The 425,109-nt window shown below is 56.2% G+C and overlaps 144 protein-coding genes and 4 non-coding genes across 148 annotated transcripts; 78 read left to right on the forward strand and 70 right to left on the reverse strand.

Annotated features, from left to right (window-relative positions):
• The first annotated feature begins 27,401 nt into the window (after positions 1 to 27,401).
• On the forward strand, positions 27,402 to 29,230 carry B0H64DRAFT_180874 (uncharacterized protein). Its single transcript, XM_062798913.1, has 4 exons — positions 27,402 to 27,829; positions 27,898 to 28,099; positions 28,197 to 28,261; positions 28,323 to 29,230. Exons 1-4 carry the CDS (start codon positions 27,552 to 27,554, stop codon positions 28,909 to 28,911), a joined length of 1,134 nt encoding a protein of 377 aa, XP_062657666.1. The 5' UTR covers positions 27,402 to 27,551; the 3' UTR covers positions 28,912 to 29,230.
• B0H64DRAFT_180877 (ankyrin repeat-containing domain protein) lies at positions 29,219 to 33,881 on the reverse strand. Its single transcript, XM_062798914.1, has 8 exons — positions 33,380 to 33,881; positions 33,265 to 33,315; positions 33,122 to 33,202; positions 32,864 to 33,052; positions 32,774 to 32,798; positions 32,135 to 32,698; positions 29,348 to 32,060; positions 29,219 to 29,279 (listed from the first exon to the last, which is right to left on the reverse strand). The coding sequence occupies exons 1-7, from the start codon at positions 33,516 to 33,518 to the stop codon at positions 29,519 to 29,521; spliced, it is 3,591 nt and encodes a 1,196-aa protein (XP_062657667.1). The 5' UTR covers positions 33,519 to 33,881; the 3' UTR covers positions 29,219 to 29,279; positions 29,348 to 29,518.
• A 320-nt stretch (positions 33,882 to 34,201) lies between these two features.
• B0H64DRAFT_433379 (uncharacterized protein) lies at positions 34,202 to 35,527 on the forward strand. The gene is made up of 2 exons (XM_062806044.1): positions 34,202 to 34,806; positions 34,881 to 35,527. Exons 1-2 carry the CDS (start codon positions 34,358 to 34,360, stop codon positions 35,332 to 35,334), a joined length of 903 nt encoding a protein of 300 aa, XP_062657668.1. The 5' UTR covers positions 34,202 to 34,357; the 3' UTR covers positions 35,335 to 35,527.
• Positions 35,528 to 35,595: 68 nt separating this feature from the next.
• B0H64DRAFT_462734 (uncharacterized protein) lies at positions 35,596 to 38,598 on the reverse strand (the record flags this gene model as incomplete). The annotated part of the gene is made up of 2 exons (XM_062807565.1): positions 35,596 to 38,362; positions 38,408 to 38,598. 2 exons carry the CDS (start codon positions 38,596 to 38,598, stop codon positions 35,596 to 35,598), a joined length of 2,958 nt encoding a protein of 985 aa, XP_062657669.1.
• Positions 38,599 to 39,258: 660 nt separating this feature from the next.
• Positions 39,259 to 40,071, forward strand: B0H64DRAFT_399895 (uncharacterized protein; the record flags this gene model as incomplete). Its single annotated transcript, XM_062804031.1, has 4 exons — positions 39,259 to 39,554; positions 39,624 to 39,702; positions 39,763 to 39,984; positions 40,036 to 40,071. The coding sequence occupies 2 exons, from the start codon at positions 39,262 to 39,264 to the stop codon at positions 39,625 to 39,627; spliced, it is 297 nt and encodes a 98-aa protein (XP_062657670.1). The 3' UTR covers positions 39,628 to 39,702; positions 39,763 to 39,984; positions 40,036 to 40,071.
• Positions 40,072 to 41,402: 1,331 nt separating this feature from the next.
• Positions 41,403 to 43,040, reverse strand: B0H64DRAFT_418146 (Tannase/feruloyl esterase; the record flags this gene model as incomplete). The annotated part of the gene is made up of 3 exons (XM_062805299.1): positions 41,403 to 41,729; positions 41,805 to 42,653; positions 42,699 to 43,040. 3 exons carry the CDS (start codon positions 43,038 to 43,040, stop codon positions 41,403 to 41,405), a joined length of 1,518 nt encoding a protein of 505 aa, XP_062657671.1.
• A 1,255-nt stretch (positions 43,041 to 44,295) lies between these two features.
• Positions 44,296 to 45,549, forward strand: B0H64DRAFT_325897 (uncharacterized protein; the record flags this gene model as incomplete). Its single annotated transcript, XM_062800715.1, has 2 exons — positions 44,296 to 44,397; positions 44,488 to 45,549. 2 exons carry the CDS (start codon positions 44,296 to 44,298, stop codon positions 45,547 to 45,549), a joined length of 1,164 nt encoding a protein of 387 aa, XP_062657672.1.
• Positions 45,550 to 46,181: 632 nt separating this feature from the next.
• Positions 46,182 to 47,595, forward strand: B0H64DRAFT_180938 (uncharacterized protein). The gene is made up of 4 exons (XM_062798915.1): positions 46,182 to 46,463; positions 46,558 to 46,812; positions 46,885 to 46,993; positions 47,059 to 47,595. Exons 1-4 carry the CDS (start codon positions 46,321 to 46,323, stop codon positions 47,383 to 47,385), a joined length of 834 nt encoding a protein of 277 aa, XP_062657673.1. The 5' UTR covers positions 46,182 to 46,320; the 3' UTR covers positions 47,386 to 47,595.
• Positions 47,596 to 47,937: 342 nt separating this feature from the next.
• On the forward strand, positions 47,938 to 48,303 carry B0H64DRAFT_324400 (uncharacterized protein; the record flags this gene model as incomplete). The annotated part of the gene is made up of 1 exon (XM_062800650.1): positions 47,938 to 48,303. One exon carries the CDS (start codon positions 47,938 to 47,940, stop codon positions 48,301 to 48,303), a length of 366 nt encoding a protein of 121 aa, XP_062657674.1.
• Positions 48,304 to 53,702: 5,399 nt separating this feature from the next.
• Positions 53,703 to 55,433, forward strand: B0H64DRAFT_181036 (mannitol-1-phosphate dehydrogenase). The gene is made up of 3 exons (XM_062798916.1): positions 53,703 to 53,720; positions 53,871 to 54,052; positions 54,111 to 55,433. The coding sequence occupies exons 2-3, from the start codon at positions 53,998 to 54,000 to the stop codon at positions 55,250 to 55,252; spliced, it is 1,197 nt and encodes a 398-aa protein (XP_062657675.1). The 5' UTR covers positions 53,703 to 53,720; positions 53,871 to 53,997; the 3' UTR covers positions 55,253 to 55,433.
• Positions 55,434 to 55,909: 476 nt separating this feature from the next.
• B0H64DRAFT_425096 (coatomer WD associated region-domain-containing protein) lies at positions 55,910 to 59,655 on the forward strand. Its single transcript, XM_062805672.1, has 10 exons — positions 55,910 to 56,218; positions 56,438 to 56,461; positions 56,521 to 56,566; positions 56,622 to 56,763; positions 56,823 to 57,013; positions 57,072 to 57,143; positions 57,194 to 57,321; positions 57,374 to 57,499; positions 57,552 to 58,369; positions 58,423 to 59,655. Exons 1-10 carry the CDS (start codon positions 56,201 to 56,203, stop codon positions 59,405 to 59,407), a joined length of 2,550 nt encoding a protein of 849 aa, XP_062657676.1. The 5' UTR covers positions 55,910 to 56,200; the 3' UTR covers positions 59,408 to 59,655.
• Positions 59,656 to 59,712: 57 nt separating this feature from the next.
• Positions 59,713 to 61,783, forward strand: B0H64DRAFT_181058 (CRAL-TRIO domain-containing protein). The gene is made up of 4 exons (XM_062798917.1): positions 59,713 to 60,211; positions 60,292 to 60,433; positions 60,496 to 60,527; positions 60,588 to 61,783. The coding sequence occupies exons 1-4, from the start codon at positions 60,030 to 60,032 to the stop codon at positions 61,525 to 61,527; spliced, it is 1,296 nt and encodes a 431-aa protein (XP_062657677.1). The 5' UTR covers positions 59,713 to 60,029; the 3' UTR covers positions 61,528 to 61,783.
• Positions 61,784 to 62,794, reverse strand: B0H64DRAFT_181059 (magnesium-dependent phosphatase-1). Its single transcript, XM_062798918.1, has one exon. The coding sequence runs from the start codon at positions 62,711 to 62,713 to the stop codon at positions 62,039 to 62,041; it is 675 nt and encodes a 224-aa protein (XP_062657678.1). The 5' UTR covers positions 62,714 to 62,794; the 3' UTR covers positions 61,784 to 62,038.
• Positions 62,795 to 63,558: 764 nt separating this feature from the next.
• B0H64DRAFT_418151 (Glyoxalase/Bleomycin resistance protein/Dihydroxybiphenyl dioxygenase) lies at positions 63,559 to 64,771 on the forward strand (the record flags this gene model as incomplete). Its single annotated transcript, XM_062805300.1, has 6 exons — positions 63,559 to 64,002; positions 64,056 to 64,208; positions 64,271 to 64,303; positions 64,335 to 64,516; positions 64,577 to 64,686; positions 64,740 to 64,771. 6 exons carry the CDS (start codon positions 63,559 to 63,561, stop codon positions 64,769 to 64,771), a joined length of 954 nt encoding a protein of 317 aa, XP_062657679.1.
• Positions 64,772 to 65,254: 483 nt separating this feature from the next.
• B0H64DRAFT_181096 (uncharacterized protein) lies at positions 65,255 to 66,658 on the forward strand. Its single transcript, XM_062798919.1, has 2 exons — positions 65,255 to 66,081; positions 66,148 to 66,658. Exons 1-2 carry the CDS (start codon positions 65,349 to 65,351, stop codon positions 66,510 to 66,512), a joined length of 1,098 nt encoding a protein of 365 aa, XP_062657680.1. The 5' UTR covers positions 65,255 to 65,348; the 3' UTR covers positions 66,513 to 66,658.
• B0H64DRAFT_181107 (uncharacterized protein) lies at positions 66,613 to 67,601 on the reverse strand. Its single transcript, XM_062798920.1, has 3 exons — positions 67,420 to 67,601; positions 67,014 to 67,360; positions 66,613 to 66,956 (listed from the first exon to the last, which is right to left on the reverse strand). Exons 1-3 carry the CDS (start codon positions 67,496 to 67,498, stop codon positions 66,804 to 66,806), a joined length of 579 nt encoding a protein of 192 aa, XP_062657681.1. The 5' UTR covers positions 67,499 to 67,601; the 3' UTR covers positions 66,613 to 66,803.
• Positions 67,602 to 68,425: 824 nt separating this feature from the next.
• Positions 68,426 to 69,390, forward strand: B0H64DRAFT_181129 (phosphatidylethanolamine-binding protein). Its single transcript, XM_062798922.1, has one exon. It carries the CDS (start codon positions 68,577 to 68,579, stop codon positions 69,186 to 69,188), a length of 612 nt encoding a protein of 203 aa, XP_062657682.1. The 5' UTR covers positions 68,426 to 68,576; the 3' UTR covers positions 69,189 to 69,390.
• Positions 69,391 to 70,150: 760 nt separating this feature from the next.
• B0H64DRAFT_374990 (uncharacterized protein) lies at positions 70,151 to 70,745 on the forward strand (the record flags this gene model as incomplete). Its single annotated transcript, XM_062802387.1, has 3 exons — positions 70,151 to 70,191; positions 70,258 to 70,523; positions 70,612 to 70,745. The coding sequence occupies 3 exons, from the start codon at positions 70,151 to 70,153 to the stop codon at positions 70,743 to 70,745; spliced, it is 441 nt and encodes a 146-aa protein (XP_062657683.1).
• A 929-nt stretch (positions 70,746 to 71,674) lies between these two features.
• Positions 71,675 to 74,129, forward strand: B0H64DRAFT_462757 (uncharacterized protein; the record flags this gene model as incomplete). The annotated part of the gene is made up of 2 exons (XM_062807566.1): positions 71,675 to 73,229; positions 73,369 to 74,129. 2 exons carry the CDS (start codon positions 71,675 to 71,677, stop codon positions 73,989 to 73,991), a joined length of 2,178 nt encoding a protein of 725 aa, XP_062657684.1. The 3' UTR covers positions 73,992 to 74,129.
• Positions 74,130 to 75,380: 1,251 nt separating this feature from the next.
• B0H64DRAFT_361456 (uncharacterized protein) lies at positions 75,381 to 77,036 on the forward strand. Its single transcript, XM_062801732.1, has 3 exons — positions 75,381 to 75,866; positions 75,999 to 76,468; positions 76,534 to 77,036. The coding sequence occupies exons 1-3, from the start codon at positions 75,755 to 75,757 to the stop codon at positions 76,882 to 76,884; spliced, it is 933 nt and encodes a 310-aa protein (XP_062657685.1). The 5' UTR covers positions 75,381 to 75,754; the 3' UTR covers positions 76,885 to 77,036.
• A 35-nt stretch (positions 77,037 to 77,071) lies between these two features.
• B0H64DRAFT_181200 (amino acid permease/ SLC12A domain-containing protein) lies at positions 77,072 to 79,107 on the reverse strand. The gene is made up of 3 exons (XM_062798923.1): positions 78,497 to 79,107; positions 78,318 to 78,430; positions 77,072 to 78,267 (listed from the first exon to the last, which is right to left on the reverse strand). The coding sequence occupies exons 1-3, from the start codon at positions 79,010 to 79,012 to the stop codon at positions 77,259 to 77,261; spliced, it is 1,638 nt and encodes a 545-aa protein (XP_062657686.1). The 5' UTR covers positions 79,013 to 79,107; the 3' UTR covers positions 77,072 to 77,258.
• Positions 79,108 to 80,577: 1,470 nt separating this feature from the next.
• Positions 80,578 to 82,361, forward strand: B0H64DRAFT_181207. The gene has a single exon (XM_062798924.1). The coding sequence runs from the start codon at positions 80,674 to 80,676 to the stop codon at positions 82,288 to 82,290; it is 1,617 nt and encodes a 538-aa protein (XP_062657687.1). The 5' UTR covers positions 80,578 to 80,673; the 3' UTR covers positions 82,291 to 82,361.
• B0H64DRAFT_399934 (carbohydrate esterase family 8 protein) lies at positions 82,309 to 83,921 on the reverse strand. The gene has a single exon (XM_062804032.1). The coding sequence runs from the start codon at positions 83,544 to 83,546 to the stop codon at positions 82,434 to 82,436; it is 1,113 nt and encodes a 370-aa protein (XP_062657688.1). The 5' UTR covers positions 83,547 to 83,921; the 3' UTR covers positions 82,309 to 82,433.
• Positions 83,922 to 85,360: 1,439 nt separating this feature from the next.
• B0H64DRAFT_443260 (uncharacterized protein) lies at positions 85,361 to 85,747 on the forward strand (the record flags this gene model as incomplete). Its single annotated transcript, XM_062806702.1, has 3 exons — positions 85,361 to 85,471; positions 85,564 to 85,642; positions 85,710 to 85,747. The coding sequence occupies 3 exons, from the start codon at positions 85,361 to 85,363 to the stop codon at positions 85,745 to 85,747; spliced, it is 228 nt and encodes a 75-aa protein (XP_062657689.1).
• Positions 85,748 to 87,912: 2,165 nt separating this feature from the next.
• Positions 87,913 to 88,955, forward strand: B0H64DRAFT_181276 (concanavalin A-like lectin/glucanase domain-containing protein). Its single transcript, XM_062798925.1, has 2 exons — positions 87,913 to 88,529; positions 88,601 to 88,955. Exons 1-2 carry the CDS (start codon positions 88,016 to 88,018, stop codon positions 88,879 to 88,881), a joined length of 795 nt encoding a protein of 264 aa, XP_062657690.1. The 5' UTR covers positions 87,913 to 88,015; the 3' UTR covers positions 88,882 to 88,955.
• Positions 88,956 to 90,223: 1,268 nt separating this feature from the next.
• On the reverse strand, positions 90,224 to 91,119 carry B0H64DRAFT_462781 (uncharacterized protein; the record flags this gene model as incomplete). Its single annotated transcript, XM_062807567.1, has 3 exons — positions 90,224 to 90,543; positions 90,596 to 90,860; positions 90,949 to 91,119. Coding segments are annotated over 3 exons (756 nt in total), but the record flags the coding sequence as incomplete, so codon positions are not given.
• A 1,183-nt stretch (positions 91,120 to 92,302) lies between these two features.
• On the forward strand, positions 92,303 to 95,042 carry B0H64DRAFT_462792 (tyrosinase-like protein). The gene is made up of 4 exons (XM_062807568.1): positions 92,303 to 92,733; positions 92,795 to 93,706; positions 94,229 to 94,311; positions 94,371 to 95,042. Exons 1-4 carry the CDS (start codon positions 92,516 to 92,518, stop codon positions 94,556 to 94,558), a joined length of 1,401 nt encoding a protein of 466 aa, XP_062657692.1. The 5' UTR covers positions 92,303 to 92,515; the 3' UTR covers positions 94,559 to 95,042.
• A 156-nt stretch (positions 95,043 to 95,198) lies between these two features.
• B0H64DRAFT_399946 (ribonuclease T2 family protein) lies at positions 95,199 to 96,399 on the forward strand. The gene has a single exon (XM_062804033.1). It carries the CDS (start codon positions 95,389 to 95,391, stop codon positions 96,367 to 96,369), a length of 981 nt encoding a protein of 326 aa, XP_062657693.1. The 5' UTR covers positions 95,199 to 95,388; the 3' UTR covers positions 96,370 to 96,399.
• A 34,752-nt stretch (positions 96,400 to 131,151) lies between these two features.
• B0H64DRAFT_400071 (uncharacterized protein) lies at positions 131,152 to 131,990 on the reverse strand. The gene is made up of 2 exons (XM_062804035.1): positions 131,859 to 131,990; positions 131,152 to 131,794 (listed from the first exon to the last, which is right to left on the reverse strand). Exon 2 carries the CDS (start codon positions 131,780 to 131,782, stop codon positions 131,198 to 131,200), a length of 585 nt encoding a protein of 194 aa, XP_062657694.1. The 5' UTR covers positions 131,783 to 131,794; positions 131,859 to 131,990; the 3' UTR covers positions 131,152 to 131,197.
• Positions 131,991 to 132,564: 574 nt separating this feature from the next.
• Positions 132,565 to 133,580, forward strand: B0H64DRAFT_475687 (uncharacterized protein). Its single transcript, XM_062808114.1, has one exon. It carries the CDS (start codon positions 132,672 to 132,674, stop codon positions 133,200 to 133,202), a length of 531 nt encoding a protein of 176 aa, XP_062657695.1. The 5' UTR covers positions 132,565 to 132,671; the 3' UTR covers positions 133,203 to 133,580.
• Positions 133,581 to 133,696: 116 nt separating this feature from the next.
• Positions 133,697 to 136,452, forward strand: B0H64DRAFT_400073 (uncharacterized protein). The gene is made up of 5 exons (XM_062804036.1): positions 133,697 to 133,951; positions 134,041 to 135,422; positions 135,506 to 136,012; positions 136,084 to 136,209; positions 136,282 to 136,452. Exons 1-5 carry the CDS (start codon positions 133,861 to 133,863, stop codon positions 136,345 to 136,347), a joined length of 2,172 nt encoding a protein of 723 aa, XP_062657696.1. The 5' UTR covers positions 133,697 to 133,860; the 3' UTR covers positions 136,348 to 136,452.
• A 22-nt stretch (positions 136,453 to 136,474) lies between these two features.
• On the reverse strand, positions 136,475 to 138,413 carry B0H64DRAFT_361480 (cytochrome P450 11B2). The gene is made up of 3 exons (XM_062801733.1): positions 138,145 to 138,413; positions 136,834 to 138,017; positions 136,475 to 136,770 (listed from the first exon to the last, which is right to left on the reverse strand). The coding sequence occupies exons 1-3, from the start codon at positions 138,344 to 138,346 to the stop codon at positions 136,642 to 136,644; spliced, it is 1,515 nt and encodes a 504-aa protein (XP_062657697.1). The 5' UTR covers positions 138,347 to 138,413; the 3' UTR covers positions 136,475 to 136,641.
• A 2,032-nt stretch (positions 138,414 to 140,445) lies between these two features.
• On the forward strand, positions 140,446 to 141,249 carry B0H64DRAFT_324230 (S-adenosyl-L-methionine-dependent methyltransferase; the record flags this gene model as incomplete). Its single annotated transcript, XM_062800645.1, has 2 exons — positions 140,446 to 140,725; positions 140,792 to 141,249. The coding sequence occupies 2 exons, from the start codon at positions 140,446 to 140,448 to the stop codon at positions 141,247 to 141,249; spliced, it is 738 nt and encodes a 245-aa protein (XP_062657698.1).
• Positions 141,250 to 141,373: 124 nt separating this feature from the next.
• On the reverse strand, positions 141,374 to 144,978 carry B0H64DRAFT_181382 (uncharacterized protein). The gene is made up of 2 exons (XM_062798927.1): positions 142,603 to 144,978; positions 141,374 to 142,534 (listed from the first exon to the last, which is right to left on the reverse strand). The coding sequence occupies exons 1-2, from the start codon at positions 144,521 to 144,523 to the stop codon at positions 141,498 to 141,500; spliced, it is 2,958 nt and encodes a 985-aa protein (XP_062657699.1). The 5' UTR covers positions 144,524 to 144,978; the 3' UTR covers positions 141,374 to 141,497.
• Positions 144,979 to 146,225: 1,247 nt separating this feature from the next.
• Positions 146,226 to 147,362, forward strand: B0H64DRAFT_361485 (uncharacterized protein; the record flags this gene model as incomplete). The annotated part of the gene is made up of 1 exon (XM_062801734.1): positions 146,226 to 147,362. One exon carries the CDS (start codon positions 146,226 to 146,228, stop codon positions 147,342 to 147,344), a length of 1,119 nt encoding a protein of 372 aa, XP_062657700.1. The 3' UTR covers positions 147,345 to 147,362.
• A 101-nt stretch (positions 147,363 to 147,463) lies between these two features.
• On the reverse strand, positions 147,464 to 150,206 carry B0H64DRAFT_181379 (mitochondrial outer membrane protein IML2). The gene is made up of 2 exons (XM_062798926.1): positions 147,927 to 150,206; positions 147,464 to 147,866 (listed from the first exon to the last, which is right to left on the reverse strand). Exons 1-2 carry the CDS (start codon positions 150,113 to 150,115, stop codon positions 147,584 to 147,586), a joined length of 2,472 nt encoding a protein of 823 aa, XP_062657701.1. The 5' UTR covers positions 150,116 to 150,206; the 3' UTR covers positions 147,464 to 147,583.
• Positions 150,207 to 151,081: 875 nt separating this feature from the next.
• On the forward strand, positions 151,082 to 152,041 carry B0H64DRAFT_400085 (DSS1/SEM1 family-domain-containing protein). Its single transcript, XM_062804037.1, has 3 exons — positions 151,082 to 151,484; positions 151,561 to 151,672; positions 151,756 to 152,041. Exons 1-3 carry the CDS (start codon positions 151,349 to 151,351, stop codon positions 151,793 to 151,795), a joined length of 288 nt encoding a protein of 95 aa, XP_062657702.1. The 5' UTR covers positions 151,082 to 151,348; the 3' UTR covers positions 151,796 to 152,041.
• Positions 152,042 to 153,678, reverse strand: B0H64DRAFT_400088 (phosphoglycerate kinase). The gene is made up of 3 exons (XM_062804038.1): positions 153,496 to 153,678; positions 153,001 to 153,421; positions 152,042 to 152,945 (listed from the first exon to the last, which is right to left on the reverse strand). Exons 1-3 carry the CDS (start codon positions 153,559 to 153,561, stop codon positions 152,176 to 152,178), a joined length of 1,257 nt encoding a protein of 418 aa, XP_062657703.1. The 5' UTR covers positions 153,562 to 153,678; the 3' UTR covers positions 152,042 to 152,175.
• Positions 153,679 to 154,451: 773 nt separating this feature from the next.
• B0H64DRAFT_181489 (uncharacterized protein) lies at positions 154,452 to 155,871 on the reverse strand. Its single transcript, XM_062798928.1, has 4 exons — positions 155,649 to 155,871; positions 155,386 to 155,476; positions 154,746 to 155,299; positions 154,452 to 154,677 (listed from the first exon to the last, which is right to left on the reverse strand). The coding sequence occupies exons 1-4, from the start codon at positions 155,715 to 155,717 to the stop codon at positions 154,564 to 154,566; spliced, it is 828 nt and encodes a 275-aa protein (XP_062657704.1). The 5' UTR covers positions 155,718 to 155,871; the 3' UTR covers positions 154,452 to 154,563.
• A 659-nt stretch (positions 155,872 to 156,530) lies between these two features.
• B0H64DRAFT_181533 (uncharacterized protein) lies at positions 156,531 to 158,032 on the reverse strand. Its single transcript, XM_062798929.1, has one exon. The coding sequence runs from the start codon at positions 157,858 to 157,860 to the stop codon at positions 156,715 to 156,717; it is 1,146 nt and encodes a 381-aa protein (XP_062657705.1). The 5' UTR covers positions 157,861 to 158,032; the 3' UTR covers positions 156,531 to 156,714.
• Positions 158,033 to 159,020: 988 nt separating this feature from the next.
• Positions 159,021 to 162,922, reverse strand: B0H64DRAFT_324905 (uncharacterized protein; the record flags this gene model as incomplete). The annotated part of the gene is made up of 6 exons (XM_062800673.1): positions 159,021 to 159,431; positions 159,475 to 159,570; positions 159,651 to 161,981; positions 162,093 to 162,598; positions 162,647 to 162,697; positions 162,748 to 162,922. Coding segments are annotated over 6 exons (3,570 nt in total), but the record flags the coding sequence as incomplete, so codon positions are not given.
• A 295-nt stretch (positions 162,923 to 163,217) lies between these two features.
• B0H64DRAFT_418175 (uncharacterized protein) lies at positions 163,218 to 164,079 on the reverse strand (the record flags this gene model as incomplete). The annotated part of the gene is made up of 2 exons (XM_062805301.1): positions 163,218 to 163,849; positions 163,932 to 164,079. 2 exons carry the CDS (start codon positions 164,077 to 164,079, stop codon positions 163,218 to 163,220), a joined length of 780 nt encoding a protein of 259 aa, XP_062657707.1.
• Positions 164,080 to 164,949: 870 nt separating this feature from the next.
• On the reverse strand, positions 164,950 to 166,035 carry B0H64DRAFT_181680 (beta-lactamase superfamily domain-containing protein). Its single transcript, XM_062798931.1, has one exon. It carries the CDS (start codon positions 165,819 to 165,821, stop codon positions 165,030 to 165,032), a length of 792 nt encoding a protein of 263 aa, XP_062657708.1. The 5' UTR covers positions 165,822 to 166,035; the 3' UTR covers positions 164,950 to 165,029.
• Positions 166,036 to 166,973: 938 nt separating this feature from the next.
• On the forward strand, positions 166,974 to 168,398 carry B0H64DRAFT_462815 (major facilitator superfamily domain-containing protein; the record flags this gene model as incomplete). Its single annotated transcript, XM_062807569.1, has 4 exons — positions 166,974 to 167,070; positions 167,126 to 167,159; positions 167,218 to 167,800; positions 167,862 to 168,398. Exons 1-4 carry the CDS (start codon positions 166,992 to 166,994, stop codon positions 168,396 to 168,398), a joined length of 1,233 nt encoding a protein of 410 aa, XP_062657709.1. The 5' UTR covers positions 166,974 to 166,991.
• Positions 168,399 to 169,037: 639 nt separating this feature from the next.
• Positions 169,038 to 169,867, reverse strand: B0H64DRAFT_375012 (uncharacterized protein; the record flags this gene model as incomplete). The annotated part of the gene is made up of 4 exons (XM_062802388.1): positions 169,038 to 169,136; positions 169,183 to 169,205; positions 169,280 to 169,466; positions 169,844 to 169,867. 4 exons carry the CDS (start codon positions 169,865 to 169,867, stop codon positions 169,038 to 169,040), a joined length of 333 nt encoding a protein of 110 aa, XP_062657710.1.
• A 1,087-nt stretch (positions 169,868 to 170,954) lies between these two features.
• B0H64DRAFT_475698 (S-adenosyl-L-methionine-dependent methyltransferase) lies at positions 170,955 to 171,934 on the reverse strand (the record flags this gene model as incomplete). The annotated part of the gene is made up of 2 exons (XM_062808115.1): positions 170,955 to 171,652; positions 171,718 to 171,934. The coding sequence occupies 2 exons, from the start codon at positions 171,932 to 171,934 to the stop codon at positions 170,955 to 170,957; spliced, it is 915 nt and encodes a 304-aa protein (XP_062657711.1).
• A 429-nt stretch (positions 171,935 to 172,363) lies between these two features.
• On the forward strand, positions 172,364 to 173,562 carry B0H64DRAFT_462823 (uncharacterized protein; the record flags this gene model as incomplete). The annotated part of the gene is made up of 2 exons (XM_062807570.1): positions 172,364 to 172,444; positions 172,549 to 173,562. The coding sequence occupies 2 exons, from the start codon at positions 172,364 to 172,366 to the stop codon at positions 173,560 to 173,562; spliced, it is 1,095 nt and encodes a 364-aa protein (XP_062657712.1).
• Positions 173,563 to 173,659: 97 nt separating this feature from the next.
• On the forward strand, positions 173,660 to 173,743 carry B0H64DRAFT_t99. The gene has a single exon. It is a non-coding gene; the product is annotated as a tRNA-Ala (tRNA).
• Positions 173,744 to 175,026: 1,283 nt separating this feature from the next.
• Positions 175,027 to 177,218, forward strand: B0H64DRAFT_400105 (cytochrome P450). The gene is made up of 3 exons (XM_062804039.1): positions 175,027 to 175,461; positions 175,512 to 175,955; positions 176,020 to 177,218. The coding sequence occupies exons 1-3, from the start codon at positions 175,175 to 175,177 to the stop codon at positions 176,951 to 176,953; spliced, it is 1,665 nt and encodes a 554-aa protein (XP_062657713.1). The 5' UTR covers positions 175,027 to 175,174; the 3' UTR covers positions 176,954 to 177,218.
• A 671-nt stretch (positions 177,219 to 177,889) lies between these two features.
• Positions 177,890 to 179,603, forward strand: B0H64DRAFT_462827 (uncharacterized protein; the record flags this gene model as incomplete). Its single annotated transcript, XM_062807571.1, has 5 exons — positions 177,890 to 178,143; positions 178,201 to 178,448; positions 178,566 to 178,857; positions 178,913 to 179,185; positions 179,235 to 179,603. The coding sequence occupies 5 exons, from the start codon at positions 177,890 to 177,892 to the stop codon at positions 179,587 to 179,589; spliced, it is 1,422 nt and encodes a 473-aa protein (XP_062657714.1). The 3' UTR covers positions 179,590 to 179,603.
• A 298-nt stretch (positions 179,604 to 179,901) lies between these two features.
• On the forward strand, positions 179,902 to 179,993 carry B0H64DRAFT_t100. Its single transcript has one exon. It is a non-coding gene; the product is annotated as a tRNA-Arg (tRNA).
• A 534-nt stretch (positions 179,994 to 180,527) lies between these two features.
• B0H64DRAFT_181702 (uncharacterized protein) lies at positions 180,528 to 181,979 on the forward strand. Its single transcript, XM_062798932.1, has 3 exons — positions 180,528 to 181,016; positions 181,103 to 181,199; positions 181,265 to 181,979. The coding sequence occupies exons 1-3, from the start codon at positions 180,722 to 180,724 to the stop codon at positions 181,656 to 181,658; spliced, it is 786 nt and encodes a 261-aa protein (XP_062657715.1). The 5' UTR covers positions 180,528 to 180,721; the 3' UTR covers positions 181,659 to 181,979.
• B0H64DRAFT_400115 (uncharacterized protein) lies at positions 181,964 to 184,047 on the forward strand. The gene has a single exon (XM_062804040.1). The coding sequence runs from the start codon at positions 182,099 to 182,101 to the stop codon at positions 183,548 to 183,550; it is 1,452 nt and encodes a 483-aa protein (XP_062657716.1). The 5' UTR covers positions 181,964 to 182,098; the 3' UTR covers positions 183,551 to 184,047.
• Positions 184,048 to 184,699: 652 nt separating this feature from the next.
• B0H64DRAFT_400116 (uncharacterized protein) lies at positions 184,700 to 188,295 on the reverse strand. The gene is made up of 3 exons (XM_062804041.1): positions 186,945 to 188,295; positions 186,391 to 186,884; positions 184,700 to 186,302 (listed from the first exon to the last, which is right to left on the reverse strand). Exons 1-3 carry the CDS (start codon positions 188,263 to 188,265, stop codon positions 185,028 to 185,030), a joined length of 3,090 nt encoding a protein of 1,029 aa, XP_062657717.1. The 5' UTR covers positions 188,266 to 188,295; the 3' UTR covers positions 184,700 to 185,027.
• An 852-nt stretch (positions 188,296 to 189,147) lies between these two features.
• Positions 189,148 to 196,258, forward strand: B0H64DRAFT_375020 (ankyrin repeat-containing domain protein; the record flags this gene model as incomplete). The annotated part of the gene is made up of 9 exons (XM_062802389.1): positions 189,148 to 190,018; positions 190,274 to 190,365; positions 190,485 to 190,584; positions 190,670 to 190,944; positions 191,158 to 191,542; positions 191,615 to 191,654; positions 191,760 to 191,856; positions 192,052 to 195,879; positions 195,941 to 196,258. The coding sequence occupies 9 exons, from the start codon at positions 189,148 to 189,150 to the stop codon at positions 196,256 to 196,258; spliced, it is 6,006 nt and encodes a 2,001-aa protein (XP_062657718.1).
• Positions 196,259 to 196,721: 463 nt separating this feature from the next.
• On the forward strand, positions 196,722 to 198,051 carry B0H64DRAFT_181828 (uncharacterized protein). The gene is made up of 2 exons (XM_062798933.1): positions 196,722 to 197,249; positions 197,306 to 198,051. Exons 1-2 carry the CDS (start codon positions 196,963 to 196,965, stop codon positions 197,976 to 197,978), a joined length of 960 nt encoding a protein of 319 aa, XP_062657719.1. The 5' UTR covers positions 196,722 to 196,962; the 3' UTR covers positions 197,979 to 198,051.
• On the reverse strand, positions 198,051 to 201,277 carry B0H64DRAFT_181836 (prion-inhibition and propagation-domain-containing protein). Its single transcript, XM_062798934.1, has 3 exons — positions 199,799 to 201,277; positions 199,344 to 199,739; positions 198,051 to 199,284 (listed from the first exon to the last, which is right to left on the reverse strand). The coding sequence occupies exons 1-3, from the start codon at positions 201,239 to 201,241 to the stop codon at positions 198,124 to 198,126; spliced, it is 3,000 nt and encodes a 999-aa protein (XP_062657720.1). The 5' UTR covers positions 201,242 to 201,277; the 3' UTR covers positions 198,051 to 198,123.
• Positions 201,278 to 201,795: 518 nt separating this feature from the next.
• B0H64DRAFT_361522 (uncharacterized protein) lies at positions 201,796 to 203,402 on the reverse strand (the record flags this gene model as incomplete). The annotated part of the gene is made up of 2 exons (XM_062801735.1): positions 201,796 to 201,997; positions 202,036 to 203,402. The coding sequence occupies 2 exons, from the start codon at positions 203,400 to 203,402 to the stop codon at positions 201,796 to 201,798; spliced, it is 1,569 nt and encodes a 522-aa protein (XP_062657721.1).
• Positions 203,403 to 204,231: 829 nt separating this feature from the next.
• Positions 204,232 to 205,548, forward strand: B0H64DRAFT_361523 (Alpha/Beta hydrolase protein; the record flags this gene model as incomplete). Its single annotated transcript, XM_062801736.1, has 1 exon — positions 204,232 to 205,548. One exon carries the CDS (start codon positions 204,232 to 204,234, stop codon positions 205,546 to 205,548), a length of 1,317 nt encoding a protein of 438 aa, XP_062657722.1.
• Positions 205,549 to 206,169: 621 nt separating this feature from the next.
• Positions 206,170 to 207,279, reverse strand: B0H64DRAFT_325668 (glycoside hydrolase family 61 protein; the record flags this gene model as incomplete). The annotated part of the gene is made up of 7 exons (XM_062800710.1): positions 206,170 to 206,213; positions 206,278 to 206,527; positions 206,621 to 206,681; positions 206,742 to 206,974; positions 207,030 to 207,062; positions 207,116 to 207,124; positions 207,187 to 207,279. The coding sequence occupies 7 exons, from the start codon at positions 207,277 to 207,279 to the stop codon at positions 206,170 to 206,172; spliced, it is 723 nt and encodes a 240-aa protein (XP_062657723.1).
• Positions 207,280 to 207,746: 467 nt separating this feature from the next.
• Positions 207,747 to 212,573, reverse strand: B0H64DRAFT_418187 (uncharacterized protein; the record flags this gene model as incomplete). Its single annotated transcript, XM_062805302.1, has 11 exons — positions 207,747 to 207,866; positions 208,129 to 208,626; positions 208,865 to 209,058; positions 209,725 to 210,470; positions 210,589 to 211,717; positions 211,767 to 211,833; positions 211,872 to 212,035; positions 212,088 to 212,091; positions 212,237 to 212,281; positions 212,345 to 212,437; positions 212,487 to 212,573. 11 exons carry the CDS (start codon positions 212,571 to 212,573, stop codon positions 207,747 to 207,749), a joined length of 3,147 nt encoding a protein of 1,048 aa, XP_062657724.1.
• A 1,035-nt stretch (positions 212,574 to 213,608) lies between these two features.
• On the reverse strand, positions 213,609 to 216,083 carry B0H64DRAFT_462858 (Alpha/Beta hydrolase protein). The gene is made up of 3 exons (XM_062807572.1): positions 215,826 to 216,083; positions 214,595 to 215,771; positions 213,609 to 214,526 (listed from the first exon to the last, which is right to left on the reverse strand). The coding sequence occupies exons 1-3, from the start codon at positions 215,944 to 215,946 to the stop codon at positions 213,665 to 213,667; spliced, it is 2,160 nt and encodes a 719-aa protein (XP_062657725.1). The 5' UTR covers positions 215,947 to 216,083; the 3' UTR covers positions 213,609 to 213,664.
• Positions 216,084 to 217,935: 1,852 nt separating this feature from the next.
• B0H64DRAFT_400129 (uncharacterized protein) lies at positions 217,936 to 218,313 on the forward strand. Its single transcript, XM_062804042.1, has one exon. The coding sequence runs from the start codon at positions 218,001 to 218,003 to the stop codon at positions 218,268 to 218,270; it is 270 nt and encodes an 89-aa protein (XP_062657726.1). The 5' UTR covers positions 217,936 to 218,000; the 3' UTR covers positions 218,271 to 218,313.
• Positions 218,314 to 218,893: 580 nt separating this feature from the next.
• B0H64DRAFT_400132 (uncharacterized protein) lies at positions 218,894 to 219,408 on the forward strand. Its single transcript, XM_062804043.1, has one exon. The coding sequence runs from the start codon at positions 219,041 to 219,043 to the stop codon at positions 219,359 to 219,361; it is 321 nt and encodes a 106-aa protein (XP_062657727.1). The 5' UTR covers positions 218,894 to 219,040; the 3' UTR covers positions 219,362 to 219,408.
• A 1,489-nt stretch (positions 219,409 to 220,897) lies between these two features.
• Positions 220,898 to 222,372, forward strand: B0H64DRAFT_462867 (carbohydrate-binding module family 18 protein; the record flags this gene model as incomplete). Its single annotated transcript, XM_062807573.1, has 3 exons — positions 220,898 to 221,829; positions 222,093 to 222,171; positions 222,225 to 222,372. The coding sequence occupies exons 1-3, from the start codon at positions 221,004 to 221,006 to the stop codon at positions 222,370 to 222,372; spliced, it is 1,053 nt and encodes a 350-aa protein (XP_062657728.1). The 5' UTR covers positions 220,898 to 221,003.
• Positions 222,373 to 222,916: 544 nt separating this feature from the next.
• B0H64DRAFT_324824 (cytochrome P450) lies at positions 222,917 to 224,604 on the reverse strand (the record flags this gene model as incomplete). Its single annotated transcript, XM_062800668.1, has 3 exons — positions 222,917 to 223,099; positions 223,159 to 223,579; positions 223,640 to 224,604. 3 exons carry the CDS (start codon positions 224,602 to 224,604, stop codon positions 222,917 to 222,919), a joined length of 1,569 nt encoding a protein of 522 aa, XP_062657729.1.
• Positions 224,605 to 226,043: 1,439 nt separating this feature from the next.
• On the reverse strand, positions 226,044 to 227,712 carry B0H64DRAFT_361531 (ribosomal protein L1p/L10e family-domain-containing protein). Its single transcript, XM_062801737.1, has 2 exons — positions 227,339 to 227,712; positions 226,044 to 227,196 (listed from the first exon to the last, which is right to left on the reverse strand). Exons 1-2 carry the CDS (start codon positions 227,562 to 227,564, stop codon positions 226,238 to 226,240), a joined length of 1,185 nt encoding a protein of 394 aa, XP_062657730.1. The 5' UTR covers positions 227,565 to 227,712; the 3' UTR covers positions 226,044 to 226,237.
• A 563-nt stretch (positions 227,713 to 228,275) lies between these two features.
• Positions 228,276 to 230,225, reverse strand: B0H64DRAFT_181945 (uncharacterized protein). Its single transcript, XM_062798935.1, has 2 exons — positions 228,512 to 230,225; positions 228,276 to 228,450 (listed from the first exon to the last, which is right to left on the reverse strand). Exons 1-2 carry the CDS (start codon positions 230,042 to 230,044, stop codon positions 228,418 to 228,420), a joined length of 1,566 nt encoding a protein of 521 aa, XP_062657731.1. The 5' UTR covers positions 230,045 to 230,225; the 3' UTR covers positions 228,276 to 228,417.
• A 1,179-nt stretch (positions 230,226 to 231,404) lies between these two features.
• Positions 231,405 to 232,460, reverse strand: B0H64DRAFT_375033 (Alpha/Beta hydrolase protein; the record flags this gene model as incomplete). The annotated part of the gene is made up of 2 exons (XM_062802390.1): positions 231,405 to 232,264; positions 232,328 to 232,460. 2 exons carry the CDS (start codon positions 232,458 to 232,460, stop codon positions 231,405 to 231,407), a joined length of 993 nt encoding a protein of 330 aa, XP_062657732.1.
• A 2,282-nt stretch (positions 232,461 to 234,742) lies between these two features.
• On the forward strand, positions 234,743 to 236,386 carry B0H64DRAFT_475714 (uncharacterized protein; the record flags this gene model as incomplete). Its single annotated transcript, XM_062808116.1, has 1 exon — positions 234,743 to 236,386. One exon carries the CDS (start codon positions 234,743 to 234,745, stop codon positions 236,384 to 236,386), a length of 1,644 nt encoding a protein of 547 aa, XP_062657733.1.
• A 415-nt stretch (positions 236,387 to 236,801) lies between these two features.
• On the reverse strand, positions 236,802 to 238,183 carry B0H64DRAFT_361539 (uncharacterized protein). Its single transcript, XM_062801738.1, has 4 exons — positions 238,049 to 238,183; positions 237,921 to 237,973; positions 237,696 to 237,864; positions 236,802 to 237,602 (listed from the first exon to the last, which is right to left on the reverse strand). The coding sequence occupies exons 1-4, from the start codon at positions 238,087 to 238,089 to the stop codon at positions 236,960 to 236,962; spliced, it is 906 nt and encodes a 301-aa protein (XP_062657734.1). The 5' UTR covers positions 238,090 to 238,183; the 3' UTR covers positions 236,802 to 236,959.
• A 1,682-nt stretch (positions 238,184 to 239,865) lies between these two features.
• Positions 239,866 to 241,944, forward strand: B0H64DRAFT_182121 (uncharacterized protein). The gene has a single exon (XM_062798936.1). It carries the CDS (start codon positions 239,975 to 239,977, stop codon positions 241,553 to 241,555), a length of 1,581 nt encoding a protein of 526 aa, XP_062657735.1. The 5' UTR covers positions 239,866 to 239,974; the 3' UTR covers positions 241,556 to 241,944.
• B0H64DRAFT_443309 (uncharacterized protein) lies at positions 241,872 to 242,207 on the forward strand (the record flags this gene model as incomplete). Its single annotated transcript, XM_062806703.1, has 1 exon — positions 241,872 to 242,207. The coding sequence occupies one exon, from the start codon at positions 241,872 to 241,874 to the stop codon at positions 242,205 to 242,207; it is 336 nt and encodes a 111-aa protein (XP_062657736.1).
• A 531-nt stretch (positions 242,208 to 242,738) lies between these two features.
• Positions 242,739 to 246,223, reverse strand: B0H64DRAFT_400152 (uncharacterized protein). The gene has a single exon (XM_062804044.1). The coding sequence runs from the start codon at positions 246,066 to 246,068 to the stop codon at positions 243,126 to 243,128; it is 2,943 nt and encodes a 980-aa protein (XP_062657737.1). The 5' UTR covers positions 246,069 to 246,223; the 3' UTR covers positions 242,739 to 243,125.
• A 1,736-nt stretch (positions 246,224 to 247,959) lies between these two features.
• B0H64DRAFT_182239 (uncharacterized protein) lies at positions 247,960 to 253,396 on the forward strand. Its single transcript, XM_062798937.1, has 5 exons — positions 247,960 to 248,022; positions 248,093 to 248,439; positions 248,494 to 252,022; positions 252,071 to 252,828; positions 252,887 to 253,396. The coding sequence occupies exons 2-5, from the start codon at positions 248,185 to 248,187 to the stop codon at positions 253,154 to 253,156; spliced, it is 4,812 nt and encodes a 1,603-aa protein (XP_062657738.1). The 5' UTR covers positions 247,960 to 248,022; positions 248,093 to 248,184; the 3' UTR covers positions 253,157 to 253,396.
• Position 253,397: 1 nt separating this feature from the next.
• On the forward strand, positions 253,398 to 255,407 carry B0H64DRAFT_182240 (uncharacterized protein). The gene has a single exon (XM_062798938.1). The coding sequence runs from the start codon at positions 253,771 to 253,773 to the stop codon at positions 255,364 to 255,366; it is 1,596 nt and encodes a 531-aa protein (XP_062657739.1). The 5' UTR covers positions 253,398 to 253,770; the 3' UTR covers positions 255,367 to 255,407.
• Positions 255,408 to 256,838: 1,431 nt separating this feature from the next.
• Positions 256,839 to 260,959, forward strand: B0H64DRAFT_343451 (uncharacterized protein; the record flags this gene model as incomplete). The annotated part of the gene is made up of 1 exon (XM_062801280.1): positions 256,839 to 260,959. The coding sequence occupies one exon, from the start codon at positions 256,839 to 256,841 to the stop codon at positions 260,601 to 260,603; it is 3,765 nt and encodes a 1,254-aa protein (XP_062657740.1). The 3' UTR covers positions 260,604 to 260,959.
• Positions 260,960 to 261,296: 337 nt separating this feature from the next.
• B0H64DRAFT_433432 (uncharacterized protein) lies at positions 261,297 to 264,011 on the forward strand. The gene is made up of 3 exons (XM_062806046.1): positions 261,297 to 263,264; positions 263,493 to 263,514; positions 263,612 to 264,011. The coding sequence occupies exons 1-3, from the start codon at positions 261,742 to 261,744 to the stop codon at positions 263,627 to 263,629; spliced, it is 1,563 nt and encodes a 520-aa protein (XP_062657741.1). The 5' UTR covers positions 261,297 to 261,741; the 3' UTR covers positions 263,630 to 264,011.
• A 603-nt stretch (positions 264,012 to 264,614) lies between these two features.
• B0H64DRAFT_418199 (uncharacterized protein) lies at positions 264,615 to 266,386 on the forward strand (the record flags this gene model as incomplete). The annotated part of the gene is made up of 5 exons (XM_062805303.1): positions 264,615 to 264,653; positions 264,699 to 264,786; positions 264,843 to 265,204; positions 265,286 to 265,594; positions 266,105 to 266,386. 5 exons carry the CDS (start codon positions 264,615 to 264,617, stop codon positions 266,384 to 266,386), a joined length of 1,080 nt encoding a protein of 359 aa, XP_062657742.1.
• Positions 266,387 to 266,836: 450 nt separating this feature from the next.
• B0H64DRAFT_182284 (uncharacterized protein) lies at positions 266,837 to 268,302 on the forward strand. The gene has a single exon (XM_062798939.1). It carries the CDS (start codon positions 266,943 to 266,945, stop codon positions 267,978 to 267,980), a length of 1,038 nt encoding a protein of 345 aa, XP_062657743.1. The 5' UTR covers positions 266,837 to 266,942; the 3' UTR covers positions 267,981 to 268,302.
• Position 268,303: 1 nt separating this feature from the next.
• B0H64DRAFT_182513 (uncharacterized protein) lies at positions 268,304 to 269,830 on the reverse strand. Its single transcript, XM_062798941.1, has 3 exons — positions 269,224 to 269,830; positions 268,767 to 268,967; positions 268,304 to 268,528 (listed from the first exon to the last, which is right to left on the reverse strand). The coding sequence occupies exons 1-3, from the start codon at positions 269,598 to 269,600 to the stop codon at positions 268,366 to 268,368; spliced, it is 741 nt and encodes a 246-aa protein (XP_062657744.1). The 5' UTR covers positions 269,601 to 269,830; the 3' UTR covers positions 268,304 to 268,365.
• B0H64DRAFT_182668 (uncharacterized protein) lies at positions 269,374 to 270,274 on the reverse strand. Its single transcript, XM_062798942.1, has 2 exons — positions 270,168 to 270,274; positions 269,374 to 270,105 (listed from the first exon to the last, which is right to left on the reverse strand). Exons 1-2 carry the CDS (start codon positions 270,182 to 270,184, stop codon positions 269,625 to 269,627), a joined length of 498 nt encoding a protein of 165 aa, XP_062657745.1. The 5' UTR covers positions 270,185 to 270,274; the 3' UTR covers positions 269,374 to 269,624.
• A 766-nt stretch (positions 270,275 to 271,040) lies between these two features.
• Positions 271,041 to 273,312, forward strand: B0H64DRAFT_182312 (uncharacterized protein). Its single transcript, XM_062798940.1, has 3 exons — positions 271,041 to 271,795; positions 271,858 to 271,941; positions 272,007 to 273,312. The coding sequence occupies exons 1-3, from the start codon at positions 271,267 to 271,269 to the stop codon at positions 273,176 to 273,178; spliced, it is 1,785 nt and encodes a 594-aa protein (XP_062657746.1). The 5' UTR covers positions 271,041 to 271,266; the 3' UTR covers positions 273,179 to 273,312.
• On the reverse strand, positions 272,939 to 274,554 carry B0H64DRAFT_425142 (PdxT/SNO family). The gene is made up of 2 exons (XM_062805673.1): positions 273,981 to 274,554; positions 272,939 to 273,903 (listed from the first exon to the last, which is right to left on the reverse strand). The coding sequence occupies exons 1-2, from the start codon at positions 274,232 to 274,234 to the stop codon at positions 273,420 to 273,422; spliced, it is 738 nt and encodes a 245-aa protein (XP_062657747.1). The 5' UTR covers positions 274,235 to 274,554; the 3' UTR covers positions 272,939 to 273,419.
• Positions 274,555 to 275,361: 807 nt separating this feature from the next.
• On the forward strand, positions 275,362 to 276,300 carry B0H64DRAFT_361566 (SOR/SNZ family-domain-containing protein; the record flags this gene model as incomplete). Its single annotated transcript, XM_062801739.1, has 1 exon — positions 275,362 to 276,300. One exon carries the CDS (start codon positions 275,362 to 275,364, stop codon positions 276,298 to 276,300), a length of 939 nt encoding a protein of 312 aa, XP_062657748.1.
• A 1,474-nt stretch (positions 276,301 to 277,774) lies between these two features.
• On the reverse strand, positions 277,775 to 278,343 carry B0H64DRAFT_433438 (uncharacterized protein; the record flags this gene model as incomplete). The annotated part of the gene is made up of 2 exons (XM_062806047.1): positions 277,775 to 278,068; positions 278,137 to 278,343. 2 exons carry the CDS (start codon positions 278,341 to 278,343, stop codon positions 277,775 to 277,777), a joined length of 501 nt encoding a protein of 166 aa, XP_062657749.1.
• Positions 278,344 to 279,355: 1,012 nt separating this feature from the next.
• Positions 279,356 to 281,512, reverse strand: B0H64DRAFT_462914 (uncharacterized protein). The gene is made up of 7 exons (XM_062807574.1): positions 281,009 to 281,512; positions 280,913 to 280,949; positions 280,775 to 280,845; positions 280,463 to 280,719; positions 280,278 to 280,394; positions 279,797 to 280,184; positions 279,356 to 279,730 (listed from the first exon to the last, which is right to left on the reverse strand). Exons 1-7 carry the CDS (start codon positions 281,213 to 281,215, stop codon positions 279,620 to 279,622), a joined length of 1,188 nt encoding a protein of 395 aa, XP_062657750.1. The 5' UTR covers positions 281,216 to 281,512; the 3' UTR covers positions 279,356 to 279,619.
• Positions 281,513 to 282,733: 1,221 nt separating this feature from the next.
• On the forward strand, positions 282,734 to 282,807 carry B0H64DRAFT_t101. The gene has a single exon. It is a non-coding gene; the product is annotated as a tRNA-Val (tRNA).
• Positions 282,808 to 282,946: 139 nt separating this feature from the next.
• Positions 282,947 to 284,681, forward strand: B0H64DRAFT_475731 (Sin-like protein conserved region-domain-containing protein). The gene is made up of 2 exons (XM_062808118.1): positions 282,947 to 283,660; positions 283,747 to 284,681. The coding sequence occupies exons 1-2, from the start codon at positions 283,138 to 283,140 to the stop codon at positions 284,583 to 284,585; spliced, it is 1,362 nt and encodes a 453-aa protein (XP_062657751.1). The 5' UTR covers positions 282,947 to 283,137; the 3' UTR covers positions 284,586 to 284,681.
• A 357-nt stretch (positions 284,682 to 285,038) lies between these two features.
• On the reverse strand, positions 285,039 to 287,644 carry B0H64DRAFT_325258 (topoisomerase II-associated protein PAT1; the record flags this gene model as incomplete). The annotated part of the gene is made up of 2 exons (XM_062800692.1): positions 285,039 to 285,327; positions 285,378 to 287,644. 2 exons carry the CDS (start codon positions 287,642 to 287,644, stop codon positions 285,039 to 285,041), a joined length of 2,556 nt encoding a protein of 851 aa, XP_062657752.1.
• A 1,674-nt stretch (positions 287,645 to 289,318) lies between these two features.
• On the forward strand, positions 289,319 to 291,059 carry B0H64DRAFT_182907 (nucleotide-diphospho-sugar transferase). The gene is made up of 4 exons (XM_062798943.1): positions 289,319 to 289,619; positions 289,684 to 290,529; positions 290,589 to 290,877; positions 290,938 to 291,059. Exons 1-4 carry the CDS (start codon positions 289,569 to 289,571, stop codon positions 291,006 to 291,008), a joined length of 1,257 nt encoding a protein of 418 aa, XP_062657753.1. The 5' UTR covers positions 289,319 to 289,568; the 3' UTR covers positions 291,009 to 291,059.
• A 374-nt stretch (positions 291,060 to 291,433) lies between these two features.
• On the reverse strand, positions 291,434 to 292,333 carry B0H64DRAFT_400194 (uncharacterized protein). The gene is made up of 3 exons (XM_062804045.1): positions 292,119 to 292,333; positions 291,738 to 292,031; positions 291,434 to 291,644 (listed from the first exon to the last, which is right to left on the reverse strand). The coding sequence occupies exons 1-3, from the start codon at positions 292,257 to 292,259 to the stop codon at positions 291,570 to 291,572; spliced, it is 510 nt and encodes a 169-aa protein (XP_062657754.1). The 5' UTR covers positions 292,260 to 292,333; the 3' UTR covers positions 291,434 to 291,569.
• A 170-nt stretch (positions 292,334 to 292,503) lies between these two features.
• On the forward strand, positions 292,504 to 294,384 carry B0H64DRAFT_400196 (acyl-CoA dehydrogenase/oxidase). Its single transcript, XM_062804046.1, has 3 exons — positions 292,504 to 292,865; positions 292,976 to 294,145; positions 294,204 to 294,384. Exons 1-3 carry the CDS (start codon positions 292,774 to 292,776, stop codon positions 294,247 to 294,249), a joined length of 1,308 nt encoding a protein of 435 aa, XP_062657755.1. The 5' UTR covers positions 292,504 to 292,773; the 3' UTR covers positions 294,250 to 294,384.
• Positions 294,385 to 294,661: 277 nt separating this feature from the next.
• On the forward strand, positions 294,662 to 295,984 carry B0H64DRAFT_182964 (uncharacterized protein). Its single transcript, XM_062798945.1, has one exon. It carries the CDS (start codon positions 295,107 to 295,109, stop codon positions 295,875 to 295,877), a length of 771 nt encoding a protein of 256 aa, XP_062657756.1. The 5' UTR covers positions 294,662 to 295,106; the 3' UTR covers positions 295,878 to 295,984.
• A 1,588-nt stretch (positions 295,985 to 297,572) lies between these two features.
• Positions 297,573 to 299,329, forward strand: B0H64DRAFT_182927 (kinase-like domain-containing protein). The gene has a single exon (XM_062798944.1). The coding sequence runs from the start codon at positions 297,688 to 297,690 to the stop codon at positions 298,999 to 299,001; it is 1,314 nt and encodes a 437-aa protein (XP_062657757.1). The 5' UTR covers positions 297,573 to 297,687; the 3' UTR covers positions 299,002 to 299,329.
• A 761-nt stretch (positions 299,330 to 300,090) lies between these two features.
• Positions 300,091 to 302,031, reverse strand: B0H64DRAFT_400199 (Mdm33 family-domain-containing protein). Its single transcript, XM_062804047.1, has one exon. The coding sequence runs from the start codon at positions 301,816 to 301,818 to the stop codon at positions 300,205 to 300,207; it is 1,614 nt and encodes a 537-aa protein (XP_062657758.1). The 5' UTR covers positions 301,819 to 302,031; the 3' UTR covers positions 300,091 to 300,204.
• An 805-nt stretch (positions 302,032 to 302,836) lies between these two features.
• B0H64DRAFT_183070 (uncharacterized protein) lies at positions 302,837 to 304,833 on the forward strand. Its single transcript, XM_062798949.1, has 3 exons — positions 302,837 to 303,235; positions 303,316 to 304,618; positions 304,716 to 304,833. The coding sequence occupies exons 1-2, from the start codon at positions 303,039 to 303,041 to the stop codon at positions 304,556 to 304,558; spliced, it is 1,440 nt and encodes a 479-aa protein (XP_062657759.1). The 5' UTR covers positions 302,837 to 303,038; the 3' UTR covers positions 304,559 to 304,618; positions 304,716 to 304,833.
• B0H64DRAFT_183096 (HAD-like domain-containing protein) lies at positions 304,559 to 305,732 on the reverse strand. The gene is made up of 3 exons (XM_062798950.1): positions 305,087 to 305,732; positions 304,881 to 305,023; positions 304,559 to 304,829 (listed from the first exon to the last, which is right to left on the reverse strand). Exons 1-3 carry the CDS (start codon positions 305,575 to 305,577, stop codon positions 304,690 to 304,692), a joined length of 774 nt encoding a protein of 257 aa, XP_062657760.1. The 5' UTR covers positions 305,578 to 305,732; the 3' UTR covers positions 304,559 to 304,689.
• Positions 305,733 to 306,221: 489 nt separating this feature from the next.
• B0H64DRAFT_183029 (uncharacterized protein) lies at positions 306,222 to 306,800 on the forward strand. Its single transcript, XM_062798947.1, has 2 exons — positions 306,222 to 306,634; positions 306,688 to 306,800. The coding sequence occupies exons 1-2, from the start codon at positions 306,315 to 306,317 to the stop codon at positions 306,779 to 306,781; spliced, it is 414 nt and encodes a 137-aa protein (XP_062657761.1). The 5' UTR covers positions 306,222 to 306,314; the 3' UTR covers positions 306,782 to 306,800.
• B0H64DRAFT_183035 (glycosyltransferase family 58 protein) lies at positions 306,474 to 308,452 on the reverse strand. The gene is made up of 3 exons (XM_062798948.1): positions 308,120 to 308,452; positions 307,804 to 308,048; positions 306,474 to 307,721 (listed from the first exon to the last, which is right to left on the reverse strand). Exons 1-3 carry the CDS (start codon positions 308,346 to 308,348, stop codon positions 306,819 to 306,821), a joined length of 1,377 nt encoding a protein of 458 aa, XP_062657762.1. The 5' UTR covers positions 308,349 to 308,452; the 3' UTR covers positions 306,474 to 306,818.
• On the reverse strand, positions 308,146 to 310,191 carry B0H64DRAFT_182991 (D-amino acid oxidase-like protein). Its single transcript, XM_062798946.1, has 4 exons — positions 309,860 to 310,191; positions 309,666 to 309,803; positions 309,502 to 309,599; positions 308,146 to 309,405 (listed from the first exon to the last, which is right to left on the reverse strand). Exons 1-4 carry the CDS (start codon positions 309,880 to 309,882, stop codon positions 308,558 to 308,560), a joined length of 1,107 nt encoding a protein of 368 aa, XP_062657763.1. The 5' UTR covers positions 309,883 to 310,191; the 3' UTR covers positions 308,146 to 308,557.
• Positions 310,192 to 310,715: 524 nt separating this feature from the next.
• Positions 310,716 to 312,073, reverse strand: B0H64DRAFT_400212 (uncharacterized protein). The gene is made up of 2 exons (XM_062804048.1): positions 311,457 to 312,073; positions 310,716 to 311,392 (listed from the first exon to the last, which is right to left on the reverse strand). Exons 1-2 carry the CDS (start codon positions 311,973 to 311,975, stop codon positions 310,991 to 310,993), a joined length of 921 nt encoding a protein of 306 aa, XP_062657764.1. The 5' UTR covers positions 311,976 to 312,073; the 3' UTR covers positions 310,716 to 310,990.
• Positions 312,074 to 313,320: 1,247 nt separating this feature from the next.
• On the reverse strand, positions 313,321 to 314,333 carry B0H64DRAFT_475742 (uncharacterized protein; the record flags this gene model as incomplete). Its single annotated transcript, XM_062808119.1, has 2 exons — positions 313,784 to 314,333; positions 313,321 to 313,701 (listed from the first exon to the last, which is right to left on the reverse strand). The coding sequence occupies exons 1-2, from the start codon at positions 314,177 to 314,179 to the stop codon at positions 313,321 to 313,323; spliced, it is 777 nt and encodes a 258-aa protein (XP_062657765.1). The 5' UTR covers positions 314,180 to 314,333.
• A 585-nt stretch (positions 314,334 to 314,918) lies between these two features.
• On the forward strand, positions 314,919 to 315,010 carry B0H64DRAFT_t102. Its single transcript has one exon. It is a non-coding gene; the product is annotated as a tRNA-Pro (tRNA).
• An 806-nt stretch (positions 315,011 to 315,816) lies between these two features.
• On the reverse strand, positions 315,817 to 317,042 carry B0H64DRAFT_400222 (thioredoxin-like protein). The gene is made up of 3 exons (XM_062804049.1): positions 316,424 to 317,042; positions 316,224 to 316,328; positions 315,817 to 316,153 (listed from the first exon to the last, which is right to left on the reverse strand). Exons 1-3 carry the CDS (start codon positions 316,546 to 316,548, stop codon positions 315,949 to 315,951), a joined length of 435 nt encoding a protein of 144 aa, XP_062657766.1. The 5' UTR covers positions 316,549 to 317,042; the 3' UTR covers positions 315,817 to 315,948.
• A 50-nt stretch (positions 317,043 to 317,092) lies between these two features.
• B0H64DRAFT_183142 (WSC domain-containing protein) lies at positions 317,093 to 318,673 on the reverse strand. The gene is made up of 3 exons (XM_062798951.1): positions 318,184 to 318,673; positions 317,907 to 318,126; positions 317,093 to 317,838 (listed from the first exon to the last, which is right to left on the reverse strand). The coding sequence occupies exons 1-3, from the start codon at positions 318,472 to 318,474 to the stop codon at positions 317,309 to 317,311; spliced, it is 1,041 nt and encodes a 346-aa protein (XP_062657767.1). The 5' UTR covers positions 318,475 to 318,673; the 3' UTR covers positions 317,093 to 317,308.
• A 656-nt stretch (positions 318,674 to 319,329) lies between these two features.
• Positions 319,330 to 320,760, reverse strand: B0H64DRAFT_400225 (HIT-like domain-containing protein). The gene has a single exon (XM_062804050.1). It carries the CDS (start codon positions 320,565 to 320,567, stop codon positions 319,650 to 319,652), a length of 918 nt encoding a protein of 305 aa, XP_062657768.1. The 5' UTR covers positions 320,568 to 320,760; the 3' UTR covers positions 319,330 to 319,649.
• On the reverse strand, positions 320,761 to 321,497 carry B0H64DRAFT_400226 (uncharacterized protein). The gene is made up of 2 exons (XM_062804051.1): positions 320,982 to 321,497; positions 320,761 to 320,860 (listed from the first exon to the last, which is right to left on the reverse strand). The coding sequence occupies exon 1, from the start codon at positions 321,360 to 321,362 to the stop codon at positions 321,051 to 321,053; it is 312 nt and encodes a 103-aa protein (XP_062657769.1). The 5' UTR covers positions 321,363 to 321,497; the 3' UTR covers positions 320,761 to 320,860; positions 320,982 to 321,050.
• A 208-nt stretch (positions 321,498 to 321,705) lies between these two features.
• B0H64DRAFT_418217 (kinase-like domain-containing protein) lies at positions 321,706 to 322,991 on the forward strand (the record flags this gene model as incomplete). The annotated part of the gene is made up of 3 exons (XM_062805304.1): positions 321,706 to 321,822; positions 321,970 to 322,692; positions 322,971 to 322,991. 3 exons carry the CDS (start codon positions 321,706 to 321,708, stop codon positions 322,989 to 322,991), a joined length of 861 nt encoding a protein of 286 aa, XP_062657770.1.
• Positions 322,992 to 325,719: 2,728 nt separating this feature from the next.
• Positions 325,720 to 326,452, reverse strand: B0H64DRAFT_183259 (NUDIX domain-containing protein). The gene is made up of 2 exons (XM_062798952.1): positions 325,884 to 326,452; positions 325,720 to 325,773 (listed from the first exon to the last, which is right to left on the reverse strand). The coding sequence occupies exon 1, from the start codon at positions 326,415 to 326,417 to the stop codon at positions 325,914 to 325,916; it is 504 nt and encodes a 167-aa protein (XP_062657771.1). The 5' UTR covers positions 326,418 to 326,452; the 3' UTR covers positions 325,720 to 325,773; positions 325,884 to 325,913.
• Positions 326,453 to 327,258: 806 nt separating this feature from the next.
• On the reverse strand, positions 327,259 to 328,126 carry B0H64DRAFT_324894 (tyrosine phosphatase family-domain-containing protein; the record flags this gene model as incomplete). The annotated part of the gene is made up of 2 exons (XM_062800671.1): positions 327,259 to 327,606; positions 327,671 to 328,126. The coding sequence occupies 2 exons, from the start codon at positions 328,124 to 328,126 to the stop codon at positions 327,259 to 327,261; spliced, it is 804 nt and encodes a 267-aa protein (XP_062657772.1).
• A 1,222-nt stretch (positions 328,127 to 329,348) lies between these two features.
• On the forward strand, positions 329,349 to 330,833 carry B0H64DRAFT_475748 (mannosyltransferase putative-domain-containing protein; the record flags this gene model as incomplete). Its single annotated transcript, XM_062808120.1, has 1 exon — positions 329,349 to 330,833. One exon carries the CDS (start codon positions 329,349 to 329,351, stop codon positions 330,831 to 330,833), a length of 1,485 nt encoding a protein of 494 aa, XP_062657773.1.
• Positions 330,834 to 333,010: 2,177 nt separating this feature from the next.
• B0H64DRAFT_326055 (uncharacterized protein) lies at positions 333,011 to 335,305 on the reverse strand (the record flags this gene model as incomplete). Its single annotated transcript, XM_062800721.1, has 1 exon — positions 333,011 to 335,305. The coding sequence occupies one exon, from the start codon at positions 335,303 to 335,305 to the stop codon at positions 333,011 to 333,013; it is 2,295 nt and encodes a 764-aa protein (XP_062657774.1).
• Positions 335,306 to 338,740: 3,435 nt separating this feature from the next.
• On the forward strand, positions 338,741 to 340,509 carry B0H64DRAFT_400257 (Nuf2 family-domain-containing protein). The gene is made up of 2 exons (XM_062804052.1): positions 338,741 to 340,092; positions 340,146 to 340,509. Exons 1-2 carry the CDS (start codon positions 338,815 to 338,817, stop codon positions 340,257 to 340,259), a joined length of 1,392 nt encoding a protein of 463 aa, XP_062657775.1. The 5' UTR covers positions 338,741 to 338,814; the 3' UTR covers positions 340,260 to 340,509.
• Positions 340,510 to 340,740: 231 nt separating this feature from the next.
• B0H64DRAFT_400259 (uncharacterized protein) lies at positions 340,741 to 341,640 on the forward strand. Its single transcript, XM_062804053.1, has 2 exons — positions 340,741 to 341,376; positions 341,530 to 341,640. Exons 1-2 carry the CDS (start codon positions 341,161 to 341,163, stop codon positions 341,602 to 341,604), a joined length of 291 nt encoding a protein of 96 aa, XP_062657776.1. The 5' UTR covers positions 340,741 to 341,160; the 3' UTR covers positions 341,605 to 341,640.
• A 145-nt stretch (positions 341,641 to 341,785) lies between these two features.
• On the forward strand, positions 341,786 to 344,428 carry B0H64DRAFT_361616 (AP-3 complex subunit beta-like protein; the record flags this gene model as incomplete). The annotated part of the gene is made up of 3 exons (XM_062801740.1): positions 341,786 to 341,896; positions 341,951 to 342,093; positions 342,155 to 344,428. Exons 1-3 carry the CDS (start codon positions 341,857 to 341,859, stop codon positions 344,426 to 344,428), a joined length of 2,457 nt encoding a protein of 818 aa, XP_062657777.1. The 5' UTR covers positions 341,786 to 341,856.
• Positions 344,097 to 345,892, reverse strand: B0H64DRAFT_361617 (uncharacterized protein). Its single transcript, XM_062801741.1, has 2 exons — positions 345,683 to 345,892; positions 344,097 to 345,612 (listed from the first exon to the last, which is right to left on the reverse strand). Exons 1-2 carry the CDS (start codon positions 345,775 to 345,777, stop codon positions 344,556 to 344,558), a joined length of 1,152 nt encoding a protein of 383 aa, XP_062657778.1. The 5' UTR covers positions 345,778 to 345,892; the 3' UTR covers positions 344,097 to 344,555.
• Positions 345,893 to 346,086: 194 nt separating this feature from the next.
• B0H64DRAFT_183336 (Alpha/Beta hydrolase protein) lies at positions 346,087 to 347,864 on the forward strand. The gene is made up of 5 exons (XM_062798953.1): positions 346,087 to 346,427; positions 346,583 to 346,880; positions 346,950 to 347,252; positions 347,403 to 347,573; positions 347,636 to 347,864. The coding sequence occupies exons 1-5, from the start codon at positions 346,375 to 346,377 to the stop codon at positions 347,729 to 347,731; spliced, it is 921 nt and encodes a 306-aa protein (XP_062657779.1). The 5' UTR covers positions 346,087 to 346,374; the 3' UTR covers positions 347,732 to 347,864.
• Positions 347,865 to 348,524: 660 nt separating this feature from the next.
• B0H64DRAFT_443347 (uncharacterized protein) lies at positions 348,525 to 348,913 on the reverse strand (the record flags this gene model as incomplete). The annotated part of the gene is made up of 3 exons (XM_062806704.1): positions 348,525 to 348,552; positions 348,621 to 348,758; positions 348,807 to 348,913. The coding sequence occupies 3 exons, from the start codon at positions 348,911 to 348,913 to the stop codon at positions 348,525 to 348,527; spliced, it is 273 nt and encodes a 90-aa protein (XP_062657780.1).
• Positions 348,914 to 349,062: 149 nt separating this feature from the next.
• B0H64DRAFT_475754 (uncharacterized protein) lies at positions 349,063 to 349,782 on the reverse strand. Its single transcript, XM_062808121.1, has one exon. It carries the CDS (start codon positions 349,720 to 349,722, stop codon positions 349,396 to 349,398), a length of 327 nt encoding a protein of 108 aa, XP_062657781.1. The 5' UTR covers positions 349,723 to 349,782; the 3' UTR covers positions 349,063 to 349,395.
• Positions 349,783 to 350,503: 721 nt separating this feature from the next.
• On the reverse strand, positions 350,504 to 351,913 carry B0H64DRAFT_375071 (uncharacterized protein; the record flags this gene model as incomplete). The annotated part of the gene is made up of 3 exons (XM_062802391.1): positions 350,504 to 350,612; positions 350,689 to 351,636; positions 351,813 to 351,913. The coding sequence occupies 3 exons, from the start codon at positions 351,911 to 351,913 to the stop codon at positions 350,504 to 350,506; spliced, it is 1,158 nt and encodes a 385-aa protein (XP_062657782.1).
• Positions 351,914 to 352,560: 647 nt separating this feature from the next.
• On the forward strand, positions 352,561 to 355,284 carry B0H64DRAFT_361620 (glycosyl hydrolase family 71-domain-containing protein; the record flags this gene model as incomplete). Its single annotated transcript, XM_062801742.1, has 5 exons — positions 352,561 to 352,677; positions 352,745 to 353,381; positions 353,450 to 353,653; positions 353,756 to 354,627; positions 354,665 to 355,284. Coding segments are annotated over 5 exons (2,448 nt in total), but the record flags the coding sequence as incomplete, so codon positions are not given.
• A 913-nt stretch (positions 355,285 to 356,197) lies between these two features.
• B0H64DRAFT_300309 (uncharacterized protein) lies at positions 356,198 to 357,032 on the reverse strand (the record flags this gene model as incomplete). Its single annotated transcript, XM_062800098.1, has 2 exons — positions 356,198 to 356,677; positions 356,778 to 357,032. Coding segments are annotated over 2 exons (735 nt in total), but the record flags the coding sequence as incomplete, so codon positions are not given.
• A 98-nt stretch (positions 357,033 to 357,130) lies between these two features.
• Positions 357,131 to 359,982, forward strand: B0H64DRAFT_400270 (uncharacterized protein). Its single transcript, XM_062804054.1, has one exon. It carries the CDS (start codon positions 357,282 to 357,284, stop codon positions 359,610 to 359,612), a length of 2,331 nt encoding a protein of 776 aa, XP_062657785.1. The 5' UTR covers positions 357,131 to 357,281; the 3' UTR covers positions 359,613 to 359,982.
• On the reverse strand, positions 359,692 to 362,326 carry B0H64DRAFT_183381 (uncharacterized protein). Its single transcript, XM_062798954.1, has 5 exons — positions 362,080 to 362,326; positions 361,939 to 362,021; positions 360,697 to 361,874; positions 360,008 to 360,553; positions 359,692 to 359,892 (listed from the first exon to the last, which is right to left on the reverse strand). The coding sequence occupies exons 1-5, from the start codon at positions 362,204 to 362,206 to the stop codon at positions 359,772 to 359,774; spliced, it is 2,055 nt and encodes a 684-aa protein (XP_062657786.1). The 5' UTR covers positions 362,207 to 362,326; the 3' UTR covers positions 359,692 to 359,771.
• A 544-nt stretch (positions 362,327 to 362,870) lies between these two features.
• On the reverse strand, positions 362,871 to 364,211 carry B0H64DRAFT_400275 (uncharacterized protein). Its single transcript, XM_062804055.1, has 4 exons — positions 364,131 to 364,211; positions 363,740 to 364,040; positions 363,046 to 363,663; positions 362,871 to 362,992 (listed from the first exon to the last, which is right to left on the reverse strand). Exons 2-3 carry the CDS (start codon positions 363,842 to 363,844, stop codon positions 363,046 to 363,048), a joined length of 723 nt encoding a protein of 240 aa, XP_062657787.1. The 5' UTR covers positions 363,845 to 364,040; positions 364,131 to 364,211; the 3' UTR covers positions 362,871 to 362,992.
• A 41-nt stretch (positions 364,212 to 364,252) lies between these two features.
• Positions 364,253 to 367,023, reverse strand: B0H64DRAFT_183518 (uncharacterized protein). Its single transcript, XM_062798955.1, has 3 exons — positions 366,707 to 367,023; positions 364,559 to 366,622; positions 364,253 to 364,491 (listed from the first exon to the last, which is right to left on the reverse strand). The coding sequence occupies exons 1-3, from the start codon at positions 366,820 to 366,822 to the stop codon at positions 364,479 to 364,481; spliced, it is 2,193 nt and encodes a 730-aa protein (XP_062657788.1). The 5' UTR covers positions 366,823 to 367,023; the 3' UTR covers positions 364,253 to 364,478.
• A 1,535-nt stretch (positions 367,024 to 368,558) lies between these two features.
• B0H64DRAFT_400282 (Metallo-dependent phosphatase-like protein) lies at positions 368,559 to 370,296 on the forward strand. The gene is made up of 4 exons (XM_062804056.1): positions 368,559 to 368,960; positions 369,116 to 369,349; positions 369,412 to 369,666; positions 369,741 to 370,296. Exons 1-4 carry the CDS (start codon positions 368,945 to 368,947, stop codon positions 370,205 to 370,207), a joined length of 972 nt encoding a protein of 323 aa, XP_062657789.1. The 5' UTR covers positions 368,559 to 368,944; the 3' UTR covers positions 370,208 to 370,296.
• A 616-nt stretch (positions 370,297 to 370,912) lies between these two features.
• Positions 370,913 to 372,427, reverse strand: B0H64DRAFT_324886 (immunoglobulin E-set; the record flags this gene model as incomplete). The annotated part of the gene is made up of 5 exons (XM_062800670.1): positions 370,913 to 371,043; positions 371,107 to 371,155; positions 371,221 to 371,763; positions 372,226 to 372,254; positions 372,334 to 372,427. 5 exons carry the CDS (start codon positions 372,425 to 372,427, stop codon positions 370,913 to 370,915), a joined length of 846 nt encoding a protein of 281 aa, XP_062657790.1.
• Positions 372,428 to 374,052: 1,625 nt separating this feature from the next.
• B0H64DRAFT_400292 (uncharacterized protein) lies at positions 374,053 to 375,903 on the forward strand. Its single transcript, XM_062804057.1, has 2 exons — positions 374,053 to 374,568; positions 374,625 to 375,903. The coding sequence occupies exons 1-2, from the start codon at positions 374,505 to 374,507 to the stop codon at positions 375,827 to 375,829; spliced, it is 1,269 nt and encodes a 422-aa protein (XP_062657791.1). The 5' UTR covers positions 374,053 to 374,504; the 3' UTR covers positions 375,830 to 375,903.
• Positions 375,904 to 376,646: 743 nt separating this feature from the next.
• On the forward strand, positions 376,647 to 378,520 carry B0H64DRAFT_400295 (6-phosphogluconate dehydrogenase). The gene is made up of 4 exons (XM_062804058.1): positions 376,647 to 376,949; positions 377,003 to 377,119; positions 377,187 to 377,360; positions 377,596 to 378,520. Exons 2-4 carry the CDS (start codon positions 377,009 to 377,011, stop codon positions 378,349 to 378,351), a joined length of 1,041 nt encoding a protein of 346 aa, XP_062657792.1. The 5' UTR covers positions 376,647 to 376,949; positions 377,003 to 377,008; the 3' UTR covers positions 378,352 to 378,520.
• On the forward strand, positions 378,177 to 379,386 carry B0H64DRAFT_183687 (uncharacterized protein). The gene has a single exon (XM_062798957.1). The coding sequence runs from the start codon at positions 378,457 to 378,459 to the stop codon at positions 379,123 to 379,125; it is 669 nt and encodes a 222-aa protein (XP_062657793.1). The 5' UTR covers positions 378,177 to 378,456; the 3' UTR covers positions 379,126 to 379,386.
• B0H64DRAFT_400297 (RTA1 like protein-domain-containing protein) lies at positions 379,219 to 380,977 on the forward strand. The gene is made up of 5 exons (XM_062804059.1): positions 379,219 to 379,680; positions 379,799 to 380,177; positions 380,258 to 380,377; positions 380,433 to 380,507; positions 380,560 to 380,977. The coding sequence occupies exons 1-5, from the start codon at positions 379,407 to 379,409 to the stop codon at positions 380,831 to 380,833; spliced, it is 1,122 nt and encodes a 373-aa protein (XP_062657794.1). The 5' UTR covers positions 379,219 to 379,406; the 3' UTR covers positions 380,834 to 380,977.
• Positions 380,978 to 381,904: 927 nt separating this feature from the next.
• B0H64DRAFT_462973 (uncharacterized protein) lies at positions 381,905 to 387,977 on the forward strand (the record flags this gene model as incomplete). Its single annotated transcript, XM_062807575.1, has 10 exons — positions 381,905 to 382,176; positions 382,650 to 383,021; positions 383,100 to 383,150; positions 383,219 to 383,621; positions 383,687 to 384,145; positions 384,212 to 384,703; positions 384,766 to 385,088; positions 385,186 to 385,318; positions 385,376 to 385,956; positions 386,555 to 387,977. 10 exons carry the CDS (start codon positions 381,905 to 381,907, stop codon positions 387,555 to 387,557), a joined length of 4,089 nt encoding a protein of 1,362 aa, XP_062657795.1. The 3' UTR covers positions 387,558 to 387,977.
• Positions 387,978 to 390,007: 2,030 nt separating this feature from the next.
• On the forward strand, positions 390,008 to 395,044 carry B0H64DRAFT_183755 (uncharacterized protein). The gene has a single exon (XM_062798958.1). The coding sequence runs from the start codon at positions 390,160 to 390,162 to the stop codon at positions 394,750 to 394,752; it is 4,593 nt and encodes a 1,530-aa protein (XP_062657796.1). The 5' UTR covers positions 390,008 to 390,159; the 3' UTR covers positions 394,753 to 395,044.
• Positions 395,030 to 396,332, reverse strand: B0H64DRAFT_343542 (DNA-binding protein). Its single transcript, XM_062801281.1, has 2 exons — positions 395,411 to 396,332; positions 395,030 to 395,323 (listed from the first exon to the last, which is right to left on the reverse strand). Exons 1-2 carry the CDS (start codon positions 396,209 to 396,211, stop codon positions 395,099 to 395,101), a joined length of 1,026 nt encoding a protein of 341 aa, XP_062657797.1. The 5' UTR covers positions 396,212 to 396,332; the 3' UTR covers positions 395,030 to 395,098.
• Positions 396,333 to 396,466: 134 nt separating this feature from the next.
• On the forward strand, positions 396,467 to 400,477 carry B0H64DRAFT_361649 (armadillo-type protein). Its single transcript, XM_062801743.1, has 5 exons — positions 396,467 to 397,060; positions 397,119 to 398,808; positions 398,866 to 399,437; positions 399,489 to 399,610; positions 399,661 to 400,477. Exons 1-5 carry the CDS (start codon positions 396,726 to 396,728, stop codon positions 400,044 to 400,046), a joined length of 3,105 nt encoding a protein of 1,034 aa, XP_062657798.1. The 5' UTR covers positions 396,467 to 396,725; the 3' UTR covers positions 400,047 to 400,477.
• Positions 400,478 to 400,480: 3 nt separating this feature from the next.
• B0H64DRAFT_400309 (PI31 proteasome regulator N-terminal-domain-containing protein) lies at positions 400,481 to 402,202 on the reverse strand. The gene is made up of 3 exons (XM_062804060.1): positions 401,867 to 402,202; positions 401,497 to 401,814; positions 400,481 to 401,425 (listed from the first exon to the last, which is right to left on the reverse strand). The coding sequence occupies exons 1-3, from the start codon at positions 402,054 to 402,056 to the stop codon at positions 400,698 to 400,700; spliced, it is 1,236 nt and encodes a 411-aa protein (XP_062657799.1). The 5' UTR covers positions 402,057 to 402,202; the 3' UTR covers positions 400,481 to 400,697.
• Positions 402,203 to 402,349: 147 nt separating this feature from the next.
• On the reverse strand, positions 402,350 to 404,097 carry B0H64DRAFT_400311 (uncharacterized protein). Its single transcript, XM_062804061.1, has 2 exons — positions 403,690 to 404,097; positions 402,350 to 403,620 (listed from the first exon to the last, which is right to left on the reverse strand). The coding sequence occupies exons 1-2, from the start codon at positions 403,809 to 403,811 to the stop codon at positions 402,846 to 402,848; spliced, it is 897 nt and encodes a 298-aa protein (XP_062657800.1). The 5' UTR covers positions 403,812 to 404,097; the 3' UTR covers positions 402,350 to 402,845.
• A 1,278-nt stretch (positions 404,098 to 405,375) lies between these two features.
• B0H64DRAFT_183818 (ankyrin repeat-containing domain protein) lies at positions 405,376 to 407,580 on the reverse strand. Its single transcript, XM_062798959.1, has 2 exons — positions 407,056 to 407,580; positions 405,376 to 406,997 (listed from the first exon to the last, which is right to left on the reverse strand). The coding sequence occupies exons 1-2, from the start codon at positions 407,501 to 407,503 to the stop codon at positions 405,475 to 405,477; spliced, it is 1,971 nt and encodes a 656-aa protein (XP_062657801.1). The 5' UTR covers positions 407,504 to 407,580; the 3' UTR covers positions 405,376 to 405,474.
• Positions 407,581 to 407,618: 38 nt separating this feature from the next.
• B0H64DRAFT_183834 (uncharacterized protein) lies at positions 407,619 to 408,529 on the forward strand. The gene is made up of 3 exons (XM_062798960.1): positions 407,619 to 407,906; positions 408,043 to 408,405; positions 408,476 to 408,529. Exons 1-2 carry the CDS (start codon positions 407,785 to 407,787, stop codon positions 408,338 to 408,340), a joined length of 420 nt encoding a protein of 139 aa, XP_062657802.1. The 5' UTR covers positions 407,619 to 407,784; the 3' UTR covers positions 408,341 to 408,405; positions 408,476 to 408,529.
• A 49-nt stretch (positions 408,530 to 408,578) lies between these two features.
• B0H64DRAFT_183857 (uncharacterized protein) lies at positions 408,579 to 409,682 on the reverse strand. Its single transcript, XM_062798962.1, has one exon. It carries the CDS (start codon positions 409,472 to 409,474, stop codon positions 408,842 to 408,844), a length of 633 nt encoding a protein of 210 aa, XP_062657803.1. The 5' UTR covers positions 409,475 to 409,682; the 3' UTR covers positions 408,579 to 408,841.
• Positions 409,683 to 412,140, reverse strand: B0H64DRAFT_183856 (uncharacterized protein). Its single transcript, XM_062798961.1, has 5 exons — positions 411,845 to 412,140; positions 411,424 to 411,777; positions 410,457 to 411,322; positions 409,958 to 410,400; positions 409,683 to 409,846 (listed from the first exon to the last, which is right to left on the reverse strand). The coding sequence occupies exons 1-4, from the start codon at positions 411,889 to 411,891 to the stop codon at positions 410,003 to 410,005; spliced, it is 1,665 nt and encodes a 554-aa protein (XP_062657804.1). The 5' UTR covers positions 411,892 to 412,140; the 3' UTR covers positions 409,683 to 409,846; positions 409,958 to 410,002.
• An 807-nt stretch (positions 412,141 to 412,947) lies between these two features.
• On the reverse strand, positions 412,948 to 416,374 carry B0H64DRAFT_400321 (Rad4 transglutaminase-like domain-containing protein). Its single transcript, XM_062804062.1, has one exon. The coding sequence runs from the start codon at positions 416,279 to 416,281 to the stop codon at positions 413,408 to 413,410; it is 2,874 nt and encodes a 957-aa protein (XP_062657805.1). The 5' UTR covers positions 416,282 to 416,374; the 3' UTR covers positions 412,948 to 413,407.
• A 110-nt stretch (positions 416,375 to 416,484) lies between these two features.
• On the forward strand, positions 416,485 to 417,846 carry B0H64DRAFT_183918 (uncharacterized protein). Its single transcript, XM_062798963.1, has one exon. It carries the CDS (start codon positions 416,696 to 416,698, stop codon positions 417,656 to 417,658), a length of 963 nt encoding a protein of 320 aa, XP_062657806.1. The 5' UTR covers positions 416,485 to 416,695; the 3' UTR covers positions 417,659 to 417,846.
• An 86-nt stretch (positions 417,847 to 417,932) lies between these two features.
• B0H64DRAFT_418234 (mitochondrial 18 KDa protein-domain-containing protein) lies at positions 417,933 to 418,938 on the reverse strand (the record flags this gene model as incomplete). Its single annotated transcript, XM_062805305.1, has 2 exons — positions 417,933 to 418,620; positions 418,709 to 418,938. 2 exons carry the CDS (start codon positions 418,936 to 418,938, stop codon positions 417,933 to 417,935), a joined length of 918 nt encoding a protein of 305 aa, XP_062657807.1.
• A 561-nt stretch (positions 418,939 to 419,499) lies between these two features.
• On the forward strand, positions 419,500 to 419,884 carry B0H64DRAFT_443372 (uncharacterized protein; the record flags this gene model as incomplete). The annotated part of the gene is made up of 3 exons (XM_062806705.1): positions 419,500 to 419,547; positions 419,655 to 419,776; positions 419,833 to 419,884. The coding sequence occupies 3 exons, from the start codon at positions 419,500 to 419,502 to the stop codon at positions 419,882 to 419,884; spliced, it is 222 nt and encodes a 73-aa protein (XP_062657808.1).
• A 3,782-nt stretch (positions 419,885 to 423,666) lies between these two features.
• On the reverse strand, positions 423,667 to 424,614 carry B0H64DRAFT_375093 (uncharacterized protein; the record flags this gene model as incomplete). Its single annotated transcript, XM_062802392.1, has 3 exons — positions 423,667 to 423,711; positions 423,772 to 424,452; positions 424,579 to 424,614. 3 exons carry the CDS (start codon positions 424,612 to 424,614, stop codon positions 423,667 to 423,669), a joined length of 762 nt encoding a protein of 253 aa, XP_062657809.1.
• Between the last annotated feature and the right edge of the window lie 495 nt (positions 424,615 to 425,109).

Genomic DNA, 425,109 nt, shown 5'->3' on the forward strand with positions numbered 1-425,109 from the left:
GAAACTCGCTCTTGTCCTTGTTGACTGACAATTTGTGCTCGTGCAGTGCGTCCAGCACCTGCCGCACGTGTTTCTTGTGTTCTTCGAGTGTCTTGGAGTAGATGAGAATGTCATCCAAGTAACAGACTGCAAATTTATCGAGGCAATGTCGTATTGCGTGGTCGATAGCGGCTTGAAATGTCGCTGGTGCGTTGGTCAACCCAAACGGCATGACGAGGTACTCGTAGTGCCCGTAGGGTGTCCGAAAAGCCGTCTTCCATTCGTCTCCTTCCTTGATGCGGATGTGGGCGTACGCTGTCGGAAGATCGAGGCGCGTGAAGTATTGTGCCCCTGACAGTTGATCTCGGAGTCTCGAGATCAGTGGCAGTGGGTAGCGGTTCTTCACCGTCTCGTTGTTCAACTGTCGGTAGTCCACACACATCCTGAGCTTCCCATCCTTCTTTGGAACGAAGAGGACTGGGTAGCCTGCTGGAGATGTCGATGGTCTGATGTGTCCTATCTCGAGATTCTTTTCGAGATAACTCCTCAACTCTGCATCTTGCTTCTCGTTGGTGTGGTACACCTTGAAAAACTTCAACTGGGCTCCTTCCTTGAGTTTGATCTCGTGATCCCAAGGTCCGTGGTCTGGTAGCCCTGCAAGATGTTTTGCCGTGAACGCCGGGTGCCCCTTGTAGTCGTCTGGGATCTGCCCCGTCTTTGCGTTCTTCGCTGTACCCTCGTAGTACGCGAACTTGTTGTTCCCAGGCTCGATGCTCGCTGCTTCGAGTTCCCTGACTTCTTCTGCTGCCAGCTCGATGCTTGCCGCTTCGAGCTGATTGACCCATTGTTCGTGTTTGAGCATTCCGTGCTCGTCGACTGAGACGACGGCGATGGTTCGTTCCTCCCGTGCCTGCTTCTTTCGTCGTGTGCCGCTTCTTCCGGATTTCAGAGTGCGTGGTTCTGCACTGGCTGCTTCCTGCGGTGGGCCCGTAGAGGGGGTTCGTTCGGACCCGCTGCTCTCCCGTGGCTCCTGTTCTGCGCGTTCTCCCATCGAGTTGGTCGGATGCTCCCGCTGTTCCCGCGGTCGCAGATGGCCATCTCCCTTCCAACTGATGTCTGGGTCGTAATCCTCATGCCATGGGCGTCCGAGAATCATGTCTTTCTTCGGCCCCATGTTCACGATGTCGAACACCACTTGGGTGGTTTTTCCTTCCACCTCAATGTCGAGTGGTTCTGTCTCTCGTCGTACCCATTGTGTGTCGAATGGTCCCTTGACGACGTGTGGTTGCTTCTTGATCCTCCATGGGATTCTGAGTTGATTCACAAATGTGGGCGCAATGAGGTCCATCTGCGCTCCTCCATCCACTAACGCGAGGGCTTCGATCTTCCCCCATCGCGCTGTGATCCAGAGCCTGTTGTCTGGCTTGGTGCTTCGTACAGCAGCTACTTCGTGTTCGTCTGCTGGGAGGTCGTTGTAAGGCTTCTGCTTGCGCCAGTTCTTCCTGTACTGCGCAGCCTGTCTCCGTTGTTGTGGAGTTAGAGATTTCCGGGCCCCTCGGAGGGCCCTGAGCCGTTTCCCAAGCTCGCGTAGTACTTCAAGGCGTCCCTGTCCGCACCTTGGCTTGCGGCATCAATCGTCTGGTGTTCTTGGAGCCATTGGGCCGCCCATGTCTCAACTGGGCGTCTCTCGTTCCTTCGGAACGCTCTTGTCCTCTGGTGTGGCTTCCTCTGGGATTGCTGTTCCATGTATCCCCAGATTTTCTCGTCGGCGTGTGATAGGCAGTCTGCACTTCGGCATTCGTCGACTCCTACGCCTGTCATACAGCGTCGGGGCCAGGCTGCCTTGGGCTTGACCCTTAGCCTGCCCTCGTGAGTGCGTTGGGTGTCCCACAACATGCTTGCGGGAGCGTCGCCGCTGTCGTATACCCATCTGATGGGCAGGGGTTGCATTCCCTTTTCTTCTCTTGTGGGCCAGAAACTGTTGCGAAATTTGTCCTGGAAGTGGTACCGACATTCGTGCGCGATGCACTGGAACCAGGGCAGGTAGATGTGACTTTCTTTTCGTGGGTCCACCCGCTCGTGGTCTTCTGGTAACAACTGGAATCCCTCCGTGTTGTTCTCGCCCCGAAAACCCCACCATTCAAGGTCGGAGGTTTGTCGTCCGGCGCGCACGATGTGCTGATGTCGCGTCCAGTATTCTTCCCAGCTCTGCTGTTTTCTTCCTTTCGCCGCATTCTGTTCCTGTGCGTAGTCGAAAAGTTGCTCGGGGTATCGTACTCCGTTTTCGTATCCTTCCGCCTCTTCGGTGGGTCCATCCCACGGTGTGTGGTGCGGAAGTGCCTGGCGGATGTCGTCCTGCAAGGCCTGTGCCTCTCTTAATGTCTTTTCGACGTGATCCCCGGCCCTGTTGTTGGCCTTGGTGATCTCTTGGACTCGTTCTCTGGCGAAATCGAGTTCCGCGCAAAGTTGTCCGTACTGGTCGTTCCTTCTTTGGAGAAGTTGCTCGAGTTCTTCTTTCTCTCTTGACAACTCCTCGATCCTTTGCCGTTGGCTTAGGACCTTCTGTTGCAGAAAAATGAGGTTCGGGCTGACTCCTCCTTCACCCTCGTGGGTTCGCCATTGCCCGTCCTCTTGCTGAACCAGGGTGATGCCCCAGTCCTCAGCGACTTGTCGGATGTACCGCGGGGGAGCCAGTTCTCCCTCGTCATCCGTTTCGATGAAAGCATGGTGGGCGGTGTCGTTTCCCTCCTGGTGGTTGCTGCTCATCAAGTCTTCTTGATCCGAGTCGGTGAGTTCATCGTCCTGCTCGATGACTCGGTCAATGTCGATTTCGAGGTCGTCCTGCGTGTAGCTGGCGGCTGCGACCTCCAGAAATCGGGTTCTTCTTCCGACCGTGTCTTGGTCGATGGTGGCGGCTTCCTTCCCTGGAACCGGTCTCCACTCTTTCTTGCTGCGGCAGTCACGTTTGAAGTGACCCTTCCTCCCGCAGTTGTAACAGGTGATGCCTGATTTGTCCTTGGCACCATCTCTCTTTCCTGCCCACTGTGCCTGGGCAGCGCTGACGTCCATGGGTCCCGAGTGCGTGCCGTACGCCGTGCTCTGGTGCTGGCGTTTCTTTTTGTCGTTGGGCTTGTGGTAGCCTGCGGATCGCTGAGTCTCGCTGCCCTTCTTCTGTTGTTTGCGGGCGAACTGTCGGTCGTCAATCGTGACAGCCATGGCGATGTACTCGTCGAGCGTGTCAGGTCGGCTCTCCTTGTAGAGCTCGTCCTTGACCTCCTCCTTCAGTCCTCCGTAGAACAGGTGCATCAGCCCCTCGTCGTCTATCTCTGCCTTCATGGAGTCTTGTCGGAAAATCGTGGCGTAGGCGGTGGCTGACCTAGTCTGCTTCAGCCGTCCTAGCCGTTCCTGGGCGTGCAACTTCTCGTCCTTGTCACCGAACACCTTCTGAATCTCACTCTCGAACTCGGAGTAGTTCTCGAAGACCTTTTTGGTGAAGGGTTTGTGGATTGCTCCGCCGAGGAAATCACTCAGTGTTCCCGTGAACCACTTGAGTGCCTTGTCCTTGAGTCGGGCGGCGGCGTATCTGGTCTTGGATTCCTCGGTGGCGAATTGGTGCGAGTTGTGGTCGAGGTAGTTCCGCATCGCCGTGATCCAACCTGGCAAGGCTTCCTGATCGCCCCCGTACTTCTCGGGTTGCTCCAATTTGACCTTCGTCTTGGCCGGGTCCTTGGTGTGGACCTCGGTCGCCGCAAGTCGGGCTGCCAATGCCGCGTTGCTGGCCTTGGTCTTCGCAAGCTCTTCTTCAGTTTCATCGAGTCGTTCGGTGACTCTCTGAAGCGCGGCCGTGATCTGGCCCGGCGTCGGTTGAGTTGCCATGTCGTTTTACCTTCGAGCCTGAACTGTAACAGATCAAAGGGAGTTAGCAACGTGTGACGAACCTGTCTCTGGACCCGTCCTGTTAGGGTTCAGTATCGGTCGAAGGTATTCTCTCAAGGGTGCTTAGGTTCGGTGCAGCCAAAGGGTGCACAACAAAGACTTGTCTCAACAGTAGGCTCTCGAGCTTGTAGCGAACTGTAGTTGTGATTGCTAACTGGAGAACTCCCAGAGCTCTCCAGAACGAGTGACTATATACTATCTAAGTCTTGAGGTATCTCCGTACCTTGCTCTGTATGCTCCGTGCCAGAGCACCCAGAGCGTCGTGCTCTCCCTGCTCTGTGCCAGAGCACCCAGAGCGTAGCGTGCTCTGTCGTGCCAAGAGCAGAGCACCCAGCTGGCCGCCGGTGATTGGCTCGGGGCGGCCCGCGCCCCGTGGTGGCATGTCTCCAGCACGCCCCTCGTTGGCTGTTCGTGACAACCTACAACGTACCAACACCCTCAACCCGGACTATATACAGACACACCGGGCTAATCGCCGTTACACCAACAATAACAACCTCGTTATAAAGCTCCTTTATAACCTCTAAGTCTAGTAGCTTATACTACGTTAAGGTCCGTCTTATTAGTATCAGAATGATGAAGATGTATCAGTTGTTAAGGTTGTTGAGTATAAAGGTACGGTCGATACAGCCGAACTGAATGCCCTCCCTTTTAAATTGGATATAGTTGCTAGTACCAAATGTAAAGCGGTTGTTCAAGTCTCTGGGAGTGTTAGAGTATTAGTTAGTCTAGTTACCAGATACTAAAGTAGTAGAGAAAATGCAAGTAACTTTACAACTGAGTCTAGGATAGCTGCAGTATATCGATCGAGGCTAAAGAACCTTACCACTAAGTAAAAGACATCGCTATACCCGGCCAGTACCAAGAAACGAGCAGAAAAGCTCAATACCAAGAGATTTTAGTAGTATACTATTCGGTACCTACTACAGTACTAACAGGCCAAACAGACACTTTCTTAGAAAGTAGAAAGTAAATTATAAAATGGGTGCATTATCGGCAAAATAGGAGAGGAATTATATAAATAGTATCGATTGCTACTTACGTTGGAGCTAAGTTGTATATCCAAGTTGTTGTTGAGATATAGGAAGTTAAGTATATAAACGTCAATTTGGCTAGTAATTTTCGTAATATATAAGCCTTAATTCCAATACATCGTAGCTGAGCAGCGTATCGGTATATACGGGTGTAAATAGGCTACTTTTATCGGTAATTAACAGACGATAAAGGATCTTGATGGCTGTAATATAAATAATCGCGGTGGTCGAGAAATTAATAACGGAACACTTAAAAGGCTGTATCGCAGACATCTCGGCCGGTACAATTACCACTTTCTGGCTTCTAGCCTCACTCCCCCGCTTACTTAAGCGAAGCAACATCGTTATACTGTATTTCAATTGCTAAGAGCTGGAATCCGGTACTTACCGGCTGACGCGGATCCAGATATCTGGGATATTCCTTGTCTTAAACTAATATTTGTCTGCAGAAGGTAACCTACTTAGGCGGGAGTTGAGAATGTAAAAAGGGGGTAAGCAGCTATATACCTATCAGTAAACCCAAACTTCCTACACTACTATATCGCTTTATTCTTAAAGAACGATGGATATTGCGCTGGCTTACTGTAGTTGTATTTGTATATAAGTCTTAAATATATACGCTAGGTCGAAGTTGTTGTTGCATTCCCGGAACGGTGAGGAAGCTGGTTGCTATCGTTGGCTAGATACAGAATCGAAAGCTTACTAGGTAGGATACGATTAATCGTAGGTAGTTAGGTATAAGTTTCGTCTACCGACTGGTCGACATCAACCTTATAGTCTACGTTCAAAGCCTTAACTTGAAGCTCGTTCTGGTCGGTGCGAGATAGCATACGGTTAAAGAGAGTAGGATACTGTCGGTAGAGTTCGATTATCTCCTTGGTAAGCTCTGGGTTGTTGTACTTGAATGTATTATACAATAGCAGACAGATCGTCTCTTAGAAGTTAACTTTTATTAGGAGGACCTTTTCAACGTTCGAGTAGTTGGTTTTATATACCCGGGTCTTAAAGTACCTATCTTTCTTAGTATCAACCCCCTTATTAACTACCAGCTTAACTTACCGGTATAGATTCTTACCTGTCAGCGTATTACAATTGACGGGTAGGGCATATTCGTCCGTAAAGGCTGGAAAATAAATTCCTATATAGATGTTCGGCTGTAGGGTGTTGTTTATATACTGTAAGGAACGGCCGGATTCTGCATTGTCGGGGTTATCTACTATATCTGCTACGGTTTCGATAGGTAGTAGACCAGGTATTCCAACAGCCGATACGCCAGTACCTGAGCCGAAGGAGGTAACCGATACAAAGATGTATAGTTGGTTGAAAAGAAAGCGTACGCGATAAATGATCTGTTCCATGCTCTTTCGGTCCTCTAGCGATACGCGATTCCCTATAAGGATGGAGGTCGACTTTGCGATTATAGCTGTCGTTTCAACAACTACGTCGACTGGGTTCCTGTTAGTAACCTTTTCGGCCTCCTTAAAGAAACGAGGCTTAATGTAACTTGGCTTGAGCTAGCTAAGTAACAACGTAGGAATGATCACAACCTACTAGGCGTAGTTGGACATTTTATAACTGGCTAGATGATGGATCGGAGACATTAACTACGACTAACCGGGTAGGAATAGGTATAAGCGAAGCTGAATGGTGTACTTTACCTGTATAGCCTTGGTAAGGATACTATCCTAGAGTAGGAAGTGTATAAGGTTGCTGAGACCGTTATACTCCGAATGTACTGTATCAACCGGCCTCGATAGGATTAGGTTAAGTGCTGGGGAAAGTTTCTGTAGGGCTGGTGAATCTTCGGCTATACCCTACTGTAAATAGAACCGCTTCCGCTCTAATACGTTCCTTAAGTCGGCTTCGATTATATTCCGCATTTCTAATGTTTGGATGTAGAACCAGCCGTTGGTAGTAGTATCGAACTTGATCATAATATCTGGGTCGCCAGCCTTTTGACCAGACGATACGAAACAATATCGACAGAACTTATATGCCCGGGGGCCTGTCACGGATATGGTCGCATGCAGACGGCCCGGCGGGGCACGCTGGCAGTGCCCCGAGCCAATCAGCAAGGAATGGCCTTCTCCAATGAGAGCTGGATCGTGAGCTCTGGCCGCGATCCAGGAGTGACCAATCAGGAGTGGATCATTGGATCGAGAAGCGATCTAATGATCCAGGACGGATCGCAGAATCATGAGAATATTCTTCGATCCAGGTACAGAGGTACCTGAGGATGTAGATAGTATATAGTCACTCGTTCTGGAGAGCTCTGGGAGTTCTCCAGTTAGCAATCACAACTACAGTTCGCTACAAGCTCGAGAGCCTACTGTTGAGACAAGTCTTTGTTGTGCACCCTTTGGCTGCACCGAACCTAAGCACCCTTGAGAGAATACCTTCGACCGATACTGAACCCTAACAGGACGGGTCCAGAGACAGGTTCGTCACAGGGCCCTTAAAGCCAGAGTTTTCGGCCTACTGAGGTATATCGCCGATATAGTATATTGGGAACGCGCAAAGTCGGACCTATTCCCCGTTAATATCTACTACTATCCTAGCATCAAGGATGCTTATAGTCTTAAGCACCTTGATAATATCGTTAAAGTTCGAGGTATACGGCCTGGTTATCGGTATTAGCAACCTGAAATTAAGAGGTGTAATCGAAGAGAAAGACTTACCCGAGGATAAGAGGAAAAATACTTCCCGGCTATATCCTCTCCTTCTCTGTTAGACCCGCTAGTGTAAAGTAGAACCCTAGTAATATACGATAAGAATTGCTGAATATACTAAAGCTATCGATAAAATCGAGATGTAGAAAAGAAACTACCCGAAGATTTACTTCGTATTACTGATCCCAGTCACGTTCGAAGACCTTACGGCCCTACTATTCGAGCTCGAGTTTAGTACGAATAGGGTATATATGATAGAGTGGGATAACTTCCCCTCTAACGATCATTTAATGTACGAAGTAGTATTTATCGGCTAGTCGGTTATATTAGAAGACTGGTAAATTGTACTTAGAAAATAGGCCCGGTAGGACTCTGTTGCCGTACTGCTGTAGTACCTTCCAACTAGGGTCATAGTATTCTTCCCCAAAGTGCCGGTCAATATAGACTTGAAGGTGTGAGTATACCCTGCTCTCGGTAATGTAAATAGGCTCGACCGACAGAATCAGTTCGGTGGAAGTTTGTAGTGGTATCAGATCTACCGAGAGTAAGGCCGGCGTATATAGTCGATGTGCTTCCTGGATCTGTAAGTAAAGCTTATTGTAGTTGTCGCTCGTATACAGCTGCTGCTAGCGGTTAAGTCCAATACGATAAACCCGGCTAATGTGGATGTTAACGATATCGTCGCTATTGTCAAGAATATTGTTGTAGCTTAAATAGTAGTTGGGTTGAAAATACCGATAATATACCTAGTTAGAAGGGAAGATGGCTGGCCCTTTCGCCCTGTTAATGATAATATGTGCGAAATGACCGGAAGTGGTACGGACAGAGGAGAGCTAGGTGTACGATTCGAACAGTTTGTAAGGTTTGTTAATGAAGAGCTCTAGACCGGAATGTATCTTTTAGCCGATATCCGATATAACCAGATTCTTAAAAAGGGTAGGAGGGTTGAAGAAAGTAAGTCTTATAGCAATAGTAGGTAAATCGGGATCGTCTAGGTAGTTCAGGTCGTTGCTGACTTTAACCGCTTTGCCTTTCAACTTCTCCAGCTGGGCTTTTACTTTATTAGCTACCCTTACCGCTTCCTAGGCTTCGATATTGTTCTTTCTATTATTACAGGCGACCCTATTGGCGATTCTGACTGCTAAAGCCGCTTCAGTCCTAGCCTTATTCTATATATAAAAGGCTTCTATATATCGACGCTCGTCCGGCTTGAGACCGGCTGGTAGGGTCGGGAGTTTCAAAACGTTAAGTGGGATGTCGGCCTCGTATATATTTATCATCGGCATCCGGTTCCGCATTCGGTTACGGAGTATAGAAAGTTGCTGCGGTAGATTCTGGATCATCGGCGGGAGGCAGCTATCCTTATCCCGAATCAGGAATAGTATCTTACAAAGAGCAGCCTAATCTCGATAGCTTAGACCCGTAAGGTCGGTAAATATAGCTAAGGCTTTCTTAAAGCTTAATATATTAATGGACTTATTCTAGCGGGCTAGGATAAGGATGGATATATCGTCGCCGTCAGGGCCCTCGCTGTCGGGGCCCTCGCTATCGGGCCCCCCTAGGGCAATCGTACCTAGTACGGTAACCCTATCTAACGTTATAGACTCGAGGGTATCGGAGTTATCGAATAGAAGCGATGTTTCGGGTTAACCACCAACCTAAATATACTCTTTATAATCGCCGGTACCGAGTATATCGTCCAGATCAAACGTAGAGTCGTATATAGTACAAGCAGTTGTATTATCGGTACTGCTATAACGGAGGATATTAGTATCGACGATAGCTGTATACATTATATTAGTATTTATTATTTACCCTGTTTTAAACTATAATAACGAGAATTAACATAATATATAAGAGGAGAAAGACAACCTAAATTAATTAAGATTATAGATACCAGGGACTTACACTTATCTTCGTCCGGTTCGCTCTCAGATATTAGTAGTAGATCATCTACATTATCTATAGGATTATCGTCGCCAGGTTTATTGTACTCAATTGTGACGAACCTGTCTCTGGACCCGTCCTGTTAGGGTTCAGTATCGGTCGAAGGTATTCTCTCAAGGGTGCTTAGGTTCGGTGCAGCCAAAGGGTGCACAACAATGTCACGGATATGCCAACATGTGGGGCCCAAGGCACGGGACGCCCCGGGCCAGTCAAACCAATCAGGGATGCAGCAGGGTGATCAGTGAGCTCAGTCGCCAAGCAGACTGAGCACAGTGAGCACCGCGATCCCAATCACCAATCAGGATGAACAGGACGTTCTAAGTGATCAGTGTGATCAGTGTTCAGAGGAACTGAGCACACTGAGCACTCAAGAATTAGACAGGTATATAGTCACTCGTTCTGGAGAGCTCTGGGAGTTCTCCAGTTAGCAATCACAACTACAGTTCGCTACAAGCTCGAGAGCCTACTGTTGAGACAAGTCTTTGTTGTGCACCCTTTGGCTGCACCGAACCTACGCACCCTTGAGAGAATACCTTCGACCGATACTGAACCCTAACAGGACGGGTCCAGAGACAGGTTCGTCACACGTTGCTAACTCCCTTTGATCTGTTACAGTTCAGGCTCGAAGGTAAAACGACATGGCAACTCAACCGACGCCGGGCCAGATCACGGCCGCACTTCAGAGAGTCACCGAACGACTCGATGAAACTGAAGAAGAGCTTGCGAAGACCAAGGCCAGCAACGCGGCATTGGCAGCCCGACTTGCGGCGACCGAGGTCCACACCAAGGACCCGGCCAAGACAAAGGTCAAATTGGAGCAACCCGAGAAGTACGGGGGCGACCAGGAAGCCTTGCCAGGTTGGATCACGGAGATGCGGAACTATCTCGACCACAACTCGCACCAGTTCGCCACTGAGGAATCCAAGACCAGATACGCCGCCACCCGACTCAAGGACAAGGCCCTCAAGTGGTTCACGGGAACACTGAGTGATTTCCTCGGCGGAGCAATCCACAAACCCTTCACCAAAAAAGTCTTCGAGAACTACTCCGAGTTCGAGAGTGAGATTCAGAAGGTGTTCGGTGACAAGGACGAGAAGCTGCACGCCCAGGAACGGCTAGGACGGCTGAAGCAGACTAGGTCAGCCACCGCCTACGCCACGATTTTCCGACAAGACTCCATGAAGGCAGAGATAGACGACGAGGGGCTGATGCACCTGTTCTACGGAGGGCTGAAGGAGGAGGTCAAGGACGAGCTCTACAAGGAGAGCCGACCCGACACACTCGACGAGTACATCGCCATGGCTGTCAAGATTGACGACCGACAGTTCGCCCGCAAACAACAGAAGAAGGGCAGCGAGGTTCAGCGATCCGCAGGCTACCACAAGCCCAACGACAAAAAGAAACGCCAGCACCAGAGCACGTCATACGGCACGCACTCGGGACCCATGGACGTCAGCGCTGCCCAGGCACAGTGGGCAGGAAAGAGAGATGGTGCCAAGGACAAATCAGGCATCACCTGTTACAACTGCGGGAGGAAGGGTCACTTCAAACGTGACTGCCGCAGCAAGAAAGGGTGGAGACCGGTTCCAGGGAAGGAAGCTGCCACCATCGACCAAGACACGGTCGGAAGAAGAACCCGGTTTCTGGAGGTCGCAGCCGCCAGCTACACGCAGGACGACCTCGAAATCGACATTGACCGAGTCATCGAGCAGGACGATGAACTCACCGACTCGGATCAAGAAGACTTGAGGAGCAGCAACCACCAGGAGGGAAATGACACCGCCCATCACGCTTTCATCGAAACGGATGACGAGGGAGAACTGGCTCCCCCGCGGTACATCCGACAAGTCGCTGAGGACTGGGGCATCACCCTGGTTCAGCAAGAGGACGGGCAATGGCGAACCCACGAGGGTGAAGGAGGAGTCAGCCCGAACCTCACCTTCCTACAGCAGAGGGTCCTAAGCCAACGGCAAAGGATCGAGGAGTTGTCAAGAGAGAAAGAAGAACTCGAGCAACTTCTCCAGAGAAGGAACGACCAGTACGGACGACTTTGCGCGGAACTCGATTTCGCCAAGGAACGAGTCCAAGAGATCACCGAGGCCAACAACAGGGCCGGGGATCACGTCGAAAAGACATTAAGAGAGGCACAGGCTTTGCAGGACGACATCCGTCAGGCACTTCCGCACCACACACCGTGGGATGGACCCACCGAAGAGGCGGAAGGATACGAAAACGGAGTACGGTACCCCGAGCAACTTTTCGACTACGCACAGGAACAGAATGCGGCGAAAGGAAGCAAACAGCAGAGCTGGGAAGAATACTGGACGCGACATCAGCACATCGTGCGCGCCGGACGACAAACCTCCGACCTCGAATGGTGGGGTTTCCGGGGCGAGAACAACACGGAGGGATTCCAGTTGTTATCAGAAGACCACGAGCGGGTGGACCCACGAAAAGAGAGTCACATCTACCTGCCCTGGTTCCAATGCATCGCGCACGAATGTCGGTACCACTTCCAGGACAAATTTCGCAACAGTTTCTGGCCCACGAGGGAAGAAAAAGGAATGCAACCCCTACCCATCAGATGGGTATACGACAGCGGCGACGCTCCCGCAGGCATGTTGTGGGACACCCAACGCACTCACGAGGGCAGGCTGAGGGTTAGACCCAAGGCAGCCTAGCCCCGACGCTGTATGGCGGGCGTAGGAGTCAACGAATGCCGAAGCGCAGACTGCCTACCACACGCCGACGAGAAAATCTGGGGATACATGGAACAGCAATCCCAGAGGAAGCCACACCAGAGGACGAGAGCGTCCCGAAGGAACGAGAGGCGCCCAGTTGAGGCATGGGCGGCCCAATGGCTCCAAGAACACCAGACGATTGACGCCGCAAGCCAAGGTGCGGACAGGGACGCCTTGAAACACCACGAGAGCTTGGGAAACGGCTCAGGGCCCTCCGAGGGGCCCGGAAATCTTTAACTCCACAACAACGGAGACAGGCTGCGCAGTACAGGAAGAACTGGCGCAAGCAGAAGCCTTACAACGACCTCCCAGCAGACGAACACGAAGTAGCTGCTGTACGAAGCACCAAGCCAGACAACAGGCTCTGGATCACAGCGCGATGGGGGAAGATCGAAGCCCTCGCGTTAGTGGATGGAGGAGCGCAGATGGATCTCATCTCGCCCGCATTTGTGAATCAACTCAGAATCCCATGGAGGATCAAGAAGCAACCACACGTCGTCAAAGGACCATTCGACACGCAATGGGTACGACGAGAAACAGAACCACTCGACATCGAGGTGGAGGGAAAAACCACCCAAGTGGTATTTGACATCGTGAACATGGGACCAGAGAAAGACATGATTCTCGGACGCCCATGGCATGAGGATTACGACCCAGACATCAGTTGGAAGGGAGATGGCCATCTGCGACCGCGGGAACAGCGGGAGCATCCGACCAACTCGATGGGAGAACGCGCAGAACAGGAGCCACGGGAGAGCAGCGGGTCAGAACGAACCCCCTCTACGGGCCCACCGCAGGAAGCAGCCAGTGCAGAACCACGCACTCTGGAGTCCGGAAGAAGCGGCACACGACGAAAGAAGCAGACACGGGAGGAACGAACCATCGCCGTCGTCTCAGTCGACGAGCACGGAATGCTCAAACACGAACAATGGGTCAATCAGCTCGAAGCGGCAAGCATCGAGCTGGCAGCAGAGGAAGTCAGGGAACTCGAAGCAGCAAGCATCGAGCCTGGGAACAACAAGTTCGCGTACTACGAAGGTACGGCGAAGAGCGCAAAGACGGGGCAGATCCCAGACGACTACAAGGGGCACCCGGCGTTCACGGCAAAACATCTTGCAGGGCTACCAGACCACGGACCTTGGGATCACGAGATCAAACTCAAGGAAGGAGCCCAGTTGAAGTTTTTCAAGGTGTACCACACCAACGAGAAGCAAGATGCAGAGTTGAGGAGCTATCTCGAAAAGAACCTCGAGATAGGACACATCAGACCATCGACATCTCCAGCGGGCTACCCAGTCCTCTTCGTTCCAAGGAAGGATGGGAAACTCAGGATGTGTGTGGACTACCGACAGTTGAACGGCGAAACGGTGAAGAACCGCTACCCACTGCCACTGATCTCAAGGCTTCGAGACCAGCTGTCAGGGGCACAATACTTCACGCGTCTCGACCTTCCGACAGCGTACGCCCACATCCGCATCAAGGAAGGAGACGAATGGAAGACGGCTTTTCGGACACCCTACGGGCACTACGAGTACCGCGTCATGCCGTTCGGGTTGACCAACGCACCAGCGACATTTCAAGCCGCTATCGACCACGCAATTCGACATTGCCTCGATAAATTTGCAGTCTGTTACTTGGATGACATTCTCATCTACTCCAAAACACTCGAAGAACACAAGAGACACGTGCGGCAGGTGCTGGACGCACTGCACGAGCACAAATTGTCAGTCAACAAGGACAAGAGCGAGTTTCATGTCAAGAAAACAGTGTTTCTGGGTTACGAAATCTCCCCGGGATGGGTCAAGATCGAACCCGAGAAACTGGAAGCTGTTAAGACGTGGCCGACACCGACGAACGCCACGGAGGTCAGAGGATTTATCGGATTCGCCAACTTCGTCAGAATGTTCATCAAGAATTTCGGCGACTTCGCGAGACCTCTGCACGAACTTACCAAAAAGGATGCCACATTCCAGTGGAAGCGGGAGCACGAGCAGGCTTTCCAGCGGATCCGCGATGCGATCATCGCCGACCCGGTGCTCATGCTGCCTGATCCAAGCACACCTTTCGAAGTCGAGGCTGATGCTTCGGACTTCGCGATCGGAGGACAACTTGGTCAGAGGGACAAGGACGGCAAGCTTCATCCAGTTGCGTTCTTCTCCAAGAAACTCGAAGGGCCAAGGCTTAACTACCCGATCCACGACAAGGAGCTTCTCGCAATCATTGAAGCATTCCAGGAATGGAGACCATACCTCAGCGGCACGACACACGAAGTCCAGGTGTACACGGACCACAAGAACTTACGGTACTTCACCACCACCAAGGTGCTGAACGGACGACAAACTCGGTGGGCAGAATTTCTGTCCGAATTCAACTTCACGATCCACTACAAGAAAGGCTCAGAAAACGCACGAGCGGATGCCTTGAGTAGGAGAGCGGATCACCACGACAACACGTCTGAAGCCTCACCACCATTGCTACATCAACAGACAGACGGATCGCTACGGCACGCTTCCCAACCGACTGAAGACTACGAGATCGCAGCACTTCAGCAGCAGTCGGAAGATCCCGAAGCCAGGCCTCTGCAGCCGTTTGTAGAATGTTGTGCGACCTTCAGAGAACAAAGATTGGAACAAGACTTCCAAGGAATCATCGCGGACGACGAACGCGATGCATGGCAAGAAGAGCCAGAATCCAAGATCGCGGGATTGCGACTTGAAGGAACGAGACTCTGGTACCACGACAAGGCCTATGTCAGGCTGGGTGACCAAAAGGAGCTCATTCGAAAGATCCACGAGTCGAGACTCGGAGGACACATGGGAATCAGCAAGACAATTGCGAAAGTCAAGCAGAACTACGACTTCCCAGGAATCAAGCAGACGGCAGAAGAGGTCCGGGCGGAATGCGACCTCTGCAAGCGGAGCAAGCCAGGACGACACAAGCCGTACGGGCTACTACAGCCATTGCCAGTCGCAGAACGACCATGGAGTTCGGTGACGATGGACTTCATCACCAAACTACCAGCCTCCAAGGACTCAGTAACGGGAGTAGAATACGACAGCATCCTCACGATGGTGGACAGACTCACCAAGTGGAGTTACTTCCTCCCTTACAAGGAGACATGGTCAGCAGAACAACTCGCAGATGTGATCTACCGCAACATCACCTCGGTCCACGGCTGGCCGGAGGAATGGATCACGGACAGAGACACCAAGTTCGCATCAAAGTTTTGGCAGGCTCTGATGACGAGACTGGGTACGAAAAGTAAGCTCTCAACCGCTTACCACCCACAGACGGACGGACAGACGGAACGACTCAACCAGGTCGTCGAACAATACCTACGGTTGTACGTCAATTTCCAGCAGGATGACTGGGTCGAGCTGCTGCCGACAGCGCAACTCGCCTACAACACCACCGTCACGGAGACCACCAGGGTCACACCATTCTTCGCGAATTTCGGCTACGAAGCAGATTTGCGACAAGGGCCCGAAGTTTCGGTGCCCAGAGCGGCAGTCAAAGCCGACAAAATGAGCTCGCTGCACGCGATGCTCAAGGAAGAACTCGAATTCGTACGAACACGGATGAAGAAGTTCTACGACAGAAACAGGCTCGAGGGACCTCGCCTAGAAGAGGGGGGCAAAGTTTACCTCATTTCTCGAAATCTTCGCACAAAACGACCAAGCAGGAAGCTCGACTTTCGCAAAGTCGGACCGTTCAAGGTCGACAAGAAAATTTCGGAGAACAACTACGCACTCGCGTTACCCTTGACAATGCGACTACGGACCAACGTCTTCCACATCTCGCTTCTAGAACCAGCGCCCAAGAACGCACGACTCGACAAGGACGCCGAGGCAGAAGACGAAGAGGAGGAATGGGACGTTGAGGAAGTCCTAGACTCACGCATCACGAAAGGACAGTTAGAGTATTTGGTCAAGTGGCTGGATTTTGGCCCAGAAGACAATTCATGGCAACCAGCTACAAATCTCAACTGCCCCGAGAAACTTCAGGAGTTCCACCAGAGGAACCCGGATCGACCAAGGGAGGTATCGAAGACCAGTCGAACCCAGCGGGGAGATCGACGAAGGAAGAACTAGGTAATACGTCAGGAATCGGTGAGGGAAGAAGGGACGGATTACGAACCTCTGGATCCAGGAAGGGTCGAGGAGTGGCTCGTCGGGGACTGGGTCCGTTGTCGGCGGGACGGCAGCCTGGGCCGCAGTCCCCTCCGCCTCTTGTCTCCTCGCCTCCTCCGCCTCCTGACGTTCCAACTCTTCTAGCTCTTCGACCGAGGTGACCCCACGAGAGACAGCACGAATCATCTTCTCCGACCACTTCCGCTTCTGCTGACGCAGGCGCTTGACCTTCGCGGCCACCACGGCCAACTCATCCTCCGCTTCTTCCATTTCGGTTTCCAGCCGACGGAAGTTGGACGCAATCTTGCGCAGATGTTGCACACTCACACCCTGCGCGTCGCATAACGATTGATTATGGGCGACGCATTCAAGGCATCGGCTTGAGTCAGAAGGGGAGGCTTCACAGGGGAGTTTATGGTCCTCGCAGTAAGAGCAAGGATGCTTTACTGGGACGGAAGAGTCGAACATTGCCGCCAGGAGCTGATCGCGATCGACAGTTTTAGGGTGGGGAGCGATGGATTTCGGTGTTGTTTTTCTTACACGAGACGACATGATGTCAGCCGACGCATACGACGGAAAGGGGGAAAGGGCCGCGCACCTAAGGATGGGCTGTTGGCGCTACTTAAGAACAGGAAGGTTGGCGAGTCTTCCGGGACGGAAGACGTGGAGGAGGGGCATCGTGTCACGGATATGGTCGCATGCAGACGGCCCGGCGGGGCACGCTGGCAGTGCCCCGAGCCAATCAGCAAGGAATGGCCTTCTCCAATGAGAGCTGGATCGTGAGCTCTGGCCGCGATCCAGGAGTGACCAATCAGGAGTGGATCATTGGATCGAGAAGCGATCTAATGATCCAGGACGGATCGCAGGATCATGAGAATATTCTTCGATCCAGGTACAGAGGTACCTGAGGATGTAGATAGTATATAGTCACTCGTTCTGGAGAGCTCTGGGAGTTCTCCAGTTAGCAATCACAACTACAGTTCGCTACAAGCTCGAGAGCCTACTGTTGAGACAAGTCTTTGTTGTGCACCCTTTGGCTGCACCGAACCTAAGCACCCTTGAGAGAATACCTTCGACCGATACTGAACCCTAACAGGACGGGTCCAGAGACAGGTTCGTCACACCAGATATTAACAACACTACCAATACGTTCTCTATGCTCTTGATATATGTACAGCGGACCTTTGCTGTCTAAAAGTATACCCTCTTGTATGTCAATATATACGCCTTTGCGCGTAGTTGGCTGTAAGACTTCGGTAAGATAGACTTCCATTTCGACCCTCGGATCTAGGTCCCGGACTGGATTCCCGGCCAAGGGTACCAAGTCATCTCACCGCAGTACATCGAGCACACTCGGAAATGGATCTATACCCGGATCGACGAGCATATATTCCACCAGGTATTTAAGCTATTTTCTTAGATCATCGACTAGGACCAGACCTTTAGTAACTAACAGAAGAAGCTATTCTACTTCTTAAAGGTTATATTTACAACCATACTTAAGGAGGTTAGTACAGTTATTATCTCTAAGTTGATTATAAATAAAGGTAAGGAGTAGAAGCTAAAGAGGAACGATGAATAGCTTAAGGACGAGACCTAGTAGTATATTGTAGATAGGGTATTGTGACGGCCCGGCGCAGTCACAACAAGGTTGGTTACGTAATGAGCCACTTATACACTGCCCCACCCTCGGCACCGGGGGATCCACCTTTGGCGCATCCACTCTCGACACATCCGCCAATCAGCACGCTTGGTTCTGAAGCATCCACTTTCATTCACTGAATACCAAGACAGGTCCCTTGTTGATTAGATACAGGGGCTCTGTATCTGGGAACTATCCAGGAACCTGTGAAAGCAACAGCAACAGCGACCGACCGGAACCGACCGTCCCCTCGTCTATAAAAGGCCGCTGTTTCTCCCCTGGAACCGCACTTAGTTTAGTTCTTTACTTTTAGTTGTATTTTCGTTATTGGGTACAACCTTCAGGCTCGTCCTAAGTTCATTTGTGCACGCCGTGACACTACAACTAAAAGTCACTTCACCGGCCGGCGACGGCGACAGAACATCCATCAAGATCTCGACAGAAGACCCGCGGGGCAACACAACAGAAGACCTATTCAGGCACACTCGACTATGGCAGTCCCATCAAAGGATCCAAAGGGGAAGCACCCTGAGGATAACGGCTCCGAGGAGCATCCAGACAGCAACCCCCTGGCAGTAGTCCGGGAGCGGGTTAAACCCCTCGAGGGAAACTATAACCGAACCGACGATGAGTCGGACACCATTGCTTTCTTCCGGCAGATTGGTTTAACTCTCAGCAGCAGGCATTCGATGGCCCACGTCGACGGGCATATAGGCAGCTACCCTCTCCCGGACCTCTATAACCGACTCGCACAGAAGGACCTTGAAGGCGAGGACATCGTTAAGGAATTTGCTAAGAGGACTGATAACCTCCTTAACCAGACCCCTCTCCAGCTCTGCGATTCAGACGGAGAACTCGACGAGATCAACCAGCACTGGGTCCGCTTGGACCTAGGCCGTACTCTCTTGCTAATCCATAGGCTCTTCGCACAGCGGGATGCAGCGATCTCTCTTTCCCAGACTCTCCACCGGGTATCGATCGATAACCAGCTCCTGTTCCGACAGACCTTACAGCGGGTTCGAGAGCTGGAGGCTAACCCCGACGCGGCAAAGGAACAGCAGATCCTGGACCTCATCGAGGCCCGCGACCACTTGAACTCCCTGCTGGCCGAGGCCCAGGAGGAGGCAATTGCGGCTAGCAGGGAGGCCCGAGGGCTCCGGTCGAAGCTAGCTCAACGCAGCGACCCGAATCACCCCCAGGCCAGCGTGGAAGACGACGACCACAACACTCAAGGCTCCCGGCACCGGAGCGCAAAGATCAAGGACCCGGACCCTCTGACGATGGACGACGACCTGACACTTAGGGTTTGGAGGGGCCAGATGAACCGGAAGCTCTCCGGAAACGCCGACTGGTTCCCTACCGAAGACCATCGATTCGCCTACGTCACTGGCTTGGTCAAGGGCACAGCACTCCAGCACCTCCAGACCTATATCGATGAGACGAACGAGGACCGTTTTACCACTGTTCAAGAAGTCTTTGAGTACCTGGAGGATACCTTCAAGGACACAATGGAGATCCAGAAGGCCGAACAGAGCCTGGAGCAACTGACGATGTCTGGCAGCGACAAGTACCAGGACTTTGCTTCGAAGTTCATCCTCTACGCGACTCAAGCCAAGGAGCCGAAGTCAAAATGGAAGAAGGAGTTTAACCGGCGGCTAACTTACAAGCTGCAGACCGCTCTCGCCCGGGATTACATCAACTCCGGGATCGACTTCGAGGCCTTCCGGCATCTCGGTGCGGAGATGGCCCTCCTACACGAGCAACAAGACTTCGCTCGCCCAAAGAAGAAGGAGAAGGTTTCTACTAGCGGCACAAGAGCAGGCTCTGGTGCTCCTGCTCGCGGTGGCACCCCGGCTCGACAAGGTTCAGGCACCCCAGCCCCTGCTGGAGGCAGAGGCGCCACTCCACGCCTCAGCCAGGAGGAGAAGAACCAGCTGATGGCCGAAAACAAATGCTTCTACTGTAAGGAAGTCGGCCACTCGTCCAGGGACTGCACGAAGCGAATGGCAGCAGAGATCCGGCGCCTCGGTACGGGAGCTCCCACCACAGCTCCGACACCCGCTGCAGCACCTACTCCGACTACTCCTCCGGCCCCAGAGGCGGAAAACTAGCTGCCCTGGGACAAGCCTCCCTACCAGGGCGATTTGATGTACGACTATCGACAATCAAGGTAGACCTCCAGAAACTGATAGGCGGGGACAGCCTCACCGTCCCCTGCACCCTAACTAGCAATGGAATTGGAGTTACCTTAACTGCGTTGGTTGATACAGGAGCAGACCTCTATACCGCGATCGATCCCTCAGTGTCCACCGAGATAATAAAGAAACTAAACCTCATCCGCGTCCCCCTCGGGCGGTCGATCCCCGTAACCGACTACCACGGACGCCCCGGCACCCCGATCACCTCAGCACTGGTCTCGAACCTCTGGGTTGACGGCCGAATGGAATACTCGGCGCCCATCCTCGAAACCCCTCTCGGACCAAGCCAGCAGATGATCCTGGGCCGAATTTGGCTGGCGATCCACGGCGTGCTTCCCGATGCAAGGCACCGACGACTCGTCTGGCCACCCGAAAGGTCACGTGACACCCACCACCGGGTAATCGAGATTCCCTACGAAAAACTGCGTGCGCAGCCTGTCGACCCGGCACACCAGCAGGATATGCAGCGGCGCGACGGCGCGATCGAGAAACAGGACCGCCGACAACAGGAACAGCGGACCCTGAGCCTCTTGAAAAGGAAAAAACCCGATCCGCCTACCCTGGACCTACCCCGCACCGAGCAGCTACCCTGCACCGAGCCCGCCGGCCCGTGCGACCCACTGCACCCTGGTCGGGGAGGACATAAGGGGGCGCAGAAAGCGACAAGCACGGACCACCATTACAAGCACGAACAAAAGATGGCAAAGGCGCTGCGGGAACCTTACAGCGCTGACCCCCCTAAGGAACGAACGGTTGCAGAAGGGCTCCAGTGGGAATGGAGCCAATACGAAGACACGAAAGGCCTTGAGACCGCTGCCCGCGCAGTAATGATCAGCGCTGTAGCCATGTCTACGATGCTGAAGAGGAACCCGGGGCACCAACACAGCTTCGTATCAGTGGGAATCAGCTCTATCAACTCCATTCAGAAGGTGATCGATCACAAGAAAAGGCTCCTCGAGGGAGAAGACGAAGATACACAGAGGGCGATGGAGGCGGCAGCAAGCAAGCATCCCTACCTGGAAGAATACGCCGACGTGTTCTCGAAGAAGGAATCAGACAACCTACCACCACACCGAGAAGCGGACCACAAGATCGAGGTGGAAAGCAAACAGGGCTTGACAACCAGTCCACTGTACGGGCACACCCTGACCCAGCTGGAAGCCCTGAAGGCCTATCTAAAAGACTGCTTGGAGCGCGGATTCATCGAGCCCTCCTCGGCTCCCTTCGCCTCCCCGGTACTGTTTGCATTGAAATCTGACGGGTCATGGAGGGTTTGTGTGGACTATCGGAAGCTGAACGCGCTGACAACCAAGAATCGGTACCCCCTCCCGCTAATTGACGATACCCTGAGACAGCTGGGAAAGGCCAAGATCTTCACCAAGCTAGACATCCGACAGGCGTTCCACCGCATCCGAATGGACCCAGAGAGCGAAGACTTAACCACCTTCCGCACCCGCTACGGGCAGTACAAATATAAGGTGATGCCGTTTGGGTTGTGCAACGGCCCGGCAACCTTCCAGAGCTTTATCAACTCACAGGTGTTCGAGTTTCTAGACCATTTCCTGACGGCTTACATCGACGACCTCATCATCTACTCGGACAACGAAGAAGAACATCAGGAGCATGTCAAAAAGGTACTCCAGAAGCTCCGAGGAGCTGGCCTACAAGCAGACCTCAAGAAGTGTGAATTTCACACCACCGAGACTAAGTTTTTGGGATTCATCGTGGGAACCGACGGCATCCGAGTTGACCCCCAGAAGATCGAAGCCGTGACCTCTTGGCAGACCCCAGCGACGGTGAAAGGAGTTCAGGCCTTCCTCGGGTTCTGCAACTTCTATCGCCGCTTTGTGGAACGATACGGCAACATTGCGAGACCCCTACAGAAGCTGACAATGAAGGATCGAGCTTTCCAGTGGACCGACGATTGTCAGGAAGCCTTTGACCACCTGAAGAAGGCTCTGACCACGACCCCACTCCTTGTCCACTACCAGATCGAGCGCGAGACCCGCCTGGAGACAGACGCATCCGACGGGGTCATCGCGGGAGTTCTCTCCCAGAAGGTTGACGAGCTTTGGAGACCTGTTTGCTACTTCTCCAAGACAATGAACGGCCCGGAAGGCAACTATCCCATCCACGACAAGGAACTCCTCGCTATTGTCCGTGCCTGCGAGGAATGGTATCCCCTGCTCCTGGGCATCCAGAAGAAGTTCGAGGTCTTGACAGACCACCACGCCCTCCAATACTTTATGACCAAAAGATTACTAAACGCCCGGCAAGCAGGTTGGTCGGAGTTTCTAGCACCCCTAAACTTCGAGATCAAGTACCGGCCCGGCAAGATGAACGCGGCAGCGGACGGCCTTTCCAGGAAGACGGAGGACCTTACCACCCAGAAGGCGATCCAAGCCGCTTACCGAACACAGACCCTTTTGCCGGCTCACAAGTTAGACCCACAGGTGTTGAAAGAGTTTCAGGAGATCAGCGAGCAAGAACAAGACCTCCTGAACACGCAGGAGCCTCCGATCAGCGTCCAAGCCTGCAAGATCTGGAGCATCGACACCGACGACGTTGAAGGACGTCCCCAGGGGGTAGACCTCATCGACAAAATCCTGCAAGCGAATCGAGGAGCCGAGAGCCTCGAGTCGTTCCGAGAGATGGCAAGCAAGCCCGGCAATGACACTGACTGGACCATTCAAGAAGGACTCCTCCTGAAGGGAGGAAGGTTGGTAGTAGCAGGAGAGGACAACCTGCGTACCCACCTGTTGGCCGAGATCCACGAGCAGCTCCCTACTGCTCACCCAGGCCGAAACAAGATGCGGACCCTCGTTCGGCAACGGTACTACTGGCCAAAGATGTTCTCGGACATCGATACTTTCGTCCGCAACTGCCTCACCTGCAGGAGATCACACAAGCCGCGCGACAAGACACCCGGGCTCCTGAAGCCCCTAGACATCCCGAACCGACCCTGGCAGCACGTTACGATGGACTTTCACAGCATGCCCGAAGACAAGCAGGGCTACGACCAAGTCTTTGTGGTAGTAGACCGACTGACCAAAAGAGCCTATTCCCTACCCTGCTACAAGACAACCACCGCTAAAGAGATGGCAGGCATGTACTACAAGTACGTTTGGAGAAACCACGGGGTTCCAGATTCGGTGGTCTCGGACCGAGGCCCGCAATTCATCTCCCACTTCTGGGACGAGTTCTGCCGAATGCTAGGAGTCAAGATCAAGCTCTCCTCTTCCGAGCACCCACAGACTGATGGACAGACCGAAATCATGAACCAGTACCTCGACCAGCGATTGAGGCCCTTTGTCAACCACTACCAGGACAACTGGGCCGAGCTCCTGCCTGCAATGGACTTCGCCCAGGCCATCCTCCCGCACGAGTCTATAGGGCTTTCTCCCTTCGAAGTGGAAACCGGATACCAACCACGAATGTCATTCGACTGGGAAGCCCGTTCCCAACAGTCCCTTTCGGAAGCGGAAACACTCAGCAGAGAGGACGCAGTGAAGATGACCTCCAGGATCCAGGAGGCCGTCCTCCTAGCGAAAGAGCACCTCGAAAAGGCCCAAGCCACCCAGAAAAAACAGGCTGACAAGCACAGACGCCCGGAAGACTTCAAGACAGGTGACTACGTCATGGTTACGAAGGGAAACTGGCAAACGAATCGACCGAGCGACAAGCTGGACTTTCCGGTCTCAGGGCCGTTTAAGATCTTAGCTAAGAAGGGAGCTTCCTATCTCCTAGACCTGCCCGACACCTGGAAGATGCACCCGGTCTTCTCGCCCGACAAACTGAGGAAGGCTCCGAGCGACCCGCTCCCGGGGCAAGTCCCTACCCCGTTACCACCAGAGGAAATCGATGGGGAGCTGGAATACCAAGTAGAGAAACTGATGGGCTCTCGACTGACAAGGGGGAAACTGGAGTACCTGGCCAAATGGATCGCCTTTGACGACGACCCGGTCTGGTACCCAGCAAGAAACTTTAAGAACGCCCCAGCGGTGGTTCGGAAGTTCCACGAGGAGTTCCCAGAGGCAGCAGGCCCTCCCAAACGACTAACACAATGGGAAAAGGCACACCTCGAGGAACTAGATGAAGAAGACCACCCGGAAGACGACTTTCCGGAGTCACAGGCAAAGGAAGGACCGACACGATCACGAAGAAGGTACAAGTCATGAGGACACGACTCTCTTTTCTTTGGGGGGGGGTAGTGTGACGGCCCGGCGCAGTCACAACAAGGTTGGTTACGTAATGAGCCACTTATACACTGCCCCACCCTCGGCACCGGGGGATCCACCTTTGGCGCATCCACTCTCGACACATCCGCCAATCAGCACGCTTGGTTCTGAAGCATCCACTTTCATTCACTGAATACCAAGACAGGTCCCTTGTTGATTAGATACAGGGGCTCTGTATCTGGGAACTATCCAGGAACCTGTGAAAGCAACAGCAACAGCGACCGACCGGAACCGACCGTCCCCTCGTCTATAAAAGGCCGCTGTTTCTCCCCTGGAACCGCACTTAGTTTAGTTCTTTACTTTTAGTTGTATTTTCGTTATTGGGTACAACCTTCAGGCTCGTCCTAAGTTCATTTGTGCACGCCGTGACAGGTATTCGAGGGCCTATCTATATTTGACCGCTTTAAGTACATCGAGTTGAAGCATTTCATATAGCTCGAGCCCAGTATCAACAACATCGAGGAATAGGAGTATACTATAAGCATTGCAACGCAGCAATTACTCTAGGAGCATATCATTACCGGCTCCCCCCCTCCGTCCGACTCTGAGCCTGATAAAGATAATGACAAGCCAGTTCGGAAGACAACGCAGCCGCCCCTTTATTATAATATTCAATATACTATACCAACCTCTATAACCGGCGAGGTTGCCTATACATTTCGCATCTCCGGTATAGGCACATTTAGTATGTTGGCCGCTCCTTTTACCGGTTATAGTATACTAATAGGATAGAGTAGTTAGAGCGTTTCTAGTCAGAGTATATTGCCTACTACCACTAGTAGTAGTACAGTATCTACCTCGATCGACATTCCTATTAATCTATAGCTTACTGCTAATATTATCGAGCTTAGTAGCTGTAAAAGCTCCCTCTTATTTCGGTCCCTATAGTACGACCAGGCCTTGCAGCTACATTTAAGCCCGGTATCACTGTCTACCGAACAGCTGTTGATACGGGCGGCTACTATTAGGTATTACAGTAGCATCGGATATAGGACTCCTAAGCCGGAAACCGCCGAATAACAGGCTGCTATAATAGAGATAGAGGATCTCTACAGTACCAACCCTCCGCTAATACATATACTTGCTCATCGTCTAAGCCCGTCGGTTAGCCCGATATACCCTGTAACTCCTATGTATAATACAACCAGCCCTCGTATTAATGTTATACCAGCCCAAACCTCGGCCTTCACTGTACCTAGCATAGCTACCACCGCGTAGACTGGCGTTACCGGCCTAGCTCTAACACCCGCTCAGTGGAGCGCTTCTTCGGTACAGCCCCCTACACAACCTATTAACAGACCGCTTAGTCAACCTCTCATCCCTACCTACATTACCAGTATTCTGGCGCCTATTCTCCCCCCCGGTACATTTAGCAGGCCCTATAGCACTACTCCCGCAGCCACTACCACTACTACTGCCGACACCGCCAGCACTACAACCGCCGCTCAGAATACTAAGAGCGAGGCTACCAGCACTAAGGCAACGGTTAGTATACCTGCTATACCTACTAGAGTATTATCTCGTATATCGACTCGGTTACAAACCCACCAGGATACTTCGGGGTCTAACACCGCTCGTACCGGCCGTAGCTAACCTATATCGCACGGTACAACGTATAGTAGCAATCGCTCTACTCGTACCTGTACTTGTAGTAGCGGCCGTAGTTGTAGTCTGGCTGGTTAAAGCGACAGCGCTGATGATGATAATATATATACCATATAGAGCAGCCACACTATAACCTAGCTCTCTCGTATACAGTCTTCTATCGACGTTGATAACCCTATCCGTTATACGACCTTGCCCCCGGGTAGTAGCGACGAATACGATACTAACAATAGCTATAACGATAGCTCTATCAGCCTACTCGAGCTCTACACAGAGTACACAAGCTAGTATCGCACTAGCTACTACTAATGGTAGCTGTTACTCGTAAGTTATCGACAGATGACCTGATCCTTGCGAGTCATCGACAGATGATCCATAGGGGATCCCAGACATTATAAGGCATAGGGTCGGGTATCCGGATAAGCAGGAACTAATCACAGAGTAACAATACGATTATTATAATAGTAGGTATTTACAGATAGATCAGTGCCTCAATTGATCCCGATTCTATATATCTTTTTTGCCTTTGCCATGGTTGAGTAACGCTCGATGGCTGCACAATGCAGCGCGGCAAAATGCAGTAGTCATGTTGCGATTTACAGTAGCGTGACCACTGAAGTTGAGACCACCGAATTTTGGACTAATTAAAACAGTTAATTATGTGGGGCGTTATTCAATCGTTGTGCGGGTGACAATGCTTGTTTTCATCCCAACGCTTGTTTCATCTGATAATGCTTATTGATGTTGTCCCAACGCTAATAACCGCTGTGGCCCCCCACATTTTCCCACTACGGTTCATTTCATCGCATTTGCTTAGGTACCTAGGTAGCCATATTACGTATGTACCTACTGAGGGAGGTCGCCACTCGCATGGCCGTGTTCGAGTTGTCTCCTTCATCGTTGAAGCAGCTCACAATCCAGCGTAGGTGGTCAAATCAAGGCGGACGGGAAATACCACAGTACCAGAATCGGAGGATTGTGGTCACTTTATTAACCCCCAATGCTTATTTCAGGGGTCCGCATGATGCGACCCAGAGCACTGGGACGCGAACTCGAATTTCTTCCGTAACCCCCGCAAAACACGGGGGCCGGCTCCATGTCTCGGAACCACTCAGCTCGTCTCGTAGCTAAAGGAACACAGCGTCGAGTGGCTTGCGGCGGCTTGCCTCGACCCCCACGAAGCCTCCCTGCTCCTTTGGAGCCCAACAGCGCAAGGAGCCGGACACCAATGGGTTGATAGCACGCAATGCACCGCAGCAAATCGCGCGATGTCTCCGCGTCGATATATCGACCTTTTCAGCCGTCAACCGCCATGATGTTGCTACCATCTTCCTGTCGCGGATGGCCAACTTTCCGGCGCGCCAACGACCAAAACCGACAAGCCAGGTGTGCAACTTAAATTGATTGACATGACTGCGCGACGACAGCAACCATGTTGCACATCCGCGGCGAGGCGGCACTCGACGAGGGGCAGCTGCTAGTCCTGACGATCCTTACCCGTGTGGCCTCGACGCTCTCCGCGCTCGGCGTCTTGACCATCATCGCGACCTACTGCTTCTCAAAGCACTTCCGAAACCCCATGCATCGCCTTATTGTCATCAACGCCTTCTACAACGCCCTCGATGTGACATGCACCATGATCTCGACGAGCGGGCCGGCAGCCGGGAACCCGTCACCACTATGCCAGTTTCAGGGGTTTCTTAACCAGATGTGAGTTTCAAGACGAACGAACTGCATGACTGCATGGAAACGTTCAACTAACAACTTATCCACCCTAGGTTTCCAATCGCGGACGTGCTTTGGACTATGGCCATGGCTGTCAACGTGTACCTGATTGTGTATCGGAGCTACGATGTTGCGTCGCTGAGACGCCTCGAGTGGAAGTACATGGCAGGAATCACAACAGTCACCTTCATCCCGGCCCTGGTGCTTCTCTTTATCCGCAATGACGAGAACGGCCCGATGTATGGAAGTGTGACGGTAAGCCTCATTACTCATCATTGTCTCGCCCTTAGACTCGTCCTTAGACCCTGCATCTATACCCAGCGCGCTGACATGCATTAATTTGCCGATCTAGCTCTGGTGTGCCATCGCCCCCAAGTGGGTGTTATTCAGGATTGTCCTCTACTACGTGCCCATCTGGTACGGCTCCCCTTCCCACCAAACCCCCTCCCCCAGTACCTAGTGTTAACAATGCCATCAGGGCATCCATCTTCGCCACAATAGCCCTCTACCTCCTCGTCGGCATCGAGATCGCCAAGCGGCGCCGCATCCTCCGCTCCATCAGCAGCCAAGTCAACGCCACCATCCTCGACGAAACCATCCCACCCGCCGACGGGCACCACCACCACCATCCCGACTCCTGCGGCAACTCCACCACGGCCGAGTACTACGACAGCAGCAGCCACCCCTCCGCAAACGACCCCTCCCCAACCACCACCAGCAGCAGCAACAACCCGGCAGACGCCGGCGGCACATGCAAAAACTACACCCCCTCCACCGCAACCCGCATCATCCCCGCCAACCCCTCCTCCCTATCCTTCCGGCAGTACATCCTGATGCCGCTGTTCTTCTTCCTGGCGCTGCTGCTCGTGTGGGTGGCGCCGTCGACCAACCGCGTCGCCTCCTTCGTCGACCCGGCCTTTGCGTCCTACCCGCTGCTGCTGACGGTCGGGGTGGCGGGGTCGCTGCGCGGGTTCTGGAACGGGATTGTCTTTGTGGTGGTCGGCATGCGCTCGTGGAAGCGGAGGCGGGAGTCGGATGAGGTGGCGTTGAGGCCGGTGACGGGGTGATGGTCTGGGCCTGACGGGGGGGTGGGGTGAGGGTTGGTGCGTGGTGATTTGATGTTTGTATGTATTAGGTGTGGAAGGGATACCCCGTTGGTTATTGTGTAGTTTCGAGTGGGTTTGATAATGAGAGTCGCCCACTTTTCAACATCTGCCAGTGGGCTGTGATGCATTGTTGTGTGTAAAACGTGTACTACCTAGCAGGTATGGCTACCTGCAAAGACCTGTGATGGGGGATGAGAAACTCGACGACGTGAAAGCGGCCGTTCGCTACAGCAGCGAACAAATGGGGGGGTAGCCGCACCAGTCCACGATCAATGGGTCGACGCGTTCATTGGAAAGAAGGATGTTGGACTAGAGAAGGTTGTCTGGACCTGGACGATAAGAAGAGCGTCAATGACCAAGATAATTCGTCGTCCTTCCCGACCAGCAATTGAACTACCTTGAGATAGCCGAAACATGAAGCAATGCTGACTGCACTGTGGTATCTAGCCGTTGTCTTTGGCTACCCTGATATCGGTGCCGTTCTCAAAGATAGAAAAATCATCGCAGATGTTGTAATAGGGTGGACGGGGGATACCGAGACTATAGGTAATCAATAACGAATAATTGATTACATATATTCGTAGTACCATTCCCGAAGCACCGTCTTCATGCTCGCATCCTCCCCCGCGTAGTTCGCCGCCTTCGCCCCATTCCTATCCCTCGCTTGCGCATCCGCCCCCTCCGCCAGCAGCCGTCGGGCCAGGTTGGCTCTGCCCAGCTGCGCCGCAAGCATCAGTGGCGTCCGGCTGTTCCTATCTCGGGCCTCCAGGTTGGCCGCCCGTTTCACCAGCACGCCCACCGTGTCCGGCGTGGCGTAGGGGTCGTTGACGGCGTGGTGCAGCGGCGTGAAGCCCATCTTGTCCGTCACGTTTGGGTCGGCACCGGCGCTCAAAAGCAGGCCCAGGCCCTTGTCGAACCCGAGGCGGGCGGCGTGATGCAGCGCCGTCAGGCCCTGCGCGTCGGTGACGCTCGGCGAGGCACCGTGCCGGAGGAGCGCCTCCACCGCGGCGGGCCGCTGCTGGAGTGTGGCCAGCGCCAGAGCCGTGTTGCCCCCCCGGGCGTCTGGGGTATCGAGCGACGACGATGGCGACGCGTAAGTGGCGAGCATGGCCACGATGTCATCGCGGCCGCTTAGCACAGCGCGGTGCAGTGATGTGGAGCCATCGTGATTCGCGACGGTGGGCACGGCACCGTGCTCGCAGAGAAGCCATGCCGTGTGGAAGTCGTCGCAGGTTATAGCTAGTTCGAGGGGGGATGGGGTGGGTTTGCCAGCGCTCGTCCGGTTATCCCGGACTTTACTCGTTGCCGAGGCACCCTTAACAAGCAGAAGCCAGACGAGGTCTCTGTCCCGGTTTTTGACGGCGTGGAGGAGGGCCGACCAGCCGGTGGCGTCGCAGTCGTCCAGCCGGATCTGCTTTGCGTTGAGCAGCAACCAGACAGTTCCACGGTCGCGAATCTTAACGGACTTGATCAGCGGCGTCGACTTTCCGCCGGCCGTTCCCGCATTCGCGTCGGCCCCGAGCCGAAGGAGCAGCTCTGCCGTTTCGCAGTCTTTGTTTTCGATGGCTGTGATCAACGGCGTCGAACCGTCATTGTATCTGTCGTTAACCCTTGCGCCGTGCTCTGTTAGCAGCCGAACCGCGGATGTCTTCTTGTGGAACACGGCTCCCCATAGAGGCGGCTTTCCCTCCTGGCTTTGCAGGTGGACATCGGCCGGGTTGGGCTCTCGCGCCAGCAGCCGGCGGAGCTTGGACAGGTCACCAGTCTTGGCGGCGTGCATGAGCGGTGTCCAACCATCCACCGCCGATGGGCGGTTTAGATCTACTCCACGACGGAGGAGTGAGTCGGTCAGGAGGCGGGCGTGGCGCTTGACCATGTGCCGCAGTTGGACCGAGCGTTTGCTGTCCAGCGACGCCGCGTTGTTCGTATTCAGCTGCTGGACAATGTCCTGACCGTGGTAGAATATATGCCGCAATGATGTCCAGTAGCCGTCGAAGATTTCGGCGTTGATGTCGTCCTGGCTCTCCACCATTAGCATGGCCACGGACGTGGGCCCGTAGCAGATGGCCAATGATAGGGGAGAACGGCGTCGAGAATTGAGGATGTCAAGCCTCGCACGACCCTTTATCAAGGCCTCGGCCACGCCGTCATCGTCATCGGCCGACCTCATGATGGCTTTGTGGAGGGGCACATCGCCTCCTGTTGGTCCCAGGAGGGCCTTGTGGAGGGCTGTGTCGCCGGCCTCGTCGCGCATGTTTGGGTCCGCTTCTTTGTCAATGAGGAGCCGTAGGAGGTCGACCCTTCCGTATCGAACTGCCCAGTGCAGGGCCGTCTGGCCGTCCGAACACTTGGCGTTGACGTCCATGACTTTCATGTCTATGAGCCGTTCTAGCAAAGGCTTGGGCGGCAGGTCAAAGTGGGCAGCGGCGTGCAGGCCCGTCATGCCGTCAAAAACACCCAGCTTTGTTCTATCCATAGCTCCGAACGCCCTAGCCAGCTTGGAGCTATCCTTCAGGAACAAGTGCGTCAGACTCCGCGCGTCTTGGTCGACCCCGTCAGGACCAGCAAGAATGAGATGCTCCCACCAATGCTCCGCGGCGTATTGCAGTAGAGTGAGGGTATCGGCCGGAGGTTTGCCCTCCTGCCGATGGTCGCACGGGCTGGGGTCTCGGCTATTAAGGTAAAGCAGACACGTTTTGGCAATCTCCAAGTGTGCTGTCTTTGGTATGATATTGTACGTCTCTAGGTGCATCTGTGCCGATTTGTGAACGAGGCTGAGTGTCTCCTTGTCTGGGTCCGTGATGACCAATCCATTGCACGAAGTCATGATGTCGACCTGGGGTCGTCGATGTCCGGTACGAACCGCAAAGCCGTCGAGGACTTGCTGCGCGTTCAACTTTGACTTCGCATGCACCACCCAGGTCAGACTGTGCACGGCCAGGAGGCTCAAAGTGCTTTCGCCGTTTTCCTCGACCTTGTGGGCGATTCGCTTCGCAGACGTCTCGAAGACTTTAAATGCGCTATCGGGCAGCTGCTCCAACGCCGCCGTGATTCCGAGGACCGGATCCTGCTTGCGGAGGTTGTCCATGTGCAGCCTAGCCAAGAGAAACCTTGAATAAACAAGAGAATGTTAGCAACTTGGCACGTTTAGTCGAATATCGAATAACGATACGGGCGAACCGACATTTTCTGGGCTAGCGTCATCTCGGTGACATTTGTGACTACTTCGTCTTGGTCTTGGGGATTCACCAGCAGGCTCTCCAGGAATCCGTCGTCCTTGATCCGCTCTTTCACATATGCTGTCACGTCATCCCTCGTTGGCGTAATACTCAGCTTCTGATCGACTCCAATTTCTTGGCCGACCCAGTCCGTTCTGGAGGAGAAGAGAACGCGAATTCGGGATGGGAAGGCCTTGATGGCATCCAGGACACCTTTTTCGATCTTTTCGTCCGGTGCGTTCCGGCAGCTGTCCAGGGCGTCCATGACCACGTAAACCGTTGAAAACGTGGCAGCCTGTGCTATCAAGAGCTTGAGAGTTTCGGGCCCATCAAGCTCGCGGAAGTAGTCCCACTTCATCTTCAATTCGTCTGCGAGGTATTTGGACTGCCGAAGCAGCTGGATTAACATGGTTGCCCATATGCGCGCGGGCGATGCCGGATATTCTTCTCCCTCCTGGAAATAGAAATATGCGCAGGCAATATCGTCCTGGCTTTCCGTCTTTGCCTCGATCAAGTCGATGGCAAGGGAGCTAGTCCGGGCCAAACCGTCAGAGTTTAAGAAGCCCGAGTGAAGCAAGCCATACCCAGGTGGGCTAAGCACTCACAGGAGCATGGTTTTGCCAGATCCAACTGGGGTACCGTTGTTAGGAACGAATAAAAAGAAGGGAGTGAACCATAATGCAGATAGCACTCACGTATGCCGTGTATCCACAGGAACCTGCTCGAAGAACTTGAAGCATCTATCCAGTCAAGAAACTTCTCATCTGTCAGGAACCACCTACCCGTCCCTTCTGTTACTTGCCTGACGAGACTCTTGTGGTGCTGGCTAGGATCCAAAGGAGTCTGGCTCGGCTGACGCATGAGCCAGTTGATCATGTCGTCGCCTGGGGGCTCGTCAGCATCTCTGGCACGCCGAAGTCACTTTATGGGGCCTGGGGACCGTGATCAATTACATGTCGGTTCCATAGTCAAGCTTTTCGATGCGCTGAGGAACGGGGACAGTCCTACCATCCCCGCTCGGCCCGAGACGTGGACTACGGCGTGGTCGTTAGCTCGTTCAAGACGACGAAACATCGGGCAAGCTTCGTCGACTTACAATGGTTGTTGACCTGGGACTCAATTTTGTTGACCACGCCAGCAGCAATTTCTGTCGCGCGGAAGCCAATTAGTTTTCCTATCGCAACGATTCTCACCAACAAAAGTCGACCTACCGTCGTGGGTTCGAGTGCTGTGCATTTCTCCGATGGCTTGCTGCTTGGCATTCTCAGTCCCGTTGATATTCATGCCATGACTGAAACCGGGAGCCGGGAGCATGCTGCCGCTTTCCCGGCCGCGATCCATATCGCCCATGACTTGTACGTTGAAGTCAGGGAATGGAAGTCGCTCAGCGCAGCAAATACGCCCGACGGGATATGCCGTACCGATGCCTCGGCGTCCTTGGACAGGTGTTAAGTCTTTAGACGTTACCGAAGGGACGACTGAAGTAGGCCAAGGTGGTGAAGAAATCGGCAGAGATTCACGAAATCCGGCACGGTTAATTAGAGACTCGGAGACCGTTCCGGGGTCGTATTGTGCAACCCAGGCAATCCAGCCGTCAAGACACTACTTGACTGCAAAGGAGATGCCGGAGAAGGGAGCTCGGTTGTGCGCACTCGCGTGCTAATTACCTACTATCTGACGACGCCGATCAGACACAGCCTTACAAGAAGCCGCCAAAGCGGCGGCCCAAAACGGTGCGCAATCTAACTTCAGGTCTGACATCTGCAGCAAGTTCGGAGCCTTGCGGACATGCCGACGGGTGGTGGTGGCTGTGTACATGTTCCCACAGCAAGTCACCGATACTTACACATAGGCAACTAGGCTGCGGCTGAAACCTATCAATATTTAATGCATGGTCAGCAGTTCAAACCAGTAATAATACGGCGTCTCTGTGACACAACCGCATCTACCTATCGGAGGCAAGCCCACAATGTCACAGTCCCTGGATCCAACCAAGCATTGGAGGCTTTGGTGCCATCTCCAAGACGCTGCACCGTGCCAGAAAGCATAAGTAGGTATCCAGGTAGTAAATGCCTCGACGGGCTTTTCTCATCGCGTTTGGGTGCTCACCTTGTCTACCTCAGACTACGAGGATACCTTAGGTACTTTAACCATTCAGCATCGCTGGTAACATCATCCTCAACAATCCCATGGCTGACCCATTCACTGCGGTCGGTTTGGTTGCCGGCATTCTCGGCATTGTGGGCGCCACACTCTCAACCCTCACGGCCCTTAGAGAAGCGATTGGCAACTTCAAGGGCGCATCGAGCACACTGAGCAACCTCACTGAACACATTGACAATATCGAGCAGCTCCTGTCGTCACTCAGGACAACGCTCGGTCCTACGGATGACGCAAGTCTCCCACCGGGGCTGAGAACGTGTCTGGAGAGCCTCAGGCCATCTCTGACCCTCCTGGACAAGGCGTGCCGGGATTTTAAGACCAAGCTCTCGGAGGTTTTGCCGCCTTCTGGTGACAAGAAAATCGGGACATTCGGCAAGATTCGTCTGCACTTTGAGGACAAGGAAATCCAAGTCTTCCGGAGCCGCATCGAATGCCACAAGTCCACCTTGGGTGTTGCGTTGAACCTGGCGACATAGTAAGCCCTGCTCCTAACCTGGGTCCGGCTAGGACTTTCTCTCTCGCTAATTCGTTTCCTCGACCGTCCGATAGTGTGCTGTCCAAAGACAACAGAGAGGATGCGCACGATATCAAGCGCGCCATCACGGCCACAAGAAGCGAAATCGGAGGCGAGATTCGCGGCCTAAAGATCGCTCTGGAATCCCTCTCTCTTGCTGAGCTGGGGGTCAAGAACCAGTCCGTCATTGAGGTCCTGGGGGGCGAGCATAACACGGCCCTCGAGACATGCCTGACGACGTGCAAAAGCGCCGAGGAGGCGGTGGAGGCCCTGACGTCGTTGCGAGTGGGTGCCGTCCAGCACAATCAGAACGCCCGGCTTGCCATGGCGGGGACCGTCGGGACGGTTACGACGCGGTCACAGGGCATGAGAGTCGACCGCATTACCGGTGGCGGGAATGCGACGCAGATGGTTCTTCAGGAGGTCGGCGCTGATGCTGTTCAGGGCCTATTTGGGGGGTTCTGGGATTCTAAGCCGCCGAGCAAGTAGGATAATATATCGTGGACGGGGTGAATTGTTTGACTCGGGTAGAAGAGCCCTGGAAGAATGCAGCGCCCGTTTAAGCCGAAATGATCGTAGTCGTTATCTAGAGCGAAGGTACCTACCTAGGTAGGTAAGGTAAGGTAGGTACCTAGGGAATAACGGAAAACTAGAAACGTAAATAAAAATGGAAAGATTTGTGGCTTTTTTCTTTCCCTCTTTTGCTCAAGGCCTCACACGTAATTAATGATGAATACTTGTACTCGCTAATTAATCAAGTCCTCCTCCGATTTCTGCCATCTCAATCTCCTCGGCCCTCATCACGTCCTCAGAGTCGTCCGTACCCGCCGACTCGTGCCTAACATTAGCTGCCGGTAGTCCGTCCACCCCACCCAGATGCATCAATGGTGGCTCGGGCGGCGACTGGGAGACCGCCATGCTCAATTTCTCGGCACCAATGAGACGCGACACGCTTCGGCAACCATGGCCTACCACTCCTCCAGACCGCCTTGATCTCGGGTCGGGCAGGAGCAGCTTCCACGCCCCGAGCTCGAGAGACGCCATCGACATGCCTCGATCGGACAGCCAGCCATGCTGGAAGTAGTCCCGGCGGAGGCGGGCGTGGCTGATGGTACTGCTACTGCGCCGTGCGGGCGCCTGAGCGTGCCCGTCGACGCCCGAATCCGAGCGTTCCGGGCGAAAAGACTCGGGCCCGCTATCGGGAACGTTGCGCTGCATAGTCCGGGTCTCTGGCTGTGCCGGTGGTGGGGTCTTGAAGTCCGGGACAACCAATTCTTTGGCGAGGTCGTCCGGCAGAGCGTCGGAATTGACTTCGGTTGGAGCCAAGTGATGGTTGGCTTGGATGAAGCTATCGTTCTCGGAGCGCAAGGGCGAGTTCGCCTGGCTCTCGACGAGCTGCAGAGGTCCTCTTGATTCGTACTCTAACTGGGGGGTGAGCTGGACGTCGCTTGTGCCATTGTCAACGCCACCTCCACCGACGGCTCCGGCGGTTGAAGGCATTGGATCTACTCTCACAACGTCGAGGCCTTGATTGTGGCTTTTCACGGCACCGTTGCCCGTGTCTGAAAGTCCGACGGTGTGTCCGTGTGGCGGAGGGTGCGGTGCCTCTCTGTCATCCCGCCACCCCTCGATGGAGGGTCTGACTTCTAAAGGCGAAAGACAGCGCTGTCCCTGCCACCCAGATGGGGAGAGCCATCGCTCGCTGCGACTGCGGCCACGAAGGCTACGCTCCGTTCCCGACCGGTATGATTCCGCCTCCCGGTCGTTGAAGTCGTACGTTGTCGGATCGGACCCGCGGCCCCTCCATCTTTCACCATGCCAACGCGGATCTTCGTAGAACGCGGATGATGGTGGTGACATAGGTGGCCTACCGGCATATCCACGTCCTGCCAGCCCGGCCGCCAACGCCTCGGCGATCGGATTCACCAACTCCTCCTTTATCATGCGAAGCGTCTTGCGCTTCTCTCTTTCCTTCGTCTGATGCCAGTGGGACGTCCAGAAATCCGACGTTGCCGACGTCTGGCGCTCCCTCTCACTCTCACTCTCGCTCTCGTTCTCGTTCTCGTTCTCGTTCTGGCTGTAGTCGTTGTTGCCGTCGCTTGGCGGTTTCGGGACAGGAGGTGGTGCCCGCGGCGAACACGAGCCACAGGGTTCGGATGAGGTAGGCCTACGGTGGCGGGGGCGGCCAGGAGCATAACGGGTCGCCCCAGAAAAATGCGAACCGGAGTGCTGGATGGACGGGGCGGACTCGGCGGTGGGAAATACCGTGTCACTGTCCTGTGAGGATTTCATGGCTGCTTTCTGTCGCCCGATCCCTCCTTGTTCGGCATCCTCTCGCCTGCTTGCCACCTTGGTTTCTAGCTCGGCATCCGCCTCAGACCCAATCTCGGCTTGCCGTTGGCTCCGTTGAACCTTCTTTTCTGCATCCCGATGCTGCATCACCTCCGCTCTGAGGCTTTGCAGGACGCTATCCTTCGTCATAGTTACCATCTCATCCACACTCTGCTGCAACTTCGCCTGCATGAGCCTCATAAACTCTTCATGGCGCCCGGCCTCGGCCTCTTTCGCTTCGGCAGCCACTCGATTCTCGCTCTCAATCCTCTCCTTCACCTCACGTTCTATCATGATCCTCTCATCGGTGGCACGTTGTCTAGCCTCTGCGGCCACCCGCTGCTCCTCTTGTATCTTTACCCTGGCCAATCCCTCCATCTCTCGCCATAGTTTCTTCCACCCTTTTTGCTGCTTGTCTTCTCGCTTCACAGAAGGCATCCGTCTCCCGGTGTCGCGTTTGCGGTCCCAGTCAGTCGAGGTTATGGAGCCATCGGTTTCATCTGAGCTTGACCAACCACTATAATAGCTGCCACTCGTGTCACGATCGTGTATGATGGGCTCCGGCTCCCTTGCATGTCGGTGCCTTCTCCTCTCCGGTACATCCATCATTACCCGTTTTCCGCCGGGCGGCGCGCCGTGTTGTGCTCGCCACCGTTCCGCGTACTCGAGCCCACCGCCCTCGTACGACCTGGTACTAGGCTGCCGTACGTATGGGCTGTCGTAAATCCCGTAATACGCATAACGATCGTCGTCAACTTCGAGCCGATAACGATCGTCATCCCTCGACGACCGATACCCAGCGGAGGGGGGAGGAGCGGCGCGAAAGAGGTCTGGAGTCTCTGGTGGGTACCTCACGGTATTATCAGGGTATCGAGCCGGGCTATCATTCTCCGTCGCCGAAGGGTTGCGGTGCACAGAGGTTCTGCGGCTTTTCTCTGACCATGGTGTGGCTGGGCGCAAGAGGGCTACCTCCAAGCCGTAAGTGCTCATCATACTGTCAGATCGCCTGCCCTGCGGCCGTCGCGAGTTAGACGCCGTCCTGTGTTGGCGGACCGGCTCGCTGCTTTCTGATCTGCCCCACGTGTCATCCCGCTTGGTAGGTCGTGGCCTCGCTGCCATTGGACTCTCTGGCGCGCCAGCGACATGCACATGTCTGACGCCCTTGAGACTCGAGAGCTCACGATCACTGGTTGGTTAGCAAATGCGCTCTGAAGCATTGTCAATGGGGGACATATGGAAGTAGAAGTACCGGGCGAGTGCGTCAAGCTCATTCCAGTCCGCGCGTTTGAATCCGCGCTGCGCATCAGATGACTGAACCGGACGAGAACCCATAGACTGGGTATTACCTTCGGTGTCAACGTCGCTCTCAACCGACATGTGGTATGGCCGCGTAGCGGAGTGAGAATTCCGACGGTCAGCCATCGCCAGCAGATCTTTGTTTGTGGTGGAAGGTGATGCCCTCGTGTGCAGAGATCTGCTGCACCCCTAGCGAGGCCCGCCAGTAAGTCTGGCATGCCGGAGGAGAGACCGGGGGGTGATGGCTATACCGCCCATGTCCACTTACCTTGGTAGGTAGGTATGCAGACGGCACAGGCCGCCCCCTCGGGTAGGACGAACAGCCACCCACAAGGGGCGAAGTATAGTGTACATGGGAGCCCGGGGGCGCTTGGAGGCTGAATTACATGCGGGCAATGTCCAATATCACACCATCACCAGTCAAGCGCTGAGAAAGGTCTCACTCCCATTTCTTGACCTGCAGCCTGCTTCACGCTATCTCCGTAGGTAGGGATGCATCATTTTGAGACGAACACCAATAGAAATGATGCCTGCTAAGTCGTGCCCGTCGCAAGCAGGAGAGGGGTGACACAACCAAAAGGGTCCTTGGTGCTTTTTGCCGAAGCTGTGTGATGGGCGAGGCTTTGGCCCTCCTCCTTTGTCCGGGTGCTTAGGTATCCCTTCTCTCTGTCCCCCGCTGCTGCTGGAAGACCAACAGCCACGATTACACGGTTACCACACAAGTGATGGGAGCTTACAACATTTGAACACTTGGCTGATCTAAATTCTAATACCACGGAAATGAAGGCCATGAAGTGGGCAGTGAGTCAAGAGGTAGACATCATCTCGATAAGCTGGGCTATTGAACCACTCGAGGATTGCAAGGACAAGAGGGGGATAGCACCGCACGATGCCCTCACGCTGGCGACCGAAAGGAACATTCTCCTCTTCTACGCCCACCCGGACACGGCTCCCGAGTTAACCGTGAATACCACATCTCCGAAGCAGCTGGTGGCCGCGGAGACGCTGTTCTGCATCGGTGCGGCGATGGAAGACGGGCAGCGCCGGTGCAAAATAGACAAAACCGACGATTTGTGCGACTTCTTCTTACGGGTGGTCAATCTCGGCATCCAGGTCGAGAACATGAACAGGGTATGCGGAAGGCCCCCTACATGAGTGGCACAAGTCACGGTACAGCGGGAGCTCGCTCTCGTGCGCCCTCACCGCCGGACTGACCGCCATGATCCTGCACTGCACCCAGGTGAGCGGCATAGTCTCGGAGGGCGACGCAAGATGGAATTGGCTTAATACGCGGGACGGGATGAGCCAGGTTCTGCAAAGTATAAACGTCGACCGGCCCGCCACCGGCAAAGGCCAGTGGCTGGGCGTAGGCAGATTGTTCGACAAGGGTGCCAGTGTTGAGTCGTCCCAGGACGGCGGTGGACCATCGGTGATGCTCAAGTCGCTGAGGGAGGATGTTGTCTCCAGACCGCTTGCGAGAGTGCCCGCCAGCATACACACGAGCAGCCGATCCTGCCTCCGGTTAGTGCAAGACGCAAGCTGGCGAACAAGGAGGGCAAATACAAGGTCACCGGGGAGAAGGCTGCGGTGAAGGAGGGGCGGAAAGGGATGGGGTGGGAGCACTCCAGCAGTCTATTGGTGCTTTCGCAAAGCTCTCATCCCCAATTTCGCATGTTCGTGACAAGCACCGGCTCATAAGACAGCAACCCCCCTGCTAGCTGAAAATACAGGCCACAAATCGGGCCGGCAAGCATTTAAACTGGCCGAAGATTGGGGGCAGTGCAGCACATTACCAGAAAGGAACCCGCGCAAGGCTCCCGAGACCACGTCAATGTTTCGTCTTCGGATCGAGTCGTGTAACCCGACGACCAGGTCCTCAAGTTGCAGCTGCAGGTGGGGGATCACCATGATTGTTGCGCCGGCTGACACCCCCAAGGGGTTCATGTAACATCATTCGGTAGCCTTTCAGGGCAGGGCCAAACTCAAGTTCAAGATTCAGACCACCGACTTCCGGCACGGCGAAGCCCAGCCCGAGAATATTGCCAATCAAGTGGCGGGCGAGAACGCCCTGGCCACCTACATGTAGGTATTCAATGTGATATGACCAAGGTCCTCCACGGCACCCTAAACAACGGCGGTCCTCCCGCCACCCTGACCGTCTTCCACCCGCCAGCCAACAAGGGCGTGGCATAGCATCCTGAAAGCTTGGAGAACGAAGACCTGGATCTCTACCGACAGCTTATCACGGTCCGCGAATGGAAAACCCCGGGTGAAATATCACCTGCGACAATCTATCGCACCCGACAAAGTTGGCAAGGTCCCACAACGACGTGCCGCCTAACAGAACGGCGTCATCTCCCGCGCAAAGCAGGCATCAGACACCCGGCATGCTACGATCGGTGCTACACAATACACAGAACAGACAAGACTCGTCCACTTGTCACCCCGAAGGACTTACCCACCTTCAGCACACGACAATGTCTGCGAGCTTCGTCGCAGAAGCTCTCTCGCCTAGTAATCCGACGACGCGAACCGAGTACAGCATTGTATTACATAGAGATAAGCCTAGGCCAACGCCGCCGGTGGGGATGCTGGTCAACAAGCAAGAAACAACAAAGCCACATAGGAACCGAGCTACAGGTACCAAGAAGACACCGACATATTTATTGAACATGCACGTCCGGGGGGAAGCGGACAGACAAAACAAGCGAAGCCGAGGCTAGGGGGAGAGTATAGGTATGCGGAACCACACATGGTGCCTCGCATGAGGCACCGACTGGGCCCGACACAAAGCCACGAAGCAGGAGTCTAGGAGGAGAGAGCACGAGGAGAGTCCACGTCCTCCTGCCGCGCGCGCCATGTCCGAGCCCCCTCAATTCCAGCGGGCGGCGTGGGCCGATCAAATACAAGACGGGAGAACAAAACCCGGCCTAGCCCTCGCAACTGTAGCTGGTCTCAAGTGCAGTGTCGCCCCGTCCATTGTACCTGATCTTCCGCGGGTACGGGCAGAAAAACCGGCTGTTCACCGTTCCGTTCGGGTCGGTGAAGCGGATGGGCAGCGTGTCCGGCGCCGTGCCGTTCTCCACCCACGCCCGCAGGGCATCGAAGGCGGTCTCGGGCTGGCCTCCGTGTCCTCCGTAGCAGTGGCCCATGCCGGGCGCTTCGAACAGGCGGTAGTGGTCGTGAACGTCAGGGACCACGGCCGCGACGGCGTCGTAATATCGCCGGCTGCCCTGGATGGCGATGACGGGGTCGAGCTTCCATTGCGTCTGTTAGCTCGTCTTGCGTTCAATGGGGGCCCCGTGCGAGGCCGTGAGAGGAGCATGACTTACCGTGCCGTGGTATCCCAGCATCTTGCCGCCTCGTTGGAAGAACGGTGCCAAGTTGGTGTCGTCTCCGTTGATGTGAGAGTACTGAACGAGCGCAGACTCCAAGATGCGGTCAAAGTCGTCACGCGTCAGGGCGGTGAAGTCCATGGTCAGGTTGCGCTCGACGAAAACAGATGCCCAATCCGTGAAGACGTCGAATGGGACACCGGTGCAGGTACCATTGCCCACGCACCTGGTGGTGGCGGGTCCCATCGTAAACTGGCTGAGGGCGGTGATGTTTGCGCCGGGCGCTATACCGTACCACTGGAAGTCGCCCTGGACGGATCTGGGGCCCGCCCACGTGGCGTTAGACACGATGGCCGCGGCCTCGGATACTTCCATTTGGGTGCCATCACAGTCGAAGGTGGTGCCTACGAGGGCGAAGGGGTCAAACTCGCACGAAGCGGGATCGAAGACTAGGCCATCAAGGACGCCGTCTTGTCCATCACACGCGGCAGTGGCCGCCAGGGCAATCTCGTACAGCTCGCAGGGCGCCGGGTACTTGCCCATCGTGTTCATGACGAGCTGCGGCCAGAAATTGGCGACGACGAGCTCGTTCCAGTTGATGGCCGGGGCCGAGGCCGCAATGCCGTCGTATGCGTCAGGGTAGCGCTGGGCAAGCATGAGGCCCTGACGTCCGCCTTGCGAGCAGCCGCTGAAGTACGAGAACTCGGGCTTCCGGCCGTAGAAGCTGTCGACGACGCTCTTGCCAATGATGGCTTGCTCGTTGAGAGAGCTCGTCATCAAGTTCTGCAACATGTAGAGGTTGGCGTTGCCCGGGCTGAGGGTGCCCCATTCGGTGGCCGGCCTTCCCTACTGCCCGGCGTCAGTCGTGGTAGTTGCGTATCCTTCGCCCACGGCACCGGCCATTGCAGCATCGGAGAGCAGAAAACGTCCGGCGGCCATGCCTCCGCCACCAACAGCCTGCAGGCGACCATTCCACTCGGTGGGAAGCCAAGCCATGACGGTGATCATGTCGTCCTGGCCGGGATGCGTGTAGGAGACGGTAATGTTGCAGTAGTCGACGTTTTCAACTTCGAACGGGCCATGATGGATGTTGAAGTCTCCCGGAACACTGGTCGTGAAATTGGTGACCATGGAGGCGCTGATGTTGAGAATCTCGGTACCAAAGATTTCGGGAGGAACCAGATTCTCAGCCGAGCAGAGGAGCTGAGACACGGCGGTGTAGTAGTTCGCCATGATGCAAGAGATGGACGAGAGAGCGTGTGGTCTCGGTCTGATGTATGACAGTATGATGGCGGGAACGATCGAAAGGGTTGGAGTCGTTGGACGAAGGAGAGACTGTTGGTTGACTACCTAACCTAGGTACCTATGCGAGTAACATGTTGTTACACTGCAGTCCGGACAGTGGCCTCATTTATAACGACGAAGCAATTTGTTTGCGTACATCAGTGGAGGCCGCCTCGCAAATGCCATCTTGTAGATCGTTTGTCGCGAATGCCGTATCGTGGATGCTGTCGTCGTATAGCAAAAGCGGAGGCTTGAGGTGCGAACTTGAGAAAAAACCCAGAGTGCTTGCACACACCCCAAGGCGAAACATTACAGATCTGTAATTGTAACCCCCCGAACTTGCGGACGCTCTGATCACAATATTCTTTAAACCACAATAACCGTTTCACCTAGTCGATTGCACCGAGTTCAACGCAGTCGATTTAATTACAGTTAGTTCAACGCAGTCAGTTGTTTTTGCAGTCAGTTCAACGCAGTCAGTTGTTTTTGCAGTCAGTTCAACGCAGTCAATTGGTTTTACAGTTAGTTTGATGCAGTCAATTTTGAACGTAGTCGATTGTTTCTGCAGTCTTCAACGCAGTTACCTGGTACCTAGTTTTACAGTTGTTCAACGCTCAATTGTTTTTACCGTTAGGTTGACATAGTCAATTCTTTTTAAACACAATTAACTATAAAAATAATTAACTACATTGAACGGACTGTAAAAATAATTGACTGCATCAAACTAACTGCAAAACAATTGACCACGTTCAACCAACTGCAAAACTGACTGCATCGAATTGACTGCGTTGAACTCGATGCAATTCGCCTGAGTGCATGCAATAAACTGAAATTAAACGGGGTGGCTAGGATTAAACGAGGTCGCTGCAAAAGCGACGGTGACCGTTGGCCCCGTAATCGTTCCGAGAGGGATGCGATTGGACCACCTGTGTCAACCCGAGCCCCACATGGGGACCCGATCGAATACGACCAGGTTTACCGTTTCCGCTTCAAACTGAACCCCCTTTCTCCCTCTCTTCCTCTCCCGTGGATTATACGACTTTTTTTATTTTGCTCGTTTAACTCTGGCACCCTCGGGATCGCAATTATACACTCGGAATACGCACCTCGGCTACAGACTGCTGCGTCATCCCTGCCACAACCTTGACGGGGAATCGGGGACCCTCCGACACCCTCGATGCACGCCCGCCATACAATACACCCAATGAGTGCTTCGCGAAGCCCGATACGGTCGCAGGACCGTCCGAGGCGAAGTCACCGCAAGTCCCGCCTCGGATGTGCCGAATGCAAGCGCCGGCGAGTCAAGGTACGTTCCTGGACCCCTGGCCCCTGGGTCAGCCCCCGGCGCTAACGGCTGGCTATGTCTTTTGAACCGCTGACTGACTGTCTTTTGCAGTGCGATGAAACCCGGCCGGTCTGCAAGAGGTGTGCACTCGCGGGGAGGCAGTGCGCATTCTCGTTGATGGCCCCTAGCCTACCGAGTACCGATGCCAGCTCCGTCATCTCGGGCTCTGATGCACAAGACTCGACAGCAGAGACGTGGACCGGCCCGGCCGACGTCTCTCAGGCCCAGCTGCTCTACCACTTCACCTCCAGCCATGGCTTAATTCCCATGTTCAGAGCACCTGAGGAGCTCCGGGGCTTCACAGCAGACGCCATGGTCAAAGAAGGGCTCACCTGCCCCTTCTTGCTGAACCAAATCCTCGCCTTCTCTGCCCGCCACCTGGCATCGTGTAGGAACCAGCCGGAAGAGAAGACCGAGTACCTCCGCCAAGCCAAATCATACCAGACGCACGGAATCATGCTCTTTACCGCCACACCCATCGACATCGACAAGGACAATTACTTGCCGTTACTCTTCTTCACCTGCCTCCTCGGGATCCACCAGCTGTGCGACGTCAACCTCGGCGAGAACAAGAACAACATTCTCGAGCATTTTCTCGAATACCTCGACGTCTCTCGCGGTCTCCGAACCGTTACCACACAGGCCTGGGATGTCATGCACCAGACCGAGTGGAGAGAACTACTCACCATCGGCTCAGCCAGAGCGGAGCTCACCGGTATCGGGACCCAGACTGCTGCTCTCAGAACGCTCATCAGTGAGAGCCTCGGGCTAGACGAGCCGCAGAAAGCCGACTGCGACGAAGCTGCATCCAAGATCCAGGCCGCTTTCGACCTGGGAGAGGCCGGCTTATCCGTCGATGTGTTGCAGCTGTGTTTCCATCACCTACTTTCCTGGCCGCAGATCATCAAGCCTGGGTTCATCTCGGCCGCCAGGGCCAAACGCCCCGAAGCCCTGATCATCGTGGCTCACTTCTGCGTCTTGCTCCACTGGTGCCGTAATCTCTGGATCATCGGTCCCATGGCCCGGGATCTTTTCCACGGTGTGCAATCTTGCTTGGGCGCGGGATGGGAGAAGTGGCTTCAGTGGCCCCAGTCCGTATTCGAGGGATCATGATCTCGGATGAATCAATCACCAATTCGTCCTGCAACACTCTACGTGCCGCTCGCAATCCCAAGTCTTATTGACCGCTAGGGTGACATGACCACGCGGCAAGACGGCAGTCGAGACCACCTACACCGCCTGATCCTTGTTAGTGGTCCCAAGGTGGGTAGGTCCCAACGAATCGGCTTTTGCTGTAAACGACGCATCTCACTTTCGTGGCAAGAAAACGCGAGCATGGGAGTCACGACCGTCGTTCATCCTCGCCGGCCATGCACGTCAATCGGGCGAGGCGTATATTCATTCCCCATTCTACTGCTAAGGTCTTGACATGAAATATAAGGTCAACCTACGAAAGGAAATGAAGTTGCATACTCATCACCCGTCACCCATTTCCATCTACTCTATCACACTGACTTGGTATGAGGGTGAGCATGTCGTACCCAATCATCCCCGTCTCTGCTTGCGCAGACGCAAACATAACTGTACCTTCGCTTCCGGGCGTTGACATAATCTCCCTCATTGCACAGCCTGTTCTCAACTACGCCGAAACCGCATCGCAAGACGTCAACTACAACCACCCCACGATCCAGGCCGACAATGTCGACTTTTGCAACATCACCATCAGCTACACCCACCCGGGGCAGGGAGACACGCTGACAGTTGAGACCTGGCTGCCCCTGAGTACCTAGAACGGGCGCATTCAGTCCGTCGGCGGCAGTGGTTGGATCGCCGGCCGCTTTATCCTCTCCTACCTAGCCATGGCCGGCGCCATTGGCGAGGGGTATGTCGCATCTACTGTTGATGCTGGGCTTGTCGACGACAATGGGCAAGTCTCGTTCACGCCGGAAGAATGGGCCATGGTCTCCGAAGGCAACGTCAACCTGTATAACTTGCAGAGCTTTGGCTCTGTCGTTCTCTATGATCAGGTTAGTTGTGCTGTGTTAGCCCTGCGGCTTGGTCGCTTCCTTCGTCAGATGACGACGCGTAATCGCACCTGTTCTGATGCTGACGATCTTGTAGTCCATTATTGTCAAGTCCCTCACGGAAAGCTTCTATGGACAGAAGCACGAATATGCTTATTTCAGCGGCTGCTCTCAGGGTGGCAGACAAGGTCTCACGCTCGCCCGAGGGGGACTTTCTCTGGTACGGCCCCAACTTGGACTCTCGCCTCTCCGGCGACGCATCCGGCGGGGCCATGACGGCAGACCCGGGGTATGCTCAGACGATATGTCGCAATGTCACCTGTGAGGGCGCGCCGGTGGGATTCGGCGACAAGTAGGTTCCACTGTTCGTCCAGAAGAATTCGTCTTCATCCTGGCGAGACCTCACTCCGCCGAATTTCTCAAGGTTATTTAAAAAGGCAGTGCGAGAGTTCGACTCTATCATCGGAACTTCGTCCGCCGACCTATCCGAATTTCGAGCGGCCGGTGGGAAGCTCATCACCTATCATGGCAGTGTAAGTTCGTCCCCGCGGTCCGCAGTTAATCAACACTGCTTGATCCCTTGCTCACTTTTTGCCAGGCCGACCATCTGATTCCTTTTAAGGGGTCTGTTCACTATTATGATGAGGTCCTGAAGATCGATGCCAATGCCAGGACTTTTACCGTCTCTTTGAGGTGCCGGGCATGGCTCACTGCTCCGGCGGAAATGGTGGACAGCCCACGAACACCTGGGCGGCGCTCGTTGCCTGGGTGGAGGATGGCACAGCGCCTGAATCCTTGCCCATACATCTCGAGGATCAGCATTCGGAAACCTCTGATAGGCTGCTGTGCCCCTATCCTCAAAAGGCCCTGTTCACGGGGTGTTCTGGTCGTAACGATACGTCCAGAAGCACATGGTCTTGTGTGAACACCCAGGACTAAGTACGATATCTCAAGACCGCATTGGATGTCTTAACTCAGTGGCCTCAGCTTATTCCTGGTTCAAAGTGTCGCGGAGCGCTGCCAGCTAATACTCTTCCTCGTGGACTATGTGGAAAGGGGTGAATTCACGTGCCACACTCATTTAGCTACTTAGACAGACCAACAACTTAATCCAAGCACATACTCTTGATCCGTGTTATGAGAAGATCACAATGTCAGCACCTCTACTAATGCTCTTAAAATCGAGAAGTATGTCGTTGTTTTATCGACGTCGGCCCACGCCGGATCCTTCGTGACCATGCAGCGTGCGGGCAAAACTAACATGCATCTCGTGCAATCACACGACATGCAGGATCCCTGTCATTGTCACCACCTCAAGCAGCCGATTCTGCATGGCGCCTTGCCAGCTTGGTAAACTCTACCCTCGCTCAATTTCCACATCCTTGCCGTCGAACGGCTTCAAATCTGTATGCTCTCCGCCGATCCCCCTGACACTCTTCCCTTCACCTCCGCTACCGTCCGCCTCACCACCAAAGCCATGGCTCTCAAGCGATCACTAACTGCGGTTCTAGCATGTGCAATCGCCGTCTGCGCCCAGCTCGAGGGCCTCACCGAGTTGACGCCCTCTTTCCTCCCTCTCCAAGAAGATGCCGGCACGACATCGCTCTTCCCTATGCCGCCTTGCGGTAACTTTGACCTCGTTGAAGCTACCATCGACGACATTCAAGCTGCCATGGCAAACGGCACCTTGACCTCGACCCAACTCGTCATCTGCTGCCTGCAGCGGACCTACCAGACCCAGGACTACCTGCGCTCCATCGCCCAGGTAAATCCAGACGTCTTTGCCATTGCTGCAGCCCTCGATGCCGAGCGCGCCACGGGTTCTGTTCATCCTCATGGGTAGGTGCAATACGGCCTAGATCGCCGCATGATCTTAGCGCTGTCCGCTCATGGATTGGCGTGGCGGGCGGGGAGGACCTCTGATCGCGTCAGTCAATGACAGCCTAGGTACCTAGGTACTTTTCATAGGGAATCCCACCCACCTGGCGGGTCAGCACATTCACCACCGTTTCAACACAGTAACGAGCTTCAGCACGGTTTCGGAATTTTCAAAGTGCTATTTCCTGATGACTAGAGACTCGAAATCGGCGATTCATCGTTATATGAATCAATTCGCATGATCCTTGGCGTTCGTGCCTCCGTCTTTGAATCCCAGGAACTCGTTGAGTTAGTTGGCGAGGGCCCATGCTGTCTCGAAGAGCGCTGTTGATTACCACGCAGTCCGTCATTCCGCCAAGAAAGGACCGGTAATGTCTCCCAGGAACCTGAGCATGTCGCTGGGAGCACGGTAGGCTGTATCCGTCAGAGGGCGTATGCTCGAGACAGTTGAGTAACGGGAGTTCTCCGAAGAGGAGAGTTCTCGAAGTGGGGGTAGGAGACAACTTGGGCTAACACCCCGGTAAGTCCTTGGTTCTTTGCGTAGGAGACGTACAAACACTGGCAAGAAGACAGGCTCCCAAATATGCGCGATCAGCTGGGCCATGGGAAGTGATTTGGTTCGGGAGCAGTTCCGGGAATGGGCTCGGTCAGACAGTACCAATCACTCCAAAGCCTACCCGGGCTACAAGTTCTCGCCCGAGCGAGCAATTCGAGCAACGAAGAGACGGCACAGAACTGGTCCCGGAGAGGAGAGAGGGGCCCTACGGGGCACCATGAAGGTCGATCACGGCTCGGAGATGTCAAATGAGTAGAGTATTTGAAAATTGAGACGCCCTGGACAATTGCCGAACTACTTCAACCGTGAGATGCAGAACTACAGCAGTGAATCAAATAGGCCGGGTCTATACGCCTTAGCCTTTCTGGCAGAGGCACGACGCTGCGGCTGCTGAACGAGCTGGCTGGGTTGATGACGGAATTCCTTATCGTGCGGGTGCCTTCTCATCCCAGCGGGTAACGCCGTTGTACTGTATCGGTGCCTCATCGATATGAGACGTCGCAATCATTCTTCGGTGTCGCAAGTCCCAAACCGCCTGCATATTTTGCGGTGTCGACGTGGCAATACGAGTCATATAGGATGTGTTGTTGTTGCATCGCTGGAATGTTGCGAGTGGTGACGCTGTTGTCTGTAGGCACACCGTCGTGCTGACCCTTGGTGTTGTTGGTAAAGGCCGCAGGGAGCCTTGTGGCCACAAACCGGCATCTACTTCCTCGAATTTCAAAAGGCTCGCTCTCGCTCCGCAACGTTGTACGCCTTGAGTCAGTTGGCGTATCTGGCCAAGGCCCTAATAAATAACCACCGTTAAGTACCATTGGGAATAACCTCCCGACAGCCCCCCCCACCATCATTTCCACTGCTACCAGGCGAAGAGCACATGCACGAAAAGGGTCCTTGCCATGCCACTGCAGCCGCTTGTATCATGCAGGGTCGGCCAGGGGTTCATGGCCGTGGCAGCGGTGAGAATTGCCTGGATAAGAGAACGCGAAAAAAAAAGGGTCCTTCTGGCAAGATGCCGTGTTATCCGGCTTCACAGTGTCTCTGGATAGATCGGCACAAGGGAAACGGTAGAGCGGATCCGAGACCCCACCCCGCGCCGGCCAAGGGTGCCTTGGCAATCCGGCGTCCGGCGAGGTCATTGGTTCCCGTCCGCCGCCGGCCGGGGGGACCCACCACGGAGTCAACTGCGGGCTGCCGTGTGCGGAAGGGGGAAGGAGGAGGAGGCCTCCTGGGACTGGCTGGTAAAAAAGGTTGGGGGGGTCATGTTGCGAGATATTGATTCTGAAAATGAGGCTTTTAGGGGAACTGCGCATAGTAAGCCCGGTTTGGCCCCTGTTGCCGAGGATAAGAGGGAGGGAGGTTGGTGACAGGATGTCTTGCTCGTGGGAAAGAGACCTTTCGCTTTGGTGGGGGAAATATATTGCCTGGCCACCTTTTTTCCGGTCGGGGCCCTGTTGTAACGATGGGCCGGGGTGTGGGCAGGCACACACGGCAACGTTCCCATTGTCATCTGCTCACGAACTCACAAGACTCGGGGCCGCAATTCATGGGCGGTCCTAACCTCTGTAGGAATCGCCATGCGTGATCTAACCGTTGTCAAAATTAAACCGCAAGAAAATGCAAGAGCCTCACAAGCTTGGTTTGAAAGCTATTGATATCAATACCTATAAACGGGCGACCGCTCGTAAATCTCGCGTCAATGTGTCATTCGCGTCGAGGGGAATCTTGACTGTTGGATGGAATATCTCCACCAGGTCGGGAGTTCCCTGATCGACGCAAGGGGTTTGTTGCTAAATGTGGTTGTGGCTTCAACTTCCCTGTCTGTTAGTGCTTTGTGGCCAACGTTGTTCGGACGACATCTCAAGGTTGGGACGATTTTGAACGGCTGAGGAGTTTGTGGCGTTGATCCGGAAAGGCAGCGAGGCTCCGGAATGGCACACTCTTCTCAAATCGGCAGTTGAGTTTATGAAATGGCAATTAGCTATTCCCGTCCTAATAACCATCTGGGCTTTGTTTACGAGTTTTGGGATGAGCAGGGTGGGATGATTACCGCGGTGCCAAGTTGCGGTCAGGATTGCATGTGCCGTGTAGATAATGTCTGGCTTTCTGAGCGCCGACAGTAGGTAGGAGTCGGTAGCCGGGCAAACGAACACTCAACTGTGAGACCGGCGCCATCTCGCTTGCACTCACACGACACACACTTCCCTGCCGTAAAGTTTGCGAGCGGAACCTTTTGAAAGACAAGATAGCATAGCATACTTGAGGTGACCCATGACGGGACATTGTTCGGCCCGTTTCGCATTGCCTTGCGCACTGGTTGTCAGGAGAAGGGGCTGAGCCGGTCCGAATCGCCGGACATCGTGCACCTGAAGAAGCGAGCGGCAGCATATCTCAGCCTGGGGCAGGGATTATTCATGGTGGACACTGCTAATTTGGCCAGGTGCTGCTCGTTGACGACGATGAAAAGCTTTACTCGAGCGTAAGCGGCGGGATTCGGTAGCAAACATATGCCGCAAAATGGTCAGACCATATTTTTTTGCAGTTGGATGGGTTTGGGCATTGATCTTCGCGACGGTTTTGGGCCGGCGCCATTCTTGGCTCGCGTGCGTCGGGGATGGAATTCAGAAAATTTCCATGATTGGCTTCCGCGTGAAGATACTCTCCGCGGAACAGGCGCAGTCGTCAAGTGAGAAACGGGGCGGAGCGTAGCACTTCTTCTGCAGGTTGCCGGGGTCAGGGTGCCAAGCAGGGCTTCTTAAATGAGAACACTCAGGTTGGAGAGAGAAGCGGCAGGCAACTGGGGGCGGTTCATGCAGGGAGAGAGATGAAGCGAAGAGGTTGGAATCCCTTTTTGCCAGGTAGACAATGTGAACCTCCATCCTGCACCGGCCGTTTCGTCGTTGCTTGGTCGTTGTGGTCTTGTCCCTGGGACTCCGGAAAGGCCCGAAGGGGGAGAGCAGAAACGAGCTGGAACTTTGAAACAAGCGGCCATGGCCGGCCATTTTTTGGAGAAACAATCCAGACCACAGTGCCAAGGTCGAGTCGTACATGCTGATCTTGGGCCCCGGGAGAGCCCGAAAACAAAGCGATCGGAACTCGAGGACGGACTTTGGGATATTGATGCTGGCTTGTTTTTCGTCGTCGGTGGTCTTGCATGGTGAAACAGTGCCTGAGAACAACCCGCAAATTCCCGATTCCAGATTTGGACCCTTGTGAGGCGGCGGCGTTTCATTCGGCAAGGGACCCATAGTGTCGTCATAGCAAAACGGGCCTTGCACAGACTTGGCCATCTGCCACACCAAACACACAACCCATCGACCAGGTTGCAGAAACGGTCGAAGCGGTAACTGAATATGTATTTGTGTGGTGCATCTCGGGGTTTCAAGAGGCAGCGCGGTCGCAGAAACGGTCGACTCGCGAATATGAAAGGCAGGTGAATCCCCCTTGGGGTCGGCTGGGCCAGATTCGGTGCTTGCAAGAGATCCGTTTCGGCCCCGATCTGGCCGGTCTTTGTCATGTTGGGCCAGTTTCGGCAGCCAGACCCTCCAAGTGTCCAGCCAGCCGAAACGGAGCCAAACCAAAACGGTGCTCCATCCCTCATTATTCACGCACTGTGAGGGATTACGTCGCTCACGCTTGAGACTGACATAATTGAGTGCAGCTGCGGCGTGACGTCATAGGTTCCGTTTTTGTCTCGATCGCCAATCTCGCAGGGATAGGGCTGGCACCGCAGAGTTGTTGCTTGCTGTGGGAACGGATAACGAATTGCGCTGCGGGGTTGATTGGTGTTGAGTTCAATTACTGGCCACGACCGGAGTCTTCAGCGCTCAAGAAGAAATAAAACAAACTGTTCGCAAAAACAAAGCGGATAGGATTAAGATATCTCATCCTGGGGACGACACGTGCGGAACGGTGAGGCTTGACGCATGTTCTCCGAGACACCGGGTGGCTTGCCGCTACCCAGCCACTCACGGCCCGGATGGCAACTTGGCTTGCATCGCCATGGCGGCGTGGCGGGTGTGCACAGCGGCATATTGGACCCTTGGTGTTACCCGACCCGTCGTTGAAGAAGAGAGCCCTGTCTTGGACCCCTGCAGTGCCCGCGCACGAACAAGAATCGGGCGGCAGCTGCCGCTGTCTTGGAATATGACGTGAGGCCGGCATGCCCCGATTCCGGATTGTATGTCTGTGTCTGTACGCAGATTAACCCTCCGGAGTGGGCAGAAACAAGCCTGAATGCAATGAGGTGATTTGGTCGTCATCCAACGAGGTTTTCATGCTCGCCATTGTGGTCGGCCAACAATGGCTGTTCAGGTTTGTGGCGACGCGGTTTCGGCCGCCCAGGGCCGTTTCACCGTCGCCGAGGCCATCGAGCCCAGAGCCAAGGATGTCTTATCTGCAGCCTGACGAAGCATAGAACTGACCCAGCCAGCGGGTGATGGATCAATTGGCCCTGCGTGCCCTGTCAGCCAGAGCCAATTGTGCCAATATTCGATCATTCGATCTTCCATTTCATTCCGAAGCAGCTCGCCAAGACAAGGAAAGGAAGTCCACTTCCATTTTCTGGGGCGTTCATCCAGAGGAGGAAAAACGGAGGTGTGGGTCAGTGGGACTTGCACCTGCTGGCGACTGGTCGGTCACAGCAGGAGGGGCTGTTTGGTGACGGTGGGGCCCACAACTCGCCCCTTCCGTCCCATCGCATAACCGGACACAACCGGACAAGCCACAGCAGCCGTCACACAAGGCCCACCGATGATCCAAACGGCTGATGGTCTGGCCCAAGGGTCAAGACAGGTTCCGGTCCAGTGTCCACTATCGTCGTCAGAGTGCGATGCTTTCCAGTTCTATAAAGACAAATGACTTCCCCCCGATGCCTGGCCAGTTCCTTCTCTTGTCTCCAGACACAAACAAAGTGACTCCATCACCATCAACAATTCGCCATTAGGCTAACACACATCCGTCCTTCAATACATCAGATCCTTTGTTGCATCTTTCAACAACAAACGCCACCTACTCATCCTCTCATCACCTTAAATCGATTCGTCGATCCCGCCATCTCTATCCTCCTTCATCACTTCCAACGAAACACACATCACCGCCAAGATGGTAGAAAGGAACGCTCCCAAGAAGGCCGTCCACTTCGGTGCTGGCAACATCGGTATGAGACCCCAGATATTGCATCGTCTCCGGGGCAACGCTAACCCTTGATGATCCAGGTCGTGGTTTTGTCGCCTGTTTCCTGCACAACTCTGGCTACGAGGTCATCTTTGCCGAGGTTAACGACGCCACGGTAAATAAGCTCAACGCCCAGAAGACCTACAAGGTGATCGAGGTCGGCGCCGATGGGACATCAGAGTCCACCATCACCAACTACCGGGCCATCAACTCGAGGACACATGAGGCCGATCTCGTCCGGGAAATCGCAACGGCGGACTTGGTCACCTGCTCCGTCGGCCCCCACATCCTCAAGTTCCTTGCACCCGTCATCGCCAAGGGTATCGATGCGCGGTCAACAGACCTCACCCCTGTCGCTGTCATCGCCTGTGAGAACGCCATTGGCGCCACCGACACCCTCGCCGAGTTCATCAAGGCTCCCGAGAACACCAACCCAGACCGTCTTGCCGACTACGACAAGCGTGCCCGGTTCGCCAACTCGGCCATCGACCGCATCGTCCCCGCGCAAGACCCCGACGCCGGCCTGGACGTGAGGCTCGAGAAGTTCTACGAGTGGGTGGTCGAGAGCACCCCGTTCGAGGACCACGCGCCGCCCGCCGTCGAGGGCATCCACTGGGTGAGCAACCTGCAGCCGTTCATCGAGCGCAAGCTGTACACGGTCAACACGGGCCACGCGACGGCGGCGTACCACGGGTACATCCGGCGGAAGAGCACCGTGTACGACGCCCTGCAGGACCGCGAGATCCAGGAGGAGGTCCGCAAGGCGCTCGCCAACACGGCCAGCCTGATCACGCAGAAGCACGGCATCCCGCCGGCCGAGCAGCAGGCCTACGTCGACAAGATCGTGCGCCGCATCGGCAACCCCCACCTCGAGGACGCCGTCGAGCGCGTCGGCCGCGCCCCGCTGCGCAAGCTCAGCCGCAAGGAGCGCTTCATCGGCCCCGCCGCCGAGCTGGCCGAGCACGACAAGGACTGCGCCGCCCTGCTCGACGCCGCCGAGATGGCCTTCCGCTTCCAGAACGTCGAGGGCGACGACGAGTCGTTCAAGCTCGCCGAGATCATGGGCCAGAACGCGCCCGAGGACGTCGTCAAGCAGGTCTGCGGCCTCGAGCCCAAGGAGAAGCTCTTCCCGGCCGTTGTTGATGTCGTCAAGCGCGTCCAGGCTGATACTCAGTCGGACTAAGCCGGCGACGCAGCGGTCGCGGTTTCATCATCTTCCTGTCTTCTTGTCTTTGATGATTTGATGCTCATTTCTGGGCTTTGTTCCCGCCTTTGAAAGGCCATGGGTGCGGATTGGGTAGCGATTGGGATCTTTTTTGGCAACGCATGGTTTCGGCGTTTAGATTGGCTGTGATTCCTTTTCCTTTGTCTGTCTTGAGCATCAGTGGGAATCACGACGCGACGCACCTCAGCATGGGCGCCTAGAGGAGTTTGGGGTATTTTGCAGATCCTAGACAGGGAAATAAAGATATCAAAACGTGCTTGCGCGACTTCCTTGCAATCTGCGTGACGTGTTTTAGTTGTGATGTTTCGAAAGAGATCCATTATGAAGTGACGATCAAATTTGGCATTCGATGTTTTATCCCAATTATCGTGAGAGCTGAAGTAATTATGATGATGCCATAGCTTCGTGGCGCGGACGCAGAACGCCAGGGCTTGCTTGCCAGAGCGAAAGGACGTTGAGGGGGAATTGAAGCCATCGTGAGCGAGGCGTTGGGTGTGGCAGGCTGCTTGGCGGTAGACCTGGCTCGTGCGCCCCCCTGCTGATTGTGGCCTGAGGCACAGTTTTCAAACTGCATTACCTAATCTTCCTCCCACCTGCGGCTGGATTGACCACATTGGCGAAATTGAGGAAGCGTCCAGACCTCAACGCTACGATACGTGGCTGGCACCTTGATATTTACCGACTGCCTTGCCCACTGCGATTATCGAGTCGCAGCGTCTTCACACCTTCTCCTGGGACACTTTTTCCACAGTCCCGGCGCCAGACGAACCTCCTCCATCGACGATCCATTACCGTTCGCTGCCCCTTTCCACAAGTCGACTCGGTTGTTCTCCTCGTCAACCACCCCGCCAAAGCTACCCGAGCTCGACAACCGCATCCTAAAATCCACGTTTGGTGTCGCCCAAAATGAGGCTCGATGTGAAGGCAGGTTGCACACCTCTCCCTTCCCAATACCGGCACGGTGTCACGGACAACCTGGCCCCAAGCTCCACGCTCTTGGGGCACCGCTAGCTAGCGCGTGCTGTCGGGAGCTTGGTTTCCTCTGGGGCCCTTCTTGCCCGGTCCCATGCCCTGCCGTGGAATGCGCCCATTGAGGATTGACTTCTCCACGAACGGCTTGCTAACATGTTTTCCCACGCACAGCGTCAGCTCTTTGCTCGCTCCGAGGTATGTCGCGGTTCTCCCAGGTACCCCGCCCGCAACGTCGCTAATAAACTTCCCAACAGCGAGTCAAGGGCATCGACTTCCACCCGACAGAGCCGTGGATCCTCAGTACGCTTGCTTCTCCGCGACGATCTCCGACCGATTTCTGACCTTCATGTTACAGCAACTCTCTACAGCGGCCACGTCTACATTTGGTCATACGAAACGCAGCAAGTTGTCAAGACATTCGAGCTCACTGATGTCCCTGTCCGTGCCGGTCGCTTCATTGCGCGCAAGAACTGGATTGTCTGCGGGTCGGATGATTTGTATGGCCCCCTCGACCTGTTGCGTGCTTTCGACGGAGGAACTAACCCCTGGGTGACAGCCAAATCCGGGTCTACAATTATAACACCAGCGAGAAGATCGCTTCGTTCGAGGCCCATCCCGATTACATCCGCGCCATCGTGGTTCACCCGACACAACCCTTCGTCCTCACCGCTAGCGATGACATGACCATTAAGCTGTGGGATTGGGAGAAGGGGTGGAAGAATGTTCGGGTATTCGAGGGCAACTCGCGTACGTGGATGGCGGGCGTGGCGGTCTCGGTATGGAGTCATACTGACAATACGGCTAGACTACGTCATGTCGCTCGCGATCAACCCCAAGGACACCAACACATTCGCCTCGGCCTGCTTGGACAGGACTGGTATGTCAGTTTTCTGCCCGACGATGGGCCCTCTTCTAACACACCACTAGTGAAGATCTGGAGCTTGGGATCTTCGACACCCAACTTCCAATTGGAAGCGCATGAAACCAAGGGTGTCAACCATGTGGACTACTACCCCCACAGCGATAAGCCCTACCTGCTCACCACCTCAGACGACGTAAGCATATCATGCCAGGCGTGGTAGCAGCAACAGCTAACAAGGTCGCTAGCGCACAGTAAAGGTGTGGGACTACACAACCAAGAGCTTAATCGCGACACTAGAAGGCCATACCAACAACGTCTCCTTCGCGTGCTATCACCCTGAGCTGCCGATCATCATCTCCGGTTCGGAAGATGTATGCGATCCCCAACTAATTAATGACTGGAGCCTGTGCTGACGATCGCTAGGGGACCGTGAGGATATGGAACGCCAACACATATCGCTTTGAGCAGTCGTTGAACTACGGCCTAGAACGGGCGTGGTGCGTGGCATACCAGAAGGGCAAGCAGGGCGTTGCGGTGGGCTTCGACGATGGTTCGGTGGTCATCAAGCTGGGTCGCGAGGAACCTGCGGTGTCGATGGACGGCTCCGGAAAGATCATTTGGGCCCGGCACAACGAGGTGGTCTCGGCCGTGATTAAAGGCGGCGAGTCGACCAAGGATAACGAGCCGATCAACCTCAGCACAAAGGAGCTGGGTAACGCAGAGGTTTACCCCCAGGGCCTCATCCACTCCCCGAACGGGCGGTTTGCGGCCATCTGCGGCGACGGGGAGTACATCATCTACACAGCCCTGGCTTGGCGCAACAAGGCCTTCGGCCAGGCGCTCGATTTCGTCTGGGCGTCCAAGGACAACTCGAACGACTTCGCGATCCGCGAGTCGGCCACCAGCATCAAGGTGTTCAAGAACTTCCAGGAAAAGAAGGGGGGCCTCGATGTTCCATTTGCGGCCGACGGGCTCACGGGCGGCGTACTGTTGGGTGTCAAGGGGCAAGGGGGTATCTCCTTCTACGACTGGGCCACAGGGGGCCTCGTACGGCGCATCGAGGTGGAGCCTAAGCAGGTCTACTGGAGCGAGAGCGGCGAGTTGGTGGCTCTCGCTTGTGAGGACACCACCTACGTCTTGAGGTTCTCGAGGGATAACTACAACGAGGCGCTCCAGGCTGATCAAATTGAGGACGACGGCGTCGAGGCCGCCTTCGACGTGGTCACCGACATTAGTGAGAGGTAAAATATTCCGCTCTGGACTCCAATGGATATCTTTGCTAACCCGAATGTAGCATTCGGTCTGCGGAATGGCTTGGAGACGTGCTAATCTACACCAATGGGACCAACCGGTTGAACTACCTGGTCGGCGACCAAACCTACACGGTCGCGCACTTTGACAAGCCCATGTACATCCTCGGCTACCTGCAGCGCGACAGCCGGGTGTACCTCACCGACAAGGACCTGTCTGTCACGTCGTTTGCCCTCTCGCTTCCGGTCCTGGAGTACCAGACATTGGTCCTCCGCGAGGATATGGACACGGCCGCCGAGCTCCTCCCTAGCATCCCGCAGGACCAGCTCAACAAAATCGCCCGGTTCCTCGAGGGCCAGGGCCACAAGGAGCTCGCGCTGGAGGTTGCCACCGACACGGAGCACAAATTCGACCTCGCCCTGTCGCTGAACCAGCTGGATGTCGCCCTGGAGCTGGCACGCCAAGCCGACGCGGACCACAAGTGGAAGACATTGGGTGATGCGGGCCTCGCTGCTTGGGACGTGCCGCTCGCGACTGAGTGCTTCGTCAACGCCAAGGACCTCGGCTCGCTCCTGCTGGTTTACACGTCTACGAACGACCGCGCCGGGCTCGCCAAGCTCGCGGAGCAGGCGTCGCAGGCGGGCGCGCACAACGTCGCCTTCAGCTGCAAGTGGTCCCTGGGCGACGTCCAGGGCTGCATCGACGTGCTTGTCGGCACCGGCCGGCTCGCCGAGGCCGTCCTGTTCTCCCAGACCTACCAACCGAGCCTGACGGCCGGGCTTGTCACGCAGTGGAAGGAGGGCCTGGAGAAGAACAAGAAGGGGCGCGTCGCCAAGGCGCTGGGTATGCCCGGCGAGGATGAGGAGCTGTTCCCGGAGTGGGACGAGTGGCTCAGGCTGGAGAAGGGAGGCCCCGCCCCCGCTGCCGTTGCTAAGAAGGCTGATGATGAGGAAGAAGAGGAGGAAGAATCGGAGGAGGAGGAAGATGATGACGAGGAGGAGGAGAGCAGCGAGGAGGAGGTTGAGTAGTGCCCCGGTTGCTGTATGCTTCCGCGCAACATGCAGAACGGAGGGTACGGGCGGGGGTTAGTTACTGGCGTCTAAGGAGGTTGTCATGTTTGGGAGAGAGCAGCGACAAAAAGCTCTGTTCTGTTTAGCAGAAATGATTACTATGTTGAGTATGATCATGGCTTGTTTCATTGGGATCACAAGCCACCACCACCGCCATAGGTGAGCTCGTCACATCACACATCAACATTTGTTGCTTTTCGGTTTGCGAGGCCAATCAAACCCCGATTTTATGGACCCCAATGCTGGCCGGGGTCGGCCGACAAGGGGTCTTCAGCTGACGGCTGGGGATCCATGTGGGGCCTTCGCGATTTCGGCACCTTCGGAGCACGGAGCCGGAGGGAGGGGACACCCGCGACCCGACGGCCTTGCATTTTGAGGGTCTGTTTGTGCAGCAACTGGTCCCAAATCAAAACAACAAACAGCCACTGCCCCCTTTTCTCTTGTACATGGTTAAACTGCCGGCCTCGACGACATCTCGATCCCCTCCCACCACTCGACATCCGCGTCCCCCACCTTTCCGCGCATAACGTTGCTCTGTACCCCACGTTACTAATCAGCCTCGAGCTGAGCAAACGCGACAATGGCCGATGCGCCAGCGGAAAAGACAACAAGCGCCGGCCAAGATGTTGGCTACCCGCATGGGCATTTGGGGCACTTGACGGAGGGGGAAGAGAACCAACTAAAGGCGTTCAAGGTCTTCCTCGAGGAGAAGGACCTTTACAAGGCCGGGCCCCCTCCTTCACACGATGACCAAACTCTGTTGTGAGTACCGCAGGAGCGCCGGTGTGTGTGTTGGTGGTCCTGCAGTGCGCTAATCCTTCTTCTGCGTTGCCCACGCATAGGCGCTTCCTCCGCGCACGGAAATGGGTTGTCAATGACGCCTACCAGCAGTTCAAGGACACCGAGGCGTGGCGGCAGGCCAACCACTTGAACGTCCTGTACGACACGATCGATGTGGACGCATATGAGCAGACGCGGCGTTTGGTATGAAGGAAGGCCCTGGATTTGGATGCGCAGGAAAGCTGGGCTGACTTGGACGATCGCAGTATCCCCAATGGACAGGGAGGAGAGACAGGAGGTTTGTTGGCCCCGTTCCGGCGCTCACTGTACCGCTCGCTAACCACGCGCTTCCGCACAGAGGCATCCCGCTTTACCTCTTCCAAATCCGCCACCTCGACTCCAAGACCGTGTCCGCCTACGAAAAGGCCTCGGAATCCGCCAACGTCAGCAAAGCGGAGACAGACGGCTCGACCCCGCAACGGCTCCTCCGGCTGTTCGCCCTCTACGAGAACCTGACGCGGTTCGCGCAGCCGCTGTGCACGGAGCTGACGGACCGGGAGCACGCGGGGACGCCCATCACGCTCAGCACCAACATCGTGGACGTGTCGCAGGTGTCGCTGCGCATGTTCTGGAACCTCAAGGCGCACATGCAGGCGGCGTCGACGCTGGCGACGGCGCACTACCCGGAGACGCTCGACCGCATCTTCATCATCGGCGCCCCTTACTTCTTCAGCACCGTCTGGGGCTGGATCAAGCGCTGGTTCGACCCCATCACCGTCTCCAAGATCTTCATCCTCAGCGCCGCCGAGGTCCGCCCCACGCTCGAGGCCTTCATCGAGCCCCGCAACATCCCCAAGCAGTACGGCGGCGAGCTCGAGTTCGAGTTCTTCGACCGCCCCAACGTCGACCCGAATATCAAGGACGCTGTGCGCTGGGAGGGTGGCCACACCGACTTCCCCGCGGGCCCGCTCTACTGGGTGCCGGTGGATGACGGCGCCCGCCTCGCCTGCATGGCTGTCGGGAGTAAGGACGGCAAGGAGCGCCGCGAGAGGGTCGGCACCATCCCGGTCACGTTTCCCAAGGGGGAGATGGCCGCGCAGCCCGTGGCTGACGCTGCTGTTGCTGCTGCTGTTGCTCCGGTGGCGGAGGCGTCAACAGCGCCCGCCGAGGCTGCGGTTGAGGGAATCCAGAAATTGTCGATCACCGACAACAATGTGGCGGGCGAGATCGAGGAGAAGGTGGCTGCCGGCGCTGGGGGGCAGCAGCCAGATCAGAAGGCGACGGCAGTTCCCAGTTGAGCGGGGCATGAGGGGGTGCATACCATACAACAAGACCTGGAGAGCGCTTTGCATAGTTGGGGGTTGTGTTTGGCGCAGCTCAGATAGATACCTTTCTGATTCGACCTTTTTGGGGTTACTTAGGGACTTGGGGGCTTGGATATGGTTGCAAATCTATGTGCGGATAGAATATTACTTCCTTCTGGGGGCCCGGTTGGCCAATATTTGTGTCGGAAACCCTCTTATGTGCCTAAAATCGCGCGCGTGTAACAATCGTACACTACACTACTACGTGTGCCTCTGTTTATCCTGGTCACGCGGATCGTCCCCGCTGGTTCTTCCTTGACCACGATCCCAGCCACCGGCAACGGCACGCTTTGTCGCCGCCAGTGTAGTACCTTACGCGGCGCGGTGGCCTATCCCACCTGTCCGGTCCAGCTCCCCAAACCCGTGTATGCCTCCGACCGGCCTGTCTATCTCTAACACAAACATCTACGCAACATCTACGCTGTGCTAAATCCCGGCCCTCGTCTCACGCCGCCCCCTGGTTCCCCCGCCACTGCATGATCCCCTTCTCCAGCTCCTCCCACGTCAACCCATCCCGAATCAGCCTCATCGTCACCCCCAAGCTCTCCACCTCCAGATTCGGCCGCTCGTCATCAAAAAACAACATCTGACTAAACGGAATCCCCGTCCGCTTCGCCAGCACCTCAAAATGCCTCAGCTTACTCCCCTCATAAATCTCCAACCCCGCATCAAACGCATCAATCGTCCTCTTCGGCCCGCCCTTCTCCCCCCCACCACCCCCAGGCACCCCCTCCGCCAGCGGCAGCGGCGGCGGCAACCGCAACAACTTCAACACCTCGCGACACAGATCGCCCACGGGCGATTTACTCGCCACCGCCAGCCGCGTGTTGGGCAGCGCGGCCAGCAGGCGCAGGATGTGGGGCGCGTCGGGGTACAGGGCGAAGTACTCGCCGTTGCGGTCGGCGAGGGTGGGCGGGTGGGAGCTGGGCACGAGGCGCACGGGCGTCGAGATGTGGATGTCCGAGTAGAAGGGCCAGAGCGTGTAGTCGAGGTCGAGCACGATTAGGTGGGGGAGGGCGTGCCCGTCGTGCAGGCAGGCGGGGGGGGTGAAGGTGATCGGGGGGGTGGTGGATGATGGGTTGTCGGCGGTGGGTTTGGTGAGTTTTTTGCTTTTGGCCATGGTGGTGGTGGAATTGGGGGTTGTCGGGGGGCTGGAGGTGTTTGTTGTTTTGGTTTGTATTGTGTGTTTGGGCGAGTTCGGTGTTGCGTTTCGCGATGGGAGGCACAGGAACGCGGGGCACGTCTTTGGCGATCAGTGGGTTAGGGTTAGCTACCCGGGACACGTCCCAGGCGCAAGGTTCAGAGACCCCTGCTTCTACAATTCCCATTCTCGGGGCCCCCAATTCTCCGCCTTAACCTGTACGAATGTCCGAGACAGTGATATGCCATCGCACCAAAACCCACTGCAAGAAGGTCGGCGTCGGGCCCAGCCTCTTTCACTTCTTATTAACGTGAGATCCCCCGATTAGGGGTTCCCATTCAATGATTCGTATTCTTGTTGCGTCGTCCCGAAGATGAACTCGAGGGGTTTACCCAGGGCCCGCCATTGGCTGGCTCAGAGGAATCACCGAGTTAAGGTGCGAGGCCAAGCAAGCAAGTGCCGCTTGTTTGACCGGGCGGTATCTCAAGGATCTCGTTGATCGCAGCATCCCAAGGAATTGAATTGCCGACCTGTGTCACCCGCTTGACCCCACTAAGCCTACCAATGCCCCGCGTGGCACTGACAACCGGAGTATCCCCAAACATGGGAACGGACTCCAGATATAACCCCCGCTGCTTCAGGGACTGGTGGAAGAGAAGTTTCTTTCCTTCTCTCGCGGACAAGGTCTAGATTCAAGCGAGATCACGACAGCCATTGAACAGTAAAAACCTCGCTGCCTCACACTGACTGTGACCGGCTCGGCGCACTCGAAACCGGCCTCGTCCGGAATCCGACATACGTAACACGCCCATACGTAACCCACTATGGCGTCCGGACTGCCATCAAACCCGCTCAAGAAGATTCAGCTGGTGCGAATAGCCCATGTGTGGTACAAACACGCCGACATCGAAAAGGCCAAGCAGTTCGCCCTCGACTTTGGCTTCGTAGAGACGGGCCAGGTTGGCAAGACGACCTTCTACCGAGGATATGGCACCGAACCGTTCGCCCTCGCCGCCGAGGCATCGGACAAGGACGAGTTTGGTGGAGCGGCATTTGTAGTCGAGTCGGAGGAGGACTTGGTCCACGCGTCCAAAACGTTACCGAAAGAGTGCAGGGCAACCGAGGTGCATGAGATGAAGGACATTCCAGGCGGCGGCAAGAGGGTTACTTTCTACGACCCCGTCGACGGATTCCCGTTCCATCTTGTGTACGGCCAAACACCTGTTGCGAGGGAGGACCCGGGGTTCCCGTCAACCAGGTACAACTATGTAGGCTTCGTTCGGCTCCCTTATTTACGCGCCAGTTTGCTTACACTGCCCAGCCCGTCGAGAAGAACCGCGGTGTCAATGAGTTCCAGCGTTTCCAGAAACGGCCGGCACCGGTGCACAAGCTCGGCCATTTCGGCATGTGCGTGACCAACTATGCCAAATGCTACGAGTTCTACAGCAGCTACTTCAACTTCCACCCCAGCGAGGTACCTAACGCCCTAACCGCGCCCTTTTCTTCTTGTTTCATTATTAACCGTGACCTCGATAGCTTGTTCACAACGATGACAAGGTCGATATCACCGTTTTCTTCCGGCTTGACCGGGGGTAACGAGCTCGTAGACCACCACTGCTTCTTCTTTTTCGAAGGCCCCAAGATGCACGTCCATCACTCCTCGTTTGAAACACACGACTTTGACGCTCAGGTCCTGGGCCACGACTGGCTGCGCCAAAAGGGGTACACCAACTGCTGGGGTGTTGGCCGCCATGTCATGGGGAGTCAGATCTTTGACTACTGGTGGGTTTGAGGCGGTGCTGTCATGTTTGCCGTCGAGGTGGGCTGCTAACAGGACTGCAGGTTCGACCCCGCCGGCTTCATCATGGAACACTATGTCGATGGCGACTTGCTTGATATGAAGGAGCCGACTCATCACACGAAAGCGGCACCGGATAATTTACACGTCTGGGGTGAGCAAGGCGTTGTCCCGCTACGTGTTGGGTATGAACTAACTTCCGCACAGGACCCGATGTTCCTCCAACGTTTTTGCAATGATTGGGAAGGGGGACGGTGAGAAAGGCCTAGCGCATCCTCTTATTCACTCGCGTGAGTATCTTAGTATGACGAGGTTTGTGCGGGCCGTTGTCGTGACCTGAGGATAATCAACGGTAATGTAGGCAATTGTCAAGGCCGGCATTGGTACGTCTCACGCATGTATCTATAGGTACTGTTACCCCTGGCGATATTCCTAGGCCAGGAGGTCGATGTAAAAAGGTCGTCCGAGAAGTGGTCGCTCCCTGTCAAGCAAAGAACGTGAGGTTCACACCATCTTCACCAGCCTGACTTACTACCTACCTAGACTTCCAAGTTAGCCAACGAAGCTGTTGCTTCTGCCTGGTACTTGTGGTATGCCTGGCAGTGTCCCGCGATCTCCCACAGCCAACAGGACTTCTCATGCGGGCATCACGTCCAGAAATAGTAGCCAATCATGCCAAGACGGTGACTGCCCCCCTTCTTGCTTGCCTTCAACACGGTGCACAAACCTCCCACGCATACCCATCACCCTCCCTGCCCTTTTTCCCAATGCACACCGACTTTTCCCCGCCCCCCTTAACACCCAACACGATCGATCATGGCAACCCCCAGGGATGCCCCTCGATTGACCAGGATTCGCTATGTTGGCGACGGCCTTGTCATGTCGGCTATATTCACATTTGACTTCAACGGCGGGTGCTTCGTCACTGTATTGGCGAGTCCGACGGATGAAGCTGGGGGCGAGGCTCTTGTCCCGGCCGATTACCAATTCGATGAGTCTATCGAGGGAAAGATTCTGACAGAGCTGACTGACCTCACCTGGGGCACCGTCGAGGAGGTAATGACAAAGAAGAAGGAAATCAAGCGTCTCGAGCAGCAGCTCGGGGAGTTGGTTGCCGATGTGTGCCGCCCGACCATGCACCGCCTCATGCACACGCCAATTCCGGAGGCCCAAACATTGGAGGACTACCTTTACCCTCAAACTTACATGTTGCAAGTCGTCACCGACTCGGCAGGCGACAACCTGGCGTGCCGAACCTTGGACGGCCCAGGCCATGCCGGGGTCCCCGAGCTCCATCCGCCAATATCTGACGAAAGGCTTCGTGGAATGGGTCTCGACCTGGAGGCGACCGACATTCCGGTCGTTAAGCCACCGCAGATCATTTTGAACCGTCGTCTACAGGGCTTTGTCTGGAAAGTAACAATCGATGGGGAAGAGATGATTTGTAAGGTATCGATCGACGCCTTCGAGTATGCAATAGGCGACGAACTTGCGGCCTATCTCAAAATCAGATCAGCTAGGGTGAAGTTAAGGGTCCCTGAATTAAAGGGTTGGTACTAATGAGAATGCCCTATTTGTTTGCTACGCTGTTTCAACATCTAACACAGTACTCTAGGAATCGTCCAGTCCCATAGGGGAGTGATTGGCATCCTGCTTGGCTACATCCCCCACAAGCACCACAACCTTCGCGCTTTGCTGGCCGAGACAAGTACTGCAGTATCGAGCGAGACGACGACAGAACTCAGGTACAAATGGGCAGCACAAATTCGGGGGACGTTGGAGGAACTACACAGTCTAGGTATTCTCTGGCGTGACATCAAAACTGATAACGTCCTTATTGACGAGAATGGGGATGCGGTTGTTCTCGACTTTGGTGGCGGGAACACCATGGGCTGGGTCGACCCCGATAAGTACGGCACTATGGAAGGCGACGAGCAGGGGCTCCTGAAGATTATGAAGGCGCTAGAAGTTGGGATTTGAATCACGAGACTCACACAACATCCGGGTGTGTGCTTTGGGTAGGAGTACCGGTATTATTGTTTGGATAATATATCGAGCGGAGCTTCTTGCGTAGACACACAAAGCAAAATTATCGCCCTTCAGAACCACAAATACCTAACATAGGTCTCCCTTCTTTTCAGTTGCTAGTTCCCTCGCAGTGTAATGACGGAGTGGCGGCTGCAAGGGCTACGCGCGCGACACGACCCTCTGTCTTCGACAGGTCGATGTATTCTCGTAGTACCACCAGTCCCGGTATCTAACAGGAACATGTCACTTCCCTGAGGCTTTCCGCCGAAAAGGGTGGAGAACACCGGTTGTCGTGTATTCTTGCTTGGTGACCACGTCCTCCCCCTGAAGCTGCTTCTCAACGTTCTTCCAAACCTCAGCTACCACCGGCCTATCCGTAGCACCGCCGATATTCATCTCATGACGCGTTAGTTTGCGAGGCCCTTCCAGTTGTGGTAGCAGCACGCCACTTACCAACGACGGCACAATCGCCCAGCGCTGCAGCACCGTTCCATCGTTCTTCAACACAAGCAGTGCTGGTTGGGCCATGCCGTGCTTGTATCCCCGTAGCCGGTAAAGCTGTGAGTCGCTGATGACCACATCGAGCAACTCTTTGTTCTTGAGGTGCTTAGCGAGCGAGTTCTCTGGGTCGACAATCACTTTGTCGGAGAAGCCCGCAGACGACCGAACTTTGTCCAGATGTTTGGGCGCCTCCGCCGTAGCCGCGGCGATCACGCCCCCGGCAGCCTTGACCTCATCCGAGATAGCTACAAGCTCCTTCAAATAGGCGATACAGAAGGGGCACCAGTGGCCACGGTAGTCTACACTCCAAGAATAAGAGCTTGGCTCATGAGAGGTCAAGATAGGAGTATACACTTACACACGAGGAACACAAAGGCGGAGGATTGGTGAAGCTGGTGAAACTCCTCGACTGGGTTAGGGTTATTGCTTGCTGCCATGGTTCAGTACTGTACAAGGTGGGCTTTGGATCTAGGTTCGAACGACACCCAAGATCCATCAGCGGGAAGAATTCTCAGCGATGTTTAACTATCAGCCGCTGTTTGGAACTCTTAACCATGAAGTCATGATAATCGGGGTCCGAAAAGAGAACGATCAGTAATCACGGCGGGACTTAACCCCGAGTCCGAGTGGCAAGGCGGGCTGCTAACCATGCAAGGGATGTTAGTGAGACGAGTCACTTGCTTGTACATACAGCTACTACAGGGTTGGCTGTGTTCAAACTGGTGAGTGACAACACTAATGCTCCCGGGAAAGGGGGTCGTCGCTGGCCTAACTAGTGGCTGAACGAGAATAAGCGACCACTTGGCACAAGGTCATACCACGCAAGACTCAAGAACAAAGACAACGAGCGCATCGCTTTACACCTATGTGACATGGCTACCAAGTCTAACCAGCGGATACAGCTAGACAAGCCAACGGTACGGCTGGTCGTCGGTGAGCGAAGCAGTACGTTCCTATTTCCGCTTCAACATAAAGGTCTCTGACAATGCGGTTCAGCATGTGACTCAGCTGTGAAGGCGATACCACTAGAACTAGATCTTAGAGACGGTGCTCTCGGATGTCTGTTGTCGAACCACTGCCGCATTTGGTCGACACGGATAGTCACCGTGTCGGCGGCGGTGGCTGGACAGCTGTGGGGGTGAGGACCCGAAACCGAATCACGGTTTTTGGATTTCAAGCGTCTTGCAAGGGAGAATAAACGTAAGTGGTCTTGCCCCAAACAAAGCCAACACTGTTTGGGTTGGCCACGAGCCATCCCATTGATATATTAGTATCCCAAACACATGACGATCCAGGCCCAGCGTCAACGCCAACACGTCCGCCCTCGCCGGTCACAACCCCGAGAGAACTCAGCCAAGAGTTGCTGAAATTCCACCAATCAGATCCTACCAGGTAACCACAAAGGTGCCGACGGGCGGGTACAAAACGACGACGGCAAAAATTACCTACCTTCATCTCCATTGCTCTATATCTCAAGAATCTTCCTCCCCAAGATCAACCCCAACATCCATCACCATGGCGACCGCCCTCCTCTCCTCGCTCCAACAAGCCAACCTCCTCCCATCCAAAGCCATCCCCGCCGACTTCACCCCCACCTTCGACCTCACCGTCCGCTTCCCGGGCGAGTCCCAAACCGCCATATCCAACGGCACGCTCGTGCGCGTCAGCCAAGTCAGCCAGGCCCCCACCATCTCAATCTCCGCGAACACGGCGGCGTCGCCGTCAGCAGCATCACCGGACGCGCCGAAACCGACCCGCCTCACGCTCCTCCTCATCGACCCGGACGCGCCCACGCCCGACGACCCCAAGTTCGCCTACTGGCGGCACTGGGTCGTGACGGGCATCCCCGCGCCGTCGACAGAAGTGGCTGCTGCTGCCAGCGAGGGGCGCACGCTGACGGCGTACCTCGCGCCGGGCCCCAAGGACGAGTCCGGGCCGCACCGCTACCTGTTCCTGCTGTTTGCCGAGCCGGAGGGGTTGGAACTGCGGGCGGGGGACGTGGGCGGGGAGGCGTTTGTGGAGAGGCGGAGTTTTGGGGTGGAGGAGTTCGTGGGGAGGCATGGGCTGCGGCTGGTTGGGGTGCAGTGGATGAGGGGGGTTGGGGATGGGTGGGTGGGGGAGGAGTAGGGTTGGGTGGTTGGTGAGGGTAGGGTAGGTTGGGGGAAGTTAGGTACCTACATGTAGGGAAAGCATTGATGGATTGTTGTTTCGATTGGGTTGTGGAGTGGTAGTGCTGGCTGTCGATAGAGATTGAGCCACGTGGGTGTGAAACCTGGCGGGAGAATACCGAGATGCGTTCAATTGCCGGCACGGATAGAGGTGCGGGCCAGGGAATATCAGAACGATCCATGATGTCAATTCAATCCTGCTCTCCCATTTTTCGACTCGCGCCTGTCAACATTCGGCCCCACACAATAAGTGGCCCTTCTCATGCCCGATGATGTGTAGGTAGCCTCATCTCATCGATTACATACTTGGTATGATTCACACATGTTGTCTGAGATCCCAGCCTGCGAACGTGATCCTCTTGCATGGGACACACTAACCGGAATAGTCCCTGGCCTTGCCGTCATCGAATGGGGGCACACCAACACTGCACCGCCCTGTGTCCGCCGAAAGACGACTGGTTACGCACAACAGGATACGAGCACCGTCGACTGCCTCTTCCGGCAACTGGGGTTGGGATTTGCGCAAAAGTCCTTGAGGAACGGCTGATCCGTGACACCGGACCGTTCGATTGCATGAAACGGGAAGGTGCCGAGCCTTAAGGTCGACATTGTATGGCCGGATCAACGAATCGGGTAGCACCAGTTCGTCGGCTGTCGAACCATGACGTATCCGCATCCTGAATCGAGTTCATCCAACCTCAGTCATGAACTGTGCCGTGGCTTTTATCAAGGCTCAGCCCCGTGTTCATGTTCCTCCAATGTCAGCATCGAGGACGCATCTAGGACGCATCTAAAGACTAGCAACCGACATTAAACAAATCGCGGCCTTCGTCTCCAACCTTTCTGTGTCATGTCAATTGATCCCCCCTCCAACACCGGACACCAAACGAAAATCGTCAAGTAACACCGGCAACCACCAAGATGCACTACCTTTCGAAGTCTCTCGCAGCCTGCGTGGCCTTGTAAGCCAACCGACTGAGAATATCGGCTCTCCACTCTCCATTGCAAAGGCTGACAATCATCCCCAGAGCGGGCTCTGCCCTTTCCCAGTCCGGTGGCATCGGCTCGGTCTCGATCGAGTCGGTCTCGGGCTGCGCCGCCGTGGTGTCGACCACCCACATCTGCAGTACCTGCGTGACGATGGCTTGCGTGGTCCCGGCTACCGTCACCGCCGGCTGCGACGGCTGCGGGGAGACACCGCCGACCATCTACCGCTCGTTCCCGTGCGACGAGGGATGCGACAACATCGGGTGCCAAACGATTTACAGCGTCGCGACGGCGACCGACAATGAATGTGAGTTGATCATGGCCCGGCTCTCTGGCTTGCAGCTGGTGGGGTCTGTTTTCGGTTTTAGACACTGATGTTGACGATGACGCAACAGGCGCGACAGGCGGCGCGGGCCCCACGCCGACTCCGACTCAAGACCCGGGTGCCTCCACAACTGGCGGTAATGAGCCAACTACTTCGGCCAGTACTGCCGGCGCCGCACGCGTGATGCCGTTCCGTCTGTGGTAGATGGCGACGATGGAATGGATCATCGTGATGATGAACGAAGGCAGGGGAATTCAAAGGATCGGGGGATGGCGGTTGGTTGACTTCGGTTCGGTGGGTCAGCGCGCATGTGGGCCTCAGGCGTCGTCGGTTGGGCTGTGCGGCCTGTGCCTCATCTGGGGAAAAAATGACAGATCGTTCCGACAATAAATTCGATAATTAGGTGGTTTCATTTCCCCAATTGACCCCCTACTTGTGATGCATCTCTTCTAAGGGAAACTATAAACATCTCTATACTCTGTCCCCATACAGATTATATTTTGGCTTCTCCTATCTCCATGTTTTGGGTGTCCTGCGGAGGATGGACAGTGGTACCCTGCCTTATCACGCAGGAGAGTGCTGACCACGTCAGAGTGACTGCCTGGGGCACGTTTTCAGACGGTTGGAACCTGACGCCGCAGCACCCGAGCAACTCGCAATCTTCATGACTCCGACGCAGCCCGAAGACCGGCAACGTCTTCTTTTCGCGGCTGCATCGCCATCACCATTACCCGGATACTGTGCATCCGGCAGAGCCGCAGATTTGAGGGTTTTTACACGCTCATTTCATTCCATGGGTTGACGATATTCAATAGTCAATCGTCACTGCGCATTCCTTACTTCGTACTTACGTTCCAAAATGTTGTCCGCTCCTCCCTTGTTCCTAGAAGCTGTCGTCGTGTCATTACGCGCTCGGCATCTTTGACGCAGATACGACGACACAGACCCTTTCTGCAAAGAAATACAGGCAGGACCTGATTCCCAACGATTGGTTGCATATATTATCGATAGCACGCACTTCCGACTCGAAGCTTGAGCCGTGTGGACGGTCAGAGCGCGCCTCCGATTTAAGTCGGACCTCGTGGGCAGCACACGAGTCTCGAAGCAATCCCAGAAATCAATCGGCCACGAAAATGGTGTTCTTCTTCTCCCTCGTCGCCGTGCTTGCCTTCGCGGCCGTGACGGTTGCGTTCGGCACCATTAACGACCCAATCGTGCTCAAACAACACAACGAGCATGAGATGATCACCCGCTTGGCCTTCCAGTGCCCCAGCGACCAGAAATCCGACGGCAACTGCTTCGAGCCCCGCTCGCTCGACCAACTCGCCGGCTACCACAACAACGTCCTTGGGATTGCCCTCACTGGCACGGGTACCAATGGCGCTGTTGGTGCCCCAGACACCTTCGATCCCTTGCCCGAGGGTCCCGAAGCTCACTGTGACGACGCCGACTTCCTCGACGTCCCTGGGTATCCCCGGACCCGGGATGAGGCCAACAGCAAGCTCCAGGCCTGTGTCGACCATCTCCGGCACCGCTTCCGCCAGGCCGTAGGCGCAGCTAAGCGTATGCTGGACGATCGGAACAGGGTGCGTCGGGACATGGTGCAGCTGTATGGCGGAGACTGCACTTTTGCGTTTCCGGGGTGGCAGAGTGATGATTTTGGTCGAGCCAAGTGCAGCGCGCTGGAAGGGTTTGGGCGAGCATTGCACGGCATCCAAGATTTCTACGCCCATAGCAACTGGGCCGACGATGCCGACCCAACACAGCCTATCAGCGTGGCCAACCCACCGGGACTGGGAATGGACGGCACCGCTTCATTCCTTGACTTGCGCGCCAACGGCACCATTCCGCCGGACGAAATCCCTCGCAATCTCACAACCGGCTGCTTCAACTTGCCCGACATCACCTACGGCGTAGGAGTGTGCCAAGGACGCGTCACCCACGGCGCCCTCAGCAAAGACAAGGGCGTAATCCACCTTGATGGCACTTTTGGTCTCGTTGAGCTGGATCCCCGGTCTCAAGCGGTCTCAACCAACTTTAAGCTCGCTGTACGGGCTGCCGTTCAACACTCGCGCGAGGTGTGGGCCAGCCTCCGGGACGAAATCCGGCTTCAGTACGGCACCGTCAGCGGAGACCTCATGATTTGCTCCCTCATCCGTGACAATCCGGTCAAGGACTGCCGTAATCGCACTATGGCCGTGGCCCTCGACAACTCGTTGGCGAGCGAAGCCAACGGCGGCATCGAGATGGAGAAGTTACTCGCCGAGGAGGTAAACTCTAGGTTGAACACCGAGGGTCTGGACAAGATTGCTGTTATCGAAAACAAAGAACCGGCCATTCTTCGATATCCTATGGGCTCACCAATAAATGTGAGCTTTGACCTGTCTCCGCCGTCGGGCCAAGTTTGCATGGCCAGCGGCCTTGAACTGGGTATCGCGAAAACTATCCACGCCCAGCCCGAAACATACGCCGACCGAGGGGCTATCGTCCTTCTCACTACTAGTGCTGAGGACCCGGAATCCATCGACAGCACACTAGACCAACTCCGGCGCGCCGCAGAAGAGGGCATACGCGTTCACTATGCGTGCATCGACATGCACACAAACACCGCCGAGGTCATTCCAGACAAGGCTAAATGGGCCGGGTGCACTCCTGGCGACTCTCTAGTGTCGCCTGTGCTCAAGACCGGTGGGATCGTCGCCTTCGTCGACGGCCCCGCAGCTCGGGCACCCGCGCATTTCGCCAACCTCGTCATGGACAACGGCCTCACAGCTACCGACGAAGACGAAAACACCCCCCGAACACATCCGCATCTACCCCGGCATAGCCCTCGCCGGCTTCCTCAGCCCCGACCGACCTACCAAATCCTTCACCTACCCTCTCTCAGCGGGCGAGAATCTTGAATTTACTGTCAGCAGCGTTGCCGCAAACGGGCAAGGCGCAGAAGCCTGCTTCGGCGTAACGCTGTGGCAAAATTACCCCGACAAGGAGATCGCCACACACAAGAGATGTGGCGACTCCTCCCCCCTGTTGCTGCGCTACGAAGCGAAGGAGCCCTTTGACTTGGTCCTCGAGGCCGAGTACGGGGACACGGCGCCCATGGACGAGCTGCTCCGCCGCGAGGGGATCCTGTTTGTCCTTGCCGTCGACACCAATATGCCAGAGAAGGATGAGACGACCATCAGAACGACGACCAGCATCGTGAGCTCGAGCGCCACTGTCGGTACGGAGGCGTTTTTGTCGAGTGAGACGCTGGAAGTCCTGTCCGGCACCGCGACGGTCGATAGCAGCACTTCGACGTGGACCGAGTCTTTCCGGGTTACCGATGACGGGGCCTTCTCGTTTGTTCGGCTGGGGATCGAACAATACCCCATGTGCAGCGTGCCGACTATCACGGCTACAGCAATGGTCAGCAATTTGACCGCGGGTGGTGACGAGGACGCAGCGTGATGTCGCACGTGAATATCGGGTCTTGGACCTGTAATGTTGAAAAGAATTTATGGAATGATGATGATACCACGCTTATTCATGTACATAGCGGCTTGTTATAGACTAAATCGAACATCTTGGATGTGCCCATTTCTATCGATACTGCTTTCGCATTCTTTTCATGAGGATCTATCTATCACCGCACAGACAGAAGTCAATGTTCGGGGCAAAAAGTGGCTTCGTGTTTCCGCTGCCAAACTCGAAACAACAGCGACCCCTGACTATTCCAGTTCTACGCCCGTTCTATGCCCGTTCTCCCCTTGCGTTGGGCCCGTCTGCCAGGTGAGGAGAGGCGATCCCGAGAACCCGGTGGTGACCCCGGACTGTAGTGAGGCTGGATCGAGGGTAACTCTTTCAATGCCGACTTTTCCGGCATGCGACCCCGCTTCACCAGCAAAGCTTTTTGGGGATTTCGGACGTTTTTTTGAGCATACTAAGTGGATTCGTGCTCACGGGCTCCAAGCCAAAACTGAGCTGAAACGATGGGGTTGTTCGGGGATGATAGGAACGACGGATTTACGGCATCTGCCTCTTTTGCGAGTTGATGTAGATTTCTTCTCGAAACTCAGTGGTGATTCCATCTAGATTGTCTTGGGTGTTTCGTTTGTTGCGTTGGGCATCGGAATGTCCTCGGCAGACCCTTCGTGCATTGAATTGCTGAACTGGGATCCCCGGGTTTCAAGTCCCTGGCCAACTTCATGTTTCTTGGACTCAGATGGTTCGGATAGTCGGGCGTTGATATTATACCCTAACATTGAAACTCGATTGTCCATTCCTTTTGCCATGAACATCTAACTAGATCGTTTTGATATGATGGTTAAAAAGGGCTTGTCGTTGCGAGCCTTGGACGTGTAACGCAGCCATAACCGTGGAATTCCGAACACGGCCATCTAATGTTGCTTGCCCGGAGGCCCTGCATCGGCGACGTCTACTGTGGAGGTCGCGATATTCGCCGATGTTTTAGCTCAATGACAAAATGCCCCCGTTTCGATATCCCGGGGCCATCACTAAAGCCGGCAGATTCCCTTTTGTTTTAGAAAATCCGATCTCCAAAACAACAACCACTCGGGGAGATCGCTGTCGAGGGGTTGTTTGCCTCATAAACAGAGGCTGAGCTTTTTTCTCTCCCAGTTTATTGGTCTTGTAGCTTTGACCGTCACCTGAAACGACGGACAGCTGAAGCCCCAAGCTACGAGTTCCGGGGTGAGTCAGGGGCTCATACCCGAACCACTGCAGCCAAGACTGTCGTGAGGTTACATTGATCGCCCGGCCAGAAACACCCACAGATCTCGCCGGCAAGACGGCAGATCGACCATGAGATGCGATTGGACCCCTGTTTCTCTCTTGATAGTTTAGCGCTCAACAACTGTGTCGTTTTGTCTTGTGTCATGATGCTGCGCCTCGTGTTTCTTGCCCAGAGAGGCCAACCCGGATTCGGGTCGGGCTTGCGATATCGACGAAAGAGGCGGTTGAGGAGGCCTCGAGTGTGAAGAAGATGGGAAAGTCGGCAAGTTAAACACAGGTATAAAGACATCGAGTTGTGACCTTGAATGAACGAGAAGAATATTCAGCAAGCAGAGCTTCCTCGACTCATCAGCCCCTTTCAGTTCACCACCACCGGTCTTCTACTTCGCTCTAGCCCTGGCGGCATTCTGCTTATAATCTTCAACTTTCAGCACTCTCAACCCTGAACACAAACCCAACTACCCACCTACCTAGCCACCATGCATCCCTACGAGATCCTCCTCCTCACCCTCCTCGCCACGCCCACCACCGCCCATGGCGTAGTCACCCTCGTCCGCGGCGCCAACGGCGTCGAAATGCCGGGTCTATCCAGTATGTCCACATCACCCATCCTTTCACCCCCCCCTGGCAACCCATCCCAACCCATCCCATCCCAACCCATCCGAACCCCCCCCCCCCCCCCCCAAAAAACTCACCACCCACTAACCACCACCCACCCCGCAGTCGCCGACGGCACCCCGCGCGACTGCTCCACCAACCGGTGCGGCTCCCAGGCCGACACGGCCATCATCCGGGACCGCGAGATGCGCTCGGGCGAGGTCGGCCCGCTCGGCCGCACCCAGGGCAACGGCCCCATCGACGCCGCCACCATGGTCGCCGCCTTCATGGGCAGCGGCGCCGCGCCCCAGCAGGTCAATGCGGCGAATGCTTCTGTCGGGGTGGAGGATGATCTTGGTGGGTTGGGCCGTGGCGGAAACAGGGGGGGTAGGAATGATAAGAGGGATGGTGGGGCGTGGGTGGTGGCGAGGCAGTTTTTGAAGGGGTTGTTTGGCGGTGGTGGTGGTGGTGGTAACCGGGGGACGGATAGTGCGGTGGCGACGGAGAGTAATGTGGCTGCTATGGCCGGGCAGGGGGCGACGTCGGGCATGCCGACCTGTGCGGATGATGGGACGATCGAGATGGTCTTTCATCAGGTGAGTTTTATTCTTGGTGTGTTGAGGGGTGCGGGAGTGCAGGTGGCTGACAGAACGGGTGGCAGATCAACCAGGACGGGGCCGGTCCCCTCGACGCCGCCATCGATGGCACCTCCGGCGGCACCGACCCGGATGCGTTCCAGCGCGCCCAGGTGACGCAGGACGTCCCGGGCCTCGGGTTCCAGGGGCTGAGCCTGGCGACTAGCAAGGACTTTCCTCTTACCGTCCAGATGCCTCAGGGCATGACTTGCGATGCCACGGTTGCCGGCGTGGACAACGTCTGCGTCGTGCGCGTTCGCAACGGGGCGGCGGCTGGGCCGTTCGGTGGCAGTGCTGCCTTCACCATGAGCGCGGGTGCTCGGAAGCGGGCCGTGGCTTACCGCCTCAAGAAGAGGGCTCAGACCTTCAACGCTTAAGCGGTCAGCTGGTATACAAGAGTCGTTGGGATTACGAGAAATGAGGGACGTGGCACATAGAAGGTGACGGTCGGTATCATGAGGCTTTAGATATGTTTGGCAGGCGTGTTGTACAATAGATTTCGCGGATTCTGTTACAATTTGATTCGCAGTACTTCAGTGTTCGAGATATGAAGCTCCCTAGTTACCAGTTGAAGAGTTCAATCGCAGACTGGTTTTCTCTGTTCTGGTTAGTAACATCACCGCCGCACTTCTGTCAGCTAAATGAGCTGAGAAAATCCGAATTAGATTCAGGCGTAACACTTCCGACGCCGCACATTCCACTATCCAAAGGGTATCCCAACCAAAACGGCATCATAAAACTCATATCCACATCATACGCTCTTGAAAACCCTATTCCACCATTTCGTACCCGCTTGCTGTCCCGGTTCTGGCTGCTTCGCCTCATCCAAATCCCTCCGCCTCCCGGACTGCAGATCAATTTCATGCGCCTTCCACAGCTTTGTCTTGAATATCAGCTTGTACACGATATAAATGACGCCGAAAAGCGGCAGCAAAATGTACGCATCGACAAACGACCCGGCGTTGAACGGCGCAAATGTCGCCCACCCCTGGATCAGGGCTAAGAACAAGTTGGCCGAGAGCCCAAAGTAGGCGTTGTAGGGATACCACAGCGACACGAACGGCAGCTCGCTCTCAGTGTGGCCCTGTGCCTTCCACGCGGCGCGGAAGCGGATATGAGTGAAGCTGATAGCACCCCAGACGAGGAATGTCGAGACGCCGCTGAGGTTGACGATGTAGCTGTAGGCTTGGCTGGCGCCGGTGCTGACGTTCATCATGCTGAGGGCGCCGCAGAGGTTGGTGAAGACGATGGCCGGGATGGGCACGCCGCGCTTGTCGGTCCAGCCCAGGAACTTGGGCGCCTTGCCGTCCTGCGCCATGAACAGGAGCGTGCGGCTGCCGATGTAGATGGAGCTGTTGACGGCGCTTACGCAGGTGACAAAGATGAAGGCGTTGATGAGGTGGACACCGCCCTCCCAGCCAGCGTTTTGAAGGGCTATCGTCATTGGACTGCGCAGGGCACGGCTGCTGCCACCGATTAGGTCGGGGGCGTTCGCGGGGCAAGTCAAGCCGAAGAAGAAGGCGCTGCCCATGTAGACGACGACGATGCGGATGAAGACTTGACGAATGGCGAGAGGCACGGCGTAGCCGGGGTTCCTGGTTTCGGTGGCTGCCACCGCGACGGATTCAACGCCGGCATAGAATGTGCTGCAGAAAACAAAGACGGAGGCGACGCCCTTGAAGCCGTCGGCGAAAGCACCTGGGTCGTTCCAGTACCGAAAGCCGATGGCGTCAGCCCCTTTTACGCCGCCGGATGCGTAGCTGTCTGCTGTCAGAGGGATCCAGGGGTTCGAACGGGGGGGCAAACTAACATGATGCTGAAGAGGAAGTAGGCGATCAGGCCGATAATTTTAATCAATGCCAACCAGAACTCGGCCTCTCCAAACGTTTCCACGCCCAGCAGTTGGAAACCCAGAAACGCGAACTGTCACCGTGTTAGCTCGCCCCCGTGGCAATTGAGCCCCTCCCACATCTAAGGGCAACGACTCACCCAGAAGAGAAGAAAATACCCCCAGATAGGCACTTTGTCGCTCCAGAAAACCATGATGCTCGAAATGACATTGTACTCGTTCGCTAACACGCAAAACCACACAATGTAATAGTTCCACCCGACGGCCACGCCAAAAGCCTTATCCACAAAGCGATCACTCAGTGCGGTGAACGCGCCACCGGTCGGATACAGCGTCGTCAGCTCGCCGAGACTCTGCATGATGGAGAAGGCGATAACGCCAATGACAGCAAAGCCAATCAACAGGGAAGCGGGCCCGCCGGCGGAGAGGGCGCCACCGGCACCGATGAGCAGGCCGGGGCCGATGATGCCGGCCAGGGCCATCATGGAGAGGTGGCGGGTCTTGAGGCCGCGCTTGACACCGCTGTTCGGGTCGATGGCGCGGAAGTCGTCCGAGTCGGAGCCTGTGGCGGCCTCGGTGGTGGTGTCGCGGTCATGGTTGCGGATGGAGACGTCGTCGTCCTTGGTCGGATTCGGCTTGAGTTTTCCAAGCATCATGTGTTTTTGCCAGGACCAGCGACAACACCAAAAGTTGAACACGAACGATACCGGAATCCGCGGCGGTCAAAGGAGTGTTATGTGGGGGTCGACTGGCCGGTTCTGGCAAGAAACGGTGTCGATCAGGGACCGGAAAGGTGGGAGGAGGGTGGGAGGAAGGAGCAGAAGAAACTGCAACACCACTCCCGACAATGGGGGCAACCGGATTGTTTAAGGTTCTGCGAAAGAGTTGGCACAAGCCAGGGATATACCGGTTCGTGATCCTGCTGCAACACTGCCGAGGGGCCTCACCTGCACGCATCCTGGTGGTATCCCGGTGGCATCCCCAGCGAGTGCCCGTGGTTCCGGGAGGAGACTCGACTCTATCGGGACAAGCACTTGCCATTTTTCAGCAAAGCGCGAAGACAGGGATTGCCGCGTGGGGTTGAGACACGAAAAGACGGTTTCGATGGTTTAACAGCTTTGCGGGGAAACGCTGCAGTCAGGCTGTTAGCAAGGACATGGAATGTTTCTTGCATCAAGGCCGCCATGAATCGCGCAATCCACCACTGAAAGCCCGACTGCAGGCGTTGCAGGGAGTTGTTGCCTGCTATTTGGTGTGATTGGTTAACGGAAAGAACATCCCACGCGACACCCCACGCAAGCGAAAACGTGAATGCTCACTGGACCGTGACATCATCAGGTCCGCCAAGCTCGGAGTTTGAGCAGGGACTAGCCTGGCACATCGTCGGAGGCACAATGCCGGCCGGCGGGGAAAGCCAGTGCTCGTATAAAGTGAACATTTATCATACAACAACGGGAGTATTAAAACCGGGTTTGAGCACCTCGACGAGGTTTACGGCTACCCATATTTTAACGAACATCTCCCTGACCGCTATCTCACTCCAACTTCTTCGTGGTCATAATCACATGGGTGAAGAAAAGGGTCATGAGAAATTTCGTAAGATATTTGGTTGCCAAAAGGTTTTTATACAACTCAAACTGGAAATTTCCGGATATCAAGGTAGAGAGGTTGAGTAGAAATTGTAGACGATTGGGAGATTGGAAGACTGGATACTGGAGGTCCATGTTCATTCATCTCCGGGTTAACTTGAAATCAGCCCGACGGAGCGCAACCGAGGAATTGTTAACAGGCGCCTGGCCCCTCAATTCGTGTCAACTTACCCCAGGTAGGTAGGTATAGACCACGTCGGCTGATAATCTTCTTAGGGCGTTTGCTGGTGTTTCTAAAAGCTACCTTTTTTTCTTTTTTTCTTTTCCTTTTTTCCTTTTTGACCTTTTCTTTAAAAAGGGAAAAGAAAGAAAGAAAGAAAACCGTTGTTTCTCTTTCGTTTCGTTCAGCTTCAATGCCAGGTACCACCGTTAGCCCTTGGTATACCAGTACCATCGCGCGGGCATAAATGAGCACTCAGCGCCATAAAAACATCAAATTGGTGGCCTTCACATATATTCCCTTGAGAAATATCAACAGATCGAGTGATATGACGCGTTAATACAGGAGCGGGCGAATGAAGTCAGGTTCTTTCGAGTAGGAAATGACATCATACACGCAACAGGCGTCCACACATAAAACAAGCCGCTTTTGACCAACAGTAACATATCAACTTTCATCCATGCGATAACAAGTTCCAAGCTTGTTATATGTCCCATTTGCCGGCACCATGAAACCCTCATTTGATGTCCTCGACAAGGAAGAGAGGCAGTCACAGCAGGTAGCCAGACAAAGGGGCTTTCTTCCAAGGCTTCGAGCTGTGGTCGTCTTGCTGGCTGTGGTCTATGCAGTCTACTGCTACCTCTTCTCAAAGCCTCTTCTTGCCCATCCCCTGCCGAAACACACGGGGCCGTATGCCGTTGGAACTATTGACATCGAAGCCCCAGTCTCACCCCCGCGGTCCATCCATGAAGCTCGGTTCAAGGGAACGAATGAGAAGGCATTCGAACTAGAGACTGTGTTATTCTCGCTGTACTACCCTACCGACCATGATACCGCTGTGGCAGCGTCTGGTCAAACAAAGCGCCATACGTGGGTTCCGCAACCCTTATCCCTTCGAGCTCAGGGGTATGCCAGAGCAGCCCATATCAGCAACTGGTTTACGGATAAGCTCTTCACCACTGCCATCGATGCATTGGTCGGCGGTATCACCATCCCGGCTGCCGTTGATGCACCCCTGAGTGATTATGCCACGCCGTCGTCCCAAGAGAAACGCACAAACAAGGAAAAGCAACCACATACCCAACCAAGCGAGGACGGCCCGGTCGGGGGTTACCCCGTCATCATCTTCTCGCACGGCACCGTATCCGCCAGGACCGATTATTCCCACTTCGCCGGCGAGCTCGCAGCACGCGGCCACATCGTCGCCATGCTCGAGCACCGCGACGGCTCCTCCCCAGGCACCATCATCCAACAGCCCAACCAACCCAACCGCACCCGCCTCCTCTTCGACGTCTCGGCAGTCGAAACCCCCGACCACAGCCTCTCCCTCACCGAAGCCGAATTCCACCACGCCCAGCTCTCCTTCCGCGAAGCCGAAATCGAAGCAGCCGTCCACATCCTCAAAGCCATCAACGCCGGGCACGGCAGCCAAATCGCCTCCCAAAACCCCCACCACCACGAAGGCCGCCACACCCTGCCCCACTGGACCGGCCGCCTCAACACGCACGCCATGACCGTCGCGGGCCACAGCTACGGTGCTACCGGCGCACTACAGGCCTTGCGCGGCGGGCCGACGCAGGCCCGCCCCTTCCGCGCCGCCGTCGCGCTCGACCCGGGCAAGCAGAGCGGCCCGCTCAATGAGGACGTGCGCGTGCCGCTGCTCGTCGTGCACAGCAATTCGTGGAGTAGTAAGAGGAGTGTCTTTTATGGGGGGCGTGCGCATTTTGATGTGGTGAAAGGGATTGTGGAGGGGAATAATAAGCGGGGGAACCCGAGTTGGTTTATGACGTCCATTGGGACCTCGCATCCGTCGGTGACGGACGCGCCGTTGTTGGAGCCGTGGTTGTTGAGCTTTACGACGGGGGCGACGATTGATGTGTATGAGGGCTTGAGGCAGTATGTGCATGTGGTGGAGGACTTTTTGGCGTTTCTGGCGGGTGGGGAGGTGCGTGGGTTGATGGCGGAGAAGGCCGAGTTTCCGCAGTATGATGAGGGTGCGGTGTTGGGGATGGGCAAGCCGGGGCAGGGCGGGAGGGATGGGATGGTGGAGGATTTGAAGAAGGGCGAGTGGGCGGACTGGAGGCGGTACTGGCAGATTCATGTTTCGCCGGCTGGGAATGTATAAAGGGGGTTGGATGGGGTAGGTAGGCTCGAAGGGAAAGGTGATATGTACGACTAGGCAGGCATTGTGATTTAACTATGTAAAACAATAGCACTGTGCTCCCATTGCTATGCTCTACCTCATCAAGTAGGTAGGTATCTCAGGACCTACGACAGATAGCTGGTGTCCACCCAGTCCTCGTAATCGCTCCCCAGCACGGTTGAGATACTGACGGCAGCCGATAGCTTCTTTGCAAAGCTCGCCCTCGTTCCCTTTGAGCCGTCACCGGTGTTCCCATACTCCCCAAACTCAACCCCGTCCGTCCTCGGGTCGCCGTCATTCCAGATCCTCCACCCAGCCCCATTGATCACCGCCGACAGACTAGTGTCCTGAACCACCACCCGAGCATAGTTACGCCACGGCCGACCGAGGAAATACGCACCCGCCGACACACTATCCCCTGCCTTGGCTGCGATAGCCGACTTGTTGATCACATAGTATGACGAGCTCGAAGCCGAGTCGCGGCCGCTGGCGGTGACGTAACCGGTGGACGCCGCGAGCACGCGAATATCCGCGCCATCGAACCAGGCGCTGGCACGCTGACCAAAGATAAAATCGGTGGCGCCCTCGATGTAGCTGCGGGCGTAGACCTGGGCGCCCTCGTTGGCCAGCACGGTGTCCTGGAAGCCGCGGAACTGGCAGGCGTAGTAGCCCTGGCGGTCGTTCTGCGCGCTCACGGCCACCGCCTGCGAGCCCTTGCCGCGCGTGTTGACCAGGTTGACGTTGTACACGCGCAGGTTGCCCGCGTGCGCCCGCAGCGTCGCCGTCGCGTCGTTGTTGGGCGAGTCGTCCTGGCTCCGGCTCTGCGTGATGGTCACCGTGTTGGCGGCGAAGCTGCTGGTGTCGGGCGTCTCGCCGTAGACGGTGAGCGCCGACTTGAGCTCCGGGATGTAGACTTGCTCCTCGTAGGTGCCCTTGTAGATGAAGATGCACTGCGCCGTGCTGGTGGACGTGCTGAGGGCGTCGACGGCGGACTGGACCGTTTTGTAGGTCGCGGAGCCTCCGACGGCCAGGCACCCTTCCGGTGGCGACGTGCGACCGGCGCGGGCGTCGAGTGCCGCCGCCGCTGCGCCGGTTGTGAGCGAGAGCCCCAGAGCAATGGAGGGAAGCATGTTGGCGATGAGAGAAGACACCTGGGAAAGCGATAACCGGGGAACAGAAGATGGTTCATTTATCCGCCCTTTAAATAGTTTGGACCAGGGCACCTTACATGGTACCATAATATCGTCGATCCTACCACGGGATCCATTCGCGTACCCGTGTAAATTGGGGCTTCATCCGCACCACTGGGTGTCGTTTGTTTTCCACCAACAATCGTGTAACGGCGGAATATCTGGATCTGAGCCGCATGCCAACAGAAACCGCCAGACCCTCGGAGGTTTCTCCTGCGAGGAGGAGAGTTGTCGAGGCTGACATCGCTGGTTGGTGGAATTCACATTTTGTCGGTGCCAGGGTCACATCGTGGGAGGGGATGCCGGGTATCCTGTCCGCCGGCGGAGCGGATGAGCAACGATCTCTGCTTCTTTTGTCTTCGCTCCTGTTTCGCTGTTCAAGGGCGTTGGCTGGGGTTGCTGGGAATTTACTTGTTTTTGGACGGGGTGCCTGAATCACAGTTGGGATCTGTTAATGTTCTCTCGGAAGATAGATACCGAGCTCTGGGCTTGGACGAGGGAGGGAAGGCCTTCAATACAAGATATACTAATATAACTCCGGCGAGGCGAAAACGACGTCTTACACGTGTAGTGAGAGGCTATCAAGCCAAAACAAAAAAGGGAACAGAGTTGCGAACTTACATTCTCTTATTTGCCGACGGTGGATCGGCCCAGGTTGCAGCGGGCTGTGGAAGCTAGCTCCGTGAATAGTTTAGAAGATATAGATTCTAGTGATAGCGATAGTTGTCTTGTAGTGGCCGAAAGATACCTAGTAGATAATAACGACATTGAATTGTGCATTAACAATACCCCCTCTCGCAACGCAACATATTAAAGAATTGCTGTCTAAAAGGTTAGAATATTCCTTGCCCTGTAGACTTTGACCTTTCTCATGGACTTTGGCTCACTCTTACAAGAATAGCTCGGGCTGCGTCGTGAGCGTGGCGTAGGACCAATTAAAATGTTTCATTCCACAAATCCTCCCACAGGTTGGTCTTATTTTTTATTTTGCGGCGTGTGAACCGTTCCGACAGGTCTCCCATCGGCAGCCAGTTCCCGTTTTGGCACCTCTGGCACATCTGTGCCAATCGCTCGGTGTTCCCTTCACCGTGGTTCCACGACAATCCTGCAGTCATATCGCTGGAGCTGACCGGTTGGATATGAGAGGGCTTCCAACTTTTCTATACATGATTGTTGTTGTTAGTGACACTTGGCAGTCCTACGGCTGTGCTTGTCGATTTCGTGATTTCCGAACCAAGTGAACCATCCACCGGGTTTCGAGTGACAGGATGCTTCCAGTTGTCTGCCGCACATGCTCTGGGTTGAGTCAAATCCTGCGAAGCTTCAATTTACCTACCTAGGTATGAAAGTAGGTATATGCTACTCCGTGCTAGTATCTGACGCTTTCTGTCTTGAGCTCTGAGTTATGATATTCCAAGGGCGATTGTCTCGGTGGAAGCTTTCCCACACACCTTGCGCCATATTCGTATATTTCGGCTCATTCATCCCCCCCCGCCCTCGCTGCGTGCGCTCCTGTTATTCTACCGCCACGTTCATCTTTGAGTGGGCATCAGGCATTGAGCAGCAATATCTCTCACCGGGAGACGCAAACCAACCGCGTAACTGGCGTGCAGCGAAGACGAGACGCGGACACAATATTCAGCCCCCAATCCCCCCTACTGCGGAATGAGGAGACGAGGCGCCGCGGATAAGCATTTGGGGGCGAAAGGGAACCAAACACGTCATTCGGCCACGCGCACCTCTTCCTCGGAGTTGTGGTCCAAAATATCTCTCTCGTGTCCGACAAGGCTTCTTCATCACTCCCGAACTCAGCTCAACCACCACAGCCAAACATCCGGTTTTTAATCATCACCATCTTCGACATGCGTTTCACTTCGAGCATCATCGCTGCCGCCCTCTCCCTCGCGGGCGGCACCAACGCCTGGAGGCAGGACCCCAACGGCATCTGGGTTGCCAGCAAGGAGCTCTACCGCGTTGGCAACGGCGAGTCACCCCAGACGAAATAGTGGCCTCGAACTAATGCATCACATCTTCTACAGCTTGGGTCCACGAATCCTGCACTCAGATGAACACGTCTGTCATCAAGACGTCAGGCGAGTGCGCTTACTACCACACCAACCGTTCCCGCCATATGTTCAAGGGCAGTACGTATTGTCGATTTCTCTGCCACTAGACCGGCGGTATTTCGGTGCGCTAACTAGGACGCTTCAGACTGTACCGTGTACCTGGGCGACGTTTACTGTCTTTGAGACGGAGAGGGGGGGCACGGGAATTGTGTTGTGGGTCAATTGGCGGTTTGATCCATTTCTTCATGTGTCGAGGAATCACCCCAGAGGCGCCGCCGGATCGGGGTCGTGGATGTTCTTCCTTCCTGCTTCTGGTGCAGAAACATGAGGCAGGGGGATAGCACATTTATAAGAGATGAAAGTCAGGCTACCGTGAGTAAGGTAGGTATTCTATCCGGTCAGCATATATAGCCCGTACCTAGGTACCAAGTATGTGATCAGTTTTCGGCTGCTGGGAATGTCCGGGACACTACCCCTGAATATTTCAGCGCCAAGGCATGATGCTCATCTGGGAAGTATGATTACCTAGGTAGCATCACATTCGGCATGAAAACCGATCGTGGTTTGTTGCTTCGTTTGCATGTGACTTCCCACAGCTTCTTTGGGACTGCTGGCCGTCTCCTCATGAGTAAAAGCTGCCAGGGGCGCGGTGAGCCCAGAACTCACGGATGCGGAACCTCAGCAGTCCTCCACTGTGGACGGCAGAAGTCCCTCGCAGCAGTAGTAATTGTAAATGGCGCACTTGAAGTCGAAATCGGGGAAAGATGTGATCAGTTGCAGCATCGGACGAACCAGTTTAAGGTTGCTAATGGAGCGGGGCGATATGGTCCGCTTGGCACGGTATGAATAAGGAAGGCCCAAGATGCGATCTGGACTAAAAGGGGGTGAAAGTGAAGTCTGTCGTGGTATCGATCGAAGTTCTCAAACGCGTCGGGGCAGCTGGTCGGGCCGATAAAAGGGGACCTGGTGACTAAGGTTGCAGTGATTGCTACCAGAAGGTTTAGACTAGATGGAAGCTCCGTGGCATTTGACAGAAGGGTCTGCACCTGTCAGGCACCCGCTTTCCCCTTCAGAAACTGCCAGATGATACTCACACGTGGGGCAAAAAGCAAGTGGGGTGAAAAGGCTGATCCGGGGTTGGCCCGCCCGGATCTCCCTCCTGGATCGCGCTTGCCGACGGGAGTTGACGAATTGAAAGTTCCGTTTCATCGAAGAAGGGGCAAGTGGCGCATGTGGCCCCTGAACCATCTGTCGGTCCACCAATAACGTCCCTGGGTCCTTCCGCATCAACCTGTCCTCGAGACACGCCTTCCTTCTTGTTTGAACGGGCACATCTGGAACCTGACAGATTTATCAGGCCGGGAGCCCCACACAAGACCTCTCCCACGAGCCCGAAGAAAAAAAAAGTCACAGGCAAGACCAAACGGACCTCACAACACCATCGTGCACGCGCGCCACGGCATGACCAAGACCGAAAGCAGGTGCTCAAGATGGAGACAACGTTACACGTTGGCGCTTCCATCTTGAACTGCAAGACAACGCTGCCATCTCGGCGATACTGCTGCTAGGCAGCTGTTTCACGCACGCTACAGCGGCAAAAGCACGCCCGATACTACCCCGAACCCGGGGAAAAGGGTCACCCACACGGACTTGATGGACGTTGTCGTCGATTCTCCCCGACCGGCCCTTGGCCCTCAATGCAGTGTCCGAACACTCGGTCGACGAAAACATCAACCATGAAGATTGGAAAAGGACGGTTCCGATTTCCGATTTCCGGTTTGTTTGCCACCACAGTAAAGCATTCCGTCGGTCTCGCCCTTGCCGGCCGACTTTCTTGACCTACCCTCCCGTTTGCTATTGGTCGACGCCCAGGTCCTTGAGGCTCAACTCATCTCGCCGCAATCGTCTTGACACCGGCCTGGGCCGCATAAACGGCGGGCAGACGCTCTCAAGCAGCTCGGACCGCGGACCCCTCCTCCGCCTCCTCAACGAATGACCCATTTTGCCTCCTGACAAGCATCTCTCAACCCCCTGCCCGCACCGCACGCCCACCATGAGAGAAAAGCCCGTCCCTCTGCTGGCAATATGCGGTAGTAAACCGATCAGGCGGTACCAAATGGGCAGGTTCCATTGGCCTCGGCCGTCCCCCACACACTCCTTAGGGGTGGGTATCAGACTCCCATGTGCTTCGTCCCTCGCCCGCTTGCCCCAACCCCTGCTCATTTCCCTGGCTTGTCTGGGCATTCCAGTTAGGAACTTTGGTCTGAGTATGGATTCATAAAGACTATATAAAAAGTCTCAGACTTCCTCATTCCTTCGTGCTTTGTCTCGTCGCTCCTTACCGATCCAAGACATTCCTTTTCCAACATTCCAGGCGAACTTCACTTCATTATCCGTTCCTTGTATATATTACATCCGGTTCTATACCTCTTTATCACTTACCATTCCACAATGCGCTTCGCTTCATACGTCTCGTTGCTTCCCATCCTGGGTACCAGCGTCTCGGCCTGGGACGCACCGGGTTATGATGGTTACCGGCTAGTCTGGGCCGAAACCTTCGCCGGCCCGACCAACTCCCTGCCGAACGAGAACAACTGGAACATCATCGATGGAAACATCGGCGTCAACAACGAGCTCCAGACGTACAGGCGGGACCCTCGTAACGCCCAAACCAGCGGTGGCAAGACCCTGCAGCTTGTCCCCTGGCAGGACGGTTCAGACTGGACCTCGGGGAGACTCGAGTCCAAGTACACGTTCACGCCGCAGGCAGGCAAGCGGACGATGGCTGAGGCGCAGATCCGCTTTGGTGGTAACAACATCGACACTAAGGCAGGCATGTGGCCAGCCTTCTGGCTCTTGGGAGACTCGATCCGGTCGGGAACCGCGTGGCCTGGGTGCGGCGAGCTTGATATCATGGAGACGGTCAACGGGAAGTTGACCGGCTACGGGACGATTCACTGTGACGGTTCGTCCCGCTTGCCCATAACACCCCTATCATGGTTTTGGCATCAATGTAACTGATGGTGCTTTTCATAGTCTATCCTGGCGGCGTCTGTAACGAGCCCACCGGCCGTGGCGCCACGGCGTCCATCCCCAACCAGGACTTTCAGCGGTGGCGGATCGTCTGGGACCGCACCTCCGGCGACTGGCGCTCCCAGTCCATCACCTGGTTCATGAACGACAACCAGTTCCACCAGGTCCGCGGAGACCAACTCAACAACGAAGGCGTGTGGGCCAGCCTGACGGCCAAGCCCCTCTTTTTCATTTTGAATGTTGCTGTTGGCGGCAACTGGGTGAGTTCACCTAGCCCTGATTGACTTCCCCGCTGGTGACACACGTACTGATGTGATGTTATGTAGCCCGGCTACCCTAACGACAAGACTCTTGACGGCTACGGCGCCATGATGGAGGTTGGCTATGTTGCTCAGTACACTTCTTGATGCTGATATGTTGGACACTACCTACTCAGTTGGAAGTTTTGGTTGTCTTCACTGCCTGATGATCATGCAGTTCAATTTTTGTACATACTTCCTCCCACATTTGCATTACCTTGCAAGTATATAGCTTGACTTCTGTGTTACATATTGCATTTGCATCGTTACCTGTCCCCGTTCCCTCCATTCCGCTGCCGTGTCCAACGAAAATGTCACCTCCGTCGTGACGAATGACTTAACCCACAATCTTGGATGGTAACCCACCCATTTGGCAAGTGCAGGGATGAAAGAAGTATAGTCTTTTGGGTGTTTCTTCGTTCTGGGCGTGAGCCCGTCATTTCTAAAGCAAGACTCTCCCTACCTAGCTTACATTTTAGTGGAAATGGTATCAACCCAGCCGACAGCCTTGAAACACAACCTTCCGCCAACCCCATTACCCCATTACCGTCACATAACACAAAGCCCACCCGTCCCGTCTCATAGCGCCGCGCAAAAAAACAAAAACAAAACAAAGCCAAAAACGCACAAAACCCCACCCAGCATCCCACCACCAGCACCCTTTCACCCAAACCCCTATCCCCGCCACACCCCCGACCGCCGCCTCTCCGCCTCCTCCTCCTCATCATACCTCACCACCACCGTACTAGTCTTGGTAATCCCCCCCCCAGCACCACCACCACCACCACCGCCCCCTTCCCCCCAGAGTTGCTGGTCCTGCGCCGCCGGCGGCGGCAGGATGCTCTCCTCGGACCCCGCCGCCGACTTGATCTCGGTCGAGAACTTGCCGCTCGTCGAGCCCGCCGCGCAGCTGCCACCGCCGCCGGAGCCGTACATTTCGAACTCGGGTGGGGTGGGGGGTAGCGCGGCTGCTGAGGATGGTGCTGACGGAGAGGCGGCGCGAGGCGCGGCCGGCGGAGCGGGCGGTGCTGCCGGTGCTTTTTGTGGTGGTGGTGGTGGTTTTGTTGGTGGTGTTCTTGTTGGGGTTGCTGCCGGGGTGGTGGTGGTGGGAGGAGGGGGTGTTGTGGGCGTAGCGCTTGTATTTGGAGTGGTAGTACCGGCCTCGCGCGGAGGTGCCGTCGAAGAGGGTCTTGAAGAGCGGTTTGAGGCAGGGGAAGGAGGCGGCGATTATGGCGACGTTGATTTCGATTGTTGTCCTGTGGGAGGGTGGTTGGCGGTTATGGCCAGGTTGTAGGGAATAGGGGTTGGGGGATGGAAGTGGTACATACCAGATGGTGATGTCGGCGCTGTCCCAGAGGAAATCGCCGTGCTGGCCGTACGAGCCGAGGAAGGTGATCTTGACGATTGCGGCCACGGCGGCGAAGATGCCTAGGGACAGGATAGCCGCCACCGCCGACTTGACCTTCCAGTTCATCTGTACGTTCCAGAGAATGGGGACCGGCAGGAGGGCGAAGAGAATATCGGTCAACACCGCAACGCTAGAGTTGAAGAAGGCGGCGAATTTGAGGTTGGACGGTGGTATGCACGTTCCTTCGACGGACGGGTCCCAAGTCAGGGCTAGGGGTCGGCATTGGAAGAAAACAGTCACTAGCTTGGTCAGTTTCGGTGGTTCCTATCGCCACCGAGGCTAGGTACTCACAAAAGTTCCCGCTAGCCGAAAGGACGGTGAAGATCATGGTGCCAATGACAATCCACCGGAACCGTGGAGAGGGCGTCAGACGTAGCAGGAAGAAGCCGACGCTTATTTTCGTCAGGCAGAGGGCGATGAGGCAAAGCGGCTGGGTGACGAAGTTGAGGTGCAACCCCTTGATAACGTTCTCCTCCGGCTTGATGTACTGCACATGGCGACCACCGCCGAGGTTGACTTGTGGAATAATAATCATCATCTCGACGAACATGACTACCTGTTGCCATGGCATTAGTTAGACGGTCACACCGACTGCCCGTCCAACAGGCAGTACCTAACTCAACACGTGGAACGGCTTTGCATACCATGGCGGCGATGATGGTGTAGTCGTCGATACCAAGATGTCGAACCATCCTTGCCCTCACGTATACTCGCAACATCACCACGACGAGGGCGAGTCCCACCAGGGCTCCGCAGACAGCGAGGATCTCGGGGCCCCGGTTCTCATCGGGGGGCATATCGGCGGCGCCCGACATGTTGACGGGCTTGATGGGGTGCCCAGAGACAGGTCGCTGTCTTGAGCGGATAACTGGCGGTGTTCGATGGATCTCGACCGGAAGTAACCGCAAGATCAGAGATCAAGGGGACGACGTCTATTCTTAATCGGACCTGGGGTACGGGACACAGAAAATATCATGTGCCTCTGCTTCCACGGTCACCTTCCCGCCGGTCCGGCTCCACGTCAAGGGCTGCACGTTACAGCAAGGTTCCTGCCAAGTCGACGAGTGCCGTATCAGAAGCCACCTCGGCCTTTTCTGGGTGTCTCATCGGTACCTCGTAAGGAAAGTCTGTCCAGTGGGAACTGAGAACAGGGGTTCAGGTACCACTCAGATTCCCGGATTCCGATCTCGTTCTGTCATCCTTCCGAATCCGATTCTTCGGTCTGGAGCCACTGTCCGTATGAGGAGTCAAGATCTTCATGCACCGACTCAGGAGCATGAACTGCCGTCCGACGTCTGGTTGTAATCCACTTGTAAGGCAGCAGTTCTCAGTATCATCAAGTCACCTGTTGTCCCTGGCGACATCATTCCCGGGTCATCCCTTGACTATTTGAGGGCCTCCGTCTCCCGTCGTTGATGGAGACATTGACCTTCCATGTCGTTATGGGACACAGAATTTGTCCCCAACGTCGACTTCGCCACTGCCAGAGGGGAGCAAGGGGTAGACAGCGGGGCATGGAGGAAGTTTTCTATGTTTTCTTTATAAACCCGGCCTGAACCCGCCGTCCCCAGTTCCCTGTTGACCGACAGGGGTCATACTTCTGTCATAACCCCAATTCGTCGGCCAGTCGAACTCATCGGTCCACCTCTCTCACAGCACCTCCCGTCTCAGGAGAATGATCATCAGAGTGGAGGCTCAAAATCCCAAATCCAACCTCGAACGCAAGGGGCAGACATCGGGCCCAATCGCATCAACACAAGCCGGATCCGTCAACCCGACGGTTCCCCCACCCTCATCGCCCTTCGTTCGTTTTTCAACACCAATCTCCGGGAATGCATTGTCCCGTCGGATGGACCGGCCGAGTCGGGTGCCCACTGCCGCCGGACGGTGTCTCGAATTGGAAGGGTGGCGAGTCCCGAGCAAACCCAACTGCCGGCGGCAGAAACACATCACGTCACAGTATCGAACAGCTATACACAGTTCTCAAGCCAGTGTAACCTCACGTCCACTTTTGGAATTGATACCACAGCAACTGGAAGTTAGTTACTGGAGTCCAAATCTCGGAAAGAAACTAGGCTTGCGACGCCTCGGGATTGGAAAGGTGCGCCGAATCCCCGGGCATGCCACGAGGGAGCGGGTCCTTATTATGCAGTCCTCGTCCACTCCTCTTGCATCCCGTTCTTGTTCTCATTCCGCACTCCATCGATCGACATGAAGGCCGCCACCTTGCTTGGAGCCGCCTTTGCGGCAGCCACCGTCCACGCTGGTGTGCGCTGCCGGGATCTCACCCAGTCGCGAGAACTGGCCGATCTCATCGACCAGGCCAAGTCCCGGGTCATTCAAGAATTGACTGACAAGGAGAACGAGCTCCGGGACCGCGGCGAGACACCCAGTTGTACCGTCAAGAACCTTGTCTTCCGTCGGGAGTAGTAAGTGTTAGATGCTCAGAGCTTCCAGCTTGCATGTTGCTGACCAAACGTTCCTCGCTAGTGGCTCGCTATCCAAGGAGGACAGACTCGCCTATGTCAACGCCGTCAAGTGCCTGCAGAGCAAGCCCCCGCGCACACCCGAGAGCGTGGCGCCGGGCGCCAAGTCGCGGTTCGACGACTTCGTGGTGACGCACATCCAGCAGACGCTCAACATCCACTACTCGGGCGTGTTCCAGCCGTGGCACCGCTGGTTCGTCCACCAGTACGAGAAGGCCCTGCGCGACGAGTGCGGCTACACGGGCTACCAGCCGTACTGGGACTGGCCCAAGTACGCGCGCGCGCCGCAGAACTCACCGCTCTTCAACGGCGACCCCACCAGCCTCGGCGGCAACGGCGAGTACATCCCGCACGACGGGCCCGTTATCGTCCCGCCCCCCGGCGTAGGCGGCGGCAACATCTCCCTCCCCGCCGGCGTGGGCGGCGGCCTCGTCAAGACGGGCCCCTTCGCGGACATGGTAGTCAACCTGGGTCCCGTCGGGGGGCTGGCGGACACGGCACCGGGACCGCTCGGCGGGCTGGGCCACAACCCGCGCGGGCTCAAGCGCGACCTGGGCGGGGCGATGAACATGCGGTACGCCAACTACACGACGGTGCTGCAGCTGCTGACGCGGCCGGACGTGGACCAGTTCCGCATCGTGTCCGAGGGCGTCCCCTACACGGTCGAGATCGGCCCCCACGGCGGCATCCACTACACCATCGGCGGCGACCCGGGCGGCGACCTCTTCACCTCCCCCGGCGACCCGGCCTTCTGGGTCCATCACGGCCAGATGGACCGCGTCTGGACCATGTGGCAGGCCCTGGGGCCCGGCCCTGCGCGGTATACGGATTTGGGGTCGGGTTCGTATGCCCACCGGACGTGGGGGAACGAGCCGCCGTCGGACTTGGCCGAGTTGGGGGATGTTATTGATATGGGGTATGCTGGGGAGTCGACTACCATTGGGGAAGTCATGTCGACGACGGAGGGAGATTTGTGCTACTATTATCTGTAATGTCCAATATGCTGTCGCCCCTTCCGGAAACGGCGTCCTTCGTACCTACCTACCTAAACCAGCTATGAAATATGGTGCTTCGTCAGATTCGCGTCCGCGTACGGGCCCGCCGAGCGCGCCACATGCATCCATGGATGTTGCCCGCCTCGTACAGCGATTCCGGCAGTGAATCTGGTTCTTGTTGGCACTTCGTTCTATCGAACTCACGGCCGACATGTTCCAGCCTTGCAGTACATCCCGTCCATCGCAATCTTTATCTCGACTCTAGCAGGCTCAACTCTATCCTCGAGATTGCTGGACAAAGCACCGCAGTAAAGAAGCGAACATGAAGCGTTCCTTCTCCACTTCCTCCATATCAATTACTTTGTCCGAACCGTGAGCTTGTTTCAGACGTTCTTGTCATACTCGTGGCTCTCTGCCGCCGGCGTTGTGCCCTCCTCGAGCAGCACCTACACTTTGTCCGCCATTCGGAGTGCTGGAACGTGGTACACCACTGGCACTTGCGCGACCTTCACGGCCACTCCGAGCGGTATGTTTTCCGGCTTTGCCGTCGTTATTAGCCGTCATTTAACTAACAGATGAATCTAGGTTCAGGCTTCGCCTTCACTTCCAACAAAAGCAAGTGCGCCATCTCAAGCAGCAACGCGCTGACATGTTCGTTTTCTATCACGACCGCGACTGTCTTTACGTACGGCGGCACAAACTTCAAGTACGGCGCAAGCTCCTCATTTTATGCGACCTCGGCGCCGACCGGAAGCACGCAGCCGACAGTCTAAACGCCGTCAAACACCGTATCGCCGAAGATTGCGTGGCAAGATATCTGACGGATTTGAGCATATGCCATGGCCTTCGCTACACATGGATAGGTAGTTTTCTTTACTTTTCGCCGGGTGCCAAACACCGTCGCCTTAATATGATGTAGGGAACGGCGAGGGCCTTTTTATGTACAGTTTAACCAAGACGCAAACGGTGCCATTAATGGGTCGTCGTCTTTGAACCATGCAACCATCTCTCTTCGTTCTATAAATTCGTTTCAAGGCAGCATCTTTCCCAATGTTAATATGTTGCTCCCACCTTGGTTTTCCCATCTTGTTCATGCTGGATGCCTCATTCTCTTGTGAACCAACCCGCCGGGAAAGGCAGGGTTCCATTTCAGAAGGCCCCCTTTTCTGGCCCATTTCACAGCTCACCAAGCACGGCAGGCTTGCGCTTGTCGAAGAACAAGGATACAACCAACACAGCGAAGAACTCATGTCCAGTTTGCCTCTCGGTGAGCAGGATGTAACTGTTCCCCGCCTGATTGGGCCAATGGCATGTCGGTTCCTGGGCGGGTGGAGAGAGCTGAACTGGGCCGCAGAACACGGGCTCGTCGTGCCTCTGTCTCCAACTCCCATTGGATCTTTACCAAGCATGCCCGGGATAACAGAATCCCACGTGCAGCGAAACAGGAAGGTCTTCCGACAGGAAGAACCGGAGCGGCGGGACGGGAAATGAGGAAAAAGAATCGAGTGTACAAATTACGAATATATATCATGAGTTTCAGCCCGGTTCTTGGGGCCAGAGCTTTATAGCGCCTCATCTTATTACCATCCCCAGATTTCCCCACATGGCGAGGTTTACTCTAGTCGGATTGGCGGTGGCCGCCTCTGTCCAAACGGCCACGGTTCTGGCGCGGAGTTCATGCGGCCACAATTGCCATCTCGCCGAGCCCATCCTCTCTTGCTCTGCTGCCGCGCAGCCGGGTTTGGTCGACTCGTGCTGTGTCGAGACGTTCGGTGGCCTCGTGGTTTCGACGCAGTTCTGGAATACCTACACCGGGCTCGAGTCCGAGGGACAGCTGCTCCCCGAGAACTCCTTCACCCTGCATGGCCTGTGGCCCGACTTTTGCAACGGCTCGTGGACGCAGTACTGCGACCTCAACCGGCAATATGATCCCCACCCGTCGCCCAACACAACAACCGGCACACCCGGCGGCACTCCCGTCCCGCCGTACACGGGCCCGACCGTGGATACATTCCTCACCGCCCTCGGCCACCCGGGCCGCACCCTCCTCGGGTGGATGAACAAGTTCTGGATCGCCCGGAACGAACCCAACGCGGTGCTCTGGGCCCACGAGTACTCTAAACACGCCACGTGCTTCAGCACCTTCGCTCCCTCGTGTTTCACTAAATCGGCCCTCAAAAAGCACAGGGACGTGCTGGACTACTTCTCCGTCTCGGCCGACTACTTCAACCGGCTGCCGACCTACGACTGGCTGGCCGACGAGGCCATCAAGCCCAGCAACTCGACCGGCTACACGCTCTCGGCGATCCAGTCGGCGCTGGCCGCCCGCCACGGCGCGACGCCCTACATCGGGTGCTCCGGGCCGCGGTACAACGAGACCGAGGCCGGCAAGGGGTCGCTGGACGACGGCCGCACCGTGTTTGGCGAGGTGTGGTACTATTACCACGTCTACGGCCAGGTGCAGGCCGGGAAGGGCGAGCCCGTCGAGGCCGACATCAACGGCAGCAGCACGAGCAGCTGCGCCAAGGCCGACAAGGCCGTCTGGTACTATGAGCGCAGTCCGGGCTCAGAGAGGCGTGTATGAACTATTACTACGAATGGTGGGAATGACAATGTAATGTAATATGAAAATTGGTAGAGGAATAATTAAAACGGGCGGCCAAGGGAGCATTGGTTCCCCCCCCCTTCTCCTTCCACAACAGGCCCTCACTTGGACGTCGTGTAAGCGATGAACTCTCGCCTACGAACAGTAACATAGGTAGGTAGGTAGGTAATTGACTTCTTTAACCTCGGTTTGGTCATTCCAGACACCCTTGGCCACCAACTTTCCAAGAAAATACCAACAAGGTCCCGGGCGGCCCCAGTTGTACGGATAGCCTGGTAGGTACATGGGCGAGAATATCGATTTGCCGGGGAAGAATCACGCTATTATCGTTAGCAGTGTCTCTCATCGTCCTGACCCGTCACACTCGCCGCTCATGACATTACGACATTTGTGATGCCATCGATGACAAGGTCGTTAAAACCTTCTTCTGTTGTAAAGGCGGGACACGCTATTGCATCGCTCGGGAAATGCGTCCTTCAACGCCCCCCTAGGTGACGGTTGGCTCGGCGAATATCCAGCTATGCCCCGTCTCGACTCAAAGCCTGCTTTGTTCTAGTATAGTTATAACGTTAAAACTACCTAGCTACAAGTGCATTGCCGTTAACTTGGTGGTGACTCGGACCTGATAGTAACTAACAGTACCTAGGCTGTGGGTTTGTAATTAGCGCCTCGGTTGCGGAACAAAACTAGGTAGTTCGGGTAATAAAGCTTGCCTGGTTCAGATAACAAAGGCTGTTTTGTCTAACAAGGCTTGTTAGCCTTCAATGAAAACCAACAAGGCTTGTACGCTACCACATTTTATCACTCCGGTACAACTCCGGTACATGTACATACTGCAGCGGGGCTCTGTGGGGGGAAACTACCATACTTTTAGTGGGTTACGGTAGTTCTATAAAGTTTAACAGTTCTGAGAAGTACGGTTCCTCTGAAAAGTACGGTTGTTGTCAAAAGTACGGTTGTTGCACGGATTAGCGTAGGTACCGCACCAACCCCCTATAATTCAGGCCTGTAATACAGTGGTCGCCCGCACCCGCACCCGTACCTGCACCCACTGCCCGCCCTGCCAGTGCCCGCATCTGTACCTGTACCCGCACCCGCACCCACTGCCCGCCCTACCAGCACCCGCATCTATACCCGTACCCTGTGACGAGAAGCAGATATTCCATGGGGTCAGGCCACCAGTCAATACAACTATAATATCGAAACTGAGACAAAGAGAAAAAGAGAGGTGGTGGGATCGCTAGCGATCGTTTCGTGGGGAAGTAGGGCGAGGCGCTATGCGCGCTAACCCCGATTGAGCCACAGTGCCATCACAGGCAACCACCTCTCGTGACAACCCCCCCCCTCCACGAAAAAGCTCGTCCGCGAGCTTTTGCTCGGAAAAGGTCCATCACTTTTTCTTCCTGTTGGATCGCCTCAACGGCGCGCCCACCATGACTGGTTCGTTGTCATCCTCATGATCCGCCGCGAACTCGTCGCGTTCGGCCATTTCCAACCATATTTGCAATCGTGTGGGCGGGCCAGACTTGTCGGGGTTCGCGTCATGGAACTGTTTCAACGCTTCCGGCGAGTTCTTGAAGTCGGCCGCGGGATACCATTCGGGGTCGGCTGCCCAGCCCTTCCAACGGACTTGGTACTGCAATTTTCCATAGTAAACACGGCTCGCCAAGAGTTGTTCGACCTCCCATTCCATGTCTTGATTCGGACCAACCTCTTCGGCATCCGGGGACTCGGGTGCTTGGCCAGGAAGAGGGTTGTTTAGGTGTAATCGTAGTCGGTCGGGAGGGAACGTGTCGGTTCCCTTCCACGAAGCTGGGACTTCCAAACGGTACGCGTGGCCAACCTTCTCGATGATGCGGAAGTGCTGCCGCGTAACGGGGAAATCGAGCTTATCGCTGGGTCTGCTCGTCATTTCGGTGCGCTTGATGATCACGACGTGGTCGTCGACGTCGAAATCTGGTACGCGGCGATGTCGATTCGCCTGCTCTGCTTGCTTCTCCTGCGCTTTAAGGATGTTGGACCGCGCGAAGTCCCCAAATTCCTGGATCTGGCGCGCCCTCCGCTGGGCCTCTTCGCGATTGAGACGCTCTTCGTGCGGCAGATCTGTCAGTCCGGTTCGTGATTCCCAGTCGAATGGTAAGGGCATCGCGAACCCAAACATCACTTCGTGGGGCGACAATCCGGTGCTGTCGTGCGGGAGGCTCGACTGTACCGCGTCAAGAGCTGGGATTGCCCGGGACCAGTTGTCTTGGTAATGGCTTACAAACGGTCGTAACCGTTGGTTAATATACTGGTTAAGGTTCTCGACTTGGCCCGCGGTCTGCGAATGACCGGGTGTGGCCAGTTTCCAATTGATCCCCAGAATCTTTGACAGTTCGTTGGTAAAGTCGGCTCGAAACTGCGGCCCCTGGTCACTGATGACCTCCATCGGGAGACCGTAGACTCGATACGGGCCTTCATAGTACATCTTCGCCGCATCGCGAGCCGTGGCTCCCTTCGTGCAGGGAATAGTCCATGAAGCTTTCGTGAGGCGGTCAATCATGACCAGAGCGTTGTCAAATCCGTACTTGTCTTTCGGAAGTTCGTTGAAATCCATCACAACGCTCTGCCATGCTCGCTGCGAGGGGGGGATTGGGTGTAGCAATCCGGGGGTCTTGTCTCTCGGGTGCTTCGCGGCGCGGCACACACAGTTAGCGATATACTGATCGATATCGCTGCCCATTCGGGGCCACCAGTACCGGGTGTTGATCAACTTGCGCGTCTTGTTTATGCCCGGGTGGGCGGTCGTCAAGCGCGAGTGTGCCTCAGTAATGATGCGGGTCCGCAGATGGTTGACGGCTGGGACCACCAATCTACCGCTCATCAACAGCAAGCGGCCATCCAGGAGCGAGTATTCGGAATCCTGCTCGCTGCGGGCCTTCTCACGGTATGGCTCCAACTCCAGGGCAGATTGGTTGTAACGGAGGAGCTCGTCGATGAGCTCGAAACCCGAGTCTGCGGGCGCCTCTATCTCCTCGTCAAGCGCCATCAACTCAACTTCAAGATCATCAGTGCGGGTTGCTGCGCCATCCTCCAGCACGGGGGTGAAGATTTGCAAGGTGCGATAGGCTTCCCTCTTCGCCTTCTGCGTCACTGTATCCTCGCTCTTGCGGGAGAGAGCGTCTGCCGCAGCATTCTCTTTGCCCGGCCGGTACGTGATTTGGAAATGGTACTGCGCGAGCAGCTCAGCCCATCCGGCTTGTCTAGCGTTGAGCAGGCGCTTCGTGCCAAAATACTTCAACGCTTCGTGGTCCGTGATGATCAGGAACGGGTCGTCCCCTTGGAGGCCAACAAGCTCGGCTCGCCAGCACTGCAGCGCGCGGATCACCGCCAGGAGTTCCTTGTCATGGATATGGTAGTTGTGTTCCGCGCCGTGCATTGTCTCTGAGAAAAAGGCGATAGGATGCCATTCGCCGTCCGGCTGTTGCTGGGTAAGTACGCCTGCTACCACTCCCTGTGACGCGTCGGTTTCGACGCGGGTTGGCTTGTCGTGAGAGAAATGGGCTAAAACAGGCGCGTTAAGTAGCCGGTCTTTCAGCTCCTCGAAGGCACACTGGCAATCCGCATTCCAGTCAAATGGTACGTCTTTCCTTGTGAGGTTGTTTAGTGGGCGCGCTGTTCGACCGTATTCGCGAACGAAGCGTCGATAGAAGTTGCAGAAGCCAAGGAACGATTGGACTCCCTTGACAGTAGTCGGCTGTTCCCAATCCCGAACAGTTTCAATCTTCTTTGGGTCGACAGCGATGCCGTCGGTTCCAATAATGAATCCCAAGAACTTGGTGCTGGTGACGTGGAATTCGCATTTATCGATGTCGGCCTGTAAGCCCGCCTCGCGGAGGCGCTCCAGAACCTTCCCGACGTGCTCCTTGTGCTCCCGGAGGTTGTTCGAAAAGATCAGGATGTCATCGATGTATGCGCTACAGAAATCGTCCAAATAACCCATCAAAGTGTTGTTGATGAACCGTTGAAAGGTCGCTGGGCCGTTGGTCAAGCCGAACGGCATCACTTTGTACTTGTACGCGCCGTATCTCGTGCGGAACGTTGTGAGTTCTTCGTGTTCCGGGTTGATCCGGATGCGGTGGAAGGCTTGGCGAATATCGATCTTAGAAAAGATTTTGGCTTGGGAGACCCGCGCCAGAGTCTCGTCGATCAGCGGTAATGGGTACCGGTCCTTCCTTGTGATCGCGTTGAGCTTTCGGTAGTCGACGCAGAAGCGTAGTCCACCGTTAGCCTTGATCGCGAACAGGATGGGCGCGGCCCACGGGGAATCGCTTGGTTCAATGAAGCCTTTCCGCAGGTTCTCGGTGATATATTTCCGAGCGGCTTCCAATTTCTCCAAAGAGAGCTTGTACAGCGGCGAATATCCCAGATCCTCCGGCCTGCCAGTGACATCGATCTTATGGTCGACTTGCGGGCGGTATGGGGGCATATCGTCGGATTCCGCCTTGCTGAACACGTCGAGGAAGTCATGGTACTCGCTCGGGATCGCGTTGACTGCTTTCTGACGCAGGTCGTGATCATCTCGGGGCATCGACTCTGCGAGCTTGTCCTCAATCATCCTGTCGATCTCGTGAAGAGTGACGCAGCCGGTGGGCAGGTTGCGCGCAATCTGCCTGAATGCAATGGCACCGATAACGGCCATATCGGGTGGGCGATCCTTGTACCAGCCGATGCTATCCCTACGTAGAGTGTACGGTCCGTATTTATCTGTGCCACGCTTGTAGTCGATCGCGGGTTCCTTTCGCCGAACGCGTGGTTTAGGAGGCTGCTCCTTTGGCGGGGGAGGAAGGCCTTGCAGCGCGCGCTGCATCTTCTGCTGTTCAGGGGGATCGAACCGAACGGTCTTGGGTATCGGGTCGGATCGCGATAGGAGGTGGGTAATCGGGGACGCAGATGACGTCGGCGGCCGCGGAACAGGCTGGCGGCTCGCCTGCGCTTCCAGCTGTGCGATTCGCTGCGCGACAGCTCGCCCATCGCGCCTTCGTTGGTCTTCCTTTTCCATCAATGCTTCGCGGCGCTGAATGTCTTCCATTATAGCAGGATCGGGGCGTCCGGTCGGGGGTGCGCCGAGCTCGATATCAGCCTTCTTCCACCATCCTGGATCAGGGAGCCATTCAGTAGGGAAGATCAGTCTCCGGCGTCGGCTGTCGGTAAGGATGTCGTGATAGTCAAGCCACTTGTCACCAACGATCACATCGTGCTTGGAATCAATTACCAGCAGCGGTTCGTCGCGGAGAGTGCGGTTCTGGATGGTAAAATGCCCGACGAGCACCACGTCGACCAATTGGCACGCGCCTTTGTTGTCAAACCCGCCCACGGGTCGGGGCGTGAAGTCGGTTCGAGTCTTCAATTTCAACTGCTTCAACAGTCGTTCTGCATAGGCAACACTCACAAAGAGGTAGCCATTGGCTCCCGTATCAACCAAAACGTCGGTGGTGGTTAACGAAACTCCATTATTCGCTATGGAACAAGAGGTGAGAAAGGGTCTTCCTCCCAGCAACTTGCTAACGAAATCCGGTCGAGCTTCTGTCACACCGACTGTTGATACCAACCCTGAGAGGGAGTCGAGACTACCCAGGGTATCTAGTTTTCCGAGTCGGAGGCGCTGTCAGGCAGCTCAACCACCTTCGCAAGCTTCTTCTTGTTGGAGGCGGGTGCTCGGGGAGTGGCAGGCTCCTCAGCAGGCTCCTTCGCCGCCCAACGGCTTTGCAGGTTCGCAATGCGGGACTCGCGCTGCGCTTTCCAGTCTCCAGCTGCGGCTCCGCCGCCTGTCTTCTGCGGGCATTCCCGGGACGTATGTCCCTTCTCGCGGCAGACGAAGCAGCGGCCTTCATCATAGAGCTTGCGCACCTCCTCGGGTGAGAGCTGGGGAGCCGGGCTCTTGGCTTTGGGAGCTGCAGGTCTGGGATCCGAGATCTTCGGGGTCTTCGCGGCGCGTGGCGCGCCATCGCGGCGCGGGGCATGGCCATTGCCTGTCTGGCGGTAGGAATGCGAGATCTCTGCGCCAAGTCGGACATACTGATCGAACGTAACAGCGGGATCGAGGTACGACGGTGCCAACGCTCTCTGGAGGGTGCCGGGAAGTCGGCGCTTGAACTCAGCCTTCCACTCAACCTTGCTCTTGCCACATTCACCAGCAAGTCGTACAAAGTCGTTTTTAAAAGCAGTGAAGCTGTCACCCGGCTTCATCTCTAGCTCGATGAAGTCTGTCAGGGACTTCTCGGATTGGAGCGGGTCGTTGTATTCCGACCAGAGGTGAGCCATCAGCTTCTCGGACGTGTTGATTACGTCAGGGTGGGTTTCGCGGAGATAGGGAGCGAGCTCGCGAGCTGCCTTCCCACCTACCCTCCCCTCGATGTACCCTTGTCTAGCAGCATCGTTCGAGAAGTGGTCGCCATTGGCGGCGAGCTTATTCTGGAGGTTGCGGTACCAGGTCTCAAAGGTCGTAGTATCTTTAGCCCCGTCGTTGAGGAAGATAGGCGGGTCGGGTTGCTTTGCGCTGCGCCCCTTGCTCCCGCCAGATGCGGTTTCAGTGCTGCGAATAGAATGGTGGGTAGCGACCGTTCCCTCGCGCGCTTGCATCATGAGATCGGCGATGATCTGGTTAAGGCCCACGACCTCTTCGGTTCGGCTGTTCAAGTCTGCGTCATGGGTCGTCTTCAGATTGTCGGCGATGATCGGGACCCAATCGTGGATGTACTTCAAGTTACGGTCCAGGTCTTTGGCGATAGTATGGAGCTCTTCGACTTGCTCCGCGTATGCTGCGGTCAACAGTCCGCGCATCTTGACTTCCTTGAATACTTCGTCGGGGAAACGGGCAGCGAGATCCGCGAATTCGGTGGCATTGACTGTGCCATTGATCACGCCCGCGAACATGGCATCCGGTTTCTTGGGGTCGTCGTCGACCATCCGGGTAAACGGCATCGCAGGAGCCTTGTCCTTGTACTTGCCAGCGAAGTGGTCGGCAAATGCAACAAGCTTCGCACGCAGGTCTTCCACAAGGCTCTCGCGCGTCTCAGTGTAACGCACGTCTGGGAGTTGTGTAGTGACATCGCGGGTGAACTTCTCAATCGTAGCCGGCTCGGCGTCTTCGTCATCTTCGGCCACGAGGGGCTCTGCCTGGTTCAGCGGCACGTCGTGGATTGCCGACGAGCGGCGGCGCAACGGGGTATCTTTCTTGAGATCGTGACGATTGATCTCTTCGATCACGAACCGTACTTCCTTCCGGGCGCGATCGTCAGCGGCTGACTCGCGTGCCATCTTGGCGGTCTTCGGTATCCAACCCGGTTGGTTCGGCTAAACGCAGGTGGATGGATTTGGTTTGTCGGGTCGATTGAAACAACGCTTTCAATCTTTGATCTTCGGTTCTTCGGTGGGATATTAATTATACCTTCCCAGGTAAGAGAGATTGGTCTCAGTTTGTGACGAGAAGCAGATATTCCATGGGGTCAGGCCACCAGTCAATACAACTATAATATCGAAACTGAGACAAAGAGAAAAAGAGAGGTGGTGGGATCGCTAGCGATCGTTTCGTGGGGAAGTAGGGCGAGGCGCTATGCGCGCTAACCCCGATTGAGCCACAGTGCCATCACAGGCAACCACCTCTCGTGACATACCCGCACCTATACCTACACCTACTACCCGCCCTGCCAGTGCCCGCACCCATTGCCATACCCATTGCCGTACCCATTGCCGCACCTACCGCCCGCCCTACTAGCGCCCGCATCTATACCTGCAAATACCTACTATTTACAGGTAGAAGAAGCGCGAATTTACCCGACTATAGATAACTCAAAACAGTATAACGGAAAGGGTAGCAAGCGTATATAACGTATCTATATAATGTATAGTAGCGAGTATATATAATATAACGTATCTATATAACGGGAATTAGTAGTAAGTCTCTCTTAATAATATAGCTATTTTATATAGTGTATGCTATAATGGGATAGATATAGCTATCGGTAATAAGGGTAGTTCGGTAATATACCGAGTTAGACTTATACCTATATCTATATTAACTACTATATTCCGTTCTGTTAGTAAGTTCCGAACTTATATATAGTACTTTAATATAGAGATATATAACCGGTATTATAAGGGAAATAAAAGTATAAAGTAATAAATAGATTTAGGACTTAAATAGAGTAAACAACTTATATAGTAGATCCATTTACAGAATATATACCTTTTAATTAACCTAAATGATACTAATATTCTTTACTATAATTATATAGAGCCGAATAGGTTGAATTACCGGTATACCTACTACTACTATATTCTCCTCCTCCTCCTCTATAATCTCTAAGCTGAGGAGCCTATACTTAGTTCCGGTATGCTTAATATATATAAGAACAATAAAGATATATCGGTTGTTGTTATTATCGAGGATGAATATATAGTCTATATAGCCGAAATAGCACCTATCGTTACACTTAAATCGGATAAAATCGCTAATTGTGACGAACCTGTCTCTGGACCCGTCCTGTTAGGGTTCAGTATCGGTCGAAGGTATTCTCTCAAGGGTGCTTAGGTTCGGTGCAGCCAAAGGGTGCACAACAAAGACTTGTCTCAACAGTAGGCTCTCGAGCTTGTAGCGAACTGTAGTTGTGATTGCTAACTGGAGAACTCCCAGAGCTCTCCAGAACGAGTGACTATATACTATCTAATTCCTAGGTACCTCTGTACCTAGATCTGCGTGATCCGTGGTGGGTCGTCAACAGATCCAGGAGGCCGAGCCCCTTGATCTGTTACCACTGCCGTGGTCTGTCCATAGATCATTGTAACCACTACAGATCTCCTTCTCATTGGTAGCTAGGCGTCCCGTCTTGATTGGCCCGGGACGCTGCCAGCGCGCCCCGCTGGCCGGCTGCATGTGACCATATCCGTGACACGATGCCCCTCCCTAGGTCTTCCGTCCCGGAAGGCTCGTTGGTTTTCCCCCTTCTTAAGTAGCGCCAACATTCTTTGCCTAACCCTGGTGAGTTTCGCTATCCTCTTGTCCAATCCTGCCTTCGTCGCCCGTCATGCCTCCTAACCGAGTGCGTAAACAGCGGCCAAAAACCAGCACCGAGCGTCGTGCCGATCTTGCTACTCGCATCCGTTTCTTGGGTGACGCTATGCCCCGTTGTTCCTATTGCCGAGAGCACAACTCGTCGTGTGTGGTGGCCGAAGACTCCAATCGGTGCGCCTCCTGTGTTGCTGCTAACCGTCGCGGCTGCGACTGGAACGGCATCGCGGATTCGACGATCCGTTCTTTCGCCAACGAGAAGAACAAGTTGGACTTGGAGCGTGCGGCGGCTTTGGCCGAGCAGAATCGAGTCGTGGCAGCCTTGGGTCAGGTTACGGCGAAACTGGCCCGTCTGGATTCGCAAACGCGCGCGTTTCAGGAGCGTGTTCGGAAAGCGTTTGAGCGTGAGGATACCGCCATTCGGGAACTGGAGGCCGAGGAGGCGGCTGCTGTGGCCTCGCTCGCCGTTCCTTCCGTGGCTGAAGAGTTGGTCACCTCCCTCCTCAACAGACCGCCTTACTGATTGTCTCCTAGGCCCTCCTTCGACGATTGGCTCGCCGGGGTCGATCCTTCTTTGGTATTCCCTGTGGTCGGTCAGGGTTCCTCTGGTGGAACTCCTGAAGTTTCTCGGGGCAGTTGAGGTTGGTAGCTGGTTGCCATGAATTGTCTTCTGGGCCAAAGTCCAGCCACTTGACCAAATACTCCAACTGTCCTTTCGTGATGCGTGAATCTAGGACTTCCTCAACGTCCCACTCCTCCTCTTCGTCCTCTGCCTCGGCGTCCTTGTCGAGTCGTGCGTCCTTGGGTGCTGGCTCCAGAAGCGAGATGTGGAAAACGTTGGTCCGTAGTCGCATTGTCAAGGGTAACGCGAGTGCGTAGTTGTTCTCCGAAATTTTCTTGTCGACCTTGAACGGTCCGACTTTGCGAAAGTCGAGCTTCCTGCTTGGTCGTTTTGTGCGAAGATTTCGAGAAATGAGGTAAACTTTGCCCCCCTCTTCTAGGCGAGGTCCCTCGAGCCTGTTTCTGTCGTAGAACTTCTTCATCCGTGTTCGTACGAATTCGAGTTCTTCCTTGAGCATCGCGTGCAGCGAGTTCATCTTGTCGGCTTTGACTGCCGCTCTGGGCACCGAAACTTCGGGCCCTTGTCGCAAATCTGCTTCGTAGCCGAAATTCGCGAAGAATGGTGTGACCCTGGTGGTCTCCGTGACGGTGGTGTTGTAGGCGAGTTGCGCTGTCGGCAGCAGCTCGACCCAGTCATCCTGCTGGAAATTGACGTACAACCGTAGGTATTGTTCGACGACCTGGTTGAGTCGTTCCGTCTGTCCGTCCGTCTGTGGGTGGTAAGCGGTTGAGAGCTTACTTTTCGTACCCAGTCTCGTCATCAGAGCCTGCCAAAACTTTGATGCGAACTTGGTGTCTCTGTCCGTGATCCATTCCTCCGGCCAGCCGTGGACCGAGGTGATGTTGCGGTAGATCACATCTGCGAGTTGTTCTGCTGACCATGTCTCCTTGTAAGGGAGGAAGTAACTCCACTTGGTGAGTCTGTCCACCATCGTGAGGATGCTGTCGTATTCTACTCCCGTTACTGAGTCCTTGGAGGCTGGTAGTTTGGTGATGAAGTCCATCGTCACCGAACTCCATGGTCGTTCTGCAACTGGCAATGGCTGTAGTAGCCCGTACGGCTTGTGTCGTCCTGGCTTGCTCCGCTTGCAGAGGTCGCATTCCGCCCGGACCTCTTCTGCCGTCTGCTTGATTCCTGGGAAGTCGTAGTTCTGCTTGACTTTCGCAATTGTCTTGCTGATTCCCATGTGTCCTCCGAGTCTCGACTCGTGGATCTTTCGAATGAGCTCCTTTTGGTCACCCAGCCTGACATAGGCCTTGTCGTGGTACCAGAGTCTCGTTCCTTCAAGTCGCAATCCCGCGATCTTGGATTCTGGCTCTTCTTGCCATGCATCGCGTTCGTCGTCCGCGATGATTCCTTGGAAGTCTTGTTCCAATCTTTGTTCTCTGAAGGTCGCACAACATTCTACAAACGGCTGCAGAGGCCTGGCTTCGGGATCTTCCGACTGCTGCTGAAGTGCTGCGATCTCGTAGTCTTCAGTCGGTTGGGAAGCGTGCCGTAGCGATCCGTCTGTCTGTTGATGTAGCAATGGTGGTGAGGCTTCAGACGTGTTGTCGTGGTGATCCGCTCTCCTACTCAAGGCATCCGCTCGTGCGTTTTCTGAGCCTTTCTTGTAGTGGATCGTGAAGTTGAATTCGGACAGAAATTCTGCCCACCGAGTTTGTCGTCCGTTCAGCACCTTGGTGGTGGTGAAGTACCGTAAGTTCTTGTGGTCCGTGTACACCTGGACTTCGTGTGTCGTGCCGCTGAGGTATGGTCTCCATTCCTGGAATGCTTCAATGATTGCGAGAAGCTCCTTGTCGTGGATCGGGTAGTTAAGCCTTGGCCCTTCGAGTTTCTTGGAGAAGAACGCAACTGGATGAAGCTTGCCGTCCTTGTCCCTCTGACCAAGTTGTCCTCCGATCGCGAAGTCCGAAGCATCAGCCTCGACTTCGAAAGGTGTGCTTGGATCAGGCAGCATGAGCACCGGGTCGGCGATGATCGCATCGCGGATCCGCTGGAAAGCCTGCTCGTGCTCCCGCTTCCACTGGAATGTGGCATCCTTTTTGGTAAGTTCGTGCAGAGGTCTCGCGAAGTCGCCGAAATTCTTGATGAACATTCTGACGAAGTTGGCGAATCCGATAAATCCTCTGACCTCCGTGGCGTTCGTCGGTGTCGGCCACGTCTTAACAGCTTCCAGTTTCTCGGGTTCGATCTTGACCCATCCCGGGGAGATTTCGTAACCCAGAAACACTGTTTTCTTGACATGAAACTCGCTCTTGTCCTTGTTGACTGACAATTTGTGCTCGTGCAGTGCGTCCAGCACCTGCCGCACGTGTCTCTTGTGTTCTTCGAGTGTTTTGGAGTAGATGAGAATGTCATCCAAGTAACAGACTGCAAATTTATCGAGGCAATGTCGAATTGCGTGGTCGATAGCGGCTTGAAATGTCGCTGGTGCGTTGGTCAACCCGAACGGCATGACGCGGTACTCGTAGTGCCCGTAGGGTGTCCGAAAAGCCGTCTTCCATTCGTCTCCTTCCTTGATGCGGATGTGGGCGTACGCTGTCGGAAGGTCGAGACGCGTGAAGTATTGTGCCCCTGACAGCTGGTCTCGAAGCCTTGAGATCAGTGGCAGTGGGTAGCGGTTCTTCACCGTTTCGCCGTTCAACTGTCGGTAGTCCACACACATCCTGAGTTTCCCATCCTTCTTTGGAACGAAGAGGACTGGGTAGCCCGCTGGAGATGTCGATGGTCTGATGTGTCCTATCTCGAGGTTCTTTTCGAGATAGCTCCTCAACTCTGCATCTTGCTTCTCGTTGGTGTGGTACACCTTGAAAAACTTCAACTGGGCTCCTTCCTTGAGTTTGATCTCGTGATCCCAAGGTCCGTGGTCTGGTAGCCCTGCAAGATGTTTTGCCGTGAACGCCGGGTGCCCCTTGTAGTCGTCTGGGATCTGCCCCGTCTTTGCGCTCTTCGCCGTACCTTCGTAGTACGCGAACTTGTTGTTCCCAGGCTCGATGCTTGCTGCTTCGAGTTCCCTGACTTCCTCTGCTGCCAGCTCGATGCTTGCCGCTTCGAGCTGATTGACCCATTGTTCGTGTTTGAGCATTCCGTGCTCGTCGACTGAGACGACGGCGATGGTTCGTTCCTCCCGTGTCTGCTTCTTTCGTCGTGTGCCGCTTCTTCCGGACTCCAGAGTGCGTGGTTCTGCACTGGCTGCTTCCTGCGGTGGGCCCGTAGAGGGGGTTCGTTCTGACCCGCTGCTCTCCCGTGGCTCCTGTTCTGCGCGTTCTCCCATCGAGTTGGTCGGATGCTCCCGCTGTTCCCGCGGTCGCAGATGGCCATCTCCCTTCCAACTGATGTCTGGGTCGTAATCCTCATGCCATGGGCGTCCGAGAATCATGTCTTTCTCTGGTCCCATGTTCACGATGTCAAATACCACTTGGGTGGTTTTTCCCTCCACCTCGATGTCGAGTGGTTCTGTTTCTCGTCGTACCCATTGCGTGTCGAATGGTCCTTTGACGACGTGTGGTTGCTTCTTGATCCTCCATGGGATTCTGAGTTGATTCACAAATGCGGGCGAGATGAGATCCATCTGCGCTCCTCCATCCACTAACGCGAGGGCTTCGATCTTCCCCCATCGCGCTGTGATCCAGAGCCTGTTGTCTGGCTTGGTGCTTCGTACAGCAGCTACTTCGTGTTCGTCTGCTGGGAGGTCGTTGTAAGGCTTCTGCTTGCGCCAGTTCTTCCTGTACTGCGCAGCCTGTCTTCGTTGTTGTGGAGTTAAAGATTTCCGGGCCCCTCGGAGGGCCCTGAGCCGTTTCCCAAGCTCTCGTGGTGTTTCAAGGCGTCCCTGTCCGCACCTTGGCTTGCGGCGTCAATCGTCTGGTGTTCTTGGAGCCATTGGGCCGCCCATGCCTCAACTGGGCGCCTCTCGTTCCTTCGGGACGTTCTCGTCCTCTGGTGTGGCTTCCTCTGGGATTGCTGTTCCATGTATCCCCAGATTTTCTCGTCGGCGTGTGGTAGGCAGTCTGCGCTTCGGCATTCGTTGACTCCTACGCCCGCCATACAGCGTCGGGGCCAGGCTGCCTTGGGTTTAACCCTCAGCCTGCCCTCGTGAGTGCGTTGGGTGTCCCACAACATGCCTGCGGGAGCGTCGCCGCTGTCGTATACCCATCTGATGGGTAGGGGTTGCATTCCTTTTTCTTCCCTCGTGGGCCAGAAACTGTTGCGAAATTTGTCCTGGAAGTGGTACCGACATTCGTGCGCGATGCACTGGAACCAGGGCAGGTAGATGTGATTCTCCTTTCGTGGGTCCACCCGCTCATGGTCCTCTGGCAGCAACTGGAATCCCTCCGTGTTGTTCTCGCCCCGGAAACCCCACCATTCAAGGTCAGCGGTTTGTCGTCCGGTGCGCACGATGTGCTGATGTCGAGTCCAATATTCTTCCCAGCTCTGCTGTTTCCTTCCTTTCGTCGCATTTTGCTCCTGTGCGTAGTCGAAAAGTCGCTCGGGGTATCGCACTCCGTTTTCGTATTCCTTCCGCCTCTTCGGTGGGTCCATCCCACGGAGTGTGATCCGGGAGTGCCTGGCGGATGTCGTCCTGCAAGGCCTGTGCCTCTCTTAATGTCTTTTCGACGTGATCCCCGGCCCTGTTGTTGGCCTCGGTGATCTCTTGGACTCGTTCTCTGGCGAAATCGAGTTCCGCGCAAAGTTGTCCGTACTGGTCGTTTCTTTCTTGGAGAAGCTGCTCGAGTTCTTCTTTTTCTTTCGACAACTCCTCGATCCTTTGCCGTTGGCTTAGGACCCTCTGCTGTAGGAAGGTGAGGTTCGGGCTGACTCCTCCTTCACCCTCGTGGGTTCGCCATTGCCCGTCCTCCTGCTGAACCAGGGTGATGCCCCATTCCTCAGCGACTTGTCGGATGTACCGCGGGGGAGCCAGTTCTCCCTCGTCATCCGTCTCGATGAAAGCATGGTGGGCGGTGTCGTTTTTCCTCCTGGTGGTTGCTGCTCATCAAGTCTCCTTGATCCGAGTCGGTGAGTTCATCGTCCTGCTCGATGACTCGGTCAATGTCGATTTCGAGGTCGTCCTGCGTGTAGCTGGCGGCTGCGACCTCCAGAAATCGGGTTCTTCTTCCGACCGTGTTTTGGTCGATGGTGGCAGCTTCCTTCCCTGGAACCGGTCTCCACTCTTTCTTGCTGCGGCAGTCACGTTTGAAGTGACCCTTCCTCCCGCAGTTGTAACAGGTGATGCCTGATTTGTCCTTGGCACCATCTCTCTTTCCTGCCCACTGTGCCTGGGCAGCGCTGACGTCCATGGGTCCCGAGTGCGTGCCGTATGACGTGCTCTGGTGCTGGCGTTTCTTTTTGTCGTTGGGCTTGTGGTAGCCTGCGGATCGCTGAACCTCGCTGCCCTTCTTCTGTTGTTTGCGGGCGAACTGTCGGTCGTCAATCTTGACAGCCATGGCGATGTACTCGTCGAGTGTGTCGGGTCGGCTCTCCTTGTAGAGCTCGTCCTTGACCTCCTCCTTCAGCCCTCCGTAGAACAGGTGCATCAGCCCCTCGTCGTCTATCTCTGCCTTCATGGAGTCTTGTCGGAAAATCGTGGCGTAGGCGGTGGCTGACCTAGTCTGCTTCAGCCGTCCTAGCCGTTCCTGGGCGTGCAGCTTCTCGTCCTTGTCACCGAACACCTTCTGAATCTCACTCTCGAACTCGGAGTAGTTCTCGAAGACTTTTTTGGTGAAGGGTTTGTGGATTGCTCCGCCGAGGAAATCACTCAGTGTTCCCGTGAACCACTTGAGGGCCTTGTCCTTGAGTCGGGTGGCGGCGTATCTGGTCTTGGATTCCTCAGTGGCGAACTGGTGCGAGTTGTGGTCGAGATAGTTCCGCATCTCCGTGATCCAACCTGGCAAGGCTTCCTGGTCGCCCCCGTACTTCTCGGGTTGCTCCAATTTGACCTTTGTCTTGGCCGGGTCCTTGGTGTGGACCTCGGTCGCCGCAAGTCGGGCTGCCAATGCCGCGTTGCTGGCCTTGGTCTTCGCAAGCTCTTCTTCAGTTTCATCGAGTCGTTCGGTGACTCTCTGAAGCGCGGCCGTGATCTGGCCCGGCGTCGGTTGAGTTGCCATGTCGTTTTACCTTCGAGCCTGAACTGTAACAGATCAAAGGGAGTTAGCAACGTGTGACGAACCTGTCTCTGGACCCGTCCTGTTAGGGTTCAGTATCGGTCGAAGGTATTCTCTCAAGGGTGCTTAGGTTCGGTGCAGCCAAAGGGTGCACAACAAAGACTTGTCTCAACAGTAGGCTCTCGAGCTTGTAGCGAACTGTAGTTGTGATTGCTAACTGGAGAACTCCCAGAGCTCTCCAGAACGAGTGACTATATACTATCTAATTCCTAGGTACCTCTGTACCTAGATCTGCGTGATCCGTGGTGGGTCGTCAACAGATCCAGGAGGCCGAGCCCCTTGATCTGTTACCACTGCCGTGGTCTGTCCATAGATCATTGTAACCACTACAGATCTCCTTCTCATTGGTAGCTAGGCGTCCCGTCTTGATTGGCCCGGGACGCTGCCAGCGCGCCCCGCTGGCCGGCTGCATGTGACCATATCCGTGACACTAATACTAAACGTAAAGCAGGTATTCTCTTTACTATATATACTTGCGGTTAGTATCTATACTTACGTAGGCTTTTATATAGGGTAGAGATAAATAGGGGGGTTACGCTTAGTAGTAGCCGCAAGTAACTTTAATAGATCTATCTTGAGGTTCCAGGATATTACTACTCGGCAAGTCCCTATATAATTACCACTAAGGCCCCGCATTCTATTGGAAATTACGTAATACCGCAGCGGTTTAATAGTATATAAGGTAGTAACATCGTAGTAGGCAAGTCGACCGATATACCGCATTGTACTGCTCGGAGACCCTTCCTTTATAGTAGAGATAAAATTCGAATAATAGTCTAAAATACAGATAGAGGGTCTTAAGAGTTAAATAAGTACCCGCACTTATATATACCGTTATCCCGGATATATATATATTAAAACTTACTGAGATATCGATAGTTAAAGTTGATGGACAGATTTAGGCCGAGTTTTAGTAACAGATCCGCCTCAGTCCCAAACATTATCTTTAACTAGCGATAACATATAATCGCACAGTTGTATGAGAATAAAAATGATTTACATTTATCGGTAATTAAATATAGGACCGGATACTTAAGTATCGCGATACAATTCATATATATCGTTATATAGTAGATGGCTGAAGTTAAATATATCGATTTCTTCCTCTATCGGCGTATATACCTATACTAAATCGCTATAATACCCTTACATTTAACTATCTACACCTAATTTCAAGATAGCAGTTGATCGGTACTAAGCTTTATCCAACTACTTGTCTTACTACCGTACTAAACATCTATATAAGAACTACTTGTAGATAGGTATATCGAGTATAAGTTATATAGGAGGTTAGGAGAGACCGATATCCATATTTAGGGGGGTTAGCTGGATAATACTAGGTTGGTAATATAGTAAAGTATATAAAAGGGAATAGTATATACCTATCGGTAAAACTAAACTTCTAGGACCATTGGATCGGCCTACTCTAGAATAAAGCTGGGTATTGTATAGCCTTACTATAATTATACTTATATGCCGACCGTAGGTAAGCTCGCTAGGTTAGTAATATATCTATATTACTAGAGTACTATAGAATCCGATTACTATCGTTGATTAGATAAGATATAACGAGATCTCTTACTAGGATATAATTAATTACTAATAGTATAAGATGATTTGTCACGGATATGGTCGCATGCAGACGGCCCGGCGGGGCACGCTGGCAGTGCCCCGAGCCAATCAGCAAGGAATGGCCTTCTCCAATGAGAGCTGGATCGTGAGCTCTGGCCGCGATCCAGGAGTGACCAATCAGGAGTGGATCATTGGATCGAGAAGCGATCTAATGATCCAGGACGGATCGCAGGATCATGAGAATATTCTTCGATCCAGGTACAGAGGTACCTGAGGATGTAGATAGTATATAGTCACTCGTTCTGGAGAGCTCTGGGAGTTCTCCAGTTAGCAATCACAACTACAGTTCGCTACAAGCTCGAGAGCCTACTGTTGAGACAAGTCTTTGTTGTGCACCCTTTGGCTGCACCGAACCTACGCACCCTTGAGAGAATACCTTCGACCGATACTGAACCCTAACAGGACGGGTCCAGAGACAGGTTCGTCACACGTTGCTAACTCCCTTTGATCTGTTACAGTTCAGGCTCGAAGGTAAAACGACATGGCAACTCAACCGACGCCGGGCCAGATCACGGCCGCGCTTCAGAGAGTCACCGAACGACTCGACGAAACTGAAGAAGAGCTTGCGAAGACCAAGGCCAGCAACGCGGCATTGGCAGCCCGACTTGCGGCGACCGAGGTCCACACCAAGGACCCGGCCAAGACAAAGGTCAAATTGGAGCAACCCGAGAAGTACGGGGGCGACCAGGAAGCCTTGCCAGGTTGGATCACGGAGATGCGGAACTATCTCGACCACAACTCGCACCAGTTCGCCACTGAGGAATCCAAGACCAGATACGCCGCCACCCGACTCAAGGACAAGGCCCTCAAGTGGTTCACGGGAACACTGAGTGATTTCCTCGGCGGAGCAATCCACAAACCCTTCACCAAAAAAGTCTTCGAGAACTACTCCGAGTTCGAGAGTGAGATTCAGAAGGTGTTCGGTGACAAGGACGAGAAGCTGCACGCCCAGGAACGGCTAGGACGGCTGAAGCAGACTAGGTCAGCCACCGCCTACGCCACGATTTTCCGACAAGACTCCATGAAGGCAGAAATAGACGACGAGGGGCTGATGCACCTGTTCTACGGAGGACTGAAGGAGGAGGTCAAGGACGAGCTCTACAAGGAGAGCCGACCCGACACACTCGACGAGTACATCGCCATGGCTGTCAAGATTGACGACCGACAGTTCGCCCGCAAACAACAAAAGAAGGGCAGCGAGATTCAGCGATCCGCAGGCTACCACAAGCCCAACGACAAAAAGAAACGCCAGCACCAGAGCACGTCATACGGCACTCACTCGGGACCCATGGACGTCAGCGCTGCCCAAGCACAATGGGCAGGAAAGAGAGATGGTGCCAAGGACAAATCAGGCATCACTTGCTACAATTGCGGCAAGAAGGGTCACTTCAAACGTGACTGCCGCAGCAAGAAAGAGTGGAGACCGGTTCCAGGGAAGGAAGCCGCCACCATCGACCAAGACACGGTCGGAAGAAGAACCCGATTTTTGGAGGTCGCAGCCGCCAGCTACACGCAGGACGACCTCGAAATCGACATTGACCGAGTCATCGAGCAGGACGATGAACTTACCGACTCGGATCAAGGAGACTTGATGAGCAGCAACCACCAGGAGGGAAACGACACCGCCCACCATGCTTTCATCGAAACGGATGACGAGGGAGAACTGGCTCCCCCGCGGTACATCCGACAAGTCGCTGAGGACTGGGGCATCACCCTGGTTCAGCAAGAGGACGGGCAATGGCGAACCCACGAGGGTGAAGGAGGAGTCAGCCCGAACCTCATTTTTCTGCAACAGAAGGTCCTAAGCCAACGGCAAAGGATCGAGGAGTTGTCAAGAGAGAAAGAAGAACTCGAGCAACTTCTCCAAAGAAGGAACGACCAGTACGGACAACTTTGCGCGGAACTCGATTTCGCCAGAGAACGAGTCCAAGAGATCACCAAGGCCAACAACAGGGCCGGGGATCACGTCGAAAAGACATTAAGAGAGGCACAGGCCTTGCAGGACGACATCCGCCAGGCACTTCCGCACCACACACCGTGGGATGGACCCACCGAAGAGGCGGAAGGATACGAAAACGGAGTACGATACCCCGAGCAACTTTTCGACTACGCACAGGAACAGAATGCGGCGAAAGGAAGAAAACAGCAGAGCTGGGAAGAATACTGGACGCGACATCAGCACATCGTGCGCGCCGGACGACAAACCTCCGACCTTGAATGGTGGGGTTTTCGGGGCGAGAACAACACGGAGGGATTCCAGTTGTTACCAGAAGACCACGAGCGGGTGGACCCACGAAAAGAAAGTCACATCTACCTGCCCTGGTTCCAGTGCATCGCGCACGAATGTCGGTACCACTTCCAGGACAAATTTCGCAACAGTTTCTGGCCCACAAGAGAAGAAAAGGGAATGCAACCCCTGCCCATCAGATGGGTATACGACAGCGGCGACGCTCCCGCAAGCATGTTGTGGGACACCCAACGCACTCACGAGGGCAGGCTAAGGGTCAAGCCCAAGGCAGCCTGGCCCCGACGCTGTATGACAGGCGTAGGAGTCGACGAATGCCGAAGTGCAGACTGCCTATCACACGCCGACGAGAAAATCTGGGGATACATGGAACAGCAATCCCAGAGGAAGCCACACCAGAGGACAAGAGCGTTCCGAAGGAACGAGAGACGCCCAGTTGAGACATGGGCGGCCCAATGGCTCCAAGAACACCAGACGATTGATGCCGCAAGCCAAGGTGCGGACAGGGACGCCTTGAAGTACTACGCGAGCTTGGGAAACGGCTCAGGGCCCTCCGAGGGGCCCGGAAATCTCTAACTCCACAACAACGGAGACAGGCTGCGCAGTACAGGAAGAACTGGCGCAAGCAGAAGCCTTACAACGACCTCCCAGCAGACGAACACGAAGTAGCTGCTGTACGAAGCACCAAGCCAGACAACAGGCTCTGGATCACAGCGCGATGGGGGAAGATCGAAGCCCTCGCGTTAGTGGATGGAGGAGCGCAGATGGATCTCATCTCGCCCGCATTTGTGAATCAACTCAGAATCCCATGGAGGATCAAGAAGCAACCACACGTCGTCAAAGGACCATTCGACACGCAATGGGTACGACGAGAAACAGAACCACTCGACATCGAGGTGGAGGGAAAAACCACCCAAGTGGTATTTGACATCGTGAACATGGGACCAGAGAAAGACATGATTCTCGGACGCCCATGGCATGAGGATTACGACCCAGACATCAGTTGGAAGGGAGATGGCCATCTGCGACCGCGGGAACAGCGGGAGCATCCGACCAACTCGATGGGAGAACGCGCAGAACAGGAGCCACGGGAGAGCAGCGGGTCAGAACGAACCCCCTCTACGGGCCCACCGCAGGAAGCAGCCAGTGCAGAACCACGCACTCTGGAGTCCGGAAGAAGCGGCACACGACGAAAGAAGCAGACACGGGAGGAACGAACCATCGCCGTCGTCTCAGTCGACGAGCACGGAATGCTCAAACACGAACAATGGGTCAATCAGCTCGAAGCGGCAAGCATCGAGCTGGCAGCAGAGGAAGTCAGGGAACTCGAAGCAGCAAGCATCGAGCCTGGGAACAACAAGTTCGCGTACTACGAAGGTACGGCGAAGAGCGCAAAGACGGGGCAGATCCCAGACGACTACAAGGGGCACCCGGCGTTCACGGCAAAACATCTTGCAGGGCTACCAGACCACGGACCTTGGGATCACGAGATCAAACTCAAGGAAGGAGCCCAGTTGAAGTTTTTCAAGGTGTACCACACCAACGAGAAGCAAGATGCAGAGTTGAGGAGCTATCTCGAAAAGAACCTCGAGATAGGACACATCAGACCATCGACATCTCCAGCGGGCTACCCAGTCCTCTTCGTTCCAAGGAAGGATGGGAAACTCAGGATGTGTGTGGACTACCGACAGTTGAACGGCGAAACGGTGAAGAACCGCTACCCACTGCCACTGATCTCAAGGCTTCGAGACCAGCTGTCAGGGGCACAATACTTCACGCGTCTCGACCTTCCGACAGCGTACGCCCACATCCGCATCAAGGAAGGAGACGAATGGAAGACGGCTTTTCGGACACCCTACGGGCACTACGAGTACCGCGTCATGCCGTTCGGGTTGACCAACGCACCAGCGACATTTCAAGCCGCTATCGACCACGCAATTCGACATTGCCTCGATAAATTTGCAGTCTGTTACTTGGATGACATTCTCATCTACTCCAAAACACTCGAAGAACACAAGAGACACGTGCGGCAGGTGCTGGACGCACTGCACGAGCACAAATTGTCAGTCAACAAGGACAAGAGCGAGTTTCATGTCAAGAAAACAGTGTTTCTGGGTTACGAAATCTCCCCGGGATGGGTCAAGATCGAACCCGAGAAACTGGAAGCTGTTAAGACGTGGCCGACACCGACGAACGCCACGGAGGTCAGAGGATTTATCGGATTCGCCAACTTCGTCAGAATGTTCATCAAGAATTTCGGCGACTTCGCGAGACCTCTGCACGAACTTACCAAAAAGGATGCCACATTCCAGTGGAAGCGGGAGCACGAGCAGGCTTTCCAGCGGATCCGCGATGCGATCATCGCCGACCCGGTGCTCATGCTGCCTGATCCAAGCACACCTTTCGAAGTCGAGGCTGATGCTTCGGACTTCGCGATCGGAGGACAACTTGGTCAGAGGGACAAGGACGGCAAGCTTCATCCAGTTGCGTTCTTCTCCAAGAAACTCGAAGGGCCAAGGCTTAACTACCCGATCCACGACAAGGAGCTTCTCGCAATCATTGAAGCATTCCAGGAATGGAGACCATACCTCAGCGGCACGACACACGAAGTCCAGGTGTACACGGACCACAAGAACTTACGGTACTTCACCACCACCAAGGTGCTGAACGGACGACAAACTCGGTGGGCAGAATTTCTGTCCGAATTCAACTTCACGATCCACTACAAGAAAGGCTCAGAAAACGCACGAGCGGATGCCTTGAGTAGGAGAGCGGATCACCACGACAACACGTCTGAAGCCTCACCACCATTGCTACATCAACAGACAGACGGATCGCTACGGCACGCTTCCCAACCGACTGAAGACTACGAGATCGCAGCACTTCAGCAGCAGTCGGAAGATCCCGAAGCCAGGCCTCTGCAGCCGTTTGTAGAATGTTGTGCGACCTTCAGAGAACAAAGATTGGAACAAGACTTCCAAGGAATCATCGCGGACGACGAACGCGATGCATGGCAAGAAGAGCCAGAATCCAAGATCGCGGGATTGCGACTTGAAGGAACGAGACTCTGGTACCACGACAAGGCCTATGTCAGGCTGGGTGACCAAAAGGAGCTCATTCGAAAGATCCACGAGTCGAGACTCGGAGGACACATGGGAATCAGCAAGACAATTGCGAAAGTCAAGCAGAACTACGACTTCCCAGGAATCAAGCAGACGGCAGAAGAGGTCCGGGCGGAATGCGACCTCTGCAAGCGGAGCAAGCCAGGACGACACAAGCCGTACGGGCTACTACAGCCATTGCCAGTCGCAGAACGACCATGGAGTTCGGTGACGATGGACTTCATCACCAAACTACCAGCCTCCAAGGACTCAGTAACGGGAGTAGAATACGACAGCATCCTCACGATGGTGGACAGACTCACCAAGTGGAGTTACTTCCTCCCTTACAAGGAGACATGGTCAGCAGAACAACTCGCAGATGTGATCTACCGCAACATCACCTCGGTCCACGGCTGGCCGGAGGAATGGATCACGGACAGAGACACCAAGTTCGCATCAAAGTTTTGGCAGGCTCTGATGACGAGACTGGGTACGAAAAGTAAGCTCTCAACCGCTTACCACCCACAGACGGACGGACAGACGGAACGACTCAACCAGGTCGTCGAACAATACCTACGGTTGTACGTCAATTTCCAGCAGGATGACTGGGTCGAGCTGCTGCCGACAGCGCAACTCGCCTACAACACCACCGTCACGGAGACCACCAGGGTCACACCATTCTTCGCGAATTTCGGCTACGAAGCAGATTTGCGACAAGGGCCCGAAGTTTCGGTGCCCAGAGCGGCAGTCAAAGCCGACAAAATGAGCTCGCTGCACGCGATGCTCAAGGAAGAACTCGAATTCGTACGAACACGGATGAAGAAGTTCTACGACAGAAACAGGCTCGAGGGACCTCGCCTAGAAGAGGGGGGCAAAGTTTACCTCATTTCTCGAAATCTTCGCACAAAACGACCAAGCAGGAAGCTCGACTTTCGCAAAGTCGGACCGTTCAAGGTCGACAAGAAAATTTCGGAGAACAACTACGCACTCGCGTTACCCTTGACAATGCGACTACGGACCAACGTCTTCCACATCTCGCTTCTAGAACCAGCGCCCAAGAACGCACGACTCGACAAGGACGCCGAGGCAGAAGACGAAGAGGAGGAATGGGACGTTGAGGAAGTCCTAGACTCACGCATCACGAAAGGACAGTTAGAGTATTTGGTCAAGTGGCTGGATTTTGGCCCAGAAGACAATTCATGGCAACCAGCTACAAATCTCAACTGCCCCGAGAAACTTCAGGAGTTCCACCAGAGGAACCCGGATCGACCAAGGGAGGTATCGAAGACCAGTCGAACCCAGCGGGGAGATCGACGAAGGAAGAACTAGGTAATACGTCAGGAATCGGTGAGGGAAGAAGGGACGGATTACGAACCTCTGGATCCAGGAAGGGTCGAGGAGTGGCTCGTCGGGGACTGGGTCCGTTGTCGGCGGGACGGCAGCCTGGGCCGCAGTCCCCTCCGCCTCTTGTCTCCTCGCCTCCTCCGCCTCCTGACGTTCCAACTCTTCTAGCTCTTCGACCGAGGTGACCCCACGAGAGACAGCACGAATCATCTTCTCCGACCACTTCCGCTTCTGCTGACGCAGGCGCTTGACCTTCGCGGCCACCACGGCCAACTCATCCTCCGCTTCTTCCATTTCGGTTTCCAGCCGACGGAAGTTGGACGCAATCTTGCGCAGATGTTGCACACTCACACCCTGCGCGTCGCATAACGATTGATTATGGGCGACGCATTCAAGGCATCGGCTTGAGTCAGAAGGGGAGGCTTCACAGGGGAGTTTATGGTCCTCGCAGTAAGAGCAAGGATGCTTTACTGGGACGGAAGAGTCGAACATTGCCGCCAGGAGCTGATCGCGATCGACAGTTTTAGGGTGGGGAGCGATGGATTTCGGTGTTGTTTTTCTTACACGAGACGACATGATGTCAGCCGACGCATACGACGGAAAGGGGGAAAGGGCCGCGCACCTAAGGATGGGCTGTTGGCGCTACTTAAGAACAGGAAGGTTGGCGAGTCTTCCGGGACGGAAGACGTGGAGGAGGGGCATCGTGTCACGGATATGGTCGCATGCAGACGGCCCGGCGGGGCACGCTGGCAGTGCCCCGAGCCAATCAGCAAGGAATGGCCTTCTCCAATGAGAGCTGGATCGTGAGCTCTGGCCGCGATCCAGGAGTGACCAATCAGGAGTGGATCATTGGATCGAGAAGCGATCTAATGATCCAGGACGGATCGCAGGATCATGAGAATATTCTTCGATCCAGGTACAGAGGTACCTGAGGATGTAGATAGTATATAGTCACTCGTTCTGGAGAGCTCTGGGAGTTCTCCAGTTAGCAATCACAACTACAGTTCGCTACAAGCTCGAGAGCCTACTGTTGAGACAAGTCTTTGTTGTGCACCCTTTGGCTGCACCGAACCTACGCACCCTTGAGAGAATACCTTCGACCGATACTGAACCCTAACAGGACGGGTCCAGAGACAGGTTCGTCACATGATTATTATCCGCCGATTAATCGACTTCTATCTCATAGTCCTTATTCTCTATAAGAACTTCTATCTCGTTCCGGTTAGTATATAATAATACTTTACTAAACAGCGTTAAGTAATATTGGTAGAGTAAGATTATTTCTATAGTAAGTTCTAGGTCGTTATATTTAAATATACTCTAAAGGAGAAGCTGTATCGTTTCTTAGAAGTTGACTTTCATTAATAGGACCTTCTCAATATTTAAATAGTTTATTTCGTATATACGTTTCTTAAAGTACCTGGAATAAGCCGTTAGTTAGTATATACCGAAGAGATAGGAGTTAGATATAGTAATGTAAGCCGATAAAAGTTTGGAAAGGCCGGCAATTTTTCAGAAGTTAAACTACTTTAAACTTAGTAGGTGTGACGAACCTGTCTCTGGACCCGTCCTGTTAGGGTTCAGTATCGGTCGAAGGTATTCTCTCAAGGGTGCGTAGGTTCGGTGCAGCCAAAGGGTGCACAACAAAGACTTGTCTCAACAGTAGGCTCTCGAGCTTGTAGCGAACTGTAGTTGTGATTGCTAACTGGAGAACTCCCAGAGCTCTCCAGAACGAGTGACTATATACTATCTAATTCCTGAGCTCTAGACAGCTCTCGAGAGCCCTCTAGAGCTCGCCGCTCTTGATAGCTCTCGAGAGCCCATGAGAGCAGCTCCTGACTGGCCGCCCCCTTTCCTGGCTCCCGGGTGTTCCATAGAGCACCCTGTGATTGGTTCGTTAAACGACTGGCTCGGGGCGTCCCGCGCCTCGGGGGTCCCACTTGTGGGCATATTCGTGACACGATGCCCCCCCTCCAGGGTCGACGTCCCGTCGTCCATGTTCCCAGCCTTCTTCTGAAATAGTGCCAACAACCCCAGTCCAATCTGGTTGGTAATTCCTCCTCTCCTCCCCACTTCTGTCCTTTCATCATGACTGACAGTGTAAAGAAACGAAAGCGCGGAAGTGGAACGAGTACTGAACGCCGCGTCCGTCTCGCCAATACCACTTCCTCCTTCCTAATGCCCAAGTGTTCTTATTGTCTCGAGAAGGGGCTGGACTGCAGTGTCTCCGGCACTTCCAAGCGCTGTGGTCCCTGCAACCTTTTCAACCGTCCGTCCTGCGACGTCTGGGGAATTGATCCGGGTGCTTGTACGTGTGTTCCTTGTCGCCGATTTCTGGTTTCTGACCATCTTCCAGTTCGAGCGTTTGTGGCGGAGAAAAGTAAACTGGACCTTGAAGAGGAGGAGACGCTAGCCAAGTTGTTGCGTCTGCGCAAGCAGAAGCGTGCCTTGGAGGAGCGCGTGCAGAAAGCCGTCTCTCGCGAACTGCGGGACATTTCGGAGGTGGCGCAGGAAGAGGCATCCTCCAGTTCGGGCCCTCCGTCCTCCGCCGACGTTCCACCCGTTAGCTCCTCGGGCGCCGATTCTTCTTTGTTTGATCCTGCTTGGGTTCAGGGGTTTGTCCTACCCTGACCTCCTTCCGTCCCTGCCGCTGACTTGCTTAGTTCTTCCGACGACCTTTTCCTTGCCGGAGTTGACCTTTCGGCGGGGCCCTTCTTGGTCGGTCCGGGTTCCTCTGGTGGAACTCCTGAAGCTTCTCGGGGCAGTTGAGATTTGTAGCTGGTTGCCATGAATTGTCTTCTGGGCCGAAGTCCAACCATTTGACCAAATACTCCAACTGTCCTTCCGTGATGCGTGAATCTAGGACTTCCTCAACGTCCCATTCCTCCTCTTCGTCTTCTGCCTCGGCGTCCTTGTCGAGTCGTGCGCCCTTGGGTGCTGGTTCCAGAAGCGAGATGTGGAAAACGTTGGTCCGTAGTCGCATTGTCGAGGGTAACGCGAGTGCGTAATTGTTCTCCGAAATCTTTTTGTTGATTTTGAACGGCCCGATCTTGCGGAAGTCGAGCTTCCTGCTTGGTCGTTTCGTGCGAAGATTTCGAGAAATGAGGTAAACTTTGCCCCCCTCTTCTAGGCGAGGTCCCTCGAGCCTGTTTCTGTCGTAGAACCTCTTCATCCTGGTTCGTACGAACTCGAGTTCTTCCTTGAGCATCGCATGCAGCGAGCTCATTTTGTCGGCTTTGACTGCCGCTCTGGGCACCGAGACTTCGGGCCCTTGTCGCAAATCTGCTTCGTAGCCGTAATTCGCGAAGAATGGCGTGACCTTCGTGGTCTCCGTGACGGTGGTGTTGTAGGCGAGTTGTGCCGTTGGCAACAGCTCGACCCAATCGTCCTGCTGGAAGTTGACGTACAACCGTAGGTATTGTTCAACGATCTGGTTGAGTCGTTCCGTCTGTCCGTCCGTTTGTGGGTGATAAGCAGTCGAAAGCTTACTCTTCGTACCCAGCTTCGTCATCAGAGCTTGCCAAAACTTTGATGCGAACTTCGTGTCTCTGTCTGTGATCCATTCCTCCGGCCATCCGTGGACCGAGGTGATGTTGCGATAGATCACGTCCGCGAGTTGTTCTGCTGACCATGTCTCCTTGTAAGGGAGGAAGTAACTCCACTTGGTGAGTCTGTCCACCATCGTGAGGATGCTGTCGTATTCCACTCCCGTTACTGAGTCCTTGGAGGCTGGTAGTTTGGTGATGAAGTCCATCGTCACCGAACTCCATGGTCGTTCTGCAACTGGCAATGGCTGTAGTAGCCCGTACGGCTTGTGTCGTCCTGGCTTGCTCCGCTTGCAGAGGTCGCATTCCGCCCGGACCTCTTCTGCCGTCTGCTTGATTCCTGGGAAGTCGTAGTTCTGCTTGACTTTCGCAATTGTCTTGCTGATTCCCATGTGTCCTCCGAGTCTCGACTCGTGGATCTTTCGAATGAGCTCCTTTTGGTCACCCAGCCTGACATAGGCCTTGTCGTGGTACCAGAGTCTCGTTCCTTCAAGTCGCAATCCCGCGATCTTGGATTCTGGCTCTTCTTGCCATGCATCGCGTTCGTCGTCCGCGATGATTCCTTGGAAGTCTTGTTCCAATCTTTGTTCTCTGAAGGCCGCACAGCATTCTACAAACGGTTGCAGAGGCCTGGCTTCGGGATCTTCCGACTGCTGCTGAAGTGCTGCGATCTCGTAGTCTTCAGTCGGTTGGGAAGCGTGCCGTAGCGATCCGTCTGTCTGTTGATGTAGCAATGGTGGTGAGGCTTCAGACGTGTTGTCGTGGTGATCCGCTCTCCTACTCAAGGCATCCGCTCGTGCGTTTTCTGAGCCTTTCTTGTAGTGGATCGTGAAGTTGAATTCGGACAGAAATTCTGCCCACCGAGTTTGTCGTCCGTTCAGCACCTTGGTGGTGGTGAAGTACCGTAAGTTCTTGTGGTCCGTGTACACCTGGACTTCGTGTGTCGTGCCGCTGAGGTATGGTCTCCATTCCTGAAATGCTTCGATGATTGCGAGAAGCTCCTTGTCGTGGATCGGGTAGTTAAGCCTTGGTCCTTCGAGTTTCTTGGAGAAGAACGCAACTGGGTGAAGCTTGCCGTCCTTGTCCCTCTGACCAAGTTGTCCTCCGATCGCGAAGTCCGAAGCATCAGCCTCGACTTCGAAAGGTGTGCTTGGATCAGGCAGCATGAGCACCGGGTCGGCGATGATCGCATCGCGGATCCGCTGGAAAGCCTGCTCGTGCTCCTGCTTCCACTGGAATGTGGCATCCTTTTTGGTAAGTTCGTGCAGAGGTCTCGCGAAGTCGCCAAAATTCTTGATGAACATTCTGACGAAGTTGGCGAATCCGATAAATCCTCTGACCTCCGTGGCGTTCGTCGGTGTCGGCCACGTCTTGACAGCTTCCAGTTTCTCGGGTTCGATCTTGACCCATCCCGGGGAGATTTCGTAACCCAGAAACACTGTTTTCTTGACATGAAACTCGCTCTTGTCCTTGTTGACTGACAATTTGTGCTCGTGCAGTGCGTCCAGCACCTGCCGCACGTGTCTCTTGTGTTCTTCGAGTGTCTTGGAGTAGATGAGAATGTCATCCAAGTAACAGACTGCAAATTTATCGAGGCAATGTCGAATTGCGTGGTCGATAGCGGCTTGAAATGTCGCTGGTGCGTCGGTCAACCCGAACGGCATGACGAGGTACTCGTAGTGCCCGTAGGGTGTCCGAAAAGCCGTCTTCCATTCGTCTCCTTCCTTGATGCGGATGTGGGCGTACGCTGTTGGAAGGTCGAGTCGTGTGAAGTGTTGTGCTCCTGACAGCTGATCTCGAAGCCTCGAAATCAGTGGCAGCGGGTATCGGTTCTTCACCGTCTCGTTGTTCAACTGTCGGTAGTCCACACACATCCTGAGCTTCCCATCTTTCTTTGGAACGAAGAGGACTGGGTAGCCTGCTGGAGATGTCGATGGTCTGATGTGTCCTATCTCGAGATTCTTTTCGAGATAACTCCTCAACTCTGCATCTTGCTTCTCGTTGGTGTGGTACACCTTGAAAAACTTCAACTGGGCTCCTTCCTTGAGTTTGATCTCGTGATCCCAAGGTCCGTGGTCTGGTAGCCCTGCAAGATGTTTTGCCGTGAACGCCGGGTGCCCCTTGTAGTCGTCTGGGATCTGCCCCGTCTTTGCGTTCTTCGCTGTACCCTCGTAGTACGCGAACTTGTTGTTCCCAGGCTCGATGCTCGCTGCTTCGAGTTCCCTGACTTCTTCTGCTGCCAGCTCGATGCTTGCCGCTTCGAGCTGATTGACCCATTGTTCGTGTTTGAGCATTCCGTGCTCGTCGACTGAGACGACGGCGATGGTTCGTTCCTCCCGTGCCTGCTTCTTTCGTCGTGTGCCGCTTCTTCCGGACTCCAGAGTGCGTGGTTCTGCACTGGCTGCTTCCTGCGGTGGGCCCGTAGAGGGGGTTCGTTCTGACCCGCTGCTCTCCCGTGGCTCCTGTTCTGCGCGTTCTCCCATCGAGTTGGTCGGATGCTCCCGCTGTTCCCGCGGTCGCAGATGGCCATCTCCCTTCCAACTGATGTCTGGGTCGTATTCCTCATGCCATGGGCGCCCGAGAATCATGTCTTTCTTCGGCCCCATGTTTACGATGTCGAACACCACTTGGGTGGTTTTTCCTTCCACCTCAATGTCGAGTGGTTCTGTCTCTCGTCGTACCCATTGTGTGTCGAATGGTCCCTTGACGACGTGTGGTTGCTTCTTGATCCTCCATGGGATTCTGAGTTGATTCACAAATGCGGGCGAGATGAGATCCATCTGCGCTCCTCCATCCACTAACGCGAGGGCTTCGATCTTCCCCCATCGCGCTGTGATCCAGAGCCTGTTGTCTGGCTTGGTGCTTCGTACAGCAGCTACTTCGTGTTCGTCTGCTGGGAGGTCGTTGTAAGGCTTCTGCTTGCGCCAGTTCTTCCTGTACTGCGCAGCCTGTCTCCGTTGCTGTGGAGTTAGCGGTTTCCGGGCCCCTCGGAGGGCCCTGAGCCGTTTCCCAAGCTCTCGTGGTGTTTCAAGGCGTCCCTGTCCGCACCTTGGCTTGCGGCGTCAATCGTCTGGTGTTCTTGGAGCCATTGGGCCGCCCATGCCTCAACTGGGCGCCTCTCGTTCCTTCGGGACGCTCTCGTCCTCTGGTGTGGCTTCCTCTGGGATTGCTGTTCCATGTATCCCCAGATTTTCTCGTCGGCGTGTGGTAGGCAGTCTGCGCTTCGGCATTCGTTGACTCCTACGCCCGCCATACAGCGTCGGGGCCAGGCTGCCTTGGGTTTAACCCTCAGCCTGCCCTCGTGAGTGCGTTGGGTGTCCCACAACATGCCTGCGGGAGCGTCGCCGCTGTCGTATACCCATCTGATGGGCAGGGGTTGCATTCCCTTTTCTTCTCTTGTGGGCCAGAAACTGTTGCGAAATTTGTCCTGGAAGTGGTACCGACATTCGTGCGTGATGCACTGGAACCAGGGCAGGTAGATGTGACTTTCTTTTCGTGGGTCCACCCGCTCGTGGTCTTCTGATAACAACTGGAATCCCTCCGTGTTGTTCTCGCCCCGAAAACCCCACCATTCAAGGTCGGAGGTTTGTCGTCCGGCGCGCACGATGTGCTGATGTCGCGTCCAGTATTCTTCCCAGCTCTGCTGTTTTCTTCCTTTCGCCGCATTCTGTTCCTGTGCGTAGTCGAAAAGTTGCTCGGGGTATCGTACTCCGTTTTCGTATCCTTCCGCCTCTTCGGTGGGTCCATCCCACGGTGTGTGGTGCGGAAGTGCCTGGCGGATGTCGTCCTGCAAGGCCTGTGCCTCTCTTAATGTCTTTTCGACGTGATCCCCGGCCCTGTTGTTGGCCTTGGTGATCTCTTGGACTCGTTCTCTGGCGAAATCGAGTTCCGCGCAAAGTTGTCCGTACTGGTCGTTCCTTCTTTGGAGAAGTTGCTCGAGTTCTTCTTTCTCTCTTGACAACTCCTCGATCCTTTGCCGTTGGCTTAGGACCTTCTGTTGCAGAAAAATGAGGTTCGGGCTGACTCCTCCTTCACCCTCGTGGGTTCGCCATTGCCCGTCCTCTTGCTGAACCAGGGTGATGCCCCAGTCCTCAGCGACTTGTCGGATGTACCGCGGGGGAGCCAGTTCTCCCTCGTCATCCGTTTCGATGAAAGCATGGTGGGCGGTGTCGTTTCCCTCCTGGTGGTTGCTGCTCATCAAGTCTTCTTGATCCGAGTCGGTGAGTTCATCGTCCTGCTCGATGACTCGGTCAATGTCGATTTCGAGGTCGTCCTGCGTGTAGCTGGCGGCTGCGACCTCCAGAAATCGGGTTCTTCTTCCGACCGTGTCTTGGTCGATGGTGGCGGCTTCCTTCCCTGGAACCGGTCTCCACTCTTTCTTGCTGCGGCAGTCACGTTTGAAGTGACCCTTCCTCCCGCAGTTGTAACAGGTGATGCCTGATTTGTCCTTGGCACCATCTCTCTTTCCTGCCCACTGTGCCTGGGCAGCGCTGACGTCCATGGGTCCCGAGTGCGTGCCGTACGCCGTGCTCTGGTGCTGGCGTTTCTTTTTGTCGTTGGGCTTGTGGTAGCCTGCGGATCGCTGAGTCTCGCTGCCCTTCTTCTGTTGTTTGCGGGCGAACTGTCGGTCGTCAATCTTGACAGCCATGGCGATGTACTCGTCGAGCGTGTCAGGTCGGCTCTCCTTGTAGAGCTCGTCCTTGACCTCCTCCTTCAGTCCTCCGTAGAACAGGTGCATCAGCCCCTCGTCGTCTATCTCTGCCTTCATGGAGTCTTGTCGGAAAATCGTGGCGTAGGCGGTGGCTGACCTAGTCTGCTTCAGCCGTCCTAGCCGTTCCTGGGCGTGCAACTTCTCGTCCTTGTCACCGAACACCTTCTGAATCTCACTCTCGAACTCGGAGTAGTTCTCGAAGACCTTTTTGGTGAAGGGTTTGTGGATTGCTCCGCCGAGGAAATCACTCAGTGTTCCCGTGAACCACTTGAGTGCCTTGTCCTTGAGTCGGGTGGCGGCGTATCTGGTCTTGGATTCCTCGGTGGCGAATTGGTGCGAGTTGTGGTCGAGGTAGTTCCGCATCGCCGTGATCCAACCTGGCAAGGCTTCCTGATCGCCCCCGTACTTCTCGGGTTGCTCCAATTTGACCTTCGTCTTGGCCGGGTCCTTGGTGTGGACCTCGGTCGCCGCAAGTCGGGCTGCCAATGCCGCGTTGCTGGCCTTGGTCTTCGCAAGCTCTTCTTCAGTTTCATCGAGTCGTTCGGTGACTCTCTGAAGTGCGGCCGTGATCTGGCCCGGCGTCGGTTGAGTTGCCATGTCGTTTTACCTTCGAGCCTGAACTGTAACAGATCAAAGGGAGTTAGCAACGTGTGACGAACCTGTCTCTGGACCCGTCCTGTTAGGGTTCAGTATCGGTCGAAGGTATTCTCTCAAGGGTACTTAGGTTCGGTGCAGCCAAAAGGTGCACAACAAAGACTTGTCTCAACAGTAGGCTCCTGAGCTTGTAGCGAACTGTAGTTGTGATTGCTAACTGGAGAACTCCCAGAGCTCTCCAGAACGAGTGACTATATACTATCTAAGTCTTGAGGTATCTCCGTACCTTGCTCTGTATGCTCCGTGCCAGAGCACCCAGAGCGTCGTGCTCTCCCTGCTCTGTGCCAGAGCACCCAGAGCGTAGCGTGCTCTGTCGTGCCAAGAGCAGAGCACCCAGCTGGCCGCCGGTGATTGGCTCGGGGCGGCCCGCGCCCCGTGGTGGCATGTCTCCAGCACGCCCCTCGTTGGCTGTTCGTGACAGAGAGCCAATCTACCTGTAACTGGACCTCTAGCATCTCGCCACCTTTTCGCCGCATTGGCACTCTCTTCCAGCCAGGGTTGCCACTGTTCTACTGTGCCCTCATCTGCAGAACTCGTCTACGTCATTTGAGTCTTGGCGAGGTGAGCCACCACCATGCCATACGTCATTGTGAGCGCGTCGAAAGAGGAATAACCCAAAGAGTCCGTCACAGGTGACCAAGCCTGTGCTCGAACCTTGGACCTCCAGTACACCCATTGAGTGGTCACATAATTGTCAGAGGTGTGTGCAGTTCCACCTCGGGCAACAATCCAAAAGATCACCAATGTGACCACTCAATGGCCACACCCTGCACACCACCTGCACTATATAGCCAGAGACCTCTGTTCTCTGACATGTAAGGCTAGCCAGCAACTTTGTTCAACAACTAGCCTACCATTAAGTGCCTAGTTACGTAGAAAATGGGCCAGTAAGTTCGAAAAGGCTAGCCAAACCGCCCTACAAGTTATCTATATAATATAGCTGTTTTTAGTAGCGGGCTGGCCTGCAGTTTTTATATATATGGGCGTTTCCACGCCTCGAATTTGACTAAGTCAACCGCGCGGCCGTGCATACCCCCCCCCCCCCCCCCCCCCCCCAGCTCAGCCCAGCCCGCCTGTGGGGGGGGGGGCGGGCCAATAACCCAGCTATCGCGTCGCCAATGGTGGGAAGAAAAACGGCTATACTAGATGCGGACTGCGCGACCTGGAAATGGGCCCAATTTGCGGCGTGATGGTGGCCCAGTCTTGGTCACTCTGTCCTCACGTGCCTGGAAATTTACAAGTTTTTACGTGCCCCACCTTGTGAAAAGTGCTGATGGATAACGGCCCCCGTCAGGGGGGGTCCGACGCGGAACCGGGCTACGGAGACCTTGATCCACAGCCAGGAGATTCTGAAGAAATCGTCATTATATGGGCAGGGTGACGGCACATTGAAGATCGGATGGAGTGGGACAGAACTGAAGAAAATGAAGGAAATGGGAACGCGCGGAAAGCAGCAGTGCCGACATCAAGAGGGTCAAGGACTGTCAAATGCTTCAATGTCAATAACGCCATCAAGTGCAGACCGAATCATAGCTCGATAGGTACCTACCCAGGCAGGTACCTTAGTTTACTTCTACACATTCCAGCAAGGCTACCTATCCAGAGTAAACCATGAATAAGTGTATTTCATTCCACTAGCATGTAATTACCTACTACCTACCAAGACATGTCCCACAGCCCGATCTTCAACCCCCTCCCCAGCACTCGCACCATCCACGTCCCAACAACCCCCCCAAAACCCATCTAGCTGCACCCCTTCGCGCGGTTCGACAGGCACTGCGCCGCCCCGTTCGGCAAATAGCCCCTAATCACCCCGGACACATAATTATGCGTATCCCCCGGGTTGCCGCCCGTGCAGTCATGCAGGGTATCGTACGCGCCGCCCCAGAAACGGCTCTGCTCGCCCTCGAAGACCTTGGACCAGCTGATGTAGCAGGTCGCGTAGGCGATGTGGCGCGACGAGCTCGGCACGGGCGCCGTCGAGTACTGGATCGAGTCCGCCAGCGTGCGGCAGTCGTCCGAGTACGCCCGGTTGCTGTTGTGGCACTCGGCTGCGCGCTTGGTCAGGCCGCTGTCGCTGCCGCTGCGGGGCTCCCGCGCCGCCGGTGAGGTGTTGCCGTGACCGCCTAAGTTGCGCCGCTGCGCGACGTGCGCGGGGAGGTTCTCGTCTAGCAGGCGCCAGACGGCTTCGCCTGACTCGTCCTGGTCGAGGACCAGCTTGAGGTTGTGGGGCTGCGGTGAGGCGGTCGAGCTTGAGGCGGCGGAAGGTAGGGCTGCACCGAGGGCGGTGGAGGCCGCGAGGGCGAGGATGGCGGCGAATGACTTCATGGTTGTTGTTGGCTGCTGCGTGTTAGCGATGTGTAGAGAAACAGTAACAGGGGATGAATGGGGAGTATGTGTCTACCTGAGCTAGAAGTTTGTTTGCTTGAAGTGGGAATGTGAGGTTGTTGGTGAGGTTGGAGTCTAAGAGACGAGGAGGTGGGCGTGGAGGATACTTATACTATTCGAACCTAGCCAGCGTGGCTCATGCTTTTCACTTGTGATCCCTCCAATATATTTCACGTCCACGTGCCTTTGATTCCTCAGCCCGCTATAGCCAAGGCATGCGATGCTTGGGGAACACCTGGATCGTACGGCACCGGAAATTGCTAGTCGGTATCGTTGTCCAATAGAGATGAATCGTCATGTCCCAAGAGAAAAAGGCCTCATTCGGTGCCTAATCAATCGGTCGATATACAGCTAGACAGGTAAGCTCAACGTTGGACGGCGGAGACAGGTGAGACCCTGATGACTGAGTCGCTTGTTGTATTGACGAGTAGAACGTTTCTATGGGAGTGAAACATTGTGTCACTTGAGTAAGTAAGGCTTCAGGAACAGTCTCATTCGGGAATGTGATCGCTATGACTTCTAACTTGAGATGATCTTCACGATAAGTTTCCTCTTTTGTTCCAGCTCCAGTCAGCAACCATCATAATGCGTGTCTTACACGCCTCACCACACCGGCCTAGGCTGAAAATGCACATCAGGCAGCGAGATTGACGAAAGAAAAATAAATAATGGCGGACACAACGAGTCTAGATAAAGTCAGTCCTGTAGCTACCCAAAAGCCGGATACCCTCACCATCAATCGCAGGGTTCAAGTCGACAACCCACTGACCTTTCATATTCATAACCCACACATCTTCATACACCTTTTCAAGTGTCACCACCTTTCATCATGAAGTATCTTACTGCGATCACCACCCTTTTCGCCGCCGGTGCTATTGGCACTGCGATCCCAGCGGCACGCTCTGGCGGCTCAGCCGGCTACCACCTGAACCTCACCCTTGTCACAGAGGGTAAGGACCAGTACTGGCTCCTGACGGACGACAACCTGCCCGCCGGTCTCCCCGCCACGCCCGGCACTCTCACGAGCCGGTCTTCCCACCCGGGTCTCCAGGCACGGGATACCCCGGAATGCTCGGGCAACCACCAGGCGCCCACCGGCGACTGCTACAACCTGCTCGCGGCGCTCAGCAACGACCTCAACGAGATCCCGGAATCGCCGCGCAACATCCGCTACACCAACTGCTATGCGAGCTGGTCCAGGGCGGCCAGCGGGGTCCGCGCGGAGCTGTACAACGCCGGGGCCGACATCTACAACACGTGCAACTCCAACGGCAGGGTCTCGGGCCTGAAGAGAAATGTCAACATCCAGGGCACCACCCTGACGCAGTGCCTTTCCGATCGGCCTAACGGTTGTAGCTAGGCGTTGTCGGGAGGATTTGGGGCGGGGGTTGCTGGGTGGCTGTGGTGGTTGGATGGATGTCCCATGTGGTAAATAGGTGGTGGGAGAGAGTCTGACGTTGATCATAGGTAGCTGAGGTACCTGACGGGAGGTAGTGATGTTGAACTCTGAAGGGTTGATTTCATGATCTATTCAAATTTTGGTCGTGTTTGAAAGTTGCAATCAGGTCATAGTGTTTGTTTGTACAGATCTGGATGCAATCGAATGATATTACAATGCCACGATGAAGAAACAGATTTCAGCTTTGGACTTTTCACTCGGCGGTCCAGATCCCGCTCGCCACTTTCTAAGAAAAAGGATAGACTCGATGGACAGACAGGCCGAAAGGAGTTGTTTGCCTTTCCGAACCAACGAACCTTGTAAAAGTACCAGGGACCGGGTAACGTACCTTGTACAGAATACATACATACATACCTCGCAGCACAACGACCCAACTTCGCCCCGCAGTCGCTCTTTCCAACCTTCCATTTCCAACACCGCCAGACGGCCCAGACCTAACCCCACTCTTCCCAAGTTCCCAACCTTTTTCCTCCTCTTCATCGCTTCCTCCCATTTCCCCCAACAACAACACGCTATTTTTCTTTTGAGTCCATTCAAAAATTCATCATCCGCAGTCAACATGAGCCCGCTCATTTTCAGTTGCGTTATATGCGGGTGGCCTATCTTCGACGAACATGGCTCTGTCTCGTGGATGAATGAGTTTCGCGGTTGTAAGTGCCAATGACTCCCAGTGCTTTACTCTGACTCGGCACCTGAGCCTCAGGTAGGGGATTTTCAGCTGATGTAATCCGTCCCCTAGTGTGCTCAACATGGCAAAGGGGGGTTTATGTGTCTGGAGTCGGCCTTTACTCCGATCCGCAATCAGCAGCCTTCATCGCGCCTCCAGACCCCGAGGGTCGGTGGGACGACCCTGGCTACACAAGTCCGCGTAGAGACCGGCTCGGGGTATTGGCGTATGGCGAGCTCCACGGGAAGCGTGGCTTCGTTTTTCACGATGCCTGTTGGTCTCTCGTTAAACAGCTGTATCATCCGGCTCCCGTCCCGCTTCAGAGGCTGCTTCAAGTCATGGACTCCCTCCCCAAGATATGGACAGGACATAGCTTAGACTGGGGGCACGACTACGGAGGGCTTGCTATTCTTCAGGACCAAAAGGATTACTTCCCTTGGGAATATCTCCGGTTTACCGACAGGGATTTCGAAGGCGACCCGCACACAGCGTACCGCGTTAACCCCCTTGCTCATTCCGAAGTGGAGGGAATTCTGGCCGAGGCTCCTCAGGCGCCGCCTTCTCGGGACTCGTTGCTATCTATCGAATCGTCATCATCTGGACGAGATCCATTTGTCTTACTTCCCGGGGAACTATGCTCCGCTATTGCTGCCTACCTCCCAACCCCGGATGTCCTGAACGCACGCCGGGCATCGCGGTCGTTTTGGCTTATTTTTGACAGCCAACAATTCTGGGCATCACGTTTCAAGGGAAAGGCCTCAGAACGCTCATGGCTGTTCGAAGTGGCCCAGGACCTTGAAACTTCCGGCGGGGTTGGAGGCAGAGATTGGCGTTGGTTGTACCATCGTACGCTCGATGCCCACCTAGAACCGGGGGTCCGAAACAGGAAACGGATCTGGGGACTCGTACAGCACGTGGCAGATATTTCAACGCTGTCTTGGAACGAATTGCCTGTCGTGTTGCCAATCCCCTGGCAGACCTCATCCCTTCCCGAGAATATAAGCCCCAAGCGGCCATGGATCTCGGCTGCGGGGAGCATACGGGCGTGGGGACATAAGTTCAGCAAGTTGCAGCAAGCCTGCGCACGTTTCAAGCTCCAACGGGTGGCCATGCGAATGGATGTCATTACGCAAATCGCAGCCTCCACCGTCCGTTTTGGTGGCTGCGTATACATCGCCGGCTTGTCTCTGACTGCTGCCAACGGGGAAGTCTTACAATTGGGCTACAAAGCCGGTGGCAGAGAACCTTCCTTGCAACTCCAAGGGGCGGCATTGACAGGCTTTAATCTTGCCGTCGGCCTAGGCGGCATCCAGGCCCTGCAGTGCGTCAGCGGCAGTGATACCGAGAGACAATTATCTGCTTGGCTCGGGAGCCCTCATAATGTCCCCAGAACAGAACGGCTGCGCCGCGTTATTACGAGCGGGCAGACTATGGTGCTAGAAGTCGGTTTTGACGTAGGTCGCTCCCGCTTTCTCTTCGCTTTAGGTAACCATCATGTCATTATTGCCTGCTAATCCAGCCTCGGTGCGAAACACAGGGTTTCAGAATGGTTAGTTTCGCACTCTGTCGACAGCCAACAGGGCCCCAGCCGAAGGGGCCCCCGAAGGGGCCCCGAACCGATGGTGATGAGATTCTCAGGGATACAGCGATATGGTATCCTCACCTGCCACCCCCTGATCTTGATTTAAATGAGGATTTCCTAGTAGCACCCGATGTGTACAGATCAGGATTTCGGCCACTATTCTGGACTCGGTTTGGAGGTCCCGGCGGGATTTACCTTGCAAATCTGGTCAAAATCAACATCACTCACGTTGTCAGCCGTATGGACTTCATCTTCAACCGCCCGGGAGCCCCAACGGACTGCAGAACCTTCGGACGTATCCACATTGACAACTCGGCCGAGGAGAGCGAGGACGAAGACGACAAGCCCATCGAGTTTCCGATCGACGGGCCTGGAGGTGAGGTTATTCACAAAATCGAGATTTGTCAAGCGTTTTTCACTGCCGATTGGATCGACCGCGAAGGATATCTGGCTTTGCTGAAGGTACCTCCTCACCCCGCCCCCTCAGGGCAAGTTGTTCCGTAAATAAGTGCCTCGGCTGAAGCCGTGAACAGATACATACGAACCGCGGGCGGACCTGTGAAATTGGCAAGAAACCCAAGGCCGGCAAAAAGCCCAATGTCGAAAAGGAGTTTGTGGCCGCTCCAGGGACTGCAATCACTGGCTTCTATGGCGCTCGGGTATTTATTATCACCATTCTCCCGTTTTTCACTTTGCGCTCCAATCCAAAAGCTTACATGTGTGGCATACAGGAGATACATCTGAGATCTGGCATCACATCATTCGGCGTGATAACTGAGCCGCTTTTGAAAGCATGAGACGGGATAATGGGGTGGTGGGGAGGGGGGGAATCAATGGCATCCTAGCAGGATATCTAGATGGGTAAGTGTGTAGTTAGGTAATTTCAGACAACCTTTATCACGTCTGGCGTATAACAAAGTATGACGGGGTGGTAATAGTGTGTGGTTTTGCTTAGGTGTATTGCAAAGGCTTCGTGCTTCCAACGTGACCCAGGCTGTGAATCATCCAACTTCACTTGGCTTGAGGACCGAGCTGAAGTGCCTGGAGCGGAGTCGAGATGTAGCCCATTCGTCCCTCACACATCAAGCTCTCTAGATGCCCTCCTTCGGCTCTCTCTTGGTAATGACAACGTTCATGTCTTTGTTCACCGTAAATCCCTGGTGCTCCCATTTCAATGGCGAGACTGGATCCAGCATGACAAAGTCGAAGCGGAGAGAAAGCTTCAAATTTTGGTTAGCAGCAGTCCAAGTTTCAGACGACTTCCAAAGGCAGTGTGCCCTCACCTCGAAGATCACCTTCCCCATCTCCATGTTCGCCAGCCTCCTTCCCAGACACTCCCACCTTGACCCTGCCGCGAAAGCGAGTCCCTGGGTTGCCTCCATTTCCTTGAGTTGCTCGGGCCCAGCCTCCAACCACCGCATCGGATCATAGACCTCGGCATTGTCCCCAAACACACCCTTGTCCCTCATGATCTCAAAAAAGCCGAAGGCAATATTCGTGCCAGCGGGTACTTTGACGCCACAAATCACATCGTCGACATCTGATACCTTGGCTTGAAACCCTGACAGAGGCGGCCAGCAGCGGATCGATTCCTGGATGCAAGCCTGTAAGAACCTCAGCTGGGTGCACTCAGCGTCAGCAATAACGGGACGTGTCACTCTCCCCACGGCACCATCAATCTCATCCTGCAGCTTCCTGTACGCCTTCGGGCACGTCGAGAGGAAGAACACGGCATTCCTCAACGCCGTCGCCGTCGTGTCCGTCCCACCCAGCAAATGCACCAACGCCTCCGACTCAACCTCCTCCCTCGATAACCCGGATTCCACCAACACCTGCAGCACATCCATATTCCGCACCCTCTTCTCCCCATACCTCTCGCTCACCCTCTCCCCAATAACCCCCAACAACCTGCCCACCCCACCCTGATCCGTCTTCTTCGGCATCAACGGCTTGCACAGCGGCGACGTCACCACCGCCAACAAGCCCGGCAACAACCCCATCATCGAGCACGGCAGCAACATCCCCTCCAGCGCGGCAATCGCCCCAAACCAATCCTCCCCCTTCTCCAAATACCCAAAACTCCGCCCAAACGCCACCGCGGAAATCGCATCCTGCGTGAAATACGAAAACCCCCTCCCCATCTCAAACACCCCCCGCCCCTTCCCATCCATCCCCCCTTTATCCACCACCCTCTCCCCCAAAAAATCCACAAACCTCCCCACCTGCCCATCCAACACCTCTTCCTGATCTGTAATCCCCCGCGCCTGGTACGCCGGCACCAGCCGCGAGCGCAGCCGCAGGTGGGACTTGTTGCCGACCATGCTGATGATGGAGTCCCGGTTGGGGTCGATGCGGAAGCCCGCGTACCAGGACGAGCGCCGGTAGGCGGAGCGGATGGACCAGATGCGCCGCATTTCGGGGGGGGAGGAGACGAGTACCCAGTTGGGGGCGATGCGCGCTATGGGGCCTGGGGGTTCAATGGAGAGGGGGGGTTAGAGATTGGGTGCGATGTAGGGGGGGTGATGGGGGTGGTGAGGTTCCATGGGGATTGAAAGGGCGGGGGGTGGTGATGATGGGGATGGGTCGGGGCTTACCGTGTTTCTGGGCAACGTTACGGAGGTGTTGGGGGAGCTTGCCGCTGAATTGGTGGCGGACGAGGAAGAATTTGGTCCATCCTGCGCCGGGAGGGCCAGGAATGTGGCGGAGGCGGTACCAGTTGCGGATGCGGGTGGCTAGGGACCAGACGATGGAAGCCCCGATGGCTACGATGGCGATGGATGCGATGAGGAAGGCCATTGTTCGGGGGTGATTGCAGCAGTCGGCAATGCTAGGTGACTAGCAACCTGAAGGCAGAGTTTGGAGTAGCAACAAACTATATAGGCTTCTAGACTCTTGCTCCCCGCACTACTTGCCCTCATCTGGCCGTGTCTTCTCCAGTTCGTAACCAGTGATGATCATGCTCCAATTTGCAATAGACCCATGCATTATTGGTCGAGACCTCGGGACCGTCACCCTTCTCCCCGTTCACGGCCACATATACTTGTCCGCTAGAAAGGTGGGAGATGCGGGTTTGTGATACTCTGCAGACCGGCACTTGACAATCGCTGTGCGATGATTCGATGCATGTCTCACTCGTGAGAGCTAACCCCAAGATAGACGAGATGCATAAAGCAGAGCCGACAGCGGTCTAGGGCTCTCGGGGAGCTTCGGGTCCATTGGAAAGCATGATTGTCCTTCAAGTGATCAACCAACCAGCGAGCCCGAGGTGCGCCGGTCTCCTCGCTGACATCCCCCGCACACGGCAGAGTGAAATTGAGTTCTAATCGATAGTCTTGGCGCATAGCTAGCATCCTGCATGTAGACTGGTTAGGGTGGTGGTCTGACTGCATGTGCTACGAGATTGGCAGCCCGATGAGCAGGTAAGCCCATGTTACCCTCCCGGGAAGACTCCCGATCAGAGACAAGCCCGAGACCCCATACACAGGGAGTCACCGGTAGTGGCCTCCCATGCCAATATGGACCCCTGGACTCCACGCTCAGAAGCCACCTCCGCCTTCCGAGCCCTGCCCAGTCAGACAGGCCCCGTCTGCCAATTTCCTCGAGTTTGAGTTTGATGAGAATTACCAAGTGTGCCGGGTCTATACTCGAAGAGTCCGCTCGTACTGAAGGATCCAGGGAAAGGGACGTGGATGGCAACTCTGAAACCCAGACCACCCGATTGGCAGCTAAATGGTATTATCGACCGGTCCGGCGTAAGCCTCGACAGGCTAGAGAGTTCGGTATACAGTCAGCCTCCTAACAGGATTCTTTCCCTCGGCATTCGTAGCCTCTGGGAAGAGATAGTGACACCCACAATGATATCATACGGATCTTGTGGTCTGTGACAAGAGCGCCAGGGTGGTGCTCCCAGACTTGTACCCAAGAATCTGTGGTAATGTCGCCGGGGGACGAAGAGCGCCTAGATATATCTCGCGATGTAGGTAGCTAGTATAAATATATACACGATCGCTGGATAGGAGACGAGCTAGTCGATTAATTTTAGTACTAGCCCTGTGACACCAACCTTAGAATGTGGACGATCCCAACTACCTTCCCTATACTTCTCAGTAGGTACCTGGTCTCCCATCCATCCCCCCCCTTCGTTTCCAACCACCGCCTTCTCATTTCCAACCATCCGGAAAAGCAGTCCTCACGATGCCCGATCGATACAATGGTGGGATGCACAGGGCGTCCACGACTATTCAACTCCATGCTAGTTATTGTACCCGAACTAACACACCCGAGATTCCAGTGTTCCGCGATACCCGTCTGACTCCCACCCGGCCGTATTAACTGTCGTAGACGGATGGACCGCGGATTCGGCACAATGATGGCAGGCTGTCGTCGAGAAGCTCAAGAAATATATCGGCCTGTGATGAGATAATGCCCCTCCGCCGTGCTGTTCCTGTTTTCATTTCTTTTTATTTCTCATTTTGTTTTTTTCTTTTCTCGTTTTCTCATTTTCTTTTGTTTCTCCTTTTTCTTTCTCCCTTTTCTTCCTCATTTTCTTTTCTTTCTTACTCTCCTTTCTCCGTCGTTTTCTTTTCCTTCCCGCTTCCTTTTCTTTCTCACTTTTCTTTTTCCTCATTACCGTGTGCCTTCCATGCTATTAGCACCTTCCGACATTTGGAGGCCGGCTTTTTGTTGCCTATTGGGTGTTAATGTAGCCGGCCGCAAGTTCCAAGATCCGAATTCACTCGAACTGGGCAACCCCTCATTCGGCCGCCAGTTCCACCCACTCCTCAACCGAGTCAACCGCTGAGCCTCGAATACCCGGGCCGCCGGATACCTAACATGAAATACCAAATCAACAATCTCACCACGCCCAACTCCGAGTAAACAAAACCACGACCACAATGACAACCGCCAACACCGCCCGCTTCAACGAGGAGGCCCTGTCCTGGGACTCGAACCCCTCGGTCCAGCTGGCCACAACCCTCGCCCACAAAGCCTACCTCGCCCACCTTCCCCCACCGGCAATCCTATCGACCTACGACATTCTCGACCTCGGCTGCGGCACCGGCCTGCTATCCCTGGCCCTCGCCCCCTCGGTGCGCTCCGTCACGGCAGTCGACGCCGCCGAGGGCATGATCGTCGCGCTGCGGTCCAAGCTCGAGCACCCCCCCACACCCAAAAGTACCACCACCACCACCACCACCACCCCTTCCTCCAGCAACAACCCCCCACCCCAACCAGCACCAGCACCACCAACCAACATCCACCCCATCCACGCCCTCCTCACCTCCCCCTCCGACCCCCTCCTCGCCCTCGACCCGGTAACCCACACCACCCGCCCCAACCGGCGCTTCGACCTCGTCGTCTCCCACCTCGTGCTGCACCACATCCCCGACCTCGCCGCCTTCTTCACAACAATCCACGGCTGCCTGCGCGCGGGCGGCGGGCGGGTGATGGTGACAGACTTCGAGGACTTCGGCCCCGCCGCCAGGAAGTTCCACCCGGAGAGCAAGATGGACGGGGTGGAGAGGCATGGGATTGATCGGGGGATGATCAGGGCGGTGATGGAGGGGGTTGGGTTTGCGGGTGTGAGGGTGGAGAGGGCGTTCGAGATGGAGAAGGCGGTGGAGACGGAGCCGGGGAGCGGCGTGCTGGGGCCGGTGGTGGTGTTTCCGTTTTTGATTTGTGAGGGGACCAAGGTGTGATGTGATGGGTGGTTGGGGGGGATGTGAGGGAACCGAATGGTGGGAGGATGGGCAGACCGCGGGATGGCGGTGAAGTGGGGATTCCAAACTTCATGTATTAGGGATTATATGCATATCGTGACAGGCCCATGATATCTGACAAGTTGGGCTTTCCAAACATTCATCCAAGGTTGGGGGTATAAGAACACCATGGCCAAATCAAGAACACCGCTCCATCACAAAAGAACCGTAAATCTATCCCTGGCAGCTCACCGCTGCCCGATCGTGTTCCTCCTCGTCCTCTCATTTTCTCTCTTGTGGGCTCCCGTCACCCTGGACCACTCGTCCCATTCCGTACTGATCTCCATGAGCACGCCACCCATCACTTGCGCGCTCGCCATCAAACCGTGGCCTTCGCCCTCGAGCACGCGTACCTCGCACCGCCGCATCGTTTTGCCCAGCCACTTGACATTGTCCACCGGCACGCGCGTGTCCCGGCTTCCATGGTGAATCACCACGGGTCGAGTGATGTCGACGTAGCGGAACCCGATGGTGTGCCGGCGTTCGAGGCACACGAGCAGATCGACCGCGGGGTTGGCGCCTGTTGTCGCGAGTTGCCAGATCGCGTGCGTAAGCCGGCTGTCGTACAGCTCCTGTCGCTCGCGGTCGGCGGCCTGCGAAGTGGCTAGGGCCGCGGCCGAGAGGAGGATCGGGTCCTCGGACTCGCGCCGCATACTACCCTGATAGGAAGAATTGGAGCGGCGGTGTCGATGGCCGCCGATACCGTGGTTCTGGGTACTGCCATTGGCGTTTCTGTTTTCGGGCCGGACGCGGTCCATATCCTCGTCGGCCGCCGGTATGGTTGCATAGTTCTTCGAATTCTCTGGGCCGATATTCTCCTTGTTTTCCAGCGCTGTGTGGAACATGCCCTTCGGTTGATCTTTGTTTTCCTTATTATTCTTCTTGTCGCGCTTGGCGCGCTTCTGTTTCGGTAATGAGCTAGTTATGCTCGAGCTTGTCGCGGTCATGAAGCTGCTGTTCGCGGCCTTTAGAATCGGCGTCGGAAGCGCTCTTAATATCCTTTGGCTGGTGGGGATGGCGTTGGTTGGGGGTAATGGAGTCTTCTCGCTGGCTCCAAACACGCTCATCTGCGATGGCGGTATCCAGGGCGCGAGCAGGTGTATCCTGCCGCGGATGTGCTGGGGCATTCGGAGCGCGGTGGCAAGAGCATAGATAGCGCCGGCGGAATGCGCCAGGATCGAGAACTTGGTGATCTTGAGAGACTGACAGATGGCATAGACGTCATCTGCGGGGCGGGTGTTAGCAGTGTAACTCGAGTTGGAACGACGTATAGCTTGTGTAGGAAAAACATACCAGGCCAGCCCAAAGGCGTTGCCGTGCCGTCAGCATACGGCTCGCTGTCACCAACGCCCGGACGATCCGGCGTTATCAGGCGTAGTTTCAGGGTCAGAGCCAATTCGTCGTAAAATGCCGTAATGTACCTCGTTAAACCCATGCCCACACAGCAAAAGACGGCGCTCCCATTCGGGTCCCCAACCTCGCTAAAGCTGACAACCCGGCCTGTCTGAGGGTGCTTGATCTTCTGGCTGAGCCGGGGGCTGCATAAATAGCTCTCCACCGAATCATCTACACTGTCGGCGCTCTGTGGCCGCTCGTAGGCGACAGTCGGCTGATCACTGTGCCTTTTATTCACGGTCGCCCCCGCCTCGGCGCTCTCGGGCGTGAGACTCGGCGCTCCTGAGAGTCGCTTGAGCTTTGTGCTGCTGCGCTTCTTCTTGACCGTTGTCCCACCGCCCTCACTGGCGTATCCTCCGAACGGATCCGGTGTGAGCCGGCCGGAACGCCGACGGTACTCGGCACTGGCTTCCCGGTCCCGCCGGCGTCCTTGTGCCACGGCGGGAGAAGGGGCACCGTCCTCGGTAACATTAGTATCGGGAAACATGGCAAGCACCGGTGTGGAGGGGCTCATGGCAGGCGCGTCGGAGCGCTGTTTGCCCAATGAGGCGGATTTCTCCTGCGGGAAGCCTGCGGAGAGACTTGACTGGTCAATTCCTTGACCTTTGGCTTGGTACCGTTGCGTCGCGTCGGTACGTGAGCTTCGAGCACCGCCGGGCTGTTCTTCTAGCTCCAAGATCGTGCCGTACGCGCCCGTCTCGCTATCCCGTTTCGAGGTCCGAGATGCCCTCGCGGATGACCTCTTGCTCTTCCGCAGCGACGAATCTCTGGTAGGTATCAGCCGAGGGTTGGCGAGGGTGTCAATAGGTCCTTCCAGCGCGCTGTATTCTCCGACAGCGAAGTCCCCGTTTGACTCCTCGTCTATGATTGACTCGGCGGACAGCGGATCGAGGCGGGGAGTCGTCGGATTGCTCGCCGAGCTGTGCCTGTTCTGGTTTCCGCCGGTCGTGCCGATGCTCGCCCGTTTCTTCTCGGCCTCCTTTTCGCGCAACCTCTCCTTGCTGCTCATGTACATCAGGCCGCGTTGATTCCGCGGGACCTTCTTGCCCCAGCTGTCGTATGACTGTTGCTTTTTCAGGGCGTGACCTTCGCCTCCGGGGGACAGCGGCTCTTGGCTGCGCTCTATGCTGAGCTTGCCGATGCTCTCAGCGCCAGATGTTGCCGAGCCCCTACTCGATGGGCGAGAAAGCGCGCCGCTGCTTCGTCGCGAAAGGATACCTCGCAGGCCGGATGAATCCCGAGCACCAGGGCTCTTGGGGGATTTGGGTGTCCGAACCGACAAGCCGCTGGGGGGCTTGGACGTTCGGACAACCGGAGCGCTGGCTGCGACGTCTTCTAGGTGCGCATCCTCTTCTCGTAGTTCGTTCCGGGACGGTTTTGCGTACGCGCCGTAGTCGACACCGAACGATCCGCCGCGGGAGGGGGAAGCGGGGGTCGACAGTGAAATGGGGCTCGCTGGGCCGATTGGGCTCAGGTAAGAGGGGCCGTCGAAGTGATTGCTCACTGGCCTGGATATGGCCGACAGAGATGTGATGAGGGACGAGATGACTTCTGGTGACGCAGAGGGAAGCGGGCCAACCTGGTCAGGTTCTTGGTCTCGGAGGTAACGCTCGGCGTACCGCTCTCGATCTCGGGGGGACCAGTCGGCGAAGACGTCGTTGTGGTCTCGGTCGCGCCTCGTCTTGGCGGGCGGCGCGGGGTGGGAGGGATCCCGGAGGCGGCGGTCGGGAGATGGATCACCGTGCCGGCCACGTTCACGTTCTCGGGACCTGCGAGGAATAGGAGGCGGGGCGGCGGCGAGAGAGGAATGGTCCATCATGGCGGTAGCGCCGGCGCCGGCGGCGCGGGTCGGGTAATATGGTGCAGTCGCTAACCGGGTTTGTCGGCAGAGCCCGGAAAGCGGAAAGCGATGAAGGCTTTTCAGGGGTCGTTCTCACATGTGTGGCCCCAAGTCTCAAGTGGGAGCGACTCAAGATCGCCGGGTTGTCTCGGAGGCATACGGTGTAAGGTTGGTGGAATGCTTGAGACTGACTCCTGCAGGTGGGTGCAAACCTGCATGCAGGAGGGCCGGGCGTCAATAGAGCGGCGGCGTCCGAGACCAAAACGAGGATCGCGGGTTTAGCTCTCCCAGTTGAGATCGAACTAATCTGTTAAAGGAGAAGGGAGGAACAGTGGTTTGACAGGCCTAAGAAACGCCCAACGCGTCGGAACAAATTCGACCATTAAACGATACCGATCGTCTCATGCGGTAATCCCATCAGCTCGGTTCCCGGATGATAAGTCGAACCAAGAAATTAAAGAGTGCGGAAAAGCGGGCGCCATGCAGCAGCAACAACACAGGCACCCGGCAGTTTGCTGAGAAAACCCGCCAAGTTGTCACGAGGCGCGAACCAGCGGTCGGAGATGTGGAGCGCCCTCAAGGCCGGGGGGAGGAGGGTCAACGTTTTTGTGGGGCCAATTGGTTCGAGACGGGACTGGTCATGCTGGTTCCGGTTGTGAGAAGGAGCGACGGTGTCTCAGGCTGTTGGGAATCGCGAGAGCTGTTGTTGTTGATAACCCCTCCGACAGGTCAGGAAATGCCGGGGAAAATCAACTTGTATCGAATGAGCGGGAAGCTGTGACGGCACAAAAAGAAAAACGCGCACTGACCTTGGGGACGGTGGCCTGTGCTCTGAACCCCTGAAATTACATGCGGGCAATCCCCTAATCCCGGTCCACTTCAAACCCCAACAGAACCCTTCGTCCGACAGATTTCGCCGACAAAAGAGGGGCAGGGACGAAGGGAATGTTCAAGTTGTCGTCCCAAGCCCCGATCGGACGGATAGCACATGCTATATACAGTCACATCACGAATTTATTCCGCGGCATTCGATTCGGAGATGTATCCAGTCAACAGGAGCCGGCTGCATGCAATTTCCCCGGCCTGTCATCCGGAAGTTTGGATCAGTGGGTCAGGCACTCCCTCCCCTTGCTCCCTTGCCTTCCAAGGGTGGGGGTCCCACGAACCAGCGGGCAAAGGAGCCGGCTTCGTCTTCCATTCGACCCAAGGGAAAGGAAACGTCGGGCCACAACCACAACAAAAGGCGTTTGCTTGGTCCGGAACCGTTCTCAGCTCAGGCCAAGAAGCGCCAATCACAACGTCTTCCGCGCCTTTTACAGTGATGCCAATTTGATGTCCCGCCTGGTCGAATATTATTGCCGGCGCAGACCGCTTTCCAAGAAGCCAAGCTGCCGCAAAGTTTAAGTGACGTCATGTTCCGTGCCTTTCATAACTTGAATAATATCGGCGTTGCGAGGAACGGGTTGGAAACAATAGGAAGATCTGGGTAACATGTAGTTACTGCAGTAGGATGTTTATGTGGAAGGTCTCATTGAGTTGACAGACTACCCGTATAATTCTGGACTTCTTCACCCCAAGATCCCCCTCTCCAACATTTCCCCTCCATTCGCGCAACTGCGCCAAGAAACCAGTGATAGAAATTACCTACCGATCAACAACAACTAAACAACACAACAACACCATGGACATCCTCCTGTCTCTCCCAGTTGTATCCTACTTTTTCTCGACTTCGCTCACATCATGGTCCACCTCGCTCAACCTCCTCTTCTTCTACATGACCTGGTCGACACTGGTGCTCACACACTCTCCTCTTCACATCGAGATACTCGGCATCACAGCACTCCGCATAGTCTTGTGGCTGTTTCCGTCTCTCATCTTCCTCGCATTTGACGCTCTTGTACCATCGTTAGCACAGAGCATCAAATACAACGGGGCATCCGCCCTCCCACCGCGTGATGCAAAGTCACTCGCCAAACTGACGGGCCTCGCCCTGTTCAACCTCGCTCTCGAGACGGCTCTCGAGGCGGGCATCTCCCTGGGCCTCGCAGCCCTCCTCAAGACGCCCGTCTTCCGCACCTCCACAACCCTCCCCCTCCCCTGGCAAATGATGAAGCACATCGCGCTCCTGCTCACCGGCCGCGAGATCCTCACCTACTACACGCACCGCTACCTGCTCCACGGCCACCCCGCCCCCGCCATCACCCTCACCAAATCCCACAAACCCAAGCTCTCCCGCACCACCAAACCCGCCCCCCCAGCCCGCTCCCTCACCGCGCTGCACACCCGCCACGCGCACGCCCGCGCCGCGCCACCCTTCGCGCTCGCCCTCAAGACCGACCACCCGCTGCCCTACCTGCTGCACCGCTTCCTGCCGCTGTACCTCCCCGCGCTGGCGCTGCGCTCGCACCTGCACCTCCTGACTTTCCTGCTGTTCGCCGCGCTGGCCACGCTGGAGGAGACGGTCACGCTGTCCGGGTACACGGCGGTGCCGGGGATTCTGCTGGGCGGGATGGCGCGGCGGGCGGCGGTGCACTACCGCGGTGCTGGACGTGGCGGGCGGGGTGGTGGTGGGGGCGGTGGTGGGAAGGTGGGAAACTTTGGCGGGTGGGGGGTCCTGGACTGGGTGCATGGCACGAGCCTGGGCGGGGATGTCATGGCTGACTTGAGGGACGAGGCGGATAAGCATCGGGTGCAGGAGCGTGGGGCCAGGAAGGTGGGGGAGGTTGGGGATGCTGTGAGGGATGGGGTGGAGGGGTGGAGGAAGGGGAATGGGAAGAGGAAGGGGAAGAAGGGGGAGTGATAAAATGGGGGGTTTTTGGTGGGTGAGGAACGGGGTTGGATTGTGTGATTGTCGGCGTTAGGTTTGATGTGTTAACCAATGTACGATCTCCAAATATCATGTACAAATAGGTACCACAAAACAATATTTGCGTGATATCCACGCTACCGTCTAATTCCGCCCAAACCCGCCCTCCCAATGTATCCTACATGTACACCGTGTATTTAATATACCTGAAAGGGAGCCAAAAGACCACCTTGTCATGCCCACCCTTTCCTTGTCCTCAACCACTCAACCGTCTCCATACCGGCCTTGACTCTCATCCCGAACCGGGCATCCAGCACGAATCCCTCCGACTTGGACACTTTATCCAGGTACTGGCGGCATTCATCAACCTTCTGGCGTCTAAACGCCTGAACCTCGTCCGCCGCACCCGTAGGCCAGCTTTCCCGGTCCCACACCTCCATCCAGGCCACCGCGGCCATCTCGTAGTCGGCGGCAGCTCGACAATAATCGTCCCTGGTAGGGCCTTTGAAGACGGTTCTATCCCCACAGTAATTAGCATCAAGGCACAGCAAAGTGTACAACTTGAGGGGATCATACTTGTCCATCGCCAGCAGGGGCTCGACCAAAGCTCTCGCCTCAGCGCCCCTGCGCAATTGCCGCAACAGCGCCGACTCCGTCAACTGGGCAATGGCAAACTCGTCCTTCTCCTCCTTGATCTTGGCCAGCTTGTCTGCCGGCGCGGTGCACCGCTCCCACACCAACAGCGTCCTCGCCTTCTCTAGGTACTTGGTCCCCATCCGCTTGCTGCCGTTCCACAGGTAGATCATTTCGACCGCCGGGCTGACGGCCACGGCATCAGCGAGATCCAGCCCGACGGTCTTCGCGCGCTCCTCCCACTTCTGCAGCTTGCGGCTCACAAACACCTCGAACGGCAGCTGCCGCGCCATGAACCGCTTCTTACCCGCCACGGTGGGCGCCTTGCGCAGGTACTCCTCGGCGGCCTTCTTGTGCTTCTGCGCCTCGGTCAAGAGGACGCCCTTCTCCCTGTCGTCGTCGCCCAGCGCGGCCGCGGCGTGGAAAGCGTCGCGGTACAGCTCGATCTCGGCGCAGCCGGCGATGAAGTAGTAGAGCGCGTGGCTCCAGCTGTTGAGCTCGACGCAGCGCAGGAAGTTGTCGCGCATGGCGGGCCAGTCCAGCACGTACATGGAGCTCATGCTCAGCTCGAAGTTGTTGAGCGCCGTGATCTGCCGCATCTTGCTGTCCGTGTTGGCCTCCAGCCGCTCGATCGCCTCGTCCAGCCGCCGCGAGTTGGCCAGCACCCGCGCCTCCTCCAGCCGCCACAGCCGCGAGTCCGGGTACCGCTCGCGCATCGTCGCCAGCAGCGCCGTGCACTTCTCCTTGGGGTAGCTGACCGTTTCGACCTCGCTTTCGTTGCCGCCATGGGTGCTGCCGTCCGAACCGGAGACTGCGGGGTCGTCGACGCCTTCGTCCGGTGGGAGGATGTCGGCCATCCCGAGGAAGGTGTTGTAGTAGTTGAGGAGGACCAGCGCGGACATCGCCCCGTTAATGTTGGGGAACTTGGTGGCTTGCCAGAGCATTTTCAAGCCCCTGTCGCGGTCGCCCTTGAAGCCAATGACGTACAGAAGGCGGGAAAAAGCCGGAGGCACCATGGAAAGGATAAGGAGAAGAATGCCAAAGCACATGCTGGCGCCACTGTGAACGAAGACGTCGACGGGGGAACTGAAAAGGGCCTTGTCGGGACCGGATGTGTTGAGCTGCTCCAGCGCGTCACTACCGGGGGTTTGTGACCCGTTGCCCAGACGTTCCTTTGAGGCTGGCTGCGGTTTAACGTCCTCCGTCATGGCAACCCGACTTAACTTCTCCTCAAGCGCCGCCGTATCCTGCTGGGCCGCGGCTACATCGCCAGGAGCCTGCGCAGCGTCTTTCATTTTTTCCCCGGCCGATTGATCACCATTTTCCTTACTTACGGGTGTCTGTGTGTCGTCGTCGAGGTAGGAGAACTCGGACTCGTCAAACGTCCCCGGCATGGGGTCCTCTGAAAAGCTGCCTCTCTTTACCGGAGCCGTGTTCTTCACCTCTCCTTGCCCTATCGACGTCAAATAACGCCCCTCCGCCGCCATTATGCCGTCTAGCGTAACATATGCTTTCCGCAACTTGTAGAAACCTTTGATGGCCTCGGTCAAGCTCTCGTGCATCACTCCCACCACGGCGTTCATGAGCTGCGCCTCGGCATTGACGAGGGCAAATTCAGAACCTGGCGGGTATATCTTGCTCCGGCCTCCCTTCGCCGCGGCATCCGGGTCAACGACCGCGGGCTTCGAGTACCAGTACCCTGTGCCAGTAGCCGACCCATTGCCCGACTTTTCCGCCTCTTTCTGTGCTTTCTTGATGTCATTCCACGCTCTATTTTCCGTCTCGTTCAGCCTGTTCGCCGCCTCCGTCATGATTTCTTTCTCGAAACCGAGGATACTCCTCATGAAGCTCGTGACGCCCAGCCCCAATTGGTGGAATGTGGAAGCGTCCTCGCGCAAACGCAGCAGCGCTTCCGCGCCCTCGATGTCGTCGTTCATGATCAGCCCGGCGGCGGCGATCGCATCGTCCATGTCGCGAGCTTCTTGCTCCGCGGGGGAGATTGCGGGTTTTGCTTTGCCACCGAGGCTCGACGTGCTCTCGATTGGGCTCTGGCCGGGAGTCGCGCCCTTCGAGGAGGATTTGGAGCTCGCCGGAGCGGACGGGCCGCGGAACCACGAGCGGAGCGCCGACATGTTGCCTTCGAGTTTGTGTTCTTTGGTTCAGGCACGATGTCGGGTCAAGGAGGGTGGCGAGAAAGGGCAAGCGCGGCGTGGATGACGGTTTTAGGAGGCATGAAGGGGATGAATGGGGAAAAAGAAGGTTCGGATGACCCGACGGCGCCGGGCGCAATAAATATCGCTAAATACAGGCCGGCATCACCGGGTTAGGCGAGTCGTTCCAGGCTCCGTCAACCCCGTTGTTGGAGGCTGGTGTCGGTCTTCGTAACAACCTACCCTTGTCCTTGACGACGCCTCAATCCTGCGAGTAAAAGCTGACGACAAGACCAACCCCACCATGGATGTGAAGCTGGAGATTCGGCCGGGGCCAGTGCCCCGCTTACCGGTTACGATGGATGGAGATGACGGAGAGACGCCGGAGATGCATTTATCGGCTTGTCTTTCCTTTCTAGCTAGGGTGACCATTGGCTCCTCCTGCGAGGCAGGAATGCATGCGGAGGAAAGTGACATCAACCAAGCTTTTAATTGTTTCTTGGCGGGGACGCGTGGAGGGAATCAGTCCGAAGCGTTGTTGTGTGCTTGTCCTTGCAGGTTGCCACTCTGCAAAACCCCGACATAATTGCGGCAGGCGCGAAAAGTCACTGGACGAGGTAGGTTTATGGCATTCGTAAACACGTTCCGGGTTCCAGCAAGTAAAATAGGGCATGCGTTGGCTTCGTTTTTTACAGCAACGAAATATCTCCTTATCTTCGTAACTCAAAACAGGTCGAGTTCGAGAGATCGGCCATAAAAAGTTGTGCCTGGCATCGGACATGCGGCGGGTCGAACAGCCCGTCAGCCGCAAAGCCGGCCCCGAAGGGCAAGGGCCGTGCACCCAACAGTGATCGCTGCCCCACTAGCCTGGTCCGTGCGAGAGCTGCGGGTGTTGCCGCTCTCGAGCTGTGTCCCGCCTCGTGACGCCTTCTCACACTGGCAAGCTACACAGAATCGGACCCCATCAACCATCAACTTGGACCATCAACACAATCTCGCGCTCCATACCGACTAGCCCCTACGTCGATAATATCAAATCTTCGCTTCCTGCAATCACCGATATCTCGCAAAGTCGACCAGTCCGCCCGCAACTTCTGGCCAATCCGACGCGGCACTCGACTGCCTTCCACAAGATTCCCTGAGCTTGGCTAGGTACATACCGAGCCTGCGCATCCGACATCCCCAACCATCAAACAACCCAGACCCCCGTTCACAATGGCGGCTACGCAAAACACCACCCAGAAAGACGACAAGGCCGCGGCGGCGAACCCGGCCGAGCAGCAACAGGCCACCGAGTCGAAGCCGGCCGCGCTGGAGGAGGATGACGAGTTTGAGGATTTCCCTGTTGACGGTACGCCAAATCGACAACCTACTAGACGAGGACCCCAAACTCGTGATAGAGAGATGCTGACTGATGGTGCAAACAGACTGGGAGCAAGAGGACACAGAGGCCGCGAGCGGTAGCGGCGCGGCACAGCACCTCTGGGAGGAGTCGTGGGACGACGACGACACGAGCGATGACTTCTCAGCGCAACTCAAGTACGTTATTTCATACCCTTTGTTGGATTATCCCATCCTATCATGCACTCAACTAGGGGAGATGGTGCTGACAGATTCCGCAGGGAGGAGCTGAAGAAGGTGGAGGCGTCGAAGAAGCGGTGATTCCGGCAGCCTGGGAGGAAGCTGGATACGGCGACACGGTAGCACTTCAAATTGTATACCATAGACCGGCCCGTCGTTACACAAGAGCTGGCGGGCAGGGTGACGCCTGTGTGATCAAGGGAGCTGCGGCTGAATCCAACAGTAGACACCCGCACAGGGAAGCTTGGGTCACGCGCCCCGGACCAGACATATAGCGGGCATAACAATAGAAGCTATACCGTTGAAACAAGTTGCTTGGATTATAGATGCAGAGATCACGAGAATTGCGTCCAGATGTTTGCCACTAACGACTAATCACACAGATAAGGCTAATATTCATAGCATCGCCCTCCTAGTTCTGTTACTATGGCCGCGCAACCTCTCGCCCAAAACGTGACAACCTACTTCCGCTCGCTCAGCGCAACAACACCCGGCAATTCCTTGCCCTCAAGCAACTCCAAGCTGGCGCCACCGCCAGTCGACACATGGCTGAGCTTCTTCTCAACACCATACTTGGCCGCAACAGTAGCGGTATCACCACCGCCAATGATGACGATCTTGCCGCTCTCGGCAGCAGAAACCGCCGCGTCGAGCGTGGCCTTGGTGCCCGAGGCGAACTTGTCAAACTCGAACACGCCGGCCGGGCCGTTCCAGAGGATGGTTTGGGCCTCGTCGATGGCCTCCTTGTACAGCTTGATGGACTCGTCGCCGCAGTCCAGGCCCATCCAGCCGTCGGGAATGCCCGAGGCGTCGGTGGCCTTGCCCGTGTTGGCGTCCTTGTCGAACTTGTCGGCGGTGATGTAGTCGACGGGCAGGACGACCTTGACGCCGTTCTTCTTGGCCTTGTCCATCAGCTTGTCGACCGTCTTGGCGCCGGCCTCGTCGAAGAGGGAGGTGCCGATCGACATGTTGTCGATCGTCTTCTTGAAGGTGAAGGTCATGCCGCCGCAGATGATGAGCGTGTTGACCTTGTCCAGCAGGTTGTCGATCAGCTGGATCTTGTCCGACACCTTGGCGCCGCCCAGGATGGCCAGGAACGGCCGCTTCGGCGACTCCAGCGCCTTGGCGAAGTAGTCGAGCTCCTTCTTCATGAGGAAGCCGGCTGCCTTTTGCGGGAGGTCGACGCCCACCATGGAGGAGTGGGCGCGGTGGGCGGTGCCGAACGCGTCGTCTGTGAAGTTTCAGTAATGGAGGCAAGCTTGCCGCGCGGAACAGTGACAACGTACTGATGTAGATATCGCCGAGCTTGGTCAGCCCCTTGCGGAACTCCTCCACCTTGGCCTTGTCCGCCTTGATCTTGTTGCCGTCGGCATCGGTGCCCTTGCCCTCCTCCTCGATGTGGAAGCGCAGGTTCTCGAGCAGCACCACCTCGCCGTTGTCGGCCTTGTTGACAATCTCCTCGACCTCGGCGCCGACGCAGTCAGGGGCGACGGTTACGCTCTTGCCCAACAGCTTCTCGAGCTCGGGCACGACAGGCTTGAGGGAGTACTTGGTGTTGACCTTGCCGTCGGGGCGGCCGAGGTGGGACATGAGCACGACGGCCTTGGCGCCATTGTCGACGGCGTACTTGATGGTGGGGATGGCACCGGCGATGCGCTGGGGGTTGGTGACCTTCTTGTCGGCGTCGAGGGGAACATTGAAGTCGACCTGTGGTGGAGCTGCTATTAGCTTGGGGTATGGCCTTGCAAAACATAAATATCTTGGGGCCTCTCGGAACGTACGCGGATCAGGACCCGCTTGCCCTTGAGGTCGACATCCTCGATCGAAAGCTTGTTGGCCAGAGACATCTCGGCGGCTTTGCAGAGCAATTGGCGAGAATAAGAAGGTCTTGAGTGGAAATTGGGGATTGGAGACAAGCTTATCGTATTTTTCCGGTCTGATGGCAGGTAAAAAGACGCAGCAGCCAGCAATGTGAGCTGAACCTGTCGGGATGGAGGGGTAGAGGGGTAATAAAAGGTGGTGGGGTCACCGCGAAGCTGTGACGTCGGACGATGGTTGGCTGATCCCGCAGCTTGCTCTTGCTCGATGATGACACGAACGGTTCGGTAATTCGGGACCAGAGGATTGGGAATGTGTTGCTATCTTCTTCGCCGATAGGCAGGAGGATACAAGCGCGAATTACTGGACATCACCAATAAAATCCGAAATTTGACTATGATTTTTGCTCCCCAAAGCTCGCGCCATGGGGGTGGGCTTGGCCGACCGGGCGTTCAAGCTGTGGGACGCTGCTCAGCTCCGATTCTCGGCTAGTTGTCTGGTTTCGCCCGAAGAAAACGGAGAAACGAGCTTGAATAGATCGTACGACACGCTAATTTGGGGAGGCGACCGCAATTAATTGAACCCCCGTGAACTTTTTTGAAGTATTGTCCATAACCTGGGATGCAGGATCTAGAGAAAACCCTTCACGACTGGCACCAGGCGACGTGGGAACGGAAAGCAATCTGTAATAAGCAAGCGAGAGTCGGCAAAGCACAACGGCGTTTACTTCATGTATTGTTACAAAATGCCCTCGGAAACAGGGGAGCAGGCAGCCAAACGCCTTCCCAACTCCGTTCGCCGTCGTGACTGGCACGCAACCCGAGTCCCTAATCCGAGTTGCAATTTCTAGAACCGAGAACCGGAGTACCAAAAAGGAAAGAAAAACAGATGAAACGAACCATGCCATCCGTAGAGCTGGAAGGCGCAATTCGAATACCCAACGTTTTCCCGTCATAGCATTAACCTAGTAGCGCTGGCCGTAGCATTGTATGGGGCGGGGACACGCGCTTCAACCTCCCCGAGCCAACGATTTATGGAAGTCTGATGTCGGATCTCTCGGGGACGCGGTTCTCCTGTGCGTTCTCAGCCGCGTTGGAAAGCGATAGATACGCGGTCCAGGCAATTCCAACAGTCGATACGAAGGGCTAGAACAGGGCTCGTTGTCAGCGGAGTTCACGAAAGCAAAACCGGTTTTATTCTGGGATTAACTCACCAGCTGGAACTGCACCGGCATGAGCCGGAAGTTGATGACCTGCACAGCAGGCCAGAGCGCGTAGTTCGCCTTGAGCGTCGGCACATACATGTCACGCATTTTCTGGTACACAGCCCTCTTTCCGCCCCCCTCGGCGACCGTCATGGCCGTGAAGAAGCACGCAACGCCAAACGGCGCAAAGATGAGTTGGTCAAACGCCACTCGCTTCATGGCCGGCATGAAAGCGGCCGTCTTCGTAATGGGGAAGGCGCGCTCGAGGAACTTGAACCAGCGGAACTGGATCGGGGCCATGCAGAAGCCGTAGGCCATGAAGCGGGTCAGGCGTTCGAAGTCGAAGGGTGGCGGGAGTATCTTGGACTCCGGAATCAGCTCGCGGTCGCTGAAAGGGTTCTTGCGGTCGAGCTCGTGGATCTCGATGGCAAGGGCGTCGTCACGCGGGTTGAGGCGGCCGTTGGGGTGTTTGCGCACGGCGCGTTCCCGAATCGACGTGATGGTCTGCGCGACCGTGTCGGCGACGCCGCCGAGAATCGCGTTGGTCACCATCATGGTGAGCACTGCATTTTATGTATCGTCAGTATGTCACCGGGTTGTGGAAGGTCGGCGTTCGGGCGGTCGGCTGGGTCGGAAATTGGGGACGTACGAGGTCGCTCATCGTAGTATGAGTTGAACCGGCTGGTGAGCCGGGCGAAGAGGGCCATCTCGATAAAAAAGATGATCGCATGCAAGAGCGGCTGGAAGTTGACGCATTTCAGTTAGCGGTTGCCCACTGGAGTAAGTGACGGCGCGAGGATGGATGGGCGAAAAAGATGGAATTCGAGATGCAAACTTGAAGCTAGGAGGGGAACCCGGAAGAGCGCCAAGCGGCCCATGCGACGAGAGGGAAACGAACAGGGGAACACTCACGATTCGACCATAGATGAATCTGCTATTGAGCGTTCGAAACCAGCGACGGCGGGTTAACTCCCAAGACATGTTGAAGGTCCTGAGCAAAAAAAAATCGATCTGGGGCCACTGGTATCTGGCCGGCCAGAATCCCAGAGAAGTGGTCAAAATGTTGGCACAGGTCGATGACGAAAGATGGCACAGGGGGTCCTGCGATAGCGGCTGGGGCAAATGGCGTCCACTGATAGACAGGGCCCACAAGGTCGCGTGTCCCTGCGCTCACGGTTGGCTTTCGCTCCAAAGTCTGTAACTAATAAATTGCAATAGTTAATGGATGCTTTGGGGCAAAAAAAAGATAACGACAGACGTGGCAGGACAAGTCACAACAACAACCAAGCGCTCAAGGTGAGCTGCTGACGCTGAGTGAAAAGGTGAAGTTGGACAGTTCACCCTGATTGAGGCTGTGTTGCCGAGATGCCGGCAGCGCAAAAGGATGAATCGGATTCGCAACAATTCCATCCCCGACGAATCCGGGTGTTCGAAACCCGCTGCAACCCGCTCGTTTCGACCCAGAATCGCTGATCTCAAGCTGGGTTCCAGCTCATGGACATGTTTCCAACCTGCTATGTTAGGCACCTATTTACTTGCATCAGCAAAGCCGAGACCAAGCGTATTGCACGCAAGCCGTCAATCTCGATCAGGAGTCCCGAGCCATGGAAATTCGCTCCAATTCCCGTCGGGGTTGAAGTTGATGGAGGTGCGGATACCGGGTTAGGGTTACTCGAACATGTGGGCATCAGCATGAGGCCCATGCCATGAGACCATCCCTAAAGAGGCAGCATGTGTTTCGGTATGGGAAATCATTGTACGTCTATCGGTTGGTATGTTCGTAAGTATGTGTGAGAAAGCAGAGCTCAAACGAACTGAGTATGTACTAAAAATGCCAGAATGTAAACTCCGAGGGAAGCCCCTTTACACATTACTCCTCTACCCGCAACACATCACACCCCCCGACTCCAAGCTATGCTAGGTATGTACTAAAAACGCGCCGACAAAAGCCTCCCCACCAGTTTCAAAAAAGCCCTCACTAATCATACCTCCTCACCGGCATCTCAACGGCCGGCTGCCCCTGAAAGTACCCCGGCGGAGGCGGCACATTCCCCGGACCAGGCATCGGAGGCTGCTGCTGCGGCTGCTGCTGAACCCGCGCGTTCTCCGCAAACATCTCGACCCGAGTGTGCCCCTCGGTGGGGGCCTCGGCCGGCGAGGCCTCTCCCGCCGGCGCCTCCACCCACTCGCGGCCCGGTCCCATCTCTACCCACTCGCGGCCCTGTCCCATCTCCACCCGCTGTGGACCCTGCCCTATTTCCACGACGCCGCCCGTGTAGTAGTGTTTCGAATACTCCTCCGCGCCCGGCGACCCCGTCCGCAGTGCCGCGTACGGTAGCGCGTGCGCGTCAGACGGACTTCCGCCTCCTGCTTGGCGCCGCCGCCGCCGGCAGACAAAGATCGCGGCCGTGAGGATGAGCACGAGGAGCGCTGCCGCGCCGACGGCGATGCCTACTATCGCGGCTGTCGAGAGGGCGGGCTCGTCGGTGGCGGGTGGGTTGGTGTCGTTTGTGGCTGTTGAGCTGGGGGCGGAGGTTGTCGGGCCGGAGGTGGTGCCGGTGCTGGTGGTGGATGTTTCCGGCCGGTCGGACGCCTTCCACGCGAGCTGGATCATGGGCGCGTACAGGTTCATGGCGGGGACCCTTGCGTTGGGGATAGTGGTGAAGCCGAAGTTGTTGCTGGCCCCGTCCTCGCAGGAGACGGTCGGTAGGGTGGCGGAAGTGGCCCGCATGAGGCACGTCTGGCCATTCAGGTTGTCACACCTGAAGCCCTCCGGGCAGCAGCCCACAAACGTCTCTTCGGGTTCCATCTGGAACTGCACCTTCCACTGAGATGTCACGCCCTCGACCGCCGAGCATGCCGACGTATAACCTGCCGGGCATTCCAACCCTGGGGAGTAGAAACCCCTCCCGAACAACGGCAGCTTGGTCGGCTCGGGCGCCCCTTCCGTGGTTGTTGGCCAACACTCCGTGTTGTCCTCTACCGTCGTCTCCGCGCATGTTTGGCCCCACCAGGCGACATCACATGTTTCGCACAATCCAATGGCGATGGTACATGGCGCTGGCGGCGTGAAGACGGTCGTGAGAGGACCAAGGATAGTCCGCTCTCTGTTGGTATAGGCCATGGTCGTCTGCTCGCTTGCTCCTGGGTCTTTCGAGTCGTCTCTCTTGTCGCGATCGGTCGGTGTCGAACAGCGCTCTGCACTACCACTTAAACGCTAAAAGAAGGGCAGGTATGCGGAACACAAAAGATCCTCGAACTGGGCATCCACTGGGACAATCCTCACCTTTTCTTGGGGCGCCGAGACCCTTGTCGGTCAACAACGTTTTTCTTTCAGCTGGGGCCCCTCGTCCAGTCTGGACCACCTGGCTCCCGCCCGCCTTCAGACCATGTCGATTTCGGACTGGACGCCGGAGCTAAAATGCAGCTGGGTGTCTTGGCACATGGGTTCAGGGTCCCCATGCAACCATGCCGCTCCCATTCGCATTGTCTCTGGGTCGTGATTCGCCACTTAACCGCCCTCAGTCTTCCTTCAACTGCGAGCGCGGCTGTGCGACTCGAGCCTGGTCGAGTTTGCTGCAGGAAAAAACATCAGGATCAGGAACGAGGCATCTCAAGTTGAGCATGGCAAAAATCCCAGACGCCACGCGGCAAAGCCCTGACAGCAGTCGCCGAATTAAGCCTCGGTCCCCCCTTACCCTCGACCCACTCCCGCTTCGCTGGCTCTTCTTCCCCAGCTCGTTCGGTCACGTCTACATGGCGGGAGTGGATCCAGGCGTTGGGCAGGAAGTTAGCTGCCAAGTCGCTTGCCCTCGGCGAGCGAGTGGTGATTCCCAGCGCCATGGTGGCTATCGCGGCTATCATGGGCCGGGGAACGAAGGGTGTCATTGCGTTGAGAAGACCGCCCCTGAATCATGTGCGGAAGCCATCTCCGGCGCAGCTGACGTGAGAAGTTCGGTTTCGGGGATCAGCCTTCACTGGCCCTGCCAAGAGACTAACAAAAACAAGTCGGCGTCCATCTCTTGGTTGACATTCAGCATTTTCCCAAATGGGAAGCCATGCCCACACAAAGCAGCTTCACAAAAGTCGGACGGGATGGGCAAGGCGGGTTCAGCTCAACCTAAAGTGATCGTGGTACTCGGCGGCCCACCCGAGTCTGGTCTTCTTGTTGGCGGCTGCAGACTCTTCCATGATAACCGAGGCAGTTGGAAGACCAAAGTCTATTTTCTTCACACTATTTAGTTGTAACACCTACTATCACACACCCCTTTCCCAAGTCTCCCCCTACTTCTTGGGAGTGCATTCCTTTTTATGGCGCTTCCAGTCCGCTCGCTGGCACGCCCGGCCACAGTACTTGACCTTCAAGCACTTGGCGCAGCTCTTCAAGTCTTCACCATTCTTTGACTTTTCCTCCCCACAGTTCCGGCATCCACTAACACCGTTGTTACGCCCCTCCTCCTCCTCCTCCAGGTGCTCATCTCCTGGTGCAGAAGCGATATCCTGAATCCTCGGGATCACATCCTCGGCCAGCGCGCTGGGGAACAAGGGCGAAATGGCCGCCCGGACACAGTGCTTCTCGAACATCCCCCACATGGGCAGATCCGCGCCCCAACCCTCCGGAAACACCCCCTTCCCACACCCACACACCACCTCCTCCCCCATCTCAACCGACACCGGCGCCCTCCACACCCCATCCTCGGCGCGGTAATACTCACACCCCTCCTTATGCGCCCACAACCCACCACGACAGCGCTCCACCCACGCGGGGAGCACCTCCCTCCACAACCGCATCTCCTCCCCATCCACCATCACCACCACCCCGCCCGTATCCATCCTCATCAACCGTCCCACAAACCCCCCAAGGCTTCCCGCCACCCGCTCCGTCATGGCTAGAACCCCACAATCCAACACCACCGCCCTTCTGGCCAGATCCAGCCTCATGTCCCCCACAAACACCAACACATCCCCCGCCGTCGCCGTCGCCGCCGCCGTCTTGTCCCGCAGCACAAATACCCGCTCCCCACGCCTCCCACCACCACCACCACCACCACCACCACCCCGACCCCTCGTCTGACCGGCGTCGCCGCGAAGAGATTCCAGCCCGGAGGACTGCAACAGCAGGGCGTGCAGCGACTCCTTGAGTGCGACGCGAGCAAGCTCGGCAGGGGGGGCGGCCGAGGGGTTGCGGCGCAGGCGGAACTCGCGCGCCGACAACATCTGGATGCTGTGCATGTGGAGGAAGGATAGGGTGGTGGAGGGGTTGGTGGTGGAGATGCGCGGGTGGCTGGATGGGGAGAGGGTGGTGTAGGGGGTGGTCCAGCAGATGGGGTTGTTTGTTGGGGTGGTGGTGGTTGGGTTGGTGGTGTTGGGGTTGGTGTTGGTGTTGGTGGTCGTGGGGGGTGGGAAGAGGGGGGCGGTGAAGGTTGCCGAGGGCGCGGCGGCGGCGTTGGGGATGATGGTCGCGGCTAGCTCGATGTAGCCGGTCTTGCGGGCGATGCGGGTTTGGATGGTGTTGGCGAGGACGGGGAGCGGGAAGGTGAATGTTAGGGGGGCTTTGCCGATGGTGACTTTGAAGACGTACGGGGAGAGCGGGGTGGTTTGGACCGTGGCGCCGTTGGTGAGGGATGTGCGCAAGTCGCGGGCGATGAGATTGGTGCGGACGGTGAGAGACGTGATTCTCGCAGTCTGGGGGTTGGTGTGCGCCGTCGTGGATGTCGTCATGCCCGAGTTGATCTGACCCTGAGGAGTGAAGGTGTCGGTCGTGAAACCTGGAATCACAATGGTGTCCGTCAGATTTGGGAGTTCCCTCGTGATGTACACGTTGTTAAGGTCCCCAATTGTCGTGTTGAACAAGCACGAATCCATCTCGAGGACCGTAGGGGGGTGCTGAATTGCAAAAGACACGCGCGTAGTTTGTGGCTCGTGGAGGAGGGTCCAGGACGGGACCCTGAACGAAACATGCAAGGGGGAATCCCCATGCCAACCCTGCAAGTCCTCCTTGATGGTGACCGCGAAGGAGTTGGTGAAGCGCGACCCGTTCGTAGAGAGCTTGCCGAAGCCGAGTTGTACCGCGGCATAGTAGTTTTCCCATGGCAGAGGGTGTCTGGGAGAGCTCCGCATGACGGCTTGCACAAAGGGGGTTCCTATATGATGAAACGGGGGTTTTGTCATTGGCTCAAGCGCGGACCGTGGCACCTTCAACGTGATGCAGATGGAGGATGGCATGTCCTGCCAACCTGCCAGGCCGGAGCCGGAGGTTGGCCCGGAACCCGTCATTGCACGGAAGCCGGGGAAGTTCTTGAAAGTGTCAACCGAGTGAAGGCCCAGAAGGTGCATGTATAGATACAGCTCCTGGAGGTAGTGGTGTCCCAGCACCAAGTCGCTCTTAGACTCGATATGTGAGAGCAGCCGGTCCATAGCGCTGTCCCAGCCCGTCACAACGCGCCTCTTGACGAGCGAGACCAAAGCCAAAAAGCCTAGGCGGCTGTATGAAGGGAGCGGAATGTCCTGGTGTGACCCAAGAGTAAGGTTTGCCACGAATGTCTCCAGTCGCTCAAGCGGGAACATGTCAACATAAACCTGGTAGAGAAGCGCTGCCAGCTCTCCCTCGTCCATGTGCAGAGGATCCAAGCGCGCGCCTGGGCCCAACGGCGGGCGCTTCCATGTGATCCTGGAGTGAATATTTGTCTTCTCCGGTTCCGTTGTTGAGTGCCCGTCCCCGATTGCGTCGGCCAGCTGTTCGTCGCCGACGGATGAAGAGGCGGTATTTGTCCAATACTCAATAGGAAACAAGCCTAAGAGCAGCGACGTGGTCGCGAGGTGGCCGCCAACCAGATTGTCGAGGTGCTCTTGGTCCGACTTGGCCTCACGCCGAACAATGGTCTCGGTATATAGACTGGACGAGGCATCACCGTCAAGAAGCGGCGAGGTGGCGACGAGCAGGTTGAGGCCGCGGGAGTGGTCGAGGAGGTTCGACGTGTCGATGACGTTGAAAGAAACGGGGGCAGTGCCGTCGATCTTGTAGTCATCTTCGACAAGGACGAGCGGCTCCATGGTGTCATGTCGGCTGCGATAGTAAAAGGCGGTCGTGGCTGAACCGGTAACGCGCCGATGCTGAAGTGTGTGACAGAAAAGCACAGCGTCTCCGCAAAAGAAACGGAGGGTCAAGTCATGTTGCGCCCGTCTTCTGAACGTGTTGCTCCAATCGGAGAATTCCGCCTGGGCAGTTGTCACGATGTCTTGGAGCTTCGGTTCGCCAGAGACAGCCCGATGCAAGGAGGAGTCGGATGCAGGGGGGATGTATGCGGCAGACAGGTGGTATCCAAGCAATGGGTCCGAACCGTAGTGAAGTTTGACGGCGGGATCCGGAGACGCAAACAAGGGGTTCGCGAACGTGGCTTGGGAGCGAATCTTGACATCCAGATGGAGGCTGCCGTGTTTCCAGAAGTGTTGGTGGAGGTTGTTCAAGTCCAAGCCAGCGAGCATGCCGGTAGGGGTGGCGGATCGGAGGCCAGTGTATGTGAACTGGGCCTCACCTACCTGACGCTTGCGTGCATTGACGGCGTTCTGGAACGTCTGCTTCATCCAAAGCTGTTTGTCGGCAGCCGCAGAGATGTAGAAGGCCCAGGCCCTCGCGACGCGGGCGAGGGTTTCCTTGTCGCAGAACCGGATCAGCTTGCCGTATTCCCCCGCGCGCCATGTCTTGAGGCTGGTAGCCAAGGCGTGCAGTTTCTTGACTTGGTCCAGCAGCCGGTCATTGCAGGCTTGGTCGAGGAACAAGTGGTAGAAGATGTTCCAGTTGTCTCCGCTCTTCTGACCATCGGCGTCGTCGAGAATGAGTGCGAAGAGCGTGATGTTTCGAGCTATCGGTGTGTTAGTATTCGGTCGGGGAAAGGGGGGGAATTGCTAACCTATGATTGTGCTTTCAACGTCACAACAAGTGATGTCCATCGGGCGAGGTCCTAATCCTGGTTAGCAGTGGAAACATCGACTGTTGCCCCAGGCTGCTTACCATCGCAGTGGGCGGTGAAGAGGATGTTGCGGGGATCACCGCACGCAAGCAGCAGGATGTCGGCCTTCTTCTCCGGTGGAAGTCCCTGTGTCAGGGACACAGCGGGCGTGTTGCCGATGGGGTAGAAGTGAAACCACAAATTGGCATAGGTCGGGGCTAACATGGTGATGGTAGGGTTGGAGTTGTGTTGAGTTGTTTCTGAATGGAGGCGGGGTTGAGTGAGCGGACGATGGGGGATGGTTGAGAGGATGGAATGAATCCGGCAAGGAGGTTTGAGCCCTTAAGCAGTCAGTATTTCCTTCAGGCATGGAAAATTCAAGAGCGGGAATCAAGGGCAACAAACCGTTGCACACTGTGTACAAACAAACAGACAAGGAAATTTGGCCAGTCAGGCTCCTCGAAGCCGTTTGCTGTTTCGCCTGGGATTGAGGCCTGCTGCCAAACAACGAAAAGCTGCAAGTTCCCTACGGCTAGACCCTCTCGACCACTTTCCAAACGGCACCGCCCACTCTAACTTCATCATCGAGAGTGGTCTCATGGGCGAGATGAGTCGCAATCTCGGTCGGCAGCTCCTGGTCCCCAATCCGGAACTGTGTCACCCACCACTGCTGCCCGGCATCCCACCTGAGTCTTTCAACAGTGATGCTGTCGCCGTCCCGGGCAAATGCCTGACAGTACTGGCCCAATCGGACCACCAACCCCCGTTTGACCCTTTTCTCCGGCCCCTCGTCGGTCCCCGTCACGCTTTCCATCCGTAATGCGAGGCAAGTAACCTTTCCGTCGCTCCCGTCAGGTGCGGGCACCGTCTGTATTGGGTCAGACCGCCATACCTCCTCATAATCCGTCTCCACGCCGGTGGCCGGGTTCAGCATCCGGCCCGTTTCCAAGGTCAGGCTGGGGTCTGAGGGGTCGTCAAACATGTCGCCCTCATCCACGACGCCGTCGCAATCCACCACCCGTGAATCAATCCAGTGGGCCCATTGAGAGTGTTTAATTTCTTGCCCCTGGTCTCCCTTTGATGGAATCATGGATGATGACGACGTGCCAGCGATGGCCCAATCTAAACGGGAGAGCGGGAGTGTGACATGGTCTGTCAAGACGGCTATGAGCATATTGCACGCCTGCCCCCTCATCGGACCGGAGAGGGGAGGGGAGTGATGAGGCATGGGAAGCCGCAGACTCACCCTTGCCGACATTGACCGAGGAGCCAGATTCCAGAATACGAAGATCGACAAATCGACGGTTGGGCGTTGTCAACACGATGGTCGATGTGGGCTCGCTAGCTTCTTCCGGCAGCCAGCGGATGTATTCACGGATGGAGATATCACACATTGTGATCGTGGGTTAAAATTTACTGTGAGAAGTCAAAGTTTTGAGCTTGAATGGTGCGGGGAAGAAGGGGATTCAAGAGAATGCATCAATCAATGGGTTGTGGATTGCGCTATCATAGCCCTAACCCTCGCCCGCCCAGCCATCAATTTACCCCCTGAGCCCCTGAACTTCATCCAGTCTTACAGTTGTGAGTTGTCGAGAACATGACAAAACTGGGAGTTCTGGTCCAACTGCCTTGGTGAAACCGAGATAAGACTAAAATATTCTGAAACAGATAGAATTTCCGAATCTGATTTCACACCCCCTTTCTTTTAGACTCGCGTCAAGCTCACTGATTCACTGTTAACCCCCCCTAAGCAACGGGCAGGTTGCAAAGGCATTCACTGGCTGGTAGATAAGAATGCCACAAGCCGTGGTGTTGCGCATTAGAGAGTACCACGACTTGTGGCCCTCAGAATCAGTCATCCTGCACGGGAAAAAAATATAATCAGCCGGTCACCGCGGCGCCGGACTGCCCGGAACGCCTGACAAGCGGCTACTCGCCCAGTTGTCCTGGCCCCAGTCAACGTCTTGGCGGATAATGTTTCCTGTTTCGGTTAAGACTCGAGTCTGGGCTCGACGTCATGTCGCAACGAGGACGACACTGCGGCGGGCGATGACGAAGGCATGAATGAATCGGGGGCGATACGGTATACCGCGGAGATGAAAAGCAGGGGGCTTTTGAACATCTCACCGAGATGCGTTGAAGAACTAAGAGATGGGTGCACAACCGGTTGTTTGGTCTTGCCATGGCATCTAAATTGATGATCTAACGCTCTATTTCCCAAGCTTGCTACTTTTAATGCTTTATGCGCCCTCAACTGTGATAAATTAACTGTACATGTGTACTTTCCATTTTCCCTTGCCTCCAACCTGACAAGCCCGTAGTTATCGTCGTAAACCCCCACCGCCTAGTTAATCTCAACCGCTTTGCCAGGCTTCAACCAGCGGACGCTGTCCAACACGCCCTCCGCCTCAAACTCCTTGAACAGCCCCTCCCCATTCTGTGTAAAGTGATCCCAGGACTCATAGTGCATCGGCACAAGGACATCAGCCTTCAGATCCCGGAACAGCCGCGCCGCCTGCCGGCCATCCATCGTGATCTCCAACCCATCAAAAGTCGCCTTCCCCAGGTTCACCAGCGCCACAGCAACATGATACTTATCCGCCACCCTAACCAAATCATCCCGATACACGGTATCCCCCGAAAAGTAAACCGCATTCAGCCTACCATCCGGCGCAACCCCAAAGTCCTCAGCGCGCACCACAAACCCCACGCACTCATGACCAGGCCAGTGGGTGCACGGCGTGGCCGTGACGGTGAACACTTTCCCCGCGATGCGCACCTCGCGCTCCTGCCAGTCGGCGAAGCCGAGCACGCCCGGGCGCGGCGCCAGGTTGCGCGCGCCGTCCCGCGTGGTGACGACGCGGCGCCCGTCCAGCAGCCGGCGGCCCGGCTCGTCCAGGTTGTCCGGGTGGTTCTCGTGGCTGAGCAGCACGGCGTCGATGGGCGGGAGCTGGTCCGGCCGCAGGGCCGGGTCCTCGTAGGTGTGCAGGGTGTGGCCCGCCTCGGCGGGGAAGGTGGTGCCGGCGGGGGAGAAGAAGGGGTCCGTGAGGAAGGTCACGCCGTCGATGTCGAGGATGGCCGTGGCGGTCCCGATGTGGGTGATGGTGACTTTGTTGGTGAAGGTTGAGGCGGACATGGTGGGCGGTGTTTATTGAAAGGCTTGCTTTGATACCAGACGCAGTAAAGAGTAGAGTAGTGCTGGTACCTGCCAGTGATGTTGGGAGGGAAGGGTCTCTTATAGCTTAGGACTTGCCACCTAAAAAGTGGTTGTCACAACTTGGCGCTGGTATTATTAATGCGCCATTTGGCGTGACTCGTTGCTCTGTGGGGGGCGGGGATTCAAGGCATATCGCCTGGCAGGAAAGGAGGGAGAACAGTAACATGTCCCTGCTCAGCCCGGAACCCGAGGTAAATTTGACGATTGGTAATTAAGGGTAAAATGAGTCCACAACACAGCGCTGGCGTCCATATTTCTTTTTTCTTTTTCTATTTTGTTGTTTTCCCTTGAGGTATCAGTCTTGCTCGTACCTGTTTCAAAAAAGGGGCCACAGGAACCGACGGCGTGTTAGTCTCCTCGCATAGCTACTTCTTGCTTCAGAGAAGCCACAGCAAATTTAGGTAGAATACCTAAGGTACCTAGGCAACCCGGCAGTTCCAAATGGACCTTACACAGAACATTAGTAATAAAGACAGGTAGGGAGGTAGGGAGGGATGGTGCAGCTCATCGAGAGCCCGGCGCTATACCCCATAGAGTCACATATCCCGCCAAGACAACAGCCCCTGGTCCCACAGCCGTGAAGTTCCCCGAATTGGGCGAGTTTCAGGAGAAATCAACAGACTTCACGGACAGGTTGCCACTTGTGCAAATTTGTAAGGACCATAAAATACCCATGGCTCTACGCATCTAGATTTTAACTTGAATGGTATTTGTCAGCTCCAAACAAATAAACCCACCCTCGCTTTACGGGATAAGCCCGAGTTAAAGTAGTTCATCCTTGTCTAACACTGTTTTCAACTTCTTCGGCATTCGGTATAAAACCACCCTCAGCAATATATACTACGACTTCGGCCATCCATGTTATTACCATATTAAACAATTTAAAGAGTCTCCCCGGGAAGGCCTTGAATATGACACGTCGTCTACTGATTTAATCAACCCGATTGTGCTATGGACGACTGTCACCTTCGCGGTGGGCGACTTGATCGTCCCGTGAACGGGACGGGAGAGAGACCGGACGATCAGGCGATAGCTGAGGCAGGTTTACCAGCAGCTCCACTGGAATTAGTGGTCTCAGGTGTACCGAGTATGGCCACACTCGCGGAACATCCTTCAACACTTGCGTCTGGCGCACCGCCAGACGGCGGCTGGGCGGCTTGGATGTCTGGTAAGTCTTGCTCTGAAGACACTCCTCCACGAATCTAACAGCCCGCCTTCGACAGTTCTCGCTGGATTCCTCGCAATCATGAACACATGGTTCGACCTACCCGCATTCTTGCCCTCCCCAAACCCAAACCCACTAACACGAACTCAGGGGCTTGGTCATCTCATTCGGTGTCTTCCAGACCTACCACGTCACCAACCTCCACCGCCCCCCCTCGGACATCTCCTGGATCGGCTCCATCGCCGTCTTCCTCCTCTTCTTCGGCGGCGTCGTGAGCGGCCGCCTCACAGACGCCGGCTACTTCCGCAGCACCATCTCCACCGGCGCCTTCCTCATCGTGTTGGGGACGTTCATGACCTCCCTATCCGAGACGTATTGGCAGCTTGTCCTCGCGCAGGGGGTCTGCATAGGGGTCGGCAACGGGCTCCTGCTCACGCCCGTGAGCGCGGTGATTTCCACCTACTTCAGCACCAAGCTGCCGCTTGTTATGGGCATAGCCGCGTGCGGCAGTGTGACGGGCGGGCTTATCTACCCGAGCATGGCCAGGACGCTGCTGGGGAGTGTTGGGTTTGGGTGGACGATGCGGGCGATTGGCTTCATACAGCTGGATACGCTGGCCGTGGCGGTTGCCGTGATTACGCCGAGGCTGGCGCCAAAATGGACGGGTGCGCTCCTGGACTTGAGTGCTTTCAAGGAGCCCGAGTTTGTCTTGAATGCCATCGGTTCTTTCTTGGTGAGTCACCCATCACTGCCGTCCCGTTTGATCACCAGAGAAAGTACTGAGACCAGAGCAGGCTTTCCTAGGCGTTTTTGTCCCATTCTTCTACCTATCCTCTTACGCGAGGAGCGTCCAGGGGATGGAATACACTGAGTCTCTGGACCTCCTGCTGGTTCTGAACGGAGTGGGCTTCGTCGGCCGGCTGCTGCCCGGTTTCGTCGCGCGCTACGTCGGCACGTTAAACGTCTTCCTTACCTCACTACTTCTGTCCGCCTTAGCAATGTACGCGTGGATCGCCGTGCACTCGACTCCGGGACTTTATGCTTGGACCTCGTTTTACAGCATATTCGTCGGGGGCGTCCAGTCGCTGCTCCCGGCGGCGATATCGGTATTAAATCCGGACCTTCAAAAGCTGGGGTCGCGGATGGGGATGATCTTCGCAGCTGTCGGAATCGGGGCCCTTATTGGGTCGCCAATAGCTGGTATTCTGATATCAGAGCGCGGCGGCTCGTACGTGGGCGCGCAGGCTTTCTCGGGGAGCAGTTTGGTAGTCGGCGCTCTGCTGATCTTCGCAGCGCAAGAAGTTGGGAGGCGGAGGAAGAAGGCCGTGTAGCCGATATGCTACATGCGTGAGGTTTGTGATAGGAGTGGTTAGATGGAGCTTGGAAGACAAGGAAAGGAAGGAATAGAAGAAAATTGTTACATTAATTACCTAGGTAGAAAGCGGCTTCTATGTACTAGTATTCTCCCACGTATTTGAAGTCTTGGGATCGATAAACACGAAAGAACCACCCTCGACTTTCTACCGCTGAGCTCCTGATCTTCGGTATTCACCGGTGAGTTGATTGTGGCTGGGAAAGAACAAAAGGATTGCAAAACAGATGGATTTGCCGAATATGAAACGATAAGTTCCGGGCCCCCTTATGGCCCAGCCTGGAGTCGAATTCACTGCTCAACGCTCAAGTAATACTTGACTTCACATCAGATAGATTAGGCTTCGCAACAAGAAGCCCGCCATTATGCGTCCGCCTGGAGTGATGCCTGTCGGTGTGGCTAGTTGGATCTCGCCCGCGGTGCCGTGCAGCGTCCAGGTTAGGGAGGGGGTGCCGGGAAAGGGCTGGCCGCGGCGGAAGTGAACTGCGAGGGTTGCCGGTCGGGTCCCCCCGCGGCGTTGGGGGTGGGGGTGGTGACGGAGCCTGTGAGGTGGTGTGTTACCGTCTTGAGCTGGAATGGTTGTATGATATGTTCTGGCTCAACTACCGTGGAGGGAGACGAGATCGGGGACTTCGAACTGGATCGTCTCGACGATTTGGTCGTTGCGTTCCGGGTCCCGGATCCTCATGTCGGGCCGCTGCAGTTGGGTGCGTGTGCGCAGTTTCCGGGGTGAGCTCGCCTACCGCGGACTGGATGAAGTCGATGACTGAATACCTAGGTAGGTAGCAATGCACCGGTCAGTTGGAGAGGGACAAGTATCAATGACCGATGGAAACGCACCGTGGCCCAATCCGATGGTGATCGGGTTGCCTCCAACGGCAAGCTCAGCAAAGTACTTCAAACCAACCGGCAGTATCTCCCTGTCCTTGGAACCCCCATAGACCTGGAACTCACTGCTCAGCAATGTCCCCACCACACCGCTTTGCAGAAGCTCCTTGATCTTCAGCACAGGTGGCGCCCATCGGCCCTGCAGTCCGACGAGAGGCCATTTAGGCCGACGCGGAGTGGTGGGGCGGGCGCTATTCGGAGATGACGGATTTGAAAATGTGAGTTTCAGTCAGTAATTAATGGTGAAGGGGGAGGGAACGGATTCCGGGTTGAGCTGGAGTGAGACAAAGCATTGTACCACAAGGAATCTAGCCCCTTTTACTCTCGTAGACCCTTCAGCCCGCAGCCAGCCATGTCCGAGAGTTTACTCCACCAGGGGGGGACGGACATCAATCATCCGGAGTTCGAACCGCTTTGCGGGTATTAACCAATAGTGGCTGGAATTGTTTCAAATTACGCCTGCGGACTTCTACGTAGCAACCTAGGTACCTAGGTACCTACCTAATTATAACCAACCTGGTGGATAACAGATTCGGGCATGGCTCGGAGTCCGATGCGATGCCAGTGGCAGTACATAGAATTCGAAGCCAGTTGGATTATGCTAGCTGCTCGTAATTGATATTCTGTTACATGGTCTCCAAGGCAAATCGACTGCTCTCACCCTTTGCTTCTGCCTTGGAAGCACACCACCACTCTTACACCCCCCGATCCATTATGTTCATTGGCCGTTATTGCCCTGACTCTTTCGCTCACAGGTCATCGCCCTCATCCCCCAGCAAGTGCTCAGGCCAGCCATTGACTCTCCCTCCCGGAAGGTTGATGTGGACCTTCTGGGCAAACAATCTTGGCCGCATCAGGGCCGCACGTTTGTGCCAACGGTGGTCGTGTTGGGAGTGACACCTGCGCCGGTGGTGTCCCCGCGTCGGACCGGCCAACGTCAACATTGTCCCCCGACTGGTAGCTAGCCATCACCGTGATGAGGATCTCTTGGGGCGGAACAGGAATGATGGGGACTTGGTATAAAATCAATGAGGTCAGGTACTAATGATGTCCGTCGCGGTGGCCGTAGACTGAAATACTGGCTGGCAGCAGTAGTTAATTTAGACCGGTTGGAAGCTTCAACTCGCCGCTGGAAGACGCGTTTTCGGCCTTGGGATCGTCAAACGCGGATCACGCCATTATCCAGGTCTTCTCCGGTATCAGGTGCGAATTTGGCGTGCATGCCGCCGATTGTCACCCTGCCATACATCACCGGGAGGCATGGCTAGGATACGGCCGGTATGGGAGGCTGTCTTACTCCGATCATGCTCTCGGACTTGTATGTAAGGCCTTCTTTCTGCTCGTGTGATATCGGAGGAGCATGCGCGAGGTATGACAAATACAGTGTTGTGTCACCAATGACTGGGCAAGCCACTTCGGAGGAAACTGGTCATGTCCAACTGCCCCTGCATGATCTGTACATGCACTACCGCCGAATGCCCTCCATGTGCAGAGGTCACACAAGATCTGTGTTACCCCACATCGCTACTTGATTCATGGATTGTGTATGTACATGTACAATATGGTGTGTACCTAGAGATATGCCCATGTTGAATGCTTGTAACCAACCCAAAGAACATCCGCAACTCTATTCAGGCTTCTGCGCGACCACAAAGTTCATCCTGGGCGCATATCCGAGTTCGAGAGTCTCAGCGTGCAAGTTGACCATCAACTCGTCGAACTCGGCCTTGTTTCGAAGAACACCCGGAATGCCGCCCTCGGGTAGCAGTGCCCCCAAACCTCGGAAGGTGTGAATCCACATGTCGACCGACCGTTTCTTCCACTCGGGGCTCTTGGCTAGGGCGCCGTATCCTAGCGTGAACTGCTTTTTTTGGACGTTTTTAAAGCCAGCTTCTTTTAGTAATTCCTCCAGCCGGTACGCCACGAACATGTCCTTGCCGAAGTTTTCGGTGCACCACCACTGCATGCGGTACATCTTGTCCAGGTTGGGGTGGGTTACCGGATCAAAGGGATGGTCACGTTCCACCCACTGGCCTTCGACAAGTTGGATCCAGCCCCCGGGCTTCACGAGCGAGAAGTGGTTCTTGACCACTGTGGCCCACTCCGATTTCTGCAGTCCCCACATCAAGAGCCTCTGGTGGACGAGGTCGAACCCCTGCTCCCAGGAGGGTTCCGGCGCAGTAGGAGATCGAATGTCGAACTCGCGGAGATCCAGGGAAGCTTGAGGGCCAGCGTTGGGCGGGAAGAGAGAGGATCCGATGTCGACCCCGTGGAGGGACCATTCGTGCTGCGGATATAGCCGGGGGAGATCCAAGAGCCATGTGCCTGAAGCAGGGAGTGCGGGTTAGAGCTATGCAGAAAGCTACAGGCCGACTTCGGTTTCTTCTTACCATCGGACGCGCCGCAATCAAGGACCTTGATTTTGGACTGCTTCAGGGGCGCGGTCACCAAGACGTCACCGGTAGAGAAGAGAATAAGGGCGTGTTGCTCCTTCAGGCGCTCTATTTCTTTGGCATGGTGAGGGAGAAGATAGGTCCCTTCTGTGCCTGTGAACAGGTTGGTGACGTCCTTGATCTCACCGGCGGTTGCGGTTTGTGCTACAGCCATGTTTCTGCTGGATAGGTAGGATATTAATATGAAGGAATATTCTTTTGGGCAAGCAGACTATTTGGACGTTTTCAAAACCTAGGCGCCGAGGCGAGAAGCAGTATTAAAGAGTTCGGCGGTTCGAAACTGGCAATATGATGACCGACAGATAACTTCCAAGCAGCTGTTCCTATTATTCACGGATAGTAGCCCATCGTGGGGAGTGGTACGTACTGAGGTCTCGGGGACCGGCCTCTGAAGTCGCTAACGTTAGGTCCCAACAAGGAAACTTGTTGGGACCTCCGCATTAGCTGAACTTTGTCTCGTTGAACTTCTTGGCCTATCAGTCCGACACGGTGAGCGGTTAGCCAGCAGCCAATTTCGAAGGTATACACCCTTGTCGTTAGCGGAAAAAGAAAGACATTGACTCAGAATCTCAGACAAACAACGATGTCTCTGAGTCAAGCCAATCCGTCAAGCTTTGGCGGGCTCCTGGAGAGTCGGAGTATCATCAACTCCGTCGACGCCGAGGTACATACAACAAAAGCAACAACAACAACCACTTCCACCAACTACACGTGGCAACGAATCGCTTTCGTCTTGGCGCATCCACCCCACGAGACTTGGTGCGCGAGATTGCCATCCTACTCATCACCCAACTGGGACCTGATGGACCCCAAGATGCAAACTCACGGGCCATTCTCATGGACGGCCTGCGCTCCAGCCTCTCCCACGAAGGCCGCGAAACGACACTCCCGCTTGCCGACTGGAATAGCGGTGAGCCTTCAGACCTGACGCGGCACATTCTCCGCATTGGAAAGGCGCTGTTTCAGTACGCCAGCGAGGCAAACCATATCGTCCCTGTCGACCCGTCCCTCACCGTCTACAGCCCCTGCGAGGGCCACAAATGGGTTCCGCCTGCGGGCCGGCTTCTGCGCAGCCAGCTTTCCCGCGGCGCATTCTTGGAAGTGGCCAAAACGCTCACAGCGCCGGGCCTAACCGCGGGCGGCTATGGATTCCAGTCTGACAGGGGTGTTGTGCTTCCAGCGGCCGTGTTCTCAGGGACCGCTTCCCGCCTTCTCCTCCGCTACAGCCCTGCTCGGCTCATACCTGAACACAGTCAACAGCCGGTGCTTTTCGTATCTGGGTCTGCATTGGAAGCAGCTGCGACTGTGGAAATAAGTGATTTGGGATTGTCTTCCGCGCCGACGGAGTTCCCGCGGAATACTTCCATCACATTCGAGAAGACACAGGACAGTGACGGGGAGCAAGTTCAGTATTCTCTCAAGCTTACAGCAACCCCTGACCAAGACAAGCCTGATTTGTCGGTCGATATTGGTCATGTCGTTCACGGTGTGGATGATGTCACGGGTGCATCCGAAGAAGAGGAGGAAGCCGTAACGGCCAACAACATGAGCAGGATCTACGAAGCATCTAGCGTGCTGCTGGCTGGGCCACATGTTATGCAAAACTCGTCCGCGAACCCGGCCATCATCCGTGATACCGAGGAAGTCGATCTCCTAGCTCTGCTTGGCAAGCTGGATGCTCGAGCGGTTCGTTTGAGCGGACGGTGGAAAAGGGGGGACAGAAAGCCTCTCAGCCTCCATGGAAGTAGGGCCGAATCGCCTCAGTTCTTAATTATGTCGTGATAGAACTGAGATCAGGGGGATCAAGGGCTACATCCCGAATGAAACTGGACAGCGTACGTACTTAGGACTCCTATCTCCTTTCAGCCATCAATTCATTGGGTACATGGTCTAGTGGTATGATTTTCGCCCCGCACTAACGTGCTTCAGTGAAAGGTCCCCGGTTCGATCCCGGGTGTATCCATCATCTCAACCTCAGGGTTAATTAAAACTTTTCTTTTGGTGTATTCCCAAACTCATGTTATTTTTATTAACTCCCTAATATATGGTTAAAACGTCCCGTGTTTTCACACGGATCAAGTCGGAGTTGTTTGGTCGTCCACAGTCCATGCCCGAGGCTGGTCGGTTTGCGCGCGCCAACAATGTGGCCCGCCTCCCCCCTTCCGCCCCTGAGCAACTCGACACACGGCAGCACCGTGACGGGACTTGTTTCTGTGGTCACTGTTCAGCACCACACATATGCCCACCGTTACGTGAGCCAAAACACGTGAAGTTCTCACCTCGCAGTTGACACCGTCGTTGCTTGTGTTTGTCAGTTGCTACCCAGTTCACCTCTCACGGGGTCATCACCTCAGGACTGGCGCGCGGTATGTCTTCTCAGACCTTGGCTCTGGGTATTAGAGAAAATACGCTGAGTAATGCATTGTCAATGCGCATCCCAAGTTCAAGTGATACGTTCTGTGTATGTAATGTCTCCCGAACCTGTCTTGCCAACTCAGACCGGGGAGATGGGCAAGGCGAAAGATACCGTATCTTGGGGGAGTTCGGTGTCACTCGAATGCCAAGCCGACCTCGGGGAATTGGGTAGAAGACTACGCTACAATAGTTCTAAACAGGAAATAGCTCCTCCTTGGTCTGTCAGCCCGTCTGTGGCGGCGCGGTCTCCTCCACGACGCCAACCAAATCCGCAGCTTGGCTCACGCTCAACTTCTGTGATGACTTGGCTGGTGATGGGGGCCGCGACGCCCTGCAATACAACGGCAAATTGGCGCCGAATGTGGCACAACATGGGGAGAGCAAGCGCGCTGTGTGGCGGAGCTACAGGAATTGTGATGGGGGAAGACGGGATCAGTTCTGCATGTGTTGGAGGTGGTGGTAGTGAGGTATATCAGTATACAGATCCGGCAGGTCCCCTAACGGGAACCGGTCTCCGTTTTGGGACCTCCGATAGGTTATGAGCCCGATAGCATGTCAGGGGCACATGCAGCACAGTACTTCAGTACTCCGTACCACGCAGCCGACTTGTCAACATCCGGCACCGACGGGCAGACACTCGTCCTGAAATGTACCAAATGTATACACGTATTTACCCAATACAGCCTCCCGTTGTACATACTGTGTATTGTGTAATGATCTGCCGCATCGTGGCTCAGCAGACGCACTGTACGCTCTGCGGCGGTTGTTGGGGGTTGGTGTGACATGTCAGGTTTCCAACTTTCACACGCAGTGGTCTGGTCAACAGTGCAAAGATGGTAAGGCACCTTAGATTGCGAGGAATGTAGCAGCACATATAATTATTCATGTCGCCCCGCAGCCGTCCACTGTACAACCTGGGACACACCCACGAACGCTGACATTGTTTCCTCTCCAGTCAGAGGCCAGAGAGACCTTCAAGATGCTGCCCGCAGTGGTCTACGCGGCCTACGCCAGCATCGTCCAAGGTGCAAACACCACCTCGGGCTTCAGCCCAGCGGCTGACAACGCCGTCTCTCGCTTTGTGGCTCAACACTACGCGTTGACAAGCACTGCTGCCGGTCTTGCCGCATCCTACGCCTTCCTCTGGGCGCTTCTACACTTCACCCAGGATGCCAAGGAACCGCCTGTCGTGTTCACTGGACTCCCGTTCCTGAGCCCCATCATTGGAGCAGTGAGATGGAGCATGGGCTTCTATAACTACATGAGGTATACTTCCTTGGCTCGTTGAGCATGAACACAACTCATGTGACGAACAGAGACACGTATCCTACCCTGCCCGTATTTACCCTGCGCCTCCCCGGCCTACGGGTCTACGTGGTTAACTCCACAGACCTCATCCCCGTCGTCCAGCGGCAATGGCGCACCCTCATCTTCCCGCCCGTCTCGGCCCGAGCGTCGGAGGTTGCCATGGGAGCCAGCAAGGAAGGCATGGCCATCATCCGTGACGACATGATCACCGAGAGCGGCTTCATGCACGCCTTTGGGAAGGCCATCCATCCGGCTCTGTCCACCGGGGCCGCGCTCGATGAGCTGAACGGCAGCGCGCTGGACGTTCTCTCCAAATCCCTGGACTTGATCCAGGGCCCCAAAAGGGTGAACCTGTTCGAGTGGATCCGCCACGAGCTGCTGATGGCCACGACGGACGGCGTCTATGGCCCGTCCAACCCTCTCCGCGACCCAGCCAGGGAGGCAGACTGGATGTAAGTCCCCATTTATACGTTCCATCCAGCACCCTCCCAGCATTCCTAACCTAAACCTACATAGCAAATTCCACCCCACAATCATGTTCCTCATGCTCAACGTCGTGCCCCTCTGGTTCTTCCACAGCGCGCTCGCAGCGCGCGACAGGCTGGCCCTCGACTTCCAGCGCTACCACGTGGCGGGCCACTACCGCCAGGGTTCGTCCTACATCCAGCGCTGGACCGAGCACTTTGTCAGCCGGGGCATCGACCCGGTCGACCTGGGCCGCTTCCAGAACGCGGGACTGTTCGCCCTCGTCGCCAATACCATCCCCACGGCCTTCTGGACCATCTTCTGCGTCTTCTCCGACCCGGAGATCGTCAGTGAGTGCCGCGAGGAGGTCGAGCGGACCGTCACGGTGGAGGAGGGTGTTGCAGGTGGTAAGGCGTGCACCATCAACGCCGCGCGGATCAAGAGTAGCTGTCCGACGCTGGTGTCGACGTTCCAGGAGGTGTTTCGTTTCTACGGCATGGCGAACTCGGTGCGGGTCGTCAACGAGGACCATGTGCTGGACGGCAGGTACCTGCTCAAGAAGGGCGGGCTGGTCATGATCCCGGCGCGGGTGCAGCACCGGCTCAAAGAGGTGTGGGGGGAGAACGCGGACGAGTTCGATCACCGGCGGTTCATCAGGAAGCCGGGCGAGCCGCGGCCGAATCCGATCGCGTTCAGGGGGTTTGGCGGCGGCACGACGCTGTGCCCCGGCCGGCACTTTGCGACGACCGAGATCCTGGTCTTCACGGCCATGTTGCTGCTGCGGTTTGATCTCGTGCCGGTCGCTGATGGCGGGGAGTGGGTGACGCCCACGACGGCAAACTCGTCGCAGGCCGAGGCCATGGCGCAGCCGGATCAGGAAATCCAGATTGAGCTCCGGCCGCGGCCGGGTGCAGTGCGGGAATGGCGCGTGTCCTGTGAGGGGAATGGGGAGGCTGCACTGGTCGCTGAAGACCTGTGCAGATAGGGAGCCTAAACCGAGGGTGTCAGCACTCAGTCACCAGGGGGCACTTGAGAGCAGCCCTGGGCAGGGATGGGGAACCGAGATATGACACACTTGTAAGGTGACTAGTCTTTGTAGTCAATATGTCCTTCTTCCCCCTCTTCCATGACGGTACCTGAGGTACTCTTACGTACCCCGCAAGGTTGTTTGTCGATGTGCCCCCTGATTCCTGAACATCAAGGAATGTTGTTTTCCCAAAACACACAAAATGGCTTTTCTCTTCTTGCGGTACCTTAACATTCTCAGTTGTTACCCTCTTGGATTTTTAATAGGGCGTGGCATTACTCCCAATAATTTCCCGGGCCTTTGCTACCTCACCGCGGTATCGGAAAAGGAGCTATGAGCCTATGACAGCTTTCCCTCCTTGTTGATGGTGTAAGCCCATCCCTGACATGACACTCCACCTCCGCAATTATTGGACAAGGATGGTTGGTGGTTGGAGATTGTGAAAAAGGATAGCAACCATGCGACCGAGTTCTCAAATGCCGCTTGCAGCCGTTGAGCAATGCCCAGTGACCGGCAATGCCATGGGAAAAGACGAATACCACTGACCTCACGGCGCACAAAGGGGACCGAAGGCCGGCCTCGAGCGGGCATATGCATCTCACCATCCGAACAGTTCATCACGACATTTGCCGCTATGCCGAACCGGACCAGAAAACCCCACATGAAACCACAAAGTTCAGAGATAACACACCCGGTAGTGGATCTCTAGCCGAGGCCGTGGACAATACTGTCCGGGAACCGGGCGGCTTGGTTTTGTGGTTGCAGAACCCAAGATGATCCTGGCGAACATAAAGAAAACAAACGCAGGAGGGGGCCTCGTGGTCTAATTGCGATAGTATCCTTCTCCGTCCACCCGGTTACACACCACGTGGTCGGCACGACACAAGTCACACGATGTCTTCCACGGAGGAAAACTTAGAGAAGAAGATCGACGATGCCAACGCCCTCGAGGTCGCCGGGGCGGCTGAGGAACGGACAAAGCCCGTATCTCGGTTCACGAGGTGGTACCGCAGCCCGCTGTTCAACGTCATCCTCGTGGGGTTGATCTCCTTCACGCAGCCAGGCATTTGGAATGCGTTGAACAGCACGGGTGCAGGCGGCCAGCAGGAGCCGTACTTGGTGAACGGGTCTAACGCGCTAACGTTTGGGTGAGATATTAACCTCTAGCCAAGGCCATATGGGGATGAGACTGACTGAAGACGCAGCTTAATGGTCTTTGGCTGCACCATCTTCGGCATCATTGCCAACAGGATAGGCGTCAAGAAGGTGCTGATCATCGGCACACTGGGATACGCCCCCTATTCGGCTTCACTGTACGTCAACAACCGGTACGGGACTGAGTGGTTTGTCCTTTTTGGAGGGGCAACGTGCGGTATTGCGGCCTCGGCTCTTTGGGCATCTGAGGGCGCCATTGCGCTGGGATACGGCGATGTCAAGGACCGCGGCAAGTTTGGTAAGCTTTATCGCGAGCCCCTGAATTAGGGGGTATGAGCATTTTCCTAACATGTTCCCAGCCGGCATCTGGCTCGGCCTCCGTGAACTCGGTCAGCTCATCGGGGCTTCCATCCAGCTTCCCTGAACGCCGGGTCAAGCGCCCGTGGCAAGGTTGGGTACAGCACATACCTCGTCTTGATCTCGCTGCAGTGTCTCGGTCTCCCTCTCGCCTTCCTGATCTCGCCGCCGGAGAAGGTCATACGGAGCGACGGCACGCGCGGTCGGGTTGCGGCCAAGAACACAACCCTGAAAGAGGAACTGCGCAAGACGTGGAAGCTGATGAAACGAAAGGAGATGTTCCTGCTGGTGCCCATCCTAATCGGATTCCAGTGGAACTCGACGTACCTGGGAATCTACATGACCAAATAGTATGTGTTCTCGAACGATACCCGTGTTGAAGCCCAAAGGTCCTGACAATTACAGCTTCTCCGTCCGCGCTCGAACCCTCGGGGCCCTAGTCTCCGGCATTGTGGCGACGTTGGCCAACATCTTCTGGGGCTGGTTCTACGATCTCAAGTACTTTAGCCGGCCAACACTCGCGAAAGCCTGCTGGCTGTTCTTTGTCGTCTGCATGCTGGGAATGTTTGGTTGGCAGGTGGCCAACGAGAAGCTCTACGGAGACTCCAACCCCAGGGTCACGCTAGACTGGGAGAGCCCGGGCTTTGGCCGTGGCTTTGGGTCCATGGTCATCTTGAGGTACGCCCCATTGTACGAACCCTCGAGTACGTGAGATTGACTGTGACAGGTTTCTGAACGAGTCCCACTACATGTATGTGTACTGGATTGTGGGCGCCTTCTTCGATGACATGGAGACTTTGACCCTGGCGGTCAGTCTCGTCCGAACGTTCGAGTCCATCGGCTCCAGCATATCGTTCGGAATTGGAGCGGCTGCAGTGTCGCCCATGGTGAACCTCGTTATTTCGTTTGCCATGTTTGGTCTGACAATCCCAGCCACGTCGTCGGTAGTGTTCATGGTACCAGAGCGTCCGGTGGACCTGCGAAAAGACGATGATGGGTTGGCATCAGGGGAAGAATCGGAACGCGTCGAGCGCACTGGGACGGTGACGGTGACCACGTCCGATGAATCCTCGGTGTTGTAGGGTCATAGGTTCGACTGGATATGGCTGTTTAGGGCTGTGTAATAATGCGAATAATCAATAACACACTATTAGTAGTGTGTTCGGCCGATGGAGGCGGCAAGAAACGGAATGAATGAGTCAAGACCAACCACAACGAGATGTCATACTCGAGTGTGGAGCGTAGCGGGCTTTCCAAACCAGCTCTAGCTTCGGAACTTACTCCTCGTAGCATGCCTGCACTGGGCTGGTGAGGGCTGTAATCGCGAAGACTATCAAAATGGTGGTACGTTAAAAGCAATTCCCCTTTTCCGGTCATCAAATCAGTTGGATGAAGCCCGGCTGGCTCAATGGCAGAGCGCTAGACTTCTATGTTCTCATCGGAACAAGCAATCTTGAGGTTGTGGGTTCGACTCCCACGTCGGGTGCTTTTTTTGTTCATTTCTCTTTCGGAGCAAAAGAACGAGTTGTTTGACTGCAAGTTGGAACCCAGAGCCCAAAGAATCGCGAAACGGTTATCCCTGTGGTGGTGGTGCATACCTCTTCCGCAGTTGTACGAATCCGATTGTACCATTTTTAGTTCCGGATAATAGGGTTTGCATTAAGATGGAACCATCTGTGCCGGTCAACAATTCAGGCAGGCGGCTTTGCTGACACCGATAATTGTGCCAGCTGTTTGCTGTGTCTGCATTGGGCACAAGTTGTGGTTTGGTGTAAGTTGTACCTGGTAGTTGGAAACCTTGAGCCGAGCTCGGCACATGAACCATGTTTTGAAATGTCCCATTTTTACCTGGATTGGGCTCTCTTCGCTCTTGCCAAGAATCCCCACCGGAGGGTTGAAGGCTGATCGAGTCAGGCACATTTTGGAGCGCGCCTGACCACGCCGCAAGAAAGCAAGTTGGCGATCAAAGAAACACACTTGTGTTGGCAGCCCCTGTGAGGCCGGGTGCATGTGCCGAATGCGGCGAGGATAAGCGTTCTCAAATTGCCGGCGTATTCCGCTCGTTGGCTCCGCCCTGAAACAGTCAGCTGGTATTATTGCCGAGTCATCGCCATCTCCAACTTTCCGACAACGAAAAACCATGCGGCCCCCTGAGCGTTGGTGCGCAGCCTCCTTGCCGACTTGACGACTGGGAAGATACCGAGTAATAACGAAATGGCCGCCTGCTCGACATGCCGAACCGTGCTCCGGCGCCACATCGACGTCCTGAAGAAGTTGCGCCAGCGACGCGCGCATTCGACCCAGGATACCTCGATAAAGGCGACCAAGGCGCCCACGGCTGGCCAACAGCAGGGGCAGATCCCGACGCCCAATAATGTGCCAACGCTCAACTTCTGGCAGAGGCTGGGGCCGCTGACCAGGGCAGCCCAGGCGTATGCCCGCGCTCAACGGAAGAGGCCATACGTGACGCAGGTGTGCACGTCGTTGGCCATCTACTTGTGCTCCGACAGTGCGTCTATCCCCGATATGTCTCGCCGTAGCGCCGTCGCTGCACACCTTGACGTCTGTATGTTGTGGAGTGCTGACCGGCTGTAGTCTCGGCGCAAAGCATGGGCGGGAGGGACTACGATCCGACACGAACTGCGCGGTCACTCATGATCGGCTCCATATCGGCGATCCCCAGCTACAACTGGTGAGTGTTCGTTCGGATGCGCCGTAGTTACGATTGGCGCGATTGACAGTGGGCGTGTGTTGCAGGTTCGTTTGGCTCTCCGAGAGCTTCAACTATCGATCGCGTCTGTTGTCGTTAGCCACCAAAGTGGTCGTCAACCAAATCTGCTTCACCCCCGTCTTCAATACATATTTCTTCGGGATGCAGGCGCTGCTGTCGGGCGCGACATTGCCAGAAACCTGGGAGCGCATCACCAAAACCGTCCCCGTCAGTTGCCTCAACTCGTGCAAGCTGTGGCCTGCCGTTACAGCATTCACTTTCGCATTTCTCCCGCTCGAGTATCGACCCGTGTTCGGGGGGGTTATCGCGGTCGGATGGCAGACATATTTGAGCTATCTCAATCGGATGGCTGAACGGAGCATGGCAGGGCGAGTGGAAGAGCTGGAGGGCGGCCAGACCTTAGCGAAGGCTGTCGCATAGAGATGACTTGCGTCTTCGTTTGGGTGAGGTTTCGGAAGGGTTTTTTTCTTTCTTTTTTTTCGATAGAATTCGGGCCATCACCGATGTAGATTTGCATGGGCTGGCGTTTGCATAGATGGATGGAGCCAAGGGCAACAACGAGCTTCGAGGTTGGGTTTTTGGGCGGATCGAGTCCCCTGGCCACGATGCGGACCAGGCTTGGGCAACTCAGATCGGATGATGGATGAATGGGCGGGGTCCGGTACTTCAGGGGCCAGACCCACAGTATCAGTTCTTCGCTTTAGGGAGAAATTAACACTGTCGCACTGCAACTCCAGCGAAAGCTGAAGCTTGCGCTCTTTACAAAAATTCCCAAACCTCGTTCACACCACTCGCCGATCCCGGCTGCCCCTCGTTCTCGAGCCATTGAGCGCTGGCCTCGCCCGGCTCTCGTCACTAACATGGCGGGTACATATCTCCGCGCCCGACGGTCACTCGCAACCACTCTTCAGCCATTTGCCCGACCTCAATCTCGACTTAACAATCATGTTCCTCGACGGCTTGCCTCGACAACATCTTCCACTAAGCGCACTCCCTCCACAGCCCGCAATGTCTTCGTCACCACCGTCCTCGCCACCCTCGGCACAATAACCTACTACTACGCCACCGACACCCGCGCCTCCCTCCACCAATGGCTCGTGCCCCGCCTCATCCGCGTCTTCTTCCCCGACGCCGAAGACGCCCACCACGCCGGCACCGCCGCGCTCAAGACCCTCTACTCGCTCGGCCTGCACCCGCGCGAGCGGCCCCCCTTCCCAGAAGACGCCGATAGCACGGGCGCCAACCCGCTCGCGGTAACCGTCTTCGGCACGACGCTGCGCAACCCGATCGGCATCTCGGCGGGGCTGGACAAGGACGGCGAGATCGCGGACCCGCTGTTCGCGCTGGGGGCCGGGGTCGTCGAGGTCGGCGGCTGCACGCCGCTGCCGCAGGCCGGCAACCCGCGCCCGCGCGTGTTCCGCGTCCCCGCCGTCGACGGCCTCGTCAACCGCTACGGCCTCAACTCGCGCGGCGCCGACGCCATGGCCGCCCGCCTGCGCGAGCGCCTGCGCAGGTTTGCGCGCCGGTTGGGGCTGTCCGAGCAGGAGATGCTGGCGGCGGATGATGTGGGTGTGCCGACGGGGAGTTTGTTGCCCGGTCGTTTGTTGTGCGTGCAGATCGCCAAGAATAAGAAGACGGATGAGAAGGATATGGAGGCCGTTATTCGCGACCATGTCTTCTGTGTTCAGCGCCTGGCGCCGTATGCGGATGTGCTGGTCGTCAATGTGAGCAGTCCGAATACCCCCGGGCTGAGGGACCTGCAGGCGGCGGAGCCGTTGGCGAGGTTGTTGGGGGCCGTGGTGGACGAGGCGAAGAGGACCGAGCGGAGGACCAAGCCGAGGGTGATGGTCAAGGTGTCGCCGGACGAGGATGATGATACCCAGATGGACGGCGTGGTGCAGGCAGTGTGGATGAGCGGGGTGGATGGCGTGATCGTGGGCAACACCACGAAGCGGCGGACGGGGCTGGTCAAGGAAGGCGTGAAGCTTACGGGCAAGGAGCAGAAGGCGTTGGTGGAGGAGGGGGGGTTCTCGGGGCCCGCCATGTTCGACCGCACCCTGAGCCTGGTTGGGAGGTACCGCAAGATGCTGGACAGCTACTCGCTCAAGACCTCTGGGGTCGACGATGTCTTCCCCACTCCAAAGGTCATCTTTGCGACTGGCGGGATTACGAACGGAGACCAGGCGCTGAAGGTGTTGAATGCCGGCGCTAGCGTAGCTATGGTTTACACCGGGATGGTCTACGGTGGCTCTGGCACGATTACGAGGATCAAGAAGGAGATGAGGGAGAAGCTCGCCATCAAGGAAGCTTGAGGCCTCCATTCCATGCCGGTTGGGCACAGCTCGACACCCAAAGTGCACTGCATGTTGAAGAACTTGGCGGCTGCTTGGGTGCGAGGGTTGCTCGAAGGACGCAATGTCGGTGATAGTTGAGCGTATAGCATGCTTCCAAGGCTGCCATCGACCTACTACACTAGTATGTGCCTCCGCCTGGAAATGCCGCCGTTTTAGGCAGGCGAATGCCGCTCCAGCCACGATCAAAGAACGGATCAAGGCGCTGGCTGGCGTTGATCTTCAAAAAAAAACACGATTTGGTAGATTTCAATTTTGTTGCGTGTTTGAGCGTTTCAGCGGATTGCAAGATCGTCAATTTGAATGCGTCACGGTTTTGATTAACTAATCTGATGGCTGGAAGTTGGGAAAACCGAGGTAATGAGGTTTGTGGGGGAGGGCTGTATAGTTATTGGACTGGGAGTTTATTTGACTCCTGGCAAACAATTCAAATCTAGCTCAAGCCAACCAAATATTGCGTCAAACAATCAAATATGCCCTCATATTTAATGAGGCCGCCTTTTTGGGCCGTAGGCGCTGGTCCCCGCCAACCGTACCACGTAACTGCCACCATACATAACCCCAACCCTACAACGCACCCATTCCATTATCAATTCAATCCGCGTATGTCGGCGCATTTGCATTTGAGCTTTCTCAACTTATTCAGCCTGTTCAGCCTATTCAATTTACTCGATATGGCTATCGTCAAATTCGCTCCTAGAGGAACGGTTATAAGTCCGAACGTCCGAGAGCAACCCTAACCCTATTCTATTTGCCCTCCCACCTCACAGGCAAAAAAAAGCCGAACTCCAAGTGCAGATGTCGGCAATGGAAACTTCGACTCCTCCGCTGGAATATAACGAAAGTCATCCTAAAGTCCAAAGAAACTCTATGTACTCTATTTCCTTTTCTTTTACTCTATTTCCTTTTCTTTTACTCCATTTCTTTTACTCAATTTCTTTTACTCCATTTCTTTTACTCCTTTTCTTTTACTCCATTTCCTTTTCTTTTACTCCTTTTCTTCTACTTTATTTCCTTTTCTTTTATCGTCTTCTTTTTATTTGACTTAGTCTTTTCGATATCTTTTCATTTGTTCTTTTTGCTTGGTTTCTTGCTTTCCTTTCGAGTTCGGCTTTTTTTGGCCAGAGGGTGCCTCCGTCGGTATCGACGAGGGTACGTGCTCACGCCAATATTGTCTGGTTCCTCGCCCCTACCCTTTGTTCCGAGCCTTGAAATGTGTGCATGCTTCATTTTCCAGATGCATCGGGCAGATAGACGGGGCTGCCGCGGTGGACTGTAGCGAATTACGAAGAGGCTAGTCACCAAGACAGTGGCCAACGCCGTCTTCATATTCCATGCGTGTAGTTATCCAAACCGTCTATTGCAACTTGCCCTACCCCCCGGCACACTGAGGTGGTTCACCCGCTCCCATCAGTGCACCAGTCAGTACGGTCCGTCACTACAAAAGCGCCCCTGGCCCCATAGTCTTCACCCCTTTCCTCAAAAACATCCTCGCCAATCCCGCAATAATCTCCAGCTGGTTCAACCTCACCCCTTCATTCTCCCTCAGCCTCTGCGCAACGCCGCTAAAGGTATCCCACACCTCAATGTACTTGTTATCCGTCTGCCTGTTCACACCGATCGACGAAAGCGCATACTCCATGACCAACCGATCCCTCATGGCCAGTAAATCGTCCTTGCGAATGGCGACACTCGGTTCCCACAACTTCATCTCGTCCGTGTAGAACACGCCCAGCCTAACACATTCCATCACCAACGCGGCCAGACCCGCTGCTAGCGCCGTCGCGACCGAGGAGCCCGTGTGTGATTCAAACGTCTGGAAGTCCTTGTCTGTGACATCCGCGTAGGCGCTATCCTTGACCACGACGTTGTGTCCCGGCAATATGAAGTTCAGCTCGTGGGCGTCGCCCACAAAATCAGCCATGCTGCCCGTTGTCTTGGCGGCGCCGATGCGGAAGCTGCCGTTCGGGTTGGAAGTGTGCGGGTAAGTGAAGTCCTGAAACTTCCCCTGGTCGCTGGCGGAGCAGAAGAGGATGATTCCCTTTGCGCGGTGGATGGCGGTGTCGAAGGCATTGCGCAAGGGGGTGTTTTCGGGGGGTTTCATGGTCCAGGACATGGAGATGATTTGAACGCCTTGTTCGATGGCGTGTTCGATAGCGCCAACGGTACTTTCGGGGTTGATTTGGAGCTTGTTGGACTCTGCGGCCTTGTACGTCTGGAGCTTGATGACGTAGATGATGGCGCTGGGGCAGATGCGATGGATCAGTCTGGCCATGAGCGTACCGTGCCCGCTTGCTGAGTGCCAGTAGGGCGAGACGCGCCAACTGGAACCGTCCGTATAGTCGTGGAAGCTTTTACCGGGGAACCTTTTCCCGTTCAGCTCGGGGTGGGTGATGTCAGCGCCGTCATCGATGAGGGCTACGGTGATAGGGTTGAGGGTTGGGTCGCTCCGTTGGTCGTTGAGACCCTTGATCTGGCGGAAGGCAGAGGAGAATTCCTCCATGCATTGCATCCACCTATGGGGGTCGATGCTTGGCTCTTGTCGCAGTGGCTGTTGAGGGACACCAGGCTGTCCAGTTGTGCGTGGGCGACTGGTGTTGGCTGTTTCGGGCAGGTGAACTTGGGGTTTCGGCCATCCCTCGGGCCATGATTCGTGCAATCGGAGTTTGAAGTCTGCGAGATTTTTCGTTGTTCGCTTGTGCGAGCTTAGGCCCTGATGGCAGTTGCGTCAGTTGGTGTGGGACTCAAGTTTTGAAGGGGCACAAGAGACATTCCCGTAGGCGATGAAGAAACAGATTCACCTTGGCTTGAATGATCCGTATTGTCTCAAGAGTCGGCGTCTTGGCGAGGCCTTCGGGTTCACTCCACGACCTGAGTACGGTGTTCCTGCCGCTCCATCGGAGATTTACCTCGCGTAGGTTTTTCCCGATGGCCTCCAGCGTGGTTGGATCAAGGTCAAGTCTCCTCCAATCCAAAATCTCCACCCCGAAGGGTTGGAGCGCGTTCTCAATGGCCTCATCGCTATGCGGCGGGTGTCCAAGATCGTCCACAATTACCTTGATGATACGCCGGACACCTTTGCCCCAAAGCCAGTCAAAGAAGAACTCCATGTCTTGGCGACCTTGACACCGCTCACTCACAGTGGAGGCATCACCCTGTCGCTTCAACTCGACACGGGGAAAGGCAACGTATTGTAGGATCCTGTCGAACTGGAGGTGGCCAAAGTGCTTGCGAAATTCTGCTTGAGTGATGTTGCCAGTCCTAGGTGGGCCAAAGTCAAACCATAGTTCCATTTCTGTTTTATAGGAATCAGCGTTGCAACTCCGGGTGTCGTTGAGCCTTTGGGGGCACATACCTTTCTCGTCTTGAATGTGAAGATACTGCGCGGCCTCGTGGGGCCTTTTCCGGCGCAAGTATATCAACTTCAGCATTTCCTTGACGGCGTCTGCACTTTCTACTCGCTCCTTGTCTCGGTCTTCAGCAGATTCCAGCCCTTTCGCAACTGAAGGCGAATTCAGCCCTTTACCCCCGGGGTCAGTTGAAGATAGCCTTTCCAGATGTCCCGTGGCGACCCTCACGAGCGGGCGCGGGGCCCTGCCGGGATCTCCGGGAATGGGCGACGCGGAACGAGATTCGACCTTATTTAAACCCGCCCCGTGGCTTCCCGGGTCGCCCCTGCCCCTCGGCGCCGCTGATGATATTGACCGCGGCTCGCCATGACCATGCAGAGCCCTCGTCGGCATTGTCGGATTGGACTTTTTTGCTTCGACAACCTCCTTCGCTTTCCGTTCTGTTTCTCCCTCTGATGGTTTCGCTTCCTCCTGTCGCTTCATCGAAGTTTGGGCCTGCGATATCCTGTTCTCGGCGACGCGGCGGGTGTTCTCGTGGTGCTGGAAAACCGAGTGCGAGCGTTTCCACATATCCCGGTGGGTTAGAACGTCCAGGGCGGCGGGCCCACGACGCAGCAGTTCGGCTACGACGCCGACCTGGGTTGCGCAACACTTCTCAAACTCGACTGCGAGGTGGAGCGGCGTGCGACCCTTGAAGTCAACCACGGAAAACATCTTCTCTGGGACAAAGCTGATGATGATGGACGTGAGCTCCGGGTTGAAGTTATTCCCAATGGCGGTATGAAGACAGGTCATCTCGCGATCGTTATCATGCTCGACACATTCGGCCTCCAGGTACTCTCCGATGAGCTTCCGGGTGTCGTCCTTGACGTTCTTACATGCGGCATGGACGAACATCTCGTTTCCAACGGAGATAGCGACGGTTAATGGCGTCCGCTTTGTGCTGTCGAGGACGCCCATGAGTTCGGGGAGTTTCAGGATGGCCCTTGCCATGAGCCACTGCAACGCAGGCTTTCGCGTGTAGTCGTAGTAGGCGAGGACGTGCAAAAAGTTGCGCTTCTCCTTCTCCGTCTGTCGCTTCCAGCCCTCTTGGCGCCTCTTCACAAATTCCATCTGCGCCTTCTTCTTTTCGGCGCCGGAGCTGTAGGGCTGCTGTGAGAAATCGCGGGCATCTTGGAGATCGCGCTCGAACGCCTTCTTGACCTCATCTTCCGTCACACCGGGCGTTGCGGTTGTTTCTGGAAAGTCGTCGTCATTTTCTAGTTCCAGGTCCGACTCCTCCTCATCTGTCTCCGTTGTTGGTGGGTGCTTCTGTCTCGTGCTCATTTTGTTCTTTCCGAACTTGCAGATTTTGTCTGAAGACGGCCATGGCGGGGAAGGCGCGTTCAACGAGGCTCGACACAGTCCAGGGCTGGTCCCATGTCCAATAGGACGTACCAGACGCTGCCTGGCTGCACACCCACCTCGGACAAAAAAAGCCGAACTCCAAGCCCAGATGTCGATAATGGAAATCCCGAGTCCCCAACCGTAGGAACAAAACGAAAGCCGCCCTGAGGCCCAAAGAAACTTACTTTACTCCATTTATCTTTTTCTTTTACCCTCTTCTGTTATTCTATTTATTCTTCTCGCTTACTTTTATTTTATTCTTTTTGCTTGATTTCTTGCTTTCCTTCTAACTTCGGCTTTTACCCTCTTTCTGTTATTCTATTTACCCTTCTCGCTTGCTTTTATTTTGTTCTTTTTACTTGATTTCCTACTTTCCTTCTAAGTTCGGCTTTTACCCTCTTTCTGTTATTCTGTTTATTTTTCTCGCTTACTTTGATTTTGTGCTTTTTGCTTGATTTCTTGCTTTCCTTTTATCAAGTTCGGCTTTTTTTGGCCAGAGGGTGACACCCAAGAAAGACGGAGGTTGCATTGTCCCCTCTCCTTTGCATTTGGCCCCCACGGCGGCCTTCCATTGCTTGGTTTGATTGGGCCGGACGTGGTGAGGTGCGTGGTGAGAGAATCCTGACAAGGAGCTGAGGATGGTGTCTGGTGCTGACCGTAATGCCGCGGCGGCTTGGACGGAACGATTGGATACAAAGTCTGAAATAAATTACCGCACTCCCGGCGACTCCGAGCCTCATGAGAGGTTCGAAGAGGGCTGGTGTTGGGCAGCGACCCAGTCTTGTGAACAATCTTCCAGGTCAAGGTACGCAAACTGGAAAGATGGCGGAAACAGATGAGCCCATATCGTCACTCGACATATCGCTATCCCCCGCTGCAATCGACTCGGAACTCAGGACGCAAAATGCCTCTCCGGACGACTTTGAGCGGCGCAACATCATCGAGCGAACCCAAACCGCCGTTGAGATTCGATGCGATCTCATGGAAGTGACCCACGGTTGGATGGGACAATCTGGGGATGACTACGCAACGCTGATGGTCCTCCGTTTTCGCTTTGACCCTCAAAAGACTTCCCGGCGACTGCGCCGTGTCCGGGTCAGCGTTGAGCTTCTCTCGTCGTCGCCCGGCGGCGACGCCCCCGAGGTTGCTGCCATCGCCCCCGAGGAACGCTGGAGTGTGGCGCCGACGGTGGACCAGGAAACAGTTGTCCGGGGAGCCGAAATCCAGGTCGGCGCATCGGGCATTCCATTTGTGGATGCTGGGGTGAACACGACGCTGGAGAAGACGGTGGCTCGCGATGTGAGTGACGCGACAACAGTCACCGGGTCCATCAATCTGGGAGAGGGGAGGAACTCGGGCTCCTCGACATGCGCAGTCTGGACTCTCCTCGAGAACAAGCGGCGTGAAACTGGGGTGCCGGACACGCTGAAGGTCGCGATTCTCCTTAGACGGATGGATGAGGAGCCATACGAAGCCACATTCGCATTGGAGGCGGAGGCAGATTTCGCGACAAAGTTCGAGTCACTGCTCAAATTTAGCGCCAAGCAGCCGCTGGATGACCCTGTTCTCTTCAATCCGCGATGGGAGCCTAAGAAACCAAGAAAGGGCCGAAGCAGGGGCGTCGAGAACCTTGGGACGATTGACTTATATTCTCTCTGCGAGGTGAGGATGGCACCCGAAGCTTTCTTCCACCGTAAGTAGGAGAAAGAGACCTCAGACATCAATGCTGAATGAACAGTTGCGCGTATTGGTAACATTACCCGTAAATACGTCAAAATCCATGCCCTGCATCGCTGCCCAGAAATGTTGGATGCCTGCGCGCTTCGCTCCCTACCGAATCACCTAATTTGCCCAGACTGGGCTGCGGGCTGACTGGCGTCCAAGAGCAGAGAGGGGGGCGCGGGAGCCTCCCCCAACAATGTAACCCAACTGTTCTCGCCTATCGCAGCTCTCATCGGGTCAAGAGCTCCGCGCGCTTGCCAGGCACCCAGGCCTCAGATGTCCTACAGGGCTTCCCTCAATCGGCTCGAGGTTCTCGAGGTAGTCCATCACCTCAGTCGTATGGTCAACTAGACTCGCTGCGCCAATTTTGACGATGGACGACGATCCCAACTTGGGCGATGGGCTGCCGACGAGTCCGACTGGCGCCTCCGCCGCAGCGGACACAGAAGAGGCGCCAGAGCCAAGGTCTGAGCCAAGTTCATCAGGACCACCACTCGGACTACAAATACACGCAGACAGCAGCTCCCCTGATTACGAGTAAGTTGCTGGGACGGTACCTGTCTTACCGATGGTACCGGGACCGTCAGACTGATCAACTGACTTGGCAAAAGCGTGATTGCAGTGCATGGAATTCATGGTGATATGGCGACATGGGGCATTGACGAGTCCAATCTCGAGGTGACCGACGACTGTTGGCTGCCGCTTCGTTTCGAGAATGCTAGGATTATGACGTTCAATTACGACACAGACCCAGAAAAGACGCGATACTACACACGTCTTGGGGTCGAGGAAGAAGCGAAGAAGCTGTTGGCGAGCATCGAGCAGCATCGTCAGGGTGCCGAAGACAGGCCGATCGTGTTCGTCACACACGACTTGGGCGGGTTGATCGTTAAGGCCGTGAGTAGAACACCCGCGAAGGGGTCATGACAAGCAACCTCCTGACAATTTTGGTCTGCCCAGGCATTAGCATCAATAAGACGACCCCAAGCTGACTTCCATACGGGCGTTCACATGGCAGTTGAGGCTCTGGTACGGCGTGTCATTCTGATCCTAGCGTCCTCCCCTGGCAGGATGCTCATTTTTCTTTTTTCCCCCTAACTTTGCTCATAGATCACCTTCGGCTATCCTCATGTGACCGCCCACTCGGCCGAACTCGAGGAGGAACTCGTCTTGCTGCTGAATCTGCGCCCCGAGTGTTTCCTCCCCAGCTGCAGCCGCATCATAGCTGCAAGTCTTGCCGAGACATGTGCCGAGGTTAATGGCGACTTCATCCATACCCACGCCGCCGCGCTTGTGCGGCTGCGAGTTGTGTCGATTGCCTCAGAACACACAAGTAAACCCGAGCAAGTTTTCGGGATTAACATTGCCTGGTTTGGCAAGGAACCCGCGTTCAACATAACCAGCGACAGTACTCATATGGACCTCGTCAAAATAGGAACCTCCGGTCCTGAGGCATTGGAAAATGTGATACACAAAGGCTGGAAAGGCGGCAGAGGTGAGTACCTAGAAAGACCGCCATTACTGATACCTCGGCCCTCAAACTCAAACTAACAACCCTGCCTCGTAGCTCACGACCACGACGAATCAAACCTAGACACCCTGTTCAGGTTCGCTTCCGGGGTCTCTCCAATATATCCCCGTGCACACCCCGACTCCACACTACCGCCAGCGCTCCAAAGCGCCGTTGATGAAATACTCACGTCCATGTCCAGAAAGCTTCTACACGTGGAATGCGATGAGGAAGACGTCATATACGTCTCTGAAGCCTTGAATAACAACATGCGGCACAGCAAGAAAACGAACGTCCAGGTCGTTTCGTACTTCCGATTCGAGTCCAACGATATTCGATTTAACAATATAGCGGCCTGTCTCCGAACGATGTATTCCTCGATGCTTCAGGCCAACATCCACCACAACTACTATTCGGCCACGATACTGGCTAATCATCTCAGCCAACTACATGCTTTGAGCGGGGATGATATGTACTCATACTTCGAAGACTAGCTTATCTATCAGCGCAGAGCCGCAGAATACATCTTCCTTCTTGCCGACTTTGGCGAGTGCGACGATTCGTCGTTGGCCTTCCTCGACCAACTTCGATTCCGCCTCAGCAAGACAGAGGCTCGATACCGATTTGTTGTGACAACCAGCAAGGGTCCCAATACCAACAAGCGTCTTCTTGAGATGTTACCGGAAACAGCGCCCAGCTTCTATCACCGTGTCGACCTTGATTCGTCTGCGAAGGGCCCAGGGTCGAAGCACGGGATAAACGCCGAATTCGAGCTATCAATGTTGTTTCAGCGGTATCCTGACTACACTCACGAGAGCCTAATGGACCAGATCAGAGACATTGTCACTGTACGGTATAACGATCATCCGGACTTGTGCTCAAACATCACCGACTGGCTCAACGCCCACGGGGGGGACCACCAAAGTTCAGGGGTGCAAGAAGGCCTTGGGGCCCTGGCAACGGAGGAGCCAACCGCGGACGCCGTCTATCACGTAATCTTTGGCAGCCTGCCCCAGATGCAACATTCCTGGGCACGGATTGTGCTAACATGGCTCCTGACAGCCGTCCGGCCGTTGAGGTTCAGGGAGTTTTTGTTGCTCTCAGACACGGCTCAAGCAGAGGACGGCCGGGGTGTTCGCGACCTTGACTCAATCTCTCAGAGGAAACACGGGATAAATGACGTGAAACGGACGTTGCGGGTCTTTGGAGGCCTTGTCGAAGAATGCAACGGAGAGGTCCGCCTGGCGAATCGGTCTATAAGGCGGTGGCTGTTATCACAACAAGCAAACGAAGAAGCATCTGCCGACGAGAAGAACCACGGCCGGGAAGGCCAGTGGTACACGTGTCTTGGCGCCGAAGTCCAACGCCACCTTTCCATTGTGAAGTCTTGCCTCGAACTGTTAACGGCTATCAAGACCGAGGGGCCGCTGGGGACACTTGGATATGCCGCTCAACATTGGGTTACTCACTACAAACTTGCACGGGATCTCGACAAAGTTGCTACGGCATCTTCTGTCCACGCTGACATCTCGGCTTTCTTCAAACATACAACTGCATGGGGCGCCTGGTGGCAGAGCTACGAGGAGCTTTCCGACAGCCTGGACAAGCGAGTTGGAGTCGAAACGCCGCTTCAAATCGCAGCACACCTGGGTCTAGAAGACTTTATTGAATGTTTGCGAGACGGGTTAACGCCCGACGACTCCTCTTATCAGTATGCACTAGACCAGGCGGCCGAAATGGGCCATATCAACACCCTCCGCCTCCTTCTTCCACCCAACGGTGCCAGATTTGATGAGGGTCTGCACGATCCCCACGTCCAGAGACATGCCAAGGCAGCGGCTCGCGGAGGTGCCGAAGTTCTCAGGGAAATTATCGGCCGGATTCCCAAGGAGGACCTCACCGACATGGAAAATCGAGAGTTCTTGGTCAATATCATGAGCAGAGCGGCCTGGGATGGCCTTGATGATGTAATACGGCTTGTTGGAGACCCAGGGCCGTATGTAAGCCCTGGGTCATCGTGCTCGGTTCTGCCAGGACGCACACCTCTCAGTCTAGCCGTCCGGCGACATCACATGAATGCGTTTCACGCATTGCTGGACATAGGAGTTGAGGTGGACGCGTACTGCTGTGAGCCCAAGCCGCATGACGAAAGTTCGAGGGCAATGCAGATGGCGAGCGACTACGGGATCGACGATGCTGTCGCCGTCCTGCTGGAGAAGGGGGATGTTGTCAAGATTGACGACACCCAATGGTCATATATCCAGTGTGCCGCTGACTGGGGCCAGCATGCCGCTGCGAAGGTGCTGGCCGCCCATAGCCCATACCGGGATTACATCGAATCCGGTGCCTCAAACGACCCGCTCATCCGTGCTGCCGAGCTAGGGTTCCTCGAGACTTTCAAGGCTGTCTTGACGCCAGACGTTGAAATCGACCTCTCATCGACATATGGGACCACCCTTTACTACGCCGTCTTTGGAGAAAACATCGAAATCTGCCGTATTCTGTTGACGAGGGGCGCCAGCGTCGACCTGTCAGTCGCAAACCAGATGACCCCTCTTGCTCGGGCTTCCCTCGACAATTTGCTGGAGATTGCTGAGCTCCTCCTGGATCATGGGGCTGAGGTGGACAAGACAAGTGTTTTGGACGACATCGCAGGAACCACACCTCTCCACATCGCTGCGACTCGACAACACGAAGATATGGCAGCTCTCCTTTTGCGGCGAAAGGTCGACCCCAACGCTCGAAACGGGGAGGGATGGAGCGTCCTCTGTGCGGCCGCCAAGCTGGGTAATGTCGACATGATCAACCAGCTTGTCGCTGCTGGGGCCGATGTCAACATGCCTTGCACGCCAGAAAGAATGACGGCCCTGCACGTGGCTGTCGAGTACCCAGAGGCGGTGCGTGCCCTTCTGAAGCATGGTGCGGATCCACGGCAGAAAAGCACCGCTGTAGTGGGTTCAACACCGCTCGATCGGGCCATGCTGGAAAATACCGATGCCACCACCGTGCAGATTATGCTAGAGGAATCTACCGAGAACATGAAGCCCGACTTCACGCTTGCCAGCTTTAGATCAGCACTTGCGGATGCGGTGCGGTCAGGAAAGTACGAGATTGCGAGGATGCTGCTAGAAGCCGGAGCCGATGTCGACCAAGATTGTGATCAGACGTCGGGCATGACGCTGCTCTCACTTGCCGTCACTTCCGAGAATGTCAATACCGTGCGCACCATTCTGGAGTTCCGTCCCGAGCTACACACCGGGGATGCCGATGGCAACACGGCCCTGCATTACGTGGGCGAGGACGCCTTGGTTGAAATTGCTCCGCTACTCGTCAATGCCGGCTGTGCTCTCGACGCCGTGAACAAGGAGGGTACTTCCCCTCTGACCAAGGCCGTCAGTAACGGCCACCTAGCCGTCGTGGAATACATGCTCACCAAGCCCTCGGCCCTCCGCACGCTCAACCTCGTTCAGGACAACAACAACATCCCGCTCCACAAGGCCTGTCTGAACGCCAACGCAGAAATGGTCGCTCTCCTCCTTGCCAAGGGCGCTGACCCCAACCTCCGCAGCAGGGGCACTATCGGCGGCACCCCCTTAGCGTGTGCCTGCCTCCACGAATACCAAGACGCATCCAACTACATGCCCGAGAGCGACGCCATCATCCGTCAGCTCATCTCCAGCGGCGCCATCGTTACCCTCCCGGCCGGCGTATACGGGTTCGCCTTGCACGCGGCCGCTTCCGCCTCGGCGCCCGACATCATCCAGTTATTCCTCGAAAAGGGGGCCGACATCGAGGGCGTCGACGCCCTCGGACGGCGACCCATCCACAAGGCGTGCTACAACTCCCTACCAGCCCTTCAGGCCCTCAACATCCCCGACGCCCACTTCGCTCTACGAGACAAACTCGGCTGTCTGCCGCTCCATTACGCCGTGCTCAGCGGGCAGCAAGATCTCCTCGCCGAAGTGCTCTCGCGATCGGCCAAAGTGGGCCTGTCCGTCGACGAGAAGGACAACGACGGATGGACGCCCCTGCTCTGGGCGGCGCGCGCGACCAAGGTGTCTTGTCGCAGGGACCGGACCCCCGCGGGTGTCGAGATGGTGACGAAGCTGCTAGCGCAGGGGGCCGACGTGAGGGTGCGGGGCGAGGGCCTGTATGAGAGCCAGACGTGGTCCGCGAGGGAGATCGCGCTGTATCACGGGGCGGATGACGTGGCTGAGTTGCTGGCGGCGAGCGGAGATGTCCCGCCGCGGGACGGGCGGCGGACTAAGAATATCAGAAAACGGGGGGATGAAACGACGGGGTATTGTAATGTTTGCGGGCTCGTGGGTTTCTTTCTTTTCTTCTTTCTATCTGAATTCGGGTCTGAGGCTAATACCGGCGCAGAACTTACGCGGCGTGTACTTCCAGTGCACCACTTGCGACGAATACATGCTATGCTTCAAGTGCTACAAGGCGAAAGACACGGTGCACGCCAACCACGATTTCAACGACAAGGGGTTCGATCATGACTCGGATGAGGAGGACTCGGACGAGGAGGCTGAGCCTCCAGTCGCGGGAAGCTCAACATCGGAGCAACTACCTAAGGGTGGTGATGGGGACGACGAGCATGATGGGGGCTTCGATGACGAGGTTGTCAGTGATGACGAGAGTGATGCTAGTGTGGTGCCGGGGAGCGACGGAGAGGGAAAGAAAGATGAGTGAGGGTTAATGCCCCCTCATCATGTACTGCAAGCCACATCACTTGGCACTATATCCATAGCCCTGCTTAAAACCAGTAAGATACCTCTTATAAGGCGCCTTCTCATGGAGAGAAGACCTTTTCCAATGCAGAAAAGCTATAACGAGTATCTCCTAGACTAGGCTACCTAATAGAAGTTTAGAGTTTGAAGCCTTCAGGTGTGGATCTTAAAGCCTGAGCTATAAACTCCGCCATGCCTAGAGGAGAAACCGCAAGATGTGGTGGTACATACATACTTCTTGGAAGAAATTTACGACGGGCATTGTGCCACTGGCTGTCCATGACTTCTGCTTACTCACGAAAAGGGAGGGGGAATGGTTCTAGACCTCGACCTTTGCAGGATGCCGTCTTGGCGGGTTCCCGAAAAGATCCTATCGGGGTTTGGACCACGGCGCCGTCGACAAGAGGGGTTATCCGGCTGGCATGCTTCCCGTTGGGAGTTGAGACACTCAGGCGTGGACGGGGGCGTGGACGGGGGCGTGGGAGACGCAAACGGCACATTATGGAGGACTTGCGGAACGCTATAAATCATTCTTCCCCCGCTCAAAGAGTAAAGAACGAAGCTAGCATCTGCTCAGGCAGTCAACCATTTATCGACACTTCTCAAGTTCCGCTTGCACACTATCAACTTTCCCCTATTTTTAATACCCATTGACCCTTGAGAGCAATGGCACTCCGAGTCTGGCATATCAGTGGCGCCAACACCGGATTCGGTTTGGAGCTGGCTTTCAAGGCTCTCAAAGAAGGCGACCAAGTCATCGCCGCGGTCCGTTCACCGTCCAAGATCCCGGACAACCTCAGGGTAGATGGCGTCAAAGTCCTACAATACGACCTCTCCTTCTCCCAGGAAGAGATGAACACCTACGCCAAAAAGGCATTTGCCGCCTTTGGCCGAGTGGACGTCCTCGTCAACAACGCCGGTTACGCTTACATGGGCGCCATCGAGGAAACCGAGTACACCCCCCTACCCTCCCTTCCACAACCCATCCACCACTAACCCACCCCTCCAGAGACGCCATGGTCAAAACCCAATTCGACATCAACGTCTTCGGCATCCTGCGCACCATCCGGGCCTTCCTCCCGCACCTGCGCGCGCAACCAACCCCCACCACAACCCATCCCCAACCAACCCAACCCCAAGCCAACCCCTCCGCCTACATCCTCAACGTCTCCTCCATCGGCGGCCTGCGCGGCTACCCGTCCAACGGCGTCTACTGCGCGACCAAGTTCGCGCTCGAAGGGCTCACGCAGGCGCTCGCGCTCGAGATCGCCCCCTTCGGCCTGCACGCCGCCGTCGTCGAGCCGGGCTACTTCCGCACCGCCTTCCTGTCGGGCGTGGCCTCGAGCGGCGGCGGCGGCGGTGGTGGTGGTGGTGGTGGTGGTGGTGCTGCTGGTGCTGCTAATCTCGCGCCGGCGCTGGCGGTGTACGAGGACACGGTGGCGCACGAGGCGCGCGCGAGCTTTACGGCGTATGATGGAAGGCAGCCGGGGGATCCGGTGCGGGGGGCGGCGAGGATCTGGGAGTATGTCGCTGGGGAGGGGCTGTTTGTGGGGAAGGGGAGGAGGTTGAGATTGCCGTTGGGGAGTGATACGGGGAGGGTGATGCGGGAGGTGAGTGGGGAGTTGGCGGAGACGGTGAGGGAGTATGAGGAGGTTTGGAGCAGCACGGATTTTAAGGAGTGAAGGCTTCTGGATATGTGTTCAGATACACCGGCGGTGACTTCACAGAGGATTGCTGCCATTGCTACTGACAAAGTTCGGTCTTTCTCTAAATCCGCCATTCCGAACTTACGAGCATGTTGCCGCCGTGGAACTCCCCTTGGGAAATTCATGAGCCCATAGCGCTGGGAACAACTGGGTCCACGCGCTTCAATTCCATCACCCGTGCTCTGGACGATGGTGACGACCGCGCAGCCATCTTCTCCGCCATCTCGATGAGAAGGTCCCAATCGATGATGCGCTCCTCCCGCTCCGAGTAAAAGGCGGTGCGAACAACGGCATCGACTAAAGATCGGATCGCGTCCCATGACAGCTCAAACCTCGCAAGTTTGTCGATGTACTTCTCGTCTTCAGGACTTAGGTCCTTCAGTCTGAAATTGTGATCGGTCCACTTCTTGATGTATTGTCTCCAGAGCACTCGGCGGCAAGCTGGGCGCACGAAATTAAAGCTGGCGCATACCCGCTGTTCGATTCTCAGATCCAGCCGCACATCCTCATCTGGCAAGGAAAGGATGACGATGCCGTCGAAGGCGTCCAAGAACCGCAGTAGGGTTGCTACAGCGGCATCCACACTTTCTCGGGGCCGGTTTCGCAAATAGTACGCTCCGAGAACGTCTTCGATGACCACGATGCATCCCCATTCGCTCGCGAGCATTCCGGCTTGTTGCAGGGTACGCTCGGCCTGTCCGGCTTCACTCTCTGTCACAATCTGAACGCGATACAGTGATCTTCTGGCCATGATCGACACTGCCTCTATGGCCTCTCTGCCGGCTCGGCCACGAACGGTCATGACGACCCTTGGTGACGTTCGCAGATGTTGAGGACGTGTCGGGTATGGCCCGGGCTCCCCGGGTGCCAGCAGGCGTTCGAGGAATGCCTTTTCAGACTCGCCAACAACCATGTCTTGAGAAGGTCCCCATTCCTGATCTGGCACCCGCCTGACGTGGCGCACCAGCAACTTCTTCGACGTATGATGACGGAGGTGGAAGCCATATATCACATGTGGCTGGCATGCGAAGAAACGAGCCCTTTCTGTCGACATGGAGCCAAACTCTTCACCGAGTTCCATGGCGCGTTCCTCCTCTTGTTCCTCATACTCTGCTCGCATCATTTCTTCCCTGTCCGTGTATATTATCAACTGCCAATCTTGGAGCTGCTCTTCCTCCTCGCTAAAAAGATCAAGATGCGGAACCCGTTCTGTCAAGTCCGTAAATCGGGGCCGTTGAAGATGTTCGTATTCTGCCGCGTCGACGATATATTGATCGAGCCCCTAGATATTCCCGACATGGTTAATAAGGCGGCTGCCACGACTGTGTGAGGGACACTTGCATCTGCAAAACCTGAAACACTTTCAGACTCGTCTGTCACCAAATGCGTACCCCGACCCAACTTCCAATACTTTTGTCCCCTGTCAACGAGATACCCCCTGACATCATCACCGGCCCACCCGGCTGGGCAGATAGGTAGCTTATACATGCGTGCCTCTTGACCGGATTTGTGAAAATGGGACCGGGGAATGTGAAGCTTCCGAACCTCGTGCAGATGGGGCTCGGAAAGGAGGGGTTGTGAAGTCAACGAGTGTAGTCTGCCTGTCACATTGATTTCGAGAACTTCGGCCTTTTCCTCGTCCGTGGTGCGCGTGAATTGAACGGGGCCAACTTGTACAAAGGCCCGATCGTCGTCATCACCCTCGGAATTTCGCTCGATCACCATGCCCCCTGGAGGCTTCAACAGCGCGTTAGCAACTCCCCAGAAAGCCTAGGACGAAATCTTGGAGGGCTTACGAAAACCAGGGGCAGACTTTCCCATCTCACTACGCCAGAGTGCTCAATCGGGTCGTAGATGTGCGCCATGCAGCTCTGGATGCAATCCAGGAGGGTCTCTGTTCCTCTCACCGCATGCGCGTCCTTACCTGGGGAGGGCTTGAGAGGCCGTGTTTTGTCGAGTAAAGCCTTGTTATGGAAATACCATTCGTAGGGAGAGCGGAGCTCCATGGTCGGACAAAACGTCGGGGGATCTGCCTTGAGGTCTAACGATTTCAGGGTTGAACACAAGGCATCAGACATAAGGTAGATGCCGGACTCCGTCGACGCTGCCGTTCGGGTGGTGATATTGTCATGGCAACATGTGTACTCCTTAAACAACACGAAAGCCAAGTGACTGTTCTGCTCAAGGTATGGCCCGAGGCTGGGCAAAGCCCGTTTGCCAGAAAGATGCAACGTCGTTGGGTTGTGGAGAGGGTTGCATTCGTCGATGACAAGCCACTGGTGATTTGGACCGCTTGTGGTTTGATAGTTGGGCTCGTCGAAGAAGATTGTCACCGGTTGCGAGTCACACACGACTCTGTGCAGGACTTGGTAGGGCACACTTTCTCGCGAGTCCATGTTGGCAAGGGGAACAGGCTGGTCCAATACCTCCCACGCTGCATCAGCCGGGCTAACAGAAGGTGTCCCGACTGGCACTTCCGTGGAAATGCTCTCATCCCTTCCCGGGGTGTTGGCAGGGCGCTGTCCCCCCTCTTGGATCTGGCACAACCGCAGACTGGCAGCGTCAGCGACCGGATCACTAATGCCCATGCGCGCGGTTTCGATCGTTTCAAGTTCCTCGACGTCGATGATACTGCCGACCTCCTCTCGGATCAGGTCCCGTTGGCGGTGTCGGACATTCAGCTCACTCGTCAGGGCTTCAAGATCGTCGTTGAAGTCTTTCAAGTGCTGTACCAAGTCGGCAAACTTGCGTTTGTCATCGACCGCCCAACGAATCGCCGTTGGCAGCGCAGGGCGCCTCGGAGAGGATGACCAAGGCAATGCAGCGTCGGTGTGCGCCTTGACCAAGCTCGATGCTCGCGCCTGAAGCTTGGAGGCAAAAGCCCCAAGTATCGCCGAGGCGGATGTTTTGCCAGACTCTGATTCTGCCAGAGAGAGACCGTAGCGGGTATATAGGGTTCTATGGTCCTGAAAGAGGCCGGCCATGCGCTGCAAAGTCGCCTCAACCGCGAGTCGGACATCATCATTCCATGGCAGGTTCGTGCGGTTGTTCGCATCCGTGAATCCACAAGCTCTTCCCCAGGTCTGCAGTCGAAGGCGCTGATTTGCATATTTTGCCTCGAGAATCCAGTAATCGCGCCCAAAGTAACGCCCCTGCTGGACGATGTTGAAACACTCGATGCAAGTCGTGAAGAGGCCGGCCAAGCCAGCGATGCCGACAGCAAGACCAACGGGTTCCATCTCGCAATGGGTGGTGGCCCGTGGGGAATGGCGTTGCAGTTACGGAGAAGGTGAGGAGGCCGGCCAAGTGGCTGCTGTGGATAAATATGAGCCTTGCAAAGCCCCCCTCGTCCCGCTTGTCAAGAGGCAGTGCATGCATGATGCAGTCCGCGACGCCAGACCAGAAAGGTTATTCTGGGTCAATCGTTGGGCAGCCTCGAACCACAACAAGGGCAAAAAGACCGCCAACTCTCGTGCTTACCGCCAGTGTTAGCAATTGGGTTGTTGTCCCAACCCCTTTTCACCACATTTGAAGGTGCGAACCCGGTATCCCAAAAGGACTGCTCCGATACAAGGCTGACGCCTACCCATTCGTTATCAAGATTTAGACTGTAGGGCTTGGAGCTAGCAATGGGACTCCGAGGCCTGTCCCCATCAACGCCGCGCCAGTGTTGACATGCGCAGTCGTCCCGATAATGGACCCCCCCTCCAGTATATGGATGCACCCATACAAGAAGCCATGCGCGGCATATAGCAGTTTGCTTTGACTCATTGCAAGGTGAGCATATGATTCACTACCAGTTAAACCGACTAACCGGGTCAGTAAGTTCGCAGACCCTGAGAAACTGCTCCCGTATCCAGACGACTTGGTCCCCACGCAGCCCACGACAGATGAGCTCTCCGCCCTCCTTTGACAGCACTTTGATCAGGCTATTCAGGTGAAGCAGTGCGTGCGAAGGGCCTTGAACCAGTATATGTCGCTTGTAATCGAGGAGACTCATCGCCTGATCCCCTCGGAGATACTGCGTACGCACGGCTTCGTCCAAGTCTTGGTCGTGGTAGCTGGGGATTCTGATCGCCGGGCCGCCAAGTCGTGCATGCCTCCGTGATTTTGGCGGTTGCCCAGGTAAAACGGCATGGACCGGCAGATGGAGTCCACCAACTCCCTGCCGCGATTGGGATCTGGGAAACTGCATTCCTTGGTAGCAATCGAGATGGTTTGCTGCAGCGCCTCGGGGGGCGCTTTCGCAAGCAGACAGAGCTCCATCCGCAGGACCATGAGCCGGCAAACGCGCCATACATTCCAGATGGTGGCAATCTGGACGGTCGGGTATATATCGCAGAACCCTAAGTAAGCAAAGGTGTCTTCTTCGGGTTTTGCATAAGGCTGCCATGAGGCCGGCACCAGCTGAACCCAATCCAAGAGTTGTGCGTCAACGGACGAAGCGTCCTGCCACCAAGTCGCGAGGGCCAGACCGTCCAGGTTATTCTTGGCCAGCCCGCACATCAAGGTGGATAGTCTCGTTTGCAAATCGGCAATCGAGAGCCCGATCAGGTCCAAGACTGCACTCGGGGTAGCTGGCATAGAATCGTCCCACCCCGCGTTGAACCAAACATGCAGGTCCCAGGTGTCGTCCGGTTGCACTTCCATAAATGTCGACACGTCACAGTGCCGCAGGTAGCCCCTCAAGTATGCGCGGCAATCCGAGTCCGGGACGGTCCCGGCGCCATGCTCGAGCAATGCACGAGCCCCGTCCTGGTGGGCGCGCACGGTACGCCGGTGCGTCGACCGAGCAGCGAGGCTCTCGTAGAAATGCATCAAGATGGCGCCGAGGACGGTACTGTCCTTTGACCGCTCGAGGGGATCGTTGAGAGCTGCTCGCAGGCGACTCAACGCCCTGGTAAACGGAGGATGAGGCGTCCGATAGCTGTTTGTTGGGGTTTTCCACATACTCCAGAGCTTCGTTGCCACGGCGGTCAGGACGGTCGAGAGGACAGAATCGGGATGCTCCTTGGCTACGACGGGGAAAAGAGGCTCCAGGAAGCCCTGGGTCGAGTGTAAGCTGCGTCCTAAGCTCGCGATCGAGGTGAGGAAGAAGCAGACAGCGGATGATTCGTCGCTGGGGGTAATCGTTGCTGGTATGACAGCCTGCCTTGTCCATTCTGGCGTTGTCGACATGCGAGGGCTCCTGGACCGTGATGTCGGCGAAAGGACCTGCCTTGCACCAGTGCCCTGGTGCTTGAACCGAATCCGAATCCCGCCTGTCTTTTTCTCTAATTCGTAACCTCCACACACGCGTCGCAGCCGGAGGCATTCACGACAGCTTGGCCTGTCCCCGTCGCATTTGACGCGTCGTTTGCGACATGTCGAGCAGCCCTTTGAGGGGCCATGGTTGACCATGTCTGCTGCACAATGATCACGAGGACCGATGTCGCTTCTGGTTCAAGTTGAGAGTTGCCACGCGGCCGGTTCTGTTTGCGATTCGCCGCATCCAGGGACTGGGTGAAAGATACCGAGGTAGTTACCATCGGGCGGAAATTAGGTTGATAGCGTTGCGAACGAATCATGGATTGTTGAGTTGAGGAAAGGTGGAGCATTGGACAGTTACTGAAGAAGCAAGCCCCTGACAGGGACTGAGCGCGGTTGATGAGGAACGCGCACACACGCATTTCCCTGTGTACATACACAATACACAGTAAGGCAGATTTACAGATTACCACATCACTCTCTGACCACAATAGCTACGCGTGACAAAGATCTCGTCAACGTTTGGTAGCCTTCGGACAGGTGGTGACGTATAATAGCGACTCTTTGCGGAATTCAGTGATGAGTTGATGGTCCAGGCCTTCTCATCTGCCGGACTTGCGTTGCTAGGTTGTAAGACTTCGGTCTTATGGGCTGGGCTGTGCGACTCCTTGTAACTGTGGCAGTGTTTGCGATGGGAGTTGCGAAAGCCGTGGGGCAGAGCATTACAAGGCGACCAATCGCAAAGAAGTTGCCTTGTCCGTCCTAGCGGGATTCCTTTGGGAGTGCGCAACCAGGAACACACCAATCGGAAACAGGCTCGATGCACGGCTGGTGCGTTGTGTAAGTGGAGGCTGGTTGTTGGTTGCTCCCGCTGGAACAGATTGCGAGAACAAGCAAATGAAGATAAAAGGCAGTGCATCGCCGAGAAAGCAACTCTACCCAATCTTCTCTACTATACACTTACTTCTGAGTGCCTTTCAAAATGAAGTCAACTTCCCTGTTCAGCGCTGTTCTGCTGGGGGCAACGGTAGCCTCAAGCTCCATTCTCTCCCGCGACTCTGGGCCATCATCTTCGTCAAAGGAGCCGGAGGATCCCATCATCCTCTTGAGCAAGGATGAAACCTTCCATTTCGAGCTGCTCTTCACCCTCGGAAACACCATATTCGGGGCTGGCGACGTCAACGACGCCTTGGCCGCAGCGAAAGACATCGAGGCCGGGAACTTCACCAGCTGGCTTGAGACCTTCCACGCCTTGGCCGAATACACCAAGAAGCAAGCCGAGGATGCGGACAATGCGTACGATCCATTGAACGTCCGGGAAGCCTGGTTCGCCGCATCGAGCTACTACCGTCAGGCCGACTTCTACAACCGTGCGAACTGGACGGACCCTCGTATCAATAGCTTCTGGCTCGAGCAACGCGCTGCGTTCGACAAGGCGCTTGCCGCACTGCCCGTCCCTGGCGAACGTATCCAGGTTCCGACCGACAACTTCACCATTGAAGCAATCTGGTACACAGCCGCAGCCGACGGGGCCAAACGGCCGACCTTGGTTATCGGCAACGGATACGATGCCGGCCAGGAAGATTCCTACCACTCGTTCGTCGTACCAGCCTTGGCCCGTGGCTGGAATGTCATGACCTACGAAGGGCCAGGGCAGCCCACTGTTCGCCGCAATGATGACATTGGTTTCATCCCCGACTGGGAGAAGGTTCTCACGCCAGTGATCGACGAGTTGATGAATCGCAAAGGCTGCTTCGTCGATCAAGACCGGCTGGTCCTTGTCGGCATTTCAATGGGTGGGTATCTAGCCGCTCGTGCCGCCGCGTTTGAGCCTCGGATCAAGGCTCTTATTGTCAATGGCGGCGTGTGGGATGTCTACGAGGCATACGCCGGTCAGCTGACCCCGGACCTGAAGGAACTTCTCGCTGCGGGCAAGCAAGAGGAATTTGACGAGGCTGTCTTGCCGCTCTCGGATAGCCCACAGGTGCCTACAAACTGGCGCTGGGGTCTAGGACACGGACTGTGGTGCTTCAAGCAGCATTCCCCGTACCTATGGCTCGAATCGCTCAAGCAGTACACTCTCAAGGACGTTGTTGACAAGATCAACGTACCCGTCCTCGTCGTCGATTCCGAGTTCGAGGGCTTCTTCGCTGGCCAGCCCGAGGTTGCCAAGGACGCACTCGGCGATAAGGCAACTTACAGGTTCTTCAATGGAACAGCTGGATATCACGTCCAAGTTGGAGCTGGGCAAGAGTGGAGCAGGTACCAGTTTGCCTGGCTGAACAAAACATTAGGGTGAGCAGGATTAGCTTCAAGATGTCGCGACATGACCCGGCCTGGAGGTTAGCCGAAAAGGTCATGTGTATTAGATTTAGACCGCAATAGATGTATATTGGGCGTGCTCGAACCGTACCCCTGGCTGACAGCATTTGCCATGGAACCTCATCTTCCATGCAGGAGCCTAGCACAGGACTTGACCGACCTCGTGTTTCCTGACCCCCACTTACCAACACCCCATCGTTGAAGTCTCCATCTTTAACCATGCTTCCTTGCCCCTTCTTCAGCCTTTCGGCGGATGCCTTTCAGTGTTTTACAGTTGCGTTGTGTGGTCGGGCCTATTGCTTGCCCCTAGCCATCCAGCTCATCCGCTCCAGCCCCTGTCTACCACTCCAAGTTAAGATCACAAGGCCAACTCGAGGAAAGTGCGTAGATAACGGTGAGCCAATGTCATTTTGCGGACCAAGCAGCAGTCCGACAGTTCTGCAAGTCCCAGACTCAAAATATGTGCAAAGAAGCAAACTATCCAAACACAGAAAGGAATCGAACTCGAAGCAACTCCTGAGCCACTCCAGCGCATCCGTGTCTCTCGAAATTAACCCCTCTCCCCAACTTCCCCTTCCTCTTCCCTTCATCAAAATGCCTAGCAAGAGAACACAGCCGGTCCCGGAATAGGGTACTCCTGGGCTGCAACCCTGTCAGCATCTCCCCACACAAACATTCATTCTTTTAGAAGAAGGAAAAGACTCACCCTTGTAAGCATCAAAGGTAATACCGGCGTCGCTGCCCTCGTAGGCGCCGGGGAAGGCGACCAGGGACGAGGGCACGGTGGAGCCGCCGCCGGTGACCTCGAGCTGGTGGCAGCCCGGGTAGAACTGGGCGCCGGGGTACTCCCAGGCCGCGTGCAGCGCGATGATCTCGTGGCGCACCAGGTAGTAGCCGTCCTGGAGGCACGACGGGACCGTGTAGGTGTAGGCGGCGGGGGCGACCATCAGGGGGGTCTGTTGGTTTGGAGGAAAAGGGGGGGGCAAGTCAGTTTGGCTGTGTCATGAACCCCTTTGGTTGGGTAGGTGGGGAGAGAGGGGAGGACGTACGGCAGCCCAGGTGTTGGAGGTGCCCTCGCGGCCGCCTTCCTTGACCTTGAACCAGACGGCCCTGAAGGTGGGGGGTGGTTAGCGTTGGTTATTAAATGCTCAAGGCGTTGGGTGGGCTTACTCAGTGCCCGGGGACCAGTCCTGGCAGCCGGAGTCGGGGCAGCGAGCCATGTAGGTGATGACCGGGCCGACGTGGGAGTCGGGCCAGAGAGTCCAGTTCAGGGTCACGTCGGAGCCGGCGGCGGCAGGGGCGTGGAGCTTGGCCGGCTCGGAGCCGGCGTTGCACTGGACGTCGATGGAAGTGGCGTCCTCTACGGGGCCATTGCCCGGGATGGAACGGGAGATCCTGTCGGGCTAAAGCGGGGTGAGCTGGCTGTGGTGTTTCGTGGTTGAGGTGGGCCAGGGTTACCTTGTTGTCGCCCATGTACGGGTCCATGTAGGGCTAAACATGTGTGAGTGATTTGCGAGGAACCGGGGGATTGGTAGCGAGCGTACCTGGTAAAACTATAACACCACGGTTTATTAATATCAGACATGCAATGCACGGGAACTGCCGTTGAGCGTACCTGGTAGACCTCTCCGCCGATGGTGGCGCTGTCAACGTATCCATGGGCGGCGACGAGGCCAACGGAGGCCAGGAGGGTGGCGACAGTCTTCATCTTGAGGATGTGTGTTGTGGAAGGCGGGAGTATCACAAAGTCAGAGTACCGGGCACTGGTCTGCTTCACGTTGCGTCTGTCCGGCTTTGGACCTGAGGTGAGGCCTTCTCCAGCCTTTACTTATACTCGCCTCCTCCCATCAACGGTATCCCCTCCACCGCCCCCCTCGCTCCGGACGTCCCGAAAGACCGACCCTCTCCCCCTTCAAATAGCAAAGTTCCCCCCTTTCCCCAGTTGACAGGTGCGAACTAGTGGCTGGAACTTATTCAGGAGCATGACCCGACGTTCCCCCAACGGTGGGTTTACTGCAACGGGAAGCATGGCAGGGTTCGGAGCCACGAGGGTGCGCCTTGGGACGATCAGCGTCTTGGCAACGTCGCAGACTCGCGTTAGCAGGGCCAGACAGCCAGATGGTGGAGCCGACGAAACCCGGTTTCGTTGCGTTGGTCTCCGGGGTGGGAGCCGCACTAGACGCATGGGGTAGCAAGGTCCGAGTCGGCCCTCGCCGCCTCGATGTGGACAAAGACGGCCCACCAATCGACGCACCGCTTGGGTGACCGTTGAGCGAGGCCTGCTCGACATCTGGGCTCTTCGGGCGATTCACGTACAAGTGGTTCAAGAGTGGAAAACGTCCAGGACGAATAAAATAATTGTGAATCGCTGATTAACAAGTATTAATCGGTAGCTACCAAGTTACTACGACCTCCCTTCTTCGAACAAAAATGGGCTGCTCCATCATGTAATAGACCAGGACTCTCAGCCGATCAAAAGCAACTTTTCCTGCTCATCTAACTCCAACGACAACGCTCCTCCGGTTGCTTGAAACCCGACTTGCTCGAATCCAGGCACCGTCCGCGCCATTTCCTCGCGAACGCAAGCCCAGTATGACGTGACTAAGGTTCGCAAGACGTCACCTGGCGGCAACCTCGATATGGGGACTAGAATGCTCTCTAACATCGCAGCGTTCGTGCCCGGGTGCGGTTGGAGCTGCATAAATGTATACCAGACCTTGAACAGCACCAATCGTTGGAGCTCGATGAGATTCTGCTTTACTGCGAAATAATAAAGCTGGAACTGAAGGTCCAACCGCCTTGCATGGCACAATGGCTCCAGGATCTCAAGGGGCACTGGCTCTGTTGGGAGGGCTGGTTGCGGTGGAAGTTCCTCGAAGATGGGCAGACCGCCTCTCTCGACATGAAACTTCTCAACCTTTTTGGCTTGAGGCGGGAGGGTTCTGGCTCTGCGATTGTGTGTTTTGCACCCGTGGCAAGATCCTGGTAGATCGATTTTGAAGCACGCGAGGCACCTCCAGAATTGGGGGCTGTGAAGGTCGCAGTGTGTGCATAACTAGGGCCCTTCGAGCATCTCGAGCATGCCAAAGCAATGGAGACATAAACTCCCGGTCGGTCTTCTGAGGTCTGCGGCTATAGTATGGAGGGATGGAGGTGCTCGCGTTATCGGCAACATTGCAACCCCAGCAAGTGTCGCTCGATCTAAGTTCGACATCAGCCTCGGATCCAGACGGCTTGAATAAAAGAGTGCGGTTCTTGCCTGGTTCCGGGATGGCATAGTCCCCAGTATAAACCCAGCTGAGAAACATCCGCCATACGTGCCCGTGTAGCTCCGGACATTCGACAGGGCCATTGTGGTCTGGAAACAGAAACCTAGGTGTCCAGTATAGAAGCCGGAACTTGGACGCGGGTATGGTGTACGACATCGAGAACGGCCCAACCGCAAAGTGGACAAGTGTGTCGTGATCCTGCCCCGCCATTACAAAGACTGTTGTGGCGTGCGGCGGTAAGGTTATATCGACAGGGCTAGAGAGACCGTATTCGTAATTGTGAATGCTGGGAGCAATGAAGATCGTGAAACTGGGACAAGAATTACCTAAAATCCGATAGTGTCTGAGCCCGCATGCGGAAAGTGATCTGTATTATGTCTTTGGGGTGACGATATGAAGTAGGGGCAGGGTCAAGGGCACCGGGCAAGGAGAGAGGAAGGAGCAGGTTAATATCAAGCCGTGAGATATGCTTGCCAAGTTAGGTATTCGGAAGGAACATCTCGTGAAAACCATGAAACCAGTCTCTAGCCCTCCTTGCAACATTGGTAGGTACCTAGGCTCAGCTGCGGTTTCTCCCTGTTCACAATATAGGGAAAGGATAACTACCTAGGTAGGTAGGAAAGGAGAGGTGACGACAAGAAACAATCTCTATCAACATACAACATATACCTCTAGAGTAGAGTCCTTTCTATGAATTCTAATCACCGCCAAACATCGTACCAAACAGCACTCCAACAACACCCGCCAAGCTACACCCGCCTCCCCCCCCCCTCCTCTCCATGAATTCACCACTCTCACACTGAGCAAAAGGACATTCTTGCCTTGCAAAGCCCAGGGGCACCCTATACACTGCGACAACCACCCTCTCGCCCCCTAAAACGCACCGCCATGCAGCCTCCCCACACTCTCGGGCGTCAAGGCATCCTTGTGCCTCCTGGTAGCCAGAATATGCTCCCGAAACAGCCAACCCATCCCGATGGTCGCGCCGGGCCCCACAACCAACACGCTCACCAACCCCATCCCAACAACCCTCAACCAGCCCTCCCTCAGCATGCCCGCGGCCCGCAAGTCCCAGAACAGATACGCCAACCACACCAACAACGACCCCAGCCCAAACATCTCATCCCACCTCAACAACTGACCCGCAAACCCATAAAAGTCCCCCATACTCCTCGGCAGCCCAACCGGCACAAACACCTCCGCCAACCCAACCCCCCACCAACTCCACCACCACACCCCCGCCGCCAGCACCCCCAGGACCCCCAGATACCACCGCATCACCCCCAGATCCCTCTGCGTGCGATACACCTTGTCCGTCTCCATCTCATCCTTGAACAACAACCTCCCAATCCCCCACACCGCCAGCGACAGCCACGCCGGGTACAGCTGCCAGGCGTAGAGCAGGGCCTGGCGCGTGGGGAGGTCGGGCCAGGTGAGGGTGAGGACGAAGGGGAGGAGGTAGGTGAGCAGCACGGCGGGCAGCGCGGCATAGGTGGTGCGGGTGCGGGTGAGGCGCTGGTCGAGCGCGGAGAAGTTCTCGATGGGGGAGAGGACGTAGTGGATGAAGGTGTAGAGCGGGGCGGCGAGGCCGATGCCGACGAGTTGGCCGAGGGCGATGTAGATTGTGGGGCTGTGGTGGTGTTAGTGATCGAAATACTAAAGAGGGGAAGGGGGGAGGGCAGGAAAGGGGGGGGTGGGGGGATGGAATTACGAATAGGGGTTGGGGTGGGACTGGGACTGGGACGTACAATTGTAAGGGGGTCATGATGTTTGCTCGGCGGGCGGACTCAAAGATCCAGATTGTCAAGAGGATGGTGCCGTCGGTGAGGAAAGAGATGAGTTGTCGGCGAGCGACGGGGTCAGCGTCGTAGACGGTGGGGAAGAAGAAGGTGTTGTACACGGCGACAAAGTCGTCGAAGGCGGGGAACTGGTAGAAGGACCGGAGGATGGGCACGTCGCCGGACGCTAATCTGATAACGCCGCTGTCGAGCAGACCCGTGGCCCAGTCCAGCGCAGGTGTCGCGTTCATGACCCAGCCCGCGACGAAGAACAAGGCGAGGAGTGGCAGAGCGTACACCATGCGTTTGAACTTGCTTTCCCGGTGGCCATCGCCCTGAGACGGGTTGAACGGCTTAGCCCCGGTCAGCGAGACCATGGGCAGCGGGAGGTAGTCGATCTTGGTGGCGCCGATGATGGCGTTGCCCATCAGCTCCGGGACGAACTCGGACAGATGAGGCAGCAAGAACTTGACGAAATAGCTGGTCAGGCCGTCCATGTTTTGAGTGCGGGCGAGGAATCCAGAGGCATCGACGACGGCGCCGGCACGGAGCTCGCGGCCCTTCTGGTACGTCGTCAACATGGCCTCGATATCCTGCCGGGTCGGACGACGGTCCGTGGCATTCCACTTGTCAGCTAGCAACTTGATGCCGTTTGCGAGGGCGGCGGCACTCTCGATGGCCGAGTTCCCGCCGACGCCAAGGTTAGGCGTCGCCTTGTGGATGCTATCGCCGACACAGGTAATACGGCCCCAGTGCCAGAGCTTAAACTTGGCCTCCTCGACGGCGACCAGACGGGCGGTCACGGTCTTCTCCCAGAGGTCTTGAAGCGTGAATCCGCCATTACCTGGGAGGAGGATGAAGTCACGATGCCGTTCAACAAAATCCTTCGCATCGGCGTCTGTGTACCGTGGGATATCGCCCAGACGATGAGTCCTGGGGAGGCGCTCTTGGGCGAAGTAGTACGCCTTGCCCCCTTCAACGGAAATGGACAGGGCGCAACGGCGTTCGTTGTAGGTTGTATGAACGTCCCCCTCGGGGAATCGAGGGCAGTCTAGGTTGTTGACAATGCCAAAGAGGCAGTTGTACTCGGAGATCATGCCTGAGAAGAGTCAGTCGACCGGAACAACCGCGGGAAGCAGCAAACTTACAGTCCTTATCCTCCTTGACGAGCTTGGGATGGTCGGCCTCGGCAAACTGCCACAGCTTGGTGCGGGTCTTGCTGAACACCCCGTCGGCTCCCGCGATAAGATCACCCGAAAAGGAGGTTCCATCCTCGCAAATGGCGGTGACGCCGTTGTCATGGTGCTTAATGTCGGCGAGACCTTTGTTGACGAGAACTTTGCTGGGATCCTTGAGGTTCTCGTACAGGACGCGTAGCAGGTTCTGCCGCTCACCCCAAGCCACGCGGTATCCCGTCCTGGAGAAAAGGGGGTGTGAGACTCCGGTCCCGAGGTAGGATTCGGCAACACTTACCTTGCATGGATCAGGAGAGGACTACGATTTGGCTTGCCGATGAGTTTGCCTTTGATGCCTCGGTTGTGGAAAAGTTTAAGGGGCTCCTAAAGCACTGTGTGTAAGAAGCATGGCCAGCTGAGAGATATTGGGGCCCGGATCCTACCGCGCCTTTCTCAACCGCCCCCCACACTCCTAGTTGATCTAGAATCTGAAGAACGACATCGTTTTAGCAACATTGGTTTGCAGGGGCTCGCAGTACGGTGCGTCTTACGCGTGCACCGTTGGGGAACATGCCAATCGACGCGCCAATCTGAGGCGCCACCTCACTGCGGCGCTCCAGGAGAACATAATCGACATTGGCTTGCTACGGGCGGTCAACATGCTGACCGAGTAAGGGGTACGGTTTGGCACACCTCAAGAGCGTTAGCAAGTGTCAGACCCGCCACCCCTGCGCCAACAATAACCACACGGAACCGGCCGCTTCCTTCGCTGTTGGCCATGACAGAAGAATGAGCCCGGGGGCACAATTAATACAATTGTAAGGATGTTGTTTCTGGTTGCAGGTACCACGGTATGCGTGTTGTATGAGAGCGAATACTCGTCAGAACAGGCAGAGAAAGCGGTGCTTCAGCTGAATATTTATCCAGATCCTGCGAGATGAGATCACAAGGCTCGTCCTGTCAGCAGAGATAACTAATCCAGCTATGCGAACACCCAAAGGCAGAGCCGGGCGAACCACGGATGCCGTCTTTTGTTGGCCCGACCAACGGCAGTCCCATCCTGTCGTTGACCAGGCGCAAGCTCGGTCAACGGTGTACCATGCTCGCCGAGTTGTGGAGAGCCCGATCCCATATTACCCTGGGACTGATCTGTTGCCTGTTTAATGGGCACCCGAGGATTGACAACGGAATTCGGACATCAATCCCGTTGGCAGCCTGAATCCACCCCGGCAACACCCTTACACACGCGGTACCGGAGTTGAATGGTCAGCAGCAGGGGGTCTTACTCAGCTTAGTGGGTGGTGAATGGCACCCATATGAGGGAGATTATGACGGAAGGTCGGAGATGGGGAACAAATAAGCCGTTGGAACACTGCTGGGTCGGAGACGATCCGGATTTCGGGATAGCTCCGACTTGAAGACCTCGTCAAAAGAGGCCGGCCCCCGGTCTCCTCGGGGTGCCGAAAGCAACGCAGCGTTTCGACGTCCGTGAATTATTCTCGGCACCGGTCAAACCGTTACTCAGCAGCTCGCTTTCTTTTCTCGGCCGGCGTCCCGGTGGACTCGATACCGACTCCTCTTCCCCGTCGCCGGGGGCACTTGTTCTCGGCTGCCTTCCTCTCGACAGAATCACAGACTTTTGGCCGTTCCAACAAGTACAGGGTTTGATTCAGGGGTAACTAATGAACAGTGTCAGAGTCTTACCGGATATACATCGCCATTGCCTTATCATAGGGGTTATCCGACTCATCCGGGGTAAGGTCCAAGGAAATTAACCTTGCTGCGAATAACTACCTATGTACATAGCAGGTAGTAGATACCCCCCAAACCCACCCCGACACCATCCCTCCTTTCCGACACCCCGACCACGATCACGGCTCCAAACTGCCATACGCCGCCCCCAGCCCCTCACAAAGCTCCTGATGCCCCTCCCCCAACGGCACCTCCTTCGCCCCCCACTGCAGCATCCTCATGACCGGCCTGTCCGCATCCACCTTCTCCCACCTGCCCACCCTCTCCACCTCCCTCAGCGTGCCCACATGGCCCCTCGCCTCCAACCACCCCTTACGGGGGTTAGGATCCCCCCAGCGGGCAAAGGCGGCCCAGTGGTCCATGACGAGCTGCATGAAGGGCAGGTCGCGCGCGTCGCGCAGCGGCATGCCCGTGCGCAGCACCGTGCCGAAGACAAACGCCTGCTCGGCCGCGTGGCACTTGAAGTACTCGCCGTCCGGGTCGCCGTGCGGGTGGGAGGGGGTGAGGGGGGGATCGCACCAGGGCTGGGTCCAGCCGCGCGGGGAGTAGGTGCGGTTGAACTCGAACATGTAGGTGGATTGGAAGGCGGCGTGCTTGGCGGCGGAGAAGGCTTTGGCGTAGGTGTTGCAGGTGAAGAGCCAGTTGGTGGTGAGCTTGACGGCGGCGTGGAACTTCTCCGAGGTGGTGGCGGTGTTGTTGGCGAGGGAGGGGGGCAGGCCCGGGATCGGCTCGCCTTCGGTCAGGCCGAGGATGGCGGAGGCTTTGGCGCCCTCGGGCCCGTGGAAGGCCTCGACGCCCAGGACGTCGATGTACTCGAGGAAGGTTTGGTTGTCGGTGGGGAGGAGGGCTTCGGTGACGTAGACGCCCGTCTCGTCGCGGTTGACGCCGAGCATGACGGGGACCTCGGTAGCCAGGCTGTCGGCGGTTGAGTTGACGACCAGCCCGTGGTTGGTGAGGTAGTTGCCGTCCATGACCGCGAAGCTGGGTTCGGCCATGTTAGTCTTGTCATTCTCCGCAATCTCGTAAGGGGTTTCTAACAAGGGACGTACCTGGGGTTAAGGGGGAGGCTGACCAGCTCGACAGCGCTCAGCTGGTTGAGGCAAGCCACTTTGTCGGTGGCGTTGAGGCAACCGGTTAGGGCCAAAACCGGCGTGGTCATCAGTTGATAGTTCTTTTCCAGGCTGTCATAATACGGCCATGCCACAGGTCTGGCCGCGCCGGGCGTTGTGGGCCATCCGTCGGGTGATGACTCCATAACCGCTCCGTGGAAAAGACCCTTCGCCTTTTCCATGCCGAGGAGCATGTGTATGCTCAGAGCTCCCGCCGACTCCCCAAAGACGGTTACCTGGTCAGGGTCCCCGCCAAAGTACTTGATGTACTTGCTGATCCATTCCAGCGCGGTGACCTGGTCCGAGACGCCGTAATTGCCGTTGTGAACGCCGTCGTTTAGGTTCAGGAACCCGATCGACCCAAGGCGGTAGTTGAACGCAATTACCACCACATCACCGCGTGCTGCCAAGTTGGTACCGTCCTTGTACATGTTCTTGCTAGATCCCGAATTGAAGCTGCCGCCATAAATGTACACCATAACGGGCTTCAGCTTCTCCTTTTTGTCTACACCCCCCGTGGGTGGGAGATAAGGGGTCCACACGTTCGCAAAGAGACAGTCCTCGCTGCTAGTTCCGCCCTCGGCGTCCTCGACTCTCTGCGGGCAGTCCTCTCCCGCCACCGTGGCATCGACTTCTCCCTCGTCCTCGTAGCTGGCCGCCTTGGAGTACGTGAACCGCGCAGGGGTGTCGGCAAACCGGACACCCCTGAACTTCCAAACGTGGTAATCGCGGTAACCGGTCAGTACCTTCTTTCCCACCGTCTGCTGCACTTGCCAGGTCGCCGAGTTGTTGTCGGCAGTACTGCTCGAAAGCGGAGCGCTGTGAGTACAGAGAATCGGCAGCTCCTCCCCACACTCCACGCTGTGAGTCTTCCCCTGGGCGTCGATCGCGCGGCAGGTGGTCTCACACGACTTGGCCTTGGAAATCCAGTATAGCTGGTCCTTGGACGCGATCTCTTGGTATTCCTGGTAGCCGAGCGCCTTTCTCAGTGTGGCCTCGAAGTCGGCCTGCTCCGGGCTCCAGGGGGCTTCTGTTAGCAGCTTGCAAGAGGCCCGGCCGGTCTCAAAGTCGCTCGGCTGGCCCACGAGCATGGCACCGGAACCGTCATTCTGCGATCCTGTTGATATCTTAGTTGGGGGACGACCCCATGATCACCCTCTCGGTCACTTACCGTCGACATCACTCGGAGCCAAAATGGTCAGGCCCCCTCCAGCATAGGATGCCTCTGCGGTGCCGATAGTAAACGCTGCAGCCGCAGCTGCGAGAGCCGGAAGACGGCCCAGGAGTCCCATAGTCGTGAATGTCAAAGAGAGTGGCCGGTTGGGCTAGACATCGAGCTGAACCGCGACATGTGGTCGGGTCCTCCCTCTTAAGGGTTGGTTCACCAAGGGCCCTTCGGAGTGACAAAAACCCCATGCAAGGGCCTTGCAGCCCTGCAGGATTCAAGGAACCCCGGAAGGATTTGGCCAAGCGCCCTTTTTCCGGGGGAAGATGCAGGTCCGTGCCGTCGATGTTGAACTCTCCTTGTGAGCTCAACCCCCAAACCAGGCCCGTGGACGAGATCAGGTCTGCTCCAGCGGCCCCGATTCGCTGAGAACTCCGAGGGTCACCTTGTGGTGACATCCGGACCCTTGCACTCTACAAGTCTCCGCACGGTCTGCGGGCCTTGCTCCCGGGAGGATCACTCAGCTGGGTAACGAATGAGATGGAATCCAGACTCTTCACCAAGCTCCCATAAACTGGCGGCTTGTGTGAAGCTGTGTCTGTCTCGTCATATCGTGGGCAACCCGTCATTCGACCGTGGAGATCGAAATTCTGACCGTCGCGGCTCTTCTTCTCACGGACTAAGTCCATCGCTTGAGGGGTAACTTTTCTGTTTTTGTCCGCAAGTTTGGGCAGAAGGGCCCGAAGCTGACGTCGCATAACTAATCAATCTACCGGTTGGAAAGTCTTCACAACAGCGGGAAGTGGGCCGTGATCCTAGCCCAGGTCCTTCGCCTTCCACGCTTTCCTCCCATCCTTGTCAACATCTTCCAGGAATCAGCCTCGGCGGCCGGAACGGATTATTGTACATAACCTTGTTCCCTCCCATGGCTAGCCTCCCAGCTGCCAGAGAAAAAATTAGCCTCCAAGAGGCAATAAGTCTGAATGAGGATGATAGGTTCTGGCCTAGGTGCGGTACCCCGACCACCAGAAGAAATGTTGCCTCGCTAGCAGCCCGCAAAGCGATATCGAAGTCTTGGTCGATCATCACTCGGCTGTCGACTGGTTCTTTGTCTGCGTTACGGATATTAGTAAGGCCGGCGGCTTCAACATAGTCCTCCCTGTCCTTGTTAGGCCCAAACGAGTTTTTGTTGTCCACTTCTCACTACCATATCACGGGGTTGGTGAGGCAGCTGAGTCTGAGCATTGCGGACGGAGAAATCAGCGTACACATGCCTTCAGCGTTGCCCCCTCCTTTTGCAGCCGAGGACTCAATACAGGGAACTACACCATGGGCTAGATGCGATTCATAATGAGAGCCGACGACATGTAACCTGCCGCTCTGGCCGCCCCGTGAGCGAGCATGTATCATTTCATGACAAACAACACAAACCGAAGCCGGCTCCCGTTTGTGAACCTGTCAGAACGGTCGGTTATGTCATTACCGTCTCCCACAACAGTTCATTCACAGTAAGTATCAAACAAGTCTTACTACACGTTCACCGACCTCCAACACAACAATATATATCTTCGCCGAAGTAGTGGAACGTTCAAAGCGTCGTCGATCTTGGATGGCGCAGTCCAGTGATAGGAGGTCAACGATGTCATTCTCAACATCAACTATGCGGGTTAGTAGCGGGAGATGGTCGATTTATACCTTGATAACAAGCAGATCCGATCCCCCGGCGACTTTCTTCCACAGTGAAGAAGAGTTCTCCATATTCTCTCGGCGGCTCTACTACATCCTATGAAAAGCGCCATGGTAGAACGGCAAAGATTGTGATTTATCTCGTCATCGGCTCGAGAAGCTCGGTATTAGAGTAGTGGTGGGTACCTTAGACAGCTAAGCGGTCGCCATCTGGCAAACAGCACAACGAAAGATGGGTTTGAAAAAGAAGGCAAAATCACGAAGCATTCTCTCAGCTTCGTTATTGCTATTATGGACGAGGGGTTTAAACGGCGCTAGTTATGAGCGGACTTAAGGACGTGCCATATGTATTTCAAGACCATCTCAGGGGGGCTTGGATAATCAGGTGTCACCTACCCAAGCAGCACAGCGTTTGGGGTCTGGGCCCAGGGGGCAGCTTCTTTTCTTTAGTTTTGATCCATTCTTGTGTTTATTTAGTTTTTGACAGTGGCCAAGATGAAGCCACAACCAAGCCTTTTCTGGGCGGCCGTCGGCCCACTGCCATTTATAGCATGTTCCAGGGCATTCATTCCCTTGCCCCGAGAAGTCCGGGGCGGCCCGTCGATCTCTGTGGGGCCTCAAGAGACATCAGCGAGTGGCGAGCGACCTGGATGCTTGCACAAAACGCTGGGCATCCCGAATCACGAGCAGGCCGAAATTCACACTGGATCCGCCTCGGAGGGTTCTCGGCCACACCACAAAGTCCATGCTTTCCGCCTCCCCTGAGCCATGTTGCAACACTTGCATTTCCTCAGACAGCACGAGGGCACAGACAACAGACGATGGAAGGGGGTAAGCTGAGTGGACGTGCCCCCGGGGGCGACCGGAGTATTAGCCTAAAACATCATGCGGTTGGCGATCCTGCTAACCCGTTTCTCGCCCTTCTTAGCAATTCAACTGGTCCAAAACAGCCCATTTCCGCGGCTAACAGGGTGGCCCGGCACTGTCCGGCAATCTGCTGCAGTTGAAGCCACAACAGTTCGGCCCCTTTGCCTTGTCTGATCTCATCCTTTTCTCCGGTTCGAGACCCGGCCAACAGAAAACAAGGGCGCTAAGACTGACACGAGTCAAGCCATCTCATGCCCCTTTGCGGCACGTGGCAAGGGGGTGCCCTTCTGGGTATCCCGAGACTCATGTAAACCGTCCGGAACCCCCCCAAGTTTCCCATGAACGCCACCCTTTCCCCGCTAGACTCTCAAGGGGTCCAGACCAGCTCAGTCGACGTCACACATTCCAAGCCCAGTCCTCTAGCCTAAATCATCGGCGACATCATGTGGAAATAGCAGAATCCCAGAATTCCCAACACTCAAACGAAGCGATTGGGACACCGCAACGAAGCGCAGCAATGGGGCAAAAACAGTCGGTGGTGCAGGTAATTAAGCCTCCTCCCTCTACACAGCAAACCCGGCATCAAACCACCCCAACCAGACAGACAGACACTAACCCCCCCCCCCTTACAACAGCCGGCCTTCTTCTGCCCCTCGACCGGCCTCGAGATGGCCGACGGCGACCCGCTCGGCCTGTGCGCGCACTGCGGCGCCTGCCACGACCTGATCTGGCAGTCCGTCTTCGTGTGCCCCAACACGGGCTACCGCATCGAGCAGCCGCTGTCGGGCCGGCCCGACAAGGAGTGCCCGTCCTGCTTCCAGCTGCACCAGCCCTACAGCAAGCGCGTCTTCGTCTGCCCCGTCACGGGCGCCTCCATCCCCCACCCGCGCGACACCCAGGGCAGGTGTCTGAAGTGCAGTCGCACGCATGAGGACAACTCGACGCCGGTGGGGAGTCGGGAGGCGGTTAGTACGAGGGGCGGGAGGTGATTTGAGGTCGGGAATGTTGGTTTTGGTGTGGTTATCGCATCTCGGGGGCGCATAACGGCTGATGGGGTTGGACGAGAGGCGTCTGGTGATCGGGATGGACCGGGATACGATACGGTTAGAGGATAGTGCAAGATACCCCAGGGAAGCGTGAAACGGAAGGAAGCCGATTCTGGTATGGATGCGTTCGGCTTTAGAGCGATGAAGCGGAGACGGCGGGCCAACTGGACCTCTTTTCGGGCAACTGTTTGATACCACTCGGCATTGGTTAGCAAGGGAGCACGGCCTGGTAATGCGGAATCTGATTTACGATCTCAGGGGTTGAGTGTCGACGACTACCCGGCGCGTGTCTACTCAATGACTTGAAGCGATACTAATATATCATCACGACATTGATCGGGCCACCGTCTCCGCCGCGGAGAACTCTTATGTAAGTTCGTTGACTACTTTTTGACTCCGAATCCTAACCCCGGGGCCCCTAAGGTCGTCTTCGCCAACCATATCACTTAGAAGGCTTATCCGTGGCCCCGATCGTTGTCCGAGCACCGAATGACGGTACCGACAGGTCCCAGTTACCACCATCTACATCCGAGGCGTCCGAGGCAGAGCCAACGTTCTGATGTCACGTTCCACTGTGACGACGGTGGCCACTGAACACCAAGGACCACCTGATATCTCACTGCAACGTCCCGTGAGAACACGACATGAAGGTGAAATCCAGCTCTCGTTTACATGCAGCTGCAGAGGCCCAGGCCCTCCAACTGCAATATTTCTCGGAGACTGGCCAAAGTCAGCGGTGATGTAGCTTTCGACATTAGCCTGTTGGTACGTTTCCCGTGCCACAACGCACCAGACACGACCGGCCTTGCAGCTCGCAAATTGCTTCTCGCGGGGTCTTCTTTACCCACAAATTGCCGCCTCAGCCCAACGCCCGCTTGAATGTTTGGTACCGCTAAGGATTCAATATTTCTGCTATTAATATCCCCATCCTGTACACCGTCACCCTTTCCACCAAACTTCATCCAACCCAACACCCCCGTTGCGTGTTAGTGTGGAGCTGGAGAGTAGGGGGCCTGTTCAATACAGAAACTGGAACTGAAAGGCAAGTGAGGGTTGTAATATCAGGGACGAAAAGAAAACGGAAACAGCAACAGGACAAAGGTTGATATCGAGTGGCTGAAAAAGCTACATCCTCTTCTAGAGGTACGCTATTTGCTGCAAGGGTACGTTAGACAGCACTCAAGCACCGCCGAGGTCTCGCTAACAAACAAACAAGGGGGGCTGCTGTATGCGGTCCTATCCGAGAAACGGGTAGGCGATGCGGATCGAGAACCAGAGAAGCTGACATTCTGTAAATTATCTTCACTGCTACAACGGGAACAACGTAGCCCCTTCCCGGAATCCCACGACCCCTTCGTGATTGAGGTTCCATCGTGCAGGCGATGTTCGGCAGTAAGCCAACGGCTCGTGGCTCGGCGGCGTCCTGGCACGTCGTAAGCACCACAGAACGGACCCTATCCTCTTAGATATAATGAATCCGGCCTCGCCTAGAAATCATAAGACACCAGGTGTTTCCGGTCGCTGAGACGCTGGACTATCTCCAACTGCCCCTTACGTGCTCCACCAAGCAGCCCAAGTTGTCACTATGGTCGCCGCCTCGTTGACCAGGAGCCTGTTGCTCTTGGCTCTAGGTTTCTCCCAACAGGTTATCGCGGCTTGCACCCTGACCATCACAGCCAAGCAAGGGGATACGTGCGCTACTCTCGCATCCCAGGCCGGGATCTCGGTTACACAGTTCCTCAGGTCCAACCCCTCCGTTACCAGCTGCTCGCAGCTTGTTGTTGGGCAAAACTACTGCATCGAGGGAGTAGACGACGGCGGCTCAGGAACACCCCCCCAATCCTCGACCCCCGCGGATCTCGTGGTCAGCCCCGATGGGAGCTGCGGACAGGGTGTGACTTGCACAGGGTCAAGGTACGGAGACTGTTGCTCGGCTCACGGCTTCTGCGGCAGCACCACCGACTACTGCGGCGATGGCTGCCAGGCCGGGTTCGGGAACTGCGGCTCCGGCACGGGCGAGCCATCGGGCTCCCCTGGCGGGTCGGTCACAGTCACCGTCACCAGCATCACATCGGTCACCAAGACCTCCGTGGTCACGCAGACATCCACCGTCACCCAGCCCCGCGCCACGGCCACCGTCACGCAAACCGTCGGGACGACCGTCAGCGTGCCCGCCACCATCACGTCCATCATCCGCCTGACGACCATCGTCACCAGCCTCAGGACCTCGGTCACCACCCGCACAGTCAACGTCACGTCTGTGACCATCGACACCATCACCAGCATCACCACCTCGACCCGTCTGGTCACGTCCGGCGTGTGCAGCACCGCGCCTACTAGGACGACCGGCAGACCGACCACCACCACCCCGCCCGAGGGACGCCCGACTCTCCCGGGTACCCCTAGCAATTGTAAGTTTGTGGATGTGCGGGACTCTGACCTTGCTCGGTAGTGCATTGGCATATGGTTGGATAATTACGAGGAGACAACGTCTTGATGCTGGCCCCGGTGGCTAGCAGGTCAGGGGTGGTTAGCAGATAGGGGGAGGTCACTGGCACCGCACTCTGTCGCGGACAACACTTGCCCTTGCTCCCGGAGAAAGCCGACGTGCTCAGCACTGAGGTTTGAACCTTTCATGACACACAGACTGACACCCCGACCCCGCCCTCTGTAGGTAAAAACTACGACGAGATCCGAAGCAACGACAGCTGCCGCGACATCGCAGACCGGAACAAGCTCTCACTTCGAGATTTGTATGTTTCTTTGCCCCCCACCTACATTCATGACTGTGCTAACTCAGGAGTAGTTATAACCTCAACCCGTCGGTGAGCGGAACCGTCCTCAACTTGGGCTTTGATTGCACGCCCGAATTCATCGACCTCGTGCTAAGCGGCCTGTGCCAGATCAACTGTGACGCCTTGTGGGAGGGGTATTTTGTTTGTGTGGGCAGATGAGGGGGGGCTTGTTTGGGATAGTGGTGTGTGGATGTTTGCTGTCGGTTCGAAACCTCCAAGATATCTCGGCAATTTGAAAGGAATCAAGCAGTACTTTGTGCAAGCTCATATTAGTGCCCAGATTTGACGGTCCGGACTGAAGTGATAGCGAAGTCTCACTGGCGAAGGTGACAACAAACGAAAAGGATGGGGAATCTTAGCAGATAAATTCATGTATCGGATTTGACCTGCCCCATGAGTTTTATTCTAGATTTAAGTCTACTGGGGCTGTGACTCAATCTTGGTCCTTGTATGATTGATATTCGGTACTTAGGACTATGGCTTGCTAATATGAAAGCAGCCTAACGTGACTGGGTTCAATGACTTTGATACATGCACAGCCTACCGCCATTATGACGACCTGAACATCCCAGGAACAAGGCCGCCGCGCTGACAGAGACATCTACAGCGGATAAACACCACTCGCGCTGCGTGGAGTAAACGATGTCTCTTTCGAGCCCAACCAAGTAGATTGTGTCCTTATATCGAGCCCAGTCCAAGCAGTTTAAGCTCTCCTCATATGCACCTCCAGCCCAGACTGGACCACAAAAAAGGACGCGTTCGCCTTAAGCGGCCGCCCCGGATGTGCGAGCTCAAAGCGATAGTCGCGCAGCAATCGCGGTACGAGCTTGTTGATCTCGAGGAGAGCCAGATTCCGGCCAATGCACAGATGGCTTCCACCACCAAACTGCAGACCTCATGTTAGACACACCCACACTCAAACAAAGGAGAACGCAGAATACTCACCTGGAACATATACCGCTCCATCCGCTTCGCCCTCTCCTCATCCTCCAGCCACCGCTCCGGCCTAAAGTCGTCCGCATCCCGCCCAAAGACCTCCTTATCCCGGTGCAACACCCACCCATTGCAGGCGATGGTGGTACCACCAGGGAAGAAGTGGCCGTCGAGCTCGGCACCCTCGGGCGGCGCGACGCGGGTGATGTTGAGCCCGACGGCCGGCCGCACGCGCATGGCCTCCTTAAGACAGGCCTGCAGGTAGGGTAGGTTCTGCGCCTGGGCCCAGTTCACGTTGCCTTCGGTGGGCAAGATGCCCGTTTCGACGGCGTGCTCGATCTCGCGCAGCACGGCGTGGTAGATGGGTTTGGCGTCGAGGATGTGCCAGAAGAAGGACTGCATCGTGGAGGCGGTCGAGTCGGAGCCGGCGAAGCTGGGTTATGTTAGTTATGATTCATGCCAACCAAACACGCCGCGCTCGGGGGGGACTGACATGGCGCCATGCGCAACAGCAAAGACATCCCCCTCCCTAAACCGCTCCGGGTCCTTGAGATGCCCCTGGATCAGACTGGCCATCAAGTCCTGCCTACCATCGCCACTCCTCAACAACCCCCCATGGTCCTTATCAAACGGCTGGCGGCGCGCCATCTCCTCCAGCGCCATCCGCGTAATCAGCGCATTCTTGGTGCTCAACCACGGCACGAACCGCCACAGCGGGTTCCTCCGCAGCAGGTAATCCAGCTCCGGCACCTGCCCAACAATGCCGTTATACACCTGCGAGTTATCGATCGTCTTGATCGCCCCATCCACATCCCGCCCCTCGGCCAGGAACCCAAACCCCCTGCTAAACGCCACCTCCCCGAGCACATCAAACGCAAAGTAATGCAAATAATCCCCCAAATCAAACACCCCCTTCGCCGCATCAACATGCTCCCCAATCCTCCTCACCAACAACTCGACCGTATCATCAATAAACGGCCCCAGCTGCTGCATCGCCGCCATGCCATACGGCACATTGGCCACCCTCTTCTTGGCCGCATGCACATCCTCGCGCGTCTCTGTAAAGATATCCGGGTTCTCCGGCGGCGGAAACACACCATAAAACGGCGTCTTGAAGAAGCGGCGGCCCGCGCTCAGCAGCGTGCGCGCCGCCTCGGGCGACGAGACGGAGACCTCGCCGGGGGCGATGCGCACCACGCTACCGTGCCGCCGGTGCAGCGCGATGTGGTCCAGGTGGGTGTGGCCGGACGCGGTCGACCACACCTTCCAGAGGCGGGTGAACGAGGCGAGGACGGGGCCCGGGTATTTGCGCAGGGGTGAGACGTAGCGTTTGGTGAGGGCGCGCAGGAGGAGGGTGAGGAGGAGGATGGTGGGCCAGTGGCTGGTGAGGAGGGCGAGGGTGGTGCTGAGGAGGGATTGGGGGCGGGGAGGGTCCCCCCCGGACTTGAGGGCGGCCATGATGATGATGATGGTGGTGGTGGTGGTGGTAGTGGTTGGAGTGGGTGTGGTTGGTTGGCTGCGGATGGTTGGCTGTGGTTGCCAGGCCTTCCAGCGAGGGTTGAACCTTGTTTGAGGGAGTTGATAGGTCCAACGAGCAGCTGTTGAAGTTGCTCGTCCTTGGGAGGTTTTAAACGACGTTGTTTTTGGGACAGGTCAGACGTGGGTGAGGCGACTCTGGGAGTTATTAGCCAGCGGTAGTCATATGGCTGAGCCGGCCGGGGTCCCTCTCGGATTCCAGGAGTGGCCCGCCGAGCAAGGGCAAGTCGGGGGACATCTGCCGATCCAGTGGAATTCCGTGTCAGCCATGTTGGAGGGCTGCCAAGACCCGGTTGAACATCATGAATGAGAGGATGAGCAGTGGCCGATAGCAGCCGTCTCCAGCCCAGACGGACACCTGGCCGATGAATGACCAGTCGCGGGTGATGGACTGCAGCCGGTTGGACGAACCGTGGGTCCAATCAGGGGTGTGGGAACTCGGATGTCAGAAGTGGACGGCGAGGCATTGAGTGGCGTGGAGGGAGAACTGGGGATTGAAGCCAATAATCGCCGTATGGGGAGGTGAACAACGATCAATTATCAAGTCAACTTGCGAGAGTTGTGCAAGGAGAAAACTCGGATTCCGTATTTGTGTTCGTTATTAACTATTGCAAGGAACAAACGTGGCATTTCCGTTAGAAACAATGCAACTTCATGCTCGCCTCTTGCTTGCATGTCCAAATGGCTGGATGGCGCAGGTCAGCGAACCAAGCTTCAGCTGTTGTTCTTGTGCAGGAAAGACTTCCGTATTGAGTCGAGTGGCTTGAGGGCAGTTGGTCTGTTTGGGGAATTGGAGCACGTTCCGGGTGCGGGGCTGGACGACGGTGTTTGTGGTGTGAGAGACCTCGTCGCTTGTTCTCGGCAGTTGTTTTGGCCCCTCTTGTTCGTTTTCTGCATTAGGCAAGTACGTAACGAAAATGGCCGGATCGGATCGTGAGCCGTCAACTCGGTGGTCGTGCCTTCCCATTGAGTTCGGGAATCAGAAAATCGAGAAGCGGGGCTGCTTCCTCGAGTCTTGTCTCGACTCGGTTTAGTCAAGCGACACACACACAATAACAGAGGTACCCTCGTATCCTTCATGGATCGGGTTTGTTAGTGGCATTATCAACTAAAACCGTGATGGATGGGGTGAAGGTACCCGATCGGCCGGCACGTCACACGCGACCCGCCTCCACAAAATGCGTGGATCTCTGCTCCACACCGACGATTTAGGTACGGTGTTGCGTCAAGATGATGGGACATTAGGTACCATAGGAGTAAACGGATCAGGATGCATCAGTGTTGCACGGCAGGATGGGATGGAAGGAAACGTCGAGGCATACAGTGCAGTAGTTTCGAGTTGGCACAGCCTAAAGAGGCCGAGAATGTGAACCAGAGTATCAAACGTAAACTCGACAACTAATCTAGCAGCCTCTAGGCCCAGGTATGTTTCTCACAGCTAAATGTCCGCCTTTTCCACTTCCCAGACTCCAAAACTCCAAGCACGATGCAAAGCCGAGCGAAGCTGCCAAACACAACAGCCGCAATCCTGCCTCCATAGTCCATCCTGATCTCCTTAGATCTCGGCCTTCTTCGCAGCCGCCTTCTTTTGTTTCCTCAGATTGGCCTTACGCTCGGAAATCTCCTTGTCAAGCTTGTCGTCGTTGCTCTCGGGCACCGCCTTCTTGACCTTCTTCTTCGGCCGGTCCTCCTTGACAGGCTCTTCCGCCGCCGGCTCGGGCTCCGCATCCAGCGACTTGCGCTTCTTGCCAACGTTAGGCTTCTCGCCAATCGCCTTCTGACCCTTGCCCGGAAGCGCGCTGGGGGGTTGTTGCCCCTCAGGGACCACCTTGGAGTCGTCGAGCCAGAGCTCGTCCGTCTGGTAGATAGGCAGGGCGGCCGTCTCGGGGCCCTTCACGTAGAAGTTGCGCACGTTCTGCCACTTCTGCGGAACGAACCGTTCGACCAGCTCACGCGCTGCTGTGTCGACATTGGCCGCAATCTTCTCGGGCTCCCAGTTGGCGTACCCGACCTTGATTGCCGTGTTGGTGGACGGGCTGAGATGGACGTGCGCGGCGCCAATGGCCTTTTGGACCTCGTTAACAATCTCGGGGATTGGGCGGGCGTTGATGTTCTCGGTCGGGTCGCGCTTCGGCTTCTTCCCCTTGGGCGCCGCGACGCGCTTGCCGTCAACCTTCTCCCTCGGCGCCATCAGAACGACCGGAATGGGCCGCTTCGTTGTCGTCTTGTAGAAAGTCTTGCCGAGCGCCTTGGGGAGGCGGTTGATGATTCGATCGTCGGCAAGGAAGACATCGTGTTCGCTGAAGAGTTTGCGCTGCGCCTCATACGCCTTGAACTTGGCCCGCAAGTGGCTGATGTCGATCACCCGGCCGATCTTGGCCCGCAGGTCCTCGGGGAACTCGTCGGCAACCGCATTCTTGTACCACCGCTGGGGGTCGGCTGTTATTAAGCAGACGCTGAGCTCTTCGTTGGTGTTGAGAGGGTTGGGGAGGACGATTTTGCCGGGCTGAAGGCCTGGGAAACTGTTAGCAGCTGATCCAGGTGCTGCGCAAAGGCGCCGGGGGGAGGATAGTGGGGGACATTGGGAGTGACAATGCAGGCGCAAACGAAGCGCCGCCGTGGCTTTCAACGTGGACAATTGCTTGGGGAGACGTACGGTGAGAATCGTGAATGTGCTTCTTCGTCGTGAGCGTCAGCCAAACCGGCGTTTCGGCGACCGCCGTCTCCTCGTCACCGAGCAGGTTTTGCTTGCCGTCGTCGCGTGGTTCGGCGGCTGACTTCTTAATGTGGGCGACAAGCGCCTTGCAGGCCTTTAGGGTCTGCTCGGGGTCCACAGGGACCGAGGCATCGGCGGCCTTCGCAACAGTGGTGGATTTCGACATGTTGGCGAGGATTGATGTCGGCGATGTGGTCGGTCGTCCCAATTCCCGATCGCGAATCCGTTGTTTTCCTTCACCTTGGCTCCCAAGAAATTTTGGGCTTATCCGGAGAACTCGTTTTTCCGCTTATCAGAGATAAGATTCATCCCTGGCAACTACTAAAAACGGAAGGTGGGGAATGCGGGTCAGAAGCAGGCAAGATGTGGGGCCGCCCTCGGCCGAGTCCTGGAGCGATCCGAAAGGTGCGGGAGGCCGCCTCGAAGCCTCAACGACAAACCTGTTGACTGCTATGTCATCGCCATGGTACATCCGTCTCACTGTCCTTCTCCACAACAAAACCTATCACTCAGCAACATGATCGGAACTTTATCAATAACAGCGCAGGCTCGCCAGTCATCCATTGTCCATAACCATCACTACATAGACATCACAAACCGTACCGCCGCCCACCCCCAGCCCTCCAAAACCGCCTTCCTAAGCACAGCTTTTCTTTTGGTGACCTTCCATACCCCAACAGACCTGACAGGAGGTATCCTCCGGTCGAACCTCACGCAAGACATCCCTCGCCAGTAAAAAATATGAAAAACAATTATACACCAACAAAATACGCCTTGCGCTATGCAGCTCCTCCTAAAGCAAAAAGAAGAGCATTACAGATGGGGGGATAGGGAACCCAGCAAATATCTGACAGAAATGGGGTATGTGAGACCTTCCCAAGCACAGGCGCAAGCAAATAAAAAGCCATCCCCTCCAGCCGTCGTCATGTTCCTCCACAGGGGCGGTGCGGTGTGGTGATGACAAAAAAATAAGGATACAGACCCGTGAAACTCCCATCGAAAGTTCGGTGGGGTGACGATCAAGGGGTCTTGGGGCGCTTCCAATAATATTGCTGCAAGGGAACAAAGTCAGCAAACTAACTCCTGACGGACACTCAAATGGATGAAACTCACCTTGTGCTGCTTCCGACAATTCCTCAGGCTCGGCTTCCGCAGCCCGTCCGTCACGGCCAGCCTCCGGTGCTCGTCGGTATCCAGCTCGGGCGTGTAATAATACTCGCTCTCGAGCGGCTTGCCTGCCGCGTCCTTGCCCTGCCGCCGGATGATGCCCAGGCAGGGCGTCGACTCGATGATGACGCGCAGCTGGTCCTTGTTCACCATCTTCCGCTCCTCGGTCGGCAGGTTGTTCATGATGGTCGAAAGCGGCGTTGACGACAGGCGGGAGAAGGCCAGCTGGTTGACCATGTGGTTGGTGATGGTGGACCGTGCCTCGGGGCTCAGGTTGGCGAGGGAGGCCGTGCTCGGGTCGGGCTGCGCGTTTGTCGCCGAGTTCCCGTCTGCGGGCCCCAGCGGGGAGGGCGCAGGGAGAGGCGAAGACTCGAGGACACCGGCCAGCGGGTTGCGGGAGAGGGACTGCTTCCTGGGCGTAATGGTCGAGAAGGACGCAAGACGGCTGGAGATATTGGGGCCGAACGGACCGAACGAGTGGAGGATCGGGTCGTTCTCGTTGAGGTCGTTTTCCCCGTCGGATTGCGGGTCGCTTAGGTCGCTGGAGAAGCTATCGGCCACATTGGTCATGAAGCTCGCGGCAGCAGCGGCCTGGGCCTTGGGCAACTCGGGCGACTTCTCGTCCGCGCTCGCATCCTCATAAATCTCCACCGGTGCGTCATCCTCTTCGCTGCCACGCGCCATCAAGCTTTCCAGGCTTGAATTGGAGGTCGAAACATTGGCCGGTGTGGGCGACTCCGGGCTGGTGAGACGCGTCGTCCGCCTTAATGGGCTCCCGTGGAGCTCCGACCCTGCCCTCGCAGCCCTCGGACGCGGGGACTCGTCCCAGGTTGAATCGCTCAGATGGCCCAACGCGTCCTGGTCCTTATCCCGACGCGGCCACCGCACGAACACCCTCGCATCCTGGACGTTGACCATGAGCTCGGCACCTTCCGTCTCCGACGTGAACGAGTCGCCCTTGGCCAATTCCCACATCTGCCCCTGGGAGTGGAGCTTCAACCCGTTCCAGCCGTTGCAGATGATCTCAATCTTGTTGGGCTCGAGCGGGTTGGTCGCCGCGACATATCGCGCCTTGACGTGTACCCTGCTGATCAGGCGGTTCGCCGAGAGCTGATAGTGCGACGAGCTGCTGGACCGGCCCATCAAAATTGTCTCGCCGTTTTCATTGAGCTGCACCGACGGGACGCTAGAAAGGGGGGCGCGTTCGGATAGTGTCGACAGCGTTCGGTTAGGGGCCGGGCGTGATCCGAGTCGTGGGGGACTCGACGAGAGAATCCCCGTGCTGGAGGTTGCAACCGGCGTCGGGTACTTGAGGAAGGCATGCGAGTTTGCGTGCCTCTTCGCGGGCCGAGGCAGACCTGGTGAAGAAGATAAGGGCTCGAATGCCGGGAGAAGCGAAGGAGCAGGGCGCTTGACGCCGGCTATGGTAGGGAGCGTAGGCTCGAGAGCCTTGCGGCCTGTTGACGGGGAGGAGTCCATATTGTAATTTGTCAAGCTGTGGTCATGACAATAGTTGCGAATAGGAATCTCCAACAGAGTCGAAAACACTTCTGAAAGTGTGGGCCGGAGGTCGAAGTGGTGGTGGTCACGTCAAAACGCGTCGGATGCGGCCCTTTCCCCCGTGCCGGACTTTAACCAAACTGGTACCGCGTTTATGAGTGTTAGTCGAGGTCGTGCACAGGAGAGTGGAAAGGAAGCGAAGGCCTGAAGAAAACGCAAAGTAGGACCAGAAGCAAGAACAAAAAACTTGTTCAACTGGCGGTTTGGAATTGGTAGAGGTGGCCTGGTCGGAGGAGGCCTTCAGTGTGCCGGGGTGGTGGGGATTTTGGTATTTAAGAGAGATGCAGGTCGTGGTCGTGTCTGCGGGACCGTGCCGTGGTCTGACCTGTTGCAGACGCGATTTCCCAGGAAGAGCCTGTTTCCAGGCGCGTTTTGGCGTGTGCAGGCCCACCCAGGCGGCGCGTCTTACTGCGGAAGGGCGGGTTTTCAGCGTAAAATACCACTTTTACAGGTTCAACGTGACCCCAGCCGCCAGATTTTGGGTTTTCATGTTCCTTGAGTGTTTCACTCCAACCCTAACCCATTCAATCACGACAACACGAGCACGCAACCATCCCTTCCAGCCATCATCTCGCTCGGCATCTGGGCGCTGGGCGAGTCCCATGGCTCGCACAGGGGTACCACCGTCTATCATTGGCACCTGTGCTTTACAAAAAGCATGCTGAGGGTTTGAAGTCGAGTGCCTCCTTACCGCCCTCCGTATCTAGCACGTGTCGGTAAAGATTGTCTCCGGTGAATGTATCCATTGTACGGTACATACCTGGCCGTCAGTACGAAGGGCTCGTTGAATTTCAATACATCCATCGCGCGGGCTGCAACATTCCCCATCAGGGTCCTGGGGGAGGGGAAATTGAGAAAACCGCCTGCCCTCGGCCCCAGCCAAACAACCGAGCTGCTAGTCTGCCAATGCCCGCCCTGGTAAATGAGTGCTCGCATCAAGTGACAGGTCACGCGTGTCTCGTGGAAAGCACAATAGCATAACCGCACATCACCAGTGGTAAGCCAATTCCGCGCTATCTGCAATATGCCATCTCCCACAAACGCCTTATCCCGCTCCCAAGCTGCCGTGATCGCTGAGTAGCATATCCACCCATGTGACAAAGATCCCTAAACCCGTTGCCCCGCTCTCCTGTTGCGAACAAATACCCAGGCGCTAAGCCTGAACCCGAGCCCAGAACCAGAACCACCCATACGCCTAGTCCAGTCCAGTATGACAAGAAGATGTGTGCCGTAGAAAGAAGAAACAGAGGGATGTTGTGTACATGCACACCCGTCCCCCTCAAAGATCATCGCCATGCACGTTCACCGGCTTCGGCTCAGACCGCCCGGGATGCAGGTTCAACGGGCCGTAGAAGTCGCCAAACGCCTCCTTCAACAAGTCCTCAGACAGCTTCATGTGGTCGCCTGGCGCGGTGCGGAACTTGAGCCCGCCCTTGCGGTCCAGCTGGCGCAGGCCAAGCCAGTCCTCCGAGTACAACTTGCGCGCGCGCAGCGGGGTGTTCTCGGTGCCGTTAACCTCCTCGAACCAAGCCGTCTCCTTGGGGATGACGGTCTTGTCATCCTCAAACATGTACATGACGAAGTTGTCCAACTTGGCAATGTTCTTCTTGTACTCCTCGTTCTTGACCTCGCGCTCGTTGTTGATGTCGGCAAGGAAGTTGGAGTTCTCCAGGTACTGGTCGTATTCTTCAGGGTTGCGGTAGTATTGAGCCGGGATGAGCTTGCTCTGCACCGTCCTGCTCCAGGCGTCGCCCTTGAGGACGGCCATGGCGAACCTGCACACCCAGTCGGTCGGCTCGCACTCGCGGAAGGTAGTGATGCCGTTGTGCTGCGAACCGAAGGTGATCAGGCTGCGCACGGGCGGTTTGTTGCAGCGCTCGACATAGGCGCGCAGGAACTGGCCGCCTTGGGAAAAGCCGAGCGCGTCAATCGCCGGGGCGGTCGAGAGGATCGGGTGGGCGGCAATGTCGTCGCAAACTTTGGCGACTTGGTCGGTGAGGTTACCCACGAAGGAGGCATACCGATCGCGAGAATCATTCTCATCCATACGGATTGGGTAGACGAGCGTCCCGGGGTTAACTTCGTCGGCGAGCTCGGCTACGCGGCGCATCCCATCGGCTTGGTAGCTGTCGCCGAGACCTAGAAAGAGGTATAGTTAGCAACATTAGACTTTACAAGTCATCGGAGGACGTTTTTGCTTACCATGCCAAACGACCAGGGGCAGCGGCGTATCGTCGTCGTCGCCATTCTCGAATCGCGGGTTAACGGGCTTTGCGACTGACGTTACGATGAGCGACCCAACAGCAAGCAGCCTCAGCGCTCGAACAAGGGCCATTATGGGAATATGCCGAGGATGCAATACAGTGAAGAAATTTAAGTCCGTGGTTGGGCAGAGAAGGGAGAGGTCTTGACAGATGCAACCACTCAGCTGTTGTGGGAGAATGGTGCAGTGGTTTATGGTGGTTGTACCTGAGTTAACTGCCTGGTCCCGCCGCATGGCGAGGCAGGCTTATCGGCGGGCCGCAGCCCCCCGATTCTGTGAGCTCTCCTATTGGCCGTCACGGCTTGGCACATCGGGCAGCTCGCCAATTTAAGTTCAAGATTTCCCATCAATTCTTCACTTTCCACCAACAATGCGAGAGTGCTTCAATGCCCTGCCCTTTGTTCTTCCCGTAAGTCAATGCTTCCCCTACACTTCCAAATCCCGAGCACCGTGATGATATCAGGTTCAAAAACTATGTTTCAAGACGGGGATGAGATCTTTCTGTGATTATAATTGCACCTACTGAAGCTCCGAACACTGCACTTCCCCTGCCGCATTGATGACAACTGAGCAAAGCCAGCTAACTTGGTTCCCAACCCTCATAGGTTTCTTTTTCCTTTAAGAAAGTTCAATAACCGTTACGACATACCAAAGGCATTATTCTTCGACGAACCTACGAGCCAAGTAAAAGGGTCTGTCCCGAAACCTCCCTTTCCAGATCCACCTCCCCCCCAAGCGGATTGCTGTTGGAGTTCTCAGCTCCTCCCATCGGGCCAACTCAAAAGAACCAAAAAAGGCCACACCGTGATGAATTATCAAGTACATACATGCAATATCTATATTAAGCAGGACACCATTGCCTCTTTCCTTCCCATGCTGAATACTGGTTACCTGTACAAATATTACTTACAATCTGGGCCCTGGATCGATGTCTGCTTTCTCTTCTGCTTTGTCTTCCATCTCCGGCTGAGCTCGGTCACCAATCACAAACCTGTGCATTCATTGTTGTACCCATTTTCATTCATTGGATGGCCCAAACACAAGGATACATCTCCATCAACTCTGGGCGAGCGGTTCAATACCACGATCTAGGCCGACTCCCAAACTCGGTTGCAATACCGTCAGAAGTGTCTCCTTACCGCACAGCATAACATGCTCTATAGTTGGCTATTTGCCCCCAAGGTACAAACAGCTAGACCTCGTGCGAGATTGAACAAGGAATCAATATCAGGGACTTCAGACAGGTGAGACGATGGATGAAAATCATCATCAGCGCTAACCAGGAAGTTATCGAGGGCTTCAAGTCGTTAGAAGTCTAAATGGGGAATCTCAAAAACCTTCGCTTCGTCACAAGTCTATGTATAGACTCCCGGCCACCAGGCGCAGGGACTGGAGTTGTGTCAACAATGTGCTTGGGGGTCTTGTTCCGCTCCCCTTACCTACACTTTTATCCGCGGCCCAACTCCCCATTACGACCTGCGTGGTGATTACCTATCATATTCGGCAACGGAGCTTACGTGTCTGCTAGGTAATCGTCAAGTAGTTCGACCCCCACAAGGCTTACCTACCTACCTAGCCATGTAGGTAGTTTCAGAACCACGGAGGAAGGGATCTAATAGAGCAGAGTATTTAGCATTAATCACTCATAGTTGCTAACTGCCTCGAACCAGTTGTCAATGGCATTAGCAACCCCCACTACCATCATGCTTAAAAACCGGTTTGAAACGAAGCAGCCCAGCAAATGTTCGATGACAACTAACATGCACCCGCCCAAGTTGACCCGTCCAACACTGACGAGGAACTAGAGTTTGAGTTTGTAGGGAGATGATCAGTACGGTTGTCCGCCGGTTACAGCCCTACTATGGTCGTCAGTACTTCATGTTCCAACAATGGTTTGGTTGTTCAGGCACTGTGATGTGTCTTCCCCTTTTATCCTACCTAGGGTAACGCCGCAACGAACATTTGTGCTTGGGTTATTATTCATTGTACTGCCCTGAGAGCATTGCCCACAGATAAAAAAAGTAGTCATACCCTTCTCAAGTATCCTAGTCCTCCTTCCCTTACCTACCGCACCGAGAATCCAAAACGGGTTTCCTATCCCCCGACCACAACACACACACAACCAACAGGCCACGGATCACGGCCAAGAAACATTATCCGCTGGCACATTGTCTTTTAGGTGATTGATCATCGATCTCACCGGCTCGTACGTTGAATGTTCTTCAAGGTTGTGGGAAATCTCGGTTGATAATAATACTGACATCGTTTGTCAGTTGGGGTTTCGACCACAGCTTGACCACAGCTTGGTCACAGCATCGCCTTTTTAGGACAGATTTAGCGTCATTACCACAGCGATGGCAGTGAATACTCCCAAGCTCATCTCTATCAGGGCTGATGGCAGCATCACGGGCAGGGCTCCATCTCTCCAACGACCGGAGGAAAAGCATTGCGCCAACTGCCTCGCCCCCCATGGCCCAGAGACCCTCCTCGTGGCTTGCCATAAATGCCGTGGCATCCTCTACTGTTCCGAAGAGTGCGCCGTAGAATATCTCCCCCGCCACCGGAAGGTATGCTACAAATTTAAGATGACGAAGGGACCCGATGACGACGCAAATCAAGTTCGGGGTTTCATCTTCGTAGCGGGGAAACAAAAGCCAGACATCATCTTCGTCGACCCAAACCAGTGGGAGGCCCATGTGGAGCGGTTGGTCTGCGATGTCTCTGTGGAACCCCCAGATTCGCCCGTGGTGACGTTCACAGTCACCACCAACCCCATCACCGGCCGCCGTCTCCCTTTTGACCTCAAGATCATGTTCCGGTCCTGCACCTCACCCTTCAACATGGCGCTGGTTACCTGCTTCAATGACAATTGGGAAAGGCCCTCTCCTCGTTTTCCTTGGACCGGCACCCTTGCCGCTGTTCGTGTAAACTCAGCTACTGGCGTTGCCGAAAGTGTCACCACGGCGGACTTCAAGGACGTCTTGGACTTCTTCGTCTGGTACGCCAATCAGTTTACCGCAGAGATTTACTGCTACACGGACAAATACGACATGCCTGCTTTGGCCGCGCCTCTCCGTGGTGTATTAATCCGCTGCGCTGCAATGGAACGCTTGCACCCGGACGATGGCGCCTTTGTTTCTGTCATGGTCGACCACCTCCACCCAATCCGTGGCCTTCATATCCCCGGTGAAATCAAGTTGGGAAACATCACCCCGCTATCTGAAAGAGTCAAGCATCCTCTGAGGGCTTACCCCATCCCAAGCCCTCCGCTAGAGACAAACAAAAGCCGGTGGGATTATCTGCCGGGGGATACGAGCAACGGCCGCGCTTCCGAGTTGATGCTCGAGGTTCCCGACGACCAGGACCACCTGTCCCACGACGAAATCAGTAAGGCCATCCCTAAAGTGGAGGGCGACGTCCTCGTGGTCCGCGAGGACGGCCAGGACCTCGATATCGCCGATGTCGTGGCCATGTGCCTCGAGGCTCGCAACTGGGCAGCCACCACGAGCCAGGGGCAGAGCGGCATCATCAGTGCTTTCAGCTACCAAAAGACCTTAAATGAGCAACATACCGCCCCTGTCAGCCTGACCAACCTATCGGTCACCGGCTTTGCAGCATTCGGCGATGATGAGCTAGATGCACTCTGCGACCCTTCCCTAGTAGCTACGGTCAATGATGTTGCCGACGCTGCACCAGCCGATGAGGGCAAGCTGAAGGGTCCCGTTCAGATCATGGCTCCGGATCAAACCATCCCATCATTGTGGACGAAAGTCAAGGCCGACGGCGTTGTCACTTTCGAGGGCTTCTCTTTCCCGCCTGCTGCTGCTCCCGCATCTGGCGAGCTACCAACTTTCCAAGAGAGCAAAATGGACATTGATGAGCCAGAGCCTGCGTGTTCTGAGCAGCCCGAGTACCCTGAACCGCCTCCGCAAACGTATAACTTCTCGACGGGGCCCATTGCGGAAGGGGACGTGCCCTTCTCTAAAATGAAGATCTAGGTAACTAGTGCTTTCAAAAGAGTGCTGACGGCATGCTGGAGCGATGTTTGTCTTCTAGACGAATAGTTATATCCCCACGGACTCGATGGAATTCAACAATTTAGCCGTAGGGATTCATAATACATACCTTATTTCAAACACCACACTTCTATCCGTTGTGCGTTGTGTTTTCTTTTTTCTTTTTCTCTTGGAGACTGACCTCTGCCAGGCCATGATGGCTAGGGACCAGGCCCTCCCATCGGTCGCCTTGTGCTTATACTTCTCTTCTTCCCTTCCCAATATCATAAGCGATTTTCGGCGAAACAAGCCGCCGCCATCGAATGACTGCACCCAAGGTAGCCTTGCCGGCGTGTTACCGCTTTCGGACGGAGTCTTGACACGCACTACGCGGACAGGGGTTGAATCAGAGGCGAAGTGAGTGTCCACAGGGGCTTGCCATGATCACGAGCTAGAAACCAACTATAATAGAAGGACATAACATAGCAACCCGTCCAAAACATCTCATAGTACCAAGTAACGATAGCACAAACAATCAATGTACCGACAACCGCACACCACGCAACCACCACCCCCTCACACCAACTTCTTCCTCCTCTCCTCCTCCCTCAACACCCCCTCCAACTGCTTCATCCCAATCATCCGATACATGACAATATCCAACAACCACTCCCCAAACCACGTCGAGAACCACACCCCACTCGCCCAGCCCCCAGCCCAGAACCAATCCGCCCGCCCAAACCACGACCGCAACATCAGCGGCCACTCCGGCTTGAGCGCATTCCCCACCAACTTCCTCGCGTACTCGGCCGTATCCACCGTCGCATTATTCTGCGAGAACGTCAACCGCTTCTCAAACAGTCCCCTAACCCTCTCGTAGATACTCCCCTCGGGCAGCGTCCGATGCGTCCGGCTCGCAATCTGGCTCCGCACCGTCCCCGTCATGGCCACCATGACCCGGACCCCGAACGGCTTGAGCTCCAGCCGCAGCGTGCGCGAGTAGGCGGTCACGGCGCCCTTGGTCGCGCAGTAGGCGGAGCCGAAGACGTAAGGGGTGATGGCGGCCAGCGAGGCGATGTTGATGATCAGCCCGTGGGCGGTGATGAGCAGGTCCGAGAAGGCGGCGCACATGGCCATCACGCCGAAGACGTTGGTCTCGAAGGTCTCGCGCACGTCGGGGATGGAGAGGTCCGTGGCGGGGTGCGTGTGCGTGCGGCCGCTGGGGGGTGGTGTTAGTTGGGGGTTGGATACTATGTGTGGGGGGTGATAGAGTGTGATAGAGGGCGGTTGCTGGAGGAGGAGGGGGACAAACGCATTGTTGACGAGAATGTCGAGCTTGCCGCCCGTCAGCTTGGAGACGTCGTCGTGGCAGGCCTTGATGCTGTCCTCTTTGGTGACGTCCAGGGCGAGGGTGGTCATGCCGATGGCTGCCATCTCGGAGAGCACGGCCGGGTTGCGGGCCGTCGCGATGACGTGCACGCCTGGTGAATGTCAGCGAGGCGGTGTTAAAGAGCTTGTGGGTTTGTGGGTGGCATACCCTTGGCGTGGAACTCCATGCATAGCGCATGGCCAATGCCGCCCGGAGTGCACCTGAAGGATGAAGTCAGTTAGGTACCTAAGTTTCATGCAAATTACGAAATGCAATATAAGGGATGAAAAACATACCCGGTGATGAGCACGGTTTTCTGACCTGGGTTGGGACCCATTTTGATTCAATTCAGGATGATGAGTAGGGACGTCTGGTTGAGGCGGGGAGAGAGACGAGATCAAGCTTGGCTCAAGAGCCGCGATAAGGTTGCGATTGAGTTTGAGTTGCAGATCACAGGCCCACTTCCGCCCACGTCGTGCCTCGGCATTGTGATTGGTACCAAGGTTAGGGTTAGGGTTAGCTTCCGGGCTGAGTTGGACTCTTCGGCTGTCAACTCCCAAGTCGTGGACGGTTGTTAATGGAAGGACCAACATTTCACAAAGACGACCTGAAAACTGGAACAGAAACCAAATGAGCCGGATTACGCCGTGGATTATGGGGGTCCAGGTTTAATCTTGGATGGACGGCAACCCTTTTCAAGAACCATGATAAAGTCTTCATTTATTTCCACGTTGACATTCGCCGGCTCGATTTCTGTGTAGCCATTCGAGATCACTTCCGGCGTAAGCCGTGGCCAATATTGTCCGTGCCGACCGCGTCACCAGCTCTTGGAATTCACTATTCGGCTTATTCCGTTAGGTACACGGACGGGACGCAGGTGCTCAAAGTCTTGCACGCCGAAATAGTTTCAGTCCGTTGACAAACCGGTATCCAGGCGGTGCAGGATGCATCATTATATCACATTCCAAAGTCGTCTGGCAACGTCAGACGTGTGCCGCCGGATGAGTTGGAGCCGAGGGCCTTTTGTATTTTGCACTCAGATTCCAACTGGGACGCCGCTCGCGGGAATTTGGGTATGTGTGTCGGGTGCGTGTGTGTGGGCGAGTGGTGTGTGGGTGGTGGTGGTGGTGACCTTCCGAACCTGGAAGTATGGAGCGGCACGCGCCAAGACCAGAGGGTGCTCAGCCCAGGTCCCAATCCGAGTGCCTGGCATCACAGCGGACACAGCCGCACGCTTACAGCTGCCAAGCCCGCGTCTGTCCTGCGTCTCTTTTGGCAGCCGTGGTTGGTTGTTGGGACGACCTGAAACTTGGACAGTTTTTCCACGCTTCGCGGACGTGTGGCAGCGGGGCCCGGGGGCCGAGCGGAGGACGTGTCATGCATGGCGAGAGAAAGAAGGGTTCAGCTAGGGATGGGGGACTGTCATCAAGTCCGTACCTGAGCATGCTGCTGGGCTCGGGGTCAGCTTGGCCTTATTAAGTTCTGGAAAATTTCACACGCGGTGGACCGAAGGAGGCGGCGTTACTGCCGTGTAGGTTGGAGGGCATTGGACGGCCAAGCTTTGAGCATCGTCTCCCTGCCGTTGTTGGCAAGGATGGCCCCGGAGCACTGGGAACGTGATGGCGGCGAGCACAGGCATTTGCGCGTCACTGAATAAATGCCTCATGAACTTGTTGGAACTGTTGGTGTTGGTCGTGATGGTGATGAAGGAGGGCTTCGGCGTCGAGGTGCGGGGGTGGGGGCCGTTGGATGAATTTCATGGTGGGGTTGGTGCTGTTTTTGGCATGTGGATGTCGTGATACACTGTGCCGCAGATGCTTCCTTCGCGAGGCTCTTCGGGTCTGCAGGCACCAACAGATGGGCCGCTCATGCAAGGGCCAGGTTCTCTGCTGGTTTCAGCGGCCCGGGTGATCCTGGGCACCACAGCAAGTTCTCGACCGAGATTCCGCCTCGCACCCGCCGTCCGGGATGGCGCCCGTCCCGGATGTCATCGTTGCGCATAGTGCTTTGCCTCTCCCCAGAAAGAAGGATGAAAATGGATGGACTGCGGCAGAACAGAGAGGATTAGCACTCTCAGATCTCCATGGCTGTGTTACCGTCGAATGCAAGATGGTTAAAGGTAGACGTCTGGCCATCCATCGCGGTCCGGGGACGATGCGATTTCCGATCGCGTCTTTCTTTGTCGGCCCCAACTGGCTGACGGGGGTGTTCGTCGACGCCACATGGGCTCGATGTCAGCTCCAACTGCAGCGCACGGCGGCACAACACCGCTAGCTGCACTAACATCCGTATTTACGCCTCCCTGTCCCACTTCCTGGCTCCTGACGACCACCAGGTCGTTCTCCCAGTACCCGCCTTTTCCGACAACGGGCCCAGCGTCCTGCGACCCACCCTCGTGGAGGACCAACATCGCCAGAGCCGGCTTTCATTACTACTCCCCTGCCATCTGCCCGCGAGGATTCGTTGTCGGCCCAAACTGCAGCATCACCAAAACCCGGACAGACGAGGGCTTCCCCGCTATCGCGCCTGGAGAGACGGCCGTGTATTGCGTGCCCAGCGGATTGACCTGCACAACCGACCTGACTGACTTTCGCGGCGGTGTATGGGGCTTCGCGAGTGGTGGAACAACGCCTGGCGCTCTTTCAACGGTCGGACCAGCAATTCAGATTCGATGGGTGGAGGCAGACCTGACCAAGTTTGAAACCCATCCCCTCACACCAGGCCTCGAACTCCCTAGGACAAGTTCCAAAAAGACACGGACCCCCGGTATGGGGTCGACTACCACCACTGGTCCCGCCACAGGAACAACCGGGGAACAGGAGAACCGGCCGGCGCCGGACGGCGGGGAAACCCAAACGTCGACGGAGTTAACCACAATTACCAGGGACTCGGCCGGGTCTGGCCTCACGCATATTTTTGACGCGCCAGAGCCGACACGGAGCCTTGCTCCAGCGAATACCGGCGGGAACGATTCAAGCGGAGGACTCGGGTCACTGGACCGGACCACCAGCATTGTCGTCATCGTCGTGGTAACAGTTGTCGCCGGTATTAGCCTCTGGGTGGCCGCGTTCCTTCTAGTTCGGCGGTATAAAAAAAGAGCCGCAAATCGGAAAGGGTCGTCGCCTTCGACAACATATGGGGACGACACTAGCCTGGAACAGGGGCGGAGTCGGCACACGCGAGGCGACTCGGGCGTGTCGCGGTCAATAATCAGTCCGGCGTCGGAGCTGTATGCCGGGCCTCCGGCGATTGGCAGCACTCCGAACCCCGCCGAGCTCGAAGGCGACGTTATGGTCCCGCTGCCCGCCAAAACATGGGTGCACCAAAGGTTGTGGCACAAAGGCTCATCGTTGCAGCCGCCAATGACCTCGCCGCGATCGATGATGTCGAGGTCAACGCGTCGGACTGTGCGGGAGTCGTTTGGCGAGAAGGTCAACGATCCAGCGGCAGCATTGGGAAGGCTAAAAATACCAAACTCGCGATCGATGGGACGGCCCTCGCCGGGCTCATCCAGCCCGGGAGGACGCAGCTTCTGGAGGATGCAGAGGAGTCCGAGGAGTCCATTGCCGCCGGCGAGACTGAGCGCGCAATTGCCCAAGCCGTCGCCAAGGTCTAGGCTGAGTGGTAACGTGAACGTGTCGAGGGCGAGTACGCCGGGGCGATGGAAGCCCGGGTGGCAAGGCGATGGTGTCGTCGGAACCCAGCGTGATGCTGCGCAATCACACGGCGAGCATCGTCGAGCTGATGATGGGTTGGAAGAGGCGATGACGATCACGATACCAGTCTTGGCTCCAACCCGATAAGCCGGATAAGCGTGCCCCACCCCTGCCGACGACATCACCGAACCAGCAGAAGAGGGAGAGATCATGCACGATGAGATCGAGAATCGTTAGGCGGATGGATTCTGGTTTTATTATTTTAACTTCTCTACCGCGCTCTTTGCCCCTCCCCCAAAATCATTTTATTCCACACCTTCCTTCATCCTCTATCGCGAGGGGATACAAACACCACAACCACCACCAGCGGGGCCTCTCTTACAAGGCGCCAAACCCACTAAAACACCATCCAACCATCACCAACCCCTGGTTTGTTCCACCAAAAAGGACACCAACCAACAAAATGTCCAACTCCACCAACGAACCCACTAACCGCGCCACCAAACCCCGAACCGCGCCAGGCGATGCCATCGCAGACCTCGCCGCCTCCCTCCTTTCGTCCCCCAAACAACCCCACCACCATCATCATACCCAGCCCACCACCGCCACCAACAACACCGACCAAGCCATCACCGCCGACAGCGCCTCCACCCACGCCATGTCCCACACCGGCGCCTGGAAGCCCGCCCTCGACCGCCGCCAGAGCTGGAGCGCACAGGAGTACAAGCATGACTTGTTCAAGCGGCAGTATATGGGTGGTGGCGCGGGGAAGGAGGGGGGCGGGTTTAGTGAGGTGTAGGGTATGAGGGTCGGGTGGATGTGGTTGGGGGTTTCTCGGTTTTCTGTTCGTTTCTATCTTTGTACTCTTTTTTTGACGTTTCTTTTTGTTCCCTTCGTTTCTTTTTTATTTCCCTGTATTACTTTCTAGAGCTTTTTGTCCTTTTTTACTGTATCACTGTTTTACGGGGTGGCATATCTGATGGGTTTCACTCGGGGCGTTGCTGTTTCTCTCGGTCTCTCATTTTTACGTTCTTTTATGACACACTCGGTTGATGAGTGCCATCGGCATACGCAATGAGACGATGATGTTTCTTTTGTTAGGGAGTTGGCCTTTACGTTTACCGGGGGTAGGATGGACGGACGGATACGGGGGAGCATGGCGGGCTCCAGGCCAGGGAGCGCGGGGAGCGCGGCTACGATCATTAGATACCACAAAATGAGAGACACGAGATGCCCGAGTATTGCCATAACCTGGAGTGGTGCGCGCAGAAGCTGTTTGCATCACACGTGTGGGACATCAAGGAGCCACCCACCACAGCATCATCATCATAGCAGTAGGCGGGATAATTGGAGAGCAAAGCCAGCTGGTTGATACACTCTCTACGGAAGCATCACGAACTAAACGATCCAAATCCCAAATCCCAAACCCTCCCAAAACCCATAGTTCCCGTGGTATGTGCAGTCTGATCCATCCCGTCATGAAGTAAGCGAACGTGTGACGCCAGAATGCCCTTCCGAACCAATCAAGGAAAAGAACCGCCGTTAAGCTCCGGGTCATGTCCATGTCAAGTCCCAAGCCGAATGCTCCATGGTGCCGTGCCGTGTGTGCGCCAGCCGAAGAACTCCAAAGCAAAACCAACAAAACAAAACTCAAACAAAACCAAAAAGTACTAGCGCTGTTGGGGTGTAATAACCGCCCCAGGAGCCAGAAGCCGCCTCAGAAGCCCTTGGGCCCCTTGCCATCAGCACCGCCCTTCTTAAAATACTCGCTCACCACCCCGACCGAGTAGACGCTGCCGGCCAAGCACGCCGCGCCGACAGCAACCTTCTTGGGCAGGCTCCGCTTGCCCTTGTTGCGCACATCGCCCGTGTTAGCACGCTCCTTATCAGCAGCAGCAGCAGCAGCAGCATCCACCGACGATGACGACGCCTGTTCGCGGGCCGCAGCCCGCAGCCGCTCCGCCGTCGGGGGCAGGTCGTAGTTGACAAAGCCCGTGGGGCTGGCGAAGCGGCCGGCGGCGACGCTCGAGTCGTAGTTGCGCCGCCCGCCCGTCATGTCGATGGGGTTGACGGCGGCCGTTGCGGCCGGTGTGGTGCCGGCGGTTCCGTCGCGCACCTTGCGGAAGATGAGCACGTCGCCGCTGCCCGAGACGATCTCGAAGCCCTGGGCCTGGAGGGGCGCGAAGTGGGGGAAGAACTTGGCTGGGTTGGAGATGCGGAGGAGGATCTCGGCCGGGGAGAGCGGTGCAGCGCTGTCCGGGACGACCGAGGTTGTCTCGGCCGTCTCGATGCACTGCATGGTGGGGTCGTAGACGAGGATCTTGTAGAGCGCTGGGGAGGGGGGACTGGCAGGTTTGGGGGAGGAATCGCTTGTCTTCTGTGAACTCGGGTCGGGTACGCCCGAGACATTCGGCTCGGTGGCGGCCTGAGCCATTAGTTCCTCGACCTTCTTGCGATATGGAGTTTTTTCCTGCTCCTCATTTGGTAGCGGCCGAGTTTCCGCATCCTCGTGGGTGAAAGCCTCGTGGTTAGCAAGATCTTGGGCTTCCTCGGCGGCTTGCGCTTCTGCGGCGTATTTTCCATCAGGCTCGTGACTGCGAAATGCCTGGTAGGTTTGAACGTCAGCCGGCTTCGGGGGATTTGTGTTGTTGGCGGCGTATTTACCGTCGGGCTCGTGGCTTCGATATGCCCCGTAGGTGGCCAGCTCGCTCGAGTCAGGCGCCTCCTTCACGTGGTTGGCAGCGTACTTGCCATCGGGCTCGTGGCTCCGGAAAGCGCCATAGGTGGCCAGCTCACTTGAGTCGGGCTTCTCCTTGACATAGCTGGCAGCGTACTTGCCATCGGGTTCATGGCTTCGATACGCGCCGTAAGTAGCTAGCTCGCTCGAGTCGGGCTGCTCCTTGACGTAGCTGGCAGCGTACTTGCCGTCAGGTTCATGGCTCCGGAAAGCCCCGTAGGTGGCCAGCTCGCTCGGGTTGGGCTCCTCCTTGGCATAGCTCGCGGCGTACTTGCCATCAGGCTCATGGCTGCGGAAGGCCTTGTACTGAGAGAGTTCCGCCTTGTCTTGCTGCGGCTTCACGTAGGACGCAGCATATTTGCCATCGGGCTCGTGGGAGAAGAAAGGTTTGCGGTACTTAGCCAGCTCTGCTGCGTCGTACTCTTCCTGGACGTAATTCGCAGCGTACTTGCCATCCGGCTCATGAGCAAGGATGGGTTTGCTGTATGCCGCCAGCTCTGCCGCGTCAGGAGCGTCGGTGTACTCGGCCGCATACTTGACGTCCGGTTCGTAGCTGCGAACCGCCTCGTATCGCTTTGACTGCCGAGTGGCCGTTGGGACCTCAGATTCGCGCTTGTACTTGCCATCTGGCTCATGGCTACGAAACGCGCCATACTTGCCCCGCTCCTCTTGGGCGATCGGAGGCTCGGGCGCAAGCTTGTACTTGCCATCAGGCTCGTGGGCTCGGACAGCACCGTATTTGCCCAGCTCCTCCGGCTTCACAGAAGACGCCGCCTCGTCAGCCTCAGCCTTGTACCTGCCGTCCGGCTCATGACTGCGGACAGCCCCGTACTTGTCCAGCTCCTGTTGACTGGTTGGAGCCTCGGGTGCGAGCTTGTACTTGCCGTCAGGCTCGTGGGCTCGGACGGCACCGTACTTGTCGAGCTCTTCTGACTCCACGAGGGGCTCAGACACGTCCTTGTACTTTCCATCTGGTTCATGGGCCCTGACAGCGCCATACTTGTTTAGCTCTTCTGGCGTGGCCGGAGCCGCTGACTCGATCTTGTACTTTCCGTCTGGTTCGTGGGCTCGGACAGGGCCGTACTTGCCCAGATCCTCATGCTTAGGGGCTGGCTGCTCATCCAACGGCTTGCCGTCGGGCTCTCGGTATCTCACAGCGGTATAGCGGTGCAGATCTGAATACTTGGGCGCGTTCGGTGTGGATGCGATAGTATCGTTTCGGTGCCAACGCACTTCCTTGTTGTTCCCGCTGAGCGTGTCTAGCAGGGAAGGAGGTGTGCCGTAGTGGTTGACGAAGGGAGAATTTGCAGCTGCTCCATCGACCTCAGGTGCCTTGAACGAATCGAACTGAGACTGGTACGGCTTTTTGGGTACCCTACGGTTCGTGATGGGGTCGATGAAGTCCTCCCCACCGGCCTTGTCCTGGCCCGAGCGGCTGTTTTTCTTCGCCGGCTGGCTTTGCTTGTCACCGAACAACAGATGTTCCAAAGGAGCCCTCTCGACATCTTCGATGTTTTGGCCCGGTCGGACGCCGTTTGGATTATCTGGGGTCTTCCTTGGGGCAGCGTCCGTGTTAAGGCACCGCCCTGCACCGTGACGGCCCCTCCGGTCTGGAGACCAGTAGTTGTGAACAGCCCGTTTTAGTGCCGATTTGGCATCCTCTTCAAGGGCATGCTTGGCCAACGCTCGCCGGCGATAGAGGTTTTCGCAGTATTTTTGTGCGTGAGAATAATGGCGGGTGTAGACGTCAGGGCGAATGTAGGATTCTAGGTATGACGACAGGCGACCGAACTTGTAGCCCCTGGTCTGCTGTCGGTGGTGGAGAGGGGTAGCACTGCTCATGAGCGAGCCGAGAGCCGCCGGATGGATGGGGTTGGTGTGTCGGCCGCGGCGGGCGAAGGTAGAAGCAACTGACAACGACATGATGGGCGGATCACGGTACCAGTGACATGCTACTGGCGTGAGTGGTGACTACCTGGTGTTCTTTATTATCGTCAGTCGATGTGAGGGGCGAGGGGTGCGAGTTGTGGATGGAATGCGGGTAGGCAATGCAACCATGAATTGCCAGAATGAATGACATCGACAGTTTTAGGGACACGTGGGAAACCCGAGGGCGACGGGCAACTTACATGAAGAGAGCCACTATTGGCCAAGGCTGATGTCATGGAGGAGCGGGCGCTGCACGAGGGGAATCGGATACCGAACGGTGGTGATCCAAACGGATCACAAAAATGACGATGGTGTTGAAGAAGAGGTTGCAAAAAGAAGGGAGAAAGGCGGGCGGGAAGGGCCGTGGTAATAACTGCGCGTTTCGAAGGCTGACTTGGTGCGCCTCCAGGTGAGCGATCGTGGGACTTCCAAGTTGGGACCCTTTGCCTGGCGATGATCGACCCTCCGTGCAGCCAGTGGGGTCCCCTTTTTCAGCCAACCGGCAGGCCGCTTTTCCCGGGCGCTGTTTTGTGATTCGACGGTTGCGGCTAAGTCGGCCTGGGACACCCGGAAGATGTGGACCCCTTTGAACACTCAGCCACTGACGTTGCAGGCGGTTGCCAGGAAGTCTGCGGGGAAGTCAGGGAAGCGCTACAACCCTTGAACATCCGGCGGGGGTTGAACATGGCACATTCACGATGACCTCGTTTCGGGAGTCAGTCGCAACGTGTCCAAGCGATGGGGGAGAGAGGAAAAATGAGGGATTATGCTAATGATTTGTAGAATAGCCTCGGAATAGGCCGCCGAGAGTGAAACCTTCTAACCTGCCTGACACCGACCTATCGGGGTACCACCGACCCTTGAATGCCCGCAGGCCGAAAGACCGACCTGAAGCACGCGGGACATCGCTCAGCTCTGACGGGCGGAGTTAGCCGAGTACAGTACCCAGGCCTGAAGGCTCGGAACCTCGAAACAAGCAGAGCCACGCTTTCCCATCAATAACGTTTGCAATTATCTTCCCGTCGGGAAGAGCCTCTTCCCCCGCATTTTATTAATCATGGGATTGGCAATCACAACGAGGGGGATTTGAGTCTCTGTGTGCGAGCGTGCTCAAGCCAGGGTCTTGGTGGTGCTTACCAGGGACCAGGGGTTGAAGGCAGGGACCCACGTATGATGTCATTCTTGAGGCCGCTCGACCGCCCAAAACAAACCCCTGGAACGCCCAGGACAAGCACTCCCCAATTGGAGATCCCTTCAAGGGGTCGCGCAGCCATCGTGCCATCGTCGCTGGCTCGTGGCGGGGTAAATCACGTTTCAACATCTCGTGAGGGGGACTCCGTCGGGTGATCATTTACTGTAAGACTGTGTAACTCCCATTCAAAGTTACCTAACACAGTAATCTGGAGTTCCAGGTTGCAAGGTTGAAAACAGATTGCACGCCGTGTAATCAAGGTCAGAGATTTCATGGGAAACGGTAATTTACGCCCCTCCGCCGCACTTTGTCGGTCCCAGTGCCCCGCATCACGTGCCTCGTACTTGAGCGCTTTGGCAGAGCTTGGGAGCTTGGCCATTTTTGGGACCCCGCCAAAATAAGTGGCCGCAACAGTCACGCCGGACCCGTTGGAGAATGCTGTCTGAGCTCGCCTCATCCGCGATATTCGACTTGCAGCAGGCTGCGGTCTCGGCCCCTACATCTCCTGACAACGTGCATTGGCTACCCGCTTAAGTAGCAAACGTCTTTCCGAACCATCAAGAGCCCACGTATGCGATTCACATAAGCACGTCAACACCCCGAACCGAGCTCCGCGGACAGATACCTAGCTCTTTACTTGCGAGGGATGATGCGCATATGCGTCAAGCTGGCATCAGGTCAATCGTGCAGTTATTGTTAAGGGACTAGCCGAGTAATATAAACAGACGTTCCTCGTTCTGTTCCCCTGTTTCCCTTGTAAGCTTGGATCCTCCGCTACTCAATTTCGGCGTCTCAGAAGATATTGACCAACGCTCTCCGCCAACAGAAATCTCACTCGGGGCCAGCCCTCATTGCTACTCCCGGCCACTACCTCCTCGGCCTTTCCCATACGCATACACACGACCTCAATTCACGAGAATGTACTTCCCCGGCAAAAACCCATCCGGAGGGGGTCGCTTCGGCGGCTTTTCGACCTCCTCAACCACACTCTCGTACTTGGCCCCGCCTCCCGACTTTTCCGGCATTCCACAAGAGGTCGTGGTGCCTTTCAAGAACCTGTTGAAGAAAGCTAGCACTACAAAAGAGAAGGCATTGCAGGATATCCTTTCCTACGTCCAGGGTCTTGGGCCAGACGGCGGGCAAGCCTTAGAAGGAGGACTGATAGATGCATATGTTCGTTGGAAAATCCAACCCTTTCTTATTATTACGTTGCTAACGCTTGTCTAGGTTGAACTCTACCCCCGACTATCCATCGACGACTCTGCTAGAGTACGGGAGCTTTCCCATCAGGTACTTTTTCACCTCCTCAACGCGGCGAAGAAACGCATGGCCAAGAAGCTGCCGGCATTCGTGGGTCCATGGCTGGCTGGGACCTTCGACAGAGATAAGCGCGCGCTACGTGCTGCCACCGACGCCTTGAGTTCCTTCCTCCAGACAAAGGAAAAGGAGGAAGCGTTTTGGAAAGCCGTGCAAGCCCGAGCCCTTGACTTCGCGACAGAGGCCATCAAAGAAACCCCAGAGACACTCAGCGACGAAAGGTCTACTACGAAACAAGATTCCGACGCGAAATACCACCGGGCCGTCGGCGCCAGCCTGTGCTTGGCCTTGCATTTAATAAGGAAGGGAGACATTGGCTTGCTCCAGGACGGCTTGGCCGATTATTTGGCCGTGGACGCACTTTGGACCCTGTCAAAAGCAGATGATGGGTTTGTCCGGAGGGCTTTCTATCAATTCCTCCGCGCTCTCCTTGAGATTAAGCCCGAAATCCTACAACCCCGACTACAGCAGGTTGGGAAAGCGCTCGTCGCGGACAGCATGAAGATCGGCCAGCTCGGATCGGCAACCGAGCTTTTGAACGTCTTCACGTCCTTGACACAGCGCTTTCCCCAGGTTTGGGGCACCCAAAAGCATCCTCTACAGAGGTTGCAGCAATTCGTCGCTCAAGGCTCCCAAGGCGGCGCGGAAGAATACTGGAAGTCACTGGGTCGTCTCCTTCGGGCCTTTCCGGAGCGCACGGCTTCCCTTGAAGTCGTGACAGCCTTCCTCGGCTCCATGCGCAGAGGCATCGCTGACAGGCTCGAGACTCGTTTGGGTCGGTACCAAGCCTTCCAATCCTATGCCCAGGTCTTCGATATCTTTCTCAGCCAAACACCATTGCCATCAAGCTTTCTTGAGGAGAACCTATCCAACCTCACGCGACAATATCTTCATCCCACTCCCGAGTCTTCCGTACCTTCGCCACAGCGGCCCGAATTTCTTGTCGAGGCTTGGGCGATCGTGTCCCAACATTCCGACGATAGCAACCGTGACGTACTGACCGAGGAATGGCAAAAGCTGGGCAACGCCGTCCTTTCTCGCATGTCCAACGCTCTCCCCGAGGTGTCCGAGGGGTACCGGAAGTCGCAAACCGCCATTGCTTCGGAAGGAGAGCGCTGGTTTACGCTAGCGGCCAACGTCCTGTCTCGTGAAGGGGGTAACAGCCTGTCGCTATCCGCCGCAGTCGCTGCAGCTTCGACGGAAATCTTGCATGGTGCGCTTGACCTGCTGGCTAGGAGGAACTTCAAACCTTATGGAGCCGCTGCTGTCGTTCAGTCAGCGTTCAGACACTGTCCTCGTCTCTGCGCTGACAACAACCTGTTGTCGTTGCTGTACCCGCCTGGTGAAACGGTAACATACGATGTGATTGCTGCCTCCCCTTCGCTACCATATCTCGCTTCGGATTTGCACATCGTCCTGGGGGAGACCAATAACCGATTTGGGAGCATTTGGACTTCGCTTGTTGAGGCAGCCCTTGAGCTCTCTGATCGCGCATCGGCGGTTTCGGCAGTGAGAGTGCTCATCGGGGTACCTTCTGTCGCTACATACGCTCAAGATCATCCCGCTCTTCAGAGCTTCCTTGTCTCTCTCTGGAACGACTATACCAAAGGCGGAAGTTTGCCTTCCCTGAAGGACATCTGCGAGGCCACTCTATCCTACGACACTCTAGCAAAGGAATCTTGGACGGCGATTGCGGCTGACATTATTTCCTCTTTGGAAGTGCCAGAAACAACCCGGCCAGCTGTCGTTACCCTCGAGCTGACGCTTAGCAAAAGACCCGACCTCTTCCAGGCAAACGAGGACATGCACCTGCGGCTGGTTACTAGCCTTCTCGCACTGACTGAGCTCTCCGATGCTGGACTATCTGACAAAGCAGGAAGGTTAAGGCTGCTGCTCAATGAGCAACCAACCGGGCAGAACCCCGTCGCTAGAATACTGGAGAATCACCTTAGCGAAGCTGGTCCCTCTTCACTCGAGGTCCACACTTTGGTCCAACAAGCCCTGGCAGCTCTCAAGTCCGGGACAGTGCCAGCAGAGGACATCTTCCCTAGTTCAACAGTGTGGATGAACGAGCTTACGTGCTTTCTCACGCAGTCTCCAAATCCATCCTTGTCCTTGACGAGCAGCATGGGAGGCGCATACTTCTTGGTACAAGGGAATCCGAACGCAGCACCCCCCGTAACCGGTCGGGACAGCAACGGACGCTCGATCCCCGCCAGGATGGCTCTGTTCACCGCCAAGCTTCTCGCGTCTGGCGTTCAATTATCCTCTGTACCACCAGAGTTCCAACTAGAGCTTGTCTACCTCCTCTGTCTTACCGAAGCTATCGTTGGAGACCAGGTTTCATCCGGGCAGACAGGCGGCCTGTGGAGTGATGGACCAGAAACCGAAGCCGACGTGCAAGAATTCTGCGACCTTAGCTCGGCGGCAGTCCGCGCCGTCATTGCGGACTGTGGGGACTGGACAGACTGGAGCATGGCTGGCAATTCGTTGGTGGAACGCTTGATCAACTTCATGCTTCACGCGAGCACAGGCCTGAGCCCTCCTGCGTTCTACGCCGCCAAATGTCTGAGTTCCCTTCTTCAACTTCTCGTCCAAACCCATGGTGGCGCACCCACGGCACTCGAGGAATGGCTGGTCAAGCTAGGGATAATGAGGGCCGCGCCGAACACCACTCTGCTCACGGCTGCCTTCCTTACCGGGTTCGGTGAATTGCTGGCTTCTTCCAAAGCAACCGCAACGCTATGTGTCCGTCTCATCAGTGAGATGCCGGGCTTCCCTGGGTTCTCTGACCGGTCTCCTCGCGCTCTCCCGTCCCTTGTGTTGCTCAACCTTTGCCTCGATGTGTATGAGGGCGAAGTACCGGTCGAGACACGAAAGCAAGTTCTTGCTCTCCAGCAATTCACAAAATGGACAACTGTTCCGGCGGAACTAGGGTATCAACCGGCTGCTGAAATCTGCAAGGCCATCGCTCGTATTCTTCCAGGCACGAAAGACACATATGGGTCATACTGGGATCAAGCGATCAAGTACTGTATCTGGCTATGGAACAGGGCTACTGAGGATCCTGCGGTGGAACGGCTACCATATCTTTACGCTTCGCTGAAGTTGATGCAGGCGCTTCGCACCGTCGAGGAGCCCAACGACGATCTTGAAGAGGCGTTGGCTAGCCACAAGGAGGCGGCAACGGCCTCACTCATTGAGCTTCTCGGTCTTCCCCACGAGTCAACCGCCAACCAGCCAAACCAGCTTGTCGATTCGCTCCTTGCACGGACCGTGAGCAAGATTCCCGATGTACGACTCGAGGACCTCGATGATATTTACGAATCTGTGGCTTCTGAATCTCGGGAAATACAGCGGGCGGCGTTTGGCTTGCTCCACAAGGCTCTCCCCGCAGCACAGGAGGACATCAACCTCGCTGTTGTGATAGACAAGAAAGGTAACCACTATTCGCCGATGTGGAAGAGGAACATGCTAACCTACCCAGCGGCCAATTTACCCGACGAGCTGATGTCTCTACTCCTCAACGCCCCGAACCCTGACGACTATACCGATGAGGACCTTTCTCAGTTCCCAGTTGCCATCCGTTCATACTTGCTAGCTTGGCATCTCGTGTTCGATGCCTACAGCAAGGCTTCCTTCCGAGTCCGCAGCGACTACACGGACAACCTCAAGGGCGGCCAACACCTCGATCCCCTACTCCATTTTCTTGTCGACGTCCTTGGACATGCCCTCGCGCGAGCGCTTGACCTTGACAGGGAAGGCTTCACGGCAGAGCACATCGTCTCGTACAGCATCGACCTTGCGGAGTCAGAACCCGCAGAGCGTGACATGAACTGGCTGCTGATCCACCTCTTCTACCTTATACTCAAGTACATCCCCGGTTTGTTCAAGATGTGGTACCTCGAGTGCCCCTCCAAACAGACCAAGAACACTGTCCAATCGTGGATGCAGCGGTTCTTCTCGCCGCTCGTCATTGCGGATGCCCTCGATGAGGTGGTCGACTGGTCCTCGAAGCAGGAGAACGTAGACGAGACAGAAGAGGTCGTTGTAAAGGTCAACAAGACCGCGCGGGAAATCAGCGCCGGGTACCCAGTCGATGATGACGCTGCCACTATCTCGCTACGCGTTCCGATGTCATACCCGCTAGAGCCAGTTGATGTGGTCAGCGTGAAGCGGGTCGCGGTTAAGGAGGACAAATGGCAGTCATGGCTGAAGGCGACCAAGGCCGTGATCATGTTCGGGGTGAGCACACTTCCCTACCCAATACCAAACTCTGCTCCGTGCTAACTGTATTCTACAGAACTTCAGCCTCGTCGACGGCCTGATGGCCTTCCGCCGCAACATCTCGCTAGCCCTCAAGGACCAGGAAGAATGCGCCATCTGCTATTCTATCATCGCGCAGGACAAGACGCTACCAGACAAGAAGTGCGGGACGTGCAATCACTTCTTCCACAAGGTATGCTTGTATAAGTGGTTCGAGAACAGCGGTCGGAATACGTGCCCGCTGTGCCGGAATTCGATTGACTACCTGGGGTCGGATACCAAGAGGAGGAGGCCGGAGCATGAATAGAGTTGTGGTTGTTGAATTTGTTATGGAAGTATCTCGGGAAGGAAAACTTAGACGTTGCTGCGAAGAGTTTACTTTTTCTTTTTCGTGTACATATTGTAGATAGAGATGAATCCGGTACTGGAAATGTACCGGTAAGCCCCAAGTTATTTGGCAACCCTGCTTAACTAGTGATAGGGATGGATTTTTGAGTATGGTTAGTATGACCATTAGCGAGCTAAGCCGAGGTTACCTTATTCCCAGAGCAGTTCCCTAACTCATGACCACGAGGGTCTCCATATAAGCATCCCGTCCACCCGGCCAACCGATACTCCCACCTCGTTGGTCACCTTAGGTTGCCCTCGCAGCATCTTCGTACCGAGCATGCAAACCCCGCGGCGGGAAAATTGCACAAATATTCCGTCGAGTTGTATTAGCCGTTGACCGCTTCACTTCAGGTTGAGATGCGGGGATCCTGTACGAGTATTATCCATCTGGGCATTCTGTCGTGCAAATCTCTGGATGTTTGGGGTTTGCAGCCCTTCCCCCATCAACCACAAGGTACATAGTACATGAATTAGTGATCCAAACTCGTCGTTACCTCTAGTCTCATACGCTCCGAGCCCTCGGCCGTTAACATGAAATTCATACTTCTCTCAGCAAACTGCGTACTGGCAGCAGCCGCGGCGGCAGGGCGGCCAAAGTGCGCGTCAGTTCATGCGCTTAGCAGGACACCGGCTTCAGCCATCTCCCAGCCCCATGTGCCTCAGTTTGTGAGCTACTCGTTTGAGCCGGCCTTCTGGACCGAGTTTTTCGGCGAGCCCGACTCCCCCAGGGAGCTGACCTTCAGTCTCCTCAACCATTTGCATGAACGCGGGGTCAGGCCGATCATCCGTGCAGGAGGCATTACCATGGATAGCATGGTGTTCGACCCCAGCCAGAAGCTGTCCGTTGTGCGCACAGAGAACGAAGAAGGGGGTATATACAGGACGACGATTGGCCCGGCCTTTTACCAGCACTGGGACAACTTCCCCGAGGGCACGAGCTTCGTGTCGACGCTCAACTTTGGCAACAACTCGGTCAGCATTGCCCGGGACCTCGCGGTGGCGTCCTATCAACTTCAACGAGACAAGATCACATACTACGAGCTGGGAAACGAGCCGACCAACTACCCGACCAGCCGATGGAACGCGAGCACCGAAGCGTACATTTCCCAGTGGCAGGAATTCACGGAAGAGATCGACGCGGCCATCGACGACGACAGCCACGGACGGTGGTGGGCATCCAGCGCCACCACCGACGTAACACCCCTCAAGGTCCGACCCAGCGACCTCATCCCCGCGGGCGTCAACTCCACCGGCCAAGTCGGCCTCTACTCGATCCATTCCTACGCCTTCGCAACCTGCGAACCGCCCCGCGCAGCACGCGCCACGATCCCCAACATCCTCAACCACACGGACCTCGTCCGGTACGCCGACGACGAGATCTACCCCTCGGCGCAGGCCGCGCTGGCCTCGGGCGCGCAGTGGGTCGTCGGCGAGTTCAACTCGATCGCGTGCAGCGGCAAGCCCAACGTGTCGGACACCTTCGCGCAGGCGCTGTGGACGGCCGACGTCGAGCTGCTGTACGCGGTGCGCAACGCGAGTAGTGTGCACCTGCACCAGGGCGCCACGCTCGCGTTCCAGAGCGACCAGCAGCTCAATACCCCCGGGGATGATGGCTCGCCGGGGTTTAGCAGCTACTCGCTGCTGTATCCTGTTGACTCCACGAAGAGGGGTGAGGCTCGTGTGCTGCCGGTGTTCGTGTCACAGCTGCTGGTGGCGGAGGCGTTGGCGGATGGGGGGCGGATTGCGGCGCTGGAGACGCCGCGCGGTGTGCGTGAGCAGGAGTTTTCGGCGTATGCGGTCTTTTATCCTGGGGAGGGAGGCGGCGAGTTGAGGCTGGCGAAGCTGGTCATTCTGAACATGAAGCCGTATTACGCGGGCCAGGAAGCGGCGCCGTCTAAGCTGTCACTCGATATTGGGAAGCATGGAGGGGCTACTGTCAAGCGCATGACGGCTCCGTTTGTGGACGAGAAGGACGCTGCGAAGGTCACTTGGGCAGGTCAGTCGTTCAGGACTGGGGAGGCTGTCGGGGAGTTGGCCCTAGAGCGCCTCGGGCGGGATAAGAGGGTGTCCGTAAGAGACAGTGAGGCGGTTCTTCTTACGTTTGAGGATGATGGTTTGAAATTCTGATCATGCAATTGGAATGGATGAGGCCTTCATCCCACCGATGACTCTTCGCGGATAGGCGTGACTCACGCGCTGAGCCTATCGCTAGCCAGAACAAACATTTTCTTCCTGGAGATCCCACAACATGTTGCTGGTGACGGACCAGATTGCAGCTTGTACTTTGAGGGCATCCAGGCCTGAATGTCCCGCCCGGGAGACTGCAGGAAATGGCACGGGTACTGGGTACAGGCGGGCCGCGATCTTGATTGTATTGGCAGTTGGCCATGAGGCCCACGACTGTTTGCTTTGGCCATTTAATTATCAGAATTTGAAAGCCACATCCATGGATCAAATGTGGAATGCTGTAAAGTCGATGGGAGGCACCCTTGGTAACTGCCGCCGGGCTCCAAACGTGTCTGGATACGGGATGGGAGACCCAGATGAAAAATGACATCCTCTCCTTGAGCACTCAAAGGGCAGAGGAGAGGTGGAATCATTGGAACTTGAAGCTTCCCAATCACTGGCGTTTGACCCTCGTGGTCTAAAATTACGGCAAGTGCTATGGGTACGGAGGTGCGTGCCACTCCAGGCAGCCGGGCATCAACCTCAAAGCCCCCAGGGCCGGGAAGGTACAGCCGGCATCCTTGCCTCGCCCATTTAGTATACCACGGGATTTCCGGTTTGAACGTCTGGGTCCAGTCTCACCTGCCCAATGAACCTGGGTTGTGCCGCCAGATTGTTTGCTACCTACAAACAGGAACATCCAATCGGGAGATTCTCAATTACTGTGGTTGGCTGCAGATTACAGGAGCTGAGCTCTGATATCTGATACCTAAGGTACCTAGGTATCTCTTACTGTGTAACGACAGTCGGCCACTCTCCCGCAAATTCTAAGAAAGCGGCCTCTCATATTGCATCTCACTCATTTTATTACCATGTCACAGTAAAAGCCGATAGTCGACTCCCAGAACCGCGTCCGCTGCAGTCAGCAAATTGCCTGCCCCTTTTTCCTTTTCTTCTCATTATTGTCACCACTCCCCACAAACCGGAACTGCAGTCTGCACCAACCCGGTCCACGGGCGGCTTACCACAGCTGCGTGAAAGACTTTTTTGGAATATCGCAAACGGAGCCCAGGGCACCGAATGCCATGGGTAACGAGTCACAAAAGTCTCGGGCATCTCCCAAGGAAAAGCACAATGCCAGACGAAACCATCGACCAGTGCCCGGCCGCTCTGTTTCCGTTGAGAGACGTTCCGTTCCAATAAGCTCGTCCTCGGCCGCAAAGTCTACGACCTCAATACCCTCCTTGTTTCACTTTGCCGCTGGACGTTAAGCGCCTGTTCGCATCGCCACGTCCCGCTGTTCAGGTGTGCACCCTGTCCCTAGTGTCCTCGATTGCTCTTTTCTTTTTCATCTTTTGCTGACCATGTCCATCTTCTCCAGGAGTATCATCAACCTTGATTCACTTCCCAATCGCCCCAAACCTCGCCACTTCATGGCTGTCGGCGAGCTGATTCGCCCGGCATTGGGCCAGACTGCCGAACTCGGAGCCCTCTACGATGCTCGTAACGACACCTTTCTCTCCCATCCGCACTCGCATACGCTGTTCAGACACGCTCCTCCTTCGGATGCCGTGGCTATTCGTCCTTGCCGCTTGACAGACGTCCGGATCCTCGAGGTCCGCAACTTCAAGGAGAAGTGCGCCCAGCTCGGGGTCGATGTCGAGCTTGGAGCCAGCATTCTTGCCGGGCTCGTTCGCGTTGACGGATGTGCTCAGTATCTCGCTTCGCACAACGCTACCCACGGTGCTCATGCCTCGTTGAGGTACAATGTCACCACCATTGATGAGGTGCTCAACCTCGCCACCCCCGGAATCAAAGACCAGTTCGCCTTCTCTACCCTCGACACCGACATCGCTACCCATGCCGTGATCGGCGTTCGCTGGGGTGCCAACTACATTGTTAGCCCCAATGGCCTGGCAGACCCAGCGTGTAACAGGACAACAGGGGCCTTGGCTATTCAAGAACTCGGCCAGCTACTGAGTCATGCAACCCCTGGCTGTTTGGATGAACCAGTCGGTACCCCTGAGGAACAACACGGCTTTGACTGGTCGGAGTTGTCGGTTTTTGGCGATATCCTACCAGAAGATATGCCAACTCTTGCCAACGCACCCGCTCAGACTGCTCGGGGCTTTATCAACCGCCTTCGCCGACTGATCTCTAGCACCAACGACGCAAAGGGGACACCGATTCAGTACACCCTCATGCCCCTGGCGCTTTTGGGCTACTTTCAACTTTTAGATATCAGAACCAACCTCACTGTCCACCCGTCGAACCCGGACAGTCTGGAGCGCTTCATGCAACATTTTGATGACGCCCAAACCGCAAGCGCAACGCTTCACCGTTATGTGTCTCGGTGTCGACGGTACCCAAACGTCGTACCTCTTGGTCACATTCACAATGTGGAAGGGCAACTCCGCACATTCACTGCTGCCAACGCGGCGTTGCGGGTGAACCTTGCGAGAACCTTACGAGAAGTACGGTCCACGGGCGTTGACTCTGACCGTCTTCGGCAACTTCTCAGTGACTTCCACGCCCAGGAGGTCCCTCCATTCCAAATCCGCTCCCTGGCCGCGTTGACAACAAAGATGGACTTTGCGAAAGCGATCATGGAAGAGGGATCGCAATACGTCGGGTTTCGGGACCGGAGCTTCGATCAGATGCTCGCGCGGAGCCCTCATGACGATGTCTACATTTTGTATTTCACCGATGCTGTGCGGAGAACATCGGAGGTTTGGGCGGACACTCGCAACCTGTTCTCCGAATTGCTGAGGGATGACAGGCCGAAAGCCGTCATGGCGGTCGATTGCGATGCACTTGGCCACTCTCTGGAAAGGCCTTACATTTGCCATCTTCGTCATCGCCGAGTGCTCATCGAAGATCTCCTTGAGCATAGGAAGGTCTTATCAGCCAACTGCATCATGCAACAAAACGCGGGATCGCTCGACGCCACACTCACCAGCAAGCCTCCGCAACGCCGCGCCGTTCGAATCCCATGCCCCCACCCCCCCTGCGAGAGAACACTACGCTGCAATTGGATCTGCGCTGTTTGTCACTCGCTGGTTGAGTACGGCTACGTTGACGAACGGCTGTACTGCGACTGCGGTGCGACCCCGTTCGACCGCTGGACCTTCAAGTGTAATGATCCTACTCATGGATCGGCATGGGCCAGTTATGACGAGCAGGTACTCCACGGACACCTGAAGGACCTCGAGCCCTTTGAAGATCTTAACATCTTGATTCTCGGAGAGACTGGTGTTGGGAAATCGACCTGGATCAACGCCTTTGTCAATTACCTCACCTACGACTCTCTCGGTGACGCGATTCAGGCTGGAGGATTGGAGTGCCTGATCCCCTGCTCGTTCAGCACGCAGCTGAAAGACCCAAACGATCCGCAGGGCCGATTCATTCAGAAGGACATCAAGATCGGGAAGAGTCGGTTCGAAAATGATGGAGCGCGCGGTCAGTCCGCCACTCAGTGCACGGCGGTGTACGGTGTGACGATCGGGAGAACCAGGGTCCGCCTCATCGACACCCCCGGGATTGGAGACACGAGAGGTCTCGAGCAAGATAACCGGAACATGGCCGACATCCTGAAGGTTCTCCGCAGCTACGACAAACTCCACGGCATCCTGGTCTTGCTGAAGCCGAACGCCGCCCGCCTGACCGTCATGTTCAGATTCTGTATCAAACAACTTCTCACGCAACTGCACCGCAACGCGGCCAACAACATTGTCTTTGGTTTCACCAACACGCGGGGTTCCAACTACACGCCAGGGGACACTTTCAAACCTCTAGAGGCACTTTTGAAGGAATACACCCAAGTCCAGATGGGACTGTTCGAACACAACGTGTATTGCTTCGACTCAGAGAGCTTTCGGTATCTTGCTGCACGCCAAAAAGGCGTTGACATGGGCCTTCTGGAAGATAATATGCGGAGTTGGGGCCGTTCGGTGTCAGAGTCGAAGCGGCTGTTGAAGCACTTCCGAGGTCTCACTCCACACCAGGTCCGAAGCACTATCAATCTCAACGAGACCCGTGACATGATCGTGAAGTTGACGGAGCCGATGGCCCTGATTGCTCAAAAGATCCAGACCAGCATTGCAGTCAACAACGACCAGGTCAGGACGCTGCACAATGCAGAATTGTCCCGCAGTGAGCTCGAGAAGAGCCTCTACATTCAGCGGGAGACGGTTGAGTCGTACGAGGTGGGCGAGCCCCGCACGGTCTGCACGCATGGAGACTGTGTTGAGGTCCGGAACGATTTCGCTGGCCGCGACGAGACGGTGATTGTTTACAAAACGATGTGCCACAAGCCATGCTATCTCGGCAACAAAGTGAAGCGCAACCAGAAGGGGGACCCACAGCTCAAGCAATGCGCCGCCATAGATGCCAACGGGTTCTGTTCTGGGTGCAGCCACAACTACATGGATCACATGCACATCTACTACGATTATCGGTCTCTGACTTACCGGCACGAAAACAAGGATGTGAGCCGGGAGCTGATCAAGCACGCCTCGGACATCGAGCTCCAGCAGGAGGCGATCCGGCTCAGGGAGACGGCCATCGCGGAGTTCAGGCTTGAGCATACGCAGGTTCAAGAAGCTGCCATTCAGTTTGGTTTCTTTCTGAAGCGCCATGCGATTGAGCCCTACAACGATGCCACGGTAGAATACGTCGACCACCTCATTCAACAAGAGAAACTCAAAATCAAGAGTGGCGGGAAGAAAAAGGCGCTTAGCATGCTTGAGAAATACAAGGCCGAGCACCTACAGAAAGTGGCAGCTCTAACCCAAGCTATGGCGCGCGGTGACACCGACCTGGTTCTCGACGACCAAGGGGCGCGTCAGCTCGTCGACAGTCTCTACGGTCTCCCGCACTTTGGCAAGGACCTGCAAAAGATTGTCCAAGTCAATGAGATGGCAGCGGACGCAGTTTTTAGAGAGAAGTCCTGCAATGTCTCAGCTGGTCGGCACTGGGACCGAAAACAACCGGCGCGTAGGAGGCAAGGGAGCGTCCAGGGCCAACCCGGCAAGCCGCCTTCACCGACGACACGGCAGAGCCCGATGGCAACAAGCCAGTTTACAGCTCCCCAGGGCAATGCGCGCCATCCCATAAACCAACCTGGGGGTGATTTGGATGGATTTCTTCAAGGCGCGAAGACGAAGGTAATGGGGTATCTCGCAGCCTGGCGGTTCTGAATCGATGATCTTGTTAACCCCCCCCCCCCGCCTTCTCTCACAAACTCTGCCTTTCCACGTTTCTTCTCGTCCGAATTCCTTCTGTTTTTAAGATCTCTTAATATCGAAAAGATTTGGGGTTTTGTATTGTAGCTAAGGGACTTTCCCCCTCTGCTTTGGAGGATGTTGAGATCTTTAATAGTGTGCGGCCCTGTATGCTGTTTGTGGGATCATGTGGAAAGAATCGGCTCCCGCAGTATTTTTGCCACCTTCACGGTATCGCTTGTGTTGTGAATTCGAGTCGTTCCCTGGCATTGTTGGGTTTTAGTAGCGTACAGGTATGGCACGCAATTGATTGTCTTCTTCCCATCTTCGAATTTTGGGCACATAGGGAATACGTGGCTGACGACAGAGCTCGAAAACTAACCCCGAGTTCATTCTTTGGCCCCGTCCCCGAGTCTCTCCCTCCGAACACCGCCCGGTATATACAGAGCCGGGCCCCTGAAGGGTTTCGGGGTTCAACCTGCTCGAATCTCGGCCACTCAAGCGAGTCAAGCCCAGCCTCGACACTTGAAAAAGCAACGCCAAGAAGCCGGCTTCACGAAAGTCTCCATCGAGTCATGATGGGGGTGGCAAGAAGATATACGCCGAGGGAACCGCGATTCCGGTTTCCAAACACCCGATGCATAACTGTCAAACATCATCGCCTAAGGCTTTCTGGCCATCACACCCGACCATCCCGAGACTTTGCGGATCCCAGGGGTCGGTTACACCGTGCTTGGCGCCCCCAGTTGCCCCTTTAGGCGCGATCCTCCCGCACAGGCGCCCTACCCCTGACGGGTTACCCCTGCTTTGTTGACACTGTGAAACTGACAACGTCCCGGAAAGCTGGATCCCTTCCCAGTCCAGGTTCGCAACGGTCTGTCAACGGCTTTTTGCCTGGCTGCCCGGGCACTGCCCATCATGCCTCGTCGATCAGACAGTAAAAGCCATTCACGTCCTTGAGCCCTCCCCCAGGTTCGGAGCCTTTCTCTCTCTTCTCTTCCTTCAACCAGGCCAAAATGTCTTTAACCTGACAGCCTTTTACACCTTGGCGACGGCCTCTATTTTTACTAATTACCTACTTTCTATTCTCTTTGCTTCGTATAAGTCCGTGAAGATGCTGGTCATCCGCGTTCTTTGGCTGCAGGCTGCCCTGGCGGCGGCCCAGCTTGTGGATCTGGATGGGCTTTTGGGGGGTGGAGGAGACGGACCGGAGACATCAGCCGTCGAGGAGCAGGGTGCGGTTGAGACAGGCGCGCCGGGTGGTGTGGTAGATGGAGTGGTGGACAACGCGGCCGGGGCAGCAAACGGACTTCTGGATCCCATCCTCGACCCTATCGTCGGACCGACCGGTTTGCTCGGCAACGATGATGCCGCAGTGGTTACCACCGCCCCTGAGGATGAGGATACACCGGCTGCCACGGACGAGCCAGCTCCCGACCCGGAGCCGACTCAAGTTGAGCCCACGCAAGGGGAGCCTGAGGAGACCACGGCGCCAGAGCCAACCTCGGAGCCCGCCCCCGAACCGGAGGTTACGACGCAGGAGCCCGCGCAAGAAACCGAGCAGGCCCCTCCCGCCCCGACTTCGGATCAATCACCACCGGCAGAAGAGCAGCAGCCACCAGCGGATGAACAACAACCACCAGCGGACGAGCAGCAACCACCGGAAGATGAGCAGCAGCAACAGCCTGCCCCTGTTCTAGTCCCGGGGGGTTCAACAGAGACTTCTGCGGCCGCAGCCCCAGCAGCTTCATCCGCAAACCCAGGCGTGATTCCGATCCCCAACCCAGAGGCCTCTTCTCCCGCGGGTGAATCCGAAGTCGCGGCACCCGGGCCGGCACCAACCGCCAACAACCCTTCCCGACCTGCCCAGTCCTCCACCCCAGACCGACAGCAAAACCCGCAGTCTGACTCGCCCGAGCCCATCTCTACCCTAGTAACAGCCCCCGGCACAACCTTCATGTCCGTCTTCATCCCGCCGTCCCCAACCGGCCGCCTAGCCGTCATCGACGGCGCGGATAACAACAACAACAATAACGGCGCGCCCAACACCGACCCGTCCTCGGGCAACGACAACAACCAAAACACCGACACGAACACGGGCGCGGACCCCAACATCCCCCTCACCGACACCGAAACCGACACCACCACCACCAGCGACCCCACCGCCCCCAACAACCCCAACGGCATCCAATCCCCCGCCTCCTCGGAAGACGAGGGCATGCCCATGGCCACCAAGATCGGCATCGGCGTCGGCGCCGGCGCCGGCACCATCCTCCTGGGCGTGATCGTGGCCTTTGCGCTCTGGAAGCGGCGCATGGGCCGCGGCCCGCCGTCGTCGGCCGAGGCGGACACGGAACGCGGCGGCGGTTCCGGTTCTGGTAGCGGTGGTGGTGGTGGGAGGGCGAGTCCGACGGCGCTGGAGAAGGCGAAGCTGGATTTCGAGAGCGAGCATGACGTGGCGGTGGACTTTGGGGGGTTCTTTCGGGAGCGGGGGAAGGGGGGTGCCGGGGAGGTAGGGGGGGTGGTGGAGAGGGCGCCGACGCTGCCGCCGGTGGTGCAACGCCCGCAGCAGGCCGTGGTCGCGGAGTTGGATGGAGGGGAGGTGCCGGCTTATAGGGGGGTTGTGGGGGTTGGGCGGTGAGTTCAGCTGGGGGGGGGGGGGGGGGGGGGGGGGGGAGGGGGGGTGACGTACGCAAAGGATTGTAATTACCTACCTAGGTAGCTCGCAGGTAAGTGGGGAGCATAGAAAGAGGCTGTGTTGTGGTTGAGGTGGTGATGGGTTCCCTTTGTTAGCCATTCTTGATATATAATTATAGTCGTCTTATCCCACCTGCTTTCGCCGGGAGATACTTTCAGTACATGTAGGCTATGGAGGCACGACTCGGCCGTGAGTGAGGGTTTGGAACTCCAAATCTATTGCTCTCTCTCCACCCGTCACTACCCTAGGACATACCACAACACTAGCTTAGGTACTTGGGATGTAGTTTATGTGCAATCCCTAATGTCGCCTTATTGCTCTTGCCGCCCTGGCGCAGCCGCCGGAAAGCCAGACAAATCATTACCACCATGAAGGTCCAGGGGTCAAGCTCCCCCGCCGCGCGAGGCCGGCCCCATGCAACTCTAGCGTGAAGTATTTGTGAAAGTAGATCAGGTGGTGTCGGCCTACTGGTTGTGCTCTCTTATTTAGCCGGGGAGGCGGTCTTGCTCAGCCGAGAACCAACTGCATATGACCAAAGAGGATAGCCATTTTGGCGTCCCCAGCTGACCCCTCGTTCTAGTCATGACGTGGGACATGGGAATAAACTTCTAAGAGACGGGGAACAATATTAAGGACTTGAACACAACCAGGAAGTCCACGGGTTGATGGGATAAAGTCGATCGTGTATCCATAAAAGGGGTCTCGGGGGAAAAGGGAGAAAGCCGTCGGTGCACTTTGGCTGTCCAATTAGAGTTCAATACCGGGCCCGACAGAATGGATTGTTGGTTGATTGGATGTGAGGTCTGTCACCGCCTGATTCTTGATCGGTTGTTCCTATGCGTTGGCGCCTGCTGGAAGTTGGGGGGGAATCAAAACAACGTTACAACGTACCCTACTCACCTACTCAACAACAAGAGGCCAACATGTACCTAGAAAGGGCCGACCGACATGTTTCATTATCCGGATTGTCTTTCGTTTGTGACATCTGCGGTCAGGAACTCAGCGAAAGGGAACCGATGATTGCATGTTAGTTTGCGCCCGGTGTCCTTTGTGGCTCTGCCCCCTCCGTATCCTACATGTACAGTCCTACTGCGCCCGAGACTCGAGCCAGGCTAATCCAGTCCTCCCAGTGGCGGGAAACGCGAGCTCATCCGCCTTCAAGGCAGGCTTCATAAACCCCTTCACGACAAATCTCGAGCACTACGGTTCTGTCACTGCTGTGCCCCATAAGGTCGAGAACGGCCCCTGGGAGCTCTGTCGATGGGGCAGCATGCTTTGCAACAGGTGGCATGGCCGGTCCCGACCCGGGTGTGCCGTTCATCCGGGTTGTCTTCAACTTTTCAAGCGAAACTGCACGGCTCATGACCCGCTAGACAGGCTCTGGCAGACGTGCACCTGGCGCCGTGTGCCCTGGACCGGCGCCGCCGTCCCGGAGATTCAACTACTTCCCAAACCCGCTTGGTATTTCGAAGAGGCGTTCCTTTCATGTGCTGAGATGTGCGGGCTGAAAGGGCTAGATTCTCTGCCACACGTTGTTATTGGAAATATCCTAGGATGGCTGCCGCGAGATGACTGCTTCTGGCGCTGCGTTACTGCCATGCACGTGGCAAAAGCCCTGTCCGTCGCCACTGTGCAACCTCTCCGCATTGTCCCGCTGAGCTGGCTCGTCTCGTGGGAACGCGGCAGCCCGCCCAAGGTGGCTTCGGGAGACGCGGTGGAAAACGTCCCGAGCCTTGTTCGGTTCACTATCGACCGCGATGGGCTGAGCAAAGTCGAGAAGCTGGTAGAGCCACCGCAGTTCAATCGACAACGGTTCGATGACAAGGCGTTTGTGATTGAGCGCGAAGACGTATTTGGGCCCAGCCTGGCCGTGTTCAAGGTCGGTACCCAGCTTCTTCAGAAGACCCTGCTTCGGCGTGTAGCCTATCGCTGATAATAGCAACAGAATGGTCTCCTCCAGCTGTCGTTGCTCGAAGATTTCGAAGACTACAAGTTTGCGGTCTGGGATACGCCGACACCCCCCGACCTCGCCCATTGTCCTATCACGCTAGAGAGGCCTCTCTCTATACGCCGCTACCACAGCGTCGATCTTACCGCCGTTACCGGCATCACCTTCTTCATTCTTGGCGGTAGCATATTCGGAGCACACGGTCACACTCGAGCCCGCCCCAGTGCCATGGCCACCTACCAACATCTCGGTAGGAGGGTTCGGGACCTGGAAAAATATGGAGATTGGGTGTATGTTCCTCTGCCCCCGGGAGACACTGTTGTGAGCTGCGGTCCTCTGGTGAACACAGACACGCCTTCAAGGCCACGAGCCCCCCGCCGTCACCGCTTTTTGGTACACTCCTATCCTCCACTGTCTCTCGTTTCGAGGCCAACCAGCCTACAAGCTAACCGGGAGAAGATCAGGATGCGTCTGTCAGGGGAAACAATCGTCGGCCGGCACATGGACCAAGACAACCGCCTAGACTCTGATTTTGTCGAATCGGGGCGTTACGCCTTCTTTCTCAACCGACCAGAACACCCGCCAACGACGCTGCTATACAGCACGGGGCCCGACTGGCCGAAGGAACACATCTCCATCATCACCACGTACGGCAGCCAGGGCCAGGACGGAACGCTCGAGCCCTGGCCAGCCCCGCCGCCGGGCGAGCCTTCGTCTGTGGCCATGCATTCCCACGCGCCGCTGGAAAATATCTGCCAGGTCCGCATGTTTTACTATTCGAACAGCCATCGTTGCAAGGGTATGCTTCTCGATTACGACGACGGCGGGCAGCGGGCCGTTGGCGATTGCCGGCTGCACGTAGACCCGTCTACTACGTTTGAGAGGCCCTCTCGCCTTGCCTTTCTAGACCACAAGGAGTACGGTGAAGGAGTGGAGGTCCTGTTCGATGCGCTGCCCTCTGCGGATGACCCGGGTTTGGACAACTGGTTGTATTATGAGATGAAAGGGACATTGGACTTTTGGCTTCACCCGCGTAACGAGAGCATATCGGTACGAGGGGGCGCGCAAATCCCCCAAATGGATTTATGGGAGGAGGTACCGGAGGGGGAGTAGGCAGCTATGAGAGGATTCCTTGTTCTCTGAGGGCAACTCTAATCAGTTATTGTTATTCCTGAAAAACAAGTCGAGCGATGGATATTAAGTGCTGAGCGTTGAGGTGAGGAAGTTTTGTAATTGAGTATGGGGAAAGTGGGCTGTTTATAAGCAAATCACAATGACTAATTGCGCATGATGATAATACACAATAATCACAGCAGAATAGCTTGTGGAAGGTCAAGATTTGGTAACAATGTCGCTCTGTCACTGCAAAGAGTTGGTTGCGACTTGGCGTGTAAAACTTGGCAGCCCTTTTGTGCCCCGCCGAGGTCACGGGACGAGACTCAGCGCCTGACAGTGGCGGAGAAGCCGCCAGCTGATAGCAACTGGTCAAGCGGATGTGCTGAGTGCCGATAGCCAAATGCCACAGGCACAGGGCGCAAATTCCTTCGTTCAAATATCCAACCTCGACAGTCAACACGCAAGCAGAGCAGCACCCGACACCGACATCCCCTTGCAATTACACCGTCGATCCATCAACAACACCGGCAACGGGTATTGCAGGAGACACAAGATGGCGCAACAGGGACAGCCGCATCTTCAAATGCAACAGATGCAATACACGTACCAAATAACACCTCCACAGCACCAGGTGCAAAATGTTCAAAATGTTCAACACGCGCCACAGCAGCAGCAGCAGCCAGTGCAGCAATCAGTGCAGCCCCAATTGCATCAACAACCACAGCAACAACCCCAGATGCAGCCCCAGATGCAGCCCCAAATGCAAGCTCGCCCGCAACAACAAATACAGCAGCCGCAGCAACAGCCGCAACAGGGCCAGCCTGGTCAATCCGGCCAGCCACAGCAACGCCCCAATTTCCAGATGGCCCTCCTGCCCCCGCCCCAGGACCGCCTGTACAACACCTGGGATGACCTCAGGGAAGACGTCAAGGCCTTTGCCAAATCCCAGGGCTATGCCATAGTCATCGTCTCTTCTCTCAACCGCGACGCCGAGGGGCAGTACCGCCGCTACAACCTCTGCTGCGGCAAGGGCGGCAAGAACTACACCTCGCACAGCAAAGGCCTTCGCAACACCCGCTCCGCCAAGACGGGCTGCCCGATGCGCATGAAGGCGATCCAGGAGAAGGCGTTCCCCTACAACGACAAGTGGCACGTCATCGTGCAGTGCGCCGAGCACAACCACGAGCCCTTCACGGGCGGGCCCGGCGCCAACGCGCCCTCGCAGTTCCGCAAGATCGAGGCCGACGGCATGCGCTGGCTCATGATCATGCACCGCGAGGCCCAGTGCAACCTGCGCCAGCTGACCATCGGCATCCGCCTCTCCTTCGGCGACAAGTACCAGTACGTCAAGAAGAGCGACGTGCGCAACATGCTGGCCAAGATCAAGCGCGACGAGGAGAGGAAGGCCGCCGCCGCCGCCGCCGCCCAGGGCCTGCCCAGCAACGCCCCCTACACCCTGATCCCCCAGTCGCACCTGCCGCCGCCCCCGGCCCCGCCCACCCAGCCCGTCGAGCGGATGCCCCAGCTGCCCGCCGACATGCAGGTGCCCGATCCGGACATGGAGACGGATGACGACGGCGATGAGCTGTGAGGGCAGTGCTGGCCTAGGGGGTGTGACTCGTTTCTAGACCTCTAATTTGAAGCTGGTGGGGGTTGAGGTCGATCGAGGTGTCTAATAGCTACCGAGGTTGAGCTTGACGGTGCTAAATGTATTAATTAGTAATTAACGGGGACGGATATCTTCCCTTCAATCCGAGAGAAGGACAAACAGATATTTACCCTTGAACGCGCTCAGCCTTGACTGGGAAGTCGAATGTAGCATCGATTGAACCCGCAGTTAATGAATCGAGTCTGACCCCGGAAACATGATGTCGGTGGCGGTGAAGTAAACTCAGCTGAGTGGTACTAACCGAACAGTGTGACAAGTTTGGAAAATGTGCTGTCAAATCAACAAGCGGGGGGGGGGGGAAGCACTATCAAGGCCCAGGACAAAGCATGACAACCGGCGTAAATTGATGAGCTCCCACGACCATTTCAAGAAACCTACTTGAGTCCAAGTTAATGAGTGCGCCCAAAACAAATCCAGAGTACAAACAAGAGAAACCCCCCACCGAAACCAACACACAGAGACAGCCCGACCTCCCAGGATATCAACCTCCCTTCCCCTTCCCCGCCTCACGTATGTAAAGTGTAAAGATATGCTCGATTCGAAACGTCAACAGCCAACAACCCCCCTCCCCTCCCCCTTTTTCTTACCAACAACCCAACCCAACCCAACCCCCTTCACCTCCCCCCACTCCCACTCCCACTCCCACTCCCACCCCCACCACTCACACCCCCAGCACCACCCCCAGTCCCAGAACAAGTCTTGAGGTGCCTCTTGAGGTTATCCGCGCGCATCTCGCGGCCGCAGCGCGCACAGGGGGCGACCTCCTTCCAGAGGGCGCGGTCGCCCCGCACCTGCGGGATGTCGGAATGACAGGTGCGCAAGTGGCGGGCGAGGTCCTTGCGCTCGGCGCCGCCGCGGAAGTCGCAGTAGTCGCACTTTTTGGGGCGGGTGTGGTTGTTGGCGTGTTTGCTGTGGTTGGGGGAGGGAGGTGGTTAGCTTGGGCTGGGTTGGAAAGGGGGGTTGGGAGGGAGAGGGAGAGGGAGAAGAGAGAAAAAGGGGGGAGAAAAATATGGGAGAGGGAGATGAAAGGGGAAGAGGGAGATGAAAGGGGAAGAGGGAGATGAAAGGGGAAAGATGGGAGAGGAAAAGGGGGACACTGAAAAGGAAGTAAAATTGAAAACAGAAAACCAAAAACAGGCAGCAGACAGAAAAAGGAGCCTCTCACCGGAGTTGGCACTTGAGCTTGAAAACCTTCTTCTTGCTCGTGCACTTCGGGTCGGTGCACCGGAACGGCCCGCGGCTGCCGGTCGAGGAGGAGTCGCTCTCCTGGTCGGAATGTGCTATCTCTGGTGTTGATCGTGCGTTCTCGACAGAAATCGTGGGGCTCAAAGGAGTGACGAAGGAAACGGAACAATCCGAAGCCGCCGGTGTCATGATCTCGGGGCTGGAAGCGAAGGACGAAGAGGCCGCAGTGCCATAGGAGCCGGTGGTGCCAACGCCACCGGGAGGGGCCTGCTGGAACTGGACATGTAAAAAGTCGTACGGAAGCGAGGGACTGATGGGAATCTGGTTGTCGCCGCTCTCCGTGGGGCTTCCATCCATGGTGCTGCTCGTGTTTAAATGAACCTAGTTGTCCAAGACGTGGCTGACTGGGGAGAAAGCCGCTGAAAACACGGGTGCACCAGGGATGGAATCACCGGCGGGAGAGTAAGGGTCGAATTCCGGATAAGTAGGCGCAGGGTTGGGGGCATCGGCAGGCCCTGTGCCGTAATATACAGCCTCTCCCAGGTGGTCGGACTCTAGAGACGCCCCCGGGAAAGGGGGGTCAAAGTCAGCACCTGGGACCTGTCCGGAGAAGTCCAGTCCAAATGTGCTGGGCTGGATCATCAAATTCTGCGGGTCCACGGTGGCATCGCCAGCTTCGGTCCCATATGTGGCAAGACAGTGGGCGTGCTGACCCCCCGACAAGTCCGATGGCACGCCGACTTGTGCACTCATTTCGAGCCACGCCGAGACGCTCGTCTCCCGCCCGGAGGTGAGGTACGGGCCAATCTCGTTGCCCTCAGTGTCGGCATCCCCCGTCCACCACTGTGCCTCCAGCGGGTGCCTTTGTGGCTCCCGCGTTAGCTCCCACGTCGTCAAAGCGTTCCTTGGACTCGGTAGACTTACATGGGGAGTCGGGCCATCCTCGACACCTTGCGTCAGCTCCACAGGTAACAGAGCCGCGAGACAACTGAGCGCAACGAGCGGTAGGGCAGGGTTCTTGCGGGCCGAGTAGGCTATCGTCTCCACCAAGAGGAAGTCAGGGAAGGGAGGTTTGATGGATTTGGATCACCGTCGGTGTGACAGTGGTGTCGTGGTACTAGATGGGGACACAGAGAGCTGGATCAATGCCGCGCAGCTCGTGTGGAGTGGGAGGACCGCACGCACTGGCACTGGCTGGACACAGCGGCAATTGTCCTTCTCAAATATCCTAAACCCGTTTGAGACTCGTCAGCTTGCGTGTTGGTCGCAAACGGGAGGCGGACGGAGGCATACACCCTCGGAAGCTGCCTCGTTGGGGCCGCGGTCGAGCTCCAAACGCCGCGGGCGAAGGAGAAGCCAGACTGAGACCGGAGAGCCTCGCCAAGAGCACGACGCAGTGAGGCCCGCCATGAGGCCCGCCATTTGAGGCCCACTGCAGGTTGGGAGCGCCATGGAGGACAAGGGTTCCATTGGTTGGGGGGACCCTCACCCCCTTTTCCTTGACCAACCAGGGGCTTGGTGGTGGGAGGCAGTCTGGCTGACTCGCCGAGAGCCCAAAAGTGTTGGAACATGTTGGAAATGCTTAAGAACCCAAAAGGTCTCGAAGGGGGCCTCCGTTGGGCTTTCTGATTGCCTCGGCGGTTAACCGGGACGTTCTCACAGGCACTTACCCAGAGAAAGCCTTGTACGCCTCCGGGCCCCCGGCCGGGTCGCTGTCCGTGTCACCCACCATGCGCTCTTCTGTGCAATGACGAGGCTGCTCCATGGCGAAGGATCCAAGATGGAAAGAACCAACTGTCGAGGAAAGACATCATTGTTCTTGAAATGATTCCCTATAAGGGTTTGATCTGATGTTGGTGCTTTGCTTTGCTGTCGGCGATCGACACTCGCACAACGACAGACGTTGAATCTTGATTCTACCCACACCTAGTGTGCTCCAAATCTCCATTTTCCCCGCTTCCTTGGCTCTCTTGAATTTCCTATCTATCTGCTCGGCTCGTCAGCCACAGCGAACAGCCTCAACATGTCCGACTTCGAGTCGGTACCCCTTCCCCCCAGCCTCAGGAAGCGCTTCTACGAGCCCGTCATCTTGCTGGATGCCCTCAGAGGGGTTTACCGGCAAGACGAGAGTATTTCTGAGCCCGACCTGGAAAGTGGCACGGGCAAGTCTCAGAAGGAAACCTACTTCTGCTTCCTCAACAAGCTCAGCCAGATTTGCGACAGCCAAAAAAAGAAGGACTTCGGCAAGACTGTCAGCGCCATCGTAGTCCTGGAACCGGGCAGCATCGAATACCGCTTGGCATCGAATAAGCGGGATAGCCGTGAGTTGGACACGGCTACCGAGTACTTGACCGACATCTTGAACGTCCTCGGCCATGTCACAGACCAGCAAGTCAATGACAAGGCTTTTATGGCCACCGTCTCCTCCGGGATTTTGCACAAGATCCTCGCCTTCAACCGCACTCGAGTCGAGCTTTATTTAAACGACTTGGTTGAAAATGACCGGCTGGATTTCTGCGTTAACTCTTCCGCTACGGGCCAGACGGCGGACGGTGAGCAGCCTTGATCACGTATGATAATCATACCCCATGCCAGTTCTGATTGTTGAATCCAGCCAAGTCCGTTGCCGAAGCACTGCGCAGTCTCCAGCCACACATCCAAGCAGCCAGGGGCGCTTCACAACTGAGCAATGATGATTGTAAGCCCAAATTCCCATAACCAACGACATCTCGATGACAACACAACAACTCACACGGTTGAAAGTCGTCCGCCACTCAGAAGCCCTCCTCCAAACCATCCACAAGCACTACGAACCCACGCTAGAAGACTACATGAAGCAGAAGACACGCGGCGAGAACAACATGGTCGACAGCCCCTGGAACGACGTCCGACACGCGCTCGGCCGTCTCCTTTCCTACTTCATCGCCATCAAGGTGCTCATCTCGGCGCGCAAGTACTGGCCGCGCCTCTTCGTCGACTTCGAAGTCACCTCGATCCCCTCCAGCCAACCCCAATCCGACCCGCCCGCGATCCGGCGCAACGCGAGCGGCATCATCAGCCGCATGTCGCGCAGCAAGGCCGTGGCCGACGCCTACCAGGAGCGCGCCCGGCACCTGCAAGCGCACAAGCTCGACGAGCGGATCCGCGACCGGGTCAAGCCGAACCGCTTCCAGCCCATCGTGCACGCCGAAGTCAACCTCCTGACCTCGGTGCTCGCCTCCCAGGCGGCCGCGGAGCGCGACGGCGAGGACCCGCTGCGCTTCTTCCACGAGGCCGAGTTCGGCGCCTACATCGGCAGCAGCAAGCCGACCTGCCTGCTGTGCGCGCAGTACTTCAAGGCCCACCCCTCGGGCGTCGCCTGCCGCGCCTCCCACGGCAACCTGTATTTCAACTGGCGCGCGCCGGATGTGTCGGTCGACGACGGGCCCGCCGCCGACCAGCAGCGCCGCGACATCCTCGAGGCCATGGTGAAGGAGGTCCGCAACGAGACCACGCGCGCGATCCTCGAGCGCTCGTATACCCGCCGCAAGCACGACTCGTGGGATACGCCGTCGAATCCGCTGAGGAGTAGTACCGTTGGGGCGACGCTGGGTTGGGGAGCGGAGGAGGATGAGTTGGCGAGTCGGATGGGCCAGGTGAATCTGGATACTAGGGGGTCGATGAGGAGTGGCGGGGTGATGGGGACGGATAGGAGGTCGGCGAGGAGCGGAGGGGGGATGGGTGTGGATAGGGGTTCGGTAAGGAGCGGAGGAGGGTTGGATATGCTGGCAAGGGCGAGGGGGATTGATCAAGCGTCTACGATGGGCCAGATCAACGATACGTCTTCGATGAGGGCTTGGAGTGACGGGTCGCGGGAGACGACCCCTGAGGCTCCGACGCATGTTGAGGATAACGAGGAAGATGATGACGAGGATGGCGGAGGCGCGAAGCTCTGAAAGGTGGACGAGTTCTGTGCCGTGTTTCGGGCGACGGTTTCGGCCCGCAGTCTCTTTTTTCATATATATTGTGTGTACGTCGGTTATGATCTTAACGCCAGGGATTTCGCATCAAATCATTACTTCGTCTCGCTGTGGGAGCTGCCGTACCCATCCCCACATGAAGCCAAATCAAGCCCCCGGCAAGCAGCGTCTATGATTCTAATCTATCCGTTCCCAACTCCAAGCACCTACTGGCCCCTCAAACTCCGTCAACGGCCAGTCTCCCATGCCTGAGCGCATCCGCCACCTGCCCCAGCCACCACACATGTATCCTCACATCATCCGTCAGCTCCGGGTGGAAGCTCGTCCCAAACACATTCCCCTGCCTCACCGCCACGATATCCCCCTTCCCTTCCCCCTCAGTCTGCTGTCCCGGCACCTGACAAACACCCAACACCTCAACCTTGCCGGCCTGTTTCTGGGAACCAGACCCCCCATCAGAGATAACCTCCTCCACAACTGGCGCCCGAATGAACACGGCCCTGAACGGCTCCTCTCCCTCCCCCAAAAAGGCCAAATCCAGGTTGGCCACAAAACTCTGCATCTGCGTGCCATACCTGTTCCTCAACACCCTGACATCCAACCCCCCAATCTGTTCCTGCCCGCCCTGCTTGGTAGCGACCGCTTCCTCGGCGAGCATGACCAGCCCGGCGCAGGTCCCCCAGACCGCCTTGTGTTGCACTCTGTTCATCGAACCAAATTAGTACGGGTACGGTTTCCAAAATCAAAGCAGGTAGGTAAAAAACAAAGGATTACGGACTTGACAAACTCCCGCAGCGGGTCGAGCAGGCCCAGCCGGCGGGCGACGATGGCCATGGTGGTTGACTCGCCGCCGGGTATGATGAGGGCGTCGCATTGGGCGAGCTGGGGTGCTGTGCGGACTTCGGCAAAGGTGAAGCGGAGGCTGTCGGGGGATTGGACGTGGGCGGTGGCTCTGCGGAGGAGGTTGAGGTGCTCTACCACGCCGCCTTGGAGGGCGAGCACGCCGACCGTGATGGTTCTGGTCTTGGTCATGGTGGTTGGGTTTCAAACCTTCCGCGGGTTTGAGATGGTAGGTTGGAAGTGGTGGCGTGAGAATGAATTCGTAGCTCTTGTCACTCTCCAACTCCTGTTGGTTGGTCGTGTGGGGGGTATCTCAGCGTTCGCTGTCAGTCAGCTTATCGACGGGAGTCACACGGCTTCTCAACTACTAATCAACACGGTTATCAAGGTGTCAAGGTCACAGAGTGAGAAGGGCGTGCGGAATGTGGCGGTTAAGGCCGGCACAATGACCAATTGAATTAAAATGCCTCGCCACTGAATTGACTTCCCGACGACATCGGCACGCCCAGAGGGGCAGGCGAGTGGGAGAGAAGAAAAAAACACGCGTTCCCCCCCGCCGGTAAACGGCACTGTGCGCTGCCCTTCATGTTGCACCGGCGGTGGAAATAAAGTTGACACTGTCCAGGGTTTTCGAGATCGCCCCACGGTGAGACATCCCCACATGGTTCTGACTGTTGCCGTTTCTCGAAGGGCGTCAAATCACACAGTCACCGTTGAAACAAACCGAGGGCAATGGTTTTCTGAAATTGCGTCTGATATTTCAATTCTTGTAGCGGGAAGGTGGAAAGAAATGAACCCCACCGGAACTCGAGAATTGTTCAACGGTTTGGAAGGTCCACCCCAATCGCGCAATCTGGAGCCCCGCCATCGGCTCGCGGGGGTTTTCTGTCAACCGCTGCAACGTGTGCCAAGTGCCGCCGTTCCTGGTCAAGCTCCGATTCGGAGGCGGGGCACGTGCAAGGGGAATCGAAAAATGGCCGGGATTCCAGATCCTGACAGTGCACCCGCACTGTACCTTTTTTGTCTCCTCTTATCCCACCAAGGTGGTCATCGAGGGGTCACAGCTTGACTGACTCACGCAACTTGCTCTTTAAAAAGTGGATTCTCGATTCTCAAACCTTCAAAACTTTTGAGAGGATTGTCACTCCAGTAGAACTCATTACCTCTATTTTGGAGATTACCTTGTCCCTGTTTCCAACCGAGCGATCCCCCATCTCACGCCCCAAAATCTTACATCTCGAACAAAACCCCCACTCGAGTTTTATTCAACCTCGGCAACAGCTCCCAAAAAGAAGCAAAAAAATAAATTTTAAGAAAAGATGGCCACCAACCTTCACCCCGGCACCAACGGCGCCGCCAACGATGACTTTACCGTCAAGGCCGGGCTCGCCCAGATGCTCAAGGGCGGCGTGATCATGGACGTGACAACCGCTGCCGAAGCCCGCATCGCCGAGGAAGCTGGTGCCGTCGCCGTCATGGCCCTCGAGCGCATCCCCTCCGACATCCGCAAGATGGGCGGCGTGGCCCGCATGTCGAACCCGGAGATGATCCAGGACATCCAAAAAGCCGTCACCATCCCCGTCATGGCCAAGGCCCGCATCGGCCACGTCGTCGAGTGCCAGATCCTCGAGGCCCTCGACGTCGACTACATCGACGAGAGCGAGGTGCTCACCCCGGCCGACGACAAGTTCCACGTCGCCAAGTCCGACTTCAAGATCCCCTTCGTCTGCGGCTGCCGCAACCTGGGGGAGGCCCTCCGCCGCATCAAGGAGGGCGCCGCCATGATCCGCACCAAGGGCGAGGCCGGCACGGGCGACATCGTCGAGGCCGTCAAGCACATCCGCACCGTCAACGCCGAGATCGCCCAGGCCAAGGCCGCGCTGGCCGGCGGCGGCGACCTCGCCATCTCGGCCCTCGCCCGCGAGATCGGCTGCGACGTCGCCCTGCTCCGGCAGACCGCCGAGCTCGGCCGCCTGCCCGTCGTCAACTTCGCCGCCGGCGGCGTCGCCACCCCGGCCGACGCCGCCCTCATGATGCACCTCGGCTGCGACGGCGTCTTCGTCGGCAGCGGCATCTTCAAGGACGCCGAGACCCCCGAGCACGCCGCCAAGCGCGCCCGCGCGATTGTCAAGGCGACTACGCAGTTCACCGACAAGAAGGCGCTGATCGAGGCGAGCATCGAGCACGGTGAGGCGATGAGGGGTATCAGCAACGCGGGCCTGAAGCCGGAGGAGAAGATGTCTGGCCGGGGTTGGTAGGGATGGAAGTTGGGTGATCGAGGAGGGGGGCCGCAGAGGAGGCCGGGGATGTGTATTTGAGTTTCAACACTGCAGGCCGTGGAGTAACGGAGTCTGATGCAGGTCGCAGTTGGCTTGAGAGCATCGTTCATCATGGATGGGAGGCATTTCTCAGCAATACATGGGGATATGGGTCAAAAAGGCACTAAAGGTACTTGGGGTCGGCCCATTGCCATAGTTTATTGCTATTTGCATTGCGATTTCGTTTTTTCCGCTCCATATCTAACCCAAGGCTTCGGGATATATTAAGAGGCTACAACAATGAATCCGTGCTGAGATAATATTGCAGATTCGGACCCATAGCTTTGCCGCCTCCGTCTGTGAAATTCAACCTACGACATCCTGTCGGACATAGCACACGAGTATAAGCGACAGTCCATATAGGTAGGTAGCCAGCAAGAATTGAGCCCCATAATGCACAGCGTGGCCTGTGTGTATCTGGGAACTACCCGTGTCACCAGCGGGTCGAATCACCCCAGAGGGTTGCAATTACGTCGTCGGAGTTGGCCGCATATGTCGATGTTCAACTATCGATGTTCAACTGATGACAGGGTTCTATGGTTAAATTATCACCGAAGGCAACCTGAAACCTCACCAGCTCGAATTGTCGCCTAGAACCGGTATCCTGACATCTAGTACGAGTCTACCAAGCCTGAGTTCTACTTCTTCTTCAACGGCGTGGACGAATCATTACGAAGAAACGCTTCAAGACGACTTGAAAGCCATGCTGCAAATATCACATGTCTGGTCTAAGTTATACGGCAAAACTGAACGGTATTCTTCTTGCGGCTTCATCTTAGTCAGTCAATGACGGTTCGGAGAAGATGAATGAATGCGCAGTACCCTTGACCAAGGAAGAATCAACCCAGTACCGAATGAACCTGGGGTCGTTTCCAGCACCTACTAATCTATCAGCAAGTGAGCACCATCCGTAATGAATAACGGCAAGCTTGCTGGCCTTACGTAACTAGTCGTCAATGTAGGATCATCGCGTTGGCCTGCCCTGGCGGCACAAAACCGCTGATCCTACTTAGGCATTAACCAACATGAAGTCGGCATGGTCACTGATCGTGTCGGGCAGCACACCGAGATGAAACATAGGCTCTGCTTGTGTCATTCTGCTAACCCGGATGCCAGTATCCTACATACGGGTGCCCTAGAAAGAGCGCATATCTCCTTTTCTACTAAGCTGGAGGAAAACCTCGAACGGAATCAAACCCCCAGCGACCGAAGGCGTGGTAGTCGGCTCAACAGTCGCCCGCAGCAACAATAACATTCCAGTTCGCCCCATCAAATGATTGACCAAGAGTCCGGCCATTGGCGCCCTGGTCACCGCACCTAGAGATGATAGCTGCCGCTTCGTCTCCAAGTCGCCTACAAGGCACAAAAATTTCATTTCGATTATCTGTTGGGTGTCGAGTTAGAATCGAGTTCTTCACTTTTGGGTAATACACTTGCCATTGCAAAAATAGATAGCAGAATCCCAGGAGCAGCTGACGCGGTCGCAGGTGCCAGGGCCGGGACGGCCACGGCAATCACCCTTGATCCCTCGGAGATATTCGACACCTGCGGCAAGGGCAAGGAAATTCCGCGTAGGGCTCCATGACGGGGGCCATCCGCAATGAATGGTAGCCCGCGTGTTCAAACCATCACGGGCCTCGAGCGCCACAGAAGAGTTGTCAAAGATTGTATAAGTTGGGTTGAGAGCTTTCGCTTTCGCCTCGATATCCTAACATTCAGACGTTGGTTAGTCCTACTCCTGGTTTCAAAGGGAAGAGAATATAGAATTCCCCGCACCTCGAAGGTATCGCCGCTCAGGTATACCGGTTCCTTCCCTTCCTCCAAGGTACCTCGCCATTGGACTGGACCCTCGACAAAGGTATAGGATCCCGCTGATCCCACGTCCCGTTCCGTAGGCACAAGGGGCGAGCCAGAGGCAAACATGCTCGAGGGGCTGAGCAAACAGCCCACGGCTGCAAGCAAAATAATAGGAACCTGGACCATGATGGCAAGAAGCTGCTAGTGAATGGAGAAGCGTGTGAGAAATCGTTGGTGGTGAGGAGAGAGGAATTCTGAGAGGAAGCTGGTGGTGGTCTTTTATACCCAATGTACCTCCTTTGCGGCTTGGTGTTTCCAGCGCGGTGGTATAAACCCGTATAAGCCGGGGCCGGAGTACAAGCTCGAGCATAAAGTGGAGCATAAGACGGAGCCGGAGCCGGAGTACAAGTCGGAGCCAGAGTACAAGCCGGAGCCGGGACACAAGCTAGGTCTGAGGTCTAAGCCGGAGGTAAGCATCTTAAGCCAAAGGGTTTACGATTGAAGAGGCGCGCACGTGTAATCTGCTGATTGCGTACATAGGTACCTACGTAGCAGCAGCGGCACGCCAGCAAAGATCCTCCATCCTGCGCTGAGCCCGCGCGTCCCAAAACGGGGGCCGTTGTCCCGTGTTCTGCCTTGCGACTTGCGGCAATGGTAAATATTTCCCCGTAGCCAATCCTCCATGCTGCATGGACGCTCGCCCGGATGCCACGGGGGATGTGATTCGTTCCGGGTACGACGTCGTGCGGATGATCCGACGGGAACAGCCTGTGCCTCCGGCCCTCCGCAATCATGGATGCCCGCCCCCTCAACCACCCGCCGTAACCCCATACACCCCGTCCTCTTCGTCTCGTGTCCACGCCGGCCATTCCCGACCTGGCACTTCCCGGCCGTGCTCCCGCCGCCGCCCCGCGAAATCATGGCCGACCCTGGGAGAGTACCTACGCTGCCAGATTGTGCCAGGTTCGAACAAACAGTTCACTGTCGGCAATCCCTGCATCCAGGGGCGCCAGGGACTGTTCCATGTTAGTCCGTGTCCGAAGACACAAGATGAGGGAGGGTAAAGTAGAGTAAAGAAGGAAAGAGCGGAGAAAGACGTGATACGATCACAATCCGGGTCACTGACAACCAAGAAAGGATGTGAATGCTGGGCATATCATAATAAGCTGCAGAGGTAAGATGTTGGCACAAAAGTTCTTTTCAGTTGGACCGGCCACAACTGTAGCGTCCATGCTTGCTGTATTTGATTAGTAGGTACTCACTTTGTATATTCCGTAGCCTCAAATGCCCCATCCAACGCCCAATACCCATCCTCCATATGTATCCCAGAATTACCTACCCACCAAGCCCATAGCCCCTCGTTTTAACATTATATCTTCCATCATATCCGGCACCAGCGCCGGGGGGGGGGTATAACCAAAGGCAAACGCACACAAAATAACCCAACCACAACATCCACCCATCACCCAATCGACCTCGCCGTGGCCTCCCTCCCCAAATCCTCCATCCTCTCCGACGCCCCATCCCCCTTCACCCACGGACTCGGCCCATACGCCAAGCCCGCCCTTGCATTCTTGCTCCCCCCATCACCAATCCCACTCCCACTCCCCTCCCCGCGCTCCACATCCCCCATCGCCACCCCCCCTCCATCCCCATCAACCTCCGCAATCCCAATCCCAATCCCCACCCCCTCCACCCCATGCTTCCCCCCCTGCATCCGCGAAGGTTTCGACCCGATCGTCAACGGCGGACCATGCCCCCCGCCAGACACACCACCACTACTCCCACCCCCACCGCCACCGCCACCGGCGCCATCACCACCACTACTACCGCGGGAATCGAACAGGCGCGGCCAGAAGCGGGTGACGAGCGGCCGGAGCGTCATGGCGCAGGCGACGACGATGGCGGTGTTGACCTCGACGCAGGTCCAGTAGACTAGGTCGGTGTTGGTGTAGGTGGAGTCGGGGTCCGCGGCGTTTTTGACTTGGATCAGGATGGCGAGGCGGATGAGGGAGACGAGGCAGACGCTGGTTTTTGGGGGGGGTCGGTTAGTTGGGGTGTTTTTTGGTGGTTTGGGGGTAGGTTGTGGGGGAGAGAGGGAAAGGGGGAAGGGGGCTTACAAGAAGCCGATGGCGAAGATGCCGACTACGACGAGCTTTTGGCGGCGGGGGAGTTTGAGTGGCGCGATGATCGGGATGGGGAGGATGAAAATCATTAGGTCGGTTACGACGATGATTCTGTTGGTGACAAGACGGAACGTTAGTTTGGCTGGCTGGGTTCGTGCGTGTGGAAGGTGGGAGCTGACCCTGTGTTTGCCCACCAGGCGTCTTGGCCCTGACAAAAGGAAGCTTCGATGCTCGAGTCCCAAGCTGCCTCCAGGGGGATGCAGTAGGTGAGAGTCGTCGCTATCGCCCATAGATTTGTGATGATGACGATGGCCAGCACACCGTAGCAGGCTCGCCGGGCCCACTCTAAGGTGAAGATGGTGAGATAGAGGAGGCAGATGGAGACCTTGGTTAGGAACAGTGTGAGGATGTAACACAGGAGCGAGAACCACCATGCCTATGTGAGTTGTTAGAGGCCCGTCTATGGCTCAGGGGTACGGACGTCCGAATACCTTCCTCTGTGGGATCCAGTCGGTGTCCATATCGATGTCCCAAATGTGTTTACCCTTGCCGTATTTGACTTCTAGATTTGCGTGTGAGCGCCGACACCTCGGTTTGGGTCATGTTTTGTTCAGTAAGGGGCAACCAACGTTCCGCTTGACTAATACACATGCATCCCGCCGCTATCTGATCACGCATGGTTAGAAAGAAAGAAAACGCCAAGGTCGGGAGCATGGGATGCGTACTACTGAGGCGGCGATGAACCAATCCGCCGGGCCGAGAGAACGTACAATCCTCACGCGAGTCCAAAACCTTAGCAAAACGAAGATGACGGCAATTGCCCAAGTCGTGTAATTCGCCGCGAGGATGTTAGGGCCGAGGTCGTCATGGTCTAATTCGGCCATGGGAGTGCCGGAGGCGCCTCCGGGTCCGGCTGGCGATCCTGAGCTCATGAGGTCGGGTGAAGCATCGGTGTTGAACTCCGTCTGAAAACCCACCCTTCCTCGACCCCTGGACTATCGTGGTTGGCCCGACGCTATGACGGTGGGGAATGTTCGAAGGGTAACCGGCTATGGCTCGTCGTCACAAAGTTTAAAAGTTGCTTGCCGGTGATTGTAGGTAGGTAGTTGGGCCGTGGCGTGGAGTCTTCTACGCAGTACTGTGTAGATCCACGTTCGGGGAAAGGTGAGAGACTTGGCCGGCTTGCCACGGCCACGGCGGTCTTTCGCAGACACAGCGGGTTGCTCCTGTTTGTACCTTGCCTCGGGTCCAGCACGGCCCCGTCGGTTCCGGTGCGATCAGTGGTTATTCTCTTGGGTGGCGGCCGGGACTGGCATCCGGCCACCAAACAGACTGCCGCTCCACGCCGGGATGCGACATGGGGGTAGCTCCTCAAACCGAGTCTCGGTTGTGAGGAATTCCAAATCGAGTCAACCCATGCCACTACATGCATATTTTCATAGTCTCATAGTTTGACCATTGAGGGCGAAAGTTTGGTGATGAGCGCGATCGGGACTGCAAGCTCTCACTCTGCCCTCAAACCGGGGTTATGCCCATTGATATTCTGGTCTGGCCGGGGCGAATCGTGCTGTGGCGAACTCGACGGAGTTGTGCCCGGCCGAATTGTGAGACATTGTTGCGCCCCCGCGCCCACACCACTCATTGCCCCGGTCAGTCGACATGGGTTTGAGAGCTGACATGCATCTTGTCGTCACAGCTGGGAACTTTCCCCAAGCAACGTGACACGCCTCAGGCTTGAGCATCCTCGAGCATTCGACTCCTCCGGACACACCCTCCCACCTTGTGATAGGGGCTGCCGATGTCCCATTCTCGCCCATTCTTCCCAGGTCCGAGCCAGCGGGATGCGATGCGATGATTGACAGGAGATCCTGGACGATCTTGGTTCGTGGAACTCCGTGGAATTTGGTAACTCACCAACAAAAGGCGGCTCAGCGGCTCGGCGGGTGCCCCTGCGTTGGCGAGGTTGTGCCGACATTGCCATCTGCCATCCCCTGTGTTTATTAGTTATGCATAATTTGGTGCGTCTGCTGCCACCCCTGCTGTTTCGGTTGAGGTCGCCAAGGTGAACAACAGCACGCGGAGTCTCAGACAAATTCCTGCTTTTGGGAAAACCCACGACGAGTCAAACTCACCGCACCAATTTGAGGTTGGCACCCGCCAGTTAGCTTGAGATGTCAAAAATGCTGTTGGTTCCAGGTTTCATTTGCTTTCAGCTTCAAAACACTGCCGAGTGGCTTTGTTGCTGGTTCCTAGTTATTGCGGGACCTAAGCTCGAGTGCTTGACCTCAAATTTGTCTTTGTCGAATGTTAAACCCGCGAAATTCTTCAGATTCGATCCCTTCGGTCTAACCAAGAGTGAGTTACTTGGGGGTTATCGAATGCCACGGTGCCGTCGACTGAGCAAGCGTGTCTTGGGACACCGACAGAATAATTGACAAAACAACAACCAAGGTCCGATGGTGTAGTTGGTTATCACGTCAGTCTAACACACTGAAGGTCTCCAGTTCGAGCCTGGATCGGATCATCGTGGGGTGCGCCTAAGCTCGACGAGGATTAAAATCGTGGAGATGAGCATTTTTTTAGCGCATCGCGAGTCTCCCGGGTGGAGTTTCGATCGAGCCGCAACCCCACTGAGCGAGCCTGTGCGCGCTGAGCTTGCCCCGCTAAAATTTCCAGCATCGCGGGGCACTGCGAACTGCTTGTGACAGAGAAATCGTGCAAGTCTACAGATTACAGAAGTCGGGCATACACACAATATAACCCTTTTTACCTCCAAGTTGCCACTCCCACCAATCGGTCTTTAATTACTACTACAAATTCTACGCGTGTACCTTTTGGATTGGCACCTCATTCCATGTCGTCCACTCACCAGCCTCAAGGCGCACCAGCCGCTGACGATGACGACCCCGTCGTTGCGAACTATTCCGTCTTCATCAAGCCGACCCTCCCCGAGCACCGGAACCTCGTCGTTCTACAATATGTAACCAAAACCGCCCAAGATCCGGCCCAAATCCGGGTACCGCGAATCAGCGAGCTGCGAACAAAGCCCGGCACCGGCATGTACGAGGTCGACGTGCCCATCGACACGACCGAGGCCTACGACCGGAACAAGGGCATGGCGTGGGGTACGTCGTTGCAAAAGTCCATGGATGCCAAGAAGGGCGGCAGTCTGGGTCTAGCCGGCGGGTTCAACATCGTCGCGACGTCCACGGGCGCCAGGGGCCGCCGGGGCGGTGCCGGCGCCGACGACGAACCACCCCCGCTCAACTGGGCTGAGGCAGCGCGGCAAGACAAGGTCCTGCGCAACCAAACCTACGGCGGCGTCCGCAGCGCTGAGGAAGAAAACACCCGCCACATGATCGGCGTCTTTCAAGGGAGTAAGCCATCCATCCACCACCCCCTCCCCTTTTCCCCCCCTTCCTCACAAACCCACCACCACTAACCACCCACCCCCCACCCCCAGAAAACCTACACCTCACCCCCGTATCCTCGGTCGTCCACCTCCGCCCCGTCCCGCACCACCTCGACGCGGCCACCGAACAAGAGCGCCTCGCGCGGGGCCCAGCCAGCGGCGGCGGCGGCGGCGGACCCAACCACTCCACCACTCCCGGCGGCGCGGGCGGGGGCGCGGACAAGGCCGCTGGTGGCGGCGCGGGCGGGCGGGCGATCCACATGACGATCAAGTCGGCGATGGACGCGGACGGCGGGGTGTCGACGGAGACGATGGCGGACCGGCTGCGCAGCGTGCAGACGGAGGCCTGGCAGCGCATGGAGTGGGTGCATGACGAGGCCGAGTTGGCGTGGGAGGCGTATAATGAGTGTTTGTTGTTGCGGTCGGGTGGTGGTGGTGGTGGTGGTGCTGCTGCTGCTGCTACTGCGGCGGAGGGCGGTGATGGGGATGGGGATGGGGAGGCTGGGGCGGGGAAGGGGAAGGGGAAGGGGAAGGGGAAGGGGAAGGGGAAGGAGGTTGCTGGCGCTGCTGCTGCCGAGGCGGGGGGGGATGTTGATGAGAGTGGCGCGGCGGATTTGGTGGAGAAGGTGTCGTGGTTGAAGACGGATTGGGGGGAGGAGGAACTGCTGCGGGCGGTTAGTGGGATGGGGGACCCCGTCACGGAAAGGGAGAAGGCAGATGTGAAGGGGGTGGCTAAGGGAAAGCAGGCAGTGGTCAAGACGGAAGAGCAACCAACCGATGGGCTGAAGCAGCCTGTTCGGGCTGGTAGGGGCGCAGCGGCTGCTGCCTCTGGTGCGAGGAGAAGTACTAGAAAGGGAGCGACTAAGGGCAGTGCGATGGAGATAGACTAATTGCGAGGTTTGGAGCGTGTGTAAGAAGACTAAACAAGGAGTGATCCTTAGAAACCTGCATTGCTAGGAGTTTCGGCCGCATGATTCATTCACAATGGATTGGGATGTAAACAATAATAACTACTGCGTGCATGAGATGTAGATAGAGGAAAGAAAACGCTCCAATTCAATGCCCCTCCCCTCTTACTGTGCACATATACCATACAAGATCAATATGCTGCTTTTCCCCTCAACTCACTCATTTTGTGAGCTCGACAGAACGCCATACATCAAACATCCCGAATGCCAACTCGGCCTTGATGACATCCTAAATCAATTGTCGCATCCGTTCGACAGCCATTTCCTGCCTTGCGAGCCTGATACCTAGCAAGCCGTAACTTCAAATAAATAGGGCGCAGGTGCCCATCCCGTCCATGACCTTGCCGTCATGTTTGCATGATTCGTGCGGAACTACTACTGAAGCAGCTCAACGTCCAAGCCAATAGAGCGCATGAAGAGGTTGACGTTCTGGAGACGCTGGGCAGCCAAGTCCTGGGGAAGCGTGTTGGAAAGCGCGACGGTGTCCATCACACGATCCTTGACGGCCAAGACTAGTCTCTGCTGCTGATCGGGGCTGGCACCGATTCCGAGCGCGGCTAAGAGTTGCCAGACGTAGATATCGTCACCCGCGGTGACGGGGCCCGGGAAGGTGTGGGGGAGCGAGGGTTCGATTAGATCGAAGAACTGCGTGTGGGTGGCATCCCTGGAAATGGTTAGCAGACTGAGCATAGCAGGAAAGAAGGGGACACGTACCATGAGCGCCAGGCCTGCTCATTGCCGCCTCCGCCGTGCTTAATAATCTCGGCGCGGCTCAGGATCATGGTGAGCATGGAAGCACCGATTCTGCTCTTAGAGATGACATCGACGTTGCGAGTGCAGACAAGGCCGAGCATGCCGGCAACAAGGTCCACGTCGAGCTCGTTCAAGATGGTGAACAGAGTCGACATGACGGAAACGGAAAATAGCTCCACGTTCTCACGCATGGCAGCGTTTAACTGCATTACCTCAGGCGTCACCTGAGCGTTGCGTACAACCTCGAGATTGTCGAGGTTCACGAGGATAAGTGTGAGGATCGTCGTGCGCTGCTCATGGGTAAGATGGCGGGAAATACGTTGCATCGCCTTCATGCCCTTGGTGTACGAGAAAAGGGCAATGAAGGGATGGACACGACCGTTGTCAGGATGGTCGTGAATCCGGAGGCTGTCCCAGAGCTGGTTGTTGAGAATCTGCGCTTCGCTATTCCAGGTAACGAACTTCTGGATGGCCTCCGTGTCGGCGTCATTTGCGGGAGGCGGCGGCATGTTTCGGTCGTGATCCTCCATTTGCATAAGCGTTGTGTAGATGCGTTCGATTGAGCGCAGGTCAGTCTTCCTGTCACCATCGTGGGCGATGTGCCTATGCGCGCTCGCAGGGCGGTTGGCCTCGGTGGTGCTCTCAGCGCGCTTGATGTTGAGAAGCGGCTTGGGGGTTTTGGCATTGCTGAACGAGATCTTCCCGAGGCTGCCCTCAATCACGAGCTGCTTGTTCTTGGGTTTATTTTTGGCTGCCTCGACAGCGCGCTGGACCTGCTGTTCCATGCGCTGCATGTGGTTCTCGGGTCCGCGGTGGTGACGACGCATGCCGCCCTGGCGACTCCCAGTCTGGAAGAGATAAGTCTGCGCAAAGTTGTTGAGCGGCTGGTTGGGATGCTGGCGCTGGCTGCCCTGGATCTGGCTGTGGACCTGGTAGTAAAAGTCCTCAGCTAGAGACTCGTCGGTGCCGTGTTCATTCGGGTTGCCGGTGGCGGCCACAAGTTGTTGAAGCTGAATCCGAGTCACAAAACTCTTGTCCTGGGGTGTCATGATGCCATTGTCGCGGGACATGAGGAATATTTTGTGGTTGCGCTTGGCTCTCTTCGCCTCCTGCTCGAGGTACGCCGCCTTTTCCTCTTCACTCAGCTGAGCCAACTGGGACGGATGAGTGATGATTTGCGGTTGGCGTGAAAACGACCCCTGCTGTCTATGGACAGGATGGGCTGGGTAACTCGCCGGCATTGTCGGGGTAGGATGCTGACGCACCCCGACTTTAGGGGTATCTCCAGAGACGCGGTTGGGGTTCTGCAAAATCTGCGTTGGCTGCATAGAAGATGACTGCTGCTGGCGCAGATGCGCTGCAGGCTGAGTTGGTGGTTGCGGAGAAGGAGCTTGCTTGGAAGCGGGCCTCTGCAGGATAGTGACGGAATGTCCGTGTCCATGAGCAGCAGCTTGGTCTTGGCCCGGATGCTCAGTTTGCGGTGGGGCTTGGTGCTGCGGGAACTGATACGCTTGGTCATAGTGCATCGGTGGGACTTGCGCCTGGGAACTAGCCGGAATGGCAGCTGCCGGAGGCGCCGGGGACGGCGTAGCCTGCTGCGCGGACTTCTTGGCCTGAGCTCGCATCTGAGCTTCGACCTCTTCTAGACTTAGCACCTTTCGACTCGGCGCCGCTGCGGGCACGGGCGCCGGGGAGGCAGCGGGAGCTGGCTGAGGCTGTTTCTTCGGCGCGACTCCCCAAAGAGCGGCATCAACCTGTAGTTCAGCTACCGGCTCGGCGCTGTACTTTTCATAGCCAGTCCGAGCCGGTTTGTAGGCAGCGGGCTGGGGATAATAACCATAGGATGATTGACCGGCAGCATGTTGCTGAGGGGCAGCGTGTGCTGGAGCTTGATACGCCGGCTGCGGAGCCCTAGTAGCGGGTTGCTGTCGCGTGAAGCGAACATGCTCCTCTTCGATGGCATCGGCGACCTTGGCGGTAGTATTAAAGAAGTCGAAATCCTTGCCTACTGGCCTGGTATCGAGACCGGCAGTGTCACCGAATGTATCGTCATTGAAGGCATCGCCTGTCTCATCCAGGTGGTCACCAAGCCCATCGTAGGTTTCCTCGAACTCTAGCGCATCGCCCTCGTCTTCGCGGTTCGACAGTCCGGCAAAGGGATTATGGGCTTGCGAGAACCCGGTCGCCGCGGGGTTGTGGCGGTTAGAATCGAAGCCGAAGAACGACATGGTTACGGCGTTTAGCTATTGATTGAGAACGCGTAAAGGGTTACTATTGAAAATATTAGTCCACAATCTTCGAGCAGTCCGAGCCGGGAAATGGTAATATTCGCGGGGTCACGGATCAGGGCGGGGAATCGCGACGATCGGCGAGGAGCGGGCAGTGTACCGGCACAGCGCGCAAAATCCTGATACGTCCGACGCAGCTAATTACTCACAGCGAGGGATGTAAGAATATCGGCTTGGTTGAATCGGTCAAGTGACATTGTGGTTTAATCAACGCGACTTGACTCCAGAAGCGGACGACGGTTCCAAGCGCAGGAATGCCGCAGAATGATGGCGATGCGCGGGACGCTCCGAATGGCTTGCAAAGGTCAGATACGGCGCTTTGTGTGCCGGAGGTGAAGGAAGAAAGTGTCACACAAGATGCGTCGCAACCTAAATGAGGCCAACTTTGGAGATGGAGTTCGCTTGTGGGTCGAGCTCGCTGGCGAGAAGCAACAGCTCGTGGAAGTGGGCGAAGTGGGATGCAGACAGAATTATCCGATAAACCAATCGGCGTGAGTCGGTCGGTCTGGCTGGGTGGGGTTCGAACCACGATATGCCAAGCAAGCCCATCACCTACCTCCCCCAGGGGCTTTATTTGGACATTTCCATCCGGGGCACTCATGCCCAGCCTTTTGAAGACGGCAGAGATTCTCGAGCCCCCCATCACCGACAGGCGAACGAAGTTAGTCGGAACGCCCACCAAAGCCTTAGTTACATGGTAGCCCGCTCCTCCACGGACTTGTCGAACATTTCGTTACCATTCTTCTGTGCTTGGTCGCTGAGTTGTAAACGAAAAGCCGCTTGGTCGTACACAGTAGTTACGCAGAGTCGCAAATATTTCAATTAAATATGGTCACCAAACCGGCATTTGCCAACATTCCCGACTTGAATGTTTCCCGGCCCTTTTGCGTTCCTCCCTTTGGACGAATACCCACGACAACGACCCTTTTTTTTTCTTTCCCTCTTCGTCTCACACATCTCCTCCAGTTAATGAGCAAAGATGCTCGGGGTAACTTGGCTGGCCGTCGTATCCCCGTTCTGGGAGACCCCGATGGGAGCCACTCTCATTAAGTGCCCTGAGCATGCAACCCGACCCGGGAATGCGGTCTCGTGCCTTGGCCCCCTGCAGCAGCGTGCCGGGCCAGCGTTTAAATTTGGACATTGTGAGAACCGGTAGCCGCAGCCTGTTGTGTCGGACGACCGCCGTTGACCTAATTCTCGTCCGTGTGACACCGAAAATGGGTCAAGTACCTGTTCCCACGACGGCGCTCAGCGGCGAGCCAGGGGCACCGGTAGGTTGTCGGGCATTTCGTGCCTCACAAGCTCGTGCGTCAGGATTCGAGGAACGCAGGGGTCTCCGCAATACGAGATTACGACATGGCTGATAACTGTCTGGAAGTCTTCCACTAAATCTCCGCGGATGCCACTCAGCTTTGTCCTGTTAGTCGGTTACACAATCCGCCAAGCCGAGACTGGTGCTCAAGATTTAGCGTGGTGTTCTCCCGACCAGGGGATTCTGAGTTCAATCAGTGACATTGCGGCTGGGTTTTCGAATCCGAGAGCCGTTTTCTTACCAACACCAAGTTACTTTCTTACCGGCACCTTTCGTCTCCCTGTCTCCCTCCCAGTTTTGAGGGTCAATCAAGGGCGGCTTGATTGAGGAGCAGACAATAATGACCGAGTAGTTCAAGCGACACTTTATTTGTGGACGCGACGTCCCCCCCACCAATACCCGGCGATCTTTGGCCGTGCCAGCTCGCCACCAATAACCGATTCACGCTTGGGACACCGAAACGCCCTGGAAAGGTCAAAAGGCCGACTTTTTCCCATTCTTCCCAGACTATCTGGGTATTAGCAACCTCCGGGTTGATTGATATTCTTCACCATGGCCGCCGGAAGCGCGCGCTACGTGCGCTACATCCTTGTGGCTTTCTTCGTGAGTGCCCCCCTCCGTTGGTGTGTCGTGGCGTGGCTGCCGGACGGCACTGACAAGGCGCCAGATCCTCTCAGTATTTTACTTTGTGTCGAACTCAGCAGACGTCACCACGCTGAGGGCACACATTCCCACCGCAAAGTCACCGGGCGATGGCACCAGCGATTCGACTGCGACGGAGCCTTCCCCGAACGAAGCCAAGGTCAAGACGACTTATGACGCCTCTAAGTTTCCCATGGCGATGACCCCGAACGATCCAGGCTGGGACGAGTTGGCGGGTATCAGAGAGGGCCCGCGGATGAATGCCACGTTCGTGACGCTGGCACGCAACTCGGATGTGTGGGAGATTGCCAAGTCGATCCGCCAGGTCGAGGACCGTTTCAACCGGCGGTACAACTACGACTGGGTCTTCCTGAACGACAAGCCATTCGACGACACGTTCAAGACAGTTACGAGCTCGCTCGTATCCGGCAAAACCCACTACGGACTGATTCCCCAGGAGCACTGGTCCTTCCCGGAGTGGATCGACCAGGACAAGGCGGCGAAGGTGCGCGAGGACATGAAGGAACGCAAGATCATCTACGGCGACAGCATCAGCTACCGTCACATGTGCCGCTTCGAGTCGGGATTTTTCTTCCGACAGGAGCTCATGATGAACTACGAGTACTATTGGCGTGTTGAGCCGAGCGTTGAGCTTTTCTGCGACGTTCACTACGACCCCTTCCGTTACATGCACGAGAACAAAAAGAAGTACAGCTTCGTACTTAGTTTGTACGAGTACCACGAGACCATCCCGACGCTCTGGGACAGCACAAAGAAGTTCATCAAGAACCACCCGGAGCATATCGTCTCGGGGAATTCGATGGGATTCCTGAGCGATGACGGCGGCGAAACCTACAACAAGTGTCACTTTGTAAGCTGTCCCTGGCCATTCATTCAACCCATCCCCCTTCCTTCTAACATTTTCCCCAGTGGTCCAACTTCGAGATCGGCAATCTGAACTGGCTGCGCTCCAAGGCGTACATCGACTTTTTCGAAAGCCTGGACCAAGACGGCGGCTTCTTCTACGAACGCTGGGGCGACGCGCCGGTGCACTCTATCGCGGCCGGCCTGATGCTGTCCAAGGAGGAGATCCACTTCTTCAACGATATTGCCTATTTCCACGTGCCCTTCACCCACTGCCCGACGGGTCAGAAGACGCGGACGGATCTGAAGTGCCACTGTAACCCTGACGAGAACTTTGACTGGAAGGGCTATTCCTGTAAGAGATTAACCAAGTTTTCGCGTCTGATGGGCGCACTGCTAACACGTGTTCCAACAGGCACATCCAAGTTCTTTGAGATTAACAACATGGAAAAGCCCGAGGGTTGGGATCAGGAGGGAAAAGACTGATCGGATGATGCATCAACTCAGTCCCCGCATCATGTTTGCCAATTTGCTTGGCCATGTCATCCTTATCAAAAGAGGATTTTCTTGCTTCATGAAATCTGAGTCCTAGACCGGAACAGGTACGATGACTTGGAGGGTTAGGAGGGCGTCATGGGGCCATGCAATTTGGGCATTGTCAGATCTACAAAGGGGTAAGGGGCGGTGCGAGTCGCCGCTCAAGTGTGCTGACCAGCGGCAAATGCTGGCAGTGCTGCTTCCGTCGTACATATTTTTGTATTCTTATCTGGGTTCCATGATGATGAAATTTAGACGTTCTTTATAGCAATTCTGCATCGTGTACCGCTGACCGTATGGTCGCGGTAACTTCCTAAGAGACCCCCAAGTCAAGGTGTGTGTTCGTGCTTCACGTGTCATCCAGCAAAACGAGATTGTTGAACCCGCCGTGAACTCTGGGCTACTTATGGATTATACAGGATATGGTACAGTGTGTCTGCTCCCAGGGTACACCACTAAGGTGCTCGCCCGCTGTCTATTATCCCACCCAACGCCGTTCTGGTAGACCTTTTAACCAACCGACGCCTTCTTCGGCTTCTTCGTCCCGTATTTACTCCTGCTGCTCATCCGACTGCCAACACCACCCTAGAAAGTCCCAGTCAGCCATCTTGCGTCCCGGCAACCCCCCATCTTCGAGAGAGGGGAGAAAAAGAAAAGGAATCAAAAATCCAAACTCACCAAATCCAACGCCCCCCTCACCAAATGGTACCGCACACCGGGGCAGTCCTGGCTGCGGCCGCCGCGCACGAGCACGACGCTGTGCTGCTGGATGTTGTGGCCCTCGCCGGGGATGTACGCCGTGATGACCTTGCCCGTCGACAGGCGCACACGCGCCGTCTTGCGCTCGCCCGAGTTGGGCTTCTTGGGCTTGGTGATGCCCACCTTGACGCACACGCCCTTGAGCTCGGGCGCCTTGATCGCCGACAACGCGGGGGAGACGGCGTGGCGCGCGCGCTGCTGCTTGCGGCAGCCCTGTTTTCCGGGGGAGGATAGGAATTAGAATTTGGGCGGTGGGTTGGGGTGGGATTGGGGTTTGGCGGGTGGGGGTAGGGTGCGTACTCGGAGGACTTGGTTGAGGGTCGCGCTTTGGCACGGCGTCGTCGAGAATGCGCGGGCGATCGGGGTCGGGGTGGCAGGCTTGGCTAGTGTTGGCCGGAGTGCTGGCCGGAGCACTAGGCTGCGGAGGAAGGCCGTCGCCATGATTGTGGTCGTCGTGGTGTTACTGGCACGACGGAGGGCCCGATCCAGCACGTCGTCGTCGTCGTCGATCCAACTTCGGATCGGAGCAGTGAATGCAGAATTGAGTGGAGCTTCTGGAACTTTTGAGGTCACGGGGATCTGCACGTGCTCGAGCGGCAATTGTCGGTTTAGTGGGGAAGCTCGATCGGCCAACGCGAGTCACATGGCGATTTCGCATCCCTGCTTGCGGGCGGCAATGCGTTGTGTGGGGAAGCCGTTGCGCTTCTCGGGGAGGTAACCTCGGCTTCGTTGCCGCTGAGACGGCGCACTGAGGAACTCTCCCCTTCGGCCGTCTAAAACCGCTGACTGCCGTCAAGATATCCTTTCTGGGACACCGTAACCGAAACCCATCTCGGATCACCGTAAAGCGTCTAGATTCCGTACCTGATAACAGGCGTTATTTCCTTCTTTCTTCACTTACAGGCCCTGCCCGTTCTTACCCCGTTGTGCCCCACCATCCCATTGAACTCGCAAGATGAGATCGTTCGCTAGAGCATTGCGCCCTGCGGTGCGGAGGAGTGTGGCCGTGTCCGCTCCCAGGATACGGCAGCCGTTTGTTGCCCAATGGTGAGTTTTGAACTTCCCCATGACCAAGCCCCGACAACACCGGTCGAGGATGTTGGCGGCGGGAGGTGCTTGATACACTGATGGCTAATGTATTATGTTCTCCCTGGCAGCACCCGCCCCCTTTCCACAACCGCCTCCCGCCGGGACCCCAACCTTGCTGATGTTGCCCCAACACCTATTACACATTTCTCCGAGGTCGAGACGGCCATGGCCGAGACGGTACAGAAGTTCGCCAACGACGTGATCCTGCCCAAGGTACGCGACATGGATGAGGCGGAACAGATGGACCCAACAGTCGTGGAGCAGCTGTTCGAGCAGGGCCTTATGGGTATCGAAATCCCCGAGGAGTACGGGGGTGCGGGCATGAACTTTACCGCCGCCATCGTCGGGATTGAGGAGCTCGCCCGTGTCGACCCCTCTGTGTCGGTCATGGTGGATGTACACAACACACTGGTCAACACGGCCGTGATCAAGTGGGGTAGCGAGTCGCTCAAGAAGAAGTATCTTCCCCGCCTTGCGACCAACACCGTGGGGTCCTTCTGCTTGTCGGAGCCCGTCAGCGGCTCTGATGCGTTTGCTCTCGCAACGAAAGCCACCGAGACGGAGAGCGGGTTCAAGATCAACGGCAGCAAAATGTGGATCACCAACAGCATGGAGGCTGAGTTCTTCATCGTGTTTGCCAACCTCGATCCCAGCAAAGGCTACCGGGGGATCACCGCCTTCATTGTCGACAAGGACACGAAGGGCTTCAGCATTGCCAAGAAGGAGAAGAAGCTTGGCATCAAGGCAAGCAGCACTTGCGTGCTCAACTTTGACGATGTCGAGGTGCCCAAGGAGAACCTTCTCGGCGAGAGGGGCCAGGGGTACAAGTACGCCATCTCGCTGCTGAACGAGGGCCGCATCGGCATTGGCGCACAGATGACGGGTCTCGCTCTCGGATCTTGGGAGAATGCTGTCAAGTACGTGTGGAACGACCGCAAGCAGTTCGGCCAGCTGGTAGGCGAGTTCCAGGGCATGCAGCACCAAATCGCGCAGTCCTACACCGAGATCACTGCGGCCCGCGCGCTCGTGTACAATGCCGCCCGCAAGAAGGAGGCGGGCGAGAACTTTGTTATGGACGCGGCCATGGCCAAGCTCTATGCCTCGCAGGTAGCTGGGCGTGTGAGTGGCCTGGCTGTTGAGTGGATGGGCGGTATGGGCTTCGTGCGTGAGGGCCTCGCTGAGAAGTTCTGGCGCGATAGCAAGATCGGCGCCATTTACGAGGGCACGAGCAACATCCAGTAAGACCTCATTTCCTCCTTGATCCCGAACGAACGAACGCATGCTAACAGTTGAAAGACTCAACACCATTGCGAAGACGCTCCAAAAGGAGTACACCGTTTAACGGCGCGCAACGTGCGCAAAACCTCGGTATCATTGAAACGGAGTTCGGCAAGGGCGATCAGGGTAACGGGGCCTCGGTTGAATAGGTACTTTCATATAGACCAACAATGCTAGCATTTCGACGGGACTGTGACGCATGTGTTCTTCTTCTGCACTTGCTTGCAAACTGTGGTATATTGAGCTTCTGTTGCATTGGTTTATTTGTTTGTGTTGGACGTAACCTCGCGAGGTCCCAACCAGCCGGGCAATTCTTCATCCAATTGAGTCGATCGTAGGATAAGATACGACCGCTCAACTGCGCTGTCCCTCTCACCTCAGCTTCGGGTGTGTGATTGGCATCTCGTGTTGATCCGAGAGCAAATGGCCGCCCTGATAGGTCGGGTCACCGAGCTGCTCCGAAGTCCTACAGGTCAGTCCTACCAAGGAATGGGAGCGATTCGTCCCAGCTCGACAAAGACCCTGGAGTTCCTGGCCTGCGCGGGCACTGGGTGAGACCGGTGCGGAAAGCTCAGAGAGAACAAGACGAGGATAAGCAGGTACCGGGAGGAATGAAGTAATGAACCGGTTTGATACCAGCGTCCGCAGTAGGGCTTACTTGAGTCTGGGCAACCGGCAATCGAAACCGATCTTGTGGCAGCCCCGCTTGAATATCAACTATCCCGTGTCGGCGGAATGGAATTATGAGTTGGGTGGTTTTGAAGTCTTCAGCCTTTCCCCTCCTTGCGAGAAATTACCGACATTAAGTCGAAAGAATTCCCAAGGTTCTTTTTCCCTCCGTGGAGCTATCCGTTTAAGCTGCGAGTTGCCCACCTTCCCGCATCGGGCTACCCCGCAGAACCCCCCCATCTCGCAAATTCCATGATTGAGCAACTGCTCGCCGAAACCAGTCCGTCTTGGGAATCTTGCTTTCTCAACAAAACGGTGGAGGGGGCGACAGAAAGGTCACGGTGCTCAAAAACCGCTTCGGGGAGAGAAAAACCTAGGTCATCCCCAACCCACACCCCCCCAAACAACCGTCGCCGTCCCGAGGTTCCCTTTCGGGGGTTTGCAAGGTTGTTTGTTGTTGCCCTTTCTTCCTTCAGGCCCGGTTTCCGGTCCCGTTCCTCCAAGGCAACATCCCCACCCACTCGCAGGAGCCATACGATATCTTGGGTCCAAATCCAAACGAGGCGGCACTCAATAGCTTCCCGTGCCTCCCTGTCGAACCACCCCGGTTGTTGTGAAGCACGGCACGACGACCCCAGTCCTGCATCAACAAGGGCTAGCATTTGCGAAACACAAAAACCCCGCCATAATTCGTCGCTGACGACATCCTGCAACTGCTTGCCACACCCAACACCCATCGCTGCCCGCTCTCGCGCGACTGGTATTCGCTTGGGTCTGGCACACGAGCAACTCACTCCCTGCTTGTGCTGGGAGGAAAGGAGAGGAAAAAACAAAGTCGTGTTCTTCCTACCCCGGTCTTCTCCAGCATCACCAACAACCCCGCCCTCCCCTGCGCGCCCCGCCGCGCAACACCACCGCCATCATGAACGACGACGAGAAGATCTTGGGTATTACCAAGAAGATCGAGCGCGAAAAGGCCCTTATCAATGCCGCCAATCTTATGCGCCAGCAGACCAACAATGAAGCCGTCCGCTCCAAACTCGACACCCAAATGCGTGAGGGGCGTCGCAACCTTGAGTTTTTCGAGGAGCGCCTCCGCGAGCTGCAGATGCGCCGCCTCGGGCAGTCGACCGAAAATATGTCGCTCGGAGGGTCGACCCTTGGGTCCTTCAGGGATACGGCGCAGGAGGGTGAGGAGGGCGGACCCCCAGCGCCCCCTCCGAAGGACGCCTCCGGTTATCCGCAGTACGGCCAGGGCGATCTAATGCCTCCCCGGGCGCCATTTCCTGGCCAGCCTCCGAACTCAGGCGTGCCCAAGGCGCGGCCGAATTTTACCAAGCTTGGTAGGACACCACGAAGCAGCCAGCTCCAAAATCGGTTCTCTGATGGTTGCTGACATGTGCTTCTGGCAGACCTCATCAAATTCGATACGCCATACCTAGGTCCCCGAATCCAGCTCATGCTTTCCCAGATTCAGTTCAAACTCAACGTCGAGGAACAATACCTCAAAGGCATTGAGAAGATGGTTCAGCTCTACCAGATGGAAGGGGATAAGAAGAGCAAGGCCGATGCTGCCGCCCGGCGAATCGAGAGCGGCCAAAAGATTGTGCTGTTGAAGCAGGCATTGAAGCGATACGAAGAGTTACACATCGACATGGACGCAGATTCGCCCGATGGTACGTTTGTCTGCTGCACTCCCGAGGGCCGGAGCTAACCCGAAATTCGTAGATGATAGTATCAACATGCCGAATCTGAGAAAGCCCCTCACCGGTCAGCTTTCGGTGCGCATCGTCGCCGTCAAGGACGTCGACCACGCTCCCCTGAGCCGATTTTCGCGCGCCCCTGAAACATTCGTGACGATCAAGGTGGAGGATAACGTTATGGCAAGGACGAGAGCATCCAGGAACGACAGATGGGAAGCAGAGTTCCACAACATCTTCGTTGATAAGGCAAACGAGGTCGAGTTGACCGTGTACGATAAGCCCGGCGAGCATGCGCTGCCCATCGGCTTTCTCTGGGTGAGGATATCCGACATCGTCGAGGAGCTTCGTCGGAAGAGGATCGAGGCCGAAACGAACAGCACAGGGTGGGTTTCGGCAGATCGCCTGGGATCGGCTCCCCGAGGTGCACCCCCTCAGTTCCCGATGGGCGCCCAGAGCCCCCAGTTCGCCGGCCCCCCGACGTCTCCGGGACAACAAGGACCATCGTTTGCGCCGCAGCCGCCCGGAAACGCTCCCGTTGTGTCGCAGCCGATCGATGCGTGGTTTAACCTAGAGCCGACGGGACAGATTCAGCTGAGCCTCAACTTCGTCAAGGAGAACAAGGAGCCCCGTCCGATGGATGCTGGTCTCAACCGCAAGGGCGCCGTCCGTCAGCGCAAGGAGGAGGTGCACGAGATGTACGGCCACAAGTTCGTCCAGCGCCAGTTCTACAACATCATGCGCTGCGCTCTCTGCGGGGACTTCCTCAAGTACTCAGCCGGCATGCAGTGCGAGGACTGCAAGTACACATGCCACACCAAGTGCTACACAAACGTCGTTACCAAGTGTATCAGCAAGAGCAACGCCGAGACTGACCCTGACGAGGAGAAACTCAACCACCGCATCCCCCATCGTTTCCAGCCGTTCTCAAACCTCACTGCCAGCTGGTGCTGCCACTGCGGTTACATGCTCCCGATTGGCAAGAAGAATTCAAGAAAATGCGTGGGTACGTACAACTGCCTTGGGTTATTCTTTTGGTTTTTTTACTTGGTTTTAGAAACTGACAGACGTCACCAGAATGCGCTCTCACGGCCCATGCTCAATGTGTACACCTGGTTCCCGACTTCTGTGGCATGTCCATGGTCGTAGCAAACCAGATTCTAGAGGGAATCAGGTCAACCAAGAAAACCCGGCAAGAGAAGGCATCGTCTCTGAGCGAACGGACTCTCCGAGGAACGCCAAGTAGCGGCCCGTCAATTGCCTCTTATACGCCATCCTCCCACGGGTCCCAGGTCGTCTCCCCCGAGGCGACGGAAGCTGCGAAGCTCATGTACACCCAGACGTCGCCACAACGCCCCGGCTCAGATCGCCCTTCGACTTCCTCGACCACCGCATCTGCTGCAGCCGCCGCAGCCATGTCGCCTAAACCCACCACTCCGACCCAATCGCAGGCAGGCCAGATTCCGGACTTTGGCCCCGGGCATTATGGTGCTCCCGGTGGTTACGGACGCCCTACGCAGCAAGAGGAGAACCAATACGGTGCGTCACCACAGCAGCAGCAGCAGCAGCCATACGGGCAGCAGCCACAGCAGCGCAAATACAACCCGGCCGATTACGCCAACATCGGCGTGCATCCCGGCCAGCCGCCTGCCCAAGCCCGCCCAACGCCACAGCAGGTTGCCCAACAGCAGTATGCGCAGCAGCAGATGTACCAGCAACAGCAGCAGGCACCTGTCGCGACGCCCAAGCCGCAACCCGCCCCAGTCCATGCGGAACCGCAGGTAGCTGCTGTAGCGGGGATCCCAGGGCCAACCAAGAAGCCCCTCCCGTCCGCCACAGATCCCGGCACGGGTCAGCGGATTGGCCTTGACCACTTCAACTTCCTCGCCGTCCTCGGTAAGGGTAACTTCGGTAAGGTCATGCTTGCCGAGACGAAACGCTCGCGCAAGTTGTACGCGATCAAGGTGCTTAAAAAGGAATTCATCATCGAGAATGACGAGGTGGAGAGCATCAAGTCGGAGAAGCGCGTCTTCCTGGTTGCCAACCGCGAGCGGCATCCCTTCCTGGCCAACCTCCATGCGTGCTTCCAAACCGAAACGAGAGTGTACTTTGTCATGGAGTACATTAGTGGTGGCGACTTGATGTTGCACATTCAGCGGGGCCAGTTCGGGACCAAGAGGGCTCAGTTCTACGCCGCCGAGGTGTGCCTGGCACTCAAGTACTTCCACGAGAACGGAGTCATCTACCGTGATCTGAAGCTCGACAACATCCTTCTCGCACTCGACGGCCACGTCAAGGTTGCGGATTACGGGTTGTGCAAGGAGGACATGTGGTACGGCTCTACAACTAGCACTTTCTGCGGTACCCCCGAGTTTATGGCACCCGAGGTATGTACCCAAAGATGGTATGCGTTACCCAAAGGTTTCTGTTCTAACAAGGACAACTAGATTCTGCTTGACAAGAAATACGGTCGCGCGGTCGACTGGTGGGCGTTTGGCGTGCTGATCTACCAGATGCTACTACAGCAGTCGCCGTTCCGCGGCGAGGACGAGGACGAGATCTACGACGCCATCCTGGCGGACGAGCCGCTCTACCCGATCCACATGCCGCGCGACAGCGTGTCGATCCTGCAGAAGCTGCTCACGCGCGAGCCGGACCAGCGCCTGGGCAGCGGGCCGACCGACGCGCAGGAGGTCATGTCGCAGCCCTTCTTCCGCAACATCAACTGGGACGACATCTTCCACAAGCGCATCGCGCCCCCGTTCCTGCCGCAGATCAAGAGCGCGACCGACACGAGCAACTTCGACAGCGAGTTCACGAGCGTGACGCCCGTGCTAACGCCGGTGCAGTCTGGTACGTTTTTTGTTTCCTTTTTAGTATTAGATGGAATGAACTGGCTACTAACTTGCTGTGTGTGTAGTGCTTTCGCAAGCCATGCAGGAAGAGTTCCGCGGTTTCTCGTACACGGCGGACTTTGAGTAGAATGACCTGCGGACGAAATACCGATACCCGGGGCGAGCTGTGGTCAAGGAAGAGCACATTGTTATTACCGTTCGCTTTACCCAACCTCGCATGGCCGAGATGGCGGAGACCCAGCACCTCCCGTCCTGCGCCCGAGATGCTGGGATACCCTTTCCCTTGCATTCTTTTGTAGTGGGAGGTTCTCGGTCATGATGGGATCTGGCTACGCTTGGGGTGAGAGAGATTTGGTGAAAGGTAGGGTCAATGGGTGCAAGGATTCGGACAGGATCCGGGGTAGACTTTCGGAAGGGAGGGTGTGGTCAGGGGTAGGAGGCTCCAAAACAAAGCCGGCTCCGGCGCTGGTTGAATGCGTCGGGGCCGGTGCGGGTAGATGGGTTGAGATGGAACTTCATCCAGTCGTTTTTCTTGTATTGCGAGACCCCGCCGGGAAGCGGGACAATACCAACCAGGATTCGTTTTATCTGCGACTGCCGTTCTCTTTACTGAGAGCGTCCTACTTAATACACCCCCGATGGGGAAGGTTTCGTTTGCGTTCCTCACATGTGTGAAATGCGGGTGTGGAGGTCTAAGCAAGTCTATATATATAGGCTTAAATATTGTACATAAGTCAGGAGTCTATATGTAGTCAGTTTTATTACAACACGCTTAGTGGTGGATAAGGGGATGCATCATGGGTTGCGCAACAACGAGAACGCGAGCACCACGGCCACGGTTGCTCCGGCCGCCGCCCCTTGGAGGGCGATGAGTGACGCATCGCGCATCCGCAAGTCTATCCTCCTGTCGCTGGACAAATCCAAGACGGCCTCCCGGAGCAACTCCGGATCCTCCCAAAAGTCCACGAGCAACTCCTTCCACGGTTTCGCTGGCGCTTTCCACTCCTCGGCCTCCACGGGTGCCGCCATCGCAGGAGCAGCAGCAGCTGCAGTGGTGGTGGTGGTATTCCCAACGTCACCAGCCACACCATGGGGCTGGGATTCAGCCTCCTCAGGCCACGAAGCAGCATCAGCAGCATCAGCAGTACCAGCACCATCAGCACCATCAGCAGCAGCCGCCGCCGCCGCCGCCACCCGAGCCTCCTCCCGCTCCCTCAACCCACTCGCCTCCAGCGCGACACGCACCTCCGCCAGCTCCCTGCGAACCTCGTCCATAACCCCCCTCTCACTCTCCGCAATCCCGTTAACCAACCTCCGCCGTCTCCACGGCTCGGCCACAAACTGCAGCACCAAGAACAGCACCACGTTCACGCCCATCAGGCCCCACGTGCCCCAGGTCGACTGGCGCCGGATGCGGTCGCTCCAGATCTGCTCCTCGTGGTAGCGCTTCAGGATGCCCGCGTTCAGCTCCCCGCCCAGGCGCGCCTCGTCCGTCTCGGCCTCGGTCAGCTCCTCGGCCGCGGCGCTGACCTGCGTCTCGAGCTCGTGGTCCAGCCGGTACAGCGTCGTGAAGCGCTCCAGGTCGGCCGGGTTCCACGTGTCCTTGCGCGCGAGCAGGGTGGTCACCTCGCGCTGGGTGGCGGCGCGGTGGGAGGTGAGGCTCTTGTAGTTGTGCCGCGCGGCGTGTAGGCGCTGTTGGGCGGTGGCGTGCTCGGTTTCGAGTTGGGTGTTGCGCGCTTTGATGGCTTCGATGGAGGTGTAGCCGGTCAGGTCGTTGATGGCCTGGGTGGCGTTGACGCTGCGCGATTGGAGGTTGTCCATGAAGGTGCTGAAGCGGGCGGAGAGCGGGTGCCGGTGGGTTTCGGTGAAGGAGGGGAGGGAGGGGTCCTGTGAGGGGGGTTGTTGCTCGTTGGCTTGCGGGCGAGGACCGGTGGGGGAGTCGGGTTCGGGGGGTTGTTCTTGGGACGGTTTCTCTGGGGACGGTTTCTCTGGGGACGGCCTCTCAGAAGACGACTCCTCTGGTGAGGGTGATTCGGAGGGGGTCGTGGTGGTGGTGGGAGAGGGGCTCGGCTCGGGGTCGGGTGGGGGTAGTTGTATGGCTTGTTCGGGGGGTGGCGGCGATGCTTGTGATGGGGAGTCTCCCGGGGTGGCTAGTTCCGGCTCCGGTTTGGTGGTGGTGTCTTCAGGAGTTGGCTCCGGCGGCGGCGGCTGTCGTGGTGGCGGCGGGGCGGTCGAGAAGAGATGGGCTCGACCGGGGCCGGACCGGGGGTGGGCGGGAATGCTGCAACGCAGGCATATTGACGGGCGATTCGATAGAGGTTTTTGAACCGAGGTGGCCACCAATTGATGAAGAAGGGTCGGTCGTTGCAGGGGGCGCGCAGCGAGGCGCAACGCTGTGTGGGCCGACATTGGACTTGCAACGCGCCCGACAGGCTTAAAACCTCAACCTCAACGTGCGGATTCGGTTGTCGTGAGGCCTCGGCGGACGGGATCAATCAATGCAGGCCCAAAGCCGGATTCTGCCGCCGGCATGCCTCACCGCCTACCTTCGGTCTTTGGCCGAATGGTCACAACCCTAACCCCGGGATATTGACAGGAGGTGAGGAGGTCCGAAGTGCCGAGAAAAGTGCGCACATCAGGGTTGGGGTTATATATGGTGGGAGCTCCGTTGTCTCGTCCTCGGGGACCGGTACAACCAGCAGTTTTCCCAAGACCTACTGGTACTAGTACCACTTCCCTAAATGGCAAGACCGAATTTGATGCTCTCTGCCCGGCTCTTTTTACACCCCATGAGTTGAGATAACAATCAACACCTAGTCAGCGTATCCGAAACCACCACAAGGTGAATTGGGATGTCGAATAACTACCTAGTAGTGACGGAACCCGTGACGGTCGCGATGGCGTCGTGGAGTGCAGGCATGGGAAAGAAGGGCTGCGTTTTGCTGTTTCCAAGACAGAGGCGTGGTGTTGTCGACGCTTTTTGAAACTTCAAGTTGAAGGAAGTTGCGGCGGAGAGCCGGGGGCTGGAGAGAACTTGAAGCCTCCCAGGGATCCCAAAGCAACACATCACATAGGTTTCAATAGAAGGGACGTGTGGAGGTAATTCTTGGTTCACTGGGCCGGAACTCGAAACACAATTAGAGAAATTCGGTCTTGTCATTTGGGAGGATTACTGGTGATTTTGATAGCATCCAGGGCCTCGTCTTTCCAACACTCACACTCTTTCCGGAAAGCGTGCGACTAAGTAAGTACCAAGGAAGCAGTAGGGAATCCAGAATAGAACTTCCGCTGCTAATCCATAATTGCCAGGCTGGATTGGATCCATCTGGAGCCCAACTGATCCCGGTCCACTCTGTTCACTCACGGAGTTGCCTCTTTCGGCAACTGCGCCTTGATACGATACTCCGTCAGCTGAACCTCGATTCCAACAAGGCCATTCTTGCTGGGCTTTGATAAGTAACGCTCCTGCGTGGTGATGTCCCAAAGGCATCCCCAGATACCATCACACGATGCAGAAACTTTGAGAAACTTACACGGTCATCTCTGACAGCGGCATTATTGCTCGTCTCCGAGCCCTGCCCCATCTAGATACAGCCAACTACAGCTCAGGAGTCGTGTCCGAACCTGCGATGGCGTCCGAGACGAGCCTCTTTCCCCTTAAGCCGACACTCCAGCTGCCGAGCAAACGGAACAGCCATGAGACTAACAGTCGGCGACGGCCGACCAACCTGCTCTGTCTCGCCTCACTCTGCCTGGTCAGTCTCATAACCAGCCTCGGTGACATCACGCATCTCACCTCTACCGCACTAACATCCATCGAAGAGAGGTATGCACCCAAGCATTACCCCCGCGTCCCTCCCAAATACTTACCTACCTCCCCAAACTAACCACCTCCGCCCAACCTAGCTCGCCCATCCCTCCCATAATCTACACCACCCTCCCAACCACCATCGGCACCATCCTCGCCGCGGCCTTCCTCCCCCCACTCACACAACTCACTCAACCCCCAACCCAACTCACCCAATCTACCAAACAGCATTCCCCCTTCCCCGAGCTCAGACTTGCCCTCCCCGCCCTCCTCGCCCTCACAACCCTAGCCAGCACCATCCTCCGCATCCTAGCCACCGCCCCGCTACACACCCTCACCTTACAAAACCCGCCGCAAAACATCACCTTCATCACCACTGTCATGGCCCACCTGCTGCAGGGATTCGCTGGTGGCTGCAGCCTGGCGCTGGCCATGGTCCTGTCAGGTGGCGGAGCGCAGTTGCGTGCGGTGTGCGCTTGCGGGGCGTTGGGGGCGGTGTTTAGGGCCGTTGCTGGTGGGATGGATGGTGTTTGTGAGGTAGATGGCGGAGGAAAGTTAGCCGGGTGGGCGGGGTGGTGGTTGTTGGTGGGGGAGGTGGTGCTGGCATTTACGGCGGCGGGGGGGTTGGTTCTTCCTGGCTGTGTGAGATGGGGCGGAGAGGAGGAGGGAGGGGACGAGGGAGGGGGAGTTAGGCCTGAGATAGGACTGCCGGTGGCTGGTGGCGGTGGTGGTTACCCGCCGCCGGCGAGCCGCGCGACCATCTTCGGTGCCCTGTTCGCTTTTGCCTACTACGCCGCAGCCGCGGCCATCCCAGGCGGGCTCGATTTGTTGGTTAGCTACGGACGGAGCTACACCATCGAGCAGTCCCTGACTGTCTTCACAACCGCGTCCTTGTGGGCGGGGATCGCCGTCGGTCGGTTTGTAGCTCTTCCGTGGGATGGGCTCATCCGGCCGAAGCAGGGGGTCCGTCGAGCGGTGCTAGCCGCTGGCGGTTTCCTAATTGTTTTCTGGCTTTCGCCGAATCCGTCAAGGAACACCGCAGTAGCTGCTGGTCTGGTTGGTGCCGTGCTGGGCCCAGTCTATCCGTGTGTGGTTGGTACGGTGATGCGTGAACTGGGACAGGACGAGATGCTGAGCGCCATAGGTATAATTGTGGCATTCGGACACTCGGGGATGGTGACTGCTCTGTTGACAACCCAGTTAGCTGCGTACGTGGACGCCCCTGTAGTCCTGTACCTAGTTATTGTCACGCTCTTTGGGTGCATGTTGGTATGCTGGGAGGCCTTAACGGAGAAGGGTGATGGAGGAGTTGTTTCTGATTTCCGGGATGATGTTTGGTGATTGTGGGAGATTTCTTTCTGAGTTGGACTGGAGTTGCGTAAATGAGGTGTTGCGTTTCATGTATGTGTCTATCGTCTATCATTCTATTTGGCTTCATCACCCTTATATCCCATGAACCTGCACGAGATACTTCAAGCTGACTTCCTGCCCGTGGCAGCATCCTTGACGCTGAGCTTGCCGGCGACGATGTTCTTGATGGTGTTGTGGATATCGGAGAAGTCGTCGAACGTGGTGAAGGGCACATTCTCATTCTCGCAGAAGGTGACAAGGTCTGGTTGACAGTCAGCATGACACCACTAGAAGAAAAAGGAAGGGAACGTACCACGGCCGGACTTGGCGAAAAGCAGATCGGTTTCTTTGGCGGCCGAGAGATCGGACACGCCGTCGCCGGCGTAGAAGAGGACCGGCCTCTCCTCGAGCCTGGCGTAAGGCCGGATCTCGAGGGACTTGTCGTGCCCGAATCCGCTATCGAGACTCCATTAGCACCCTTGGTCATCGTCACCCTCCCTTTTTACTAACGGAACTTACCTGTCGTCATGGAAGACAATCTTCCACCCGCCCTTCTCGTTGATGCTCTTCCCCTCCCTCGGCGCAACATCGTTGCTCACAATCTGCAGGGTGTCCGCAGCCTCCTCTCCCAGGAGGTGCCCTAGCAGAGCGCGGATGATAGGGGTCATGCCGCCGCTCAGGACCACGATGGGCACATTGTTCTCGCGGGCCCACTCGAAGAAGGCCTTGAAGCCCGGGTCGAGGGTGATGTTCTTCAACAGGATGTCGACGCACTCGTTGAAGGGCGTGCTGATACTCTCCAGCATCTCCTCGAACGAGTCGCGGAAGGTGCGGCGGCCATGGAGCACATCCTGGTTGCCCTTCTTGCGAAGGGCGGTGCCGTAGCCGATGTTGTCCGTCAGGTAGTCATTGCTGTCCTGGTTGGTGATGGTGCCGTCGAAGTCGGTGAAGAAGATGAACTTGGGGTTCGTCTTGAGCGCGGGAAGCGCGATTGGCAGTGTCGATCCCATTTTGTCGGTTTGTGAGGAGGTAGAGCTCAAGCGGCAGGCTAGGTCCGAGTATGAGGGTGAGAGACGAAGGTGAGAGACAAGTGAGCGGAGCGAGCGGGCGAGAGATGGTGGGGTGTGGAAAAGAGAGAGTTTTGTTGACGCCCCGTGTAACACAGTACGTACTTCAGGGTCTTGAAGGGGGGTGGGGAAATCGACACCACCTTTAGCAGTGGGTTGGGTACTTGTACAGATCCCTTCAGGGTCCTGCTTTTCACGCCCTGCTTGGCGTATAGAAAAGAAGCGCGTGGGATGAAGGAGGGGTGAGGAATGCCATGTCCGGCCCCGCTATCGAATCTTGGGCCGCTGTCGATCGCCCCTGGCCGCACGTTTCGGCACCCACCGTGCCGATTCTAGTGGGCCCTTGCAGCGGGGACCGGGGCGCGAAGCCGGTGTCGGCCCCGAGGACGGGCGGGTATGGGATTATGGACATGACTCGGGAGGTCTTGAAAATACCCTCGGGCTTCCCGTGGGCAGTTTCTCAGGGTGTCAAGACGAGAAAAGGAGTGTCGTAGAGGGAGAGGATTGGACGCTGATTGTTCGACAAAACCATGATTTACCTAGCGCGGCTATGCGTGTCGAGGGGCTCGGGCGCACCCCACCAAGGCTGAAATTCTATGGGGGGTGATTGCAGGCTTGCAGCTTTGCAGCCGAGCGCTCTCTTCCAAGCCCACACACGGCCACGATAAACTACGGCAGCCATGGGCAAACCGAAGCGTGCCGCCGTTCTCGCCGCAGCGCAGGAATCGACCAGTCCTCCAGACGAATTAACCAACACGCAATTCGTCTCGCGTGTCATCCAAGCCGAGGGCAACAGCCTCTACACATGCGAGTTGCCTAGTGGGAAAACCGCCATCGTCGAGCTCGAGCCCAAGTTCCGCAACACCATTTTCATCAGGCGAGGCGGTTATGTGCTGGTAGACTTAGAGTCGGCGAAAGAACGGCTGAAGACCAGCAAAGTGAGCGGCGAGATTATCAACATCGTGCGCGACGAGAAGGCGTGGCGGAAGCAGCCGTACTGGTAGGTTCCCTGCTCCGTCTGCTAATCGGTCCAGGACTAACTGCGACCCGCAGGCCGAGCAAGTTCGCTAAAAACACGTACGGCCAAGACGATGACGAGGACTCGACCGTCGGCAAGATGCCGCCTAGCGACTCGGAAGAGGAGTGATCTTGAGCATGCTAGCTGATCTCAGTTCCATGTCCGATTACCGCTTTGTCGCCTCATCCTTCGACGCAACCTTTTTCGGCTCCCAGTCCTCGCGAGCGCCCCGCCAAACGAGGGCCACCGTCGCAGCAAGGATGCCGACGACGACGCCGGAGCTGATAGGCGTGCTAGGATAAACATTCCACGCCCATTCCTGGGCGGCCCAGAGGCCATACTGAAGAACCGGGTGGGCACCGCCGCGCCAGAGAAGGAATGGGGTCGACCAGGCAAGATAGGCGTAAAACTGGTAGTGGAGAGAGCGCGCAAATAGGAGGCCGATGGCGTTGGCAGACAGAATAGCCGTCAGAATAAACCTAGGCGTGACGTCACGAGAGACCGCGCTCTGTTCCTGCGCCGTGAATGGTGACTTGGCGAATAGGATCGGGATGACAAGCTGAGGCAGCGGTTTGCGCGCCGGCTTCAACCAGCGAGTCGTGATAAACACAGCCAGGACCGCGACATGCAGACCTAGCAAAGCCATCGAGAACCCCTTGCTGAGGAACACCTCCTCCCCTACAAATCGCCAATTGACGGTCCACTTGAAGAAGAATTGCCTCGACAGTTCGAACGCGCGGCCGAGATACCCCCAGGGATTGGCCGCCAGAAACGGCACGGCGATGAGCACCTGCACTAGGCCCATCACCGCCGCAAGCTGCAGGCTTGTCGCGAACCCGGCCCCAAGCAGCAAGACAATCCCCACGGCGGGCAAAACCAGCAGCAGCGACATCTTGACGCCCAATCCCAGCGTATACATCAGCGCGCCCGCCATCCACGAACGGCGCTGCAGGAAGAAGATGGCGAGCCACAAGAACAGGGCAGCGAAGCAGTCGTTGAAGCACCGCAGCACAAACACGCTGTGCAACCGTTTCGACAGAATCAACAGCGGGAAGACGTACGGCGGAACCTAGGTCGTCCTCAAAGTCAGCCCTCTCCCCCCTACCCATCTCCCTCGCAAGCAAGCACCTCGAGCTTTATCTATGACATACCTTAGCCTGCCAGTAACACGCCATGACCACAGCCAGCGTGGCCATGTACACGCCCGCGAACAGCTGCTGCGCCAGCAGGATGTCGGTCCCTTCGTCGGTGAGGCGGTACAGCCCCGTGTAGATGTAGACGTGCGCGGCCGGGTAGACCAGCGGGCCGGTGCCGCCGCGGATGCGCGTGTAGTCGCGCTCGCCCGACACGATCTGCGCGACTTGCTGCATGTAGGCTGTCCAGTCGATCTCGGTGTCTTTAATTGGGAGGGCGGGTGAGGTTAGCTTGGGTTGGGGTGGGCAGGGGAGGCAAGGTGGGAGCTCTCACAGGGGATCTTCCAGATGATTAGGGCGCAGAGCAGCGCATCGGCGAGGAAGAGGAGTGGGGGGATGAGTTTGGAGAGGACATGGCGGCCATTGAGGATGTCGAGGACGAAGCGGGTTGCGCGGATGTGGATTGGCGGGTGGTCGTGTTCCGCCATGATTGCCGTCGATGTCTTGGCGACGATATTGGTGATGGTGTTGAGGACGCGTTGCTGGAGTTTGGAGTTGAGCATGTGCTAAAGGACAGGGGGGTGTTGACAGCTCTTGGCGGGTGGCAGCAAGTGCCACGTTTCGGTCGCTCCTTTACCAAGCCCAGATTGACTGACCATAAACGCTTCCTCCTTCCTTCCTTCAAATGACAATTCCCAAACAACAATTGGAGGCAAAATGCGGGATGTGAACTGTCAAACCCAATACCTCGCATGTGGTCGCAATCCTATATCTAGAGTTTTGACTCCCGCTTCGTCCTCCCCACAACTTCGTCCACCAGCTCAACCACCCTCTCGGCACACCCATAGCTCCCCTGGTATCCCCAACCAGCGTGCCCATAATTATGCACAACCCACGTTCCATCAATCAGCTCCTTCTCAATCCTAACCCCGCCCTCCCTCAACGGCCGTAACCCGACTCCATGCCTGATAATATCCAGCGCCTCGACCCCCTTCCCGCCCGTCAACTCCGGATGTATCTCCACCGCCCTCTTCATGATCCTCACCGCAACATTCGGATCCGGGTTAGCCTCCCAATTCCCCTTCATGTACGTGCCCCCAATCACCGTACCCCCACCAAGCGCCCGTTGCATGACATACACCACCTCATCATCCCCATCATCACACCCGCTCGTCGTGGGCATCACCCCGCCGGCCCCATTCCTCACCACCACGACCTGCCCGCGCGCGGGCACCACCTTGGCATCCATGACCCCGCCCAGCCGACACGCCAACAAACCCGACGCATTCACCACCACATCCGCCCTCGCGGTGGCGGCAGCCCCATGCGCACCCATCACCGCCGCCTCAGACACATGGCTCAGCGAGGCGCGGCGGAAGCGCACGCCGAGCCGCGCGCACTGGCCGACCAGCCAGGGCAGGTACACGGCCGTGTTGATGCACACCGACGTGAACTCGCACCCGGAGTGCATCCCCGCGGGGAGCTGCGCCGCGGGGATCTCGCGGAAGTCGTCCATCACTTCGCGGTACCACGGCGAGAACTGGAAGAGCGGGTCCGCGATGGCGCTCTTGAGATTGCCTGTGGTTGTGACGTCGGCGCGGCGGCGGAGGACGCGGGCGGCTTTGGGTGGGGAGGAGGGGGGGTTAGTGCCTCTTTTCTGCGTGCGTGTGTGGAGGTGCTGGGGTTGCGAGTTGATGTGGTAAGTGAGGGGCTTACTTTGTACGTGGAGCCCTGCTTCGGGGACCTCGGTGGCCAGGCGACGCAGTTCGGGCCAGCTGCGCCGTTCCCAGCGACTGTCTTTGTCGGAGTTCATTCTGGTGGGCGTTGGTGTCAGCTGGATGCCATCTCCGGTGCGACCGACACCGGGTAGGGTGACTCACGGCAGCACGTTGGCACCGGCCCACGGCGAGGTGTACTCGATGTCATAGTCGCCGGGCATGTGCTTTGCCACCACCGTCACGGCATTGCCCTTCTGCTTTGCCAGTAAGAGCGCGCAGGTGAGGCCGCTCACGCCGGCACTACGGTTGGTTAACCGGTGATCTTCTGTTCATCGCTCCGGTGCCGGCCTTCTTACCCGAGGACGACAATGTTTGGCATGTCGGCCTGCTGATGATGTTCCGCTCAGGTGCAAGAATGAGAAACTTGAAAACCGCGGATTCGGGGGTTTGCTGGTGTTGCAGGTCTTGCGAGTTCTCTCGGTGTCTCGAGTGTCGCAGAGATTGATGAATTGGCCGGGCGAGGCCGAAGGGAGACGGACACCTCCAAGATCGGACGTCCCCTGGCCGCCTTTGACCACCAAATACCGGGGGTAACCGCTTGCTCCCACCCCGCACCGTGCCCAGGAGTCTAGACCGAACCCCGAGAAAACAGGGAGCTTGTGGGGTGCAACGGAGGGATGTTACAAGCTCTTATCAAAACCTCCAAAGATAGCAGTCCGGAAACCCAAGTCCTGTCTAGTCCGCCGCTCAAAGGGGGAATCCGAATCCCCCTGCTTACACTAGTCTAGTTCAACCCTAACCCTGGTATCCCGTGATTCAGGGGCTCCCCCTTTCCATGCAAGGAGACAAAACAGCTCCTTGTCTTGACATCGTCACGTAACTTGCTAATTCCAATTTCACAACCGGAAAACCACATGACGGATAGCCCACGGTTCCTGACTTTGGGTTGGACTGCACATTGGAGATGAAGTCATGGGTTAATTACATATCTTACACGTTCAGGAATGAGCACTGTATCCTCACGGTTGTCACAACAACAACAATGGACTCCTTCTCTTAGGTTTTGTGAAGTAATTCTCAAACTCCCATCATTTAGCTTGTCAGCCAGAGACGTCCAAGTTAATCAAGAGCAGATGTCATTGTTGAGACTGACAGCTGCTGAGACGAGGATGATGGATCACGACAGGAACTAACTACCTAATTAAGGGAACCCCCAAGTGGTAAGGTCTCTATTGATCATCTATAATGAAACAAGGAAGCTAGCTTCCCGTATGCCATTCATCTAACGAGCCCTCATCTGACCAGCAGACGGCCTCCGGCCTCCACCTATCCAACGAAACAACATGAAACCCAAAGTCTAAACCATAAATCCAAGATGATTAAACCAATAAAAGAAACCACATTCCACGAGCCAAAGCCATCACATATTCAATCTGCCCATCCTTGACCCCAAACACCGCCCCTGAACCGACCTCGACCAGGCAGCTTTAGACGTCCATGTCCTCAAAACCCCCCTCCAAGCCCGTCGGCTGCGTCCGGTCCCTCCCCCGGAACTCCGCCTTGGAAAACGGGTGGTTCGTACTGCCCGGCGGGATAGGCTTGGTCGGGTCATGGTAGACCGGCTCCGGGGTGCTGCGGTCCAGCTCATTGGTGATGATGCGAGCCGGACCCGGCGGCGAGCCCGCGACGTACGGCCCATCGGGCGTCAGCGGCTGCTCGATGAGCGGGTGCGCGTTGACCAGGGGCAGCTCTTCATAATTGTTGAAGCGGTGCGGGTACCCCTGCCGTCTCGCGACGACCACCGCTGGGATGGCGACCGCCTGGGCGCGCACCTCCGCGGCTGGGATGATGCGGAGCGCGTCATCGTCAGGCAGGTTCGTCAACGAGTACTGTGGAGGAGTTGGGGTTAGTATATGGGTAAGTGCTATGAGGGGCTTGGGGGGATGGGCCTACCGTGGATATCTGGGACGCAGAAGGGTCATAGACAGGCGTCATAGAGCCTGGGGGACCCCTTGGCGTTATGGTGCCGGAATCCGAGTCGGATTCGGCCTCCATGTCGCCATCATCCTCCCAGTTCCAATGGAACTCCGCCCCTGTCGCAGAAGCCTCGCTATGCGGGGTTGTGCCACCGCTAATAGCATCATTGCCGTGGACCTCGTCATCGGAGCCCAAGTTCAAGGGGCTCCGGATGGCCCACGGCGAGCGAGGGGGCGAAAAAGGGGGCGATGTTGAGAGGTGCAGATGAATTGCAGCACCGCTCATGAAACCATTGTTGCAAGTTTCATCGATGGACCCGAAGGTCAAGGGAGCCCCGACGCCCAAGGGAGTCCGGACAACCCAGGGGGAGCGAGGAGGCGAGAAAGGGGGCGACATGGAAGCGGAATCCAAAGTGGGCGACTGGCTACCAGAGGCCCCTGAGGGCCTGCTGGGAGGCTCAGTCGCCGAGGGTTCTTTGGATCCAGGTAGCTCCATGGTGGCAATGATATAGAGCTTAAGATAACGCTCCAGAGACAAGATAAAAGTCTCAGTTCAGCAATACTTGGTGTGCTGAAGTATATCAGAAGGCGAGATATCGAACAGATGCATTCACAGCGACAGTAGGGACGAGGACACATTTTATACTTTGCGGAAATGGCCCCTAAGGGCACCATCTTTGTCTTTGACCTATTCATCATGGCATCAGCAGTGTTTACCAGCTGATGTCTTCGAATCTCTGAGGACGGTGAGGCCAGTCTCTCGTGGTTACCATTGCATGAGGCTGTTTAAAACGAACAAAGAAAACTGCCATTACACGAAATAGGCCGTCCAATTATCGTAAGCTAGATCTGCAGGTCGTCAACCAACGGCACACGCTGAGCCACCCCCGAAGCCTCGTGCATAAGGGGACCACATCGGACCACTTGGGATCCTGTGTCACCCTCGGCGGCTAATCACAGGAGGCTGCCTCATTCGAAGTCGCGCCGCACTCAGCTGCACCTGTTCATTGTGGTCGAGGTCAAACCTGGCGGGGTTCTCTGTTTCCTCAATGATAACTACCAGCGCCTGACACTCTCAGAACTGCACACCATTCTGTCCTCAATCACAGCTACGCCTGGGGCGGTAAACACCGTCGGTTCCGGCCCATCCCAGCTGACAATTGTCCGTGCCAACTCCCTGCCCGTGCCTCAATCCCTTGGGGAAGACAGACACCCTCTGAGCGAGATCACTCTCTCCATCCGTATCAAACTATCACATGAACCGAATTGATTTTCGACCCCGACTCGGGCACCGTCATTGTCGCTTCAATTGTGATCACGTTTGCCTTTGGTGACCCAGGTGAGGCGTTAATATCGGACACACCGCTAGATGCTTCGTCCCAGACAAAACAGTCCAGCTATAGATTGGTTGGTATTTGTCCGATTTGTATTTCAGATTATCCAACATCAACACTCTCAGCCAACAACTGGTGACGACGAATATTAAGGGGGGTAGACATCAAGAAATCCAGCACGAGACATGTGTGAAAATAACCCAAAGACAAGAATCCCTTTCCCCAGACCATCCAAAAGACCATTACTCCTTTAATCCCTACCAGTCCTGTCCCGTGACATGTTTCGCCGGGAATCACCCCCCTCTCACGAATAACCCTCCGTCCCACAAAGCATCGAAAACCTTTGGTCTAGTTGATGAATGATTCGATCCTTCAGGTGGTTAACACCCCTGTTTCCACCTGTATGTCCAAATACACCTGTGATCAAGTCAGCAAGGGCACCCAAGACCAGTCTTTCCATCACGGAGCACGCTCACACGCAGGCCCCCTCCCCCCTCCCATTGTCCATCACCCTAACTCCCCTCGCTTTCGATACGACGCCTTGGCAAACGGTTTCCCCTTCCTACCACCCTCCACCGGGCTGGCCGGATCATGGTACACCACCTCCGGGGCGGACGACCGGTCAGCTTGGTTGACGATGATGCGCGCCGGGCCGGGCCCCCGCCGCTGGCCGGGGTGCCAGGGCCCTTGGCCGTCCGCCATCAGCGGGTACTCGATCAGGTCGCGGCGGTTATTATGCTCGAGCGGCAGGCGTTCGGCGTTGGCGAAGTGGTGCGGGTAGCCTGGGCCGGCGTGGGTCCTGCGCGGTATGGCGTTTGCCTGCTCGCGGACTTCGGAGGCGCGGACACGGCGGTGGGGGTTGGTGGGTGAGAGGGTGGAGAGTGAGTACTGTTTGCTTAGGTGGGTAGGTAGTTAGCAGGACGCGGCTTGGGCGCGAACCAAGGCGGTAAAAATGAAGGCGGGGACCGACGTGAGACTCTTCGGAATGTTCGGACCGCGTTGGGCTTATATGGTTTGCGTCTGCTTCGGCTTCGGCTTCTGATGGGCTGCTGATGGCGGTGGAGGACCCGTCACTGCTCCGGGGATCACTGCGCCACACATAGCCGCGAGTCGGGAAGTGGTTGCTAGAGCCATGCTCGGTCGGATCCCAGTATGCTGGCACGTTGGAACCTGGGTCCCGAGTGTCTCGAACGTCAATATCACCGATTGTGGATGGGTAGTGCGGGTTTGCGTGGTAGTCATAGGATGATAACAATGATTCGTTAAGAGCCTGGTTGTAACTGTCGCTAGGGTCGGAATAGGGGACGGTGCCGAGAGGGTGTTGATCCCACTGATCTGTAGTGGGATCATATATATAACCATCCATGATTGTTCACGGAATGCGGACTGGTATTGGCGGTTGCGAGGCGGATGAAGGATCTTCGAAGAAACGGCAGGAAGAAACGATTGTCCAAAGAAAATGAGAGGAGGACGATAAGATGACTAGGCCAGGAGTGGAAGACAGACAACGTATATACTTGCCATGGGCGTGGCTTAGACACCTTCATCCGTCCTTATACGACACACTTTCCATCCACAGATACGCTTCGCTGAGCACTCGGTGGCCGTTACCGCGCCTTGCGACCCTTGAGACGAAGAGTCCCGCGTTAGGCTCCCTCAACGAAAGGAAACTGCCGCTACACAAACACATCATCCACTTTGTGCTACCTCTGCTCATGGGGGCTTGGGCAGCACCACACCGGGGTTGAACACACATGACTACCTAGGGATAGGCGACACAAATCTCGGTGAGGTTAAGTACAGCTGGGACGCCGCTCGACATAGTTCCGCGTTGCGTGTGACAGGAGGTGGAGTTGATGCGAGGCAATTGCGACGTCTATGTTTTGTTTGTTGTCATACCTCAACCTCACATTCTATCCGACTTGGTGATTTATGTATTTATCATGACTCCCAGGGTGCCCGCGGACTTACAAAGGGCGGATACCTATACAAGGATGAGACTGAAGCAGCAGACTCTTAAGCATGTTGAAGAAAATAGGAAGAAGTGGCTCAACTCAATACGGCTCTTAAGGCAAGCTTGTGATTTAATGTGTCATAACGTTCAAGGGCCGCTGGTCTAGTGGTATGATTCTCGCTTAGGGACAACCCTACAGCTACTGTTTGCGAGAGGTCCCGGGTTCAATCCCCGGGTGGCCCCCACACTTTTTCTTCCCCTCATGGCTGTGCCCGCGTATGTGAGTGATATCATCCATTTTTGCAGTTGAGATGTGACTTTGTTCATCAATGGTTATGGTGAAGGCATGAACATCCAAATTTTCGGCGCTAACACAGAATGCTCATCACCCTCTACTCATCCACACCACCCCACGAGTCTTCTCCAATGGTATCTACTCAAACACAATGCTGCCTCCCCCTTTCCTGCAACCTTTCCATCTCTTCATCACGTGGCCAATCCTACTCAGGCTTCGGTGCCCGGTGGCTGCAGTTCCTTATTACAAGGTACGGACGCGTTGGCTAATTCATCAGAGCTCGTAGCGTGCAACTTCTCAAGCTCTTGGCTGTTTTTGGACGGGAAATAGGTAGGAAAGACGACACGCGGAGCTCGTCGGTGACATCCTCGCATCAAAAGTGTGGCTCTGGGCCAGCTGCTCTGAGACAGGACGGGGACAGCTATCGTTTGTTGCCCTATCACAAGCCCTATTACAGTCACATGGGCTTCTCATATACACCGCGATAGGGAAGGCCGCCAAGGTAATCCCCACCGCTGCAGCCGTTGTAACCGTATCTATTTGCCCAGAGGGGGACACACATGTTGTTGGCACAGCGGCTGATGGGTCGTCGAACCGAGTGTTACAGCACCAAGGTCCTGTTTCGAATCCGCCTACCCTCCCTTTTTGACGGACGCCGTACGGATACGCGGCCTACCGTGTGGTGTGCGTGTGTGGTGTTGTTTGAGGGGGGGGGGGGGGGGGTTCATACCACTTCACTACAATGATGTGAACATTGAATGCAATCTCTCTCTACTCTATACTTGTACGACCCTTCCCCCAAGTGCTATCTACCCGGATACAAGCCGCCTTCCAGCCACGTAGCCCACCCTTGCGTAGTTTTGAAGGTTACGATGGGCGCAGTCCCTTATTCGATTAGTGTTTTAAGTCCTTTCTCTAATCTCCCCGGGTCCGCGCCGACTAAATCCAAATCGGACACCTTCGCGCCATCCTTGAAGAAGAAAAAAGAGGGCATGGCTCGGACGCCGAGCTCCTGGGAGAGATCTGGAACTTCGTCGGCGTCGACCTTGGCGAAGACGATCTTATCCTTGAACTCGTCGCTCTCGGAGTGCCTGCAAGTGGGAAGCCAATGTTAGATTGCGGCGACTCGAGTGTTGGGGGATACGGGGGGCCATCGTTTACTTTTCGAACACGGGCGAGATGAACCTGCAGGGACCGCACCATTGAGCCCACACGTCGATGGCGACGAGAGGCTTGCTGGCAATGAGGGTGTTGAATTGTTCCACCCTAGATAAAAGCACCATGTTAGTTAGTGTTTACAGGCGCAAGGTAAGGAAGGCTATAGGGAGGCTACGGAGCCAGAGGGACGTGTCGTGACTTACGATTTGAGCTCCTGGACGGCCATTTTGGGTGAGCTGGTCCTGAATTGCCTCGTGGGGATTGGTATGGTGGTTGGTGGGATTCCTCGAAGGGCTCGGAAGGTGGGGCGGAGTAGTCTGGAGCTCATTATGAAGAAGCGGGGGTTTTGGCGACAGCGGAAGGTGAGGTTTTATACACGGGCAGTATTCGATCAAGGCCTTTCAGCGGTCGCGGCAATCGCGCGAGCGGCGGATGATGTAACGAATTTAGGGCCTCTTGGCATTTGTCAGTCCACCTTGATGACCAAATTCCGCCCCACCTTCGCCGGGGTTCTTTTTGGAAAGAACGAGTCGGGAGTTCGGGCATCGGATGGAACTGCAGATCTGAGCAGTGAAATCAAGAAAAAAATGTTGAGTAATCCCGTCCATTGCCCTTCTTGGCACCTGTCACATCTTCATCGATTCCTCACTGGTTAGTCGAAGCAAGAAGCAAAGCTTTCGTCGGAATCAGGCGATTTGTTACTGGCTTAGCGGGAGCTGAAAGCTCCCGCCATCGGGATCGAGCTGCCCAAAGTTGGCGGGGAAGGCCGCGAAGGGAATCTCTGTCGCTGATCCCAAGCCCCCCATCCTACACAGTAGACTACGATTCGTGCGTGTGCATCCACAATGGACAAGTCATCAGTGGAGAGACGGAGAGAGCAAGAGTCGAGAGTTAGTGGACGAGTGAGAAGAAGCCCAAGCTTCGTTTCCCCAATGTTTCTTTTATTAGCATTGGCTCGGCCATTTGCAACCAACCAACCCCCTGCGCTACCATCGATCAGATCCCAAGATCTCCCCGCCTTTCCGCCTGCCGCCCGTGGCGCCCCCTCGCGCTCAAGGAACCCACCCACAACCAGCCGATCGATCCGCTCACGTGAAAGCCACATTCTCGCAGGCCTCCCCCTCGGCACACTTCTGGTACAGGCTCAGCCAGGCGTCGCCGCCGCAGAACTGGGTCGGGTCGCCGGTGCAGACGTGGTCGCAGGCGGCGAGGCTGGCGAGCGTGGTGGCGGGCACGCGCGTGTCGGCGACCTCGTTGCCGCACCAGCACTCCTGCCGCCACTCGGTGCCGGCGTAGGCGAACCCCTGGGACTCGCAAAAGGCCAGGCACCGCTCGTTGGTCATGGCGTCGGCCGACGCCTCGCTCGCCCCCGACAGCGTGCGGAAGGGCCCGTCGTTCGCCCACCGCTCCTCGGGCGCGCAGCCGAGGAAGCGGTAGCCCGATGCGGTCAGGTCGGTGAAGGCCTCGGTCGGCGTGCCCGTGGGTGTCGGCGCGGCGCTGGTCGAGGTGGCGGGGATGGTCACGGTGGAGAGGGTTGTGCTGCTGCTCGGTGGGGGCAGGTCCGTCGTGGGGATCACGACGAGCGTCACCTTGATGCATTCACGGTTGACGTCGATTACTGTTGGTTGATCTGTTAGTGGGCTTCGGGTATTGGGTCAAACAGAGGGGGCGGTGGGGGAGCCGTACGGGTGTTGCCCGGTGGTGAGTACCGGAACTCGTGGCTTCCATCGAAGGCGTGGCGGACGCAAATGTGGCCGCCCGTGGGATGGTTCTGCCAGGTCACAAACTGCAGTTCAATCTGGAGCTCGTCCGTGTCTGGGTTGCAGCCGTATGTGGGCTCGAAGATGGCGCGGTCGTCGCCGCGGCCGGTCGAGAACAGCTTGGTGGTGTGGTCGATCTCGGAGAACTGGGGGCTAAGTCAGTTGCGGGCCGGTGGCGCATAAGCGTTCGAACAGAAGCATACCTCGCCGCCGATCACAAGACGGACGCCGTTCGGGACATGGTTGACAACACCGTCAACGAGGGTCAAGTCGTACGTAGGCACGCCAACGGGGCCAATGAAGAGATGGTGGTCACCGCCGCCGGCCACGAGCAGGTTCAGATACTGGTTGTGCACCTCGAGCCGGGTGGCATTTTGGACCTGGGCACGGAAAGGATAGGCGATGTTGTTGTCGAGGGGTTCGGTGGGGATCGTGCATGCCGAGCTCACGGCGGCCCCGGCGAGCAGGGCCGAGATTGTTCTCCGGTTGATCATTGCTGTTGTTGATAGGGCTGACTGCAACGCAAAGAGTGAGATCGTGGGGAACAAACTGAATCAACAACCAGGACGTCGTCACACGATATTTAAGCGTTCCTTTATTAACCCCTTGGACCCAACAAACCTTGCGGAGCCGCACTGCAGAGAACCCCCGAAACACAGACGCAGCCCTCCCAATATTTATTCCCACCTGCAGCTCGCCCAGGCAATAGCAAAGCCAGGCTGAGTGGCAAAGCCGACGGCACCGCATTCCTGAGTGGCCGACACTGCAACCCAAGGCCCTTGGCTCCCACCTGCCTAACGGGTTCAGGAGATGCAGTCAGCCCCCGGCGCGTCGGAATCGCGTCGTGGCGCCGCAGGGACCTTCTGTGCCACGGCGAAGCTTCGCCAAGATATCAGGCACAGGGCCTCGGCCCCTGCCGCTTTTCGATAGTGACGCCGGGGGTTGCGAACTTTGCAGCTTTTCCTCCATCAGCCGCACCTCTTGGCCTCGTATCCGTGAGGCGTGGCCGTGATTCGGTGCAGACGATGCAGCGGGCACTCGTCAAGCTGTGTGTGAAGAATCCAACAGCGTCGCACTGCTGCCCCGACAACCAGATACTGCAGGGAGACTGCCCGGCTGCAGACGGCATCTGATGCCGGTGTGGCGCCCACAGACTGCTACGTTACCAAAACCGCCTTGACATTGAATTCAACGTGCTGTCATGGTGCCAAACCACCACGCCGCTAATTGTTGAACTGTATCCATACTTGGACCCTGGTCGCAGTCACCGTGAGATCAGTCCAATACCATCAGAAGCGGAAAATCACCGGCCAAAACGGGCCCTGCAAGGCATCCCTTTAACTGGGTACCGATCAATCTCCCGGAATTGTCTGCAACCGTGGAATTGGCGGTGGTTTTCTTGTATCTCACAGACGAAGACGATGTCAACAACCTGGGACATAGTGGCTATCGTTTAGCCGAGTTTCTTTTTTGTCAGACCTGTGAGTTGCTTGAAAATATTCCTGTTCACAGCACACAAAGTCGCCAACTCCGTGTCTGTGCGATGCCGAGCCGCAAAATCGGCCGCCATGAGCGCCCCAGTACCACCCCAACCGATGATGGCAACCGTGAAAAGAGGGTTCAGCAAAGCGAAAAGGTGGTCGCCTCAGCAACGTGATGACCGGCCCCCTTACTCCTTTTTCCACGCCTCAAACTCCTCCTCCAAATGCCTCTTCAACTCAGCAAAGCGATTCCCAAACTCCTTCCCACACCTCCAGCACACCAACTCCCTCTTCAGATTCGCATTCTGAAACCCCGTCTCCCGCCTTACATCATCCTCCCCCAGCGGATAGTCCGCCAGCGGCACAAAAAACGGAGTGGTGAAGCTGTTGTAGTGCTTCCTATGGCGGGCGCGCTCCGAGCGCATGTCGCGTGAGATGATGTGCACGTGCAGGTGGGCCATGGACGGGTGCGCGTGGGTGCCGACGCGGATCTCGGCCGCGTAGTCGCGCCCCGCCGGCAGCGGCAGCTCCGACTCCGAGCCGTCACGGTCCGAGGCCGCGCCGCCGCCCTTGCCCTTGCCCATCGCCTCGTCGCGCGCCCGGTTGCTGGCCGAGAAGGAGCCGAGCCTGCGGGCGAGCTCGGCCGCGGCGAGTCGGGCGCCCACCGCGGCTTCCTCGCGCATCATGGCCAGGAAGGCCGGGTCGGCGAAGGCGGTGTGCGGGTGCAGGAGGTAGTGGGCGGGCGAGCGCGGGAGGAGGAGCAGGTGGATGGTGGCTTTGGGGAAGGCGTCTTTGATTAGGACGGTGTTGGCTGTTACGCGCAGGACCTTGTCTGGAAACCGTTCTGGGTGTTCGATGTATTCGATCAGGGCGCCGCGCCAGACCCCGCGGACGATCTGGGATGCTTTGGAGGCCATGGATTGGGGGGCTTGGGAGATTGGAGCCTTCGGTTTTGGTGCCATCAGTTCTGTAAACGCGTTGCGCTTGGCTGGCGTGTTTGATGGAGATGCCACTGCCTCAGTTGTCGGTTTTGCATCGCTCGTAGTCGGATGACTTGTCGATTCGGGTTGAGGAACCTCGCCCTTGTCGCCAACTGGCTCGGCCATGGCGCAAATTGTTGAAAGGGTTCGAATTTCCCGATCCGATTGAATCGGACAAATGGGTCAGCCCATTGGCGGTTATAAAATCACAGGGTGTTGGTGATGGAATTGGGAAATCAATAGAACAAGTCGACCATTTGATGCCATCGATAATGGATGAGTCGAACGGCGAGGATACACCTGTCAGCAACTGGCAGGCACTTGGTGGGACTGGCTGTCGCACCTCGATCATCCGAAGGGGGTGAAAACCTCTGCCGGCTACAATGGCCTGCTGGGGGTTAGAGCCGAGTCAACCTAAGGTACGTATATTTGTGCACTACATATCATAATCGTAGTGCCGGATTCATGTACATATGAATCCCAAACACTCCGCCGCCACCGTCGCGGTGCTCATACCATGATACACTAATACTCGCACAGGACTGGATACGAAGACGTATACTACATGTCGCGGAAATGGCGCCGTTTTGAACCTAGTGCATCCAGTCTTCAACCTGCCCGGTGATATATCGGGTTGCATTGACGGAACCGAGCAATGATTTTCTCAAGACGGTTACACGATATGGGTTGACGACAAACGGCTGAAGAAAAGAACAAAGAGAACGAAGTCCAGAGGAAGGCGAGGAGGAGCCAGTAGGAACGCCACCTCGCACCCGAGTAAGGTACCAAGCACCCAAGCACCATGCTCGGACGGATGGCCGCGTCACCCAACTTCCATGGATCCACCCGACCCAAGACTCGGGCACACCAGGATATACACCACACTACACAGCAGAGACAAGTAATTGTCCATCTATACATGTTGGGTGTTTAACAACGTCGACCTGAGAGTGCCTAGGTATATATTCGTTCATTCGCAGTTTACATTCACCCCCAAAACTGCACTTAATGCTACGGCTAGAATAGGGGTAAGACAAATGGGGAAAAGAGGGGACCACAACACATTTCGTGAAACCATGGAAACGATCGCGAGGCGTTCTCGTCGGCGCAACGTTACAGATTGGCTCATTGTCTGGAACGGCCCGATAAATAATCCGTAGCACTTCAGGGCTTAGCGCCGCATTTTGAAACCGCTCAAGCTCCATTGTTCTCTCATTCAAACCCGAGCAGCGAGCAGCGAGCAGCGAGTAGCGCAACAACGGCCATGGCCAGTAACCCAGGTCGAGCGGACAATTCGGACACTGGAGCGGCATCTACGGGGGCGGCCCCGGCTGCGAAGGAGCGAGAGCCTGGTGAGATTACACCACGACGATCACCATTAGTTTCTCTCCTCACTCTACTAACAGCCCAACCTAACAAAAAAAAAGTTGATGCCGCCTGCGAAAGCACTAAAGCACGGCCGAAACGCGATGTTTCGGATTCGGACGATAAACCAGCCAAGAGGCCTAAACCGAATTCGGCGGTTCAGATCGTGGAACACGCTGAGCAGTGGGTCGAACGGGATGGCGACTTTGTATTCGACAGGACAAAGATCATCATCCGACAGGGAGATTCTGTCTTCATGGCTACAACGGACAAGATGGAGTCAGGGTTGAAAGGATTGGACGTAGAGAACCTCGAGCGCAATCGGATCCCTCCGGAGCACTTCTGCCCACAATTCAAGGAAGGCCTCACGCGCGCATCGGTGCCCCTCCCTGAAGAAATATATGTCAAGAGGCCCAGGCTTCTGGCTTGGGATTCTGAACACCATGGCAACATCGCCGCTCTCGTCCTGCAGGAAGCTGAAGTGTGCGAGATTCTCAAGAAGCACCCGCATCCAAATCTTGCGCAGTATCATGGATGCCTCGTCGACAATGGCAGGATCACCGGGCTTTGCTTTACGAAATACAAGTCGGACCTCGAGAAAACGTTGTCAGAGAGGAAGGATATTACCGAGAAAGAAAAGCTTGGCTACATCAAGGCTATTGGAGACGGCATTCACCACCTCCACCAGCTGGGACTCGCGCACAACGACATTAACCCGTCTAACATCATGATGGACGGCGAGAAGCCCGTCATCATAGACTTTGATTCTACTAGGCCGATTGGGGAGAAGCTCGGGGACAAGGCTGGGACATTCGAATGGGAGTTGGAGGGAGCAGAGTTGTCCGAGCCTGGGAACGACTTGTACGGTCTGAACAAGATCCAGGAAGTGGCACTTCAGCTCACATCACAGGGGGCCAACGCAAAGAAATGAACTCTGTATTCGATCGTGCTGCAACTCGACTCAATAAACCTCTTCTCGTGACGCGAATCTTAGAGTCATGCACTTAAAACAGGTATTTGTCACCACCATTGAAGCTTGCGAGATAATGACACATTCGACGTACCCCTGATATCACGGGCCGCAGGACCAACGGCGCGCAGCATGCCTTCGCGCCGACTGCGACCACACGACGTGTGTCAAACAATGTTTGAATCGACGGAGAGGAGGTTGAAAGAACCCGGTGAGAGTGTCGAGATGTTCCCTTCTTCCTCTTGTAGTCCATCCAGTCCTCTTTGTACTTACACAAATAACCTAGGCAATCTGTTAAATCAAACCATGGCCCCTTGGCTGTGGACTCTGACGCCCGAGGCCGCGTACCCCCCGGCCGGCAGCGTGAGGGATGTAGTGTCTGTCGTCTCCCCAAAGCCGCTTACATCGCACATTACGTTGCTACGCACCTAAAAGCGGAGGTACTATCTTCGCTACCCCCGACCTCAGGACATTTCGAGTAAACAAATGAAACGGGATTACGCCACATCGAATTCCAACCAATAACCAATATTACAATCACCGCAAGCCAACTCAGACAAGCAACACGCCGGTCGCGTCGACGTTTTGGGACCGATGTAAGACCCCCCTTTCCCAAGCCCTGTCCAGACACCGAACCTAATCAACTGACTGAATAGCAGGGATAGATTACGGCTCTATATTTTGGGAACACTCGATTCTCTACACCCAGATGTGTGAAAGGCGACACAGCGCTGGAGTGTTGACATGGAGTGTACGTACAAAGGTGCGCTTGACCAGGTACATGTACCGGAGAGATTGTTTATCAACGGTCAAGAAGAGAGAGGAAAATGCTAGATCTGTAGGATTCTGGAAATGAACCACGTCTCGAGGGGTGCGGACATGGAGTGCCAACTCATCCGCGTGAATGGGCTTGTGGTGCGGGTAACGGCCACAGACTATCACTAAAGTTAGGGGTGGGCTTTCTATCCGAGCCCAAGCGTGGCGCGTGCCTTTTCATTACCTACCTATAAAAGGGTTCTGCCTCTCCAATGGAAGGCGTTGTAGTCAGTGGAGCCGGCCGTTATCTGAATCAGATATGGTCCTGGAAGGCCTCGCTCCTCGAACCACAGACGGAAGGATCGCGTTGTCCGTAGGGATCGAATGGGCTCAGTACTAGATGGGAAAGGGAGGATCTGTACTGAACTGCTATGTCGCTACCCTTGGCGACTATGTTGGGCCCTGAGAGAGAGGACCGGATTTCTGACATATGGTACTGTACACCACCAGATTGACAGACGCAATCCGGTTGGCATGCCTCTCTTATTATTCGGAAGTTACGCCAGCAAATGGCATAATTACCGCACCACACTCGTTTGCAAGGACGGAGATTTACAGACGAATTTGGCCGAACACATATGTTGTATCACCCGACTTGCATCTGTAAGAACGCCGATGGAGGTCTGCTGGCAAGGCTCTGGTTGCGACCAGGTGATTCGAGCAGAGCCCAATCTAACATTATTTAACAAGCCTAACTCCTTTCCTGACCCCATAAGTTACTTTCCTCTTGTCCCGTGGCTCTATCACCTATTACCGGCATTTCCAACTTTCGATCCACTTACTTGCTGTTACGATATCAAGCGTACATAATGGCTGTAGTCTACGAGGTCATCGTCCTAGCTGATCATTGCAACTGGGCGACAGGAACGCGAAAGAACGGCTCTAAGTACAGGTACAAAACTCGAGAGTGCCATAACGTGGGATGCAAATATTCCACGGATTACGGCAAAGAAGCCTGCGACTGCTTCAACAACAACAATAACTAGTTTTGGGACGGTAACCTATGGCCATATCCGCTTAGAGTAGGCGCATGTCTAATGTCGGGTACAGGAGTATTGCCAGGCCACCACCTGGACCGTGTATGCCGCCCTCTGGAGATACACCTTCATTCGCCCCCAGCGCTGCAACGGACGTCGGCTGCATCATTCTCGTTGGCGGTTGCTTGCTTAGGGCCATCAAGGCTTTGGCAAAGGGCCTGGCTGCTTCGGTATCTAGGCACCTACTCAGGACGATTCGACGGCGAAGGGATGGTGCTCACTTGACGACAAGCGCGTTTGTGTTTCCTAGGGTTCTTGAAGTAGTATTGATTCGGGGCAGAAGGTACTTCCTCACAGGGTTCTGCATCTATCCATTTCTACTTACGGCATCCTCAAAGTAGATTGAATAATGTATTGAACTGGGGCGCTGACTGCCGGGCGCTCTGGCCAGGGAGGGGGGGGGGGGGGGGGGGGGCTCAGGCCTTCAGGGGCAAGCAGCAATTCTATTCTTTTTCAGGACTTGTAGAAGTGACTGTTTCTTTGTGGCAGTTGTGACCGCAGCCCTTTGCAGACGGGCATGTACCTTTGCGTAACGATCCAGATGTCGTGGGGCCTCTCCTACAACGAGAGTTGCATTCTGAGCCATCTTCTCCCTCATACGGCATTGACATCAACAGAGTCGACACGTGACCCGCTATGGTGGTGAGTGTGAGTTGGAGAGGTTAAGCACCGCTTTAGTATTAGTTAGCTAGACTGATAAAGAATTGATAAAAGAGACAGATATTATATTTACGTAGATATTCACAAATAAACGACGTTCCGATAAGAGGACAGTTATAATTTCTAAATACTTCTACCTAAGTAGGTATAGGCTCTCCCGAGCCGCGCGGGATGCCTCAGATCACCAATGCCCCAAAAGCAGCGTTTCCCATGGTGGTCTGCCAGGGACACAAACCATCCCAATCTGTAAACACGGCAGGGAGGCTTGTAGGTATGATGGGGTGAGAGTGAACGTAGGACAACCTGAATGGTGGCTGTCGGAAAAAGGAAGCGCACGCATGACACCACCACCGGGAGTAAAAGTACCTACTGGGGTTGACAATTTAGACCGAAATATTCAGGTATACGTATGTGCCAAGGTACATGTACCGAGGCGCGCATTTTTGAGCGTCGGTGAATTCCACGCTGGCTACGACGCTGTTGCCTTGGATAGGTATTGCAGTGTTAGGTACCTAGGCAGAGTTCGCATGAGGCCACTTGATGTTGAATGTTGCCACGATGCGGGGAGGGGGACTGGACTCTCGAGCAAATTACTTTCTTATATATATCCATCCTCTCCTAGGATCAATTAGATCTGAGAGCCTCAGCTAGGAGGAACATGTCCCTCTCCTTGATGTAAAGCCCCAGCTCAGAAGTTGGCTCCACGCTCAACATTATCTGTAGGGCGTTTTCTACAGGGACCCACTCGTGGCTGAGCCCATCAGCCAGCTCCTCCTCGGTCAAATTTGGCTTCCCGGCCTCGTCGAGCAAGCGGGCTCGGTAGCAGTACGAGATCTGGTGAAGATCGTTCCGAAATTCCTCCGTCGTAGCGAAGTACTCGCCCTCCACCGAGACGTGAAAACCGGTCTCCTCGAGTACTTCCCGTTCGGCAGCTTTCTGGTAATCTTCCCCTTCATCGACACCGCCACCAGGCAGCTTGTAGTAGTTCTCCTTGCGCGCCTTAACGAGAACCACACGGCTATCGCCACCGTCGGACGACGTGACGATGACACGGACAGCGGAACGCTCGGTATACGCCGTGCCTCCTTGTCTGGAGCCAATGACCTTAGCCGGCACGGCCGAGGGCATCAATTCTGGGAGGCAACGTTAGAGAGCAAGCCCAGGAGAGATGGGTTTGGGGAGCAGGCAGCCAACCTTGAAATCCTTCCATGGCACGTCTCCGTACAATCGTATTGCGGGGGTAAGTGTCGAAATCCTTCCAACGGTCTCGAAGGGCAAACCGTTCGCCAAACACAATATGCAGGGCAGTAAGGTTAAATGCTGAAAGACTTGAAGTTGGAGGGGGGTTGTTGCAGAAGTTTGGATTTTGGGGGTGGAGAGCTGGTAAATCGCCCGAAGAGAGTTGACCCCCGTGCTTCCCTGAGCAGTTGGTTCACTCGGTTGGTTGGTTGATGCCAATCGACCAATCATAGGGTCGGAACATACCCAACGCCTGATCACGCGCTCTTGCTGCCTTGAATCCTCGCCTGTCGAGATTGCCCTCCCGGGGTGAGAAGGTGAGCACGGGTTGCACAGGCTGCCGCGCGGTTGTGTCGGCGGCTTCCTAGCACGACCAACTGGACGAGGCTGTGCGCTTAGTGGTGAGGAAACGGGCGCCTACACCGTCATGTAGCAAGCTTTAGGCACTTAGGAGGTCCTTCTCGTGACACATCCGAGATACCCTTCACACTAGAGCCCACTTGCAAAAGGCTCTCTATGTTCTTCCCTGCGTAGGGGGGTATAACCTGGCTGAAGATCAACGACCAGATTATCCCGCAGTTGTTGCACCTGGTCGAGGGTCATGACTCCGGATTCTATCACTCTGCGCTCCAGTCCGCCGTTGTGCCGAGTCCATTCCAAGAAGCATTGCATGGCCTCAACCCTGACCTTGTTGTTAGCCCAGAGAACGGCATGATATCTTCCACGATGCTCACGATGGACTAACTAACCTCGAGCTGAAGAAGCGCTCTTCCTCTTCGGATATCCCGGGCCCATTTGGCCGTGTCTCGGCGATGATGCTCACTATCTTGTCCTTGATACCGAGGGCTGTCAAGGCGTACTCATGCGCAACAGTGCTGTCGTCTACGCCGCAGATGCTCAGGACTAGTGCGCAAATGACCCCGGTCCGGTCTTTTCCCAAAGAGCAATGTATAAGTATCGGTTCAAGCTCCGATGGGCGAACTGCGGCGAGGTGGTTCAGGATGTTCTTGAGTGGCTGGAAAGGATTGCTGAGCGAGGTGGCAGATTCGAGAACATCCCGGTAGTACTGCACGAAGCCCTGGCTGGGAGTCAGTTGGTGACCAACCGTAGGCAAGTGGAAACTCAAACATTGCTCATTTTACCTCGATGCCCTCCTTTCTCAAATTTTGATCCCGCATGGCACGCTGCCCATTCGCAATGTCGCTGTCGGTGAAGACGGAGGCCTGGACTCTCACCGCTCGATCCCAAACCCTAATCTGCCCCCAGCCTTTCTTGGTGCTCTCTTCAATCTCGAAGTCGGAGCGAAGGTCAAATACCCGAGCAATTTTCAGCGCCTGCAGCTGGGAGATGCCCGTGTTGGTGATCTTGGACGGGTCTGCCGATCGGTAGAGCATCCCACGTCGGACGATCTTGCCGGGGCGGTCTGCGACCGGGTAACCTCCACAGTCGCGAAAGTTGTGAAGGCCATCTATGCTGATGAAGGGCGGGCATGGGAGATTAAGAACTTGTACCGGATCTTGCGGTTGCGAATCGGGAGGTGTGAGTGGTAAGGTCCCGACTGTCGCAACGTCGTGGCTAGCATCGAAATTCTGACCCATTATGACACCGCGTCTGGTGGTAGATGCCAACGACACCCGATCTTAGGTTGGATACCTTCTCTAGTTTGTGGGAGTCGAGGCTTTTTGAACTTCGAAGGATACCCCAGGGCAAAATGTAACGGGCCACGTGTCGGTCGTTGCAAAAGGCGTGGGAGAATTGACTTGATTTGTTGGAAAGCCAAAAGCCACAAGTCAAGTTGAGCTCGGAAATAGGTGTGTTGCAGCGGGACAGTCGTTGTAACAACGGAAGGGGTACAATGAATAACTACAACAATTGAGGCCGTTGAATGAGGGCAGCAACAATGGTGATTGAATGGTCTGGTCGGCGAACCGACTGAATATGTGAATGTCCCAGGTCCCAGGCATCCATGCGTGCCAGGTACGAATACTCACGTGGGACTGTGACATCCGTCTGCCGAAGGATCCAAGATTACGAAGTACCCTGCACCGGATCCACCACGCCAGCCAATCCCAACCAGCCTAAGGTACCTACTTCGTCCATACCCGATTTGTACACAGGTGTCGATAACTTGAAACCGCTGCATCGAACGCATTTCTTTACCAAACTTGAAGTGCGTAGGACCGGTGCCGTTGGATAGAGAATAAAATCTCTATCCATCCAACGGTCTATTCTTCTATAGCGGTTATAGTGGGTGGCCATTTGGTGGTTATATGCCGTTCAACCTTTGTCTATGGGAAAAGGCCAGCGAGCCCATCTTGCTTCTGCGTACTTCCTTGCTGTGTAACTCGTCCGCAAACTTGGCGGTGGGTCCAGCATCCCGACTTGGCGTTCTGGATCGCCGTTTTTGGTATGGATCGATGATATAATGGCTGGCGGGAGTCTGGGCCAAAGCAGCCGGGTCAGTCGGCATGGCTGTGCGACCAAGTGATCCCACGGAGAGAAGGAAGAAGGAAGGCCTGCTTGCGTGTCGTCAAGCAGATCCTTCGGGGTTCTGACACTTCGCGCAAAGCATGCCTACCGTAGGTAGTATATACCATGGAAGACTTACCAAGAGCCTGCAAGCAACCATCCGCCGGCGAATGACCCCCCCCCCCCCCCGATCCCACCCCCCTCCTTCTTTTGTGGTGGTTTTGTTTTCAGATGCCCAATCTTCCCGATTCTTTCCTCCTTTTTTGGTATCAGAGGATAGCCCCAAGAGCCTGACATTGGACAGTGCCGTTCGCGCCATTTCAAACCGGCAGACGCCGAAACGACGCAACCATGGCCCTCCCTCGGCAACCAAAGATCTTGCTGGCCGCAGTCGGGCTGGTGTGCATTATTGGCCTGTTCACATTCCGCCTGCACAGTCGCGATGCTTTCTTTGCCACACGACCCGGCTACCTATCGCCCAACAGGATACCGACGCTTTCGCAGAAAACAGGGCAACTGGACCCAGAAGCCCACAAGCTACCATCGGCCGACTCGTTCCGCGCCCACTTCAACGCTCTGACGCGTGTCAAGAATATCACCGTGGCTGAGGCGAAGGCGGGGTGTCACTGGCCGCAGGATGAAGATGTCAATTTCCAATTTAGCGCAGATGCCGAATGGGTTGTCACAGACCGTCCCGACGACGAAATCAATTCGCGCCGCAAGGCATGGCAAGAATATATACAGGGCAAGATGATTCCCTGGGAGAAGGTCAAGGACAAGTTTGAGGGAAGAGGTGTGGTTATCCTCGCTGGCAATCGCGACACTGCGATGCACCTCAAGGTCGTCCTCAGGCGCCTTACAATGCTACGGTCCAAGATCCCAATGGAGATTCACTATTGGGGCGACGAGATGAACAAAGCCACTCGGGAAGACCTCGCCAGCCTATACCAGCCAACGTCGTTCAACGACCTCTCCCAGCCTCACAACATTATCCAGGTCAAAAAGGACGGACCCTTCATCAATTTCCAGCTGAAGACGGCCGCACTCATCAACTCGAAGTTCGCCGAGCCCTTGCTGCTCGACTCGGACAACGTCCCCGTGCTCGACCCGGCGACCCTCTACGACTCGCACGTCTACCAAGAATACGGTACCGTCTTCTGGCCCGACATCGCCCGCTCGTGGCCGCAGAACCCGGCCTGGGCTATCACCAACACGCCGTGCCGCATGGACGAATACGAACAAGAGAGCGGGCAGCTGATGGTGGGCAAGCAGCGGTACTGGTACCACCTGCAGCTGGCCGCGTGGCTGAACAACGAGGAGGGCAAGTACTACAACGAGTTCCTGCTGGGGGACAAGGACATGTTCCGGTTCGCGTGGCACGCGCTCAAGACGAGTTACGGCCGGCCCAAGAAGTGGCTGACCAGCGTCGGCGTGCTCAACGACGACTACTACTGCGGCCACTCGTTCGCCCAGTACCACCCGGACGACGGCCGCGTCGCCTTCCTGCACGGCGGCCTCGCCAAGTCGACCGCGCTCGAGGTCATGCGGTGGAACAAGGAGGAGAAGGGCGGGTATTTCCGCCACTACAAGCGCGCGCCCACCGACGAGGATCCGGCCCAGATTGTGCATGTCGGAATCAAGTTTGATGGGGCCACCTACAAGCCGAACCACACCGAGGATTTCAAGGTGGCCATGTGTACTGATATGAGGGACCTGGAGGTTGGGAACCTGGACGACATTCTCCCCGGGTGGGAGAAGGAATACGAGGAATTAGGCGGGTACTGGATGTTGGAGCAGGAAACGACGGCAAAACAGACGCTCGCGCGCAATAATTAATACAGGGTTTCGGGGATCACTGCCTGGGGCTAGGCATCGTGGAAAAGAATGTACGACTGGCTTGAGTTTGGAAAGCTTTCTCGGTGCCGTCACCATCACGGCACCTCTCTTTCACTCCCACAGTCCCCAGCGCAAACCATCTTGTCGACGCCGAGCAACACATATCCGGTATCTTGCCCGCACATACCAACTAGCCCGCAAGTTGCCGCTAAACGCTGAGCCACCCCCCCCCCCCCCCCTCTCTTAAACGCTGAGCAGCCCCCCCCTCCCCGGTACACTTGCGGCTGATTCACGCGGGAATGGGGGAAAATGATGCGGACTGTGTAGGCAAGTACGGTTTAGCGCCTGTTCCTGAGGACGGTCAAGGATGTTGAACAAGATGGTTATAAACGGGATTCCCGTTATATAACGGAGCCCACAAGGACGAGTTTTGAAACCCATTACTGTGTAAGCAGAGGAGAAATAGGGCATTCATGATGGTGGAAACATAGACACTGTACTATACTACCGCACTAATTACGTGAACTGAATTTCATATGACGTCTCCATCCAGTTGCCAGGGGTGGTAACGGACTTTTGGGATTCGCACTGGGTGCCATGCGTCTGTTAGTGGAACCAACAGCCTCCGGTTTGGATCTAGCCTATCTCACTTGTACCACTGTGTCCGGCAAACGCCAGTACGTCTTGGCACGCGCGCGCGGGTTGCGCAACATTTTCTAATTTTTATCGATTTTTAGGGAAAAATAGGAGGATAGAAAACTATATACAGCTATATCAACCAAACCACGACATGCGCGCGCCGCGCGAATACCTCGAGTAATATATCTAGATGCGTAGAATCCGAATTCTGTACCTGATTGATGATGCGGATAATGCGCGTTGAGGTATCGATAGATTTCTGTTTTTCTTGATTTTGTTCGAACTTTTCGAAGATATCTTGGCAAAGCTTGGCAGATCTTGGCGATTTTTAGCAAAAATTTACCAGTTTTTAAAACCATCAAGATCTCAGCGCGTATTATCCGCGTCATTAATCGGATACAATATTCTGATTCTACGTATTTAGATATATAGCTTAAGGTATTTGCGCGGTGCGCGTATGTGGTGGGTTGGTTGATATAGCTGTAGATAGTTCGACTGATTTCTGGTCTTCTGGCCGTTTTTTCAAAAAATTAGGGCGTGTTCGGCGCGCGCGCACGCCAAGACGAACTGGCGTTTGCCGGACACAGCATCATCTTCGATAAGGTATCATGCGTTGGGGGTCGTTTTGCATAGTATGGGGCAGACCTACCGAGTTTTTCGCCAGCAAATTTGAATCTCATACCACTTACCAGGACAAGCAAATAGGTAACGTTTGTCACAAAGTTAGGTAGGATTAAGTTCAGCCGCTGCTTGTGCCACGCGACCCAATTTCGATTAATGACATTGTCTTCAATTCTGTTGCTCAACTCCATCCATCGCGCCAAGTATCGCGAAGCAGAAGAGATAGAGTGCTTATCCACGCGCCGGCAACGTAGTAAGAGGACAGGGCGACGTTTTGCGTCATCATCAGTGCACATTATATTCAGGGCTCATCATCTAACATGCCCCTCGAGAAAAAAACAGTATTCCGCACCTCCCGCCGGGTATGTACCATGCATCCTTGACCTGATTTCCTGATCCGGCCGTTTTCCACTTCGAAGCCAGAGGCCCATTGGTATCAGCCTGCCGCAAGAGACAAAAGAAATGAAAAATAACTACCACTCGTGTCCTGAGCATTGCCCGTCCCGGTACGGTGGGCCTGGGCGTACTGAGGGCGGTGTCCTAGCAAATATAGAATAAATTCTCCGTGAGAACAGAAGCGAGACTCGTGCTTGTCGCATCGGACGCAGGCTGGCTGGCGGGGCGAACGAGCTTTCCGCTGGCGATATGGGGAGAAAATATGAGACGAAAATTGGGTTGGTTGGGTGGCTGATCCGAGACTGATGTGGTTTTCTGGATTTTGACATTTTTGAATGATTTCAGGGCTGTGGTAGATGATAGGAAATATGTGGTAAGGAGCGAAATGAGGGTCGGTCGAAAGGACGCCTGGCGGCAAGTAAAACAGAAATAAGGAAATGTTAAATGAGTGTGATGTGTCTCGGGATCAGCCAGTCCACCCCTCCAAAGTTTCACCGTTCTCCCCAGCCATCGGAAGTTCGTCAGACATCCTTGGCCAGGTGCAAGCCTGTGTGCTTCGCATCGACCGACGACCGAGGTGTTATCGAGAGCAAGCGGGCGCTCCCGGCACTGATATGTCGAGCGTGCGCTTTTCCGTAATCGACACTCCTCGCTCGTTGAAGTCCGACGTCGTTGCTGCCGTCGCTATTGTCTTCTGGATTGACCTGTTCAAGAGTGCCTTCACCCTCGTCGCCGAACGACTTGAGTAAACCCTCACGGCTCTTCACCCGCCCAACAGCCTGGGAGCGCACGACCGTGGGTTGCTGGCCCCTGACGCTGCCCCAGTGAGCCTCCTCCTCCTCCCAATCGCTCGACGGCCGCGCTTCTCCGGTAGATTTGCGATTCCATCCGGACCGGTCGCCATGGGGGGGCGCAAGGCGTGAAAGGTAATCGTCATCGGCTATGTACATATCGTCGTTGGTGGTTTCATTTTCCGGCCGGCGTTCGCCATCCGACTCGGGGGCTTGCCGGGGAAACCGCAAGCCTGATGCGTGCTCCAGAATGCCTGACGACTTCCGTTTTCTGCCCAGTCCTCCTCCAAACCATGACCCTTCCGAGTCGATTGAGGCCAGGGACGTAGCTTGTGGCTCTGGAGAGATTCCCGGTTCGTCAGGGTGACTGAAGGTCGATGGCGTGTCCTGCATTCGCTCGATAGATGGTGGTTGTGATATTGGCGTGTCGTGCCTCGGCCGGAGTGTAGAGGGTGAGGGCGCTGTCCCCATGACAGCAGGATGAGCGCCGACCGATGAGTTGATTATGGTATCAATAGCTTCAAGATCTGGCGATTGCATTCGTGATGCTGGAGGCGAAATCGGCAGCTCAGGGAGATCTTCACGGAACCGGGACATGGTCCGCTTCGGCACTCCGGAGCTAAGGTGCCGCGGCACTGCGTTGACGGGAGGCGTCGGTGTCGGCGTAGTGTGCATCGAATCCCGAGACGTATTGGAAAAGGAAGATGGCCCCCCTGAGTTCCGCTTAGCTTTGTTGGCCCATCGGAAGAACGAAGTCCAAGACCGCGGGCCTTTGGTGGTACTGTTCGACGGTTTCTCAGACTGCTCTGTCCTTGTTTCGGAATCTTGCGGGGACTTTGATCGTGATAGTTTCCTGCGGAACGAGCCCTTGGAGATAGGGCTTGCGCGGACTGGCACATATTCTCGGATTTCGGAGAGCGCCTCTGGTGGTTGTAGGGGGATGATGCTGTCTACTCGGTGGAAGGCGGCCACTGGGTCGGACTGGTTATTTTCCTGGGTGACTTCTGAGTGGCCGGCTTCCCTAACTTCTTCTCGACGCGCCGGCGGGCTACCCGAGTGCCGTATTTTTGATGACGTGACGACGGCGGAGCTTGGGCCAACCCCCAATCCCACATCCTCGCGGCCAAAAACGCCTCGCTCTAGATTTGGCGGTGATTCCCGTCCGTGTCTCTCAGCCTCGGCCTCTGCAGCCTTCTGCTTTTCAGCGCGCCTTGCAATTCTCCGTTCCAGTTTCTCTTGCTCCAGCTGCGTTTTTCTCGCCCGTCGCCGCTGGTCCCGTTCCATCAGCTCGCGCAGGTCGCCGGCGCTGAGGTCATCAGCGAGACTGTCGACACGTTTGTGTGCCCTTAGTGTTGCCTCGGGGATCGGCTCGTTCAATTTTGTACGTTGTGGAGATGGTCGGCGTACGATCCCCGCGCCATCCTGGGCACAAGCTCCGAATCGTGGATGTGTGCTGTAGCGCAAAGTCGGCCGAGGCGCAAGAGCTTCGAAAGCGGAAACTTTGTAAGAGATGTAATCCGAGTCCGAGGAAAGAGCGGAGTCGATGGATTCGGGAAGCGGTAGTGAGATGTCTGACGACCGGTTGAACTTGTCGTAGTCGGAACCTCTCATACTGACGCCGAAAGCTGCTTTGAATCTCTTGCTGTCTTTCTTTATTGGACGACCAGCCATCCAATCCTCCGCAACGGGCCGCAAAGGAACAAAGTTACTCAACGCCTTGATTTCGGCCTCGCGTTGCCGGTCATCCCTTCGCCGCTTCTTGCTGGAGATTTTCCGGGGCAGGTGATCACCATCTTTCCTGTTGTGAAGCGTCGGCACGCGCCACAGCGCGTCGTCTCCCGCAGCGTCGGGCATCGGCGTATCCACCTCTCGCTGAGCCCTCCTGCTCGTTTTCCTACCGAGCTGCACAGAGTCCTCGCGTCCCGGTGAGAAACTGTACGTCCTAGCCCTGCGCTGGAGCTTGTTTGATCCCGTCCGTTGTCGCTTACTCGCTTGGCGATCCGGCATGGGGATGTCTATGGGCATGGCGGCCTCTGGCACCGTTTGACTCCGTGGTGGAAGCCCAGCCATTGCCACTCGTCCTTCGTATTCTTCATGATCCACCGTGCTGGCTCGCCCGCGCTTGCGGCGGCTTTTCCGTCGAAACGGCCACAAAGGCATCGTGATTGGAAATGAGACAAGTTCAGCGTCGGTCGAGCGATAGTGTCGGTGTTGGTAGGATTCTGCGGTAAGGCGTATCGTCTTGTTGACTAGGGCAATCGGTGCTGGGCGGGAAAAGGTGTAAAGTCATTCTGAAAGTATCAAAAGGGAGTGACACGTCGGCGGAGGTGGTTGCGCGACTGGAAAATTCGTCGAAGAGGACGAGACGCCGCTAAAGCATGCTTGAGCAATGTCGAGATCCTTGGTGCGACAACCAAAGCGAGAGCTGCAGCGAGGAGGGTGGAATGCAGCAGGCGGAGGATCGTATTGGTGAGAGCCTTCTGTTTGGTACAAATTGTGGTGCCGGGCTTCCAATGTAAGCACGAGTGGTCGGAATGTAGGGAAATTTGAGTCTGGGTCCAGCCGAGAGGTATGTGAGGGCGCTGGATAGATAGCATGTAAAAGCTATGATCACCAGGTAGAGCGCTCGGTATGTGCGGGGGGGAAATGTCTGAGATCGGTGTCTCAGAGAACCTGGAAGGGCCCACGCAATATTTGAGGGTTTGTGCAGGGAGCAGACCCGAGGGGAAAAAATGGGAATCGATTGGCAAGGGAGAAAGCAAGGTACCCGGGCTTCCTGGTCATCCCCCCTGCTCGCACGGAAAACGGAATGCGCCGGTTTGTTGGCCACCACCCAATTATGAGCCCAATGAGCGTCAGGAGCAGGGCCACGAGCCATCTCAAAGCACATATTCGCCAAATCAATCGTCACTTCTCAAGAAGATGCATGTTTGCAGCACCCGACAGATTGCCATCTCGAGTAGCCACTCTCGTCTCTCTTCTCTCTCCGTTTCAACCCGCCGTTTCCTCTTTGCTGGCCACTGCTGTCACAGTGGATCCCGCGAAGCAGCCCTGTTCCTTGGCGCCTGCCCCACCCAACGGCTTTGGATCTGCCGCTCAGCCCAGTTGTCCCTCCGAGCCGGGCCAGAGAACGGGCATTTGACAATGACACTGTCAGGTTCCTGATGAAACCCCGTATGTAAATCGGGCATGGGTGAAAAGTTTTCTTATCCTGGCACCAATTTGGGCGGATGGATGTCCTTTGCTTTCCGTCGCGCTTTGGCTTACGCAATTCAATACGGACGGACAGTGGACGATGCTCGTATCCGTCCGATTCTCCGCTTTGGCGGCCAATTCTCGTGGGGGACGGAGTACCCGGGTGCGCAAAGAACTGGACGAGCGCGACGAGGTTGCAGGCGGGCCCAACCGCGAGATTGCTGCAGCTGAATTATGTCATAAGGGCACGGCACCTCCCTCGCCACCATCGAGTCGAACCGGAACACACGCCTCGATCGTCCAAACTGGCGCCGATCTATTGACAAAAAATCACTCACGGACCGCAGTAGTGTAGAGAAGAACAGTGCGGAGATGCTGCAAAGCTCCGCAGCTCGAACCTACCAGAGCTTGATTTCACCCGCCTCGAATGCTGCAGGGCCTTGCACCGTCACGACCGCCTGAGCGACGGGTTGGCTGCAAGTGTCCAGGAATGCAACGCAGGGGATATCGACCACATTACGGCTGCTTGCCAGCCTGACACGTGTTTCCGCAGCGTGCTGCGACAGTACATGGACGCAGACAGTCCAGAGACATACATAACGAGGTATCACTGGATGTGCATAGTTACCATCTGGCGACGAGCGCAACCTTGAATATTTGGTGGGCGCGGCGGCCTCGCGGCTTCATGCGTCGTGCCTCGTGGGAGCGGACGCCAACAAGCAGCGTTCGGGTCCGGCCGCGACCCGGCCGTTAGTGCTATTATTGCCACACGAAAGCAAACAGGTCAAAGTTTGGGCTTCAGGATTGCCTGGCAACCCTGGGAGACCAAGTAACTTTGCAGCGTCCGACCCGGGAACCGGAAAGCTCTCTTTTGAAGCGACGAATGTGGGGGGAACCCAATCGCGAAGCCGAAAGCTGCGGGGAGTGACGGAGCCCTGCACACGATGGAGGGCAGAGTATCACTGGCTGGAAAGAGAAGCCTCTCCGTCGTTTCAACTGGATTCAGCCCTCTCTCCCGAGGCGACGAATGGGCTGCTATCCGGCTCGAATCCTTTTTTCTTTGCTTGGCCAAGAAACCAGAAGACTGGGGGGGTTCGAGCCCCCCGGCATCTTAGCATGACCGCTATTCCCGACGCCCAATATCACTCGTCTGGAGACAGACAACACGGCCCGGCTTGCGTGACACGGTGACACTGCGGCCGGTGACGCGAAAGCCACTGGGGAAAAAAATTACCCGGCGCTGGGAGAACTATCACAAAGCAAGCATCGACGAAGGAATGCGGCAGTCGCCAAGTTTTGGAGGGGAGTTTTGCCTGCTTCTCATCTGATGCATGCAGTGACTCTTAACTAATGCACCAGCCAACCTCTTATGTCGTGGATCGTTTGGCAGGCCCTTTCGAGATCCTTTGCTCTGCATGCTGCTGTGCCTGAGATGGGATCCACGGCGATGGAACACTGGGCAACATGATGCAGTGGTCTGGCCTTCAGGGTCCAAACCCTTTGGGAGCCCGCCGGCAATTTAAATGCGGCACAACCGTTCGGGTCTGACGACTGAACCGTTTCCGCAGTGCGATTTCGGTTGGAAACGGTGTGACCGTCTTGCATGAACCTGCCTGGCAGACTGTGAGCCAAAGAATGCTGGCATCACTTATCCTGCCACCAGTGTCAAAAAGAGTTACTGGTAGAACTAACAAGACGAATAGTTTGGCCTTCACCATTTAGGCGTCCTCGGTCAGTTCATGGAAAAAATCAACACAAATGTAATGGGTCAGTCGAGAGCACCTGGTAGTTCCGTAGTCAGCTTGTCTTTACCACCGTCAACGCAGTTTTTTGGCTCCCCACCTAGGTAGTAGGTAGTTATTGTTTACACAGTTCAGATCTCGCTCTCCGCGAGTTATGAGGAATGGGCCATGTTTCAATTTCAAATTTGACCGAATTCAGTTAACCAGAGCTGGGGTGGCTCTAATCCGCCCCTTGTTGCTTTGTATTTGAGATCTCTTATATTTCTGTACGTTTTATCCTAAATCTACCATTCACGATCGATTCACGCGCTGCTTATTTTTGTTCCTTAATTTGTTAACCAGCTGGAACTTGTTCGGTTGACTCCTCGCCTCGGAGAAATGGTTAAAGATACGATGCCGCTTGGTTTGGCCAAGATCCGCGTTTTGATACATGCATACCCTGATAAGATGGTTATGTAATTACTCAGAATTACACTCCACATCTGTTTCTCGAGCAACCCGTCCAGCCGCGCCCCGCGATTGTCAACACTGGCCCAAAAGTCTTATCGCACGCCGAAACCTCACCACGCAACGCGACCAGCACCAACAACCGGCAACATGGCTTACAATCAGCGAATGTCGATAATGCCGACCGCGCAACAACAGTCGCGGTCGCGCAAGAAGGAAGAGGAGGCTGCATATGCCAACATGCGCTTGCCAGACCGCGAAATCGTCGGTTGCATCAACGAGCTTGGTATCACTTTCACAATCGCCGACCTTCAAAAGCCGAATCCGATACAAGTCCAGATGATATTTGAATGGTTTGGGGAACTGCTTATGAACAAGTCACGGCAGACGGTGGACCCGGCAATGCGCGCAGCAGCCGAGGACCTCTGCGGCGATTTTGGCGACTCGCTGATGCCACCCGACACGCGGAACTTGATGGGCTTCTTCGCTTCGCTGCGCCGGCTGATGCTCGATTGCGGCGTCAACGACTTTAATTTCATGGATTTGTACAAGCCGACACACGACCGCCTCGTCAAGATCTTCAGCTACATCATCAACTTCGTGCGCTTCCGCGAGAGCCAGACGAGTGTCATCGACGAGCACTGCAACCGGGCCGAGAACGCCAAGTCGCGCATCGAGCAACTATACGCCGAGAACCAGAACATGGAGGCCCAGCTGGACGAGATGCGCGCCAACAGGAGGCAGATGGAGGCACTGGTGACAGAGAAGACGCGGCGGAATGAGGACTTGAAGAAGCGGTTGCTGGAGCTGCGGCGGAATCAAGAGAGGGTAGCGTCACGATTGGAAGAAGCCAAGACCAAAAAGGGAGAACTCGCCGTGGAGTTAGAAGAGAAGACAGCCACCAAGTTGGCGCTGAAGCAGGACAGTGCCAAGCTCCGGCCGTACACCCTCCAGAGCCCTTCAGCGCTGCAGTCGAGCCTCACGGAGCTGAGCAACACGCTTAATAACGACAAATCGCACATCGACTCGCTCGACCGCCGCGCACGGGCTCTGCAGACGTCAACTGACTCATTTGCAGTGGTATGCGGCGACGTGGCGTCCTGTATCAAACTGCTAGAAGAAATCGCGGTGGAACTCGCCAAAGAGGAGGAAGACAACGCCAAGAACACGAAGCAGCGGGATGCGCTTACGGAGCGTGGCGCGAACGTGCGCGAGGTGGAACGGACCGAGGGCCTCCTGCAGCGACAATTGTCCAAGTGGATGGAGCGGACCGAGACGCTACGGGCGCAGAGCCAGGAGAAGGCACAACGGGCCAAGGAGAAGATGGAGGAGCTGCGTGCGGTGCACAAGAAGTTGACCGAGGAGCGGTCCGAGAAGGGCAAGGATATTGAGCGGAGGAGGGTTAGGATCGAGCAGATCGAGAAGAAGGTACGTTACCCCCCCGCGAATGATGGCGTTGGAGTCTGTTAACAGGTTGTCAGATGCTGGATCTTAAAGAGAACATTGAGAACGAGGTGCATGCTGCACACGACGAATACCTCAAGATGGAGGCCCACATCAAGCTGTACATGACGGAGATGGAGCAGGCCCTTTGAGCCCTCCGGTTCCCGATCATGTTTGTATAATGTCGTAATGAGGTTGGGTAGGTGGGCGGCTCTTGGGGTTCTCGGAACAGGATACCACGGGATAGGACGGCGCTGGCGTTTGGTTGGGATTGGAAACGTTTGTCACATACAAACAAATACACTGCACGAGATACTGACACGCTTGTCACCACAAGAGCAGGTCTCACATCTTCATCAATCAACCCTCCCGCGCATTTCTGTCTTGCACCACATCCACCCCTTCGCTCGCCGCCCACTCCCCCTCCCGAAACCGAAACCACCTCCCCAACACCCTCCCCACATCCACCCTCTTCCCAACCCACCCGCTCCCCTCCAACTCCGCACCAGCCCTCCTCCCGCCCCCGCTCAAAACGGGCACCCCCTCCGCCAACACCTCCCCCATCGTCATCCTCCTCCCCATCCCCATCCCCAGCCCCAACCCTTCCTCCCCCTCAGCCGACCCCACCGGCCGTGGACCCGACGACAACACCCCCTCGACAACCACAACCCCCACCCCGGCCCTCTTCCCCGCCTCCACAAGCCCCGCGCTGCTCGCCCCGAGCCCCTGCACGCTCCACTCGCTGCTGCCGCGGTGCAGCGCCAGGAAGCCGTACACCACCAGCTGCGGTGGAAACTGGTCGTTGCCTGCTTTTCCGTTGGGGTGTGGTGGTTGTGGTGGTGGTGGTGCTGGTGGTGGGTGCGGGGGTTTGTTGTGTTTGTTTCTTGTGGATGGGGAGGGCAAGGAAGCGGTGGTGGACGGGTGAGAGGAGAAAACGGACAGGAAGGCGCGCAGGTGTGTTACCGTCGGCACGAACACCGTGCGTATGCCCCGCGTGGTGGCGAGTTGTGCGAGGGAGGGGGTAAGGAGGGGGTGTGGTTTGTTTTGTTGCTGATGGTGGTGGTGGTGCTGCTGCTGGCCTGGCTTTGGGTCGGGTTGTGGGTGATCGGTTGGCGGTGGTTGTGGTGGTGGTGGTGGTGGTGGGTTGGAGTGAGACGGATCTGTTGTGGCTTGCTGAGTGGTGGTGGGGGCATCCAATGGTCTATCTGCGGGGAGTGGTTGGGGTTGTTGCTGTTGGTGGAAGAGGTCCTGTGTGAGGGAAGACAGGAACTCGGCTCGGTCAGTGCAAATGATTAGGGTCGTTGGGTAGGTGCAGCGGTTGATGATGAACTGCAGGAGGTCGGACGGCAGAGCTGGAGAAAGGAAGAGGGGTTCCATGTGGTGCGTGTTGTGTAAGTTGAGAAGTATTGGGACAGGTCGTACTCTTTTCAACAGTGCTGTGTCCCTCATGCAGTTGTATCACTTGGTACACAATTGACACAACGACCCCCTGCTTAATTGTTTGCATCCGAGCTCCAGACCGGCCCCGATCGATTGCGGAGGGTGCCTCTTGCGGACCGACCCGCGCTGCTCCCGATCTTGGCCCACATACCCCGATTTATCGTTAAAGGGGTTTAGCTGCATACCCCACCATGGAACTCCTGGGCCGCTCACGTCACTGCCCCAAGCCACTGTCAATCAATCCCCAAAACCAACACTAACAGTGACCTGAGCTCAAAGCTCCCGACGGAGCAACACCACCACCCCGACATGGAGTCAATAGCGAGGATCTCGACGTTGCTCGAGAATGGTGTGTTTCGAAGCTATGTTAGAATATGCCGCCAGCACTGACTCGTCCCTACAGCCCGAGAACTCACCCTCGACGCTGCCTCGGCCGCCCGAAGCTCGCGGAGCGCATCCCGACCCCTCGACCGCACCCAGGTTAAGAAGCTGTTAGATAGTCGCAATGAGCGCGAGGTTCTTGACGGACTACGGCGTGTCACTTCGGTGCGCTGCCACCCTGCCGACCTCACCACAACAGCTTGTCAGCTAACTGATGCCTGGTCAGATGATGTACCGCGGCCAGAAAACACTCCCTCTATTCTCGTCCGTCGTCAAGAATGTCGCGTCCCCGAATCTCGAGATTAAAAAGCTGGTTTACATCTACCTCATCCACCATGCCGAACAGGAGCCCGATCTCGCCCTCCTATCCATCAACACCATCCAGAAATCGCTGTCAGATACGAACCCCCAGGTGCGGGCGCTGGCCCTGCGCACCATGTCGGGCATCCGGGTGCCGGTTATCAGCCAGATCGTGTCACTGGCTATCCGGAAGGGAGCCGGGGACATGAGCCCATATGTTAGACGCGCCGCAGCGTTGGCCATTCCGAAGTGCTACCGACTCGACCCCTCACAACTACCCCAGCTTCTGGAATACCTCTCGACCCTGCTCGGCGACAAACAATACTATGTGGCTGGTGCGGCAGTGACGGCATTCATGACCATCTGTCCTGAGCGGATAGACTTGATACACAAACATTACCGGAGCTTGGTCAAGATGGTGGTGGATATGGACGAGTGGAGCCAGCTGTCGACACTGCGGTTAATGACCGTTTATGCGCGGAAGTGCTTTCCGAGGAGGACGAAGCCCGTCAAGCGTAAGGAGAGGGCAGCCGACCTTCAGGACTTTTACGGCGAAAGGTCGGAGGACAGCTCGGAGGCTGAACAGGTGGCGGTCCTCGACTCCGACCTCGAGCTCCTCCTGAATAGCATCAAGCCCCTCTTGCAGTCTCGCAACTCTGGTGTTGTGGTGGCCGTCGCAAGGTGCTACTCTGCCATCGGCACACCAGAGTACACCAAGTCGGCCATAGGGCCCTTGGTAGCGCTACTCCGTGGCGCCCAGGACATCCAACAAGTCGCCCTATTCAACATCGTCTCAATTTGCCTCAGTTGCCCAGCGGACTTTGTCAAGTACGCCACTCATTTTCTGGTCCGCGCAACGGACACACAGCAAGTGTGGGAACTCAAGCTGGAAATGCTCACGCTTATCTTCCCCCACGCACCGACACACGTCAAGAGCCTCATCCTCAACGAGTTGGAGCACTTCAGCCGTGGCTCCGACAAGCTGCTCGTCAGGGAGGCCGTAAGAGCGATTGGGCGGTGCGCTCAAAGGGATACCGCCACCGCACCTCGCTGTCTACGCCTGCTCCTGGGGCAGATCACCAGTCTAGACGGCACCTTAGCAGCGGAAAGCTTAACCGTCATCCGCCACCTCATCCAACAAGACCCAACGGCGCACGTCGCAACCGTGGTCCGCCTCGCCAAGAACCTCGACTCCGCCACCGACCCTCAAGCCCGCGCAAGCATCATCTGGCTCGTCGGCGAATTTTCGGGGCTCAATGGGGAGGACAACATCGCGGCCGACGTGCTGCGCATCCTCGTCAAAGACTTCGCCTCCGAATCCGAACTCGCCAAGCGCCAAATCGTCCTGCTCGGCGCAAAAGTCTACCTACACTACCTCAACCGCAAGGTGGAAGAATCCCAAACCCAATCCAGCTCCGAGTCACAACCCCAGCCCGAATTCGACGACAACCCCTTCCAACCCCCACCCCCGACCGGCGGCGGCCCAAAGCTCCTCGAGGACGACGACCACCCGGTCGCCAAGCTCTGGCGCTACCTCCTCCTGCTCGTGCGCTACGACACCTCGTACGACCTGCGCGACCGCACCCGCCTGTACAAGTCCCTGCTGTCGGTACCGCAGCTCGCCACCCTCATGCTGCTCGCCCCCAAGCCCGCACCGCAGGCGCCCAGCCCGTCCGAGACGCGCCGCGGGTACACCCTCGGCTCGGCCGCGCTGGTTTTGGCCGGTGGTGGCGGCGTGCACGGCCTGCGCGGGTACGAGGACTTGCCGGGTTGGGTGGAGGAGGGCAGCGAGCCGGATGCGCGGTTGCGGGAGGTGGAGGGTGGGGCGGAGCGGTATGGCGAGAAGAGGGTTGTTCCAGCGGCTGAGGGGCTCGATGCGGCTGCGGGAGTCTCGTCCATGTCCTCTGCTGGCGCGCGGGCGTCGCCTTCTGCCGGTGGTGGTGGTGGTGGTGGGGGCGTGAGGGGCCCGAAGGCGGCGAATGGGGTGGGTGAGAAGACGTTGGATGATTGGTTGGCTGAGGAGGGGAGTGAAGAAGAAGAGGAGGAGGAGGAAGAGGAGGACGAGGAGGAGTCTGGTGAGGAGGAAGAATCTGAGGAGGAGGAGGAGGGTGAAGATAGTGAGGAGGAGGAAGAGGAAGAGGAAGAGGAGGAGAGTGAAGAGGAGTCGGATGAGGATGCGAGGCTCATGCGACCTTCTTGAGGCGCTATTCTGCGGGCTTGAATAAAGACAAGTTCCGGCTTTCTGTCTCTGCTGCTGTATTTCTGGCCCTATTCTCCACCCATAGAGCAATGGGGCTCTGTGTGTCCTCAACTGCCACAGCGCAGATTCAATACCATTCGAGCACCCGTGATGGTTGCGAGGTGTTGGAGCCGACCATGACAGCCCACCTCAACAAGTTGCGCAGCATCAAGGCCCTTTGCACGAAGCTGGCCCATTGCACTGATGCCAGAACGGCTGGCGTTCCTTCAATGTTGTGGGCGAGAACCCTGGGACGATCGTCGAGGTCTTGGGGGATTGAGTCGATCGTCTGTCTGATCACATTCCCAATCTCCTGGCTCCCAATGGCAATATCCGTTCTCCGCAGTCGCGCAACCGCAAGACAAGCCCAACTGAAACAACCGTTGGAGGACGCCGCTATGAGATCCGAAATGGAGAGCGCCGTTTTAGATTCAAGATGAGCCAGTTGAGTTTGGGTGTATCTGACGATGTCGTGTTTGTTGTGGTCCTCGGCGTTGATCTCGAAACCATCATCCAAGTTCTGGAGTGGGTAGTGTCGACAACTGACGCATATGAACAACCCACGACGGCGGAGTTGGTTGAAACGTTGCAGGATCTCTTCTGCGCCTTCTCGCCCACATTCGTCCAGGGCATCAACGAACAACCAGATGGTGCGGCGTGTTAGGATGTCATCGATGGCCCAGTCCAAGAAGTTACCGAGATGATCAGAATCCCATCTCCATGTAGCCTCTGAACCATGTTTTTCATTCTGCTTGTACATGAAGGTCTCAACAAGCTGCGAGAGGGATGTCGGTTCCTGTTTGAGGATCTGGCAGAGAAGTGAGCGGTACATGCCAAGGGGACTTCGCTGGAGCTCCTCGCCACGGCTGTGGAAGAAGAATGACAGGATAAGACCATCCCCTGTCTTCTTCCGCTCGCGCTCGGCATACCGCAGTAGGGTTGATTTGCCGGATCCTGGCTTCCCCTTGATCCACATCAAATCACCCTGATCGGATAGCCATCGTTTCCACTTCCGGTGTTGAAATAGCCATTCACATGTTCCAGCTGTCGGCTTTTTTATCTCCACCGAACGATCGTTCATGGCCCCAAAGGCCAGAAAAGCAAGACATTGCTCTTCCATCGTGACGAGGGGTACGAGGGGTGGACTGTCACAATGTGTTGAGACTTGTTAGTTGTATTCTAATTTTGGTTTGGCGTTGGAGCATTCAACCTTACCCCTGAAAATATTGGGATCCGTATATAATCTGAGTACCATTCACCTGGTTCGAGATCGACCGGGGTGTTCCGATGGAGTCTGCTGTTGGTTCCATATTTCCTGAGCACGATATCTAATGAAAGTACAGATCACATTAATGCAGATGGGAAACGGGGGATGTTGGGTTGATAATGACAAGGACCAAAGAAGCTGGCGCTTAATGTCGGTTTGGGACCCAGGGATGCGAAACTCCCAGCGCTTAACTTTCAAGATATTCTGGTCCAGGCGCGACCCTTGTCGGCCGCAGTGTAACGTCTTGCCACATTAGCCTGGCGATCCTCCCACGCGCGTTGCACGGTGGTGGGGTGTCATCGGCGCCTCGCCCCTCTGTATAAGTCTTGACTGGCCATCTAAGCGCCTGGCCGAGAGAATCACGCAACGCGCCCAGGGAAGCATCAACCTGACCAAGTGGCAGTTGGATGCACTGAAGAGTCTCTGAAATAATTAAATATGGAGGGTATTCATCAACTCCCTCAGGTCTTTTCTTGTCAACAAACTCTCATCAGGCTGTGCGCTTTAACCGTCCGCCCCTTAAAGCTTCCACGATACATTCGAAACCAGACCGACCCGAGTTACCCAACTCCTGAACTCTGTCACTAGTCGCATTCCATCGATCTCATCCATTTATCACATTTATCGCCCGGCGAGAAATATGTCTGAGCTTGGGTTTCACGAATTGGCTTCCCCGCGGGACGCAAAACTCGAGTTCGTTCCCACTTCCTTCCACTAATGTCATGTTTCACGCACAACACGTTTCGTCCATGTTTTGATTTCCTTCCTGTCCCCATCATCCCAACAGCGGACTTCACTGTCGTCTTCATCATCTATTGTCATCCATGGTGTCTAACTGTTTCGTCTAGCATTGTCTTTGTCCATGGCCTGTGCGAGAACAGAATCAGCACCTGGTGTTCGGATAACGGCCTTCTCTGGCCACAGAAGCTCCTCAGCCACGACATATCGGATGCTCGGATCCTCACCTTTGGTTATGATGCCGATGTCACCAAGTTCAACCTCGACGATGAACTCGCCGATGGTAGGATCAAGACTCAAGCAGCCGATCTCTGTGAACGTCTTTCTGGGTTCCGAGCCAGGACACAATCCGCAGATCGGCCCCTAATATTTGTGGCCCACAGCCTCGGTGGCTTGGTCTGCGCGCAGGTCAGTACCTAGTCCCTCCCTCCCTTCCCCCTCTGGAACAGGAGAGCTGAACCAAATCACCCCATCCAGTTGGCCGTCAAGGGCACACTCGGGGCCGGGTCCGACAACGCCACCGTTATTGCTAGCAATACTCGCGGCATGGTCTTTCTCGGAACACCATTCCATGGCTCAGCCATAGCCCCGTTGGCCGGTGTCTTCGGTGGGGTGTATCACAGATCTCAGACCCAAAGGGTAAAAGACCTCGAACAGAAATCCGAGAAACTGCGAAGATTGGCCGAACCGTTCGCATCAGTTCTCCAGCAGCGCATGAGGAATAGGAGTGAGCTCCAGGTAGCCTTTTTTCATGAGACGAAGAAAGTGCACGGCGCGATGGTGAGTTCAGAGCGATGTTCCCCGATAACTCCCTCCGCCACCCATAAACCTTTTGCTCGCCCAACTTTGCACACCTCGGCCGCCCTTCCTACGCGCTGTTGAAGTGGATTTTATCTCTTTTTCTTCGTGGTGCTAACACTCATTCTCAAGGTTGTACCCGAGCTGGACTCCCGGATTACCGGGTTCGGTGACTTCGCCCCCATCAACGCGGACCACTTCACCATGTGCAAGTTCAACCACCCGGCCGACCCTGGATACCAGAGTGTGGTATCTGTAATCAAGAAAATGGTAGCGGATATAGACAACGGGACGAAGGACACTGTGAGCCAACCTTTCTGGAAGCCTGAAACCCCTCGTGTTCTATCTCATCTAACTATTTCTAGGGTATGAGCCACCAGTACGTCAATACTTTCCTCGGAACCATCAAGAACCAAGTGCTTGGTAAGCAAATCATCCACGGCGGTATGAACTTCGCTTGATGGCGGTGCTGGAGTGGAGTTTGTCCCATTAGGTTGTTTGTGTATGATGTTAGAAGGTTGTTTTGTACGAGAATACCCGCCCTGAATTCGAGGATTATCCATAGCTCGGATAGGCAAAGGAACGAACAACGGAGGGACTGCAATATATTACTAGGCTGAGCCTGGTCATCATGTATGGGCAGGGAAGGTATTTGAACGCTAATTTGACCCCCGAGCCTTTTACCATCGACCAAACTTCGGCCACAATCCGTCCCGTGATAGTTGAATGTCCTTCCTAGCTGCACATTTTCAACATAATAGCCCTAGAAGTGAAACCCCGGCGGTAGCTTGCGTCAGTGACGATGATGGCTATCAGCCACTAACTCGCCCATGCCCTCTTAGGATAACCCCGATCTTCCGGAAGTCGCGCCAACTTCACCCGCCGTTCCCGCCGCCCCTAATACCTCTAATTAGGCTTCTCTTCCTGTTATCTCATCCGACCCGCAACCTCCTCATGACCTCTAAGACTCGCAATTTGACTTGGAATCCACCCCCTATTTCACGCCGTGTGCAACACGTTAGCCCCCCTATCAGGCAATACCTCCATCACCCCAGCATGACGCTGCTCCACGGCCGCATAGAACGCCGTACACCCCCCGTAGTAAGTCATCGCCGCATTCACCTCCGCCCCCGCGGCCAGCCACCCGCACACGCACTCTCCTGCAGCGGACTCAAGCCACTATACTTCCCCAGCCTCCCATTCACCCTTGCCCCACACCCCAATAACACCCCCACCACACCCACACCCCCCCCCTCACACGCCGCCTGCAGCGCCGTCCGACCTATATACCACTCCACCGGCGCATGCACATCCATGATCCGCCTTCCCCTGCACCAGCAACACGTCCACCACAAAGGCATGACCCCCCGCGGCCCGCCGTTGTTGCCGCCGGGGACGTTGGCGTCGGCGCCCGCGGCGAGGAGGGCGCGTACGATGGGGAGGGCGCCGGTGGCGCTGGCGGTTTGGAGAGGGGTGCGGTCGTAGAAGCTGAGTGGTGTGGAATCGGGGTTGTGGTGGTGGTTGGAGAGGATGTACTAGGTGAGCGGGAGGTTGGATTGTTGGACTGCGTGGAGGAGGGGGGTGGGGGAGTCGGAGGGGTCGGAGGGTTGGTCTTGTTCTTCTTGTTGGTTCTCCTCGTCCATTGCTGCCGCCGCTGCGGATGGCGTGGGGCGGTTTGATGGAGGCATTTGTGTGTTTTGGGAAGGGGCGGGTGGTGGTTGGAAACAGGGGGAGGGGGAGGATGTCGGAGGATTGCCATCGGGTTGGTGCTCGACTTCTTGAAGTAACGCTGGCTCAATCTTACATGTGTTGAATAGGTAGGTGAAAGCGGATTTCTAACCACAAACTATCTAATTCTAAGGTACTGTATTGCCCGTCGACACAGGGTGCAGGTCGAGGTGTATCTCAGCGAAGGGGAAGGACGTTGACCTCTAACAGGTTGTGATTTGTGTTATATATACAAGTTAACGTGTCCCACGCTTGAAATAATGCCACACATGAGTTAAATGACCGCGGTCTCACAATTAATGAGAGCCCCCGCCGCTTGTGCCATCACCCATGCGGGATAAGCCTGCACCACTCCATCCATCATCATTTCTCCTAACGCATTCGACCATGTACTGCCCTACTTCCTTGCCTCCCTCTCAGGTGCTCTCGGGGGTTGATCCTCAGTGACATCCTCGATGCGCGGGACGCTGTCGTCTAGGCCGGCCGCCCTATGATAATGGCCGCCCTCGAGATAAAGCGGCCGGCCTTGGGCGTCGTAGATCCTGGTCTGTGTCTGCGGCGCCTCGCCCAGCTTCTGCTTGGTCGTGCGCACGCCAGACCCGTTGTTGTTAGAGTAGGACTCGCGCTTGTAGGCCCATCCTCTGGCCCCGTTCTGTCCGTTGGTGGAGCCGGACCCGACACTGACTGCCGAGACGGAGCTGGAGAAAGAAAAGTTGAACGGCATGGTTTGCGTGTTAATTTGGCTCGAGGCTTTTCAATTTACTTTGCGTCTTGGAAACTGGTTTTGATGCTCAACCCAGCTGGGTTGGAACGAGGGGCATTCTTATGTCAGTTTTCGCCACCGGTTGTCGCCACCCACGTGCCACCTCGAGGTGCTGTCAGCTTGTGTGCTTGTCCATGATAACTTGGTAATTACATCTACGAGAACCCCGAGGAATACTACGCGGTAGGAGCTATGGAGAGAACGGTGACGAACGATAGAAACTAGCCCGCCAGGACACGCCCCAATCTAAACGAAGTATTAGGCAGAGAAAATGATATTGATTCTTGGCCAGCAAAAGGAAAGTTTGGCAAGTGCCCAGTAAAGACTGTTTCTGAAAAAAGGGATTATGACCAAAGTATTCCTACTTTTCTCAAAGATGACACCAAGGTGAGCTCTCCTCCGGTGGCCCATAACAACACCCCTGGGGCCACAGAGCGCGTGATAGATTCGAGGTGGTTCTTGACGTTAATACATGCTTTGGAATGTTCGCACTTCTGCGTTCACTTTGAGCCAAATAAATGATTATTAGTGCAGGTTAAAATTACCGAAGCAAGAATGCCCGGACAACTAACTGGCAGAGAGTGAGCAGCACAACGTCATTCATTGCATTACTAGGTAGATACTCAGTCCCGTTATCGTGTCTACTGGCAGCCATTTCTCAAGCTCACAATGGGATAAGTTACCCTACTCACACCCGGAAAGGTAGTTGACAAGCAGAGGGTGCTCCTTGCAGGCAGAGTTCTCATTCCGGCCCCGGCTGATGCTCGCCAATCCACTGCTCGTCCCCCATTCTGTAGATAGTGTATTCATAGAACAATCTCCAGTACGAGCCTTTGTATTCTCCGCTGTATCTGCAAGGGGATTAGGATTAGTACATTGGACTCTAGCGATTCTCCATCTCTTGCGAGGCTGGAACAACGAACTCACTGAAAGAACGCGCTGCCGCGCGCGGTCTTGTCGACGAGGTGCGCGTCCTGCCCTACGGGTTCCCCGTTTCTGTCCATGCTCCAGAGGAGCCGCTTGTATGGAAGAACAACGACCTTGGGCTTGTTGGCGACGAACTTGCCGAGGATGGCGTCGATGATCTGGTCGATACGGTTCCGGTACAGCCAAGTCTCGGGGCCAATGCCGTCTACCGTCGGACCGCGCCAGTCCCACACCGACGGTGACGTGATGATAACGCGCGTTTGGTCCGTGGCTCGATTATATAGCCATGGGTTGAACGGGTCACCCGCGGTTTCGGGGTCCCTTTCACCACCCACGATGGCGTTGAGGACACGCTTCTGGAAGTTGATTCCTCGGGGGTCGGTGGGGAGAAAAGTAACGGGATCAAAATCGTCGACCTTGCCGCCCATCGCGGACACTTCCCAGTAGTGCCCTATATGAACCGCACGGTTGCTGACGATGGTGACAATGGTGCAGCCGTGCAAACCACCTGTACCGACCGTGAACTCCTCCTCCCCCCTGAATACGAATTCCCCTGAAACTGTATTCTCTTTTTTGTCTTCGATAAGGTCAAAGTAACGGCCTTTAAAATCGGAATCTTCGCCCTCGACGAGCTTGGGTAAGTACTCGTCTAGCTCACGGGCACCCCATCCCTTGTCGTCCGTCTTAAACACCCTCTTCGTCAAAGAGCCGCCGCGGAGGAGCTTATCCAGCTCGGCCCTTGAAACCCCTGCATAACTGAACGATGTGTCGTTCCATACCTGATGGCGAAGTGGCTGATCGCTCGAACCATCATGGCAGCCGCTTCTTCTCAAGGGCCCAATGTCACAGGAGCTAGAGCCGCACGTCGTTATGGTACAGAGGTAGTCGAGGCAGCCGTCACCTTCAGATTCACGGGTGGCAAAACGTAGCGAAGCAAACGGATAATCACTGCGACTGTATCAGAAGACAAAAGGGACACAGTATGAATAATGGCAAGAAACCAAAAAGAGGGGAGGGGAAGAGGGGAGGGGGAAGAGGGGGGGGGGAGAAGGGGGGGGGGGGGGGGGGGGGGGGGGTTAGGAAGTAACAAAAGTAGAACGAAAAGGTAAAGTCATAGTACATACAGAGAATTTGAGAGAGGAGGGACCAGTGCGAAACCGACATTGCTAAGTATCAGCAGTAGGAACACTTTCTGCCCCCACCGCTGGAGGAGATTGAGCGCCATTCGATGACTAGGGTAGGGTGATGATGGTCTCTCGAAAAGAGCTCGGCATATCAGCGCAAACTGGCATTGATTCTACGGGAGAGACAGGTGAGCAACATGATGGATCTCCTTTCTCTTTGAGTACCTACGTACTCGCTATCACACGTGATTAAGGCGGACTCTTGACGCCGTCGGCTCCAGCGGGACAGTATCCGCCTTTACGGAGTGAGGTGTTATCCGTATTCTGACTATTCAGGGACACGTACTACACCAGGCGTGGACAGGGGTCGCACTATAGGTTCCCTGCGTTACCCTACAAGGTTCTGGGCCTGAGATGCATTGTGTACGTGGACTTTACCCTTGGCTTGTTATGTTACTAGCTCCAGACTTCAGACAGGAATAGTCGAGTGAAAAAGCCACAAGTGACTGGGCCGTCCCCGGTACCTTTTGTATGTGATACATGGGTCCGTTTACATTTGGCGCTGGCAAGGCTCAGTCTCCGTTGCTGGGCTGCCAGATAGCCGCACTCCGGTTCCGCGGTCGGGTACTTCAGGGGCGTGGTTTTGCTATACCACGAACCGCTTTATAGATAGAGCTGCTCATCAGTTCCAATCCTTCCCCCGTTGCCAACATCACCACGGCTAGATAGTCTGCTTTCTCTGGTCACGATGCTGATCTTCTCGCTGTTACCCTTGGCACTGATGGCGCTGGAGCCTTTGCAACGAGCCCATGCAAAAGCCGTTTTTGCCCACTTTATGGTACTTATCTGGCAACCCTTCTTCCTCGTCCTAAACATTCTACTGCGTCCTAACAAGGCAACAGGTTTCAAACGCGGAAAACTACACGCTTCAGCAATGGGAAGATGACATCCTCATGGCCAAAGCGGCACATATCGACGCCTTCGCGCTGAATATGGCGTTCGATGAGCTCACGAATAGCGTTGCTATTGCTCACGCCTACGCGGCCGCCGACAACGTCGGCGGTTTCAAGCTTTTTTTCTCTTTCGACTACGCCGGCAACGGCCCTTGGTCTAAATCCCTCGTTATGTCCACCATTCTCAATTACAAGGACCGTGGAGCCCAGTATCGGCACAACGGACAGCCGCTCGTCTCGACCTTCGAGGGGCCCGAGCGGGCGGAGGACTGGTACGACATCAAAGAGGTCACCGGTTGCTTCTTCGTCCCTGACTGGTCTTCTCTAGGAGCTAAGGCAGCCATAGAGGCCGGGGGTGGCGTAGCGGACGGCTTGTTCTCCTGGGCGGCGTGGCCCTGGGGCCCTCAGAACATGGACACATACGTGGATGCCTCGTATTTGCAGTACTTGGATGGCAGGCCGTACATGATGCCGGTCTCTCCATGGTTCTATACGAACCTCCCCGAGTGGAAAAAGAATTGGTTGTGGAGGGGCGACAACCTCTGGTACGATCGGTGGCAGGAGGTTTTGACCATTCAGCCAGAGTGGGTGCAGATCATTAGCTGGAATGATTATGGTATGTATCTGCCTTCTCTAATGTCCCTAGTGTTGAACGAGTCGGTGATATCTCTAACATTGCTACAGGAGAGTCTCATTATATCGGTCCTATTAGACACGAGGCACTGGGTGCTATGCGAAGTGCGCCTTTCAACTTTGTCGAGGACATGCCACACGATGCATGGCGCACTTTCCTCCCGACCGCCATTGACTTGTACACTAAGAATTCCACCATCCTTTCAAAGGAGGGCGTCATATTCTGGTATCGACCGAATCTTGGATCGACATGTAGTAAGTCTCTTTGGAGAATCCTACCCCTGATTACCCCTGATTACCCCCTGAATACCCATAACCACCCCGTGCGGTCGCCCGCTCACCTCCCTCTCTGCACAGATGACGGATCTACCACCGGAAACACTGCTTCGCAGCTGCAACTCGAATTCTACCCTACTCAGGTCATGGGGGATGCCGTGTTTTACACGGCCCAACTCGCTTCGACCGCCGACGTTACCGTGAGCATCGGTGGAGTGTCCATCACAGGGACTTGGAGCGACGTACCCGCTGGAGGCGCTGGTCTCTACCACGGAAATGCCACCTTCGAGAGGCACATGGGTGACGTCGTGGTTACGCTCTCGCGTCACGGCAACCGGATCGCTTCCGCGAGCGGAACCCCCATTACATCGAGCTGTAACTGGAACGCTTGGGTCGGTCAGGCGCTTTCAGGCAGCCCCGTCAGCAAGGCGCTTTCCACGAAGAATACCGTTTGCATTCGAGGTACGGGAGCCAACGACTTTGCTCCTCTATGCGAGTTCTCTTGCAAGTACGGCTACTGTCCCATCGGAGCTTGTACCTGCCTTGCCAGCGGCCCTCAGCAGGAAAAGCCCGAACTGACAGGCGTTATTGCCTACCCCGTGGCTGGTAAAAGCGCCGATTATTCAGGGCTCTGTGCCTTCAACTGCAACCTCGGGAAGATTGGGGATCCTGGGTGCCCTTCCGACGTCTGCGGAACGGTGGAAGTGCCCCTGGTCATCCCAGACGTCTCCCCCTTTGCACCCCCAGCATGCAGAAGCGGGGTGGGGAGTCCGGGTTGGGAGGGCTTGTGTTCGTTTGCATGCAACTTTGGTTATTGTCCCTCCCAAATCTGCACTTGTACAGCCACTGGCTCCCTGAACGCTGCGCCCCCCGTCACCCGAGATACCGAGGGGTTTGCGCTCCAACCCGACGTCAACGATTATGGCATCTGCGACTTTTCCTGCAAGAGGGGGGTATTGCCCGGCCGGGTCTTGCAACCGGAAACCCAAGTCCGGGAGCGGTGAGCTAGCATACATAGACGGCGATATCTGGAAGAACGCTGACCCTGTTCCGGTCATCGGCTGCTCGCCGCCTTGCGTCCTCGTATTACCGCCATACGAGGTCCCAACAACCACCATAACATGTGCGCCAACGACTATGACGATAATTCTGAACTGGGAGACCCGTTCCACTGTGACCACAGTCACAACCATCAGCTTCCCGCCGATTGTGACGGACCGGATTCCCGTTTTCAACATCAACATTACGCAAGCCGCTGTCGAAAGCGCGACCTACCGTGTCACCCCCTCCCTCTTCTTCGTAGCCACCGTCACCGTCAACCCCCCGACAAGCGTAACAATTCCGCCATACAGCTCCAGTGAGCTGACGTACTATGTCACCTCGACGCCGCCGGCGACCGAGACTTGGCCACCAAACATCACGGGCAAGACCAAGGTCAGCTTCACGAGCACGGATGCAACCATGCCTACTTGCGCAGCCGGCTGCGGTGAAGAATGCCGAGGCGAACACTGCAACGACTGCAACCAAAACAGATGCTCCTGCGCGGGGTGTTGCAAAAGCTGCATCAATGACGACGACGATGACGACGACGATGACGACGACGATGACGACGACGATGACGACGACGATGACGATGACGACGATGATGGCAGTGGTCCAGGACTGATTTGGCCGCTCCCCAAGCTCCCCATTCCCTGCTTAGGTTGGACTTGCCCCCCCGGATCGTCACCCCCGAAGGGTGGAGGTGGAGGCAACGGGGACCCCAACGACCCCGGGTGCTCAACCCGATCACAGGCCACACACACGACCGTGTATTGCAAATTTACATCCAGTTCCCCCTTGTGGACCAGAACATCGACATGCACGTCCACCAGACACTCCACCATCAGCGGTTGCGGTCTCCGGCCCACCACCACGACGCGGTACACCTCTTCCCATTGCCGGACATACCCCGCCTACACACCCGTCTGGAACGACTACACGGCAGCGCTCCCAGGGCCGGGGAATCCGTTATGGGGAGGGTACGTGGTAACACACGGGACGTACGAGACCTTCTCGACACCACGAACCAGCACGTCGGTGCCACCGAAGCCAACACCAGAGGGCCCGATCCCCGTCGGCACGGAGGGCATGGCCGCCTCGTACGGCATTTGGTACTGGAAACAAGGCGACAGCCAGCACCTGTACGGGTATGACAACTCTCTCCCCATCAGACCAGCGAACTGCGACCCAAGAGGCGGGGGATGGTCGTACCAGTGGGAGACCAGCGTGTCGAACAACCGAATACCAGATTCCTTGACCGGAGTCAAGGTATACGGAGACTCGAGCTGCAGGTTCACCAAGAGCGACATGAAGCTCCGCTGCGAGCACTGGGCCACTGCGACCTGCGTGGACTGGAAGGCACCCGAGGGACCTGCGGGTGAGTGCTGTGGAAATGACTGTTCGGATTATTACAAGGCGTTTCTTGGATGTAAATGGAATTATTGATTATTGGGAAGATTTATTAGGTAGGTAGTCGAAGGGGGGGGTCCTCCCAGCCTTGCAGCACAAGAAGTCGTTGAACTGTGCCTCGGTACAAATCGTAGGCTCGCTCACCCGTTGTTGCCTCCTCGTGTCCTTGCGGATAGCGGATACGAAGCCACAAAACTTGGAGCCGCCGTGATGTTCCTTGCGCAATGCACAAAATATGTTGTTGAGCTGCGTCTTGATCGAAGTCTTATGTTCGGCGGAGAGGTCTGACCACACAGATTCGAGTCCAGTAATACCAGCCGCTCGTGACATAAAGTGATAGGTTCTCCGCCCGGCTTTCAAACAGCCCAAGAACGACGGCGCTGGGACCTCCGGAACGTGTGCGTGGATGTAGCGCAAGTTTGCCACCTCGTCGAGATCGAGCGATGTCCCAATCTTGACAACCACGGATACGCTAAGTCCTAACACTATAGTCCCGTGCAGCCTCCATAGCACTTCCGCGTTCCCAATCGCCTGATTGATCTGCGCGGCCAGCTCGGGTGTATTTCGAGAGTCCGTAAGACCGAGTAGGGCAATGAGCTTTTGGTCAAGAGCATGGCTGATCTCAACGGCGCCCTCGATGAGGAAGGGGTACGGGCAGCTCTGCATTCGGGGGGCTGGCTTTCCTAGCGCCATGTTCCGGCCCGCTGTTGCGGCCACCGTCGCCATCGCTGTCGCTATTGCTGTCTTGTGCTGTTGCTTTCTCCAGCGCGGCTTGCTCAAGGCGGCGGCGAAGCTGCGGATACGCGTCCGCCTGTTGCTTCAAGACCTGGGCCAGATCGGCCGCCGGATTGGCCTTAAGTCTTGACGCCAACCTATTGAGGGTGCTCGTATTGGCCAACCTACGGGCAGTACGCCTATGAAGTAATTAAGGGGGTTGATCTTTCGCTCCCCAGCTTTCTCTTGTCCTGTTTTCCAGTAAAAAAATAAAAAAATACTGTGCACCACGAACTCCTGCCAAGGCCCCACGGAGTTTGTTTGCACCACATCGCACCCGTTAAGTATCCGCTGCCCAAACATTGATTCTCCGTCCTCGAAAATTACTCGTCCCTCGAAACCACCCACCCCAGATCCCCACAGAAGAAACAACTTAACAAGCATGGCGGCTCAAACGCTCACCACTCTCCCGACCGAGATCCTCGTCCGCATCTGCAGCCTTCTTTACGAATCGCACATTCTCAGTCTCGAGGCGTTCTCCTTAGGGAATAAGCGCTGCTTCACAATCGCTGCGACCGTTCTTGCCCACACCATCACGTTTAGAATCAACACGCCTACCCAACTTTCTGAAGATGTCGACAAATGCAAGCAGTTACTTGGGCGGCACCAGCCGGGTTTGTTTCAACACGTCCGGCGCCTCGTCATTTTCGGCCGTATGGACAGCCCGTATTGCGCCACGGGCTACGGCGGCGCAAACCCCAATTGGGAGGACCAAAGATATCATGACGACTCGGAAGACGAGTATGACGAAGGCGAGCTTCACCCCGACGACGAGGACGAGCCCATTGCGCGGAAGGAAAAGCGCAAACAGATAACCTTTCATTTTTCATTGCCGACAACGGATGACTGGGATGTCATGCATACCCAACTCCACGATTTTCACTTCGAGTCGGCGCACGGCCGTGGTGCGATACCCTTGAGGCAGCGCCAGAATAATGGCTACGATGGCGACCCTGACGAAGCACCTGCCAGCGCGGCCTACGACACCGATCACCACTGGCTACCTCTCGCAGACCTCATCCCCCGGCTTCCCGGGTTGGTTGACGTGGTCTACCGCTGCCCCTCGCAGTTTCCGCCTTGCCTCCTCAAGGCGATGCACGCCAGTGAGAAACCGGCACGGCTGCATTTGCAGATGTTCAAGTTACGAAGTGCCTACGACGACTCGCCTACCATCGACCCATACGAGCTGGAAATTATCACCTCCTCCTGTCTCTACAGCATCTGGCCCCAGTACAGGATAGACGTGGCCGAGAATGGGGAGCAGGCTCCCTCCCGGCAGCTCGACGCTGTCATGTGGATGCTCCAGCAAGCATCGGCCTCACTCCACCTCAGAGAAGCCAACGTGGCTGGTAGCTACCTTGCTGAGAAGGGCACTATGCGGTCACTTCCGGGTGGTCTAATATCAGGCTTTTCCAACGATTTTCGGGGTCCTGTCGGGCCCTGGAACCGGGCCACGTTTTTCCACCAGGAGCAAAAAGAAGCCGTACGTGCATCTGCCCTTGGCAAAGGCCATCTGACACACCTCAGATTCGACTCGGGCGTATGCAGCACTCCTCATGAATCCATATTTGGGTGTGGTGATTGCAGCTGGATTGAGAAGTGGGATAACCTAACCGATTTCTCGATGCTGCGCACTCTAGCTCTGGTACAACCCCTGTCCCAAGTGCAAGTTCTTCTACTGCGAGCAACATGTCTTCCGGGGCTTACAGCACTTTCGCTGACCTGCGAGCTGCCCTCGTCTACAGAGGGAGAGACGACCACGACCCGCTCACAGCCTGACTATTTCCAGACCATCGCCGCCTTCCTGTCCGGGCTCCCTTCTTTGACCGTACTCCAGGTCACCGCGTGGGACCATGCCCGACATACGTTTTCGTTTCACAACTCGAGACTCGAGAAATTGTCGCTGGTACCAGTAGAGGGCCGGCCGTATCGGTTCGCCTGCGATCTACAAAACTTCTTGACTCTTGAAGGGCTGGCAGCGCTCGTCTCGTCTTTCCCGTGTCTCACCGACCTGTCCATCCCGGTCAAGAGATCGAGGGGCAGCAGTGCCGAGGTCGCGTTGTACCGGTACATCGGCGAGCATATGCCCAGCCTCCGCCGGCTGTCGTTGAGGCTCGACTGCAGCCCTCCTCGTTCCATCGTCACCGATCAAAGCGACCACGACACGCCCTTTCTCGAGCCTTACCCTTCCGACCCACGCTGGCCAGCAGTGGGCGCCGCTTTGAATAGGGACAAAGACGAGTACGCCCACAGCGATTGCAGGGTGAACCGCTACCGCAACGGGCATATTTACGACATATTTATCAACGCCGCCCTGGACGCGTCCCTTGCTCGGAAAATCTTCACTGCCGTGGGAGGGAACCTCGAGACATTGCTGGTGCAAACATACGGCGGCCTTAACTTCTCGCAACTCGGGCCGCCACCACGATTTGGTATGCCCAGAGGTGTTAAACCGGCCGGAGATTTATTCATCCCTTTTCTGTACGGGATTGGAAAGCAGTGGATGGTGGAACAGATGAACAACAAGCTGGCTGTCAAGGAAATGGACCACAAAATACACCCGAAATCCATGTATGGTTCCTCGCGAGTCAGATCCAAACATAGCAAATATGCGGCTCTGTTGCGGTGCTTTAGGCGCGTGTGGCCTGACGAAAAGGAAGGAAGCAAAGGGTGGCATGAGGATTGGGAGAGCTGGGGGCTTGAGACGGAGTGAACCATGAGGGGCGGAGTGAAGCACGAGGGACGTCGTGTCAATGTCAAATGTCATGTATGTTTTTGGCCTTTTCATCTTCATCTTGTCTTCCGTCTTCCTCCAACACAACTGTAGTTAAAACCCTACAGTGCTCTAAAAAGTCAACCAAACCTCCCCACATCACGCCGCAATTTGAGCCAACATGGCTGCCAGCCGCCTCTCATACTCCAAGACATCCCCTGGGATGGGGGCCGTCGACAGACACATCCTCGTAACCTCTGCATAAACCGACCCAGTAATACTGTTCCCAGTTAGCCATCCGCTGATCTCTTGTCATACAACCAGGAGGGGAGAGCAAGAGCAAAATATCAAACCAAAGCCAAAAAAAAAAAAAAAAAGTAAAAAAGAACACTCACACATCCAACCCCCTCGCCGCCCTCCTCACCGTCTCCACATCCATCCACACCCCCTCCTCCCCAACCCCCCCACCCCCAATAACACCACCGGCACCAACAACCGGCGCCCTCCCCGCCACCTCCCCGCCACCAACCCGATCCAGCGTCTCCCACAACCCCAACTCCAGCAGAACACACCCCACCCCATACAGATCATACACTCGCGAAAATCCCCCCCTTCCCAAACTCCCGCGCCGCCCCGCCATGGTGTTTAGCCGATACTCCGGATGCGCGTAGCAATCGAGCAGCACCTCGCGCGGTTCGGGCTGGGGGGGAGGGCGGTGCGGTTTCTTGAGGATGGGTTTGAGGCCTTCGGGTTGGGTCCAGGTTGGGGTGGGCGGGGGTGGGGGGGTGTGGGCGGTGCAGAGGGGCGCGTTGTGGAAGCCGGTTAGGAGGGGGGTGCTGTAGTCGAGGGTGGTGGGGTCTGGGTCGGGGTCGGTGTTGGGGTCATTGCTGGTTGGGGGGAGGGTGGAGGGGAAGAGGAGGATTGTGTCGGGGCGGATTGTTCTGTTTGGAGAGGGGGGGGGTTAGTGTTTGTTTGGAGGGGGGGGGTTGGAGGGTGGAGGGGGGAGAGGAAAAACGGGGTGGAGAGAAAAAGGGGAAAAGGGGTGGAGGGGAAAAGGGGAAAAGGGGCGGAGGGGACCACGTACCCGTGGGTGAACCTGGCGGTGTGCATCAGGTAGACGGCGTCGAGGAGCCGCTTGGCGAGTTGGAAGCGGATTCCCAGGTCGATGCCCTTGGGCTCGCGCTCGAGGATGAGCTGCCGCAGGTTGGTGGGCATCCGCTGCGCGGCGATGGTCTTGGGCGAGCGCACAACTCGCCCGCCGGGGTGGCCGGGTCTGCCGAGGACGGGCTTCGTGGGCAGGTTTCCGCGGATATGTGGCGGCAGCTGGAAGACGATCCCGATGGTTCCCGGATTCGACTCGTCGAAGATGATCCCGATGGTGGCTGGTAGGAAAAGCTTCTCGGGCTTCACGGCGTGCAAGATGTACCAGGTCACCTTGGTCTCGTCCAGCGCTTCCAGGATGGCGTCGGTGGTGCTGGGGGCTCCCCTTCCGACACTCACCCATTCGACAAGCACCAGCCGGGACTGATACTTGGTAGGGTAGTCGAAAAGGCGAGCCAGGGTGGCGTGCTTGTTGAGGTAGTAGGGGGCGTCGAAAGAGAAGTCGTCGAGGCGGAAGATCTTCTTGCCCGACATGTTGGCATCTGCGACCTGGATGGCCATGCCGAAGTTTACAAACTTTGCGATATCATCATAGCTTTCTCTTTCTCCAAGGTCGATCGACTGCTTTGCCTCGTAACTTGCCGCCTCTTCCAACCGCTTCGTACGGTCCGTATCTCTCCCGACGTCCTTGACGGCCAGCTGGAAAACCAGTCGCTGGACGACATCTCTCGTGTCCGGTGCGGTGAACAGCTGCAGGTTCCGATTAAACTCCTTCATTCGCTCTATCAGCTCCTCCATCTCGGAGCTCCCGCCCCAGAGGGTGAAGCGAATGCTCTGGAGAAGTCCCAGGAGCCGGAGTCGGTACTCTTCGAATTTCCCCAGGTCTTTTGAAGAGAAACGGCTGTCGATGGTATAGAGATAATCCGAGATATTGTTCATCTCGATAGCGATATCGTCGGCTCTTTGCAGAGAGCCGAGCTTTTCAACCACAATACCGTATCTTGACTTGAGCTTTTCTGGGTTTGTGAGCGTCTGGAGTAGGAGCACCAGCTGCTGGAGTATTCCCCAAGCCAAAAGTGGTCTTGCTCCAGCAAATCCCTGAAGCTCTTGCTCGGGTAGTCCATGAGGATCTACCCACGTCTCTTCCCAAGCTTGCGTGATCTAAAATGCAGATGTGAGCACTGGTGGGGAGCGAGAGAGGCGAGGCTGTGAACAATAAACGTACCGTCCTTTGGAGTTCGATCCTCCCAAGATAGAAGCGCGACTTTCTGTCAGCAAGGAATACGTCTCTAAGAAGCACAAAACCCTCTGCCGGTAGGATAATGCATTAGTCTCAGGGGGCAATATCATATGTGTCGATTCTTACCGTTCACCACGGGAAGAAGGCCCGCAATAGCTGCCGCGATTGATCCGCGGTCACTCAAAACAGCAACAGGGTTAATAGGGGCGATAGGAACTAAAGCCAGTTCAGTGTTGCTACGCCGGTTATGCATTTTGATCTGCTGAAGAAGGGTAGAACGCGTATTTTCTGCGTGGAATCGATACAAATGGGACGATGAGAATCAAGGGCAATAGTTGAGGAGGCTCGGAGCCTTTTATAATTCTTAAGCGCCATCATGCAGTTATGTGGCCCAGGGGCCCGGCAGCTTGTGTTGGGTCTTTTACTGTCTCATTCGAGCGGGGGTGGTGCATTTCATTCCGGACCAGACCGTAACCCAACTCACTCTTCCGCCCCCGCCCATCCAGGCACACAACGGGGTTCCAAAGCACCTGGCTGGAATGGACTGTGTAAAGCAAGCAGGTACTATACCTGGAGTTATGAGGGTTGGAAACTCGGAACCTCTTGTCTCACCTATATTATTCATAATAGAAACTGACCGAGGGACGGGCTGTTACCGAAGGAAATCACTGCAGGGTGAAGATGCATGCACGTCTCTTGCACACACGGGAGCCAACAAGAAGAGCTAGTCTCTTCGCTGCCTAGTCGGGCACCACCTTGACCAGTCGAATTTGCTGATGCCGGGTGGAACACATGCAAGTCAGCCCATCAAGCCAACAAGTTGTGGAACCAGTGGGAATGTGACCTTAATCAAGAAGCACGCGATCGAATAGGGGAAAGTTAGAATTCTCTAAATTTACATATCAGGCTAAGAATACGTGGAAAATGACTTGTCTTTTTAGTTATTGATACAATGATATAGGGAGATGATAACATGTCTAGCGTTAATTATATGATTTATATCAGAGCAGCTACATTGGCAGCACCACGTTCCCGACGTGTATGTTGCTGTTTTCCTTGGTAACTTTTGAAACTTCCCTTCCAAACTCACAATTAGATAGAAACAGACCTTCCCTCCAGCTTCTTCCTCTTCTCCTCAGCCTCAGCGAGGTGCATCGCCCGATAATTCGGATAAACCGTATGATCCGACTCCCTCCTTGTAAACTTATTCTTCTTCGGCGTCCAGCCAGCGTACGGCGGGCCAGAGTTGTATACAACCCCTATATTACGACCTCGCCCGGCCAGCTTCTTCACCGACTCGGGCCACGACGCCGGGGAGGTGGCGCCTTCAAGGCGGTCCTCCACCACCACACCGCCGCCCTCAAACATCTTCATCTCCCCGCCGCTCTTCACAACCCCGACAACTCGAATCTCCGACCCCGACTCCGAGTTCGACCCCGAACCGAAGCTCCCGCAAGACGAGACGGACGAGAGCGAGTCCGAGCGCCGGAGGGACGGCAGCGACTCGGGCGACGAGCAGATGGACCGCTTGGCCCACCGGCCGTGCAGCTGGCGGGGCAGGGACTGCTGCTCGGGGCCACTCACCGCCGAGAAGGTCGAGGAGGACGACGAGGTGCTCCAGGACGAGCCGCCGCCCGAAGACTGGTGGCTCATGGTGGTGATCTCGCGGCGGAGGACCGTCCCGTCGCCCTCGACCGTCTCCAGTCGGCGCTCGATCACGGGGGTAGTGCGGGTAGGTCTTCTGCGGGTGGAGCGCGCCCTCGCCCGGCCCGTTGCGGATCTGCACTGTCTCGACTTCTACTGTCATGGCCAGCTTGGCTACCTTGTTGTAGGGCGGCGGCGGCTGGCGTCTGGGGACGAACATGTTGTAGAGGTCGCTTGCTAGTGACATGGTGGTTTGTGGTTTCTGCTGTCAGTAGCAGTGCAGGCTTGAGGCTGAGGTTGATGGAGAATGGGATCAGAGACGGCGATAACGGTGCATAACAAGGGGTCGGGGATTAAATACACCGCTAGGAGTGCCGTCGCTGCAAACACCCAATCTACATGTTCCGAAGAAAAGGGGACCGAGGTGAGGAGGTCCGCGGTAGCTGTTGATCACTTTAAATGTACCATGAACATTGGGGATGCTTGATATTGATGTTTTGTCGGGCCAAGACCGAACAAGGTATTGTTCATACCTTTTACGATTCTGCCCAAGCAGACCGAATAACTTTAAACAAAGGCCTTTTGGGGCGGGTCAATATCGCAACTCTCCACGCCTTCTCCCTCCTTTGTTCCGGTCCAAAATCTATGCAGTCCAACACAGCGCCAACCCACCGAAAAGCGTAGCCCCGTGCTGTCAACCGGAGAGGGCGCAAATGTAACAACCATGAACTCCAGAACCTGCCCGGAACGCCTGTATAGTGCTGGATCTCGATATGCTGTAGACACCATATCCGGACATGCAGATTAAAGCAATGGAACCATAATAACTCGTGATCTCAAGCCAAAAGGCCACTGGGCCCGCGAGACTGGGAAGCCGTTGGTTACCAGCGCCGACTGTAGACGGTTAGAAAATGCCATTCAAAGCCAATGTCAGCAGGGAGGGGGTAGGGGGGTTACTTACCCAAAAGCCGCCGCCACCTTGACTCTCTTGATCGGCTTCTTGGGCACAGGTTTGGATTCCGGTTCACTCGAGTCCCGAACGAGACCTAGAAGACCGGCCTCGAGGTCATCAAGAGGGGACTCGCTGCGGCTGCGGGCGCTTCTGCTCGGGGTTGTGGCTCGGCTACGGCTCCGGTACCGGCCACGACTGCGGCTTCGGCTTCGAGACGGCGACCTGCGCTTCCGATACGACCGGTCCGAGCTCCGACGCCGCTCCCGGTCATCATCGCGGTACCGTGGTGCGCTCTTATGGAGAGACTGCCCGCTGTGGTAACCGCTATCATGCCGCTTATCGGCGTAACTCATCCTCTCCTCCCGTCGAGGGGAGTGCTTAGCGTCAATGGAGGCACCGGCGTGACGACGATCATCGGAAGCCTTGCAGTTAGTCTCTCCTGCCTGCGGGGACCACGGGTCGACCTCGAGATTGAACTTTGGCGGGGATATGCTACGTGGACGTGGAGAAATGGCCCGGTTGTGGTTCTCCAGTGACCTGTTCCTTTGATGTTGAGACCACCGTCGACTCCGTTTCAGGCCCCGGTCGTCTCGGCCATTTTCCGAACCGGCATCGAATGACCGCTTTCGGCGGGAGGGTTCGTCCCTGTCGTCTCCGTGGAATCGATCGCGGCCTACGTCATCGTGCTGGCGGTTTCGAGGCGATTGGGTTTGGGCATGGTTACTGCGACCATCCCTCCAACTTTCGTCGACTCCGACCCTGTTCGTCGTCTTTGCTGGCCGGTCGATTCTAAACGGGGGCGGCAGCTTGATGGCTGATGACGAAGGCGGTCGTTCCGAAGGATCATAAGTGGGGAACTCATGCTCACAATCGGGAAAGCGCCGCGTCGCCATTCCCGGGTAGTGCTTGAAGACCGGGTCATCCCGAAGCGTGGGCCAAGAGGGATGCTCCCTAATGGACCGCACAAAGTCTTTCTGGTTGTCCTCATGGAAGAACTCGGATTTCACACAGGTGGCATTGTATGCTGGCGGAATTGTCGGATCGTCGCTGTACTCAACAGGGATGGGAATGCCAACAGGGTCAGCAGGGTTGGTTTTGATCTCCGGGAAAACCAGCCTTAGCTCTTCCTCTATTTGGGGATCCCACCCGGGAGCACCATTCCCTTCCTTCCCACCCGATACCTCTTCGGGGGCTGGGTTTGGCTTCTCGACGCCGTCCGTTGTTTCGTGTGGGTCGTCAACCCTTGTGTGTTGTTCGGACCGGCTGGACCGCCGTCCTCGGCGTTCATGACGAGAGCCGCCCTTTCCGTGTTTCTCGCTTGCCTGGCGGTCTTTGCCACGGTGGTGCTGCGGACGTTTGGGCCCTTGGTGCTTTTGGTGCCTGCCACGCGGAGCGCCGAGTGGGGTTTGGTTCGCTGAGAGTGGTGGCCCAGCCTGGGATGGAGCCCAGCCAGGAGGGGGGGTGTATTGGGGCTGGGGTGGGGCGTACGGCGGTGGTTGGCTTGGAGAGTAATGGAACGCACCGGGAGGGGGCGGCGGCGGTGGCGGGGGAGGAGGTTGAGGCGGATAATGAGATGAATAAGCTGCCGAAGAGGGGGCCGGCGGCGGCGGCGGCGGCGGTAATCCATATTGTTGAGGCGGATATGTGCCTGGGGGATAGGATGATGGAGGTGGGGCCGGTGGTGGAACGGCGCTAGGAGCATAGTAACCGGCCGGAGGAGGAGGATACTGTGCCGGGTAAGAAGGCTGCCCGTATGGGGATTGCTGGGCATACTGGGGCGGCGGAGGTGGGGGTGTTGGATATTGTCCGTAATGAGGCAATGGAGGGGGTGGTTGGTAGCCTCCAGGATAGGGGTTGGGGGGGTAGCCAGCCGGCGAGTACCCTTGTGGTGTAGGGGGAGGCGGTGGTCGTGTAACACCAGGAGGGAAGGGAGGTGGCGGCGACGGGCCATATGGGACGGTTGGTGGTGCTTGGTGTGGAGGCGGGGGATAGTGTGTGACAATTGGGCCTTTTCTGTCTCTGGACGGGCCACCCCGCTCATGGTTGCCATGTTCCTTATATCTTTGTAAACCTCTACCGGCTGTTAATACGTGATGAAACAAGCTAACCGTTGGCCAATCCACCCCGGCGATCGAGGAGAGGCTTGATCAAACTTACACAGGCACGTCTCGAGTAGGCTCTGGGCAAGCAAATGCCCAGTGTCCCTTGACGCCACAATTATAACAACTTGGCTCTTGCTCAGGGGCGGTCTGCCCAGGTGCCTTGGAGGTCATGGCGAGAGTGATCCGGACTGGGCCAGCACGTGCAGGACTTATCAAGTGCCGAGAAACGACGTGCGAGGGTATATATAGCGAGCGGATAGGATACGACGGGGCGCAAGAATGATTGTGAAGAGAATACCTAGCCTGGAAAGCCTGAAGGAGGCCAGTGGAGCATCAACAACCCGATGGTGGTGGGCTGAGTCCGAAGGTTGAGGTGATCGGCTTGGCTCATGGACTGACCAGGGTCGGGCTCGTAGCGAGTGATGGGCGGTCGGTCGGTTAGGATCAGCTGTCCGGCTACAGAATGTCTGTGTAATCGCAAATCTGAGGATATATTTAAGCAAAATATCCTCGATATACCAGGTCCCTGCGAACCCTGGTTCAAGCGGGCTTACCGCGGGCGTGCCGCGATTAAGGATTGGTAGACGAGGCGCGGCCCGTTCCCGGCGGCTCAGCAAAGAAAGGTCTCGAGGTCGAGGGAGCGAATGCCGACGACGGTCCAGTCGTACTTGGAATCCTCCGCTTCTGAGCCAATAGGAAAATTCTGTTCTCGCTACATGGGATTAGGGAGAATAGAGAGCAATCATCGGTCTCGCGCGTGGAATCGCTTCGCCGTGGGTTTGGCGGAAATGGAAGTGGTGATGTGGATCGGTCGGATCTCAACTGAGCCCAAAATTTGGAGGTTCAGCATGCGCTTGGGCGACCAGCCGCCACTAAAACTTGCGGGGCTGGCTGCTGCGGTCACGTGAACACAGGAGCCGCGAGCTGCCGTCATTCTCAACCCCGAGCGTCGAGGAAGTCATGTATGTATGTAGGCAGGTCTCATCAATATCATGTTTCGATGAAGCTCTGTTAGACCAGGAAGACAAGCGCCAGACACAGCAGTTACGATATGATATCAGCGACAGGACAGCAGTGAAGACTAGTCGAGCTACCAACAGCGACAAAATGCTGCGAGGGCTCTAGAGTTCAACCGTTGACATGGCTCTTCAATGCCTTTGCTTCAAGGCAACGTCCCCGGTTGGAATCCCAGGGCAGATTCATACAAGCCATGTCTAAACGGGATGTGAGAGGGGCCGGAACAGTCCCGCACGGGAGCCGGAAACTTAGGAGCAAGGTACGAGTAAGGAGACGCCGACCACGGCAACATAATGCTCCCCGACCTCCGGCCTGTCCGTTCTTCCAGGACCAAGCTGGATCAGAGTCTCCCAACCGGGTAAAGCTTGCCAGCTGCAGACTCGTGCCTCTTCGACAGAGCTGGGTCGCGAGTTGAGGGGGCTTAGGATAAGGTCCCGAGAAAGTAGGACGAGACGAAGAAACTATACGACAGGAAAACCACCGCAGCCAGACCGCAACGCCGCGATCAATGACCATGCAAAAGGGGTGAGTGAATAAGAAAGCCACCTCGGGAGGAGTAAAAAGCTGGGAAAACCTTTCGACTGCGGTATTTGGAATCGACGCGACTCTCAGGGTGCAAAAAGGTGGCGAGCGACGATTCAGTGAGGGCAACCAACAGCAGAGTAAAAAGAGCGACGGAGGGGGAGGAATGTTGAGGGAGAAAGTGGCAGGACGAGGCGGGTGGGAAACGCTCTGGTTTTGAGTCCCAGACCCTCCAGGTTGCGAGGAACCCATGTGGGGAACTCATCAAAGCACGTGCGGCATTGAAGCAAGAGCTTGGCGAACCCAATGGTGGGGGGGAGTTCATGAGTTCGCGTTAACACCGAGGTTATTCCGACCCAACCACAAATGACGCCACAACGCCCTGTCACAGCTGCAGGGCTGGCGGCAGTTTTGCGTTTTGCTGCTGACTGATGAGAAGGAGCCCCTGACGATGCTTCAGACAGCCCCCAGATCCTCACCATTTCAATTCCACACGATCGTCTGTTTCGCCGAGGCGTCGTCGAATCCATATCTCGCACCACCGGGGCGCCAAATGCTCTAATGCCCGGAACGACAATACTTCCAAGCTTTTGCTCGATGTGACGCCCAATTTCGGCGAATATGTTGGTTCGCATACTTCCACTTTCTACCATTGACATCGCTCGAACCGGGACTCGCAGCCCTCCCCTCTGCGGATCCTGATAGTGCAACCCACTTGTTCTATCTTCCCGCAACTTCTATTCTTTTTTTGACGATGCCGGGGCTCCCTGGTGAGTATTTCGGTTTTACTGAAGAGCAACAACAGCTTGCCCCCCTCTCCTCCCACCCGCCTACCCACCCTCAACAACCGCCCCTGGCAGACGGGTAGAATGCCCCGCCTAGATCGGCGTCGAGGCCACCTCCACTGACACCTCTCCCGTCGCAGCTTCCGTAGACCTCGACGAGTGCATCTCGCGCCTCTACAAGAAAGAACTCCTCGCCGAGTCGGTCATCGAAGCGATATGCGCCAAGACCAAGGAGCTGTTGATGCGCGAGAGCAATGTAGTCCACGTTCGCGCCCCTGTCACCGTCGTTGGCGATATCCACGGCCAGTTCTACGATCTGATTGAGATATTCAAGATTGGAGGCTGGTGCCCAGACACAAATTATCTCTTCCTCGGTCGGTCATGCCCGTTCAGCCTGATCGGAGCCAAACGCCTTGCTGACTCGCCCTCCCAACAGGCGACTACGTCGACCGAGGCATGTTTAGCGTCGAGACGATTTCTCTTCTTGTGTGTTTAAAACTGAGATACCCCAATCGCGTCCATTTGATACGAGGGAACCACGAGTCACGGGGCGTGACCCAGTCGTACGGCTTCTACACGGAATGCTCGCGCAAATACGGCAACGCCAGCGTGTGGCACTACTTCACCGACATGTTCGACTTCTTGACACTCAGCGTGGTCATCAACGACCAGATATTCTGCGTCCACGGCGGTATGTCCCTCCGGTCCCCCAGAAACCATTGCACATAACTGGTAGGGCTTATCCTAACCCGGTGAACCGAACAGGACTCTCCCCTTCCATCCACTCGATCGACCAGATCAAAATCATCGACCGCTTCCGCGAGATTCCGCACGAGGGCCCCATGGCTGACCTCGTCTGGTCGGACCCAGACCCGGACCGCGACGAGTTCTCGCTGTCCCCGCGGGGGGCCGGCTACACGTTCGGCGCGCAGGTCGTGAAGAAGTTCCTGGCGGTCAACAACATGGACCACATCCTGCGCGCACACCAGCTCTGCCAGGAGGGATTCCAGGTGCTGTATGACGACCGGCTGAGCACGGTGTGGAGCGCCCCCAACTACTGCTACCGGTGCGGCAACATGGCGAGCGTGCTCGAGGTGAGCGACACCGGGGAGAGGTTCTTCAACGTGTTCGCCGCGGCGCCGGAGAACGATCAGGTCAAGGATGCTCAGATGGGCGGTGGGGGCGGGGATAAGGGGGCGGACGGCGGGGCGTTACCGGATTACTTTTTGTAGAGGACAGGAGGATGGCCGGCTTCGCCCTTGGCTGTTGACCCCTCAATGTAGTAGCGACGATAGACGATGATACCAAACGAATCTTTTCGATCTGCCGTCAAGACCTCAAAAACTGGCTTGAGATGTCATTCTGCTTTCTCGGGGGGGCTATCTAAGTGATGGGCGTAAAAAAGGGCAAAAAGAAGCAAACGAGATATCCTCTAGGCCGCGGTGTCCCACGCAGGAGCGGGCGAGTTGCTGCCAGAAGGAGCAGGGCCAAGGCGAGAAAGAAAACCGAAATCCACCTCCCCGTCCGACCTGAGCCTCTCCCAGCAAAGCCAAAGCAACCTACACAAGCCAGCCAGCCAGCCTGCGGTGTTCTGTCGTTGAATGAAATCTGCCCTGCCTGTCCCGGAGACCATAGTCATCCGGAAGGCAAACAAAAAAAGAAGCAGAGCCAGATCCCATCCATTCAGAAACCCCGATTCACGCGCCGAGACCAGCTGCCACTGCTTGCATGCCTGCCTGCCTGCTGTCAAGCCCGACCGCCCGTTCCACCCTTCCGGAAACCCCGCTTCACCTCCTCCTCTCCCTTCCTTTCCCGGAGTCGTGACCCGCTCACAACAAACTTGCCCTCAGACCGAACCATGAATCCATCCCGTGAAAAGCTGGCCGTTCCTTTCTGTCGTATCGGACCGAGCGAGTTACACCAATGGGAGGCTCGGATCACCAGTCCTTGTCGATTTGGAAGGCCCAGTCGAACTGCAGGTGGGTCTTCTTGTCGTCGTCGACAAAGCTGGAGCTGACGTTGTACATACCACGGGCCATGAAGTTCGATGGCGCCTCCTCCTCTTGGACTGTGGTTGGGTGTTAGTTACGCGCTAAAGGGGTCGGTTGGAAGTATGTTAGCGGGACATTACATTTCTTGCTGTAAAGAGGCTGCTTTGCGGTGTTGGGGGCGTAGCTACCCTATAACAACTGTCAGTCTCTGCAGCCTGTCACATGAGAATCAGGGGGGGAGGCCTCTTTCTTACAATCATCTCGGACGACTTGTCGCCTAGAAGCCCCATACTGCCCTTCTTCTTGATGACCTGGACATAATGCAGACCGCTGAGAATCTCGTGCTGGACCTTGAACTGGACGGTCATGGTAAACTTGGCTCCCGACTTGATCTTGAAGGGTTTGTCCTTGAGGCTATTGGCGCTGCCAGGGGCCGAGAGGTCAATGACGACGGATTCGCGACCAGGCGAGTCCATCGTGAGCGACTGGATGATGCACACACGGGGGTCGTTGGGGTCCGAGATATCGTCGGCGGCCAGGCCAAGAGACTGCTTGTAGCGTTGGAGAGACTCATCGTTCTCGTCTGAAGAGTCATCGCTGTCAGCTTCATTTTCAGGATCATCATCCACATCCTCGTCGTTGTCTTCCTGAGAGCTGTTGTGAGGATAAGGAGAACGGCATCGCACCGGGCGACCCGCTGGGGTATCATCCCGTGCGCCCCGAGCACCAACACCCTCCGGGTCGGGGTCGCGAAAGCTGACTCTGCGAACAAAAGACATCTTGCCCTTGAACTTGGTCTAAAAAGGATTTGTGAATGGGTTGTGTTCCCCAAGAGAGAAAAGGCAATAAAAGCCAAAGAGAGAAAAGAACGCGGAATGGGAAGTGAATGAGTGTACTCGCGTTGCGGGATTGGAAGTTAAAAATGAGTGTACTCGCGTTGTGATTCCGCGGGGTTAACTTGAAGGGGAAGTGAAAAGAACAACGAGGATGGGTGAATAGTGGTGGTTTGTTTTGAGAGTCGGGTGGGAGTGGGAGTGGGAGAGGCAGGCTGGGCCCACGTGCGAACGTGCTGGGAGAGAATCGCCAGGTGATCAGAAAACAGTGTGTTCAAACGAAAACACTGGCGCCTGTCACCCGGGTTGTTGCCTTATAGCCATTCGGAATAAGTTGTGGTGAATTTTGTTCAAAGGAGGGAGGAGTTCGGTGGGCATCTGGTGGGCATCCGGCCGTCTCTTGGTCAGGATAACCGATGGCTACACCGCACTCTCGGTCTGCGAACCCATTCGCACTCATAAAGCTGCATTGTTTACAAAGATGGCTCAAAAAGGGAAGAGATCTAGTAATTCCAGAATCTCTCGTCAACTTACCCATTTTATTGTACTCGGCCAAGGATTGCTTGGGCTGAGAGAGCTTGTAGCCCGAGGTGTTCTCGGGCAACAGTTCATCTTCCTGGGGCGCCATGGCGAGCAATTTGTGAAATAAAGATGGACGCTGATGTCAAGGAGCTCGTAACGGCGAAGGAGCGGATAAGCTATGCTGGTCGTCGGTCGTGTTGCCGTCGACGGAAGGTTGGAGTGTGATAATGACGACTTGTCGGTGACGATTGGGACCAAGCTTCTCTCTTTATTTGGGCGGTGATGAGGGGTGGTCAATAGAGGGGTCCTCAGGCCATACTTTCTTGGCCAACCAACCCGGCACCTTTGGCGGGGTTCTGGCCGGGTCGGCCCACCTTGATTCAGCATCGGTTGTGTGCCATTGGACTGTCACAGATCTGGAACGTCAACAGCAGAAAGGGGAGCTTTGCCATGCCCAACCGAATCTCAGGAGTGGCACAGGGACGGGGCGAGCTAAGTCGAGACCAAGGAGCTATCTGTTGGAGCACTTGGCCATGAAACCAGCAACCAGGATCCCGCGCCGCCTCCGCGTTGCCGGTGCTTTCAGGCCAGGTCCACCATGGAGGCTCAAGTTTATTTACAGCTACCCGTACTTCATCCTGCGTTGTGGACCAACTGCCGACACCAACTATGTACGTAAAAAGGGATGAATAATTCGATTGACTCAACACACACAAAGTTGGAGAGCCGCTTAGGCGTCGGTCCAACGTTGTGCCGGGCGAACTCTATTTAGGTTCCTCTCGGGAAACTGACAAGACGGTTACGAACTCATGTCCGGAAGCTTCATAACTCCTTACCTCCTGGCGACCGAGGGGCGGGTTTTCTAGGAGAAGGAAGGTCTCCCATGGCGGGCTGGATGGTGTCTCACAAACCGGACGGCCAAATGGGCCAAAACCTGTTGCCCAATCGGCTCACCGCTCATTCCCGGGGTGCCCAAAAGGTCCAGCTCAGACCCGAACTGGAACGGAGCGGATAATTTTCCGAAGTGGTGAGGGGATGGATGGAACCTTCATGGAACTCCATCAAGCTTGACATTCCCAGTTGTCCCAGCCCACCTGCAGCTTGCCTGCCCTTCTCGGCGATCTCGCGCCAGACCCCGGGGTTTGCACTTGTCTCCGCGGTCTTGTTCCTGAGGCAAGGGACTGACTTTCCCCAGCTTTCCAGAAAGTGCAGCCTGTCAGCAGCCTCCGAAAGAATCGGACGTGGCGATCAGGTCACTGTCAGGCTGGCCGACGACGGATGGGTGCCCAACCGATAAGGCGACGATGTCGGAAAAGGCGTCAAACAACTAACAGACAAACGCTGAGCGCGGTTAGCAGGGACATACCGCCTATCTATGTAAGGAAGGTCGGTAAATACGTCGTAAGAGGTACGAGTTCTTTGAGAATGTGCATGTCATCATCCCGCATCCCGCGCGACAGCCCTAGAAAAAAGAGGGCAGAGCCTCCTTGTCAATGACTTGGAGAAGGCCAATTCGCTCACGATAGGTTCGAGCTTCCTCCGGAAAGACGGCGTGTGGCCTCATGCACCCGCACTCTGCGCACCCCTGCCGTTCCCCTGATGGGCTGTTGGAACTCAAAAACCCCCAACCCTTTTTGGGTGTGTGGAGAAAGGAACAAGCCAGCTGTCCAATCGGCGGCCAACGGCCCTGCACGCCACTGACAGTTGTGATCCGTGCCCTTCCACTCAACACGCTAGACGTTCCCCACAGCTCGAGTCGCGCTGATGAACTCGCTCATTGGGGACAGGATGGTCGTTACCCCAGGACCCCCCAGGCTCCTTCTCCCAATCTGTCACCCCGCTCCCCCCAGAACAGATTGCAGATTGCGCCCGGTCCAAAACTTCGTCAATCGCATCGCGAGCATCATCAGCGCTGCGCTGTCGTTTTGCCTCCAGCATCACCTTTCTTTCATCAGATGTAGATCGGTCCCTGCATCGTTTTTCCGTAATTATCTTATTTCTGCTGGTCCCCCGCGACAAGAGCGGCACGGCACGGAGACCCCTGCGGCGACGCGCAAAGAATTTCTCTCGTCGCGCTTCTTTCCCACTCCGGGACCCCCCGACCACGCGTTCAGAATAGATCTGCTCGCGCAACTCTTCCCTTCCGCGACAGCCTCGTTCGGTAGAAGCACATTCGGTAAACAATGGCGCCAGACCGGCGTCTTCCAGAACGACACAATCCTCTTCTGACAGAGGATGTGCCAGCTCGTATGTCCATCGTTCTGCCCCCGACTTGACCGGTTGCTAATTTGTTGGCGCCATAGACAGCGATCTGGTCAGCCGTCGCCGGCTCGGGCAGACCCAGTTGACCGCGCGCATGATCGCAACAGCTCCTGCAGGGGAAGTCGACACGTCGGCGCTTGGCGCGTTCGATTACGCGCACCTGCGCGCCCCGCTGCCCAAGGGCATCGTGTCTGGCATCTTCAAGTCGTCCCCGCCCAGCTACTTCCTCATGCGGCGCAGTCACGACGGCTTTGTTTCCGCCACCGGCATGTTCAAGGCTACGTTCCCGTACGCGGCGCAGGAGGACGAAGAGGCGGAGCGCAAATACATGAAGTCGCTCCCGTCAACGAGCCATGAAGAGACAGCCGGGAACGTGTGGATCCCACCCGACGAGGCCTTGGTGCTGGCCGAGGAGTACAAGATCCTACCATGGATCCGCGCACTACTCGATCCTACCGATATCGTGGCCACCGCCGGCGCCGACAGCGGCCCGCCCAAGAAGATCAGCGCGCCGCCCAAGTTCTTCTCCGGGCAGCCGACGCTTGCTCCGCCCACTCCCTCCACGCGCGCCTCCCGTAGCCGTCGTTCCGCCAGCCCAGCCAAGTCTGCCGTCCCGAAACGGGCGGTTGCGAGCCCTCGGAAGCGCCGCGTTGCCTCATCCCAATCGTCGATCGTCACCGATAGCCTACCAGCCAGCGCCGGAGAGTCGGTTTCGCCTACTCTCGTCAATGAGTCACAGTTCTCGGCTTCCTCGATGTTAAAGGTGGCAAAGGTTGATGATGCCACAGAGGCCGATCTCAAGATCGAGTCGATCGAGAAGGAGCCCGCCGTTGTACTCGAGCCTGTGCAGGAGGAGCCCAAGGTCAAGGTCCATCTCGACCAGGACGTCTCGGTAGATGCGGAGGGTGAGGAAGTCAAGCACACAAAGGTCGAGGTGGAGGTCCCTCTCCTCGGTGAACTCCCGTCGCCTGAGGACGCGGCCAAGATGGTTGCCGACGCCAAGGCCATGGTCGAAGCTGCAGTGAAGGCCGACAATGAGGCCGCCGGCGCGGCCTCGGGAAGCGGGGGCAAACGGAAGGCTGATGACATTGCTCAAGACGAAGAGGGCAAGGACGCGGAAGAGGGCGCTGTTGAGCCGCCCAGGGCCAAGAAAGTCAAGACGGAGGCAGAGGTGCGCAAGGAGAAGATCCGGAAGCGGGCCTTCTTTGGCCTCACTGCCACGGTTGCCGTGGGGGCACTTGGGTAAGTTGCTTTTCCGGTTGTTCACATGCATGAGTATCACTAACTGGGCTTTACAGTGCACTTGTTCCGATAATTACACCATACGTGATGAATGCCCTATGATGGCCGCTTGATCTCATTCATCTATTGCTCGGTGACGCCATGAGTGGCGCGAGATTTTAGCCTTGGAAACTCGGCTTTACCAGGTCCCGCATTATCAATTCACGTTGATTTGGAGTTGTGGGAGGAGGATATCGGGTTGGGCGGGGCGGATTTCTCCTGCTATTTCGGACATGCCTGTTCACATTTTCACCCCTTTTCGTGCACATACCCCCTGCGGCAATGCCGCCTTTCATCAAAACATACACGGGACAGCAATGGTGGTCGAAGGGGACGAGGAGAAACCTTGGTTAAATGAAGCCTCGAGTCGGTAGGCCCAGGGCAAAGACGGCCTTGGAACGCCCTCGCGCCTTAGGATGGGCAAGGGGTGTGCTTTGGGTAAGGGGAGGGTGTTGTGGTGACCAGATAATCCCAGTATCCCCTTGTAATGAACGGACCTAGAACCTACTAGGCTCCTACTGCGAGTTGTAGGCGCACGGCGTTTGTATTGAGTCTCAGATACATAGGTACATGAAGATACTCTCCCCGTTTCCCAACTTTCGTGTTCGGTATCGTGAGAAAGCTCGAGGGTTAGGGCCTGTACAACTTTCCGTGCCTCATCTCGGAACAGAAGGGGGCTGGCAGCCGTGGACGGGACCAGGCCCAATCCGGCTGAATTCCGTCGCACAAAAGCTTTTTCTCGTCGAAGTCTGCTGCAGGTTTCCCTCTCCCCTCGACTCTCTCAGAAAGCAGGGAAATTGCGGAAAATCCTCTTCCTCCCTCTCTAAATGGCAACCTCCTTATCATGAGGCTCTCCAGAGACTCCTAGGGAGGAGGAGCGGGAGCACCCGCCCTCCACAACGTTTATTCTTTTATGCTCTCCGCCTCGGCCCAGCTGGTCTGGTGACCCGTGGATCCAGCCATGCTCAAATGAGCTGCGGCCTTTGCCCGGCAATGGGCGGCTTTGGGGGGGGCTCGGCTTCCCCGCCGATCACCCACTCGACCGGATCAACAACACCGAAGAAGGTGCCTGCCATTCCGTCGAGGTACTGCCAACTTCTCTTACCAACTTGATAAACCGCTTTGTGACGACAAGCAGACAAAAATGAGGAACACAGGAAGGTTATGGAAGCCCACGCTCCGCGCCCAGCACCGGGGCTTCTCGTCTTCCTCCCGCCGGCTGGATAACTACGCCTTCATCGGTCTGGGTCAGATGGTATGTTTACGTTCAACTAGATGGCTTCGTTATTGAGCACCATGCTAACTGTGCCTTCACCAAGTAGGGGTTTCAGATGGCAAGGAATCTCCAGGCCAAGCTACCACCAAGCGACACTGTCCGCGTCTTTGACATCAACAAGGCCGCCGCCGAGAAGCTGGTGCATGTGATGAAGACACAGCAAGCCGGCGGCGCGGTGGCGGAGGCGGCTGGCAGCGCCGAAGCCGCGGCTAGGGATGCGGTACGTGCCTATCTCTTTCTTTCTCTCGTTCCTCTTTTGTGGTTCTTACCCTTGGGCTTTTATGATGAGTTTGTTTTATCCATGACTGTTCTAAGTTGGGCCGGCTCGCCGGCCTTTACCATGATTCTTGTTATACAACAAAAGCCAATCCTCTGAGAAGCCCAAGGACCACTCTTGCTTTACACGCGAGATACAATGATGAGCGGAGAGCATCAGCTGACCGAGACTCACTCAGAATACGGTTATCACCTGCCTTCCGGAGCCAAAACATGTCAAGTCGGCGTACGAGTCTATCCTCTCGGCGTATAACGCCGCCCAAAAGGACGAGGCTCCTGCGCATTCCAAACCGCGGCTCTTTATCGACTGCTCTACCATCGACCCTTCGTCGTCACGCGAGGTCGCTAATGCCGTCTCCACTGCTTTCCCCAATGGCCGAGGAAGCTTTGTGGACGCACCCATGTCGGGTGGAGTCGTCGGGGCGACGGCCGGGACCTTGACCTTCATGCTCGGGGCACCACAACCCCTGCTCAGCCGCATCGAGCCGATTCTTCTCCGGATGGGCAAGCGGGTGTTACACTGCGGCCCGCAGGGAGCCGGCCTGTCGGCCAAGCTCGCCAACAACTACCTACTCGCGATTGAGAACATCGCGACGGCAGAGGCCATGAACCTCGGTGTCAAGTGGGGCCTGGACCCCAAGGTCCTCGCCAGCGTCATCAACGTCAGCACTGGAAAGTGCTGGCCGAGTGAGGTCAACAACCCCGTGCCGGGCGTCGTGGAAACGGCGCCGGCGAGTCGGGATTATGCAGGCGGGTTCGGTATCGGTCTGATGCGAAAGGACCTGAGGCTCGCGATGCTTGCGGCCACGGAGGCGGGTGCAGACCTTCCTCTAGCGGACAAGGCATCAGAGGTGTATGAGACTGCCGAGTCGGAGGAGAGGTGTAAGGGGCGCGACTTTTCGGTCGTCTATCGGTGGCTCGGTGGGAAAGAGTGATGGTCATGGCCTTTTATTGAGTACGAATAGCCTTACATCAATGAAGTTCTCACGGACATTATTGCCGATATCCTTCTCCCGCTCCTGTGCTAGCAATATTATCCGATGATTGCGGCCACAGAAATATGCAACCCCCTCGGCGGCACGAGCTTGGTGGGTGGGACACAATTCGTGGCTTTTGTGGGGGAAGAGCGAGAGAACCTGGAACCACCCCGCGTGGCATTTCTCCGAGCTCCCAAAAGTTCCACCCACAGCAGCCCTGCGTGCCCTGCCACGCCTGCCGCTGCCTTCCCGCCGCCACTAACCTGGAAACTCTGGAATCGGGCAGTCCAGGGACAAAGCCGTTCACATGCGACGAACAATTTCCTATCCGATTCTCACAGTATTTTCCCAAAACGGAACGCCCAACACACCAACTCGTTGATTCCCGTCTCAACTCGCTCACTTTGTGTGAAGGATCGGATCGGCTGCCAATCAAGAGAACCTAACCCCCGGGGTGCCTCTATTCGGGATCGGGATTCTGGATTACCACCCTTTCAACTCTGTCATTCTGATCATCCAGCCCGAATCGAATCATTGCGCTCGCCCAGACCAGCAAAGGTCGGCGGCATACCACCCTCCCTAGTCTCCATCAGGGATCTTGGCCCGCACTCGGGGGTCGACCGACCCCGGGTTTTGAGAATTGGGTCGGATCGCTTAACGGTTTGCTCCCTCGCTATCGCTCCGGGAGGAGGAATGGGTGGGACTGTTGCATTCCTTGAATGTTCCCGGTAGAGTAGTGGTGGTGTGCGAAAGGGGAGGTACCTATATATGCCGGGCCTGGACCCCGCTTGGGGTTTGGGGACTTGTTTGGTTCTTGTTTGTTGGGGCTCCATGGTTTTGATACCCGGAGAGGTTCTTTTGACCTTAGACATTTAATACCTATCAAGAACCATAGCCCTGTTGCATGTTCACACGCCAAATCAGTCTGTCTGTCCGCACCCCTGGCTTATCGTTTTCGAAGAGTACAACGCAGCCTGCCCATCCCACCGGGTGACGAGGAGGAAACCGCCACAATGGCCGAGATCGACCCGTCCATGTTCCCGCCGGATTGGGACCAGGACGACATCAACGACGCCATCGCCAACTACTACTATTCGTGCACCCATGTCACGGCCACCTGCCCCGTCGAGGCCACCACGCTCGGGTACCACCCAAACAGGGGGATCAACATATTTATGGCCATTGGGTTTGCCGTAGCGACGGTGACCGCCCTGGTGCTGGGGATCCGGAAGAAGACGTGGAGTTACACGGCTTTTATCGCAGCCGGGTGCGCATTGGAACTCGCAGGTAGGTGAATTCACAGGAGAAAAGGGGGAGAGGGGGCTTAAGGACAAACAACCTAAGCAAGAGACAACAACAACAACAAAAAACCACGCCAGCTAACACCAGCCACCCACCAACGCAGGCTACGGCGCGCGCATCCCGCTGACGGACAACCCGTGGAACAAGCACGCGTTCGAGACGCAGATCGTCGCCATCATCCTGGCCCCGACCCTCATCTGCATCTCCATCTACCTGACCCTCAAGCACGTCTGCCTGGCCCTCAACCCGGCCCTCTCGCGCGTCCGCCCCCACCTGTACCCTTTCATCTTCGTGCCCCTCGACGTCTCCTGCCTCCTCGTCCAGGCCATCGGCGGCGCCCTCGCCGCGAGCGCGGCCACGACGAATTTCAAGATGGTGCAGCATGGGAATCGCTGCATCATTGCCGGGATCGTGCTGCAGGTGGTGGTGCTGAGCTTTTTTGGGACGTCGGCGGGGGATTATTATTTGAGGGTTAAGAAGTGGTGAGTGGGTTGATGGTGTACCCATCCATCGGTGTTGTTTTGGAGTGATCTGAAACTGACTAACCGGTTGCGGTGGACAGGATCAACTCTCCGGAGGCAGACCCGGAGGCTGTTGCGTTGTGGCGTGATAAGAAGTTCAGGATGTTTGTGTACGCTGTGACAGGGGCGTATAGCGGTATCTTGATCCGCTGTATCTATCGGTGCGTTCCGTTGCTTGGTACTTCGAGTGGAAGATGAGAGCTGACAGCTGCACAGTATCGCGGAAATGGCTGGCGGTTGGGGCAACCATATCATGCAGGACGAGCCGTCGTTTATTGTGCTGGAAGGATTGTGAGTGGAATTCCTCTCGTCAGGCCCCAGCGAGTTCACTGACTTGAAACAGCATGGTCCTCATTCCTTGCCTTCTCCTGGCTATCTTTGCACCTGGCTACCTGTTCCCGCAAATGGCGGCCCGCATGTCTGCCACCGGCCGGGTAGGGCTAAAGCGCAAAGATGGCGAACAGACGGACGCCGAGAAACAGTCGCAGCCCGGTGCCCTTGGGGGTCAGCAGCCCACCACCAGCGGAGACGAATCGGCCGTCGGTGAACAACGGGCGAAGGAAGACCCAGTACCGTCGATGCCAGCGGAAGAGTCCAAGGGCAGGGAGGCGAGCTGAAAAGGGGATGTGTTTATTTTGGTGGTTCTTATTTTGGCTCCTCCAGGGGCATCAAGTTCTATGTTATAATAAACAACGATCTTGAGAAATGTCGGTGATAAGTTCGGCCCTTGGCGTTTAATAAGTACCAGCATTAAAGATTAATCTCCGTCCTAAGAGTGTTGAGCAGAAGGTGAAAGCACAGCTTTTATCGGCGCAAGGGTGTGATCATTCGTCACCACAAACCAAGATGTGACATGACCAGAATCCGTACCTGACGAAACCCTTACCCAAAACCCATCCACCCCAAACTACCTAGGTACTTGCACCATGAGCTTGGGCTTAATCCTATGAAATATTCAACACATAATCTAACACATAATCTCCGAATAAAACATATAAAGAGCGAATGGAGGGATGGGATTTGGCCCCTATGTGAAAAGGGGCACCAAAGGGATCTTTGGGCGAACATTTCCGCTTATGATAGATATGAAATTTCTAGTTAAGAAGTAGGTGAGAAGAGGTAGCATCATAATATTAACTCGGGTAATAAACTGTATTTTCTATTATTGCTATTAATCTTTCTCTCCCCAGAGCCCGAGAAGAGAACCAGCTAACCTACTCCTTGCTAGACATGCCTCACTTTTCAAAGGAAACCCCCCCTTGCTTGTCCATGTCCACTACCTCAATGTAGACCTCCTTCGTTATTTAGAACTAGTACTAGAAAAGCTGGGCCTACCTCGGGATACCCTCTTCGACAAATTAGCAGGCGCTGTCCAGGAGTTAGACAAGAAGTAGACACGTAGTAAACATGAAGCCAATTTTGCGCAGCTTGTGAAGGAAACTTTAAGGTTTACTTTAATACCTACCTAGTTATCTGGAAGGTACGCGTGTAGTTGTTTGTGGTTAGCACACGTTTTCGTAGTTTGACTTTGACAAACGCACCGCATCGCCCAATTCACCCCAAGTTTAGGATTCCTAAGTGGTTTTATTTAAACTCGATTCTTTTCTTAGGTATCTTCCCAACTTTCCCAACTTCCAACTCCCACGAACCACCAACCCCTCGGCAACATCACCACCCCTGCCGTCACCATGGAGGAACGACGGCGTCTTGCGACGCCGGAGATAACCCGATGGGTCAAAAAGATTAAAAAAGAGATGACCAGGTCCCCCCCGTTGGGGGGCTTTCAAGAGCCGCCAGCGGACTTCCGCCACGGCTACGTCCTGCGCCTCCGGCTTTCTCGCCATGAGCGAGAGATGCTGGAGGTGGCAGCAGCCGACGAGGACCACCGTTGCTCTCCCCTCCCCGCCCTCGGCCAGCCCGGTCTGGCCAAGCAGGTCGCTGTCCTGCTTTTCCTTCGGTGGTACGTGTCAACCCCCCCCCCCCCCCCCCCCCCCCCAAGTCTATCCCCTGTCTATACTACCTGTTTCACTTGCCTGTTTGGGTCGCATATGGCGAGGGATGTTCCTCAGTGCTCAGCACCGCGCCGAAGATTCTCACGAGAGGTCAAGCGAGGGGCCATACGAGCGTGTCTTTCTCGTCTTGTTACTTGAAGCGGAGCCCTAATGGTCTAAGCGGCCACACAACGCTCTTCGGAAATTCACTTCCAGGTGAAGCTTTCAAGTTCTCAATGAGGCGGTCCCAATTTGACCTCAAGAGTCACAATTCACAAAAAGGACCAGATCACACCCCGTTGACTCGGCTCTACCAGCACTAAGCCATGGGGAATGATCCTTTCTTTTTGTTCGATAACATTTGATCGTTCAATCCACTACAAAGCCTATTTCATCAAACTTTTGGGGAGGAATCTGCTGACAATCTCAACCCACACCCTAGGTCCTTCGCCCACCACACCCTCCGCGAGATGCTCCACCAGTTGGGGGAGGCGGAGACCGACTCGGACAGCGAGTCAACCGAGTTTGGCGAAACCTCGTGGGGGTGGTACGCCGTCGACAGGAAGAGCGAGAAGGAGAAGCGGTATCAGTCCGCCCTGCTCATGTCGTTTGCCGTTGGGCTGGCAACACGACTCGACAACGCCCTCCCCTTCGACGCTCGCAGAGAGCGGGTGAAGGAACTGCTCTCCGATCCAGAGAACGAAGAGTTCTGGGACAACTACCAGAACTGCCACGCGTCCATGGCCAGCGAGTTGGACAATGACTATCCGGAGAAGTTCGCCGTCGCTCCCGTCCCGGAGGACGAAAACATTTGGTATGTTGTCCTTGAACTTGGTTTGGAATGGATTGCACGTGATATCTGAAGAATGCCTGAGTGACTTTCTTGGTACAGGCTCAAGCTCGCCAACAAGGTCATCAAGATGCATCATGTCATGCGCAAGTGGTATGGACAACCAACCCAATTCTGACCTTTCCACCACACGGAAACAATGAACTAACACTGCTGTTTAGGCCTGGAGTTCACGAAGCCGCGGGTTTCGCTGCCCAATCTCTCGGAATCCACAATATAGGCCCCGGGTACCCCTTCGACGGCATCTGGTTCAGAGGTTTCCTTGCCGCCACCTCTCAGGCAACGGCACACCGCGGTAGACCCAACGCCCACTCCCACTGGGTCCGTCTCCAGAACGGCACAACTCGCCCCGACATTCGGGCTTTCCTGGACTTCGACAGGTTTCGTTATTCGGTCACGTACCCTCAGTACGAAGAGGAGTGGGTCGAGACCATTTACGCCTGGGTCGATGGTGCCGACGTTTGGGACGTATGGACGTTTTTAAGAATGATCCACTGCGCGTCAACTTCCCGAGACATTACGCCCCGGGAGCATAGCCTCCTGCGCGTGGCGCTCTACCAAGCAGTACGTAGAGAGACAGATGCACGTCACATTTGGATGAGGTGGTGACTAACATTGATTTACTATAGGGACCCCCCAACCTTCTGAAGGAGTGCTCTCCTTCCATCCTCCATCCTAAGGACTTTGTGGACGTTGCCCGCTACAACTCGCCCGACTACCAACTCCGCCCCATCACTTCCCAGAACACCATCGCGGAGCTCCTCGAGAAGGCTGGCCTCGAGGCGACCGGTAACTGGGATCTCGTGTCCCTGAAAGCGATGAAGGAGACCACGTCGTTGCCCGACCAGCTATGGAGCCTGGGAGGCCATTACCGACATGTATTTTACCTCACTGAAGACGTAACATCACGCTACCTTGGTAATAACCGTGACTTGCTTTGTCTGAACATCCCCAGCAAATGCGACCCATGGGAATGTCCCGGACACTGCAACACTCACGATGGAGTCGATGGTCGGGTCGTGTTTGCCCGTCGCAGGTTGGATCCCGCCTTGTTGTCCAAGATCCTGGAGCGTTACTGGATTGACTGGGTGAGTGTCCAACCCCCCTTCTCCTATCCATGTCATGGCTTGGGAGCTTTGCTAATCACACTCAAGAACGACTGCATGCTCATATTTGGACGCGGTAACGACGGTCGTGGCAACCTCATTGACGGTAGCTCCATCTATCTACTCGAGACCCTCCCCGGCATCAAGCTTCGCGACTTGAAGCGAAAGACGAGTGCCGAGGCCCGCGGTCTCGCCTCAGCTTGCCTTTACCTCAACCTGAAGCTTGAGCACCAATACGAAGGTAACTTGGGCCGCGATACGCTAAAGAGCATCATGCGAGAAAGGTACCAGCCTCGTTTCAGCGACTTCACCTGCCTGCTCCAACGCCGGGAGGCTGGTATCGACTGGACCGATGCTGTCACTTTTGGCCACGGTCGCTACGGCACAACACATGAGGTGCCCTGGAAAGTCGGGAGACGGTACGACCAGCTGGGCAATGTCTCTTGCAACAGATACGAGACCGGGATGGTCTTGATCAGGATCATTGCCCAATCGGAAAATGAATCTCGGGCCGCCAGGTATGACATGTTTTGCAGTCGTGTAAGCACACCCTCGTCCCCCACAAGTTGGAGTCCCAAACCCTGTGTTTCTGAACCTTCTAGCTCGAGTCCTTCTACGAATACGTCGCCGGCAACCGCTTCAAGAACGTTGTTCACTTCTACGGCTTTATGTCGATCCCCGTCAAGTCCTATAAAGATGATAACGGCAACGATCAACGGCCGATACATTATCGTCCTAATTCCAGTGTTCACCGAGACCGGGCATGGGCGTTTGTGTTTGAGCACACGGAGGGTTCCCTCCTTCAGCTCGTCGGGGACATGGTCGACGACAGCTATGAGAGGGAAACTTGGCTCGCCATCTTCACTTTCCTGCATGACATTGGCTCAACCCTGCGCGATATGCACGCCACGATCGGGCCGTACCGGTATGTTTTCCTTCCCACCTCTTACTCTTCACCGCCCCCTACTTTACGACCAACCCCCGAAACCCACCCACCACTAACCACACCATCCCGCCACCAGTTCCCTCAACCCCGACAAGGTCCTCGTCCGCCTCAAGCGCCCCACCGTCCGCGCCGCCGACTTCAACATCCCGCACCTGCACGACCGGTACGCCGCACCCATGGGCACCCCACCAGCCAATCGCTTCGAAGCCGTCCTGGGCGAGCCGAGCCTAGTCCCGCGGTAGCCCCCCTCGTGAATGGCACCCGAGCTGCGACTGGGCAACACCACCCTTCACACGCCAGCAACCGACGCGTACTCCTTCGCGCACTTCGCTCTGCACCTCATCGACGTGGCCAGCAACGGCCTCTACACGGGCCTGTGCGAGCGGGTGAACGATCAGCGGGTGGTTTACGTGGAGCTGCTGAAGGGGCTGGAGGATATTCTCGCGGCCGAGTTTGACTTGTTGGAGAAGGCCGGTGGCGGTTCTGGGGGTGATGAGGGTGACGAGCCGCGCACTCGGGTCATGGACCGCTTCCTGCGGCTGGCGAAGCAGGTGGTGGACGGCAGCGTCGTGCTGGACGGCCATTACCCCGTCCAGGAGGCGTCGGCCTGGTACCGGTTCTCGACGGCTTTTCCGCGCGTGTGGAATGTGATTGGGACGAGAAGGCATCGTGAGGTGGACTGGTTCCGCCGGGAGAAGGTGCTGCTGTATTATATTTACCGGCCGAAGGATTGGGGCTGGAATACGGACGAGCCGAGCAGTGGGAGTGAGAATGATGATGATGAGGAGGATATCTGGGATGGCTCGGATGAGGACGACTCGGTGAAGTCGGATTTCACTGACATCTAGTGAGCAGTGGGAGATGTTGCTTGAAGTTTGCGGGCAGCCATCTTTGGTCGGTTGAGACCACGCTTTCCTATGTTTGGTTCGGAAAGGGGCTTATCCCGATTGCAAAACGTCCGGGATGGGTCGATATTGAGCTTTTTATGCTATTTGATCCCTTACACTCGCTGTGACAATGCATGTTGCTGTGTTTACTCAAAGGATCTGCTTGCCTGTCTCTTTCCCGGCCCCTTTGTGGTGCGGGAAGCAACCTCTGCTGTGCGGCTGGTCACCACTGAGGATGGATGTTCCGGAACCTCACGGAAGTTATTACTTTGGCGCATACATTGTCGCGATTAATGAGGTGCAGAACGTGATCAAACTTATTTTCTTTTGCCCCTTCACAAACATGACCATCGCGCGCAAACTCAAACACACAAAACCGCACCCAGCACAACACCAGTTGTCTTCTCAACCACCACACACACCACACAACTTCAAGCAAGTCAGAAGCAATTCACAGCCACCATGAAGATGTACGCGTCGCCATGCCCACCCCTCTCTGCCGTCTACTCACCCACCACCGCCTCCCAGGACTTCTTGCTGGCCCTTCTCCCTCCACAGCTGGTGGAAGAAGAAGGACGACGAAAAGACGAAGCAGGACGAGCCCAAGCCCAAGCCCACCCCGACCCCCTCGCAGCCCGCGCGCCGCATCCCGGCGATGACCACGACCAACCAACCCGACAACCGCCCTCCCCAGCACCAGCGCGAGCACCACCCCCAGAACAACCACCCCCCGCACACCCCCCAGCGCAGGCGCACCCCCAACACCCGCCCGCTCAGCGATCCCGGCCCCGGCCTCGCCCACACCCATTACCATCACCGCCACCGCCATCAGCGCCCGCGCTCCGCGCCGCCGGCCTCCCCGTCACTCGACGACGCCCACCGCCGCCACCGCCACCGCCACCCGCAGCCGACCTTCTCACACTCGACCGAAGCCGACACCCGCCGTCGCCACTACCAGCACCATCGCCGGCACTACAGTCATTACCAGCAGACTCGCCAGATATACTATGATGCCCGTCGTGAGAGCGGGGGAGTGGGTGGTGGTGCCGCCGAGACGGGGGGGAATCCGGATGAGGAGCGTTTTCTGGTTGAGGGGGTTGCTGCGCGCGATTTTGCGGTGCGCGGGTTCGCTGTTGTTTGGGGTGGGGGCGAGGAGGAGGAGGGGAGGGAGGAGGAGGAGGTGAGAGGTGAGTATGGGGATGGCTGTGGGGATGGGGAGAAGGGTGAGGGTGGGGGTGTGAGTGTTGGTGGGGATGGGGATGCCAGTGTCGACGAGGGTGCTAGTGGTGGTCCTAGCAGCGGGGAGGGAGGTGATGTCCCGACATTCGAGGAGAGGGCCAAGGAAGGTGTGGAGGGAGAGGAGGAGACGGGCGGGGATCCGGGTCAAGAGCGCTTCCTGGCCGAGGGGGTTGTTATGCGTGACTTTGCGGTGCGGGGTGGGGAGGGAAAGGTGAGAAGGGCGGATGGAGATGGATATGGCGATGGGGGTGGGAGCGTGAGTGCTGGTGTTGAATGCCAGGAGGGAGATGACCGGGATGAGATCCTGAGCTTTGAGCAGTGAGTGAGGGAAGGTTGCTTGCGAGGAAGCAAGGTCAGGACGGGATAATGCATGAGAACGAAGGGGTTGTCTGCGGGAGGGTACTGCGGACCTGGGATAGGACTCCCATGGGAACACCCAAGAGGTTGCTGTGGTGTAATGATCTAAACGCGAATAGTTATGCGGCCTAGAAATCCAATGCCACGCCAGGACCACACTTTACCTGACGATACCAAAAGGGGAAAGTGACCACGCATAATGGGTAGCATTGTTGAACACGTCGAACACTCGGTGTAAACCCCTGACTAGCCTGAGTGGCCCTAGAATTGTTGAGTTAGGTTGGTACTTGTACATACCTGGCACTGCCAAGATGATGCGTGTGGAGAGGTTTGTCTGGACAAGTCAACACGACGCAAAAGCAGCCGACGGGGGTGGTCGGGGGCACTTTGATTCGGCATCCGAGACCTGTCAGTTGGAGTAAAAATGAACTAGACAAGTGCCCACAGCTCGGTGCTGCAGATGAGAAAATTGGGCGACTGAGCGACAGGGGTTATCAGCAAGTAACTCTGACCGCCAATATTACCCCTGATTCGGATTGTTTTGGTTTTGCCGTTTCGGGACCTAACTTTTGTGGGCAGAAGAGTGACCTTTCGGCGGGCTTTCACTCATCTGTATAGTTGTGAAATCTACAATATGAGCTTTGGATATGAGCTATCGAGGTCTTGTGTGCATAGGAGGTTCAGACGCTCGGGTTTCGTGTCTCTGGCCAGCGACCTAGCCGGTTCCATAGGTGCAGAGATGCCCGTCGTTTTCGGTTACCCATCTCGATCCTCATTAACGATCTTTGTTAAGTGGCGTGTGTGATGCCGAGTGTAGAGGCGGATCGTCAACCGCTTCCAGGCTCTCATGATCTCCGGGGCGTGATAGTCCACGGTTCCACCAAGACATCCCCCCCATCGGGTATGAATTTGCGGCGTTGTAGGATGAGGTCGGCGTTGTTGCATCGGCGTTATCACCGCAACAGGCTCCAAGTACTCGCCGCTCTTCTGATGGGAACGCCCTCATCACGGCTAGTACCCCGGCGAAATCCTGCTGCCATCCCACGGCCGGTTTCAACTTTCAAATTACCATCCGACCAAGAGGCTCTCCTGATCATAGCCGTCGGCGTTGGGTTGAAGATAACGCTCCATCATGATACTCCCTTTCGAGGGCGACGAGCTGTGCTACAAAGGGAGGAAGCTGGTAAAGACCGAAATCGTAATGATAGTATAGGGGATGATGTAAAAGAAAACTGCTGAATAACGACCTACCGAAGGCATGTTGGTATGGAATTTTGGTCCAAGACCACCCTTCACAGCCCCGATTTCTTAACCCGGTCGCACATGTTTGGAAGGAAATGAAGGAGATGCTGCGTCAGGATTTCCCAGATCTATATTTCCCAACAGACAACGAGCTGGATAGGGCAAAGGTGCAGTGGCTGGCGCCCCGAAACGTTGCGCGGGAGAGATACTGCAGGGCTTATCGACCGGTTGAGTGCGCAAGATAAACCGTTGATCTACCAAATCTTGAAGCCCTGTTGAATAGCTTCAATTTCGTTCCTTTTCAGGCCAGTTTGGCCAGTAGCAAGCTAAGCAATGGATGCCGAAGTGTTGTTTGTGGGTGGTTGGGTTGGATGCCAAGATGGCCCGGAGCGTGAAGTTACAGATCAGTTTTTGACCACCGCTTCCATGAACAGGGACCTGGCTGGCTGCTCCGGCTGAAGCCGAGATGGCAATTCGCTGGCGCTGCTTACTCCACCCAGGCGGTCTGGCCCAAGCTTTCGCTGGGCATCGCGCCATCCACGCCTTAGGCTTGATTCACCGCCGAGCCTCTCGGCTCGATCGCTGCCCGACCCCGGCCCGCCTCCATTCCCACCCACCTTTTCCACCAGTCTCCATTCCCACTCCCCGGTTTGTTGGCAGCTTTCCCACTTTCGACAGACCCCACGGTTGCGCTCCGGGATCGACCACGATCGGAGCTTGCGCTCGTTGCCAACCCCGTACATTTGTGCCCTTTTTCTTCTTGTACAATTCTTTATTTCGCCCTTTCCGGCTGTGTTTACACTCTGCGTGACATACTAGACACCTCGTGCTTGGTACACAATATTTCCCATCCCCGTGGTGCTGCTTTGCTGCTGTGCTGCTGTCCTCCACCGTCGCGCAAGGTTCGAGATCCAAGCCAAGCTCCGTTTGTTTATGCCCAGCGCACCAAACGGGGAAATCGCCGTCGCAACTGTCGTGCGCCTCGAGCTGCAGCCACGACCATCGATCGTTTTCTTGCATACGGCCTGTCGCAAACCCAGCCACCAACCCTGCAGTGTTCCCGAGAGAACGCGCAACAGCCGCTTCCGCCTGTTTACACTGGTCAGGGGAGTTCTCCCGTTTATACCTGCCTCGACGCCGATCTGCGCCGCTCGCTTTGCCCCCCTACCCCGCCACTTCCACTCTCGCGCGACAGACCATAGACCACACGACAAGACCACACGACGGACCACACGACGCACACCACGACGGGCCCGCGACACCAGAATCGCGAATCGCATCGCTGCCGCCCTCGGTCGCAATGAACACGGCCAATTGAAGCGACCATGGTTCGTGTCACGGAGGAGCTGGTGCTCTCGCCAGAGCATGTCACCCTCTACTCCGCTAGCGACCCGCTGCTTGGCCATCTCCCCGTCCTCATCTTCTACGGCCCCTCCACCACCGCCAACTATACCCACAACAGCTCTCGAATTCAGATTCACATCTACAGCCCGGCTGGCTACGTCTCCTTCCCGCGCATCACCGTTTCTCCGAGCTCGCCTTTCTACAGCGTCGTCGCCCATCTTCCGCGCGAGTTTCAGGGCGATGAAATTTGCAGGGGGCTTGCCTTTGGCCTGCGCAGATACTTCGCCGAGCTGCCCGAGGTTGTCAAGAACCATTTGAAGAACCAGTACCCGGTCACCCGTGCCCGCCGCCCAGGGTCCGCACCGGCCCTCTTCGGCGAGCAGCATGCGGCCGACCTGGCCAAGGCTGCCGTCCAGGCAGGGAACACCGCCGAGGTCATCGAGATCCTAGAATATGCCCTACGGACGCAGCATTTGAGCGGTATCGACGTGGACCTGGTCCTGCCGCCGGGCTCGATCGTGCCTCTAGAACATGCCGACTTTGACGAGGTGCCCGACGACGAGGACGAGGACGATATACTAGACCCGACTCTGCGGCAGTACGGGGGTTACGCTCCCTTGGTCAAACTCTTCGGCGAGCCGGTCTTTCTGCCAACCTCCAAGCTACGGCGAGCGCCCTCGAGGCCGACGTCGTTGAACCGTAGCAAGTCCTTCAACAAGAACCAAAAGGTGGAGCTGCGTATGAAGATGGGCGAGCTGGTTGACACTGAGGAGCGCTACGTGCTCAAGCTTAATGAGCTTGTCAATAATATTGCCAACGACTTCCGAGTAAAAGCCAAGGAGCGCCCTTCCGAGAGCATCAGTCCTTGCGAAGAAGACTTGGAGAAGCTGTTCCCCAAGTCGGCCGACAGCATCCTGGAGAACAACTCGGCATTTATGCAGGAACTCCGGCGGATCATGGACGAGACCGAAGAGGAAGCCGTCAAGGACATGGAAATCCCGTTTCCTGCCACTAAGTTGGGTGGTTCCAACAAGGCGAGGGATCCGAGCGGTGCCGTCGCTATGGCAAAGGTATTCCTCGAGTGGTTCCCGAAATTTACCGACTGCTATCAGGACTATATTCGCGCCAGCCAGAACTTCCCCCAACTCCTCAATACCTTCCTCGACAACCAGTCAAGCTTCCGTCAGCGGGTTGTCCAAACAGGCGAGCAGACCATTCGCTCGCTCCTGATTGAGCCGGTACAACGACTGCCCCGATACAGCCTCTTTATTGACCAAATAGTCGCCTGCCTTCCCATCACCCACCCAGCATTACAACTCCTCCTCCGGGCAAGGGATATCATCACTAATATTTGCTCCATGGACGACCCGCTCCCGGAGAAGCCGCACGTCACAAACCGCCTCCGCGCTATGGTAGAACACTGGCCGGCGGACCTTGAGCCCCAGGGCCGGCTGATCGTGGCTGTCGACTTCCTCGAGCTTGCGCCACCTTACGACTTTGTCTCGCAGAGCCAGGAGCTCTCGGACCGGCCGGGGGTTTTGCTCCTCTTTTCCGACTGCATCGCCATCCTCCAAAAACGGACAAATTCCAACCTCACAGGCCGCGACTTCTTGCGCGAAATTGACAAACCGTCTCCCGCAGGCTTGCTGGCATCCATGACCAATGCCGCCGGTGGACCAGGAATGTGGGAGTTTGCGTTTACCGGTTGGCACAACCTGGCTGATGTCCGCTTCACCGAGTCCTCTGATGGCCGGCTTGTCTGGATGACGTCGACGCAGGAGATGAAAGGCGCCCATCCCAACGAGCATTTTACCAGCAAGGCCATCACTTCGCGGTGCTTCCTCCTCCAGGACCATTATGAGGGCAGAGCGAGCAAATGGAGCGACGACATTGTCAGAGCCCGTATCGAAGGCCGGTTTGCTGAGAGGGAGAGGGAAGACCCTACCTGGACGCTCCGCACCGTGAGGATGCAGGACAACAATTTCGGGCTGCACGCCGCCGTCTTTCAGGAGGGCGCTCAACAGCTTATAGAGGGGCGCAGGGAACCGGCCCCCATCCGCATCGTCATGGACAACGACAAAGGCACCAAGGGGGCGCCTGTCGGCCATTACGGCGTCGAGGTTGTGCTCGAGGCGAGAACCGGCGACATGCGGCGGATCTCGATGAACACACTGGGCCTGAACGGAAAGAAGTTCACTGACGACGTGGCCCTGGAAGATTTCCTACCGACCCTCTCGCGCCGGATCGTCCAGCTGCTCAGCGCGCAGTTCAGCGTCGCCAACTTGAGGCTTGTCCCTGCCTTAGTGTCGTACTACACCAAGATGTTGCGTGCGATCAACATCACAACCAAGGTGGAGAGGAATAGTCGATCCTTCCTTTCCTCTTCCCCGGTGAAGATGCTCTCAAACCTATTGGTTGGGGGCACCGCTTCGTCGAGCACGACCTCTCTCGAGAACGTGGGCAGTAGCGGGTCGAGGCACAAACGGAATCGTTCCAACAGCACGAGGGATTTGCCGGTGGTGATATCCGGGTCGATCAAGGACAGAGACATACCGCGCCTCACCGTGGAAGAAGAAGAGCCGCCAGAGAACCCGCTGGTTCGCCTCGAGCAAACATTTACCGGATACGTGGCCAACATGCAAGCGCGCAAGGGCTACTTCATTGGCCGCACCCTCCTCAACAGATCAATGGCCGACGAGCTCCAAGTGAACGACCTCTACAACCGTCTCATCGAATTTCCTTTCGACTTGGATGCGTCTTCGGAGCTAGGGACCGAGGTCATCTTTGCGGCGTTCGAGAAGTTCATCCGCATCGCTTGGCGCGAGCAGATCGGGCCGGTCATGACCATGCACCATCTTGAGGCTCTTCAAGTGCGAGCGGCCAAAAAGGTGGTGGGGGACTTTGCCGATTTTGTTCGCTTCCTGTTTAGCGACATGGCCCCTCAGAACCGCCGGGCGTTCACCGCTCTCATGAAGTTGCTCGCGGATCTTCTCGAGGGGTGCAGCAATGACGGCGACAGAGGGGCCTTGACGCTTGCATTCGCAGAGATGCTGGTGGACGACGCAAATCCGTCGGATTACATCAACCTTCTCGACCGCCTCGTCGAGGATTGCGACCGCATCTTCGAGAAGGCGGACGCCCCGGATCCCACCGGTTTGCTCAGCGGCTTTCCCTATGAAGTTTTGATCGCCAGCAACCGAAGCCAAAAGTCAATTACGGGATCAATGACTTCGAACACTTCGTCACTCCGGAGGAAGTTCGGGTTTGATACGCTCTTGCGGCAGAATAGCAAGACGGAGACCGACCGACCTTCCATGTGGCGCACGCTCAGCAAGCACAGCAAGTCGTCGAGCTCGGAGAACGTGACCTTGACGATAGCCGGCAGGTCAAAATCAGTAGACATGGGCGCCAATTACACAATATCAAACCGGCTCCGTCGCCCAGGATCCCGGGACCGGCCCCCGGTTGCCGGCGCCTTTGATGATATCGGACACCGCCCTCTGAGCTCTCACCGGCTCGAAACCATTGGCGAGCCGGAAGTGCCCGAATCGTCAGAGACCAAGTCCCTCAAAAAGAAACGCCGAAGCTCACTCTCGGACCTCAAGTCTCTAATGTCGGCGACAAGCCTGGAAGAGGACCCGGAGCTCATGCCTCTGAGCGTCAACAACCAGCAAACATCCGAGAAGTTCAATTCAGTCCCTCGGTCGCCATCGCCCTCCAAAATCCCGGCCAGCCCCGAATCTCACACACAATCTTTCCGCTCGTCGAAGCAGAAGGAGAACGATGTGGACTCGTTCCAGTCACCTACCGAATCCCAAGACGAAGGCGAGAAGCCGGCCACGCGGAGACCGCGTGCTAGAACCATAACGATCTCGCAGATCCCGACCCTCAAGGCGCCACCGTCGCGCATCCCCGGACCTCCCCCACTAGAATCGCCCACCCGCCCGTCCAGCAGCCCCGGCAAGGCGTCCGGAACCGGCCAGAAGCTCCGCCTCCAGTCCCCACAAAAGCTCCGCGAGCGCCTGCAGACGGAGAAAAAGGCGGTCGACGACGTCGACGCCTCCCTGCGGACGGAGCTGTCGCGCATCTCGGAGGACATGGCGCGCGTCAACTCGGCGCTGCCGCGCTCCGCCACGGCCGACCTCCGCAAGCTGTCCACCGCGGTCAAGGCGCTCGAGGACCACGTCCCGCAGGTCATGCAGGACCTCGAGGACCGCCACGCCCTCATGCAGCGCGACCTCGAGGCCACGCTGCGCGCCACCGAGGCCAAGGTCAAGGCCATCGACCAGCTGTACAAGGAGGCCACGGCCGAGAACGAGCTGCTGTACGAGAAGTTCAACTCGGAGCTGGGCAAGATCGTCAAGGCGCTCAAGGGCAAGGGCCGCGAGGATAAGGAGGAGCTTGTCGCGCGGCTGAAGGAGTCCAGCGACGAGGCGGCGAGGGCCAAGAAGGAGAATGCAAGGCTCAGGAGGGAGATGGTTAGTCTGAGGGTGCTGCTGAAAGGGGCGACGAGCACGACCAGTGCTGCTGGAGGTGGGAGTGGTGGCGCGGGCAGCGGTGGGGAGGGGAATTAGGTGATCGTTGGGGTGCTTGGGTGGGGATTGTTTGGCTGGATCGGTTGGCTGCGCGCCCTGTGCGAGCTTGGTTTTGAGGCGTTGATGGGTTGGATTTGGCTGGTTCGGTTCGTGTGGTCATTGTGTTGTTGGGGCACCGGCTGGTTTTGTGTCTGGATTATGGCCGCGACTCAGGGTTGGCGCGGCCGGTGTATGGTATCGTTGATGTTCAGCCTTTGATGTTCATTCGATGTTTGAGCATGCATAGCCGCAGCAGAATGCTGACATGATTCAACTACTTTTGTGATTGTTCCATCGTGGGTATCATTCGTGACTAACTCCGTGAAAGCCAAACCAGCACAATACTTCAGAAAGGCTGCGTCGACCCCTGACTCTGACCAGGCCCCTCCGCCATCTTCATCAACGTCTCCTTCGCTTTGCTCTCCTCGACCCAACACTCGAAAAACAACGGCCCCGCCTCCACCGCCCTGATCGGCCGTGTCCGGACGCCACCGATATCCTCCCCGTCCACCTCCCGCCCTCTCCCCTTGGGCTGCAAGTTCGGCTCCGACGGTATCCACGCCTGCGGATGCTATTATTCTCGTCAGCAAAGTACCACCCCCCGACACAAACCGAGCCGGCAACACAACAACGACCCGGAACAAAAAGAATTACATACCCCAATCGGCGCCCTCCCCTCCTCCCCCAACTCCACGGCCACCGTAAACGTACACCCCGACGAACCCCCTCCCACATCACCACCAGAAAAAGGAAGCGGCCCCATCCCCTCCGCCACCGAGGCCATCCGCCGCAGCGCCCCGCGCAGCTGCTCGTCCAGGTCGGGCCACCCCAGCCCCGGGTTGCCTGCGTCGGCGCCCAGGTGCCGCTCGCGCGCCTCTTCGGAGCGTGCGTCCCGCGCCAGGACGCGCGCGAAGTCGCGCATGTTTTTGCTAGAGCTGCTGCTGTTGCTGGGGGTGTTGGTGGGGTTGGTGGTGCCTGGGGTGTTTGTGGTGGTGGTGCCGGTGGTGGACGGCCAGGTGGGGAAGCGGGAGGTGTCGATTAGCCAGCGTTCGAGGACTGCGCCGGGGGGGATTGCTGGTTGGGGGGATTGGGACGGGGTGGTGGTTGGGGAGGATTGGGACTGGGAGGGGGAAGGGTGATGGTGGGTTGGGAGGGATGGTTCGAGCGGGGCGTGGATGACGATGGCGACGCAGGAGACGTGCCCCGTCGCGAGCTGGGCTGCTACTGCATCGACGGCGTCGCGGATCCAGGCGCACACTTTGGGGTGGCGGTTCTGGTGCACGGGGAGGTTGTAGGCTTTGGTGGAGAGGAAGGTCGCGGGTGGGTAGATGTTGCGGTAGTAGAGGATGTTGTGGATGGCGACGGTGAGGAAGGAGTTGAATGAGGTGAGGAGGATGTGGGAGTGGTCCAGGGGGAGGGAGTCCTCTTCGGGGTTGGGCTCGGGTTGTGGTGGTGGCATTGTTGTTAGATTGATTACCAGTTCAGGGTGTGGTGCAAACAGACACGGAAGCCAAGGCACTTATGGAGTCTTGCCTCAAGATGGTCCTTGTTAGTGAAATCGCGGGGTTGCGAGTCGCGACTTGGCGGCCTGCTTGAACGCCAAAGCAGCTGACTTGGAGTTTAACAAACTTGGTTCTGCCCCGCCGTAGTCTGGGCACTTGATGTTCGGACCCCTGCTGCCCCCCTGCCTCCCCAAATCAACCCCGCAGCCGCAGCTCACGCCCGCTCATGACGCTGGTACGCGTCTCAAACATAGGACGATCCCAGCGCTCCGCCTTCTGACCGTGTCTCTGAACCCCACATTACACTGGCACCGCTGTTTGCTGTTTTGAAGTGGGCGGTCTCCCGAGATTCAAGCCCCCACAACGCACTTGTCCGACCCCCCCTCACCACCGTCATTTACTTTGTTGTCTTACAGGAAAGAAGCAAACAGTAACGAGGAAAAATAAGCATTCAAATCCTCAACCCCCAAGATGGACGAGCACCTGGCGCAACTGCTCGCCGGCACCCAGGACAAAAACGAAGCCCCCCGCAAACAGGCCGAGATCGAGCTCCTGCATGCTCGGCAGAATCCCGAGTTCCCCTTGTCGCTATCCCGCATCGGCATACACACGGGCGCCCCCGTACAGATCCGCCAGTCGGCCCTCACATACCTGCGCAACTTCATTGAGAAGAACTGGGCCCCCGATGATGCCGGCAGTGGCCCCCAGGTTCTCGTCGAAGACTCGACCAAGGACTACCTGCGCAATGTCATGCTGGAGCTAGTCCTGAGCCCCGAGGATGAGCGCAAGGTCAAGGTCGCGGCTAGGTGAGCTGGGACCTGGGGAGAGGGCTGAAGATACCCCGGGAGCTAACTCTGTCGCCAGCTATGTGGTCTGCAAGATTGCCGTGGCCGACTTCCCACACCGCTGGCCTGCCCTCCTTCCCTCCGTTCTCGCTGTCATGCCGGCCGGGACCGACGCCCAGCTCCACGGCGCCCTGCGGATTCTACAAGACCTAGTCGAAGAGAGCTTGACCGACGAACAATTCTTTAGCGTGGCCCGGGACATCATCAAGGCCTGCTACGATGTTGCGCTGAACGAGAACCGCAAGGAGACGCACCGGAGCCTGGCCGTGCTGGTCTTCCGGAGCTGTTTTGATCTAATGGATATTGTGAAGGAGGATCACAAGAAGGAAGTCAAGACGTTCGCTGAGCAGGTCCTCAGCGGCTGGTTGCCATTCTTGGAGCAGGCCATCAAGACACCGCTCCCACCTCTCGTGGACGACACTGGGTCCCAGCCAGACAACTGGTACGGCCCGATCGCGCTCAAGGACCAGGCCATCAAGACCCTGATTAAGATCCGGACCGTCTTCCCCTCTCTCCTTCTGCCGCAGATCCTCGCCTTGTTTACTGCCACCTGGGAAGAACTCACAAGGCTGATGCCCCCCCACCAATCCCTCTTTATCAACTCTGATGCCCAGAGCCGGTTGGAAGATATCGACGGCCTCCCGTTCACACTCGATTTCCTAGTCCTAGACGACCTGGATTTCCTCAACCAGTGCATTCGCGCCCCACCCGTGCAAAAACAGCTCGAAGCCGACATCAAGGCGCGCGGTGCTGTCCACGATACTCCCTGGGTGCTAGATCTCATGAACCTCTTGACCGCCTTCTCCCAAATCACACAAGAAGAGGAAGGGCTTTGGAACATTGACGTATCTCTCTACCTTGCCGACGAGACATCCGTGTCATCCAATTACACCGCCAGAACCGCCTGCGGTGATCTAATGATCAAGCTCGGAGAGTGGCTCGACAAGGCTGCGCTCGAGGGTTTGTTCGCATACACAAAGACCATCTTTTCGGCCGAGCCTGCAAGCTGGCAGAAACAAGAAGCAGCGTTATTCTTGTTCAACGCTATATTGAACGACTTCCAAGACTGCGAGAAGTCGATACCGTCTGAGATCGCTAATGCCTACCTCGAGCTCGTGACTTACGCCGTGAATAGGCAGGACGAGCCGATGTTGCGTGCTCGCGGGTACCTCGTCGCCGGCGCTTTGGCACAGACTTACCAGCCTGCGCTTAGCCTTCTCGACAACGTGGTAGATGCCATCACCAGGGACGACTCGGAACTTGTGCAGGTTGCCGCCGTCAAGGCAGTTGAGGGCTTCATCAGGGGCGGAATCCCGGTAGGTCGTCAAGTCCCCATCATCATGGCCATCCAGCGTTTCTTGGAAGCCAAGGACCTCAGCGAGCTGGAAGACGCCGATGATCTCCTGGTGACGCTCCTGGACACCCTACGTACCACCATCAGCATGGATACCAGAATTGCTATCCAGCCCGACAGCAAGGCAGTGGATCTGCTTTTCCTCATTGCCAAACACGGTGCAGCGAACTTCCACGTTACCCTAATCGTTTGCGAGACGTTCGAGGATATTGCGAGAACTTTCAAGGACAACGAGGGACCACTTAAGGACATGGAACACCCTCGTCTCTATGCCGCGCTCTGCAGCAAGGTCTTGCCCTCCATCACAGGGACATTCGACGTTGCCAACCTCACCCAGGACGACCCTCTCGTCACCGTATGTGTTCAAAAGGCGGGCCCAATATGCACCCTACTCTTTGCTAACCCGTTTTAGTTGGCCGCCGACCTTCTATCCCTCCTTGTCCAGTTCGGTTCCGAGCCGCTCCCCGAGGGCTTCGTTGCCGCCACCCTCCCAAAGCTTCTACATCTCTTGATGACCTCTTCTGAGGGCGTCATTCTTCGTCCGGGCGCGGAAGCAGTCAAATTCATTCTCATGCACGACCACAAACAGGTCTTTAGCTGGCAGGATGAGAGCGGCCGATCTGGTCTCGAGGTCTGCCTCCGCATCATCGACCGTCTCCTCGGCCCGGACATCAAGGATACTGCAGCCTCGGAAGTGGGCGGCTTGGCTGCCGAGTTGGTTGAGAAGGCTGGTCACGAAAGGCTCGGCCCCTTCCTGCCCCAGCTTCTGCAAGCAGTTGCTACGCGCCTAGATACCGCCCAAGCAGCACCCTTTATCCAGTCCCTCATCCTAGTCTTTGCCCGGCTCTCGCTTGTTGGCGCGCAGGATGTTGTCAACTTCCTCAGCGACATCCAGATTAATGGACAGGTGGGGCTGCAAGTTGTCTTGAGCAAGTGGCTCGAGAACTCGGTCAACTTTGCGGGCTACGACGAGATTCGGCAAAAGTGAGTCCCTGCATGGTTCTAGAAGATTGACACAATTTCTAACTTGTCCAGCGTTATCGCCCTGTCCAAGCTATACTCCCTCAATGACTCTCGCTTAACGCAGACCATGGTCAAAGGTGAGCTCATCATCGCCAACACAGATAGGATCATGACAAGATCCAGAGCCAAGCTGAGTAAGTTGGCATCAGCGGGCAAATAACTAACTACTAACATGGTCCGCCAGACCCCGACCGATACACCATCATCCCCGCCCCGCTCAAGATCCTCAAGGTCCTCGTCGAGGAACTCGTCTCGGCGTCCGGCCTGCAGGCGGCCGCGAACGTGGCCGCCGCCGCGGCGACCGAGCTCGCGGACGAGGACGAGGAGGGCGACAACGAAGGGTGGGAGGACGAGCCGGACGACACGCTGGACCTGGCGCTCGGCAGCACCAAGTCGGACCTGATGGGCTGGATCGAGGGCGGCAGCTCGCGGCAGCGCGACGACGAGACCCAGGCGTACCTGATCGACTTCTTCATCCGCGCCGACGCCGACAACATCGCCGAGTTCCAGAACTGGTGCGGCATGCTCACCGACGACGAGAAGCAGAAGCTCAAGGAGGCCGCGCGGTAGGAATGCCCGACCCCCGAGGCTTCGCTGCCGAGGCCGTCTGTGAGGAGTATGCTGCGGTGGTGAAAAAAAGAAAAAAAAGAACAGTACTGGCTACGAGGTGCGATGGCTAAGGCGGTACAGCAGGGTGTTGGGTCGTGGGTCGGATGATGAGGACCGGCGCCGATTGTGATTTTACTGTGCGTTGCAGCTACCACGAGCATAGTCGAAATGGGATTGTAGGAAGCTTATCGGCAAGTAGAGATAGACTCGGGCTTGTGTGGTTTGGCATGCGTGCCCAATCCCGATGTTGAGTGAACGAGGGGTTTGCCGGCGGGGGAAACTGAGATACGGATACGGGTCTGGAAGAGGCGTGCTGATGTGCGTACCTCTTGGAGCATAAGTACATGGTATTCGTGATTCTATCTCCCGTGTTCACGTAACCGAAGAGAGACAAACTTGATCGGGGATTCAGTGTGGCATTCCCTCGTTGCTGTGAACAAACTAACCGTAGGTATTATACAATCCAAATACGATCCTCGCCTCGGCCTTGCATCAACAACCTAGAGCCGAGTTACCCGCCTCCCCTCCCCTGCCATACTTCCGTCACTCACGCTAAATCAGTCTCATCCTCCCTAATCAAACAAAGAAAAAAGAAATCACCACCCAACATATTTAGATGATATCCCCCCCACCAAACCCACCAAACCCACCCCCAAACCCCGATCCACCGCCACCCCGTCCCCCAAACCTCGGCTGTCCCCCGGGGCCATACGGATCCCACCTCGCCCCAGGCGGCACCTGCCCACCAAACGTGCCATCTCCTCCTCGCGCCCCCGGGCCCTGAAAGATGGGGTCATCAAAGGTAGGGTGCATCCCCCCACCCCTCCCGCCCGCACCTCCAAACCCTCCAAACCCCCCACCACCACCACCACCACCACGGACGTTCCCACCTGGCTGCCGCAGCCCTTCGGGCCCGACCCCGCCGCCCGTGAACGACCCCGTGATGGGATCGTGCGGGCCGAGACCGGCCGGGTAGAGATCGTCGTGTCCCAACCCGCCGAACCCCGGACCAGCGGGTTGGCCGCCGCCGAGCGGCCCGCGCGCGGGGCGGTTCACTTCGTACTCGTCTTCGAAGCCGGGCGGGGGGAAATCGGCTGCGGGCGCCGGGCGGGGGGCCGCGAGCGGGTCGGGTGCTGGGTAGGGGTGGGGCACGGCAGGCTCGGGCAGCTGCGCTGGGAGGGAGGGACGGGGTGGTTCGTGCTGTCGTGGGGGTTGTTGCTGGAGTTGCTGCGGTGGTGGCGTGCTGCGGCGGAGGGGCGTGTTGGTGTCGTCGCCTCCTTCTTCTTGGAGGTTGGGGTCGAACTGTTGGATGAGGGTGGTTTTGAGGAGGCGGGAGAGGTCTAGTCGGGGGGGTTGGTTAGTTGGTTCATTGCGGGGTGAAAACGGAGGGTTGAGAGGGTGGGTGCGGTACCTTTCATGCGGTCGTCGGAAATGTAGATGGGTTTGAGCTTTTCGACGAGGTCGCTCCTGTCCTCCTCGCCGTCGGAGGTGAGGGTGATACGCAGCGGTAGGGCGGAGGTATTGACGTAGTCGCGGGCGTTGATGTCGAAGCGGGCGATCTGCTCGTCGTTGGTGGCCAGGCCGCGGACCTCAACCTTGCCGGCTAGACGGTCTACGTGGAGCACGAACCGCGCCGAGGATTTATCGTGGGTGTAAACGAAGCCGTGTGAGCTGAGAGACCTGTTCCATCGCGATAGTAAATGGGGCGCGTGGCGGGCACATTCGTCCTCTGGGAGTTGGTTAGCTACGATGATGGGGACGGAGGTTCCGGTTCGACGCACCAATGTTTCGGTCTTCGTTGAAGCCGACCAAAGTGAAACCCAAGTTGGCCATGCAGGCGTGGACGAAGAGGGCGATACAGTCAAGTGAAGTGCTCAGGTCGGAGGTGGCGTCGCCCTTCTGATGGATCGGGAGGACCTTGGCCATTGACTGCAGCACGGCAGCTGGGCCGAGGGGGTCCTGCAGAATCATGGTGGCTTTTGTGACGCAGAGTTTGATGAAAGATTATGGTCGTTCAATCAAGTTTGATAAATAGGCACCTAAGTTGGTATCTTGCTGTGGAAACTGCGTGATGTGAAGTGGGGGATGCGAAGAGGGTCCAGGAATGTGGGGGATTTAAGGACGGGAACGCGGGGCAAAGAGTCGCAAGTCAGGCCCCAGACAGTGGCGTCACGTTGTGGTCAGCAGCTTTCAGCCCTATAAGTGGGATGGTGATCTAGAGTGGATCCCGCCGAGCCCACGAGTCCACTTACCGGCAGCCTCATTCTCAACCTCACCTCTTCCCACTCACAGCGAAGAGTCCAAAACACTCGACTATTTTATTCTGCCGCAATCACTAAAATGACTCAAAACACTGAATCGTCGTGTATATTAATTAGTAAAATCATCTCAAATAACAACGAAAGTACCTCCGCCCAACCAACCTCTTCACAACGTCGTCTCTTCACGAAGGACCACCTTTCCACTCCCGTGCTTCTCAAGTTGATCCAGATACCAATTCTTATGTTCGTACGGATAATCGTGTGGAAAGGTAACCGGGTACGGCGGCACAATCGTCTCCCTTTCTGCCCCTTCGACGATATCCCTCCGAATGTACAAGTGTGATGACCCTATCGTGTGAGGTGCCCGTGCCTGGTCGAGCTTGAACTCCCGATAATCGTTGAGTAATGTGTCGATATCATTCCTGAGGGCGTCGTCACTACGAACCCAAAACATTAACAAACATGCCACACCCCCATCTTTCTCTTACAAACACCCATCTTACCTTTCAAAATCCGACGCACAACCTCCCCCTATCACTGCCGCCGGCTCACACCGCCGCAGAACCTCCCTCCACACCGCACCATCCAACCCCACCGTATACACCAACGTACGCCCATCAACCAGCTCACACACCTCATCCACATCACCACCTACCACCTCCACGGGCGGAAGCTGCGCCACGCGCATCACCCCGGCCGCCCGCTTCAGCGCCTCGCGATCCTCCGCCGTGTACCCCCCACCCCAAAACCACACGGGCACGTCCACAAGATCCCGGTTCCCCGCGTACCCCGCCATAGGCGGCAGTTCGCTCAGCTTCTTGTCCTTGTCCGTTGCCTTCCCCTGCTGCTCCTTCTCACCCTCCTCTGCCAGCCCCTCCAACCGCTTGAAGTAGTGCTTGACGAGCTCGTGCTCGACGCCGCGACCCGACGAACACAGCGCGAGGGAGGCGGCGACCTCGACGGCGGCGGCGTGGCGCAGCATGGTCTGCAGGGCGTCGCAGGCGGAGAGCGGGCGGGTGTTGAACTCGGCGCGGAGGGCGGGGTCGCGGATGGTGCTTCCGTATGTGGTGTGTTGTTGCTTCTGCTGCTGCTGTTGCTGTTCTTGCGGCTCCTGCTGGTTCTGGTTGTCGTGATGATGGAAGGGCCCGCCGTTGGGTTGGGTGTTGCGGAAGCTGCCGAGGTCGAGGCAGACGAGCTTGGTGATGCCCCATTCCCAGCGGGGGAGAAGGTAGTGCTGGTATCGCCAGAATTGGGCGCAGAGGCAGAGGTTTTGGCTGGTTGGTAGGGTTGGATGTTAGCTGAAGTGTTTCCGGGGGGTGGGGGCCTGGGAGAAAGTGACGTGCCATATCAGAGGCTGCTCAACTTCTTTGCGGCTCAGCAACTTGAGGAACTCCTCGCAGATATCCCTAGCGGATGCAGAGCTGGTGGTGCCATTATTGTCCCGCTCGTGGATAACGTCACCCATCGCGTTCACGTGGTGTAGCTCACTTTTGTTCCGCTTTGTGTTTCAGCTGCTATGGAACCGGGTTGGGAATGCCGGTCGACAGGTTCATATACCACGGGTTCGTGCAATGGCCGTGATGATACCACATAATCCTCGTCATTGAAGACGCATGTTTTGTTACCTGGCCCTAAAGGTTACCAAGCCAGCTCGTAAGCCTTCCAGTTCGAACACCTTGCGGTTCCAGTTCAGATTGTACTAGACACCCCCTACTGCGGTCGATCTTTCTTCCCCTTTATTCTCCCCTTCCACCCCCTCGATCCCTCCCTCTTCACCGGCTCCTCCACCAAGGCACACCAGCTCCTGACCCCACCTCGCCTCGACCCCGAGCCGCGCAAATTCGATCGGATTGAACCCTTCTCCCAGCTCCCTCTCGGCCACGTCAGCAGCCCTCCAATCAAGCTTGACATGCTTCTTCAACGTGTTCCAGTTATGGGTCGGCCACTTGCCACGTTTGGCGCTACAGTCCTCGCCGTCCAGGATGGCCGCCAGCACGTCCAGCGGTGTCTCGCCCGAAGGCAAGCTGGGCTGGGTCCATGATGCGCCGTGCCGAACCAAAAGACCGATGCATTCGACAAGGTATTTATCCCTTGTTATGATGACACAGCCGCATTCGTGTCTCCGGCGGTCAGAAGCGGCGGTGGCGGCGGCTGTGGGGAAGACGGTCTGGGGGATGACGTGTGCGTTGTAGAAGGTCTTGAGCAGGTAATACAAGGGAGATACGTGACCGGTGACGCCGTTCCCCGTCTCTTCCACCACGGCCGGCCTCGGGATGAGCGCGCTGACGTCGACGGGGGAGTGTTGGAGGATGACGCGAATAGACGCCGGGTCGGCTTGCCGATAAGTGGTGTCGAGCGCCATGGCTAGGGCTTCCAAGATATCGTCTGGTTGTGGAGGGGCTGTCTCCGTGAGCATTATTTCGAGCAGGTCCCACCTTTCCATGTCTAATGCAACCGGGATGGGGTAAACAAAAGGGTGCATGGTAGGAAAACCCCAACCCCGCCGTCTCAGTGACGGGTATTCGCCATGGCGTCTTCTTGCGGTGACGCCGTATAGGGGAGGAGTATGTTGCAAAAGTACCCGCAAAGCCATTGTCACCTTGGGATTATAGCGTGACGTCCAGTGGTTCAAGCGATATAGGCTAACCACCCGCGATATAACATGCTCACTTTCGCTGTACAATACCGTCTCGGGGCAATCACCAAGCCCGACCTTTGGTAATTGGGAAAGGACAGCGCGGATGAGTTCAACGGACCCCTCGCAATCTAACCGCCCACATGCCTCCACGATGAGCTGTCGGGATAAATATCTTAAACCGTTTAACAGCGTAGCTGGTCCGTCTTCAGAGTCGGTATCCCCCGGGCACCTCAGTGCGAAGCCACGCTCGACGAGCACTTTGAGAGGGATAAGAAGGCCGCGGCGAGCATAAATATTGGCCGTATTTGGAGACTGTTTATGAAACTTGCGGATGGCTGCCGTGTCCGGCATGAAATCCAGCAGAAATTCCAGCATTCCCGGTTTATATCGTGCTATCTCGCTGAGGTTAGTAGACAAGAAGCGTGCCAGCCTGCTGTCCGAAAAGTTTGTGTGTTTAACACCAAAACTCTCTACCAGCCTTGATCCGCCACTAGTTAGCCATACCTCGCACCGTAAGAGCTTGAGACGGCCCCGTCACGTACCATTTGCAAAAGTTCCCATTCGGGGTTCCGCGCGTTATGGCCAGGTCCATAAGGTCGGTCAGCCATGCGGCTTGGAACCGCTCCTCGCCCAGCTGCTTGGCCACTAATCCCATGACCCGTTCGAACAAGTCAAAGTGGTCCGTGTTGTACCATGGGACACCGCCGAAGTCGTGGGAAAACAAAGGGGAAAACCAGTCTCGAAAGGTAGTCTCCCCTTCGCGCGTCAGCGAGTTCCTGAACGAAGCCCCGCGCTCTAAAAGGAAGATGATTGTTCCCAGATACACCCGTGAGTCGTTGCAGGCGGGAGAATATGGTGGGGGTATCATCGCGCATCCCAGCGGCGTACCCCCAGTAGCTTTAGGCCATGGTGGTATGAAATCGACATGGTGGTCAAGCGGTGCCCCGGCATCAAGCATAGCTTGCAGGGCTGCTCGATGACCATGGCTTGCCGCCAAATGTAAAGCTGATTTGCCAGGCTCTTCCCCAAACTGGCCCCCCCTATAAAGGGGTAAAGCAGCACCCGGGTTTGCTCCTCGGTCGAGTAGCTGTCTTATCAGGGAGAGTAGATCCTCCTCGCTGTCGGGTTGAACATGAGGAGCCTTTCCCAACGCATAAAAGGCCATGTATTCGTCAAGGTAGGCCCGTAGTGATCCGAGGGTGGTCGTCCATTTCACGGGCCGGGTTGGCTGCCGCATAAAACAGAACTGAAGGGCCAGAGTGCAGGCCTTAGGTGAGGGCCTTTTCTTACGCAGCAAATATTGGACATCGCGATATCGCCCATGGTAGCACAGGAAGTTGAGAGGGAAAAAGTGGCGATCCCGGAAACCGAGGGCGCGACGAGCGCTGACCCCTCGACACAACAGCCAGCGCCCTGTTGTTCGTACGTGCCCCGCGGCAACCGCATAATCGAGCGCACGAAGCCCCCTGGGATCTTTTCGCTGCAGCATGGGAACAGGCTTTCCAGACGCGCTGTCGACGAGCTGGTTGAGCAAGAACTGGCACATGGCGACATTGCCTTGCAAGGCGGCAGTATGAAAAACAGTAATTCCGTTATCTGCGTCCACGGGGGCCAGAACACCCCCATCCATCTGTCCGGCCAGCCACGGGTCGGCGCCGCGGACGAGGAGGTTACGAACAAGATGCTCATGGCCAGAGCAAACAGCGATGTGCAATGCACTGAAAGACGGTGGAGGTTGGCGGGCCTTCCAGTACACGGGCGTAATGCAGTCACAAAGCCCTCGGCATCTCGATTCGAGGTCAGCACCATGGGAAAGCAGGAGATCGACGGCTCGCTCGTCGCCCTGCTTAGTGGCGACATGAAGCGTAGTCCATGAGTACGCATAGCTGGGGTGTTCCAAGTCGGGGGTGCTCAGACAACAGCCGAAGTGCGCCCCATTGACAAGCGCAGCGATATCACGGTGGAGGATGTCAAGGGCTTCCGGCATGTCGCCGTTCATGGTTGCCAGATACCCTCCAAGCATTGTCAGAAGCGAGGATGATAGGGGTAGACAACCCGGATTGCCACGTACACTCTTGAAGCAGAAGGCTGGGATCGTTAGGTGCATATTGCCCTCTTCTGGGCCGCTGATGGCGCACGATGTCTTGTTGGAGTAACTTGGCAATGAGGTGGCCATCTAACCGGGGCGATAGGCGGCGACGACCACGCTGGGCAGCGAAGACATCCTGGCGGGCACAGTCGGGCAAAGTCGACCAGAAGCGGGCATTGGGGTCGACTCCGTTTTCCAGAAGAGCCTTCAAGGTTTCAAACTCGCCATTTTCGGCGGCCCAAATCAGAGCATCCTCGCCTTCCAACCTGATGCGGCCGACATTCTTGTAAAGTAGCGAAAGCGCGCCACAAAACCGGCGGCTGCAAAGGGCGAAAGACACGACAGAACCGAAAGCCCTCTCTCCCAAGAGATGCTCAATAATTTGATAGAGGAGGTCTGTAGGGAGGTCCTCGATCCGTATGTCGTTCATTTTCGAGGGTAGGGTTGAGTGTTGCTGACGGGAAGGAGGGGGGTCAGGGAAGAAGGAAGGTCTCCCTGGCTGTTGGGGTCGTTCCTGAGTGGTTGCGGGGCACGTCTGGAAGGTGGTAAAATACATAAGTTACGCGGTAATGTAATGTACATACGTGTATTATACACCGGCGACCGTCCTCACGGTTCTCGCAACCACCAAGGCAGTCCACCACCACAAGGGCGGAAACCGTGCTCATCTCAAGCCACCCAAACCCTACAAAAATAATCCCAAATAAAGCCATGTCAATACCAAGCAGCTCCGGTATCCCGCTCTCGCACGCGCCCGACGGAACGGGCTACAAGCTTCTCGAGCTGCCACCGGAGCTGCTGGAGCTGCTCGAGAGCCAAGACCGACCACCCACGTACGTTCCAATCAACCCCCCTTCCAAACCACCCCGCCTCCCACCTCCCACCCCAAACAGCCCACCACCTTCACTCCCACCACCACCCACTCACACCCACAACTAACCCCCCGCCTCCCCCCACCCCCATCTCCAGCCTCACCCTGCACCCCTCACCAACCGCCGCCCTCCTCAAGACCCCGTCCAAGACCTACTCCCTCCGCCAAAAGAACACCTCCAACGCCCTCATCCTGCTCGCACCCACCAGCAGCAGCAGCAGCAACACACCCAGCGACGGACGAGCAGCAGCAGCAGCAGCAGAAGCAGCGGGCGGGCTGAGCACCATCGCCACGGTGCACGACACGACGGAGCTCGTGCCCGAGGACGAGGCGGCCGCGGCGCCGGCGGCCAAGGCGAGGGGGAAGTGGCATGAGAAGTTTGGGCGGGGGCGTTAGGTATTTAGAGGGTTTTGTTATTTAGTTGTGTGCACGCACGCAAGGTCGGTTTGAGAGCAGGTGAGGTTGGTTGTGTGGGCAAGGGGGATGGGGATGGGGATAGGGATAGGGTGGGCGTGTGGGTAAGTGGGTGAGTGAGTGAGAGGAGGAGTGAGGTGTCGGGGACACACGGCCGGTTCTGTCGATGGGCTGGTATCGATCGGGTACTACGTGTAGAGACGGTGGAAGGGTGACGAGAAGAGAACGGCGGACGAGGCATATGCTTCACGTGTGAGACCACGTCGATTCAGAGCTGCGCTAGAAGAGTTATGCTGCCCCCTCCCAGTTCACCTACCTACCTAGGCAGGCTTATGAAAGCAAAAACGCCGCTAGGTGCCCCGGCCAGTCCCATCCCCACACCAGGCGGCACCTCCGCCCCGTCCAAAGATGAATTTCATGATATAAAATGCACGCTTCTCTGCCTCGTACCAGACCAGGGCACCCGCGCCAGCCCAAGAACCCCTATGTCGTGTCTGCCCGTGCCTCCTGGCCATAAGAAGACCAAAGAGATAGGTGCCGTCTCCCGGTTAAGTAACTTGCCCGTATATTCATCCTATTCTTGTCCGCCGTCCGGTGCCTGGGTTCGTTAGCGATAAATAGATGGAGAAATGTCCCCCCGGCCCCCCCAAATACATGAGTATGATGTCCTACGCTCGATGCTAAAACTGTGAAAAAGAGAATCCCAAAAATGGACGAAGAAACGAGGGGTAGAGAAAAGCCGAAGATGTTATCGTCATCACCACCCTGGAGGGAAAGGAAACGGTTGATCCATTTTTGGGATGGCGGCATCCTGGATTTCCGGTTTTGCGAAGCCTTGAAGGTTCGGGATTGCGAAACCCGCGTCCCCGGCCGCAAACCTCTCCGGAAATTGCGACCCCTGCGCACCTGTCTCGTTATTGTGAGCGTGGCCTCCGTCGTTCTGATCGGGCTGGGGGGCAGGCTGAGCAGCCTGAGCCTGAGCCTGGACAGGGACACCCGCAACCCAGGGAGATCCAAATTGGATGGCGAACGGGTTGTTGACGTGGGGTTGTGGGAAAGGCTCATACCTCCCAACATTACCCCCAGGCCGGATGACGGGTCGGCGGGGTCCAGCATACCTGTTCCGCATAGCCGCACGATTCTGGCGAAACATCCTGATGCGATCCTTCACATCTGGCTCTGCGGGAGCAGCAGGATGAGCAGGAACTGGGGCAGCAGGGGCATCGGAACCGGCAGGAACAGCGGGGGCAGCAAAAGCAGGCGGAGCAGCCCGAGGGGACGGTAGAATAGGGCCCGGCGAGGGAAAAGGGGGAACTCTAATACAGCGCGCAGGGACGCGGAAGGGCTTAGGGTGGCCTAGCTGGGCTGCCGGCTCCTGCTGCGGTTGTGGCTGTTGCGCCTGTGGTATCTGGTGTGCCTGTAGTGCTTGCACTTGTGCTTGCATTAATGCTTGCATATGTTGGTCAAATTGGGCTTGTTGGTACTGGGCTGCTTCCAGCATGCGTCTCCTTCCGATTTCGCCAACGTCCTCGGGATTGGCGAATGCGAATTGGGGGGGTGCCCAGTTCGCTGCCCCGTTCGCTACCAAGGCCAGTAAGCTAAACTGTGCCAGTCTCGAGCAAGGCCGGTCACGGCATTAGGCTTTTACAAACCGGGATCAACTGGAATAAACGCCGGTACCGGCATGACCATATGTCGGAACCCCGGAGGCCCTGGTGGCCGTGGGTTGCCCGCTGTGCGTCGCGCGTCGTCTTCCTTGACTCTCTCCGAAAAGTTAATATGCAGCAGCTCGTCCCCTACTTCGGGGTTCTCCTCGGCAACCTGCTGCCGGGCAAGCGCTTCAGCAGTATGGACTTCATTTTTGTGGCGGTCCTCGACATTGTCGAACAAGGGACAGTTGCCTTTCTTGCCGCCTCTGCTCGCGTCATCGAAGTGGTTGTAGTCGCACGACTTGGAGCAGACGTAGCACTGCACATTGCGGCACCCACTGCGGGTGCACGTCATTTTGTTGCAGCCGTTTTCCTTGATGAAGGGCGTGCCGCCTATTCATCGGTACCTAGTTAGTATCGTTCGGGAACCTATGGAGGGAAGGACCTACATTTGTTGCACTTGCGAATCAAGGCAGCAGACATTGCCTCCTCGATTACACGCCGAGCCGAGTGTCCGCGTTCCCTGGCAGCTTCCTCGCAAGCCTTGGGGATATGGGTTTCCTGTCGACATAGGCGGCAACTGATCAAGAGGCAGTCCGGGTTCTCGCAACGAAACTCCTTGTTTTCCTCGACAGGAGGATACTCGGCCGCATACGGACAGAACGGACAACTTTCCAAGTTCTCGATGCCAGCCAACCGAAGAACCTCCTCTTGCTCGATCAGCTCCAGAGCGTTAGTCAACTTGTCATCCAAGAAGAGTTCCTTCTGGTCCCTGGAAAAGGTAGCGTCGCATCCGTCCACCGACATGCACCCAAGGCGGTATTTGGAAAGCCCGACCACATGCTCGGCCATTTGCTTGGCACACGAGCGGCAAAACCAATGTGTGGTGTCTCCGTCGCAGTGAATCATGCTGCTGAGAGCAAGCTCCTCGTAGCAACAGCCGCAGTCCGCGACTGTCCCTTCGGCCTTTGCGCGCTGCAGGGTTTCTTCCTCTTCCTGGACCTTCTGCTTCTCTTGTGCCTCTTTGGCTTCGCGCTCCTGGGCCTTCGCTGTACAAGCGGCACGGGCTGCATCGAATGCCGCTATAGCATCGATCTCTCCTTGATGGACCGCACCGTAGCGCAGAACCTTCTCGGCATTGGGGTTTGGGCGCCTGAAATAGGCTCTTTTAAGTTTGATGGGACCGGCGTCTGGACTCCACGAGGCCTTGTCAAGAGCAAGGTATGTCGTGTAAAGTTGGAAATTGTTCGCCTTCAGAGTGTTTTCAATATCTTCAGCGTATCGTCGCTGAAAAGCCGCTTTGAGTAATGCGTTCCTGCCCATATGTTAGACTAGAGGGTAGAGGACCGGGGGTAGGGGGGAAGGTGCTGGAAAATGGACGACGCATGATGTTAAAGCGTTTCTTAAATGACTTACGCCTTCTTGGTGTAAAGCTTGAAGTACTCCTGGCCTTTACTAGCGAGCCGTGGATCCTCTTCAAATCCCCATCGCATCTCCTCCTCGCTGTCTTTCTCAATCTTCTCTGGGCGTTTGCGTTTCAGCACAGTCGGCCGCTTTGGATATGGTTGGTCTTTCTCAAGGTCGTCTAAAAGGCGGGTGATAAGGCCTTGCGAGTCCCATTGGTGTTCCGCCGCTTGGCTCCTCAGGTAATCCGGGCAGATGTCTGGGAAGCAGCTCAATACGTCCTTTTCGCATTTTACCTTCCCATCAATTTCAGGACCTGGCCCCAAACTGGACCGAAGAACGGCAGGCATTGATGGTGATTCTTCCCTGTGTCAAACCGTCAGTACACTTGAGGTGGACTCTGCTCCATATCCATTGGCGGAATCGTATGAACTTAGTATAGGAACCCAAGTGCGCCGAACATGATCGAATGGCCCCCATGCCGACAGGACTCGTCAATCTCCCAATAGAACCTCATAAGCCGCCCAAATAACACAAATATTGAACGATAAATGTGCCGCGAAAGGACTTGACGGCTGGTTCTAGTTGAGGGAAGCGAGTGGGGTCTCGGAAAGCTCCAGGCTCGTGATGATCAATGGTAGAGATTGAGGGTGTGCCCATGCTGGCGCTGGCATGTGCAGCTAAAGCAGCCGCCTGGGCGGCAGCGTATATGGTGACTCGGGGAAAGTATGGAAACACTTACCGTGTTAACTGGAGGTTGTCGTCGGCAGGGTCATCGTCTAGGTTGACGAGATCGAGGTAGTCAAATAAGGGTGGTGCTGGAGGGGAAGGTGGGGGAGAGGATGGCGAGTCAGAACTGATTACGATCACATCTCGGTGGTCCATCGTTAGACCCCCGAAAGTTCGTCTGCGTTGGCGTTGAGTGAGGGGAACCGCTTCGAGGCGAGTTGGAGGAGGTGCAAACGAGTGTTTGGGAAATCTGGGATTTGAGTGGTGTTCCTGAGCAATGACCAAGGCGGCCGACCGAGACAGTCAAGACATTTATGGAGGAAAGTTGGGATTGCGGCAGATTGCTGGTTGCGAGCTGTGGGTTGGTGAATCGAAGTGGGGGAAGCCGCCACGACCGTAACCAAGTGTGAATCCTTAAATTCTCGAGAACAAGGTCGGAACAAGTGAGGCTGACGGCAAACCTCTTAAAACGCTAGCCAGGAAGACCGCCGTGACGGACCCTCCAAAACGGTCACTGAACAGGCCTGTCATCTGAGTCGCTGCCTTGGGCCTTTTGGCACCTTGAGTGAGCCTATTTAGACACGTGCCGTCCCGTTTCGCTTGTTGGAGACTGACTTGGTTCAGGACAATCGGACCATTAGCTGAGTGGCCACAAGCTCGGGTGTTGGTGGAAGGCGCTCTTGGGGTTGTCCTCTGACCGTGCACGGGCCTGTATGAACATGAGGAACGCCCAAAGGGGTAAGTTAATTCCCATGTAATTGCACGCCCCAAAACGGCAAGTGGGATCTTGAGGAGCAATTCGGAACATGAACCCAACCCAACAATCGCGCCGACATGGACTCAACCATTATTCCTGTCGATTTTGTGTCTGATTCGTCATGATAGCAACTTGGATGAAGTCACAATAACATAACTATTGTTTTCTAGGCCTCCGTCGCCTCTCCACGGTGTCTCCATCATATGATCAGTGCACTTGCCTTGGTGGAGCCCATCATCACCGCACCTATGTCATCGAACGCATGCGGGAACCAGCAACCCCGTTTTCTCGTCTTTCTAACTGGTTCTCACTTGATTTCATCTCGACTCTTTGACGGAGGAACAGTCCATCCCGTAAACCCTAGCATTCTAAGCCGACAACCTCGAGCGTCTTCAGAACCCCAAGTCAACTGAAACATCCCAAGCGAGCCAAGGTATTTTCCCCTCTTCTTGCTCCGGGCTCTTCGAAATATTAAGCCGGCCCCTGCGCCCGGATGTCAATGCCTTAGATTTACTTGACTCTCTTGGGCTTCGGTTTCGCGTGCGAAACCGATCTTCCCGGCCCGGCTATCGGGTTGTGCGGAGCCTCCCCATGGTCAACCTCAAGCGATGCCATTTCGTCCTCCCCCCCTTCCTCCTCGTCGACGATAGGAAAGAACCCCGAGGTCAAGTTAGCGGTTCGCTCCTCCTCTTCATACCCCTCCGGTAAGAAGCCCCCACCCATATCCTCATCCTCTCCCGGCGCAGCGCTAGGGTCCACCCCTTCTCCCTCTCCCCTAACCCGCCCACTGCTCTCCCGACCAAAAGCATCCACGTCTTCTCCTACTTGCCCATGGTCCTGTTTGATCCTCTCCACGATCCGCAACCCCATGACGAACCTCCTCCACATCCCCAACGCCGCCTTGCGCCTTTTGTCGTCCTCCTTCCTCTTCTTCTCCTCCTCATCCTTAGCCAACAATTCCATCAACTGGTCATGGTGTTCCTCCGCGATAACCACCCCCTGAATAACCGGCACAGCCATGCGGTGACCAAACTCAAAGTCCACGACCGCTTCAGCGAAGTCAATCCCCATCCTCTTAGCCACGCGCATGGCGCCGCGGAAGGGCACGTGCACAGCCCCCTCGGGACACATGTGCTGGGCAAACAGGTCGATGTTGCCGTACTCGTTCTTGGGGATCACGCCGTCCTCGATGGGCGGCGGGATGATCCAGTCGGTCTGGTCGAAGCCGTACAGGCCCTGCAGCACCTTCTCGCCCGTCGCGGCCTCGGCCTCGGCGATCTCGCGCCGCCGGTTGGTCGTCGCCGCCCGGTAGGGGACCCGCTTGAGCGGCTGCTCGCCCGGCTTCGGCGCCCGGCCCTGCTTGTGCCACGTCTCGGCGCTCTTTACCTGCACGACATCCCCGCGCGCGTACACGGGCTCTTCTTCGGCGGTCTTGCCCTTGTTTTTGAACGTCTTGACCGGCTGGGCGGCCGGGAGGAGAGCTTCCTCGCGCTTGAGGTGCCGCGCGAGGACGAATTCCTTGGATTGTTTGTAGTACTGGAGGGTTTCTTCGCCTTCTTTAACTTCTTTCTTCTCGGGCTTGGCGGGTTTCAGGTCCGTCGCGTTCTCGTCGTCGTCAGCTTCGGTGATGGGGTGCTTCTGATCGCCTCGGACGTAGCCGTCCATGACGGATCTGAACCAGTCGAACTGGTCGTATCGTTTGACTTTACCATGGTGATTGTAGACAGGCACCTTTTCGATGGGAATGCGCACCCCTTTGGTCCTGCCTGGCAGCGTTTGCCGTTTTAGGTAGCGCACCGTGACATCCTTGGCCGTCCCATCTTGCGAGTGCCCGACAACGTAAGCCATGACCTGCTTCGCCTTGTCGGCTTTGCCACCACGAGGCTCAAGTGACTCGACGAGTTCTCGATTTGTGGCGATCACGGCTTTGACGATCGGGTCGACGACGAGATACTTGTTCGTTACCGGTGACAACACTTCAGTCCAGTAATGAGGAAATTCCAGGTCCGCGTCGTAAACCCTCTCCCTTTTCTGTGGCGCTTTCGGGACCTGGATGGCTAGGTCATCGTCGCTGTCGTCCGCCGCCAGTTCCGAATCGGACGGATCTTCTAGCTGCGCCCTGGTTTGTCGTCTTGAACTTCGACTGGGGGCGGTACTCCTTACCGTCTTCGCCACACTAGCCTGTGCAGGATCTGGCCTTTGTTGAGGAACACTCTCCGGTTCCTTTCTTGGAGTATGACCGGAACTGAAGCCTTCCTTCTCAGGGTCCGCTTCCTCCAGTTTGTTCCACCCAAACCCCAACGGCTGGATATTGGCAACCAGGCGAGCTTCCAAGCCTAGCGCCCTGAGTAGTGCCGTAAAGAGTTGAGCCCCAACGTCCCGGCTGCCGGTGCATTCCTGCGCGCACAGCCGGAATTCGTCAAGATCCCGGACACGTTCCCCGAATCTCTCTTGGTCATGTTCATCTTTCCGAAAAGCCTTCGTCAGACGGTCAAGCCTCTCCAACGACATGTATCCCCACTTCCGTAACCCTGGAGCGGTGACGCGAAACCGCTGTTTCCACCAGGCGGCCAGATATTTCATCAGCCTGAACAGAGGGTCCCCATGGCTCATATCCACGGCGCCTTTTTCAAGACGCTGCGAGGCCGGAGCCCAATCCCGGGCTTTTCGCGCCGGCGCCTTCCCTTTGCCTTTCGAGTTCTTGTTCGTCTTGCCACTCTGAGGCGCCTCCTCGGGCACCTCCAACCCGCTGTTGTTCCTCCAACGGTCCACCTCGGCCGATAGTCTCGGCGGGAGATGGGACAGCAGAATGCCTTGAACAGTCGGATCGCACAGCCAGGAGTTTCGGAGAGCATTATGCCACATCAGAAACTGAACATGCGCACAATGCGTAGCAACCCGTATCTTCCGCTCCAGTTTCGACGGGCCTTTCTTCCCCAGCGCATTTGCCAAGGATATCCTGGTGTCCCTGATCAGCGTCAATTCAAGGTCGCCGGACGGCGTCGGAACATTGGTGAAGGCCGTCTGTGGAGTCTCGACGTCCTCAAACTCGATATCCTCGTCGTCTTCATCGTCGTCATCGACTTCGTCAACCGCCGCCTGGGTTTTCCGTCGCTTGGCGGATGAGACATCTTCAAAGTCGCCATCAGACAGGGACGTTAGGGAACTGTCGTCGTCATCGCTATCCTCTATTCCCAAGTTCGATGACGTATTTCTTGTCGAGGACCGCGGGGTTGAGCTCGCATCGAGGTCATCGAAGAGCGTCGACTTGCGCGGCGGCACTCCGAGACCCTTTTGGCCTCTCTTCTGTTTGGCTTTCGTCTCGATTTTAGGGGGAGGTGGTGTGGAGTCGCGTATTCGCTTGCGCGGTACATGAGGGGGCATTTCGGATCCGAATTGCTACGCCGTGGCGAGGCATGTTGAAAGGTGTTGAAAGGTTGGTAGGAGGTGCCGTCCTTACGAGAGCGGAACGGGAATGCTGGAGCTGTCGCATGCTTTCGCCCCATGCCCATGCCAAGCCGCTAAAGGGCGATCGACGCCAAGTGCCCCTTGCCCCGCCGATCCCCGCCAAGCTGTCGGGTGCCTTCGAGATCGTTCCAGTGACCACAGCCCCGCGAGAACGCAGGCAACCAACTCACGTCGTCGTCCACCTCGACTCGCTTGGTCAGCGATCCAACGATTACCTACCTACCCGAGACAACTTACGGCGGCAACTGTTCGATTGCGCAATCCGCTGCCACCTAGCCGCTCTTCATCACTCTTTATTAGAGCGGACAACCGACCACAGCTCCCGCAACCATGGCGTCCCCCAACCCCAACTCCGAGAAAGACGAAACCTCATACCTCAAGATGTCGTCCGCCGACGTCGAAAGCCGCGGCACCGACGCGGCCCTGATCGGGTCGCACTGCCAGTACAGCTACTGCAACCAGCTCGACTTCCTCCCGTTCCAATGCCAGTCCTGCAACAAGACCTTCTGCCTCGACCACCGCACCGAAGACGGCCACGCATGCACGAACCCGGGCGCGTGGGCGGCGCGCAAGCGCGAGGCCGAGCTCGCCAAGCACTCGGCGGGCGAGGGCCGGCGCATGCGCGACCTCGTCGCGCAAAAGCCCTGCGCCGACGAGGGGTGCAAGACGACGATCGGCACGGCGCTGGTGCCGGGCGTGCACTGCGCCGGCTGCAACCGCGACTACTGCCTCAAGCACCGGCTCGGGGAGGACCACGCGTGCAGCAGCAAGACGCCGATCGGGGCGCGGGCGGCGCGCGCCGCGCAGGCGGCCGCCGTCGCGGACGGGGCCAAGAGCGCGCTCGAGCGCTTCCGCCTGTGGGGCCAGGCCAAGAAGCAGCAGGCCAAGGTGACGTTCGCGTCGCCGGGTACGAAGTCGAAGGCCGCGCAGATGGTCGCGGTGAATAACCTCAAGAAGACGGCCAAGGGCGACGCCAAGATCGCGCCCGAGAAGCGCGTCTATCTGTATGTGGAGGCGGAGGCGGCCACGGCCAGGGCCAAGCTCCCCAAGGGCGAGTTCTTTTACTCGCAGGACTGGGTGGTGGGCAGGATGCTGGACGCTGCGGCGCGGAGCTTGCAGGTGCAGAATATCAATAACCAGTCAAACTCGGAGGAGGATAAGTTGCGGGTGTTCCACGTAGAAGGAGGGAGGATGTTGGAGTTTAGCGATAAGCTGGGGACGGTGTTACAAAGCGGCAACACAGTTGTCTTGCTGAGAGGCGTTGGGCCACCGCCGGATTTGATTGAAACTTGATTGGGGTAAGGAAGGAGTTCCATCTTCGCATGGTTTAGCATAGCGTTTGGGATTTATACCGGCGTTTGGGGATAGATACGGGGTTGGGTGGTGGTTGAATGGGGAAGGCAACCTAGGCACCAATATTTGCTTCCAGTAATAACATACGTTCATCGAAAGACTAGTAAACAGCACCACCGAAAGCCGTAACGCCCCCGAGCCGTAGATATGACCATTACAGACAGAGCTGAGAGAAAGTCACCCACCCCAACACCGTACCCGCCGCCGCCATGCCTCACGCCTTCTTCTCCTTGGGCCGCTCGCTCAACTGCCTCTCCCTCCCAATGAGCGGCGCATTCCCCACCGCCTCGTGGCCACCAAACGTCTCGAACCCCTTATGGAACGCCCACTCAACCGCGTTCTCAACCGGCTTATCAAAGATGCTAGGCAGGAACGGCACCACGGCCAGGCCGAGCCCGATGGGCGCCCACGTGCGCACCCGCACATTCTTGACATCCTTCATCGCCCGCCCGCTGTACCGCACCACGCTGTGGATGGTAAACGCCGGCAGGCCCATGCTGGCCAGGCTCTGGAAGATGCCGCGCTGCAGCATCACGGTGCGGTAATCGTCCAGCGGCGCGACGGCGCCGGCGCCCAGGGCAGGGGCGGCAGCGGCCGGCGGGGGCGGGGTGGCGTTCTCGACGCCCAGGATCTTCTGCTGGCGCGTGGTGAGCTCGAGGCGCGGGTTGAGGGCGCGCTGGTTGTGCAGGTAGGCCTTGTACCCTTCGTAGCTGACGTCGCCGAGGATGTAGGCCCACGAGACGCCGTAGGCGCCGCGCACGAGCCACGGGTGCGCGACGGGTCGGAACGACTCGCCGATGTCGGATGTGTAGGCCACGTAGCGGTGCGCCGAGAGCAGGATGGTGCGGAAGCGGGCTGCGTATGCGGCGTAGCGGACGTTGGAGTCGGTCGAGGGGGGCACGCTGTTGGGTTTTTCATATGGGTTGGTTAGGGATGGTTGGGCGCGGGGAGGTTGGTTTGGAGATGGGGAAAGGGGGGGTTGCGGCGTACTAGCCGTCGACGAGCTCGTCGAAAAAGTTCTCTTCGTGGTCATCCTTGTCCATGATCTTCTGGAGCTTCGGAGGTAGCTTCCGCCCGTCGGGAAGCTTGTTGGGATCGAACTCGGCGGGGGATTTCTTCACGTCCCTTGGCGCGCTCTGGGACTGCGGCGACTTGGGATGTTCATTTTGGGAAGTCGACGAGCCCGCAGGCTTGTCTGAGCTGCTACTCCAAGGCCACATTTTGCGATGTTATCAACGAGAATGTGTCGGTGTGAGTGCTTTGCGAAGTCGAGAACGATACCTAACGAACACCCCACCAAGAGCGGTATGCGCGTCGATCGGGAACAATCGGAAGGGGTCCAGAGCCCCGCGTCGAGATTTCGGTAACCAAGAAGAAATAACTACCGACTTTCCAGTATGTGAACAGTGCAGCAGTTTCAAGGCGAGAGTTGTTCTAGTACAAGATATTCTCAACGAGAGCTGAGTGATTTCGAGCTTTCAACCCGCCGTGTTAGTGACGTAGCTTGGCTGTTTGTTCCCCACTGCTTGCAATCGGCCGGGGCTTCTGGGCTTCTGCAACCGCATCCATGTCTTGATGTGGAGACCGGCTCCGAAGCTCAACTTGGTCCGTGCCCAGCCGTTCCGGCTTTCTGGCAAAATTTCGGGTGTTCAGGAACGGAGGTTGACGACCTGCGACCTTTTCACGTTTTGCTCGCCATACATACACCGCGTCCTCCATACCACCCCCAACAGGACTCCCACCACCACATCACCAAGCTCGTTGCCCGACCCAACGCCAAAATGGTTCAAACCTACAAGCTCTTCGGCGCGAACGTCGGCTCGCACTACGTCAGTTCCCCCAATTGAAGCGCCCATTTCCCGTCTCCCGACAAGCTCCGACAGGTCCCTCCCGGGGATCCATTGACGTGCAATGGCTGACATTATGGGTGTTGCAGCTGGCGATGGGTGTCCTGGGCACATTGTTCGTGGGCTCATACGCCGCTCTCGGTGGTAGCAAGCCGAAGCCCGCCACTCCCCCCATCAACGCTTCCAGCTCCGACGAGGCCGACTTCATCAAGTGCGCTCATACACATCCCACCTTCGATAGGGCCGTTTTTTCTGACATGTTGATAGGAAATTCATGGATCAGGCGGAAGCGGACGAGAAGAAGGCGTCGGCAAAATAGTAGCTTGGAAGTGACCGATGATCGGCCGAGGCGCGAGGGCTTTCTAGCCTGTGTACAATGTAAAGCGAGCGTTCAATAAGGGCACGGTTGCTTAGACCAGAACCTCTTGAAGACAAATGCACAACAGATTCAGAAGTATGTGTTGCACAAATGCCGACAGGTCCCCAATGGGAGGGGAATTTGCCGAAGAGGCAGTGCATCCCATGTTGGTGAGGTCACGACTGCTTAGGAGGGAAAGCAACCCGTGTGCCCTGAGTCGCACATGCTTGTCGGATCCCCGCATGGAACCAAAAACTCCTTGGGATGTTTTTCTAAATACCAATCGTTCCAGCCAACAAGCGTTCGCAGGCGCCCAATTCCAGTTCTCCCAAGTTTCGTCGTTGGCTAGATCAGCCGTAAAACTCCGGGATAACGGTCTCGTCTACACGCCATGGACAGGCTCATGCTGTTTTGATGCGTTAACAGTCTGTTTGAGGGGGCCGGATGCGTGAATTAGAACATACTCGCATATTAGTCCCCCTAGCGACTTTGTGGCATCCGAGATTGCGTGGTGTTTGGCGCGCGGAAAGTCGAGTTGAATATAGAGCCAGTGTCATCAGACAATATAAAGAAAGGAAGAAAGCGGTTCAATGATACATTTGTCAACCGAGACCATGGAACCGAAGCTGACCCCCAGTTCTAGGGGGAACAGTATTGCGTGTTGAGAAGGCCGTCAGCCGGAACTGGATGACCGGGAGATGGGCGGCCCAACCAAATTATTGTACAGCGGAAGATGATCCCCATCAAAGATAGGTCGCTCAACCAAAATATCGTAGAGCGGAAGATGGGCTACCACTAGCCCAGGATGCCGTAGAAAGAGAGATGGCCTACCCCTAGTCCAGGTCCTGTAGAGCGGAAGCCGGGCCGCTCAACCAAGATACCGTAGTGTGAGAGGTGGGTCTGTGTTGTTCAGAAGCGGATGCGTGGGTTAATACATTGTTGTAGTAGGATCCCGTGCTGCGGAGGTCAGCATCGCCAGCCCTTGGAGAGGGTATGTTGGCGAAGACAAATGCACGTCGATAGAGGTACTAACAAGGACCCCTCGAACAGATACCCGGTAACCGGGATCGCTCACCCCCGAGTGTGATAAACAACTTCTGGGCTTGGTTTTGTGTAAGGAAGGGCGCTGAGTGAAAAACGAATAAAAAACCTCGAGCTGGAACATGGAAAGCTGAAATAGACGTAAACGGGCTTCCATGTTGGTATAATGTCACGTTCGCAAATCGCCTGACGATATCCGGAGCCACAATGGAGTAGGGGTATCACCTGTCGTTCCGGTATCTGGACGGGTATCTATGCCGCACCTTGAGCAAGCTGACTCGGAGCAATGGTTATCTCTCGACCAGTACCGTACTAATTAGCACTACGTTACTCGAGAAATGGAGGTTGGCAGAGAGGGGGGTTGGGGCCCCGGTTAGCCCAACCGCTGGCTGGCCCCGGGTTGTCAAAGAGAAAGAAAGGGAGGAGTTCAAAAAGAAAAAGAAAAGAAAACGAAAAGGGGGGGAACGGGGGCAATGTCGAGACATTAAACAACACGAGTCATCGACGACAGTTTCCATAATGGGATTTGTCACTCACAGCCTTTTCTGCTTGTCAGGTTACTATAAAGCTATATCCGAAATGTTAGTGGAACGGCGGTGGCAGATGATATCAAAAAGGCCAGGCGGAATGTCGGGGCCACTTTACAATGGAGGTTTCTGGTTTACTGGTCCCCTCGAGAAACAAGTCCCTTGCCTAGCTTGAGGAAGGCGGACGTCGACCAATACAATGCAAAACGCGGAAACGATTCCATGTCCATACTTCTGCGAGATCCGCCCGGGCCTCAATTCTTTGCAGGCTCATTGCGCTACCTACTTATTTTCTGGACTCCCTTAATCTGCTTACCCAAACAGCATTTCTCGCTGCCGTCGGACCCAGTATCGAATCCAGAGCCAAATACTAGGATTGCCACAGTTAGCCCAGACCCCAAGCGCATGAGCTGTCCCTCTCCCGTATGTTTTCCCGAATACCACCTGACCTGCTCCCAGTCCTTGTAAGCCTCGCTGGCAACGCGATACAAAGTCCGGGCCCCATAAGAGTCGCAGCGCCAGCGAGTCGAAGGACAGAGCGGCCATCAACCGAAGTTCAGGGTATCTTATCCGTTCCGTGTCAAGTTCCGTATCAGGATCGGCGTCGAGTTCAGTGTCACTCCCAGATTCTCTGTCAAGTCCTCCCACTGTGTCGTCCATATCCTCTGAAGTCGAGTCTCCAGGTTCGAGTCCGTCGTATTCCTCCCATTCTTTAAAGGCTTGCTCCGGCAACGAGGCTGCCGCTTCCATCCCCTCAGACGAAGCGCGGCGGTTGAGCGAAGAGCAGAGGATTTCGAGGCACGATTTTCGCTCTCTCGGCACATCACGCTGGTATTGTCGAGCCCGCAGCGATTGAAGTTGGGCAAACTTGCATCGAAGGCAACGCGAGAGGCATCGGCTGCAAGGGCATCGTCTAATCAGTTCCTGGAATCGAATGGAGCTGTCGTCCTCCCAATTCTCGTGTTCAAGGGCAATAGTATCCCAATACAGGGTGTCCATATTCAGGTGCAGACGGGTGTGACAAGGTTGCTTCGCGTAAAGAACCGGGGGATCAAGTGTGGGAATTGCTTGGAATGCGTTGGAAAAGGGTATGCTTGAATTTATACCCCCAAGAGGGAGCTCTCTAACCACCGCTCGGGCTGCAGGGTTCCCTTTCGTGACAGACACAGAGTGGCAAACTCATTATCGGAGTCATAACTCATGCCTTGCCTATCCTGCCGCATGTGCCAGATACGCTTTTCGTATTGTTAACGTCATATTTCGCGGAGTGTAACAAAAAGGGGTCTGCAACAGGGTTTCTCCCAAGTTTCATGGCCTCTGACGGAGGTCACTTGGCAAGTGTGTATACTATATCAATCTACGTCACTAGAGTAGAGGCTGGAGGGCAACATCTTCTCTCAAGGTTTAACCGATATCCGCTGCACCGTTCATCTAATTTGCTACTCTTGTCCACCGGCGGTGACTTTCGATACCTCGGATGCCGATGGTGTCAAATTGGTACTATAACAAGGCAAAGAATCCCCACGAAGCACTCTTGGCGAGATTATAAACATCAACTTGTGCAGGGTCACAAAAGACCCGTAACGCTCCTCAGGGTTGACAAGGTCGAAATAGGAGTATCCCAAGAAATTGGCGGCGTTCTGATATTCATGAGGATGGTTCACTCGTCATGAAACCCTTGGAATTTTCTCCTTTGATTTCGGCAAACCTGAGACATATGGTTGAGTACCTCCCTACCTATATTCCATTCATGGAGTTGTTGTCGACATCGTCTTATCGGTACGTTGTGTCCGAGCGTGTGCTTTCCCCATTCTACTTACCATGTCTAAGTTATCATGGATTGACTTGATTCATGAGGTTGTTGTTGATACTTCCATTGCTGTTCCGGCTGGCCGGCTACTGACCTCTGCAGCTTACGCAAAGGATGGTTTTGCTGTCATGTCACAAGCATTTCGATATTATCGCGGATAGAGATCTTCCCTTCAAACCCCCGGTATAAATATTCACTGGCCTTTAAAAGGGGATCCCACGGGCGCCGAACAACCGCGGGCGGGGGGACTGGGGAGACCCTGAGTCGGCCTCCCCCTTGGTGCTCGCCAGCACCCGCAGCTCATTAACCCTCCCAAACCGGGGCCCATACGCCCGAAACTCATCCTCGCTGCCGGTTCCCCACCACTACCTGATGTAGTACCCGTTCCAATTGTTGGGGCGGGGGCGGCGCTGGTCGGGTTGTTGGTAAGCCGTGTTATATAATGAGCCGGGATGAAAAAGATAACTCACCGACGGATTGCCGGCGCGGGGGATGTCGATGGGATCGACGGTGGCTGATGGCGACCCGCGCGCCACCGGGTCATTGTCGGCCGGCCCGGCGTTGGCAGACCCCCCGTCGGACGAGGCAACGACGGTCGAGTCATCGCCGATGGAGTCACCATCGGCCGAGCCGGCGCCCGAGCCAACAGCACCGGGCGGATCAGGACCGCAGACACCACCAGCAGCAGTAGCGGCGGCGGCGGCGGCGGCAGCACGAGCAGGAGAACCGCCGGGGACGGAGCCACCGGCACCCGAGCCGCGAGCACCAACACCACCTGCAGCTGCACCACCAGCACAACCACCATCAACAGCGACGGCAGCGGGAGAAGAAGAAAAGACGGGCTCAACAGCCCCAGCAGAAGAGGCGGAAGGCCCCCCAGCAGCAGCATCCTCGCCCCCACGGACGAGGTCGTCATGGCGGGCGAGGAGGCGGCCCAAATCACCGCCGAGCAGGCGCAGGGCGAAGGCGATGCGGGCGGCGGCCAGGCGGAGGACGTCGAGGTTGGGGTCCCGCAGGACGTCGGTGATGGTTTGATCGATGTAGGCTACCTCCTGGGCGATGTGGTCCATCGCGCCCCGCATGCCGTCCGCATGCCGCGCTGGGTTGGTGGTGTCTGTGTCGTCGTGCTGGTGTTGCTGCTGCTGGTGCTGCTGGCGGGGGTGGGTGTTAGTTATAGGGTCGGGGGGGAGATGGGCCGTTGGGGAGATGCATTGTTGTGGTAGTTTTGATGGGGGATGGGCGGGTTCGGAAGTTTGAGAATACTAGGGCTTGCTTACCTCGTCACGAGCCGGCAGGTTGTTGAGGTCGCTCATAATGTTTTGCTTCAAGGATGGTATTTGTTTGATTCGGACGTTTGAGAGATGGAGAGATGCAGTGGTCCTGGTGTTGGCTCGAACAAGGCGGGCTTGAGTCTGGGACGAGCGTGGTGGATGTTGGTTTGAGGCGGAGAGAAAAGACGACGGGGGAGAAGAAGAAGATCGAGAAAAAGGTTGGATTTTGGAAGCCAGAAGCAAGTGGGAAGTTGTGAACTGGTGGGAAGGTCTGCCTGTGACCCGAACCAAAACAACAAAGGCTGAGCCATATCGGGTGTAGGGTTCGGACCATCAAGGTTACTCTTTGGGACGGCCAGGTGTCGGCAGTCGAGTAGGAGTGTCGTAGGGGGTTTGAATAAACACCACAAGACCAGTACGGGAAGGCGCTTATTGTAACATAGGAGACACAGTGGAGCAAAGCTCACGAGAAGTGTCTTAGTGAAACCATGCAACCTCTGAAAGGAATCGAACGCAGATTCAAATTCCGGGTACTCC

Source organism: Chaetomium fimeti, assembly GCF_033439085.1.
Source record: "Chaetomium fimeti strain CBS 168.71 chromosome Unknown B0H64scaffold_5, whole genome shotgun sequence".
NCBI classification, from domain to species: domain Eukaryota; kingdom Fungi; phylum Ascomycota; class Sordariomycetes; order Sordariales; family Chaetomiaceae; genus Chaetomium; species Chaetomium fimeti.

Bases quoted from the DNA above. Each gene is read 5' to 3' on its own strand.
- B0H64DRAFT_181489 (XM_062798928.1), bottom strand. From the start codon at position 155,717: ATGTCTTGGGAGTTAACCCGCCGTCGCTGGTTTCGAACGCTCAATAGC. The intron at 155,477-155,648 runs GTGAGTGTTCCC...GTCAACTTCCAG, and splicing joins GATTCATCTATGGTCGAATC to CCGCTCTTGCATGCGATCAT. The intron at 155,300-155,385 runs GTACGTCCCCAA...CATAAAATGCAG, and splicing joins ATACTACGATGAGCGACCTC to TGCTCACCATGATGGTGACC.
- B0H64DRAFT_183070 (XM_062798949.1), top strand. From the start codon at position 303,039: ATGGCGTCCGAGACGAGCCTCTTTCCCCTTAAGCCGACACTCCAGCTG. The intron at 303,236-303,315 runs GTATGCACCCAA...CGCCCAACCTAG, and splicing joins CTAACATCCATCGAAGAGAG to CTCGCCCATCCCTCCCATAA.
- B0H64DRAFT_183142 (XM_062798951.1), bottom strand. From the start codon at position 318,474: ATGATCAACCGGAGAACAATCTCGGCCCTGCTCGCCGGGGCCGCCGTG. The intron at 318,127-318,183 runs GTATGCTTCTGT...CTTAGCCCCCAG, and splicing joins GTCTTGTGATCGGCGGCGAG to TTCTCCGAGATCGACCACAC. The intron at 317,839-317,906 runs GTACGGCTCCCC...ATCAACCAACAG, and splicing joins CTCACCACCGGGCAACACCC to TAATCGACGTCAACCGTGAA.
- B0H64DRAFT_400225 (XM_062804050.1), bottom strand. From the start codon at position 320,567: ATGGCCGAGCCAGTTGGCGACAAGGGCGAGGTTCCTCAACCCGAATCG.
- B0H64DRAFT_400259 (XM_062804053.1), top strand. From the start codon at position 341,161: ATGGTGGTGGTGGTGCTGCTGCTGGCCTGGCTTTGGGTCGGGTTGTGG. The intron at 341,377-341,529 runs CTCGGCTCGGTC...GACAGGTCGTAC, and splicing joins TGTGTGAGGGAAGACAGGAA to TCTTTTCAACAGTGCTGTGT.
- B0H64DRAFT_183918 (XM_062798963.1), top strand. From the start codon at position 416,696: ATGGCGTCCCCCAACCCCAACTCCGAGAAAGACGAAACCTCATACCTC.
- B0H64DRAFT_399934 (XM_062804032.1), bottom strand. From the start codon at position 83,546: ATGGTACCATGTAAGGTGCCCTGGTCCAAACTATTTAAAGGGCGGATA.
- B0H64DRAFT_400297 (XM_062804059.1), top strand. From the start codon at position 379,407: ATGGCCGAGATCGACCCGTCCATGTTCCCGCCGGATTGGGACCAGGAC. The intron at 379,681-379,798 runs GTAGGTGAATTC...CCACCAACGCAG, and splicing joins GTGCGCATTGGAACTCGCAG to GCTACGGCGCGCGCATCCCG. The intron at 380,378-380,432 runs GTGCGTTCCGTT...ACAGCTGCACAG, and splicing joins TTGATCCGCTGTATCTATCG to TATCGCGGAAATGGCTGGCG.
- B0H64DRAFT_400309 (XM_062804060.1), bottom strand. From the start codon at position 402,056: ATGATTCTGCAGGACCCCCTCGGCCCAGCTGCCGTGCTGCAGTCAATG. The intron at 401,815-401,866 runs GTGCGTCGAACC...ACCAACTCCCAG, and splicing joins CAACGAAGACCGAAACATTG to AGGACGAATGTGCCCGCCAC. The intron at 401,426-401,496 runs GTACCGCACCCA...CCCCCCGACTAG, and splicing joins TTCCGACGACCGCATGAAAG to ACCTCTCCCGCCTCCTCAAA.
- B0H64DRAFT_400088 (XM_062804038.1), bottom strand. From the start codon at position 153,561: ATGTCTCTGGCCAACAAGCTTTCGATCGAGGATGTCGACCTCAAGGGC. The intron at 153,422-153,495 runs GTACGTTCCGAG...GCTCCACCACAG, and splicing joins GCAAGCGGGTCCTGATCCGC to GTCGACTTCAATGTTCCCCT. The intron at 152,946-153,000 runs GTACGTTGTCAC...GAAACTTCACAG, and splicing joins GCTCGGCGATATCTACATCA to ACGACGCGTTCGGCACCGCC.
- B0H64DRAFT_182284 (XM_062798939.1), top strand. From the start codon at position 266,943: ATGGCGCAACAGGGACAGCCGCATCTTCAAATGCAACAGATGCAATAC.
- B0H64DRAFT_400194 (XM_062804045.1), bottom strand. From the start codon at position 292,259: ATGGCGACGGCCTTCCTCCGCAGCCTAGTGCTCCGGCCAGCACTCCGG. The intron at 292,032-292,118 runs GTACGCACCCTA...CCCGGAAAACAG, and splicing joins CCCTCAACCAAGTCCTCCGA to GGCTGCCGCAAGCAGCAGCG. The intron at 291,645-291,737 runs GTGAGTTTGGAT...GGGACTTTCTAG, and splicing joins TGAGGGGGGCGTTGGATTTG to GGTGGTGTTGGCAGTCGGAT.
- B0H64DRAFT_400226 (XM_062804051.1), bottom strand. From the start codon at position 321,362: ATGTATAGATGGACAATTACTTGTCTCTGCTGTGTAGTGTGGTGTATA.
- B0H64DRAFT_361480 (XM_062801733.1), bottom strand. From the start codon at position 138,346: ATGGCCTTCCTCATCGCATCCATCGCCATCGTAGCCATCGGGGCTTCC. The intron at 138,018-138,144 runs GTAAGCCCCGAC...TTGAACCCCCAG, and splicing joins TAACGTTGCCCAGAAACACG to GCCCCATAGCGCGCATCGCC. The intron at 136,771-136,833 runs GTGAGGGCACAC...CAAAATTTGAAG, and splicing joins TGGGGAAGGTGATCTTCGAG to CTTTCTCTCCGCTTCGACTT.
- B0H64DRAFT_361531 (XM_062801737.1), bottom strand. From the start codon at position 227,564: ATGTCGAAATCCACCACTGTTGCGAAGGCCGCCGATGCCTCGGTCCCT. The intron at 227,197-227,338 runs GTACGTCTCCCC...ACAGTTTCCCAG, and splicing joins GCACATTCACGATTCTCACC to GCCTTCAGCCCGGCAAAATC.
- B0H64DRAFT_462914 (XM_062807574.1), bottom strand. From the start codon at position 281,215: ATGAGCTCAGGATCGCCAGCCGGACCCGGAGGCGCCTCCGGCACTCCC. The intron at 280,395-280,462 runs GTCAGCTCCCAC...TGTCACCAACAG, and splicing joins GCCTGGTGGGCAAACACAGG to AATCATCGTCGTAACCGACC. The intron at 280,185-280,277 runs GTAAGCCCCCTT...CCCAAAAACCAG, and splicing joins ATCTTCGCCATCGGCTTCTT to CGTCTGCCTCGTCTCCCTCA.
- B0H64DRAFT_183096 (XM_062798950.1), bottom strand. From the start codon at position 305,577: ATGGGATCGACACTGCCAATCGCGCTTCCCGCGCTCAAGACGAACCCC. The intron at 305,024-305,086 runs GTAAGTTCCGTT...GAGTCTCGATAG, and splicing joins ATTGTCTTCCATGACGACAG to CGGATTCGGGCACGACAAGT. The intron at 304,830-304,880 runs GTACGTTCCCTT...ACTGTCAACCAG, and splicing joins TTTCGCCAAGTCCGGCCGTG to ACCTTGTCACCTTCTGCGAG.
- B0H64DRAFT_181036 (XM_062798916.1), top strand. From the start codon at position 53,998: ATGGTAGAAAGGAACGCTCCCAAGAAGGCCGTCCACTTCGGTGCTGGC. The intron at 54,053-54,110 runs GTATGAGACCCC...TTGATGATCCAG, and splicing joins CTTCGGTGCTGGCAACATCG to GTCGTGGTTTTGTCGCCTGT.
- B0H64DRAFT_433432 (XM_062806046.1), top strand. From the start codon at position 261,742: ATGCTGGTCATCCGCGTTCTTTGGCTGCAGGCTGCCCTGGCGGCGGCC. The intron at 263,265-263,492 runs GTGAGTTCAGCT...CAGTACATGTAG, and splicing joins GGGGTTGTGGGGGTTGGGCG to GCTATGGAGGCACGACTCGG.
- B0H64DRAFT_400132 (XM_062804043.1), top strand. From the start codon at position 219,041: ATGGCCGACGGCGACCCGCTCGGCCTGTGCGCGCACTGCGGCGCCTGC.
- B0H64DRAFT_400257 (XM_062804052.1), top strand. From the start codon at position 338,815: ATGGCTTACAATCAGCGAATGTCGATAATGCCGACCGCGCAACAACAG. The intron at 340,093-340,145 runs GTACGTTACCCC...ACAGGTTGTCAG, and splicing joins TCGAGCAGATCGAGAAGAAG to ATGCTGGATCTTAAAGAGAA.
- B0H64DRAFT_183856 (XM_062798961.1), bottom strand. From the start codon at position 411,891: ATGGGGGCCATTCGATCATGTTCGGCGCACTTGGGTTCCTATACTAA. The intron at 411,323-411,423 runs GTAAGTCATTTA...ACATATGGGCAG, and splicing joins AAGCTTTACACCAAGAAGGC to GAACGCATTACTCAAAGCGG. The intron at 410,401-410,456 runs GTAGGTCCTTCC...ACCGATGAATAG, and splicing joins GATTCGCAAGTGCAACAAAT to GCGGCACGCCCTTCATCAAG.
- B0H64DRAFT_400073 (XM_062804036.1), top strand. From the start codon at position 133,861: ATGAGCCCGCTCATTTTCAGTTGCGTTATATGCGGGTGGCCTATCTTC. The intron at 133,952-134,040 runs GTAAGTGCCAAT...TCCGTCCCCTAG, and splicing joins GATGAATGAGTTTCGCGGTT to TGTGCTCAACATGGCAAAGG. The intron at 135,423-135,505 runs GTAGGTCGCTCC...TGCGAAACACAG, and splicing joins TGCTAGAAGTCGGTTTTGAC to GGTTTCAGAATGGTTAGTTT.
- B0H64DRAFT_183336 (XM_062798953.1), top strand. From the start codon at position 346,375: ATGTCTGAGCTTGGGTTTCACGAATTGGCTTCCCCGCGGGACGCAAAA. The intron at 346,881-346,949 runs GTCAGTACCTAG...CACCCCATCCAG, and splicing joins GTGGCTTGGTCTGCGCGCAG to TTGGCCGTCAAGGGCACACT. The intron at 347,253-347,402 runs GTGAGTTCAGAG...CTCATTCTCAAG, and splicing joins AGAAAGTGCACGGCGCGATG to GTTGTACCCGAGCTGGACTC.
- B0H64DRAFT_182927 (XM_062798944.1), top strand. From the start codon at position 297,688: ATGTCCATGGTCGTAGCAAACCAGATTCTAGAGGGAATCAGGTCAACC.
- B0H64DRAFT_182991 (XM_062798946.1), bottom strand. From the start codon at position 309,882: ATGCCAAACATTGTCGTCCTCGG. The intron at 309,804-309,859 runs GTAAGAAGGCCG...AACCAACCGTAG, and splicing joins CCAAACATTGTCGTCCTCGG to TGCCGGCGTGAGCGGCCTCA. The intron at 309,406-309,501 runs GTAAGCCCCTCA...CCCCACCCAAAG, and splicing joins AGCAGGGCTCCACGTACAAA to CCGCCCGCGTCCTCCGCCGC.
- B0H64DRAFT_183381 (XM_062798954.1), bottom strand. From the start codon at position 362,206: ATGCATAACCGGCGTAGCAACACTGAACTGGCTTTAGTTCCTATCGCC. The intron at 361,875-361,938 runs GTACGTTTATTG...TCTGCATTTTAG, and splicing joins GGATCGAACTCCAAAGGACG to ATCACGCAAGCTTGGGAAGA. The intron at 359,893-360,007 runs GTGAGTGTTCTT...AACTGGGAACAG, and splicing joins GCGGCGAGGGGGTTGGATGT to TATTACTGGGTCGGTTTATG.
- B0H64DRAFT_400152 (XM_062804044.1), bottom strand. From the start codon at position 246,068: ATGTCGTTGTCAGTTGCTTCTACCTTCGCCCGCCGCGGCCGACACACC.
- B0H64DRAFT_475687 (XM_062808114.1), top strand. From the start codon at position 132,672: ATGAAGTATCTTACTGCGATCACCACCCTTTTCGCCGCCGGTGCTATT.
- B0H64DRAFT_400270 (XM_062804054.1), top strand. From the start codon at position 357,282: ATGGCGGCTCAAACGCTCACCACTCTCCCGACCGAGATCCTCGTCCGC.
- B0H64DRAFT_181200 (XM_062798923.1), bottom strand. From the start codon at position 79,012: ATGATGCTTGGAAAACTCAAGCCGAATCCGACCAAGGACGACGACGTC. The intron at 78,431-78,496 runs GTGAGTCGTTGC...ACACGGTGACAG, and splicing joins GGTATTTTCTTCTCTTCTGG to TTCGCGTTTCTGGGTTTCCA. The intron at 78,268-78,317 runs GTTAGTTTGCCC...GACAGCAGACAG, and splicing joins TACTTCCTCTTCAGCATCAT to CTACGCATCCGGCGGCGTAA.
- B0H64DRAFT_183818 (XM_062798959.1), bottom strand. From the start codon at position 407,503: ATGAACGACATACGGATCGAGGACCTCCCTACAGACCTCCTCTATCAA. The intron at 406,998-407,055 runs GTACGTGGCAAT...CAATGCTTGGAG, and splicing joins CAGCCTTCTGCTTCAAGAGT to GGTATCTGGCAACCATGAAC.
- B0H64DRAFT_400116 (XM_062804041.1), bottom strand. From the start codon at position 188,265: ATGAGCACGAGACAGAAGCACCCACCAACAACGGAGACAGATGAGGAG. The intron at 186,885-186,944 runs GTATGTGCCCCC...CCTATAAAACAG, and splicing joins TCACATTCAAGACGAGAAAG to AAATGGAACTATGGTTTGAC. The intron at 186,303-186,390 runs GTGAATCTGTTT...AACTGCCATCAG, and splicing joins TACGGATCATTCAAGCCAAG to GGCCTAAGCTCGCACAAGCG.
- B0H64DRAFT_361617 (XM_062801741.1), bottom strand. From the start codon at position 345,777: ATGGAACCAACAGCAGACTCCATCGGAACACCCCGGTCGATCTCGAAC. The intron at 345,613-345,682 runs GTAAGGTTGAAT...ACATTGTGACAG, and splicing joins GGATCCCAATATTTTCAGGG to TCCACCCCTCGTACCCCTCG.
- B0H64DRAFT_180874 (XM_062798913.1), top strand. From the start codon at position 27,552: ATGTTGCACATCCGCGGCGAGGCGGCACTCGACGAGGGGCAGCTGCTA. The intron at 28,100-28,196 runs GTAAGCCTCATT...TTGCCGATCTAG, and splicing joins CGATGTATGGAAGTGTGACG to CTCTGGTGTGCCATCGCCCC. The intron at 28,262-28,322 runs GTACGGCTCCCC...CAATGCCATCAG, and splicing joins CTCTACTACGTGCCCATCTG to GGCATCCATCTTCGCCACAA.
- B0H64DRAFT_462792 (XM_062807568.1), top strand. From the start codon at position 92,516: ATGAAGGCCGCCACCTTGCTTGGAGCCGCCTTTGCGGCAGCCACCGTC. The intron at 92,734-92,794 runs GTAAGTGTTAGA...GTTCCTCGCTAG, and splicing joins CTTGTCTTCCGTCGGGAGTA to TGGCTCGCTATCCAAGGAGG. The intron at 93,707-94,228 runs GTATGCTGGGGA...CTCCTCGAGCAG, and splicing joins GGGGATGTTATTGATATGGG to CACCTACACTTTGTCCGCCA.
- B0H64DRAFT_361456 (XM_062801732.1), top strand. From the start codon at position 75,755: ATGCATCCCTACGAGATCCTCCTCCTCACCCTCCTCGCCACGCCCACC. The intron at 75,867-75,998 runs GTATGTCCACAT...CCCACCCCGCAG, and splicing joins CGAAATGCCGGGTCTATCCA to TCGCCGACGGCACCCCGCGC. The intron at 76,469-76,533 runs GTGAGTTTTATT...AACGGGTGGCAG, and splicing joins TCGAGATGGTCTTTCATCAG to ATCAACCAGGACGGGGCCGG.
- B0H64DRAFT_361539 (XM_062801738.1), bottom strand. From the start codon at position 238,089: ATGGGTCCCAACCCAGGTCAGAAAACCGTGCTCATCACCGG. The intron at 237,865-237,920 runs GTATGCCACCCA...GACATTCACCAG, and splicing joins CATGGAGTTCCACGCCAAGG to GCGTGCACGTCATCGCGACG. The intron at 237,603-237,695 runs GTTTGTCCCCCT...ACCACCCCCCAG, and splicing joins GACATTCTCGTCAACAATGC to CGGCCGCACGCACACGCACC.
- B0H64DRAFT_180877 (XM_062798914.1), bottom strand. From the start codon at position 33,518: ATGGGCGATATGGATCGCGGCCGGGAAAGCGGCAGCATGCTCCCGGCT. The intron at 33,316-33,379 runs GTAGGTCGACTT...TCCGCGCGACAG, and splicing joins CAGCACTCGAACCCACGACG to AAATTGCTGCTGGCGTGGTC. The intron at 32,061-32,134 runs GTCGGTTCGCCC...TGTTTATTCAAG, and splicing joins ATGACGCTAGCCCAGAAAAT to GTTTCTCTTGGCTAGGCTGC.
- B0H64DRAFT_400129 (XM_062804042.1), top strand. From the start codon at position 218,001: ATGAAGCCACAACCAAGCCTTTTCTGGGCGGCCGTCGGCCCACTGCCA.
- B0H64DRAFT_182240 (XM_062798938.1), top strand. From the start codon at position 253,771: ATGAAATTCATACTTCTCTCAGCAAACTGCGTACTGGCAGCAGCCGCG.
- B0H64DRAFT_181107 (XM_062798920.1), bottom strand. From the start codon at position 67,498: ATGGCAGCAAGCAATAACCCTAACCCAGTCGAGGAGTTTCACCAGCTT. The intron at 67,361-67,419 runs GTAAGTGTATAC...CTTGGAGTGTAG, and splicing joins CGCCTTTGTGTTCCTCGTGT to ACTACCGTGGCCACTGGTGC. The intron at 66,957-67,013 runs GTAAGTGGCGTG...ACGCGTCATGAG, and splicing joins GGGCGATTGTGCCGTCGTTG to ATGAATATCGGCGGTGCTAC.
- B0H64DRAFT_182121 (XM_062798936.1), top strand. From the start codon at position 239,975: ATGGGCTCGATGTCAGCTCCAACTGCAGCGCACGGCGGCACAACACCG.
- B0H64DRAFT_400115 (XM_062804040.1), top strand. From the start codon at position 182,099: ATGGCGGGTACATATCTCCGCGCCCGACGGTCACTCGCAACCACTCTT.
- B0H64DRAFT_183857 (XM_062798962.1), bottom strand. From the start codon at position 409,474: ATGCTGGACCCCGCCGACCCGTCATCCGGCCTGGGGGTAATGTTGGGA.
- B0H64DRAFT_400199 (XM_062804047.1), bottom strand. From the start codon at position 301,818: ATGTCGGCCCACACAGCGTTGCGCCTCGCTGCGCGCCCCCTGCAACGA.
- B0H64DRAFT_475754 (XM_062808121.1), bottom strand. From the start codon at position 349,722: ATGCCGTTCAACTTTTCTTTCTCCAGCTCCGTCTCGGCAGTCAGTGTC.
- B0H64DRAFT_183029 (XM_062798947.1), top strand. From the start codon at position 306,315: ATGGGCAAACCGAAGCGTGCCGCCGTTCTCGCCGCAGCGCAGGAATCG. The intron at 306,635-306,687 runs GTAGGTTCCCTG...TGCGACCCGCAG, and splicing joins TGGCGGAAGCAGCCGTACTG to GCCGAGCAAGTTCGCTAAAA.
- B0H64DRAFT_475731 (XM_062808118.1), top strand. From the start codon at position 283,138: ATGTCGTCCACTCACCAGCCTCAAGGCGCACCAGCCGCTGACGATGAC. The intron at 283,661-283,746 runs GTAAGCCATCCA...CCCCACCCCCAG, and splicing joins GATCGGCGTCTTTCAAGGGA to AAAACCTACACCTCACCCCC.
- B0H64DRAFT_183518 (XM_062798955.1), bottom strand. From the start codon at position 366,822: ATGACCTCCAAGGCACCTGGGCAGACCGCCCCTGAGCAAGAGCCAAGT. The intron at 366,623-366,706 runs GTAAGTTTGATC...AACAGCCGGTAG, and splicing joins CCTACTCGAGACGTGCCTGT to AGGTTTACAAAGATATAAGG.
- B0H64DRAFT_181382 (XM_062798927.1), bottom strand. From the start codon at position 144,523: ATGATGGACCATTCCTCTCTCGCCGCCGCCCCGCCTCCTATTCCTCGC. The intron at 142,535-142,602 runs GTATGTTTTTCC...CCCGCCCCGCAG, and splicing joins AACGCCTTTGGGCTGGCCTG to ATGACGTCTATGCCATCTGT.
- B0H64DRAFT_400222 (XM_062804049.1), bottom strand. From the start codon at position 316,548: ATGAGCTCCAGACTACTCCGCCCCACCTTCCGAGCCCTTCGAGGAATC. The intron at 316,329-316,423 runs GTAAGTCACGAC...GCTTTTATCTAG, and splicing joins GCCGTCCAGGAGCTCAAATC to GGTGGAACAATTCAACACCC. The intron at 316,154-316,223 runs GTAAACGATGGC...TCCCACTTGCAG, and splicing joins ATCTCGCCCGTGTTCGAAAA to GCACTCCGAGAGCGACGAGT.
- B0H64DRAFT_181702 (XM_062798932.1), top strand. From the start codon at position 180,722: ATGGCCGCCTGCTCGACATGCCGAACCGTGCTCCGGCGCCACATCGAC. The intron at 181,017-181,102 runs GTGCGTCTATCC...GACCGGCTGTAG, and splicing joins CATCTACTTGTGCTCCGACA to TCTCGGCGCAAAGCATGGGC. The intron at 181,200-181,264 runs GTGAGTGTTCGT...CGTGTGTTGCAG, and splicing joins GCGATCCCCAGCTACAACTG to GTTCGTTTGGCTCTCCGAGA.
- B0H64DRAFT_343542 (XM_062801281.1), bottom strand. From the start codon at position 396,211: ATGCCACCACCACAACCCGAGCCCAACCCCGAAGAGGACTCCCTCCCC. The intron at 395,324-395,410 runs GTATGTAATTCT...CGAGAATAATAG, and splicing joins AGGGGAGGGCGCCGATTGGG to CATCCGCAGGCGTGGATACC.
- B0H64DRAFT_425096 (XM_062805672.1), top strand. The intron at 56,462-56,520 runs GTATGTCGCGGT...ACTTCCCAACAG, and splicing joins AGCTCTTTGCTCGCTCCGAG to CGAGTCAAGGGCATCGACTT. The intron at 57,014-57,071 runs GTACGTGGATGG...CAATACGGCTAG, and splicing joins GGTATTCGAGGGCAACTCGC to ACTACGTCATGTCGCTCGCG.
- B0H64DRAFT_400196 (XM_062804046.1), top strand. From the start codon at position 292,774: ATGAGATCGTTCGCTAGAGCATTGCGCCCTGCGGTGCGGAGGAGTGTG. The intron at 292,866-292,975 runs GTGAGTTTTGAA...TCTCCCTGGCAG, and splicing joins CAGCCGTTTGTTGCCCAATG to CACCCGCCCCCTTTCCACAA. The intron at 294,146-294,203 runs GTAAGACCTCAT...AACAGTTGAAAG, and splicing joins GAGGGCACGAGCAACATCCA to ACTCAACACCATTGCGAAGA.
- B0H64DRAFT_180938 (XM_062798915.1), top strand. From the start codon at position 46,321: ATGTCGCATCTACTGTTGATGCTGGGCTTGTCGACGACAATGGGCAAG. The intron at 46,464-46,557 runs GTTAGTTGTGCT...ACGATCTTGTAG, and splicing joins CTGTCGTTCTCTATGATCAG to TCCATTATTGTCAAGTCCCT. The intron at 46,994-47,058 runs GTAAGTTCGTCC...ACTTTTTGCCAG, and splicing joins TCATCACCTATCATGGCAGT to GCCGACCATCTGATTCCTTT.
- B0H64DRAFT_400282 (XM_062804056.1), top strand. The intron at 369,350-369,411 runs GTCGGTCATGCC...CCCTCCCAACAG, and splicing joins CACAAATTATCTCTTCCTCG to GCGACTACGTCGACCGAGGC. The intron at 369,667-369,740 runs GTATGTCCCTCC...TGAACCGAACAG, and splicing joins GATATTCTGCGTCCACGGCG to GACTCTCCCCTTCCATCCAC.
- B0H64DRAFT_400275 (XM_062804055.1), bottom strand. From the start codon at position 363,844: ATGTCACTAGCAAGCGACCTCTACAACATGTTCGTCCCCAGACGCCAG. The intron at 363,664-363,739 runs GTGCAGATCCGC...CCCGTGATCGAG, and splicing joins TGACAGTAGAAGTCGAGACA to CGCCGACTGGAGACGGTCGA.
- B0H64DRAFT_181379 (XM_062798926.1), bottom strand. From the start codon at position 150,115: ATGTCGGCGCTCCGCTCGTGGTTCCGCGGCCCGTCCGCTCCGGCGAGC. The intron at 147,867-147,926 runs GTATGATCCCCT...CTGTGGGGATAG, and splicing joins CCCCTGCTGGCGATGGACAA to AACCGTCTTCAAAGGCCCTA.
- B0H64DRAFT_183687 (XM_062798957.1), top strand. From the start codon at position 378,457: ATGATTGCGGCCACAGAAATATGCAACCCCCTCGGCGGCACGAGCTTG.
- B0H64DRAFT_181096 (XM_062798919.1), top strand. From the start codon at position 65,349: ATGGCAACCCCCAGGGATGCCCCTCGATTGACCAGGATTCGCTATGTT. The intron at 66,082-66,147 runs GTTGGTACTAAT...ACAGTACTCTAG, and splicing joins AAGGGTCCCTGAATTAAAGG to GAATCGTCCAGTCCCATAGG.
- B0H64DRAFT_181533 (XM_062798929.1), bottom strand. From the start codon at position 157,860: ATGGCCTATACCAACAGAGAGCGGACTATCCTTGGTCCTCTCACGACC.
- B0H64DRAFT_361649 (XM_062801743.1), top strand. From the start codon at position 396,726: ATGGACGAGCACCTGGCGCAACTGCTCGCCGGCACCCAGGACAAAAAC. The intron at 397,061-397,118 runs GTGAGCTGGGAC...CTCTGTCGCCAG, and splicing joins AAGGTCAAGGTCGCGGCTAG to CTATGTGGTCTGCAAGATTG. The intron at 399,611-399,660 runs GTAAGTTGGCAT...ATGGTCCGCCAG, and splicing joins AAGATCCAGAGCCAAGCTGA to ACCCCGACCGATACACCATC.
- B0H64DRAFT_183755 (XM_062798958.1), top strand. From the start codon at position 390,160: ATGGTTCGTGTCACGGAGGAGCTGGTGCTCTCGCCAGAGCATGTCACC.
- B0H64DRAFT_183035 (XM_062798948.1), bottom strand. From the start codon at position 308,348: ATGCTCAACTCCAAACTCCAGCAACGCGTCCTCAACACCATCACCAAT. The intron at 308,049-308,119 runs GTGAGAGCTCCC...TCCCAATTAAAG, and splicing joins AATCATCTGGAAGATCCCCT to ACACCGAGATCGACTGGACA. The intron at 307,722-307,803 runs GTATGTCATAGA...AGGACGACCTAG, and splicing joins CGTGTTACTGGCAGGCTAAG to GTTCCGCCGTACGTCTTCCC.
- B0H64DRAFT_433379 (XM_062806044.1), top strand. From the start codon at position 34,358: ATGGCTGACCCATTCACTGCGGTCGGTTTGGTTGCCGGCATTCTCGGC. The intron at 34,807-34,880 runs GTAAGCCCTGCT...ACCGTCCGATAG, and splicing joins GCGTTGAACCTGGCGACATA to TGTGCTGTCCAAAGACAACA.
- B0H64DRAFT_400071 (XM_062804035.1), bottom strand. From the start codon at position 131,782: ATGAAGTCATTCGCCGCCATCCTCGCCCTCGCGGCCTCCACCGCCCTC.
- B0H64DRAFT_400105 (XM_062804039.1), top strand. From the start codon at position 175,175: ATGCTGCCCGCAGTGGTCTACGCGGCCTACGCCAGCATCGTCCAAGGT. The intron at 175,462-175,511 runs GTATACTTCCTT...TGTGACGAACAG, and splicing joins GGCTTCTATAACTACATGAG to AGACACGTATCCTACCCTGC. The intron at 175,956-176,019 runs GTAAGTCCCCAT...AAACCTACATAG, and splicing joins GCCAGGGAGGCAGACTGGAT to CAAATTCCACCCCACAATCA.
- B0H64DRAFT_400295 (XM_062804058.1), top strand. From the start codon at position 377,009: ATGAGGAACACAGGAAGGTTATGGAAGCCCACGCTCCGCGCCCAGCAC. The intron at 377,120-377,186 runs GTATGTTTACGT...TTCACCAAGTAG, and splicing joins TCATCGGTCTGGGTCAGATG to GGGTTTCAGATGGCAAGGAA. The intron at 377,361-377,595 runs GTACGTGCCTAT...AGACTCACTCAG, and splicing joins AAGCCGCGGCTAGGGATGCG to AATACGGTTATCACCTGCCT.
- B0H64DRAFT_182312 (XM_062798940.1), top strand. From the start codon at position 271,267: ATGTCCGACTTCGAGTCGGTACCCCTTCCCCCCAGCCTCAGGAAGCGC. The intron at 271,796-271,857 runs GTGAGCAGCCTT...TGTTGAATCCAG, and splicing joins TACGGGCCAGACGGCGGACG to CCAAGTCCGTTGCCGAAGCA. The intron at 271,942-272,006 runs GTAAGCCCAAAT...CACGGTTGAAAG, and splicing joins ACAACTGAGCAATGATGATT to TCGTCCGCCACTCAGAAGCC.
- B0H64DRAFT_182239 (XM_062798937.1), top strand. From the start codon at position 248,185: ATGTACTTCCCCGGCAAAAACCCATCCGGAGGGGGTCGCTTCGGCGGC. The intron at 248,440-248,493 runs GTTCGTTGGAAA...ACGCTTGTCTAG, and splicing joins GAGGACTGATAGATGCATAT to GTTGAACTCTACCCCCGACT. The intron at 252,829-252,886 runs GTGAGCACACTT...TGTATTCTACAG, and splicing joins AGGCCGTGATCATGTTCGGG to AACTTCAGCCTCGTCGACGG.
- B0H64DRAFT_181836 (XM_062798934.1), bottom strand. From the start codon at position 201,241: ATGGAACCCGTTGGTCTTGCTGTCGGCATCGCTGGCTTGGCCGGCCTC. The intron at 199,740-199,798 runs GTAAGCCCTCCA...GCGCTGTTGAAG, and splicing joins AAAGTCTGCCCCTGGTTTTC to CCTCCAGGGGGCATGGTGAT. The intron at 199,285-199,343 runs GCAAGTGTCCCT...GGGAATATCTAG, and splicing joins GTGTTTCAGGTTTTGCAGAT to GGGCTCGATCAATATATCGT.
- B0H64DRAFT_183834 (XM_062798960.1), top strand. From the start codon at position 407,785: ATGTCAATACCAAGCAGCTCCGGTATCCCGCTCTCGCACGCGCCCGAC. The intron at 407,907-408,042 runs GTACGTTCCAAT...CCCCATCTCCAG, and splicing joins AGCCAAGACCGACCACCCAC to CCTCACCCTGCACCCCTCAC.
- B0H64DRAFT_182513 (XM_062798941.1), bottom strand. From the start codon at position 269,600: ATGGATGGAAGCCCCACGGAGAGCGGCGACAACCAGATTCCCATCAGT. The intron at 268,968-269,223 runs GTGAGAGGCTCC...CCCCAACCACAG, and splicing joins AAGCTCAAGTGCCAACTCCG to CAAACACGCCAACAACCACA. The intron at 268,529-268,766 runs GCACCTCAAGAC...ATATCCTGGGAG, and splicing joins CGCGCGGATAACCTCAAGAG to GTCGGGCTGTCTCTGTGTGT.
- B0H64DRAFT_400292 (XM_062804057.1), top strand. From the start codon at position 374,505: ATGGCGCCAGACCGGCGTCTTCCAGAACGACACAATCCTCTTCTGACA. The intron at 374,569-374,624 runs GTATGTCCATCG...TTGGCGCCATAG, and splicing joins GACAGAGGATGTGCCAGCTC to ACAGCGATCTGGTCAGCCGT.
- B0H64DRAFT_462858 (XM_062807572.1), bottom strand. From the start codon at position 215,946: ATGGGACTCCTGGGCCGTCTTCCGGCTCTCGCAGCTGCGGCTGCAGCG. The intron at 215,772-215,825 runs GTAAGTGACCGA...AGATATCAACAG, and splicing joins GGCTCCGAGTGATGTCGACG to GATCGCAGAATGACGGTTCC. The intron at 214,527-214,594 runs GTACGTCCCTTG...GGCCGAACCCAG, and splicing joins AGCCTCCCCCTTAACCCCAG to CTTCGCGGTCATGGACGGCA.
- B0H64DRAFT_181680 (XM_062798931.1), bottom strand. From the start codon at position 165,821: ATGTCCGCCTCAACCTTCACCAACAAAGTCACCATCACCCACATCGGG.
- B0H64DRAFT_181059 (XM_062798918.1), bottom strand. From the start codon at position 62,713: ATGGCCAAAAGCAAAAAACTCACCAAACCCACCGCCGACAACCCATCA.
- B0H64DRAFT_400321 (XM_062804062.1), bottom strand. From the start codon at position 416,281: ATGCCCCCTCATGTACCGCGCAAGCGAATACGCGACTCCACACCACCT.
- B0H64DRAFT_181207 (XM_062798924.1), top strand. From the start codon at position 80,674: ATGAAACCCTCATTTGATGTCCTCGACAAGGAAGAGAGGCAGTCACAG.
- B0H64DRAFT_400311 (XM_062804061.1), bottom strand. From the start codon at position 403,811: ATGGGTGACGTTATCCACGAGCGGGACAATAATGGCACCACCAGCTCT. The intron at 403,621-403,689 runs GCACGTCACTTT...CCTACCAACCAG, and splicing joins GTTGAGCAGCCTCTGATATG to CCAAAACCTCTGCCTCTGCG.
- B0H64DRAFT_400085 (XM_062804037.1), top strand. From the start codon at position 151,349: ATGGCGGCTACGCAAAACACCACCCAGAAAGACGACAAGGCCGCGGCG. The intron at 151,485-151,560 runs GTACGCCAAATC...TGGTGCAAACAG, and splicing joins TGAGGATTTCCCTGTTGACG to ACTGGGAGCAAGAGGACACA. The intron at 151,673-151,755 runs GTACGTTATTTC...CAGATTCCGCAG, and splicing joins GACTTCTCAGCGCAACTCAA to GGAGGAGCTGAAGAAGGTGG.
- B0H64DRAFT_425142 (XM_062805673.1), bottom strand. From the start codon at position 274,234: ATGACCAAGACCAGAACCATCACGGTCGGCGTGCTCGCCCTCCAAGGC. The intron at 273,904-273,980 runs GTCCGTAATCCT...TTCGATGAACAG, and splicing joins CCGCTGCGGGAGTTTGTCAA to AGTGCAACACAAGGCGGTCT.
- B0H64DRAFT_400212 (XM_062804048.1), bottom strand. From the start codon at position 311,975: ATGGAGCTACCTGGATCCAAAGAACCCTCGGCGACTGAGCCTCCCAGC. The intron at 311,393-311,456 runs GTAGGCCCATCC...ACTCCTCCACAG, and splicing joins CTGCGTCCCAGATATCCACG to TACTCGTTGACGAACCTGCC.
- B0H64DRAFT_181945 (XM_062798935.1), bottom strand. From the start codon at position 230,044: ATGGACTCCTCCCCGTCAACAGGCCGCAAGGCTCTCGAGCCTACGCTC. The intron at 228,451-228,511 runs GTGAGTTTCATC...GTTCCCTTGCAG, and splicing joins ATTGTCGGAAGCAGCACAAG to CAATATTATTGGAAGCGCCC.
- B0H64DRAFT_181129 (XM_062798922.1), top strand. From the start codon at position 68,577: ATGGCGACCGCCCTCCTCTCCTCGCTCCAACAAGCCAACCTCCTCCCA.
- B0H64DRAFT_181058 (XM_062798917.1), top strand. From the start codon at position 60,030: ATGGCCGATGCGCCAGCGGAAAAGACAACAAGCGCCGGCCAAGATGTT. The intron at 60,212-60,291 runs GTGAGTACCGCA...GCCCACGCATAG, and splicing joins CACGATGACCAAACTCTGTT to GCGCTTCCTCCGCGCACGGA. The intron at 60,528-60,587 runs GTTTGTTGGCCC...GCTTCCGCACAG, and splicing joins ACAGGGAGGAGAGACAGGAG to AGGCATCCCGCTTTACCTCT.
- B0H64DRAFT_181828 (XM_062798933.1), top strand. From the start codon at position 196,963: ATGGCACTCCGAGTCTGGCATATCAGTGGCGCCAACACCGGATTCGGT. The intron at 197,250-197,305 runs GTACACCCCCCT...CCACCCCTCCAG, and splicing joins GGCGCCATCGAGGAAACCGA to AGACGCCATGGTCAAAACCC.
- B0H64DRAFT_399946 (XM_062804033.1), top strand. From the start codon at position 95,389: ATGGCGAGGTTTACTCTAGTCGGATTGGCGGTGGCCGCCTCTGTCCAA.
- B0H64DRAFT_181276 (XM_062798925.1), top strand. From the start codon at position 88,016: ATGCGCTTCGCTTCATACGTCTCGTTGCTTCCCATCCTGGGTACCAGC. The intron at 88,530-88,600 runs GTTCGTCCCGCT...TGCTTTTCATAG, and splicing joins CGGGACGATTCACTGTGACG to TCTATCCTGGCGGCGTCTGT.
- B0H64DRAFT_182907 (XM_062798943.1), top strand. From the start codon at position 289,569: ATGGCCGCCGGAAGCGCGCGCTACGTGCGCTACATCCTTGTGGCTTTC. The intron at 290,530-290,588 runs GTAAGCTGTCCC...CATTTTCCCCAG, and splicing joins CCTACAACAAGTGTCACTTT to TGGTCCAACTTCGAGATCGG. The intron at 290,878-290,937 runs GTAAGAGATTAA...GTGTTCCAACAG, and splicing joins TGACTGGAAGGGCTATTCCT to GCACATCCAAGTTCTTTGAG.
- B0H64DRAFT_182964 (XM_062798945.1), top strand. From the start codon at position 295,107: ATGATTGAGCAACTGCTCGCCGAAACCAGTCCGTCTTGGGAATCTTGC.
- B0H64DRAFT_183259 (XM_062798952.1), bottom strand. From the start codon at position 326,417: ATGCCCTCGGCCGTGCCGGCTAAGGTCATTGGCTCCAGACAAGGAGGC.